Consider the following 575,146-nt stretch of genomic DNA (forward strand, 5'->3'; position numbering starts at 1 on the left):
TGCCTGGCATATGTAGGAGCTCAACAGGGTTTGCGGAACTATTATGTGTATGTCTGAAGGAAGGAGGTTGGCAGTGTGCGCAACGTGTGAGGGGAACCCCACTCTCCAAGGTTCCAGTGGCTTTAAAGGTGTCCTCGAGAAAGTAAGAGGGACAGGGGGACACTTGTTTTCCTTCCTTCCTTCCCTCCCTCTCTTTCTTTTTGCTTTAAAGTATGCTGAAAGGACACTTTGAGCCAAATCTGAATGGCTCGGGCAGGGCTGGGGCGTGGGTGCTGGCAGGCGCCGGAGAGGCGACATCTGGCCATGGGAGCATTTGTTTCAAAGTTCGAGGCCGTTCGCTCGGGGTCAAGGTCAGTCGGGCGGGCCGTTCGGAGACCAGCCCCGGCGTTCCAGGACCGTTTCCGGGGCCCGGCCAAGGCGTTGCCGCAGGGTCGGGGGCCAGCGCGAGTGCTGAGTCACGCCCCGTCCGGGAGCGCCTCGGGTCGGTAACTTGGGAAGACTACGAAGCCGGAGCGGAAGCCGGAGCGGGAGCCGGAGCGAGAGCGCGCGGGCGCGGCCGGCAGGTGAGATCGCGCCACCGGGCGGGCTCTCGAGACCCCGGGCGCCCCGGGCGGGACAGGGACCCGGAAGAGGAGTGAGCGGATCAGAGGCCTGGCGCACGCCGTGTCAGGCGTGGGGAGGTCCGCGCAGTTGTGGCGCTGTGAGGAGAGGGATACTCGGCTCAGGCCCGCCCCTCTCCGTCTTCCCCAAAAAATGCAACAGGGAGATTTGCTCCTGGCCGAGGGCAAAGAAAACTCCACCCTCTTCGTTTGGCCCCGAAATTCCTGCTAAGGTTTCCTAAGGAAGATGGGCTTAGGCCGGGAAGGGCAAACTGGGGAAGAGGGAACACGGGGCGAGTGTAACCCGGATCCTGCGAGGACAGTCCGAGGGTCCGCTGGGTAGAAGCTGCCGGTCCGGACAGAAGCAGGTGTGAAAAGAAAGGGAGAAACCTCGGTCTCTAAGAGGAAAGGGATTGGAGTTACCCCAGTGTCCATAGGCTCGGGGGTTTCACTAGGAGGTCTGCCTCTCCCTTCCCGAAGCCCTGGGTGCTGCAGGGACAAAGACCAGAGGTGAGTAAACTAACTGATGGGACACGTGCAGTCGACTGGAACGGAATTAGTGGGCGATATTGGGGCTCTCCTTCCAACACCACCTGATCAACACACCCTGCCTTTCCCTACAGCGGGAGTCTTTTTGACCCTGGAATTTAAGGTGAGGGTGGGGAAGGGTAAGGTCTCTTGGGAGTTGATGATCCTGTAGGAGGACAGGTGTAGGGCAGAGAGTCAGACATAGTTTAGGATGCGACTTCCAGGTTTCCGGACTCTGCGCCTGTGTTCAAAAGCCTGTATCAGGGTCCAGTGTGCATACATGCACCTGCCAGAGAGCCCCGGGATCTCAGATCCCACATGCCCTCACCCCAGCACCTACAGAGGAGTTCTCCAAGGAGCACAGTGTGTCACCAAGAAGGGCACTGAGCCCCAGCCAGGGTAGGGTCTTACTCAGGACTACCCACCCCAGAAATGATGGGCTGGGCAGGCCAGTGGACTCCAGGGCCAGCCTGGCTTTGGCTGGTGGTGAAATGAAGCCAGCATCCAGGTACAGGTGATGGGCAGACCACGGGGACCACGAAGTAACTGGCTTTGAGGAGGATGGACAAGTTGCTTGGCCTAGGTTTTCTGTGGGGGAGTGAATATGACATCCAGATGAATCTGTCTGCCCCAGAGCTGCCCTCTCCTGGGGGTAAAAGGAGGCTGCCTCCCTTCACACTTTGAGTCCCTTTTCAGAAATTGGTCTTTTGGGGGTTCTGTTCTTCAAGTAGTCCCTGAGGGGCTGGCCATAGAGTGTCCCAGGGAGGGAGGCCACCCAACCCTCTCCATCCTGCTCTGTCCCCCAGGTGGAGGAAACCTCCATGGCGCTGTGAGTTGTGCTGTAGTGGCCTTCTCATCCGGGACGGCCACTCTGGGAACGTGGCTCTCCAGAGGTTGATGTTGAAACCTACCCTCTGCATAAGCCATGACGGCTCAAAAAGCATCGTGTTTTATTTGTAATCTTTGTGAAGCAATAGCGAAGCAATTCTGGGATGACATTCTTGCTTTGATCAGAGCCCACACGGTTCCCGCTGTGTGTCTTCTGAGGCACGACCTCTCAACAGCTTTGGCATAAATGTAACTTCCTGGTTTTTCAGTAGTCCTATGGGCTGCTTATTGTGGAAGAATACCCTTGAGATCAGGGTGGATGCTCTTGGCAGAGCAAAACAGGATTGACTGAGCAAATGCTTGTGTAAATCAGATTGTGTATGTGTGTGTCTGTGTGTGTGTGTGTTGTGGGAGGGAGCAAAGGTAAAGTTACTGAGGAGTTCCTGGACAATCAGGGTTTGTTCTGTTCTCTTAGGCCTTCTTTTAAGCTAACTTCCTGAACGTAGACGGACGTAGTTAAGATTGTCTGTGATTCCCACCGGGGCTTTTGTGTTCAGTTCAAAATCAGACGGTGGATTTAGCAGTTCCTCAAAAAGTTAAACTTTGAGTTACCGCATGACCCAGCAATTCCACACCTAAATATTTATACTAAAGAGGATTGAAGACCGGTTCACACAAAAACCTGTACACAAATGTTCATAGTGGTGTTATTCACATAGTCAAAAGGTGGAAACAAGCCAAGTGCCCATCAGCTGATGAGTGAATAAACAAAATGTGGTCTATCATACCCCAACGATGGACTGTTATTCAGCCAGAAAAAGGAATGAAGCACTGATACATGCTACAACTCGGATGAAACTTGGAAACATTATGATCAGTGGAAGATGTCACAAATGAAAAGCCATGTAGTATATAATTCCATCTACATGAATTGTCTAGAATAGACAAATCTGTAGAGACGGAAAGAACAGTAGCTACCCAGGGCTTGGGTAGGTGGGGTACAGGATTTATTTTGGGGGTGATGGAAGTGTTCTGGAATTAGATAGTTGCGATGGTTGCACAACCTGGTGAATACACTAAAACCCATTGAACTTACGTCTCTTTTTTTAAAATTTAAATTAAATTTTTTTTTTTTTTTGAGACAGAATCTTGCTCTGGCGCCCAGGCTGGAGTGCAGTGGCATGATCATGGCTCATTGCAACCTCAACGTCCTAGGCTCAAGTGATCCTCCCACCTCAGCCTCCTGAGTAGCAGGGACTACAGACATGTGCCACCATGCCTGGCTAATTTTTTGTATTTTTTGTAGAGATGGGGTTTCACCATGTTGCCCAGGCTGGTCTTGAACTCCGGAGCTCAAGCACTCTGCCTGCCTTGGCTTCCCAAAGTGTTGGGATTACAGGTGTGAGCAAGCCTACATCTCATTTTTTTTTTTTTTTTTTAAAGATGGGGTCTCGTCTAGGCTGGAGTGCAGTGGTGCAATCATAGCTCACTGTGAGCTTTCATCTTAGGTGGCAAATTGTATATGTGAATTCTATTTTGATTAAAAAAATTAGATGGTGAGAGGTCTGTCTTGTTATTAAAAACTTATTATTTCTGCAAAAATGACATATGCTTGTTTGAAAAAAATTCAAACAATACAAAAGCTTAAGGAAGAAAATAAAAACATCATCTATGACCACTATTAGCATTTTGGTTCAGAGAGCAGGTTTGATGTGTTCAGAATTGAACTTGGGCAAGTTGTTGAACTTTTTTCCAAAACAAAGAGAAAAAACTCACATATTAAATGTGAAGATATGGGTAAAAGTGCAACAAATGCTAACTGCTGTAATCGTTACATGTATATGTGTATACATATTGAGGTGGATGTGTCTTGTTGGACAAAAATGGGATTAGGTTGTACACGCTTCTGTTGCCTTTTTGGGACCGGGCAAACTAATCTGCATTATAAAATATATAGAATAAATGGCTGCTGTGTATTCATTGCTACTGTGTGCCAGGCACCGTGCTAAAACACTTTACATAAATGATCTCATTGAATCTTTTCCACAACTCAAAATGACAGTGACTCACACCTGTAATTCCAGTACTCTGGGAGGCTAAGGCAGGAGGATCCCTTGAGGGGCCAGGAGTTCAAGATCAGCCTAGGCAACTAGCGAGACCCTTATCTCTACAAAAATAAATAAATAAATAAAAAATTAGCCAGCTCAGGAGTTCGAGGTTATAATGAGTTATGATCGTGCCACTGCATTCTGGCCTGGATGATAGAGCAAGACCCTGTCCCTAAGAAAATTAAAAACAAGTAAATAAATAAATAAATATTGCCTGACTTTTTCTCTCTTTTTTTTTTGAGACAGGGTCTCACATTGTTTTCTAGGCTGGAGTGCAGTGGCATGAAGCACTGATACATGCTACAACTCGGATGAACCTTGAAAACATTATGTTTTGTGTCAATCAGATTGTGTATGTGTGTCTTTGTGTATGTGTGTTGTGGGAGGGAGCAAAGGTAAAGTTTGCTGCATCCTCAAACTCCTGGGCTCAAGCAGTCCTCCTGCCTTTGCCTCCCAAAGTGCTAGGATTATAGGCAGGAGCCACCACACCCAGCCCTTGCCTGACTTTTTCATGGACAGACTTTTTGTATAAAAACATCATTCACAGGCTGGGCACGGTGGCTCGCACCTGTAATCCCAAGCACTTTGGAAGGCCGAGGCAGGCCGATCACTTGAGGTCAGGAGTTCGAGACCAGCCTGGCCCACATGGCAAAACCCTGACTCTACTAAAAATACAAAAAACAATTGGCTGGGTATGGTAGCACATGCCTGTAATTCCAGCTACTTGGGAGGCCGAGGCAGGAGAGCTGCTTGAACTCAGGAGGCAGACGTTGCAGTCAGTGAGCCGAAATCCACTGCACTCCAGCCTGGGCGATAGAGTGAGACTCCATCTCAAAAACAAAACAAAACAAAACAAAACATCACTTACCCTTTAAAAATGACTGGCTACACAGTACTGCATTGTATGGGTTTATATTATCCTGTAGTCTCTCATTGGTGGCAGTTTCCATTGATTGATGGAGTGTCACACAGGTGGAGGTTTGCACAGCACTACTGCTATGTTAGAACATGTAACTGGACATCCACTAATTCCATACGTGCATTTTCATCACCGACAGAGTGTGTGGCTGGAAATACAGCTCTGTGGCATAAGCCCTTGCTTTAGGTGTCTGGCCAAGTAGATCATCGTCAGGCAGAGGGGAGTTCACTGTCCTCTGGGGCCAGGCAAGAACCGACACTGGCAGAGCCAAGGAGAGTCAGTGTGTCCAAGAGTATTGGGCAAGGGACTGCCAAAGAGGCAGGGTCAAATCTGCTGGAGAGTCACTGGCCTCCCTATTCCACAAGTAAGGGTGGCAGGGGTCAGTAGAGGAGAGAGAAGAGAGCAGATTGCAGGAGAGACCTCAGGCAGCATGAAGAGGAAAAGTGCCTCCCCTCCCTGGCCGTGCTCTGGCCTGGGTGTCCCCTCAGGCCCCAGACCCTTCACAGGGAACCCCGGAAAAGCAATTTGCCTTCCTTGGGTGAGGCAAGAGTTTCCCCTTTTGGGGAAGCAGGTTGATGATCCTAGGGGGTCAAGGGCTCGGCTCCTTTGATCAATTAATTGCCCCTGAGGTCCACTCTGGGGTCTAGACTTTCCTCCCGGGGAAGAGACCCCATGAAGGGCCTGGGGCGGGCTTGTCTGTCCACCTGGTTGTGAAAGCTGCCCTGGCATGGCAGGCTGTCTGTCTGTGCCAGCCCCTGTCACCTGTCCTCGGAGCCTCCCCACCTTCTGCCGCAGGTACTGTGAACTCTACAGCCCTCCTCCCTTCCTGCCACTGGGCCTCTGGCCCAAGTTGTTTCCTCTGCTAGGAAGGCCTCCTGATCTCGATCTTTTTCAGGGCTCTAGGCTGTCCTTTTTGAGTGTCCCTGGGTGGTCCAGTGTGACCTGACACACAGTAGACTCCCCTATCCCTATACCTGGCAAGCTGCATAGCCCCTCTTAGGGGCCATGCCCAGCTAACTTGGAAGTGGGACTTTCTGGGTGTTTTCTTGACCTCATCCCTGGCTGACAGCCCCGAGGGTAGGACCCGGCACAGAGGGTTCCACGCTGCCAGGGGCTGGTGAAACACACGCCACCCACGGCCTGCCTCATCACTGCCTACATTCTCAGGCCCTGCGCAGCTCCTGGTGTTCACTGTTACCTCTGGCTGAGCCTGTGGGCCCTCCTGGGTCCTGGTCCCTGGGAGACATTCCCTTCTGGCCCAGTTGGCAGATTCGGCCTGAGGTATGCTTGGGATTAGCTCTAGACAACCCTTCTGAGGGCTTAGAGAAGCCAGGGTGGCCCTGCCTGCTGGGGGGCTTGTCTTGGGTCCTAATCACTGCCAGGGCTCAGCTTATTCATCTGTAAAATGGGTATGTTCAAGCCTCCATGCTTTGGGGACCATTTGACCCTTGAGAAACAACTTTAAATCCCCTCCAATCCGTTGTGTCAGTGCCCTCCCTCCGCTATACCGTCCTCCCCCAGGGGAGAAGTTAGGCAGTGGACATTTGAACACCAGTGGGAACAGTGCCCGGAGTTCTAACCAAAAGCTGCCCCATAAGTGTGGGATGATTTGGGGACCGTCTTGGGGAACCACCACCATGTCTTGGAAACCAGTGTGTACGAGGACATCTCGGAATATTATAACTGGTTGGGACTTATAGTCCCTTCCCATTATAGGGGGTAAATTGGGACTTATAGTCCCTTCCCATTATAGGGGGTAAATTGAGGCCCAGAGAGGGAAGGGGTTGTGCCCCAGGCCCGCACAGATGGTCAGGGCAGTGCAGTAGCCTTCCAGCAGCCTGAGGGTCCCAGATGAGCTGGAACACACTTCCTTATGAGGCCGTTCAGTGGCTTGATGTCTATCCTTCAAGGATGACCTCAGAGTCTATATCCTCCTTCGCTGACACCCCCTCCAGTCCCCCTTCCTGAAGCCCACAGCAGCTGTTGAGCCTCTCTGGCTGCTTTCTGTATAGTGTGAGCTTGGTTTCTTTTTCTCAGCATCTCCCCCCAGCAGCCTGGCTTATTTCTGCCTCTCTTTAGGGCTCAGCACAGCCAGGAGGACGGTTGATTGCCTGTGACCTCTCAGGGTCTCAGCTGCAGTCAAGAGTGCCCCTCAGTAGGCTGCGCGGCTCCTCCCACACCAGCAGCCCTCTGCCTGCCTGAGGCCCACACTGCAAGCATCCTTCTTTGGGGTTCTGCTGGGCTGGAGACAAGGCCTTTGGTGCAGCCCCAGGCCAGTCCCTGAGCCCTCCTCTGTCTGGGGCAGACTCTGGGATGCACCAGGTGACCCTGTTTACCAGCCTTCCAGGCTGGCTTGGGGAGCCCAGGCAACTTTGCTGCTGTAGGGGCCAAGGCTGTTGAGTTGGATAGAAGGCATACAAATTTATTCAATGTGTATACACAGGAGCCTTCAGAAGGAAGACCCAACCCCCAAAAGAAGTACAGAAGCTTATATACCATCTTGAGGTCATAAAAAGAAATGGGGATTGGGTGTGGTGGCTCATGCCTGTAATCCCAGCACTTTGGGAGGTTGAGGTGGGCGGGTCACTTGAGCCCAGGAGTTTGAGACCAGCCTGGGCAACAAAGGGAGACCCCATCTCTACCAATATTTATTATTTTTATTGTTTTATTTTTTTGAGATAGGGTCTCACTCTGTGACCCGGGCTGGAGTACAGTGGCACAGTTATGGCTCACTGTAGCCTTGACCTCCCCAGCTCAAGTGACCCTCCCACTTCGGCCTCCCAGTTAGCTGGGACTACAGGTGCACATCACCACGCCTGGCTTTTTTTTTTTTTTTTTTTTGTAGAGACAGAGTCTGTCTATGTTACCCAGGCTGGTCTGGAACTCCTGGGCTCAAAAGACCCTCCTGCCTCAACCTCCCAAAGTGCTGGGATTACAGGCATGAGCTGCTATACCCAGCCCCATCTCTACAAGTAATTAAAAAATTAGCCAGGCATCGTAGCACACAGCTGTGGCCCCTCCTTCCTACTCCATGATCACAGTCCTTAAACCTGGACCTTAAGTTGGTGACCTGTGAGCTGGGCCAAATCTGGTTGCAGTGTTTGTTTGATGCAGTGCTTAAAGAATGTTTTTTGTTGTTCCTTTAGATGTGGCCTATGCTTGCCAGTTCCCCACAGGTGTGCCCACTGTTTCTTGTTATTGCACCCCTTCCCAGCTTCCCACATCATTGACACTGCCCACCTGGTTATTTGACTTTGTAAGGTCTGCCCTCATAAGGGCAGGGACCATATCTGCCTGTTTGACCACAGGATACACAACACAGAGCGTGTCAAAAAGCAGGAGTTCAATTCATATATGTTGTTGAGTGAACATTATTCCCCTCTTCAAAAGTCTTTTTTTTCCTCCTGCCCCACTGCAATCTCTCCCAAAAGTCTTCGATGAACTATATCAAGTGAAAAACAAACGTGCAGAACACTTTATTTAATGGGTGCAAAAAATAATTGTGATTATAGGTGCATAAGCTATCTCTGGAAGGAGTCATCCAAACTTGCTACATAACAGTGGATGCCTCTGGAGAAGGGAACTCGGTATTTGGGGGAAGTGGGATACTCCCTTGTTCCTTCTGAATTTAATTCAAATTTTATAAAGTTGGAGTTTCATTAATCAAAGATTTACCTCATCTAAAAAGGTCAATTCATGATTGAGGCCTCTCTCACTGTGGGCCCTGCCAGCCCTCCCAGCCACCCTGACACTGATGGGCTCTCCTTTTCCTTCCCAGCAGTGCCTGGTTCGAGATGGGGTCCCAGGTGTCGGTGGAATCGGGAGCCCTGCACGTGGTGATTGTGGGTGGGGGCTTTGGCGGGATCGCGGCGGCCAGCCAGCTGCAGGCCCTGAACATCCCCTTCATGCTGGTGGACATGAAGGACTCCTTCCACCACAATGTGGCCGCCCTCCGAGCCTCCGTGGAGACAGGTAACGTGCTCCCATCTGGGGTTGTCTCTGTGAGGGTGGTCTTGTCTCCACTCTGGGGCTTGATTTTAGGGCTGGGGGTGGTTTTCTCATTTAGGGCAAAGTGCCTGCATTCCACTATCAGACAAGTTCTGGAGAAACTCAAGGTCTTTGGTCTTAAGTAGCCACCATAATGAGACCCTAGAAGTAAAAGCTTGAGCTTTTCTGAGGGTCTGAGGCCCAGACTGGCGTTTTAGGAGATAGGGGTACCCCAGGCATACGTATGGCCTGACCCTTTGGTCAAGGGCCCCCCTGTTGGTGTGCAGCTTGTGAAAGGTTCTGAGTCACTCTGGCTTCCCGTGGGCAGCCTAGCTCTGCCCTATGACCTCTTCTGTGTCCCTTCCCCAGGGTTCGCCAAAAAGACATTCATTTCTTACTCGGTGACTTTCAAGGACAACTTCCGGCAGGGGCTGGTGGTGGGGATAGACCTGAAGAACCAGACGGTGCTGCTGCAGGGCGGTGAGGTGAGTAAGGGCCAGCCCGGCTGCCAGCTGGCTCAAGGGCCCACTGCAGGGCCTGGGCGGGATCCTCCAGGGTTAAGAGAGAGCTAGGCTGGGGGCAGTGGCTCATACCTGTCATCTCAGCCCTTTGGGAGACCAAGGCGGGTGGATCACCTGAGGTCAGGAGTTTGAGACCAGCCTGACCAACATGGCAAAACCCTGTCTCTACTGAAAATACAAAAATTAGCTGGGCATGGTGGTGGGCGCATGTAATCTCAGCTACTCAGGAGGCTGAGGCAGGAGAATTGCTTGAATTCGAGAGGCGGAAGTTGCAGTAAGCTGAGATTGCACCACTGCACTCCAGCCTGGGTGACAGTGAGACTCCATCTCAAAAAGAAAAAAAGAAAAGAGAATGCTGTGTGTGAGCCCCAAGCCCTGCCTGGTGCTGGGCAGATAGTGGATTCCTCATAAACAGAGGCTTGACCACAGCAACCACAAGAATATGGTGGCAGATATTTCTTTTGTAATTCCTGCATGCCAGGCCCTGTTTGTAGCCTTTACGTAAATCTCATGAATGTTTTCTGTGCCTCTATGGGGAAGGTGGTATAACCTCATTTTACAGAGAAGCTAAAGGGTTAAATGGCTTGCTTAAGATCCCACAGCTGGTAAGAGACTGACCCAGGATTTGAACCCATGCAATTTTAGCCCAGAGCCCGTGCTCTAAAAGCCAGTGTCCCAGACAACTTCCAGGCTTGGCCAGCCCTCGGCTCTGTCTAGAACAAAAAGTTAGGCACACACATGGTCCCACATCTCCTGGATCGGGATGTCACTGGGGCAGAGATTTCCCTTCACTCATCTGTGTGTTCCCCCACCTCACATGTGCATCATGGAGCGTGGCACACACCTGCCATGACTTGAGCTCCATCGACAAGCTGCCACCAGCTCAGGATAAGTGTCACGTCCAGCCCACCCCCACTTGGTGTTTGAAGCTAAGGGGGCATCGACAAAAGGAAACACAATTCCTTTCCTTGATGAGTATGTGATTTAGTGTGTCCCAGCTCTTCTTGAATTAATGGGGCCAGATAGTTTCCTGGTTGGAGAGATTACTGAGTGTCTCCTAGTCCTGCAGTCTCTGGCCATGCGTTTTAGAACCCTGAAAGATTCCATGAGGGCATCTCGGAGGTTCAGGGGAAAGTGGGGGCTGAGTGGAGTCCAGGCCCTCCAGCCCCTCCCATTGGAGCAGCTCTGTTTTTGTCAATTTTATATATTTAGGCTCCAAACAAGATTTCCTTCTCTGGCCGGGCGCGGTGGCTCAAGCCTGTAATCCCAGCACTTTGGGAGGCCGAGATGGGCGGATCACGAGGTCAGGAGATCGAGACCATCCTGGCTAACACAGTGAAACCCCGTCTCTATTAAGAAATACAAAAAACTAGCCGGGCGAGGTGGCGGGCGCCTGTAGTCCCAGCTACTCGGGAGGCTGAGGCCGGAGAATGGCGTAAACCCGGGAGGCGGAGCTTGCAGTGAGCTGAGATCCGGCCACTGCACTCCAGCCTGGGCGACAGAGCGAGACTCCGTCTCAAAAAAAAAAAAAAGATTTCCTTTTCTTTGTTTAAAATTTTTTTTTTTTTTTTTTTTTTTTTTTGAGACGGAGTCTCGCGCTGTGTCACCCAGGCTGGAGTGCAGTGGCGCGATCTCGGCTCACTGCAAGCTCCGCCTCCCAGGTTCACGCCATTCTCCTGCCTCAGCCTCCGAGTAGCTGGGACTACAGGCGCCCGCCACCACGCCCGGCTAGTTTTTTGTATTTTTAGTAGAGACGGGGTTTCACCATGTTAGCCAGGATGGTCTCGATCTCCTGACCTCGTGATCCACCCGCCTCGGCCTCCCAAAGTGCTGGGATTACAGGCTTGAGCCACCGCGCCCGGCCTAAAATTTTTTTTAATTAAAAAAAATTTTTTTTATTGTTTTTGAGACAGAGTTTCGCTCTTGTTGCCCAGGCTGGAGTGCAATGGCATGGTCTTGGCTCACTGCAGTCTCTGCCTCCTGGGTTCAAGCGATCCTCCCGCCCCAGCCGCCTGAGGAGTTGGGATTATAGGCGCGTGGCACCATGCCCAGCTAATTTTTGTATTTTTAGTAGAGACAGGATTTTGCTATGTTGATCAGGTTGGTCTCAAACTCCTGACCTCAGGTGATCTGCCTGCCTTGACCTTCCAAATGCTAGGATTACAGACGTGAGCCACCGCACCCAGCCTAAAATTTTTTTTTATTTTTAATTAAAAAAAATTAAATTATTTATTATTTATTTTATTATTTATTTTTAATTTAAAAATTAAATTAAGCTGGGGTCTCGCTATGTTGTTCAGTGCAGTGGCTGTTCACAGGTGTGATCCTGCTACTGATCAGTCTTTCTTTCCTTTCCTTTTCTTCCTGGCGGAGGCAGGAGGAGGGTTCTTCTAAAACATCCGGGAGGTTCTGCGCTAACTCCCTCGGGCAGTGTCCGATCCTGCAACCCTGCCTCCTGCCACTGGGCTGCCCCTTCCACTGCCATGCTGGGTGGCTCCCGTTGCCCCTGAGTTCTCCATGCAGGAGGTAAACTCTGCTTCCTTAGGTCTTTCCCCAGGTTCTAGTGCCATCCCTTCGGCTAACCAGTGTGGTGGTTTCACTCGGTCCCATGGGGGCTGCCTCGGGTGCCTAGAGAGGCCTCTGCCTGGTTTGTCCCAGCTGGCAGGCCAGGAGTAGGATGCAGAGGCCTAGGCCTGCCCTGCCCTGCCCTACCCTCATCTTTTGTTTTGGTCTGTCTCAGGCCCTGCCCTTCTCTCATCTTATCCTGGCCACGGGCAGCACTGGGCCCTTCCCGGGCAAGTTTAATGAGGTTTCCAGCCAGCAGGCCGCTATCCAGGCCTATGAGGACATGGTGAGGCAGGTGAGCTGTGCACTGAAGGCATGGGGCAGGGCAGGCAGATGGGAGGACAGCTGTGGGGATGCCTAAGCCTGCAGCTGGGAGGCCATGGGGGTGTTCAGAGCTGCTGGCTGTAGCCATAGAGTTGGAGAGTCACTAGGAAGAGACTTTCCTGGGAAGAGACCTTGAACTTGCTGCTAGAGCCAGGATGTGGGCACCCCAGACCTGCTCATGTTGCCCTTGGTATGTCTCTTACTTGCCTCTCCTGGGGCTTCTCATGGGTGCCCTCCGCTCCTGTTTTCACAAGGCTCTTTGTTGTGTAGAGCAGGCTTAGATCCACGATCTCAGGCAGTTTCCACAGCAATTCTGCGAGGTGGGTGGGAGGAAGCACATTTGGACCCAAAATGTGGAAAGGGTTCTCTGCCCTCCTTTGGCCCAGGGAGCCACACCACAGGCTGAACCAGCAGACAGGGGTGGATGCGTAGATGTGTTTCATATGTCCCTGTTTCACGTGTCCTCTTCTCCAGGTCCAGCGCTCACGGTTCATCGTGGTGGTGGGAGGAGGCTCGGCTGGAGTGGAGATGGCAGCAGAGATTAAAACAGAATATCCTGAGAAAGAGGTGGGCCGGGCTGCCTTGCCTTGGAACTCTAAGTGGTTGGCTTTTCTCTGCATTATCTTAGGAACATCAGGAATTCGCTCAGGGCAGAGAAGTCTGGAGCTCTATTCACATAAACTGAGAGTGTGTATTTCTGCCAAGGTGCGATTCTCTAGGGGATTTTTCCTGCAGAGCTGGGATCCTGCAGCACCTGACCTTACAGAGCTGCTCAGGGTGTGTCTTCTCTCAAGGAAAGATCCTGCCCTCTGCTCCAACCTGGAGGATCAAGCCCAGGGGCGATACCTTGCAAAAGCCGAACTTCTGTGTCACCTTCAGAATTCAGGCCTTTGTGATATAAATGTATATTTGATTGCCTCTTGCTGACAACCAGCTTAGACAAAGACACCTTCAGTTGTTGCTTTGGTCTCTGCCTGATACGGTAGCCCCTGCTCTGAGCAGCCCCATGGTGGTGGGGAGCCTGCAGCACAGCCCCGCTCTGCCCACACTGGGGAATGACTGTACAGCACTGCCTTCTACCCATGGGTGGGAACAGGGAGGGGACATCAGCCTGCCCTGTTGCTTTCTCATGCTCAACGGACAGAGATCCTACCTGACAACCTAGTGAGAAAGGGGAAATCCTGGCACCCTGTCCACGCTTGGCAAGGGCTGAGTGATAATCGTCATTACAGGTCCTCTAGGCGAGAGCTGGCTGGCAGTTGAAGCCAGATGGGCTTCTGAGAGCCACGTGGGGCCTGTGAATGGATCTTTTTTCCTCAGGGAAAGGCAGATTGGTTTTGAAAAGAAAAATCCATAGAGGATACTTTAATTATATGGCTGTTCTCTGACAAATTGTTGGAAATTATGATGAGTGATTGATATAGTTACAATTCATTCATTTTGATTTATGAGGGTTCTATAGGGAAAAACCAAACTGTTTTTCTCTCTACTCACTGCACACTTCTGGGATGAGATCTGTGGGTTTTTTTCCCCCACTGACCAATTCTCTGACAACAGCTGGGTGTCCTACAGTTCAATTCAATTCTGACACTACCTGGCGTTAGCGCAGACCCCACAGGTCAAGGGCTCAGTCCCACGATCCTGCCCCAACTTCAGACATCAGTTGCAAGCCCCAACTTACCCACGCTCTGTCCCACTTGGCTACAAGACAGAGATTCTCATGACTCTCTCCTTGGGTTAAATAATTTGCTAGAGCAGCTGAAGGAAGCCAGGGAGACAGTTTACTTGCTGTTGCTGATTGATGACGAAGGATGTTTTAAAGGATAAAAATGAACATTTAGATGAAGAGGCACATAAGGCATAGTCTAGAAGGGTCCTGAGCACAGGGGCTTCTGTCCCCATGGAGTTGGGGTACACCACTCTCCTGGCATGTGGACATGTTCACCAACCTAGAAGCTCTCTGGACCCTGTACTTTAGGGATTTTTATGGAGGGTTCATCAGGTAGGCAAGGGTGATTATGACCTCAATCTCCAGCCCCTCTCTCGTCCCTGGAGCTGAAAGTTCCAGACTTCTAAGCTGGCTTGGTCTCTGGTGACCAGCGATCATCCAGGAGCCCATCAGGAGTAGCTGCATTAGAACAAAAGATGCTCCCATCACCCAGGAACATCCAAGGAGTTGGGAGCTCTGTGTCAGACCCTCCCATCACTCAGGACATTACAAAGATCTCAGGAGCTCTGTATCAAGAACTGGCATCGAGGACCAAATATTAGAACAAATGATTCTCTCTTAGTACCCCAGTTTACAAGGGTTTTAAGAGCTCTGCATCAGGAACTGGGGGCAGAGACCAATACATACCTTTCTTCTTTGTTTCTTTTTATTTTGAGACGGAGTCTAGCTCTGTCAACCAGACTGGAGTGCACTGGCACGATCTCGGCTCACTGCAAGCTCTGCCTCCTGGGTTCATGCCATTCTCCTGCCTCAGCCTCCCCAGTAGCTAGGACTACAGGTGCCCACCACCACGCCTGGCTAATTTTTCTTTTTTTTTTTTTAAGTAGAGATGGGGTTTCACCATGTTAGCCAGGATGGTCTCTATCTCCTGACCTCATGATCTGCCCACCTCAGCCTCCCAAAGTGCTGGGATTACAGGCGTGAGCCACGGCGCCCGGCCGTCATTTCTTCTTATTTCACAGGGGTCAGACCAGTCTGAAGTAGTAAAAAAGTTCAAGTAACTCAGTAAAATATCCACATGTTTAGGGTTAGTAGACTAAGGGTAGTAGCAGCCACCCTTTATTAAGGACTTAATATGTTCTGAGTTACATGCTTTATATATGTATTTTTGCTCATCATTACACAATTCCTATGAGTGGGACTGTTTGTGCCCATGTTAGGGAGCCTTTGGGAGGTGTCCAAGCGAGTATCAGAGATGGGATTTCAACCCAGGCAATTTGATGTCAAAGCCCAGGCTTTGAACATGATTACAACATGAGGTGCCCGGGACACCTCCCTGTGTTGTCCCAGACAGCAAGTAGACGTGCCTGGAAGCGCTAATTTTAAACCAGCTTTAATGTTGACATCAGCCTGATTGACTATTGGAATGTCCATGGCTTGTATAATTATAAGTGCCCAAGGATGCTTGAAGATAATTTTCCAGGTGGCCCTAGGTGAGGTGTAAGTTGTAATGTGTTGCCATATTGGTAGTCCTCTGGCCTGGGTGGGTACTGAAAGAGTCCTAGTCTAGAACATGTGGGCTTAAGCCCAGCTCACCACTAATTGGTTCTGGCACTGGACAGATTACTTCTCTGGGGCTTCAGTTTCCTCATCTGTAACCTGGAGGTACGAGTGGAGGTGGACATTCGTGCAATGTTTGTGTTTGAAGACTCGGGGGCTCCTTCTCAAGCCCTGTGGTCGTTTTGTCCGCAGGTCACTCTCATTCACTCCCAAGTGGCCCTAGCTGACAAGGAGCTCCTGCCCTCCGTCCGGCAGGAAGTGAAGGAGATCCTCCTCCGGAAGGGCGTGCAGCTGCTGCTGAGTACGTGCACCGTCACCTCCCTCCCTGCCCCGCCCCGCCCCGGCCTGGTGAGATGTGGCTTGGAGGCTTGGTCACTGCCTCCAACAGGAGGGCGGCTATAGTCCACCCCAGGCTCTCTCTTTTCCACTGTGTCCTGGGGTGGAGCATGAAGCGCTCAGAAGCTGTCGTGAGCATCAAAGCCCATCTGAGTCTTGTCCAGCTGGAAGTTGTGCCCGTCCCTGGGCAGGGAAGAGGGCCTGGTACTTACGGGATTTCCATGTCCTGGTTATTGCTTTGGATGCAGTGCAGATGGTGGGATGCCTGTCTGCTGAATTTTTCTTAAGTGCATCTGAAGGATTTGCCCTGAATATGATGTCTCTGTGGTCGAGGGAATAGGTTTATCAGTTTATGTTTTGAGAGTTGTGAGGAGTGTGGCCTTCTTGTAGAGCAGGGCACAAGACCCACCCAGCATATGCTGGACAGAGGGGTTCTCTTCCAGTGCTGTGGCCCCTACACTTCACTGCACGAGGCCCCAGCCTCTTCTTTTTTTGGGAGGGTGAGGCATCTGCCCTGTGAAGGGCCCGCGTGGCTGCCTCAGCCTCCTTTTGGTCACTGTCACTTTAGGCAGTGAGTGTAGTGAGCTGGCTTCTCTTTCTCTGGCTTTCCCCTTTGTCGTGGTGCACTTGGAGCGCTTGTCCTGCCTAGTTAGGATGGCGTGGCTGGCATTTAGAGAGGCGTGTCTGAGGTCTTCCGCTTTTCTGAGAACTTCTTGGGAAACAGCCTCGCTTCCCTTCAGGAAGTCCTCCAGGGGCTTCTTGGAACTTTTCTCCAGCTGGACCCCTTGGGGCCAGATGTCCAGATCAGCTTTGTGGGCCATAGAGTGGACTGAGGGAGGGGCATGGTGGGAAGACGGGGTACAGCCATTGCCCAGTTGGGCCCCAGAGGTCCAGGCCCTCCCCAGGATCAGCCTTGGCTTGGGGCCCAGGCTTGATGGGGTCCCCCCTTTCACCAGCCTCCTGGTCATGAACCCCCTTCTAGGTGAGCGGGTGAGCAATCTGGAGGAGCTGCCTCTCAATGAGTATCGAGAGTACATCAAAGTGCAGACGGACAAAGGCACAGAGGTGGCCACCAACCTGGTGATTCTCTGCACCGGCATCAAGATCAACAACTCCGCCTACCGCAACGCGTTTGGTGAGCAGGTGCCCGGCCGGGCTTCCCCCGTGCCTCCTTGCTCTTCAGCACTCTCTGAATGCCCTGCAGTGCTTGCCCCCAGGAGTCCACACCTTGCTGCCTTCCCCCTTTCTTCCCAACAGCTCAGACTTTAAATTCAGTGAGGGTCCACCCTTGCTGAGCTCTCCTCAGCTGTGACAATGGTTGGGTTCCAGGTGGCCAAGGTGACCAGAATCTTCTGAAATTAGGGCCGCCCCCTAGTGGTAAGAGATGGGAACAGGCGTCAAAGAGATGAGAAAGGTTGTTTTCTTTCTTTCTTCCTTACCTGGTGACAGAAGAAATTCAGGGTCAGGCATTCCTCTCTCCTGAGGTGTGCTGCTGCCCCCAAACCCAGATCCAAACATTTGGACTCTTGAGCTTGGATTGACTGGGGAGTGGGGTTGGTAACATGGCCTGGTTTCTTAAAGCTTGGTATTTGGGTATTTAGCTGGCTGGAGGTGGCAGAGGTGGACTGATGTGTGTTCAAGCCTTCATTTTTGAGCAGGAAACTCAGTGGCCAGGCCTGCTGGTTGCTTTGTGTCCTCAAGTCCCTGTCATTTACTCCCGAATGCCCTTTCCTGACAAGGAGCTCCTGCCTTTTGTCCAGCAGGAAGTAATGATCCAATCCCAGGAAAAGGAAGCCAGTCCAGGCTGTGTGTAGCGTGGGATTGAGGGCTTATAATGGACAGAGATCCCAGAATTTAATACCTAATTGTCCTAATGTTGTATTTTCAAATACAAGTTTTTAAAAGTCCCTTTAAAAAAGCAGTTTGTCATATATTAAAGCTCTGCATTTATTTTTAATGTTCCAGTTTTGTTTTTTATTTTTATTTTTTTGAGACAGACTCTTGCTCTGTCATCCAGGCTGGAGTGCAGTGGCGTGATCTTGGCTCACTGCAACCCCCACCTCCTGGGTTCTAGCGACTCTCGTGCCTCAGCCTCCCCAGTATCTGGGATTACAGCTGTATGCCACTAAGCCCGGCTAATTTTTCTATTTTTGGTAGAGATGGGTTTCACCATGTTGGCCAGACTGGTCTTGAGCTCCTGGCCTCAAGTGATCTGCTCGCCCCAGCCTCCCAAAGAGTTGGGATTACAGGCGTGAGCTACCACGCCTGGCCTGCATTTATTTTTAAAATCTCACGTTCAAAAGTAAATTCAAGACTCAGCTAATCACTGTAACTTGTAGAGAGTTATGTACATTTCTAAAAGGAGGCCTGTTGGTATTTTGACCCATTTCCACCCTGGCATCAGCAACTTTGCCTCTGCAGGAAGAGTTGTGAGGGGGAGACTTCAGTGGGGAGTAAGTTAGGTGGGAGGGTGGCCTCTAGAGCAGGCACCTCCAGGGGCTGGTCAGAGGGTGGTCTGACCAGCGTCTAGAGCTCTCCCTCACCTCCTCGTAGTGGCCACTTAACACAGCAGCTCAGTGTCTTGGTTTCGGTGTCATTTCTTCTGGCAGAGAGCAGACTGGCCAGCAGTGGTGCTCTGAGAGTGAATGAGCACCTCCAGGTGGAGGGCCACAGCAATGTCTACGCCATTGGTGACTGTGCCGACGTGAGGACGCCCAAGATGGCCTATCTTGCTGGCCTTCACGCCAACATCGCCGTGGCCAACATCGTCAACTCCGTGAAGCAGCGGCCTCTCCAGGCCTACAAGCCAGGTAAGAGAGGCCCCGTGCGCTTTGCAGTTTTAAGAGAGTTTGGGGTTAAACGTGGGGAAGCTTTTTTCGGCTATCAGATACCTGGCCACTAGAACAAACTCTCCAAGCTGGTGATGGAAACATCCCCCTAGAGCTCTTTAAAAATAGGCCGGGCGCAGTGGGTTTACACCTGTAAACCCAGCACTTTGGGAGGCCGAGGCGGACAGATCACCTGAGGTCAGTCACCTATCTCTACTAAAAATACAAAATTAGCCAGGCGTGGTGGTGCACGCCTGTAATCCCAGCTACTCGGGAGGCTGAGGCAGGAGAATCGCTAGAACAAGGGAGGGGGAGGTTGCGGGGAGCAAAGATTGCACCATTGCACTCTGGCCTGGGCAACAAAGCGAAACCCTGTCAAAAAAAAAAAAAAAAAAAAAAATCAGGGCCTCACTCACCTTCCTAAAGGGATTTCACATTTTCTGGCCCTGAGTCCAAAGGCCTTGGGAAGGATCAGCACTCTGGGAGTTGCAGCCCCAGGAGGTTCAGTGAGGTTCTGGTTGTTTCTGTGTCTCTGCTTGCAGGTGCACTGACGTTCCTCCTGTCCATGGGGAGAAATGACGGCGTGGGCCAAATCAGTGGCTTTTATGTGGGCCGGCTCATGGTTCGGCTGACCAAGAGCCGGGACCTGTTTGTCTCTACAAGCTGGAAAACCATGAGGCAGTCTCCACCCTGATGGAAAGGCCGGGTGGGAGATGAGCTACCGCAGCAGGTGGGCGTACGGACTGCTTGGCGCATGGCACCCACCTGGCAAGTGCTAGAACGAATGCTGTTCTTCTGGAATAAGATGCCAATGATGTGGTGGCCAGAAATGCAACTTGTATAAAACAAAAATGGGAGAGAGAGAGGCATTAAACAAATACCCCCTTAGAGGATTCTTTTTGGGTTTCGAAGGTGTGCTTGCCGCGGTGCTGGCTGAGCGGCTCATGCGTGCTGGCTGTATGGTGCTGGGGAGGCCACGGCCAGCCCTCCCTCTGCACCTGGCTCCTCTGGGATGTGCATGCCTGTGCATGTGTTTGTGGTCATGACCTGTGTCATTTAGAGCTCTCAGAGGAGGGCAGAGAGCTGGGCTCTGGTGGCTAGTGTCTGTCTGTGAGCGCAGGAAGGAGAGCTGCACATTGAGAACAAAGAAGGGACCTGAGGTGGAGAGACGCCCTGCACCCCAAATTTCTGCCATCTCATGGTTGGGGAACCCATACATTCTGCAACAACCAGGGACTTCACAGGAGCCCTGTTTTCAATCCCCTAACTGGTGCATAATCCCTGTACTCCTTAAGCCTTATGGCCTTCCTACATTTCCACTTTATTTATTTTTGAGACAGAGTCTCGCCCTGTCATCCAGGCTGGAGTGCAGTGGCACGATCTCAGCTCGCTGCAACCTACATCTCCCGGGTTCACGTGATTCTCTTGCCTTAGCCTCCCAAGTAGCTGGGACTACAGGCGCGTGCCAACATGCCCGGCTAATTTTTTTTTTTTTTTTTAAGTAGAGACGGGGTTTCACCTTGTTGGCCAGGCTGGTCTCGAACACCTGACCTCAGATGATCCATTCATCTTGACCTCCTGAAGTGCTGGGATTCCAGGCATGAGCCACTGCGGCCAGCACATTTCCAGTTTTAGATCGTAACTCCATACCGTAGGCTACATTTAAGAAGAGCTAGATAAAATTTCCCTTCTGGTTACCCCATCCTGACAGAGTGCATTTTTACATGGCTAGCAGGGGTTGAGACTGTAGCCTGGCCTGCCAGCCACTGGAGGTATTTAAGGAAGGGCAGATAATGTGACTCTCTGCGGGGTGCCATCTGCTTACCCATTAGCGAGCAGAGGGGGTTTCTGCGGGTGACCCCCAGCATATTTCTAGGTCACTCACGGGCAGATTTGTAAGTGACAAAACTCCAGCTGATCTGGGGATGGGGAGACGGCCCCCCGAGGGACTTTGTGGTTTTGTGCTTCTGGTTTCCTGGCCAACCCCAGGGTCACTTGTCCCGAGGCCCAGCTGGGCACTAATGTCTGCCACCGACTATGTTATGGTGTATAAATGACTCCTCTATTTGAGAGAGATCTTCCAATCCGGAGGAGCCCCTCTTGTACCGCCTGGGTTCAAGCTGCATAGCAGAAGTGGTTGATGAGTTCATCTGAAGAAATTCAGGCCCCACCTCCCCACCCTGCCCCTCCCTGCACCCTTTTGATGGTGGCCCCTGGGTACTTGGGCAGAGTCCTTGGGACACCAGCCTCTCTGGGGTTCTCAGGCCATCCCGTTGGGGCTGTTGCCCAGGCCTCAGTGAGTCGTGTGCCTCTCTTGGAGGATGGCTGTTCCCCTGGCGGCTTCATCCAAGGATCTGTCTTCATGGACCACGAAGGGAAGCCCACCTTTCTGGAGGCAGGACCTTCGGCCCGAGAAACACAGGCCCTGGTGCTATCTGACCTGGGGCCCAGTGAGGTGGGAATCCCAGTGTGTGAGTGACAGGCCTTGTTCTGTTGACTTACAATATTCTAGAAGGACCTACGTGTGGGGACACCGTTTTCCAAACTGAGGAAAATGTTGCAATAAAAGAATATGTTGTAAGAAAGACACTGGATCTTTTATTTTTTTCCTTTCATTTTCTTTTTCTTTAAAAAACAAAATGAAACAAAAAAAAAAAAGCCTGAAGCAAAACCTTTTTAGGAGTAGTTACAGGTATTACAGGGGTGGGGGCGGGGGGCACTAAAATAAAAGAGAAAAGCACCAGTGAGATGTCTCCCATTTTCTCCTCTCCGCCACGGAACACGCATACCAACAGAGCCCAGGTCGCTTTTTGCCCTCTTCCCTTAGAAAAAGGAGGAACAGAAGATTTAAGAATTTTGAAAGGATTTTTTCTTGTATGAGTGTGTGTAAAAGTCGATGCTATAAATCTAAAACGAGGTCTGTTTTTTTAGAAAAGTTCTAAAACAACAGGAGGAAAACACATGGAAAGAAACCCCGCGCGGAGACCTGCTTCCTTACAGATGGAGGCTCTTTTGGAGGACAGTGTGAAGGGCAGAGGGCTCCCTGCGCCGGCAGGACCTGCCCGGCCGCCCTCTACTCCCCCGCCGTCACCCCTCCTCTCTCCTTTTAAAAAGCAAAACCCACTCTTGGGACTCGGGTGGTCCGCTGATCCCTGCTGGAAAGTGCAGCGGCTACTTGGTGTCGAGCTTGGCCATCTCCTGCACGTAGATGCCGATGCTCTCGCTGTCGAAGAGCAGGAAATACACGTTCTTCAGCGAGGATGCGCTCGAGTCATCAAAGTGGGCTGAGATGGCTTTGAGGGTCACCTGGGCTGCGGTCTGTTTGGGAAAGCAGTTTCTGTGCCAAAGCAAAAGAAGAGCTGGTGTCATTTTGGTCCCTGAGAGCCATGGGAGCATGAAGTACCTTTGTTTTTACTGGGTGGGGCCTCGCTGTGCGCAGGGCTAGTCCGTGCATGATCTCCTTTGACCCTAGCCAAAGGGACAGCCTGGGGGTGGCAGGTGGGGCATGTTGCCCCCACTTTATAGGTGTCACACTGACTTGGAGAGGCACAATGATTTAATTTAATTTAATTAATTAGTTTTGAGATGGAGTCTCTCTGTCGCCCAGGCTGGAGTGCAACCTCCACTTCCTGGGTTCAAGTGATTCTCCTGCCTCAGCCTCCCGAGCAGCTGAGTAGTGCGCACCACCATGCCTGGCTAATTTTTGTATTTTCAGCAGAGATGGGGTTTCACCATGTTGGCCAGGCTGGCCTTGAATTCCTGACCTTGAATTCCTGAGTTTGGGAATTCAGGAATGTAGGAGGCCTGCCTTGGCCTCCCAAAGTGCTGGGATTACAGGTGTGAGCCACGGTGCCCGGCCAAGCATAGTGATTTTAGTCAAGGTCATAGGGTTGGCCAAGTGAAGAGTGCCCTGTGTTTTATTTTTTATTATAATTTTTTAAAATTAGTTTTTGTTCCAGAGTCAAAGTCTTGCTCCATCGCTCAGGCTAGAGTGCAGTGGTGTGATCATAGCTCACTGCAGCTTCGAACCTCTGAGCGCAAGCAATCTGCCTCCTGCCTCAGCCTCCTAAGTAGCTGGGACTATAGGCATGTGCCTATAAAAAATTGTTTTTGTTTGTTTTTAATTTTTTGTAGAGACGGGTCTTGTTATGTTACCCAGGCTGGTCTCGAACTCCTGGCCTCAAGTGATGCTCCTGCCTCAGCCTCCCAAAGCTTTTGGATTTACAGGCGTGAGCCACCATGCCGGCTCCCTGTATCTGAGTCTATGTCATCTGACCAAGTCAAGCTTGGCTTTAAAAATGCTAGCCATTCAGCATTAAAAATACCTGGTCTTCAAAAAAGCAAACAGAAGTTTTATTAGCTCCCTCCAAACTGGTTTGTATGCTAACCCGATTGCTTAGTAAAGGGCAAAAATATATGCTCCAAACCTGTCTTCATAGTCCTTTTTTCTGCACGTATTATTTCATAGGCACAGGTCCATGTAATTTCAGCATTGTGACTCTGGGCATGGCAGGGTTGATGAAAGTTTGTTAAAGGCCCCAGGTTCCAGGGAGCTACTGATAGTGCCATCCACCAGACTGGGCCACAGCACCAGGTTCCAGGGGCACAGCCAGAGTGGTCATTAGGGGTCAGCGACAGAGACCCCTGGAGCAGGTCCAGGAGGGGCCTGTTAATAGTGATTCTTCCCATTCGCATGTATTCCAGCACAGAACAGCACTGCATGGTCTCACCGATGAGAGAATGCATCTCACAGCATCTCTGGGCCTGGACTGCTGAGACTCGATGCTGCTTGCCTAGGTTGAGACATGATTACAGCAGGAACCTAGGTCTCATGATTTTCCTCTTGGGCTTCCCAGGACACAGCTATAAACCATAGCTATATTATAAAGGGCAGCTCTCAAGATGAGAGGGTGTTCAAAATTAAAGCAATAGATTGGCTAGGGGCATGAAGGGAGAGGATATGTTGTGTGTGAGAGCAGATATCCTCATTACGTATCTGAAACAATGCCCAGCTGGGATCTGTGACAATCTAGTCATTGCCCAACCTCCTTTTCAGCAATCACTCGGGGACGGATTTTCACTTCTCTGGGTGTATTCGTCAAAGCCTCGAACTCCTGGCTCTGCAGTCTCCCAGAGCAGCAACGGAATTCCCTGGGGATTCTGGAGACAGAGGTTGGAGATGGGCGGCCTGAGATTCTGCATTCTGACATCGGTCACTGCTGCCTGTCTATGGACCACACTTTGAGTAGCAAGGCCTTTGAGCCTCGTGTTTTCTCATCATGTGTCCTGGACATGGACAGCTGGTGGGAATATGGACTTTGAACCTGGAAGGCTCTCAAAAAATAACACACCAGCCGGCCTGTGCCTGCCGATCCCGCCCTGGGCTGCCTTCCTCCTGGGGCTTTAACATCAAGGAGGCAGTGGGGCTGGCCCCAGCCGGGAAAGACCTACTGCCTACGAGCCAGTGGGCCCACTTCCCTGTGGGTTCTGAAGGATGAAAACTGGGTTTCTTGCCCCATCACCTGGTCAGCATACTTGGCTGTGCTGGCAGCCCTCGGTAACACCCAGATCAGATGTAAGTGGAGGAGCAGTTGATTTCCAGGGAAAAGGCCGGAAGAATCAGCTCAGGGGAACTGCATCTTACCTGCCGCTGGGGAAAGGCGGGAACGCGACGGACTTTAGCTTCTTGTCCTCCGCCGCTGACAGGCAGTTTTTGATGGTCTCTTCAAGCTGTTCTTCACATTTGTCGGAGCCCCACTGAGGGATGTGACAGTGGATGACAAATTTGGCTGCGAGTCCACTGGATTGGCTGACGGCAGCTGGGACATAGGAGAGAAAATGCCGCGGGTTATTTCCTGAGGTTTCCTAGGTTATAGCCTAACCTCATCAGGTATCTGTTAGATCTGGAGATAAGGCAGTGATAGAGACGCTGGCCGGCCAGCATCCTGTGCTCCTGACGCAGACTGTGTTTAACAGAGAGCTGGGTTGGATGGCTTTGCACAGTTAGCACAAGCTTTGGGTAGAAGCATTTAATGCTTCTCTGACGCGTCATTTTCATATGGTCTGCCAAGTAGTCCCTGGGTTGGGCTACATCCTCACAATGTTCCTAGTTAAAGGGACACGTCAGATCCTCTCTGATGGCTGTGGTAGGTAAAGTAATGGCATCCCAAAACATCCACATCCTACTCCCTGGAACCTGTACATGACAAAAGGGATTTGCCGATGTGATTAAGTTAAGGCTCTTGAGATGGGGAGATGATCCTGGACTGTCTGGTGAGCCTGGGCCTGACAAGAGGGAGGTAAGAAGGTCAAAGGCAGGAGGAGGCCGTGTGATGAAGGAGCCAGAGAATGGAGCGAAGCAGCCAGGAGCCAGAGAATGGAGTGATGCCCCAGGAGCCAAGGAATGTTGCAGCTTAGAAGCTGGAAAAGGCAAGGAAGGGATCCTTCCCTGAGCCTCCAGAAGGAACCAGCCCTGCCAACACCTGGATCTTAGCCTCTTAAAACTCATTGTGGACTTCTAGCCTCTAGTACTGTAAGAAGATAAATTTGTGTTGTTTGAAGCCACAAACTTAGTGGTAATTTGTTACAGTAGCCACAGGAAATGAATACAGTGGCTTTTTTTTTTTTTAATTTTTAGTTTTTTGAGACAGTCTTTACTGTTGCCCAGGCTGGAGTGCAGTGGTGCAATCTCAGCTCACTGCAAGCTCCACCTCCTGGGTTCAAGTGATTCTAGTGCCTCAGCCTCTCAAGTAGCTGGGATTACAGGCATGTGCTAATTTTTAAAATTTTTTTGTAGAGATGAGGTTCTGCTATGTTGCCCAGACTAGTCTTGAACTCCAGTGCTCAAGTGATCCTCCTGCCTCAGGCACCCAAAGTGCTGGGATTACAGGTGTGAGCCACCACACCTGGCCTACTGTGGCTTTTAAAAAATAGCCATGCCTGGGCCCCACCCCCAGAGGTCCTAACTCAGTAGGTCTGGTGCAGGGCCTATGCTTACATGATTTTAGGACCTTCTATGAGTTGAGAACCACTGAACTTGATTGTACAGTTCCTTGGACAGGTATTGCCATTTGATGATCTCCACATGCCCTGCAGAGAGTGGGGTTTCAAAAGCGGGCTGTGAAATTGAATTAGGCCAGCCTTGTCTCATAATTTCAGTCATACTCCTTTGTTTTACTGTTTACTCCCCTAAACATGGCTCCCATTGGTGACAGAGTTGATACAGCCCCGTGGCTGCTAAGCTCGAGAGAAGTCACTGTGGGACTCCCCAGGGGAGCAGTTCCCTCGGATCTGCCAGAGGCAGCTGCAGCTTCAGCCATGAGCCACGCAGGCCCCCAAGCCGCCCACCGGCGCCCTGTGCCCCTCCAGGAACCCAGGAATCGGCATAGCAAACGTCCGTGGCCACTAGGGGCAGCACTTGTAACAGAAACGTGTGTCCGCCGTATTCCAGAGCTGTGTGTGGGGTTGAGGTGAAAGACTGACTGGAAATCTATGATGCTCACCTAGTTTATGATAAGTATTTCCTGGCAATGTCCACAGTGTCAGGGAAGTGTTGACTGCACTTCCTCGCGCGGGTGGAAGCCAAATCCAAGGGACCCCCTCGCCCATCAGGGGAGGCTGTAGGCTCCTTGCCTTCCAGTGCCCAGAGGGGGCTCAGTGTCATCATATGTGAAAGCCTGAGTGCAGGACCCAGGCCACACAATACACCGAGGCTCTGGGTAGGGGCCCGCCACACGTGCTGACTCTATGACCATGTATATTTGTGCACCAGAAGCAGAGTGTCCCTTTTCGGCCTGAACAATGATGCCCCCAAAACTGGAGGCTGCTGTGCTGAGAACCAAGGACCCTGGGGATGGGCCTTGTCTGCATGGTGCGATTTTCCCGAGCACCTGGATGCTATTGTATGCCAGATGGAGTTTCGCTTGTTATAGTCATGGCTGATTTATTTCATATATTTAAAAAGTATAATCACGTTACTAGCAGAATGGTATTATTTCTCTAATGTAAAGTCTTTTTTTTGAGACAGGGTCTCCCCCTGTCGCCCAGGCTGGAGTGCAGTGGCTCAATCACGGCTCACTGCAACCTCTGCCTCTTGGGTTCAAGTGATTGGATTCTCCTGCCTCAGCTTCCCGAGTAGCTGGGATTACAGGCACCCGCCACCATGCTTGGCCAATTTTTTGTATTTTTAGTAGAGATGGGGAGTTTCACCATGTTGGCCAGGTTGGTCTTGAACTCGTGACCTCAAGTGATCCACCCGCCTCGGCCTCCCAAAGTGCTAGGATTATATTGCACCCAGCCAAAAGTCGTATTTAAATAAAAGGAATATGTTCCTATTGGAATGTGAAACATCCAGTCAAGTAAAAAATGACTTTCAGGGTAGTGCACGATGACACTTCAGTCCAGAACAAAGTATGTTCATGGCAACTGGCGATGAATAACACGGCTTATAGCCGTAATGCTTTGTAATGTTCTCCAGAGGTGTCAAGGATGAGGGTCAAGTTATTGCAAGGGTTGTGACCCTGGTATTTGGTATAAGCACCTATCCACATAATGACTAGCGGCATTCTCTTACCTAATGTGATGTCGCCTGGTGAAGACCTGCATTCTGAGGGTGGCAGTGCTGCTGCTGGGAGCTTCTAGAACCTTCTCCCAGGTGAGCCATCACAGTTCTTGGAGTCACCACAGCAAAAGGGGACTCTAGGGTGGCCCCTTGTTCTGCTGAGAGGCTGCTACTGCTGATGCCTGGTTTCCATGACACTATGGGTTTTCTTTTAACAGTGCCTCAGTTTCCCACAATGGCCTCTCCTCTTCCTGCCTGTCTGGACCCAGTGCTCTTCTTTCTGCTGCAGCCCTAGCTCCTACGCAGCCATCTGCCAGCCATTTTCCTCCTTAGCTTTCAACAGGGACCTGCACCTCATGACCTTTCTGGGGCCCCAGGGCTAACACGTGCCCAGTAAAATGGCCATTCACTCCTGAAACCCGATTCCCCATTTTCCCTCTCTGTCACTGCAGACACCATCAGTTTCCTCTGCCTTGTCTCATTCCAGGCCCATGTGCTTCATTTTCACCCCCACTCCATCTCCACCCTCATCCAATACAGCTTTCTCGATGATCTTTGGGCCCCAGCCCTCCTTCTGCCAAACCATTCTCCATACGGTTGCTGGAGTCAAGGTCCTTAAACTCCACATTTAAACTCAGAATCTGCAACTGCTCCTGATTGCCAGGCTGACCTTACTGCAGTCCTCCCAGGCTCCCTTCATGGTCTGCCCCTCTCCCCTTGGAGTCTATCCATTTCTTGCTCTTTCTGGATGCCCAGTGGGCTCAGTCCCCTGCACACATGGGTCTGGCTACACCTGTGTCTCCACACTTGGCTATCCTCCTTTGTCGCTGACTCCCTCGCCCATTCTCTCTGGGCCTCTGCCATGCAATTCAGCAGTCAGCTGTGCTGTGATATACTGTGCTACCCTAGGGTCCCCGCCTGGTTGTAAAGTTCAGGAGCGTTCAGGGCCTACATTCACATCCACATCCCGATGCCTGTGCCCGACAGCACACACTGTAGATGCTCAACGTGAACTGGTTCTGCCCCAGATGACGTCTTCACTGAAGCACTTTTGTATTCCTTGCTGCTGCCTGGCTCCTACCACAGTCACTGGCAGGCAGGTGCTCAAATATTCAACAAAAGAATGAAAGGCCCGACTTTTCATCAGCTTGTCAGCCTGGAAACCCTGGACCTACCCTTAGCTCCAGCTTCTGACTCCCTGAACATGCAGATCACTGCCTCTCACTGGCTCTGCTCCTGAAATATTTTCTTGATCCACCCTTCCCCACCCCCTGCCACAGGGTGGGCCTGCACTGCAGTTGGTCTGTTTTAACCATGTTAGGATGCACTTTTTTTTTGTTTAAACATTTTAATATTGTTGAAATCAGAAAGCATCTTAGAATTGCTGTCAGCCTGGAGCTGAGTTCTTCCAGAAAGAAATTACATTTCCTTCTATGTCACCTGGGGACACTACCCAACTAAGGCTATGTCTCACTCTCTTCTCTGCCTGAGGTTTTGAGCTGCACTGGATCTGGCTGCAAATCTTCAGGAGCACTGGCTTGTGGTTCAAATTCTTTTCCTTTTTTTTAAAGACAGAGTTTCACTTTTGTTGCCCAGGCTGGAGTGCAATAGCACGATCATGGCTCACTGCAACCTCCTGCGGGTTCAAGCGATTCTCCTGCCTCAGCCTCCCAAGTGGCTGAGATTACAGGCACCCATCACCACGCCTGGCTAATTTTTGTATTGTTACTAGAGACAGGGTTTCTCCATGTTGGTCAGGCTGGTCTCAAACTCCCGACCTCAGGTGATCCACCCACCTCTGCCTCTCAAAGTGCTTCGATTACAGATGTGAGCCACCATGCCTGGCTAAATTCTTTAGTGAGGCTTTTTTCTCCCCCACTATATATTTGCTGCTCCTTTCTGCATGGTGAGTTCATGTCTTGCTTGCTTGCTGTTATAGTCAATGTGCCCCAGCTTTATGTGGGGCCTCCTATTAGACACCTTATTTTGGAAATTTAATTTTTTTTAGTGGTACATACAATAAAAATATATCATACAACTGATGGTGTTTTTAAATGAAATGCAATGTGCTGTTAGACAGTGGTGAACCGTCTCCCCTTCTCCATTTTTACCAAGGTGCTACTACTCACTGGCCCCAGGCCATGGCTTCTTACACCTAACATATTTGCACCAATGTCTTAGCTGAAAATTGTGTCCTGCAGCGCTCTCCTTCCTTCCAGGTTCATGTCTATTTCCTCGGTGCAGACTTTTGTATTCTTTCCAGCTAGTGTCTGGATTGCTGCCTCTCAACTTCTACACGTCTGAAATTGTACATCTTTTGTCCTCATACTTGAATGATAACGTAGCAAAATGTGGAATTCTTGGTTGACAGTTTTTTTCCCCCCTTCAGTGCTTTGAAGCTATTTCTTTCCTGTTTCCAAACATCTTTTCTTGCTGATGAGAAGTCTGCTGTCACTAGAAGAACCATTATTTCTTCACAAATGATCTGCCTCTCGTCTTGGGTGACTTTGAAGGTTTCTTTTGATTTTTCAGTTTCTGAGGCTTTACCACAACACTCCACGTTTTGGATTTATTTTCATGTATTGTGCTTGATATTTTCAGCTTAAGGGCTCATGCTTCATCCTAGAAAATTCTCAGCTATGATCTCCTTAAATACTGCTTCTCTACTTTCTATTTCTGCCTTTGGAACTCTGTTTAGAAGTGTGTTGGTGCTGGGCACGGTGGCTCCCGCCTGTAATACTAGCATTTTGGGAGGCTGAGGCAGGAGGATCACTTGAGCCCAGCAGTTCGAGATCAGCCTGGGCAACATAGCAAGACCCCATCTCTATTTAAAAAATAATTTAAAAAAGAAGTATGTTGGAGCCTCTCATTCTGTGTAGAGCAGCTATTTTTCCTCTCCTTTGCACCCTATCAGGTAGTTTCTGGTGAACCTTCCCCACACCCAGGCCCCCAGTCCAGACACCATCTTAGATAACTGAGTTGGAGCTTGGTCTCATGGTTATATTGGGGATGTGATGGAGCCAAACATTGAGTCAGAGGGCAGTGTGGCCCTGGGCTTGGGTGAGGGCTCTCTTCTCCCTTCTGCTACCCTAGAAAGACAGATTTTTATACAAGTTGTAGCCCTGCATGGTGGCTAGAGCTTTGGCTTCCTGTAAAGGCCGCGCGAGTCTCATGCAGCCCCTTGCTTTGAGCAGTGAGCCTGGCTCTGGCCCTCTTTATACATGAAGCGACACTGCATCTTACAGACTTGGAGCCCAGGCCTGGGGCGGCGGCCTCCTGGAGGTGCTGCTGCAGCCCTCCTGCCTCTGTCTACATGGACGCTTATCTTATATTTGAGTGTGGCTCTGTCTTACAGTTTTTAAAGAGACACTGCATCTATTACTGCTATGCCTGTGGGGAGTGGTGGGTGGAGATTTAAAGTGTGGGCTCTTGTTCTTTCTGGACTAGAAGACCCCGTTACTTTTTTTCTTTTCTTTTCTTTTTTTTTTTTTTTTTTTTTTTGAGATAGAGTCTTGCTCTGTCGCCTAGGCTGGAGTGCAATGGCATGATCTTGGCTCACTGCAACCTCCATTTCCCAGGTTCAAGTGATTCTCCTGCCTCAGCCTCTGAGTAGCTGGGATTACAGGCGCGCGCCACCACGCCTGACAAATTTTTGTATTTTTAGTAGAGACAGGGTTTCACCATGTTGGTCAGGCTGGTCTCGAACTCCTGACCTCGTGATCCGCCTGCCTCAGCCTCCCAAAGTGCTGGGATTACAGGCATGAACCACCGTGTCCAGGCCCTACTTTTATAACAATCAAGTCTAATCTGGACAGCCCCCTGCTTAAACTTCCAAGTGCCCTCGTGTCCATGTAGGGTCAGGTCCAGACCCCTTCGCACAGCCCACAGACCCAGCCTCATCTTGACTGCTGTTTCTCTCCTCCCACGTGCTGACCCAAGACTCCCTGCTCATGCAAGACCGCGTCTCCTCACATGCAGTGCTCCTATTGCCCTCCATGTCCCACCCCCAAGGGCTCTCACAGCCTCACTGCCGTCCTCCCACACTCCCCTACGCTGAGGTTGTGGCTCCTGCTCTGGGGCCCAGTGATGCATCTGAGGGCAGCGGTGGGTTTTATTTTCCGCTGAAGCCCTGCAGCACTTGGCACTGACTGAGGGTACAAGGAGTGAACTGATTGGGAGTCGTGTGGGTGGGAACACCGATCTGAGGTTGGATCCACCTGTCAAAAACTTGCCCAATCGCCTGGACAAGAGATGTTCAAACAAAAACGTGTGCACAGATGTTCACTGCAGCTCTATCCACAATCATCAAAGGTGGAAACAGCCCAAATGTCCAACAGCAAATGAGTGGTTAAACAAAATGGAATATTATTCAGCCATGAAAAAGAATATAAGTACTGACTTTGTACTACTATAATATAATATAAGTACTACTACAGTATGGATGAACTTTGAAAAAAATGTTAAATGAGAGAAGCCAGACAGAAAAGTCATATATTACATGATCCCCTTTATATGAAATGTCCAGAATAGGCAAATCCATAGATACAGAAAGTAGATTAGTGCTTGCCAGGGCCTGAGGCGGCACTGGGCAAGACTGCTTAATGGTTAGGGGGTTTGTTGGGAGAAAAGCTGAGTGTTGGGAGAAGCTGAGGCAGGGCTTGCATGTCTGACATAATGTGAAAGAGTCTTGGAACACGTCCGGGGTCCAGATTCTAAAACCCTCTGTGGCTGGAACACTGAGCTCTGTGCCAAAGGGCGGAAGGCTACCCTGACGCACCATAATCTGAGCCCAGGCATAAAACCCCTCATGGCTTCGACAGAATCCAGGGCCCATGGCTCTAGAATGTGTCTAGACTTGCTGACTCCTTGGCTCCTTGCTCTCCCAGGATCGATTGTATCTTGAGTTAAAAGAACCTGCTCTCCATTATCTCAAGTAGCAGAATATGTTCCAGATGCTTCAAAGGAAATGCTAAATTGTCACAGCTGTAGATCATGCGCTTGCCTTTCGACCCCCGCATCCTCACCACCTGTTTCTTTGTTTGATCACCAATAAATAGCCTGGGCTTCCAGAGCTCAGGGCCTTCGCAGCCTCCATACACTAGCGACAGCCCTTGGACCCACTTTCTGCCTCAAACTGTCTTTTCTCATTCCTTTGACTCCGCTAGACTTCGTCACCCCCACGACCTGGTGTTGGGTCCGATCACCCCAACAGGGTTTCTGTGTGAGGTGACATCAAAGCTCTGGACTAGGTAGTGGTGATGGCTGCACACACTGTAAAAATACTTAATGCTACTGAATTATACGCTTTAAAATAGTTCCAGTGGCTGGGTGCGGTGGCTCATGTCTGTAATCCCAGCTCTTTGGGAGGCCAAGGTGGGTGGATCACTTGAGGTTAGGACTTTGAGACCAGCCTGTCCAACATGGCAAAACCTCATCTCTACTAAAAATGCAAACGCTAGCCAGGCATGGTCGCATGTGCCTGTAATTCCAGCAACTTGGGAGGCTGAGGGACAAGAATCGTTTGAACTTGGGAGGCGGAGGTTGCAGTAAGCTGAGATGATGCCACTGCACTCCAGCCTGGGTGATGGAGTGAGACTCTTTCTCAAAAAAAAAAAAAAAAAAAAAAAAAAAGAAAAAAACAGTTCCAATTTTTGTTAAGTCCTATGGTATGTGTATTTTATCACACACACGGGAAGTTCACCCAATGGCTCTAGACCATTTTGGGGGATCTGATGCAAATTGACTTGAATTATTCAGACATATTGGAGTCCCCAGGACATCTGAAAGGATCCCCATAGGCCTGCTCAAATTACCTGAGATGCTAAAATAGCTTTCTGATTAGTTATGGCATACTTTGTCTCATAAGCTGAACAGGCATCAGGCACGTGAGGCTGGAGACTCAGAGAGGAGGGTGAGGCCATGCTGGTGACAGGAGCCTAGTTCCACACTTACCTTCGGCGACTTCCAAAGGGCCTTGGGATTTGCGAAGCTCCTTTACCGTTTCCAAGAACTCTTTTCCCCCAGCCTTTTCCAAGGCTTTACCTGCAAAGGAGAGCAATGGGAAGCCACTGTGGTTGTTCTTTCAATCTAATTACACTGTTTGACATATTTGTAGTAGGCCAGGAAAAAAAAAATAGTACAGTTAGAAACTAGGAATTGAACTTCCCAATTGTCATCCTGGTTTGCCAGTGGTCGGGGGAGGCAGGGGTCTCGGGGCATCAGTGTAGCAGACTTAGATTGGCAAGCTTTTATCAAGGATCTTTTAAGGGGTGATTTGGCCATAAAGCGGTCTCATGGCCTGAGTCCTGTAGATGATTTAAAAACAAAACAACAACAAAAAACTGAGATTCTAGTGTTGTGTCCTACAGGTTTAGTACTCATGTGGAGAGCTCTGAAGTCCCGGTCCCATCACAGTGCCATCAACATACTGTAAGTGCTTGAGTCAAAGGACAGACACAGGCCCAGGGCAGCCAGGCATGTTGTTCCCCCAACCCGGTGCTCAGTTTTCAATGGAGACACGTGGAGAGGCTAATCTCTAAGGACTTTCCTGCCGGGAGATGCCCTGAGCCTTTGATGTTAGGGGAATGCCCTACTCTTTGTTTTTTTTCCTACCTCAGCTCTTACTTCTACACAGGCCAAGTGGAACCCCATGGGAGATGACAGGCTGCCACCTCTGACCCCGCAGGAACCCCGTCTGTGTGCGTACCAGCCGCAGGAACCCGGTCTGTGTGCGTACCAGCCGCAGGAACCCCGTCTGTGTGCGTACCAGCCGCAGGAACCCCGTCTGTGTGCGTACCAGCCGCAGGAACCCCGTCTGTGTGCGTACCAGCCGCAGGAACCCCGTCTGTGTGCGTACCAGCCGCAGGAACCCGGTCTGTGTGCGTACCAGCCGCAGGAACCCGGTCTGTGTGCGTACCAGCCGCAGGAACCCGGTCTGTGTGCGTACCAGCCGTAGGAACCCCGTCTGTGTGCGTACCAGCCGCAGGAACCCGGTCTGTGTGCGTACCAGCCGCAGGAACCCCGTCTGTGTGCGTACCAGCCGCAGGAACCCCGTCTGTGTGCGTACCAGCCGCAGGAACCCCGTCTGTGTGCGTACCAGCCGCAGGAACCCCGTCTGTGTGCGTACCAGCCGCAGGAACCCCGTCTGTGTGCGTACCAGCCGCAGGAACCCCGTCTGTGTGCGTACCAGCCGCAGGAACCCCGTCTGTGTGTGTACCAGCCGCAGGAACCCCGTCTGTGTGTGTACCAGCGCATCCAGCTCTCATGTCTCTGAGACGGCATGGGTGTTTTTTCCAGGCTGGGAGGACAACGGCTTTGGGGCAGCAGAGTATTTTTCAGGTGTTTTCATCTTCGAATGAACTTGGTGATCTGGATGTCTGGGGCAAGTCTCAGCTCTCTCTTTTTTTTTTTTTTTTTTTTTTTTGAGACGGAGTCTCGCTCTGTCTCCCGGGCTGGAGTTGCAGTGGCCGGATCTCAGCTCACTGCAATCTCAGCTCTCTCTTTATGAATCATCACTATTACTATGATTCAGTTCAGAGTCTTCCCCAGGGCCTGGGTGGTGATGCTTCCCCACTCCACACTCGAGCCTCAAGTATACGTGGAGAGCCACAGTACATTGTGCAGATCGTTTAGGACAAGTGTCTATTCCAGTGGTCACTGTCCACTGGGGAGGGCGTGCAGAGGGGATTTCTTCATTAATGTGCTTGGGTTTCCATGATGCAACTGAGAAATGGTGATTGTGCATTATACCCAGCGCCTCTGAGGCTCCTTTCTGGCCCCCCGATTCCTGGGCACTGTTGATCTATTGGGTCCAGAAGCCTGAAGAAGGCCGGGTAACCGAGGCTGGTAGCCAGTTCATGTTGAGAAGCAGAGGACTAGGTCTATACTGATGCCCTCTGCATTCAGGTCAAGGGCCAAATGGGAATGTGCAGAAGGCAAGGGGAATCCACCCTCCTCACTGAAGACTTTTAAGAGAGAGGTATTTTTCTCTCTACAGAAGCATTCCCAAAAAGGAAAGGAGCAATGCTAGAATGAGAATACCACAGCTTTGCAACTCCTAACAAATGGCGGAATCTAGAGAAGAGGCATCAGTGGCCCCAGCATCACACCAAGACAGACAACCAGGCACGACACGCCTCCAGGCACGCGCGCTCGCCACTCACCAAGGAGTCTTGGCAAAGTTTTCGAACCTATACCTCATGAAACCTCTAGATCCAACCACCAAGTTATAAAAAAGCAAAGAAACATGTTTCATGATGCCAGGAGGATGTAATCCACAAAATCCGGACTGCATGAAACCCCATAGGACAAATGGCCCAGCTTCCTCAACAAACGAATTGCAAAGAAATAAGAAAGAAAGAGATGAAGGAGGAACCTAAGGTATAAGAGACTTATCAACCAACTGCAGTGCGTGGACTGATTTGGATCCAAAATCAAATAAACAAATTTTCTTTCTTTCCTTTCTTCCTTTCTCTCCCTGTCCTTCTCTCCCTGCTTCCTTCTCTCCCTTCCCTTCCTTCCTTTCTCTCTCTCTCTGTCTCTCTCCCTCTCTCTCTTTCTCTTTTTCTTTCTCTCTGAGACTGGGTCTCACTCTGTGTACTCTGTGGCCCAGACTGGAGTGTAGTGGCGTGATCACCGTTCACTGCAGCCTAGAACTCCTGGGCTTAAGTGATCCTCCCGCCTCAGCCTCCCACCTTAGCTGGCAGCACAGGCATGTGCCACCATGCCTGGCTAATTTTTGTATTTTTTTGTAGAGATGGGGTTTTGCCATGTGCCCAGGTTGGTCTAGAACTTCTGAGCTCAAGTGGTCCGCCCACCTCAGCCTCCCAAAGTGCTGGGATTACAGGTATGAGCCACCATACTCGGGCCCCCCTTTTTTATAAGAGATGGGGATCCCACTATATTGTCCAGGCTGGTCTCAAATTCCTGGGCTCAAGCAATCCTCCTGCCTCAGCTTCCCAAGTAGCTGGGACTACAGGAGTGTGCCGCTGTGCCTGGCTTAAACAAATGTTTAAGAAACTTGACATTTATGATGTAACTGGAATTGGAACACTGGTAATTTGTTGATACTGCTATCTTTTTAAAGGTACAATAATGGTATTGTGGCTGTGTTGTTAGTAAACAGCCCTTATCTGTTAGAAGTCATTGTGAAATATTCACAGATAAAATGACTTCGGCAAGTATGTGGAGGGGGTACAAGTTGAAACAAAGGTGGCCATGGGTGGTGATTACTGCATCTGATTGAGTAGGGTTTCATTATAATTTTCTGTTATTTTTGTTTATGCTTGACTTTTCCCATAATAACATAATGTTTTGAAAAGATTAAGGCAGGGCCTTGTCTGTTGGGATGATTAGTTTGGGTAACGGTGGTGGAGAATGGAATCATAATGGGAGGGACTCCTCCTAACATAGCAGCAACAAAACAACTGTCAATTACTAAGTGCCTAGGAGCCCAGCACTGTGCCAGGCCCCATCAGCCCTATGGGACAGGTACTATTGCTATCCTCCCTTACAGAGGAGGAAACAGAGGTTCAGGGAGGTTTAGAAGCCTGCCAAAGGTCACACAGCTAGGAAGCAATTCAGAAAAGCCGGGACAGTCCAGGCAGGCTGACCTGGAACCTGCCCTCTTAACCACTTGGCTGCCTTTAGCCCATTTCTCCTCACAAGACCCTGAAGAGGTTGGCCTTAGAATCCACTGCTGGAATCTGAGCGTGGATTTTTGCTCTCAGACCAGTGCTCTTTATACTCTGCCACCATGCCAATTAAAAAAAAGAAGCATATTGTTTTTCTTACATAAAAATTTCATTACTATAGAAATGTGTAAAGTATGAACACTGCAATGTGTTAGTGAGAGGCAGGACACCTATTAAAAAAGCTCCAGATGAAGGCCACTAGAGGGCGTCCTTCCATGGAGCGTGGAAGGAGACTTGTTTCTCTGTAATGCTGACTTTTCCCAGAGCTGTCCTGTCTCCTTTTCAGCACAGCAAGTGGCCTCTGATGCCAGGAGGAAGCCCTGAGTAAGTCCAGCTGCCAGGGGCCCCCGGTGCTACCACCCAGGGCTGAACTACTAGCATCTACCTCAAATTGCCTCCCTCACAGGCAAGCCCTGTACCCTAGGGACAAAGCCCCTTCTTTGCTTACTTTACCCTTTCCATGGAGAATTTAAGGCAGTTCTGCTTGGTAAAAATGGATGGGACGGGGACTGTTAGCATGCTGTTATTTCCAGCGCCCGTAACAGCTTACCCTCCCAAGCTCCTCCACCCTGGCTAGTAATAGCTCCCTCTGCCACTCGTGGGACAGGTGGCAAACCACAAGCAAAATAACTCAGTGCTCATAGCTTAATGGACAACCTAATTTTTTCTAGATGTCCATTTCCCTTTTATCAATAGCACTCTCAATATTTAAGCTTACGATATATGTAAACATGTACAACAATATTTACAGTAGCACTATTCACTATAGCCCAAACTGGAAACGACCCCAAATGTCATCAGTGGTGGGATAGATCAATAAACTGTCATATATTTATAGAGTGTAATACTACGAGCAAGGAAAATGAATGAGTACAGTCATAACAACATGGATAGATTTCACAATACTAAGTTGAGCAAAAGAGGACAAGATTTCATTTTTACAAAATTCAAGACAGATGAAACCCATCTCTGCTTTGAGAAGAAAGGACAGTGGTTACCCTCGGAGGACATACTGACTGGGAGTGGGACCGAGGGAGACTTCCTGGGTGCTGGTAAGGGTCTGCTTCAGGATCTTGGTGCTAGTTGCACAGTGGGGTTCACTTTGAGAAAAATTCATCAAGCTCTACGCTGATGATTTGCTTTTACACAATACCCCAATAAAAATTTCAAAAATATATGCAGAATTAAAAGTTAGCTTCTCTCTAGTGAAGCTGTTCAATTACACATAAAGACAGAGTTTGACATGGGACCCCAGCAATGGGATAGCCAGTTGGCAATGACCAGCTTCACAAGAACTTGCCTGAACAGTGGCCTATTCTACGGCACTTCTACTGAAGTCTCAGGACCTTACCTATATCTTCTTTGAGGTCAATTTCGGCTGTGGTTGGGTGGACAATGCCCTCCACTCTCATGGAGCCAATATGGCTGATGTCACTCTGGGTTAAGGACAGCTGCATTAGGAAGAAAAGGTGGAGAATGTGGAAAAGATAAAATCCTGTTGACAAGTCCTCATATTTTACTTGCATTCATTAATTCTCTTTAATTATTCATACCCAATGTCAACATAGGGGCTGCATAGAGAGTGACAACCTCCAGTTTCCCAGGTGTCTGGCTTGCAATAAGCTCTTTGAGCTCAGCGGATTTCCTCTCCACTCTGGGGCTGGCAGCATGCAACGAACCCATTTCCTCTTCCCTGGAACAGGAACAGGACCTCCCCTCTCCTTTCTTTCTTTCTCTTACAGCTCATGCCTTTGGTTCCCAACCCTGGCGGCCCTGGTTTTCACTGATGCATCCTCTGAGCAGCTCCTGCAAGGAAGCCCAGGGCTTGCTCTCTCTTTTCCCCTCAGCATCCTGCATTCTCCCTAGAGGAGCACAAAATTAGTGGGGCAGGGCTCTGAAGTCAATAACTTTGCTGGAGAGAAGTAATGGGCTCTGGGATCCTGACCTGGGGGTGTCTGGCTTCCTTGCCCTTTGGAGACCACAGTCTTGGGGCTACCGTTGGGAAATGCTACCCTATGTGTTCACAGTAGAGTGGAATGGAGGGCATTCTCTATTGGCCCACGTGAGCGAGACCTTTATATTCCCTTAGCTACATGAGAGAAAGCTAATCGTCATGTAACAGTGAACAGGCCAGAGAGGGGACGTAAATTCCACCTCTTTGTTTCCCTGCTTTAATCAGTGATGAATTAGCAACCAGCCACACCGATGCTCTTCTTAGAACATGCTCTTCCCAATTCTTTGAATGGAGGCTTACTGTGTTGTCAGGATGGAAACATCCAGCTACCTGAGATATGATTAACTGACTCTTACCTTGGGTGTCTTATTTCAGCCCCAGTTGACTTGGTAGATAAATTGTCTGCTCAGTAAACTTTACACTTGTAGGAATGAATTATTTGCATGTCTGGCTGGGCTGCTGTTGTGTTGCTGAAGACTGTTCAAATGTATAGCCCTGTTTGTTTTCTTTCTAAAGCCTAGGAAGGCAGGCAGACTGAATTATTGGCAAATAATTCATTTCTAATACCAAGGATATTCGGGAAACATCTATTTCTATTTTCTTTCTTTGATAAATTACATTGAACCATGTAAGATGGGCCTCTCAGAAGCTGTTTTAGAAAGTTAGCTATGGATTTTTTTTTTTGGCAGATGTAGAAATAACTGGGGTGTGCGGAATTCCCAGCAAAACCAGTAATGCCATCCTATCTGCTGACCAGAAAGAGCCTCCATGCTTACCCGTCTGACCAATGTTAGCATTAACAATTCTCAGCAAAAAAGAACAATTCTCACTCTCACAATGCCGACACTGCCACAGCTCTTTAGTTTAAAAATGAATAATTCAAGACTGCAGTGAAAATCATTATTGGGGAGCAAGGGAGGCATCGTTTGTAAACAGTAGGTTATAAAAATACAGTAGTGTTTTAATATAGCACAATGCAATTCTCTTTGTTACCTTCTGTCCCAGAACAAGGCTCTTAGAAGACAGAATGGTGAATCCATCCCCTGGCCCGTCTTCAGAGGTGGAATTTGAAGTTCCTTCTTTGTCGCTGTCCTTTGGTTTGGACTGTTGGTAAAAATCAGAAGGCCAGATGAGAACCAATCCAGAAAAAGCCTGAGGTGCCTTTATTAAGCTCTTCTCATGGCTGCCACCAAGTTGAATATGAAAGGAAGCAGTTAGGTGATGTGTTCTGCTGTTTCTTGAAGGAGGGAAGCAAAAGTCAGCAATATAAGAAAAGGGTACCCCAAAATAGGAAAACAGGAAGTGTGTTGAAGGGCTCACTCGTACCTACAGTCCTCACCTACCCCTGTGCACCACCAGTGCGTTGTCCTTGCTCGTTTCAATGCCTGCAGCTCAGGACAACAAGCACTGGAGCCGGGTGGGGCCGTTGATAGCCCATTGCTTAGCCTTCTTTCTCCCCAGGATTTCTCGGGGCACAGAGGCAGTGTGGAATGAAACGCCCACAACTTCTATAGCAGGGCTGTCCAATAGAACTTTCTGTGATCATGGAAATATTCTGTTTTGATCCTCAATGATGTTGCTGAGTGCTTGAAATGTGACTGGTACAATCAAGGAGCTGAATTTTAAATTTGATTTAGTTTTCATTCAAATCTAAATAGCCTTGGCTGGGTGCTTTAGCTCACACTTACAATTCCAATGCTTTCGGAGGCTGAGGCAGGAGGGTCACTTGAGCCCAGGAGTTTGAGGCTACAGTGAGCTATGATCTTGCCACTGCATTCCTGCGCTCCAGCCTGGGTGACAGAGTGAGACCCTTGTCTCTTAAAAAAAAAAAAAAAAAAAAAAAAAAAAAAGCTACGTGTGACCAGTGGTCACTGTACTGGGCAACATAGGAAAACATTATTCTATCAGTGGCATCTCTGAGCTAAGCTACCTAGCATTATCAAGCTATCCCAAACACCTGAAATTCCACTGGTGGAACTCAAGGAACGCCTGCAGGAGACTAGAGGCTGTCTGGAAGGTAATACGGAGCTCTGCAGAGACCTACAACGCAGGTTCCCGGCTACCGTCTCTCACTTCAGATTTTGCTGGGGGTAGTAAAAGGGATCTGAAAACCATCCCTGCTTAGGGTTTGGAAACCTAGAGAAGACCCTGTTTGATGATTTCAGCTCTAACCTCAAAGGCCCTTTCTTCTTTTACCTGTACGTTCTTGTCATTTTCTTCCGGCACCAAGCTGCAAGAGTCCTTGGTCCTTCAGAGGTGCCTGCTACGCCGTCATTGTTCCATCTTTAAACTTGTGGTGTCTTAGTGTCTGTTTGGGTTGCTCTAACAAAATGCCATAGACTGGCTGGCTCACGAACATCAGAAACCTCTCTTTTTTTTTTTTGTTTCCGAGACAGGGTCTTGCACTGTCACAAAGGCTCGTGTGCAGTGGCACCATCATGGCTCACTGCAGCCTCTAACTCCTGGGCTCAAGCCATCCTCCTGCCTTGGCCTCCCAAAGTGTTGGGATTACAGGCATGAGCCACTGTGACTGGCCCAGAAACTTGTTTCTCATAGTTCTGGAGGCAGGAAGTCCTTGGAGCAGGCAGATTCCGTGTCTGGCAAGGGCTCGCTTCCTGGTAGATGACGCTTTCTAGCTGTGTCCTCACATGGCAGAAGGGTCCCTCTGCCTCCCTCAGGCCTCTTTTATAAGAGGACTGTTCCCATTCATGAGGACTCCGCCCTCATGATCTAGTTACCTCTCAAAGGCCTCACCGCGTAATCCTATGCCCCTGGGGTTAGGTTTCAACATATGAATTGTGGGGGAACACAGACATTCAGACCATTGCAGTGGGAGTGCCTGGCTCAGGACATGCAGCCTCGGCTCACCTTTTTGGACGTCCGTGGTTTGGCAGCCTTGGATTTCTTCCCCCCCTTCTTGCCTGACGTGGCCTTTCTGCCTCTTTTCTCTGGGGGCGGGGAGAGGATCGTTTCCGACTTGCCTTTGGTCCCTCGCTTTTTGGCCAGCAGTTCGGGGTGAATTCTGGGCAGGACGCCTCCACTGGCGATGGTCACTCCTTTTAGCAGCTGAAGAGAGAAACGCATGCACTCATGTAGCAAACAGCCAGCTAGTTCTCAATTTCATACAGTTCTTTTTTTTTTTGAGATAGAATCTTACTCTATAACCCAGGCTAGAGTTCAGTGGCGAGATCTTGGCTCACTGCAGACTCCGCCTCCAGGTTCAAGCAATTCTCCTGCCTCAGCCTCCTGAGCAGCCGGGATTGGAGGCACCTGCCACCACCCCCAGCTAATTTTTGTATTTTTAGTAGAGACAGGGGTTCACCATGTTGGCCAGGCTGGTCTTGAACTCCTAACCTCAGGTGATCCACCTGCCTCAGCCTCCCAAGGTGCTGGGATTACAGGCGTGGGCCACTGCGCCTGGCCTGGATTTAATACAGTTCTAACTGTTAAATGTGGCCTCCGCTCTCCTAAAGAAACTGCATAATACACCATTTAATTGGCTTTTCCCACTTTCAGTTGTAGAGCATTTCTCTGTAGGTTAAACAAGGCATCCTGTGATGTACAGAAAGCAAAACAAAGCAAAGCAAAATAGAAGGGATATAGAAGTTGAAACCAGGGATGTTGCCCAGGGCTCTGGAATTCCAGGCACAACAGAGGATAAAGAGCTTCCCATGTGGGGAGCGCAGCTTGAGAAAATGAGGTTCAAAGGTCATTGCAAAGACTAGACTCAGTTAATGACGAACCAGTCGTCTCCACAAGCTTGCACATAGATTCCATCAGTAAAGTACGTCTGGCCATGCTCCTCCCAATCAATATAAGTTAATTTATCAGTAAAGAACAGACATGTACTACTCCACTAATATATTCAGCAGATTCGAAACCAACACTACCCCAAACGTGGTCTGCGACCATGGCTCACCCATGAACTGGCAGTTACCCATCAGTGACAAGAGAAGTATAGTAAGCATCTAGAAACTTTCATAGCAAACTGACAGTTATTGTGTATCTGTTGAATCTGATAACAAAAAATTATGGCTTGTAGTTTGCTTTTTAATTTTTCTAATAATTTTTATTACATTTTTGGAAATTATCAGTCCATGACGGATTGGCCATAAAAAAGGCTTCTTCACTATATTTTGAGAAGAATGAGATTAGAAAATAAAGATAAATGAAAAGAAACAAATAAAAATTCTTATACTATTTACTACCACCTTACATATACTGTGGGTGAAGAGGGGCTATTCACTTGACTTTGGGGTCAGTTTCAGAATATAAAAGGTCAGCTCTAAAATATAAAGTCTTCTGCCTTCATCAGAAAAAATTGTCAGCTAAGTTTGGGTGAAGAAAGTGAAGAGAATAACATTTGTGCCACACCTTCCTCAGCAACACACAGAACTTGTCTTTAAAGAGGAAAGAAAGGTCTGATAAGACCTAGAATATACAATGAGATCTATGCCAGAAGCAATTTTATTTTGAATCTTAATGATAGAGCTAGCAGAATTTGTTCTTTTATATAGCCTGAGTTTTTTTTGTATAAAGGTAATTGGGAACTGCAGTGGGAGTGACTCATGGCCACCACCCAGGCCCACACATTAACATGTTTGGCAAACCCATTCTGTGGCTTCCCTCAATGCTTCAGACATACCTGGTTGAGCTCCTCGTCATTGGCAACTGCCAGCAAGATGTGTCTCGGGGCTATCCGGGCCTTCTTGTTGTCCCTCGCGGCATTCCCAGCCAATTCTAGAATTTCCGCTGAAATTACAAGGAGGCATTAACAGGCAATCACAGAATGGGGTCCAAGCTAAAGCTTTTCTTTAGAAATGGCCTTCAAGTTTGATCACATTTATTCATTTGTGATTTCTATGTCTCGGCCTGGAAAGAAATCCAGGAAGCATAAGAGAACTCAAGTTAGTCCCAGCTACTCAGGAGGCCAAGGCAGGAGGATCGCTTGAGCCCAGCCAGGAGTTCAAGGCTGCAGAGGGCTATGATTGTGCCACTGCACCTCCGCCTGGGCACACAGTGAGACCCTGTCTCTAAAAAAAAAAAATTTTTAATTAAAACATTTTAAAAAAGAAAAAATAAGGTCACAGAGAAGTAAGCTATTTTAGCAAGATGTCATCCGATCCTGTGGCAAAGCCTCCTGGTTATCCCTCAGCATCAGTTCTCCCTTTTCGTCGTCTTCCTTGGTACAGGACTTCTGATTTTTTTTGCCAAGCCCATAACTGCAGGAAGACTATATTCCCCTTGATAAGTGTGGTTCTGTGGCCAATATTTGGCCAAAGAAGGCAAGCTGTTGTGTTGTCTGGTCCTTCCGGGAAGTGTCCATCAAGGAAGGGGCTGTGCCCTTCTCTCCTTTCTAATGGTGGGCTGAGGACACAATGGCTGGAATGTGAGCAGCCATCTTTGACCAAGAAGAGGAAGTTGTGCATGCTAGAGCAAGAGCATAGAAGGAAATTGAGTCTCTACCAATCTAGACTGTCTGTTCTAGACTTCCTTTGTATGAGAGTGAAATAAACTCTCTTGTTGAAGCCACTGTCTACAGAAGTGAATCCTGACCAATACAGAATCCTACTATACAACATAAATTCCTCTCAGTCTGTGGGGAGCAGGGCCATCTCTGATAGAGAGAATAGTGATGTAGGTAAAGTCTGTTCTGGGTACCCACTTGGACTTCTCTTAGACTCTCCTTTTTTTTTTTTTTTTTTCTTTTTTGTTGAGTTGTTCTATCGCCCAGGCTGGAGTGCAGTGGCGTGATCTCGGCTCATTGCAACCTCCACCTCCTGGGTTCAAGCGATTCTCCTGCCTCAGCCTCCTGAGTAGCTGGGATTATAGGCGCGCACCACCACGCCTGGCTAATTTTTGTATTTTTAGTAGAGACGGGGTTTCACCACGTTGGTCAGGCTGAGCTTGAACTCCTGACCTCAGGTGATCCACCCGCCTTGGCCTCCCAAAGTGCTGGGATTACAGGCGTGAGCCACTGCGCCTGGTTGACTCTCCTTTTCCTCTTTGCTCAATGCCCTAGGTCTTTCCTGTCCTAAAAGAAAAGTGGACTGAAGGACTGACTTATACTGTGGGATGAGGAAATGGTTAACCCGAAAAGTGAATTCCTAAAGGGAATGCCACGAGACCTGTGTAGGAAAGCATGTTGAGCCCAGGGGGTCTTCCACGTACTCCCCAAAACTTTAGCATGGCTGACTTTAACAAACATGCCACTTGGCAAATGTGAAAAAATTGATAAGAAGAAATTTTCCTAAAGCTATTTCACATACTATTAAAACTTTGGGGTAAAAAAAGAAATCTGTAGAATTGGTTTCTACTATCTATATGCTTTCCCCCTTCCTCTTCTGTTTTGTTTTGTTACTTTTCTTTCTTCTTCAATTTTAGAAGGATGTTCCGCTAAATCAAATTTGCCTTCAAAAGTATGAATGAGGCTTTAAAGAAAAATTCCTTCCCTTGGAAACCTAGAGGCAATGTGTCAATGTGTTGTCTCACTGATAATGAGGGGGGAAAGTGTACGTGTGTGCGTGTGCGTGAATGTATTGTGTGTGTGAGTGTGCAGGCAGGCATGCGTGTGTGTGTGCGTGTGGGTATGTGCTGGGAGGATATGCTGATACAATGGCACAAATACTAAGCCCTAAAATTAACAGACGACTTTGTATGAGTCTTTGCAATCAATCTAATTTCAAATAAAAGAGCACATGAAATTGCTATCATTCATAAAATATACGACAATAACAAAAACTTGGCATAAGTATGCCGTATTAACTAATCACATGTGATTAACAAATGAATTAGAATAAAATAAACATTACAGTTAAATATTCATAGGCATTTCCATAAAGAAAAGTGCTAAATCACCATAAATTCATTCTCACGTCTTTTCCAGATTATTAAGCAATGAATATTGTGTTTGCCAACTATTCATTTATGCAGTGACCATGTTTTCTGAATCAAAGATTGGGGCACTAAAATTTGAGAAGTGTGAGCATGCTTGTTGGGACAGTGGGATAGGGTATTTGAAATTAATGCTGTCTGTGAACCGACGGATTATATTGGAAAAATGAAATTAGTGCTGTATTAGATAATCAGGCTTGCTGCTTTCAGGCTGTTTCCCAATCCTTGCTTTCTCTTCAAAAGAATGCCCATTAAAAGGAAATGGAGTTGCCAGGCATGGTGGCTGATGCCTGCAATCCCCGCAATTTCGGAGGCAGAGGCGGGTGGATCCCTTGAAGTCAGGAGTTCGAGACCAGACTGGCCAACATGGTGAAACCCTGTCTCTACTAAAAATACAAAAATTAGCCAGGCGTGGTGGTATGTGCCTATGATCCCAGCTACTTGGGAGGCTGAGGCAGGAGAATCACTTGAACCTGGGAGGTGGAGCCTGCCACCACATGGCAGCCTGGGTGACATAGTGAGATTCTGTTTAAAAAAAAAAAAAAAAGAAAGAAAGAAAGAAAGAAAGAAAAGAAAATGGAATTATAAAGCTTTCAAATAGACTTTATTTTTTGAGACAGGATCTCCCCTCTGTCACCCAGGCTGGAGTGCAGCAATGTGATCATGGCTCACTGCAGCCTTAACCTCCCGGACTCAAGTGATCCTCCCCCATCAGCCTCCTTAGTGCTGGGACCACAGACTTGTGCCACCGTGCCAGGCGAATTTTTAATTTTTTTTTGTAGACGCAGGGTTTTACTTTGTTGTCCAGGCTGGTCTCAAACTCTTGGGCTCAAGTGGTCCTCCCACTTCAGCTTCCCAAAGTGCTGGGATTTCCAGGCGTGCGCCACTGTTCCCGGCAGGCTGGCCTTCTGGCTCTAGGTGAAAATGTGCAGCTCCCCAGTGTGTACAGTGAAGGGAAGTGTGCTGCCCCTGCTCATCTCAAGGGACTCTCATTTCTGGGGTACACATGGGAGGAAGAAGCACCCCACTCATCCGTTTTTCTAGGTGGGTTTGGGGGTTAATGAGCCTCCCAATTTTAAGCTTCTGAGCAACTGAATTGAATTTAGCATCCTGGATCATTACTTTCCTGCCTCCTGTTACCTGCATTTAGAGGGAGAAATTAAGCACCCTCCCCAAGTTCATCAAATTAACTGTCAGCATAAGAGGCAGGGCTCATGGGAAGCACTACGTTATTTGGAGTCTTCAGGAAGCCCTGAAGGTCAGGTTATTTTCAGCTTGACAGACAGATGCACAGACATTCACAGACAAAAAAATCTGCAGGAATAAAATGCAGCATAGGATGAGACTGAAGGCAGAGACTCAGCATGCAGCACAATTCAGGGAATGCAGACGATGCTTGGGGACCATGCAACGGAGCTCTTAAACCCTTTTGAAATAATTTATAAGAAAGAAAACCTTGATTATGTGTTCTAGTGCAAAAGCAGTGGTAGGACTTTTTTTTTTTTTTTTTTTTTTTTAAACTTAGAGAGAAAAAGATAACACATCACAGAAAATCTACATCAAATAGTTCTTATCTCTTTCAGATGTTTAGTCCGGACATCCTTGACACATGGACTTCACCATTTAAAAACATCCAGACATCCTTGACACATGGACTTCACCATTTAAATGTTTGTAATAACATTAATCATTAGCCAGGCACAGGGCTCATGCCTATAACCCCAGCACTTTGGGAGGCTGGGGTGGGAGGATCGCTTGAGCTCAGGAGTTCAAGGCTGCAGTGAGCTGTGATAGTGCCACTGCACTCCAGCCTGAGTGACAGAGGAGACCCTGCCTAAAAAAAAAAAAAAAAAATTCAAAGCAAGTGAAACAAGAAAAACATTAATCATCATTCATAGTTTCAAATGTTATTATGGCAAATATAGTCCCATGAACTATAAAAGTTTGCTACATTCTTAAGTGACTTTATTGATCTTAGGGATTTTATTAATCCTGCCAAATCCTTATATTGGCAATCAATAGGAAAACTGGATTTATACAGCACTAATTTACTCTACTACAAATGTTGTGGGAAGATCATAATTCTGTTAAGTGGTGGGGACTTCTATGGCAAACCCCTCACTTCTCAGAAGTCACACTTCTAGCAATAGTAACCATCTGGAATACAGCTGAGTAGTAGTAAAAATAATTTTTTTAGCCAAAATGGATACTGTAAAGCTCATACACATTATTTTGGAAGAGTCTGTGTCCTTTCATTTTGTATACAATTTAAACCAACAGTGGATATTCCAGCCCACAGAAGATGGGAAACAGCACATTAATTATAGGGTTGGGACAGGTGAGGTAGAGTGACCAAGACTCTGTCTCCTTACCAGGCCCTTTCTTCCTTGTCCACTTGCCCACTGATTGGCGGCGTCCCTGGGGTTCTGTCTGTGCCTTCTGCTGTGCTAGGGCCAGGCAATCTTCTGGGAAAAATCCCTTCGGACTCAGGGCTCCAGCTTCTACCCACCTGCCTGTACTACTGAATCTGCACCTCCAGCCCTGCCATGATAATCACCCAGATGGCCTCACCCGGGGGCTTCACAGGTAAAGCAAACATCACATTCCCCAAATCAAAATCATTTCCCCAAACCTGCATTTCTCATCACCCTTAGAACTGGCAGCTCCATCCACACATGGCTCCTACCAGAGACCTGGGAGCCATTCCCTATTCTTCCCTCTCCCACTCCCGATCTCCTTCCAGTCACCACATGGGGTCATCCAGCCTCATCAATCTCACACACTTTTGGCCTTCTTGTTGCCATTGCCTGAGTTAAAGCTCCCTTCTCTTCTAACCCAGATAATTGTATTGGGTGTCTAGATGGTTTCCCCATCCATAGTTTTGTTGTTCTCCAGATCCATGCCAGCATGGCCACTGGTGACCCGATAGGTACCCTTGTGCAAATTACAAAAAGATGCTCCTAGCTGGGTGTGGTCCCAGCACTTTGGGAGGCAGAGGCGGGCAGATCGCTTGAGCTCAGGAGTTCAAGACCAGCCTGGGCAACAAGGCGAAACCCCGTCTTTACAAAAAATACAAAACTTAGGCGGGCTTGGTGGTATGCACCTGTAGTCCCAGCTACTTAAGGGGCTGAGGCGGGAGGATTGCTTGAACTCAGGAGGTCTAGGCTGTAGTGAGCTGTGATCATGCCACTGCACTCCAGCCTGGGCAACAAAGACCTACCCTGCCTCTAAAAAAAGAAAAGACATTCCTGCCTCAAGACACTTTTTATATTTAGAGACAGGGTCTTGCTCTGTTGCCCCGGCTGGGGTGCAGTGGTGCTATCAAGGCTCACTGCAGCTTTAACCTTCTGGGCTTAAGTGATTCTCTTGCCGGAGCCTCCCAAGTAGCTGGGATTACAGAGGTGAGCCACCATGCCCAGCAAGATGCTTTACTTTCTGGATTTTGTTAGAACAAAACTCTTTACTACCATCTGCTGGAAATTCTCATAATAAATACAAAAATCTTTGTAGTCTAGGATTTGAATGATATTGCCTTAAATGTGTGCTCTTGTGCCATGTACAACTTGCATGACCACATGTGCTGGTGGTCAAAGTAATCTTTTACAAACACAAATGTAATAAATGAGAATCATTAGGCAAGAAAATTTTTGATGTTAAGTGGTGAGACCCAATTATCTGGAAATGACCTGTAAATGACAAGTGTCTATGTTACACAATGATTTCATGGGGTATCCTGAGATTCAACCCAATTTTAAGACCTACTCGTTCTGGTCAGTTGAAAATGTATTATATTACAGGACATTTTCTCATCATCAAAATGATTATAAACAATTCCTCCTCAACATCTTGTATTTACATTATATCTACTGTCAGCACAGACAAAATGCTATTGCAGAATTTGGGGCTTGTTTTTTCAGTCCGTTTTTCCTCACTTACATTGGAGGTGTGAACTGGGCCAACATTATCACAATTCCACAGATGAAGAAACTGAAGTAGGAACGTGATAACCATTCTGGGAGGCAAGCATGTTCAGGTCAATGGGGCGTTCTAGATGAGCAGTTGAGCATGCATTCTTTGCGGGACTGTGCACCCTCCTTCAGCAGGTGGGGGCTAGAGACACTGTGGCTCTAGCATCATGATCACCTGTGAACCTGGGGCTAGCCAGACAGTCAGTCCATAGAATCAGGCGAGGCATGCTGCTGTCTCTCGCCCAGTGTTGCTGAGAATTTGTGCCCTCCTTTTTTGACTGTGTTGTCCCCAGCCTTCTCTTCCTGGCCATGCCTGTGGCCCCAGGTTGCCTTCCAGAGGCAGTGTGTGGGACAGAAGGCCTTCAGAAACCACAGACATAAATCTGACAGGAGTGGTAGACTGGCCAGGGGAAGCCCACTGATGGTGGCTCGCTGGCCCCCAGGACATCAGCAGGAGAATCCAGTTGATGTGGGGGTGAAGAGCACTGCTTGCCACAGAGATCTGGCAGGGAGAAAAAAGTGGAATACCGCCACTTAAGAGTTGTGTAATGAGGGTCACTTAGAGAGGCTGTGCCTGGGTATGGGAAGAAGGTGTCTAGGGGCACTGTCTCTAGGGGCACTGTCTCTAGGGGCACACTGCAGTGTCTGCATCAGTTCCCAGCAGCCCTTCTCCTTCTGGGAGCTGGAGGAGGTGCCTCCCCACCTGAGACCAAGGCCTCCAGCCAGCTCTGGAGACCCCGGGGGCCCAGCTTCCCCTCTGGGCTCCTTGTCTCTGTGTTTCCAGCTCTCCCCCTCCTGCAGGGGGGCTACACCTTGTTGGTGCTGGGAATCCCTTTGGTAGTCTGGTGAGGCCCAACAACTCTTCTCAGAACAAGGTGTTTGATTAAAAAAAAAAAAAAGGAAAACATACATAACATACATCTACCATGTAACCATTTTAAGGGATACAATTCAATGGCATTAAGCATATTCACAATGTTGCACAGTCATAGCTATCCATTTCCAGAATGTTTTCATCATCCCAAATGGAAACTCGGCACCCATTAAACAATAACTCATCATTTCTCCCTCCCTCTCCCCAGCCCCTGGTAACCTCTATTCTACTTTCTGTCTCTGTGAATTCACCTCTTCTAGGTATCACCTCCTCTGGGTGATCATATAAATGGAACCATACCATATTGCCCTATTGTGTCTGCCATCCTTCATATGCATAATGTTTTCAAGGTTCATCCAGGTTGTACCATGTATCGGAATTTTATTCCTTTTTGAAATATTGTGACTGAATAACAGCCCATTATATGAATATACCACATTCTGCTTATCCATTCATCTGCTGGTCGACACTTGGTTGCTTCCAACTTTCGGCTGTTGTGAAAAATGCTGCTAAGAACATGGTTGCACAAATATTTGTATGTGTCCTGCTTTCTTTCTTTTCTTTTTTTTTTTTTGAGAAGGAGTTTCACTCTTGTTGCCCAGGCTGGAGTGCAGTGGTGCAATCTTGGCTCACCGCAACCTCCGCCTCCCGGGTTCAAGCAATTCTCCTGCCTCAGCCTCCCCAGCAGCTGGATTACAGGCATGCATCACCACGCCCGGCTAATTTTGTATTTTCAGTAGAGACGGGGTTTCTCCATGTTGGTCAGGCTGGTCTCAAACTCCCGACCTCAGGTGATCCGGCTGCCTCAGCCTCCCAAAGTGCTGGGATTACAGGCGTGAGCCACTGTGTCTGGCCAAGTCCCTGCTTTCAGTTCTCTTGGGTATACAGCTAGGAGTGGCATTGTTTGGTTGTATTGGTAATTCTACGTTTAACTTTTTTAGGAACCATCAAACTGTTATCCACAGTGGCTGCACCCTTTTTTAAAAATAAATTTTTATTTTGATTTTTAAAATTTATTTATTTTATTTTATTTTATTTTTTGAGACAGAGTCTTGCTCTGTTGCCCAGGCTGGAGTGCAATGGTGCAATCTTGGCTGACTACAACCTCTGCCTCCCGGGTCCACGCCTTTCTCCTGCCTCAGCTTCCCGAGTAGCTGGGACCACAGGTGCCCGCCACCTCACCCAGATTTTTATTTTAATCTTTGTGAGTACATAGTAGGTGTATATATGTATGGGGTACAAAGATATTTTGATACAGGCATTAAATGTGTAATAATTACATCATGGAAAATGGTGTTTCCTTCTCAAGCATTTATCCTTGGTATCACAAACCATCCAATTATACTCTTTTAGCTATTTAAAAATGTACAATTAAATTATTTTTACTATAGGCTGTGCCATTTTACATTTCATTCATTCATAAGATGTGGTGGCAGCTCTAATTACTACTTTGAGTGTGAAGAGCTCCCCATCCCCTTTGTCTCCCAGTCCACACCTCCCGCTTCTCAACTCACTGTGGTTTGGTTCTGACCTCCCACGCTGTCCTTGCCAAGGTCATCATGACCCTGAGGTGGCTAGATCTGTTGTCCTTGTCTGGTTTTTATCAGCGTGACCCTTAGGGGCTCCTGGCCCTCCCTCCCTTCCCTTGGCCTCTGATGCATCACATGCTCACATCTTTCCTCCTTACCCTCTGGCTTTCCTCAGCCTCCTTTGCCATCCTTTCCCCCTCTCCCTGGCCCACCGTGCACACTGGTGTCGCTCATGCTGGGTCCTGCGCTCTCTCTGGGTGACCTCGCTCACTTCCACTGCCTTAACACACCGATGTGAACCTCTTGCCCACAGCTCCCTCCTGAGCTGCCGACACACCAGGGGGTCTTCACTCAGTAACAGTAACAGCCACATGGATGGAGTTGCTCACGTGTGCTGAGCGGTGCTAACCACTTTTCATGCATTATTTTATGTAATCCTCACAATAACATCATGAGTGGTAAAGCAATGAGCCTGAGGGTTCATAGCTGATACGTGGCAGAACCAGAATCTAGGTTCAGGCCTGGCTGGATCCAGCATTTCTATCCACTCCGCTCTTCTGGACATCTTTTTTATTTTTATTTTTATTTTTTGAGAGACAAGGCCTTGCGTGGTCGCCCAGGCTGAGGAGTGCAGTGGTGCAGTCATAGCTCACTGCTGCCTCGAATTCTGAGCTCAAAGAATCCTCCCAGCTCAGCTCCCTAGCAACTGGGACTATTCAGAACATACCACCACACCCTGCAACCTCCACCTTCTGGGTTAAAGTGATTCTTCTGCCTTAGCTTCCCAAGTAGCTGGGATTACAGGCATGCACCACCATGCCCGGCTTATTTTTGTATTTTTAGTAGACATGGGGTGTCATCATGTTGGTCAGGCTAGTCTCGAACTTCTGATGTCAGGTAATCCACTCGCCTTGACCTCCCAAAGTGCTGGGATTATAGGTGTGAGGCACCGCGCCCGGCACACACCTGGTTAATTTTTAAATTTCTTGTAGAGAAATCTTGCCCACCATCTTGCTCAAGCTGGTCTGGAACTCCTGGACTCAAGTGGTCCTGCCACTTTGGCCTCCCAAAGTGTTGGGATTACAGGCATAAGCCACTCTGCCCAGCCCTCTTGGACATCTTATAGACACCAAAGCTCAACAGGTCCCAAACTGAGCCCCTCCTGCTGCTGCCTGGTTCTCACCCATTGCTCCCTACTTCAGCTACAGGCACCATTCTCCATCCACTAGCTGCTTTGCTCTCTCTCCTCCTTCCTCTTGGCCAGACTTTTTTTTTTTTTTTTTGAGATGGAGTTTTGCTGTTGTTGCCCAGGCTGGAGTGTAATGGCACGATCTTGGCTCACCACAACCTCTGCCTTCTGGGTTCAAGTGATTCTCCTGCCTCAGTCTCACGAGTAGCTGGGGTTACAGGCATGCGCCACCATGCCTGGCTAATTTTGTATTTTTAGTAGAGACAAGGCTTCTCTATGTTGGTCAGGCTGGTCTCGAACTCCCGACCTTAGGTGATCTGCCCACCTTGGTCTCCCAAAGTGCTGGGATTACAGTTGTGAGCCACCACACCCGGCTGGCCAGACTTCTTTTACCCATTCCCTGCTCCTCTTGTCTCCAAGTCCACACCTCATTCTACTTCTCACCCAATGGGAGTGTGGCCTGAGAGAAAGTAGCTAGTCCACGCCTGCAAGATTCATGTCATCCTTGATGCCCCTCCCTGTGGATCCAATCCATTATGGAGCGGAGCTGACTCCACCCTCCAGAGAGCTCCCAGATTTTCCATTTCTTCTCACCATCCCCACTGTACCCTTGGTCCTGGCCACTGTCAGTTCTTTACAAAGTGACACTAAAACAACTCCACTGGTCTCCTGGAATCTGATCTTGCTCCTTGACAACTGTTCTCCTAAAGCCAGAGTGATGCCCCACAGATGCTGCCACCTCCCTTTGATGCCTCCTCTGCTGTGTGTGTGTGTGTGTGTGTGTGTGCGCGCGCGCGTGTGTGAACCCTCAACGTGGCCTTCAAGGGCCATCACAGTCTAGCGCCTGCTGCCCTGCCCCCATTTCATCTCTCACTCCTCCCATTCCCAAGCTCTGCTGCAGGCACATTAGGAAGGGCCACACACTCTTTTAAACTTGGAATCTTCTTCATTATTCTCAACCTCCTTTACTATCTTCCCCTAGTTCACCACCCCCCATCTGAATCTGGCTGACTCCCTTCCCCACCTGGCTGCTCATCAGAATCATTTGGGGGAACTTTTAAGAATCCTGATGCACAGAAAATACTCCAGCATCTCTTGGGGGTGGGACCCAGGCATCAGGATTTGAAATCAATCGATACAAGAAATGCAGGGTTGACAACCTGGTTTTGGTCTTAACAATGCTTACATTAGATTAGGCGGCCCTTCCCCCAACCCGCACTTCCCAAAGTTCCTCTCATTCCCTGCCCGACAGCACCTGATCTTATTGTGAGGCATTTCCTTCTTGTCCTCCTCACTGGGCTCTAAGTCCAGCAATGGGCAGGACCAAGTTAGCTGGTTTTCTGCTGTATCTTCAAGACCTGATTCAAACGAGGCACTCAGTCTAGATTTGTTTCACGAATGTGGAAGTCATTTCAAGGGTGACAGGAGGCTTCCACATTTTGACTCCCCTTCCCTAAACAGAGTCAATGGATACCTCTTTAAAAACCAAACAAACCAAAAAACAGACAAAAATTCCCCATGTCACTTACTCAACAGTAGCTTGCAATTCCACTAATATGATTCATTCCTTTGGATTACAACGCCTTGTCTCATTAAAATGTAAATTCAGCCTGAAAATATACCACCTTAATGGAATTAGTCATTTATACTTTGTCCTGAATGATTTTATCAGCTTTTAATAGAGGGGGGAGGAGAAGAATTACCATTTATTGAGTGCATCCTATACGCCAGGTGTTTTACACGTATTAGCTCATTGAATGAGGTTAAATGAGCTAGTTCTGGAAACACCTGGAGCTCAGAGAGGTTAGGGTAACAGAGCTGGTGGATGAGTCATCCCGATTGGAACCGACATCTGAGCCTGCACTCTCTCCGTGCCTGCCTGCCTTTGGAGGAGAGAAAAGGCACAAAGAAGGGAGGGAAAGGACACAGAGGACAGGCCTGGGCCTCAGGAGATCAATGTCACCTTCTCCTCCTCTATGTGGCCCAGGATGGTCTGGACACTGGGACTGGCTGGGGCAGGAGGACTTTGGCAATGGCACCCTTGCAGGTGTTCATCCTCTCCACATTCAACTCGCCGTATAAATGGCCCAATTCTATTGCAGGAACTCTGCCTAAGGACTCACTGTATGCGCTGGCGTGGAGAGGCTCAACAAATGCTCTTTGAATGGATGAACGAACAGGGAGAGGTAAGCTTCGTTTATCTCACACATCTGAACCAAAGACTAACAGAGATGCCAGGGATTCCAAAGGCCAAATTTTGTATATGCACTGGATTAGACTTTTGCCTGTTTTCATCACACAAACATTGGGGCAGTGTAGCACAGCAAAACTGCGTGGCTCGAGGTCGAGGGCCCTGGGGGAGTCCTAGTTCCCCATTTGAAAGCTGTGGGATCTTTGAGTTACTCAGTGTCTTCCAGTTTCAGTAGGTGACACACACCTACCAGGTTTTAAAGCTTCATAAACCCTTCTCAGAGTCTGCTCTCTCCCTCCCTCAGCTCGGAGGTTTTCCTATCAGATTCCTTGGCCTCACTCCAGATCCAGTGAATCAGACCCTTTGAGAGTGTATCCAGGAGCTTGCATTTTATTTTATTTTATTTTATTTTTTGAGATGGAGTCTCTCTCTGTCGCCCAGGCTGGAGTGCAATGGTGTGATCCCAGCTCACTGCAACCTCTAACTCCTGGGTTCAAGCGATTCTCCTGCCTCAGCCTCCCAAGTAGCTGGGATTACAGGCCTATAACCCCAGTAGCTGCCACCATGCCTGGCTAAGTTTTGTATTTTTAGTAGAGATGGGGTATCACCATATTGGCCAGGCTGGTCTCGAACTCCTGACCTCAGGTGATCCACCCGCCTCAGCTTCCCAAAGTGCTGGGATTATAGGTGTGAGCTACCATGCCTGGTGGGAACTTGCATTTTAAACAAGCATTCCCTACATCTTTTGGCTTGAAATTAAAAGACTGGCTACAATCTTGCTATTCAACGTGGGGTCCCTGGACCAGCAGCATCAGTATCACCTGGGAGCTTGAGGAATGGCGTCTCAGGGCCCACCCTGCCCTTGTCAACAAGATCCCTGGGTGATCCCACTTTGAAAAGCACTGCTTTTCAGAGTCCTCCAGCTTTCCCCAACCTCCTAAAGGAGGGAAGGACTTTTAGCTCAGGAGCAAGGCTTTCATTTCATAAGAGGAAGACTCATGATGCAAAGGTCTGCCTGGTGGAAGCTCTGTGGGGAGGACATTTCCATGCATGGATCAAGGAAAACCTTTCACCAATCAATGTTGGTTGGTGAGCGATGGGGACTAAGAGGGCAGGGCAGGACTGAGCATCTAGAAAGGAAAAACCAGCAGAAAAGAGGAACCTGGGGACAGAAGAGAGGACCAGCCCTGCCACAGCCCAGAGGATTTCATGCAGTGAGGCTTGCCTCCCCAGTGTTAGACTGTTTGGGGAGGTTTGCTTTTTAACCTGGCAGAATTCCCAAGGAACTTAACCTTGGTGTCTAGGGAATTTGTTAACCTTGGGCAAAGTCAGAGACATTGTTGCTCATGGCTATTACCCAACAAGGGACTAAATCACACTTATTGTATATATATATATTTATATATTTTATTTGTAAATATTTCTGAAAAGCACCCCGATATTGTAAAGTTTGGTTTCTGTTTAACTATGACATAAGAGAACAACAACAAAAAAGCTAAAGAGAAAGTTACTAAGATAAAGAACACACACAGCAAAATCTCATCTTTCAGTAAAAAAATTAACTTTAACAACAAATCTGGGAAACTATTTTCTGTGCACCCCTATTAGATGAGAATCACCTCAGTGAAGGAGAACAAAATTAGAACATTACATCGGCTTCATGGCAGCACCCGAAAGATGCTTTTGATGATCAGATAAATGTTATTTATGGACACTGAGTCCTAGTTTAAATATACCAGGAAAACTGATGTTTAATGAGCAATTTGATGTAAAAAGACTCCCTTTTACAAAATGAATATCAACTCCCCCATTCTCCCTGCAGTTTATTTTCTTCAGGAGCTTAGATATTTATATATTGCATTTGCTTAAAGTAAGACGCATCTTTTGCAGGACTGGTCTAGGAGGGCCACTTACTTGATTGTGGGTTCTCTGCCTTCCATGCTGATCACCTGTCCTTCCTATGCACTTTTCTCTCCCCTAAAGTCTGCAGAAGTTGATTTTAGCCAAGCAGGCCAGTTGCAACCCTGTCACCACCCACAGTAGCCTTGAGCCAGCCACAAGGCAATTTGGAGCATCCCTCCCCAGCCTGAGAGGGGGACCCAGGGGAGGGTGGGGACCTGGGAGCAGGCAGTCTCCTTTGCGTGTCCTCATTACCTGCCAGGTACTCAATGACTGCCGCCATGTAGACAGGGGCGCCCACGCTGATTCGGTACTTGAACGTCCCTTTCTTCAGATAACGCATCAGCCTCCCCACTGGAAAGATGACACCTGCCCTGGCTGAACGGGACAGCTTGGACATTTTCTTCTTCCCGCTCCGGCCCGACATCTTGCCTCAGTTTCCCTCTCAGCTTGCTGACACAGTGGCCTCCCGGCACTAACACAATGCTGAAAAGGAAAAAGGGAAAGAAGACAGAGTTGAGGAAGGGTAGTTGGCAAACATCTTGGGCACAGTGGCATGGCCCTTGGGTACCACTGTGACACCTCTGACTGCCCCAGGGAGGCAGCTGAAACCTGGCTGCCACTGCAGGTGCAGGAGGCATGGAGTCAGGCATGGGGTCTCTGAAGGGCATGGGCAAGCTCACCCACAAACATCCGTCCCCCACCAAGGCAGCCCGACCTCAAAAGGAAAGGCCACAGAAAACTGTCACTGAATAGGGAGGTCTCAATCCTGTGGTCAGCTGAACAATGATCCCCAAAGATGTCCATTTCCTCATCCCCAGAATCTGTGACTGTTATCTTATATGACAGAGACTTTGCAGATGGGATTAAGCTAAGGGTCTTGAGATGGGGAGGTTATCTTGGATTATCTGGGTGGGGCTAATGTAACTGCCAGCCTCCTTAGAAAATGGAGGCAGGGGGTCAGAGTGGGCAGTAAGAGATGTGAGAACAGAAGGAAAAGGATTTTCCCCTCAAAGCCACCAGAAGGAATTAGTCCTGCTGACACCTTGACTTTAGCCCAGTAAGACTAATTTTGGACCTCTGACCCCTGAACTATAAGAGAATAAATTTGTATTGTTTTAAATCACTAAGTTTGGGGTAATTTGTTCCAGCAACAATAAGAAAACTAATACTGGCCGGGCGCGGTGGCTCAAGCCTGTAATCCCAGCACTTTGGGAGGCCGAGACGGGTGGATCACGAGGTCAGGAGATCGAGACCATCCTGGCTAACCCGGTGAAACCTCGTCTCTACTTAAAAAAATACAAAAAACTAGCCGGGCGAGGTGGCGGGCGCCTGTAGTCCCAGCTACTCGGGAGGCTGAGGCAGGAGAATGGCGTGAACCCGGGAGGCGGAGCTTGCAGTGAGCTGAGATCCGGCCATTGCACTCCAGCCTGGGCGACAGAGCGAGACTCCGTCTCAAAAAAAAAAAAAAGAAAAAAAAAAAAGAAAACTAATACAATACCTCTTGGCTTATATGACTTTGCCCATTATAATGGTTAGTGTGTTAGTCTGTTCTCACACTGCTAATAAAGACATACCCGAGACTGGGTAATTTATAAACAAAAAGAGGTTTAATGGACTCACACTTCCACGTGGCTGGGGAAGCCTCACAATCATAGTGGAAGGTGAAAGGCATGTCTTATATGACAGCAGACGAGACAGAATGAGAGCCAAGTGAGAGGGGAAACCCCTTATAAAACCATCAGATCTCGTGAGACTTATTCACTACCACAAGAATGTACAGGGGAAACCATGCCATGATTCAATCATCTCCCACCGGGTCCCTCCCACAACACGTGGGAATTATGGGAGCTACAATTCAAGATGAGATTTGGGTGGGGACACAGCCAAACCATATCAGCCAGGTTTGACAGACATAACTGAGAGCTGATGCATATTTCTCAGACACTTTTCTAAATCATGCAATAATGTAGCACTCTTAGAAATGGAAACAGGCCAGAAGAGGCAGTTTTACTGAATATGTGTGGTATGCAAACATAGCAAATGAAAAGCCATAATGCAGCCTGAGCTTCTGTTCCTTGGAATGGGGAATCCAGGTTGATTTTGGGGAGGAACTTCACAGTCAGCACGAAGAGGTGAATTCAGCACAAGGAATTAAGAGGCAAATATTCACTGTTGCTTAAGGAAGCTATCTTTTGTGTGAAGATAAAATAATTACATATTCCTGGACGGAGTATTTGTAAGCCCACCTGCAATCTAGAAAATTGTAGTAGATCTTGGGTGGGCTCGATCTGCTGGTTGACAGAGTATTGTAACCGACAAATGGAATATAATCTTCAGTAAGTAAAAGCAAATTACAAGGGACAAACGGTCAGCAGCAAAGAAAAGGAAAATGACATTTTCTAGGAAATGTGTTAATATATCAAAGCTCTCTTCCCCAAGGTCAATGGCGTTCTCAGGGGCTGTTTCCTCTGGAGATGAAAAATGAGAAAGTCAGGAACAAATTTAAGTTGGTTCTATCCATTGATCCTGGTTAGGTCATCATACCAACAGGCAAGATGGCAAAGGAAAGGAGGGTCCAAGGAAGTTGCTAAATGTATGACAGAAGAAGGTACTAAATGAATGCTTGGCTAATATGAAATAGATACAAAACCGGGATTTACTTAATCTAGGTGAAAGAGTGAACAGATTTCAATTTTCTAAAGCATCTGATAACTCCATTACGACCAAGGAGACTATACTAAAGCTCTGAAATTAGCAACAAACCCCTTTCTCAACACTCACCTGTCCCTGAGGTGAATGATTCAAGTTTGGGGCATTTTAGTATATACTTCATATACATTATTTAAAATGCTCATATGTATTTACTACTACCCTATTTTATATTTTATATGTCGTTTTGCCACCAAAGGATGTAGCTATTCATCAGTTAGGTACAAGCAAGGATGAGAGAAGTGCCTTAGACTATTATCTCTCTGACCACAAGGCCCAGGGATCAGACAATGTTGTCATGTTGTTTTATCACGTTGTTGTTTCTTCATCTGGAAGAAACAAGATCTCCCACATTTGCTGTGCTGCTGCTGTCTGTGGCTGTTCACTGTCATAAATCCACTTGTAGGGGTTTTCTCTTTGAGGAAGCAAGCAACTATGTGTTAGGTAAACGTGTGGAGGGCCTGCTGTTAGCACTGTAGCATGAAAGAGGGGAAACAGACAGCATTGCTAGCTGGGTTGTGGGGCTCTAAATGGAGGTCCTCTTGCTATAGTGGAAAGAGCCCAGGACTGGGGAACAGGAAGTCCTGGGCATAGTGCCACTTCTACATAACTACAGTCATGCACCCCACAATGACTGCACATATGACAGTGGTCCCATAAGATCATAACGGAGCTGAAAAATTCCTATGACCTAGTGACATCTTTTTTGTTGTTGTTGTTTGAGAAGGAATCTTGCTCTGTCACCAGGCTGGAGTGCAGTGGTATGATCTCGGCTCATTGCAACTTCTGTCTCTCGGGTTCAAGCGATTCTCCTGCCTCAGCCTCCCAAGTAGCTGGGACTATCGGCGTGCACCACCACGCCTGTAAATTTTTGTATTTTTAGTAGAGACGAGGTTTCACCATGTTGGCCAGGCTGGTCTCGAACTCCTGACCTCAAGTGATCCATCCTCCTCAGCCTCCCAAAGTGGTGGGATTACAAGTGTGAGCCACAGCACCCGGCCAACCTAGTGACATCCTAACGGCATAGCACAATGCCTTACTCGTGTGTTTGTGGTGACACGGATGTAAACAAACCTACTGTGCTGCCAGTCATGTAAAAGTCTAGCACCTATAATTATGTATAGTATATAATACTTGACAACAAATGACTATGTTGCTGTACTCCTTCTACTTATTAAAAACAAGGTTAACTGTAAACCAGCCTCAAACAGGTCTTTCAGGAGGTATTCCAGAAGGAGGCATTATTATTACAGGAGATGACAGCTCCATGCGTGTTATGGTCCCTAAAGATTTTCCAGTGGACAAGACATGAAGCTGGAAGACAGTGTTATTGATGACCCTGACTCTATGTAGGCCTAGGCTAATGTGTATGTGTCTTATTTTTTTTTTTTAACAAAAGTTTAAAAAGTTAAAAAAAATTTTTTAATAGAAAAATGCTTATAAAGACTATAAAGAAGGAAAATATGTGTAGCTGTACAATGTATTTGTGTTTTAAGCTAAGTGTTATTACAAGAGTCAAAAGTTTAAAAAGGTTAAAAAGTTTATCAAGTAAAAAAATTACAGTAAGCTAAGGTTAATTTATTATTGGATAATTTATTATTGGATAAGGCTAATTTATTATTAAGGAAAATATTGTCTTTTAAATGTAGTATAGCTTACATGTACGGTATAAAGTCTACACTAGTGGACGATAATGTCCCGGGCCTTCACATTCACTCATCTCTCACTCACTCACTGACTCACCCAGAGTACTTCTGCAAGTATAGAGCTAGTCCTGCAAGCTCTATTCATGGCAAGTGCCCTATACATGTGTACTACTGTTTACGTTTTATACTGTATTTTACTGTCCCTTTTCTAAGTTTAGACACAAAAACTTACCATTGTGTTACCATTGCCTGCAGTATTCAGTATGGTAACATGTTGAGCAGGTTTGTAGCCCAGAAGCAACAGATCATATGATTATAGGCCAGGTGTGCAGGAGGCTGTACCATCTAGGTTTGTGAAGTCCACTCTATGCTGTTTGCACAATGACAAAATCACCTAACGATGCATTTCTCAGAATGTACCCCTTTCGTTAAGTAATGCATGACTGTAGTTATTTGAGCTTCATAAGTTACTTGTTTGGACCGCAGTGGCCTCATCTGTAAAACAGGGGAGGTGGCTAACATCCTTACAGTTGTTCTGCTCTTAAACATCCTGATTTTTCTGAAAGGTAGTTTTCAACGATTTTGGTAGAGAAGCTTAGGCTCTGTAAGCAGTAGGTTCTAAAGACTTAAGAGCCTACACAGGCTCATGAAGGTGCATTAGTGACTCTCCTAAGCCAATTATGTGCTTTTCTCAGTTAATGGTAAGTGGGATTGGAGGATGATTAGTAAGTCTGGTTGTCAAGAAAACCACCTGAAAAGCCCATCACAGGGTGGATGTGCTCTGTGAATATGGTGTGTGCTGGCTGGTCTTAATCTCTCCCTACCATGCTTCCACCAGAGAATGCTGCATGACGTACAAACATCACAAGGGCAGGGACACCCCCGTGCACGTGCACACACACAGACACGCACATGCGCACACAGACACACACACGCACACACACACACACACTTTCCTCAAACAAAACAACCAGAGAATGACTAGGTGTGCAGGATAAAGCTATCTAGGGACTTTCCCACTATTAGCTGTCAAGAGAAGTCACAAATTGCCCTAAAAATTGGAACTTAGGACTAGGAGTAGAAAAAAAGCAAGTGACTTCAGGGCATAGATGCCTAAAACACTCATGAAGAGGCCAGGTGTGGTGGCTCACGCCTGGAATCCCTAAACTTTGGGAGGCCAAGGTGGGTGGATCACCTGAGGTCAGGAGTTTGAGCCTGGCCAACATGATGAAACCCTGACTCCACTAAAAATACAAAATATTAGCCGGGCGTGGTGGTGGGCGCCTGTAATCCCAGCTACTCTGGAGGCTGAGGCAAAAGAATCACTTGAACCCGGGAGGTGGAGTTTGCAGTGAGCCGAGACTGCACCACTGCACTCCTGTCTGGGCAACAACAGTGAAACTCCGTCTCAAAAACAAACAAACAAAACCCAACACTCAGGAAGATAAAAGAGCCACGTAAGGAAAATCAAAGTAGGAACAAGTAGAGAAACATACCACCTGCACATTGTAAAAAAGTCCCTAAATGTAAGAATCATCCCAAACATGGTACTTTATAACAAGGTTTTCTCTCTGTGGCTTCCAGACTTCCCTCTAGGTGAGGGCCTTAGAGGAAATTCCCCTGGGTAGGGGATGCAGCTCCATCTGAATTCTAAGTGTGAGACGGATTGACTTACATATGTATTTTAAGCAGGACTGGAGAGTTCTCCATGCCTGCCAAACCCGTCTTTTTAGGTCTTGTGCAGAATTTAAGCAGCCAGGCACCTATCTCCCAGACCCTCTTGGGGACTCAGGGCTGTGAGGCCCCTGCACACGGACAGTAAGAATTAGAGCACATCCAGGAATCCCTAGGGGAAGCAAGGAGGGGCTGATGGAGCTGACATGTTACATCTATCAGAGCCCACCGACAGCAGGAAGTGCTGAGCCTCTGGGGCCACTCCAGAGAAGACCTTGCTTTCTAAAGACCACCTCTCCCCAAAGCCTGTGCTGGATTATGCCTGTAGTTATGATAAATTATAACCCTGAACTTCCTTCTTTCACCAGGCCACCCTTTCCTCTAACTCTGTTCCATCTTGGGAAGTCAGGAGTCAAAAACTTGAATGGGTTTTTATCCACATCCTGGGAATTGGAGTCTCGGTGTAGGCCTACCGTCTAAAAAGAACCACTGCAAGGTGAAAATTTGTTTCCTTCAGGAGAATACTTAATGTTTACATTTAAGTATTAGCCTGAAGGAAACAAATTTTCTGCTATAAGACAATTTTGCTCTGATTAGGCAAAACTTAAGGACTATGATATACTAAGTTTACACATTTGGAGAGCGAATATGGCTGGATGCAGCTCTTGGTGTGCTCAGAGACACCGTGTGGGCAATCCCTGGAGGCCACGCGGCTCTGTTCAGATGGCCCCATCTTCCCAGACACATGTGGGATATAGAGGAAACCAGACAAACCCTGGATCTGCAATGTACCTGTCCTTTCAAAGCAGAAAGACCAAGGTAAACAGTCTTATAATTACTCGTAGAGAGGATCAGAGCATTTCAAGCATGTTAACGGTGAGAAACAGGGAGGTAAAACTCCAGACTCAGAGAAGAAGAGCGAGAATGTGGGGCTCCTGGCTCGTTCCCCCCAACCCCCAGGAGCACAGCAACTGCAGGCACATCGTTGGTCTTGTGTGTGCTGGGGAAGAGCGCATATTCAGACGCTGTTGTTTCAGGATTTATTTTTAGGTTTGGCTTTTAAGCCCATAACAACACCGACAGGTTAGATTTTATATATAACACCGGGTAAATATGAAATTGCAGCATTGACTCAGACACGGGCAATAAACTCACACCAGACTATTCAAATAATTACCGTATTTCACTGATTTTATGATGCACTTTTATTTTTTAACATTTTACTGTCTCTAGAAGTCAGTATGCATCTTGCAATCGATACCATCATAGATTCAATGTAAGACAGTATTTATGGAGCATTTATTATTGAACAAGAAACTATATTAGATGTTGTTAAATTTACATGACCCTTGTCCTCCAATATTTTCCAGTGAAGTTGCCTGACAGACCCAAATGAAGTTTCAAATAGATGTTGGAGCCACGGTTCCCAAACTGTGCAGAAGCACCGCAGGAAGGTTTCAGCTTTCCCTTGAATACAGCCATAGTTGGCCTCTGTGGGACCCCACCACTACCAGCTCCCGATGGTTCAGTTTCAACAGTAGGGTGCACTATGTTCCTTTCGGTGATGCCCATTTTTTTTCTTTCAAAGCTGGGTTTTTGGCTGTTGTTGTGATTAAAAGTAAGTGTTGGGTGAAAGTCAATACAGAACAGAAAATGAGGGTGGTAGTGTCCAATCTGACTCCAAGGTCTGGGTATCTGTGCAGTGCCCAACAGCTGTATGCATCGTATTTGTAGTTCATTGTGGTTATTTAAGAACAGAATAAAAATACTTTTACCTTTTAATTCATGTGTATTATTTTCCCAAATGGCTAGTACAATGTTAGAACATGAATACTTATTAAGTTGTCTGGGCCTAAACACTTCATAAATGGAACAGGCAGGCGTTTCCTCTGCCCTAGTGGTATCAAGAACACGCTGGAGACACTAAGAACTCTGAGAAAGTGAGGGAATTTCTATGTGAGGGCCCACCTCCAACAAGCTTAAACCTATTCTTGTGACTTGCTCAAGGTTACCCTGAAGCAAGGAAAATAAGAAAGTTAAAGAAATTATTTAAATATTTTGAGTTTATCTTTAAATCTAAGGAATATTTGCACATAGTAAAAAAAAAAAAAAAAAAAAAAAAGAAAAAAGAAAAAGCAAAAAGGAACCAAAATGTATAAAATGAAGAGCAACAGTTTCTCACGCATTGATCTCATTTAGAGAGACAAGTACAGGCAACGAGGGTTAATTTCAGTTCTGGTGGCTACCTCCAAAACTCTCATGCTTATACCTCCACTTCTTGATCTATTTTCATTTTTAGACAGTCTCTATCTGTGCCGAAGAAGGATGAGACCTTAACCCACCTTCCTCCTCCCTTTTCAATTGTTGACAGTTATTTTTTCAGTTTTATTTCCTCCACTGATTGCCTTGGAAACTTGAAGTAATACTGTATACTCCAATCTCTATTTCTGACTTCATCAACTTTGGGGATTATCTCTCATGTCATCATCATATGAGACGAGGAAGTGAGTGCCCTAATCTTTCCCTGGTCCTCTCCTCTCTACATCACCTCCCTAAGCTCTACTTCTGTCTTCTATACTTGCTATCATCCTAGTTCATAACATATATATTTTATTCTATAATCACAATAAAATCATTCACATTTTGACTCTAGATTTATTTTGAAAGTTAAACTCCATTTGCATGGTTAAGACTTTCTAAATATTGTTCCCCGCAGAACTGAGTATAGTGCTTGTCACATTTGTAAATATTCTCTGCAGAATCAAGTGTGATGCTACCAACATAGTTTCTTCTTTGTGGTCCAGCATTGGAATCCTTGAGTCCTCATGTCAAGATGATTTTTTTTTTTTTTTTTTTTCCTGAAAACCTGATGTTCAAAAGCATTCCACGTTTTCTGGGGCTTCACATTTGGACCTCGTCTTTCTTGTATAGCTTCCTCTCTAACTCTGAAGTTATTAACTATAGTTGATTCTCAATATGTGGGGTAGTTATGTTCTATAAAGTAGTCAGAAACACAGAATTAGCGAAAACTGAAAAATTGCTCTTAGGGGAAATACAGGGTTAGGCTCCTACAAGCCTCTGGTCACAACATTTCATCAACTAATCAATACTTAACCTTGTTTTATGTGTATTTGTGTTCTAAGACACCTTGTTTAATAGATACTGTTGACTCATTAACATCGAGCTCCCGGCCAACAGCACTGTAACACGTGCCAGAAGGAAGCTTGCACATGATGGCCTTCTTGCACTTAGGAATGCTAGACATCATTTCAGCACGACACCTGGGGGCCATTCTAAACAGCAAAATCACCAACAAAAAGCACAAACATGCGAAAAACATGGCACTAAATAGGGCATGGAAAGGGCACTTGGTTGCAGTGTGAGCTGAAACAAGAAGGCAGTCACGTGGTGCAACCTCTGCTGGGAAGGTATGCTTGTGGCAACTAAGATGTTTTGCTGCTCTGTGCACGTGCATGTCCTAGAATGACCATGAAAGTGCCGCAAGTATTGATTTGGGGGTTCCAAATACATTTTAGCATGTAGGCAAATTCACAAATACAGAATCCACAAATAGGAACGTGGACCATATTTTTCTGTGTTGACAAAAGATGTTCCTTTACCATGTCCTCAAAATCACTCAGCTTCTCAATCATATTGTTCTTTGTAGAGACCCTGTTCTTCCCAGAGAACCGTTTGCAGAGGGGTTATTCTCAAAGCCCTCTGACCTCCAGCTCTAGTTTGGAATGGGAGTTGTTTTAGCCAGCGGTCCTCCTGGGACTGGTCTTTCTGGGACCTATCTTCTCTGTTCATCCTTGGCCCTATGACTTCCTCTTTCTTGGTTTTCTCCCTTGTTTTGTTGGTATCCACCTGATGTAACTCTTCAGAAACAGGACAGGGAAGTAAACTTTGTTTTCTTTCTTTTTTTCTTTTTTTGAGACAGAGTCTTGCTCTGTCACCCAAGCTGGAGTACAGTGGTATAATCACAGCTCATGGCAGCTTTGACCTCCTGGGCTCAAGCAATCCTCTACCTCAGCCTCCTGAATAGCTAGGACTATAGGTGTGCACCACACCCAGCTAATTTTTCTGTAGAGATGGGGTCTCACTATGTTGCCCAGGCTAGTCTTGAACTCCTGGCCTCAAGTGATCCTCCCGCCTGTGAACTCTTGGCCTCAAGTGATCCTCCCGCCTCAGCCTCCCAAAGTGCTGGCATTAAAGGCATAAGCCACCACATCTGGCCTAAACTTTGCTTTCTTTCAGAAACAGAACTATCTTACTTGAATGATCTTTAGGTTATCATTTAGTAGAGTATTATCATTTTTAGTGTCAAAATCATTTTGCTTCAATATTTTGAAGTCATTGCCAAGCCGCCTTCATCCTGCTCAGCGTTTGTCAATAACTTGGTTCAACCTGAAAACTTAGACTTTTATAACATGTAATTTTTTTTCCATTATGTCTCTGATTATCCCTCCCCACTCAACCCACTGCCAATTTCTTTATTTCTCTCTATACCCCCTTTCTTTGTCTCTTACTGAGATTCCTATAAACCAGGTATTGGATCTCCTGGATTAATTGTCCAAGTCTCTTATCTTTTTTCTTCTATTTTTTCTTCAGTCTTTATCTAATTTTGGTAATCATATTTTTAATTTCCAAGAGCTCTTTTTGTTCTCAGATTATTCCTTTTTTACAGCATCCTGTACTTTTATGTTTGTACCATGTCTTCAAATCTCTCTGAAACTAATTAGAATGTGTTAAATTTATCTTCTGTCCTCTAAATTATTTTATCAGGCAGTTGTTATATTGATTGATTGATTGATTTTCATCTTTTACTTTCATGTAGGCTTTTCTTAAATGTCTGGTGATCTTTGGTTATGCATTTGCATTTAAGAATGAAGGACAAGGCCGGGCGTGGTGGCTTATGCCTGTAATCCCAGCACTTTGGGAGGCCGAGGTGGGCAGATAACTTGAGGTCAGGAGTTCGAGACCAGCTGGCCAACATGGCAAAGCCCTGCCTCTATTAAAAATATAAAAATTGGCTGGGCGTGGTGGTGCATGCCTGTAATCCCAGCTACTCAGGAGGCTGAGGCAGGAGAATCAAGAATCACTTGAACCTGGGAGGTGGAGGTTGCAGGGAGCCAAGGTCCTGCCACTGCAACGATCCTTTTTTAAGCGCTCCAGACTGGGCGAGAAAGTGAGACTCTGTCTCAAAAAAAAAAAAAAAAAAAAAAAAAAAAAAAAAGAATGAAGGACAAGGTTGATGATTACAGGCAGATAGAAGAGCTTTCTTCAATTCTTCAACCATTGTTTGGTGAGCATGCTTCCTGTTTGGGACCTCTGGGTGTGTGTGCAGGGCATGCCAATTAGTAGGCATGGCTTTAGGGTGTCCAGTTAGGAACTAGTTAGTTGTATTAGTTCATTTTCACACTGCTGATAAATACACACACAAAACTGGGGACAAAAAGAGGTTTCATTAGACTCACAGTTCCATATGGCTGCGGAGGCCTCAGAATCATGGTGGGAGGCAAAAGGCACTTCTTACATGGCAGCGGCAAGAGAAAAATGAGGAGAAAGCAAAAGCAGAAACCCCTGATAAACCCATCAGATCTCGTGAGACTTATTCACTATCAGGAGAATAGCATAGGAAAGTCCGGCCCCCATGATTCAATTACTTCCCCCTGGGTCCCTCCCACAGCATGTGGGAATTCTGGGAGATACAATTCAAGTTGAGATGTGGATGAGGACACAGACAAACCGCATTAGCAGGCATGGCTTTAGGGTGTCCAGTTAGGAACTGAGGACCCCCAAATGCCAGAATGAGTGGGGAGCTTTATTTTGTGGTGTGATATTTATCCTAGAAATTCTACGTGTGCCTTGTAGTTTTGTAATTTTTTTTTTTTTTTTTTTTTTTTGAGATGGAGTCTTGTTCTGTCACCCAGGCTGGGGTACAGTGGCACAATCTTGGCTCATTGCAACCTCTGTCCCCCGGATTCAAGCAATTCTCCCTGCCTTAGCCTCCTGAATAGCTGGGATTACAGGAGCCTGCCACCACGCCTGGCTAATTTTTGTATTTTTAGAAGAGACAGGGTTTCACCATGTGCGACAGTCTGGTCTTGAACTCCTGACCTCAGGTGATCTGCCTGCCTCGGCCTCCCAAAATACTGGGATTACAGGCGTGAGCCACCATGCCCAGCCTCTTGGAGTTGTTTGATTGCTTTAGAGAAGAACTCTCAGATTGTTAGCTTAAGGGCTAAATACCAAACTGCTGGAAACTCTTCTAGTAGTAAAGGAGCGAGAAAGGACAATTCACGGAGCTGTCCTGGAAACAGACCTTCAATGAGTCCCCACTTCTCACCCTCCCCACCTTCGCTGCAGTTCCCTCTTGCTTTTACTCTCAGTTGTGGCTTCCCCTGTGACGTGCATATGTTCTTATGCACTTTCAGTCTTCTGGAAATTTCTTGAAATCCCCCACCTGCTGTTAACTAACACCACCAGCCCCTACCCCTTTGTTATTGTTTATTTTATTTGTACTTCTTTACCATTATTTCTGTGGCTCTGGAGAGGAGGGGTTTGAAGGAAAGTACATGTGCTCAGTCCATCATTTTGAACTGGAAACTGAGAATGTTATTTTACTTTAACATTTTAACAAAACTCATTTGTGGATCAGCCTGAAATGAGTATGCTGCTGAGGAGAAGCAGCTCAACTGTTTTATAATTGAGTAATAATGTCATGTTAAAAAATTAAGATCACCTTCATCACCAGGCGAGTCACTGAAAACTAACCGGTCTTGAGATAATTGAAGAATATAAAATTTTGCATCAAGAGACGATAAAGACTCCTTAATAGAATAGAATCCAACTCAGTGTGTCTGTATTTGCACAACTGCAGCATATGAGGTTCCTATAAACAATATTTAAAATTATACTGTGATCCCAGACGGGAGGAAAGAAAGGAAACCCCTCAGCACGTGCCCTTATTGAATGAGTTGCTTTTGGTGAGAAACAGGGAACTTTATTTAACACCCTGATGGCCTTCATCAAAAGACAAAATAGTCTGGTTTGTTTAGACCAATATTTTCTTTTTATTCAAATACTTTCTTTTTCAAGTATAAGGAGCTGATAAACAGTGAGCCATATTTTACACCTCAGCTTCTCCACATTTTTATTTTTATTTTGTAAACTGTGGAGGGCTGCAACAAACCCTCTACCAACCAGCAAGGTGGGCCATTAGACACCTCCAGAGTCCTGATTTATTTATTATTTATTTATTTGTTTGTTTGTTTATTTTGCTTTTGTTAATTTTTTTATTGGTATTTGGTTACATGAGTAAGTTCTTCAGTGGTAATTTGTGAGATTTTGGTGCACTGAACCCAATTCGTAGTCTTTTATCCTTCACCCCCTTCCCACCTTTCCCCTGAGTCCCCAAGTCTATTATGTCATTCTGATGCCTTTGTACCCTTATAGTTTAGCTCCCACTATGGGTGAGAACATACAACACCATCCTGACTTAAATGACCATTTTTTTCTATAGTCAAGCTTCTGCAAGGAGGTTTTGAAAAAAAGAGAGCAGTCAGTAATGTGAGGATTGGGAGCTATAATTACAGGCCAGGGTGTCAAAGGTGGGGTTCGGTCGCACCGATGAATCACCTCGACAAAGGATCTAGAATCACAAGTCAGCTTATTTTAAAGCACTCTTTCGAGATCATTCTCTTCAGAAGTATGCAAATCAAAGTGCTTTCATCATACATTATTTTAAATCTAGAAATAAGAGATCTTAGAGCTTTTTAATGATGGAATTGAAATTTTAAAAAACCTTTAAACATTGTTTTCATGAACATGAAATTCACAGTGTCATCCCTAATGGACTCGTGTACTGTTTTAAAATTGCTGAAATTTATTCAATTTATTCATTTTTATCCCCTATGATATTTCCCTAATCTGTGGTATTGTGCTTCAGAATATTTTATATTGTAAATATTTATGAAAAGTGATGGAGACACTGTAATGAAGCATCTTTGTCAGTTCAGAATAATCCTTTGGGAGAATAAATTGAGATGAAATAAAACAAAACTAGGTAGGAAAGGAGGGGATTCAATATAAATATATTAACTATACACTGAAATATATTTTAAAGGGTATGAAAAAAATCTAATAGATTTTGACTGTATTTTGGTATGTTACCCTAAGTACTGTATTAAAATAATAATAGTTTGTTAGCATTATTTTGTAGCTGTAAAAACCATTTTCAGTAACACAAGCTAAATCACTGGCTCTATTACACTTCCATTTATGAACTCCAAGGGCAAATCATTATAGTATAATACTTTCCAAACCATTTTCTTTCAAGGCCACCTTTAAGTGAATGAGAATAGTCAATAATTTTATCGTCATATATGTTAAAGCACATTAACAATTTATAACATAAAGGGTTATATCAAATGCAATTTCATCAAAATGACACGCAGATCAAATTAACCAAATTAACCAACCATGAATGTTAGAACCAAGCATTAATCCAATTTATTTAAATTATACTATTGGATAACAAATCATTCCCTTTTCAAAAAGTATTTCAAGTCACATCATGGAGCGGGAAGTTCAACTGCCGGCACATTCTTTGTCATTCAGAGGCAGAACATGTGTGGTCACTGTAGAGGAGCTGGGGACAAGAGGTTGGAGGGTTTAAGGGGTTGATTTAGGATTTCTGTTGCTGCTGCAGGCTACTAAGACATTTTAACATGTTTTGTTGTCTCTGTTGAACCTGAGCTATGGTTGTTTTAAAAAAGAGAAAAGCAGCAGTTGTTGATCTATAACGTAGTTTGTTTCTTTATTATTAGCCTTATGCTATTTTCTAATAAAAATATGTTTGGCCACCTGTAGTACTTGGATGAGAAATGAGTAAAAATAATTTTAGTTTTCTTTGAATCTGAGTTAGCAATGCATTCCTAAAGAAAGTCAACCAGAAAATGAAGCAGTTTGCCTTCCTGAATCTATTCATTCACAGAAAACAAAACAAAAACACCCTCACTGGGCCCAGCCTGGTCTCTTCTTGTCTTTTTGTTCTTTGAGGCTTGACAAATAGGAAGAGTGGGATTCCCATAAACAATATTTAAAATTATACTGGGATCTCGGAAGGGAGGAGGGGAAAGAAAGAAAAATCCTTAGCACGTGCTCTTATTGAATAAATTGCTTTCGGGGAGAAAGAATAAACTTTATTTAACATGCTGATGGCCTTCATAAAAAGACAAAGTAGTCTGGTTTCTTTAAACCAATATTTTCTTTTTCCTTTCTTTCTTTCTTTTTTTTTTTTGACAGAGTTTCTGTCATCCAGGCTGGAGTGCACTGGCCCAATCACAGCTCACTGTAGCCTTGACATCCTAAGTTCAAATAGTATTCCCACCTTAGTCTCCCAAAGTGCTGAGATTACAGGCATGAGCCACTGAGACCAGCTTGACCAATATTTTCTTTTAATTTAAATAAGTTCTTTATTAAGTATAACAGTGGGCAAACTATCTTGTTTTCTGCAAATCTAACAGATCCAAATTAGTAATGCAGTTTATTGTTATAAGCAGCGCCTTCTTTACTTCTCTGAGCAGGGCACTGGCTTTGTCTGGGCCAAGATGAGCATCCCTGATGGGAGCGGGCGTGTGCAGGAGTGCTCTTAGGGGCTAGGGTGAATGTTCCAGTAACAGACAGCAGGTGTGCCTAATCCACCAGGGGTTCCCAGAGACATCCATGTTTGCTGAGCAACTGAGTACATCAGTGGGGCCAGTTGTCTGCTCTCAAAACTAGAACAACAGACTGCTCTGGAACCCCTCTTCCTCCATCCCTTCCTCTGCCTGCACCTCCCTACCCAGTTTTTCTTGCTGTCTGTCCTTTTTTCTTTCTTTCTTTCTTTTTTTTTTTTTTTTTTTTAGAGAGAGTCTGGCTCTGTCACCCAGGCTGGAGTGTAGTGGTGTGATCTTGGTTCACTGCAACCTCTGCCTCCCTGGTTCAAGCGAGTCTCCTGCCTCAGCCTCCCAAGTAGCTGGGTTTACAGGCGCCCACCACTGTGCCCCACTAATTTTTGTATTTTTAGTAGAGATGGGGTTTCACCAGGTTGGCCAGGCTGGTCTCCAACTCCTGACCTCAAGTGCTCTGCCCGCCTCAGCCTCCCAAACTGCTGGGATTACCGTCGTGAACCACCACACCTGGCCTTGCTGTCAGTCCTCAGGCAGTGGCTGCACTGTGGGGAAAAGTGGCTTGGGTCTTTTGCTGCAGTTCTACGTTCTGTGCTGTTGACAGGCAGTGTTGCTCCCTGGTTATGTATGTATGGGTACCCTGTAGCTCCTGGGCCCCAGCATGGTGTATCAGCTGCTTCAGCTAAGGGCTACCACTGGCCACACCACACCATCCCCTCTGTGGGGGTAACCTGCCACTGGCCACACCACATGATCCTTTCTGTGGAGGTAACCTGCCACTGGTCACACCACACTATCCTCTCTGTGGGTGAAACTGGCCACACCACACCATCCCCTCTGTGGGGGTAACCTGCCACTGGCCACACCACATGATCCTCTCTGTGGGGGTAACCTGCCACTGGCCACACCACACCATCCTCTCTGCAGGTGAGACCTGCCAAAGCTCAAGGGGGCATCAAGGTGGTAGAATGGAAGGCACAGTGGACCACGGGGAGGGAGCCTCTAGTTCGGCTGTGCCTAGCTGTGGCCTATAGGCAAATCGGTAGGCCTTTCAGGGCTCCCCTTTTGCTTTAACAAAAATTTGTAGGAGGCCAGGCGCGGTGACTCACGCCTATAATCCCAGCACTTTGGGAGGCCAAGGCGGGAGGATCACTTGAGGTCAGGAGTTCGAGACCAGCCTGGCCAACATGGTGAAACCCTGTCTCTACTAAATATACAAGAGTTAGCCAGGTGGCGTGGTGGCACATGTCTGTAATCCCAGCTACTTAGGATGCTGAGGCGGGAAAATCATGAACCCAGGAGGCAGAGGTTGCAGTGAGCCAAGACCACGCCACTGCACTCCAGTCTGGGTGACAACAGTGAGACTCTGTCTCAAAAAAAAAAAAAAAAAAAAAAGCAAAACTAGAAATTAGGCTTTACTATATAAAAAAGATACAAGGGGAGCTGTCCTGGGTGGAGTGGGCAAGTGCCTGGGAACTTCAACGCTTGGTCCCCACCTTTCCTGCCTTGGGCCTCCAAGGGGCACTGGGCTCTGTGGAGCCCCACCTAAGAGCCCTTGCACCAGCTCACTTCTGAGGTCCTCTCCAACCTGTAAGATGCTCAAAATAGACTTGCTCTGAGCCCCACCTGTCACTTACATTCACAGCGATGGAGCAGCCAGGATAAGTAAGTCACATTCACAGCGTCTTTCCTTTGAAGTCGCTATTTCTTCACCCAGGATAACCACAGAAAAGAAAAACTGGACCTGAAAAAATCTGCTTGATTTTATATCTAGGACTGCTTTTTCTTCACCCCAAAACAATAATCTACATTGTTTACTGCAGAACAGCTGAGGTGAAAATTCAGTTTAGTGGTGATAGGGTTGTTGGCAGGGGACTTAAGTCAATGACCACTTCATTGAAATTCTGCAAGAAAGCTTAATTTGGAAGTTTACCACTCGGATGAGCAACCCAGTGAATTACCACCTGACCTAAACATTTATGTTGCATATTGTATAAGCTCTTGGGGTTTGTCTCTTTGTGCTCCACCGCCACTGTTTAATTTTAATGGTCTTATTGAGCAGCGAAGGCAGGAGCACAAAATACAAGTTACAAAATTCTGTGTGTATATATATATCATTGGCAGTGCCAGCCCAGACAGCACGGGGCCTGGGTTCCAGGGTAAGTTTGATTTTATCTTGTTCTGCTTTTATCCTGTTGTCATAGAAATATCCCAAATTTAGGCATCTAAACTCTTATCATCAGGACCGCCTTTCATATCCAGAAACAACCCCTAAATCTTTGGCCAGATCATGTGTTGTAACTTTGAGTGAAAAAACGTGGTCAGTGTATCTAACCCTTCTGACATCTCAGAGTCAGTTGGAGTAAATGTCTGTACACTGGTGGTCTATGCATATTACCACACACATTTCTATCAAAGCATAAGATTTTTGACTTGAATTACTTACTCCATTCCAAGTCCAAATTGGCAATGCCAGTCAAATAAATCGGGCAAAGTATGATGGATGGTGAGATGGATAAATGAACAGTAAGGGCTTCAGAGAAACCACCAAATTTATCTTATTTAATACTTTGTGACAAGACAGTTTAAAGCACAGAGTTCTGTGGCTCAGTCTCATATTCTTTCTTTCATTTGTCATAGTCGGATAAAGTAGTGAGACAAATAAGTTTTGAAAATAAAAATTTGCCTACACAAATGTTAAGCTGAGCATCATCTGAGAATCATTGGAAAGCTAGCAGCTCCTTGCTCTTACCACATGGGCATAAGGATTTAGGGCTTTGGGGTCAGGCTGCCTGGCTTGGAGTCCCTTGTGTGGTGACTTTGGGCATGTTCTTCATCACCACCCCCCCTATTTCTTTTTCCTGAGATGGGTGTAGTAACAGTACCTACTTACAGGGCTGCTGTCAGAATTAAATGAGTTAATACATGTAGGGTGCTTGAAGAGTACCTGGCAGGTAGCAGACATTTAATAAACATTAACTACTGTGATTTATTTCCACAGAAGAAATCATTATAGAGAACTATTTTCATGAAATGCAGTCTGACATTTTCTTGGGCATATTTCTGCCTCTTTGTCCTTCTATTTCAAAACCAACTGCTACAATTATTACTGTGATTGAGGTTGTGTGTGTGTAAAGGGGTAATAATGAAAGTTTAACTCTAGGAAAACCCTGAGAGCCACATCATCTGCTGAGAACCCTCACGACAGCAAATAGTTTTGCTTTTCCCAAGGCTGGGCACTGTCAGATCCCCTCGGTCTAATCCTGTAGTCTCCAAATTCCATCTGCCTGGTAATTCATAGTCATTGCAATGTTGGAAATCAAAGGATTTCACAAAATCATAACCTAAGACTGAAAGGGACTTGAGTAATCAATCATCTAGCATTCTCCCACCCCCCCACCCCCCAAATGTAGCTACAATGAAAGGAATGGCTTGGAAGGGAACGTGCTCATTGAATGACTTGTCCATGGCCTGTGAGACCAGACTAGAACCAGCTCCCTTACCCCAACTGCTGCAACTGGGCTCTTATTCCGACACGCTGTTGCATGTTTTACCCCCAGATGCCACCTAGCATAGTGTTAGGTCACAGTTGATATTCAATAAATATTCCTTTAACACGTATATGAATAAATGAAACCAGCCTTAAATATTTTGTTTCAAAAGGTCTCTTTTGTGATTTTTTGGGGGAAATGAATTATCCTCCCAAACACTTATCTTTCACTCCAACCTAATTCCCAATATACATCCCAGTGTATATTGGGGAAAAAAATTCTATCTTCAAGATTTCAGTATATTCCTTTTAAAAACATGATCTTCCAATACCATATTGGAACTCATATACTTCTCTACTGGTTCGTTTTTCTCTTTCTTCTATATATAGAATTTAAGACAGTCACAGACTTAAATTGCAATGAAAAAAATTGTGAGGGTTCTTTTAGTTCACCCTTCAACCTGAACCTTGGCAGGGTAGACCAGGCCAGGACTCTCAGCCTTGCAAGGGAATCTCATAATCATGTTGAAGAACGAGGACTAGCTGGAACACAGCATCTGCATCCAGCTTCCTTCCACCTGCCTTGCTCCCTTACCCTTCTGCATCCAAATCCTGCCACGTTCTCTACAAAGCCTAGCCCAACACCCTCCCTTCAAGTCCAAAACCCTCTTTTCCCTTTATAAATTGTTGTAGTTTTCTTGTGTATATCGTTACGTATTATCAATTACGTATTATCAATCACTTTAAAATTATTACTTGTATTTAGTTATCCAAGCAAGGCATACATTAATTCAAATTACACAACTTGGCCGGGCACAGTGGCACACACCTGTAATCCCAGCACTTTGGGAGGCTGAGGTGGGCGGATTGCCTGAGCTCAGCAGTTTGAGACCACCCTGGCAACATGGTGAAACTCCATTTCTACTAAAATACAAAAAATAAGCCAGACGTGGTGGCACAAGCTTGTAGTATCAGCTACTAGGGAGGCTGAGGCAGGAGGATTGCTTGAGCCTGGGAGATGGAGGTTGCAGTGAGCTGAGATTGTGCCAATGCACTCCAGCCTGGGCAACAGAGTGAGACTTCATCTCAACAAAACAAAACAAAACAAACAAAAAAACAAATTACAGAACTTCAAATATTATAACAAGGCTATGGATGGGTATTAATAATGATACGGCTAAAGCCCTTCTTGACAATTCCTCTAGTTCTTGTCTCTCTTAGTGGGCATCTTCTACACTTTTTCTGTCCATTTTGTATGCATTTTTACTTACAGAAATTTATAATTTTATTTTGTTTTTATATCAATAGTACCATATAATATGTACTGTTCTGCAATTTGCTTTTTTCATTAATAGTATATCTTGGTGATCTTTCCTGTCTCAGTATATATAGATCTGCTTCATTCTTTTGAACTGCTGCATAATATTCCAGAAGACAGATGCACCAGAGTTTATTTAGCCGTTCCCTGTTGATGGCTGTTAGGCTGTTTTCTACTTCAGAATGACCAAAATTGCAATGAACAGCCTTATACATGCTGAGCTTGTGGCTGCCTGCTTCTTTGGGTGACATACTGAGAAATGGAATGGTGGGTCACAGAATGTGCACGTTATTAATTTTATAGTGCCAAACTGCTCTCCCAATTGGTTATATCAATTTACACACGTCAGCAGTATATGAAAGTACCTGTTTTCCCATTAGCTTGCCAAAATCACTTTTTACCTTGTTTTACCGGCATGTATATTTTATCTCCTGGGCTGGGGGTTGTAAGCTTTATGAGAGAAGGGCCCAATGACTTCCTTATATTTTATTTCATTTCTTTCCCTATCTAGAGGTGTTTAAGAATTGGTGTATACTCAGGAGGCTGAGACAGGAGGACCCCTTGAACCCAGGATTTCGAGACCAGTCTGAGCAATGTAGCGAGACCCCCTATCTCAAAACAACAAAACAAACAGCAAAAGAACTGGTGCTCAATAAGTGTTTGTTGAATGATCTCTAACCACAAGTTCTTTGTTAATCTCTGTGCAATATACTTTCCATTTGCCAAGACTGCATCTAACTTGGAGGTTATTTCTTAAGGTTGAAAAACATTCTTAGGAAAGTTGGCTGAATGTTTGCACATCCCTCGCTGGTAACAAGTTACAGATACCTTCCATTTAAAGTTGCCTGAGACGGGACTCACCTCCTGTTCTGCTGGCAGGAGGCAGTGAAAACAGATGTGGTTGTCTCAGACAATAGCTAGCAGGGTGTCCTACCCACTGAGAAACGGCAGACCAGAGGCGCCTTAAAAATCCTGGGAACCAGACAGAAGATGGAACGGTGAGGGAGTAGGGTCAGAATCCTCAGGACATTCTGGATTCAAGGAGGTAAATTCTTTTGTGGAGTTTTGATATAGAGGAAACCACTAATCATGTGTAAAGTCTGACAATTAATGGATCCAGGTGAGGTGTAACTGTGGTAGGGTAGGAAAAATTAGAGGAGAGGAGAACTGGGCATGTTTTAAAAGGAAATTTGGCTACAGGAAAGAGGGGTTATGAAGATGTGAATTATGCGATGGGAGATAAACTTATCCACCGGGCAGTGCCTCTGTTTATTTATATGTCATGTTAGGCTAAAACAATTCTAAAAATCACCAGCATGCTTCCAAATCTTGGAGCTCTGAACATTTAGTCTGAAAATAAGAAGTGTTTTAAAACGGATTGAGAATTATGTGTAGCTTAGTGTGTGGTTCAGAACAACACACACGAAGACATGTTCTCCCTCTTAATGTTTTCTTTTTCTCTCACCTATTGAACCGTTTCAGTAGCAACTGTGAAGCCCAGTGAGGGGACAATTGGATTTCAAAACAAACACAAATGAGCAAAGTGAGGAAACCATTTGCCGTGGTGCATGGATCGTCCCTAGGGGATCCTGGGATCTGTGGGGCTTAGAACTGGGCCCTTGTTTTGAATTCCTCTGAGGTGGACAGAAGCTGGACGGACACCTCAGTCCCAGCGCTGCTGTGATAGGGGAACTGCCCTTAAAATCAGGGCAACGGAGCCGCGGTTCGCATCGCGTCCCCTCAAACACTCAGGGCCCCGCACTTCGGTTTCTCAGCCCATTTCTTCTCGCCCCTTTCATCCCTTCACTTATCCAGGGCCGTTGTCAAAAAACCCTGGCAAGGACCAGGCCTCAGTCAGGCCCACGGTGGTCCATTGCAGGCGACGGTAAACTCCTGGAGGACGCTCGTTTGGCCCTTGAGGAACCAATGCCCCTTTGGCCATTGTTGTAAGGAACAAAGAGGGCAAGAACTGAGGGCGCCCCCCCGAGGAAAGGCGGGGGAGGACACCCACAGGCGATCGGGGGGCTGGCCGGTTTGGGGCTGAGGTGCGCCGGGGCGGCAGGCTGGGAGCCGGGGGAGGCAGGGCTGGTCCCCAACCGCCGCGCCCCGCGAGTGATACGCACGGCGTCCGGTGCCCGGCAGAGCCCTTTCCTGCGCCGCAGCCAGTTTACTTTTATTCCCTTTTTCGTTATTTTTATTATTATTATTTTTTCCCGCGCAAAGCGGGAGCCAGACTGCCCAGGCGAGCCACGGCGGGGCCGCCATTTCCCGGTGAAAGCGCAGCGCGCATAGGCACCGGGCGCCCCGGAAAGGGAACCGAAGGGGAGTGCCCGGCCCCGCGCCCTCTTCCGCGCCGGCCCCGGGGCGCACGCCCGCCCGCGGCGCCCGGGCGTCCGCACAGCAACCCCCAGCCCTCGCCCCGCCGCCCGGCGTCCCCGGCCTGACCTTCCCCGGCGCGGCCCGCCCCCGGACTCGGGTCCCTTCCCTCCGCCCGGCTGCTCCGCGCCCCCTCCATTGTCAGCCTGGAGCCGCCGGCGCCCTGCCCGGGCACCCTCAGAGGACCCCGAGCGGCCCTCCCCGGGCTCCCTCGGGCCCTGCGCAGTCCCCCACCCATCGCCCCGTGCCCCTCGGCGGCCAGGCGCCACCCTCCTCCCGCTTCTGCGCCTGAAACTCCGCATTCCCAGGAGCCCTCCGCTTCCTCCGGGTCCAGCCTCGCCTGGGGCCCGCTGCTGAACCCCGCATCCCTCCTCCTTCTCTCACTACCCTCGACGCCCCCGGCCCCTCGCTGGCCGCAGGAATTTGACCACTTCTTTAGTAGCCCCCTCTTTATCGCCCAAGGAAGCAAGTTGGGCGGCTGGATTTAAGAATTTGTTTTTGCAGGGGGTGGGTTGGCTATCGGGGGTGCGCCCGCAGGGGCTCGGGGGAGAGGCAGAGGTGGTTCTCTCCGGCCCCTGCACTGCCCCGGCGGCGCGTTTTGTTTCCAGACCCCGGAGCACCCTAAACAATAATGCCATCGCCATGGCGGGCTCACCTGGTGCTGCGCCGCCTGCTCAGGGCGCCCGGTGCCCTCTGCGCGCCCCTCCCCGGGCGCAGGTTCGGCCCGCGCGGCGCCGGTGCCGGGCAGGACTCTTTGCCTTTCTTTGGGTTCTATCTGTGCGTGTCAATGGCGGCAAGCGGCAGTTCTCTGGGCCGCAGATAGTAGCGGGGGGAGGAGGAGGAGGGAGAAGGGATTGCTCCTTCTCCACATAACCACCTCTAGGAGGAGTCGCTCAGCCTCATCCCCCGCCAGCCCAGGCTCCGCGACGGGTCCGGGGCTTTCGGTGGGGCTTGATGAGCTATTGTCCTTCAGCAACATTAATGGTGAAACCGCGCGGCCTCCGCGTACTTGGCCGATCTGCGGGACTAGCCGAGGGCCACTCGCTAAGATGAGGCTTTCCCCAGAGCTGGGCACAGACGCGCTATGGTCACGATCCAGTCTCCTGTTAGCCGGATCCACCTTTGGTGGGAGAAGGTGGCGTGGGCGTTCATCTGGCAGCTCTGGGGAGAACCTTAGAAGGGGAAAGAGAAAAATGTCACCTTCTTTATTTTTGTGTCCTTAAGTAATAATAAGTACATTAACGTTTGTGTCCACCACTGGGAAGAGTGCATAGGGCGGCCACAGCCATAAGAACTGAGAATTTATATCCGTGCCTGTAGGCTTTTTAGAAATTAAGACCGATTTAGAATCCAGCGTTGCATAATATTTGGAAAGGCAGATGTATGTTTTGGTGGATGAGACTGTGTGTATGGGCATACTTTTTAATTGGGTTGCTTTACAAGATGTTAATTTGTAATATCCCAACGGGTATTTGGATGAGCGCGAGGCTATTGTCTTCAGGACCAGTTTTATTAGTTACTAGAAAATGCATCTTTATGGGGGTGTGGTGGACACTGTCGGGTGTGATAATGGGGATTAGCAGTTGCTGTGTTCCTGCTGGAAGTCAGTCTCGGCTTTGTATTGTGAGATGTTGGCCAGGGCTCCATGGCTGGAGGGGAGTCAAAGGAATGTGTTTATTTCAGTGGGAAACGCTAACTTGCTGTGGACCATCCAGGTTTCCTCTGATTTCTCCTTCAGTCAAAGGACTGTGAGAGGCAACATTTTGATCTCTTCCAAAAAGAGAAACCGGTGCAAACAGAATTCTCCAGCCTTGGCCAAATGGATGATTTTTAAAGCTGTTACATTTGGTAATATTGTGTATATTTGCTGCTACAAACTTGTAACTATTTAGGCAGCGGGGATTTTGGAGTGACTGAAAGCCTCCCAGTGTCTGAGTGGGAAGAACCCATGCCTACCACCCTCTGCGTCTCTACTAGTTAATCATGGCTATGGCTGGCATTTATAGATAGCAAGTTAGGTTTAGAACATGTGCATTTTAAAGTGTGTTTGCTGAGAAATCAGTCATCTTTCTCTCTGACTTCCTCCAAATCATGCATATATCATCAACATATGAATAAATCTCTATTTCAGTCTCCTATGGCTTCTCAAACTCCCCTGGACTCAACAGTTTCCATTTCTTGGGGCTTCCTTTACTCTTTTCCTAAGCGTTTCACACCCTCTGTGTATGACCTCACTGTTCTCTGTCTTGGAAGGTATTTTCCAGGTTAGGCTATCCAGTCAGGATAAAGTCTTCTTTCCCCAAGATGTATATTTAAAGGGTTTCACATGAACCCCTGGGGCATCCCATAATGATGTCCTTTCCAATTCCTAGAGAAAGGGTGTCTCTTCTTATACATTCAGGTGTCCATTCTTCACCGGAAATAACCTTCAGGCCAACATTCAAGAGAGTTCAGGAGTTTTCTATGAGTGCTTGAAAAATACTCATACTCTGTCATCCAGTCAGCCAGGCTGACTGAAATATAGTTGAATAATTCATCAGTAGATATTAGATTCACATTCAACCTGTAATTTCCCAATAAAAGTGGTATATGTGGTCATTTTTATGTGAATTTTATATAATAGTTCATCCTAGCATTTTGTTATGTGCTATCCTGAGAGAGGCTGGATCTAGGAAATTTACTGGTTAGGATTCTCCCATTTCTTTTTTTTTTTTTTTTTTTTTTTTTTTTTTTTTTTGAGATGGAGTCTCGCTCTGTCGCTGGGGCTGGAGCGCAGTGGCCGGATCTCAGCTCACTTCAAGCTCCGCCTCCCGGGTTTATGCCATTCTCCTGCCTCAGCCTCCTGTGTAGCTGGGACTACAGGCGCCCGCCACCTCGCCCGGCTAGTTTTTTGTATTTTTTTAGTAGAGACGGGGTTTCACCGTTTTCGCCAGGATGGTCTCGATCTCCTGACCTCGTGATCCGCCCGTCTCGGCCTCCCAAGGTGCTGGGATTACAGGCTTGAGCCACCGCGCCCGGCCTGGATTCTCCCATTTCATACTGGTTGGTTTCTTCAGACAGATGATGCTGTCGCAACTCAGAAAATCAAGGAGGATGTCAGCTTCATAATACTCTGGTTCTTAGGATAAAAGCATTCTTAGAGTTCACCTAGTCCAAACCTTTGTTATAGGAAGAAATCTGGTATTTGGATGGGTGAAATGACTCAGCCACGGCCTCACAGGACATTAGTGGGAGATCCTCCAGTGCATGTCCAGATACCCAGTCAATGCAATTTCCACCAATTCCAAACTTTTCAGGATGTATAGGCAACAAATATGCCACTTAATCTGCAGGTCTAGTTGAATTATGTATGTTGAATACCGAGCATTTAACACATAAAAAGTTAACACTGAGATAGTATCATATAATATTATATAAAATTAAAATACATTTTAAAAAGTCAACATGATCATAAATTGATGAGTGATCTAGAGTTCTGCAGTGGCCTCTAGCTCGGGGAACCTCTGACAAGTTGAATAATAAAGAATGATAAGAGTTTACACTTATTGAATGTTTACTGTGTGCACCGTACTAAGCACTTTATCCTTACTAACTTATTTCATCCTTTCAACACTTGTATGAGGCAAGCACTGTTTTCTCCTTTTTACAGACAAACTGAGGCAGGGAGTGGATGAGAAACTTTCCTACAGTTATAGAGTTAGGAAGTGGCAGATCCACACTGTTAATCACCACGTGGAGTGTGATTAAAGGTGGAGAAGTGCGTGTTTTAAGCAAAGGAATTTTGCACTCGGTCACATGATTTGAGTCTGAGAGGGGTCCTTGGACCCCTCCCAATAAATGTCCCCAAGGAGTCAGCAAACAGCCTAATTACAGGAGGGTCAGTTGATTACAGTTGCACTGAAAACATTTTCTTAACCCTTGACCTGTCTGTGTGCATAATATTATGAATACAGGTATTGATTGTGAGTTGACTCCATTACAGCAGAGATGTCTTTAATACTTTTATTGAGATGCAGGATGAAGAGCTTCTCCATTTACAGACAGGCATGTAACATAATTTAGAGATAAAAAAGAGAATCAAATGAATCAGTTATCCAACCAGATTTGTGTCCTATTGGGTTGCTAGTAATTCATCCACAAAATCATCTACTTCAAAAATAACTTCGTTGATTTACCCCCCAAACCCTTTTTCTTTTTCATGATCCAAATTTGTGATTTTGTGTAAATTGAGTGGACTTTTATTTTCCATGATTAGTTCTAATCTGGTTTACGATACATATTATAATTTGTGATCATTTTACCCTTCTAGGATCTTAGTATGCAATTACCTTAGTAATTTCCTGACATTGCCTCTTCCAGGAGTACTATGTGCATGTAGGTATATATTTATATCTGGCATATGTAACTATATATGTAAGATTTGTGGATCTAAATTAATTTTATTTGGGAATTTCTGATCTCCTTTGAAGTAACCTGAGATTCCCTGGGAGTGTCATAGAAACAGATGGAAATCACTGGTTTATGCACTTCTTTGGATGTAAGTTAGGAACTCTAGACACTGTATTAATTTTATCAAGGCACCAACTGGTATAACTCTAAATAGCAACGTGGGAGCTTGAGGTTATGAATGCAGACAAAGCACCAGGCTAACAATATCCCACCATGTGAAAGAATAAACACAGCTTCCAAAAGTACCTTATAGCTAGGAAAATACTAGGCAATTTGACACACAAATATTTTTTTTAAGCTGGAAACTTACAAAGTCTTTCCTGTTGTTATATTTTGAATAGTGAACATGATTGATGTTAAACTTTTATTTCCTTGATCACGACTGATGACTTTAGGATCTTAATCATGGGTGGAGGGGGAATAATGTCCTTAAAAAAAGGACACACAGGCAATCATTAGGCCAACAAAGACTGTACTTAGAATTTCTGGCTAAAATGAATGTCTTGGTCTCCTAACAAAAGAAACATTTTACTAGTCCTGGTTCTTGAAAACAGTAACAAACTGTGTCTTTTTTGATACTAAATTCTGACCCTTTGGTTCTAGGAAAGGGGATTTGCATGAGTAGGTATGTGTGTGTATAGATGCGTATTTAGATATATACATTTATATATGAATCAAGAAATATTTGATGCATATGTTACATGTGTATACCTTGTAAGATGAGTAATGACTGAGATTTCAGTGTGCTCAGAGTTAGGGCTGGTTTGGATTTTAAAGGAATCTACTGAATGTTTAGCATTTAACTGATGAACTGTATTATAAAAGAAAATGAAGTGTTTCAGGTTTTTAAGACAAATACACTGTCAGCCCCAATTATGCAAAGTTGTGGTTAGGAAAATAAGGCACGTGGTGTCATTACGTTTAATAGAAACAGAGCCCAGAGCTAAGGGGAGTATGCCAGTTGGTAACTTGCTCTGATCCATTACGGAGCTCTCTGGGAGATCATCCTGTTACCTCCAGGCAGAGTTCTTTGTGACAATTGTGATGAGAAGTGGCAGCAAGCATCCAGAGAGTTTGGACTTTAGCATCTGTGTTGGCAGATCTGTGCAATGTGACCTCGCACCTAAACAAAATTGCTCTTTACAGTTTAGGCCCAGTCTGGAGAATGGGGGCATTGATTTTCCAAATCCACAAATGCAGAATACCATCGTGAAACTATAATTTATTTATACAAATGGTGTGTTTTTACAAAGGCCATCTGTCAGTTGACTCTCTGATCTAAAACAAATCTGTTTGTTCCCCCAGAAGAAATAACATGTCTGTTGAAAAAAGATTTATGGACGACAGGCTGCCCAATCCACCAGCCATTGGTATAATAGTAACTATTTATGATATATTTACTTCTAAAGGGGTGCTGTGAGTGGAAACTATTACTTGTAAAGTATGGTAATTAATTTTTCATTACCTCAAAGCCAAGAAATGGAGCCCACTTGCATTTATTAAGATTGCTGCATGAGAAACATGTTCCTTCTGGAAAGAAAAAATCCAGGTAAAGCATTCATAGAGCTGTGGTTCTGTGATAACTCACTGTTCTGATTGGGTAGATATAGGCCCATGGGGTTGATCTCAAGCCTTTGATTGTTTTCTGGAGGACAAGGAGACAAATCACTCTTGAATGACCATGGCTACTTTATCTCTAGGCACCATGGATGGCCCTCATTAAAAATTAGAACTTTCTATTAATACTAAAAGAAAAGAAGATTCTAGGCTAGGAGAAATTGAAATGGAAAAGAAGGGAAAGCTCTCTGCCCTATCTCCACCTCTCCCCAGCCCCTGACCCCTGCCACAAAGAAGATACTCAAACTATTTATCTGTTTATCTATTTATTCCTGGACTCCCACCCCCAGCTTTACTGAGGTATAATTGACAGATAAAATCGTACAGTTGACCCTCTCTTTCTTTTTTTTTTTAATACTTTAAATTCTAGGGTACATGTACACAACATGCAGGTTTTTTACATATGTATACATGTGCCATGTTGGTGTGCTGCACCTGTTAACTGGTCATTTACATGAGGTATATCTCCTAATGCTATCCCTCCCCCAACCCCACGACAGGCCCCGGTGTGTGATGTTCCCCACCCTTTGTCCAAGTGTTCTCATCGTTCAATTCCCACCTATAAGTGAGAACATGCGGTGTTTGGTTTTCTGTCCTTGCAATAGTTTGCTCAGAATGATGGTTTCTAGCTTCATCCATGTCCCCACGAAGGACGTGAACTCATCGTTTTTATGGCTGCAGAGTATTCCATGGTGTACATGTGCCACAATTTGTTAATCTAATCTGTCATTGATGGATATTTGGGTTGGTTCCAAGTCTTTGCTGTTGTGAATAGTGCCACAATAAACATACGTGTGCATGTGTCTTTATAGCAGCATGATTTATAATCCTTTGGGTATATGCCCAGTAATGGGATGGCTGCAGTTGAACCTCTATTTCTATGGGTTTTGCATCCATAGATTCAACCAACCACAGTTTGAAAATGTAGTTAGGCCTGTAATAGTTGCATCTGTGCTGAACTTGTAGGGACTTTTTTCCTTATCATTATTCCCTAAACAATACAGTATTACAACTATTTACATAGGATTTGCATTGTATTAGGTATTATAAGTAATCTAGAGATAATGGGCATAGGTTACATGCAGATACGAACCATTTTATATAAGGGACTTGAGCATCCTTGGATTTCGTATCTGCAGGAGTTTCTAGAACCAATCCCCTGTGGTTACTGAGGGACAACCGTATGTATTTAAGGGATACAATGTGGTGCTTTCATATGCATATATATTATGAAATTATTGTCACAATCATTAACACATCAATTACCTGACATAGTTAGCTTTGTGTGTGTGCATTGAGGACATTTAAGACCTACTTTCTTAGCAAACTTCAGGTATACAATACGGTATTATTAACTCTAGTCACCATGTTGTACGTTAGATCCCCAGAATGTGTTCCTTATAACTGAAAGTTTGCACTCTTTGGCCAACATCTTTTCATTTCCCTCAATTCCCAGCCCCTGGCAACCACCATTCAACTCTGTTTCTTTGAGTTTGACTTTTTTTTTTTTTTGAGACAGAGTCTTGCTGTTGCCCAGGCTGGAGTGCAGTGGTGCGATCTCGGCTCACTTCAACCTCTGCCTCCCAGGTTCAAACCGTTCTCCTGCCTCAGCCTCCCAGGTAGCTGAGACTACAGGCATGCACCATCATGCCCAGCTAATTTTTTTTTTTTGTATTTTTGGTAGAGACGTGGTTTCATCATGCTGGCCAGGCTGGTTTTGAACTCCTGACCTCAAGTGATCCTCCCGCCTCAGCCTCCCAAAGTGCTGGGATTACAGATGAGTCACCGCACCCGGCCGAGTTTGACTATTTTAGATTCCACATATAAGTGAGCTTATACATTTCTCTTTCCTTGTCTGACTTGTTTCACTTATTAGCATAATGCTCTCAAGGTCCATCCGTGTTGTCACCAATGGCAGGATTTCCTTCTTTCCTTCTTTTTAATGACTGTATATAATGGCAAAACTGCAATTACTTTTGCACCAATCTAATATATACATATATACACATGCACACACACACACACAATTTCTTTATCCATTAATTCATCAACGGACATTTAAGTTGTTTCCATGTCCTGGCTATAGTGAATAATGGTGCAATGACCATAGGAGTGCAGATATATCTGAAGCTACTGTTTAGGATATATACCCAGGATATATACCCAGAAGGATATATACCCAGAAGATGGGTTGCTGGATCATAAGATGGTTCTATTTTCAATATTTTGAGGAACCTCCATACTGTTTTCTATACTGGCCCTATCAAATTTCATTTTCACCAGTAGCGTACAATGATCTCGTTTCTCCACATCCTTGTCAATGCTTTTAATCTTGTCTTTTTGATAACAGCTAACTTAACAGATGTGAGGTTTGATACCTCTTTGTGGTTTTGATCTGCATTTCCCTGATGAATAGTGATGCTAAGCACCTTTCATGTGCATGTGTACCTGTTGGCCATTTATCTTTCTTTGGAACAATGTCTGTTCAGGTCATTTGCCCATTTTTAAATGAGGTGTTTTTTTTGTTTTTTTGTTTTTTTTTTCTATTGAGTTGTATGAGGAGTTCCTGATATATTTTGGATATTAAATCCTAATAGGACATATGGTTTGCAAATATTTTCACCATTTCATAAGTTACCTTTTCATTTTTTGATTGTTCCTTTGCTGTGAAGAAGATTTTTAGTTTGATGCCATCCCATTTGCTTATTTATTTATTTATTTTGTTGCCTCTGCTTTTGAGGTCATATCCAAAAAAATCATTTCCTAGACCAATGTCAAGGAGCTTTCTCCTAGGTTTTATTCTACATATTTACAGTTTCAGGTCTTACATAGAAGTCTTTAATCTATTTCAAATTATTTTTTGTGAGTAGTGTAAGACAGAAGCTCAATTTCATTCTTTTGCATGTGGATATCCAGTTTTTCCTTCGCCATTTATTGAAGAGGCTGTCCTTTCCCCATTGTGTATTCTTGGCACCTTTGTCAAAGATCAGTTTACTGTATTAAATATTTACTTATTTTGGAATATTTATTTTTGAATGGGACCTAATATTTCTCAAGTACATATTCTCTTCCAGAGGCTTGGCTAGATCACAGGAGAGGTACAAAAACCCATGCCTTCTTCTCTCTGGAAGCTTGCCGTCTACCTGATAACTCAGGGCTTGGTGATAGGTAGATAAATCCCCTTGAAATTGTCCATGAAAAGTGGTTAACAAGAGTCAGTAGTTATCTCCAAACATCTTTCTTAACATCTTTCTTAAGTGAATTTATCTCCAAACATCTTTCTTAAGTTAACATCTTTCTTAAGTTTTCTGAAGCATTCTTAAGATCAGCTAAACCAGGTTTCTTCCTCAGATGTTTTACTTTATTTGCTTTTTATTTTTGCTTTTCAAATATTTAAAAACATAAGTAATATTTGAACATGGTACAAAGGTGGACAGTGCAAGGGGCCCTTTCTCTTATGTCTCTGTTGCATTCTTGCATTGCTATTAAGAAATACTTGAGGCTGGGTAATTTATAAAGAAAAGAGATTGCACTATTTACAATAGCAAAGACTTGGAACCAACCCAAATACCCATCAATGATAGACTGGATAAAGAAAATGTGGCACATATACACCATGGAATACTATGCAGTCATCAAAAAGAATGAGTTCATGTCCTTTGCAGTGACATGGATGACGCTGGAAGCCATCATTCTTGGCAAACTAACACAGGAACAGAAAACCAAACACCACGTGTTCTCACTCATAAGTGGGAGTTGAACAATGATAACACAGGGAGGGGAACATCCCACACCAGGGCCCGTTTGGGGATGGGGGGCAAGGGGAGGGAGAGCATTCGGACAAATACCTAATGCATGTGGAGCTTAAAACCTAGATGATGGGTTGACAGGTGCAGCAAACTGCCATGGCACATGTATACCTATGTAACAAACCTGCACATTCTGCACATGTATCCCAGAACTTAAAGTAAAATTTAAAAACTAAAAAAAAAAAAAAAAAAAAAAGATTTAACTGGCTCATGGTTCTGCAGGCTGTGAAAGCATGGAGCCCACGTCACTTTGCTTCTTTTTTCCTGTTCCACGACTCGTCTCCAAAGGTAAGCACTGTAAATTCTTAGCTGTTTCTTCTGATATTTATCTACATACATCTAGAAAGAAATAAAGGAAGGAAGGAAGGAAGGGAAGAAAGAAGGGAGAGAAAAAGAAAAAGGAATGTAACACTGTTTCTTGACTTACCAGTTTGAGTCACTATTCCTAGTGATTTATTACTGTGAAATGAGGATCTAGTTCTCTTACACTCTTTCTTTTCTTCCCACTTCCTTTTTTCCTATCCCCTTGATACAATTATATCACAGTTTTTGGTTAAATTAATATGATTGTGATCATATAGTTATTACAGCAGAGCCATATAGTATACTATACTCCCTATCTTGTCCAATATTTGTTTTTCCTGAAAATGATAATTGCCTTTTACCCACTTTGGCTTAAGTATCTTTGTGCTTTTTGGCAGATCCTGTTCACAACCTCCCAGGCCATGTAATGCTGGAGATAACTGTGCCTAGTAACATTGCTACAATGCTGCCATACACCTGTGCATGGGTGATGCCTGTCATTTTCAATATAACTGTGAACAGTGAAGCAAGATGGAGGTGTGGTATGGTATGAAGTTGTACCTTGACCTAGATGTTAGATTCTGCAACTTATGCAAGGTGATTTTGCAATCATGTATAGTAATGATGTTGAAGTTTCAGGATGACCAGACTGGAAGCAGCAGAGAGTTTGAAAATGCCTCTTTAGGCTTCCTGCAGGATGTCACTGTAGGCAAGTAGAAGGTCTTCACCACCTTGAGCATGTGTCCTGCGAGGACTTGGATATCTGAGGAGCCACCCTCATCCCCTACCCCAAACAGCTGACATCTTTCTTTCCTTCATTCCTGGCAGCATATCCTTTCAGCTTGCTACAGTGAAATATTGTTTGTATTAGGTTTTTTTTTTTTTTTTTTTTTTGACAGAGTTTCATTCTGTCACCAAGGCTGGAATACAGTGGTGAGATCTCAGCTCACTGCAACCTTGGTCTCCCGGGTTCAAGCAATCTGCCTGCCTTGGCCTTCCAAAGTGATGGGATTACAGGCCTGAGCCACTGCACCTGGCCCTAAATCATGCTCTTAAAGGCAAGAGGCATGTCTTTTCTTGTTGCCTGGAAGGAACATGGCTATCGCAGTGAACTAGCCTCAACCATGCAGAAGAGAGTGGCATCCTGGAAAGGCTGAGCACCAGAAGGGAAGGAATATGAGTTTCCAACATTGAAGGGTACCCTATTAGCCTTGGCCATTTTTTTTTTTAAGAGAGGGTCTTGCTATGTTGTCCAGGCTGGCCTAGACCTCCTGGCCTCAAGCAATTCTCCCACCTTGGCCTCCCAAAGTGCTGGGATTACAAGTGTGGACCACTGTGCCTGGCCATCTAGGCCTTCTAATACTTCTTGTAATATGGAAGAGAAGTACAACTCCATTTTATTTCATTCATTATCAGTAGAATCTGCATCCTGACTAATCCATTACATGTGTTTAATCTGCCATGTTTTATGGGAGGAGATCCCTCATTACATGTAGAATAAAGATTTCTTGTCTTTTTCACATAAAGGAGATAAAAGCCTCAGAAATGTTAAACAGAGAAGGAAGAAACACATCTCTCAGCTGGATGAATAGACTAACTCTTGGCATGCTACCATACTTCCAATTTATTTTATTTTTATTTGCATGGTTCATGGAAGGAAGAAGGAACTTAGAAACTAAAGACTCAGTTCTAGTTTTAGTTTCTCCACTGTGTGACCTTGGGCAATTAATAGAATCTTTGAGTTTTATCATCTATAAAATGGTAATAACTAACCACTATTATCCCTTAACCAGAGGGGGCCTGTATACCAAATTCTACTTTTGTAATGATGTCTTTAAATATTTGCTTTACAATGAATCTAAGATTAATCTTTAAAATGAATGATTATGTATTTATCTTACTTAAAATGAATGGCATTTAATATATAAACTTACATGTATTATAATAATATTGATGGGCTGGGGGCAGTGGCTCATGCCTGTAATCCCAGGACTTTGGGAAGCTGAGGTGAACAGATCACTTGAGCTCAGGAGTTCAAGATAAGCCTGGGCAACATAGGGAAACCCCATCTCTATAAAAAAAATAAATTTAAAAATCTTGGTAGTTGTTATTTATTATATATTTTCCATGTGTCAGGACCTGCAAAGCACTTTAATAATGGTAGTGATATTGATAGTAATGAACTGTTATTGCATGCTTGCTATATGCTATATACTACACTAACTGCTTTATGTGTATTAACTCATATACTCCTTACATCAACCCCTTATGATGTTCTGTTCTTAAGCCCACTTTACAGGTGAGGAAAGTGAGACCGGCAGTGGTTATATAACTTGTCTAAAACAAGGATTCATATCCATGTGCAGGCTGACTTTAAAGCCTTTGCTCTTATGCTGCTATGTTGCTTTCTCACCACCTTTTATAAAATGGCTTATATTACTTAAACACTTTTTTTTTTTTTTTAAGAGACAGTCTTGTTCTGTTGCCCCATGATGGATGCAATCATGGCTCACTGCAGCCTTGAACTTCTGGGCTCAAGCGATCCTCCCACCTCAGCCTCCAAAGTAGCTAGGCTGAAGGCTGTATTTCTTTTTAAATAAATTTATCAGGAAAGTGGGCATGTAAGATTAGAGAATCATAAACTGGACCTTCAACAAAATTTGCCTGTAACTTGAAACTTACTGTTTTGAACCCATGGCCATGACACAACTTAGAAGCATGGAAGGGATGTAGGGTCATCCCTTGTAACCCCCACCCAGCGTGAAAATTCTGTCTGTGATAGCCTGGACAGATGGTCACCCTGCCTGTATTTTAACACCTCACTGGCTGAGCTTTCACTGCCTTTTTAGTGCCTGTGCCACTGTTGGGAAATCTCACCATGTTGGTTTTCAGACTCAGGCCACTGTGTTTCTTGCTGCCTTTGCAAAGCTAAAGCCATCAAGTGGCAGCAAATCTCTCCCTGGCTCTCATCCCTCTCCCTCTTCTGTCTCTCAGCCCCTTTGATAGAAAATTTCATGAAGAAGATGGCATTTGAGCTGAATGTGGAAGGCTGCATGGGATTTCAGTAGGTGGAGATGGGAGAAGGCATGATTAGAGGCACAGGCTGGAAGTTGGCCAGGTGGGGGTGCGGCTGGTGTGCCAGCCTAGCAGTTCATTCAGTGCTTGAGAGCAGGTTCACAGGAAGGTATCTTTGGAATGGCAGGCTGAGGCCTTAATATGAGAAATTGTCTTGAATAGACTCCAAAGTGATTCAACTAAGAATTTTTGCAATTGTGCTTTATGTTGAGAAGTTAACACAGTCCAAATGCCTTATTTACACATGCTTATTTTCATAAAAAGATACTTCCTGTGGTCTGAATATTTGTATCCCCAAGAATTCATATGTTGAAACCTAACCTCCAATGCAATAGTACTACAAGAGGTGGGGTCTTTAGGAGGTGATTAGATCATGAGGACGGAGACCTCATGAATGGGATTAGTGCCCTTATGAGAGGCTGGAGGAAGCTTGTCTTCTCTTCTGCCTTGTGAGAATGCAGCAAGAAGGTGTCATCTCTGATGAGCAAGCCCTCACCAGACACTGAAGCTGCTGGCACCTTGATCTTAGGTGTCCCAGCCTCCAGAACTGTGGACAATACATTTCTATTGTTTATAAATTACCTAGTCTAAGGTGCAGTCATCCCCCCATACCTGTGGATTCTGCATTTGTGGATTCAAGTAACCATGGCTCAAAAATATTTGGAAAAATTATTGCATTTGTACTAAAAATGTACAGAATATTCTCGTCATTATTCCTTAAACAACACAGCATGATGATCATTTACCTAACATTTACATTGTATTACATTTTATAAGTAATCTACCTATGATTTAAATTATATGAAAGGACGTACATAGGTTATATGCAAATACTACACCATTTTTTAACAGGGATTTGAGCATCATCGAGTTTTGGTATCCACAGGAGGTTCTGGAACCAGTCCCCCACAGGTATCAAGGGATGAGTGCATTTTGTTATAGCCACTCAAAAGGACTAAGACAATACTCTCCAAAGAGGCATGTTAAGTAGATTTACTGATGAGTTATCTGTACAAGGTCGCAGCAGCCTGTCCCTTGCGTCAGGTTTTGCCAGGAGGACCACTTCTCTTTCTAGTACATCATGCCGCCTGTCTCTCTGATTGTCCCTTTCTTCCAGCTTATTTAATAAGAGTATTCTCCACTTCATTTTGTGTTGCTGATCATGAAATTGAGTGCTCCCAATTATATGACAGGTGAGCAAGAAGAACCTTACTTAGAGCCAGAGGGGAAGGTCACAATTAAGATCTTTAAGAACTTTCAAAAAGACATCCCTGCAGAATGGCTATGACAGCTGCTGCTCATTGAGATTAGGAACCATTGGCTTGAAACCAGCTAGTGCTGAACAGCGGGACTTCCTGCTCTGCTCCAAAGTGTTTATTTCATTCCACAGTGGCTGCCGAAATGCAGCCTCTAGGAATCCTGCCTTAAATGTGCCCCTGGAGACCCTGGGCTATTAAAGGTTATTGCTAGTGGTCCTCTGTCTAGGAAATGATTCCAGTTCTACATTATACATCTTTGAGTTGGCTTAAAGCACTGCATATGTTATGACAAAGTGTTGCAGTGATGTATATGTTTGTTTTGGTAACCCATATAGTCATTTTTCAGGAAAATTATGTTGGGGACATTATAGCACATAACCCAAGGAAGCAAATGTTCACCCATCAGATTTTTTCTTTTTAGAATAAACCCTTAGAGTAACTGTCACATGTATATGTTTCTGTTTTCCAAACAGTGTCCAGATAACCTTTAGCTCATACCAATATACCCTTAAAATGGTAATATCTATGAATGATTCAATTAAATTAATAGCCCCCAATGCCTCTTGTGGAACTAGTTTCAATTTTATTTTTTTAATTTATCATTTCTTTCTTTATCTTTAGAGATAGGGTTTTGCTTTGTTGCCCAGGATAGTCTCAAACTCCTGGCTTCAAGAGATCCTCCTGCCTCAGCCTCCCAAAGTGTTGGCATTACAGGTGTGAGCCACTGCGCCAGGCCTGAAATTTTCTTATATTGCTCAAAGGTTAGATAAAATCCTAATTTTTGAATTCTGTTACCATGAAACAGACCCTGCATTATATATACTTAGAATACATGACATCCCATGTACCACACTACACTCCTTTTCACATTTGTAAATTAAATCAATAATCAAACGAGGCATTCTCATCCCCCCTCCCTTTTTAGTGTGCTGTAGTCCCTTTGCTAATCTTTAGAATGTGTGTGGTGTTTTCTTGGGAACTATAATAGGGCTGATATTCTATATGGCTAGCCTTACTTGACCCAACCCTAGCCATTCACAAACAATGGACATTCATGGTATATTTTTCACTTCCCTGCTTGCTCTCTGAGCAATGAACTGTGCAGTAGGATATGTCTTTATCAGGTCCTTCTAGTTAAACCTGGTATTTTCTTTGTGCTGATATTCTCTCCCTTGAGATACAGCCTTTTGCTGATGCTAAAGGTTTGTGGCAGTCTTCATTTAGGCTTGTTCTTATTTTTGGATACAGCTAATATAAGCATAAGGTTTCTGTCAGATGAAATTTAGAGGCACTCTGTATTTCTGTTTAGAATATTAAAAACACAGGGCTGTTTCTACAGCATTTGTAAATGCAGCACCTCCTTGCTTACAAAACAATCACAAGATCCTCTGAACCATGCAAAGTCTCCCAAAGAAATCTCCAGGGTAGCAGATTGCAAACTCTGGCTTCGAGATAACTGTTCCTCACCTCTCGTCTCACAGCCAAACATTATTATCAGCTAGAACAAGAAGTTCTTTAAAAATGTAATTGTAGCTGTTTTTATTTTGATTCTGTACATAAAAATTTAATTATTTAATTATTATTATTTTTTTTAGAGATAAGGTCTTGCTCTGTTTCCCGGGCTGGAGTGCAGTGGTGAAATCATAGCTCACTACAACCTTGAGCTTCTGGGATCAGGCTATGTTTCTGCCTCAGCCTCCTGAGTAGCTGAGACTACAGGTGTGCATTACTGCATCTGGCTAATATTTTTATATTTATATTTTTATTTTTTGAGATGTAGTCTCGCTCTGTCACCCAGGCTGGAGTGCAGTGGCGCAATTTTGGCTCACTGAAATCTTCATCTCCTGGGTTCAAGCAATTCTCCTGCCTCAGCCTCCCAAGTAGCTGGGATTACAGATGTGTGCCACCACGCCCAGCTAATTTTTTTGTTATTTTTTAGTAGAGATGGAGTTTTACCATGTTAGCCAGGCTGGTCTCGAACTCCTGCTTTCAAGTGATCTGCCTCCCAGAGTGCTAGGATTACGGACGTGAGCCACTGCATGCAGCCGATAATTTTATTTTTTGTAGAGATGGGGTCTCACTTTGTTGTCCAGGCTGGTCTCAAAGTTCTGGCTTCAAGTGATTCTCCCACCTTGGCTTCCTAAAGTGCTGGAATTAGAGGCATGAGCTACTGTGCCTAGACTGTACACAAAATTTTAAAAATGCCTACCAGTTCCTTAATTCTGGTTGCTAGCACATACCACAGAGCAGTGCAGATAGGGATGGGCAGGACTGATGTAAAAATGAAAGCAAAGAAGCCAAGGTAGTGAAGTGATTGCAAAGTTATGAATTTTGTTCCCAAGGAAACCTATACAATGAAAGTATTTCCATTGGGAATATTTGTTTTTACTTATTTTTCCTCATTACAAAAGTAAATAATATTTGTATAGCCATTTTGGAAAAAATAGAAAAGTAGTTCTCACCCTCAATCTCAATACCCGTGTAATAACTACTGTTAATCTTATTTCATATCCTTTCTGTATTTTCTTCTACACATCTATGTAGTTCACAAAAATGAAATGATTCACTTTCAATTGCTCTTAAAGCTTTTGTGTTATAAAACAACACTAATTTATAACTTAACATGAGTTATCACAAGGTGAACACATTTGTAACCAATGCCCACATAAAGAAATAGAACCTTGTCAGTCATTCCAGGAATTCCCGAATCTGCCCTATCAACAGCTCAAACCACCTGGATTCCCACATGAGTAGTCACTGCTTTGGCTTTTATCATAGGTTAACGTTTTATCATTTATAACTTCTACACATATGTTATAGGCCCCATCATACATTGTTATTTTTTTTTCTTTAAACTGTCAATTATCTCTTAAAGAGATTTTTAAAAAACCACTTTTATATTTACCCACATATTAACTGTTTCTGGTGCTCTTCATTTCTTTGTATTGATCAGATTTCTGTCTGTTATATTTGTCTTTGTTCCAGAAGGACTTTAACATTTCCTGAAGTGCAGGTCTACAGCTAGTAAATTCTTTCAGTTTTCTATGCCTGAAAAAGTCTTTATTTCACTTTTGTTTTTTGAGATATTTTTGCTGGGTATAAAATTATAGGATGACAGCTTTTTTTCCTCCTCTAGTACTTAAAAATTGTTGTTTCATTGTATTCTGGGATGTATTATTTTCAAGATATATTTATTATCAAGAAGTCAGTTGTATTCTTGTCTTTGTTCCTCTTCTGTTTAAAAGACTATCTTTTTCACCAGTGTTAAGCAATTTGACTATGATATGCCTTGGTAAAGGTTCTTGTGCTTTGGGTTCATTGAGCTTCTTGGATCTGTGGGTTCAGTAATTTTAACCAAACTTGAAAAATTTTCAGCCATTATTTCTTAAAAAATTTTTTTGGCCCTACTTCCTTCTGTTTTCTGTCCTTTGGGGACTCCATTTTTAGGCTGCTGGAAGTTATCTCACTGCTCAGTGATGCTTCACTTATTTTTTTCAGTCTTTTTTTCCTGTGTGTTTCATTTTGTATAATTTCAGTTGCTATATCCTCAAGTTCATTACTCTTTTACAGTAATATGCTGTTCATTTGGTCCAATGTGTTTTTAAAATCTCTTATGTTGTAGTTTTTATCTCTAGAAATTCATTTGGATCTTTATAAAAAAATCTACCTTTCATATCTCTGTATGCTCAATCTTCCTTCTGCTTCATTGAATATATGGACTATAATTATAACTGTTTTACATCCTTATCTACTAATTCTATCTTTTTTGTGTAATTTCTCTGCTCATTATGGAAACAGTTTAATTATTTTGATGCTTGGTTTTAAGTTTTGTTAGCTGGGATCAGAGCAACTTTTGTTCTAGGACTGATTCTGCCTCACTACACAATGCCTCATGAATTTTGAGGTTGTCCACTCTGGTAGATGAGACTATGGACTTTTTCTGGTTCTATGCAAGCTCCAGAAATGTTTATCTTACTTGTTTTAAGTGGTTCTTTTCCAAGCTTTGGGTAGTTGCCTTACACACATGTGCTGATGAATGCTCAAGGGGTGCCGCATGCACATGTCTGGAGCTCTCTCTGGGCACCTCTCTCCTCACCAGTACTTTGCTCGGTGGACCCTAGCCACATGACTTCCATGAACTCCCAGCATTGCCTTCTCAACTCAGGGAGACTGGAGGGTCCCCCATCTCTGTATTCTGGCCTGAATATTCTCTCCAGGGAGTAAGCTGGGGCAATTTTACCCCTCTCTCAGGGATCACTATTATTTGAAGCCAGATATCCAATGTCTGAAAACAGGATTTGTTTCCTTCCACATATTTGGTCTTGTATTTTAGTTCTTTTGGGCAGGAAGGTAATCTGGTTCCTGTATTGAGTCCTAATCAGAAGGAGAAGTCCTTATCCTGACTTTTTACAGTGATCACTTCCTTATGTTACTTTGTAGTTTTATCACCTCAGTGTACATTTCTAGACGCTATAGTTTAGTCTTGCCTCCTAAAAGTTATTATATATCTTTTAAATCTCTTAATACACAGAATCCTTCTCCATCCCTTTCTTTTTCTTTCATTTTATCTATTGAAGACCTGTACCATTTGATCTATAGTTTCCCACTGTCTAGAATTTGCTGATGCACATTTGTGGTGCAGTTCAACACATTGTTGTAGTCTTTTGTATTTCTTGCAAATGAGTAGCTGAATCCAGAGGTTTGATCAGACTTGGGTTCAATACCTTTGGCAGGACTATAGGGCTGCTGTACTCTTTCATTAGGAGGCACATAATTTCTGATTGTCTCTCTTTTTGTAATACTAGCAGCCATTAATTCTACATGCCTACACTTATTAATTCATCGGGGATGGAAAAATGGTGGTATTTGAATTCTTTAATTTTTTCATTTATTAGAGTACCTTTATAAAGAGACACATATCCTCATTAGTATTTGATTACCCATGGTATGTTTTATACAGGAAGGCAGAATAAATGCTTCATTTAAGATAATGAATTGGTTTCATATCATTCTCTCAAGGTTACCCATTAGTTTTTTAAAAATCATTTTAAATATCATTATTAACTCACTGATTGATGGGTTTTAATCAATTGCAATTATTATCCTTTAGAAGCTCAAATTTTCCCTTCTCTGGCTGATGGAAGCCTCTTCAAATTGGCACTGAGTCCTTTTTACACCTTAGTAGCTTGGTAACTCCCTCTTTTCCAGTATAAGACAATGCTCCAGGCCCATCTCCCACACATTTTCTGCCCCAAATCAGGAATCAACATTTTCCCCAAGAAGTTTTAGTTTTATTTAGTGGAAAATAGTATTTCAACCAATCTGGGTGCTAGGGATAATCAATGCTATTAGGCTGGTCATCATCTTCAGGCTCCTTTAGTGAACAGAGCTAAGATATTATATATATGTGTACATTTTTTTCTTTTAAAAGATAAAATACATTTGGGAGGCCAAGGTGGGTGGATTGCCTGAGCTCAGGAGTTCAAGATCAGCCTGGGCAACACAGTGAAACCCCGTCTCTACTAAAAATATGAAAACTTAGCCAGACATGGTGGTGCACACTTGTAATCCCAGCTACTCAGGAGGCTGAGGTGGGAGAATCACTGGGACCTGGGAGGTGGAGCTTGCAGTGAGCCGAGATCACGCCACTGTACTCCAGCCTGGGCTACAAAGCAAGACTCCATCTCAAAAAACAAACAAACAAACAAAGAAACAAAATCCAAACCAAAAAAGAGATAAAATACAGTTACTCATCACTTAAACAATGGGGATACATTCTGAGAAGTAAGTTGTTAGGCTATTTCGTCACTGTGTGAACATCACAGAGTGTACTTACACAAACCTTGATGGTACAGCCTAGGTTTGGACATATCACATACCCAGGCTATGCGAAATGGACACATGTCTAGGTTGTGTGATATGTCCTAATACTCCTGAGCTACAAACTATACAGCATGATACTGTACTGAGTACTGTAGGCAGTTGTACCAGAGTGGTAAGTTTCTGTGTATCCAAACATAGGAAAAGTTACAGTAGAAATATGATATGAAAACTCCATTATAATCTCCTGGGACAATCGTCATACATGTGGTCTGTTGTTGACCAAAACATTGTTATGTAGTGCGTGACTGTATCTTCTGAGTTCAGATTGATACATCTAATTCATAACCACAGAGTTATAAAATTCAACCTCTTCTATATCACATTTTTACCTCCTTTCTTTTATACCAAGAATCTTGTTTCTCAACGACACAAGATATGAAAGAGTTAGAATATGCCATAATCATTTACTTAATCCCATGTTTACACAAAATAACCTCAGAATAATAGTAATACCACTTCCACCAATGTTATTACTGAGAGCAGTTAAAACACGTCTTTGCAGCTGGGCACGGTGGCTCATGCCTGTAATCCCAGCACTTTGGGAGGCCAAGGTGGGCAGATCACAAGGTCAGGAGTTAGAGACGAGCCTGTCCAACATAGTGAAACCCTGTATCTACTAAAAATACAAAAAAATTAGCTGGGCATGATGGCGCACACCTGTAGTCCCAGCTACTCGGGAGGCTGAGGCAGGAGAATCGTTTGTACCTGGGAGGAGGAGGTTGCAGTGAGCTGAGACCACTCCATTGCACTTTACCTGGGCAACAGAGTGAGACTCTGTCTCAAAACAAAAAACAAAAAACAAAACAAACAAACAAACAAAAAATTGTTGCATATTGTATCCTCATTCTACCCCTCTTTAAGAATAATTATCTACATTGTTTGAACATCAGCCGTTGCATACTATAATCTTCCCCTTTTAGCTCTCATTTAGTATTAGTTATATAACTAATACTGTAACTGCATGTTTATATAACTAATACTGTAACTGCATGTTTATTACTCATCACCAGTCATTATGTTAAATGTTTCTTTAGTCATTTTGCATGGCTGAAGCTCATTCTGTAGTATGTTTCTCAAAAAGAGTTCATGGGACCAATATTGCCTACTTTTTGTTTGCATATGTTGATAACAGTTTATGCCCTTTGCACTTGAATGTCAGTTTTGCTGCATATAAAATCCTTGGCTTGCATTTTCTTTCTTTGAGTATCTTAAATATGTGCTCCATTTGCTTCTGGAGAAACACTGGTATAGAAATGCTTCAGGATAATCTAATTTTCTTTTTCTTATAACTCATTCACTGTTTGATTAGATGTCAAAGGATTTTTCTTTTTTTCTTTAAAGTCTAGTAGTTGTATTTGAATATTTTGTGATATTGGTCATTCTGGGTCAATATTCTCAGGTACATGGTGGTTTTTTTGTTTTGTTTTGTTTTTTGGGCATTTTTGTTTTTGTCTTTGAGACAGGGTCTTGCTGTGTTGCCCAGGCTGAAGTACGGTGGCAGTGTCTTGGCTCTCTGCAACCTCTGCATCCAGGCTCAAGCAATCCTCCTGCCTCAGCCTCCTGAGTAGCTGGAACCACAGGCAAGCACCACTATGTGTGGCTAATTTTTGTATTTTTTTGTAGAGATGGGGTTTCACCATGTTGCCCGGGCTGGTCTTCAACTCCTGGACTCAAGTGATCCTCCCACCTCAGCCTCCCAAAGTGCTGGGATTGCAGGTGTCAGCCACCATGCCTGGCCTGCATGGTGTGTTAATTTTTTTTTTTTTTTTTTTTTTTTAATTTTTAAGGCCAGGCACGGTGGCTCATGCCTGTAATCCCAGCACTTTGGGAGGCTGAGGCAGGAAGATCACCTGAGGTTGGGAGTTCGAGACCAGCCTGACCAACATGGGGAAACCCTGTCTCTACTAAAAATACAAAATTAGCCGGGCATGGTGGTGCATGCCTGTAATCCTAGCTACTCGGGAGGCTGAAGCAGGAGAATTGCTTGAACCTGGGAGGTGGAGATTGCGGTGAGTCGAGATTGTGCCATTGCACTCCAGCCTGGGCAACAAGAGTGAAACTCCATCTCAAAGAAAAAAAATTTTTTTTTAATAAAATGGGTGCATAATAGGTGTATATGTTCATGGGGCACACACGATGTTCTGATACAGGCATACATTGTGTAGTAATCACATCAGAGTAGTTGGGGTATCCATTACCTTAGCATTTATTGTTTCTTTGTGTTAGGAACATTTCAATTCCATTCTTGTAGTTATTTTTAAATATACAATAAATTATTATTGACTATAGTCACCCTGTTGTACTATCAACAGCTAGATCTTGTTCATTTTATCTAACTATATTTTTGCACCCAACATGATGTGTTCTTTTAAATATAGTTTCAGAGGTTTTATTTTTAATTTGAAGAAAGTTTTCTTAAATTACAGTATTTTGGCATTTGTTTTGTTCTCTTGTTTTAGTTTTCTTCTTTGGAGACTCCTGTTACCCATATTTTGAATCTTCTTTGGCTCTCTTCAATATTTGTTAGTTTCTCTCTCATCATTTAAACCATTTGAAAATTTCTTTTTAAAATAGACTTTATTTAACAATTTTATTATTATTTTTAAATTTCAATAGATTTTTCGGGGACAAGTGGTGTTTGGTTACATGAATAAGTTCTTTAGTGGTGATTTCTGAGATTTTGATCTGAGATTTTGGTGCACTCATCACCCGAGCAGTGTATGCTGTACCCAGTGCGTAGTCATTTGTGTTTACCCTTCACCCTCCTCCCACCCTTCCCCACAAGAACCCAAAGTCCTTTGTATCATTCTTATGCCTTTGAGTCCTCATAGCTTAGCTCCCACTTACAAGTGAGAACATACGACGCTTGGTTTTCCATTCCTGAGTTACTTCACTTAGAATAATGGTCTCCATTTCCATCCAGATTGCTGCAAATGCCATTAATTCATTCCTTCTCATGGCTGAGTAATATTCCATGTTGTGTGTGTACACACACACACACACACACACACACACACACAAACATTTTCTTTGTCCATTCATTGATTGATGGACATTTGGGCTAGTTCCATATTTTTGCAATTGCAAATTGTGCTGCTACAAATGTGTGTGCAAGTACCTTTTTCGTCTAATGACTTCTTTTCCTCTGGGTGGGATTGCTGGATTAAATGGTATATCTACTTTTAGTTCTTTAAGAAATCTCCACACTGTTTTCCACAGTGGTTGTACTAGTTTACATTCCCACCCTTGTGTTCCCTTTTTACCACATCCATGCCAACATCTATTATTTTTTGATTATGGCCATTATTGCAGGAGTAAGGTGGTATTTCATTGTGGTTTTGATTTGCACTTCCCTGATCGTTAGTGATATTGAGCATTTTTTTTCATGTTTTTTGGCCATTTGTATATCTTCTTTTGAGGATTGTCTGTTCATATCCTTAGCCCACTTTTTGATGAGCTTCTTTTTTTTCTTGCTGATTTGTTTGAGTTCCTTGTAGATTCTGAATCTACATCTGTCCTTTGTCAGATGTAAAAATTTAGCCCTTTGTCAGATGTATAGATTGTGAAGATTTTCTCCCACACTGTGGGTTGTCTGTTTACCCTGCTGATTATTTCTTTTGCTGTGTGAAGTTTTTTGCTTAATTAAGTTCCATTTATTTACCTTTCTTTTTGTTGTGTTTGCTTTTGGGTTCTTGGTCATGAAATCTTTGCCTAAGCCAATATCTGGAAGGGTTTTTTTCAATGTTATCTTCTAGAATTTTTATGGTTTCATGTCTTAGATTTAAGTCTTTGCACCATCGTGATGATTTTGTGTAAGGTGAGAGATGAGATCCAGTTTTATTCTTCTAAATGTGTCTTGCCAATTATCCCAGCACCATTTGTTGAATAGGGTGTCCTTTACCCATTTTATGTTTTTGTTTGCTTTGTCAAATATCAGTTGGTTGTAAGTATTTGGCTTTATTCCTGGGTTCTCTGTGATGTTCTGTTGGTCTATGTGCCTATTTTTATACCAGTACTATGCTGTTTTGGTGACTATGGCCTTATAATATAGTTTGAAGTTGGGTATTGTGATGCCTCCTGATTTGTTCTTTTTGCCAAGTCTTGCTTTGACTATGTGGGCTCTTTTTTGGTTCCATATGAATTTTAGGATCATTTCTTCTAATTCTGTGAAGAATGATGGTGGTATTTTAATAATAATTGCATTGAATTTGTAGATTCAGTAGGTAGTATGGTCATTTTCACAATATTGATTCTACCCATGCACGAGCGTGGGATGTGTTTCCATTTGTTTGTGTCATCTACAATTTCTTTCAGTAGTGTTTTGTAGTTTTCTTTGTAGATGTCTTTCACCTCCTTGACTAGGTATATTCCTAAGTATTTTATTTTTTGAGTGCTTGATTTGATTCTCAGCTTGATTGCTGTTGGTGTATAGCAGTGCTGTTGATTTGCGTACAGTAATTTTGTATCTTGACACTTTACTGAATTCATTTATCAGTTCTAGGAGCTTTTTGAATGAGTCTTTAGGGTTTTCTAGATGTGTAATTATATCATCAATGAACAGCAACAGTTTGACTTCCTCTTTACTGATTTGGATGCCCTTTATTTCTTTCTCTTTCTGATTGCTCTGGCTAGGATTTCCAGATTGCTCTGGCTAGGATTTCCCCATTCAGTATAATGTTGGCTGTGGGTTTGTCATAAATGGGTTTTACTACCTTCAAGTATGTCCCTTCTATGTCAATTTTGCTGAGAATTTTAGTCATAAAGGATATGTTGTATTTTGTCAAAAGCTTTTTCTGTGTCTATGGAGATGATTCATGTGACTTTTGCTTTTAATTCTGTTTATATGGTGTATTACATTTATCGGCTTGCATATATAAAACCATCCCTGCATCCCTGGTATTAAACCCACTTGATCATGGTGGATAATCTTTTTGATATGCTGTTGTATTTAGTTAGCTAGTATTTTGTTGAGGATTTTTGCATCTGTGTTCATCAGGGATATTGGTCTGTAGTTTTTTGTTGTTGTTATGTCCTTTCCTGGTTTTCATATTAGGGTGATACTGGCTTCATAGAATGATTTAGGGAGGATGCCCTCTTTCTTTGTCTTTTGGAATAGTGTCAATAAGATTAGTACCAATTCTTCCTTGAATATCTGATAGAATTCATCTGTAAATCTATCTGATCCTGGACTTTTTTGTTGGCAATTTTTGAAATTACCACTTCAATCTTGCTGCTTGTTATTGGTCTGTTCAGAGTTTCTATTCTTTCCTGGTTTAATCTAGGATGATTATATATCTCCAGGAATTTATTAATCTCCTCTAGATTTTCTAGTTTGTGTGTGTAAAGGTTTTCATAGTAACCTTGAATGATCTTTTGTATTTCTGTGGTGTGGGTTGTAATATCTCCTGTTTCATTTCTCTTTTTTTTTTTTTTTTTGAGACAGAGTCTCGCTCTGTTACCCAGGCTGGAGTGCAGTGGCACAATCTTGGCTCACTGGAAGCTCCGCCTCCTGGGTTCACGCCATTCTCCTGCCTCAGCTTCCCAAGTAGCTGAGACTACAGGTGCCTGCCACCACACCTGGCTAATTTTTGTATTTTTAGTAGAGATGGGGTTTCATCATGTGAGCCAGGATGGTCTCGATCTCCTGACCTCGTGATCCGCCCGCCTTGGCCTCCCAAAGTGCTGGGATTACAGGTGTAAGCCACCATGCCTGGCCTCTTGTTTAATTTCTAACTGAGTTTACTTGATTATTCTTTTTTCTTTTCTTGGCTAATCTTGCTAATGGTCTATCAATTTTATATACCTTTTCAAAGAACCAACTTTTTGTTTTATTTATCTTTTGTATTGTTTATTTTGTTTCAATTTCATTTGGTTCTGCTCTGATCTTTGCTATTTATTTTGTTCTGCTGGGTTTGGGTTTGGTTTATTCTTGTTTCTCTAGTTCTTTGAGGTGTGACCTTAGATTGTCTATTTGTGTTCTTTCAGACTTTTTGATGTAGGCATGCAATGCTATGAACTTTCCTTTTAGCACTGCTTTTGCTGTATTTCAGAGGTTTTGATAGGTTGTGTCACTATTATTGTTCAGTCCAAATAATTTTTAAATTTCCATCCTGATTTCATTGTTGACCCAATGATCATTCAGGAGCAGGTTATTTAATTTTCATGTGTTTGCATGGTTTTGAGGGTTCCTTTTGGAGTTGATTTCCAATTTTATTCCTCTGTGGTCTGAGAGAGTACTTGATATAATTTTGATTTTCTTAAATTTATTGAGACTTGTTTTGTGGCCCATCACATGGTCTATCTTAGAGAATGTTTTGTGTGCTGGTGACTAGTATGTATATTCTGCAGTAGTTGGGTAGAATGTTCTGTAAATAACTGTGAAGTACATTTGTTTTAGGGTATAATTTAAGTCCATTGTTTCTTTGTTGATTTTTTTTTTTTGAGATGGAGTTTCACTCTTGTTGCCCAGGCTGGAGTGCTGCTGGGCTCCAGGCTGGTACTGGGGAGTGTCTGCAAAGAGTCCTGTGATATGTCTTCAGGTCTCTCAGCTGTGGATACCGGCACCTCCTCTAGTGGAGGTAGCAGGGGAGTGAAGCGGACTGTGTGAGGGTCCTTGGTTGCGTTTTTGTTTGGTGTGCTGGTTTTGTGTTGGTTGATCTCTAGCCAGGAGGTGGTGCTTTCAAGACAGCATCAGCTGTGGTACTATAGAAAGGATACAAATTTGCCCTAGGGTTGCCTGGATAAGCATTTGGGGTTCTCAGGTGACGGGCAGGGCCATAGAGTTCCCAAGAGATTATGTCCTTTGGCTTCTGCTACCAGGGCAGGTAGAGAAAGACCATCAGGTGGGGGCAGGGTTAATTGTATCTGAGCTCAGACTCTTGTTGGGTAGGGCTTGCTGTGACTGCTGTGGGGGATGAGGGTGTGGGTCTCAGGCCAATGGAGTTATGGTCCCAGGGGGATTATGGCTGCCTCTGCTGTGTCATACAGGTCACCAGGGAAGTGGGGGAAAGCCAACAGTGACAAGTGTTACCCAGCTCCTACGCAACTGAAAAGGCTGGTCTCACTGTCAGCATGCTCCCCCAACAACATCAAGTTTATTTCCAGGCAGCAGGTGAGCAGGGCTGAGAACTTGTCCAGGCTACAAGCCTCCCTGCTGAGAACACAAGCAGGGCTTTTGGGTTTTATGCCTCCCTGCCTGCCACAGCTTCTGTGCTTGTATCTGCACTCCCCATTTGACCCCTTACCCGGATTCTGTCCAGGAAACTTCACGTTCAGTAGAAAATTCAACTGGAAGTTTCCTTCTCCCTGTGGTCTTTCCTCAGTTCCACTGGCAGCCCTCCCCAAGGACTCCTGCAAGATAAAGACAGAAATGGCTTCCCTGAGGACTGAGAGTGCCCACAGGGCTCTTGCTGCTGCGTTCTCTACCCCTATATTTTGTGTGGCTCTCTGCATTTGTCTCAGCTCCAGGTAAGGTCAAATCCTTCTCTTATGATCTGGACCTTCAGGTTTCCTAGTGAGGGTATGTGTTTGGGGGCAGACAGTCACCCTCTCACACTTTGGCACTCACAGTTTATTGGCTGTCTCATGGAGCCTGCAGTCTCAAGCTGCTTCCTTCAAAGGGTCTGTGGATTCTCTCAGCTTTCCTGGTACATTCCTGCAGTAGTTCTTGGAGCAAAAGTTCATGATGTGAGTCTCCACATGCTGCTTTGTCTGTCTGAGAGGGTGCTGCAAGTTAGTCCTGCTTCTTATCTGCCATTTTCAAACTTAATTTTTTTTAGAGCAGTGTTAGGGTCACAGAAAAATGGAGAGGAAAGTAGAGAGAGTTCCCACATATGCCCCTTTTACCCCATGTATCCTCCCTCACTAGGAGCATCAGCACCAGAGTGGTACATTGGTTAGACTTGATGAAGCTACACCCACACTTTGTTATCACCTATAGTCCATAGTTTAGGGTTCACTCTTGATGTTGTCCATTTATGGGTCCTAACAAATGTATAATTACATATGTCCACTATTATAGCCTCATGCAGAACATTTCACTGTCCCCAAAATCTGTGCTATGCCTATTCATCCTTCCCTTCCTTCCTCCCCTCTAACTCCTGGTGACCACTGATCATTTTACTGTCTTCATAGTGCTGTCTTTTCCAGAATGTCATATAGTTGGAATCATACACTATGTAGCCATTTCAGATTGGCTTCATTCAGTTAATAAGATACATTTAAGATTCTTTCATGTCTTTTCATGGCTTGATAGTTCATTTATTTGTATTGCTGAATAATATTCCTTTGTAAGGATGTGCCACAGTTTATTTATCCATTCATCTACTGAAAGACATCTTGGTTGCTTCCCGGTTTTGACAATTATGCACAAAGCTGCTATAAACATTGGTGTGTCGGTTTTTGTGTAGACATATGTTTTAAACTGATCTGAGTAAGTAACCAAGGAGTGTGATTGCTGGATTGTATGGTAAGAGTATGTTTAGTTTTGTAAGAAACTGCCACACTGTCTTCCAAAATAGCTGTACCATTTTGTGTTCCAAACAGCAATGAATATTCCTGTTGCTCCATGTCCTCTCCAGCATTTGGTGTTGTGTTGTGTTGTGTTGTGTTTTGTTTTTTTTTTTTTTTTTTTGCCATTCCAATAGATGTGTAGTGGTATCTCATTGTTATTTAAATTTGCAATTCCCTAGTGACATATGATATGGAGCATCTTTTCATATGCTTATTTGCCATCTGTATATCTTCTTTGGTGAGAGGCATCTTCAGGTCTTTTGCTAATTTTTAATTGAGTTTCTCTCTCTCTCTCTCTCTCTCTCTCTCTCCCTCCTTGCTTCCTTCTCTCCCCCTCCCTTGCCCTCCCCTCCCCTCCCCAGTCCTTTCCTTTCCTTTCCTTTCCTTTCTGAGGTGAGGTCTTGCTATGTTGCCTAGGCTGGTTTTGAACTCCTGGGCTCAAGCAATCCTTTCACCTCAGCTTCCCAAAGAGCTGGAATTACAGGCATGAACCATCATGACTTGCCCAGTTGTTCATTTTCTTATTGTTGAGTTTTTCTCAATTTTAAAATTGTGTTAAAATACACAGAAGATAAAATTTGCCATCTGAAAAATTTTAAGTGCATAGTTCAGTGGTATTAAATATATTCATATCGTTGTGCAACCACTAGCACCGTCCATTCTAGAGTTTTTCCATCTTGCAAAACTAAAACTCTGTATCTATTAAACAATAACTCCCTATTCCCTGCACTCCTCGGTTTCTGGCAACCACTGTTCTACTTTCTGTCTCTATGAATTTGGCCACTCTAGATATCTCATATAAGTGGAATCATAGGATATTAGTCTTTTTGTGACTTTAGTTCTTTTAGGTATATACCCAGGAGTGGAATTGCTAGATCATATGGTAATTCTATTTTTAATTTTTTGAGGAACTGCCATACCGTTTTCTACAGTGGCTGTACCATACACATTTACATTTACATTTCCATCAATAGTCCACAAGGGTTCCAGTTTCACTAACACTTATTATTTTCAGGTTTTCTAAATAGTAGCCCTCCTAATGGGTATGAGGTAGTATATTGTTGTAGTTTGGATTTACCTTTCCTTAATGATTCATGATGTTGAACATCTTTCCATGTGGTTATTAGCCATTCTATACTTTCTTTGGAGAAATGTCTATTCAACTCATTTGTCCATTTGTGAATTGGGGTGTTTGTTTTTTGTTGTTAAGTTTTAGGAGTTCTCTAGATATTCTGGATGTTAATCCTTTATCAGATATATGGTCTGCAAATATTATCTCCCACTTTGTGGGTTGCCTTCTTACTTTTTTGATAGTGTGTTTAGATGCATAACATTAAAATATTTTTATAAAATCTAATTTGTCGATGTTTTCCTTTTGTTGCTAATGCCTTTGGTGTCATATCCAAGAAATCACTGCCAAACCTGATGTCATGAGGTTTTGCCCTGTGTTTTTTCCCTAAGAGTTTTATAGTTTTATGTGTTATGTTGAGATCTTAGATTCATCTTGAGTTAATTTTTTATATGCTGTTAAGTAAATGTTAAACTTCATTTTTTGCAAGTGGATACCCAGTTTTCTCAGAACTATTTGTTTAAAAGATTGTTGTCTTCCCAATTGAAAGGTCTTGACATTCTTGTCAAAAATCATTTGACCATATACATGAGGGTTTATTTCTGGGTTCTCTATTCTATTTTCTCTCTCTCTTTCTGTCTCTCTCTCTCTCTGTCTCTCTCTCTCTCTCTATATATATATATATATGTGTGTGTGTGTGTGTGTATATATATCTGTTTTTATGTTAATACCACATTATTTTGATTACTGAAGCTTGTTAGTAAGTTTTGAAAGCAGAAAGTGTGAGTTTTCTAACTTTGTTCTTCTTGTTTTGGCTATTTGGGGGCCCTTAATATTCTATACACATTTTAGGGTGAGTTTTTCTATTTCCACAAAAACCAAATCATTTATTTATTTATTTATTTATTTATTTATTTATTTAAGATGGAGTCTTGTTCTGTCACCCAGGCTGAAGTGCAGTGGCACAATCTCAGCTCACTGCAACCTCTGCCTCCTGGGTTCAAGTGATTCTTCTGCCTCAGTCTTCTGAGTAGCTGGGATTACAGGCTTGTGCCACCATGGCTGGCTAATTTTTGTATTTTTAGTAGAGACAGGGTTTTGCCATGTTGGCCAGGCTGGTCTTGAACTCCAGACCTCAAGTGATCTGCTCATCTTGGCCTCCCAAAGTGCTGGGATTACAGGCATGAGCCACTGCATCCAGCCTGGAATTTTGATTACATTGAATCTATAGATCACTTTGGGCAGCATTGACATCTTGACAATATTGAGTCTTCCAACCCAAGAATATAGAATGCATTTCCACTTATTTAAGTTTTAAAAATATTTTTCAGGCCGGGCACGGTGGCTCCCGCCTGTAATCCCAGCACTTTGGGAGGTTGAGGCAGGTGGATCATGAGGTCAGGAGATTGAGACCTTCGTGGCTAACATGGTGAAACCCCATCTCTACTACAGATACAAAAAATTAGCCGGGTGCGGTGGCAGGCACCTGTAGGCCCAGTTACACAGGAGGCTGAGGCAGGAGAAAGGCGTGAACCTGGGAGACAGAGCTTGCAGTGAGCCGAGATAGCGCCACTGCACTCCAGCCTGGGTGAAAGAGTGAGACTCTGTCTCAAAAAAAAAAAAAAAAAAAAAAAAAAAAAAAAAATATATATATATATATATATATATATACACATACACACACACACACATATATGTATATATTTTTTCAGCAATGTTTTATAGTTTTTATTGTACAAGACTTTCACTTTCTTGTTTAAGTTAATTCCTAAGTATTTTATTCTTTTTGATGTTATTATAAATTATTGTCATGTTTTAAAAGTTTTTTGTAAATTTTGGATAACAATTCTTTATCAGACATGTCTTTTGCAAATGTTTTCTCCCCAGTCTGTGGCTTGTCTTCTCATTCTCTCAACAGTGTCTTGCAAAGCAGAAGATTTTAATTTTAATAAAGTACAGATTATTAGTTATTTCCTTCACAGATTGGGGCTTTGGTATTGTATCTAAAAATTATGATGAAACTCAAGGTCATCTAGATTTTTCCAATTTATCTTGTAAGCATTTTATAGTTTTGCATTTTACATTTAGGTGTGTGACCCATTTTGAGTTAACTTTTTTGAAGAATGTGAAGTCTGTGTCTAGATTCCTTTTTTTTTTTGCTTTTTGCACTTGGATGTCCAGTTGTTCCAGCACCATTTGTTAAGAAGACAATCTTTTCTCCATTGTATTGCCTTTGTTTCTTTGTCAAAGATCAGTTGACTATATTTGTGTGGGTCAATTTCTGGGCTCTATATTCCATTCCTTTCCATGTATCTATTCTTTTTTTTTTTTTTTTTTTTTTTTTTGAGACTGAGTTTCACTCTTGTTGCCCAGGCTGGAGTGCAATGGCACGATCTCAGGTCACTGAAACCTCCGCCTCCTGGGTTCAAGCAATTCTCCTGCTTCAGCTTCCCATGTAGCTGGGATTACAGGCATGCACCACCACACCCAGCTAATTTTCTATTTTTAGTAGAGACGGGGTTTCACCATGTTGGTCAGGCTGGTCTTGAACTCCCGACCTCAGATGATCCACCTGTCTTGGCCTCCCAAAGTGTTGGGATTACAGGTGTGAGCCACCACACCCAGCCTGATCTATGTATCTATTCTTTTGCCAATATCACACTGTCCTGATTACTGTGGATTTATAATAAGTCTTGAACTTTGGTAGTGTCAGTTCTTCAACTCTATTCTTTGCTTTCAACGTTGTGTTGGCTATTCTGGGTCTTTTGCTTCTCCATGTAAACTTTAGAATCAGTTTGTCAAAATCCACAAAATAACTTGCTGGAATTTTGATTAGGATTCGTTGAACCTAAAGATCAAATTTGGAAAAACTGACATCTTGACAATATTGAGTCTTTCTATCCATTAACATGGAATATATCTTAGTTTATTTAGTTTTTCTTTGATTTCTCTTATCACAATTTTGTAGTTTTTCTCATATAGATCTTATACTTACTTTATGAGAGTTATACCTAAGTATTTATTTTGGGATGTCGCTAGTGTAAATGGTATTGTGTTTTTAATGTCAAATTCTACTTATTCATTGATGATATGTAAGAAAAAAATTGACTTTTAAAATTTAGCCTTGTATCCTACAATCTCTCTCTAACCACTTACTAGTTCCAATAATTTTTTTGGGTCAATTCTTTTGGATTTTCTACATAGACAACCATGCCATTTGTTAACCACAAAGCTTTTATTTAGCCATTCCCAATCTTTATATCTTTCATTTCCTTTTCTTGTCTTATTGCCTGGAGTGCAGTGGCATGAGCATTGCTCACTGCAGCATCACCTCTCAGGCTCAACTGACCTTCTTGCCTCAGCCTCCTGAGTAGCTGGGACCACAGATGCATACCAATATATCCAGTTAATTAAAATAATTTTTTTTGTAAAGATAAGATTTGCCATGTTGCCCAAGACGGTCTCAAACTCATAGGCTCAAACAGTCCTCCCACCTAAGCCTCCCAATGTGCTGGGATTACAGACATGAGCCACCCTGCTTAGCTTTCAATTTCTTTAATAGATATAGCCCTATTCAAATTGTCTATTTCTTTTCGTGTGAGTTTTGGCAGATTATGTCTTTCAGGGAATTATTGGTCTATTTCATCTAGGTTAGCATTTGTAGGCATAGATTATTTTCATAGCATTCCTTTATTATCTTTTAATGTCCCTGGGCTCTGTAGTGATGTCGCAGCCTTCATTTCTGATATTAGTAATTCATGTCTTATCTCTATTTTTCTTAGAGGTTTATTAATTTTATTGACCATTTCAGAGAACCAGCCTTTATTAGTAATTTATGTCTTATCTCTATTTTTCTTAGTTAGAGGTTTATCAATTTTATTGACCATTTCAGAGAACCAGGTTTTATTGATTTTTCTCTATTGATTTCCTGTTTTCAATTTCATTTATTTTTGCTCTAATTTTTATTATTTCTTTTCTTCTGCCTACAATGGATTTAATTTGCTCTTCTTTGTTTAGTTTCCTAAGATGTAAGCTTAGATTATTGATTTTAGATATTTTTTTCTAATATATGCATCAGATGTTATACATTTATCTTTATACACTACTTTTGCTGCATCACACAAATTTTGATACATTGTATTTTCATTTAGTTCAAAATATTTTTAAATTTCTCTTGAGATTTCTTCTTTGACCCATGTATTATTTAGAAATGTGTTGTTTGTTGGGCACGATGGCTCACACCTATAATCCCAGCACTTTGGAAGGCCAAGATGGGAGGATCACTTGAGCCCAGAAGTTCAAGACCAGCTTGGGCAACATATGGAGACTACATTTCTAAAAAAAAAAAATATATATTAGTTGGATGTGGTGGCACACATCTGTGGTCTCACTACTCAGGAGGGGAGGATTGCTTGAGCCCCGCAGGTTAAGGTTAAGGTTGCAGTGAACTGTGATTGCACCACCACACTCCAGCCTGGGTAACAGAATGAGACCCTGGCAAAGAAAAAACAAAAAACAAAACAAAAAAAAGTGTTGTTTAACGTACAAATATTTCTGTTATTGATTTCTAGTTCAATTTAATTACATGTGGTCTGGGAGGATACACTGTATGATTTTTTTTCCTTTAAATTTGTTAAGGTGTATTTTATGGTTCAGAATGTGGGTCTAAGTGAATGTTCCACGTGAGCTTGAGAATAATGCATATTCTGGCATTGTTGAATAAAGTATTCTATAGATGTCAATTATATCCATTTTATCAATGGTGTTGTTGAGTTCAACTATGTCTTTATGATTTTCTGCCTGCTGGATCTGTTCATTACTGGTGGAGGGGTGTTAAACTCTCTTAACTGTAGTAGTGGATTCATCTATTTCTTCTTGCAGTTCTATCAGTTTTTGTCTTATATACTTTGATATTGTGTCATTAGGCTCTTATGCATTAAGAATTGTTATGTATTCTTGGAGAATTGACCCCTTTATCATGATGTAATGTCCCTCTTTATCTTTGATCATTTTTCTTGCTCTGAAGTCTGCTCTGTCTGAAAATATAATTATTTCAGCTTTCTTTTGTTAATGTTAGCATTGTGTATCTCTCTCCATTCCTTTACTTTAAAAAAATGTTTTTAACTTTGATAAAGAATACACATTTCCCAGCATGGTGGTGCATACCTATAATCTCAGCTACTTGGAGGCTTGAGCTCAGAAGTTTGAGACCGGCCTGGGCGACATAGTGAGACCCTGTCTTAAAATAAATAAATAAATAAATAAATAAATGTATTAAAATATCCACACAACATAAAATGTACCACCTTAGCCACTTTTAAGTGTACAGTGTATTTATTTATCCATTCACCCATTGATGGACATTTTAATTGCTTCCACCTCTTGGCTGCTATAAATAATGCTGCTATGAACATGGATGCATAAATATCTCTTCAAAATCTTGCTTTTAATTCTTTTGGATTTGGATAATCCCATAAGTGGATCATATGGCAATTCTATTTCTAATTTTTTGAGGACCCATTACACTGTTTTCAGTAGTGGCTGTACCATTTACATTCCCACCAATAGTGCACAAGGGTTCCAGTTTTTCCACATCCTCATGAACACTGATTATTTCCTGTTTCTTTTTTAAAAGTAGCCATCCTAATGAATATGAGGTGGCATCTCATTGTGGCTGTGGTTTTCATTACTGTAATAATTTACAAAGATGATATTCAAATGTCCAAGAAGCATATAAGAAGATGAACATTTGAATAGCATGTAAAAAGATGATCTTTTTTATATGCTTCTTGGACATTTGAATATCGGTTTTGGAGAAATGCCTATTCACATCATTTGACCGTTTTAAGATCAGTTCTTTTTGTTGTTGTTGTTGTTGTTGAGTAGTGGCTCTTTATACATTGTAAGTGTCAACTTCTCATCCATATATAATTTACAGATATTTTCTCCCATTCTCTAGATTGTATCCTTTGAAATGTGGTATTTTCAAGCTGGATGTAGCACCATTTATCTATTTTTGCCTTTGTTGCATGTGCTCTGGGTGCCATATCAAAGAAATCATTGCCAAACCCATATATGCCTTTACTTTTAATCAATATGTATCTTTATATTTAAAGTGGGTTTCTTGTAGACAACATATAGTTGTGTCTTGTTTTTTGATCCACTCAATTTTTGTCTTTTAATTGGTATATTTAGACCATTAAAATTTAATGTGATTATTGATATAGTTGGGCTCATATCTACCATATTTGTTACTGTGTGCTATTTTTTGCCTTTGTTCTTTGTCCTTATTTTTGTTTTCTATTCTGTTCTTGCCTTTTGTGGTTTTAATAGAGCATTTTATATGATTCCATATTTTTCTTTCTCAGCATATCAATTATACTTTTTAAAAAAACTTTTTCAGTGGTTGTCCTAGAGTTTGTCATAAACGGTTACAACCAAGCCAAGTTCACTTTTAAATAATTCTATACCATTTCATGGATACTGCAAGTATTTTATAATAACTGAGTATTCTTATTTTCTCCTCCTGTATTATTGCTGTTATCCATTTCACTTATACATAAGCTATAATCATCAAATACATTGTTACTATTACTATATTGAACAAATTGTTACATGTTAAATAAATTAATAAAAAAGTTTTTAATTTTACCTTCACACTTATCTATTCTCTAATGCTCTTCCTTTCTGTGAGAAACATCTGAGTTTCTCACCTACATCATTTTTATTTTCTTTGAAGAACTTTTTTTTAACATTTCTCACAAGGCAGTTCTACTGCTAACAAATCCATTCAATTTTGTTCATCTAAGAAAGTATTTCTCCTTCACTTTTTAAAGATAATTTTTGTAGAATACAGAATTCTAGGCTGTTGGCTTTCATTTCCTCAACTCTTTAAATATTTCACTTTACTATTCTACTGTCTTTTTGGCTGCATGGTTTTGCAAAGTTGAATACAATTCTTATATTTGCTTCTTTATAGCTAAAGTGTTCCCCCTGCAACCCTCCCAACTTCTTCCTGCAGTTTGAATATAATATACCTACATGTCATTTTTGGAGGCATTTTTTCTGCTTGGTGTTTTCTGAACTTCCTGGATTTGTGGTTTGGTGTCTGAAATTAATTTGAGGGAAATTCTCAATAATTATTGTTTTAAATATTTTTTTCTGTTCCTTTCTCATTTTCTTCTCCTTCTGGAATTCCTGTTCTGCGTGTTATACCTTTTGTAGTTGTCCCACAGTTCTTGTAAACTCTGTTCCATTTTTCTCCCAGTCTGTTATCTCTTTGCTTTTCAGTTGTGAAAGCTTCTATTGATATATTCTCAGGTGCAGAGAATTTCTTTTCCAGTCTACTAATGAACCCATCAAAGGCACTCTTCATTTCTGTTTTTGATTGCTAGCATTTCTTTTTTCCTGTTTCTTAGAAGTTCTATATCTCTGCTTACATTATGCATCTGTTCTTGCATGTTGTCTACTTTTGCCATTAGCTCCTTTAACATATTAATCGTAGCTATTTTAATTAATGGTCTGATAATTCCAACATTCTTGACACTCCTGGGTTTGATTCTGGTGTTTAGTTTCTTCAAACTGTGTAGGTATTCTTTTAGTATGCCTTGTTATTTTTTGTTGAAAGTCAGACATAATGTGTTGGGTAAAAGGAACTGAGGTAAATAGGCCTTCAGTGGTGTGGTGGTAAGGTGTTGGGGAGGGGAAGTGTTGTATAGTCCTGTGATTAAGTCTCAGGTTTTTTTTTTTTTTTGAGATGGAGTCTTGCTCTGTTGCCCAGGCTGGAGTGCAGTGGTGTGATCTCGGCTCACTGCAAGCTCTGCCTCCTGGGTTCACGCCATTCTCCCGCCTCAGCCTCCCGAGTAGCTGGGACTACAGGTGCCCGCCACCACGCCTGGCTAATTTTGCTTTTGTAGTTTTAGTAGAGATGGGGTTTCACCATGTTAGCCAGGATGGTCTCAATCTCCTGACCTTGTGATCCGCCCGCCTCGGCCTCCCAAAGTGCTGGAATTACAAGCGTGAACCACCATGCTCAGCCAAGTCTCAGTTTTTTTTTTTACCCCTTTAGGTGGGACAAGATGGCTACAGGGGCCTGGATTTGGGTATTTGCCTTCCCTCAGGCTTGTTAGGCTCTAATAAAATCCTAGTAGGGTTAGGCTTTGGTAAAATAGTTTCTCTTGAGGGCAGGCCTTGTTAAGAAGAACAGAATGTTCTGGAGTATTTCAAAATTCCACCATTACTTTACTTTTCCTCTCCCTCTTACCGTTACTTTTCCCTCTCCCTGCTGGAAGCCCAAGGAGATTTTTCTCTGATGTTCACTGTGGGAACTTGGAGGAACTCCTGGAGGTAAAGTGTAGGCATCCCCCTTGCAAGTCGGTCCTCCCGGAGCTTTAACTCCCAGACTTGTCCACACAGAGCCTCCAGGAATTCATCAACTGCAGTTCAGGTTTTTCTAGCCTGGTATTTGTTCCTGCATAGATTTCTTTTGATGAGTTTCTGCTCCTGTAAGCTGATTCTCTGTATCCTCCTGTCTAGGACTTCTGATTTGCTCTGCGAATTTAATTTTCTAACAAATCTGAGAAGAGTTGCTGATTGTTGTTTTATTAAGTTTTAACTTGTTAGGACAGAGTGATGGCTCCTAAAGTCCTTATGTGCTAGATGGGGCAAACTTCTTTTTATTCAAAGGCTTTTCTAATTTTCTCTCAAGGCATTATACATTGTGATTACTTGCTTTTGTGTTCCTTATAATATTTATTCTTGAATGATGTATTTTAAAATTTGAATTCTTCGCTGAATTGTGTCACTTCATTTTAAAAAATCTTTTTGTTTTTGTTTTTTCTTAAACAGGAAGTACTGTCATTCTGACAGCAGGTTCACTCAAAGGGTACATCTTGACTTTATAGTAGTATCCAGGACTGTTCTGTTAAATTTCAAAATGAGAAAACTCTTTTTTTTTTTTTCTATTGACAGATAATGTGCACCCAAATTAAGTGTGAGTGGGGGTCTGACTGTATGTCTAAAGTATATAGGCAGAGATGAATGTGTATGGCTTTAGCAGACCCACACTGATCCAGGAATAGCTTGACCATGGAGGCAGGGTGGGAGTAGAGAGAAGTCATCATAGGATAGTGATCAGGTGCTTGCAGGGAGAAAAGAATGAAAAGCAGATGAGTGAACAGGGGCAGATGAGTGCTAGAGAATTCCATCAAGTGGGCCGCCCTTCAAGATGGGACTGGAGGTTAAAATCTTTGGGATAAAGAAGAAGAAAAAAAGACAAGCTGGTAAAAAGTAAGGTCTGGGGGGTGGAGGCAAGAAGGCGAGTTGCTGAAAACTCCAGAATAAGCAGTAAGACATCTTTCAATAAAGCTTCCCCTTCCCAGATGGCACCTGGGCACTGTTTGCTGGGCACAAACATGGAACCATTTCCTAGGAGATGATTCCTCCAGTTCTTTAAGGTAGTAATGAATGACAACAAGAAGTTACTTCTCTATGCTAGACACAGTGCAGAATCCAGAGCCTGACGGGCTGTGACGTGCCCATGGTGACACCAAGGGGACTCTGCATGGGCACATCCCGCTGCACTTCTCACTGCATGTTCTCCAAGCCAGGTCTTTGAAACCACCAGTGATGGCAGGTGTTAACTCCTACCTGTGGGTGGTTGGCTAGTGACCCCAAAGAGCCTCTGAGAAAGTTGGAATTTCCCTTCTCTTTCCAGGGAATGACGGAATCTGGGATGATTTTCTTCTGTTTCTTATCTAAAAAACAACAAAAAGCCCAGCATACACTGACTCACACAAACCTTTTGCTAGAGGCAGCTCTGTAAACTTAAGACGCTGTCATTTTTCAGAAGATCCCAGCCTGCTTTGGAACTACAGTCAGCCCTGCAACCCACCCTCACCTTGGACCCCGCCGCTGCTGTCTATAAAGATGAGTGAGATAATACCTGCTGCTCAGCTCAGGTCCCTCTGTCCAACAACCTGGGTCTGCCATTGGGAACAAATAACAGGAGAACAAAGAAAAACTCCCAGCGGCCTTACGGACCACACGGCTTTGCAGCAGACTCAGCCAAACAGTTGTCCAAACACCTGTCACCAGTATGTGGTTTTGAGTGATGAGCTGTCACTGCATTTCTGAGTTGCTGTAGTTCTTACTTATGTTATTGCATGTGTTACATCATTTAAAAATGCCACTTAGCTCATTTTGAAATGGAAGATTACATATTGATCAATTTTGGGACCTATTTTAGTGGCTTATTTTCATGATCTGTAGGAATGTTATTTTGTTCCTGATCTTTTTTCTTATAATAACTTTATATAGACTTTGATGTGCATGCTTTTCTGTTATTCAATTTCATGCAAAATTAATTTCCTAAACTTTTGGAAGGAGGTATGATGGAGAGTGGCTTTGCTAACTTGCTAGAGCTCCCTCTTCTGTTGTTTTGTGAAGTGTTAAAAAATATAGTGATGCCGGGCATGGTGGCTCACGCCTGTAATCCCAGCACTTTGGGAGGCCAAGACAGGCAGATCACGAGGTCAGGAGATCGAGACCATCCTGGCTAACACGGTGAAACCCTGTCTCTACTAAAAAATACAAAAAACTAGCTGGGTGAGGTGGCGGGCACCTATAGTCCCAGCTACTCGGGAGACTGAGACAGGAGAATGGCGTAAACCCGGGAGGCAGAGCTTGCAGTGAACTGAGATCCAGCCACTGCACTCCAGCTTGGGTGACAGAGCGAGACTCTGTCTCAAAAAAAAACAAAAAACAAAACAAAAAAAACACACATATATAGAGAGAGTAATGTCCTTGCTGAGATTTTGTGGCTCTGTTCATCTCTTCTATTTGCAGGTGGATCTTCTCTTTTCTTCACCTCTATTGTCCTCCTAGGTAGGACCCTGTCCTTAGAGGGAGGCCAGGCAGGTCAATTTTGAGAATTCATGAAGAGTTGACTGCCTCTGGTCCTTCATATCTTACTGGGGACCTCTTGCACTCACTAGCCATTGGATTGCCTAAAGCACTGTCTTTCAGGTGCTAAATTAAAATTGACCCATATACTTTCCAACCAATGCCTAGTGGATATTTTGGGAGTCTTCTGTTTTCAGGTTTATTATGTGTCCCATTGTTTTTCTTTGCTCTTCTCTGCACCAACGCTAGTGCAGGTCTTGTGGCTACTAAAGTTTTGTCCCCAAGTGTATGTTGATGTTGTGGGGCTAGCTTAACACCCAACTTTTTTTTTTCCAATTGAGGTATAATCTACAAACAACAAAATGCACAAATCTTAAGTGTTATGTTGGGTGAGTTTTGGCAATGTGTGCACTCACCCTGTCACCTAATTTTGAGGTAAATATTGTCCACATTTTTTTTAATGGAGATAAAATTCACATAACAAAATTCACCATGTTAACCATTTAAAAGTGTATAATTCTGTGGTTATTAGTATATTCACAAATTTGTGCAATCATTACAACTATTTAAATCCAGACCATTTCTGTCATCCCACAGAGAAACCCCATACTCCCTATTGCCCCCTAGCCCCTGGCAACCACTAATCTGCTTTCTGTCTCTATGGATTTGCCTAATGTGGACATTTCATGTAAATAGAATCACACAATATGTGGCCTTCTGTGTCTGGCTTCTTTCACTTAGCATAATGTTTTAAAAACTCATCCATGTTATGGCATGTATCAGCACTACATTCCTTTACTTGACTGAATAATATTCCATTGTAAACATATACCACATTTTATTTATCCATTCATCAGTTGATGGACATTTTTCCCCCCACTCCCTCACTTTTGGGCTGTTATAAATAATGCTGCTATGAACATTTGTGTACACATTTTTGTGGGAATATTTCATCTCTCTTGGGTGTATACCTAGGAGTGGAATTACTAGGTATATGGTAACTTTATCCTTTTGAGAAACTATCTGACTGTTTTCTAAACTGGTGGCACTACTTTACATTCCAATCAGCAGGATATGAAGGTTCCAATTTCTCCTCATCATGCCAACCCTTGTAATTATCGATCTTTTAAATTAGAGCCATTCTAGTGGTATGAAACAGAGTATCATTGTGGCTTTGATTTGTGTTTCCCTGATGGCTAATGATGTTGGGCATCTTGTCATGCGCTTACTGGCATTTGCATGCCTTTTTTGGAAAAATGTGTATTGAGATCCTTTCACTACCTTCTATTTGGTTTATATGTCTTTTTTTAATCATTGAGGTGTAAGAGTTCTTCATATATACTAGATAAAAGTCTCTGATTAGACATACAATTTGCAAATATTTTCTTTCACTCTCTGGTTTGTCTTCCTTCCTTCAGTCCTTCCTTCCTTCCTTCCTTCCCTTCCTCTCTCTCTGTCTCTCTCTCTCTTTTCTTTCTCTCTCTTTCTCTCTTTCTCCCTTCCTTTCCTTCCTTTCCTCCCTTCCCTTCCCTTCTCCTTCCTTCCTTCCTTCCTTCCTTCCTTCCTTCCTTCCTTCCTTCCTTCCTTCCTTTTCTTTCTTTCTTTCTTTCTTTCTTTCTTTCTTTCTTTCTTTCTTTCTTTCTTTCTTTCTTTCTTTCTTTCTTTCTTTCTTTCTTTCTTTCTTTCTCTCTCTCTCTCTCTTTCTTTCTTTCTTTCTTTCTTTCTTTCTTTCTTTCTTTCTTTCTTTCTTTCTTTTTCTTTCTTTCTTTCTTTCTTTCTTTCTTTCTTTCTTTCTTTTTTTCTTTCTTTTTCCTCCCTTCCTTCCTTCTTCCCTCCTTTCCTTCCTTCCTTCCTTCCTTCCTTCCTTCCTTCCTTCCTTCCTTCCTTCCTTCCTTCCTCTCTCTCTCCCTCCTTCCTCCTCTCCCCTCCCCTCCCCTCCCCGCCCCTTCCCTTCCCTTCCTTCCTGTCTTACTCTGTTGCCCAGGCTAGAGTGCAGTGGTACGATCTTGGTTCACTGCAACCTCCACCTCCTGGGTTCAAGGAATTCTCCTGCCTCAGCCTCCCAAGTAACTGGGATTACAGACGTGTAATCCCAGATCACACCCAGCTAATTTTTGTATTTTTAGTAAAGATGGGGTTTCACCATGTTGGCCAGGCTGGTCTCAAACTCCTGACCTCAAGTGATCTGCCTGCCTCGGCTTCCCAAGTGCTGAGATTATAGGTGTGAGTCACCATTTCCAGCTGTCTTTTTCACTTTCTTGATGGTATCTTTTGAAGCACAGAGTTTGGTATCCTTTGAAGCATGAAAGTTTTAACTTGTGATAAAATTCAATTTATTCTTCTTTTGTTGCTTGTGCTTTTAATGTTATATCTAAGAAGGCTTTGCCTAAATGAAGGTCATGAATACTTTCCTCTATATTTTCTTATAAGATTTTATAGCTTTAGTTCTCACATGTAGTTTTATGGTCGATTTTGCATTTTTTGTGTGTGTGTATGGTGTGTGGGAGGAGTCCACATTTATTCTTTTGCATGTGGATATGTGGTTGTTGGAGCACCGGTTTTTGAAGATCGTTCTTTCCCCCTTGAACTGTCTTTGCACCGTTGTCTAAAATCAATTGGTGTGAAGTTTTATTTTTGGACTCTCAATTCTATTTCACTGATCTATAGTCTGATCCTTGTGCTAGTACCAAAGTATCTTAATTACTGTAGTAAGTTTTGAAATTGGGAAATGTGAGTTTTCCAACTTTGTTTTTCTTTTTAAAGATAATTTTGGCTATTCTAGATTCTTTGAATTTGCATATGAATTTGAATTTGCTGTCTTTTTTGTAAATTTAAATACTTTTATGCTTCAAAGGATACCATCAAGAAAGTGAAAAAGACCAACCAGAGAGTGAAAGAAAATATTTGCAAATTGTATGTCTAATCAGAGACTTTTATCTAGAATATATGAAGAACTCTTACAACTCAATGATTTAAAAAAAGACACATAAACAAATTAAAAGGAGGTCAAAGGATCTCAATACACATTTTTTCAAAAAACACACACAAATGCCAGTAAGTGCATGACAAGATGCTCAACATCATTAGCCATCAGGGAAATGCAAATGAAAGCCACAATGAGACTCTGTTTCATACCACTAGAATGGCTATAGTTTAAAAAATGGATAATTATTAATACAAGAGCTCATGAGATAAGGAAAAATTGGAACCTTCACACACTGCTGATTGGAATGTAAAGTGGTACAATCACTTTAGAAAACAATCTGATAATTTCTCAAGAGGATAAACATAAAGTTACCATATACCTAGTAACTCCACTACTAGGTATACCTAAGAGAAATGAAATAGAATCCACACAAAAATTTGTATGCAAGTTTCCACAGCAGCATTATTTTATGATAGTCAATTGTGCTATGAGATGTCTGGATGTGGATCTGTGCATTTATCCTATTTGGAGTTCTTTGAACTTCTTGGAAATATAGATGAATACTGGCTTTCATCAAATTTGGGAAGTTTTTGCCATTTTTAAAATAATTTTTTAATACCATTTTCTCTCTCTTCTCTTGGTACTCTTATTTATCATATGTTGATGCAATTAAAGAAGTCCCAAATTCTTTGAGGTTTTGTTCATTTTTCTTTGTAAGTTTTCTCTGTTCTTGAGATTGCACAAGCTCTATTCATCTACTTAATGTTCTCTGATTATTCTGCTAGGTGAAATCTACTGTTATGCCTTTTCTGTGAATTTTAAATTTCAGTGATTGTACTTTTCAACTCAAAAATTTCCCTTTGGTTCTTTTTTGTACTTTGTATCTCTTCATTTGTATTCTCTATTTGATGAGACATTGTCATCATACTTTCCTTTACTTCTTTAGCATGCTTTCTTTAGTTCTCTACACATATTTATAATGGCTACATTTCAGTCTTTGTGCCTTAAGTATAGCCTGGGGGCTCTCCCACAGGCAGTTTCTGTTGCTTGATTTTTCCCCTCAGGTATGGGTCACAACTTCCAGTTTCTTTGCCTGTCTCGTAATTTCTTGTTAAAAGCTGGGCATTTTATATTTTATTTTGTAGTAATTCTGCATACAGATCCTTCTTCTTGAGTTTGTTGTTGTATTTTTCTTGTTATTTGTTACTCATTTGGCTGGACTATTTTAGCAAAGTCTGTTTTCCCACAGCTGAAGCCTTTGATGTCTCTCCTCAGAGGGTGCAGGCTTAGCCATGCACATGGTCACCTTGGAATACGTAGTTTTAGTAGGGCTAGCTCTGTCTCTTTTCCTCATTTCTTTGTTACACTGTCTGTCTCTGTTGGTATCACACCCAGATGTTGAACTCCACTGTTAGCTAATTCCTCTATTTAGTTTTTGACAATGTCCTAGGGCATAAATTGCTTCACAGTTTAATTCAATTAAATTTAAACTCCTTGGCCGGGTGTGGTGGCTCATACCTGTAATCCTAACATTTTGGGAGGCCAAGGCGGGCAGATCACTTGAGGTCAGTAGTTTCAGACCAGCCCGACCAACATGGTGAAACCCTGTCTCTATTAAGAATATAGAAATTAGCCGGGCATGGTAGCGTGGGCCTATAATCCCAGCTACTTGGAAGTTGAGACAGGAGAATCACTTGAACCTGTAAGGTGGAGGTTACAGTGAGCTGAGATGGTGCCACTGGGCTCCAGCCTGGGCGACAGAGCGAGACTCTGCCTCCAAAAAAGAAAAAAAAATTAAACTTCTTTGCAGGAGTAGTTTTTGAGGCCAATCTCTGAGGTTTGCTCTGATCTCAGGAGGACTCTTAGCTGTCTCCATTCATGACATTTTCTGATAAATTAGCTGGACTGTAGTTTAGCTTGCTGTTCTCATGGAGCTGCCAACCTTTCCTTAATTGCTAGCTACCAAAACCTCCATTGTTTTTGAGAGAGCCCTTAGGTTGAACTTCCCTACATTCTATTCCAAAAAGTCAGTTCTTTGGAAAGTGCTTTGGAGCTCTCTGTTCTTATAATCTGCCTTGTCTGCTGGGCAGAATCTCTGAGCCACTATTCTGGAGCTGGAAGCAGTGACAGTAGCCCACTTCTCTTGCAGTGACAGTTTGGTTGAAGAGTAGGGCACTGGGCCAGGGCAGTGGTAGCCTCTGGTCTTCTTGGCTTCCCTTTCCTGGCATGGACCCTCTGAATGATGCCTTTCCTGGCATGAACCCTCTGAATGATCTGGAGCCTGGTGTTCTCAGCCTGCTGTTCCTGGTGTCGAACCTCTGCTTTACATTTAAGGACTGGATGAAGGAAGGGAGCCTCCAGCTTGTCGGCTGTACTTGCTCAGAATTTAGCCTTTGCAACATGGAGCCGTGGGGATGGGAAATGTTGTCCACTTGCCTTCCCTAGGTATATACTGTGGCCCTTGAGTGGGAGTTGAGGGAAGGGGAAGCCTGTCTTCTAGGCCACACCCACTCATAGTGGAGCTTCCATTACCCTGAACTGTGGGGGAAGGGTAGACAGAGGGTGGGTCATGGCTGAAGTGCCACAGACTTGCTATTTCTGCTATGATTTAGTAGAATTTCTTGAATAAAGATCTCTTTACTTGCTGTATTCCATTAAGAACATTTCCAGATAATTTAAATGGTTGGTTTTTTTCTTATAATTTTCACCAGTTATAAAAATTTCTGTGGTGGTTTCACTGTGGGGCAGGTCTGTGAAGCTCCTCACTATGGCATTTCCATCTAGAAGTGGAATCGCTAGTTTGAGTTAAAGTTTGTGTCTAATAACTAAAATATTTGAATTTCCTGTTTGTTTGTTTCTGTTGTTTTTGCTTTTGTCTTGATTTTTAGTCAACATTTATACTTTTATCTGCTTAGTTATCTTTGATGAAATGCCAAACATCACACACAAAAATTTTAGAGATAAATTGTGTCTCTAGATGATTTAATTTCCTTCCAAAGAGAATTTACTTTTGCTTCTGGCAAGCAGACTAGTGGCAGATAACCTTAGTTCAGTGAGAGATTGAAGGCCAGGCATTGTGGCTCACTTCTGTAATCCTAGCATTTTGGGAGGCTGAGGTGGGTGGATCATTTCAGGTCAGGTGTTCAAGACCAGCCTGGCCAACATGGTGAAACACTGCCTCTACTGAAAATACAAAAATTAGCCAGGTGTGGTGATAGGCACCTGTAATCCCACCTACTGGGGAGGCTGAGGCAGGAGAATTGCTTGAACCTGGGAGACAGAGATTGCAGTGAGTGGAGATCGCACCACAGCACTCCAGCCTGGGCAACAGAGTAAGACTCTGCCTCAAAATAAATAAATTAATTAATTAACTAATTTAAAAAATAAAAAAGTTAGATATTGATATGATATAAAGGTAGTTGTGATGATTAATTGCATGTGTTAACTTGACTGGGCTAAGGGATGACCACGTAACTGGCAAAACATTATTTCTAGGTATGTTTGTGAGAATGTTTCCAGATTCAAACTGCAACTTGCACCATTGACCTCCCTGTTTCTCAGGCCTTTGGACTTGTCCTGAATTATGCCATTAGATCTCCTAGTTCTTTGTTTTGTGGATGACAGATTATGGGAATTTTCAGCCTCTATAATTATGCGAGCCAATTCCTATAATAAATCTCCATGTATCTGTCCATCTATTTATCTATCTATTTATCTCCTATTAGTTCTGTGGTTATTTTATTTTATTTTTTTTTGAGACAGGGTCTTGATCTTATACTCAGGCTGGAGTGTAGTGGTGTGAATACAGTTCACTGCAGCCTTGACCTCCTGGGCTCAAGTGATCCGCCTGCCTCAGCCTCCCTAGTAGCTGGGACCACAGATGCACACCCTCAAGCCTCGCTAATTTAAAAAGTTTTTTTTTGGTAGAGGCAGAGTCTCACCATGTTGCTCAGGTTGGTCTCGAACTCCTGGCCTCAAGTAACCCTCCCACCTCGACTTCCCAAAGTGCTAAGATTATAAGTGTAAGCCACCATGCCCAGCCTTAGTTCTGCTTCTCTGGAGAACACTAATACAGTAGGCTTCAATCCTTAGAAGGGCTGGTCTATTTTGGCTCACTCTTTTAGGGTATAACCCTTCAGCGTCTTATTTGAAATGTCTTTTCTTCTTGGTGGGCCTAAACTCCAATTTTTAGGCTCCCAATCAACTTGAAGTCAGTAAGTGAACTGAAAGATTGTTCAGCTCCTCAGTAATTGTTTTCAAATTGGCAAATACTTTAAGGGAGGAAGTATTTCCCTTATAACATAACGGATTCCCTATGTTATAAGGATTTCCCTTATAACATGTTACAGCACCCTTTCTGGGATTTCCTTTATTTTGGGTCTTTTGTTCTATAAATCCTATTTTGATAGCTCTCCAATGCCTTCAAACAGGTTAAAAATATTTAGTCTAGCTTTTATAGCTGTTCTCAGTAGAACAAAACCAGCCAACCTCCTTATTTTATCACTGAGTTTTAATTTTAATGAATATTTAAATATTTTCCAGAAGTTTTTCCTCCCTCCCTCCCTCCCTCCCTCCCTTCCTTCCTTCCTTCTTTTTTTTTTTTTTTTTTTTGAGATGGAGTCTCGCTCTATAGCCCAGGCTGGAGTGCAGTGGCGCAATCTCCGCTCACTGCAAGCTCTGCCTTCTGGGTTCATGCCATTCTCCTGCCTCAGCCTCCCGAGTAGCTGGAACCACAGGCGCCCGCCACCACGCCCAGCTAATTTTTTTGTATTTTCAGTGGAGGCGAGGTTTCACCATGTTAGCCAGGATGGTCTCCATCTTCTGACCTCGTGATCCGCCCCCCTCGGCCTCCCAAAGTGCTGGGATTACAGGCGTGAGCCACCGCGCCCGGCCGTCTTTCTTTCTTTAGACAGAATTTTGCTCTGTTCCTCAGGCTGGAGTGCACTGGTGCAATAACAGCTCACTGCACCCCTGACCTCCTGGGCTCAAGCAATCCTCCCATCTCAGCCTTCTGAGTAGCCAGAACTATACGCACACCACCACACCTAGCTTTTTCTTTTGCTAGGTTTAAAATTGTTTCCTTAAGGCCGGGCGCAGTGGCTCACGCCTGTAATCCTAGCACTTTGCGAGGCCAAGGCGGGGGGATCACGAAGTCAGGAGATCCAGACCATCCTGGCTAACACAGTGAAAACTCATCTCTACTAAAAATACAAAAAAATTTAGCCGGGCGTGGTGGCGGGCGCCTGTAGTCCCAGGTACTCCAGAGGCTGAGGCAGGAGAATGGTGTGCACCCGGGAGGCGGAGCTTGCAATGAGTCGAGATCGCGCCACTACCCTCCAGCCTGGGCGACTGAGCAAGACTCTGTCTCAAAAAACAGAACAAAACAAAACAACAACAACAAAAAATTGTTTCCTTAAAAAAAAAATTGCCCAATCTTTTCTTTTTCATAGTGGCTTGTCCACTTCATACAGTTTCTACAGTAAAAAAAACCTCTCTCTTTTTAAATTTTTTTATTTTTTGAGACGGAGTCACTCTGTCATCCAGGTTTGAGTGCAGTGGCTTGATCTCGACTTACTGCAACCTCCGCCTCCTGAGTTCAAGCAATTCTCCTGCTCAACCTCCCAAGTTACTGGGATTACAGGTGCCCACCACCACACCCAGCTAATTTTTGTATTTTTAGTAGAGATGGGTTTCACCATGTTGGTCAGGCAGGTCTCGAACTCCTGACCTCAAGTGATCCACCTGCCTCAGCCTCCCAAGGTGCTGGGATTCAGACATGAGCCACTGTGCTTAGCAAGAAATAAATCTCCTTAAACTTTTTTGTTTTGTTTTGTTTTGTTTTGAGACAGAATTTTGCTCTGTTCCCCAGGCTGGAGTGCAGTGGTGCAACCTTGGCTCACTGCAACCTCTGCCTCCTGGGTTCAAGCAATTCTCATGCCTCAACCTCCCAAGTAGCTGGGATTACAGGTGCCCACCACCACGCCTGGCTAATTTTTGTATTTTTAGTAGAGATGGGTTTCACCATGTTGGTCAGGCCAGTCTTGAACTCCTGACCTCAAGTGATCCACCCGCCTCAGCCTCCCAAAGTGCTGGGATTCAGGTGTGAGCCACTGTGCCTGGCCACATTCTTGTACATATGTTCTTATGGGCTAATTCTTTTAGTTCTTATAAGGTAGAGTCCTATAAGTTGGACTTGTGTGAAATGTATGTGCATTCTGAAAGTCAAAAGCTATTGTGAGGTAACTTTTTAAAAATGCTGTAGAATGTCAAACTTTCCTTAGCCGTGTATGAGAATGCCCATTTCCCTGAGTCCTTGCCAGTGCCATGGGAGCTGTTGTAGCCTTCTCTCAGCTTGGCATGAGAAAGAGCCTGCAGCACTTTAACCTGGGTAAGTTTCCAAGAGGTCCTTGGGTAGTGGAAGTGGAGGAGGTAGAGAGAGGATACCTCAAGAGGGATATGTTGGACTACTTCTAATTGGGCAAGTGGTTCTTTGTATAATTAATTTTGAAAAGTGAAAGAGAAAATTCGTAAAGTTTGTGAAGCAGGTGTCATCAGTTGTGGAAGATCTACTTCATACTAAAGTTTGGATCTATTCATCTTTTAAAGCGTATGCTTTTAAGTCATGCACCAGGTGTCAGTTGGTTCATAAAGATAATTCCAAAGCCCCCATTAAAGTGATTCTAGTAACTGTTCACTTGTTCTGACATTGTTGGAGCTTTAATTCAGTTAATTCAGTTTTGGCCTTACTCTTTGAATCCACCTCTCAATTCTTATTCTCAAAGGGATTGACTTTGTTAACTATTCGGTCTGGCTTAGGCTCAAGACTTTCCCCTTTCAGAATGTTGACCTTGTTCTTCTCTCCCAGTTTTTCACTCTATTGGGCTGTGACCCTTGATTACACTATGTTGGCCAACCATAAGTTCTATTACTGGTCCACGTGTGATGAGCTGGGGTTGGAGGAGAATAGCCATCTAGCTGATACAGAGCAGGTGAGCTCTAAAATTGGTGCTTAGCCTGGGAGGGTTCTTGGCTTTGCCCAGGAAAGAATTCAAGGGTGAGCTGGTGGTGTTAGACAGCAGCGTTTATTGTAACAGCAGTATACAGCAGCAGCCGAGGTACCACTCCTTATGGAGCAAGGCTACCCCATAGGCAGTGTGCCCAGAGCAGCAGCTCAGAGGCAGCTCTGCAGTCACGTTTATACCCATTTTAATTATATGCAAATTAAGAGACAGATTATGCAGACATTTCTGGAAAAAGGGTGATAACTTCTGTGTCATCAAGTCATTGCCACTGAAAGGGGTGGTAACTTCTGGGTGTTGCCATAAACAATAGCAAACTGACATATGTCTGATGGAGAGGTGCTTCTGTCCCTTGTCTGTTTTAGCTAGTCCTCAGTTTGGTCTGGTGTTGGAGCCCTGCTTTCTGAGTCGAGTCCCATCTCCTACTCCTTACCTGTTGGAACCTGTGTTTCATTTGCTATCATGGAAGATAGCACAGGAAGTTAAGGAGAATATATATTATAAAGATGCATGTTATCTTGAGAACATTCATATGTGAAATTAACATTGATGTTTTTGAATGAATGGTAAGGGAATGGAGAGAACTGGCTGATGACCAGTAAGATAATGAAGCTGTGAGTTTCAAGCAGAGAGTGTTTAGCAGAAAAAAAAAGTTATATTGGGCAACATTTTGCAGCTTATTTTGATAGTTTTTAAATTAGAGGAAATGCAGTAGATGTTATATGCGTAAATGTTAGCAACACATTTCAAACAGTGTTTGGAAATTTTACTAGTGAAATTTAAGATGGCTTGGAATTAGAAACAGTCACATGGTTTGCAATCTGCTTAAAAGACTGCAAATTGCAAATGGTATTGTTTAGTAGTTGGCTGAGAACCTTAACAGAGGTTGTAGAGTCTGAAAATTATCGCTGGCATCTCTAATTCTTAAGAAAAATGTCTGGGAATTTCAGGAGTTTCTAAGCAAGTATATTTGTAAGAAAACAAAATAATTTCTGTCCTCTGGGGAATCTCAAAGTGCTGAGAGCTGACTTCTTAACAAAGTGGTGGGAGTGGACAATGCTTTATGAAGACAGACATTTTATGTTCAGCTGTGGCAACCAGCCTGGCCCTAAAAGATGCTCTGTAGCATTTAATTCTCTTTGTGGTGGCTGATGGCTTCCTACTCTGTGTGTTGTAGGGATTTAGAAAGGTTTTCCTGTAAAATAGGGTTGTCTGTATTCCAAATCCTTGTGGGTTACTTTATGTAAATTATTCCATTTATTTTCTTGAATAACTTTTGGTATTGTTTGCCTGTTGTATTGATGTTATTTTCAATGATTAAAAACAACACAATTTCAGGCCAGGCGCAGTGGCTCACACCTGTAATCCCAGCACTTTGGGAAGCTGAAGTGGGTGGATCACTTGAGGCCAGGAGTTTGAGACCAGCCTGAGCAACATGGTGAAACCCCGTTTCTACAAAAAATACAAACATAGCTGCGTGTGGTGACTATGCACCTGAAGTACCAGCTATTTGTGGGGCTGAGACAGGAAAATTGCTTGAGTCCAGGAATTTGAGGCTGCAGTAAGCCATGATCGTGCCACCTCACTCCAGCCTGGATGACAGAGAGACCCTGTCTCAAACAAAAAACAACAAAAAAAATTCTGAACCATTGATCAGCATTTGTCTTTTTTATTGTAACAGACAATACCTCTGTATTCCAGGGAAATTGCTTCCCGCTTATTTTCTGCCTGTTTCCCCCACTCCGTCATTGATTTTTATCTATTCTTAGAGCAATCTTAAAGGATATATTGACCAAAAAAAATTCATAATCCCATCGCTCTACCTCAGAAACATTCAGGGAGCTACATTTTTTTTGAGTTACATTTGTTAACTTTGTCCATGTGTAATTAGAGTCTACAGTTTTGTTTCTTGCTTTTTTTATTCTACTTAAAACTGTCAAGAACATTTCCTCACGTAGCTACAAAGTCTGTCATCGTCATCTTTATCATCACCACATGGTTTTAAGATTAAATGATATTCTGAAAAGATGAAAGAGCAAATTTACTTAGCCACTTTGTGGAAACCATCCTAAAATGCAGTGGGAAGGTCCTCATCCTTTTCCCCAAAGGTACATAGGTCTGTTGGTTTCTATTCAGAAGAGCGAGGCTACTTTTCAGGAAGTGACTTGGAGGAATACCAGGCGCTGAGTCAGTTTACTGTCTAGCTCAGAGACAAATTTAAAAAAAAATTTTATTCCAAAAACAAATAAACTATCACAGAAAATTTGGAGAGAAAAATCAGTTTTAATTTCACCATTCATACTACCATTGTATTATTTCTTTTCACTTTTTTTTTTTTTATTAGTACACCCTCCTTCCCCAATTTGGTTTCTTTTCATTCCTTGTCTTTTGTTTTTTAAAAAAGTGGAAGAATATATGAAAACATTCTTACTGTAAAATATTAAGAAAATTGTTAAGTGGATAGGAAACAGTAAAGTTCCCCTTCTTTCTAGCACACTCATCTCCCCGCTCTAGGGATAAGTTACTGCTGTTTGGTGAGCATAATTCCTATTTTATTTCCATGCGGTTTCATATATGCTAGTATATTTGTAGGACATTATTTATTTTTTTTTTACATTTGTATTTATTTATTATTACTTATTATTTATTGTCCTATGAATAGGATCATTTGTATATTATTGTGTATCTTGCTCTTCCTGTTTGCGGTATATCCTAGAGCTAGTTTCCTGTTAGTACTACATTATTCTCTTTTACAGCCACTTAGTAATCTGTAGAAGGAATTATGTCAGAATTTAAGATTATTTCCTCTATTGATGGACATTTAAGTTTATTTCTTTTTTTTTCCCTATAACAGACAATGCTGCGATGAATACGCCTGTGCATTCTTTTTTAGAACAAGTGTAAGGATTCCTATGTGGTAAGTCTCTTTAAATAGAATTTCAGGTTCACATGATAGATGTGTTAAGTTTGAGCAATGTTGCCAAATTGTCTTGAACTATACCCTCTGTTAATAGTATATTGGGATATTTATTTCCTTTTATTCTTGTCAATTTTCATACTATAAAACTTAAACATGTTTGACAATCTGACTGGAAATTCCTTTATATTGTTTTAATTTACTTTCGTTTGCATTATGGTAGATATCTCTAATTGTCCTCTAGTATGTACCTTCTTCCTTTTAGTGGTTAAAGACTACATTTCTTAGCTGTCTTTGCAGCTTGCTGTGGTCATGTGACTTAGTTCAGGCCAATGGGATGAAAGCAAAGTGATGTATGGGCTTGCCTCCGTCTTCCCCTTTTCCTCTTTCCAGCAGCTGGAAAAGTGCTGACCAGAGCATTGTTGAAGGCCATATAGTAAGAATGGCAAAGCTTCCCTACCAGCCCAACTGACTGTTTTGTGGCATAGAGCCCATCTATTACGTGAGAGAGCAATAAATACCTTTTTTTTTTGCCTAAGAGGAGTCTCGCTGTGTTGTCCAGGCTGGCCTCAAACTCCTGGCCTAAAGCTATTCTCCCGCCTCAGTCTTCCAAATAGCTGGGACTACAGGTGTGTGCCACCATGCCCAGCTCAATAAACGTCTATTTTTATTGAGTCCCTGTGCGAGGTCTTTTTATTATAGCAGTTTACATTCTGTACTAAATTATACATGCATTTTTAAAAATGTATTGGACATTTACACTTTTTGTTCCATGACTTGCTTGTTCAAACCATTTGCTTGTTTTTCAGTTAGGTTTTGCTTTTTCCATATTTTAATGGGTATTCTTCAAATATTTTGGAAATTTCTTCATTGTTAAAATGTAATCCCAGCACTTTGGGAGGCCGAGATGGGCGATCACAAGGTCAGGAGATCGAGACCATCCTGGCTAACACGGTGAAACCCCGTCTCTACTAAAAAATATAAAAAACTAGCTGGGCGCGGTGGCGGGCGCCTTGTAGTCCCAGCTACTCGGGAGGCTGGGGCAGGAGAATGGCGTGAACCCGGGAGGCAGAGCTTGCAGTGAGCCGAGATCCGGCCACTGCACTCCAGCCTGGGCGGCAGAGCCAGACTCCGTCTCAAAAAAAAAAAAAAAAAAAAAAAAAGTTGTAATTTTTTTTTTCTGTCTGTCTTCAACTTTATGGTGTCTTTCCAGAGAGAACAGTTATAATTTTTTTTTTTAATGAGCATATGTTCAATCTTGTAGTTGATTAATTTTTTAAATGAAGGAAATGGTAAGACATTATAAGCAGTTGGAAGGATAATCCAACAGACATATTTATATTTCAGAAATATTGAAATGAAAGTGCAAATGGAAAAATAACTGGCTTCCTGCACAATGGAAGAGGAAAATCAATGGAACCTTCACTGAATATAATTTACTTTCATGTTTATACAAGAATTATTTTGCATTACTATCAGTTATCTACAACTTACAGAGTTGTAAAGTAACTCAAAGGAAATGATAGAGTTAGATTTAGATTACCTGTAAGAGTGTGCACTAAAAATGCATAGCTTTTTATTAGAGACACCAAGTCCTCTTTTCTGCCTATTCCAAAGTTCCTTACATTGTCACATTCTGGTTGATAGGTTGCTTACATCTCTGATTACTTACTGTATATTTGTGAATCTTTTCCCCACAAGCTACAGATTGAGCATCTCTATCTTGTACTATTTTTGTCTTCCCATTTTTCCAAATATAGTGTTAGAAGAAAAACTGGTGCTTCTTAACTATAATACTTAGTGTAATTAACTTACTGAAACTGTAAGTTATTGGTCAACCACAATGACTGTTTGATCTTCATGACATGTTCCAACAACATGCATGCATGTTTTACTATGCAGTTTTTACTATGCATTCATAGTTTAAAAATGCCCTTGGAGATCTATGGAAAGTGAAATTTTAAATTTTAATGAAGACAGCTCTGAAAATCTTATACTTTATGACATCTACATTTTATATGTTCTTAGAAAAAACTATTCTACTCTAGAATTATAATCTTTTTCTTACCCCTAGTAGATTTTTTTCAAAAAATTGTCTTAATCCCTTTGGAGTTAATTTTGGAAAAGATATGAAATAAGGGCTAATTTTATTTTACTTTTACAAATAGATATTTATTGTAGCACTAGATATTGAATAGTTCATCCTTCTTCACTGATTCGAAATGCCAACATTTTATATAGTAACCACTCACATGTACACATGGATCTGTTTCTGGATATCTCTTCTAGTCCATTACTTATTTATCGTCAGTTGAGTCATCAATAGTCTGTTACTTAGATATTGTTACTTATGAAAAATTTCAAGCATACATAAAATAGAGAAAATAGTACTGTAAATACAACATATCACTATCTCAGTTTCAGAAATTATCAACATTTCCTTACAATTGCATACGCTATCCCTTTTCTCTCTCTCTGGTTGCTGTACTGTTTTAAAGCACATCTCAGACATGCCATTTGACCCCTGAATACCTCCATATACAGCTCTGAAATAAAAAATTATGGCATTTTCCTATATAACTGTAATACCATTATCACCTCTGAAAATTAAGAGTAACTCCTTAATGTTATTGAAGTTCCTACCTACGTTCAGATTTCTCTGGTATAACACACTATTTTAAATATCTCTATCGACATAGGATGCTTTTATACCTTGCAGGGCAAGTCTCCCTTGCATTATTCTTTTAAAAACATTTCTTTACTCTTCTCGCATATTATTTTCTGTGCCAGAAAATTATTTCCAATCACTGTCAAATTTCATAACAAGTTCTGTAGAAATTTTGCTTTGAATTATATTAAATTTATAACTTAATTTGTGGGAGTTTTACAGTATTGACAGCTTTACAGTATTGATTCAATTCATTCAGAAACGTAATGTCTCTCCATTTATCTAGGTCTTCTTTCATGGCTTCAGTAAAGAGTTAGAGTTCTTTTTCACAGGCAGGTTACATTTACTTGTGTTTGCCTCCTCTGTGTTCTTCCATTTCTCTTGCTTTCTTTTGGATTGTATTAAAACTGTTTGGACTTCCATTTTAATTTATCTATTAACTTTTTAGCTATTCCTCTTTGTGTTACTTTTTATATTACTCTTTGTATTACTTTTTAAATAGTTCCTCTAGGGCTTACAACATACATCTTCAAATCTTCACAGTTGGAGTATTGTACTACTACAACTAATGGGAGTTAATATCATACTACTTTATGTAAACCCTAAAATCTTGCAACTGTATAGCTCCAATTATGCCTTCTCATCCATTATGCTATGTAGTTGTCATACTACATAGCAGTATGCTATGTAGTTGCCTTTATATATGTTATGGATCACATGTCATGATTTTTAAAACTTTTTTTGTAGTTGAAGAAAGAGAAAAATATTATGTTATATTTACCTATGTATTTGCCATTTCCAATGTTTGTTACTAATTCCTGAAGATCTAAATTTTCATTACATTTGGAATCATTTTTTTCCTTTAGCGTTTCTTATAATATGATTCTGTTGGTTCTTAGTTTCTTGGGGGGAGGGAGGGGGGGGAGTTAGGGGGTCGGCATAGGGGAGGAGGGGGTGGGGGGTTAGGGGGGGGGAAGGTGATAGGCGGGTGGTGGGGGGTGGGTTAGGGGGACTATGGGATGGGGGGGCGGGTGGGGTGGGGGGGGAGGTTGTGGGAGGGTGGGGAGCGTGGGATTCTGCGGGGATGGGAGGGGGGGGGGGGGGAGGGGGGGGGAGGGGGTGGGGTCGGCGGCAAGGGCGCATGGGGAGTCCGGGGCGAGCGGGGGCGGCATGGGGGAGTGGGAGGGGAGTGGAGGTGGAGCTGGCGGGCGGTGGGGGGGGAGGGGGGGGGGGGGGGCGTGGGGATGGGAGGGGGGGGGGGGGGGGGGCGGGGGGCGGATTATGGGTGGGGGGGGGGTGGGTGGGGGGAGGCGGTGGAGGGAGGGGGTGGCCGTTGGGAGGGGGCCGTGGGCTGGGGGGGAGTGTGGCCGGGGGTCGCGGGGGGGTGGGGGTGGGGGGGGAGGGGGGGAGTTAGGGGATGGGGGAGGTGGGGGGGGGGGGCGGGGGGGGGCGAGACGGGGGGGGGGGAGGCCGACGGGAGGGGCTTGGGGCAGGGGGGGTTGTTTGTGGGGCTGGGTGCAGGCGGGGGGCAGGGTGGTTGGGGGAGTTGGGGGGGGGGGTTGGTGGAGGGGCGGGGGGATGCGGGAAAAGTGGGGAGTTTTTACAGTATTGTGGGGGGCTTTCAGTAAGAGTTAGAGTTCTTTTTCACAGGCAGGTGAGGGGGGGGGGGGGGGGGGGGGGGGGGGGGGGGGGGGGGGGGGGGGGGGGGGGGGGGGGGGGGGGGGGGGGGGGGGGGGGGGGGGGGGGGGGGGGGGGGGGGGGGGGGGGGGGGGGGGGGGGGGGGGGGGGGGGGGGGGGGGGGGGGGGGGGGGGGGGGGGGGGGGGGGGGGGGGGGGGGGGGGGGGGGAGGGGGGGGGGGGGGGGGGGGGGGGGGGGGGGGGGGGGGGGGGGGGGGGGGGGGGGGGGGGGGGGGGGGGGGGGGGGGGGGGGGGGGGGGGGGGGGGGGGGGGGGGGGGGGGGGGGGGGGGGGGGGGGGGGGGGGGGGGGGGGGGGGGGGGGGGGGGGGGGGGGGGGGGGGGGGGGGGGGGGGGGGGGGGGGGGGGGGGGGGGGGGGGGGGGGGGGGGGGGGGGGGGGGGGGGGGGGGGGGGGGGGGGGGGGGGGGGGGGGGGGGGGGGGGGGGGGGGGGGGGGGGGGGGGGGGGTTTGTTCTTTTCCTTTCTTTTTCTTTTCTTTTTTTTTTTTTTTTTGTTGAGACAAGCTCTTGCTCTGTTGGCCAGGCTGGAGTAGTGCAGTGATGCAATCACAGCTCACTGTAGTCTTGAACTTCTGGGTTCAGGCAATCCTCTCACCTCAGCCTGCTGAGCAGCTGGGGCCACAGGTGTGTGCCACCATGCCCAGCTATTTTTTTTTTTTAAATTTTTTGTAGAGACAGGGTCTCTCTGTGTTGCCTAGGCTGGTCTTAAACTTCTGGGCTCAAGCCATCCTTTTGCCTGGGCATCCCAAAGTGCTGGGATTACAGGTGTGAGCTACCATGTCCAAGTCTTAGTTTTCTTCTGTCTGAAAATATCTGTTTTTTGCTTTCATTCTTGACATGATGAATATTATAGAATTCTTGGTTGATAGGTTTTTCTGAAACATTTTAAAGATACTGTTGCATTATCTTTTGGCCTTTATGATTTATGATGTCAGTAGTCATTCAAATAATTGTTTAATGTGTATATGTGTCATTAGTAGCTGGTCACTTTAAAAATTTTATTTTTTTTTTTGGTTTGCAGAAGGTTGATTATGATTTTCCTAGGTGTGGATTTTTAAATTCTTTTTGGGATGCATTGAGCTTCTTGAATATATAAATTTACTTATTTTATCATATTAAGAAAATTTTGGTCATAATTTCTTAAAACATTTTTCTGCTCCATTCTCTCTCCTTCTTTTGTGCAACTCCAATTACATGGATGTTAAACCTTTTGATATAGTCCCACATATCACTAAATCTCTGTTCGTTAAAAAATGTTTTTCTCTGTGCTCCTCAGATTGTATAATTCTATTGGTCTGTTTTTAACCTCATTTTTGCTTTTGTCCATCTTCCTCAATTTGCTGTAATTGTTTTCCAGATATTGTATTATTCAGTTTTAGTATTTCCATTTTTTCTGTAGTTTTTATCTATCTGCTGAGATTTTCTGTCTTATCATTTATTGTGAGCACATTTTCCTTTATACCCTTAAGCATAGTTATAATAGCATTTTAAAATGCTTCTCTGCTAATTTAAACATCTGGATCATCTTGGGGTTTTGTATTTATCAATTTTTTTCATGAGAATGAGCCACATTTTCTGTTTATTTGGGTATCAAGTAATTTTTTATTGTCTGTTGGGCATTATAAATATTATGCTATGGAGATCTAGATTTTGTTAAAATCCTATAAAGAACCTTGATGTTATTGTTTTAGCATGCAATGTATTTGGTTTGACTCAAATTATAAGCATCGCGTCCTTGTGTCTTTGGTGACAGATTAAATTTCAGTTTAGTTCTTTTAGCCTTAGCTGGCTGCTGAAGTCTGTCCATGTATGTGTGGTCCAGGGGTTAGGCAGGGATTTATATACGAAAGTTAAGGCACTACCTCTGTGACTCTCTCTTTACTGGTATTACTGCCTCATTTTATAGTGGCTATAGTTGTCCTGAACTCTGTCTTCTAGGTTTTCAAGTCAGAAAGACTGCAATTTTGATGTTTTAGTCACCCTAAATGGCATAGACTGAAGCCTGCTGTCAGGATTGAAACCATGAAAATGTGAAACTCACCCAGTGTCGTTCCTATATTTTAACTGTCAACTCTGCTCCAAAGTCTACCTGCTTTTGGTCTTTTCCCAGTGCCCTCAAGTATTTGGTTTTTTTCATATTTTGTCCAAAGGTTATTGTTTTACCTGTGAAAGGGTTGGTTCATTTAGAGCTTACTTGGTCATTATCAGAAGAAGCTGGATTTCCATATTTCTTGTTTGGTTAATTGCTAGCCTGCCTGCCTGCCTGCCTGCCTGCCTGCCTGCCTTCCTTCCTTCCTTCCTTCCTTCCTTCCTTCCTCCCCTCCCTTCCTTCCTTTCTTTTAGGTTTGATAACCTTCTGAAGGGAATTTCCCCCCATACGATGTTTTCCCACTGGTTTTTCCTGATATAGAAAAAGTATTAAATTTTGTTCATGATATTGTGTCTGGCTACTGTACTAAACCCTTTTATTAATTTTAATGATTCATTAATCTGTGCTCTTGGGATTTTTCTAGAAAAGTGTCATAATATTTACAACTGAAGGTGTTTGTCTTGTTCTTTCTACTATTTATAGTTTTAATTTTTTAATTTGTTATTCCATTGACTAGGACTTCTAATACAATGTTGCCTCTAATACTTCACCATTAAGAAGGATGTTTGTGTAAAATCTTGTGGATATTCATTCTTGAATTAAGCTTTCATTTTAAAATTCATAATTAGTTAAGATTATATTAGTTTTGATTTATGAGTATTGAAATGTATCAAATACTTTTCCTTCATCTATTACAATTTTCATTTTTTCCTCGTTAATCTATTAATACAGTTCTTGCATTCCTGGCATAAACCTCACTTGATTCTCATGGATTAATCATGAAATGCATTGTTGAATTTCATTTCACAATGTATTATTAGGGTTTTTTGTTTCTATATTCATGGATAGAGTGGAACCACAGCCTAATTTGGGGGCTGTTCTTGTCTAGTCAAGTACAGGGCTATGTTAACTTCATAGTTTAAGTTCAAAAAATTTTCATCTATTTTTATATACTTTTATAGTTGATGTACCATGGCAATTATCTGTTTCTTGAAAATTTGGTAGAAGTTGCCTGTAAAACCATTTGAGCCTGGAGTTGTTTTTATTAATAAATCTTTGATGCTTCTTACAGTTGTTTGTTTATTCAGGTTATCTACCCCTTAATTGTGCTAATTCTAGTATACTTTATTTTCCTTGAAAATCATCATCAATTTCATCATCGAATTTATTGGTATAAAATTATATATAATAATATCTCAGCTGGGCACGGTGGCTCATGCCTGTAATCCTAGCACTTTGGGAGGCTGAGGTGGGTGGATCACCTGAGGTCAGGAGTTCTAGACCAGCCTGGGCAACATAGTGAGATCTGTCTCTGCAAAAATTTAAACAAAATTAGCCAGGCATGGTGGCTCACACCTGTGGTCCCAGCTACTCTGGAGGCTGAGGTGGGAGAATTACCTGAGCCAGGGAGGTTGAGGCTGTAGTTACAGCCTGGGTGATTTAGCAAGATCCTGTCTCAAAATAAAATAAAATAAAATAAAATTGATGTTGTAGCATGGATCAGGACTTCATTCCTTTTTTTTTTGGGGGGGGGTGAATAATATTTTACTGTGTGGACATACTCTATTTTGTTTATCCATTCATTAGTTGATAGGCATCTGGATTGTTTATACTGTTTTTTTTTTGAGACAGAGTCTCACTCTGTCACCTAGGCTGGAGTGCAATGGCGCAATCTCAGCTCACTGCAACCTCCACCTCCTGGGTTCAAGTGATTATCCGCCTCAGCCTCCTGAGTAGCTGGGACTACAGGCGCCCACCACCATACCTGGCTAATTATTTATTATTTATTATTTTTTAGTGGAGACGGGGTTTCACCATGCTGGCCAGGCTGGTCTCAAACTCCTGACCTCAGGTGATCTGCCTGCCTCAGCCTCCCAAAGTGCTGGGATTATAGGTGTGAGCCACGGCGCACAGCCTGTTTATACTTTTTAACTACTACGAGCAATGCTGCTGTGAACATTAGTGTACAAATTTTTGTGTGAACATGTTTTCATTTCCATTTCACATATACCCAGGGGTGGAATTTCTGGGCCATCTGATAACTCTATGCTTACCCTTTTTTTTTTTTTTTTTGAGACAAGGCCTCACTTTGTCACCTAGGCTGGAGTGCAGTGGCATAAACAGGACTCATTGCAGCCTCGACCTCCTGTGCTCAAGTGTTCTTCTACCTCAGCCTCCTGAGAAGGTGGGACTACAGGCATGCACAACCATGCTCAGCTAATTTTTAAAAGCTTTTCTGTAGAGATGTAGTCTCACCATGCTGCCCAGGCTGGTCTCAGACTCTTGGGCTCAAGTGATCCTCCTGCCTTGGTCTCCCAAAGTATATGCTTAACTTTTTGAGGAATTGCTAAACTGTTTTTTAAAGTGGCTGCACTTTTTCATATTCTCATTAGTAGTTTATTAGGGTTCCAGATGTTTTCATGTCCTTGATTTTCATTTTTTTGTTCTGTCATGTTTTTCCAGATTTTTTATTATAGCACTCTAGTGGGTGTGGAGTGGTATCTTACTGTGGTTTGGATTTGCATTTTCATAATGATTAATGTTGTTGAACATCTTTTGATGTGCTTATTGACCATTAGTATATCATCATTGGAGAAATGTCTACTAAAATTCTTTACCAATTTTTCAATTCAGTTATTTGTTTTTTAGGAGAGTTCTTTAAGTTCCTTTTTTCAATATTGTTTTAGCTATTCTGTGTTCCTTGCATTTCCATATGCATTTTAGTATCAGCCTGTCAATTTCTACAAGTTCTATAGCTGGGATTTAGACAAGAATTGCACTGAATATACTAATCAAGTTAGGGAATAATACCATCATAACAAGATTAAGTATTCTAATCTGTGAACACAAACTGTCTTTCCATTATTTAGGTCTTCTTTAACTTTTTTCAATAATGTTTTGCTGTTTTCAGTGTATAAGTCTTGCTCTTTTTGTTTAATTTATTTCTAAGATCGTATTCTTCTTCTTCTTTTTTTTTTTTTGAGTCGTAGTCTTGCTCTGTTGCCAGGCAGGAGTGCAATGGCGCAATTTCGGCTCACTGCAGCCTCCGCCTCCTGGGTTCAAGTGATTCTCCTGCCTCAGCCTCCCGAGTAGCTGGGATTACAGACATGCGCCACCACACCCAGCTAATTTTGTATTTTTAGTAGAGACAGGGTTTCACCACGTTGGCCAGGCTGATCTTGAACTCCTGACCTCAGGTGATCTGCCCACCTCAGCCTCCCAAAGTGCTGGGATTACAGGCATGAGCCACTGCGCCTAGCCGATTGTATTATTTTTAAAGCTATTGTAAATGTAATTGATTTTCATATGTTAATCCAATCTTACATTTCTATGATAAATCTCATTTGGTCATATCGTACAATTCTTTTTATATGTTGCTGGATTAAATTTGCTAGTATCATATTGAGGAGTTTTACATCTATATTCATAAGGGATTTTGATCTACAGTTTTATTTTTCAGTAATGTCTTTGGTTTGGTACTAGGATACTACTAACCTCATAGAATAAGCTAAGAAGGATTCTTTCTTTCTTTCTTTTCTTTCTTTCTTTCTTTCTTTCTTTCTTTCTTTCTTTCTTTCTTTCTTTCTTTCTTTCTTTCTTTCTTTCTTTCTTTCTTTCTTTCTCTCTTTCTTTCTTTTCTTTCTCCTCCTCCTCCTACTTCTTCTTCTTCCTCCTCCTCCTTCTTTTTTTTTTTTTTTTTTTTTTTTTTTTGAGATGGTGTCTTGCCATGTTGCATAGGCTGCTCTTGAGCTCCTGACCTCAAGCAGTCCTCCTGCTTCAGCCTTCTAAAGTGTTAGGATCACAGGTGTGAGCTATTGTCTAAATTCAAGGTTATTTTTGATTGGTAAGGACTTATTCTTACCATTTTGTTAATTGTTTTCCAGTTGTTTTCTAGATCCTTCGTTTTTCTTCCTTTCTTGTTGTTTACCTCTGTGCTTTGTTGTTTTTTTTCCTGTGGTGTTGAGCTATGTTTCCTTTTTCTTTCTCATTTTTTATATCTGCTGTAATTTCTTTCTTTGTGGTTACCATGGGGTAATATGAAGAGTCTTATAGTTATAATAGACTATTTTAAGCTGATAACAACCTAACTTTGGTTGCTTACAAATACTCTAGACATCCCCTCTTTCCCTTACATGTGTTGCCTTAATTTATATCTTTAGCTATTGTGTGCTCTTTAGTCACTAATTGTAGTTGTTGTTCTTTTTGACCATTTTGAATTCAAACTTTCATACCAGAGAATTGAAAGATTTTCATAGCACCATTATAGCATTAGGACATTCTGAGTTTGATTATGAATTTACCTCTACTGGTGAATTTTATATTTTCATGTGTTTTCATAATTGTAATTATCATCCTTTGTTTCCAGTTGTAGCACTTTCTTAAGCATTTCTTTTAAGTTCAGTCTACCTGTTATGAATTCCCTCTGCTTTTGCTTGTCTGGGAAATACTTAGTTTTTCCTTCATTTCAGAAGGATAGTTTTGCTGTATATGGTAAGCTTGGTTGGTGGGCTTTTTTTTTTCTTTTTCTTTTCTTTTTTTTTTTTTTTTTTTCTTAGGGTCTCACTCTGTCACCAGGCTGGAGTGCAGTGGCACAATCTCGGCTCACTGCAACCTCTGCCTCCTAGGTTCAAGTGATTCTCCCACCTCAGCCTCCCAAGTAGCTGGGACTACAGGTATGCACCACCACACTTGGCTAATTTTTGTATTTTTTGTAGAGATGAGGGTTTTATGTTGCCCAAGCTAGTCTCAAATTCCTGCCCTCAGCCTGCCTCGGCCTTCCAAAGTGCTGGGATTATAGGTGTGAGCCACTGCGCCTGTCTGACAGTTTTTTTTTAATTTGAGCACTTTGAAACATTCTCTCCTGGCCTGCAAGGTTTCTGCTGAGAAGTCTGCTGAAAGTCTAATGAGATGTTTTTCTCTCATAGCTTTCAGAATTTCCTCTTTGTGACTTTTTTTTTTTTTTTTTTTTTTTGAGTTTGGAAGCAGAGGTTTAATAGGCAGAAGAAACAGAAAGGAGAACAGCTTTCTCTCTACTGAGAGAGAGGAGCTTCCAAGAAGAAAAGGCTGGCCAGTGGCAGAATTTGCTGGATTTCATAGGTAGGCTTGAAGGGGCAGTGTCTGATTTATGTAGGGCCCACAGATTAATTCCCTGAACTGTAAAACTTCCTGCACATTGCATACACAAGGAGGATAGGAGACATGGTGGTTGCTTATAGGAAAGGAGGAAATTATGATAGGAAAGTTGGAGATCCTGTTGCTGACACACCATTGGTTGGTCGGAGGCTGGGGTCAGTCCAGAAGCCTTTGGATAACACCAGCTAGTAGCCCCAGCCAGAAATCCTCAGTTGCTCCAGGACCTCTTCCAGCCCCATGTGACGGCTATGTCCTTCATGAAATGAAGCTGGTTCAAACATGGCCAATATGCCCAGCAACTTGTGGGTACTGTGGGATTCTCCATGTTCTCCCCAGCAAGCCTCACATCCAAGTCTTTAAGAACGGCAACCATGCTAATTATATTCTTAAATGGCTAAATAATGCCCGTTGTTGATTTGATTTGGTTTAAAATGGAGACCGAGAGCCCTAAAATGAAAGGACAGAGTTGGAGTTCTGTCCTCTTCTCACCATTTTGATGAGTGTTGTAACTTAGAATCCTGGATAATCCCCCATTATGAAGCAGCTTTGTCATCTGCGGTAAATACCCAGGGCTCATCTTCTCATGCCAAGAAAATTTAGGACACAGACATACATGAGGAGTTTAGGAGCAGAGGTTTAATAGGAAGAAGAAAGAGAAAGGAGAACAACTCTCTCTCCAGTGAGAGAGCGGGACTTCTGAGAGGAAAAGGCCCCTCTTTGTGACTTTAGATAGTTTGATTATAATGTGTCTTGGAGAGGACTTTTTGGGCTGAATCTAACTGGTGTCTTTGAGCTTCCTGGCTTTGGATATCCATATTTCTTCCAAGATTTGGGAAGTGTTTAGTTATTATTTTGCTAAATAGGTTTTCTGTGCCTTAATCTTTTCTCCTTCTGACACCTCTATAATGTGAATATTTATATTCTTAATGGTGTCCTATAACTCCCATAGGCTTTCTTATTCTTTTTATTAGTTCTTTTTTTTCCCTCTCTCTTACTGGGTTGTTTTAACAGACCTGTTTTTCAAGTTCAGAAATTCTTATTTTCTGCTTGAGCTAGTCTGTTGTTTAAGCTCTCAATTGTATTTTTTATTTCATTTGTTGAGTTCTTCAGGTCCAAGATATCTGGTTTTTTTTTTTTTAAATGATAACCCTCCCTTTGTTGAATTTCTTATACAGATCATGATTTGCTTTCCTGATTTTATTGAGTTGTCTGTATACTATTGTATCTTACTGATATTCCTTAAGATCATTATTTTGAATTCCTTTTTGGGTATATTGTAAATATCCATTTCTTCAAGGTCTGTTACTGGAAACTTATATTGTTCTTTTGGGTTTTTTATGTTTCTTGCGTTCCTATGTTGATATCTGTGCATCTAGTGGAACAGTTCCTTTTCCTAATTCTCTAGACTTTTATACGGACAGGCTTTCTTGTAGATGGGTTCTAGTGTGTTGATAGGGCATTGTGTTAGCTTTGGCTCTGGGTAGACTCAGTACTGTGGTCTCTGTGTGGTTTTTTTTTTTTCCAGCTGTAATCTCACCAGTAATGTCTCTGATTGCCTCGGTGGCCTAAACTGCAGATGTTTGTGATGGCAGTGGCATGGTTTTGCTGGAGGGTGGGGAGTCTGGGCAGGTTTTAGGTCAGGCATGTTTGGGCATAGTGGGCCAGCAGACTGTATGGTGGGCTTTCTAGGGGGGCTTTTCATGCTGCCAGCCTTGCTGTCAAGCTGGGTGCATACAGGTATAGCAGTCTAACCAGCTATGCAGTGGACTCTCTGGGAAGGTAGGACCACTGCTATACTGGCTCTACAGCTGGGCATGAGTGCATGGTAGTGTGGCAGACTGATTGCTCTCTGTGAGGTTGGGCTGCTGCTTTGCTGGCTGTCAGGCTTCGCATGGGTGTGTCCAGGCACAGCAGGTTTGCCAGCTGTGCAGCACAACTCTGTGTAGGTGTGACAGGCTGGCTGCCTGATCAGTGGCATTCCTACTATATAGGTTGAGCTGTTCCCTGGGATTGGGGTGGCAAGGAGTGCTCTGTGGGTTTGACCACCAGAGTCTCCATCATTCCATTGGTTCTAGGCTCCATGCAGCTGGGGTTATAGTGTCACAGTCACATATGTGAACATGTTGGAATGATAACAGGGTCTCACGGATGGAGAAAGGTAGTGGCCACCAGCTCCTATGGCAGGATGCACTCTAGCAGTGTGTCCAGCTTGAAGATGGCACTGTGTCGTAGCAGCTCAGGTTGTAGGGATAGGTAGTGCACAACTTGGGCTCTTACTCCAGGGCAATGCAGCCACAGAAACTTCCAGAACTCCCCAAACTGGATTCAGGGCCTGTGAGGACTGAGAGACTCTTTTCTAGCAAGAACTGCTGGTGTCTGTAGTGGCTATGAGGACCACTAGGGATTTCCAACTTACCTTCTCCCTGTAAGAAAAAGTACCCCCTGACTCCTAGCCAATCCTGGTGGGGAAGACAGTGCTGCAGATGCAGGCTATGCCCCTCCCGTGTCTATGATGCTATCCTGGGCTTCCATGTTCCATGGGATTTTCCTGTCCTTAGGTGCTCTCCAGCATACTTCCTTAGTCACTCCAGTTGTTTATTCATTGTTTTGGTTCCTTTCTGTCAGGGAGAAAAAGTGCCAGGCAACTCTAGCCAACCATCTTGTTGACATCAGTGATATAATTACCATATCTTCTTGATGGATTGACTCTTTTATTATTTTAAAATGTCCTTCTTTGCCCCTAGTAACAATTTTTGTCTTAAAGTTTGTTTTGTGTAATGAGTATACCCACTCCAGTTTTTTTTAGATTATCATTTGTTCTATTTGTGTCTCTGAATTCAAAATATGTCCCTTGTAAAGTACATACAGATAGATCATATTTTTATCCATTCTGATGATCTCTGTGTTTTGACTGGCATGTTTAATCCATTTACATCTAATGTAATTGATAAAACACTATTTACATCTGCCTCTTTGTCATGACTGCTTTCTTTATTTTTTTATTTATTTATTTTTTTTGTGACAGAGTCTCACTCTGTCACCCAGGCTGGAGTGCAATGGCAAAATCTCAGCTCACTGTGACCTCCGCCTCCCAGGTTCAAGTAATTCTCCTGTCTCAGCCTCCTGAGTATCTGGGATTACATGCACCTGCCATCATGCCTGGCTAATTTTTATATTTTTCAGCAGGGTTTCACCACGTTGGCCAGACTGGTCTTGGTCATTATTTCTTTGTATATTATTTCTGTCTGTTTCTCTTCCTTCTTCTCAGATTCCCAGTATGCATATGTTGGTATGCTTGATTTCCCATATGTCCCTGAGGCTTGTTTAGTTTTGTTCATTGTCTTTTCTTTCTGTTCCTTAGACTGAATAACCTCAGTTGAATTATCTTCAAGTTTGCTGATTCCGTCTTCTGTATGCTCATATGTGCTGTTTAACCTCTTTAGTGAAATTTTCAATTCAGTTGTATTTTATTTCTTTTTTTTTCTTGAGACGGAGTCTTGCTCTGTCACCCAGGTTGGAGTGCAGTGGTGTGATCTTGGCTCACTGCAACCTCTGCCTCCCAGGTTCAAGTGATTCTCCTGCCTCAGTCATCCAAGTAGCTGGGACAACAGGCACCTGCCACCACTGTCAGCTAATTTTTGTATTTTTAGTAGAGATGGGGTTTCACCACATTGGCCAGGCTGGTCGTGAACTAGCCTCAAGTGATCTGCCTGCCTTGGCCTCCCAAAGTGCTGGGATTACAGGTGTGAGCCACTGCACCTGGTCCAGTTGTATTTTTCTTAATCTTAGAATTTCTAGTTGTTCCATTTTATAATTTCTATCAATTTATTCATATTGTCTATACAGTGAGATATTATTCTCATATTTTCCTTTAGTTTTTACCCATGGATTACTTTTTTTTTGGAACATATATAAAATAGTGATTTTAATATCTTTGTCTAGTAAGTCCAACATCTGGCTTCCACAAAGGTAGTTTCTATTACCTGCTGTTTTCTTGTATGTAGGCTTTCTTTTTGCATATTTTAAAATTTTAATTGAAACAGAACACCATATAATATTAGGTGTCATCTCTGGGAATCAGATTCTTTCTTCCCCCTCCCCACTCCATGACTTGCTGTCCTTGCTGTTTGTTGTTATTACTGTTTTCTTTTGATAGTGACTTTTTTGAGGTAATTCTAGAATGTCTTTATTCATCATGTATGGTCACTGATGTCTCTGCTCAGTTAACTTAGACATCAGCTAATGATTACACAGAGGTTTCCTCAAATGACTAGAACAAATAAGTCTCTCATTCTGTACCAAGAGGCTCTGTGTGCATATTGAGGCATGCCTTTAACACTCAGCCAGGGATGACAACACTTACTGTTTGTGTAGGGCCTCAAGGTCAGCCAGAGGTGATAGCTAGGGCTTTCTCAGATCTTTCCTGAGCATGCCCACAGCCCTGTACATGCATATGTTTTTCTAGACTACTGTGAGTATGTTGGAGTTTTAAAAATCCACATGGATATCTCATTTCTCAGATTTTCCCTTTAAACATTTTGGTTGGAATATTCTTTGTCCCAGCTGTTAGCCACCATCCAGGCAGCCACAATGTTAAATAGTCACTGCTGTCTGTTTCTGACAAATTCTCCTGGAGAAGAGGCTGTTTACACTGGGCTAACCCTGATCCGGGTCAAATAAGATAAGTCTTGTGAATGGGGTCTTCCAGGGAATGACCAGACAGGTTAAGTAATGATAATTCTCTGGAAGCATGGCCTTGAATGAGCTCCAACCTGGTTCTGCCTCCCACATAACCGCCTTCCCTCCTGCACCCCACTTCCTGCTCAACCCAAGGGCGTCTAGCTGCCAGGCTGCTGATTTCATATTTTCAAGGCTACTGCTCAGCTGAGGAGGGTGCATGGAAATAGGCAAGTTAAAACTCCACAAAACTCTCTGTTCTTACCAAGTTTCAACCAGTTTTCTTGAATAAATGCTCCCTGGATTGCTGTAAGCCTTTCATTAATTTTAGAGTTCTGAAAAAGTCGATTCTGACAATTTTTGCCATTGTTTTTGTTGATTTTATGGAGGAGAGAATGTTCAGAACTCCTTACTCCTCCATTTGTGCTGAAGTCACCTTGAATACCTTTAAATTTTAGCACATGGTGTCTCCTCTGTATGACCACAATTAATCAGTATTTCTCTCTTCCTCTTATTCAGAATAAGGAATAAACTAGGTATAATTTTACTTTCTCCTTCCCCAGGTCTCTGCTACTTTCCTTGCTGAAACTACTTGGGATTTTTGTTTCTTCTGGATTCTATCAATAAAACAACAATTATTTAGGCTTAGCTGCACATTTTACCAATTTCTATGGATATAATAGTTTCTTGTATCCCATGTCTTCTTATTTGCTCAAGTACATTTTCTAGCATTAATTTCAGTGAGAGTTTATGGCCAAAGAAATATGCTAAGTCCTGAAGTCTGAACATGTTTTTATTTTGTTATAATACTTAGTTGATAGCATATAGAATTTAGGTTCAAATTTATTTTGTCTTAGAACATTGAAATTATTTCTACAGTGTCTTCTTTTAAATACATTTTTTGGAAATAATTTCAAACACAAGAAATAGTTATAGCAGTGTAAAGAACTCCTGTATATCCTTCATCCAGATTTGTCCCCTTTGTTTTATTTCCCACATTTGTTTTCTTATTTTCTTTTTCAGTTTTTTCAGCTTATCTTTTTATTTTTTTTATTAAAAAAATTTTTTTTTCCTGAATGATTTGAGAGCAAGTTGTAGACATCTTTCTCCTTTACAGCTAGATACTTTGGTGTGTATTTTCTAAGGACAAGAATATTCACTTATATATTTCAGTGTGTATTTTCTCAGCACGAGAATATTCACTTATATAATGTCACACCATATTCAAATGTTGTCAATTGCCCTATAATGAACTTTTTGTCCCTTTTTTTTCTGGTCCTGAATGTATTTTCCATGTCTCTTAAATCTTTACTCTTTGTTATTCTGGATCAGTTCCTCATTGTTCTTTGTCTTTCATGACACTGATATTTTTGAAAAGTACAGGCCAATGCTTTTGCTGAATCTCTCTCCATTACATTGTATTTTTATATCCATTGTTGCCAGTGAGAATGAGGAGGTAGAGGGGCTGAACAAGAATGTATTTAAGTCAGCATAACCCATCCTCACTCTTCAAAAGCCAGGGAGATAAACAATCTACTTTTGGAATATCCAGTACCTAAACTCCTGAAGGCCTGTTCAAGCTCAGAATCCTTGGAGATGCCATTTAACAGCTTTTTTTGGGGAATTTACTGCTTTCTCAAATGAGGCATGAGTTAGGAAAGAGATCTCTATGTGACTGGAGTTATCCAAACCAATCTCTCTCCAATTCCCACATTAAAATCTTCCTTCTGAGAGGGTACACTGCCGTTTTCCAATCACACATACAGGCTGTCAACAGCTACTATAGTCACAACATATTAAAGACAGCAATGGCCACAATATATCACCAGCTATCACTGTAAACCAGGATAGAATCAAAAAAGATTTAGAATTCAGTGTCTTCACTTTTATGAAGAAGAAGAGGCCTTGGGAGATGAAGGGCTGGTGAAGGCACATAACTTGTTAGTGCCACAGCCACATAACTTCTTAGGGTCACAGCCACATCTTGAATTAATATTCTGATTTATTATTTTAATGTGAAATGATCCAGCAATGCTAAGGAAATCACTGTATCCTTAGCAATGGCAAGAGTATAATGACCACATTAATTAAATTAATACTGAAAAAGTGGGGAGGGAGACATAGTTCATCTCTCCAGGACTAAGATACTATGATTCTGCCAGCCCAGTTAAAAAGAGTGGGTGGATGATATGCATGAAGTATCATTGGATGGGCCTCTGTGAGGTCAGGAGGGTGACTGCGTGGGGCTGTATGAGGTCACAAGAGAGACTGCAATTTATTATTCTAAGAGCATCTTAGCTGTTGGCACATTGAATTAAGAGGCCAGTAGCAAAGATGTTCTTCCCAGTCAGCAGCCACAAATATGAAGGATTAGGGGTCTTTAATTCAGAGGAAAGACTCTAGTCATATAAACATAGAGATTTATTACTCACCCAGTGATGAGTGCTATGAAATACAGGGTCAACATCCTTCACTACATCTGCTTTTGATCAGCTCTGCAGAGTTAGTATTTATGTCAAGAGTTCTTAGCCCCAAGCTAAATGGGGGTGGGGTATGGGGTAGAGACAGTGAATAGACAGAGGAAAAGGGCTCAGAGAATTGAGAGGTCAGAAGGTTAACACTCAAATACAGGGCTCCATCAATATCTGCCCAGGGGTTTTTCTGATTACACATTTACCAGCCTAATATATGAGTTGAAAAGCATGATGTGTTTTAATGTCTGTGAAATAAGTCTAGGTATTAAATACAGCAGAGTATTGCTTTTCAATTGTAGGAAAAGGTTCTATGCTTTAATGGAAAATGATGCCACATCTATAGCTTATCCTTCTGGGGTATCAGGTTCTATACTGTTCATTGTCTGAGCTATTTTACAGCCCTTTCTAACGTGTAGGTAACTGATAGTTATATAAAGTATATACTGTCTGATAGTGATAATTGACTTTGTTTCCATTTGCAGTTCATCTCAACCTTCCTTTACTGCATATAATTTGTGCTTGTTTGATTTTTCCTTTGGACCGGTAAAAACATCTGTCTGGTTCCCTCATCATGTGAGTCAAATAAAATCTTTAACATGTGTTCATTTTTATATCAGTGTAAGAGTATAGTTTTACCTTTTCCTGAACATTATCTTTTAGCAAAAATCCTTCCAAATCCTGATTGTTTGTGGAAAGATTCAGCCACTTGTTTTTCCTGTCTTTCCAAGATTTGGTTACCCAGATCAATTTTCTAGAGACTTTTAAACTAGAACTTTTAAACATCAATCATTTAAAACAGAACACAGCTGAAATTCTTTCTAATGCCATTTTCTGAATTGTTGGGTTAATTAATTGGAAATCACAGGATTGTGTATCTAAGATACCTTCCTGTTTTACCAATTCTGCATCAAGGATCTGATAGAAGTTCAGGGCTGGCAGTGAGACAGTAAAAGCCAGGAAAGAGAAAGTGGAGAAGGTGCTTTTAAAGGCTCAGTGCTAGCATTTCACAGAAGGAAGGGCTCATGATCATGCTTAATGGAAGACTCAGACCTGGAACTCACTTCTTCAGGGACTTCCCAGTCCCATCCTGCTTCTCAGAAAAGGAGGAGAGATAGAAACTTTTACTTTTATGACACAATTGTCCTCATCCACAGCCGATACCCCCAAACTCTACAGTGCAATGCCTGTATTTCTGAGGGTCTTGGGGAAGATGGAGGGCCTGTACGTGGCTGAGAGATGAAAGCACGAGTTCCCCTCCACCTGCCCTCCATGTCCCTCATCCTGAGCTGCAGGTGGAGGGGGTGGAAACACAGCTGCTGAGAAGGGCTATATTGTCTCTTTATCCCTAGCTGTTTTTCTCATGAGCTGGAGGGCCCATGATTTTGAATGACCCTGGATGAGTCACATAAATTCCCAATCTCTCATCTGTAAGATGTGAGGGGTGCAGATGATCTTTAAGGCTTCTTTCTACTCTGACATGGCAAGAATCCAAGGTTAAGCCTTTTGGTCTGTGGAAGCGTGAAGTAAACTGCTAGTTATTGTGGCTTTCCTTTGAGTTGAATTGGTTCAGTTTGGTCATTTACAAAGGAAAAGAAGGCACTTCTCAGTTTGATGTATTTGTGTATGTAAGTTCCTTGGATCCAAAGTAGAGTTTGCCTGGGACATTCCTTGGGATTCCTTCCCCCTTTGGATGGATTGCCAATTCCACATCATTTGATTACATTTCTGCCTCCAGAAAAGCCTTCATCATGGAATGTTAGGCACTGATGAATAAATTTTGGTCAAACCAAGAACATATTCAGACTTAAGAATTTCGTTAAAATTTGTTGAAACTTAATTCTTCCCCAATGCTCTTAAAGGTCATAAGATCATTATGATGATTAATCATGGACCTTTAGAAGTACCAGTAGGAGAAGTTAACTTGACATTCAATTTCTGTTTGGTTTTGTCCCAAAACAGAATTCAAGCAAAATAAAATAATTAAACAAATTTCCTATATATAAAATTTTCATCCCTCAACCAATAGACATAATGACAGTTAAGACTTAGTAATTCCATGCCTTTGTGTACAGCTTTTTACTTCCAAAGCATTTTTCATCTATTACCTTATTGAGTTTTAAAACAACGATGGCAGCTGTTTTCAGTTTTAGATGAAGCTCTAAGAGGTTAACTGACTTAGTCAGGGCCCCACATCTGTTAATGAAAAGTCAGAGCTAAAACTCACTCTCCTGACCCTTCATCTTTTCCTCTTATATGGCACCATCTTACTTCCATTAGTTAGGAATGAAGTTTCTCTTTAATCATGAAACTCTTTCCCTTCTGAAGGACAGTAAAGGTATATAATTTCTAAAAAACAAACAAACAAACAAGATATAGATGATTTGTAATTTATTAGTTGGATCAACTTCCATTTTAGAAAAGACAGAAACAAAAAATATAGTTAATATTTACATTTTTTACAATGAAAAGTATTTACATCATAGAGAAGAAGTACAAAATGGCATATAAAACTCTAGGACAACACAAACAGCAAGGACTACAATTTCAGCAAAAAATTGTCTGTCCTTTTTTTTTCCTTGTAAGTTGAAGTGTGTCAGGCTGTTGTCTAACCATTTTGCTAATTTAGCCAGTTCCTGCTTCATCTTTTTCATTTGATGGCTTTTTCAAAAGAGCCTTTATTTAGTGCAATTGGTAATTGATCTTCCTACATCACTCTTTTGGGTTCACTTTTGATCTTTAGGATACCTATTACATTACTGTGGTTTAAGTCATTGGCCCCTGTGGTTCCCAGTGGGTAGGACCTCTTACTTAAAAGAGCAGTTGTGTTCATTTGCTAAAATCCTCCACATCTGGGCAGTAGCAAAGCTACATTTCAAAGAACAGGCTGATTTGTTTGGCTAAGTCTTTCCATACAGAATATTTGCATTGCATTGTAAGTCTAGCCCTGTATTTATAGGACCAAGAACCAGAAAGGCTGTCATTGCACCAGTGACAGAACTGGAACCAGAAACTAGGTCATCTGTCTCCCCATGCAGGGACCTCACCCTGGTGTCACACTGCCCAGGATGGATGTGTTCAGGTCAGGAAGAAAGGTCTCTTCTGAACTGAGACCACACTGCCTGTCTCTGTGTGTGCTGCCTCACTGGTGAGCAGGCCCTGGGTCAAAAAATATTTCTAGAATTCCAGGTTGAAGTCTACCTGGAGGTGGAGAAGTGGGAAGCAAGAAGTTTCAAACAGATGTGGCTATGGGCTGGCTGGATAGTCTGTCCCCCACTGCCAAAACACTTGAGGAGCCGTTTGTGAAGCTGTCTGCTCAGTAGGTTCTTAGCAAACCCTGGCCACTTGGGCTGTTTTTCTTGCTATTCATTCTCAGCCTGGAAGTTAGCAAAATGGAGAGAAGATGCCACTGTCAAGGGAAATATCTACCTTTGGCTTGGTATATTCAGGCATTGGCAAACCGAATCACAGGCAATTAAAAATGAAAGTCAGAAGTGGAAAGGACAGAGTAGTTCAGCAGAGAAACAAGTTTTGTTGAAATAGCACCTGTTAATTGGAAGAAAACCGTATTGGTAGCATTTAAGAGGACCAAATTTTAAGGTCAATATCTGTCCATCAGAGAGCTTACAGCTTAATTTAAGCAAAGCACTTTCCTATGTCTACATACACAAATAACTAAAATACTTTCAAAATATCCAAGGAGATTAAAAAAATAGAGTGTACCAGAAAAAAAAATCCAACATTAAGAATGAGAACAGAATCATGGTGATAATGATCACAATAAAAGTAGAGACAGAACTTGAAACACCAAAGTATGTCAAAAAATATTTACATATAGGAAGTTAGAAACAGCACAACATATATAAAGTGGGTGCGAAGATTTAAACATTTCTGAATTATCTGAAGACTATGAGAAGGAAGAGAAACTCTGTTCTATAATTAAGCTAATTATGGAGATAAAATATTGTACATTTAAATATTGTACACCAAATAACAAGAAAAAAATTTAAACAAAAGAGGTAAAGTATCAAATGTATAAAATCCAATTGCTTTAATAAACAGGCAAGATCATCCTGGGCTGCTGTGGAAGTTTGCAATGTTCAGTTGGGCAGAAAGGAAGTATTAAGAAGAAGGGAACCAGGTACCTTCCCTTAGTATTCTTTTCCCAGCAAAATGCTATTTTTACTAAATTGCTGAAATATGATATGAGATTCTGTACTCTTTCTTATAAAGAAAGCTCCCAAAATTATAGACTAATTAAAATTCCTTGGAGCCCCCTTTTTGGATTATCAACCAAAGAGGCCACGGGATGATTTTGTGGTTGGTGGAGTCTGGCGTAACAGACTGAAGTAGTTCTGGATTGTTGGAGAAAAACTGTGGTTGAAGGCACAGGTATTCTGCACAGGAGGGGTCCCTTTGGTCAGTACCAAGAGGCTGCATGTGAGGCCAGGGCCATGGGAGGCCCACAGAGACCACTATGGTCTGGGATTACCACCACCCAGTGGAGTGCCACTCTGAGGTCACCAGGTTCCACAGAGGGCTTCTCCCTCCTATGGTCAGCAGCATGGTGTGGACAGGCTGAGGGCTATGGGCACTGACGTTCAACACCGCGCGTATTTGAAGAAGCCTATGTGAGTACCTCAGGACCTGGAAGGACACCCACACAAGGGGCTATTTCAGAAAACAGCTGGAGAAACCAGACTTACTTGAGGGCTCCTCTCCAAGTGGGGAAGGACTTCTTCGGTTGATATTAAGTTAATGTTTTGATAGGGAGACTGGAGGCTGTGTCCCGGTATAGAAGCGGCCTGGAGGCTGTGTCTCAGTATAGAAGCAGCCACTTCCTGTGAGTTTGTGTGCCAGTTAACAGCATATTTTTTTTTTTTGCCAATTAATATAGTAGGACATTGCTCTGTTCTGTCTCTACCCCTGCTGGGTGACGGCTCATGTGACACCTCTTTTAACATGGTCCCTGCACAACCATATTCCCAGAGACATCCCTCCATTCCACTTGAATCCTGCAGTAACACCACAGAAAACACAGGTGCCAATTTTCTCTTCAACACAATCTATAAACTCTTTTGGCAACAGAACCACTTAGAGATTGACATTTTTACACTGATCGTTCCAGAGCATATACACTGAACTCAAATGGCTTCGGTGATGGAAACTCTGTAAACTCCTGATCATTCATGGGAAATATTGGTGGGGTATCTTCTCTCAGGGTCTTGGTTGGCCATGGAACCAACTTGCTTACTTTTGGCTAAACCATAAACTAAAGAATTGCTTAAGAAAAGATGAGTTCTTCTATATTCTGCCATAAATACCAGGCACTCTGTTTCTTTGGATGTCTCATCGCTTATTGGGAATCTAATCCCAGATTCCAACAAGCCATGCACTGAAGGGAAGCCAAATGGATTCCCTCTCTGAAAGGAAAGAGCATTTCTGGAAGCACTTGCTGGTCGTCTCAGCATGGGGAACTGTAGCCCTTCTTTGTTCACTGTAACTTTCTGCCTGGGTTTAGTGGGGAAAGGGTGGGTATCAACTCAAGCCTGAGCCAGAACATCTCTTTAAATCAACAAAATCCAATAGGCATAAGGAAAAGTGTGTATGACTTACTGAAATCAACAGAAAAGTTACTGAATGATAGAAGCACAAAGTAGGACACCTGGTCTTCCCCTTTGATTTTAAAGACTGGGAAGGGGAGTCCATCCCTTTGCACTGTAGTTGGCTGCTGCCCTCTCCTGAGCTGAGTGTGTCACAGGCCTGTGCCGAGGAGTCTGCTGTGACATGTCGAACCTGAAACCAACAGGAAACCCTAGACACTTTGCTTATGACCATGAAGCCAAAAAACAAAAAAACCCCAAACATTTCTTTACCCGTAGGACCTAATAACAGTGTTTTATCAGGCTTAAAACATAAACTAAAACTAAAAATTTTTTAAATGTGCATTTTTCCTCTGAAAGGGAACCTACTAAGATATATCTGTCAAAGAATCTATTTAAATGAAAGACACCAGGAGTGTTTGACAGGAAAACAAAACTGTCACACAGGTTGACAACATTGTCGATGTTTTCTCCCTGGTTGTGGTTTTGCAGAGGTGAGCTATGGTAGCGATCAGTGGGCGGTGCTGAAAGAAGTGTCAGGAGGCCTTGGGGGCAGAGGGAACGGGCAGGGGGATGGGAATGGAGACAAAAAGAGACGGAGACAGGAACAGGGGAGGGAGCCAACGGGGTCTAGGGGTGAGGAGCTGATAAGAGAATATTGAAAAATAAAGAAAACAGAGAACAAGGGGAGATGCAAGAGAAAGGCGTGAGGAATCATCAGGGGACACTGAAAGGAAACGGGACTGTGCTAGGGAGAGCTATGGCCAAGGAACCATCAGAGCTGAAGGGCTGGGGTCAGATTCTGTGAGGGGTCCGAGTTTGCGCTGGAGCTTTGGAGGCCATTTGGTAACGTGCCAAAGTGCAGCAAGAAGGCAGAAGACTCTGAAGATCTCCCCCACCATCTGCTTGGTACCACAAGGAGACGCGAGCCAGGGGCTCCCTAAGGATGTGAACACGGCACACACAGAGACGGTGACTGACCCGTCGGCCCAGGAAAGTGCCTGGGTGTTGGGAAATGACTTCTTTTTGATAAGAGGCACGAGGGTGGACAGGGGGCTGTGGCAGGGGTCAGGTTGGGCATGTATGTGGTTGGGAAACCTTAGGTGAGGAACTGGGAAGGCCTCACATTGGGGGTTTCGCGCCAGATGGCCTCACCACGGGCACTTCGGTCCCAAAGGAGAGTTCAGGGGAAACAACTTTTTAAAAGTCATAGGAAATGTACAGCAGTTAGCAAGATGAAGATACCTTGCCTTTACATTGAAACAGAAATGATAAAAAAAAAAACTTCAGCAAACTATATGCAGATAAATGCTTTCTTCTTCCATACAAAAGACCCACTGCCTGCAGTATGGGCAGGTCCTTAGCAAAAATAACTACCACAAGAAAAAAAGTAATGAGTTTGTGCTTTCATCATCTAGGGATTACTCTGGAAAATCTTTTTTCCCTAGTGCCTAATCTGTGGAACCAGTTGGATCAGCTGTGACCATAATTATGCAATTCTGAAAATTAGGTTCTGTCTTACTTTCATATATATATATATATATATATATTTTTTTTTTTTTTTTTTTTTGAGACAGAGTCTTACTCTATTGCCCAGGCTACAGTGCAGTGGTGCAATCTTGGCTCACTGCAACCTCCGCCTCCTGTGTTCAAGCGATTCTCCTGCCTCAGCCTCCCAAGTAGCTGGGACTCCAGGTGCATGCCACCACACTTGGCTAATTTTTTGTACTTTTAGTAGAGACAGGGTTTCACCATGTTGGCCAGGCTGGTTTCAAACTCCTGACCTCAAGTGATCCACCCGTCTTGGCCTCCCAAAGTGCTGGGATTACAGGTATGAGCCACTGCGCCCAGCCTGACTTACTTTTAAAAGTATACGAAATCCTCCATTAACTGGACTGAATTTTGCTACAAGATACAATGAAGTAGAACTTTTTCTACTGATACACTGAGGTAATGACGTTTAAACTTAAGACGTCAGATTGATCACATGGGGAGTCTGCCCAGCATGTCTCCAAGGGCACAGGGCAGCAGGAGAAAGGAGGAGGGAGGTGGGGGGCAGGACCAGGATGGAGGAAACATCACAGGCTGGAGCCCTCTGAAGAGAAAAAAACCTCATTTAACCAACAATATGGGGAACTGGAATTTTTTTTTTTTTTTTTTTTTTTTTTTTGAGACGGAGTGTCGCTCTGTCGCCCAGGCTGGAGTGCAGTAGCCGCATCTCAGCTCACTGCAAGCTCCGCCTCCCGGGTCTACGCCATTCTCCTGCCTCAGCCTCCCGAGTAGCTGGGACTACAGGCGCCCGCCACCTCACCCGGCTAGTTTTTTTGTATTTTTTTAGTAGAGACGGGGTTTCACCGTATTAGCCAGGCTGGTCTCGATCTCCTGACCTTGTGATCCGCCCGTCTCGGCCTCCCAAAGTGCTGGGATTACAGGCTTGAGCCACCGCGCCCGGCCGGGGAACTGGAATTTTAAAGCAAAAATAATTTGTTTTAAGTTGCTGACTTTTCTAGGAGAAAGGGAAAAAAAATCCCTTATGAACATTTATGGACTTTAGTTTGAAAAAGCAACTTCCTAGATCCATCCTCATGTCTTTCCCCAAGGTGGCCACCATTTCCACATCTTCATTACTCAGTGTCCACAATGTTTGTCAGTCAGGCCTTCTTCACGCCTCCAAGGAGGGCCTCTTTCTTTGAACCTAATTGTACCAGAAATTTTAATGAACCATTCCTCAAGTGATTTCATTTAATTGAGGTTTGTCTATGAAAAGCAAGATTTTTTTTTTTTTTTTTTTTTTTTTTTTCTGAACAGCAAACACTAGCAATCACATTGTCTAGCCTTTGCACGGCTCTTTACCGTGTTCCAAGTGCTTCCACGGAGATAGCCCTCACATCACCTGGGAGGTAGGTAGTGCCTGCCCCAGGTCACACATGAGGGACTGGAGGCTCAGAGCGTGGGAGGCACTCGCCTACGGTCACTCTGCTAGGGCGCTGCGGCCGGAGCAAGCACCCGATCTCCTTACTCCCATCCCAACCCGAGTGCTTTCCCACTGGCTGGGGGAGTTGCAGGCACATTTATTTTGGCAGACTTTGCAATAAAATGCTTTGTCTTTGGAATGAGTGGAGCGCAAGAAAAATGTCTCTTAGCAAAAGCAGTTTCACTGCATTTGTGATCTTGCAGTGAGCCCTTGGACCGGGCTGTGTCTTCTTAGCAGGTGGTCACGATGGGTTTGTCTTCCTTGACTGTTGTAGGTTTAGAGCGGGGTGGTTTGCTGGCAGGAGATGAAGACCATTTGACTATATACAAATGTACAGGATCCTGTGAGTCATCTGGAGTCCTCAAACCCATTCACATGTGTGTTGTTTTCAATAGGGATGCCTTTTATTTCTGCCATGCCCTGGGAAGGGCAGGAGGGTTGGGCAACTGGTTAACCTGGCTGTGAAAAATCTCTAAGTACCCACTGAGCCTCACATCACATCTGGATCACCATGTGGGTGTATTAGTTATGACTTTTGCCGCATCCAGTCATACACATGTGCCCTTGACCCTAATGGGGCCGCGATGGACCCGTGCAATTTGTTTGCAGCCCCGGACATACTGCTCCTCCCCACGTAATGAGGCTGCTGTTCCGACTTTACAATAAGCACCGAGGGAGGAGCGAGATGAGGTTATCAAGTGAAGATCAGGAGTGTACTTTAACCCGCAAGCCTCGTGGGCCAGATACTATGAATGGGAGAAAATACTAAATTTGCTCTAAAGTATTTTCTTTAACCCGCCAGGGCCGAGGAAAGATGCTGTTATGAATTTAAAGTCAGAATCCCAAAATTTAAAGTCAAATCACCAGAATGGCCTGGTAACCCTGGCGACCCAGCCTCTCCATCTTAAAATAGTCTCGGGGAAAAATTTCCCTCCAAATGTTTGCTTATTCAAGATCTTTCTTTCCTTTGACTGTCCCCTGCCCTTCATTTCTGCCTTCCCCTGGCCTGTCTGTCCTGCCTTCGGTGAGAGTTGTCATTTGTGTTCTGATCATATCCCACTCCCTGAGGTGCATGGAGGTGAGAACAGGGGCATGTTCACCTTTGTTCTCCACACAATGTCCGTCTGGCCCTGTGGACACCTGAGGTCACTGGTGAATGGCTGCAGCTACAAGGCACCAGGAGGGACTGAGCTGTTGCCAGAGCTTGGCCTGGAAGGGCTGGAGGATGACGTGGGTATTGGGTCATTGTTACTGTGACCACCTGCTGTTTTGCCAGGTTGACATCTGCTGTCACAGCCTAATGACTACCAGGGCCCCTCTTACTTGCAAAATGTCCTGGATAGAACAAGAAAATATGGTCATTCTGTTCATCGAAGAAGCAGGCAGCAAGGTGGTTTGAGTGTCATGACAAAGGGAGATGTAAGGTGGTTAATTTCCAGTCACTGTCCCTTCAACAATTTTCTTAAAGGAAGAGGGCTTACTTCAGACCCTCCTGAAACTACATAGACTGCTGCCTCCATCCGTGTCGGCTTAGTACTGGCTGGGGCACCTCTGGGCACCGGACTAGATGTGTGAGGCTCCTGGTTCTGAGGACCAGCCCAGGTGCCCAGCATGGCCAGCCGGTCTCGCTCCCGGGCTTCTCTCCTTCGCTATGTTGCGGTTCCGTCCTTTCTAAGACAAACACTCCTTGCTTTTCCAGCTTGGTACATTCGTCCGCTTATGACACTGGAAAGAGCCCAGGAAGTAACAGGGTTGATGGTGGCAGCACCAAAGGAAATTGAAGGAACTCTGTTGAGAAGAGGTGGGAGAGGTGACAGCTGCCTAGCCTGCCTTGGGAGGAGGCTTTCCAAGTCAGAGCAGGATGGTGCTGACATCCCCTTCTGCAGAGAGGTTGCTCACAGAACCACAATTCTTCATGAGCAAGAGGAGTCCGAGAGCCCTCAAAATTGCAGCAACAGCAGAGGGCCCTGGCTGGGGCTGCAGCAGACACCTCAGCAGGCCACAAGAGCTGGAGGTGTGCGGATGCAGGGGCCTTGGCTTTCCTGGCTGAGCTCTAGCCCTAGGAGAGGACAGAGGCCCATCCATGCACTCCTGAGGTCACAACACACTCTGATCATTCCCTCAAACCAGATATTCCCTGGAAGGATTCGGCCGGCAACCCTCCGTCCGGGGCAGCTTCTCCACCTCCCTCCTCCAAGGCAAGGCGCTTTCCCCAAGGCTCTGGGCTTGCTGGCTTCACTTCTTGGCGACTAACCAAGGACTCTGGCCCTTGAGGAGGTATAGAGAAGGGGCATTTGAGAAGGAAGCTCTCTGGTGATCGGCACATCCGGGGGTGCCTCCCTGACCAGGACATCCCCTGCCCCCAGCCACTGGCTGCCAGACTCCCAGCCCATCAGAGTTGGGAGGTGCTCTCTTTACCCTCTTCCTTCCATCACCATCCCACTTGTCCTCCCCTACCTGAGAAGCGAACATGGCCCAGGCTCGAGCTCACTGGAAGGTTCTATCGAGGAAAGGAGCTTGAGCCCAGGGTGGGGACTGCCTGCATGCAGGACCAGCTCCTCCGTCTCTGCTTTGTAACACCCCTCCCAGCTGACTCGGTCCTCTGCTCATTCTATCCACACTGGCCATCGCAGGAGCTTCTGTCATCAGCAATCCTGCCCTAGCTGGCTGCACCCCTCACTTGGCACACTCGTCCCTGATGGGTGTGCCCCTGGTGGTTCTGGTGAAGCTCCTGGAGGGTGGATGAGTGTGCTCTTTGGTGTGCTCTGGTGAAACTCCTGGAGGAGCTGGGTCTTACAGTCCTAGGGGCCTCTTCCCTCTCCTTCCCAGCCTGGCAGGAAGCACAGTGTCTGCACACAGCAGCTGCTTAACGAAGCTGGCTGATAACTCAGCAGGTGGTAGATGTGTATGAGCCCCCATCGATGGCTGGATTGTAGGGGAAACACTGAGCTAGATCCCTCCTGAGCCTGGGTGTAAGAAAGTTCCTGCCCTTTAAGAGTTCACTATCAAAAATGGAAGAGCCCCTTTGCACACTCTCACATAAAGTAGAGGAAGAAAAGAACACTGAGTTCCAGACAGTTGCAGGGAGGAGAGACTCCACCAACTCTGGAGCCCAGAACTGTCTTTCCAGGGTCATGGAATCTGAGCTGGGCCTTGAAAGGAGGCAGATAAGAAGCAATGGCATCTGCAGGTAAGGGTCTGGCTCGGGCAAGCGTGTGGAAGGACAGCAGAGTGCATGCGCAAGGCGAGTGGCAGGCCTTGGAAAGTTGGTGGGCCCGCTGGGGTGCAGGGGGTGCAGGGGGCCGTGGCCTTCTACCTCTCTCTGAGTCTCCTTCCACAGGTGCTTGGCTATTCTCAGAGATGAACTTTTCTAGCAGACAGCGGTCACTTTGCATATGAACTGCACCGAATTCTGCCTGAGTGGCTAAGACATGGCTCCCCTCCCTGCACCATCCTCCTGCTTCCTTCACCGCAGTAAGGGGCACCCTGCTTCAGCGACCCCTTGGGAGTTCTGCTCCTTTGAGAGGTGAGCAGCTGCTCCTGCCCTTGCTTTCCTTCTCTGCTCCACATCTTGGTGTGGTGTCCTCTTTTCTGAATACTCACAGGGAGCCTGCTCTTTTTTTTTGAAATGATGTGGCGTCTTGGGTGCTCGACATCTCAAGCTGGCTGACAATGTGTCCAAGTCCAGGGCAAGAGGAGAGACATGCTGGGGGAGTGTGTGGGGTGGTGCATGGGAGGGACACAGAGGGCCTGAAAGGAGGGAGGTGGGTGGGCCTCCCCATGCCAGTGCAGTGTCCCTGAACGTTTGTGGGGCTTTGGGGATTCCCGCGTGTGTCAGGTGGCCAGTGCTGTATTGCTTTCTCTCTGATGCATCCTCAGTGTTGAGACCAATGTGAGAAACAAGCCCTACAGCTGTTCTTGCCCCAAGGCGAGCTGACCCCACTCACCCTACTCCTGGATGGCACAGGCCTACTCCGAGTTTTGTTATTCGGGGTTACAAAGCACACACATGCCACACACAGTTTTGCAAAACCAATGCCATGCATAATACTGTCACAGCCAAATAACCCTAGGTGGTGGGGGGCACGGAGTACTCCAGCCTCCACAATCCTCCCAGGAGGTGACCTGCCTGTGGGGCCAGAGGGCCTCAGGGTGTCGGAGCTGGAAAGTTTTATGGAGGTCACCCATGTCCAACTTCTTCACTTGACGCTTGGGGAAACTGAGACCTGGAGTAAGGTGCCCAAGGCAACACAGCAAGGTAATGGTAGAGAAAGAACTAGAAGCTGAGTCTCTGAACTTGTTGGCCAGTGCCCTCCTCCTCTTGTGGGCTAATGGCAACCCTCCCCAGCTCCATCCTATCCCATTCTGCCAGGTGAAGGCAGGGCTGGGGAAGGGAGGCCAGCATTGGGTGGGGCTGAGATGCGGCGGGGTGGACATGTGTGGAAGGAACCTCCTCTTCCCTCAGGAAGCTGTGGCTTCCCTTGGCCCACATAACCACAACTACATAAATCTCAGCCTTGGGGAGAGGCACCATTTGGGCCCAGACGACCCAGTCACACTGTCACCCATGGGGTACTGGCTCATTCTTTGCAGGTATCCAGGTGGACAGTGCTGGGCATGTGTCCTGCTGTGCCAGAGCACAGAGCCACAGGCACTGGAACGAGAGAGGAACCACAGGACACAAACGGCCTTAAGACCCAGTGCCTTACAATTTACAAAGAACTTTCACCAACATGCTCAGTGGGCAGGGCTGGGTGCACCTCTGGCTCCCTGGGCAGGCAGTTTTCACCAGGAGGTGCCGCACATCCCCCAAAACAGAGAGCATGTCTTTCTCCTCTGTGAGCCCTCTGTGGCCCCTGTCCATAAGGCTGGCCTTTCCCTGGTCCCTCCTGCAACTACCTGCATCTCCCATTCCATCACTGGATTGTTCCTTCTTGCCTGGTTGTCCTGGTCTGCTGGGTGTTAGTATGGACTCCCAGCTATGTGCAAACCCTTTGACCACGTGTCTTTTTACTTCTCATCTCCCTGTACTGCATTTGACACACAGCCAAGATTCAAGTGGAGAGGCTTGGGGGCAGAGGCCTGAAGTCAGGAGCCCGGGGTGCAGTCCAGTGATAGGGTGGGGTCCAGGCTGAGTACTATGTCAGCAACAACCGTGTGGGGGGACAATGTGTTTACACACACAGGGCTAAACCTCAGCAGGCTGCAAACCACTGGGCAGGGCAGTGTAGGCTCTGAAACCAGGCCGAGCCTTTTTTTTTTTTTTTCCTGTGACCACTAGGTAGCCTGAAGTGATGTGTGTGACCCTGCCTCAGTTATGGCCAGGACCTTCTCCATCCCCTGGGCTTCCCAGCCACCGCTGTCTCCTCTCTACTTGTTTTCCTTGACTCTGACTTTTAAACTTCTCTTTACACACATTTCTATTTTATTACATAGATTCTTGTGACTTTGAATCCTTTGTGGCAGTAGCTGAAGTGTCGTAAGTAAATGAATAACCTCAGGACTGTAACAAAAGAGGTTTCTTTGCCCATTTACCCAGGATATTCAGCTAACACCGGATCTCCCCTTTCCAGGTTCCAGTGAATGTTCTGCTCTATTCTGAGATCATCAGTGAGCTGTGATTTCCCTGGCCAGAGCCTGAAAGGGAATCAGGGAGGGGGTTAGAAGAATGGGGTCATACCCTGATTGCTCGGGACCTCGCCTGGGAGGGGAGGAGTGTGGCCTGGAGATGGGGACACCCGCAGTGAGGGTGACTGTGAATTCTAAGGGGCAGAGGATGTGGGCTGGGCTGCATTATGACTTTTGGGGGCCCTGGGCAATTTTGTCTTCCTCCATTAAAAAAATATAAAAAATTATATTTTACAATTATGTTGGTAGAAAGACAAAAAACAATCCTGGCTGGATTCATTGTTATATATTCACTTTTTTTTTTTCTACATTTAAAAAGGTTAAGAATTAAAATATTTTTGTGGCCTCTAAAAGTACTCCGTGGCTGCTGGAGAAGTTGTCCCTGGGCTACAGGGCCATGAGAATCTGGCCCAGGGCAAGAAGCATCCCTGGGTTCACATGAGCCCTCCTTGTGTCCACAGAGATCAACTCTTGTTCACTACTGCATGGCTTCACTTTTCTTTTTTCTTTCCTTCTTCTTCTTCTTCTTTTTTTTTTCTTTTAAGGCAGGGTCTCACTCTGTTGCCCAGGCTGGAGCGCAGTGGTGCGATCATAGCTCACTGCAGCCTCAGACTCCTGGGCTCAAGCAAACTTCCCACCTCAGCCTCCGGAGTAGCTGGGACTACAGGCAAGTGCCACCACACTCAGCTAAATTTTGAAAAATGTTTTTGTAGAGATGAGGGTCTCACTATGTTGCCCAGACTCGCTTCACTTTTCAAATGAGGAACTTGGCCAAGACTTAGAGGAGGAAGTTGTCCAAGTTTTAAGCTAACCTAGTGACGTTTAGAGTAAGAGTGTCAGTATAGGCGTTTGGGGTCTGAGCTGCATGTGATTTCATTACCATGAATGCTTGTGAGTGTGACCTCATCCCCACACATGGCAGGGGCTGTCTAATGACTGTGAAGCCCACTAATTTAGAGTTTTGTGTGACAGCATGTGGACAGAGTCTGAGGTTAAATTTCCCCTTGCGTTGTCTAGGAAGAAAGGATGTATAAAGAAAATGCAAAATGTAAACCAGATGGGGATGTATGTAAACTACTGGAGGAATTTGTTGTTTTCAAGCTTTTAGAAGCATGAATTTATGTTGTCAAACAGTTAACAACAAACCTGTATGCTACACCGTAGGTAAGACTTAACTAGTCACTAAAACTAGTTTCCTGAGACCTTTTCTAAGCAATGCACTAAATATGGAAAGCAATACAACATTATTTCTTAAAAAAATAAAAACAACTTCAGATTGGCCCAGCCCAAGCCCCGATCTAGGCATGTTTTCTGAATGCCGTTTGCTGGAGTGGAACATCATATGAGGCAAAGCTTCTTCAAATGCTAGTTGTGAGTGAACCCACAAACTCATATCAAGTCAACAGCCATGATTAGCAATAGCTGGTACTAGGGACTGTCGCTCAAAACAAAACAAAGCAAAACAAAGCAAAACAAACAAGCAAAAACCTACCATAACCCAACAGCAAGAGCAAATGGCTCCTTTGAAACTCTGGGGGCCCTTAGCACAACTGAACCTAAATGCTCACACAGCAAGCACTGTGATAAACTTGGGATCTGTAACAACATACATTGCTCAATAAAGTCCCCCTCCCTCCCTTTGTTGAACTTCCCATTTCAAAACCTTACTCCATACTTCTGAGAACCCCTACTTCTGGGAATTTCTGCTTTCACAGGAGAGAATGTATTTAATATAATGATTAATCAGGATCATGAATTGCCATGTTTCATTTTTTTTTTTAATAATGAAAATGCATAAGGGTTTAAAATACTCTTTGACACACCTAGCTTAGCAAATATCATGGACCTCTACATTTATGTGAATTCACACATGAGCTAGCCAGCACCTCAGTTCTGGCTGGCCCCCTTTGGCACCAGGACACAATAATTTATTAAGCTTCAATACTTAATAAGTGTGCACAAATATCATGCAGACATTACGACCATACTCACAAACAAAAAGTGTATTAGAGACACAGGTTTATACAAAACATCTTGTAAACAAAAGGGAAAAGGGAAGAGGTTGATATTTTCTGTACAAAATATGCAGGTTTTTCTTTCTTTTTTAATAATCTGTAAGATGCATCATCCTTCTGGCATTTTCAAAAAGTGAAAACTGTATAAAAATAAATATTCTATGTACAAACACACACACAGGCCAATCCAAGGTTAGAGGCATCACTGCAAAACAAAAACAAAACAATGTTCTGTTAGTTTCAGTGGGTCTGCGGAGGTTTATTTCCTTTGTGGGAAGGGAGGGAAATCTTGTCCTAGGTTGGGTGGGACTTCTGGACAGGGGAACTGTGGGAACCCTGAGCCCCTAGGTGGAAGAAACTGGTGGCTACCTTAGCTCCCTGAAGGGAGGAAACCAAGTTCACCTCTCTGTGAATCCCCTTTGTGGTCACTAGAGGGCACTCTCTTTCTCTGCTGCCTTTGGAGGCCTGATTGTTGTAACCCCTGCCTTGTCCCAGATTGGACTTAAAGTGTAAATGAGTAGTCTTGAAGCTCTCTGGTTGCTTCTCCAAGACATTGCAGCTCTTGGTAGTGGCTGTTCTTCCCCTGCTAATCTCAACCATTTTTATCTCCTAACCATTGGCAGCAACCTTAAAAAGGAAATTTTTTTTAGGGGGCAAGGGTCCAGAGGTCTTATGACACCTCTGACCTGCTTTTGTGGTGCTTTAACTAGGTCTAGGTGGAGCTTGGCAGGAGGACGAGGCCAGGCTCCAGGGACGGATTCTGGGGAGGCATCTGTCTTGAGTGTTGAGCTCTTCCTTCTTGGGTTAGGGGGCGCTTCAGGTATCCGGGCAAGTAGGTGGTCAGCGTTGGCCTGGGGTCTTGGTGATTTCACCACTTTTACCCAACCCAGTGCACTAATGAGATTCTGGCATCTTAGTACAGGGGAGTTTGTTCATCTCATTGTAAGTGTGACTCTGCTGTCACTGGGATAGCACTGGATTTGTTGAGCACAGATTCTTGAACAGGTTGGAGTCTCCAACCCTTTATGAGGATGAACCTTGAGACAATGGTGGTGGGGGTTGGTGAGAAGACTTGGAGTGAGAGGCAGGGTGGAGGGAGACGGTATGGGGCAGCATAGCGACTGCCACCATTGCTGGGGACCAAGGTGGGGCTTCTGGATTAGTTAGCAAGCAGATGGCCCCTGTCAGCCTGGGCAGCCCTGTGCTCTGGGGAGCCATAGTTGAATGGGGTGATCACAGGCAAGGGCACAGTCCTGTGATGTCAGACTGCTCTAATGATGGCAAATGCTAAGGCCAGTGTGAATCAATGAAAACTCATTGTCGGTAGGAACTCGGGGAGCCCAGGAGAGATTGGGCTGCAGGTCACAGTGTTGTGGCATGAAACTCTGCCAGATTAAATGCAAGGGGAGTGGTAAAGTGGTGAGTAGCACAGCCCCTATGAACTTACACTGTAGCTGCATGTGACCGTAGCCAATGGGAAGCTCACAGTGGCAAGTGAATTCAGAGTGTAAGCAACTGAGATGTCCTATATCTAAGACATGTCATCATGTGGCATAAACGACCTCAGAGGAACTCTATGAGTGATGGTCTGGAACTCCTTGGGGAATTTCCTTGGGGGAAAGACACTATGTACATTGAACACACAAAGCATAAAGAAGTCACCTGTGTGGCTGCATGGACATCCCGTGTAGGGTTTGCTGATGTTCTAAGAAGCATTTTTAAATGTTCTTTAACAGCATGCAGTGTATGGGATGTTTAATGGGCACCCTGCCTTTGAGACAGTGACTTTTTGACCTGTGTCTTGCTGCCTCATCTGTAGCAAGGCAGAATGGAAATTGTGGAAGCTTTATGGCACTATTGAGAATGGAGCCCCAATGCAAACCGATGGGAAGCCTTACCTTGTTCCAGCAGCCTTGGACTGGCAAGCCATCTTCGCCCTGCAAGGAGAAAGGAAGGCAGAGGGCTCAGACTCCCTGCAGTGGTCCACCAAGCGGGCAGGACCGGGGTAACGAGGGCCACACACATTTTGGCAGCTGATCAGGATGTGGTCCACCCACTCTTGTCTATTTCTTTGCTCTACTCCAGGTCAGAACCCCAGAAGGAGGTGGAAACAAATCCGTCTATTTTCCTATTGGCTAAGGTCACATGCAGCTACAGTGCAAGGCCAATAGGGGCTGTCCTCTCCTGTGGGACGAGCAAGCAGAGATGTCCTTGTGTGTCATGAAGGAACAGTCTCTGCTGTGGCCCTGTGGAGTGCTGGCTGCTCACAGGCAAGCCACTCAGCACAAGGGAGCCTCAGTTTCCTCCTCCATAAAACCTTGGCAAGGGCAGTTGCTTGAAGTGACCTCTAAGGGCCTTCCCAGCCTTCTCATTCTCTTATTTGTCTCTCTTCCTAAGCAGAGGGAGGAGGACATGTGGACAGTCCTTCTTTGATGATCAATCCTGGGGTGGGGTGAGGGGCATGAAGGGACAGGCAACCTCATGAGTATTGCAGCACGGCTCTGAGAAGCCTTTGGCAAGAACACAAGTGTTCCTGGGGAAGCCTTAGACCTTGCTGGGAATTTGGGGGTGAAGTGCAGTAGCAACATGGGAATCAACTGCACACTGTCAGTCTCCTTTGTTGGTAGCAACCATGCAGCCCCTTTAGCCTCAAGATGTTCGTGTTCTGCCCTTGGTGATACAAACCTTCCTGAGTTTTCTTGGGCCCTCATCTCCTCTTCTTGCTGGCATACCCTGTGGGGAATCTAGAAATCTAGAGACCAGGTGGGGAAGGCGAGGCTGGGCCAAGGGCAAAGATCTAGTTTTCAGCCCAAGTCTGCTAGACAGGCAGGGCAGACAAGGAGATGGACACGGGGCTTCAGGAGACCAGAGCAAGTCCTCAGTCCTGAGGCTGCTTGTGGAATGAGAGTCCTCTGCTGTCCCGGTCTAATGACATCCACCCACGCCAGGGGCTGAAACCTCTCATCACCTGGCATTGGGCAGGGATTGGTCCCAATATGGAGGGCCTAGGAAGTCTGGTTATCTTGTAGTAAAAGTCATGAGTAGTAGCTACCCCTGCCCCCAAGTCCATAATAACACAGAGGAGGAGGCAGAGTGAGAAACAACAAGGGGAAGACACTTCCCCAGTAAACTTAATAGAAAAATGACACATTGATATGGGATGTATAATCAGGGTGACCTTCATTTTCCCCTCTGGGTTGGGGAGGGGATTGCAAGGGGAGGTGGTGCATTCCACAGTTTCAGGGTGACCCTGTGCCCTTCCCCAGCCTGCCACGGTGCGGTATGACACACATCACGTGGATGCTGGGAGGGAGAGGAGCCTCTGCGGGCCAGAGCGGCATTCCCATTGGTGTGTGGATGGTGGCAGCGGGGTATGGAGGGCAGGGCAGGCAGAGAATGAAAAGTAATGTATGATGAGAAACAGAGAGGCCAAGGCAGCTGCTGGCAGAACTAAAGGTGCCCAGATTGCAGCGGGGGGTGGATTGTGGCCGAGGGAAGACCTGGCCGGTGCTCGAGGGAAGACCTGGCCGGTGCTTAAAGGAGCCTCTGTGGGCCAGAGCGGCATTCCCATTGTTGTGTGGATGGTGGAAGGTCCCGATTAAGAAAGGTGGCTGTGCAGGCTGCAAGCGCGGGGTTTGGCAGGACCAGCAGGGACAGGAAGCATGCTACCGTCTGCTTGCTCTGCACTCTTCTTCTGTTGCCTATGCTCCTCCTAAAAAGTCCCTACTGCCCTTCAAGGGGCTCTAGGGCACCCTGTCAGGGTCACACAGCATAATTTCTTATATCTTTTCCTCTTTTGTTCAAAGAGAATTCCTGCGTGACCCCAGGGCGGGGATGTGAGGCCCCAAATTCTCTTATTACTGGTATGATAAAATAGCTCTTGAACTCCAAACCAATTGGGGAAATTTGGGGAGAGCAGTAACCCCTTGAGCCTTGGAGTGAAGTGTTCCCTTCAGCTTCTTTTGCAGTAAGAGGGTGGAGGCCTATACTGTCCATGCCTAGAGAGGGACCGGGCAGGCAGGAACAAACTGTTACCACTTCGCCTGGGACGTGCTTGGAAGACGGGCCCTTAGCTGTCTCCCTGCCTCCTCCTTAACTGCACTCTCGACCTTTCCATCTCTCCCAGACTCTTCAGTAAGAAGCCATCCGACCATGAAAGAAAGGGACAAGGAAGGGTCTAGTAATGTCTTTGGGATTTAAGCAAAAAGGACAAACCCTTTAGGATCCAAAAACCTAATGCTGGACCATCCCTTAGTTCTGATGATGTCACCTGGGCAGTGACACACGACCCAACCTGGAAGAACAGGCAGGTGGCCCCTCCTCCACCTCACTTCTAGCACTTCTCAGTCTACGCTGTAATCATGCCATTCTGTCCCCCAAATCATGCGATGGAGGGGGCAGGGGACACAGGGCTGACTCAGGCATCTCATTCACATGTTTTGCTACGTGTTCAGCCCGTGCGTTCTGAACTAACTGCACTGCCTGAAGGAAAAGAAGTAAGTCATGGTTCTGAGAACCAGTCCCAGAGAATCCAGTTTCCTAGCTGGTCTCTGGTGGCAGCTTTGTCTGGAATCAGCTTGGAGATGAGTATCAGAGGCAGCAAAGCCAACTTCAGGGTGGGAGGTCTGGCTCGCATCAGGTGGATGTGCTTTAGAAGTAGCTGCAGCAGGAAGCCAGGAAATATCCTGGTAAACTTTGCATGCAAAAGGATGGCACGGCTGGGAGACCCCGGAGTACTAGCCAAGGCGGGGTGACTCTGGGCATTTACAGAGTGAAGAAGCGAGAAGTGGATACTGGGGGGGATGGAGGAGGAGTGTGGAGGGTGGCTGGGGAGGCACGCAGTATGAATCACACACGTGGGGAAGCCCAAATCGGCCATGCAGGCAAGCAAGGGCAATGCCATACCAATGGGCATGGGGCATCCAGTCCGTCCAGCCCTGGTAACCCCGGCTCCCCTTTCTCTCCTTTAAAACCTCGGTGTCCCTGTTCACAAAACCAACCACGATGATTATTCAGGTCAAGGCTGGCCCGCTCCAACCATGGAGTGGAGAGGCCCAGTCCTACCCTGGCCAGGATGCAGGACCCTTGAGGCATCTACAAACAGCGGCTAAATCCCAGGAGATCCCCCACCTCCCAAATCCAGCTTTTGTGCTCTCTTTGTGCTCTGGAGAGTTCAGCTTTGCACACGTACAACCTGCCCCCTCTCCATTGATCCCACTCTCTTTATAGACTCACTTAGTGTAAACACAGACAAACTTCAACTTTAGTGCATCATAATTTTTTAGAACCTTCAAATGGATTGAAAGGCACTTGAGAAACCCAGCAGATGTGCCTCATCATTAATTGTTGGCTGTTTTGAGAAGGCTTCCCATGGGGTGTCTGACTACCGACTCTGGTCTGCAGCTTTAAAGGTTTTAGCTGGATGGCTGGTGAGTGTTGGTAGCTTGTGCATTAGAAGCCCCTCATCTGGCTTTGTTCTGCCCAGTTTTGACATCAGTGGCCCTGAGGAGACGCTAACTCTGGTGTCCTGCATCCTGACCAAGTGAGGATTCAGACAGCTTGAACTACTGGCCCACAGAGATGGCCATGAAACGAAGAAGGCAAATCTGTGGCTCACAAATGCTACACTGGCTTCCAAAGCCATCCTGGAGCTCAGAGCTGAGGCCTTCCCTGAAAATCCCTTTCCTAGTGGTTTCTTCACTTCCACACATCAATTGCTCTGCATCTTCAAAGGAAAAGGATTCAAAGGCGAGGGATTTAGCCAGAATTACTTGCAGCTGTGGTTATAAAGCAACTCCAACAGTGGGCAGAATTTCACCGGTCAAATGAACAGATTTTGGTAGCATCAGTGTAGACATTTGGTTCTCATCTTAGTTTATTTGCCTTCTTTGTTTCCAACTTGCAAACCTCAAGGACAAAAACCAGAACAATGCAAGTGATAAACAAAAACATACCAACGGGCAGGGGGCATCTAATCCAGGCGCTCCTTGGTCTCCCTTATCCCCTTTAGGCCCTCTAGAGCCTTTCTTCCCCCTCTCCCCCTGTAAATAATGGTTTAGTCCGGGAAAAAAAAAAAACATCAAAACTTTAGGATCATTCATGTGTTAAGATTAGAGACAGAAAAAGATAAATAAAGTTAAAAAGGGAAAAAGAGACTTTAAATTAGGATATTCTCCCCCATAGGATTTGGAGTGAATACCCACCTCCTCTCCACCCCGCAGGAACCTGAGAATTTGGCTAAGGTGGGTGGGAGGGGAAGGGAGGACAGGCAGAGGGCTCAGAGCTGCAGGTGGAGGGAACCACAGATGGAAGATTTGTGTGGCCAGTTTTGCTAATACTAAGCCCAGGGTGGGTCTGTGCTGAACACAGTGGCTAGGGACCAACTTCTTCTCTCTGAGGGTCTATTTTTGAAAGGCTTTGGGGTGACAACTTTTTTTTCCCCCAATTATTGTTTATCCCTTTGACATTCTATTGGGAGGCAAGGTGATTTTGCTTGGCGCCATGGGATGTGTGTCAACATAGCGTGTATGAGTGTATGCACATATGTACTTGGGCATGTGTGTGTATATGTATGTACGAGTATGTGGGTATGTGCTTGTGTGTATGTGTGTGCACGTTTGAGTGTGTGTGGGTATGTGCTTGTGCACGTGTGTGTATATGTATGTATGAGTATATGGGTATGTGCTTGTGTATATGTGTGTGTGTGCGCACGTTTGAGTGTGTGGGTATGTGCTTGTGCACGTGTGTATATGTATGTATGAGTATATATGTATGTGCTTGTGTATATGTGTGTGCATGTTTGAGTGTGTGTGGGTATGTGCTTGTGTATATGTGTGTGTGCGCACACGTTTGAGTGTGTGGCTATGTGCTTGTGCACGTGTGTATATGTATGTATGAGTATATATGTATGTGCTTGTATATATGTGTGTGTGTGCACGTTTGAGTGTGTCTGGGTATGTGCTTGTGCACGTGTGTGTATATGTATGTATGTATGAGTAGACAGGTATGTGCTTGTGTATGTGTGTGTGTACGCACGTTTGAGTATGTGTGGGTATGTGCTTGTGCACGTGTGTGTATATGTATGTATGAGTATACAGGTATGTGCTTGTGTATATGTGTGTGCACGTGCACGTTTGAGTGTGTCTGGGTATGTGCTTGTGCACGTGTGTGTATATGTATGTATGTATGAGTAGACAGGTATGTGCTTGTGTATGTTGTGTACGCACGTTTGATATGTGTGGGTATGTGCTTGTGTGTGTGTACACGTATGTATGAGTGGTATGTGCTTGTGTATATGTGTGTGCACGTGCACGTTTGAGTGTGTCTGGGTATGTGCTTGTGCACGTGTGTGTATATCTATGTATGAGTATACGGGTATGTGCTTGTGTATATGTGGGTGTGCACACGTTTGAGTGTGTCTGGGTATGTGCTTGTGCACATTTGTATGTAGTGCTTGTGTTTGTGTGCACGTTTGAGTGTGTGTGGGTATGTGCTTGTGCACGTGTGTGTATACATATGTATGAGTATACGGGTATGTGCTTGTGTATATGTGTGTGTGTGCATGTTTGAGTGTGTCTGGGTATGTGCTTGGGCACATGAACACATGTGTGTGCCTGTACGCATGTGTGTCCATGTGCACATATGTATGTGTGTGTCCAGAGCTCACGGATGGCCCCTGGGTCTCAGCTGGGTTCTCCCGTTCTATGTGTGTCTCTGCTTCATCCTGGTCTGAAGTCAGCGGTTATTTGTATATGAATATGTTGGTTTAAGGAATTCATTTGTTTCTGAAAAGCTACAGTAAACATCATTTTTCTAAATTGAATCCTGTATTGTATGTGTCAGAGTCTATTTAAAGAAGGGCTGTGGGGAATTCTTTTTAAAAGGGAAGCATCACCTCTGTAATGAATTTGCATTTGCATTTTTATATGTGTTTCCTAAAAAGGGGGCCCAGTATGCCCCTAGGGAGTCTTCCTGGGACCTCCCCTCCTCTATGGAAGGGGGATTATCTAATGCTTGGGGACTTCAACAGTGTCGCTCCAGGGTGACATTGAAGGCTGGGCAGCATATTAGAACAAAGGCTTGAAGTCAGAGTTGGTTCTGACAGTTAGCTGTGTGACTTTGTGAATCTACTTCTTTGAGCCTTAGTTTCTTTACCTGTAAAATGGATACAGTAATACCTGCCTCAAAAATTTGTTGTGAGGCTGGGCATTGTGGCTCATGTCTGTAATCCCAGCACTTTGGGAGGCCAAGGCAGGAGGATCACTTGAGGCCAGGAGTTTGAGGCCAGCCTGGACAACAAAGCAAGACCTCATTTTTGCAAAGAATAAAAAAATTAGTCGGTTGTGGTGGCATGTCCCTGTAGGCCTAGTTACTCAGGAGTATGAGGCAGGAAGATCACTTGAGCCAAGGACAGGAGTTCGAGGCAGCAGTAAACCATGATTGCACCACTACACTCCAGCCTGGGCAACAGAGCAAGACTCTGTCTGAAAAAAAATGTTGTGAGGTCTTTGTGCACATTAAATGCTTTATAATGGCATATAGTATGTGCAAAGTAAATGACAGCTGCTTCATAATGATAATAATGGTTATGATTTCTTTTTAGCCAGTATAGGAGCCAAAGGTTGGGGTCAGAAGTTGTCATGTGCAGTGTTCCTGCAGTGGAAGGCTGCAGGGTAGATGTTCATTAGAGGAAGGCAGAGGATAAGAATATTTTTGGCTGGGCGAGGTGGCTCATGTCTGTAATCCCAGCACTTTGAGAGGCCAAGGCAGGCAGATCACCAGAGGTCAGGAGTTCGAGACTAGCCTGGCCAATGTGGCGAAACCCTGTCTCTACTGAAAATACAAAAATTAGCTAGATGTGGTGGCACAAGCCTGTAATCCCAGCTACTTGGGAGGCTGAGGCAGGAGAATTGCTTGAACCCAGGAGGCAGAGGTTGCAGTGAGTCGAGATTGTGCCACTGCACTCCAGCCTGGGTGACAGAGCGAGACTCTGTCTCAAGCAAACAAGCAAACAAAATAATATTTTTGATGTTTCTCCAGATCTTCAGAAATTATTCAAATTTCTCTATTTCAGAGGTTGTCTGCAATTGCCAGTGCATTATTCTAAATGAATGTTCTGAAAATGCAAATCGTTACTTAGAAAATGCCATGTGTTTAAATATGTATGCACATATTGGGTATATTCCCATCGGCCTGAAGTTTTGTCTGCCAGCAAGAACATCATGGCACAAATCATCCCCAAATGGTAGATCAGCAAAACCACTAGCTATCTGGGTGTGGAAGCCCCCTGGCAAACTCTCTCAGGAGGGTGGCCCCTCATTCTCTGGGTCATGAGCAATTTCCTAATGAAGAAAGTCGGCAAATCTGCCAGAGTGGGGGATCCCAGGTCCAGGATACCCCGGGTGTAACAGAGGGTTGGCGCGTTCCAGACTTTCACAACAGGTAACGGACACTATGGGACATTGTGTTCTAAGAATCTGCACAATTGCCCCAAATCCGGTGTCCTTTGAGGCTATTAGAGTAGTAACGTCACCTGCATTCTCCCTGCCTGCCACCCCCAGACAGTGACACAAAAGAGACCCATTGCAAAGAGGGAACCCTAGCTGGTAAGGAATAAAGGGGCAAATAAAGTCAAGGGGCAAAGGCTTCTTAAAAACATAAGTAAATGTCTAACAGTGGACTTTGGAGGAGATAAACTGAAAGCTGGTGAGGGGGAGGGGAAAGGATGAAGGACGTGGGATTATTATAATGGAATGAACATATCTGGGGGGTGAGGGAGTAAAGGAAGAGGCCAAAAGAGATAGTGGAGGAGGAAGAGGTGAGGAGACAAGACGGACTTAGGAAGTGAGACATACACACACACATGCACACACACACACACACATGAACACACACACACGCGCACACACACACAAACATGCATGCACCCCCCACCCCCCAAAGTTGGGCCTCTCAGATTGCAGAAGCAGCCTCACCGCATGCACACAGACCTTTTCAGCTGGCTGGTCTGCAGGCAGCTCCACAGTAACACCCAATTTTCCTGAATGACTTTATCGCCAGATTCATGCCACCCTTTATCCTTTGACTGATTTCTTAGCCTAAAGGTGGCTCCTGGGCCAAATTCACAGAGCTACTTAGGGGAAAGGGGAAGCACCCTTAGTGACAAGGTCAGGATATTCTTTCCACTGGCTTGTGTGTCCTTAGAAAGCTCCTGGTCTGGGGCTCTGGGCCTTTGCCCATCATGACAAGGACTTTCCTTCCATGAACAGGAAAGAGGTTCTGAGGCCATCCTTTGGTGGGACATGGAGAAGCATACTTTTAAGGTTGTATCTTGGTTCACTGTAAGATAAAACAAATCTCAGGGCCACGCGTGGTGGTTCATGTCTGTAATTCCAGCACTTTGGGAGGCCGAGGCAGGCGGATCACTTGAGGTCAGGAGTTCGAAACCAGCCTGGCCAACATGGTGAAACCCCGTCTCTACTAAAATCCAAAAAAAAAAAAAAAAAAAAATAGCCAGGTGTGGTGGTGCACACCTGTAGTCCCAGCTACTCCGGAGGCTAAGGCAGGGGAATGCTCGAACCTGGGGGGCGGAGGTTGCAGTGAGCCGAGATCGCGCCACTGCACTCCAGCCTGGTGAAAGAGCAAGACTCCATCTCAAAGAAAAAGAAAAAAAGGTCAGAATGGGGAGGCAAGACTGAGAGGGGACTCTTTCAGGACATTCGGGCATCCTGAGAGCCAAATCCCTGGAATGAAGAGAACAAGCTGCCCTGGAGTTGGAAACCTGCTCTTTGGGAATAAGTCAATTGGCTCTTCATGGTGTGCTCGAAAGAAAGGTGCGTGCCACCTCACTGTTTTCTGAACTTGACTTTTACTAAGTGACATATTCCTAATTTGTAAAGGGGATGGAGGAAAGTGTGTCACACATCAGGAAGGGGAGGGGGAATAGACATACTTTCCCACTGATTCCTGGGGCCTCCACGATAACCTCAGCTGCTGCAGCATCAGAGCCGCCAGCCCCCTCCCTCCCTCTGTGTGTGACAAGGGTACTTGTCCTGCCTCCACCTGTAGAGCAACATGGTCACCGTCCCTCGAAGGGCCAATTTTGCAGCCTTCAGATGGCTCAGTGTCTCCAGCCAACTGAAAAAGTCTGAAGAAGGAGGTTTAGAAAATACTAATTGAATTTAATAAAGAAAACTAGAACACGTCAGAAAGACATTTGAAAGGAAGTTAGGACGCCAATGAAGAGGTGGAATGATCAAAGATTTTAGAAGCCTAAATCCTTTGATGTCACACTAAGGAAAGTCCTTCACAGTGTGCCTTAGAGCATCTGGAAGCAGGTCTGTTTATTCTGGCGGTTTCCAGACCTGGTCTTGCCATGGGCAGGGGTGGCGTTGCTGCTCCCTCTTGTTTATAGAAGATGAGGGACAAACTGAGTTGCTTTTGACCAGCTGCCAGTGGAGAGCACTTAGGAAAATGGGAGTGCTCAGTAAATAGATCTTGAATTGAAGAGAATGGAATTCACTCGTCAGATGAGCATAGGCATTTGTGCACTTTCTGTGCATGAACATGGTGTCAGTGTGCAAAGATCAGCCACAAGACCTGGGTTCTGGAGACCGTGTGCTCTGCCTCTAACTCTCCATGGGAACCCAGAACACATAATCATCGTCTGGGCCTTGTTTCTCCATCTGTTCCTTCTCCTCTAAGCACCTGGGATTTTAGGACCTGCTAGAAGACATACTTGGCTTGTAGGGGGTGTGCCCCCAACTCCAGGAAGCCCCATGATGCGGCAGCAGATGAGACCCTCCAGAGGGGAACCCAAAGGCCATCTCTTGGTCAAATGTAGTGAAATTCTCCCTGCTGGGCCCAAATGCTGAAGGTCGTGGCAGGTGCCACAGCCCATTACGTGGCTGTGGGTGCCATGGGCATTTGGTAAGTGTGTCCTGGCGACGATGGCAGAAACCAAAGGGACAGCAAGAGTCTGAGAAGGCACATGTCCTTTCAGAGCCCTGCTGACTCTTTCCAAGAGAAATAGTGGCTGTAATATTTTTAAAAAGGGTTGGCTGCTTCCAACAGCTGTCTGCTTGTTCTTGGAGCTGGAATTTATTTTCTCTCTCACCAGTGGCCCGGAATGCCTGGCAAAACCAAGTTTCAGAAGGCGAGGACAAGGTAGCAATGGATATAAAGTGATCATATAGGGGCCCACGATCAGGGCAACCTAGAAAGAGCTGGACACATGGCTCTTGTTGCTGGATAGCAATGCTAAGCTGTGGCTGCCGTGGGATTCAGTCTCTCCTTGCCGTGTGGAAAAATACGTGCTTCCATGTGAGGATCAGGCCCTGGGCTCCATACATGCCACGGGTTAAGGCCCTGCTTGTAAAGCCTTTCAATTTAGCATGACTTATCAGGAAAAACTGTTTGCTATGTTGGTCAGGAATCACCGATTGATCATTCCACCCCAGCATGAAGACATTAGTAACCAGAGTGCGAGTGCGGGGGCTCAGACTCACCCGGTTTCCCTTGTCCCCGGGTGGTCCATGTAAACCCTGCAAGAGATCGGAGGAACAAAGGCATGTTAATGAGGACACACAGGCCGGCTGTACAGTGCTTTCTTCCAGGTTCATCAAACTCCCGATGCCTCACTCACCGGAGACAGGTTTAATTATTCCCATTATACAGAAAGGGGACAGAGAAGCAAATCGCTCAGAAAACTTGACCTAGAGGCAAATGATGAGTTCTGGGCAAAGCCAAGAACATACTTCAGGCTGGGCGCGGTGGCTCACGCCTATAATCCCAGCACTTTGGGAGGCTGAGGCAGGAGGATCACGAGGTCAAGAGATTGAAACCATTCTGACCAACAAGGTGAAAGCCTGTCTCTACGAAAAATACAAAAAAAAAATTAGCTGGGCGTGGTGGTGGGCACCTGTAGTCTGAGCTACTCTGGAGGCTGAGGCAGGAGAATCGCTTGAATCTGGGAGGCAGAGTTTGCAGTGAACCAAGATCATGCCACTGCACTCCAGCCTGGCGACAGAGTGAGACTCCATCTCAAAAAAAAAGAGAGAATACAGTTCTGGTTTTCTCGCCTCTCCAGCCCAGGTCCTGGACTGTGACTGGGTTCTCCCGAGGTCACTACCTCAGGTGAGGGGTCAGTTCTGAGGATGCACTTGCGGGGGGTCAGGAATGCTCTTGGCAGAGGGGAGTTCCCAAGGCATTCCTGCCAGGCTCTTGCTAGACCCTCTTTTCAAGGTGCAAAATGCTCTTCATTCTATAGCTAGGGGAATTTAGCATGAGGCAAGCCTGGCCCAGAAGTGCGTACCTGGCCAACACACACAGCCTCCAGTGGATGGGAAACTAAGTTATGGGCTCTTGCAGGCAGACACCCAACTTCTGTAACACAGTGGTAGGAAAGCGTGCTGCGATGGAAAGCCAGGTGTCCCCTGCAAGGCCCAGCTCCCCTGGGAAGCTGCTCCGCTCATGAAGCCTCTCCTATCACAGGGGTCTGAATTTGATTCTGCCCCTCCTGAGGGCAGGGCCCGTGGCACACTCATTACTGAGGCCAGGCTGCACTTAACACAGTGGGAGGGGCTCACATCCCATTACAGGGTCCACGTGGCAGAGCCCTGGTCCTCTCACAGCACAGTGCCCAGCAGGGCATGCTAGCCCTTCACCAGTTGCCTCTTGGCAGCTTCCTCTGTCATGGAAATGAGAGTTCTCCCTCGGCCCTGGATTTGTGCTGCTCCAGGCCCTGGGTGTTTGTTTTTTTTTGGTCTGTGTGTTTGCTTTTTTGAGGTGGAGTCTTGGTCGTTCACCCAGGCTGGAGTGCAGTGGTGCGATCTTGGCTTACTGCAACCTCCAGCTCCTGGGTTCAAGCGATTCTCCTGCCTCAGCCTTCCGAGTAGCTGGGATTACAGGCGTGCACCACCACACCTGGCTAATTTTTGTATTTTTAGTAGAGACGGGGTTTCACCATGTTGGCCAGGATAATCTCTATCTCCTGACCTTGTGATCTGCCTGCCTCAGCCCCCAAAGAGCTAGGATTACAGGCATGAGCCACTGCGCCCAACCGCCCCTGGGTGTTTCTAATGGGGGCAGGGGTGGGAGGAGAGGAACCTCTGATCCCAAGAGACTCACAGGAAGCCCAGCTGCTCCCGTTGGTCCTGTCATCCCAGGGTCTCCTTTGCTGCCCTGAAACGGGAGAAAGAAATGCATGAATCCTCCCAGACGTGGTAACAATCTTTCTTGCCATTTTCTACTTTGGTATGAAACACAAGAAACCTCTCCAGTCCCCTCAAGAGCCCTCCAGGAAGCAAGGGCAGTGGGAAAGGTGGGGCGTTGCTGATGCGAACACTGCCTTGGGGAGGGGGCTCAGAAGCCCCCCTCACTCTCCCTCCAGCACAGCCTATCCCCTAAGGCCCCCCAGAATCACCAGTGGGGTCCTGGGCCTGGCTGGCCTGAGGCAGAAGCAGGGGAGAAGAAAGCCGAGCAGGAAGGCAGGGGAAGAGAAAGGGAAGAGAAAGAGAGCTTTGCTTCTTCTCCGGAGCCTCAAGGGTCACCCCTCAGAGCAGCCTCCTGATTTCCCCAAGCTAGTGGTCACAGAGAAGCTTGCGCCCTCTGCAGAAGCTCCTGCCCTCACCATCTGAGACACAGCCAGCAAGATGGGCAGATGGGGAGTGCAGGGAACTGCCCATGCAGGCAGAGAACTCGACGGATGTCCACGCAGGGACCTCTGAGCCCTGAGTGTGTAGAACCCAGGGGCTGGCTGGGAAGAGCTGATATAGAAAGACACACAACTCCCCTGCCTCCACTCAGCCGACGCCTTCCACCCTCATCCTTGGGCATGCCCATTTCAGCAGGACAGGCCTGGAACTGCAAGTCCTATGACATGGCCAATGTCCCTTGACAGCGACCATGGGAGCCTGGCCTATGGCTCTGGCCTCCTGACTTCTTGCTGTCCTCCAGGAATGATCTAAACACCACCTGGCCCTCTGTTCCATGCTGTTTCTCTAAATCATTACAAAGTTGAGGCATGTCCAGTGACAATGGCACCCAGGGCCTTGCCAGACTGAACCTGAGATGGACACAAGGTGGCTAGAAGCCAAAGTGGAGGAAGTTCTCCAATTCCTTTTTTTTCTTTTCCTCTTTTTTCTTTTTCTTTTTCTTTTTTTTTTTTTAAATAGAGATAGGACCTTGCTCTGTCTCCTAGGCCGGAGTGCAGTAATACAATAATGGTTCACTGCAACCTCCACTTCCTGGGCTCAACTGATCCTCCTGCCTCAGCCTCCTAAGTAGCTAGGACTAGAGGTGCGCACCATCATGCCTGGCTAATTAAAAAAAAATTTTTTATAGAGTCAGGGTCTCACTATGTTGTCCAGGCTGCTTTCAGACTCCTGAGCTCAAGTGATCCTCCCACCCTGGCCTCCCAGAGTGTTGGGATCACCGGTGTGAGCCAACATGCCCGGCCTCTCCACCTCCTTTATCCCTCCAAGTCTAATTGACTCATAACTACACAACCAGCCCCCCTGTCCCAGGCTGCTGTGAGGATGACAGAAGAAGAGATGTAAGAAGGAAGGCATGAGGACTGAGACCCCTGGTGTTGGGTCCCAGACCTGCCCCTCCCTACTGGCCGCCTGGGCCCCTGGCTCACTGCCCCTCCCTCCTGGCCGCCTGGGCCCCTGTGGTTCACTAACACTCACCCTCTCGCCCTTTGGTCCTGCTGGGCCTGGAACTCCAATTGGTCCTGGAGTACCCTGGGGAGGGGAAAGAAAGCAGAGGTGAGGGTCCCCACATGCTGGGGAGCCCTGGGTGCCCCACCCAATGCCTGGAGATGAGCAAGGTCCAAGGCCCAGTTTTCAGGGTTGGCGAGGCCAGGCTCGTTCAGGGCAGTCATTCGACTGGGCCGTGATCCTCTTTGGGTTCAGGGGCTGTTGGGGAGAGAGCACCTCCCCATGCCTCAGAGCCAGATTCGTGGACTGAAACCCTTTTGCTTCACAACCAAGCTTGCCAAGGCTGAAAACGGTGGGAGAATGGTTGCTTAGTTTTGCTCCCAGAAGCACTTGGGAGGGAGTGGACCCATCCCGGGGCAGGGGCCGGGGGCTGGCACCCTCTTTGCTGTTGCAGCTCCACATGCAGCGGGAGGGTCTTCATGCCACAGAGATGGATGCAGACGCACACACAGGGGCAGACGATAGAGGGTGGTTCAGCCAATGCCCACCCCACCCACCCACCGCAGACCCACAGCCCTGGCCTCAGCCTCTGGCCGGGGCCTTCTCGCCCCACTCGCAGGCCTGCGGAACTGGCTGGATTGGGGGTGAATTAGGATGCCTCAATGTCTGCACCGACACTGGCCTGGCAGGGGGGTGTGTCATGAGCTCTGCCAGCCCGGGGCTGGGGGCGCTGGAGTCATTGGACCACGTGGCTTAGACATGGAGCATCAGGGCTTGCTCTGGCCTCATCCAACATCTTCTCAGGTACCCAATTCACAGCCTGGCCAGACCAAGTCTTTAGTTCAGCATCTCCTATTGGCCTCAGATGAGGACAGGAGGAATGGGTTGGGCTGTGGGCAGTTTCCGGTGCTCTGAATGCATCTGCGAATGGTGGGGCATGACTTACTTCACAGGAGACAAAGAGTGGAGTAAGACGACCTCAGGGCCCTCTTTCCAACCACAAGGGAGGAAGGAAGGCTGTAGGCATCCATAATGGCACAGCAGAAAGTAAAAGGAGGCCGGGCGCCGTGGCTCATGCCTGTAATCCCAGCACTTTGGGAGGCTGAGATGGGCGGATCACCTGAGGTCAGGAGTTCAAGACCAGTCTGGCCAACATAGCGAAATCCCGACTCTACTAAAAATACAAAAATTAGCCAGGCATGGTGGTGGGTGCCTGTAATCCCAGCTACTTGGGAGGCTGAGGCAGGAGAATTGCTTGAACCCTGGAGGTGGAGGTTGCAGTGAGCTGAGATTGCGCCACTGCGCTCCAGCCTGGGGAACAGAGCGAGACTCTGTCTCAAAAAACAACAAGGAGTCAGCTCAGGCCAGCGGTTCAGCGCAGCACCACGGAGTCACCTGGCTGGCCTTGCCTCGGAGGCCTACAAATTCCTGGGTATTGGAGAAGCTCCTTAGCCTTGCCGAATGTCAGTTTCCCCGTCTGTACCACATGTGTCTGCCTCCTCGACTGTGCCAGGTTTCCATGCATGAATGCATAGCAAGCATTTGGTGCTGAGCCTGACGTGTAGGAAGTGCCCAGTAAATGTTAATATTGGCAGGGAAGGCTTATTTTTCCCTCACATTTTCCCTTAAAGTTAGGATACTGATTTTATGAGGAAAATAAAGCCTCAGTTCCAAAGGGATGGAGTGTGTGAATTTGTACTTTTTCCCTCGGTCTAACGTAAATGGGAGAAGCCATTGAGAGGAAAGTGTTGGTTTCTCTGATTGCAACCACAGATCATCCCCAAGCCCTGCCCCACACCTGAGACAGGCGTGCTAGGTGGGGGAAGAATGGAGACGGAGGGACTGTGGCGAAGGAGCAAAGCCACAATAACGCCTGGAAGCTGGGGCATGCTCTCCGCATGTAAGGGTTTAGGGTGTGAACTCCATCAGTGCAGGGAGGTGGGGGGCTCTGAAGAAGTCTGTCATCTTAGGCAAGCTATGCACCTCCTATGTATGAGGGCACAGAATAGGCTTCAGTAAGACGGGGTTCTCACAGGGGTCACTCTTGACCCCCCTACCTCTAAAAGCTCTGGGCTTCTCTTGGTGCTAGTTGCAAGTGCCCCCGGCCCCCTGGGAAGACCCGTGAGCCTGTGCTTCAGCGCATCCCCTATGCTCCACACACGAACCCTGGCAAGGTCTCGCCTCCCCTGAGGGTGGCTCTAGCCAGCTAACTACAACTGCATGCAGGCCATGGGCAGACATGGCCTTGAAAGCCCTCTGTAGGACAGAGCAAGATCTCCCTGGCTGGAAGCAAGTGGCTGGGTACACAGAGCTCTCGTGATGGTGCCCGAGCAGGGACTCGAGACTTGAGGGCGAGTGAGCTCAACACCCTGCGAAGGTTGACCTCAGAGGGCGCTCAGGGGAGGGACCCGAAGGTGGACAGGAGGGATGTTTCCTCCGATCCTTCAGTTGTTAGTCATAAGCAGAAGGGCCAGGTGCTTTCTGGTCAAGAGTAAATGATGCCTGTTTTCTGGAATCAGAAAGAATGGAGGAAGAGAGGACCCAAGTGTGCCTCACTTGCTCTGTAATGAACCACCTTGTTGGGTTGCAGGGCGGCTGTGGTGTCATAGGCAGTGCAAGAGTGGTCAGAATGTGCATAAGACACAGAGCTGGGCCTGGCTTCTGTGCACCTACAGGCTACTTCTGCCTCAGCCTTCAAAGCTGTCCTACCCCACAAATACCAGACTGGTGGCTGCACAAAACTAGGAGGCCCTCGTGGGAAGACAGGAGATGGACAGAGCTCACAGCATGAAGACAACACAGCATGACGGGCACACACAGACACTGGTGTGTTTGGTGAGGAGAGGCCATGGCTCAAACCTCCAGGGCTGGGCACCCAGGCTGGACTCAGCATTCCTTTGGAATCAGGAGCGGTGCTGCTGGAGTGGCCTCCCACCCCACACCTGGCAGGTTTGAGGTCCCTGGGTGTATTCTGTGGACTGGGGCATTCAGATGAAGGCCAGCCATATTTGGTCAAGAGGTCGGAAAAGGCCCTTCAGAGCATCGATGGCACCTTTCTGGTGTCGGAGGTGGGACAAGGTATGATTCACTGGGAAAATGAGGTCACAGTGGGACAGACAAAAGGGATCACAGGCCAGGTGTGGAGTGGGGTGGGGTGAGGGGTGATGGAGAAGTGACACTCACCGGTGGCCCAGGCCTGCCGTCCAAACCTGAAGCTCCCTGGACGAAGGGCACAGTTTGACCAAAAGAAGGGGAAGAGAGGATTGGGAGGGAGAAAAAGGGAACAATGGGGAGGGGAGAGGTGAGTAAAGCAGTGACTCTGGACAGACATAAATGCTGGTAATCAAACACAACTGGAGAAATAAGCTTGGGAGGACAGGGGATGGTATTCACATGGAAACCAACGAAAACATGGAGACACTGAATGCAGTGGCCGGCTGCTGAGCAGGCTGGGTGGAGGTCGGTGCGGATGGCCACCTGCTCCTCCCACTCCCACCTCTCCTTTCTCCCTTTTTTCCCTCTCAGGAACCCCTCTCCCTTCAGTGTTATGGGGAAAGGGATGCAGAAAGGAATGCTTGGAGAGATGTCTTGGAATCAGAGCTGTGCACCCTTCCCAGGACAGGTTTCACTGGGGAGGGGCCCCAGGTGAGGACGGCTCTCCCATCCTCTTTGCGTTCCTGTTTGGATCAGGCCATGCTGTGGTGCCCCTGAGGGTCTCAACCCTGGGTGACAGCACCCAGTTGTGAAATCTGGGTAGGAGTTGGTCTGCTTATCCTTCAGCCTGGGGAAATGAGTTGGCTCTTAGATGATATTACAAATGACACTTGACATTTTGCTGGCACTTTACAATCTGAGACGCTCAACCCAAACTCGATCCATTCATATGCTCCCAGACAAGGGCTCTTGTGTAGGCAAAGGCTTTGGAGGCAGCAGACTGGGACAGAGGTCTAAGGCCATGCATTTCCCGGAGCAAATGGGCAGCAGGTGGGAAGCTAGGAGACCAACCTGCTATCAGCACCCTCGCTCGCTCTTGTCCGGTGAAACACATGGTTGGTGGTGGTGCCAGGGGGCGGGGGGCACTCCTGTTCCAACCCTGGGTTATGAAGCTGCCTCTGAAACCCACCCAGGAAAACCCAGGGACCCTTTTCTAATGATTTCAATGTGACAAGTCAGGGAGAAGGCAGCGGCAATACTCTGGCCCAGTAAGGACTGAGTGCTTGAAAACTGCTTCCAACTGAGCCTCAGCCTCAGAATTTCAAATGAAAAGGAAGTCCCTAGAAGAGGGAGGCAACGAGCTGCTTCTTCATGGAAAAGGTGTTGGGTAGAAGGACTCTGCAGGGACTCTTCTCACATTTAGGACCACACGATTCTGGGACCGACCTTGACTCACTGGGCTAGAGAGCTGTGGTTCTCAGCCCTGGCAGCACATTAGAATCTCTTGGGGGCAATGTTAAGTAAAACATGCCTGGGTCCCACCCCATCCCAGCCCGATCCAATTCAAAATCTCCAAGAGTGAAGCCCGGGGTGATGGTAAGTTTGAAAAGCTCTCAGGGGATTCCAGTGTGCAGCCAGCATTGAGAACTGCTTCTGCAGGGCAAATGGGGGAACACTCCAGGATACGCCTGGAGAAGCAGGCTGCTACTACGTGGAATAAAACATTCAGGTGAAACCTGGAAACAGAATGGTAGCTACATATCCATGTACTTTAAAAAAATGCAGCATTAAAACTCAGTTGTCTTGTAGGTCTGGAGCAGAAGGCACAAATTGGAGGCTTTCAGGGCATATGTGGGCCACTGACATATTTTGTATGGTCTGCAGTGTTGCAAATAATTTTGGTCTAATGTTAGAAATGGAAAGATTTCACATAAAACACCAGATGTTTAGCTTCCTTTGAAAAATAGGAAGATCCAGAAATACCAGCTCCGCCTTCCTCCAAGGCAACAGTCAGCTAAGCTGAGAAGGGACGGTTCCCCTTAAAAAGGGATAAACGGTCTCTAGTGTACCACAATCCCCTCCATTCCCTAGTGTCTCCCTCAGGTTTGTGTTAGTTGTCTTGTATGAATATGCTTGTTCTGTTGTTTACTTAAACTAAAAAAAAAAAAAAATACTTCTTTGTACCCATGCCTCTATCAAAAGTGAGAAAATTAATGATAGAGTAGGTACTTTGTCTTTCATCTGGCACTTTCCTTGTTTATATTAATATTACTTGCTTGGTCTCCGTGCCTTTTGCATTTCAACCCCTGACTGAATTCTCCAGTGTTCATCAAGGGCGTCGGGGCCGTGAATGTGGATAAGGAGAGGTGTGGTTGAGTGGGGCAGGAGGCTCTTTAATAGTAAAGAGCACTTAATCATTCCAGACACAGCGTAAGACATGGGAAAATGCCTGCTAAAGTCATCAGTTTTCTGTAGTCTGTCAAGCAAATTGGCTTCTTAAATATTCCTACGTCGAATGCATTCATGAGGGTATAATTATACCTCCTGCATTTGCTGTTTGGTTGCTGTGATTGTATTAACCAGGCCTTCAAGCTCTGCCAGGTGGGGGTAACTGGGCTTTCCACTGTTTCTCTGCTCGTTATGGCTACCTGGGGTGGGAACTGGCCTTGAGCCCAGGACAGAGGAAGCCTGAGTGGTTGGAAGGAGTTGCTTTGCAAGGCCATGGCCTCAGAGCAGCCTCTGGCTTGGCCACCAACTTTGTATGTGACCCCCAGTGACCCACTTTCTTCTCTGGGACCATCAGTGAAATGATGAGATGGATTGCTAACATCCCTTCCAGCTCTTGGAAGAATGCCAGAAGAATGCCAGCCTCAGGGGAGGGTTAGGGGGCATGGAGCCCCGGCTCCAGGGAGGGTGGTGGGATGCGCTCACCTGCACACAGGTGAGGCAGTGAAGAGGCCATCAGCCCTAACCAGCCCAGCCCCATATCATGACATGTGGACACCTTCCGAGCAGCTCCCCACCTCTGACCTGGGGCCTCTGGCTCTGGGCAGGCTGATATCAGAGATCTCCAGGAACCCAGGAGATGAATGGCCTGGGCCTGCTGGGACCACAAAGTCTGACTTTGTCTGTGCCTTTCTGCCATGACTAGTGCTTAAGAGGGGAGAGCAGGAGTTCTCTTGGGGTCCCTCTGGGAAAATGACTGTAATGGAGACTATCTCCTTGTCCTACTACTTCCAAACCCTCCAAGCTTGGTTCCCATAAAGGCAGCAGGCTTTGATTGCTTCTGAACCAGTCTCAAGCAGGGCCTGAAGCTGCCCTACCAGCTCAGTGTCCCTTGGGGTGGGGGAGCCTGTCTTCTTCAGCATCGCCTTTCCCCAGCACCAAGGTGGGGCCTGAGCCCAGAGGAGGAAGAGAATCAGAGCCTGCGGTCTTGCCCAGGTGGGAAAACCAAAGCATGTGGAGCTCTGCATGCTCAGACTCTAGAAACTTAGCTTTCCAGTGGCTGTCTCCTGGTTCCAGCCCACACCCCTGGCCCGTCAAACCCACCAGTCTTGCTGGGTCCAAGGTACTTACGGGTAGTCCCAGGGGACCACGGTCTCCTTTTTCTCCCTGGATGCCTTTCTCTCCTTTTGCTCCATCTAGTCCTGCTTCCCCCTGGAGGAAAGGGAGAGGGGATGAGATCACACAAGGGCATGTCCTATACAATTCATTCTTGCATTCTGGGGTCCTGGAGACTGGGGTGGCATTTGTAGAGGAGGGAGGAGTCAGGGGTGGTGGGCTGAGGATACCAAGAATCCCTGAATTCTTAGCCTACTCCCGCCTCAGTGTGTAGCCCATGTATCCTGTGGGAGCTTTGAGAGCCCCATAGAGAAAAGGACTAGGTGGTGGGGGGATAAACCCACAGGTCAGGCCTTGGCACAGGTGCCCAACTGCATGGTAGGAAAGCGGGAACCTTACAGAGATTTGCTTAGTTGCCTGAGATGCTACCTCCAGATCCCTGAGGCCCACAGCCTAGTCGGGAGAACAAACTGCCCCAAAGTCTCTTGAATACTGGGGCACGAGGAAAGGGCCATTGTCACACCAACAGCCTCCAGCCCCCTCATCCATTTGAAATGCTTGAGGGGAGGCCGAGAGAGCCCAGTGCAGAGTCCCCCCAAGCTTGACCCGGGGAGGGGTCCCACCCTATGTTGCTATCTGTCTCCCACCTCTACTCAGCATGAGTGAAGGGGCTGGGGCAGGTTTGATAGGAAAAGGATTTTAACCATTGGCTAAGAATCTAACCTGTCACTTTGTGGGGTGGTGGATGGGAAGCTTCTGAAGCCAAAGCATGCCAGGTGTCAATGATGGATGCTAAAGGGAACCTAGGACTTCCCCCTGCCCTGACTGGACCCCCTTGGCTGGAGTGTCACATAATGCCTTCTAGGAAAAAGGGTCAGCTGGTCTCGGGTGCATTTTCCCTCTTTTCTACTAGCACTGACATAGCGCCTGTCATGTGACTTCTCCTTACCTTTGGTCCAGGAACACCTTGGAGCCCCTGCATTTGGAATAAAACAAGGTGCATTAGAACTGCATCTCTAGTTAACACAACTGCCTTGTCCACAAATGGAACACAGAAGAGCAAGGGTTTTGGGTGCAGAGTGTGGTTTGGGGTCCCTGCCCATGAGAGGTAGAAGGAAATGCTAAGTGGAGGTCATGCTTGGGGCTTCCTAGGGAATAGTCTGAGCCAGTCTTTTCCAGCCAGGGCTCACAGAAAATCTCTCTGTGGTCCTCATGGTTGACCCAGAGTCTCATGAAAGAAAGATGCAGAGGTAACACAGCAAACATTAAATTAATACATGCAAAGTGCTTGGAACAGTGTCTGGCATCCAGTAAGTTTCAATAAACATTGGCTACTATCATTATTCCTACTGCTACTTCTACCATCCACAACAGAGGACACCAGTGCCTTGGGGACCACGAACCACACAGAGGCATGGACCAGCATCTGTTGCTTCAGGGTGCTTGGGGACCCTCTAGGGGCAATGCACAGGGGTCCAGTGGTTATATTTCTGTAACCAAGGAAAGTCAATCCAGTGGGGCTGGGTTTCTTTCTTTCTTTCCTTCCTTCCTTCCTTCCTTCCTTCCTTCCTTCCTTCCTTCCTTCCTTCCTTCCTTCCTTCCTTCCTTCCCTCCTTCCTTCCTTCCTTTCCTCCATCCCTCCCTCTCTCCTTCCCTCCTTCCTCTCTTTCTTTCTTTTTTTTTGAGACAGGGTCTCACTCTGGTTGCCCAGGTTGGAGTGCACTGGTGTGAACTTGGCTCACTGCAGCCTCGACCTCTGGGGCCCAGGTGATTCTCCCACCTTAGCCTCCTGAGTAGCTGGGATTACAGATGCGTGACACCACACCCAGCTAATTTTTTGTATTTTTAGTAGAGACAGCATTTCACTATATTGCCCAGGCTGGTCTCAAATTTCTGGACTCAAGTGATCCACCTGCCTCAGCCTCCCAGAGTGCCAGATTGGTATCACGGGCATAAGCCACTGTGCCAGACCGATGGGTCACTTTCAAATGAGGATTGAGAGAAGCAGACGTTTGATGGCAAAGGGTGAGGTAAATGTTGGGCAGAGCTTATAGACAAGGGATCCTGGGGCTGCCCTACCAGTCAGCTATTTCCAGGAAACCAAGCAATGTGGTGCCCCCAGGATGGTGCTGTTTAACATGGGAGGGAAAAGGAGTGGGGAGCGGGGTTTGTAGACTAGGAAATCCCTCCCTGGGAGGAGGAGGTGATAATGACTAAGGATCAGGTTGAGCCCAGTGACTGCCATGGAGAAGGGACATTAGTGGACTGGCCACTGACAAGCCCTCTAAACTTACCAGAGGTCCGGGAGGCCCCTCTGGCCCCGGCGGCCCAGGAACCTAAAAGCTAAAGGGGAGCCCTGTTACACTTGAAGTGGCCCTCCCTCCTGACAGGGACTAGGGCCCAGCTGGAGACTGCAAGGCCGGAGGAGGACATGGTTGCCCACTGGAGGTCAGCTAGTGACTGCCCAGCACAATATCCCCCGAAAAAGGCTCAGAATAGGTCAAAAACTCATAGCAACCCAGTGGCCTGCTCAATGTTGAAAAAAAATTTCCAGGTAATCTAAAGATCTATTCTTGATTTTTCTTGGAAGTAAAAAAGAAAGCAAAACACCAGAAGATCTAGCAGCACTAGGTTCTTGTTCATGCATGGCAACAATTGCCTGGAGTGGAATAAGAGTTTTCCCCTCTAGGTGGGGCATGACATCTTCAGTTTACTCCAGTCCCCACCACTCCCTATTGTCTTTGACCCAGAGCTCTTGCAGTCATTTTTTTTGCATGCCTGGCCCTTGTAGACATTTGAGTTTGAGACCCTTGGCTTAGAGGAGCAGAGATTGGTTATCTGGAATGTGGGGAGACTGAGCTGTTCCTGAAGATTGCTCCTCAAGTCCCCAAGGTTTGTTACAGACAGGATGGGGACTGCTGGTCTCTGTTTCCCTTGAGAGCAGATGCAGATTGTGGTAGAGGAGATTCTGACTGGACAGTGAAGATGGAGGAGCTCAGGGCTATCTCCTCTGTGGAGGGTGGTGCCCATTGCAGCTTCTGTCTCTGATGAACACAGACATCCTTTTGTCCACAGGCAGCCATTGCTGGGTCCTTCTGAGCTTCTCACCCCGCCTCGGCTTCGGGGCTCTCCTCAGGTGCCTTGTCTTCCCGTGGGCAGAATTCCCTGGAGCATGGCCAGGGGAGTGACTCCTGTGCCAGGCCACGACAGAGGGCACCCCTACACTGGGCAGAAAGGAGGTCCCTATTGTTTCCTGGACCTGTGGACTTTGTCGCTCCATCACAGTCTCCTTGCAGGGAACACAATCTTTGGAAACTCTGCCTTCTTAAAAAAAGTTTCTCATTTTTAATAAAAGTTTACCATTTTAATTCTTATTATAAATAAGTGGTTTATGTATCCTAATCATGGTATTGATTATACACATATCTACATGCATTAACATTCACAGAACTGGACATATTCCTGAAGTAAATTTTGCCTGTGTGGTAATTTTAAAAACAATAAAAAGGTTTCAAAAATTGAAACACTTTCTTGATATATCAGATGTGCTTGAATATATGTGTATACTTTTGATATTTATATATAATAAGCATATAATTGTATATACATATATGTATATGCTTATGATTTCATATATATATAAAATTTGGTTTTCTACTCTTTTTCACTTAATGTGAAACTGATTTTTCCATTTTTTATATGTTCCCCACCAGCTTCCTGGTATTAGTGCTGTGCTATTCATTGAGCGTAGTGAAAATGAGTTGTTACATACCCAGGGCTTAGTGCAGTGCTTGGCACGAGGAAAGCACTCAGACGTGGTGACTATTACTACTATTAGTATTATTACCATAAGTTATTTAATCCTTTCCTTCTTGATAGAAATTTAGGCTGTTTCCAATGTTTATTTTAAATACTTCCGGGAGGGACAGTGGGCGTATAATGCTTTTCCTGAATTAGGATCATTTCTTTAGGAGGCTCTCCATTTCGAAACAAGTACCATGCACATTGTACAATCAGGTCTGTTTCACTACATTCAGATGGGGCTTGGCAAGGTGAACCCACCCTGATGGGGAGTAAGAAGGCTTGGTGGTCCCTCCCATGGGTCTGAGGTGCTATTTGGGTTGCCCAGACTCTGCCACCAAACATCCTGTCTCTCACACATCCTTGATCTCTGTTGCTTTCCTGGTTCTTGCCCCTGAGTCTACAAATATGCCTGATTTTCCGCTGTCTTTTGAAAACCTTGCCTCCATCCTGACTACTTCTCACTCAGTTGTTCTGTCTTCTCCTCCTTTCACCATCTCACTTCTCAAAAGAATAATGCCTCTATCTGGAAAGCCTACTTCTGAAACTTTGTGGCAAACTCCTACAAAGCCACCAAGATTCTGCCCAAATAGCACGCCTTTGGGGATGCTTGCCTGATTCCCTAAGTTGCTCCCATGCTAGTGCCCATTATGGGGTACTGTGAACGGCGAAGGGACGGTTCTGTTTATTTTCTTCCTTTTTTTTTGTTTTGTTTTTGTTTTGTTTTGAGGCAGAGTCTCACTCTGTTGCCCAGGCTGGAGTGCAGTGGTGCAATCCTGGCTCACTGCAACCTCTGCCTCCTGGATTCAAGTGATTCTCCTGCCTCAGCCTCCCAAATAGCTGGGATTACAGGCGCCTGCCACCACTCCTGGCTAATTTTGTATTTTTAGGAGAGACGGGGTTTCACCATGTTGGCCAGGCTGATCTCGAACTCCTGAACTCAAATGATTCGCCCGTCTTGGCCCCCCAAATTGCTGGGATTACAGGCATGAGCCACTGTGCCTGGCAAGTTCTGTTTACTTTCATATCTCCAGACTCTAGCACCAGGACGGAAGCACAGGAGGTGCTCTGTGAAGGTTGCTGAGAGATGTGGTTTGAGAAGACTGGAGCGGTCCAGAGGCTCAGTGCCTGACCCACGGTGGTGCTCAGTAAACGTAAACGTCAGGCAGTTGCAAGCTTCATTCTAAAGCATAGAAACACTGTGCATTCTGCAGAGACTGTCGTTTGATGGGTCTCTATCAGATTATCTCTCATGTACCTCTGCTCCTGGATCGCCCTTCTCCCCGGCTTCTCCTTTCTCTCCCTGTGGGCACAGAACACCACTGCATGAATGCCAGCCCTTGGGAAAGGCTGGGACAGGCGTACCCTCACATCCGTGACAAACTAGACTGGGACGCGACTAGTCTAGGGGTCAGCAAGGAACACTGTGGAGGATGTGGAGGTGTCAGCCTGCAGGACAGAAGACTGGGCAGGGACTGTCATCACTGTCTTGAAGAATCTGAGGCTCTAGTACAGGAAGGAGAGGCTGATACTCTCTATGGACTGTGCAGCGGACAGGCCTTAGGGTGACCTGTGACTTTTTTCTTAGCCATGGAGTAAGACACATGGCAAAGGTGATGGAACCTCACTTCTATGATTACGTTGCAGATTATAACATACATGCCATACAGATGGTGACATATAACATATGTTAAGATTATGTTACAAATATGTTACATGAACACACAAACACACATGCACACAGCTCTGTCTTGCTAGCACTAGACACTAGGGAGACCCTACTGCTGGCCTTGGCCTTGAAGATGCCAGTGGCTATAATGTGAACTGTCTACTGTGCAGGGGGTGGGGAGGGCGGGGACGCAGGTGGCAGGAACTGTAGGTGGCCTCTAGGAGCTGAGTTCTGTTCCAGCAAGGAACTGGATTCTGCCAATACCAGTGAGCTTGGAAGGGGATCCCTAGCTCCAGATGAGAATGCAGTTGGCTGACACATTAATTGCAGCCGCATGAGACCACGGGCAGGGGACCCAACTAGGATGTGCCTGAACTCCTGACCCACAGAAACTATGTGCCAATACATGTGTATTGTCTTAGGCCGCTACCTTTGCAGTGATCAGTTACGCAGCAATAGATAATAAATATGGCTCCAGAGGCTCTGAGGGGTCACCCGGGGGAGGCTGACGAGGGAGCTTCCACACCATATCCAGGAGTGCTCCCTCCATCCTGGGGCTGCCCCATGGCGCAGTGGACAGGTCTGGAGACAGTGAGCTGCCTGCCTGTGCCAGCTGAGTGAGGAGTCCTGTACTGGGTCAGACTTGGGACTGGTTGACCTCTGAGGCTCTTTCCACTTCCTAGAGGAGAGTTCTGAGACCAAGCTTCTAGCACCTTCAAACTAGGTTGGTGCTTCTAGAGGCCATCATACTGTGAGCCGAGGAAGTTGCAACTCCTGTTTACACTCAAATGCGGTAGCTACTTGTTAAGAGGACCCCCTCTGCCTGCTCCCAGGCTGGGTAGGCAGGCTTGGGGTTAGGGCAGCCTCATCACAGTGCCAGGCGCCCGCTAGGCTGGTGGCCGCAGGGAGGACCCTCGTCTGTGGCTGCCTGCAGACAACCTTGACACCCAGCCCTCTGGCCTCACTGTAAACCTCAGAAGCCCAGCTGGACTAGGCAATCCTGCCACTCTGGTCTGCTGTGGCCACCAGGTTCTCCTTCTCTCCCCAGTTGGGCTGTCTAGACCCTACAAAATGACAACGATTTCTGTTAGTGGAGCTCAAGATGGTCTTGCTGAGTGTGACCAACTGTGGCATGCACAAGATGTGGCTCCCTTGCTTCAAGGGTAGGTGCCTAGGATGGCACCCATTTCACAGATGGAAACCCCTGAGACCCAGAGAAGGCTCCCAAGTCAAGTTGGCAGCCTAGTGGACTGGGCGAAGGCCCCGTTTCTGTACATGCAGCTTCTGCTGGGTATAGGGCTTCTGTACACTTTCCAAAGAGGCAACTCTAAACCATGACTTCATCTCCTTCCCAGCAATCCAGTGAGGTATCCAGGGAAGACATTGTTATTGCCATTTTAGAGATGAGGAGACGGAGGCTCTGCAAGGCTCAGTGGCTTTCCCAAGGATACAGCTGACAGAGCAGGACTTAGGTCTCCTGAGTTGGGAAATTGGCCTTCGTAAAGTGAGTGACTTGAGGGGAAGCTGAGTGAATCCCCCACCCCTAAGTCCTGGCCCCAGGTTTCTAGCCCAGGCAGCAGCTGGCACCATGCAAAGTGCAAAGAAGCTCGCATCATGCTTGGGAGTGGCGTATGCACGGAAGGGCAGCCAGCCGTGCCACTCACCGGCGAGCCTGCTTGTCCTGTCTCTCCTTTCTCTCCCTTTTCTCCTGGGCTCCCTGGGTGCCCGTTTTCTCCTTTCATTCCTGGAGGTCCATCCTTTCCTGGGGGGCCTTGGGGACCAGGAGGGCCCATGTCTCCTGGTTTACCGCGAGGTCCCTTTAGAAAATACCAACAACGCTTCTTAGACACATTAATGGAGAAAAGAGAAGAGAGGGAGAGAGAACAGAAAAGTCCAAAGGCCTTGGCTCATTGGTGCTTGACTGGGGCAGGCAGAGAGAGCCCAGCCTGGGTCTGCCTGGCTCCTCCTGGGGCTTGCAGGGTGGGTCCCTCTCCCTGCCCCTCCCCATCTCCCCTTGCCCACTGGGCTCACAGCAGGGCCAGTTCTAGCGCCATCCTGCCCCGCCTCCTGCCCCCAGGGCCAAGACTGTCTTCAGAGGTTTGATTGGAGGATGTCTGTTCATACCTTCTCCCCATCGTGTCCTGGAGGGCCTGGCAGTCCAATCTCCCCCTGTAGCCAGAACAACTAAAGGTGACTCTCAGGGCAGAGACCATAGCAGCCATCAGTTACACATTGCTTAGTGCACCCGGCATCCCTCTCCACACTTTCCCATAGAGTTTGCTCATTTAATTCTCACTGTGTTGCTGGGAGGTATGCACTTGCAGCCGCTCTTCAGTAGACAAGACTCCAAAGCACAGAGTTGTGTGCCTGAGGCCCACAGTCAGTGAACTGGGGACCAGGATCCCAGTCTGGACACTCTGGCTCCATGTCCATGTTTTAGCCACAACCTCCCACTGCTACCTCTGAGAGCCCTAGGTGCCCTTAGCTCCCTTGCAGAAGGGTTCTTGCCTTCCTGTCTTCCCTGAGTGCAGAACCCCTGCCCTGGCTGCTCCACAGGGTGCTCCTTTCATCTTCACACAAGCCAAGCCCCTTCTCTGGGTCAGGTAGGGAGTTAAGGGAGGTGGGAAAAAGATGTAGGTCCTACCCAGAGGAAAGGGCAGGGAATTCTGCCTGACAGATCAGGGGAGGCGTCAAAGAGGAGGTGGTCTTTGAATTGGGCTTGAAAGATGAGAAGGGCTTTGAAAGAAAGGGAAGAGGGAAAGAGACTTGCAGGGGAGAGGACATCATGAGCGGGAGACAGAGGGGCAGACCTTCTGAGAAAAACACAGGTGGGTGGAGTGTAAAAGGAAAGCAAGGGCAGGGACTGAGGTGGGAGGATTGGGGAGGGGCTCAAATGCGGAGATCCCTGATGGGGTCCTCATTCCTGCTGTGGGTCTGGGTTGGGCAAGGGCAGGGGTGTGTCTAGACCCAGACCCCACCGCATCAGAAAGCTCTGTGAATTACAGGAGCCCAAGCAGATGGCAAGGGGAGGACAGAAGAGTGACAGCGGCTGGGAGGTGGGTGGGTGGGGCCCTTGGTGCTTTGGAGCAGCAGGAGGGTATGGCGGTGGTGCTGGGAAGATGAGAGGGTCACAGGAGGAGGGGAAGCCCTGGGGTCGCTGCCCTTGCAAGGTCTTCACCCCCTTTGTCAAGACAAGATTTACCTTCTGGCCTGGAATCCCTGGAGCTCCAGGTGGGCCAATTTGCCCAGGAAGACCAGGAGGCCCCTAGGAAAGAAAGGAAAGACACATGGAGAACTGTCCCACTGAGGAGGGTAGCCTGTCTCCCGAGGGCTGTATGTGGAGGCTGGCTTGTAGAGATAAGTTGTTTTCAAACCTTTCTCCAGTGATAGAAGCACATTTGTTTGCAAAGAAAATAACATGGGGAACCCAAAATGCAAAACACATAAGCACCAAGTGTGACTGGGTTGAAGTGGAGGTGGGGTTTGGAGAGCCACGTCCAATACCCTCTCCTCCTTCTCTCTAGGGCACCTCTGGCGACCCTTTGGGTTCCAAGAAGCTAAGTCTGACCTTCCCCAATAATGACTTAAAAACGTCTCCAGGAAACAACCCAAATGCCCATCAACAGGGGAATGCATAGTATGTCCATACAATGAAATACTACTCAGCAGGGAAAAAGAACCAAGTGCTGATGGCGAGAGTGCATCTCAAACACATTTTGCTGAGCAAAAGCAACCAGACACAGATGCTGTGTGATTCCATTTACATGAAACTCTAGAAGAGGCAAAAGACACATCTAATCTACAGTGACAGAAGTGACAGCAGAGCAGTGGCGGCCTGGGGCTGGGAGTGACTCCCAAGGTACATGAAGAAATTTTCTAGAGTGATTGGGTGGTGGATACCTGGGTATATGTACTTATCAAAATTCATCAAACTCTACACCTAAAATGAGTACCTTTTATTATATGTTAAGTTACACTTCAAGGTTGATTTTAAAAGAAAAAAAAAAGTTTCTGGAAAAGTTTTATTTCCAATAGCTATTTCACATTATTATTATTATTATTATTATTATTATTATTATTATTAAGACAGAGTCTCACTCTGTCACCCAGGCTGGAGTGCAGTGGTGCCATCTCGACTCACTGCAACCTCCACCTCCCGGGTTCATGGGATTCTTGTGCCTCAGCCTACTGAGTAGCTGGGATTATAGGCACCTGCCACCATGCCTGGCTAAGTTTTGTATTTTTAGTAAAGACAGGGTTTCACCATCTTGGCCAGGCTGGTCTTGAACTCCTGACCTCAAGTGATCTGCCCACCTCAGCATCCCAAAGTGCTGGGATTACAGGCATAAGCCACTGTGCCCTGCCAAATAATATATGTTAATGTCTCCAAATGAAACTCATTGATTCCAGAACCACGTCATTGATAGCAATTTCTGGGATTGGGACGTCACAGAAGTGGTGTTTGATTTTGAGTTTGTGCCATCCCTAAGTGTGTTCTGTGGCTCATAGCCATGAAAAAATATTAGGTGAATTGAAATTTCAGTAGTCAGAGAACCACATGATTTCTCCTCCCGTCCTCTACCTTAGAAATTAAACTTGGTGGTAGTCATTTTAACTACAAATATTTACCAACAGCCTGTCACCAGTAGGCACCTGTACAAAACCCAGGCTTGAAATGCCCTGGTTTTCCAAGTGCAGATAATGAAACTGATTTCTAGGAAAGGGGGATATGTGGGAGGTTGCTACTAGTTTTTCAGGGTAATGGATTTAATTAACTAAAAGTTGGGAAAAAAGAGAAACATTAGAAACATCCTCCTCAGTACTGCTATTTCCTTGACATAGCTGTAAATAGAATCCAGCATTTGTATTGTCACCAGAGAGCACAGCTGTATTGGTGAAGAGCCTCTACATGGAGGACAGCCATGACCCAGGGCATGGGCAACTCTCGAGGCCCACCTATCAGTCCTGACCCATCACCTCCAGCTCAGATCATCGTCTGCCCCAGCCCTGTTGGGTCAACCCTAATCTGCAGCCCAGGGCCTTCTTTCTGGAGGGGAGAAATCAAGTCCTTGCTTCCAGGCTGCCGTCCCCAGCCCCCAGCCCAGTGACCAAGGAAAGCCAGGAGGAGCAAGACTTACCATCAAGGCCAGTGTCCGGATCTCCTAAAAAACCAACACCAGGCAATCAGTTGAAGAGCAAACCAAGAGCCAACTGGAAGGTTCTCACTGCACAGTCATGGAAACAGGGGATCTGGGCCCCTCAAAGGAGCATGGGTGGAGGGGGACCCTCGCAGGTGGGCTCCATGGTCCCCAGACTCACACCACCCCCACCCCTCGATGAGGTTTGTAATCACTGGACAGAGAATATGCAGCATCTCCTAAGCATGATTATACTCTAAGGTTGTCCTACAATGGACTCAGGCACACCCTGAATGGACTGCAACCTCTACTTCACTTTACTGAAAGGGAAGGAAGCACCACCTCTTATTCTTTCTAGTCACCATCTGAGGACCCTCCCGTGTTCTTTCCTCTTCTCCCAGGACCCAGATTTCCAAGTTGCCACGCACCTCCCTTTAAATAGGCACAGGATAGCAAAATATGGAACCACTCAAAAAACAGATCAGAGAGATGACTTTTGGCTTTAAAAGAGGATTTTACACCTTGTAAATGGAGTCACACATGGACACAGACTCCTTTGAAGAAGTGATTCTTAAGCAGGGGCAATTTCTTCCCCCAAGGGATAATTGGTCATGTCTGGAGACATAGTTTGGTTATCACAGCTGAGGCTGGGGTGCTACTGGCATCTAGCAGGTAGAGACTGGGGACGCTGCTGCACATCCTACAACACACAGGACCGCCTCTCCCCCCACCACAAAGATTCTCCAGCCCCAAATGTCAACAGTACCAAGGCCGAGAAACCCTGCTTTAAAGGGTGGGGAGCGGGAGCTCATGAACTGGAAACAGGATTAAACTGACATGAAAGGAGATGCGTTCCAGGAAGATTTTCTGCTGTGTGAAAGGGGGTTATGCATACGTTAAAGAAATGGGGCCCCAGTACCCTGGATGGGCCATACCTTGTGGGGTGCCAGGATAATTCCACTGTGGCACTCAGGGGCCCAGAGGCAGGATAACTGGCCAGCTGGGCCCAGACAGACAACCCGGCCACCTGGATGCCAGTAATGGGGCCATTTGCCAGGAGGCTACACAGCGGGAGGTCGAAGGAGAGAGAGTGAGGAAGCAGCTCTCCTGGAAGCGCTGCCTGAGGGCCTGAGGGCAGGGCTCCTACTCAGCTGTGTGGAAGGGCCCCCTGATCAGGGCATGGTGCAGAGCCCTGAGGTCCATGAGGATCCTGGCCTCTGGGCTGGACCCTGCTCACCTGGAGAGCCTCATTGATGTTTCCATTGTAATCCACCATCTCTCCTTTCCCTGGTTCTCCCTTGGAGCCCTAGAAGGCAAATGAGATCTCAACCCAGGGCCTGGACCAGGAGGGCCTGGACGAGGAGGGCCTGGAGAGCGACTGTGGCCTGCTCTCTATCCGCCCACACTGGCTACACCTGGCTGCACACACGTGGACCCAGAACAGCCAGCGGGGCCCTGGGGATTCCGAACACTCTCAGAGGATGCTCGGGGATTGCAGAACAAATGGAGGACTCCATGTGAGAAGTCTGGGCTAGGCCGAACTGGGAAGGTTGGGTCCACCTGTCCTGCCAGTCAGACCTCCCACCTGAGGGCCAGAATGCTCTTCCCCTCCTTCCCTGTCAAGACCCCAAGGTCAAGCCTGTGAAAGGAAGATAAAAACTTGGGACCCCAGTTCACTCGGCCAAAAGAAAAAAAAAGTTAAGCTGAAAGCTGAGTCATGCAAGAAGCTGCCTTTCCTTTTGTTCCGAAGCAGAGAGCTACAGATAAAAGGTTCAATATCCCCACAGGTAGCTGCTCCACGTTCACCTTAGCTTATGTAAAGTGCCGATTTACTGAGCGTGAGACTAATACATAATCAACTATTCTGCTACTTGCTCCTTTTTCCTTGCAATGTGCGAATTACCATACCCTTCCTCTTTCCCCTCCAGCCTGCTTTTCCCCTTTAAATATCGAAGCCCTCAAAATCATCTTTGGCAAAAGGCACAGACATGTCTCTTGGGCATGTGCCCTTAACCTTGGCAAAATAAACTTCTAAATATTAATTGAGACCTGTCTCAGATGCTTTTTGATTTACCAGCTGCTTCACACTGTGACTCCAGGCGAGAGAGGCACGTACCTTGGGGCCAGCTGGTCCCTGTTCTCCAGCTGCTCCAGGCTCCCCCTGTTGCATGACAAAATTGGAGCGAAGTGGGGATGAAGTTGGTACAGAGAGCCTGATGTCCCTAGATGGGCCATGTAATAAGGGCCAGGAGGCTCCTCTTAGTTCTTAGTTCATAGAAGTGCAGGTTCCGCCCTTTCAGGAAACATCCAGGGAGCACCCACCCACACTCCTCTGTCCCTCTGAGTCCCTCTGGGACTCGGTTCTGAGTTCTGGGTCTGAGTTCCTCCCACTTCAGACTCAGTGGCATTCTTTCTGCCACTGAGTCTGTTCATTGTTAGTGACTCCCCTTGGTCTCTCTCGCACCTTTTCCCCAGTCCCCTGAGTCAGTTGCCTCCATGGGAACGGGGACATTTGCTTCTCTTTAATTCTATTCTGCTCAGGTATCCAGGGCTCAGCAACTTTTTGCCAATTATCTGGGTGTCAGTTGCCATCGAGAGCCCAAACGGTTCTTTTGCTGCCCACTCTACTCGTGAAAGACCCAGAATGCCGAGTGAAACGTGGAGGGCCAGGAGGGTCTCAGGAGGACATGGGTGTATGAGCACCCACCTCCCAGAGTGGGCAGGTAGAAGGATTTGTTCCTGTTGCAAACAGGACAGAGCCATGGGGAATAGATGAAAAAGCGGTGTAACTTGTGAAAAACCAAGCGCAGTTTCAATTTTTCTGGGATAATGAAAGACAATTGAAAAAACCAAGATAGATAGAAAGTAAAAATAAAGGAAACAAGAACCCTTTGGTGTGACTCCTGATGACCCTGCTCATGGGACGTGGAGCCACTGCTGCCTCTGGGTAACCCGCTGTCTTTCTCCTCCACTGCCACAGCACTTTAGCCACTGTGAACTCATGAGGGACGCAGCAGCCTTTCATAGGGAGTAGCTGGAGAGAAGCAAGAGCCCCTCATTTACCAGTGGCTTGGGAAGCTCTGTGTCACTCCCTGGTCAAGCGTCCCATCCCTAGACTGGCTTTTGCATGACTGCTGTCTCAGTGGATGGCTCTCTAAAGCCCAAGCCAACCAGGAAATAGGGAAGCCAGGGGTCATGGCCAGTCAGCCTTGGGCCCTGAGGGATACCCTGAGGGCTGGCTGGGACGATTCTTGACCTCCCAAGCTGACCCTCATCTTGCAGCTCTGGGATGTGAGGGTCTCTGTACCTTGTCTCCTTGCTGCCCTGGGGGGCCGACCTGGCCATCGACACCCGCTTCTCCCTGGGGAAGAGGAGAGAGTTGGGATGAGGGCATGCTGGGCACCTGGACAGCTGCTTCTGGGGGAAAAGATGGTCTTGCCGCTCATGCCCTGGGTGTTGCCTTTGGGCCTCTCTTTCCCCGATGGCTTCAGCACCTCCCACTGTTCCACCTCCCTGACTCCTACCCACCCTTGGGCCCAGCCCAGGTCTTGCTTCCTCTGGAAGCCCATCCCTGCTTTCCTCCCCTGCATTCTGTACCCTTTACTGGTGTCCACTCTGCCCTGCCAGGCCCTCCTAGGCCCACGCAGAGCCCAGCCCGTGGCAGGTGGATGCGGGCGGAATGAATGAGTGTATTGCCCCAGGTCATGTAGAGTAATTCACGCTTTCCTTCTGAGCTAAGAAAGAGACCCCCTTCATTTCTCAGGGCTGCTAAAGTAAACCAAGCAACACAGGAGGCATCTGCTTTGGGAAACCCAAATCTTACCATTGCACTTTTCAAGCAGCAAAAGGAAAGTGAGGGCAGTTTCCATTTGCAGCTGCCTCCACTGCTGCCACCTACCAGATGTGCTGGTACCAGGTGGGGCCCAGCTGATAGTTGACCTGCAACCTACTCAGAGCCAAGGTGGGGGGCCTTTTGGCTGTCCTGAGGCCCTGAAGCCATCGGTCCCTCGCTCAGTTACAGCATAGCCATTGAGTTCCTGCAGCCATTGCGCCCTGACTCAGTTACATCAGAGTCATCTGAGTCACTGGGACTATCCATCTGCCCCAGGGAAGACATCTCCTCTGAAAGGCCCAACTGTTATCTGCTTGGAAGCAAGAGCTGAGTCCAAATGACCTTTTTGGAATCCATGGGGAAAACCACACATCTGGAGCAGGGGAAGGCTAGAGAAGGCGGGATGTCCGGGATGTAGAGTCCCCGAGAACGGGCTGAAGACAAAGTCCCCAGGTAAATGCCTCCCCGACACTGATTCCAGGGAACACTCACCTTTGGCCCTGGGGGTCCAGGGAGCCCTGGAGGGCCGGGTTCCCCTCTGCCTCCTCCAATGGAGTTGCCAGCATCGCCTTTCTCTCCCTGAGGGTGGAAGGTGGAGTTAGCGTCCCTGGTGTGGAGGAAGGTCTAGGCTGAGCACTGGAGGGACACTATGGAGTGTGGGCCCCAGGATGTCTGGGGACCGACCAGGGGCCTTCAGAACCCCAGACTGGTCTGATCCAGCCGTGGGATTTGAAGAGAGATTGGAAGTGTGTAGTGAAGGGCAACAGGTTTAGAGCTGACACAAGAGACCCTTCGAAACTGGGTCTGGAGCAGTGTTTCTCAAAGCGTATTCCATGGAACACTGCTCAGTGGGTTGAGAATATTCAAAATGGGGAATAACATTGTTATTGGTGGCCAAACTATGTTAAGCAATGCAGCATTAAATAAGGCTTTGCAGACCCCGCCACTGCAGGGTGCTCCAGCCTCTAACAGGCTGAGGAGCACTGCGACTCTCCAGGAGCCCATCTGATTATGCACACCTCCCCTAACTTATTTTGGCCTCATCTTTTTTTTTTTTTTTTTAATTTTTAAATTAAATATCTTACAGAGCTCATGAACTGTGGGATGCATTTGCAGAGCTGGTACAAAGAAATCTGACCGGGTCATCGCTACCGAATTCTTTACATTTAGACATTTTATTTTTGCCAATCAGGGCCTGCCTATGGCCCCTCTCCCCCAACAAACAGAATCTGTCTGTGTTCCAGCTGCCTTTCCTGCAGTCTGGGAGACAGACACATCCAATGCTGGGGCCCGTGTGGATGTGCAGGGCTGGGTATGGGATGTGGGTGACAAAGGACCTGAACCCTCATTCAGAGTAACACCTACCTTCTGCCCCAGGAGGCCAGGAAGCCCAGGGGAGCCTTCAGCCCCCTTCTCACCCTGCAGGGAGATGCAGACAGTGGGGGGGTTAGGAACTGTCTCTGCAGCAGGTTTGGGAAGCCACCAGCCCCACAGCTTAGGGCCTTGCCTTCCCTTGCTCCTGCCTCCCTGCTTCTGCCCCCGGCTGGCTTTCCGAAGGGCTCCACTTCCTCCTGGCCCCCATCCTGGCTGGCTACTTCCATGGGCTACTTCGCATTGGTGACATCTGCATGACTGCTTTCCTTATTCCCATGTGACCCGGGCCCTTGTCATTCATGCTGGGGAGAAGTCACACGGGCCACAGATCATAACAAAGGCCAGAAGCATCTAGTCTATCCTGGGGATCTCCTGGGAGAGGTGAGCAGTTCAGAACGCCAGTGGTTGGGCAAGCAATTCCTTTTCACCACTCTGCTCTTCTTCAGATTCTTAATGCTTAGCAACTAAGGGCCCCCCGTCTTTTCTAACACCCCCTCTCTGCCTCTAGCTATAACCAGCTCATCTTATTTGGACATAGGGTCATCGCAAATGTAATGAGTTAGGATGAGGTCCCACTGGAGTAGGGTGAGCCCCTATCCAATGTGCTGATGTCCTTATAAAAGGGAGAAATTTGGGCACAGACATGCACATAGGGAAATGCCATGTGGAGATGGAGGCAGAGATTGGGGTGATGCGTCTATAAGCCAAGGAATGCCAAAGATTGCCAGCAAGCACCAGAAGCCGGGAGAGAGGCCTGGAGCAGATTCACCCCCTTGGCCCTCAGATGGAACCCACCCTGCTAACACCTTGCTTTTGGACTTCCAGCTTCCAGAACTGTGGGACAATGAATTTCTTCTGCTCAAGCCACCCAGCCTGTAGTACTTTGTTACCACAGCCCTAGCAAAATAATACACTTACCTACTCAGCTTCTTCCAGTACAGAAGAACTCCTTTTTCCCCCATGACATGAATCATAGAGCCCCTTAGAGATACTGAACCCCATTGTCATTTCACAGATTTGGCGGGGGAAGCCCCAGGAGGTTACGTGACTGGTGGCCAACCCCTTACTAAGTCAGTGGCAGAGGCGGCTTGAGCCCCTGTCTCCCAGTTGCTCTGCCTTTTGGGACACAAAGGCTTCACAGAGCAGCTGTCTTGGTCAGCTCAGGCGGCTATAACAAAGTCTGGGTGGCTTTGACAGCAGAAATGTATTTTCTTACAGTTCTGGAAGCTGGAAGTCTGAGATCAGGGTGCCAGTATGGCCAGGTTCTGGTGAGAGCCCTCTTCCTGCCTTGAAGATGATGGCCTTCTTGCCGTGTTCTCACAAGGCAGAGAGGGAGAAAGGTCTCTCAAAGCTCTCTCTCTCTCTCTTCCCTTTCTTCTAGGGTCACCAATCCTATTGGATTAGGGCCTCAACCTTATGGTCTTATTTAACCTTACTGACCTCCCCAAGGCCAAGGCCCTATCAAAATACAGCCACACTGGAGGCTTCAACATATGAGTCTGGGAGGGACATATTCAGTGCATAGCAGTGTCCAATATCAGGTGAGCTTCCAAGAGCACCCCACCAGCAGGGCTGGGGTATCAGGTCAGCACAAGAAGCTTTGCTACCCATGGCCCTGGGGAGAGGCAGTTCTCATGTGTAATAATGTGAGCTCAGGGCTCTGGGCTTATAATTTGGTCAGATGTCTCAATGAACATTCATTCCAGCTGGAGCCACAAAAGGTACCACACCGAGTCTTTGGGTGTCTTCTCCTTGGCACCTGCCCCAGGGTAGCAGCTGAATGGTAAAGTGGCCTGAGGCTGGCCAAGAGGGGTTGTGGAGGGCCAGGCAGAGGCCCTGGCAGTGGGAGGGAGTCCCCGCTGCCCTGTCTTGCCTGGGCTGCTCCTGCAGATGTGCTTAGTCTGGGCATCCTTCAGAAGCAGGCCAGGTGGAAAAGGAAAGGATGTGGGTCCTGACCTATGGAGATCCTCGGGGAGCAGAGGTGGAGGGAGGCAGGTTCCTCCTTCTGCTGGGCTTTCTGCTGGGTAATCAAGGCTGCCCAGGAGAGTGGGTGTGCTCTTGAGGTGGGTTTCTGAAGCTTGGCCAGGCCATCCTGCCACTCCCCTCATCTTGGGACACATGCACCAACAGCACGCTGCAGGCGACACACCAGCCACGGAGGAAGGCCAGGGAGCAGGGGACTGGTGAGGCCAGGACGAGGGGGCACACGCTCAAATACACGATATCCTACCCTCTGCCCCCTCTTTCCCAGCAAACCTGGGGGCCCCGGCTTCCCTTCTGCTCCTGGATCTCCCTTTGGGGTAAGAAGAGAAAGTCACTGATAAGAAGATGGGGCAGGGAGTGAGGGGTAGGATGGGCAGTGATCATTGACCAGCATTTCCAGAATACTTGTCCCTTAAGCTCTTCCTCTTTAAAAGAGGGTGTTCTGGTCAAAAAAGTTTTGAAAATGCCACATAAGATATTTCCTTTTGAGAGCTCCTCAATGCACGTTTAGCAAATTAAAGGTTCTGAGAAGGTCTGCAGCAAAGAAACCTGTGTAATATTTCTAGCCTAGTATTTCTCAACTTTTATTCTTGTCACATCTCTTATTGTCATACAAGAGGGAAAGAGAACCCTGTAGGCGCAGGGGACAATAGTCACTGCCTGCTGCCGCTGGCATGCCTGCAGGCCAGGACCCAGGGAGGGGGAGGCATTTGCAGTGTGCTCCTGACCAGTGGGCCCTTCTCTGCTCAGCCAGGTCCCCAGCCCCAGGCCAGCCTCAGGGGGACCAAGAGCAAAACAGCAGCAGCCCCTCCCACCTCTGCCCATGACCAATGCTCTGTGCAGCCCAGAACATTCTCTCTGTATCAGTACCTTGGTTCCTGGGATCCCTGGCTCGCCCTGTGTGGAAAAAGAGAAACAAATGTGAGACACAGAAAAAGCAGAAACAAATGAGCAAGGCACCTGTTGGTGGAGGTGGGGTGGGGGGCAGTCGGGGTGGGATTAGTGAAACATCTGGCCAGCCCCGGCTCTTCTCTGTTCAGGCATCAGGTCCCAGGCCAAAGGAGGCCTATCAGGCTACTGACCCTTAGAAGGTTCTGTTCTTCCCCAGGTGAGGGGCGTGGCAGGTGGGAGCATAAGTGAGGCAGCCCAGGAGGAAGGAGAGGAAGGAATGGGCATTTGGTTTGGACATGGTGCCCCCTGGAAGTGAACCTGCTGTGAAGATTGAATTTGAGCACTTGTTTTTCCAGGCTATCCTCGCATCTGCCTGCCAACCAAATGGGCAGTCAGGGTGGGGGTTCTGGAGATGAACTCCTGCTCTCTCTGAAGCTTTGGAAGCATATAGCTACTGAATTACAGAGCATAAAGGAAAGATCTGGGCTGCCTTCCTGCTGCCTTGGTGCCTTGGCCGGCTAGTGAGTTGAGGCAGGAAACCTTCGCTATTTACTTGCAAGGCTTAGTTACACATCTGTGGCTCAAGGTTATGCACCTGGCACAAATGTTACTTTGAGAAAAATGTTTCCAAATCCTGTATGCCCCCTCATTGGTCTGCCAGCCACCCCACTGAGCCTAAGATACCCAGCTCTGCCCGCTCACATCTCTCCCACCCTGTCCCTGATGTGTTGGTTGCAAAAGTCCACTGACCTTCATCCCAGCCACGGCAATTCCAGGAGTGCCCTGGCAGAGAGAGACAAAAAAAGGTCCAAAGACATTCTGCAGCTAGGGGGCAGCGGCGGAGGGTGGGGGGGGGGCGGTGCAGTGGACAGCCTCCCCATGGTGCGATGGGAAGGAGGACCGCTCATTCCTCCCAACCCCGCAACCACCAACCCCCGCTGGGAGGTGGGGGTGCTGAGCTGATGCCATGAGAATGGACCCTGAGGAAGGGGCTTTGCGCAGCTTAGTCTGCAGGGCTCCCTGGGCTTCCCAACCACCTGCGTGGCTCCTGGCCTCTCCTAGGAGGCACAGTGGGGACTGTGGGGCACCAGATGGGGCTGGGAGGGGGTCCCTGGGGTGGAAGGGGGAGCTTCATTGGAATATGAAAGGAGGAGGAGATGGGAGGGGAGAGGGCAGGAGGATGGAAAGCCACGGGAGAGGGGGGCAGAGTAGATGACAAAGTAAAGGGGCTGATTTCACCAGGACAGTCGTCCCCAGTGTCTGATTGACATGACCCTCACAGTCAGCTCTGCGCATCTCTGCCCTCACAGACTGGGGAGTGGCTGGAGTGAACCCTGTTTTCGTATCAGCCCAAGGCCACCTACTTTGAGAGATATATGATGCCCAAAGTGCCCCTTAGTAAATCTCAAGTGGAGGTGATTTTTGGGGGTCCCTACTCTCCACTTGGGTCTCAGGACTGCAGTGGAGCTAGGGGTACCTGAAATGGCTTTTTATGACCCAGAGATACCCAGGAGGAGGCCGCCCACATCAGGGCGCACTGATGAGAGACCACAGTGCTGCAGCTGGGAGAGCCAGGGCAGGCGGAAGGAGGCCCAAAGAACTGGGACTCCAGAGTGTCCCTGGAGCTGGGGAGAGAGGGATGGGTGCTGGGGGAGGGGCCTTGGGGCTGCTTGGGATGCGGGGAAGGGGGAGGTACCTTGGCTCCATGCTTGCCGGGCATCCCTGGCATGCCCCGTTCTCCCTGGAGGAAGAAATGAGAAAGCATGAGGAGAGGACCAGACTCGGGGCCTGTCAGCCTGCAAAGGCATTGGTGAGAATGGCTTGTCTGGAGGCTGGGATGGCTGTCCCGCTCATGTTGAGCTCTGAGGACCCTGCTGGTGGCAGCTGTGTGGACCCCTGCCCTCAGCTATGTGAACTTGCAGGAGGGCCCAAGTTACAGGTCACAGAGCAGGAAAGGCCCCCAGAGAGAGAGGCTCACTTAGTGGAATGCAAGTTCAGCAAGGGAAGCGACTGGCCCAAGATCTACCTACCACTCCGTGGTTGAGCTGTACCTGGAACTTGGGCTGTGGGACGGGAGCAGGGGCAGGAGCCACCCATTGGCCGCTTACCTACTGCACACCTTCCCTCCGGTCCCTGCCTGGGACTTCTTGCCTCGTTTTCACTCCAGCAGCTTTGCTAGGATGGTACCTTCTGGCTGAGCCAGACAGGAGCTCTCTTCTCTTTTCATCTGGGGTTCCTTTCCCTTCCAAGTCCTCTGGGTCTAACTCTTCCCAAGGACATGTGTCGCTGCCCATTTATCCGCACCCATTTCTGACCCTACCCGTCTGGAGGCACAGGTAGGGTCACCTGTCCATTGTTGCTTCTCTGGGAGAGCATAGGGCTGCTCTACCATCTTGGCACTGCCCTACCTTTATGTTCAACATCTTTACTTCCCCAGGAAAATGCCAAATCTGTGAGAGTAGGGTGAGATCAGGATGAATGACACACCGCAAGGAGGTGGAGTTGGAGATGACAGCCAGGGACAAATGGGAGGCCAAGAGCAGGTAAGTCAGGACTATCATTGGCTACATCAGGGGATGGGGGGAGGGCAATGCCTGGTTCCAGTTGAATCCTACGTAGTGCCTGAGCACGAAGCCCCAGCTGGGGCCCGGGATGGTGTCCAGCAACAGGTGACTGCAGCCAGCCTGCTGCCACTTCCTCCATCTGAAGGCCAGCACTGTGGATGGGCAACACAGAGTGTGACAATCCTGCTCCCGGCCCAGCTGCCCCATTGGGTGTGACTGCTATGGCTGCCAGGCCAGGCTGCAGTAGGCTTAAAGGCAGAGGGGATCTGGTGTTCCCTGGCTTCCTTCTCAGCTGTCCACACTCTCCCTTTCCTGCCATCTTACAGGAGGTCCTGGTCCCTCCTTCTCCTTACCAAGGCTAGAGTACTTTCATCCTCTTCCTCGGTGATGGGTCTTCCATGCAAGTGTCCAGTTAAGCTCCCTAACACACAGGCTGGATAGCGAGACCCCTGCCTTAAAACATCCCTGGCCTGCTCTTGACAGTAGGAAAAGGACCAGGTTCCTGAGCATGACGTTTTGACCCCCGCTTCCTTCCTAGCCTCATAACCTGATATCATGGGGTGCATCAACTAGTTTCTGTGTCCCTGAAAACACCACCTGTTTCCACAGTTGTGTCTTTCTGCCATTTCTTCAACTGAAAACCCCTGCATCGTTTGGATTCTTGGTTGACAGAGCAGCCAGTGCTTGAGAACCCTGGGCTGCGCTGCCCTCGCACACTGACTCCTGCACCCCTAGGGGCCACAGACCCGAGGGCCTCTGAGTAGAGAGAGGCTCTGCCCTGTTTTCAGCCTGAAGAGGCTGTTTGATGGGAGTGGAGCCCTTTTATCTCTTCTATGAAGCTTTTCGCTATCCCCTATTACCCAGCGCTGCATCCTCAATTTGGCAGGGACCACTTAGCGTTTGTAATCTGCACACACAAATTTACGTCTGCCTGAGATGGCTTTGCTTTTATCCTCTTTGGGCCAAGTCTCTAAATTCTACAAAAGGCCTAGAATCTTTAGTTCCCAATGCCAGAGCCCTCTCTCAGCATGACTCCACCAGTGACCCCTGAACCACAGGTGGGATGGCAGAGCTAAACTCAGGAAGTTACCACAGCTGAAAATCCAGAGCCCAAGGCCTGCCCTAGACATTAACTTCCTTCTTGTGGGACTGAGAGAGAAGGGCACAGCCACTTACTGCAGCTGCCATGTGTCTGCCCTGGACTGAAAAGCTTTACAACCTTCCTCTATTCCATCTCCAACAATCCCTTCCAGTGTGGGAGTGGATGTTATTCTCGTTTCACAGGTAAGCTAACCGTGGCTCACAGAGGCCAGGTAAGATTGCCAAGGTCGTGCAGCCTAGGGCTTTGGATAGTTTGTTGTCCGTATGCCAAGGTGCTCACTTCTCTTGGCCAACCCAAATATCAGATTGACTGATGTTCTGTCTGCTTCCATCAAACAGCCTTAAAGCAGAGCAGAGCCCCTCTTTGCTTGGGGAAGGGGGGTCCTTAGGTCTGTGGCCCATCAGAGTGCAGGGGTCGGTGTGTGGGGGCAGCTCAGCGCAGGATGCCCAGAAAAGCTCACTGCCTGTGTGCACAGCTGCTCTGCGGCCGGCAGAGGGCGCGACAGTACCTCATCTGAAGTCTGGCTACTCAGGCCACAGCGGTCTCCAAGCCCTCTCAGTAGTACCAGCTGAGGGCTCCTGTCATTCTTTCCTTTGGAGGGCCCCCTGCTAACATTCTGAATGACTAAACCAGTTTGACTCAGTACAGAGGCCTCCACAGTCCTCTGGTGTGGGTGCAGGTGGGAGGTCAGCTTGGGAGTCCTTGACTATTCCGAGGCCCCCGTCATCCCTCTCTTCCACTTTCTCTATCTTTTCTCTTGCTTTCCCCCCAATGCCCCTGCCCTCTTCTTCCCACCTCCAATTCGGGGAGCTGGGCTGGGAGTGCAAGTGACCACGGATAAGCCACTTTCTCCCATTGGTCCAGGGTTCTTGGTTGCAAAGTGCGGTTAGATCAGATACCTCCTATCCACTGGCGCTCCTGTCTCTTCCCACCCACCCCAGCCCTGTCTCTGCTCCCCTGCACGCCCTTTGGAAGGAGAGAGGCCAAAGCTGGAGAGGTGCCATTTGGCTTGGTTGGTAGCTCCAGAAAAAGGATCTGTGGAGTGGGAAGGGACTCTTAGCTTTGGTTAAAAATGCAGCTCTAGGAGCGGTCTCAGTGGGGCTCTGCTCTCCCCTCCTCCTACCCACAGGGGTGCTCCTGCAGGGAGGAGGTGGCGTCTGCTTCAAGCTTGTCTCTGGGCTTCTGTCTCCAGTCCCAGAAGAAACTGTGCAGAGCAAAACCCCGGAGCGTGAGAGTCTCCAGGCTAATTGGGGTTGTCCTCAGCCCCTGTTGATGTGAGTGTGTAAAGACACAATCAGGCACTCGGGGAAATCAGAGCCCCGGGAGCCTCCTCGGGAGGCAGCCCTCCTTGTTAGGGTGGCTGACCTTCGCCCCTTCCCTCCTTTCTGGGTCAATTCTCTTAATTCTGCAAATGACCCAGGCTTCCTTGATCCCCATCGCAGGGCCTCCGTCCCTCCCACCCCCTTGCTTGGCAGGAAGCAGGGGCGCCCCCACTGGCCTCCCCCAGCTGACCTCGCTCTGCTGCTCACTCCACTCTCATTAGGCTCACTCCCCAGGGCTTGTCTCTAGGGACCTGCCCCTGCCTGACCTCTGAACTGGGGAACGGGGCTTCTCCTAAAGCCAAAAACATTGGTTCCTGGAAGACGGTGAGGTGAGAGTCATTATCAAGGACTCCAGCATCGCTGTGGCCGGGGCCCATGTGCAGGAGGCAGGAGGCAGGGGGAGGAAGTGGGGGTGGTTGTTGCCCGAGGAGGATGGTGGCTCACCTCTGTTCAGAGGGCTGTTCCTTGGGGCATGTCTTTGTGCAAGCCTGTCTAGGGGCTCCTTCTTTTCTAATTCCCCTCCTAGGTTTTCCTGTTTAAAAAGTGTCTTAGTAACTGTGCTCAGTTTCCATCCACTTACTCATCACTGTCTTGGTTTTCGGAGGGCCTGGCTCACTCAGTCCAGCAAAGCCCACAGGCCTCGATTCACCTCCTCTACCTCTGCCTCCTCTTGTCTCCCCAGAAGGGACTCAGAGGTTCCTCTGGGGGCTCTCAGCCGCCTTACTTGGGCTGGAGAAGTGGGTGCTCTGAGCCTTACAAAAGGTCTCAGCCATGTGCATGGTGTGATGGCAGAAGCTGTGACTCCCGAGCCAACATCCAGCCACCCCACTGCAAGGCTGGCTTTTTAACCTCAGTGCCAAGAACCAATGCAGGAAGGGGTAGATTGTAGTCACTGTGCCTGAGAAGGCTCTAGGGGAGCACAAGTGGGTAGAGAGGCATTTGCTTTGAATGGCCTTGAAGGCCTGTCCCATCCCTGATTTTGAGGCTGCCACTCAGACTCCCCAGCTGGGCCCTGCCCCTGAGCACCACACAGCATTGATAGGTCCTCTGTTCTGGTCCCAGATTCCAGGTAGGAGGATGCGTCCTTTACAGGGATGATGGAACGGAAGGGAGCTCCTTGGAGCATAAACCAGCCGTGCTCTGCTCCTGTGGGAGTAGCCTCTCAATTGGCGATTTACTGTTTGTTGAACAAGCTGGGCAGGGACTTGGCAAGAAAGCACAGTCTAGAGGAAGGAAGGGGGCTTTAAGGTCAGCTCCCAGCCAAAGTCAGGCCAGGGAAGCACGGGGGAAGTAAACGAAGTTCTCTAAGATTAGGCCTGGGTTCTGCTACAGCCAGGTCTGGGTTGGAAGGCCCTGAGCAAATGCATCTGGTGGCACAGGCTCTTTGTTCTCTGTAACGGAGGAGGAAGGCCTGCCTGAGAGTGTGGGGAGTTTGCAGGGAGGGGGTGGAGGGATGGTGGTCGGTGGACGGCTCAAGCCTGAAGCCTGGACCAGGGTCTTTTCCCCAGGCCAGAAAAGCCAGGTGTGGAGGGCTAATGGTTTTCTCCCTGTAAAGAGTTCCCAGGTCTTCCTTCCGGGAAAAAGGCAGCTCAGTTCCCGCTTCCCTGCTCCAGCCAGCTTCCACACCAGAGAGGACCAGAACTGCGGAAATTCCAGGTCCTCTGGTAATTAGGGCCGGCAGGAAGTGATCCGGGGAATTACCGGGGTTGGGTGCCCCATTGAAGGCCAGGGCTTTGGAAGGGTGGCTGGCTTGTAATCTCAATTTGAGATCGGTTGATTTTGTAGTTAGTTCCAAAAAGAAAAGTCAGCTCTAATTAATCTTGGACTTTGGAGTGCATGAAAAACAGAGCCCAGAATGCTCAGGGTGGGGGCTGGGGTCACTTTAGTCTCCACAAGGTCTCGGATCAGAGGCCCAGATCTTAGTTTTCTTATCTTTTTTTTTTTTTTTTTTTTTTTTTTTTTTTTTTTTGAGACGGAGTCTCGCTCTGTCGCCCAGGCTGGAGTGCAGTGGCTCGATCTCGGCTCACTGCAAGCTCCGCTCCCGGGTTCACGCCATTCTCCTGCCTCAGCCTCCTGAGTAGCTGGGACTACAGGCGCCCACAACCGCGCCCGGCTAATTTTTTGTATTTTTAGTAGAGACGGGGTTTCACCGTGGTCTCGATCTCCTGACCTTGTGATCCGCCCGCCTCGGCCTCCCAAAGTGCTGGGATTACAGGCGTGAGCCACCGCGCCCGGCAGTTTTCTTATCTTTTATGCGAATAGTCTGGATGTCCCCACTAGGATTTCATAGCTTTCAAAGAAAATGCTGTCCCCGCACTAGCAGGCTCCTGCATCTATGGCTTCCATCTGCACGGAGCACTCAGTGGGAGTGGGAACGGCATGGGCTACTCAGGTCCTACAAGAGCAGGAGGGGTGCAGGAAGGTTTCAGGAATAGCTGTCGTGGAAGGTTGGGGCAAACTGCCTCCTCCAGGCTTTATTGGAGTCCTGAAACCATTCCAACTCCCTGGGGGACTCATTTGGGTGGAGTCAGTGCCAATGGGTAAAGCACTCCACTTCCTTAATTCTTTGGCAAGAGCAACACACCAAGTACACCCCGTTCTCTGCCGCGGACTCTGCAGACGCTGCTCCCAGAGAGCCTGGAGGCTCAGAGAAAGACCTGAATCCAGCCTTCTCTTACAAGAACGAAAACAGCTCAACTGCTACATCCTTTCCTTCCATTCATGGAGGGGTCTGGGGGAAGGTCTACTGGAAATCACCATGGCGTCCCTAAGGGTTGCTAAGAGGCAGATAGTAAAGTCATTCAGAGCAAGGCTTTGGGATCACACAGACCTGGCTTCTCTATTTCCTAGCTGTGGACCTTGGGGAAAATGGTCTCTGTGAACCTCAGTATGCTGGTCCATAAGTTGGGAATTGAGTGAAACCTACCTCACAGGGTCATTACAAGGATTCAATAAGTTCATGCATGAAAAGTGCCTAGTACATAGCCTGGCTTGTTGAAGAGGCCAGTAAGGTAGTTACAATTGCACGAGTTATCATTCTACAGAAATGTGTCCACCACACGGGCCCTTGCTCTGGCTGGCAGATCAGAATCCTCATGCCCTTTGGCTGAAGGATTGAGAAGGGGCAAGGAGAAGGGCCAGCACGGCCACAGAATGAAGGCTGAGATGGCCGGGTGGATGGGCTTCTGTCCCCGTGCCCTTCCCCAGCCCTCTAGCCATCTCATCAGAGGGCCCATCCCATTTCCTCCCCAGGGCATCCCTGTTTCTGGAGAGCCCCATTGGCCTCCAGGAGGGGTAGCGGCAGTTGCAAGCAGCTCTAGCTTGAAGCCCTCATGTTCCTCCTCTGGTCTGAAACCCACAGCCTGAAAGAGGGGAATGTGTGTTTCAGCCATGGTCCTTCATGCAAACCCTGAGGCTTAACATCCAGACCACCACAGACATCAAACGCGCCCCCAAAGTGAGACAAACAGACCAGCTCTGATGTACTTAGAGATAAGCGCTCACCAGGTTTTGTGATCCACGTACAATCTGACAATACTCGTCAATCCTCTTGACAGAGAGCCAAGGTTGTAATGTTTTAAACACGCTTTGCATCTTGCAACGTATTTAAAGTAGATCAGTGTCATAAATTTGGATCAAATAGATACCACATGGGTGCACAACAATACTCACAGTGTCTAGGCGGGAGGGCTGGCCCCGACTGGGGCATGGGGGCAGCACAGGGGCCACTGACCACACTGGGCTTTTATCTCAAGGAACTGGTGGAGAAGCCTGCCTTGGGGGTCTGGCTGGCCTTTGAGAGGATGCCAGGCCCAGTCCAGCTGCTGGGGGTGGTGGTGGACATTAGCAAACTTCATAGGCTGAGAGGCTATGGTGTCAGAAAGGTGTCCGTCCCTCCAAGTGGGTCAGATCTCTGGGGTGAAGCAAGGAAGCTCATGTTGGGGGCCCATCAGCTACCCCACAGGTCCCGCTCACATCCTGACCTCAAGAGGCAGTCACATGCCCCCTGTCTCAGCTTGGCATCCCCAGCTGCTGGCACTGTTCCTCCCCAGGGTAGTGGGGGAGGGCAAACTCATCTTCCCAGTCTCTGAGACCAAGCCACCCTTCATGTTAGTGCCTCCTCCCTGGGCCTTACTCCAAGCAGAGAGCACAGCATGGAGGAAAGAATTAAAGTGAGGACTGATGGGCAAAAGAAGGGAGGTGGGGGAACAGTCCTCCACATCCCAGAGAAACCATTAGTAGGCGGAGGTTGGGAGGGTTGGTCTGTGCAGTTAGCTTAGCCTGGGGTGAGTCCCCTGAGCAGACATTTAACTTCTGCACCAGGGTGCAAAGACAGACTGGCCACAAGGCTTGGACTGATGAGGCCTGGTTTCTAATTCCAGAATGGCTGTTTACCAGCTGTGCAACCTTGGGCAAAGTATTAACCTCTCTCATTTATACAATCAGGATAATGATTGTATCCTGTAACCACTGAGCTATGGTAAGAACTGAGTAAGTTTGAAAAAATGAACTTTCTAAAGTAGAGATGTGAAATATTGCTGCACTGCCCAAAGATGAAAAGTCGCTTCATCTCAAGATTCAGAGGGGAACAAACTTCTACCTGACCATGGTGATCACTGGCGTCAAGACATTTGCCATCCCGGTGAGGCTGGGGCAATGGGAGAGGCACTTGTAGCCTCCCAAGGAATGACCTCAAGTCCTTGGTGACGGGCCATCTGCTGCTGGTCATAGTTCCCAGTGCCAGCCCTCTGTACTTTGGTGGACTTGGAGGCAGTGGAGAGTTGGTGGCAAGATAAGAGTCCCAGCAGATAAAGGCCAGCACAGAGGAAAGGGTGCCCAGACCAGCCATGGGCTGTTGGCTTTGCAAGGCTAGTGGCTCCAGTGGCACCTACTGAAAAGACTCAGTGATAGGCTGGGAGAGGTGGAGGCAATGGGAACCTTCCAGTGACCCAGAGAGGTGGTGATGGGGCATGATGGCCTCACAGCCCCTCCAGATTCCATGAGAAGAGGCCACTGGAGAAAAGCAGAGAGGGTGGTTTGGCAGAGAAAGAAGGGTTGGGAGGCAAGAGTCCAGCACGAAGGGGAAGGGTCTTCTCCTCAGTGCCTCGTGAGACCTAGGAGTGGGGATGCTTCTGACAAGCCCTGGATGTGGACGGAGAAAAGGCGTGGACGAAGGTTCAAGGAGACAGAGCCTCCTCTCAAGGTCAGGGCTCAAGGCTCAGAGCTGCTCCTCTCTTAAGGGTATGGAGCCAACTCTGTCCCCATGAAGCTATGACTTCCCTGAGCTGGAAGGGATTTTAATCCAGTCTCCCAGCTGATGCAGAGACTTCTCTAAACACATCCTGGACCAGTCATTATCTAGCCTCTAACTGAACACCTCTGGTGACCAGAACTCCCTCCCACCTTCCCAAGGCATCTGGCGATTAGGAAGCTCCCTCTTCTGGAGCTGGAATTGCTCTTCTCGTAGAGTTTATTCATTGGCACTTGCTCTACTTCTAGTCTTGCAAAAGAAGTATGATCCTTCTTCCGCACTAGAGCAGGGAGGCTCTGAGCAAATCTCCCACGTCCTGGGGACAGGAAGTGCTCCCCCATCAGCAGGGCTACGCTGGTCTTCTCTGCAAATTCAATGTAGCCTGGGTTAAATGTTTCTTCCTACAATTTGAGTCTAGGATCGCCACTCTCCCGGGACAGGCCCTCTAGCATCAGGACACCCTAACCCCAAGCAGAGGATTCTCCGTACTCAGGACAGCAGACCCCATGCCCCTTTCTGGATGAATCAGTCTTGCAGTTTGCAGCAGAATGCAGACACCTGTCATGGTATAATGCCAGCCAAGGGCATCGCCGTGATGCCTGGAGACCCTCTGCTGCCCTGCAACTCCTTCACAACTCTTTCAAGCAAGAGCTGGCCTGGCTGCTAATGAAAAACCGACCCCGCGTTGCACCAGGAGGCAGTAAATTTTATGAGTCTGTGTGAGTGGATAGAGGCAACTGCGGGGGCTGATTTCCACTTCCTGATACAATACAAATGTCTTAGTTTATGTAGAACTAATTAAAGATCTCTCAGGTCTTGCCATTTCATTCACCAGGCACCCATAAAGCCATGTGGTTATGGCAACCTCCTGACTGCAGCGTGCGAGGAATGTGCTTTGCAGGGAGTGATTCTTCCCCTTCCAACATTTCTGCCCCTCTCCTGCTGCTGCCTTTCCTTCCTGCCTCTTTTCTCCTCTTGGAAGGCTCTAGCAGCTTCCCAGCCAGGGTCTGGAGGGCAGGGTTGTGCTCTTTACAGCAGGTGGTACCATGGGAAGGACCCAGACCTGGAACTGAACTCCTGCTCTGCCACTTATGAGCCAGGAGACTTTGGACAAGCTCCAGTGCTGTAGTTTGAATGTGTCCCCTATAACTCTTGTGTTGGAAACTTAATCCCCAGTGCAACAGTGTTGAGAGGTGGGACCTTTAGGAGGTGATTAGATTATGACAGCTCTGTCCTTGTGAATAAATTAATGTTGCTGTCGTGGGAGTGGGAGTTATCACGGGTTAGTTATTGTGGGAGTGAATTAGTTATTGTAAGAGTGGGTTATTGTGGGAGTGGATTAGTTATCGTGGGAGTGGGTTTGTCATTGCAGGAGTGGGCTAGTTATCATGGGAGTGGTTTAGTTATTGTGAGAGTGGGTTAGTTATTGTGGGAGTGGGTTGGTTATCATGGAAGTGGGTTGGTTATTGTGGGAGTGGGTTGGTTATCATGGAATTGGGTTAGTTATTGTGGGAGTGGGTTGGTTATCATGGAATTGGGTTAGTTATTGTGGGAGTGGGTTAGTTATTGTGGAAGTGGGTTAGTTATTATGGGAGTGGGTTGGTTATCATGGAAATGGGTTAGTTATTGTGGGAGAGGGTTAGTTATCATGGAAATGGGTTAGTTATTGTGGGAGTGGGTTAGTTATCGTGGAAGTGGGTTAGTTATTGTGGGAGTGGGTTAGTTATCATGGAAGTGGGTTAGTTATTGTGGAAGTGGGTTAGTTATTATGGGAGTGGGTTGGTTATCATGGACATGGGTTAGTTATTGTGGGAGAGGGTTAATTATCTTGGAAGTGGGTTAGTTATTGTGGGAGTGGGTATGTGATTGCGAGAGTGGGCTTGTTGTAAAAGCAAGCCCAGCCTTCTCTTGCTCGTATTCTCTCGCCCTCTCCTGCCCTTCTACTGTCCACCACGGGATGACACAACAAGAAGGTCCTCACCAGATATGGGCTCCTTGACCGTGGGCTTCCCAGCCTCCACAATGGTAAGAAATAAGTTTCTTGTCTTTATAAATTACCCAGTCTGTGGTGTTCTGTTATAGCAACATTAAATGGACCAAGACACACAGTTTTCTCATTTTTAAAATAGGAGAATAGTCACACCAGCCTCACAGAGTGCTTTTAGGGCTAAAAATAATGCAGTTTGTGTTGAAAGACAGTGCCTGGACCATAGTATGTGTTCAGTAAGTAGTGACTACCATAAAATTATTATTGCTATTATAGTTGTTGTAATGACTGCTTCTGGGTCTTTGCTCAAATTGTTTACCTATCTAAAATATTGTTTCCATTCATATTTTCTGGTTGAAGGCCAAAGTGGTAGATTAAAAATGGCCACAACCGGGCGTGTTGGCTCACGCCTGTAATCCCAGCATTTTGGGAGGCTGAGGTGGGCGGATCACAAGGTCAAGAGATTGAGACCATCCTGGCCAACATGGTGAAACCCCGTCTCTACCAAAAATACAAAATTTAATTGGGCGTGGTGGTACGCACCCGTAGTCCCAGCTACTCAGGAGGCTGAGGCAGGAGAATCACTTGAACCTGGGAGGCAGGTTTTGCAGTGAGCTGAGATCACGCCACTGCACTCCAACCTGGTGACAGAGTGAGACTCTGTCTCAAAAAACAAAAAACATAAAACAAAAAAACAAGGCCACAAATGCTTTCTACTCCTCCAATGAAGAAGTAGAGCCTAAGACTCTTCCCACACCAATAAGACATTAGAAAATGTGATACAAGCAGATATGTGACAAGTCTTTTTGCACTGGGACCTGCCCATTTTGAATGCTGTCCTGGATCTGCTGTGCTGTAAGGAAGTCTGTCTAGCTTCCTGGAGGATAAGAGGCCATGTGGAGAACAGGGGCCCCCAGCCCACAGCCAGCATTGACCACCAGACATGTGAATGGGGCCATCTCGTCCCCTCCCACCCTTCTATCTGTCATTTGTTGTGACTGCATGAGTGAGCCCAGGTGAGAATAGCAGAATTCCCAGACTGTCAAGCCACAGAATTGTGACAGAGAGTCAGTAAACTTGGAATGGTTTGTTACGCGGCAATAGATAACTGATACATCCACCCATTCATCAAGGTTGAGTTCTCAGGCTGTCTTCTCCCAGAATATTTCCCAAACTTCTCTCAATCTGAAATTTGTCTCTTTACCTCCTTTAATCACGCCATGCCTTGTGACAGTAGCACTTAATAAAGTCTGCCTTCACTGGGGTTATTTGTGCAGGAGTGCTTCTGACTCTCTGGCCCGTGAGAGCTGGACCCCTTCATGTCCTACATCCTTGCTCAGCACAGAAAGAACTCTGCCTAGCTGGATCCCAGTAATCTGGCTCCCACTTATCAGGCCCTCGGGGGGCCAGTGAGAACCTGGCCTGCCTCTGTACAGGCACAGCCATCTAGGTTGGAAGGGAGAGACCCTCTTGGGTCTGAGGTCCAGTAGGCCACTGCTTTGTCCAAAGTCCTGCCCCACTTGGATCCTTCTCCTCCATCTTACCTTCCGGCCGTGGTAGCCCTGGATCCCTGGGTCTCCCTGGGGAAATAAAGAGAAGGCCATTAAAGAGGTTTTCCCACTGCCAAACTTTGACTTGTGCCGTTCCCCACGCAATACCATCTCTCTTCCTCTCAATGACTCCAAGCCCCACTGCCCCTTCAACACTCATCTCCAGGTTTCCTAGGAGCAACAGCTCTTAGCTTCCTCTGAGGCCAACATAGATTGTTCTACTCTTGAGAACCAGCTCCACTTTGCAGAGGCTGAGGAATGGTGGGAAGAGTCACTTGGGTAGGGACCCAGGAGACCTGATTCCACTGAACATGGACAAGCCACTTTCTCCCAGGGCTCTCAGCTTCTGCATGTATAAAATAGTTGGGCACAATTAGTGCTTGGCATCTTCTTGTCCCCAGAGCCCCAGGGCCCCCAGCTTCAAAGGGAGAGCCTGTTTGACATTGTGGGCTTCTGGGTGAGGGTTCTCTGGAGACTGGATGACCCTAGAGGTCTCTTTCCATTCTGACTCCTTATAAAACACTATTTTATTTGGATATTGTGACGGTGTTCTGGGCATGAGCTTAGAGTTTCCAGCTAGACACTATGCTCCTCAGATGGTGGACTGTGCCTTCAATGCAGGCCCGTAGCACTTGCTTCATTGGCCTGGGCACACAAGAAGTGAAATTCTTGTTGGAATCAAATTAGTTCGTAAGAGGAGGGTGGTGTTTTGGAAGTGGGTCAAGCTTGATCCATCTCTCAGCTGAGATCCCTCTCTGCTCCTGCCTCAGTCAGGGAATTCTCCCACCTGTTCAACACATCACCCAGAAGGACACTCACCTTTGGTCCAGGAGGCCCAGGTAAGCCCTGTGAAAGAAAAAAAAAAAAAAAAAAGGTGAGTAGAGCTGGTTTCCACTGGTAAATGGTTGGGGCTAGCCATACTTACAGTGGACCCTAGGGGCAGAGTAGCCCCCAGTAGCTATGGCAAGAGAATAGGCATGCTAGCCAACAGCGGTAGCGGACCCCAGAAAGGGCTCTGAAACCTGCTGAGGGCACGTGGGGATAACAGGCTTATGTCCCTCTTTGCAGCCATGTGGGCGCCGTGGGCAACTCTGCTGTGCTCGCCCATGGAAAGTAGGTCAGCGGCATCATGCTAAATTGACAGTGTGGTTTGGTCCAGATCCTCATTCACCCACCTCCTAATTGGAACCCCTCCCTAGAAAGCCGGCCTTGCCCAGCAGAGCCTTGGTTTTGCCCTTGGTCCTGCCTGCCGGCAGAGGAGCCCTCTGTCTCCTTCTGCCCAGGGTGCTGTGGGCATGGCAGCTGGCCACAGTGAGGTGGTGTGAGTCGAGGGAGAGGCCAGGGAAGGCTGGCTCCACCGCAGCCTTGGGTGTAGGTGTGGACAGCAAACGTGGGCTGGAGAAAGCCATGATGCCTGAGTCTGGTCTGTTGCAATTGGTTTAAGAAACATGCTCTCTGGTTTTCTTTTTTTGGTTGTTGTTGTTGTTATAAACAATCTAACAAAGAAAACCACCTGGCTTGGGTTCAGTGAGTGAGAGCCCAAAGTGTTAGCAGGGGGGTGGGTGGAAAGGGCAGTGGTCGGCAAAAAGTGAATTCTGAGCGCTTTTTGGTTTTCTTGCCTTAGTTTGGTTCCATTTCCTAAGTTTCCCTTCCTTTCAGGTTTTCCCATCTGAAAACTGGTGGAAATAAGACTAATCCCCCTCTGTGGGGTGCTGGGGAGAAATTGTGGAAAAATTAAAAATTCATTGTAGGGGTCAAGCGTTGCAGGGGTCATTGTGCTGGCCTTCCCAGCCAAGGTGGGTGCCCTGTTCGGCCATAGCTATGGCCCAGCCCAGGGAGACCCTATAACAAGCTTCGAGATTGAAAGCTGGGCAGCCAAGGGGCCCAGACATGCAACCAGGCCATCTAGAATGTGGCCGTACACACGGAGTGCTATTTGTTGGGGACATCTGGCCTCTGGGATTCCACCTCTGGGACTCTATTCCAGCAAAACTATCAGAGATGCGCACAAACATTATGTTTCTTTGTCTATGTTCCATTCTTTTCACAATGAATTTATGGTGCTTTTGTCATAAGAAGGAAAAACAGGTTTTGTTTTGGTTTTTCTACCACATGGGAAAAACATTATTTAAAAAGCATTTTGCCCTTTACCTGCCTCTCCAATAACATTAGTCTTATGGGTGGGAGGAAGACCCGTTTTCTCTGAAGTCCAGGTATCCACTGAATTATTCTGTCCTGGGGCTTTGTTGTATAAATTGGGCTGAGAAAGAGTGGAATCTTAGCCAGGGCTTGAACATGGCTGACTTGGTGACCACTGGGCTTGACCTGTCACTTGAATGTGGTCCAGCCTGGAGGGGTGCCAGTTGGCCTCTCTGGAGTCCTCCAGGCAGTGGCCCTGCAGGCCTGGCAGGCTTGATGCATCCTCAGGCTTGGCGCAGGGCTCTTGGCTGACTGGGCCTTCAGCTCAGCTGGCAGGTGGCCCAGCAGTGTGAAACCTGCACACACCCCTGGAAGTCTTGTTCATTGGGGTGCCAGGTAGTTGGATGACCCCTCACTACCTCCTTCAAAACCCACTGCCCCTGACTCAGGTTTTCCTAAGGGGCTCAGGGATAGCCATCAGAAGTGCCCTTGGGAATTCTCTTTCCAAATTCCTCTCTGCTGGGGCTGGGAACGGGGCAGGTCGTTGGCGGTCTCCTCCCTGGAAGGCAGCGGGCATGGCCCAGGCTGTGTTTCAGAGCCAGAGTGCAACGGGTGGTGAGTGTGCTGGGGATGAATAGCCCCTTGCATGGTTCACCCACATCCAATGGCCCTGCCAAGGCATTTCTGCTTTTTGTAGGGGACCCACTGCCTATTCAAGGTTTGGAGGTTTCCAGAGAGTTCTTGGGACAAGTCTTGAAGGAGAGAGGAAGGGAATACTTACGGGTGGCCCCATGGGCCCTGGTAGTCCTGGGTGCCCCAGAGGTCCACTTGGTCCAGGGGGGCCTGGGGGCCCTGGTGGACCTTGGATGCTGGCTTGGCTCTGTTCACCCTGAGGTTCATGGAAACAAATGTTAGAGGGAAGGCCCCCAGAGCTGCAGACCGGCCCCCACCCTCAGGCCATGCACCCGGTGAAGGCCTGCTGTGATTTCTGCTGGGAAGGCAGTGGTGGTGGGGGGAGGGGGTGGCATGTTGGTGATGATGCTGTGGTAGTGGTGATGACATGCAGCGGCTGGTGGCAGTGAGAAGAACGCCAAGATGTTAGATCCCTGAAGGTGGGGCTTCCAAAGAGGACTGGTTGTGGAGAGACATTCTGTGGGGGCAGAAGTAGAGGAGCGAGTGGGAGACAGCCCCTGGCCCAACCAAAGGCCTGCTCCCAGCCTGGCCAGATAGCCTGAATCTTCAGTTTGGGCCTGCCTGTGTCACCATCCCTGAGTGGCGAGGCACAGGTCTCCCTAAGCCCCAGCCTCTCAGCCGTAGAATGGAAACAATAGCCCCCGTTTCCTGTCTCAGCTTTTTGCTGTCTTTGACTGTCTGACCCAGAGGATCAAATGGGATCCTTAGGTCAAAGCCCATGGAATTTTGTTTGGCTCACTAAACAACGGAGCAAGAGACTTTACGTACAAAATTTGAATTGGTGGCTTCTGATGAAACACTGGGAACCCTGGCTGTGCTGGGCCCACATTCCTACCTCCAAGGAGTGGCTGCCCGTTAAGTGGGGCCTGAGTTCTCTGGCTGCTTTTGTCCTCTCCCTCCTAGCCCTTCTCACACACAGCCTGCTTCTGTTACTTAGGTGATCTGCCTGGCCTCGGAGGGCAGTTGAGCCTGCAATCTTTGGTTTCATTGAAAGAGTTTAGAAGTTGTGTGGAAATGCTTTATGCTATGTGGGGAGGCTGTTCTGAGCCCAGCCTTCCCACCATACCTGTCCCCAGGATGGACTGTGAGCCCAGGGAGGTAGGGATAGCATCATGATCCCCCAGGAGGAGGAGACGGCCTAGTGCACGTGACCCAGATCTCAGGGCTGGGGCAACACAAAGTCATCTTAGATCTAAACCAACCCTGGCTCCTTGGTTTGTTATTTTCTAAATGACCTCTCTGGGATCAATCTGGGCTTAGCTCTTGTGAGGGGGCCCATCCCTGCAGATGGGCTGAAGCAGAACCTCCTGGCAGGTGTGGGAGCTCCAGGGTAGAGGCTGGGAGATGCAGGCGGCCAGAGTTCCAGGCCGGCCCACCTTTCTCAGAGGATCTCAGCAAGCCCCTGTGACACACCGGGACTCCTGCTTCCCCATGTGAGGAAGGCAGCTGATGACACTTGCTGCAAACTCTAGAGGGAAGTGGTGGTCATAAATAGGAGAGCACAACCTGGGAATGAGAAACGTAAACTTTCAGCAAGACCTGCTTGCACCATCTTTTGACTGGAAAACCTGTGGGCGGATGGCATCTCGCAGTGTCACTCTGGGGCCTGGGCCCTATCCTGCCACACCCTCTGAGAAGCCACTTTAGGGCTCTGGGTGTCCATGGCAGAGGAGGCAGGTGCTGAAATCACTTTGGCGGCTGCCGTGACTGCAGGTCCCCCACCCAGCTGCATGTTGGTTGTTGATAAGTCTCAGGTGTCAGTGTTTCTTCTGAACCGAGAAAGGCTTCACTAAGCCTCAGGCCTTAAGAGGGGACCAGTGCAGCCTCCTTTTCAACCACATTAAATCTGGTTCCGCTGCTTGGGTCCCAGAACCTCCTCGGAATCCTGTACTTTGTGTGTTTATATTTTTCATGGGTTTTCTACATTCACAAGATGGGGGAAGCTTAGTCTCAAGAAAACTCCTGAGGTCCTTTCTGACTGTGAAATTCTAGAATCTTCACAACGTCAGAAGTCTTATGTTACAGAAGAGAAAACTGAGACTCCAAGAAGTTGAATTCCCTGATCAAAGTCACATGGGAATTCAGGGTGGCGCCAGGACCCAAAGTTGGAACAGCAGACTCTTCCTATTCTTTCCAAGTAAGCCCCCAGCAAAAAGGGCTCACTGTCTACTCTTTCTGCATGTTGGAAATGACCTCCAGCACCATCTGCCAAGCACATCGTATCTCATATAAAGCTTCCTTTTTCAATGATTCTTAGTCCCGATGTTTAAGCGGCTTGCAGAGTCTGTAAAATCAATACTGGCTTATTGATAGAAAATGGACAAGCATTTTTATGTCCCATAGTGGCTGAGAGCATACAAAAACCTGATTCTGAAGGCAGAATCTGCAGCAGGCAGCTCAGAGGTGCCTCCTCTTCTTTCTCTACTTTGGAAACCAGGTCAGGGTAGCACAAAAAGTTCTGGCTTAACCACCTCTTGCTCCTGAAAAGGAGGCAGTAACATGCAGTGGCCTGGATGGGATCCTGCACCCCTCTCGATTTCTGCCTTTGCAAAGCGGGGGATAATGAGGTGGCTCTTGTGGGGAATGCATGAGATAATTTGCATAGAATTCTCACAACAATGCCTGGAACCTAGCGAGGGCTCAACAAAGAACAGCTGATACAACTAAGGCGGGGAGGGAGGTCACTGCTGGGGTCCAGGAGAATGGCTATTCTGAGAGTGTGGACCCAGCTCTCCCGGAATGGGGTCCGGCACAGGCTGGGGTGGGTGACAGAGGTGGGCCTGGTGCTTCGGAGCTGCCAGTGGGCCTCCTGAGTAGCCAGGCTCCGGTGAGTGCTCGGGCACACGGAGGCTCTCGAGGATTTGGCCAGGCGTAATGTGATATGTGGCCTATAGGCTTGGGTGGCACTGGAGTCACGTGTCCCTCTGTATTTTTAGCCGTTAATTGGAGGGATTTTTCAGCCTTGTTCAATCAGGTGCCTGAACATCCAGGACCTTGGGCTCCTGACTCCTGAGTCAGGCCGGATGGTTGCTTAAGGCTCTACAGTCAGGCTTGTAGACAGCAGCTCAGAGCCCTGCCACTGCTAACATCCCTGTGCCGGGCGGGGGACCCAGTGCAGCATGAGAAAGGTGAGGAGCACGGGGGCAGCCACGGGCCACCTGGCCTGGAATCAAGCTGTGATCTCTTGAAGAGCAGAGGCCAGATGGCTTTGTTCTTTGTGATCTGCTCCTATCCCAGCCCCCTTGGGTTAGAAGGCAGAAAGAAGGAAGCACTTGCTCACCATGTGGGTTGTGGACTACATTCCCTCCACAAATGCCCTTGCTCCCCAAACTCAGGTTACGAGGGATCAGATGCTAAGCAGTCTGCATTTCTAAGCAGAGAGGAGGTAGGTCCAGCTGAGAGAGCCCTGGATGTGGGGTCTGAAGACCTGACTTCAATTTCAATTCTGCTTCAAGGCCAGTTTCAATTCTGCCTCTTACTGTTAGTATAACCTTGGGCAAATCAATTCACTTCTCCGAGCCTCATCCTTGTCTCCAAAATATGGATAATAGTAATAATAACGGCTAACAATTATATCTCTTAAACTGTGCCAGGAACTATTCCAAGTGCTTTACATATCAACAACAGCCCTGTGAAATAGACACTGTTATTATTCTTATTTTATAGATGAGAAAGCTGGGACACAGAGAGGTCAAGTGACTTTCCCCAAATCACACAGCTAGTAACAGGCAGAGAGACTGGGTACAAATTCCTGCTCTGCAATGTACTGGCTGTGTGACCTTGGCAACTTGGTTAACCTCTCTGAGCCTTGATTTCCTCATCTATGAAATAAGGATGATCATGCCTAATTCATAAAACTGTTGGTGAATGAAATATAAGCAGGCCTGCGAACTGGGTAACAGGGTACCTGGCACACACTGACAGCTTTTGTTGGTGGCTGTTGTGAGTAATCATTGTGTGGTGATAGTTGTGGGTCTTCTGGGTCCTGTGTGTTGTGTATTTCCATGTCTATGGTATACGTGGGCCTATTTTTGTCTAATTTAATTTTGCTGAATTAGAGTGAGGTTCTGGCTTTGTCTGCAGCCCCAGCAGGCTTGCCAGGCCCCTTGGGAAAGCCACACATGGTCTGGACAAACGGGAGGTGTCTACCTGGAATGTCCGCCTTTTTATGACCGGGGGTGGAGCCAGTCGCACTGAATTGAGGAGAGGCAGCAGCTGAGGAGAAAGATGAGTTGGAGGGCCAGAGGGCAAAGGCCAAAGATCACAGGTATTCAGATCGATGCCAAAAGTCACCAGGAGGGCAGGGCGGCCAAGAGGGACCGGAGCAGAGGAAGAGAGAAGAGAGATTAGCGTGCACATGAGGAGTGGGAGGGAAGGAGTGGACAGGGCACTCTCATGGCTTGAGGGTGCAGAGCGGAGCTTGCCCTTGGATAGCACAGCTGTCCCTTGGGAGGAGTTGTGGCCCTCAGTCCACACCCGGCCTCGGCCTCCAGGTCAGAGTTTGGGGTGTTGACCAGCCGCCCCCGGAATGGGACAATGGCCCCCCATGGCCAGGCTTGCCCTCCGTGGCCATGCTGGGCTGCAGAGGCTGCTGGACATGCAGCCCAAAATTGCACTGCCAGCCCCACCCATCCCTGCTTGGTGGACAGAAGGGAGCCAACTCAGAGGGTCTGGCCAGGGAACCACTGGGCCCGTGAAATTGGTACTTGAAGTTGGGCTGGTGTGCGGCTGGTGGGTTCTTTTTTTGGTTGAGCAAGAAAGGCTGGTGTCAGCGCATCTGGGGAGGGTGGTCAAGGACAGTGCCAAGCCCAGCTCCCCGGGAGTTGAGCTGGCTGAGGGTGCGGCCAGTATGGGCACATGCTAAGTGCTGCTGAGGGCTCACCCTGGGGCTGCAGGGCCTGGAAAATAGAGGCTGGGCAAAGATATCTCCAGAACGCTCAACCATGTTTTTGCGGGAGGCAAATTGCAGTCATATTATCTAATGTGATTTTCATTTCTGGAAATTCTTGCAGCTTCTAGTCCCTCTACCCATTGAAGCTGAGCAACCCATGGTTTTAGGAGGCCCTTAGAGCCCATGTGAAAACAAAGATGGCATATACTGTCATCAGCCGCTTGTTTTTGAAAGTACTTAAATCACACAAGACTCCTGGGATGAGTGTTAAGAACCAGGAGCTGTTTGGGCTGTGAATGTGCCCAGCTGGGGATCGGGAGCCCAAGTGTGGCCTTTCCAGGTCACAGCTGCTGCCTTCTTGGACAGTAGTTGCACGCAGACCTCCACCCGCTCCCGCTGCCGGGGCCTGGGGATGTGCAATGTTGGGCTGTATGTTCAGGAAGCCTCTCAGTGGAGAGCGGCCCGGAGACCTTCCAGAACCTACAAACCTTCAGGGCAATTATCTGGCTGGAGCGCAGAGCTGCTGGCATGCTGCTTAGGCACTCCTAGTTTGGGAGGGGATGGAGGTGGCAGAGACAGGGCAACAGGGACCGTGATGGGAGAGCCCACAGACACCAGCTCCCCTCCTCCCCACCCCTCTCCTCTCCCTCCCTGGGGAAGCCACAGGCTGGAGTGGAGGAGGGGCCACCTGGATCTCTTGGTGTCTTCCAGGCCTCAAGACCTGCCACCCCAACCCTGCCTGCAGACCCCTTGGAAAGCCAACAGATCTCTAGAAGCCCCCTGATTTTCTACCCTCTTCTAAATAAACTTGCTCTCCACCTCAGCTGGGACCCCAAATCTACTCCCCCACCCCATGCCTGACATGTTCCCCAGAATGCCACCGTCATGAGGCCAGGCTTCACTGTACCCTGTGGCCAGGGGTCTTCTGCAGACTTCTGTCACTGTGCCCTTCCCTTTCCTTGTGTTGGGCTGAGAAGCAGAGACCCCTGCTCCCACCCCACCCCAAGCGCTCACTGAGGACGGGTGACACACTACCAAAGCGTCTGCAGTTGTGTTGTCTTTTGTGCTGGGGGATGTTGTCTTTCTTTCGGGTAACATAACAATCCTGTGAGCCTATCGTTTCAAATAAACACAGCTGACCTTCTATTATTGTATCAGGATCAAGCTGGCCGGAACACAAGGGCCCCTGCATCCCTGGAGCACATGCCGCTGACGGGCTGGCTCTGACTGCGCTGCTGCTGGCCTGCCTTCCTCAGCCCGGGCCTAGCACCGCCGCAGCCTTAAACCCATCCCAGCCTCTCACGTACCAGACTCGCAGTGGTTCCCTGGCCCAGGAACCCAGACCTCAGGTCTGCCTTCCAGCCTCCTGAGGGTCTGGGCAGAGGCCGGGCCCTGCTAGCATGGCCCTCCTGATGGCCTTCTAGAGTCAAGCTGACGCTGAGCTCCGGCTTATGTCTGTCTCCACTCCCCAAATCCCACCAGCTGGACCTGCGTGGCAGGGGTGGGCAGCCAGGGAAGCTGAGCACCATGGGGCACATGACAGAGGGGAGAGAGGCCTAAAGATGCTCATCCTCCATCCCTGCTGTCCAGGTCTGGGAGCAACGAGGCCAATCCACAAAATGAGGGGCTTTTTTTTTTTTTTTTCTGGGCCTAGCTCACTGGGGCTCCTGCTGGAGGAAGCTGTGCGTATCTTGCTCTCCCCTGTCCCAAGATCGACCCTGCTGCTGGAACACAAGTTTGAAGATTCCTAACAGGACAACAGCAGTCTTTTGGGTTCTGTTTCTTGGGGTGGAGCAAGGAAAAGGAAGGAGGAGGCAGGGGTGGGCAGAGGAAGCATCTCAGCCTGAAATCCCCAGCCTGCTTGGAGAAGGGCTTCCACTGTTCTCAAACAGGCCAAGGAGAGACTTTATCCTTCAATTGCTACAGTCAGTCCCCGATTATCTCCATCATCAAGGTTTGGATGTGAAACACCATCATCTGATACAATGACTAATCGAAAAGTCCCACTTTTTTGGCCATGGCTAGGCTGCCGGACATCACCCCCCACCGCCACACACACACACACACACACACACACACACACACTTGCACACACATGCTGGATGGGTGGGGAGTCGGACTCACACAAGCCACGCTGCCATAGAGGGCCATGTGCAGAGGAGCCACAGAGCTCCACACGAAGCAAGAGACTCCAACATACTGAGTTGGCCGTACGTACAAAGGGGCAGATGTACAGACACGCACGGATGATGAACAGCTCCATACAGCCCATGGCCAGAGAGACACATCAGCTGCTCCCACCAGACGCACTGCCACCCCACACCCCTCTTTCTGACTGCTGAGTGCAGAGGGCACTGGGGGCTCCTGTTCCCCCACGATCCGTTAGGAACTGGAGACCCCAGGGAGATGAGGCTGAGCTGGGGGCTGTGCCCCAGGGATGGATCAAAGGGCCTTGCTCAATTTTAGGGGTTCACTTACCCGGTGTGGGTACTCTCCACACTGACCCTGGGAAGGAGAGAGAAGGGAAAGGGGGTGTTAGGCACTTGTTGGGGGTACCTGTCTCTCAGGGCACCCCCAGAACTTCAGGACATGTCACACATCTCACCACTCACCAGCCCTCCTGCTCTAGCTTTCATTTGAGCCCTCTGAGGCAGGAGAACTAAGTCCCTCCCTTGCCCCTGGCTAGCAGCAGGGAAGAAACTTCCAGGGCCTGTCTGGAAGTTGCCCCATGGAGCCTAGGGGCGGAGCTTCGCCTTACACCACTTGCCATAATGGCAGAGTCGGGAGTTATGCCCCATGCCTGGCTAAAGGTTGACCCTCTAGACAGGCCCACCAGACAGCCCTGAACAGAAGCCACTGGATGGGAGCAGCTGGCACCATGGGGGCCCCCAAGCCACCTTCTCTGAGCTGGGAGCACCAGGCCCCTGTACCAGTGGCCCAAAAGCAAGCACAGCAGAGTCTCTATCAGAAATTCAACAAGACAGAGAGGGCAGGAGGCCAGGCCAGTGGTTGACAGATTGATGCCTCAGAATCCCAGAGGCTCACAGAGGCGTCAGGGAACACCATGGGGTGACAGCTGGGAGGGACCCAGAAACAGGCTGAAGAGGGCCAGGCTCCAGGAGGACCCCTGGAAAAGGATGTTACCCAGGCCAGGCTCCAGGAGGACCCTTCACTCCAAGAAAAGGATGTCACCTGGAGCGGCGTCAACTGAATCTATTATGCGGCACCTCGGGGGCTTTCCTGGTTCTGTCAATTAAAACTAAAGTTTGAAAATAACCACTATTGACCCCTTTCTACCAACTGGGGGACCGTTTCCTGAGATGGAGACTCTAGGAAACCTCCACTGCTCTTACCTTTTCTCCTTTTTGTCCCTGAGGTCCCTACAAAGAGACGGAGATGAGAGAGTTAGAAACCGAAGCTGAGGTCACAACCACCTGAAGCTTCTCTGCTGGGAAATAGAAGGATGAGGTACCAACCGGCTGTCCTGGGGGACCCGTCAGACCCTGTGGGAAGCAAACATACACAGATCAGTGGGCAGACAGAAGACGGGCAATCAGGGACACCTGCCTAGGTGGAGATTGGGGCTGAATCCTGAAGGCTGGGCCAGCCATGTCCAAGTCTTCCCATGCCCACCACATTCAAGGTGGTGTGGTCTCATCCACAGAGTCTCAGCTTCTTCACCCCGCAGTGGGCCGGACGAGGGTTGTGATGAAGAACAGATGGCATCTTTCATCCATTCCTCCAACCACCAGCATGTCATGGGCCAGCTATGGAGGGGCTGCACCTAGAGGTCAGGGAGTTTTCTGCTCCATGGGACCCCCTGCCTCACAGGCACCAAGCCTCTGGGAGACACTAGCACATTCCACCTCCTGCCTCCCAGGCTGCAGTGAAGCCCACTGAACCAGAAGAGCTTCTGGCCTGGGGGGCTGGGCCGGTGCCTCAGACAATGGGGGCCTTGGAGAAACCTTCGGCAAAAGAGAGCGAGCAGGAAGTTGGCAACTGAAGCCATGTTCCGGAGTTCTCTAAGAAATATGAGGGATCTTGAGGTTTCCTTCAAGGTTGTCTTGTCCATGCAGGGCTAGGAAAGGAGCTGGGGTCAGGAGGGACCCTTGCTGTCTGAGGAGGGCCCAGCATGCTCTGGCTCTCTTAGGAGGCTGCACCAAGGCTGGTGCAGGGAAGAGGAAAAAACAAATGCCTTATGAGCTGAGGCTCTTCAGGTGTGTGCCTGTGAGGGACATGCTCGTATCCACTCCAGCTCCTGAGCGAGGTGACAGAGACATGGCCTCGTGGCTCAGTGAATGGTGGCACTGGGACAGGAGCCCAGGTTTGTCTGATGGCCAAGGTCCAGCTGTTTCCACTCTGCCGAATGCTGAGAACTGGGCCAGACCTTGGGAGTCAGGGCTTCTAGACTTGGCTAGAGCCATTCTCTTTGGGGCCTGAAGCATCGTGGATCCCCATGGGTGGGTCCATCCGGGAGGTGGCGGCAGCATGCCGTGATGTGCAAGAGCCTTGGTCCTGCTCCCGACTTGCCAACAGGGCCACCTCCAAACTGGGAAACTCCCAAGAGCATCACTGGAAGGGAGAAGTGGCCTTTGGGACCATCCATGTGGCCCTCCCAGCCCATGTGGCTGGCCAAGTGTTTATTTATCTTTTATTGTTTCATTGAGACAGGATCTCACTCTGTTGCCCAGGCTGGAGTGCAATGGTGTGATCTCAGCTTACTGCAGCCTCAGCCTCCTGGGTTCAGGTGATCCTCCCACCTCTGCCTCACAATTAGCTGGGTCTACAGGCACACACTACCATGCTTGGCTAATTCTTCTATTTTTTTTTCTGTAGAGACAGGGTTTTGTTATGTTGCCCAGGCTGCTCTCAAACTCCCAGACTCAAGCAACCTGCCCACGCTGGCCTCCCAAAGTGCTGGGATTACAGGTGTGAGCCACCACGCTTGGCCTGGCAGAGTGTTTAGAATGAAGTTCAGCAGCACATGATTCACCCAGCAGGGAACCCGGGCCCAGCCCACAGGTGACCAGGTCACCCTCTGTCAGGACAGAGATATAAGTGTGATGGGGGAGGGGCAGGCGGAGTTTCAGGACTGCAGAGACTTGGACAATTGAGACCAGACATCCCAAATGGTGGCCCAGGGGACAGTCGTGGTCTTCATAGGGATTTCGTGTATCCCACATGGTTTTATTTCAACTAGTTACCAACACTTAAGAGCAAGCAGAGTGCAAATAAAAATCTGGATTTCAAGTTTCTCTTAATTATGTCGAGGCCCAACAACACATGGTACCAGTTCTCTCCAGCCGGGCAGCGCCCGCCCCTTTAAGGGCCATGGCCCCGGGTGATGTGCTCAGCACTTGCCACCAGCCCTCTGCTAACTGCTACTGAAGCATAGCTAAGGTGCCTGTCCGCTTCTTGTGTGCTAGGTGTGTTGTGAGTGCCTGGCGCTCCTCACTCTTCCGACAGCCCTGTGGGTGGTGGGTGAGATTTGGACTCAGTCCAGGTCTTGCTTTACAGCCCTTATGTCATTCCTGAGTCTCAGAACCCCCAATCTTGTCCACCCCCCAACTGCACTATTGTACAACTGTGTCCTCCCAACACTTCAACACCTTATTTCAGGTTATTGGGAATAATGTGAAGTGGGTGGGGCAGAGGTGACCCCCTTTTGAAGGTAAGGATGCAGGTTAAACAATGAGGGTGAGTGCCAGTGCCCCAGTAGGACGCCAGCAGAGGGGACAGCATCTGGGGCGGGAGACAGACAGATGAAGAGCGGGCCAAGGTAATGATGCTGGACAGCGGTTGGCAACTAACAGCTCGGGTACCCATGCCAAGGCAAACAGGAATCGGATGGCTCTGTGGCCTGCCGGATTTGATGAGGCAGATAGGTGATCTATCCTACTGATGTGGGCTCACGAGAGAGGGGGTGGGCCTGCCTTTTCTGTTGAATTAGCTCTCATCCCTGAACAGACAGGCGGTCAAGTGTGTGGGACAGAGGGATGGTGTGGGCAGAGTGAGGGCAGGAAGAGGGGCCCCATGGAAGGGTCCCTTTCCTCTAGGACAAAGTGCTGGCAGCTGAGAGGAGGTGTGATCCAGGGGTAAGACCCCATAGTATGGGTCTGAATCTCAGCTCTGGTATTTAGGAGCTTTGTGGCCTCAGGCAATGTACTTAGCCACTCTGTGCCTCAATTTCCCCTCTCATGAAGTGGGGATGATAAGCTGTTATGAGGATGCCAGAGTGCTGCCTAGAAGATGACCATTATTATTACTTCTGGGGGGCCATGGGCTACCTTATGGTAGCATAAGGCTGCCAGAGAGGAAAAGAAGCTGGGACTGAAGGGATGAGCACCCCAAACCCTTTATGCCTCTCTAACAATGCAGCATGGCAGTTTATTCCTGTCTCGGTTTCCACTATTCCATACATGTGCACAGCACGCCTAGGAACGGGGTAGGGGCGGGAGGAAATGCATTTGCAGCGGAGGCAGCTGTGATGGAGAGGAAACCTTGCTGGGGGACCTGGATTCCAGCACCAGCTCTTCTGCCACTGCCTCAGGGGCCTTCTGCCGCCAGTGCCCTTCCTCCAGTTCTGCAGACATGTCAAGGATTTTCCTACCTCAGGACCTTTGCACATGCTGTTCTCCCATGTCCAGAAAGCACATTCTCATCCCTCTTTCTATTTTCTCTCGGTTGAATCCTCGTTCTTCAGGCATTAGTTCAAAAGTCTCTTTCTCAGAAAAGCCATCTCCGACCCTTGGCCTGGGTGAGGTTTTTGTTATACCAAGGTTTCCAGGGCACTAAGGATTATCTTTTTATAGCACTCATTGCAAAGCAACTTGTTAGTTACGTGAGTGATGATTTAAAAGGATGTCTCCCTGGTAGACTGTGAGCTACAGATGGCAAAGACAGCCTCTCTTGCTCCCGTCTGTATCCCTAGCACCTGAAGGAGTGCGCAGCACATTTTAGATACTCCATAAAAAATGCATTAAAAGAAGGAAGGTGGCAGGAAGGCTGACAAAGAGTGAGGGAAACAGAAAGGGAGGAAGGTAATAAAACGTGGAGGGAAGGAATTTGAGAACTGTGTTTTGATCTTGTTTTGGACACTCAGCTGTGTGACTTCAGGCAAGTTACCTAGACTCTCTGAGACTTGGCTTCCACACCTGCCAAAAGGGATTCTTGTAAGACCTGGAGCACAGTTACGCTGAGGATTGAGACAGTCATGCAAAGTGCTTAGCCCAGTGCCGACCACATGGCAAACCCTCAATAAATGTTAGTTGGATCTGAGTCAAGAGGACAGGTTGGGGCCCAGAGGGAGCTGGCAAGTTAGGAAGAGCTAGGCTGGAGCCCAGGCCTTGCAGCCAACACTCCGCCATCCCCCTTTCCATCCACGAGATTGCCTGCCTCCCTCGGTGCCCTGGCAGTGCCCCAGTCATGGGTCAAGGGTTGTCTTCATACCAGCGCTTGGAGCAAGGCATGAGCCAGACCCCTGCCTGGCCCACTGACCTGTGGAGCAGGAGGTGGTCCCTCGCAGTGTAGGTGTGACCTGGGACTTAGGAGGCAGAAATTGCATCCCAGCCCAGGGCTTTTTTTTTTTTTTTTTTTTTTTTTTTTTTAGCAGGGCTTTATTGAAAACCAAAATACACTCTACAGTGTGGGAGCAGGGGCCCATTTGCTCTTAATGGCCCATCAGTTCCTGCTGAGACCTGGCCCACTGTGAGAGTGGGCAGCCCTTCATTGCCTTCTGGAAGGGATGGTCTGTGGAGACGGCAAATTTATTTCCAAAGCTCTGCAGAAGGTAGGGGCCAGGAGAAAGGTGGGGCAAAGCTTGTCTCTCCACCTTTTCGGGGCCTGAGGCACTCCAATTCCCCCGGGCAGATCCATCTGGGGGGCGGCCACAGGATGCTGTGACACGGAAGAGAAGGCCTCGCTCCCGCTCTCGACTTGCCAAGTGGCCCAACATCCAAACAGAAACTCCCAGGAAGGCGTGGGGAGAGGAGAAGGGGTCTTTGGGATGGTGCATGTGGCACCCCCAGCTGAGATGATCCACTGGGCACCACCAGCCCCAGTGGGGCAGGAACCCCTGGAGTCCTGGGGTGGCTCAGGGCACAGCCAGCACTGGGAAGGGGTTATGAGGCCTTGAGGGACCTCAGGCTCAGTAGAAATGGTGTCTCTTACAGAAAGTGTCCCCTGTGAGTGCAGATGAAACCTTGTCTCCCAAGGCCCACGCGAGTGTGGTTTGAGAGCACTAAGCTGGACACTGACTTCTGTGTGCCACCGACCAGGTATGCGCTCTCTCTGGATCTCCCAGCCTCATGCTTCAGATGGAGAAGCCCCTGCCCATTTTGCCTCCCTGCATATTGATGTGAGGATCCAGGGCATTTGGTTTACACAGCTGGGGCGTGACCAGCACGGGCAGCCACTCCTGTTGTCCCTGCGGGGCCCACTTTGCAGTGCTTGGCGGTGCCTGTGAGGCTAGGCCAACCCCTACCCATCTTGGGAAGGCAGGAAAGCTGGGCTCTTACCATGTCGCCCTTTGGTCCTGGGTGGCCCTGGAAGGAGAAGAGGGTGAGTACCAGGTGCACTCTTTGCAGCCCAGAAGTTCCACCCCCTTCCCTCGTGCTCCTTCCTGCCCCCCGTGCTCCTCCCTGTCCCCTGTGCTCCATCTGCACCTTCTGGCTTGTGCACTCCTTCACCCAGTCCCTAAGGCAAGGTCATTTGCTCACTGCCCCTTGCTGGGCCTCACTAGCAGCTGCCTGCCCTTCAGAGAGCAGGGGTGGGGGTAGTCTCCCTAGACCCTGACTCTCACCTCATCCACATGTCCGCGGTAGCTTCGGGGGATTGGTCCCATGATATGAGTGGAAATGATTGCTGGCGCCCCTGAGCTGCACTTAGCTCGCTGGCCTGAAGCTGGGGAGTGACTGGGTGGTGCTAGGGTCCCTCAACTGAGAGAGGCGAGTGGTGGGGCCGGGCGTGGCTGTGAGTGGGGCTGCATTCCATCCACCCTGAGGGCTTTGGGTGGGGCATGCTCCCTTCCAGCTGACTTGTTCCTAGGACTGGGGAGGGGACTTCTTTCCCCCAAGAACATTTGTGTCAGGGAACCAAGTCCAAAGGATTGAAATGAATGAGGAGAGGCGCTATGGTAGGAAGCAGTCTCCACGTGGACTTGAGCACACGTGTCGGGTCTCAATCGGGGAGGGAGACCCTGACCTCGAGGACAGGGCCATGGGAGACACAGGTGCTGAGGAGCAGGGGCAATCGTGTGCACAAGTGGCCAGGCTCTTCAGACCAGCTATTTGACCTCCATACCCTCCACTCTCCACACTGCCTACTGACCTCACCCCCACCCCACCCAGAATCACCCAGGGATGCGTCTTGCTTGGATTCTGAAAGCCAGGCTGGGCAGCTGGTGACCTGTGCCCTGGGGAAGGCCACTGGGGTCAGGGGTGACTCAAATGGCCCCCTCCACTTCCCAGTAGTGACAACCTTCAGCCCCAGGACTTTTCCTTCTAAGTAAAGCATTTTCCAAGGAGTCAGGGTCTCGCAGAAGGACCAAGAGATCCAGGATCACTGACCTGTAGTGAGAGGGAGGAGCCCTCCCCTGACAGCGGGTCCACTTACCGGTTTGCCATCCAGCCCAATGGGACCCTGAAAAAAGAAAGGCCAAATGTAAAGACTGAGCATCACAAGCCTCCTGCCAAAGAGGCTGCCTGGGCAGTGGGGAAAAGCATAGATTCTGGATTCTGATAAGTTGGAGCTCAAGGCCCTGCTTGACCACGTACTTGTTAATGTGACCATGGGTAAGCCTAGGCCTCAACTTCCCATCTTGAAATGGGGTTCAGCATAATACAATGTTGTATGCCAGGTACACAGCACAAGAGAAAACCCAATGGGTGGCCTCCCCATTAATGTCAAAGACTTCACCCTTGCCCTGAGTGCAGAGTGGGTGGTGTGTTCCTGGAAATCAGGGGCTGGCCTGCATTGAGGCTGGGAGAAAAGGGAACTTCTCCCTCTGCTCTGCCTGTCAGAACCTGTCTTAGGCCCCATAGGCAGAGGTCAAGGACACCCAGGTGGTCATCCCTCTGCCTTCCCCACGCTGGATCTCCTCTCAAAGCCCGGGCACAGTCTGAGCTGCAGGTATTCTCCCACAGGGCATCGTCCATTCCATATTCCCAGGTCATGCTGGGGTTTATCAGCCTGTGACTTCACTCACCTGGGGCCTGTCCTGCTGCCCCTTAATTTGTGGATTTGCTTCCCTGTATTTATTCCTTGCACTGTGACCTGACTGCTGAGCTACTGTCCTGAGTTGGTGTCCATGAATGGCTGTAGAAGCAAGTCCTTAATGACCAGGGTTTGGGAGAGAAAGAGTGGAACCAGGGCTGACCTCAGATGGAGTTTAACCCAATCAGGCCTACAGACCACCTGGGACATAACTAACTTCAGCCTTCTCCACTTACCGGAAATCCAGGAAAACCTCGAGTGCCTGGTTGACCCTGAAAAAAAAAAAAAAAAAAAAAAAGAGACAAGTGAGATTGAGCAAGGAGGAGATGCAGCCAATCCCTAGCCCTCTGGTTCGTTTTTGCTTCCATGACTCTCACTCTGTGTGATCGTCCTTGGGGGACACTCACTGTGGTTAGTGGGCTGGGAGGGAGGATGGAGAAAGATGAAATGGAACATCATAGGAAATCTCCTGCGGGTGCTGGGGGTGGGAATGGAACAGGAAGGGGCCAACGTCCTTTGGGTCTACTTCTGGGAAGCGGCCCCTGGAGAGCTCCTCACCACTGTGTATGTGTGGCTTGTAAACAGACGCATGGGACAGTGGGGCGAGCGGAGACTCAGCCCGTGGCACACGGAACTCCTGGACTGCGATCCTCTAAGCCCTTTTTTATTTACACAGTCATTGCTCATGGCCACTTATCTAAGGATGGCTTGGATATCAGAATCTGACCTTCAAAATGTGTATTTTCAGGCTAGACTAGGTCAGGTTGCTCCTGTTCCTCTCACCCTGGCCAGCAGGCTTCTCCTAGCAGTTGGGCAATCTCTGAGCATTCCTTAATCTTTGTGGGATGCAGAGCAATCTATGCCTATTTTCCTGGAGGTGCAGAGTGCAACACAAATAAATATTTAGGGTGGAGACTAGAAGCAGGTTCACTGGCCACAGTGATTTATGATCCAGTGGTTTATGATCAAGATTCAGGACAAAGGGGATGTGATGAGACTAGAAGAAGCACAAGGCTGTGATGATGCAGGGCTGAGGAGGGATGGCCAGGTGGTCAAGGGTGATGGGGAGCTAAGAAATGTGAGTCTTGTCACTCTCCTTCTCAAGAACCAGCAAGGGCTCCTTTCTACCATGTTCAAGGCCAGCCTACAATCCCATCCCCATCAACCACGTTAGTTTCCTTTCCCGCCACATCTTTCCATCTATTCTATGCTGAGACACACTGGCTCACCCGCCGTTCACCAAACAAATATGCCCAGTTCTCAGCTTGGGGTCTCCTTTGGCTGACGCAGCCAGAATCTCTTCCCAAGCATGGGCTTTCTAGACTGGCAAACTAAATTCAAACCCTGTCTCCAACTATGGCTGTGTGACCCTGAGCAAGTTGTCTAACCTCCCAGAGCCTCAGTTTCCTCATCTATAGAATCGAGATAACAGTATAACCTCATAGGATCATCAAATTACATTTAATTATGTTTGTAAAGCCTATTGAAATGGTAGCTGCCATCATCAGACACTTGTTGAATTGAACTGAACAGGGAAGCTCCAGAATAGAGCAAGGTTACTTTTGAGCCCAATATGTCTTGTGATCAATGAAAGTTTGTCCTTGTCAAGCAGCAGTTTTAGAATCAGACCTCTCCAGAAGATTTCTCTTTGTTATACAATGCAGCAGGCTCCCCCATCCCTGTTCAGCGGGCGTCTGGCTCATGCCTTGCTCCAAGCGCTGGTGTGAGGATTCATATGCTATGACCCTAAAGCATCTCCAGGCTGCCAGGGTCCTCCTTGAAGCCACGAACATAAGTGCCCAGTGGCCTGTGCTCAGGGAACACGTCAGCTGGGTAGGATGGGCACCCTGCCATCAGGGTGGGTGCGCTGGTTCAACAGCGAGTGAGTTGAAGTCTGCCGCAGGCTTAGGATGGGCTTGTGGCAGCCATCCAAAAGGGCATGAGGGAGGAGATTCCACTCATCTATCGGAAGGGCCCCTGGCTTTTTTCCTCTCAAGGATAAGCGATGCTAAGAATAAACCAAGGAGAAAACCCGGAAACCATCCAATGTCATCTCTGAAACCTCCCAGTGTAAACTTTCTGTAAACTACTCTGCACACCAAGAGGACTGAAGCAAAGGTCAGGAGGAGAGGATTCCAAGAAACATCTTCAATCCTGCTAGGGACAATGTTTACGTGGTAGGGATAATCATACAGTTTGTTAATTACAGAGCCTGCCCTGGTAGGAAGATGCATCTCTCCAACCAGGACCAAATCCGGGGCTAACCAAGGCTTTTTCAGAGATCTGGGGAAGAATGTTGTCATGGACCAAGTGGAAACTGGGACGCCACTTTGTGGAGAGGCTGGGCCTGGGGAAGGCATGTGGGGAGACTTGGAACTGGACTTTAATTTATATCTCTTCAATTATATCCTGAGGTTAGACATCTCTTCCAATATTTCTCTGCCCGTTTCTCTTTACCAATGTTTTCTAGTAGGTTGTTTATTTTTTCCCTGCTGATTTGAATGAAGCACTTTGTCAAGAAAAATAACTCTTTGATAGTCATGCATCAAAGAGTTGGGGCACTTTGACTTTAAGGGAGCCTCATTAAATCCAGGGGGAGGCTGGATCCCCAAGATGCTGGCTGGCCCAGCAGGCCCTGGGCAGCGGATCTGCCAGTCCTAGGAAATGCCCCATCTCAAAGTGTGCCCATTCCCTCTCTGAGTTGCCCAGCTTCTCTTCTGGGGCCAGGAGATATCCGAATATTCAATAGTCATGAATAGTGATGACTATTCTTTCTAATTTGGCATTTGTCATTTATTTTGTTTCTGGTATGTTTTATATTTATATAGACAAACTTAATCTTCTCCTATGGCTGTTGGATTTTGTGTGATGTTTAAAAGGGCCTTCCCCAGTTTCAGAATTATAAAATGTTCACTCATGCTTTGTCCTTGTATTTTATGGTTTCAGGTTTTATATCTAAGTATTTTGTTCATTTGGAATTTATTCTGATATAATGAATAAATTGGTTTTAATAATAAAAAACCAAACAACCGTCTTTCATTTTACCTTTTACTAAGTGGCTTATCGGTTGCCCCAGCATCATTTCTTGAACAATTGATCTTTCTCTTGCTATTGTGAAATGAAGCCTTGATCATGTACCAAATTGACACATGCATTTGGCTTTATTCCTGGCCTCCCCATTCTGTTCTGTTCATATGTTTCTTAGATTGTCCTGTTTTTATAATACATTTTTGTATCTAGTAGAATTTTGTTGGATTCCCAACCTCATAAAAAACGCACAGGGATTAGGACCACATTAAATGTATAAAAAATAGATGTATTTGTACATTAATTCATGGATTAATATTACATCCTTCTGAACCAGAACCAAGGAAATAATCTTTACATTGATCTCTGAAACCTTCTCCCTTAGTTCAAGGTCAGAGTGAAAAGGGAGCTGAAGGAGGTCCCCACTTCTGAAAGCAGACCCCTGTGTCTACTCCTCCCTGTCTTTCTCCTACTTGCAAATACACAGACAGAAGGTTCTTGCTGGAAAAAGCCTACCAGGAAGTCTCCCTTCTCTTATTTGACCGTCAAGAGATGGTCAGTTGTGTCTCTGCCCACGGGCCGCCTCATTCTGCCTCCCTCACCAACAAGACTCCATGCTGGCAAATGTTTAACCATTAGCTGAGTGGGAGAGGGTGGAGAGGAGAACCCTGCCTCGTACAGCATCTGCCAATATCTGTGGTATAAATACACCCACCATAGCTGATTTCAAGCTACCAACATGAGGTCACTGAACGCAGCTGGGAGGAGGCAAGGTGTGCATGGTCCACTCTTGCCAGCCGTCCAAGCTGGCTCCAGCCGACCACTTGCTCTGACCTCCAGCAGCGGATCACAGTTCCCGTTGGACATTACGGCATCTCTAATGCATCACGCTCAAATTCAACTCATCTCCCCTGGCAAAATCTGTTCTTCCTTCTGGGAAAGGGTACTGTGTTACTCAAGTCAGAAATGTGGTGTCATCTTGAGCTCCTGCTTCTCCCTCAATCCTCATTTTTTATCATCACTAAATCCTTCAATTCCACCTCTAAAATAGCTTGCAAGTCCAGCCCTCCTGGCCAGCCCTACCGATTCTGCTCCAGTCCAGGCCTTGGTTGTTGCAAGTGCCTTCCAGCCAGCCTCCCACTGCAGCCTCTTCTAAACATGCTGCATGCTGGACCTTCTAAAACCTTTCAAACTGCAAATCTGGTCATGTCCCACATCAGCCTAACACAGCCTACAAGCTCTTCACACCCTCAGGACAAAGCCCAACCCCTGACCATAATGTAAGGGCTTCTCACGGGTCCTTGATTGCAGTTATTGTCCCCTTCTCCAGGAAACCTTCCCTGCCTGCCCTCCTTCCCCAAGGCTGGTGCCTCCTCCTTGTCCCACAACTCTCTAACCATCCCCTGGTTTAGCACTTGCTGTCTGCATTGTCATGGATTATGTGATCGCTGGTCTCTCCCACTAGCTCATGTGCCCAGAGGGCAAGCTGACAGAGGTCGGGTTTCTAGGCAGCACCTAGCAGGCACTGGGCTCTTAACAAATATGAACGGAGTGAATTGAGACACACTTAGTAGGTGTGTCTACCTGGTGTGGGGTGGCTCCTAGTGGATGAGGACTGGAAGTTCAGATATCTCCTGGCCCCAGAAGAGAAGCTGGGGAGCTCAGAGAGGGAATGGGCACACTTTGAGATGGGGCATTTCCTAGGACTGGCAGATCCGCTGCCCAGGGCCTCCTGGGCCAGCCAGCATTTTGGGGATCCAGCCTCCCCCTGGATTTAATGAGGCTCCCTTAAAGTCAAAGTGCCCCAACACTGTATTCCAGCGTGCTTCATTAGAAAGTGAACCCTCCTCCGAAGTGTTTGGAGGGGGTCCCTCTTTGCTTGGACCATTTATCAAGCTCCAAGAGGGGAGGCAGGTGGCCCCTGAGAGTGGCAAGGCTGGTTCTTATTAGCAGCATCTCTGCTGGACCCTTCCTGGCTGAGTGGAAAGTCACATGTTCTCCATCATCCCTGGATGCCACCAAGGGTGCGCACTTGACCTCTACCACTTAATGACAAATGGACCCTTTGTCTTCCCCCACCCCTGCTCCCAGTAGCTCAGGGCAGCTTCCTGGGAGGAGCTGAGTGGGCTGCCCCTGCTGTCCAGTGGGGACTCAGCAGGGATGGCTTGAGCCACTGGGTGATTGGGGCCAAAGTTAGAGGATGCTGGGCTTGGTTAAGACTCCTGGTACGATAAAACCTTTCCTGGTGCCAATGTAGGCACCCACCTGGAGGATTTTTTTCTCCTGCAGTAAATATCATTTTAAACAGTAGCATTTCAAACATGGAGCAGGGTGTTGAGGCAAGAATGCAGGCTTTGGGATGAGGCTGACCTGGCCAAACCCAAGCTCTAGAACTTACTAGCTGGGCAACCACAGGCGAGTTAGGAAACTGTTTTCTCCTCTGTAAAATGGGCTGGTGGAGCCTGCCTCACAGCTGTGAAGGAGACCTATTTTGTGACGGGTGCCTGGGAGACAAAAGCTCTCTTTGTTACCTGAACAGAAGGTGCTTTTCACTATTGGAGTCAAATCCGGTGCAGTAGGTATGTTTCTGATTAGGTTATCTGTGCTGGGCTGAGGCCAGGAGGGGCAGAGGCTCTACTGCCCTGAACACATCTCCAGCAGTGGAGCTTTTCAATAACTTTTTGGTAGCCTGTTGACATAATTTGCTGAAAGGGTGTTAGAGGACCAGCAGGATCCGTGCAATAGAACATCTGTAGCCAGACCAGAAGGCAGACAGAGATGGCGGCCTAGGGTAGGCCCTGTATGCTGTGTTACTCCCCTGTCCTCTTAACACACGAGGCTCGGTCCCTGATGTTAGAACCTGGAGGACTGTCTTCTGTTTCTATGACCTTCCCATCACCACCTTCATCAGGACCAATTCGGCCAGGGCATTGGCGCTGCACCTCCTCCAGTACACAGGAGGCTGGAAGCCCATCGGGGCAGCCACCATGTAAGCCCAGGAGCACATGTGACAGTGACATCAGGCCTGTCCTGTCCATGACAGCAGCAGGAATCAGAAGCAGACTGCAGCCAGATGGCCTGGCTGAATGATCTGTTACCAGTGTGGCCACATGCCAGCCCTATGGCCTTGGGCAAGTCACTCAGCCTCTCAGTGCCTCAGTTTCCTCAACTGTAAAATGGAGGTGATCACAGTCCCTACATCATGGGGTTCTTGTGAGGATTAAGTGAGTGAATACATGTAAAAGTCTTAAGATAAGACCACCATAGAGGAAGTGTGAAGCGTGGTCAATGTGGTCTGAGCCCAGAAGAAAACCTTGCTGTAAAGGCCATGTCTACTCAGTCCAGGGCTGCTCAAGTGCTGCCTCCGAACCGGCCCCTGACCTGCCTGCCAGCCTGGCTCTCCTGCCCCTGCTCTCTGCTCTCCTTCCCAAACTGGCTCCACCTCTCAGCTCCCCACACTCACCACAACCCCTCGCTTGGCTGTTCAGCTCACTGCGGCTTGGATGTAACTTAGCCATTTGTTCTCCAGCCCCTCTCCCTCCGATGTGGGTCTCAGTCCTCCAGAGGCTAGCCCTCTGCTCCCATCCCTCACGGAGCATGGCGGGTCAGGAAAAGTGCAGAAGGTGGAGCTGGCAGCCTGCTGCTGTGGTGAGGCCGGGGCTCCTCGGTTCTAATCCTGCCAAGCCTCTACATGGGAGGCCCCTCCTCCTCTCTGAGCCTCAGTTTCCCCTTCTGAGAGGGCTGTATGAGACCATCCCTGGGATCCTTTCCACCCTGACATGTGGTGATTTTATTAAAGCCCCGTGGTTCAGGGCTCTGGGAAAATAACAAGCCTTCCTCCCACAGCCTCGATATCTTGCTGGCTTCATCACCCGCAGCCCCGTTTTGGTCCCTAAGGAAGCACATGTGAGGGGAACCTCGCTGGTTTTCTCAAGCTCCCAGCCACGGGTTGGAGGGTGCTAGTGAACACGCAGGAACCCGCACCGCACACAGACGCATCTGTGAGGGTGAGTGTGGGCTGGGCTTCTGGCAAGACCAGGACTGCGTGCCTGGGTCAGTGAACCCGGACTCGTATCTGCTCCATGGGCTTCCAGAAACAAAGGCTGGTTCCCGGGAAAGCCGGATCACCCCATCCGGAGGAGAGCAAACTCTTTCTCCCTTCTGTCTGTAAACAGCAGGGCCGCCTCGCAGCTGCTGTAGTTTCGTGGCTAGAGGGCAGGTCCCTCAGAACCCTCCCAAGGGGCTGTAATTTAGGTATATTTAGCCAGGCCACTTTCCTTAACATCAACATCGGCACCCGAGGCCTGGTTGGGCTGACCACATCACATGCAGTGGCCTCCCCACCCAGGGGCACAGCTGCCCTCGCTGCCCCCTCATCCCCAGCCTGAAAGCCCTTTTCATCAACTCACCCATACCCCCCACACCCCGAGGAACAGCAAAAACAACTTACAGGGGGGCCGCGGGGGCCGATGATGGACAGCCCAGCATCTCCGGGGGACCCCTGCGGGGAGAGACGAAGGGGGAGAGGGAGCGAGGGGCAGGGAGGTGTGGAGAAGAGGAGCGGGAAAGAGAGGAGCCAAAGGGAAGGAGCTGGCAGGGGGCCGGGAGCAGGACGCCGGCCCCATGGGACAGGAGAGGGAGGCCGGGGACGTGGAGGGCCACGAAGGGATCAGCAGAGGCAACAGAGAGGGCACAGGGACAAGGAGGGAGCATTTGGGACGGGTTGGGAAGGGCAGGTAGTAGGGGGAAGCAGCAGGAGGGAAAGGAGAAGAGGTGTCAGCGAGAACACAGGACATGGGGTTCCGGGGAGACAAGGTGGTGGGACCCCAGGCCGGGGAAGCAAGAAGAACCGGATCCATTGGAGTGGCAGGAAACAGGGAGACACAGGGAGAGAGGGGAGACTTAGCAAGCCTGCCCAGGCCTGAGTCTCTCCCGCGTCCAGCCCAGGGTGCTTTCCAGCCCCCTCCGCAAATACCCATCTGGTTGCACACCCTGCAACTGCTGAACCTGCCCGAGAACGGGGCTGTGCAAACAGAGGGTGGGGACACAAGCAACACGCGTGCTGTGTGAACTTAGCATCCCTGACCCTGAAAGGCTGAGCTGCCTCAAATTCCCTAGTCCCGGTTTCAGAACGACACGGAGGGGTGAAGCCTGGAGCAGAATTGTCAGCTCTGAGAGGAAGGCAGTTGCTGCTGAATGAGGAGCTCGAAGTGCTGTCAAGGGTGGCTAAGCTAGTTAGACAAGCGCTGTGTGTGTGTGTGTGTGTGTGTGTGTGTCCCCAAGTTCAAGGTCTTACTCTGCCAGGAAAAGTTACAAAACCTCTCCGAGCCCACATACCTCCTCTGTGAACAGGGATTCTGAGAGCGGCTCTGCTGCCCTTATGGGAAACGCATTTTGGAAAATGTCATACCTCACAGGTAGGCGAGGGGTGATTTCAAATTAGTAACTGTTTATGTCATGGAAATGATACAATAAGTTTTATACAAGGAGGTGTAGTGTCACGGTTAAGAGCCAGAATGCTTGGGTTTGAAGCCCAGCTCTGCTACCCACCAGCTGTGTGACCTTGGGCAAGCGACTTAACGTCCCCGTGCCTGTTTTCTCGTCTGTAAGGATACAGATAGCGCCTGTCTCATAGGATGGATGAGAAGATGTCACGTGATAATGTAAAGTACTTAAAACAATGCCTGGTCCATGGAAAGGGTCATGTGTCTTTCTCCTAGGCAGTTTAGCCTCATGCCAATGTGGAGCTGACAGTCTGGTTCCATTTTGGGGACAGAATAGTATGGTAGCTAGGGCCCCAGCCTTGGAGTCAGACCACTGGGGCGTCTCTCTAGCTCCGCCACATTCTAGCTGTGTGACCTGGGGCATGTGACTTGGCCTCTCTGTGCCTCATGTGAATGAGAATATTAAACTTCCCTGAAAAGGTTACGTCGGTGCTAGTTGGGAAAACAGACAAAACATTTAAAACTGCACCTGACACAGTTTGTGTTTAATACATGGCAGCTGTATTACAATTGTTGAGATTGTTATTTTGGAGACAGAAAACTATTGCAGAAATACTGCATTACAGACAGGGAAGTACAGAGCTGGGCACTGGGAGGTCTGGCTTAGAACCCCCGCTCATCACTATTGCTGTGCGATCTTGGGCCAGCCCTGCTCCTTCCTTGGGCATCAGATGAGTTTCCTCATCTGCAGAGTGAGCTCCTTAGAAGTGTTGTGCTTGGCCAGGCATGGTGGCTCACGCCTGTAATCCCAGCACTTTGGGAGGACAAGGTGGGCGGATCGCCTGAGGTCAGGAATTCGAGACCAGCCTGGCCAACATGGTGAAACTCCGTCTCTACTAAAACTGCAAAAATTAGCTGGGTGTAGTGGCATGCACCTGCAATCCCAGCTATTTGGGAGGCTGAGGTAGGAGAATTGCTTGAACCCAGGAGACAGAGGTTGCAGTGAGCCAAGATCTCGCCACTGCACTCCAGCCTGGGTGACAGAGGGAGACTCCATCTCAAAAAAAAAAAAAAAAAAAGAAGTGTTGCTCTCAGAAATCTCTCCAGAACCCCGCAGGGCTGATGTTCCAGGATGGCTTCGGGGTTTCTGACTTCCCAGGGTCTATTCCATAACCTTGGGGGTCCCCCTGGGCAGTTCCAGCTACACAAAAGAGCAGTTGGCCAGAGTGATGCGGCCTCATGCTGTCAGGGCAGGGCAGGGCAGGGGAGACCTGCTCAGCCGGGAAAGCTGGGACCGCCGCCCAGGAATCCCAAGACTGCTGCCCGATGGTATGGAAGCTGTTAGGCAACTGGGCTGTGAGAGGCTGTGAGGGCAGCAGGCCCAGCCAGCACCCTCTGCTGAGGCTTTCATCGGGGGAGGAGGGCTAAGAGTCTCCCTGTCAAGAGTCCACCTGGAGGAGGAGGCTGGGTGCAGGGCAGAAGGGGAAAGCGTGGACTCACCTTCTCGCCTGGTTGGCCCTTTACTCCCTGGGGCAGCCACATGCAACACAGGGTGCAAGAAGGGAAAGGGAGGGAGAGAAAAAAGAGGGGATGAGAAAGAGGCACCCACACGAGAATCCATGTTCGTGGCACAACAACCAAACAGAAGAAATCACTGTGAAATAAGAAACAAAGCAAAACACAGATGCTGACACATGACAGGTCCACGTCCAACAAGCACAGCATGTGGCATGTGGAAGGCAGCGGCTGCAATGTGCAGCTGCTCCAGATAACTGAGGAACAGAGGCTGGGGCTGTGAGAGGCCCTCTTGAGGCACGTGTGTGTGTGTGTGTGTGTGTGTGTGTGTGTGTGTGTGAGAGAGAGAGAGAGAGAGAGAGAGAGAGAGAGAGAGAGAGAAAGCCAGATAATTGGAGAGAGACAGAGAGAGAGAAAAGATAACAAGATCCCACCTAAGTCAGGAAGTCTTCCCCAGAAGCCATGGCCCCAGCTGGCCAGGACACTCTGAGGTTGGGGTGGGGATGGGGGGAATTGCCCCAGGACTGTGTTGTGATGCTGGTGTCTAGGAGGTTTGCAGGTCCAGCTGAACACCAAGAACAAAGCTTTGCCAAGCTAGACAAGCCTGGAGTCCTTGGGCCTGGCCGGGCAAGGTGGAGGGAGGGGGCGTGGAGAACCACAGGAGGCCAGAAGGCAGGACACACATCTCTGGAAGGATGGAGCACGGGTCAGTGATGCAGAGGAGGCTGGTTAGGCGGCCAAGGATCCCTTGCAACCACAGTGACCAGTAGATGGGCAGTCCCAATCCACCCTGCTCTGGACAAGCCAGTGGGGCCACCTCTGGTAAACCCCAGGGATGACCCAGTCATGTCACACCTACTGGCCACCTCACTGCTTATCAGGTGGCTCCTGCCAGGACCCCTACTGGGCAAACAAATGGGCCCATTGTCACATTTAAAATAGCACCAGCAGCCAGAGTGGCTTCCTTCCTAAGAAGGAAGTGGGGAGACGTCCTGCAGCTCCCCTCCTTCTTGCTCCCTGCTATGGGGGAGAAGTGTGGACGCTTCCTGGGGGAAGGTGTCCACAAGGTCCAAGAAGGAGGACAGTACGGACAGGGCGGGGAGGCCCAGAGCTGCCACTTTGCATTTTGCAGCCTTCCCTGTGGCCGGTCTCTGCACTCGGGAGAGGCTTCTGAAGCTTCCCTGGGAGCAGGGACTTTGGGGTCCCACAGTTGGCTTGGGTACAAAGCCCAACTCCACCCTATCTCAGGTGCAGTGAGTCTTAACATCTTCATTTGGAAGACAGGGGCTCAGAGGGCTATGGTAACGCAGGTGACTGGCTCAGGTCCACATGCTCAGGCCCTCGGGAAAGGATGGCTGAATCATGTTTCCCCGCTCTGTTCAGAGCCTGTGACGGCTTGGGTGGACTCAGGATCTGGAGTTAGAGAATGGAAGAAAAGAGACAGAGCCAGGCAGCAATTCCACCATGCTCTGCTCTGGGAAGTGGTGGGAGATTCACATGGGGCAGCCCAGCGCTCCCAGCCTCCATGCCTCCATAGACAGGCCTTGGGTGGGCCCTGGAGAGAGCAAAGCTCCGTGACATGGAACTTTCCCTGAACTCTGAAATATCCCAGGCCTCGGGGGCTTCATTCTAAGGATCAGACCCTCCTCAGAGCTGCAAGGCCAGGGGGGGTGGGTGGTGAGCGGGGAGTAGTAATAATGTCAGGATCAAGAGTGCAGGTTTGGAGTTGGGCTGTCTGAGTTCAGATTTCTGCTCAGCCACTTCCTGACTGTGTGAGCTTGGGAAGGACATTTAGCTTCTGAGCCTCAGTTTTCTCATCGGAAAAGTAGGGGTGGAAACTGTTGTTTACCTCATGCAGTTCTTGTGAAGTCTGAGTAAGCTAATACAAGGCTCTTAGCACAACACCAGCAAGCAGTTAGAACTAGCAAGGGTCAGCTTTCATTTGGATGCCTTTTCTCAGCCTCCGAGCACTGGCAGGCTTACACCAGGCATGCAAATTCACACAAGGATGTGTGACCCACTCCTACAGCCAATCCCATGAGATTCTGAGGCAAAGCTGAGAATGACATGGGGGTGGTCAGGGGTCTTGGGAAGCCAGGGGAGGCAGAGGCTGATGGCAAGTTAGGAGTCACATGGGGAGAGCGGCTGAGGCCCTGTCCCAGCCCAGGCTGGGGAGTGGTGAGGGTGGGGCATGGCCATCACTGCCTTAGGCTACTGCCTTTCTAGCCCTTTGTAGACACTCAAGGGCTGCTGCTGGCCTTCCCATTTCTGGGAAACACCCTCTCCATCAAACATTCTCATCTACCCTTCTCCATCCTCATTTTCCAGCAGGAAACAGGGAATGTTTTAACTCTCGGCCTCCTAGTGAGGACTTGGAGGCACCACCCGGGGCCAAGCCCTGTCTTCACCATCTCTTAGTGCATCTCTGTCTACAGAGAAGGCCTCTGGGAACCCTGGCTCCCCCGAGGGGTTTGCAGGAGCAGCTGTGAATCTGAGGGTGAGCTGCCAGCTTTGGAGGGTGGAGTGGGAGTCCTTCTGATGTCGAGGCTCAGTTTGTTCCTCCCATTCCCAGCAGGTAACTGGCAAAGGGCTTTGTTCATGCAACTTTGTTGGGTTTTTCCTTTGCTGTGGCAGCTCTCTGGAGAGTAAAGCCATATTGTGAGGTCTGAAGGACTGGAATACAACTTCCCTTCTCCTTCCTTGTCCCTCCCTGAAGCATACTGGGGCCTGGGGAAGGGAAAGAGCTGACCCTCTCCTTGAACCTGGGGCAGACAGCACATTGCCATGGTTTAGAGGACAGGCCAGCACGGAGAAGCAAGCAATGGCCACCTGAGCAGGTGCAAATGGGCCAACTCACCACACGTCCAGGCATCCCAATGGCACCTTTGTCCCCCTGATGATGAAGGAGGCAGAAACAGTCAGATGTGGTTGGAACCAGGCTAGCATGTGAAGGACCCCATAGGCAAGCTGTGCACCTGATTTAGGGCACAGCTAACCCGGTTTGCAGTGGGGACAACATGCTGTATGATGCCCAAGCATCACATAGGTGCACTCCCTATGCACCTCCCAAGGACTATTCAGCAAGCAGCCACCGCTATGGCACTGAAGGAGTCTGGTCCCAGGCTGGGCCTCAGTTTCCCTATGCCTTTCCAAGGCCTTTACTCCCTTAGATTTCACTGTTGCATCGATTCCAGCAATGGCCAGGATGTGCCTCATCTTTATCATGCACAACTTCAAGGCACAGAGCAGGGTGACTGGCAGCTCCCATGTGACAGATGGGTGAATCACTTTCCTTGGTCTGTCTCTGCCAGGGCTGGAGAGCAGTGCTCCACCCTAGCCCCTGGTTTGAGAAAGCAACCTCTGGAGTCTTTCTCCACTCCTCCCTCCTCTCGGCCACCTCCAGTACTGACAGGAAGGACCATGAGCCATGTGGATTCAGCCGAATCACGAGTTGCAGATGCTCCAAGGGAAATGCTTTGTTTTGTAGCCAGGGGTTACATCTTCTCACTCTGGAAATCTGCTTATTAAGTTTTGTTCCTCCCCCTTTTGGTAGAAAATATTTTTTTGCCATCATATGCATGCAGACATCATAAAACCTGGGGTGGGGCCTAAAGTTTGCTAGGAGCCTGGACGGATGGAAAGCAATAGGGTGCGGAGACTCAGGTGGTTTTCCAGCCTGCTGGACAGGAGGGGACTGCAGGGGCTTTTCTGGGGTGACTCTGCATCTGCTAACCCCACTGAGGCACAATGCCTCGAGGAACAATGCGCATCCACAATGTATGTGGGGCACACCTGAAAGAAGTAACTATTTCTGAAGTTAGGCTCTTAAAATTAACGCATAAGGTCAAGACCAATGGTGGCTTTGAGTAAAATGTTCCACTTTTGCTAAAGAATGGCAGGGTAGCAGTGCAGATTAGAAGCACTGACTCTTCCTTTAACCTCCCTGAGCATCAGTTCTGTGGAGTGGGGGTGATAAGAGCTTCTTTCTCATGAGGTTGCTGGGAGGATGGCACATGATGCTGTCTCTGAGAAGCATGTGGCCAGTGCCTGGCCTTTGGTGTTGAGTAAATGGCATCTGCTCGTGTAAAGCCTACCGCAGCCGCAGGCAGGTGAATTTCATCAGCATGTTTGTACTCCACACCTTTTGCTTTGTACACCAGGGGCTCACATCCATAGTCTCTTTGAGGGTTACTCCTAGGTCTCTTCACATGGAAGTGTCAACAGGACCATGACCTGTGGATCCAAAATTGGCTCTGCCTGCGAAGGACCCCAGGCCAGGGCTGGTCGTCGGCTGTGGCAGCCCCATGGTCCACTCACTCTTGGGCTTTTGAATGATATTTCAGGATGTTTGTTTTGGTTTCTTTTTCATTTCTTTTTTAAAACTAATGCTCTTTGCAGTCCTGGCCATAAAATGCTTGGGTTAGGGATGGGTGTGGAATGGCCAGGGACTGGAAACTATGTGCAGCAGCCCCTGCTCTGTCAATTGCCCCCTAAATGCTTTTTAAAGGTGGATGTTGTAAGAAAAAAACAAAGTCTGCCCACATTCCCCTCGGTCATCTGATGTTTCCCCTCCTTGGATTTCATGGGACCGATCCACTCGTCTTCCTTTGCGCTGGGGCTCTTACTGGGAGAGTTTCCATTTGCAAGTCTGAACATTCCCCCACATGCATTTCATTAAGAAAGCCACTGCTAGGCATGAATTTTAGAAGCTGTTGGATTAGTCCAAAGGTTACAGTATAATCCATGTCTAAAAGGGGAGTCATTAGGTAAGAGGGAGGCACATAAGGGTCTGGAATCTCATAGATGTGACCTTTGGTACGGGGAGACAGGGCAGACTGGTGCCAGCCCCAGGCCAGGGTGCTCTCCATACCTGATTCCGGCCCCCTGACAGGTTGCAGCATCTTGCCTGGGTCACTCCCTATCTGAGGGTCCATGGAACACAGACCCAGTATTCCATTCATCCATGCCCTGGGCTAGACTCCACAGAGCAATGTCTTAGAATACTTTAAAGATGGGTTTTGAAGGTGGAGCACAGACCACAAGCAACAGCAGTACGGAATGGTGTGTGATGATATGGGCCTCTAACAGGTCCCCAGCTGAAGCTTGGACAGATGGACAAACTATTTTACCTTCCTGACTCTCATGTATAAAACAGCTTTATAATCATCCCCATTTCACTGAGGTGTTGAACAAGCCGAATGTGTGAAAGGTGATCAATGCAGTACCTGGCTCCTCTAATGGTTTCAATAAGAGATGGCTATCTTTTTTGTCCCAAAGTCCCCGTGGTTATTTGGCACAGTAACTCTCTAGAATTGGGACATGGTAATTGGGGGAAAACAAAGTTTCTGAGTCTGCTCTCTCACCAGCAGGCATAGGAAAACAGTGGTTTCAATGTCAGCTGGTATGCAGGGGGATGGTCAGTGTGCCAGTGGGCTGCCCATCCCTGCAGCTGACCATGGTAGGGTCATCAGTCTGGAAGTCAGCCACAGTTTTGGAAGGATCTGCATGCTGTAATTTGTCTGCCTCGGGCAAAGGGGCACCAAGGGCTGCAGCTAAAGATGCCCCAGCAGGGTCCTCTCTAGATCTCAAAGGAGGAGGGAGCTGAGGTGACTTCACTCTAAGCTATAGATCGGGGATTCTGGAGAGTGGCCTGTACCCAGATACACGTGGAGAAAAACCAGCCTAGCCAGTCTTCAGACTGAGAAACAGCATGTAAAAGAGATGCAAAGGAAAGAAGAAACAAAAGTTACTTACTGGGAGTCCAGGTCTTCCAGTGGGACCCTAAATGAAGAGTGAAGTTTCCATAGGTCAGGCAGGGTATTGTAACACCTAACTGTTGAGCACTGTCCCAACCAGCTGTGTGACCCTGGCAAGCCACTTGGGTGGGCCTTTGTTATTTTATGAACAAAATGAAGGGGGAGGCTTGATCACTAAGGCTCATGAAGCTTCCTTCCAGTTCTGGCCCTGAAGACAGCCCACCTGTGTTCACCGCTTGGCTCTGCCACTTACTACTTGGGTACCCTTCAGCAAGTGCCTTGGTCTCCCTGTGCCTCAATGTTCTCATCCTTGAAAATGGAAGAATAATCATTACCTATCTGTTAGGATCAAACGAGAGAATGTATGTAAAGCACTGAGCACAGCGGCTGGCATAGAGCAAGTCCTAAATAAATGCAGCTATTACCATGATTATTAGAAGAGAAGAGGACAGGCCAGAGACGGCCATGGGGCTGGCCTTGGTTTCTCCCTCCAGAGACCCTGCTGTCACATACAGTTCCTCTCTTTCCAGACGTCCTGCTCTTCCCATAAACTGAAGGCAGAACCAGGAGTGGGTCTTGGGGTGTTCCCTGGGAGACAAGTCCCTGTAGGGCTGCTGAGAAAAGTTCAGGCAGCACCAGGAGTAAGTCACCCCTTCTAACCTCTGTTCCTGAGGACATCCGCTCCGTGGTGGTGCAGTGACGCCCGCCAGTCACGGGGAGGGGGGTCCTTGGGGAACGTGGGGCTACAGACTTCATGGGGACAGGACTTGTCGCCATCCTGTCATGTTGCTGGTTTTGCCCCATAGCACTAAAATGTGAGCTCCTGAGGTAGGGACTTTCCTGTTTCATTCACGAATGTGTCCCCAGTGCCTCAGCAATGTGGAGCTCACAGTAGTCCTTAAGACACATTTACGAATGAATGAATCTGCCTGCGGATACCAGGAACCTGGCAACAGCCCTGCTTTCCCAGGCCCCCACAAGGACAGACCAGGCACTGCGTCCCTTAAACCAGAGCTTTAGTGCTGAACCAATGCCCTCTTCCTCGTGCTTCTAAACTGCCTGTCCCCTAATGTCACAGAGTGGGCTGAGAAGTGGGGCAGTGACCTCCCATCCCAGGGAAGGGAAGGGGCCCAGGTGAGGAGGGTCCCAACCTCATGCAGTGGGTTTACTCTGAATAGGAACAGAAGGGGCAATTTGCTTGCTGTGTCCTTACAACCGACACCATCCATATCGTGCCACCCTTACGAGGACACATGAGGGAAACTGATTTCAGGCCCCATTATCAGGAAAAGCTGTGCCTTGCCCAAGCATCAGGCGCGCTCCTACCTTACTGCACTCCGACCCTTGCCAAAGCTCTGCTTTCCTCTTTGCTCTGACCACCGAGAAGCTCAGAGCCGAGTGTGTGGCTCATCTGCACAGGATGCTGCGGTACCATGGCTCTGGATTCCCCTTGCTTTCCTGCCTCTGTTCTCCACCCCTTACCTCCTGTTTCCTTAGATAGCTTGTAAATCCTCCTAAAATGTTTCTTGGAATGGGATGGGGTAGAAATAAATAAAATAATAAACTCATTAACAAAAATTCACAAAATCATAATTTCTTCCTTAAAATGTAAGGTTTACCCAGCCACTTGGGAGGCTGAGGCAGGAGGATGGCTTGAGGTCAGGAGTTCATGACCAGCCTGGGCAACATAGCAAAACCCTGTCTCTAAAAACAAAATTAAAAAAATTAGCCAGGTGTGGGGGCACACGCCTGTAGACCTAGCTACTTGGGAGGATGAGGCAGGAGGGTCACTTGAGCCCATGAGATTGAAGCTTCAGTGAGCTATGATCACACCACTGCACCCCAACCTGGGTGAGAGTGAGACCCTGCCTCTAAAAAAAAAAAAAAAAAATTAAAGGTTTGCAAAAAATCTTTGGGCATCATTGAGGGAAGCCTTATGCTTTTAGGATTAAATGAATTAATATGTCCTAAGTAAAAAAAAAAAAAAAAAAATATATATATATATATATATGTGTGTGTGTGTGTGTATGTGTATATATATATAGATATATAGTACACACATACATATTCCTTACAACACCCATATGAAGCAGATATCATTACTGTTCTAATTTTACAGATGAGGGGACTGAGGCAGAGAGAGGTTAAGTAACTTGCTAAGGTCACAAAGCAAAAAGTGGCAGTGCCAGGATTTGACTGCAGTTGGTCCGGCCCCAGAGCCCTTGCTCATAATCACTATGTTACACTGCCTCCATAAAAACATAACAGTGTCTAACACACAGTAAGTGTTAGCTACTATTTCAGCAAGGATCATATTCAGCAAGGCCTGGCAGCTGCTGGCAAATATTTCGCTGTATTCCTTCAGAGAAAGATACATCCCTACTTCCCTTGGTCATCTGTTTTCAGTCTCACAGTTCCCAGTATTAAGAAATTCTCCCTTAAATCGAATCCAGGGATGGCCAATAGATGTCAGCTCGAGCACTGACACCAATGGATTGGGAGTAACAGACTAATGGGTTATGTTAAAAAAGCCTCCTAATTGATTAGCAATGTCTGCCAAGGGCATGATGGGTGGGGCAGTGGTGGCTGCAAATTTGCTTCCTCCTAAATGGTTCCTGCTGCAGCTTTAATCCATTCTGCATGGTTGTGTTCTCAGGCACTGGCTGACCTTGTGCCCACAGGAACCTGGGTCTTCCTGTTGGAGGACAGAGCCAGCCCCCAGGATACACCCAGAGGGCAGCAGACAGGCATCTCAGAGCCCTTCTCTCTGGCCACCAGCATTCTTCTTTTGCAGGAAGCAGAGATAACAGGGCTGAGGAGATGATTCCTGCCCTGGTCAGCTTCCCATTTCCTCCTCCTCTTGCCTTGTGGTTTCAGCCAGCACTGGGCAAAGGTTCAGGGCTCCTCTTCTGCGCTGGGCTCAGAATGTGGGGAAAGCTACCTGGGCCTTTCTCCTTCACTCTGTGGACAGAGACTGAGTGGAGAGTCACCCCTTCCACCTCATGGGCTCCTTCAGCACAGACCCAAAGGGGTCTGGGAACAGTCCCTGGGTTGGGCCAGCACCAGCTCTCAGAATGCAAAATTACTATTGAGGGAAGGACCCTCAAGTCAGGCAGGGACTCAGAGCTGTCCTGGCATCCCAGCCCTGGGGGTGAGGTGTGTGCAGGAGGCCCCAAGGCAGGGTGGGAGCAGTTGAAGGCTCTTGTGGCTTCCTCGGAATAAGACAGGGAAAAGCAGCACATTTCCAACAGGTGAAAGCTCTCTATGGCAGAGTTTATTTTGGAAGATGGATGAAGGGAATTAAGATCTGACACACCAAACACGCCTTAATAAATTATCCTTCCTTTCAAGCAATGACATGACAGATCCTGCCTCACTGTGATGTGTCAGGGGGCATGGGATCCTCAGCATGGGTGCAAGGGCCTTTCAGGGCACAAATGGAGTCTTCAGTAATGGCCTTTACTAAAAATTAAGCAGGCAGCTCCCACAGGTACACATTAAGAGGAAAACAACTATGGAAATGACTTCTCCAAGGAAGGGGTGATGATAGGGTTGATTTCAGCAACCTTGAGAAAGATCTGATGTGAGGGCTGGGCCCTTTCAACTCCTATCTCCAGCTCCCCCAGCGCCCTCTGGTCTTTTGTTGGGATATCAAAGACTGGTGCTCCTGTTCTCTGGATCCATTACTTCAGGGAGGCAGTCTCCTTGGGCTCTTCTCAGGTTCTCTGGAAGTGGCTCCACCCCGCGCCCCACCCTGGGCTTCCTAGCAAGGCCAGGAAGGAGTGCGGCGTGCTGCCTATAACTTATGTACTGTCTCCCAGTCTAACCGGCTGACACCGCTCTCCCTCACATAACCACCGCCACCACCACCACCACCACCTGCCCAAAGTGACTTGGCCAGAATAGAGCTGCCACTCAGGGGTGTGGACATGAGTGCTCTGGAGCAGACCACGCTTGGAGCCAGCTCGATGGCCTGTTTTCTGAGACTTTTCAAGGAGAACTGAGGAGAGATGATCTCTTTTCTTCTTTCTAATGCCTGGTGCTTTTTTTTTTTTGACTCCAATAGCTTCTTTGGGGGACAAAAGAACTGAGCTAATTAGAGGGAAAGCCATTCTTTTCGATTGAAACTTGGGGCCTGTTTTGCCCTGGGGGCAGCCATTGTCTTGCCCTGGAGGGGTGCAGAGGTGGGTGAAAAGCAAAATGGTAGCCTCCCCCTTATAAGAAGCCTTCTGGAGGGACCCCTCGGGAGCCCGCATAGGCCCTCCCCAAGACAGCAGGGGCCCAGCTTGCAGTGTCCCCACCCAGAACCCCATTACCAGCAAGTGACACAGGCCTTTCAGATGCATGAGACCCTCGGCTTGAGTACTTACAGGAGGTCCTGAAAGAGAGAGAGAAAATGCCTGGGTCAGTGTCATTGCTGCAGGGGCGGTGGGGAGGCTGCCTTGGGAGCAGCGTCCAAGGATTCCTCAGCGGAGGGGTTTCCATCTGGTCTTCGAAGTTTGTCTTTTCCTGGCCCATTTTCACCAATATAATCTCTTCCCCCTTTATTTCATCTCCATATTTTCATAACTGGATGAGAAATCCAGAGATCTGGGCCCCAGGCTCAGCCCTGCTGGCGACCTGCTGGTGGCCCTTCTGCCTCAGCTTCTCACCCCACAAAATGGGCTTTTCGTGACCTGCCTGAACTTGTGTACAAGGCTGCTTTGCAGAACACGGGACAGTGGGCACACTGAGAAAGGTGGAAATAACAGATCCTGCAGAGATGAGGATTGTTAGCATGCTGGTGTCCTCACTGGGCCATGGCAGGGAGGGCCAGCAGGCAGGCAGGGGTGGGCATGGATGGCCACTGTGCACCCTGCCTGAGGCCCATCGGCCCATCGGCCCATCCTGGTTTCTGTTTAACAGTGAGTTAGGCACTTCACCCCTCCAGGGTCTGCCACCCACAGCCTGTTTCTCAAAGTCCCCTCTCAGGCTCCAGCCCCACCTCCTCCATGCCTCTCTGTTCCTTTCTCTTTCTGGTGTCCACTCCCCACCTCCCTCCCACGGCCGCAGCAGCAGCCCTATCTCATTACTAGCAACAGCCAAGAATGACAAATTCAAGTGTTCCGAGAGGGAGAAAAAAGGAGTAGGGTTGGGGAGCGGGAGGGAAGGTTTAGAAAAGCAGCCCCGAAGGATAGGGAAGGAAAGGCACTTCTGCGAACATGAGCCACGAAACCCCGCCCTCCCGGCAATTCCCAGCTGGGCCCGGTGCGTCTGCCCGGCCCCTAGTGCCCTGGCCACGTTAACTCAGCTGCGACTCCTGTTGCTTCTTTTATGCTCAGCCAATAAAGGCTCCTATGTTTCCCCGTGCTCCTCCCGTTCCCAGAGCCGGCTTCCTTCTTTCCTCCTTCATCTGTCCGCTTCTCTGCCCTGGTCACCATCCAGGAAGAAACAGCCTCTTTCATGCTGGCCTCTGTCAAGCCATCATGTTAAGCGGGACAAAATGTTTTAGATTAAAAGCAACAGAAAAAGTCAAGAGGTGTAGAGCCTGGGTGAGCAAGCCCCAGGCCCGGGCCTTGCATGCACGGCCCAGAACAAGCGGGAGGGAGCACGGGGCAGGGGGAGCATCTGGGAGCCATTAGGCTGAGTGGCAGAGGAATGTCACCCAGAATCTGAAAATATCCCCTGAGCCCAGCCAGCCAGAGGGACCAGCCCAGCTGGGAAATCTGTTCCTCCTGGCTGGGGGAGATGTCCTCTGCATGAGAAGCAGGCTGGTGACAAAATTCAGCCTGTGGCAATTTTGGGATGCTTCAGCCACATGGAGGGCAGATGCCTTGCGCCTGCCAGGCCTGATGGGGCCCTGGTTCCCACTGTGGCAGGCTCTGGTGAGGCCCCCAGTGACACAGGCTGGAGCTCTGAGGGCAGCCCTGCCTGTTGTTAGCAGTCTCAGCTGCATAGCTGTCACCAGATGCAACCAGGTAGCTGGGACAAGACTCGACACTCAGCCGGATGGCAGGAGGAGCAGTTTGCTGGGTCTACCCCTGGGAGATGTAAATTCTACTGAAGATTTTGAGGGTTTTTACATCACCACACTGCCACCACCATTGTCACTGCATAGTCCTCTATGGTCCTTATCAGGTGCCAGGCACAATTTGAGGGATTTTCCATTATGCAGTAGGTTCTATCGTTCCCACCTTACAGATGAAGAAACTGAGGCACGGGAAGGTTGAGTGACTCCCCAGGCCCATGCAGCTAGTAAATGGTAGAGCTCTGGACCCTTCTCTACAGTGCCTCTCTCTCTGTCTCTCACTCAGAAAGCAACCTACCCCCGACACCCCTATTGCCTGCAGACCAAGTCCTCTCCAGGCCTCCCCCTGGGATGCCTGTCATGGTCAGCCTCCAGTCCCCTTCTCTAGACTCAACCCTCTCTTCTGTCTTTCACAGGCACCTTTGTCCTATGGAAGGGAATCTGGCTCTGCCAAGCTCAGCCAGGCTGCCACTCCCCATACCTGTCCCTTACAGGAACTTCAGAAACAGGAAAATCCTCTTTGTGAGCTAATGCTGTGCCATAGGGAGGGGAAGAGATATACGGGTGCTATAACATAAGGCTTTCTCTCTCACAAACCATTTTTTCCCCTGTTAAGGATGGTCTTCATGTGTCCCCCTGGAAAATCTTCAGGTGCCCTGGAAAACCCAACTGCCATCCTGCCCCTGCCAACTTTCATCAAACAGGCCTGCACTGGGACAGCCCCGGGTTTCCAAGCAGATGCTGTGTTCAATGCCTGGCAGCTCTAAGATGCTGGGGAGCTGATGGCTTTGCAAAATATAGCAGTGCCTGGATGTCACTAGTTGCTCTCCCATGTGGGCCACTTGGCTGTTCCCATTACCCTGGCTGGGCACCAAAGGATGGAGTCACTCCAAGGCATTACCAAGTCCCCACAGTACAGATGGAGGAAGAGAGGCCCAGGGAGATTCGTGACCATCCAGGGCCACGTTGTGGGCGGGTAATGGCGGTGGGACGTTCAATCTCCTGACTCCCCATCCTGGGGTCTTCCTAACAGAGCACACCATATCTCATGCTGATCCTGCTGAGCTACAGCCCACACTACCACATCTTGAGAGAGGAGGAAGACACCCGGACTCCGCCCATGCACCTGCTGCTTCGTCAGGAGGACACCTGTTTCTTGCAGCAGGGAGAACTATGAAGATTGTCCCTGCCCCCTCAGGTGGGCTGAGCAGCCCGCAAGTAGGGCTGTCAGGGGAGGATCACAGCAGCCATCCAAGGTGGAGACATTCTGCCTGAGACCTCCCTGCTAATGTCTGTCACCCATTGCTTCAGCTTCCTGCTAAGGCCACTACCGTTCTCCCCCGGGGTTTGACCCACCTCCTCTGAGCAAGCCGGCCATGCTCCCCCAAAATGGACACACAGGGATGGACCCCCATGAAGAATTCTGGGGTAGCATTCTGGGTCGTGCCTTTTTTTCCAGCCACTTTTTGTATGTTCGTTCATTCAACAAACACTTAACAATGCCTACTGTGTGTGAGTCACTGTGCTGGGCTATGGCTCTCTAAACATGAATAAAGTATACTCATTGTCCTCTGAGGAAGGAAAACTTCATTTTTTAAGCACTTATTATCTACCAGGCCTGATGCAAAGCTCTGATGATACAGAGATGAATAACTCATTTCCTCCTGCTGAGAAGTCAACAGTTTCCTATGTTAGAAAGCTGGAGAAATTCCAGAGATGAGAACTAAAACAAACATGAGGGTTTAAGTGAGAAAGGTTTGCTGTAGGAAGATTCACGTTTTCATTCCTTCATTCATTCAATCAACATGTCCTGAGTGCTCATTATGCGGCAGACATAGACACGGTGCTAAGTATGGGAACTATAACCCCGCACTTGGTCTTTACGACAACCTTGTGAGGTTGGCATTGTCACCCCTTCCATAGACTTGGAACCTGAGGCTTAGAGGTTACGCAACCTGCCTAAGGTGGTCACCTTGCTCTTAGATGATGGCATCTGATTCTTAAAGTTTTAAAAATTTAATTATTATTATTTTTTGAGATAGGATCTCACTCCATTGCCCAGGCTGGAGTACAGTGGTGCAGCCACGGCTCACTGCAGCCTCAACCTCCCTGGGCTCAGGCAATCTTCCCACCTCAGCCTCCTGAGTAGCTGAGACCACACACCTTCTTCACTGAGGGCAGCCCTGCCTGTTGTTAGCAGTCTCAGCTGCATAGCTGTCACCAGATGCAGCCAGGTAGCTGGGACAAGACTCGACACTCAGCCGGATGGCAGGAGGAGCAGTTTGCTGGGTCTACCCCTGGGAGATATAAATTCTACTGAAGATTTTGAGGGTTTTTACATCACCACACTGCCACCACCATTGTCACTGCATAGTCCTCTATGGTCCTTATCAGGTGCCAGGCACAATTCGAGGGGTTTTCCTAACAGAGCTACTGGCTCTGTTAGGAGCCAGTAGGCTCTGTCTACTAGCTCTAACAGAGCACTGGCTAATTTCTGTATTTTTCGTAAGGACGGAGTTTCACTATGTTGCCCAGGCTGGTCTCAAACTCCTGAGCTCAAGCTATCTGCCTGCCTCGGGCTACCAGAGTGCTGGGATTATACGCATGAGTCACCATGCCTGGCCTAATTTTATTGTTTAGCTTTTACTTCCATATAGTAGGGCCTGGATTTGAACCTGGTCTCTCTTGCTGCAAAGCCTGTGTTCTCCTGGTTGGAGGTCATGAAGTTCTCACGGGTGGAAGGGGCAGCTGGGCCCTCAGCCCCTTCTAAAGTGGGCAGGTAAGTCCCCTCCCCCTCGACCCTGGACTTGGTCCCATCCAGTCTCTGGATCCAGTCCTGGTCCTGGACATGCGACATCAAGAGTGACAGGGTGCCCTCTGAGCCATCTGAGCCATCTTCTGACCCTGCTTGACTGCTGGGCTCCCAGAAGCTGGGGTCCTAGCCCCCACCTATGCCTCCTGGTGCCTGCAGCTGACCACCTGCCACCAGCTCTGCGACATGCCCGACCCACCCATCTCTGCCAGGACAGGTGCTCTGCATCATGGGCTCCCCTCAGACCTTGGGTGACTAATGATATTGGTTACACTCTGCCTGCTGGAGCAGGGGTTCTCAGCTCGGGGGGATTTGGCTCCCCAGGGGATAGTTGACAATGTCTGGAGACATTTTGATTTCACAACTGGGAAGCTTCTACTGGTCTGTAGTGGGTACTGGCCAGGGATGCTGCTAAAAAGACAGTGCACAGAGCCTCCTGCCACAAAGACTCATCTAGGCCCACATGTGAAGAGTGCTGAGGATGAGAAACCCACGCTGGACTAATGGCACCAGACCTGCCTCGGGGCTCTCCCTGTGCCTCAGGCCCCACAATGCACACCCTCACCCATGGCCCAGCCCTCACCGACCTGTGGTTTGCCAACTCTTCAGCTCCCATTCTTCTACAGTTTGGCCTGTTCCACCTCCACCCAAGACCTCATCAGGACAAATAGTAATTTGTCTGTTATTCATCTATTGAACATGTACTCTGTGCCGGACACTATGCTAACACGCTTATTTCACTCGGTCTGCCCAACAACCCAGTGACGTATCGATGGTTATTGTTCCCACTCTGCAGATGGAAAAGCTGAGGCCCAGAGAGTTTATGGTGTGTTCAGGCTGCAGAACACATGCACTACTGGGCTGGTACTTGGCCCCAGGTCTGCCTGCCTCCCAGGACCATGGGCCCCCGAAGCTTGCAGGAGGCACATGGAGAAATAAAAGGAACAGCCTCTGCCTCAAAGAGCAGTGAAGAAGGGAAACACAAGTAGCTTTAAAAACCATGAAAAGCAATTTGTCAGGGGCAGGCATGATGGCCTGTGAAGGGACACTGGTGACCTTTAAGGCAGCCTCTGTCTTCTGGGGTTAACCTCAAAGAAAACACCCAAGCCCTGTCTCGTACAGCCCCACAGCCCAAACCCTGACTTTCTAGGGAGGCCTGAGGCAGATTTCTGGGGTAGACCATCTGAATTTATTTGATGTTCCGGGAGCATGGCTGACAAATCATGCTTTGTGACTGATAAAGCACTTCATTATATCACAGTTCACCACAACCCAACTCCCATTTTATAGATGAGAAAACTGAGGCTCTGAGAAGGATGTAACTTGCCTATTATTCATGGCTGGTAAATGATCCTGAATCCTGGTCTAGTGCTTTTCCCAGAACAGCCCACCATTAGCAAAGCTTTGAGAAGCTTTACATTTCTTAGGAAAAATGTCTGACTATTCAGACAGAGCCAGTTTGTGCAGTCTTGCAAAAGCCAACTGTGCACATCTCTTCCTAACTTGGCGCCCAGTGACTTCACACTGGCGCTGGAAATTGGCCGTGGTGGGAGTATTCACACCACAGAAATTGGCAAAAGCTACACAGCAGCCCCACCTTACCCCGAGAGCCACTTATTAAATGTTTGCCAGCACGCCACAGCTCACATCTGTCCTATAATGACGTCTCTCAGCCACAAGACACCCCCAGACCTTTCCAGCCCAAGTTGATGGGGTGTAACAGGTTCTGGGAGAAGTAGGCAGCAGTTTAAGTCACACACACCTACAGTCTCTCTTCCGGCACTCATGGCTGACATTGATAATCAATCACAGCTCCTTAATGAGCCTAGACAAGGTTTCACAATTCTTTGCAACACAGCCACTATCAATCAGCAGAAATTGGCACATGATATGGAACCTATTAGTCATCCTGGAAACTAGAGCCATCTGGAGGTGAGACTCGGGAAGCAAGTAGGTGAAGCAGGAGGACCCTTTTCTAACTAATCAGGCAGGACTGGGTCTAGCCTTGGGGAGTGGCAGAGACAGAGGTGGAGAGGCTGGGTGTCCTGGACTCCCCAGACACATCTCATACCAGGCGTGGGGACTAGCACTGACTGCAGCCCTCTCTGCCATCCCTGTTCAGCTGCTAAGGTTGGCAGAGAGACTAGAAGGTACGAGCAAGGAAGGGACAGGAGCCAGTAAGATCCCCTCCAGCTTAGTTCATGCCCTGGCCCCAGGAGGTCCTCAGAGGACCCCACACTACTAGCTGTGCCACTGCCACCCCTGGAGCCACCTGAGGGCAACCTGAGTGGCCACCTTCCTGTAAACTCCATGGAAGTGGACTTCACGCCTGGCAACCTGGTGGGGCACTTGGTCCGGCTCCATGGTCTTCTGGTCTGGCTCCAGGGTCTTCTTGACACTCTTTCCTTGGCTAACCCCTGCTTTCAATCTGGAGGTGCCCCCTTCACTTCCTTGCTCCTTGCACTGTTTGGCAAGTGCCTGAGGGCCGGTGGGACGGGGGAGGCTCAGATGCCCAACACCTGGGGCGACTCCTCTCTGTGGACACAGGAGGGTGTGCCTGGGTAGCAGACGTTCTTGGTTACCTCCTCTGCATCCATTCTCCCTTTCTCCTCCCATCAGAACCTTAAAGTCCCTCCGGCCTCCTCTCCTTCCTGATGCAGTCCTGTGTTTCCAGGGAAGCTGTTCCCCAGCCTAGCTAGCAACGGGTGAGGGTACATGCCTGGGGCCAGGAGGCCTCATGGAGATGGCTCTGGTGAGAGATGGTTTGAGCAGGCAGAGGGACAGGAGGTCCCCTTACCACCCCTGCAGCTCCCTTGATGCCAGAGTCCCACATCCCTTGGAATGGGGGCTAGCAGCCCTGGGGCTCAGGAAAATGGCCGCAGAAGGCCACAGGCAAGGAGGGCATGGGGGACCTGGCTGCAGGGTTCTGCCCAGGAGGATGGAGGCTGATGCCCAGCCCCTGGAAAGAGGAAGGACAACCCAGACAGAAGATGGCGCCAGGCCACCCCCGTGCCCCTCCTGAGCTGGTCCCCTCCCCCACCCAGCTGTAATTCTGGGTGAATAAAAGGGAGAGAGGGGAATGGTGTCTCGACAGCTGATGAGAACCTGAAAGGCTAAGGGTTGAGCAGGAAGTGGCTGAGTTACCCAGGATTATTTTTCTCATTCTTCAGCAGAAGGCAGGCGCTTGGAAGCATGGCTCAGTGCAGTATGAAGGGGTAAAGAAGATTGTGTCCTGGCACACTGGAGCTGTATCTCCCTCCTGCCCGTTCTCAACACCTGCTCAACACCAGCTATGCATGGCTGCTGTGCAGGAGGCTGTAAAGGTCACCCATTGTCCCTGACCTTGGGGGCTTCTTTTCTAGCTCAGGAGATCGCCCCATCTGAGTCCCCTGACACGTCATCCTGGGGGACTGTGGCAGCTTTTCCCCGGAGCATGGCTCATCTGCTGGTCACCACGCCTACTGCTTCCTGCAGACTGAGGCCAGGAACCCCAGAGTGAGACTGCAGCCCCCAAGTTGCCCACGAGGTGCAGGCCCCCTGACTCTGCCTTCCATCCAGCTTAGAGCCGGGAGTGCAGCTGGTTCTGGGGTGAGGCTGGCCCCATGTTGGTCTCCACTCCCAAGCAAGCTCCTGCCTGGGGGCACTCTGTGGCTGACATTCAGTCCTTCTTCCTTCTCAGGGCTTTGTTGTACCTTTTCTCATTTGAGTCACAAAACAGCCCTGAAAGGCTGGGGCAGGAGTCAGCAGCCCCATTTTCTGAGTGAGGGACTGAGATGCAGAAAGGAAATGTGCTGTCTGGAATTCCCAAACTCCAGTCTCCTCTGGCTGCAGCCCTCTGGGCAGCTCCCCTGCCTGTGGCTCTGGGCCTTGTGACCAGTGACTGGACTGGGAGGGGCAAGTGGTCCTTTACAAGACCCTTGACCGCCAGCCCCAGCCCTTGAGTCCCAAGTCAGGGCTGCTTTCTTCCACTGAGGTGTCACTCAGGTCCCTGAAGGGAAGACAAGTCTCTGGGCATCACACCTCTGACCCGGGACTTCTTCCTGACACCGGATCTCGCCAGTGTTCCTGTGCAAGGACCTGACTGGGGAAGCTCAAACGTCACATCATGGCTCTGCTGGCCAGGGCCCTGCCAGGCGACTGCCGGAGGAGCAGAGAGGAGGGGCTGGCGAAGGGTCACAGCTCAGGTCAGACTCATGCCGAACACCACCCCTCAGAGGCCTAGGAGGGGCTGCAGGCTTCATAGGTCTTGCTTTGACAACTAGGCCTGTATCTCTGAAGGACGAGCTTTCTGATTTTAAAGTCACATTTATTATGTTGCTATTAAAAGGAATGGCAAAACCCGCAATTACTTTTGCATCAACCTAATATTAATAACCCATTTTGGTTTGGCATCATGCTAACCTCTAACCAGCGCCAAGCTCCTTACACATCATATAATTTTCTCTTCACAGTAGCCCTATAAGGTAACTATACAAGGTGTGCTATTGTCCACACTTAACGGAGGAGGAAACCGAGCCACAGAGAGGTCAAAGTTCTGGCCCATAGTCATACAATTGAAATCCAGGCATGCCCTTAGCCCCAAAGACATGCATCATCTCACTGCCCTGACAGGCAGGTTTAGTACTATTATGCGCCATTTTGCAGATGGGGCTCTTGTGGCTGCGCAGAGAAGTTAAGTAATTTGTCCAAGGTCACACAGCTAGTAAATTGGCAGAGCCACATTTGGAATCAGCTACACCCTAAAGTTTTCTTTCTTAACCTTTACATTTATTGCTTCAGCTGCAAAAGCAAATTAAGAGTCAACAAGACTTAGTGGTGGGGGGAGATGGTTAGACTGCTGAGAAGGAAAACTTGCAATGAGTCCTTTCAAGTTCCTTTGAGGACCATGTGACCTCATTCCTGGGCAAAGTTCAGACCACGCTCGTCTCTTGCCTGAAGTTGGCTCCCAGAGTCCCCCATTGAGGACTGATCACGAACCCCATCCGGACACTGACCATCTTAGGAGGAGCTTCAACCAGACACATGCACACAGTCTCAGTTTCACTGTTCTTCCTTTTACTTAGAAGGAATGGGGAACTGCCCAGAATCCTGGACAAGAGCACAGGTTTTGCAGCCAAACAGCCAGAGGTTCGAATTTCTACTTTACTACTTACTAGCTGTGTTACCTTGGGCAAGCTGCTTAACCTCTCTGAGCCCAGTATCCTCTGTAAAATGGGGGTAATAAGAGTATCTACCTCACTGGATTTGGGTGATAAATGAAAGAATACAAGTAAGATATTTAGCACCGTCCCTGGCTTAGAGTAAGCACTCAATAAACATAACTATGACAATTGTTATGGTTATGAGGTCAGAAATAACGGCATCCAATCCCAGAAGCATATGATACTGCCCTCTGTGTTCTAACCAGAAGAATGGCTAATAAGAGCTCTTCTCATGTGCCAGGCACCTTTTTTTTTTTTTTTTTTTTTTTTTTTTTTTTTGAGACAGAGTCTTGCTCTGTCGCCCAGGCTGGAGTGCAGTGGCACGATCTCGGCTCACTGCAACCTCTGCCTCCCGGGTTCAAGCAATTCTTCTGTCTCAGCCTCTTGAGTAGTTGCGACTACAGGCATGCACCACCATGCCTGGCTATATTTTGTATTTTTAGTAGAGACAGGGTTTTACCATATTGGCCAGGCGGGTCTCGAACTCCTGACCTCATGATCTGCCTGCCTTGGCCTCCCAAAGTGCTGGGATTACAGGCGTGAGCCACTGCGCCCAGTCAACCAGGCGTCAATCTTAATGCTTCACAGGTATTACCATATGTAACGCTTATAAGCCTTTTAAGGTGAACATCAGGAGGCTGAGACAGAGAGAGGCAGCATCTCCTGCCTTGCATCCCAAGCTGGTGAGGGGCAGGCTGACTCTAGGGCAGCAGTCCCTAACCTTTTTGGCACCAGGGACTGGCTTCCTAGAAGACAATTTTTTGGGGTGGGAGGGATGGGTTCAGGATGAAACTGTTCCACCTTGGCCCATAAGGATTGTGCAACCTAGATCCCTCATATACACAGTTCACAATAGTGTTCTCACTCCTGTGAGGATCTAACGCTTCCCCTGATCCGACCGGGAGCACAGCTCAGGTCATAATGTGAACAATGTGGGAGCAGCTGTCAATTCAGAGGAAGCTTCGCTTGCTTGTCCGCCGCTCACCTCCTGCTGTGTGGCCCGGTTCCTACCAGGCCTTTAATCACCCTGTTGCCCTGCCTCTCAGATGAGCCCTTAAAATCCTGGAACCCGCAAAGAACACAGGCAGGGCTCAGGGTGTGCTGAGCAAAGCAGAGCAGGCTGGACGGGGCTGGGTGACCATGTGAGTGAAATAGTACAGATTTAAACCATCGGCTTTGAACTGTTGGGACAAATTGCACATTTTCTTACTTCCTTGGGCCCCTGTCGCTTCCCGGTTGGGGTCAGAATCATTAAGTCCTGAGTGTGGAAACCTTGGGGGTAGGTCTTGCTGGTAGAGACTGCAGTCCCAATTTTACAGATTCAGGCCAAGGGCAGGCATTGTTCTCAGGCTGAACAGTTTCCTGGCCAGGCCTCCAGCACAGGGCAGAGGGGCTGGGCTGCCACACACAGATAGGGACGGTGGGCCCAGGGAAGGTGGAAAGGTTCTCTCTCAAGTCAGCCCTTGTGTGGGCGAGGTGGAAATCAATCAGAGGCGGGCCTCGCCCATTGCACTGTGCTGGCTCTGACCCCTCAACTCTATTTTGATAACAATCTGGAGTCTCCATACTTGAACTTGTCATCCTTGACTGAGTCTCCCAGAAACAGTGAGATCCTCCCACAGGACCTAGAGATATCTTCTTAAGGGGAGGGACTTCCTGCTCCACCCCCAGCCTCTCACCTCAGGCCTTTCCCAGGAAATCAGTGTTTATGCAAGCCTTGCTCCCTTTTCCACATCCAAAAGGCATCCACAGTTCTCCAGCAGAGGTTGCAGTATGCACATCACGGCTTAACATCCTCTTCCTCACTCAGCTGGCTTTGATTTACCACAACCCCATGACATCAAAATATTCAGTGAATTATTCTCATTTCTATGTGTAGATCTCAGTTCTATGTTCCATGTCCATGTTTTTCTACCTTGTCTGTTGTTAAACTGTAAGACTTATCATGGGCACAGTCCTTAATTCTTTAGTCACTACTCTAAGAAGAGTTGAGGGAGATTAGGTGCCACAAACTCCAATGCCTACAAGGAGCCAGGCAGGTCACATAAATGAATGAAGTAGGCCAGGTGTCGTGCAATAGGGCATGGTGGAGACTGGCAAAGTGCTAAGGGCTTGCCTGTGTGCCTACAATGGATTGGATACCCCTCAGCTGCAACCAAGTATTGCCAGTTGAGGATGTAGACCTACTATTGGCAGATCTTGAAACTATTCAAGAAAAGTTGAGAATCAGATATTTTCTGCAAAATCTTATTTCTAAATGCTGATACTAATTTAAGAACATTTAAAAACCACTCTGCAGGCCAAACAAAACCTGTGAAAGAGCTGCATTTGGTCCTCAAGCTGCTAATTTGCAATACACAATCTCTGGGGACCTTCCAGGCCTGAATTGCTCCAATTCCACAGCCCAGAACTTCTGGCCCAGAGGGTGGGCTCAGTCAATCCTTGCTGAATGCATGACTGAGTAATTAAATGAACAGATGGGTGGGCCCACTGGTTATCATCTGACTCCAGATCTGTGAAGGAGCAATGTCATAACAGTGTTTGGACACTGAACTAGTACGTGAGAGTTAGTTTGACCAAGAGTGGAATTGTTTGGGTACACCACCTTCAAGTGTGCTTGCATCCCTCCCTCTTGCCTCCCTCCTTCTACTGGGCATGGGGCCCAGAGCTGAAGACAAGCCCCACACAAGTCCCCCGCCCCAGGATGCCAGGTGAGTTAGGAGGCTGCTTTCCTCAGGCCCGGAGGTAAAGCAGGACTCCGTGAAGCAGGGACAGGGCATAATTAACAATTAGTAAGGTACTTAATCACCCCTGGATATCTATTTTTCTTAAACCTTACTTTAAATTGCACACAATTAAAAACATACACAGCAATTAGGAATTAGCAAATGTTATAAGTTCATTATAATATGGAGTGTTTAACTTACAATAGCACAATCAAGTGAAACATCATTTTTGTCCCTGTCTCTCAATGAATCCTGTCTCAGGCAGCTGCGTCATTAGTCCGGGAGGGCATGGTGAAGGCGTGCATGTGTAACTGGGCCAGGAAGAAATAAAGAAACACACTGCCTCATGGGTGGCAGCCTGGCAGCCCCATGGCCTGCTTCCACGCCACCTGGCTGAACAGCACCACCAACCCCTCTGAATGTCACAAGTGGCCAGGATAACAGCTATCCTAACACCTACTGTGTGCCAGCAGTAGACTGGGCACTGTGTCTATTTACTATTTCTAATCTTTATAACTCGGCCTATCTTGGTAAACACCCAGGCTCCCTCGGTTACACAGATTACCCAAGGTCAAATCGCGAGTAAACGGTGGAGCTGGGATTCTTGCCCGGGTCTATGAGACTGCAGAGTCCATCCTCTTTCCAGACCAGCACACGGCCTGGAGAACGGGGAGCCTCCGCTTTTCCTTACGCACATGACAAAGCTGTACAGTACCCAAGGTTCTCCAGGAAAGCACTGGCAGGGTTGAGATGAAAGCCCAGAAGTCCGAGCCCTGCGTTGAGTACCTGTCTATTCTGGAATGGCAGATACCACGGGACATATACCATTCCTCTATCTAGGGCCCATGGCAGACATAACTAATCTATTTCAGCGCTGTTTCTTGTACTTCTTGGCAACCGCAACCAATCACAGCTGGTCCCTGTGAGGAAACGTAGTTGGTATCCTCAGCAGGTCTCAGTACAACTGCAAATGAAAGAATTTTCATAACTGAGGATGTAGAACCTCTAACCAGAGTCTGGTGACTTTTTTTTTTTTTTTTTTTTTTTTTTTGAGACAGGGTTTCAAAAGACTGGAGGGCAGTCGCGTGATCTCAGTTCCCTGCAGCCTCAACCTCCCAGGCTCAAGCGACCCTCCCACCTCAGCCTCCCGAGTAGCTGGGACTGCTGGCACACACCACCACGCCCGGCTAATTTACTGTTTTAAAATTTTTTGCAGGGATGGGGTTTCGCCGTGTTGCCTAGGCTGGTCTTGAACTCCTGAACTCCAGCGATCTACCAGCCTCGACTTCCCAGATTGTTGGGATTACAAGCGCCAGCCACAGCACTGGGCTGAAACCACTGTCTTTTGAACAGAAAGGGCCTTAAGCATGTGGCACGAGAAGGGGCAAAGGGAAAACGAAAGGATGAAGCCAAGTTCTGATGTCTCACACGCCAGACCATGTAGGCTGAAGACTGAGGCCCGAGCTGCACAGTGAGCTGCACGGCCTCCTGTGTACCTGCTGGGGATGTGGGGTGCTCGGGAGGCCAAGAAGTCCAGAAACTGGATCCATCTAAGCTGAGAAGAGTGGAAACACTTTGGATTTTACATTTGGCTTTGCTTTAAAAATTTTTTTGGTTTGTTTTTCTGACATATATTTATTGTTCAAACGGCTCTGTAAGAACATTAAAGGACATTTTGTGAAAGAAAAGCCATCATCCCTAATCCCCCACCTCCACTCTCACACAACTGTTTCCATTTTCTCTTCCCCCCTGTGATCCTCATCCACACGCATACCTATGTTCACAGAGCAGAAATCGGTGTGCACGGAATACGGTCCGCTGCTTCCTTCATTTACCATGACAAGGCAGACACATTCCTGCATCAGGGCAGCCTTGGAAATGACATCTTTAACATGGCTGCGTTTAAAGATCACATACCATAATTTACCTTTGAGTTGCTTACTAGATCATGAAGTTTCTGTGTTTTTTATATTCTATGCTGCAGTGAATATCTTTGTGCATCTAGCAGTTTTCCTTTGATAAATTGTTTTCTGAGCGTAAGGGAGTGAGCCTATACGAAACTTTTGTATGAACATTGTTATGGTTTTTTATACTTGCATTAACCTCACATGTATAAAGTCTTGAAAGTTGAGAGCATCGTACTTCCCTAGATCCTATGGCAATCATAGAGGGGCACATGTGTTCCCTCACAGGAATGAGGAATTGGAGGCTAGAAGGTTAAGAAGCTGAGTCTGGGTCACCCAGCAGATAAGGGGCCTCATTGGAAATGGCAGTTGTGTTTCAGGCTCCTTGTGCAAAGCTCTCTCACACCTAGAAGCCTGGGGTGCCGGGTGGGGGATGGGACATGGGGGGTGCAGTATCCATAGGAAATGGAAACAGCAGGACCAAGAGGAGGGTGAGACCTCTCTGGTGGCTTCCCCTCCTCATGGAATGTCCCTTCCAGACAGAAGGCCCTGTCTGACTTTTTAATTAAGAGAAGATGCTTTTTAGAGGAGGCAGGGGCACCCTGGGGAGACCAGACCGTGTTATCAGATGCTGATCGCTAGGAAGATATCTCCCCACTGCTGGGCTGCACAGAACTCCTTCCACGCCCCCCTGCAGCTGGACAGCCCCAGGCGAGGGCTCTGCTGGGGAGGCCAGGCGGATGTCAGAACTCTCTGCAGACGAAAAGTCTGGGTGGTCTCCACAGCTCTGGTCCCTTTCTGTCAAGGAACCGGGAAAGCCACAGCCCCAGCCCCAGCAATGGGCCGAGTCCACCATGGCCACTAGCAGCATTCACTGCCTAGGAGAAGGGTTTGCCAGTTTTGCCCAGCGAGGTCCGTTCCTCTCCCCTCCCAGCCCAGTGGGCTCTCCCAAAATGGGACAAGTGATCGGCAGGCCACACTCAGCACCGCCCTTGTCCTTGCCCCCAGCCTACCATCCCAACCAGGGGTTCCATGGGGCTGCAAGGCTGATGCCCACGCCCAAGATCAGAGGGTTTCCTGGGTCCACACCAGCCCAGCCACCCCACCCTGCTGAGTCTTAGCCAGACCGGCAGTCAAGGGCCACGTACTGAGCCGTTGCTCGCTATGTCTGGCACTGCTCTGTGTTGGTGCTGGGACTACAGAGGTAGAAAAGACATCTTCTAGCAGGTGGCCTTGGGCAAGCCCACCTCTGAGCTTTACTGTCCCCGTCTGCAAAATGGGGACAAAGCAGCAACTCTCCTGTCTCACAGGAGAGTTAAAGGAATTAGATGAGATAATATACGTGAAGCGATAAACCAGTACCTGACACACAATAAGCACCATACAAATATTGGCTTATATATTATTATTATTTCTAGCTGTAGGTGATAGACAATAAACAGAAATAAATAAATGGGAAAATGTACACACTGATGACTGCTATAGAGTGGAGGGGGCTGGAATTTGGGAAAATGCTTTAGCCTGGATGACTGAGGAAGGCCTTTCCGAGGAGGTGGTGTTGGAGTCGAAACCTAGATAATGAGGAGGTGGCACGAGAGAGTCCAAGGGATGGTCACTGCACACCAGCACAGCAAGTGCAAAGGCCCTGGGGTGGGAAACTGAAAAAAATCCTCTGTGGTTGGAGCTGTGATGTCTATTAAGTACCTGCCAGCCACCTGTGGCCCTTAAAATAAAATTGAAGTAGGCCAGGAACGGTGGCTCACACCTATAATCCCAGCACTTTGGGAGGCCTGGGTGGGTGGATCACTTGAGATCAGAAGTTCGAGACCAGCCTGGCCAACCTGACAAAACCCCACCTCTACTAAAAATACAAAAATTAGGTGGGGATGGTGGTGCAAGCCTGTAATCCCATCTACTTGGGAGACTGAGACAGGAGAATCGCTTGAACCAGGGAGGCGGAGGTTGCAGTGAGCTGAGATTGCACTGCTGCACTCCAGACTGGACAACAGAGTGAGATTCCGTCTCAAAACAAAAACAAAAACAAAACCACAATAAAATTAAAATAAGATAAAAAATTCAGTTCAGTTCCTCAGCCTCACTAACCACATTTCAAGTGCTGAATAGCCACACGTAGCTGTGGCTACTGTATTAGACAGCGCAGGTAGAAAATATTATCCTTGCAGAAAGTTCTATTAAGCAGCTCTGCCCTAGAGTTTCAGGAGAAGAAAAGAAACGGACAAGAAATGAAGCAGGAAAGGCAGGCAGGGGCCAGACCTTAGGGAATCTTGAAGGCCAGGGCAGGGAGGAGCTTGGCATTTTTCCCAACGGCACTGGGAGACCTTTGGGGTGTCCAGACTTTGGCAAAATTATTTTGGTTCAGGGGTGGAGGGGGAGCTCCCTTCCTGATTTCCCTGATTCTCCCACTTCTCTGAACAAGAGAAATCTTCAGAAATCAGAGCCAAAGTTGAACAGATGTCTTCATTGAGCCCAACACTCCCATTTTCTCAAACCTACAGTTGTGAAGTATACGCAGGAATGTGACAGAAACTCCTAGGACCTCGATTCTCCTGAGGGGTGCATGGCTCCCCTTAGTGAAGGCGGAGATGGAGCCCTGCTCTCAGGACCCCCGGCCCATGTGCTGGTCCCTGTAGAAAGGCCCCTGTAGTGCCTGCTGTGCCGTGCCATCCAGGTTCCCGTTTAGGGAATGAAGGACTTGTCCCTTCATGTGCTAGGGTGCTGCCTGCAGTAGCTCTCGGGCATAGTCCTCTGCAGGAGCGCCTTGGCTAAAGAGAGCCACCTTGTCCAAGAACCCCCTTCATGGCCTCGCCCCCTTGGGGCAACTCTGAGGGGCCATCCCAGTTCCAGAGTTACCTGGGTGGGCTGAGGCCATCACTGAGACTTGGCACAGCTCATTGTCTTCCATTGCCCAGGTCTGCTGCCTTTCACTTCTCTCTCTTCCCCTCCCCTTTCAATGGTGTGTAAGTAGAGTCTGTTAGCTGACAGTCAGCTTCCCAGGGAACCTGGTCTGCCCCAGCCCCCCTCAGCATCACAAAGAGAACAGCCCACCCTTTGCCCATCGGTAAAAGACAGCACTAAGAAGCGCGGTACCCTGAGCAGGATGGCAGAGACCTCTCAGTAGGTGGCTTCCTTCAGACGAAGGAGGCCGCTGGAAGGCCCCTGCATTACACATGCGCCGTGGGGTAAGAAACCCTGTTTCTCGAGTGTCACCTCATGCCAGGCAGTTTAACATGTGGCTCCAGGTCCTCTCCTGATGTCTCTTAAGAGGATTGTTATCCTCATGCCACTAGAGACAGGGCCGAGGCTTTGAGAGAACCCAACTTCCTGCAATTTCTTGATACCATAGCTGGGATTTGAACCCAGATCTTGTGGATTCCAGAATCTGCCTTTTGCCCTGTATTGTACTGTGTCACACAGTCTAAACTTACCTAGAGTGCCAAACTCAGTGATTTCATGAGTTAATATACAAATTCATTTTAGAAACGTGGACATTTAGATCTTAGCCGTGGACATTTGGATCTCGTCTGCCTTTGCTGTAGTTGAGAACCAAAGTGATCAGCGCCTCTCTCCACCTCCAGCTCACCCAGTGGGAGTTTTATGGCTCCAGGGCAGCCACCAGCTAATGTCTGTCACAGTCACTATGCATCCAGGATCTGCAAATCCTGCTTTGATGTGCTAACAGCTCCTAATGGGAACAGTGGCTAATAAATCATTAAGAGGAGCCCAGGATGACCAACTCGTCCTACTCTCCTGACCTCTGACCTTACTCAGGAGCTGGCCATGGGGCCCCGTTTCAGCCCCATCCCAGAAGGCACTGGGTTCAGGGAAGTTGGAATCACCTGGGCAGCCCACACCAGGTGGGGAGGCCTGGAAAAAGGCCAAGGACATTGTGACTTCTGCAGATGAGAAAAATACCTGTAAAGGAGTCACTAAGGGAATCGCAGCAGAGGTCTACCCTGGGACAGGTCGAGGCAGCCTGGCAAGACAGCAGGAGCTGCCATCATTGTCTCTAGCCCCTGAACACAACAGAAGGCTACACACAGTTGGCCCCACATGTTGTGAGGGTCAGGGAGCCCCACAGAATTGGGGCCAGGGCTAAGATCAAAAGGAGATGTGAGAAAGAAGGAAACAATATCCTCTCTTTTTCTTAAAAGTAAATAAAAATAAAAACATGCCATTGTGCGGGCATCATACGACCACTCTCTCCAAAGACAGAGCAGAGAGGCTGCCGAGCCTGCTGGCGACTGTGGACCATGGGCCTCCATGATGGGGCAGTGGGAAATGATCAGGGGACACTGCTGCCAAAGCGCCCCCACCCCCGCTCCCTGTCCCCTGCACCAGGCTAGGCAGCTGGGCCTCTATGACAGCCCCAGGACCCTCCTGGAGGAAGCGGGAAAGGGATTGAAGGCAAGGGCAGCTGCTTCTGTCTCTGATGGGACAGAATAATGGAGTTGAGACCTGGAAGTGACCTTCTACCGGTTTAGGGTCAGAAACCTGTTCTCTGTAAGCACTGTGATGTCAGAACCTTTGAAAATTCTAAGACATTTTTAAAAATGGTTTAAACACTTCTCTTTGGGTTTGGTAAACTTGTTAAGAGAATTCCAGCCTGTCTGAGCCAGAGGGGAGGTGGAGATGAATTGCCCACATGGGTCAGGTGGAGCACGGGGGTATCAAGGCACCCTGGGTGTCAGTACAGAGGCAGCGGCAGGAAATCCCATGGGGACAGCACCACAGAAGCAAAGGCAGGCTGCAGGCTGCAGCCCTTGGCTATGCAAATATCCATGCTAGGTAGCACCTGAGCCACAAGGAGAAGGTGAGTTGTGGAGGGGACTCTTAGGCCCTCACTTTTCCTTAAGTGACCCCCTTGGTACCAGCTGGCTTTTCTGTGGGGAATGCTTCCACTTGTTTTCATAAGGGGAGGGCATCCCTTTCTGGTCCAAGAAACATCCTTGTCCATTTGCCTCCGGAAAGACACAGCAGAAGTGTGGCATGGGGAAGGCAGGTGAGTCAGGCGACAGGTGAGAGGATGGTGCGTGGGTCCACACCTGTTGGCTGCTCTTGCTGTCACTCAGTAGTGTTTTGCTTACACACTGAGTGATCTTCTGTATCGGAGGTTTTCTCAGGGGTATCCTCGGGGATGAGCTTCGGAGCCAAACAGACCTAGGTTCAGATCCCAGCAACTCTTAATAGCTGCAGAGCCCCAGGTAAGTTTCTTTTAATTTCTCTGAGCCTCAGGCTCTTTATAAAGTGGAATTAATAGTACCAGCTTGCAAGGTTGTTGGAAACATATACACATATGTAAGGGTCTTGCACTTAATAAGTGCTTGGGAAATGGCAGCTTTGCTTCTTATTACTAAGCCACCCTGCGGGTATAGGATGATTTTAATTCAGCTCAGGCCGGCAGCTTGCTCACACTTCGCCAGCAACCTCAGCTGGACTTCTTCGTGACACTCAGATCAGATGTGGCCATCTGATCCATCTTCCTGGCAGCCTCTGCAATTGTACTGACCCCTCCCCCAGAGCCCCTCAGCCTCAGCTGGTGCCAGAGGCTTCTTCACCTCCGTGACTCAGAGGTCTTGAGCAAATGACTAGAGACTCTATCTGGCCAGACAACCCCCATTCTAGGGACCCAGACAAGCTGGGAAGAGGAAGGAGGTGGGCCAGGGGGCAAGAAGTGCAGTTTCCTGCCTGTGTTCTGAGCATGCTGGGTCTCAGAAGGGTCTCTTATGCCTTCGGGTCAGGGTCCAGCCCTTTGGAGGAAGGGGAACTCCTCCCTCCCAGACCAGCCTCACACCCACTGAGGACCTTGACGGCAAAGTTGTTAGGTTTTCTTCAGGTTTCTTTGCTGTTTCTGTGGGGCCACAGATGGAAAGGAGAAAGAGAGTGAATCAGAGGCTCTCCCCTGCTGCTTCGGAGGGAGGCCCTTGTCCCTTCCTCCCAGGACTCCTAATCCCTCCGCCAGCAAACGCCATTCCTCCCAAGCTGAGATGCTGCAGAGCCGGAGGCTTATATACAGACCTCGTTATTTATTGGGAGGCTCAGGGCCAGGACAAGGTCTGTAGGCCACAGCCACATTCCCTTCTGTCCTGGCTCTTCTCACCTGTGTCATAAGCCTGGAGGCAAGGAGAAAAAGCAGGAAGAGAGAGACAGAATGGGGAGAGAGATGAGGGGATGGGAGGGAGGAAGGGGTACTCGTGCTGAGGGCCTACTATGTGCCTGGTCCTGTAAGAGATGTTTATGGGGTGACCTAATTTAATAGATCGCAGTAGGTCACTTTTATCTAATGTGCGTGCATGCGTGAGCAGTTCAGAAATGTGTGATTTAGAGACAGAATGGTATGGTGGTCAACAGCAACAGTGTGGACGGTGGTCCACACCCCAGCCCTAACTCATATGGGATTACCTTATATACACAGACACATCATTTCACTTCTCTGAGCCTCAATTTTCTCATCGGCAAAATGAGTATAAGAATTTCTAGCTGTTAGGGTTCTGAAGGAGCTGCGGTCAGGCCCTAAGCATGCCGTCTGGCACCCTGTAAAGTAGATGGAAGCTATAATGAGGAGGAAGAGAAGGAAGAGGCTAAAGAGAGACACAATAGAGAAGATGAAGAAGCCGGTGAGGGTCAAGAAAGAGTGTCCCTCTGCTGGGCTTTACCTGGGATTTGGCTAACTTCAGTTTTCTAGCAGCACCCTGGGGTGAGCCCCTAATGAGGGCAGTGACTCCCGCTGGGAAGCACCCCCACTTGAATCAGGGGGTTCTAAGCTGCCAAACCTCAGGTTCAGCTGCAGCCGCCGTCACTGCTCCTGCCCCATGTGCCTGCACACCACGGCTCACCAGCAGCCACGGCAGAGGAGGGGCCTCCAGGGAAACTTCCTCTGCCCCTGTGGGGATTTGATCCCTCCTGGTGCTCCCCTCTGAGAATCAGAAAGCACCCTGTGTCTTTAAGGAGGCGCCTATTGGGAGCACAGGAGGGAGGAAGGTTAAGACGATTAGCTGGTGCTAACAAATTTAGGATGTGGAAGAAGTCTTTTCTTGGCTGTCCATCAAAGGAAGGATTGAATGTCCCTGAGCTTGGAGAGAGCAGAAGAAGGGGAGGGCAGGGTGGGGGAGGGGAGCAGAAGGGTGTTCTGAGCTCACCAGCTGAGCCTTCTCCCTGGATGCACCTTCCCAGGGCAGTGGGGGTGTGCGGGAGTTGGGCGGGCAGGCGTGCTGGGCTGGTCGTCTGTCCCAGTGCTGGCCTCCCCATCAGCCTGTCTGTCTGTCACCGCCCCTCCCCCCAACCCCAACCCCAGCTCGGGTTATGTCCAAGCAGCTGGGCTGAAAAGTGATCCTGGAGGCAGAGGCCCTTCCTGTTGATTAAGAACCAGGACACTCTCCCCCAGCCCCTCCAGTGCCACCAGACCCTTCTTCATCCAGGACCCTGTCCTGGGGCCACCCCCAGTCCCTTGTTACCAAGGGCTGGGCTGCTCTTCCTCTAGGTTCCTCTCTTGGTTAAGAGAGACATGCATGGCCTCCCAGAGAGATCACAGACTACTCACAAAAGCCTTCATAAAAGTTTATTTCCGGCATGGGCTGGAAGGAGGGAGGGCACGGGAACCGTGTCATGTCCAGGAATGGTTCATTCAGAACTGCCTGGGCACTGGCCTTGCGCCAGGCCTTGGGGAAACAGACAGCAAGGCACTATCCCTGTCCCCGCCCCCAGGAAACCCCTGTCTAGTGGAGGGAAAAAGATGCAAACAAAAAGATATGCTACAGTGAAATTGAGCAGTTCAGTGACTTTCTGAACTCATTGAGCAAAAGGATTACCTGAATTGCTATCTAAATGCAGATTTGCAGACCACAGGATTAGAGATTTTGATGTTGTAGGTCTGACCTGGGCATCTGCATTTTTATTTGAGCAGGTGATTCTGCTGCAGGTGAGGTCAGAATTGGTTTGGAAAAAGGCTGAAATGTCTTTTTCCAAATCAGGGAGCAGGGTTACTGCTAAGAGGTGATGCAGGGGCCTTGTGGGAGGCAAGAAACGCTTCCCAGGGAGGCACCTGAAGCTGGTTCCCACTGGGGAGGGGCTGCAGGCTGAGGGACGGGAAGTAGTGACGCAGGCTAGTGGGTTGGGGATGCCTACTTTGCTGCAGCTGCAGGGGTGGGGGTACTCAGGAGGTATAAGAAAAGAGGACGAGGGCCGGTGTGGTGGCTCACGCCTGTAATCCCAGCACTTTGGCAGGCTGAGGTGGGTGATCACCTGAGGTCAAGAGTTCAAGACCAGCCTGGCCAACATGGTGAATCCCTATCTTTACGAAAAATACAAAAATTAGCCAGGCATGGTGGTGGGTGCCTGTAATCCCAGCTACTTGGAAGGCTGAGGCAGGAGAATCACTTGAACCTGGGAGGCGGAAGTTGCAGTGAGTGGAGATCATGCCACTGCACTCCAGCCTGGGTGACAGAGGAAGTCTCTGTCTCAAAAAATAAAAGAAAATAAATAAAAGAAAAGAAAAGAAAAAGAGAAAAGAAAAGAGGACAAGGCTCAGCAAGAAAGCACAGTGAAGTCTTGGAGGCATCTTGAGGGTGTCAGATGTCAAGCAAGGCAGGTCTGGATGGGTTTTGTCTCTATCGGATAGAGAATCCTATAACTAGTTAGGTACAGGACCTTAACATAGTATGGTTCTCTTGCTGGCCTTTCCAGCAAGCTCCTACTCATCTCTCAAGATCCTGAGGAAAAGTCACCTCCTGGATTTCCCAAAACAGAGCCCAGGCTCTCCAGAGCAAAACCACTGCAGACAGTAAATCAGCTCAGGAGCAAACCTCAAACCCATCTGCCTCCCCATTGCTGCTGTAATTGACAGTCTGGGGCACCACCCTCTCCAGTCTGCATTCACCCGGCATATGTACTTTATGGTCTCAAAAATCCTTTAAGGCAGGCGAGGTGTGATGGGCCAACATGATTTTAGGAACTTTTAAGTCCTACTCAAACGGGTCAGCCCACACTTCCCTTCTCCATGACAAAAGCAAGGATATCTGTTGTCGCCATGCCAACATTGCTAGTTGATCCTTCTTTAGGGTCACTTTGTACTTGCTACTGTTCTAAACATGCCACTCTTAACTCTTTTAATCCTTACAATGGTCCAAGGAAGTGACTACTATTATTATCCTATTTTACAGGTGGGAAACTGAGGCACAAAGTCAGACCACCTTATGTTTGTGATGGAAGCATGTTCTCGTCTCATCTCTCTGTATCTCCACAGGCTTGCTGGGGCCAGGGTGAGAAGCTGGTGAAGTGTGAGCAGGCAGGAGGCATAGGGAGGTCAGATAACTTGCCCAGAGTTACAGTTATGAGCTTCATTCCACTCGCGGATCCCACAAATACTTACGGAGTGTCTGGCATTTGCTGAGCACTGGGCCTATGGCCCATCCTCCCTGGACAGCCACTCTGAGCTGGCCATCATTTCCAAGCACAGAGAACTTTTCAGGCCCTTCCTGACAGCCCATGCTGTTCCCTTTGTTTGGAATGTCCTCCTGCCCTCTCCAGCTTAAATCCTACACCTCCTTTAAGACCTAGAGCAAATGCCACCTCTTCTGGGAAGCCCTCAGGGCTTGCTATTCCTTTCCTTTTTCTTCAGACTCTCCTTGGGTGTTTTCTGCATTCTATACTTTATTTGTGGGCATCTCTCCTGGAGGATAAAGACTATGTCTTGTTTGACTTTGTGACATATCACAAACCTACCACAGCACCTGGCCCGCAGTGTGTGATCACAGTGCCTGGCCCACAGCAGATGATCAACACCTTCTTATTGATACATAAATCCAGGTGCACCGCTGCCTAACTCTAGCACGTTTTTACTGGGCTGTAGCACCTCTCGTCGTGGACACAGCAGGACACTGAAAATGTACACGGAAGCAAATGGACTTCACCAACCCCATCACCACCATCACCATCATAGCAAACATTAGCTGAGCACTTGATATATGTTGGGTGCTACGCCAGGTTGCTTTATGTACATTATCTCATTTAATCTTCACCACAGTCCATAGAACAAACCTTCTCATTATCCTCATTTTACAGCTCAAAGCTGTTGGATAGAACCTTTTGCAATAATGGAAATTGTTCTATGTGTGTGCTGTCCAATATAGTAGCCACTAGCCACAGTAACACTTGAAATATGGCTGGGGTACCTGATGAATTGCATTTTAAATTTTATTTAATTTGAATTAATTTAAATGTAGAGTCGCGTGTGGTTAGTGGCAGTCATAATGAAAGCTGCAGTGTAGATGAAAAAAGACCCTAGAGGTTGAAAAATTTGCCCAAGGGGCCACAGCTGACAAGTAACAAAGGCAGGATTTGAACCCAGGGTTGCTGGGATCTGAAATCCAGATTTTGCACTCTCACCGTTTAACTCCTCCTCCTCTTCTCACTCCAAGGCTGTGGGTGGAGGGGTAAGAGTTTAACATTATCACACCAGCTATCACGTAGACCCACGGCCTCCACGTGGAAGCTGAATTTTCTGACCACTTGAGCAACATGACATGGTGCGAATCTGACCTCTCTGGGCCCCCTCTCCTGCTGTGACAGTGGATGCCGGAAGAGATAGCCACCGCTCCAGCACTGACAGCCTAAGAGCCATAATTTCTTTGCAGAAGGCCTTTAGTCCCAGGCTCAGCAGCCGGAGAACATAAACAGTTTACTCTCACTGTGTTTCTGCAGCCCAGGCAACCTGGAGGATTAACCTAACTGGGTCCTGACACCAAGTTCCACGAGTGTAGACCCGAGGCATGTAAAGGCTGCTGCTCTGGCATAAATGCTGCTGCTGGGCCACTGCCGGGACCCTGTCGGAAACCCTCACACAGTGGAACCCAGCAGGCTTGGCAGGGAGCTGGGCTCTCTGCTCTTCAACGGAGCAAACTCTGGGTGAAAAAGTCCTCATCCAGTGGGTACTGGTGCTGACTATGGCCCCTGGCAGCACACTGAGGCCAGCATTTGGGCATGCACAGCCTGTCCTGGCTACTGGAGACAAGCGTGTAGTGTACACTACAGCCTCATGGAGCACAGTTGTACCAAATGCCCAGGAAAGCTCGCACTGAAGCCCAGCCCTCGCCTTTGGGTGGGGATGATGTCAGTGCCAGAATGAGCATGGGCAGATCAATGCTTTGGAGTAGGGGAGGTCCTTGGAGATGTAGTGACCTGGGGTAGGGAGTAGGGCTACAGAGGCTACAGAATATGGACATCCTATAAGGGCTTAGTGTCGGAGCCCCCGGTTCTTGTTCCTGCTCTGTACAGAAGCCAGTGTATTGGTCCGTTTTTACGCTGCTGATAAAGACATACCTGAGATTGAATAATTTATAAAGAAAAAGAGGTTTAATGGACTCACAGTTCTACATGGCTGGGGAGGCCCCACAACCCTGATGGAAGGCGAAAGGCACGTCTTAATGTGGTGGCAGGCAAGAGGGAAATGAGAATCAAGTGAAACGGGTTTCCCCTTACAAAAGCATCAGATCTCATGAGACTTATTCACTACCACAAGAGCAGTATGGGGGAAACCACCCCCATGAGTCAATCATCTCCCACCGGGTCCCTCCCACAACACGTGGGAATTATGGGAGCTACAATTCAAGATGAGATTTGAGTGGGGACACAGCAAAACCATATCAACTGGTCTGAGCTTTCATAATACCAGTCTAGTTAGGTCATGGCCCTGCTCAATACTCTTTGGTGGTTCCCCACTGCTCTTAGGATAGACAAAAGCCTTAACGTGGTCTGCAAAGCCCTGCATATTCCAACTGAATCTCATCTCATACCAGTCTCTGCCCCGAAGCTCCCTGCCGGGCCACACTGCTCCTGCCTCAGTTCCTCATCCTCCCTTCCCACTGCAGGGTCTCTGCCCTTGCTGTTCCCTCTGCCTGGAACACTTTCCCTGCCCTTTACCTGGTCAATTGCTACTCCCTTGCCAGATCTCTCTGCTCAAGGATGCTTCCTTAGAGAGACCTCCCTAGGCCTCCCTAGGCCTCCCTGACTGAGGATTTTTTTCTAGTTTCTCATAAAACCTTGCATTACCTTTTGGTGGTGCTGATCGCTATTGCAATTTTACATTTGCTGGGGCAATCGGTGGAGGCTGCCTCCCTGACTGAACCGTAAGTTCCATGAGGGCAGGGGGCACGTCTTGCTCACCCTTGGGTTGCCAGCACCTAGTAAAGGCGTGGCATGGAGTGAGTGCTCAATAATATGTGTTGAATGATACATGAATGATGCTGTGTTTTTGTGCATGGCAATTCCATTCTCTGAGCCTGACACCTTAAATGATTATTTTTTTTTTTTTTTTTTTTTTTTTTTTTTTTTTTTTTTTTTTTTTTTTTTTTTTTTTTTTTTTTTTTTTGAGGCAGAGTCTCGCTTTGTCGCCCAGGCTGGAGTGCAGTGGCGCGATCTTGGCTCACTGCAAGCTCCGCTGCCCGGGTTCATGCCATTCTCCTGCCTCAGCCTCCCGAGTAGCTGGGACTACAGGCGCCTGCCACCTCACCCGGCTAGTGTTTTTTTTGTATTTCTTAGTAGAGACGGGGTTTCACCGTGTTAGCCAGGATGGTCTCGATCTCCCGACCTCGTGATCCGCCCGTTTCGGCCTCCCAAAGTGCTGGGATTACAGGCTTGAGCCACCGCGCCCGGCCTAAATGATTATTATTGAAGAGCATTTATTCCATGCCAGGTGCTGGGAAGACACAGAGCTAACTGTACAGAGGGGAGACAGATGTGAAACTAGTCCTCGATGACACAGCGGGATAGGTTTATGCTTGGAGGCCAGGCTGGCTCTAAGGAAGCTTTTGGCTGTGGCAGGTGACCTGAAATTGGGGAGGTGGGGGCAGGGGTGGGAATCAGGGATGACTATCTAGGAGTTTACAACTAAGGCCAAATCGGAAGGGTAGGGGAGAGTTAACAGGCAAAGGTGGAGATCCCCCTGGCAGAGGGAAGAGCAGGGGCGAAGGCCCAGTGATGAGAGCTCTGCTCCTAAGCCCCAGGCTGGCTGTGCTGCAGGGAGTCCAGGGAGGTGGGACGGGGGCAGTCGGGAGGGACGGGGCCCAATGGGGCGTGCTGGATGTGGTCGTGAAACCACTGGCGCCACTGCGGGGCTTCAGGCTGAGGGGAGACAGAGGAGTGTTCTCCTGAGTGACGGAAAAGGACTGGATGGGGCAGAGCCTGGGGCCGCTTCCAGCTCTGCCGCCCAGGGTTTGAGAGCCAGAGGGCAGGGGAACACTGGATTGGATTAGGATGGTTCCCGACTCTGTTGCCAGCAAAAGCCTCAAGAGACCAGTTTCCCTCCCTGACGTCAACCTAAAGGTCACACAGATCCCAGGTTTCCTCTCAGGGGCCTTTGAGGGCCCCTCATTTTGTTCTTTTACCCGGATCCCTCAGGAATCCCATGACATTCCCAGCCTGGACCACCTCTCAGGGTAATGAGTCCCCTGAGATCCTAAGTTGCTGTGAGAAGCAGGACTTCCTTTAATTTGTCCTAAACTTACCTCACTCAAGTTTCAAAGGGGGCCCCATCATCCTAGTATTTCAGGATTTAGTGAGCAAGGAAATGCACTGCGAAGCTGCTGAGGTGGGGAGGGGAACTCAGGACATCTGACTCCAGAGGGCCCCCCTCAGCCAGGCAGACAGGCCACAGGCTCTGCCTCCTCCATCCAGCCCCTCTCGATCCTAAGCTGGGCAGGAGCTGGTGAGGTGGAAAGGGAACCAGCAATTAAACAAACTGTTCACTCTAGCAAGTGGACTCCACGCTGGGGGACGCACAACTTACAGGACCCCGAGTCCCTGAGTCACCAGGCTCCTTCAATGCCACTGTCTGTCCCTCCAGCCCTGTCCCCATCTCTCCAGGAAACCTGCCCCTGACCCCCAGCACCTGGGCTAAGCATTCTCCAGCTCCGGTGGCTTCACAGCCCAACCCAGTCAACAGCTCAAGTCAAGAAGCCTTCAGCTCTGGCTGGCTTCTCTCCGTCTTTCACCTGACAGCCAGCCCATCAGCAAGGCCTGCCAGAGTCACCTCTAGCACATACCCCAAGTCTGCACACTCTCCCCATTTCCTCTGTCACCGCCGCCTCTCACCTGGACACCACAATTGTCCAGGACACCTGTTGGCTCCTCTCCACTCTGCCTCTGTAATCCATTCTCTGCCAGTGCCAAGAGGACTGGAAAATGTAGCCCAGAGCCTGTGGCTCCCCCTCCTAAAACCTTCCCGTGGCTTCCTGGCTCATTGAGGGTGAAATGTACAAATGCCACAGGCCAGAGTCACACAAGGCACCACAGGACTGGCTCGTGCCCTCCCTGAGCTCTTTCTCTGCTCTCTCCCTGTCACTCATTTCACCTGGCCACTCTAACCTTTCTCTTCTTCAGACACGCCAAACTCATTCTGACCTCGGGGATTTTGCACCAGCTGTTCCTGCTAACCAGCATGCTCATTCCCCATCCTCTGATTTAATTATCTCATCAATTTATCTCATGGACACTCTTCTAATGCTTTATGCTATGACAAGTTCAGGCACAGCACTTCTCATGCTCAGAATCATCTGTTAGCTCTGTGTGGTAGGCTCCCCTTGTCATTCAGATGTCACCTTCTCACAGATAACACTGCCCCCCATCATGCCCTATCGAAAATATCCCCCAGATCACATGGTCAGCCTTAAATATATGCAGTTTTTAATTGTAAATTGTACCTCAGTAAAGTGGGGGGCGGAAATCCTTTAAAATTATCTTTATTTTCTTCATAATAATCGGTGGATATTTTCTTGTTATTTCTTTATGTGCTTATTTTGTTGATTTCTCTCATTACACTGGAAGCATGAAGAGGTCAAGACTTCTGTCAAGCTGGTCCTCATATCACTAGAGTTCGGTGCCCCTGCATATGGCAAGCACTCCACAAGTATTTGTTGAATGAATGAATGAATGAATGAATAATGGGTCACATTTCCCCTGGAGGCTTCGAAGACCATCGCATTCTCCAAACACCACAGCTGACACATCCAGATTGCAGAATATAACTGGTGAAATATTTCCTGTGGACACTGCTCAGAGGCCCAATCAGGGGATGGGTTTCTAGAGACAGGGTAAGGTCTTGTCCATTATCGTGTAAATGCAAAAATAACAATTGGCACATGTGTAGCAGATAGCAGTCCACTCGAGCTTTCAGTGGAGCTTCATACACGGGAACTCACTGGCTTCGCTGAGCTACTCAGTGAGGCTGTCTCAGCCCCATTTTACAGAAATGGGAGCTGAGGCCCAGAGACTCAGGGCCACACAGTGTGCACAGAAGGCACGCCTCACCCCATTTCCCAAGGTGGATCTGAACCCTTGTACAAAGGCCTGTAATACCCACGTGCCTGGTGCTCTGTACACAGCAGGGGCTTAGTGGAGGTAGCAGCATTTGCTGCATTCAAAAAGCAGCTTAGAGAAGCCCCTGTCTGAACAAATTCCTCTGGAAAGGGCCAGTCCCCAGGGCAGTGGTGTTTCAGAGGCTCAGGAGGAAGGGCAAGGTGTGTGGTCAAGAGAGTCCTGGCCTGGGGTTCAGGAAAGCTGACTACTAGCAGTTCAATACCAGTGATTAAATTCCTCCCCATGCCAGGTACTGTACCATGTGCTTTACATACATCTCCTTCATCTCAGGATGGTGCATGGAGGTACAGGTTGTCATTATCCCCATCCCAGATAGAGGTAAGAAAGCTGCGGCTCCGAGAGGTCAAGTCACTTGCCCATTGTAACACAGTTGGATCCCAGAACTCAGCCAGCAGATAATCCTGCCACTTTGTTAGTCTAGGTGTTTCCAGTAATGGCTGGGTGACCCTAGAAGAACCCTTGCCTTCTCTCGGCCTCAGGCTCTGTCTCTAAAGCCCAGGCTCCTACCAGATCCTGTCTAGGCCTGTACAGCTTGGACACAAGTGGGACCGGGAAGGCACCAGGCTGCGGCTGCTGCTGTCTCCTGTGGCCCCTTGCCACATGAGGAGGGGCTGCCTGGATGCCTTGGAGCAGGGGCAGACCTTGCCCTGCACAAGGCACTATGGGTGGAATGTCCAGGGGCGACCAACCCACAGGGCCCCGGCCTCCTGTGCTCACCGGGTGACAAGACCAGGATGGCCACGGCAATGGAGAAGGGCTGGGAGATCTTGGAGCTTCCCAAGATTGAGAAAGTGGCTCGTCACATCACAGGGGCTTTTAAAGCGGGCGAATTCTCTGAGGAACATCCAGCCCCACTACAGTGTCACTAAAATGAACATCAGAAATTGCCCCAGCTTCAGCTTCCTTTGGATAATGAAATCTGGCTGCTTCTCTGCATTTATTTATTTATTTGGCAGGATTTGCTGTTCCACAGGAACATGATCCCACTGCCTTAGGGGGCCACTCCACAAGGGGGACAGCATGGAGGATGACGAAGAGGGAGGGTCAAGGCCCACTTCCAGCTCCCCAGGGATTCTGCCATCCTCCACAGAAGCGAGGAGAAGAGGCAAGGGGAAAATGCCCCAGGGTAAGTGCAGAAGAGGCTGGATCTGACTTCATCCCTAGAAATAGTTGCGTGGTGGGTGGTGGCTTTGGGGTCCAATCAGTTTCAGGGATGTGGCAGCATCTTTTGCTCTCTTTTAATGAACAGCAGTGGTGTCACCTGTCAGGAAGGACAGGCTGTCTAATGGACAGATGAATCCGGAACCAGGTGCCCAGCTTGGCTGGAGCTCTCAGCCTCAGAAGGCGTCAGGAGCTTGTGGCGTTGGCTGACGTACCAGTGCCTCTGAGTGCCAATGGGCAAAGAACGATACAGCCGGAGCTGATGTGGTCAAGCATTTGGAACTAGAACTGTACAGAGACCCACCAATCAGAACCGACACCAGCCAGAATCATTGGTAAGGTCCCCCATGGGATGTAGATGGGCCCTCATTGTCCAGATTCCCGAACACCCTGAGGGAAAGTAAGTTCTTCATTGAGAAGGACTCACATCCAGGTTCTAAGCCTACAGGACAACAAAGAGGACATTCAGGCTGTCAAAGATCTTGTGCCCTGGGCGCCTTGGAGCCGGAGCCCTGGCATGGAGACCCCTCCATGCCCACGAACAGGCAGGTCTCGGAAACACACAGCACAGCTGCCCAGTACATGGTGCCGCTGGGAGGTTGGGACCTGCCCCACCCTCCCTCCAGCCTGTCGTGGTATGCCAGGTCACCCCGTGACAGCTCACATAACTATGTGGGGAGCTGGCATCCACTTATACCCCCACCGCCTGCTGGGCATCTTTCTGTGGCTGGCATTTCCTCCCCAGTTGGGGTTTAAAGAGGCAGGCAGGCACTGAGGGAGACTTTGCCCATGCTTGGTCCTCGTTCTAGGTTCCAGGAGGCTCCCTAGGTCTCCACGAGGCTGAGGAGCCAGCCTGCCAAGGATGGAGCTCGGTGTGCCCCAGATTTGCCCATCTCCAGCTCCGTCAGCCACACACCTTGCCCACTGGAGACATTCCAACTGTGCCCTGCCTGGCGTACCTGCCACACAGACAGGTGGCAAAGGCTGGAGGGGTGGGAGGAAGTAAGTTTGTGAAGTGAGCTGGAAAGAGAACGAGCAACTGGAGCTCTGACCCTTCCCTCCCTCCCCTGCCTATATGTGCACAGCCAGCTCCCCTTTGCATGGCGGGGGTGCCTCTCACCAGGAAGCTGAGCCGTGGAGTTCCTTCTGAGCCCCAGATCTGATGTCTCAGGGCCAAATGCCAGCTGCACAAGCCACCGTCACATCACACAGGTTCTAGACCTGTGTCCCTGCCTTGGCTCTGCCTTGCTTGGGGCCAGACTCACAGGGCTGGAATCCTAGAGGATGCAGCCCTAGGACTGTAGCCCACACTGGGCACCGCCTGGCCCCACCGGAGCCCTGGGTCTCTGCAGCAGCCACTGCATTACCTGTGTGTTCCCCTCCCTGGACTGTGAGCTCTTCTCTGTCTCCTGAGGATCAGGCACAGCACAGAGCCAATGCTCAAGAACTGTTTGGTGGCGAGTGAGGGAGTGAGAGAGATGGTGAGGGGTTGGTGGGGGCACCTTCTGTTGCTGCTTTGGTTTGCCCAGACTCAGACTACTTAAATTCTGGCTTCAACACACACTAGCTCTGTGGGCTTGGCCCCGTTACAGAACCTCTTTGGGCCCCAGTCTTCTGTGGAAATGGAGATAATAATAGTACCTGCCACATAAAGTAATTATGAGGATCAAATGAGACAATGCAATAAAGTGCTTATCACAGTGCCCGGCACAGAGTAAGCCCTTAATAGATGTTGTTGTTATCATTACTAATTAACGTCCTCCAGCCTTATCTGACTCCATGCTCCCTGGACAAGCATCACAGCCACTGCCGAGTCCTCGGTTTCCTACTGTGTTCCAGGGTAGCACTCAGGTCCCTGGGGGGCATTTGCCTTCTGATGTTTCAGAGCTTATTTCCAGTCCCAACCGTGCCACTGCCTAACCAGATATCCTCAAGCAAAGAATTCTGAGCTTCAGGGTCCTCATCAGGAGAATGGGGCAGTGTGAGTCATAACCTGGACAGCTGGTAGAAGGGTGCAGTGAAGAGGGCCAGGTGTGTGGGGACAAGAGTGCCACTGCCAGCAGGGGCCACCCAAGTCGCCTCAGTGGCTGAACAGGAACTTGCCAGGGAGTAACAGGGGAGAGGCTGACTGGGTTATGACAAGAGTGGGGGTAGACATCGAGAGAGTGGGCAGCCTGGATGGGTCCAGGAGGAAGAGCCAGGGACTGCATCCATGGGTCTGGCATGTCCCACCTTCTAGTCCCTTATAACTGCCCAAGCAGAGGTCGTGGGCTCTTCCTGCTTGCTGCCCCTTTCCTCCAAAGGAACATCGGGCATTCCTTTAGCATCACTATAGCAGAACCTTCTCCTTCAGGGCAGAGCTGGTGGTGGCAAGATCAAGGGACCCTCCACTGGGTCTAGGGCAGGGAGCTCCTCTGCCCCCAGCAGCCTGGGACAAGCTGCACAGCACCCATGGGTGCTGTGGGCAGGATCGTGAGTCCTGGGTGAAGGGGCAGAGGGCCCTGGGCTCTGGGCATGTCCTGGGGCAGAAAGTCTCCCACCTCGGTGCTTCTGGCCAGCTCTCCAGCAAGATGCAACCCTGTTCTCTCTCTTCCGTGAGCAGTGTCACATGGCTACCGGTAAAGCATCTTCCCTGAGCATTGTCCCTGGACGATGGCTACAGGTAAGGTCTTTCTTCTCTAAGTCCACAAGATCTGAATGGGCTTCTCACCCCTCTCCCTCCAGACGAGCCATTCCAGGGCCCTCAGCACTTCCACAAGGCATCCTGCATCCCCCACCTCCCAACCTCCAGCTTGTCCCAAACAGAACTTTGACCCTTCCTCTCCAACCCACCCCCCTTCTGCTCTGCCTTGTCCGGAAGGCAAAGGTGCTGGCATTCAAAGTCCTGGGTTCAAGTCCTGCCTCTGTCCCTTAGCCGCGGACCTCAGGCAACCCCTGAACATCTCTGAGCCTCAGTTTCTTCATTTTTGAAATGCAGATAACCATAGCCTTACATCACAGGCTGCTTGATCAGAATGTAAGTGATATTGTATTTAAAGCACAAGGTCCAAGGTCATCTGTCGAATATATGCCATGGTTATTATTGGTTACCTGGGCTCAGAGGCTCATAATTGCCTCAACCCCTCCTTGGCCCACACCTAGTAGGTAGCTAGAACTTGCTAATGTTACCTCTGCAACCTCACTCTCGTCACCCCCCCACCTGCTTCCTCTGCTGCTCTGTGTCTTCTCTTAGGGCGGGGTCTCCAAGCGCTGGGCTATAGATCAGGACTGGACTGTGACCTGTTAAGAACCAGGCCTCACAGCAGGAGGTCAGCAGTGGCAATACATTCTCATGGGAGCACAAACCCTATTGCAGACTGTGCATGCGAGGGATCTAGGTTGCATGTTCCTTGTGAGAATCGAACTAATGCCTGCTGATCTGAGGTCAATTTCATCCTGAAGTCATCTCCCCATCCCTGTACATGGAAAAACTGGCCCCTGGTGCCAAAAAGACTGGGGACTGCTGCCTTAGAGAGGCGATTGCTGCCCATTCCCAGCTTCTCTCCTGCCCCTAATTCACCCTCTACACTGAGCTATACATAGCTGGATACATCACATCCCTCTGAGAAAACTTCCGTGGTTTCCTGCTACCCACCGAATAGAAGCTGGCCTTCTATTATGGAGGGCTGGTGTCCAACTCTCTCCACAGTCTGCCTCCCCAACCCCCAACTTTTCTTTCCAGCCGTACCTCCTACTCCATCCCTCCACGTGAGCTTACTACAACCACTCCAGATGATTCCTCATTTCCCAAAGTGGGGTGTGGGGTGCGGAGGTGTGTGTGGAAAAAACACAGTTGTTCAGGTCTCTATTCTTTATTGTGCTGTTTCATTGTTTTAAAATGTCCTTATGTACATTCTCATTTACTGAAACCTTACTTGCCATTCAGGGATTCCTTCAAATGCCACTTCTTCCACGCAGCCTTTTCTGATTCCTCCCTTCAGGAGTAGTCACTTCTTGTCTTGCATTTTCCAAATGAGATGGCTATGCTTCCGTTTAGCACTTGCCCAGCCCTGGACTGAGGAACTGTGCCTGATCATCTTGCAACCCACGGCACTAAACACAGGGCCTAGTGCAGTCATCTACCCACAAGTGGACCTGGGCTGCTTGTTGATGTAGCCCATGTTTATCCTGGAGCCCTAAAGAGCACATAGCCAGTCCAGAAGTCTGGCTGCTGATTCCTGGCCTGGGCTGAGGTGAGGAGCGGAGAGGTGGGGGTGCACAATCCAGTTATTGTAACTTCCAGTTATTGTAACTGCCCAGAAGGGCAGTCCTTCTTCACTTAACTCTTCTGGCCACAGTCTCCACCCTCACAGGGCAGGTGCTAAGGGAAAGGCTTCTGATGGGTGAGGATGTGATACAAACACGTGGAATCATCGCAGGAGTGAATGACGCCCTCAGGAGCTGGAACAGGATGGTGTCTTTCTTCCCCAGGTCTCCTCTGCTGGCGTCTCTGAGACAGGCAGCCTGACAGACAGGGAGAGGTGACCAGGCAGTGCATGCTGTGGTCTACCTTCGAGGCACTTGCAGCTGCCCCATGTTCTCCTATTGACTCTCCCTGGAGAGTTCCTTGGACAATGGAGTTCCTGCAAAATCCAGAATCACTTCCACCCCAACTACAGCTGCTACAAATGTAGCCCATTCCCTCTCAGGATGCGGAGAGAGGATGCTCGACTCTGTCTGGAGAGGGGGCACAAACACAGCCTTTAAGGCATGTCCCGCTCTCCAGAAGCTCCTGCTCTGCATGGTGGTTGGATGGAGTGGGGCGAAGGAGGGCGAATCCTTCTTCATAAACTGGGGGTTCCAAGGCCCTCCAACACTAAGTATCACCAGCAAGTTCCAGTGTCCCCTCCAAAGAATCAATGGTCACCTGCACTTGTAATTCACCCTTCCCCTGCACTGTCCACAGCCCTTTGTTTATATCCCACAGCACTCAACAAGGTCTACCTTCCACGAAATAACTGGATTGTGCACCAGTCCAACTCCCCTCCCATAATATCCTCCATCTGGAGTCAGACGCACTACCATTGTGCCACGAGGTCGGCCAAATATCCTCTATTTGTATCTCCATGGTTGACCAAGAACTTTCACAATAACTCTGTAAGATCCTTATTTACATGTAAGAGTTAAACAAGTGAAAACTCCAAGAGGATAGGTGGCTTTTGTAGTGTTGGAGAGCTAGACAGAGCTGGGATTCCAACTAAGGCCTCTAACCTTGCAACAAATCCCACATCACATCCTTAAGGGCGGGTATACCTTTCACCCATCTCTTGCCGTGCCTTAGCACAGTGTCTCATAAATAGGACATCCAGCATTTTTCGTAGTGTTGGAAGGGCCTAGCCTTCCACAGGGCAGACAGGGAAGTAGGAGTAAGCCAACACTTTGAGCAGCCATGCCACATTACCTCCTTGCATTCAGTGGCAAGCATGGCATTGCCTTCGGGACCTCACATGACTGAATGCAACTGGGCAAAGGCTATGATCTCTCCTTACAGCCCCATGTCACCCAAAGCCCTTTTCCACTCATGTCATCATCATCATCATCATGGCAACTAACAATCATTTCCAGCCAAGTGTGTGTCAGGCCCCACATTGAGCCCATCAGCCCGATAAGGTAGGTGCTGTTATTCCCATTTTACATGAGGTCAAAAGAGTAACCCATCCACAGTACCATGACTAACAAGGAGTGGAACTGGGACTACTGGGATTTACTTGGAGTTCAGAGCCCACACCTGTAACTGCCGGGTTAGCCTGCCTCTCCCAGGGCAGTGGGTATTGCAACTCCTGAAGCCAGTCCATTGTTCCTTCCTGCAGACAGCACAGCTCATGCCCAGGACAGTCTTCCTGTCCAATGAGCGGGTCAGAGGCATAAAAGCAAATCCTTCACCACCCCTGAAAAATTTCATACATAACTTATCTCCCTACCACCTCCAGTCTATCAGGCAAGCACCAACATCTTCATTTTACTGGGGTGAGGACTGATGCTCAGAAACTTAAGGAGCTTGCAGGGCTGTAAGCCTGGCTGCTGCTCTCTCACCAGGGGACCAAATAGCCACCCCATGGTGAGTTAGTTTTCTAGCTCTAGGAACTGAGAAAAAGGGCCCCCAGCTGTGTCGGGGAGATTCAAGGGAGACATCTCAGAGGAACTGACACTGGCCACGGGCAGAGGAAGAGAAAGGGCACTTCAGAGCACCACAGAGGGGGTCAGGTGTTGGAGTCCAGCTGAGCAGGGCTTGACCCCCTGGATCTGGGTCCTGGCAGGGTTGGAACCATTGCTGCCAGCCCACAGGTGGCCAAGGGCGCACACACACGGGATTTAGGCAGCAGAGCAATGATACATCCTTGCTGGTGAAGACTGCCAATTAGGTACGGAGGCAGGCATGAAGATTCCTTCAACATCCCCTAATTCAACAATATCCGTTCATTAACTCTATGCTTTAAAGATGTTTTATCTTGAAATATTTCAGACATTGAGAGAGGTTTAAAAGCAATATAATGTATTATTTGGCAATAAAAAGGAATGAAGTACGATACATGCTACAACACGGATAAACCTTGAAAACATTATGCAAAATTCATAAAGATGGAGAGTAGATTAACGCTTGCATGGGGCTAGGGGTGGGAGGGTGGGCAAAAATGAAGGATGGCTGCTAAAAGGAATGGGGTTTCTTTTTGGGGACGATAAAATGTCCTAAAACTGATTGTGGTGATGGTTGCACAACTCTGTGAATGTATGAAAAACCTTCACATTTTACACTTTAAATTGACCAACTGTATATGTGAATTACATCTCAATAAAGTTATTACAAAAAATGTATACTGAACCTGGTGTACCCACCACCCAGCCTAATAGCTACCCATGGAACCGAACCTCCCTAAGCCCCCCAATCTCTACCCAATCCCGCCTCCCTGCTGAATTTGATGTTTACCATTTCCATGCATTTCTTTACATGTTTACTATGTGCACTATATATGCATATAGTGATTGAAGATTGTATTGTATTGTCTTTATGTTTTTAACTTTAAATAAATGACTTATATTGTAAATATTCTCTTGTCATTTGCTTATTTTTCCCTCCAGAGGAGGAGATCCAGCCATGGAATTGCTGGATCTCAAGGTCTTGTGTATCCTGTTTACTGTGTGTGGATTTTCATTGATGAAAGTACTGCAATTTAATACTGCACAACATATCTCTGCACACTCCTGCTGACAAATATCTAGGCTTTTCTTCTCTTTTCCTTTTTTCTTACTACAAATAGTGTCGCAGCGAGCATCTCTTCTTCTTTTATGCACAGATGAGTGTGTCTCTCAGAAGTGCCTAGGAAGGGAGCTGCTTTATTGGACGTGAATCTTTACCAGATACTGCCAAATGATTTTTCAGTCATTCACCTTTTTATATCAGCGAGGAAACCAAAGCCCAGAGAGAGGAGAGCAGTCTGCTCAGAGTCCCTCAAGGTCTGGGACTGATTCCCAGTCCAGGGCTCTTCTGGCCTTTCCGGAACCCTCCATTTCCTTATTTTTATTTCCCTACAAATCTCAGCCGACCACCCCAGCGTTATCAGAGCGGATCTAGGAGAAACACATTATCAGCAGCGTCCAGGAGGGCTGGGGATCTGCAAGTGCTTTTGGGAGGAAATGGGGAAGAAATGAACTTTGGAGAATTCCCCAGGCATTTCTGAAACCCAGAGCCAGAGGGCCTTGAGAGAAAAGGCTCTTCCAGGGGCAGATGGTGGAGCATTTTAGCAGCCGCGCAGCACCTGGTCTCCCAGCAGCTGTGGTCATTTTGGCATCACCCATGCCAGTTACCTGACCCTCTACCCCATGAGGGGCATAGAGAGCTATGGCTGTGAGGGGTGGGGGGTGCTCCTTAAACCCAGGGATCTCTCCAAGGTGACGGCCAACCTTCCTTGTGGAGCAGGCCAGTTGCCTGAAACGGGGCTACAACGGCGAAGGAAGGGCCTTCATTTGGAGCCAAGAGTCTAAGCTTTATGGATTGGCTGATTTCTATTGGCCAGGGCTCCCTTCAGCCATGGTCTGTCACTCCAAATGTGGTCAGACAACCAGCAGCACCAGTGCTGCCAGGGGGCCTGCTGGGAATGCAGAAGGGATCATGGTGATGGGGGTCAGGGTGAGTAATAAGCTGTGTTAGGGATTTACGGCTTTATCCTAAGAGTGATGGAAAGTATTGAAGTGCTTTGGTTAACTGGAGTTATGTATCAATGTTAAAAAAGCCATTCTGGCTTCTGTGTAAAGAAGCGTTTGGAGGAGTTGGGGGCCAGAGCAACGAATAAGATGAGAGGTGGCAGCAGCCTGAACAAGGGTGATGACGGTGGAGATGGAGGAAATTGACAGAGTGGGATGAATGAGACTTGGTGATTGACGGGATGTGAGGGAAATGGTGGTGTTCAGCCTGATGCCCAGGTCATGGCTTAGATGCTGGGAGAGGTCAGGAATGTTGGAAAGGGCCAGGTCAGGGAAAGGTGCTGGCTTTCATCGTGGGCCCTTTGAGGATCCAGACAGAGATGGCAAGGAAGCTGCCCAGTGTGATTTGTAGGTGGGAAGACTCTCCCTGGCTAGAAACCCACAAAAGCTACTCTCGCTGTGTAAGCGACTCATATTGCAGGCTGCTCTCCAGCACCTACACCGTCTAAAGCGAATGATTAATGCTAGCAGCCAGGGAGAAACCTCTGCAGGTGTGTACATCTTGGTCTGTTTGCACTTCTCATTTTAGGACAAATTACTTGTCCCAGTAGGCGGTTTTGCCTGGATTGTACATCGAGCATACACCAGGCATTATGTTAACCTACTCATCAGATAGCAGAACTCACGGCCAAGGCCAAGTGGGGAGGAGAGGATGGAAGGAGCTGCAGGGATGATGTAGCTTACATGGAGGAGTCAAGAGTTCACCAGGTAGAAACTGAGAACAAAGATACCAGAATAGCATGAGTTGATGTGTGCAAGTGGGACACTGTAGGGTCCGGCAGGGGAGCAGCCCAGTTTTACTGAAAGAAAAGGAGGACAGCAGAAGACTGGTCAGAGATCAGGCTAGAGAGCCAAAATGGGTTTATCTTTGGGATGGGGGGTATGAGCACTGGGGAGCCATGGATGGTTTTTGAGCAAAGGAGTGGAGTTGACAGAACCTGGCTGATGGAGTGCAGTGGATGAAGGTGAAGGGGGCACTGATGTTGCTATTGTGGGTTTGCACCTGGGTGTCTGGGAGGCCAGATGGGACATGTGGCGGGGCTGCAAAGTCAGGAGGAAGAGATGGGGGTGGGGAGGACTGAGGCTAACATCGCAGGGGAAAGCACACCCCTCTGGCTGCAGCAGAACAAGGGGGAGTCTGAATATTGACGATAACAGCAATCAAACAGTAGGGTCTCTTAGGAGGCTAGCCCCAGGGGATCTGCTTTAAGAAACAGCAAGAATGACCCCGAAGTAGCCCATCAATTATTTGCATGTAAAGCAGAATTTTAGAGCTACCTGAAACAGCATATCTTTAGTTTAAATATTCTCCCTAAAATAACCATCAACTCTTGAATCTTTTCTTCATTGATGGAAACAAAGGACGCTTTGGTCTGCAGATTCCTGAGATCTGAAATAAGCCAAGTCTGAAATAAGAAGGACCACAAAGAAGGGGGGCTATGGATCTGCTCTGCTGCAGCACAGGGGAGGTAAGAGGAGCCTGGTTTGTGACCAAAGCTCTGGCTACAGGTCCTGCCCATGTAAATGTCATGAGGCTATTGGGGGCAAAGTCTGGTGCCAGGGAAAATAGGGCAAGGCTAGCCAAAGAGTAGGGTTCAGGATGTGTGGGCATCAGCTCTCACCAGCTATGGAAAAACAACCGAGGCTGGAGAGGCCATTACAACCTGAATGTAAATAGCAGCTCATAAGAAAATAAAGCCCTATGTATAGGATTGCAGACTTTCGTTGCTGGAAGGGGCTGCTCTCCCCTCCAGGCCAGCCTCCACATCATTGCTAGTTATTGTTCTAGAATACAAATTGGATCAGGTGACATCCCTGCTTCCCAAACCTTCTCTGATGCCACATCACCCACATCATGTCCTGTGAAAATAGCACAGCCAGGGCAGAGGCAATGCTCTCCACCACTCCTGCATGCAGAGCAGACATCAATAAGCGATTACCACATTTTCTGCTGAACCTGGATACAGCCTCAGAAGTTGACTCAGCACAGTTCCCCAGTCAATCAGTCAGCCATTACCAATCAATCACCCTCTGGATGAAATCATTTGCCTCCTACTGGACAGACAGAGCCGGGCAGCCTCAGCCTGGCCCTTTGCAGTCTTGACATCTCCTCCCACCCTCATTTCTCGTTACTGCTCTGTGCTCCAGATTTCTTCAACTGCATGTCATTCCCAAACTTACTGCCTTTATCTCGCTCCTCAGAGTATTTGTCCATGACAGTCCCTCAGCCAGCCTGGAATGTCCTCTGCGCAGTATGCTAGTTGTTCTTCGATATCTGTTCTCCCACCCACCATTGTAATAAAGTTCTATCTGGGCATACTGCCACCCACAAAAAAATATTGCCTGGCCTCCCTTGAACCTGGGGGTAACCACATGACTAAGTTCTGGCCAATGGGATGGGAGCAGAAGTGATCGGTGTCTCTTTTTTCAAGTTTGGCTCTTGAGGGTTTGAGCACATACTCCACTTGTCCCCTTCCCCTTTCGTGCTGGTCATGGGGTGGCGAGAACCGAAGCACCTGCCAGAGGAGGATGCCACAAGATCAACACAGCAGAGCCAGCTCTCAGCCCTGGCCTGCTAGGGAAGGAAGACCTCCACCTCCGCCTTGTCTAAGTCCTTGTATTTGGGGGTCTCTTGTTATGATGTCTATGCGGACGCCATAGGGAGTCTATGATGCCCTAAGGATACGCCTTCCCACTTGCTTATTTGATCCTTATGAACAACCTCCAAGGCCACTCCTCGGGGAAGTTTTCCCAGAGCCCCCAGCTCCTTTGGCTCCTGGGCACTTCATGCACCCCTCACCAGCACACTGACCCGGAAGGCAGCTGTGGCCTCTCCCATTAGGCTGGCTGAAGGCGACTTCTCTGCTTTCATCCATCCTCTCTGCAGTGCTGGTCGTGGCGCTAGTGCACAAGCCTGACCACATCACCCCCATGCCACCACTGCTGCAGTCCAAGCCCTTTGGCCTGGCATTCAGGGTATGACTCTGGCCTACCCTTTCCCTTGGAGATGAGGCTCAGACAGCGAAGTGATTTCCTTTAGCAGCTGAGCCAGCCATTCTTCCCTCTGGGTGCAAAAACGTGTCATCCTTCACACTGCCTGCCCCACCCTGGACTTGACAGAGGCCAGCCCCACCCAGCCCCAGCGCGGCGGGCCTGAAGTAGCTGCTTCCTTGCTGGCTAGACCTATAATGTCCTGCTCCTCCTTTGTTAATAGGAAAAGGGACAGAGAATGGGAAAGTTTCCTTGGTCTTTGTATTTTTCTCAAGTGGCCTAGGAAGTCTCACGGTAGGTATATCTGTTCCCAAGACCCTTCTTCTGTCCCACCAGGCCATATGCTTTGCAAATGGCCCACACCTATTCCTCTGAACTTCTAGCAGCCATGACCCTCCTAACTGAGGGTTGACCTTTGGCATCCCTCTCAGGCCTGCAAGCCCATCACTCCCTTGGCAAACAGCGCATGCAGCCCAGAAGCAGGATACAGCCAGATCTTAGCCAGTAGATGGCTATTTTTGGACTGGGAGGATCCCAGGAGGATGCTGGCAAGGTCAGATAGAAAGGGAAAGAGGCAGGTTTTCTGCCCATGATTATGTGTCCCAGGCCTTCTGGGTGCCGCCCAGGGACCCAAGGCTGCCACAAGGAAGAACACACCCACCACAGGACTCCGGCTTGGCCTAGCTGGCCACAGAGGGCAGGCACCGGTTTGAGGATCCAGGCTTCCATCTCAGCAACCACAGTGGCCAGGAAGAGTGTGTTTGTTTTGTCCCAATAGCAGTGAATTCAGCATCAGGCAAGATGTGGGGTGGGGTGGGGAATAAGGTGTCTGAAACCAATCTGATGGCAGAGGGAGAACACCAGGAAGCAGCCAGTCATCAGCAATGACTACTGATGCTCATTTATTGAGCATTCACAGAGCATCTACTATGTATGGGGTACAGTATTAGGTGCTGGCAAAACACAAGTGAATCAAGCTTTGAATTTGTATGTGGCACTTGACAATTGTATGAGTCCTTCTGTGAGGATCAGGAGCCTTAAAGTGGTTTATAAACTCCAACCATCAGGAAATAATCAGAAATGCATGATGTAAGGGCAAGAACGACAGTGATGTTCTCTTTGCAAATTTGAGGATGTTCAAACATGCCAGAGTGTCAGAACTGAACTCCCTTCTACCTACTTTTAGTATTTTGAGGAGGGTTACCGATGCACATGAAGTGCTCAGTCCTGTGCCTGGCACATAGTAGGTGCTCAAGTGGGACACAGCGGCAGTAACTGCTATTATTTATAATAGGTTGGGTTTGGTGTTGAGAAAGTTACCATACCAAGGCATGAGAAGCCTCAGGTCAGAGAGAGGCAGGGCAGGGGACCCAGCAGGACCCAGCCCATCCTAGGAGATTTCGCTGTGATTCCATGACGTGAGATGCTTCCGTGTGGCCATTCCAGTCCTTCCCTTCCTCAGTTACAAAAGGCTGGAAGAGCATCTTAGTTCTGTCCGATTTTGCCTGAGTTTGGGGCCTTCTGTTTAAATTCTTCGGGTGTTGCCCACTGGCTCTGGTGTATGCTTTGGGTCAAACTGCCTTCTGAGAAATTCTCAACATGCAGAGGTATCTCTCCCAGGAGCCCCTGCTCACTCTCCCTCCACGCCTGGCCAACTCAGTCCCTGCTGAGGACCAGTGTCAAGCCCTTTCTTCTCCCCATGGCGTTTCCTCCTCCCCCGACCCTCTGAGCTGCTTCATGGTCTTCTCACCGCCCAGGACCTATGGGTTCCGCACAGACTCCCAGAAGGCAGGGAGAAGAGAAGTGCTCTTCCAAGTCCTTGCCCCTCCTGCCACATTCCTCCCCAGCTCCCAGCCTCCCAGGACTACCTGAGCCCGACTTTCTGAAGCACAATTTTGAAACCTATTGAGAGCCACCCACTCTGATGATGGACAGGACACTTGAAGGTCACCAGATAACTGATGTGCTTTCCCCAGTGAGGCAACGAAGGGAGAAAGGCAAGCCTCTGCCTGGTCACAAATGTGCCCCCAACACTAGGACATGGCATTTGATAAGGATTTCTCTGCATCTTTGAAGTGCGAGAGGCAGTTGAGAAAATAACAATAATCGTGCTTACTAGGAATCAGAGAAGATGCTAAGTAGTTTCCAGGATTATCTCGAGGAATCTCTACCTTGCCAGTGTCTATTGTCCCTGTTTTCAGACAAGGCAACTGAGGCACAAAGAGGTTAAATAACTCTCTGAAGGTTATAAGCCTGGTCCATGTTGGAAATGGAATTCAAACCTACATCTTCTGTGGCTCCAAATATCCTGCCCTTAACCAGCATTCTATATGCTGAGCAAAAATCGGTTGTCATTGTCCAAGAGTTATAAGGGCAACAGACACGATCCTTGGAAACATGGGCTGCCCCACAGCCCTGATGCAAACGGTCTCTCTGCCCAGGCCCCATCACCCAACCCTCACCTCCACCCCATCTCATTAATCTTGGCATTCCTCTCCCGAAAGCTTTCCCAGACCCCCGGGCCCAATCTTCAGGGCCCAGAGGGAGGGAGGGAGCTTCCCAGGGCTTCTGGACACCCTTTTAATTAACCCAGACGACCCTTTTCTCACCGGGTCCAGCTGAATCGTTTCACAGTCTCCTTGTCTCCCAGGGCAGCATCCTGTAACTGTGACTCCCACCACAGCCCATTCACTCTCCAGCAAATGCGGTCCCTCGTTTCCCATATGCTTAACATCTGTCGGCCTCTCTTCCCTGGCTTGGGGACCTTGATGAGGGTTACTTGAGCCCCTTGGCTTCTGGGGCCAGAGGAAGGCCTGCCAGAGAGCCTAGTGAGCACCCTGCAAATGCCACCTGCCACCATGGATATCGAGGAGGCCACACGCTGAGCTGGCAGAGGCCGGTAGCAGACCAGAACTCTCTGCCATTACTTAAATGTGATACCTTGTCTTCCCCAGCTCTTCTTTAGGCCTTCCTTCCCCACCCCCAAAGAGGTACAGCCCATTCTACTTCCTCAAGGAAATAGTGAAACTTCCTCATCTGTTATTCTCATGGCTTAACAATAACAGGCACCTAGAAAAGTAACAGGCACCTAGAAAAGTTCTCATAAGCTGTAACTTATCATTTGCATTCACGGTGGACAATGCACTTGAATCCAACACACTGCATGGTGCCCAGCAGGTCCTTAGTACATAGCTGTTACACAGATGAATAGACATAGTTGAGGAGCAGGCCCAAGGATACAGAGGAAAGTGCTAGAATAGCCAGGTCAGGGGTCTGCCCACACAGAGCTAGTAAGTGGCAAAAGCAGGTTTTTGTTCTAGATTAGACCAGTTCACTGTATTACACAGCCTTGTCTTGCAACCTTTGGCTTGTGCCTTCATTCCTTGCATGTAAGCACGTGTGTGTTGCATGTAGCCTAGAAGCCATATAGTGAACATGCATTGCCCTAATCCAGCTAGCTATAGAAAATAAGGTCTTACAATTATGGGGTCATTCATTCAGGTAACAAACATTTTTGCATACCTGGGAAGCTGGGGACACAATGATGAATACAGCAAGCAAGGTGCCGCCCCTTGGGGGGCTGATGGTCCCTTTGACGCTGCATAGCACTTCATAACTTTCGAAAGAGCCATGCCCATCATCTTATCTGACTTCCCCACAACCTAGTTCAAAGAGTGTCAGGCCCATAAAAGACTCTATGAACAAATGAATGGTGGGTGGACAGATGGATGCCGGGCAGGCAGGCCAATCAGTGAGTAGATGGAAGGCAGCCACAGATACTGTCACTCCTGTCTTTCAAATGAAAAGTGATGGCCTGAGTGAGGTGAGGCTAGAGCATGGCCACCAGGAAGAACCTCTGGTCTCAGTCCTGGGAACACCCACTGTCACCTGTTTGCAGGGCTGCTTACCTGGCGGGCAGTTACATCCTGGAGATGTCTTTGGGGCCTCCCGGCGCCTCCTTGAGTGGAGCTTCCATTTCTGTACAAGGAGACAGACAAGAGGAATCACCAGGAGCTCGTAGACACCAAGCCCTGGAAAGCGGCTGTGGGCTGACGAGGAGGGCAGCAAGAGGGGAAAGGGGTCACATAGGGGGAGCTGGCAGAACTCTTCCTGGATCAAAGACAGGCAGTTAATGGCCTTCCACTGGCCACCGTACAACTGGGTAATAAAAAGGAGACAAGAAAGCCCATCCTGGTAATCACAATGTCTGATGTCTTTGGAGCACTCTTAAAGAAATTAACCCCAAACACAGGACCCTATAAACCAGTTGCATCTTCCCGCACCTCACGCTCATGTGTACAATGACATGCTTTTCTCAGCTCTCTGCTAATAGTTTCCTGCCTTGGACTGGGCTCCTGATGGACCCCTGGGCAGGGACAGTGCCTTCTGTTCTTCTGGTGTCCCTTACAAAGCTAGCATTTGCAGACTGGGCAGGGGTACAGGAGTAGGGGGATGGCAAGGCTCTCTGCACCCCTCTGCCAAATATCTTCCTCACTTCCCTTCAAATTACTGAGCCAACCTGGAAGGCTCCAAAGAGGTGGGAGCATCAAAGAGGTAGAATATCCCAACCCTCAAGGAGTTGTCATGTTCATGATGGCAAGTGGAGAGGAGCATGCATAATGACCATGCATGCAGAATGCCCCTGTGTGTCAACTCTGCAGGCTTATGCTGCACAGGCAATGTAACAAGGGTCTCGTAAGGACTCTTACTGGATCCTTGCAACAAAGTTGGCCAGACTAGCAGTTAACAGGGACACCTCTAGAGCCAGGCTGACTGGACTAACCACAGTTCTCAGACTCTGGGCTAATAAGAGTCCTCACTTCATTGGATTACTGTGAAGTTAGAAAGATTAATGCATAGAAAGAATGGCACCTGATACCCAGGAAGTTCTCAATGAATGTTAGCTATTACCATATTCATTTCACAGGTGAGGGACTTGAAGCACAGAGTGGAGACTGCACCTGGCCAAGGTCAAGGTTGAAGTAAGGAACAGAGCTGGGATTCAAACCCACACTCTGATGCTCATGAAGCCATAGGAAGCTGGTAGCCCTAGGGTCAAATAGGACTTTCAATGTATTTTATTTGGTTCCCACAGTGAGCTTTAAATCGTTATTATTATTGAATTTATTGCCAATATTTTGAAGTGAGTGGTTTCATGTGCAAATCTGCATTTGTAATTTCTCTTGAAAAACTAACAGAGATCTGGCCACATGAAGCCTGTGCTCTGGCTGGCCAGGACTGACTGCACGTGATGTGCTGTAGTCCCCACCCTGACAATGTTGACCAGTTAGGATGACAGCCAGAGCTATTTGCTTCCTCACTACTGTGCAATTTTGCCACTCAGTGTGGGCCACAAGAGAGGTGAAGAAAGTAATATGAGAGGTGTCATAAGGGTGATATCACCTCTGGTTTGGGGGTGGAGAGGGAAGGTCAGAAACTTTCACAAGGATTCAGAGCAAGCGGAGTGATTTGCTGAGGGTCATACAGTCAGGATGTAGAGGATCTGAGGTGTGAACTCTGGCCTCCTGGCACAAAGCCCGCTCCACCTGCTGGAGGAAGGTGAGTGCAAATGCCTGGGGAGGGAACACAGTGACAGATGGAGGGGGGGCTCTGAGAGCAGAAGGGGGTCAAGATCAAGGCAACCAGAAGAAGGGAAACACCACAAAGTGGGGACCCTCACTTAGAAAGGGGAGGCTGAGTAACAATTAGGTGGACGGATGTTGAAGCCAAGCTACAGGTGGGCACAGAGCAGCCGCGGGGCCAACAAATGAGCCCCCAGGACAAAGCCTGCTCATAGCCCCTCTGGTGCCCAGCTCTGAGCCTGGCTCATGAATGCTGCTTTCCTGTAAGGGACTGCATGAACCCGCCTCCACATCCCTCCCCACCAATCACCTGGGGGCCTGGCACCCAGAAGGTGCATGACACAGGTCTGCTCAAGGATAAAACCAGTCAATGACTGACAAGCCAAGACCAGAGGAGTCAGCAGCATTTTGGCTAAAGGTTGTAACCATCGGAGTTGTCACCCACTCAGCAGCAGCACTGAGCAAGCTGCCATCACAGGGTTGGGCTGGAGACAGAGCTTCTGGCATGAGTGGGTGGCACCCCTGCTCCATCCCCATGGGTCACACCCCTAGAGGGGCATAACTTCTCGTGGAAGAAAAAATCAATAGAAAAACAAAAAATATGTAAAAGGCAGTGATAAATGCTGGGAGAAAAATGAAGTAAGGCAAGGGGACAGAGAGTGATGGAAGGTGGTCTTTTCATACCAGGGGATCAGGGAAGGTCTCTCTTTGAGGGGACTTTGAGCAAAGACCCAGAGGAAAGTAAGAAAATGAGTCATGTAGTACCTGGAGGAAGTAAGAAAATGAATCCTTTGGTATCTGGAGGAAGTGTGTTCCAGGCAGAGGGAACAGCAGAGGCGAAGGCCCAGAGACAGGATTGTGCATGGAGCATCTGAGGAACAGGAAGGGGCGAAGTGTGGCTGGAGTGATCTGAGTGAGGACAGGGGATAGGAATGTGGGGGGCAGGAAGGCAGGTCATTAAGGCAGGGGCAGAGATTTTGAATGTGTAACATGGATCCCTGCCACTGGTTCCGGGCTTGTTGACAGCCATAAAGCACCACAGCTTGTGGGTGCTGTGGTGGGCTGTCCAGTCTCCCAGGATTAGACCAGTGGTTTAGCTGTTGGGAGTGTTGGCTGCTGATGGCTGAGCCGCTTTCTGGGAGCTGCTCTTAGCCCAAGGAAGCAGCCTTGATCAGGGTCATACCGTCCCCCAAAGGCAATCCATATTTAATTACTGATAAATGGGAGGAACACAGACCTGGCCCCTCCGCCTCAATTTGGACTGACTCTAGGGCCACCCCAGCTATGGAGCTCCCACAGGACCAGCTGGGGCCTCTGTCATGACTGTATCACAGTTCAGCCCCTCCTCTGCCCAACTCTACTTCCCTCACTCCCCCTCCTATGTTGATGCCAATAAGTCAAATAAGTAAGTCATCTACTCATAGACCTCCACTTTGGAGACTGTTCCCTTGGGAACCCAACCTAAGGCAGACCTCCATGTGACTTTCACATTTCCTGAGACTTCACCTGACCCTCATCACTACCCGTGCAACAGGCAGGCCAGAAGACAGCCCCATTGTATAATCCTGGAAACTAAGACCCAGAAAGGGAAAGGCAATTGCCTTAAACAAGTAAACCACAGAGGGCCTAAATTCCGGGTCCTCTAACTTCAAGTTCAATGCTTTTGTTCAATAGCTCCTATATTTATTGAGTGCCTACTATTGGTGAGGCTGAGTAAAATAGAGAATGAGACACAGTCCATCAGCAAACAGCTGAGTTTGGTGTGGGAGAAGCATGCTCAGATGTGTCCAGGGGACTGTAGACTTTGGAGGGCCTGGGTGTTGAGTGGAGAGTGGGGGCTGTGAGGGTTAATTTTATCTGTTAACTTGCCTGGGCTAAGGATGCCCAGATAGCTGGGAAAACATTCTTTCTAGGTATGTTGATTAACACTGGAATTAGTAGACTCAGGAAAGAAGAGTGTCCTCACCATAGTGGGTGGGCATTATCTGATCTGTTGAGAGCCTAAGTAGAATAAGGTAGAGGGAGGAAGACTGCTCTCTGCTTGAGCTGGACTATCCATCTTCTCCTCCCCTTGAACATCGACTCCCCCTGCACCACAATTGGTTCTTGGCCCTTGAGACTTGGACTGGAATTTACACCATTGGCTCTCCTGGCTCTCAGGCCTTCAGGTTTAAATGGAGCTACACCACTGGCTTTCCTGGGCCTCTTTCTTGCAGATGGCAGATTGAGGGACTTCTCATCTCCATAATCACATGAGCCAGTCTCTTCTGATAACTCATTTTCTGTGCATCTATGTACAGCCTATTGCTTCTGTTTCTCTGGAGAACCCTGACTAATAACCAGGTCTTATGTGCCCAGGTAAGGATTCTAGCATGGAGGAACCCTTCGAAGGTTTTACGCAAGGAGGTCATGTGGTCAAATTTGGGTGATATAAAGGTCACTCCAGCAGCCCGTTGAGTATAGACCAGTGAGACCGCTGGGGCTGAGGTCCTCTCTGGAGGATGTCGTGGTCATCACCCAATGAAGAGACGTGGGAGGAAGAAGGAACTAGGCACAGGATGGACTTGGAGTGGTGGTGGGAGCCAGGCCCTGCCTTGGGCAGCCAACATGCCACCCCTGGGACATAACAGAAGCAAGAGCAGGTTGTGGGAAGCTGGCAAGTTTGTGGAGCCCAGCGGGGGTAGGCACAGGCAGCTCTGGAGTTTGGGAGAGAAGACAGGTGGGAAGGGTGGACCTGGAAGTCGGGAGCCTTGATTGGAGGGATGGAGACATCTGAGCAGGCAAAGCTACCACAGGCACAGCTAGAAAACAAGGTCAGATTGGGGTGTGTTTTCTTGGCCTGCCCAGAGTTTATTTTGAAAGAGTATTGAATCTCAACAGTACCACAACCCAGCCACAGTCTAGGCTTCAACACTCTGCCCACGGATCTCCATTTCCCAAGGACCTAACACCCTAGTCCCAGGGACCCTCGAATCCCACAGGACCTTCAACCTGTGGGTCCTACCAGCTTTTTACTGTCCATCACCACCATGTGTCACTTCCCTCCGCGCCCGGCTCAAATTCTGCGGACAGAGATTATCACCACTCCCTGTCTGCACCCTTCACTGCCTCGACACCCTCCCCCTTCACTAAGCCACAAGCCTAGCTAGATTCAACGTCTCCTCCTACCCCACCCCTGCACACAGGCAGCGGGGTAAAGTGGGAGAAACACACAACCTCGCTGACTGATCTTACTTTAAATTTGTGATCTAGATCTCAAATGGAAGCCCAGCAATCATTCTGTGCTTCCCTCAACGCTTCACCATTGCACTGTCCTAGGAATTTTCACACTTCCTCTCCCCAAACCACCAACACCCCCTCCCCCAACTTCATTGTCAACTGAAGACCTTGAGAAGAAAAGCAAGCAGCAGAGGACTTCCAGAGGCAGCCACCACTACACGTGCCGTCCATCTGCATCTGCGCCTGCCAGCACCCTTCTCTCCTCCTGAGCTCCCCATCTGTGCTTCCACGAGGGCCAACCCCTCCTGTAGCCAGCAAGTCCCCTGCCTTCCTGCTTCATCAATCCCCTCCTCTAGATTGGATCATTTACATCAGGGACTGGCAAATGTAAATATTTGAGGCTGTGTGAGCCACATGATCTCTGCCACACCTACTCCATTCTTCCATCAGAGGCCAAAGCAGCCACAGTTTGGAAACAAATCAGTGTGGCTGTGCTCCCATAAAAAATATATATTTATAAAAACAGGCTGCAAGCTGGATTTAGCTGTAGTTAGCCCATCCTCACGGAATCATTATGCAAATATGCTGTTGTTCTTCCCAGCATAAAAAAGGAAAAGAGAAGAATAATCCTCTTTTGACTCTGGTTAGCTCTTTCCCTAGACAAACTCCTGGATGACAACCTTCGCTGCCTCCTACGTCTCTCCTGGGCCACTCCTACCTGGCTCTTCCTCTACCGTCCCTTAAGAACTCTCCTGCAGGTTGCCAATGACCTCCGGGTTGCCAAATCTGGTGGACAGTCCTCTTGCCTCCTCTCAGTCAGGCTGCAGCCTTTGCTCACCCCTCCTGCTCCTTAGGGCACTTCCTGCCCTTGGCTCCCAGGACATGCACTCTCCCCATTTCCCTTCTACCACCCTGGCTGTGCCCTCTCAGTCTCGTGCTGATTCCTTCTTATCTACTTGATGTCTAAATGTTGGAGATCACAGGGTCCACATCCAGGGTCTCACTTCTTTCTCTAGACACTGGCTCCCTAGGGTACCTCATCCAGTCTGATGGCTTCAAAGCCATCTATGCAGGATGATGCCCTGCAACCTATTCCTTCCTCCAAAACTTCAGATACATTTATCTGGCTGCCGGCTTGATATGGCCATTCATAGGCATCTCAGAATTAGCCTGGCAAAACTGAGCTTCTCATAGACTCTCCCAACTCCTCCCTGGACCTGCCCCTACCATCAACTTCCCCATCCCACCAGTTGCTCAAAACCTCACAATTATCATTGATGTCTATTTCTCTCACCCTACACCCATTCTATTAGCAATTCCAGTTCTTTACCTGCCAGACACGTCTGAGATCTGACCCCTTCTCACCAACTCCATGACTACCACCTGGTCCAAAGCTCGTTGTCTCTGGCCTAATTACTGTGATGGCATTCTAACGAATACTCGACTTCTGCCAGTGCCCCTGCAGACCTTTCTCAACATGGCAGCCAGGGTAATCTCACAGGCCTCTGAAGCTTTCAAACATGCTGGGCTTTCTTCTACCTCAGGGCCTTCACACTTACTGGGCTCTCTGTCTGAGTGTTCTCTTCCCAGCTACCTCTCTTCCCAGCTACCTACCCAGCATGCTGTTAGGCCTTCCTTGCCTCCTGCACCCCCTCCCCAAAAATTCTTCCTTCCCCAGCACACCCCCTTGTTTTATTTCCTCCTTAGGATTTTTTTTTTTTTTTTTTTTTTTTTTTTTTATTGCTTATTTATCTTACTTATTGTCTCTTTGTACCACTAGAATGTAAGTTCAACAAGGACCTGGATACTTTGTTCTGTTCTATTCACTGCACCTAAAACAGGGCTTGGCACATAGTAGGTGCTCAATAAATATTGGTTGTTCACACATCAGGGGATTTCACATCCAGTTCTGATCTCTGGTCTCTCTTGCATGATGGGAGACCTGGCAACACTGAGCATGTACAATCAGGTGATGCTGTGTGATGGTTGCCCCTTTCAGATGGATATGTGCCATCTAGGCCACCAAAGTATTCTCTCTCCAAAGCCAGCTTCACCTACTTAGGCCACCAGCCTGGCCCCCATTGACATCTGACTTTGAGACTCATGGTGAGACGCCCCCAAGATGAGGCCCTAGGGTGGACCCCTAGCTACACTGGGTAGAAAAACCTTCCTGCTTTGCCCCTGTTGGCAGCTAGGGCCTCCTGGAATGCCCTGTGTGGCCAGGGCTGAAACATCACCCGCCTGATCGGTCGCAGCTATTAAAATGCCTGTATCAGTATCAAAGGGAAAATGCCAGGCGGCTACTCACTCCCCCCAGAGAATGTGGCTCCAGCCTGGCCTTGGGTTTAGGGGACACTCCCTCCCTGCCTCAGGGATCTTAAAGGGTCCCTGCCCAACCTGGGCCTCTGCAATATGTGGGGTGGTCCAAGCTGTGGCATAGACACAGCCCAGAGGGAGAAGCCAGGTGAGACCTGCAGCTGTGACCTTGAGCCTGGCACCTACCTTCAGGGGAATCTACAAAATAGGGATATGACCCACCACCCCCTGCCGGCCTCCTGAGTGCTGATGTGGAGACTGAATGAGACAACACAGAGGCAAGTGCCTGGAAACCACGGAGTATTGATCAATTTTGGGTTGAATTATTAAACAAGAGTTAATATTAATTATAACAGCTATGCACATTGAACTCCATATATCAGCCACTGTGCTAAGCACTTTAGGAGGAAACTATCATTGAATGATTGATTTTTGATATTATTAGTGCATGCCTCCTATTCCCTTGGAGACTGGAGTGGGACTCTCTTTTGGGTTGGCACAGATGGCCCCCAAACTCCAGTGAAGCATCTATTGTAGGCAGAGCTTGGCAGTGTTGAAATCTTATCATATCAGCTTGACTATGCTTGGGAGTGCCAGAGCCTTGGGGCCTAGTCCCAACTCTCCTACTAACTGTGTATTAAGCAAAATCTATAACCCCTCTGGACCTTGATTTTCTCATCCATAAAATGGGGATAATCTAAGTGATCTGCTAGACTACACAAGACAGCTGGCAGGACAAAATGGGATGAGGCTAGAAAACAAACAAACAGAGGTATCCAGATGTGAGGAGGGTGAGCACTTGTTTTGCCAGCTTGTTTTGCTTGGTGGCCAGGTGAAGGCCACTTCTCTCTTGAGCCAGTGCCAGGCCTGCCTCCTCCCACCTGCTGTGATGAGGCTGGCCTGATCTCTGCTGCGCTGGCCCCATGGCGTGCACCACTGCGACAAGTGGTCAAGTTTCCTGCACTTGCCACGTCCCTCCTCCTCCTGGGAAACTCAGAGCCCCTCTCCCGGAAAGGGAGGGTGAGTGAGGAGGGTCTGACCTGCAGCCCTGCCTTTTGACCCTGAGAATTAGGAGTTGAAGGAAGAGGAGCTGCCCACTGAAATGACCACAGCAGCAAAGCTCTGGCCCCTGTGCCAGCACACTGATCATAATGCCTGGCACAGGGCGGGGGCTTGATCCCATCTGCTAGAGGCCTTTTGATCATCCTGCAGCATAACTGCTTCTGGGCTGGCTGCCCCATTGCAGACTGAGCTGGCCCTCGGATATCAGGGGCCCAGGTCAGATGTCTCGATCCACACTCGAACCGAATTACTTACTTTTAGGTCAGCCCTCTAGGACTCATCCTTGTAGTCCCAGGAGGAGGTGGGCTTTGGCAGAATTGGGATAAATGGGCATGGGGTAGGGAGGGCATTCTCATGAGGAGGTAGAGAGGCAGGACCTGGCTGCTCAGTGCTGGCTCCATGGGCTACATCCCAGGGACTGCAGGAGAGGGATGTCTCCACAGAAGGGGTTAAAGGGACAGGCCCACATGTAGCCACGTGCCCCAGGGCACAGGCAGCTTGGCAGGGTGAAATCAAAGCGGAGGAAATCAAGACATCCAACCCACAACCACCAAAACTGAACTTGCCAGGGCTGCTGCAGGGGCCTGTGTGCTGGGGACAGCGAGGGGGTGCCACAGGGGTGCCTTAGGAGCTGTGTTCTCCCTACCTCAACAGTTCTCTTCATGCAGTGGACTTGGCGCCTGATCACAGACTGCGGTCATGAAACAGGGGCCTGCAGGTCCTCCGGATAGCACATACTGCCTCTGTCTCCCTCTGCCTCCCTGTCTCACCAGAACCACAGACAGATGTGGCCCCAGGTTCTACGGTTCAGAAAAAAAGTCAGGGACAGGAGGCACATACCCCATGTGAGCTTTGCAGCCTTCATATGAGGAAGTCCTTCCTTCTAGCTAACCTGAGACCCTGCTGCTGCCACAGGGAGTCAAGGAGCTGATGGTGTGTGTGGGGGGACAGATTGGCAAGGGGCTCAGGACCTCAAGGATCTCAGGGGTCCAGGGGTCATCTCCGGGCCTGGTACAGGATGAGGCAGGGACCCCCAACCACAAAGAAGGAAAAGGCAGAGAGTAAGAGTCCTGGGGTGAATGTTGGGGACCTCTTTCCTCCTTTCCTGCCTTTCACAAGTGGGTATTGACTATCTACAATGTGCTAGGGGTTAATGTTGGGAACCTTGCTATGCAAAGCAGACACTGAGGCTGCTCCCATGAAGTTTATCCTCTAGGGAGGGGAACAGAAAAGCCTACAAACCACACACATCAATGTGGAGCAGCCGTTGTCATGAGACCTGTGGCCAAAAGGGGCAAGGAGCTGAGAGCCAGCTGGGGCATGGACTAGTCTGGCTCATGGCAGAAAAGTGAGACATGAGCCAAGATCTGAAGCTGAGCAGTAACTCACCAGGTGAGGGGCCCAGGCACACGGGAGTGGCTGAAAGCTAACCCAATAATGCGCTTCTTAGGAGCCAGGCAAGCATCTTGCATGTATTAGGTTGGTGCAAAAGTAATTGCAGTTTTTGCCATTACTTTTAATAGCAATTAAAAGCAATTACTTTTGCACCAGCTTAATGTTATTCACCCAGCACTCACTGCAACCCATTTCATGAGCAAGGAAACTAAGACAGAGAGGGGCCAAGTAACCTGCCAAGACAGCATACAGCCTGAAAGGACAGAGGCAGAATTTGAACCCAGGAAGCCTGGCTCAGAGCCCACACCTTGACTCTAGGCCTGTGAGAGGTGAAACTTGGCTCTTTCAAGGAGATTGGATGATCTATTACTGGAGTACCAGTCACTACTCAAAGCACTTTATGTCTTAACTTTTTTTAATCCTAAAAACAACCCTCATAAAAGTACTCTTATTATCATTACCCTTATTTTACAGAGGTGTAACCTAAGGCACAGAGAGCTTGAATAACTTGCCCAAGGTCTCATCGTCAGTAATTGGCAGAGCTGGTCTTGAACCCAGCAACCTGGTTCCAGAATCTGTGCTCCACCGTGTAGCTGGACTCCAGAAGCAAGGGCAGGTGAGCCATGAGGCTGGAGAGGGTAATAAGGGCTGTACCTGAAGGCTACATGGGTCGCATTTAGCAATGTGTTCTCCAGCCTGAGAGCAACAGGGAGTTACTGAAGAGTTCAATCAGGGAGATGGCATCATTGCATTTAGTTTTCTAAAAGGTCCCCTCTGGCTGCTGTGTGGATAAGAGAGTCAGGACAGCATGGGTGAGAGCAGATGAGTTAGGGGGTCGGGCTGGGGAGGGCAGGCGGGGATGGAGAGGAGCGGACAGGTCTGCAGAAGCTGAGAAGGTGTGGACAGGAGGGCCGCGGTGGTGTGGCTGGAGGCCAGTGTGCTCACATATGAAGGGATGCTGGTGAGGGGTGGATTTCCTGCTCAGTTTAGACAGGTAGAGTTTGAGGTGCTTTTAAGACATGCTGGAGTTGTGGGTTGGTGGGTGTAGAGATTGGCTGGGGCTCTGATGATATTAAGAGCCAGAGATGTCCTACCATGGAACAGTCAGCCATATAAGGTAGTGAGCTCCCTGTCACTGAGGTGTAAGCTTGAGGACCAAGGCTGCTGTAGGAAATTCCTAGAGCAGCACCTGACTTATGAAGGCCCTTCCTGATTCTATGGAGTTGACGCTGGAGGTGTCAGGAGCACCCTCTGACCTCCCGTGTCACAGAGCTTCCCCCAACTCCAGGAAACCTCAAATGCCAGTTCAAGGGGAGGTGGATGAAGCTATTCCTGGAAGAGCCCTGGCAAATGCCCCTTTAACCCAGCCCCCTTTCTGCATCCTTGTCCCAAGAGGTCAACCTTTCTGACCTGCCCTATAGGCCACCTTATCAGAGCACGACCTGGTGCTAAAGAGGTGCCTTCACAGAGCATCTGCAGCCTGACAGAGGGCCACAGGTGCAAAGTCCTTCTATGGCAGAAGTTCAGGTCCCACAACAGCTTTTAGGGGCAGCAAGGTTCTTCTGCTGCAACCCAAAGAACAGATAAAAAACCAAAGTGCCTGAAGGGAGGGTGGGGCGGGCAGGAGGAAGGAGAGTGTGGGCAGAGGGAAATGCCTGGACAAATGCTCAAAGGAGAATGACCAAGACTTGAGGAGGCAGGCAAGGCTGGGGTGGGAGTGAGGATGGGAAAGGGCCAAGGAGGCAGAGGCCCAGCCTACATGGACCCCAGCCATGTGGTGTTTCAGGCAAACCCACAATAGCTGCCAGGCAGGGAGACAGGGGCCCAGTGTCCCCTCAAAGGCCGTGCCCAGGCTCTCTGGCAGGCAGTTCCGCCCCTTTGTGCTCGACTGGCCCTTGCTCTTTGAAGGACCAGGGGAGCACCCCCTGCCAGCAGGCCCACCCCTTCTGCCACAGGCAGCATCTCTGCAAGGAGGCCCCACACCCAGGGCTGTGGATGGGAGAGCGGGAGTGTCAGCAGGGGCTGCTGCTGGGGCCTGCCAGCAGCCCAGACAACACCCGGCGCAGCTGGTGACCCCTTCCACCCTAGCCTCCCCAGACCCAGGCCTCAGTTTCCCCTGGAGAAGCCTGCTGACTTCCTCTGACTGAGGGCTCAATAGACTGTTTCTGGGAGGGGCAGAACTCAACCCAAAGAGGTGGAAGAAGGATTTCTGAGGCTTCCTGGAGGGCAAACCTCAGTTGATTTTGTTTTTGGAAAACAACAGCGAAAAGCCTGCTGCTTGCCCTTCTTCAAACCTCCCAGTGCACAAGGAGACTTTTGTTGACATCTCACCGTGAGCCTCGTCACTGCCCCTCAGCCCCTCAAGCACTGCTTGGGACCCACGTAAGGGGGTCTGGGTTTCACTGCACAGGGAGCTCCAAGCACTGGGCCACACAGACCCTCTCTCTCTCTCTCTCTCTCTCTCTCTCTCTCTCATTCTCAGGGCCTCCCAGGCCCAGCCGCAGAACACGATCACCCGTGGAGCTCGTTAGACACTTATGGCCAAGCCCTACCCACGGACATCTGTAGCAGGTATTGGGAACAATTGGCCTGGCGTGTTTTGAAAGCTCCCCAGGCGATTCTAATGCAACCAGCATCACCAGTACAAGTGCAAGCCTTTGAGGACATCTGGATCAGAGGAGAAGGAGGGGAAGTAACTTTAAAATGTTTAGTTACTTCAGAACTTTTACCCCTCTCTGGCTCTAAAAGGGAGACTTCAGGCAGCTGATACAAAGACAGACAGACACTATACAGTAAGGTAGAAGAACAGCAAAGGCAGAGTGATCAAATAGGATCTGGGATCAAGGCTCATACAAAAGCCTTTGCCACTGGCTGAACCCCAGATTTGCTGCTAAACTTCCTAGTGGCCAGGTCAGAGTCTGAGAGACAAGAACAAACCCATCCATCCTGGGAAACCCAAGCATTCCAGAGGCCAAGGCTGGACAAGGGCTTCCCTCAGGGTGCTCATCACCAAGGCCTGATGTAATTAGCAACACTCACAATGTCTTTCCTACAACAAAGATGCTGGTGCAGCCCTGACGCCAAGGCAGTTCAGTAAACACTGCCTCTGGGAGCCAAACCAAACTGAACAGATCCCCAGCCCCTGGCTGGTTTGACTGGCCTCAGCAGTTAGAGAGGTATGACACTTCATACAGACAAGTATATCCTAGTGGCTGAGGATGCCAGCTCTGGGCCACACTGCCGGATTTCAAGGCCTAGTTATGCTACTCACATACTGTGTGACCATGGGAAAGTTGCTTAACTTCTCTGTGCCTCTATTCTTTCTTCTGTGAGAAGGGAATAGTAACAGTAGTAACCACTTCATAGGATTATTGTGAGAATTTAGTGAATCAATAGATGTAAAGGTCTCTGAATAGTCCCTGGTACACAGTGTAAGTGTAAGCTCAATACACAGTGTAAACTCAATAAATATCGGCCACCAATAAAAGTTGTGGACAAGGTGCATGCAGCCCCATATTATCTCCTCCAATGATGAGAGAGGTGGCAATGGTTACAGTTGCCGTTAGCCAAATGATTTCATTTAATCCTACAACAACCCTGTAAGGAGGATGTCATCATCTCCATTTTTCAGATCAGGGTACTGAGGTTCAGGTCACACAGTTAGTGGCAGGGGTTCAAATGCCATGGTGTTGTCTGCTTCACCATTTTGCCACCCCCTGACTCTAAAGAAAAACCTTGGCAGGCAGCTGGGGCAGGTAAAAATGAAGCTCCTGACCTTGAGAGTAGAGGATGGGAGGGGGTGGGTGCTCCCAGCTTCTCTGCCCAATGGGGAACACATCACCGAGCCTTTTCTGCTCTCCCAGCCAGGATGCATCTTGCAGCCTGGACACACAGAAGTCAATCATCTCATCCTCTGCTGGTTGCTGAGAAACACCCCTGGAGCAAATGCTGAGCCTACAGTTGGGTCCAGGGCCGGGGACATTGCGAGGAAGGCTGACTAAGAAACCTTCCCCAGCCTCTAGCAGGGGGACCTTATGTTAACAGCTAATTTGTGAGAGCTGCCTACTATGTGCAAAGTCCTGGGCTAGACTTAATAAGGGACCCAAGACTGCATGCCTCTATTGCTGTCATCGGGTCCTGTGTGGTCACATAGAGAGACCGTTGTACAATGTGGTTGGGTTGAGCCATGAATGGCAAATGGATTTCCTCTTGTGCACTGACTCTAATGGACGGGAGTGGCAGCCTGGGTTGCCGTTCCCTGTGCCACTGGAGGACTGTGCTGAGAAGGATTCTGAGGCCTACCTAGGCTGAAGGGGAAAGAGTGTGTTGAGTGATGAGTAGCACCTTCTATGGTTTGGGATAAGGAAAGCCAACACCACACGCTATGTCTATTTTCCTTCTCTGAGCTAAATGTCTGGCACAACCAAGGAAGAGCCACAGGAAGTGGGAGCAGGGAGGGAGCCCATATTGGGTTGGAGTGGTTCGAGGAGGCTTTCCAGAGGGCAGTGGGGCAAGTCTAGAGTGATTAAGAAGAAGGGGAAAAGGCATCTTTCTGGGAGTTACCCAACCGTAAAGCTGTGCTTAGGGCAGATGGAATGGTGTTTGAGGTGCTTTTGGTTTTCCCCACCACCTTCCTATGAGGGTTGGCTGCCTCCTGAGGTCCTCAGTCTGTTCAGAGTTATCTCCTAGTTCAAAGGCCTTTGGAGATGCTGCAGAGCTCTAATAACTCTCCCTGCCTTTATAGCAAGCACCTGTTATTAAAAAAACGAAATCTAGACTTATGAAATAGCTCTTCATCTTGAACACCAACCCTCATTAGTAAGTAGCAGCTTCCTGGAACACTGTTGAAAGGATTCTGAGGTTGCATGTAAGCTCCATGGAAAAGTGTACAGCAATTGATTAATAATGTCTGCTGAGAGCCCTGGGATGGGGAGTAGTGCACACTCAAGCCATGTATGGGCCACTGCTGACCTAGTTAATTGTCTGGAAAGGGGAAGGTGTGGTGGAGGAGAGATGCCTGCTGGGGGCTGGATCCCACCTCTGACTCCTCTGGTACCATCTTGTGCTGGCTGCATTTGAGGAAACCTGGATCCAGAGTCTGTCCATATACTGAGGTCCAGGCAGCTGTGGTCAACACAGGACACTGTGCACAGGTTACCCACCCTAGTACACATGCACTTCCCCTTTAAGAGTTTCTTCCCATCCTCATCCCAGCATTTCAGTCCTAAAGGACCCCATCCAGAGCCCCAATCTTTCAGCTGCTGCTTTGATCCCTCCCCTATATCTGTCCCCTATATCTCTTTGCCATTACTTTCAATGGCAAAAACTGAAATTACTTTTGCACCAAAATCATACACCGTATAAACATGAGACACGTTATTATAATTGTTGTTATTTTTAGGGATGAAGGAGTGTGCCTGGGGTTCCTCAACATTTTAGTCTGGAAGTTTTAACCACTTCCTCTCCCAGGAGATTCTTTAACATTCAAAGGAATGAATCAGAGATAGTGGGAGGGAGGTACAGTGACATCAGTCTTCTCATCTGTAAAACGGGGTGGTGTGAATGTCAGTCCCTTAGGGAAGTTGCGAGGATTGAAAGAGATATAATGGTAACACGCATAGCATTGGCCCCTGTATGTACCCTATAACTATGGGACGTTTCTAGTACAGTTTATGATGTTATCATTGGGGGTGAGGAGTCTAACTGGCATCTCCCAAAACTCACTTAAAAGTGGCTGCTGAGACCCTCCTCTGCTTCCCCTTGGGCCTAGAAAATGGATTTGGCTCTTTTTTTTTTTTTTTTTTTTTGAGATGGAGTCTTGCTCTGTCGCCCATGCTGGAGTGCAATGGCTCGATCTCAGCTCACTGCAACCTCCGCCTCCCAGTTCAAGCGATTCTCCTGCCTCAGCCTCCCGCATAGCTGGGATTATAGGTGCCCGTCACCATGTCCAGCTAATTTTTGTATTTTTTAGTAGAGCTGGGGTTTCACCATGTTGGCAGTCTGGTCTCGAACTCCTGACCTCAGGTGATCCACTCACCTTGGCCTCCCAAAGTGCTGGGATTACAGGCGTGAGCCACCGCACCCGGCCCAGCATTTGGCTCTTTTAAATTCCACTCCTTTCTCATTCACTGCACACAGCTGCCCAGTCCTGGGTGTCATCTGATTTTCTCCATTTGGGACATTCCAGCTTCTTTCTCACAGCAAGCAAATCAAATAACAGGCAGCTGGACTGCTCGTTAACGGTCCCAGACCAGGAGAGAGGCACTGATGGGGGAAGAGCTGGGGCCTGAGGTCTGGAAAGCACACTCCTGGTTCCCCACATCCTCCAGTCCCGGCTCTGCACAACCCCCATCGTGGGCTGGTCCCCTCGGATCTGCCTCTGGCTCCCCTCTCAGGCCTCCTGTCCTCCTGGGTCCCCTTGGCCGGCCCTCCCTGCAGCTCCCTCTTCCTTCTGCCTCATAGACACAGTCTTTGCCACATCACCTGCTTTCCCCATTGGCATGGGTGACATGCGTGTGCCCTGGAGTCCCACCCCCAGTTCATTGCACAGGCCGTGTGCCTCACCAGGCTTGCCCTCCCCAGTGTCCTTCTCCCATTCTTTAGGAAGTGGCCCAGTCCTGCCTGCTCCAACGATTGCCTGCCCCAGGTCCCTAAGAGCCCTCCCTGAGCACTCATCTGGTCTTGTGCATGGTCTTTGGTGATGGCACCTTTTAGTGAAGTCTCCGATCTGTCCCCAGTCCCAGGAGGGAGGCAGGGCCTAGATTTTATGGAAGATGAACCCGAAGTGCAGGAGTGTAGCATGGTTTGCCTAAGGCCACAGGACTGGCAAAGCCCAGCTAGAATCCTGGTCTTGGCCCCCAGACTCACCAGATGCCTGTGTGCCCCGTGAGGACAGGCACCTTCTGCACCTCCATTTTGGAGAATTGTTTTGTAAGAAAATCATTTCCCCTCTCTTGTCTCTGAATTTTCCTCTCCCGTGGCAGGTTTCTACCTGTCCCAATTCTCTGCCTTACCCATTCCTCTCCTCTGCCCTTTGCTCAGACCTGGGAGAACACACCTACACAGGGAAAGGCCCAGGATGGTCCCCTCAAGTTGCTTTGCAGGCCTGGAAGCTGCTCATAGCACAGCACTGGCCAATAGAACTTTCTGCGAGGATGTGCATATTCTTTCTCTCTACCGTCCAGCTCCATAGTCTCTAGCTGCAGTGTCCACTGAACACTTGAAACCAGGCTGTTGCAACAGACAAGCTAAAATTTAAATTTTATTTAATTTTAGTTTGTTTAAATGTAATGAGTTGCATATGAATAGCAGTTTCTGTATTGGACAGTCCAACACTAGGGTGTCCCTCCAGGAGCACAGAGAAGGCACCCACAGATAAGGCCACTCACACCATCCACCTGTGGCATAGTTCCCTTCCTCTGGCTCCAGCATCTTCCCCTATTGACCTCAGCCACCATTTCCAGTCACCCCTCTCTGATCCTACTTTCACCCCCATTCATTGTCCCTTCTGGCCTGCAGCAGCCTCCTGTTTGGCCTTACCAGTTTGCCAGCCATAAGCACTCACTCTAGGGGCATAACTGCCTTGCTCAAAACCCTTCAATGTCTCCCTGTTACTCTTATTTAGATCTAACTTTCTCTAAGGCCCCTCTTGACCTGAGCTGCCCATCTCTCTCCAGCCACATCTCCTACTTCCTCACCCTCCCAGTCCTCCGGGGTCCTGGACTTCCCGCACTTCTCCCAATTCCCTCTGGCCTCCAGCCTCAAAGACTTTCTCTTTGTCCCCTTAGAACAAGGCTTCACTCACCCACTTTTGCCTGGCAAACTCCTATTCATCCTTCAGTTCTTCATTTGAAAATCACTTCCCTAAGGAAGGCTGCCATGACTGCCACCACCATCAGACAATGCTGCATGTAATGCATTCCCCAGGCCCCTCTCTTCTTTCACTATTGTAGCTTTTTTTTTCTTTGTACACGACATGGTCACTACCCATTTTCTTCTTTGTGCACTACTTCCCTGTAAGTTTAGGAGGGCAAAAGTGTCTCCCACAATACCTGATCCACAGCAGGCTCTCAATAAACATTTACTGAATGAATGAATGAGAATAGACCAAAAAAAAAAAAAAAAAAAAAAAAAGATGGCAGGATACAGTGCAAAGAACATTGTATACAGGGCCAGGAGGCTGAGGTTCTAGTCCTGGACCTCACTATGTGACTCTGGGCTCAATTTCCCCACCTTAAAAATGGGATTCAGTTCAGATGTTCTCTGGGATAACTTTGATATCTAGTAGTTGAAAAGATTACATTCAGTAGGGTAAATACGGAGCTGCAGCTTGGAGGGAAGGAGTGAGCATGTTGGATACAATAGTAACCAACATATAGCCCCAAGGCCCCTAGAGTATACGACTTGGCATGGCTAAGTCTGAAGCAGCGGAAGCAAGGAGCTAGGAAAGGCCAGGGCATGGTCAGGCCAGCAGGAAGGTCTGGGAAGGGGAAAGCATGGACAGAGGGGCTGCGCTAAACCCTGCAAATCAGACGCTTTATCCCTCAGCAGCCAGGACCCCCAAGATACCTGGAGGAGCTCTCACTGCCCTGACACCCTCTTCACCACCCAGCCAGTCTGGGCTCACACTGCCTGAGCCCAGAGATGCCCCACCTCCACCCCAGGCCCAGGGGACCATGGGCAGCCCGATGGAGCTCTCCGGATTCCCTGGAGGCTGGCAGGCCATGGGAATGAGCTGACAGCAGCAGTCATGGGTGCACCACTAGCACCAGTAAGCTTGCCCTGTGACCGCCCTCTCTGCTCTGGCTCTGCAATCTCCTTCTCCTTGGCCACCCTGGAGAACTGCTCCAGCAGATGAGAGCCTGGCAGAGGCAGCTGAGAGGAGCCTGGCTGTAGGGAATAGGTACATCTTGCCAAAATGCTCACAGCACCCCACCCACCACAGGTAGAGCTGTGCTCCAGTGTTTGCTACATCAGCACTGTTTTGCATGTTCAGAGGGGTTGGAGCGTTTGTCCCAAGTTTCCAAGTAGCAGAGTGGAGATAAAAACCCAGGGTTTCTGGACTCTACCACTGTGGTCTTTACTGTTGCACACGCCCTCCAGCTAAGTAAGAGATCCTCTCCCATTTCTTCCCCATGGAAACCTTCCATGGTCAGGACCTTCCATGGCCAGGACCTGCTCCAGAACCTCTTCCCAGACTGCTGCAGCCCCCACCTGCCTGTCCTCCTCTCCATCTGGGCCCTGGATCCCCTGTGCTGTCCAGATTCCCACAGATCATCAGGCCTCACCCTGCCAAGGCCCAGCCTTTCCTCTGGTGGCACAAAGAGGCTGCATGTCCCTCCTTCCTGGGGAGGGGACAGCCTTTTTCTGTATTCCCAAGATTGCCATAGCTACCTGATACACTAGTAGCGTTTAATCTACTTGGATCAAGAAAATTTGGAGAATGGGAGAAAGCATCCTTTTTCCAGAAAAATAAGAAACCTGGTTTAGGAACAAGAAGGTGTGGACTAATTTGCGGCCAAGGACAGCAGAGTCAGGCGACCCACACTTGGATCGTAGCGGCCTGGGCCAGTGAGCAGAGACCAGGGCACCACCCCCTGCAAGAACTGTCCCCTCTTCCCGCAACACCCCGTCCTTAAGGGGTGGAGGGGGAGGGCCACGGGGCTCAGTAAGCCTCAGCCTGGGCCTCTGGGCGCGCTTCCCGCTGCGTGGGCGCGGGGCGGCTGTCACACCACCCCGCCAGGTCCCGAAAGGGAGGAGTGGAGCTTGCTGGCCTCCGCGCACCCAGCCTTCCTCCACCTGCCCGGCGCGCCCAGGACGCTCCCAGCGCTGGACGCCGGGAGAGCTTGCCGGAGGCGGGAGTCGCGGGGTCATGCTCTTGCCCACCAGGTCCTCCGAATCCCTGGCAGGGCAGCGTCTGTCCGTGTCCCCGACCCCTCCCGCAGGCAACTCGCACGAACCCGGGGCTCGCAGACAGCTAGCGCCCGCGGACACCGGCTGAACAGTCTGGAGGCTGCGCGAGGGGGCGCCGCGGGGAGGGATAAAAGCCAGCAACAAAGAGCACAGACCTCGTCCAGCAGTTGGTTGACTCGTCCCAAAATAGCCGTCTCCATTTGCTGCTCCCCGCGCTCCGCTTCCAGGCGCAGCACCCGGGCCTGCAGCTCCGCCGTCCGAAAGTGGGCGAGCAGGCTGAGTGCCAGCGAGCAGAGGGCCAGCGCCAGCAGCCCGCACGACCCTGGACTCGGCAGCCGTGTGCCGCGCTCCGCCCGCGCCGCCGCCAGAGCCACCGTCCCGGGCGCGCCCAACTCCCTAGGGCCGCAGGCACCAGTGGCTGCCGCTTTGTGGGTGCTCTCCGCTACCATCCTCTCACGTCTTGAGAACCAATAAATAAATAAATAGAATAAATAAAGGCGACAGCTGCTGCCAAAAGGCTGTATCCAAACTGCGGGGCAAGGGGGAAAGGGCTTGTATCGCTGGAAAACGTCCCTTTCCGTTGCTCCCGGCAAAGAGGACGGAAAAATTAGCAGTAGGAGGGGAAGGGCCGAAAAAGCACAACCAGCGGTAATTGGGGTACACCTAGGTGAGAAAAAAAGTTATTTCGAAGAACGTTCCAAGTCCAGGAAAGTTAGGGGAATCTGACCGGCTCTCCTTCTCTCCGCCCAGTCTTTCCCTTCAAGAGTCTGCAGAGCAGTTGGTGCCGCGCTGTCAGTCCTCCTGGGCGCCTCGTGTCTCCCGGGCCAGCCAGTTTCAGTCCCCGGGCGAAGGGGCGCACATGGAGGGCCCCATGGGCAGAGGTGGGTAGTGGCGGCTGGCGAGGAGCGCTGGGGCCGATTCCGGCGCCTCTGTAACTTGACACACTCCCTGCGGCTGCACGGATCGGATGAGCAATCCGTGCTACTTCCCAAACTAATCTCTCCCGCCCCCCTCCCTCCTCCTCCTCCTCACTCCTCCTCCACCTCCCGCGGGGCCGACTGCTTGAATTTGTTTATTTATGCAAACTCGCCCGGGGTGGGGGGCGTGGTGAGCAGGTCCGGCGGCCCCAGCCCGCCGGCCCCGGAGCCCCTCTCCCGCGCTCCCGGTCCTCTTTGAAGTGACACTTGGGGTTATTTATAGGCAGGAAGGGGGTGTGGAGTGGAGCTGGGGCTGCACTTCTCTCTCATTCTCCGGATTCACACCGAGGGCTCGTTTGGCCTTCCACGGAGGCAGTGGGGCAGGCACCACTCCACCTTTCCCAGCCCTTGAGACCCTCCAGGAACCTGGCTGAGTTATTGTCAGGGCTTGTGGGTGGATCTCCACGTCCTGCTCAAGACTACCTGATCCCTTCAGCCACTGCTCCTCTACCCCCAAGCCCTCAACCTCTTACCCCTTCCTTCTCCCCCACAACCAACTCCCTGCGGACTCTGTACCTCCTGAGATCTGCAGTGCCAGGCGGCCAACCACATCTTTACTCTGGGGTGAAAAGTCAGCCCTCCAGGGGGCAGCAGAGCCGACACCCCTTTCTCTCTTTCAGGACCAAGACCTGAGGTAGTATGAGAAACTGAAAACTGAGCAGAAGAGCTTATTCCAGGTATCTGAGAGGTGGCTCAGTGGGGCTGCCTACCAGTCCTGACATCTCCCCTTCTTGCCTGCCGCTAATCTGAGACCCCTGCCGTCTATCACTTTGTGGTGAGACCAGCCTGCCCCAATCATCACAGTCATCAAAGGTGAGCAATTCCTACATAAACTCTGGCTCCATCCCTGTGGGAGGCTTAGAGCTAACCAGGCTCTCTCCTGCTGTCATTTCCTATACTCCATTAGAGAAAAACTGGTGGCCTGAAGGGCATTTGGTAGTTTTCTCTCTTCTCTTGTCACCTCCTCCACCCCCCACATTAAGTAGCATTTGTATCCCAAGAGACTTTATCTCCTTGTGCCTGTTGACATTCCTGTGAATGAGGTGGTGGGACTGAGTTTTTGGGAGAAAGCCTATCTTGCGGGAACAGCGGGCAGAGGAGAGAGGACTGGGCTTTCAAATATGCAGTGGAGATGGGGGCAGCAGTGGTGCTGGGATTCATTTCAAAATAACAAGGAATGCCAGTAGAAACTTCCCATTTTCTATATTGACCTGATGGAACTTGATATATAATACAGTATCACTGCGCTTCTAATAGAGTGTGGCATACCTAATAGTGTGTATTGGACTTGTAATATAGTAAGTACTTAGATCATATATAATAAAGGTGACATTGACTGCTGGGCCAGTTAGCCACTATGGAGGACAACAGGAGTAGAAGGTGATGCTGCTGAAAGAGCCGGTGGCCAGGAGCTCTGGGTTCCAGTTCCAGTTCTAGGATTTCCCTGATGGCTTCAGGGGGCAACGGCACTCTGTTTTCTCCATCCCTGTGATGGGATGTTCCAGTCCACTCTACAGAGGAATCCTTGGGAGAACTCGATGGTATTGAGGAACACCAGGGGGCGCTGGAGAGTTTCTGCACTGGGAGGTACAGGCCCGGAAATTCAGGGACTTTGGACTTCCCCCGCTTCCCTCCCAGGCTAGTCTGAATGGAGGAACTGAGGTGAGGAGTTAGTTTCATTCCCTCCTTATCCTGCAAACTGATCTTTTCCCTTTCAGGACTTTGGAGGCCCTCAGGAATGCTCAGGCAGTGAAATCTAAACATTTGGAGCTGGAGCATCCTTGCGACTGGGAACTGAAGGAGGAGGGTGCTGCGCCAGCCTGACCTGACCCCAGCATTGCAAACCCTGGAGCTTCCAGGGGGACTCTGGAGTCAGAGAAACCCGAGTGTAAATCTCCCTTTTGTCAATGTGGAAGTTGCTGAACATCTCTGAGGCTCAGTTTTCTCATTTATAAGATGGGCTGATAATAAAAGCATCTACGCATCTGGAAGGACTGAATGAGGTAATGCATGTAAAGCAGTGAACACAGTGCCGGCACACTGCAGGCACTCAATGAAGGGCATTAGCCTCCTTCTCTGGAACTCGTGGCTGCTAGGGCCATCTCAGACACAGCTAGCTCTGGGCTCCCAGTTGTGAAACAGGAAGAGGTTTCCATCCCAGAGAAAGCAAATGGATCACAGTTAACCTCCATTTTTTCCCCAACTGATAGCTGAGAGTAGCAGCTTGTGAGCAGCAGGAGTTAGCCTGTGTTGAGGGGCCTGATCCCCAGGTATCCCTCTTCTTCTTTTCTTCTTCCTACACTGCTTAGAATTCTTACCCTGGGATATTTTTCCTTCAGGTAGAGCATTGTCTACCCCAGGCACAAGTTACAGCCTCATGTGGCTTATCTTGAACCCTTCTTTCTTCATAGGTGGGGGCCAGGACCTGGGGACACTGAGGTGAAAAGAGTGCCTTCCAGGAGCTTTAAAAACAGTTGGTTAAGGAAGACAAGTCATGTTCACATAAAACTGCCACAAAAGGCAAAATAGCGAAAATCCACAAAACGTGTAAAGACCATAAACCGTGCTTCAGGGCTCCCAGAAGAAAGGCAGGGATTCAGATGCCTCAGGAAAAACACCCAGGAAATAGATTTTCTTGTTTGCAGTCAGAAGAGAGAGGGCCTCCAATGCTAACCCAAAGACTTTGATTTTGAACTGTGGTCTTGGTTACACGCCTAGACAGAAATGAAGACAAAATGCCCCAGGCATACAACCTGCACTGTTCTTCAAGTCTTTTCTGTGTTTTTCCACTTTTTTGCTCCTGCTAGACCCTCTGCCAGGAAGGCCACCCTTCTCTCTTCTGTTTTCTACACCTTAAAATCCTACCATTTGCTCCCAGCCCATTTTTATTGAGCAAACCCCATTTCTTTTCCTCCACTGTGGCTTTGACAGCATCAAACTCCTTCCTGAAACCAAAACTGCCACCGTGGCATCTCCGAGGCCCAGTTGTGCTGTCTCCCACTGCCTCTCCCACCAGCTTTTCAGGCTTCCCCAAAGATTCCTCTTCTGCTCCCCATGACAAAAGCGAAGGTCAGCCCTCCTCCAGAAGGCCGCAGGTCCTCTGTCCTCTGTTTGACTGTTCTGCCCATGGCTGTTGACCTGCCTCTCCCATTTCTTCCCCATGGAAAGCTTCCATGGCCAGGACCTGCCCCAGGTCCCCTGTAGAGGCCACAGGGGAGCCAACACCCATCACTTTATTTGCCCTGAGCCTAGTCCCCCTTTTCCTAGTAACTGTGCCTCAGTTTCCTTTGGGGAAACTTCTCCCCAGGACATATGGCTCTGGTGGGGTTAACTCCATACCTGGCATATGAATAGGAAGTAACCTCACCAGTTGGCCTCTCTCATCTCCCCTGGCTACTGTGATTAGGTCAGCGAGGACATGTGGCCCAGTTCAGGCCAGTGAGAGTTGGACTGGAGTGACTGGGAACGACAGCTATTTCCTTGGAAGGGCTTTCTAAAGGGATAAGCTGGAGCTGCTGCAGCTGTCTTGCCACTGTTGATAAATAAGGATGAAGCCAACACGGAGGCAAACAGAGGTGGAGAGCGACTGAGTCCTGAAGACATCATCGAATCCCTTCAATCAAATTGTGCCAGAAGCCTGGTGACAAGAGTCCTTTCTGCTCCAGCCAGTTTGAGTTGGGTTTCTTTTCTTGCATGTATAAGAGCCCAGTCACATATAGGACCTCAGGCTACCTTTCTGAGTCAGAATCTCTTTGTGGTTGTTAGGAGGAGATGGCAAGGAAGTCCAGGTTCCTGTCTGCTTCTAAAAGCTTCCCGAGGGATTGGGAGGTCCATCTAGGGAAGAACCTGGACTAAGCGCTCACCCTGGGAGAACTTGTCCATCATAGGCTCCAGTTTCTATCTCTCTGCGGACAACTCTCCCACTCAAACACACAGTTCATGTCCCACGCACAGCTTGCTCACGATGGCTCTTGAAGCGCCCCTCCCCTCCACCTCACACTCAGCTTCCCCACACCCTCCCTGCCCTTTGTTCCCTCGGTGCCATGTATGGCATCACCCTGTGCTCAGCTGGGATGTTTGCTTTCTCCCTGCCCTCTCTTCCCTCACTCACTTGAGTTGGGACTAGTCCTGGAGATTCCATCTCCTTCCCTTTTTTTCGGATCTGTTCCTCCTCTCTGATCTCTCTGCTTCTGTTGTCTACCCCAAGCCTAAAGTTTTTTTGTTTTTGTTTTTTGTTTGTTTGTTTTTGTTTGTTTCGAGATGGAGTCTTGCTCTGTCACCCAGGCTGGAGTGCAGTGGTGCAGTCTCGGCTCACTGAAGCCTCCACCTCCTGGGTTCAAGCGATTCTCCTTCCTCAGCCTCCCGAGTAGTTGGAATTACAAGCATGTGCAACCATGCCCGGCTAATTTTTGCATTTTTAGTAGAGATGGGGTTTCACCCTGTTGGTCAGGCTGGTCTTGAGCTTTTGATCCGCCTACCTCGGCCTCCCAAAGTGTTGGGATTACAGGCGTAAGCCACTGTGCCCAGCCCAAGCCTAGGTCTTAAAACAAGCCCAACTTTCCCATACTGTAGCCAGAACAGGCAAAACCATGGAGGTGTGGACAGGGACCTGCCAGAGCCTCCCCAAGGAGCTCCAGACTTTCTGTTTCTTACTTCTGTCCCAGGCTTTATGATCCCTGGCATGACACTCAGTTTTCTAGCTCTGCTTCTGACTCCTGCATCAAGCAACAAGATAGAAGGGTACCTGGGCCCCTGGTGGCTTCATGGAGTCAAGTTGCCAAACAAGCCTAGACTTTCACATAAATGAGAAATAACTGAGTTCATTTGAGCCGCTGTTATTCTGAGTCTGTCTTCTGTAGCTTAAGCCACTTCTAACTGTGACTTGCATCTGTCTCCTCCTGAGCTGTGAGTTCCCAGAGGGCAGGGATGACTGCACTCATCCCCATATCCTCAGCACTCAGCACAGGGTAGATGCCCAAGGCATGGTGGAATGAAGGAAAGAGTGAGCAAAGGATGGAATGAATGGATGGATTCTAGCTCTGGCTCTCTCCTAGCTCTGTTACCTAAGCTGTGCATCTACTTCTTCTTATATAACATGTAGAGATTGATGGATGAGGGAGGAAAGAAGAAGTGGAATGGCTAACGGCCTTCCCAGCTCAAAAATCCATTCATTCAACAAATATTTATGGAGTGCTGTCTAGTGCCAGGCTTTGTGCTGATGTTGGAGACACACTCATAAATGAAACAAGGCTGGTGGTGAAGACCAACTACCATGCAGGAAATAGTGGGAGCGTAGAAAAGTAGCCCCTACTAGGCTTGGGACATAATACCTGAAGGGTGAGTAGAGTGGCCAGGTGAATGGGGTGTAGGGAAGGCATGCCAAACAGGGGGACCTGCCTGTGCAAAGGCCTGGAGGTGAAAAAGTGCATAGTGCTTTGGGGAAGCCAAGTGGTTCACCAAGGCTGAAATGTGGAGTGCAGAGGGAAAGGACTGAAGGCCTCTTCACTCTCCTGTTTTCTGCACCTTTGGGTGCTTATGGTTTCAGGCCGTGAGAGACCATGTGCACATGTGTATGTGTGTGTGACCCCCATCTGCCATCAATGTAAGACTTTGTGGTGCATGCCTTTTCTGCTGTTGTATTTTGTGACACAGAAGATAGTGCACATTTCTGCATGCACAGGCAAGCAGGCATGTGTAGGGGAGTGCAAATACTGTGGGTGACCAGGGCTGCCTCAAGGTGCAGATGAGTTAGCTCCAAACCATTCCCTGTGTGTGTGTATGAGTGTTTGTGTGCGTTGGCAGAAAGGGATGTGTGCTGAGCTCTATGTGTGTAATCTGCTTTGGTCGAGATGTATATACAAGAGCATGTAGGTGCTTCTGAATGGTCAGCACTCCAACCATGTCTAGGAATGATGGTAGCCACAAGTAGAGACAGTATGTCAGCCATCCATAGCTGCATAACAAACTGCTCCAAAACTTAGTGGTTTAAACAATGATTTATTATTTCTTATGATTCTGTGTATTGACAGGGCTCAGCTAAAAGGTTCTTCTGCTTTAGGTATACAGCTATAGTCTATCCTGAGCCAGCATGGTCAGGACCCCAACCATGTCTAAGAATGATGGTAGCCATAACTAGCGACAGTATGTCAGTCATCTATAGTTGCATAATGAACTGCTCCAAAACTTAGTGGCTTAAACAATGATTTATTATTTCTTATGATTATGTGTATTAACCGGGCTCAGCTAAAAGGTTCTGCTCTAGGCAGTATGGCTATAGTCTATCCTGAACCAGCATGAGGGCTGGCTTTCATGAGGAGAGTTCCAGGACTGCTTATCATGCCTCTGCTTGTGTGACAATTGCTAATGTCTCATTGGCCAGAACAAGTCACCTGGCCAAGCCCAGAGTCATGTGGGAAGAAACTAATCAATGTCATGAATACCAGGATGTAAGGTCCACAGATGTAAGTGTTTACCTGAGCAAGAATGAATGCCTGGTGGGGTGGGCTACTGGATCTGTCTAGAGGATTATTTGACTCTGAAAAGTAGGATTTGGGGAATGTTGTGGTTAGCAAAGCCCATGCCCAGCTGTCAACCCTAGTGCCCAGATGCTGCCCAGACCCACTGTCTTTTGTTGACTTCTTCCAGGAGCAGCTGGAGGTACTAAGCAGCCCATATCCCTCTGGACCTAGATGGTTTGAAAATAATTCAGCAGAAGTCTCCTACCTGGCACCTACCTGGCCTTATTCCAAGGTCAGGTGTACATGACTCTGAAACTAATTTTCTATTCACTTGAAGGCTATTTCAGGTAGTTTCAGGTTCTGGCTCCACTGTGTACTACCTATGTGACCTTGCAAATTATGTGGCCTCTATGCATCTGTTTTTTAAAGTATGAACTATAAGAAGAAGAATTCCTATCTCCTAGAGTCATTGTGAGGATTGGATGCAATAGTGGATGCAAAGTGCTGAGTCAGGACTAGGTTTATGGGAGCCAAACTTGCCATTATAATGACTGTAGAGACTGGGCATGTACAATAAAAACCAAACAGGGGTTCTTGCCTCCTCTCAAGCCCTGTGTTCTGGCAGTGCAGAGGAAGGTTACTGCTTGCCCATTTGCACGGTCTAGGTCACTTATATAAATTAGTCTGCATTTATTATTGAGCCTCCCAGTGGGAGCAAAACCCAGAGTTAGTTACTCACAGAACTCACAGTCCTGAGGGGCATCTGTGGGGACTTATGTGTGCAGAAGAAAGAACTGCAGTGCCAGGCAGCGTAAGCTGAAGGCCAAGCAAGCAGGCAGATGATTAGTGCCTTGGGACTCAGAGAAGGGAAGTGGGTGGAGACTTAGATTTGGAGTGAAGGTTCAGGAAGGCTTCCTGGAAGAGGTGAATTCTGAGCTGGTCCTTGGAGCATGGCAGCATCCAGACAGAGAAAGGGACTGGGAGAATAGAGCAGAAGTTCCAAGGTTATGTGGTCCATCTTTGCCTGGGATGTATCATGTGACCTCCTGAACCCCAATAGTCCCAAACACCTGCCCTTCCACTCTTCTTAAGTGGTATGGTCTAGTTGTGTTTCACATACATGCCAATACTTCCATTCCCACACCACTGGCAGACATCACTAATCAACTACAGAACACCACTCCCACCATACACACACACACACACACACACACACACACACACACACTCCATTATGCTCCTCAAAGCAGAAAGCTATTATCAATCTATTGAGATTAGTACTTGAGATGAAACCATTTTGCTAACTCAGGTTGAGCTGAAACAAAGCACCAGAAGCTTTGCTTCTTTATCTACAAATTGCGTGCCTTTTGGTAAATGTCTTAACCTCTCTGGAAGTCAGCCTTCTGCCCAGGCAGGGGAAGATGAATTCTTACTTAGGGGAATGCTGGAAGACTCAAATGAGATCATGTGTGCAAGACCCTAACCAAGTGCAGAATACAGAAGAGATGATGGTGATGGTGGTGCTGCAACCAGGCATCAGAAACCACAAGAAAATGCAGCCATTAGGGCCCCATTTGCAGCTTTTTGGAGAAAGAACAATCAGTTAAGGAGTGAGAGTAAAACACAGACCCTCAGGGCTGTCAGTCCATGGAAACAAGGGCTCAAAATCTGGCCTCAGAGTTAGTGGAAGGGCGCCCCAATTACGTGCTCAGAGAAGGAACCCAGGACTTGAGCTCTCCTTGACAGGCAGGAAGAGCTGTCGGAACGGTGGGCAACTGTGGTTTAAGAGACAGATGTTTCTGGTTGACGACCGACGGATAATGAAGAGCCCAATTAGTTTACTGATCCAGATCCTCGCTTACCTCCTATCTGTCTAGAGGATTATTTGGGTGGTGGTGATGGTGATGGCAGTGACAGTGATGGCGGGTGGTGGTGGCGGTGATGGTAGTGATGATGGTGGTGGTGGTGGTGATAGTGATGATAGTAATGATAGTAGTGGTAATGGTGGTGGAGATGGTGGTGACAGTAGTGGTGGTGGTGAGGTATGCAAGTTATAGCATTGTGTCTCTGCTCTCTTTCTTGTCCCTCAACCCTCTGCCCACCCCCACCACTGTGGAACTCTTGGTCTTGACCACGGAACTCAGTAGTCAGATCTCATCTTAGGGGCTACTCTTCTGGTTTGAAGTGTGGGGTACCCCCACCCCTTGCCCAGAAGGACCCTTGTCAATCCTCCAAGGCTCCACTAGTATGTGGCATCTGCAGAAACTGAATACAGAGAGGCAGAATGTGGTCCAAGGTCACCCTGCCAGACCTGCCACTCAGGGCAGGTCTTTTCCCTGCCAGGTAACTCATAGCCCCCAGGTTCGGGCTCAGCCCAGTGTCTGGACTGTGGCCAATGGCCAATGAATCCACAGGAGGCTTTGCACTCATGACTGAGCTCTTGAGTTGAAAGAGCTGCTTGGTTGTGCTCTTTCCCCAGCAGTAGCTGTGAAGGCAGAACCACCTGAAACATTTGTTCCTGTAAACCTCATTACAAAGGCCATTTTTCTCTTTTCTCTTTTTCTTAAAAACTGTTGCTTTGTTAAGGTCATTTCTGAAATGGGGAGGGAAGCCCTGTTTATCTTTCCTGTACACTCCACCCTCATCAGGAAATGAAGGGTCTTGCTTTCCTCGAGTGCTCCGTTCCTGACATTAGCTAGCCGCTGACAGGCAGGTCTGTGGATATATTAACTTGGGCCTTTCCGAGACTTTATTAGGCTCTAGGACAACGTCTGGAAACAGATGTTTGCTCAGAGGTGGAGCAGGAGTAGGGGGCATAGAGCCAAAAGCAAGTCCCAGCCCCTGAGGAAACAGGGAAGATGTGCTGAGGGCTCTGGTAGAGCACAGGGCAGTCGGCTGGGGTGGGAACTTTGTGAGTATGAAGGAATGACTCCAGCTCCTGGCTGGGCACAGGCAGCTATTTGCCAAGTGGCCTGGCCATCACAGCACAGCCTTGTAAGCTTCCAAGGACTCTGGGTCTGTTCAGGGCTTAGGGCCAGTGCTGAAGAGGTGTCAGATGCTGTCCCTACAGCTTCCCTCTTTGCTCCCATCCTGTGGCCAAGGACTAGAAGTCTAGCTCCTTGAACCAGTCAACTTTATTGTTTCCAGAGACAGCAAATTCCTGCAGGGTTGGAGATTTCATCAAACTCAAATTTGATGTAGTTCACATGTGAAGCTCAAGGCTGGGCACATTATAGTTCCCAGAAAAAGAGTGATGATGGTGGCGATCGTGGCGGTGGTGGTGGTGATAGTGGTGGTGATGGTGGTGGTGATAGTGGTGGTGGTGGTGATGGCACTAGTGGTGATAATGGTGGTGGTGGTGGTGGTGGTGATGCAGTGGTGGTGGTGATGGCGGGTGGTGGCGATGGCGGGTGGTGGCAATGGCAGGTGGTGGTGATGGTGATGGCAGTGGCAGTGATGGTGGGTGGTGGTGGCGGTGATGCTAGTGATGATGGTGGTGGTGGTGGTGATAGTGATGATAGTAATGATAGTAGTGGTAATGGTGGTGGTGATGGCAGTAGTGGAGATAATGGTGGTGGTGATGGTGATAGTGGTGGTGATGGTGGTGGAGATGGTGGTGACAGTAGTGGTGGTGGTGATAGTGATGATGACGGTAATGGTGGTAGTGGTGATGGTGGTGGTAGCAGTGATGGCAATAGTGGAGATAATGGTGGTGGTGGTGGTGGTGGCGGTGGTGGCGGTGGTGGTGGTGGTGGTGGTGGCGGTGGTGATGGTGGTAGTGGTGATAATGGTGATGGTGGTGATGGCCGTGGCAGTGAGGGTGGTGATGGTGGTGATGGCGGTGGTGCTGGTGGTGCTGGTGATGGTGGTGAATGGGATGTATGTTAACATAAAGTAGAGTACTCACCTGTTCACCAAGCTTCCCCCAGTTGCCATGTTTTTACTAGGCACACGACCAAGCAGGGTCAATCACAGAACCACACATTTCTAGCCACTATGATTGGCCCAAAGGATGACTAAGTGAAACCAATCAGGGACTTCCATTAGGATTTTTCAATCAGAGCTTGGGAGATACAAATTCATTTGCTTTTGAGTCACTATGCAGCTGCGTATAAATCCATGAAGCTCACATAGACAGGAGTTTGTCTGCAGAAGAGAATAAAATGGACTCTGGAGAGAAGTGTAGATGAGAGATGGAGAAAATGAAAGCTTTCTGTTGGTGTTGAGTCCCAGTCATCCCTCGGACAGTCTCACCCTTTCTAGTTTAGATATGTGAACCACAATCCTTTCCATCTCTTTTCTTAAGTCAGTCAACTTGAATTTCTGTCACTTACTACCAAAGGGTTCTGTCTGGCCCTGAGCATAGGTGATCTTGAAAGTGCAAAGATGATCATGTGAGAGAGATCCTGACAGTGACAATGGCTGAAAGGAAGATGAAAATGGTGAAGACAATATCAGTGATGGAGGTGGTTGTGGGATGGGATGGTGTTGCTGCTAAAAGAAGTGATGGTAATCATGGTTTAGATTAGATGGTGGCATTGATGGATGACGTTGGTGATGATGTCACATTGGTGGTGTGAGTGGTAGTGAGGATCATGAAGATGCCAAGGCTTTGCCAGCCTAGAAACATAGGCTCAAACGACCCAAGAAAGGACCATCTAGAAAGGGCAGGGTGTTGGGGGTGCAGACAGAGAGAACAAAGTCTTCCAAAATGGCAGGTGCCATTCTTTTTTAAGCCGGGTAACTCCTAGCTAAACCTGGACCTGGAGGGGTAGAAGGACCACAGGTGGTATCCCACAGAGCTTCAGAATTATACTGAAACCTTCTGTAACAGAGAGACTTGGGGTCCCTAACCCCATCAGGTTCTTTTGAGAATTCCAAGTGCCTCTAGTCAAGAGGAGTAGCCAGGTTAAAACAACAAGCAAGATGAACTTGGGGGTAGGGGCTGCATTTTTGGTCAGTAGAAGAACGATCATAAAAAAGCACTGTGTCTTATGTCTGACCATTTATACATCAGCTGTGTATATCTGTGAACATTTGTTCACCATGGTCTACTTGGTGAAAATGAGTCACTTTTGGAGAATAATAATAACTAAATTTTGTTAAGCATTACTATGGACTGTTCTAAGTGCTTTATTATACACATCATCTAGCAAGATGAAATCTCCACAAGAGTAGGTATTTCTATTTCTCCATTTAACAGATGAGAAAACCCAGATACACAGAGGTTATGTAACTCACCCAAGGTTACACTGTTAGGAAGGGAGGGTGGGAAGCAAAGTGGCCTGGGCCCTGGATCCCACCTCCAAGTCACCACAGTTAGGGGAAACTGCCTCCCCCACCTTCACAGCAAGGCTTTTGATCCAACCCCTTGCTCAGTAGGTTCCTTTTATCCCCTGCTACCCAAGAGAGCATTTTCCATAGGAAGGCCTGCGGCCAAGACAGAGGAAGTAAACTTCTGTGCATCCCACCAAAGAAGCTAGGGGGCGGACTGGTCCTAGCATCTCCTGTGTGGAGAGAAGAAAGGCCCCCGCCTCTTCCTTGGGGTTCGGTCTGTCCTCCCACACAGTGGGCTCGTGCTGACAGTAGTGACCACAGAGGTCCAAGATTCTGCCACAATAGAAGATTATAGTTATGACTTTGCAGTCAGTCAAGCCTGTGCGTAATTCTTGCTTTACCAGCCTGGACTGGTAACTACTTCTCTGAGACTGGATTTTCTCACCTGTAAAATAGAGACAATGAAAGCTATTTCCTTGGGCTATTATGAATACTTCGCACAATATTCAATTTGCAAAGCTCCTAGCCCAGTGCCTGGTGCAGGGTAAGTGCCTGATAAATGTCAGTCACCATTATTGTAGTAATATTTTAATTATCTGGAATTCACCTCTCCTCTTGATCATTCTCCTTCACATCCACGAGCAAGATTTCTGTTCTGCTTAAAGGAAAGAGGCCTAGGAGGGAAGCATCAAATGGCAAAAGAAACCCAGACCCAACTTTCACAGCAGGAGGGTCAGTCTTGGCCCTTGAGCTGTCTCCCTCCCCTAGAAGTTATATATCCCTGTGGCTGGATAAAAATAAACACATGCCATTTCCACAATGGAAAGTTTTCTTTAAAAAAAAAAAAAGAAAGTAAAACATTCCCCTGTCGTCTCCCTTGGCCAAAGAGAATTACAAAAGATAAATTAAGCCTTTTACACAGACGCACCAGGTTCCAGGTCTGGGGCTCCACCCTGTCACGGTTCTGGCTTTGTTGGAGGCTCCTGCAGCCCCTGGAGCCCCCTTCCCCAGTGCCACTGGGAGGCCCATGGGGGATCCACTATAGGCATATTATCTTCTGTTGGAGGAGGGGTGTCCCAACCCCCCCCCCATTTTAGGGCTTTTTCTTTTCAGTGGTGCCCTCTTCAGGCAACCAGAGCCACTGCACTTGCTAACCCTATCCATTTCCGTAGTGCCCAACACATTGCGCATAGACTCCACAGCCTTCCCTACACAGACACCCCATTCAGGAGAAAATACCTGTCTAAGATCAACCAGCAAGTAAATGGCAGAACCGGGACGAGAGGGAGGGTCCCATTTTTTGGCCTAGGAACTTTCTTCCATATCTGCCACCCTCTTCCCCATTGAAGAACACGCTCAGAAACACTGACATCAACTTGGTGGTCTGGGGTGCGATGGGGAAAGCTCTGAACTTGCAGTCGGAAGCTCTGTCCGCTTGCTGTTTGCCCTCTTGTAACTCCACGGTTCTGAGTGTCTCAAGTCTCATTGGCAAAATGGGAATAATGAGGTCTACCTCGTGGGTTGTTGGGAGCCTAAATGGCCTAGAATGTAGGAAGGACTCCATACATAGTTTCAAATTCAAATGCACAAAGTCATCATTGTGTTTCATGGAAGGATGTGGGTCTTTTAATTACATGATTAATTTACTTGGCTTTTTGGAATTTTTCAGTTTTTTTTTTTTTTCAGTAAGCATACATTGTTTCTCTAATAATAGAAAGTTCTTTTAATTTTAATAAAAACATAAACAAGCCCAGCGTGGGGGCTCGCACCTGTAATCCCATCACTTTGGGAGGACAAGGCAGGCGGATCGTCTGAGGTCGGGAGTTTGAGACCAGCCTGGCCAGCATGGTGAAACCCCATCTCTATTAAAAATACAAAAATTAGCTGGGTGTGGTGGCAGGCACCTGTAGTCCCAGCTACTTAGGAGGCTGAGGCAGGAGAATTGCTTGAACCAGGGAGGCTGAGGTTGCAGTGAGCCCAGGTCATGCCATTGCACTCCAGCCTGGGCAACAGAGTGAGACTCCGTCTCAAAAACAAAAAACAAAACAAAACAAATCCCCAAAAACATAAACAAGAGGGTCTATGCTTCTCAACTGCTTCTTTAGTACTATTCCCATCAGTGCAGGAAAAGAAGTGATTGGGATCCAGTCTCTCATATCAGGCTTCACACACACCGCCTGCCTCACCTGGTGCCATGGCTTGGGCTCTTGAGGAGGTGGACTCTGGGACAGAGATTTGCATGCAGGGGATATACTGGGGAACATGGGAAGGCCTGGACAGAGGATGAAGGTTAATTGTAGTGCGGTAGCAAGAGAGGTCTCAGCCAACCCTGAGGGGAGCTCGTAGCTGGGATGCCCTTCAGAGTTGGCCTGGATTGAGCCCAACTCTGGCTCTCTGTGTAAATACTGGCTGTCTGTATCTACACCTCAGCACGAGTCCTAAGGTGCAGGCTACCCCAGGGGGGAGCGTGGTCTTGTGTGCAGCTGATACCTTAAACTATGTATGAGCCATCAGCAGCTGTCACCCTACCCCAGAGGGACTCTGGGTGGTACATTCCAGCACCCACTATACTGAGATTCAAGCTGGCCCTGCAGGAGGCAGCAGGAGCAGAAGCTGACTCTTGACAAAAAGGAGCCTGTCCCTGCCTGGGCTCTCAGACCCACGTGCACACACCTGACTACTTGCCATCACATAGGTGGCCACAGAAACCAGGAAGCTTAGAAACGAGGCATTTCACCAGCTGCATCTAAGCTCTTCCCTTTCCCACTTTCCCCATCAGAGCCCAGACACTTGATCCACAGGGCACCTGGGGATGCAGGCACACAGCTGCCCACCTGAGGAAGTCTAACCCTCTTGCCACAGGACCTTAAAAGAGTGCTGTATGTTGAGCATCTTCTCAAATGCTCAGGAGCACTGGATCTCAAAAGGAAAGTCTGCCTCTCCACACCTCTGGCTCCTCCCAGGAACTCTGTGGGGGGTAGCCCTCCACCTTCTATCGGTCACACCTGGGGCAGGCATCTCTTTATACAGCTATTTTCACGGGCTGCCTAGACTTGGAAGCAGCTCACTAGTATACTGAGTGAATCAGTTAGAATGCTTTGGGTTGCAAGTAATAGAAAGCCTGCCCCAAACTAGTTGCTGAATTGGATTTTTTGTTTTATTTTGTTTTTAGAGATGGGGTCTCACTTTGTTGCCCAGGTTTGACAAACTCCTAGGTTCAAGTGATTCTCCCACATAACTCTCTCAAGTATCTGGAACTATATGCCTGTACCACCTAGGACTTCAGCCCGGCTTGCTGAATTTGACCTTGGGAGGTATTGCCTGGAGCTGCTGACAGCCATCTTACCCCAACTTGAAGCCTGAAAATGAAGACAACTGGAAGAGAGTAGGGCTGAGAAATGGACCAAGACTGCTCCCTAGTGACAATTTGAAATCCTGGAACAAGCTGCACCTGAAGCTAGAGCTATGTTGGGCTTTTGGGGAGTATGGTTCAATGAATTCTCTTTTGGCTCAAGCCTGATGGGTTGGGTTTTCAGTCACTGGCAACCCAGAGAGTCCTAACAATAGGGCGGGCAGTTGACTTACCTCCACCCCCACCTTGCCTGACCTAAAAACTCCTGATGTGTTTTGTGCCAAGCTCAGGCTTTCAGCAAGAAGGCTGTTTCCCTGCCAAATGCTTCTGCTTGTGGGTGCTGAAACATGGGGCCTGTTAAGAAGAAAAAACCAGTTGTCCATAATGGGTCAAAGTCATATGGTCAGGTGATCTCTTCCACCTAGGTAGGAACATGGTCATTACTGTGAAATGCTGGAGAAGGGGGTGCTCCAAAGGGAGGCAGAAGAGAATGGCAGGCAAGGTCCCCCCTTATGAGGGCATCAGCAGGGAGCTATGCATGGGTTACTCCCTGGGGAAACTGGGCCTGGCTGTTGGGAATGTTTCCCAGGAGAAGGCATGGCTCTGCTGCACATTCCCACTCAGGCCCTTCCTCAAATGGCTAAATAAACCAAAGGGCTTTGCTACGTATTTTTCATTCCACATACTATTTGCTCTGCCTGCCTGCCTGCCCCAATTTGCTGGCTGCCCCAGCCAGCCAAGTTTAACCCAACAGAGAAGTTCTTCCTACAGAATTCAAATTAATCCCATAACTCGAGGGACCACATGTCAACTGTTCCACTGTGTAGCCTTGTGCCCAATTCAGCAGATACTTCTGAACATCTTCAGTCAGGCCCAGGTTTGATCAGGCCCTCCATGAGCAATGGTGTGAATTAGATGCAGCTCCTGTTTCTCAAGGAGCTCAGAGTCGGGGGAGGTAGGATGTGAAAGAAATGAACTATTACACAAGGTGGAGAGAAGTAAGGGCAAGTGAGAAATGGGGTTGGAGCCCTGTGTTTTCAGAATTTTGGGGAAAGGGGTATGTGCGGAGGTAGGGTTGGCAGGATTCACAGTGAGGGGTGGCTTGGGGCTTACCCTTCAAGGGTGAGAGTTTCACTCTGGGGAGAGGATGCAAGATTTCTGGGCTGAGGGGCAATGAGAGCTGAGACACAGAATGATCCAAGGCCACGTGTTTATCCCTTCTTCTGTCTTCCTCTGGCCATGTTTCCACCACTGGGTTTCTGCCTCTAAAACTCAAAGGGGATTGTGAAAACATCATACTCAGGGGGTGAAGGGTTGAAACTGAGCCTTCGTGGGTCACATTATGGCCCTTCTTCCTAATTAAGTTCTTGTGTTTTTGGTTAGGACTCTTCTTTCTTTGAGCCAATCTGACAAGCTCAAAGTGAAGCCAAGAATTACATGTCTTTATAGTAGCATGATTTATAATCCTCTGGGTATATACCCAGTAATGGGATTGCTGGGTCAAATGGTATTCTAGTTCTAGATCCTTGAGGAATCACCACACTGTTTTCCACAATGGTTGAAGTAGTTTACACTCCCACCAACAGTGTAAAAGTGTTCTTATTTCTCCACATCCTCTCCAGCACCTGTTGTTTCCTGACTTTTTAATGATCATCATTTTAACTGGTGTGAGATGGCATCTCATTATGGTTTTGATTTGCATTTCTCTGATGGCCAGTGATGATGAGCATTTTTTCATGTGTCTGTTGGCTGCATAAATGTCTTCTTTTGAGAAGTGTCTGTTCATATCCTTTGCCCATTTTTTGATGGGGTTGTTTGATTTTTTCTTGTAAATTTGTTTATGTTCTTTGTAGATTCTGGATATTATCCCTTTGTCAGATGGATAGATTGCAAAAATTTTCTCCCATTCTGTAGGTTGCTTATTCACTCTGATGGTAGTTTCTTTTGCTGTGCAGAAGCTCTTTAGTTTAATTAGATCCCATTAGTCTATTTTGGCTTTTGTTACCTTTGCTTTTGGTGAGTTAGTCATGAAGTCCTTGCCCATGCCTATGTCCTGAATGGTATTGCCTAGGTTTTCTTCTGGGGTTTTTATGGTTTTAAGTCTAAAATTTATGTCTTTAATCCATCTCAAATTAATTTTTGTATAAGATGTAAGGAAGGGATCCAGTTTCAGCTTTCTACATATGGCTAGCCAGTTTTCCCAGCACCATTTATTAAATAGGGAATCCTTTCCCCATTTCTTGTTTTTGTCAGGTTTGTCAAAGATCAGATGGTTGTAGATGTGTGGTATTATTTCTGAGGGCTCTGTTCTGTTCCATTGGTCTATATCTCTGTTCTGATACCAGTACCATGCTGTTTTGGTTACTGTAGCCTTGTAGTATAGTTTGAAGTCAGGTAGCGTGATGCCTCCAGCTTTGTTCTTTTGGCTTAGGATTGTCTTGGCAATACGGGCTCTTTTTTTGGTTCCATGTGAACTTTAAAGTAGTTTTTTTCCAATTTGGTGAAGAAAGTCATTAGTAGCTTGATGGGAATGGCATTAAATCTAGAAATGGGCAGTATGACCATTTTAATGATATTGATTCTTGCTATCCATGAGCATGGAATGTTCTTCCATTTGTTTGTGTCCTCTTTTATTTCATTGAGCAGTGGTTTGTAGTTCTCCTTGAAGAGGTCCTTCACATCCATTCTAAGTTGGATTCCTAGGTATTTTATTCTCTTTGAAGCAATTGTGAATGGGAGTTCACTCATGATTTGGATCTCTGTTTGTCTGTTATTGGTGTATAGGAATGCTTGTGATTTTTGCACATTGATTTTGTATCCTGAGACTTTGCTGAAGTTGCCTATCAGCTTAAGGAGATTTTTGGCTGAGACGACAGGGTTTACTAAATATATAACATGTCATCTGCAAACAAGGACAATTTGACTTCCTCTTTTCCTGATTGAATACTCTTTATTTCTTTCTCCTGCCTGATTGCCCTGGCCAGAACTTCCAACACTATGTTGAATAGGAGTGGTGAGAGAGGGTATCCCTGTCTTGTGCCAGTTTTCAAAGGGAATGCTTCCAGTTTTGCCCATTCAGTATGATATTGGCTGTGGGTTTGTCATAAATAGCTCTTATTATATTTGAGATCAATACCTAGTTTATTGAGAGTTTTTAGCATGAAGTGCTGTTGAATATTGTCAAAGGCCTTTTCTGCATCTATTGAGATAATCATGTGGTTTTTGTCTTTGATTCTGTTTATATGATGGATTACATTTATTGATTTGCATATGTTGAACCAGCCTTGCATCCCAGGGGTGAAGTCAACTTGACCATGGTGGATAAGCTTTTTGATATGCCGCTGGATTTGGTTTGCCAGTATTTTATTGAGGATTTTTGCATCAATGTTCATCAGGGATATTGGTCTAAAATTCTTTTTTTGTTGTTGTGTCTCTGCCAGGCTTTGGTATCAGGATGATGCTGGCCTCATAAAATGAGTTAGGGAGGATTCCCTCTACTATAAAGACACATGCATATGTATGTTTATTGCGGCACTATTCACAATAGCAAACACTTGGAACCAACCCAAATGTCCATCAGCGATAGACTGGATTAAGAAAATGTGCACGTATATACCATGGAACACTATGCAGCCATAAAAAAGGATGAGTTCATGTCCTTTGTAGGGACATGGATGAAGCTGGAAACCATCATTCTGAGCAAAATATTGCAAAGACAGGAAACCAAACACCGCATATTCTCACTCACAGGTGGGAACTGAGTAATGAGAACACTTGGACACAGGGTGGGGAACATCACACATCCGGGCCTGTCGTGGGGTGGGGGGAGGGGGGAGGGATAGCATTAGGAGGAATACCTAATGTAAATGACAAGTTAATGGGAGCAGTACACCAACATGGCACATGTATATATGTGTAACAAGCCTGCACGTTGTGCACATGTACCCTAGAACTTAAAGTATAGCAATACAATTAAAAAAATAAATAAATAAATAAATAAAGTCTATTAAAAAAAAGAATTATGTATCTTGAAGCATCATGGTGGTTTCTGAACCAGCCTGGTACGTGAAAACCTGCTGGCAAATATTGCAGCTACTAAGTCTACCTGTCACAAATTGGCCACGTTGGATGACATTAGACACAGGCTGTGATTGTTGCCATCTCCACATTGTAGGTGGTTAGGTTTTGAGCACAAAGGATTTGAGAAGAGGGGAGAAATAAACCTGTTTCCAAAACAGGTGATGATGGTGGGGACATAGGAGCATGGGCTAAGTGAAGGTATGGTCTAAAAAGGAGAGAGGTAGGTAAAGAGGTGAAGCGGATATAGGAACTCTATATAAGAACATAGAAGTTGAATATTGTATTGAAGCTGGTAGCTCTGCTATGTGACCTGGGACCACCACACAACTTCTCTGTTCTTTATTTAGGAAGGATAAAAACATTGGAAGCTCTGATAGTGGATGGTGATGAATTAGTGATCAAATACTGCATAACAAATCCCCCAAAACTTTGTGATTTAAAACAAAAAATAATCATTCATGATCTTTCACAGTTTCTATGCATCAGAAATTATTTGTGACTTGGCTGAAGTTCTAGCTTGGGTCTCATGTGAGGCTGCAGTCAGATGTCAGTCCAGGCTATACGTATCTAAAGGCTTGACTGGGGCCTTTAGACTGGCTCAATGGCATTTCACGGCAGGACTCAGTTCCTCTCCATGTGGGCTCCAAGGCTTCTTGAGTATCCTCAAGACATGGCTGCTATCTACCCCAATGCAAAGTATCCAAGAGACCAAGATGGAAGCTGCAATGCCTTTTATGGTCTGCCCTTGGATGCCACACACTCTCACTTCTGCTGCGTTCCATTGGTCACAGAGGTCAGTCCTGATTTAATGTGGGAGAGGACTACCAAAGGCATAAATATCAGAACATGAAGATCACTGGAGGCTAACTACCATAGTGCTCCCTCTAGCTGCAATGATGCAAGACCCTTCTACGTGCAAAATACACTCACCTCTTCCTAAGCTCCTCAAAAGCCTCATCCCATTATAGCATCAACTCAAAGTCCACAATCTCATCATCTACAGCAGGTCCAGGTATGGATAAGGCTGCTCAGGGGCAATTCTGCAAAAACAATTCATTTGATGGTGAAAGGTACTGGGGAGCCAGGAGGGATCTGGAATAGGGTGGAGTGGGAAGCAAAGGATAGGGGATTATATGCAGCATAGCGTGATAGGGCAGAGAGTTCACTCTCCGTGTACGAGTCTGAGAGGTGAGGCATCTCAACGTGGCCAGGGAGAAGGGAGCTTGAGGGACTGAAAAACGGGGTACTTCAGACATTCCCAGAACCTCTCAACTCAGTGATCACTGAAATACAGAAAGATCTACTTTGTGTCTCCAAATCAATTTTCAATTAACTCTTTATTTCAAGTCCTGGATAAAGTGAATTCCTTTATCCAGAGGATAAAGAGACTTGACTCCCATGTGTCCCCTGTCTTTCCATCCCAGCACCCCTGACCTCTGAGCTTTCTCTCCTCCCTGCTCAGATGGCCCCAGCCTAAGCCTCTTACCCTCAGTTTTTGGAAAGGGTATGAACAGAACTTCCACCACGTGGAAGGCCAGGCGCTCTCACCAGCCTCTGTCCTCCAACCCACTCTGCCAAGGCTGACTCCTGGCTTCTGTTTCTCTTCTCATTCTTTGGCTGTGACCCACACACCCTCTAACTCTGTGAGGTCTCTACCTGCTTTCCCGCCAGCCAAGGTGCTCATTGTGCAAGGGTGAGGGGGGTGGAATGATGGGAACAACATAGTGCAGTTATGAATTCCAGTTCACTAACTCAGGAGTGAAGAAGCAGGACTGTCTCTATTCTTGCCACTCAATTTAGATTTCAAGGCCTTATTCTGCCACCATGGTAGAAACATAATCACTGTCAATATGGAGTCTCTCTCCTTTTCCATGGTGGCATCTAACTTTCTGGAGGCTCAAGTGGCATCCAGGCACCGGGTCTTCAATGTCTTTTGTGATGCGCATCACTGTACCTGTCCTTCTTTATTGGTCCCTGCAGGTTGTCCCTTTGCAGGGCCCTTGCTGATTTGCTCTTCTTGTCTAGTCCCACACTGCTCTTATGAGCAATAGGGTCATTCTGTTCTTCAGGTCCATGCTAGTGTTTGGGAAAGCTCTGCAGGCTGACTAGGACTTTGCTGCTGGAACAGTCCATGAAGCTATTTCTCTTGCCTGGGGTCTTACCACCTCCCTGTGCTCTCTGGATAATGGGACCCAGGTCTCGTCTCCTCTCAGGTCCTCCAGTTCTCTCTGGGACCCTCTTCTGGAAACCACCATTATCTATACTCTTGTGGCTCCTGACATCTCTCAACTTTCCACTCCACCCCCAAGATGGGGGCTCCTTTACAAATCTGAGAGATGGAAGCATTACCTTGCTCATGTTTTCTTCCAAATTTTGCTGGTATGGGGATTTTCTTCTGCCTCACTGGCCCAAGACTTTCCAACTCAAAGTCAAGGGACTCCTTGCTCTGCTTTCTGGGGTCACACCTCTTCTCTGAGACAATGAGCACAGGACAGAATTTGGGTGGTGATGAGAAGGAAAGGGGCAAAGTGTGTAAAGGAGAAATGCCAGAGGGGAAAAACATTGGTTAATATTTTCAAACACTAACTTCTGTCAAGTTTCCCCTGAAACTCAGACAGGACCTGTGAAGTCCTGCTACCAGTCACAGACAGATCCAAAATGAGAATCTGGAGCCTCTTTCTGCACGCCCAAATACAGTCTTTGATCACCTATTTGACTTACGCTTAGGAAGGGGTCTGGGCACAGAAATGTATTTGAGCACATGGTCTGAAATGAACCCCTCACTTGAGTAGGCAGTTGACAGCAAAGATGCCAAGGGAACCTGACGTCTGGACAGAGAATGATGAGAAGACCTTCAAGACCATCAGTCTGATCAAACCATCCTGGGAGAGGAAGAATTTCAAATAAGTTTCCATCAATTACACATGAATATTGGGGGGCTGCGAATTGCCAGGCAAGCACTTTGGGGAGCTCGGAGGAAGGCAGGTAAGCCAGGTCATGGCTGAATCTTGGGGACCAATGTTGCCCTGGAGGAAATCTGGGGGAGAAGGCAGTTCTGATGAGGGGTCAGGAAATCCTGTGAGATAAAGGGGGGTGGGAAAAATGGAACATTTATTATAGAGGAGAGACTAAGATCTCTGAAGGGCTTCCAGGTAGGACTTGCTCTAGGATTCCCTGTAGGACCTTAGGAAATCAGAGAGTGAGACTTCACTGCTGAAGGAAAAGCTTAAGGATTTGAAAATGTTTGGAAATGGAAAGACTTCCTTAAAAGTAGCGAGTTCACTGTCGGGGGATGATGACGCAGAGGATGGATGAACTATTGATGGTGAGACAGACCCTTGGATGGAACATCTCATGAGAACTCAGAGGTCTCTGCCTTGCTAAGATGTCATGATTCTTCACACCCACTGAGTTCTGATACCTCCACCTCATTCATTTCCATTCCGCTAACCCATACCTGTGATAACTCAGACAGGTGCTGTCTAAAGACATCACTGGCTGTGAAAAATGAGTTTGCTGAGAGATAGAAAGTATACATGAGATCACAAGGGAAGGGCTTGCCCTGCTTATGAGAACAGACTGTTTCTGAACCTTCCTTCATATGTAAGTAATCACCATGGTAATTGACATCATTGTTCACTCTCAACTCACTACAACTTACCTCCTCCTCTTTCCAAGAAAATTGAGGTCATCAGGTATGAATTCTCAATTCCCAGGCATCCTCACCATCAGGTCTTGCCCCAGCCAGACTCATCCTGCCTCCTTCCCTACAGCCTCAGAGGATGAAGTGTCTCTCTGTTCAAAGCCAACCAGCCCATCTGTCTCTTTGACCTCCAATTCTCCTGCCTCCTCCAAGAGGCTACCTAATCAGTCTCCTTCCCTCTCCTGGATCTTCCAGGACGGGACTCTCCCAGTCCACTGGCTGCTTCCCCTCTGCCTAAAAATATACTGGAGCTCTCACATCCAAAAAATGAAATCTTCCCCTGTCTTCCTCTAGCTTTTATCCAAATATCCCTTCTCCCCTTCTCATTCAGCCCTCTTTAAAAAGTATTGTTGATCCTTGAACTATGTGGTGCCTAGGAGTGCTTACCTGCTGTGCAGTCAAAAATATGCGTATAACTTTTGACTCCCCCTAAATTTAACCAATAGGCTACTGTTGCCCAGAAGCTCTACCTAAAACATAAATGGTTGATGAACACATATTTTGTATGTCATATTTATTATATACTGTATCTTTATAACAAAGTAAGCTAGAGAGAAGAAAATGTTAAGAAAATCATAAAAATGAGAAAACATATTTACTATTCATTAAGTGGAAGAGGATCATCATAAAGGTCTTCATCCTTACCATCTTCACTATGAGTAGGCTGGGGAGGAGTAGGAGGAGGAGGAAGGAAAAGTATGGGTCTTGCTTTCTACAGGGTGGCAGAGGTGGAAGAAAATCTGCTTATAAGTGGACCCATGCAGTTCAAACCCAGGTTGTTCAAAGGTTGCCTGTAGTCTACACCTGCAGTTCTCCACTTGCCCAGCATTTACTCAAACCTCAGTCCACAGCAAACTGGTCAACAGGAGTTGCTCGTAACTGCTCTGAATGTAATGATCCTGATTGACAAATCCAATGAGTATTTCTCAATGCTTAGCTGCTGGTTCTCACTGTTAATTTTAAAAAGTATTGAATGCTTCTCTTCTGGAACGCTCCTCTCCGTGGCTTGTGATAGCAGGCTCTTTAGGCTCACCTGAGGTCTCTCGCTGTCATCTCCGTCTCCTTCAAGAGCTCTGTGGTAGCCAACTTCCAAGATGGTCCCCAAAGATGCCCACCTCATGGAGTTCACCTTGCATAGCCACCTCCCGCATTATACCAGTTGGACAATATGACCAATAGAATCTGACTGAAGTGATGGTATGTCACGTCCAAGATTAGCTTATAAAAGACAGTGCAGTTTCCACTTGGTCTTTCTCTCATTCTGTCTCATGGATCACTTACTCTGGGAGAAGCCAGCTGCCGTATATTGAGAACACTCAGACTTTCAAGTGTCTCGAGAGGCCCACTTGGCACGGAACTGAGTCTTCCAGCCAATAGCCAGTGAGGAATGAAGGACTCCAATTAGCAGCCATATGAGTGAGCCCTCTTGGAAGTGGAGTCTCCCCAAGTTGAGATGACTGCAGCCCTGTCCATCAGCTTGACAGCAGCCTCACAAGAGAGCTTGAGTCAGAATCATCCAGCTAAGCTGTGCCCAGATTCCTAAACCTCAGAAATGGTGACAAAATAAATGCTTGTTGCTTTAAACTACTAACGTTTTGGGGCAACTTGTGTCATCATGCAGGTGTGATTTTGGAGCTACACAATTTGCTATTCTGGAAAGTACATTTCCCTCCCCATTATCCTCCTAGGATAAGGTAAGCATGGAAAATATGCCCTTCTTGGGGGCTGAGTAGTTTTCCCAAACTGTAGAATTTTGCAAGCCCAAGAGTTAAATCTTGAACAAAGTTTAAGTCTAAGAGCCTGATATTTTGGGGGGAAGGGGAGGTGCAATATAACTAACTTTAAAATGTAACAGTCTTCTTATCTGATTCTGGACAAATGCATATACCAGTAGCCTCATCCATAGTTTTAACTTTAAACATACATTTAAAATTTTCTGAACCTCTCTCTTGTGCACATTGACCTTCCACTCATGCTGTAAGTCTGGTTGTCATCCTAAAATTCTCCCTCTTTCTTCTCTCCTTGTATCCGAAAACCACCAAGACTTACTATTTTAGCTCCCTAAGTGTTTCTTATATACATTCCCTTCTCTCCATTCCCCAGACCACTTCCCTAGGACAGGCTCCTGACATTTCTCTCCTACTCCCAGCTGATCCCCCAGCCTCCATGCCACTTCTGCACCAGCACCCTTTCTAAAACACAAAATCATCTATATCTCTCCCCTGTTTAGAACCTTTCGTGTTTACATGATGAAGTCCAAACTCTTACCAAGGCTTGCAGGCCTCCAGGGTCTGGCTTCTGCTGACTGCTCCAGACCCAACATTTGTCACTACCCGTCTTCATGTTACATCCCAGCAGCTCCAATTTGGGAGTGTTTTCTTGATTCATCCTGCTTTTTCTCCCCTTTGGGCCTTTCTGCATATTATGACTTTTGCACAAGTTACCTCTCTGCCGGCTCCATCCTACCCCCCAGCTTTTCTCCTGCAAGCATCTATTATCCCTCCAAAAGCATGAATTCCCCTTTTCCTCCTCCTGGAAGCCTTCCCTGGTGATCCCACCCTCCAACCTTGTTCAGTTCTCCTCTTTTGTGCTCTGGTAATACTCCATGCACAGGGCTGTTGCTATAGTGACCACTCTGCTTGATGCTCATGGGAATGTGTCTCTCGCCCCCTCAGACTGAGCTTCTTAAGGGCAGACACTGAGACTGACTTAACCTTGTACCCCCAGCCTCTGGCCCATGGTGGCTGCCCAGTAAAATGTTGAATGACTGAATGAATCCGCAATCAATCTCTTCTAGCAGGTCCCCTACAGACCATTGCTGTGGAGGGCCTCATGGTTAGTTCACTCGAGTAAGTGGATTAACTTTAAAATAACAAAAACTGTGTTTCCGTAAAATCATTTTTCCACCAGCCCTTTCCTTCAATTAGTACTATCAGGGAAGGGAGTGTATTTGTGGTGAGGTTTCCATAGCACTTCTCTCAGAAGGGGAATTATATTTCCAGAAGCAGAAACCGTGGCTTTAGGAGGAAAAAATGTGGAAAGAGCATGACATGGAGCTGAGAAGACGCTGAAACATGTGTCCAGGCCGTGACCATCAGCAGGGACCAGAACCACGCAAGGGGGTGACTACGGATGTGGGCGGCATGGTTGGTATCTGATAGGCCCTTCTCCTCTAGTTGCCATACTTACCAAAATGTCACCATTAGAGGGGTACTCCTTTTAACCACCCATCACTCTTTCCTGTGGAACTCTTGCAAGCCGAATTTCCTGTGGAAGGAAGTCCCTCTCTCCTTCCAGGGATTGCTTTCTTCTGCTTGGAAAGCATCCACCTCTCCCTCTGTCTACCCCAATTTTTCCTGTTCTTTCAAATGTAGGTGAAATCCCTTTCCTCCCGTGAAGCCTCCCTGGATCTCTCTTTTAAGATGGTGAGTATCTGGGAAGCAGAAACCAAATCTCGTTCAGCACTGGCTCCGGATGCTGTTACAGAGCCTGGCCTGTGGTAGGTGTGGAACAAATAACCTGAAGGAGCTCCATGCGCAGCCGTTTCTCTATCCTCACATTCCTACGCTTCCGTCGATGCTGGTTCTCCAATGCCCTGGTGATCACTTATGCCTTGTGAAGGTCTTCGGTAGCTCTAAGGAGACATTTCTTCTGATGTGGCTTTTTGACACTTCCTGAACATAGGCTAGGTTTCCCATCTGGGCGGAGGACTCTGAGCAGGCAAGGGCTGTGCCTTAGCCTTCTTGGATTGCCCCTGTAGGTGGGGGACTGGGAGACCCCTTGGGGACAGATGTTTCCCAGCTTGAATCAGATGGTGAGGAGAAAACTTCTAGCATACGGTATGTGGGACACCATTTGTATGCTGACCCTAACCCCACTGGTGATGGGGCAGGCCTGCTTCTGGGTACCTTAGAGGGTGGGTGATGGAATTTTCATCAGCCGTGAGCTCAGCAAATCCCAGTGTCCTGGGGTTGTTTCTCTCTGGACTGATGATCAGTTCATAAGGAACTCAAGCAAAGTCATGGGTCAACCATTGTTGGCCTGTGCCAGAGTGACGGGAATTTCTTGCTCTGAGGTTGTCAGGTGATGTCTCAGAGCCCATGTGGCTCCTGGACCCTCAAACATTATTTCTCAATGAAGCCTCCTGCCAAGTCAGCTCACTTGACTCTTCTCAGGCAACCTTCCCACAATTGGGTTCCAAACTTTCCCCAACCTCTGATCTTAGACTCTGGGGAAATTCCTCCCTATCTTAAACCCTCTGTTCACTTCTTTCACCTGACGACCTTCCCAGAAATTGAAAAATGCATTTCTTTTGCTTGAGGATAGGGAGGATCTAATACTCAACTCTCGAATCCTCAGATGAGGAAGTGAGGGGACGTATTTGTATTACATCTCTTCCAGTACGACAAAGAAAGAAAAAAGGAAAGGACAATCTAACTTTCATATCAAAGAGGCTGAATCATTTTCATGCAGTAGATTAGATGATTGGCACTGATCTTCACTGGCCTTGCCAGCCAGGCCTCGCCATGGCATCATCATGGTGGAGCCTGTGTGTCTGCTTCTTGACTCTGGGCAGAAGTGAAAATGTACTGGCTCCTTGGGAAGCTTCCTGTGTTCCTGCTTTTCTCTTCTGCTTCGATAGCTGCCATGAGAGGAGTATGTCCTAGCTATCTCCTTGTCCTGGGAGGATGAGAGGTACAGTGTCTCTGGGAGCAAAACGTCCCCAGCTGACCCAGAGACCTGCAACAAGAAGCAGCCTGAGGCATAGCCCCTTTGCCAAGCCCAGCTCGGATTAGCAGAGCCACAGCCAACCTACTAGAGAATAACTGATTGTTGTGTTAAGCCACTGAGTTTGGGATCATTTGTTATGCAGTATTATTGAGGCACTAGCTAGCTGATATACCTATCCTGCCAGAAGACCAGGGTAAAGCAGTTAGTAGGTACACAGCATAGGTTGAGGGCTTAGTATTTGGTTATCAGTTGAGGCTTCCTGGCAGGCATCATTAAAGAATACTAGAGTATCAGCCCTGGAAGAGCCACTAAAGGAATGTTGGCTGCAGAGACAGTCCCAGGGTGGAGCTTTGACTTGTACCAGGCCACATGGGGGATTTGTGCAGAGCCTACACCAGCACTCAGGGCTAGTGGCTCCTCAAGACAGTAAGTTGACTCTCCACTTCCTATGGGCCAGGGTGATGATAACCATGTCTCCCTCTGCTTCCTCCTTGGCCATATGTGTGAATTTCATGTCATCAAGCTGGAATTTTGACAAATGTGAGGTGGTGGCAAGGGAGAAGGAGCAGGAAAAAGGTTTGGCCAGAGACAAGACTCCAGATGCAAGAGGGGATGTTTTGTCTGTACCCACATTTCCCTTGGGTGCCAAATGCCCTGTGATGGGACCCCCAATCCAGAGCCCAGGCTTCGGGCCAGCTTCCGCAGTCTCATCTTAGGAGGGAAGCTTGTGCTCAGGTGCCGGAGGCACAATGACTGCCTCACCTGTCACCATCAACGTCTGGCTTCCCCCCATCTCCCAGGATCCCAGCACAGACAGCCATGGGGATGGACCAGAGGGAGGCTGGGAGAGGACAGGACTAGAGCTCCAGGCAGGCAGCTGCTGCTCCTTGATGTTTGTGCCTTGCTGATGTCACTCCCGGCTGCGGGGCCTGGAGAGACACCTCTGCACACTCCAGACTTCCTTGGCTCCGAGTGGAATCAGCTTCTGAGACTCTCATGGCCGGGGGGCACAGCCCATCGATCTCCCCAGTCTGCTGGGAGCTGGAGAAGAAGAGGGGCCTGGGATGTGGATTTAAGGGGTTCTTTGAGTCCACTCTACCAGAAACTCTGGGCAAAAGAGAGTGAAAAAGGCACCAACTGGGGAGTCAGCAGACTGGGATTTTGACCCTAATGTTGCATTTCATTACCAACCCATGTGACCATTGGCAGGCTGCTTCCCATATCTTGGCGTCAGTCTTCCATTTTGTAGAATGGCCATAATGGAATAACTGCTTTAGAGGGTGCCTCAAGGTCTGATATCCAGTGATGGTATTGGAGCTGGAATATTTCCTCCATTCCGATGGGAAAATAATAGCTCCTATTTATCCAGCCCTCAATATGTGCCAGGTACTGAACTAAGCCCTTGCACATATTAGCTCTGTTCAGGCTCACAACAATTCTATAAGGGAGGTATTCTTATTGCCCACATTTTACAGATGAGAAGACTAAGGTTCAGCATGGCTCAGTAACTCACTTATGGCCACACAACTTGATGAGAAGCCACGGTTTCAGATAAGGCTGTCTGACTCCACAGCCTGCCCTCCTAACCTCTCTGTTGTGCCTCTAGTGAGAAAGCTCTTTCTCTGGTCTCTTCCTTCCAAGATCCCATGCTCCTTCCAAGACCCCGCTCCCCGTACACTTCCACAATCAAAAAAAAAACCTCCAGGCTTTAGGCTGGAAGAACTCAAGATGTCTGAAAGAAATCCCTTCAACAATGGAGATAAATGCAATCTAACCCATCATCCTCTCTATACTGGCCTCCCCCAAGAGGCCAGTCCAGCCCCAGTGCATGATGCTAGGAGAGATGGAAGGTGGTCCCTGCCATCATGATGACATGCTGACAGCCTGGCTGGGAACCTAAGACTGACCCAGGGCAGTCTGGTGCCTTACCCAGCTTTGGATCTAGGGGGCCCAGCACAGTGCCTGACGTGCAGTAGGTGTCCAGTGAGTGCTTGTTGATTGCACTTTGATGAGATGGAATAAGCAGCTATGGGCTATGGCTGGCAAAGGTGCGGTGTTGCGCTCTCTAGGCTGGAAACCTTTGCTTTGCGCCTCTGAGCTGCCATAGCTCAGGAAACAGGGAGGTGCCGACACCTTGTAGATGAAGTGCCTCTGGGCATCCAACTCACTGAAGATGAGCCACAAGTGTGGGAGGAGATCTTCTCACCAGCACCCCTTTCCTGGAAAACCCTCTACTTTCTCCCTTGAGGTCAACAGGCCATTTGCACCCATGATCCCTTAATGAGCTGACCATGAAGTCTGAACGTCTGGGTGCACAACGCTAAAATGCAGCTTGGAAAGGGGAGGCACGGCGTGGAGAAATGGGTGGATGTTCAAACCACTCTTCCTGAATCGGGCTTGGCTGTCCTTTAGGGTCAAGAAAACCCCTTTGATTTCATGGTCCAGGCATGGCGGGGACAGGGTCACAGAGACCAACCACTGTTTGGTATGATTGGCTAGAGATGGAGACACAGTATCAACCTCACGACTACTAATGAGCTGCATGACCTTTCCTGCCCATCAGGAACAGGAAGTCAAGGCCCCGTGTCGCTCTGGAGGCTGTGAACTCAAATGGGACAAAATAGGAGAATTGCTAGGAGAAGAAGCCAAGTGCTGTATAGAGGCTGGGCAGGACTGGGACAGCTGGTTCTGAGGAGGCTTGCCCTGAGAATCCCGAACATATACTCTTGGGTAAGACATGGAGCCTCCCTGAGCCTCTGTTCCCATTTCTTTGTTCGTTGGTTCATTCATTCATTCAATAGCAAGTCATTGGTGACCCAGACAAGGGCATGCTTGCTATACCAATCTGGGCAGCGGTGAGGCTGTGGGGTGCCCACATGGTATTTTGCTGTGCGGTCTTGGTCAGCTCATTTCCCATCTCTAAGCCTTACAACCTCCAGCCTTGCAGGGTCATAAGGCCCTGGAATCAGCCCACCTGTGCTGCAAGCAACCTGGTTCCAGAGGCTGCTGAGTGTGGTGGGAAAGGCAAGCCCTCCGGAAGCGGCAGGTGCGGGTCCCTCTCCCAGCACTGCCTCTTGCTCCAGCTGGTTCTGAGTGTCCATTCTCTTTCTGGGTGTTGTGAGAATTCCGTTACTGCAGGAACAGCACTTGGGAGGTACCTGGTACCTATAGTCAGTGCTTGATAAGACTTAGCTCTGTCTTTCACAGAATTCACTCTTCATGAGAAAATAAGCTTGCTGAGCTCTGGTTTATATTGGTCTTGCAAAGCCTTGGTTTCATTCAGGGTGGTGTTGGCCCAACCTGAGTCTGAGGATGCTGTGTCCAGCTCCTCCTCTGCCTTTTCTGGATCGTCCCCCTCACGCAACCCCCAACCTCTGTGAAAGTGAGACCCTGGCTCTGTGAAATGCAGCATCCTCATGCTCTGTTTCTTCTTCTCATCCAAACCTGCCACTGGAAAAGGGCTGGATGACTCATTTATATCAAAGAGTAAGTGACCGATATGGCTGGGGCTTTTTCCTTGCAGGGGGCTACATTTTGGAAGAAAACAAAGCTATAAATGGGCTGAGTGATTATGACAGTCCTTTGGGCATCTATGTGTAAAGGAGAGCTCTTTGTGGGTTGGAGGGACCTATCTGGAGGGGGCCCAATAATCCTGGGACACCAAGGCTGTTGCCGCAAATCGGCACATCAGGGCGTCCTGGCAGCGACTCACCCTGGCAGGAACGCAGTGAGCTCCAGGCGGCCTCGGCCCTCCCCTCTGGCCTCTCTTGGACCTTCCTTCTGGTAGTACATCTGGACCCCAAGAGGCAGCTGTTTCGGGGGCTGCGCGGAACCCACAGACCTTCCCTGACTCAGCCCAGTTCCCACCTCCACTGGCCTTGCAGCTCCGTTTGTCCCTTTGCTCAGATCCCAGCTTCTAGGGGTTTCCTGGGGTTTCGGAACAAGATGGCCTGATTCATTCTGAGAGCCTTTTTGTTTATATTCCCTGGTTCTTTCTACTCTTGAGGGAAAGAAATAAAATAAAAGAAAAAAAAGGGACGGAGGGAGGGAGGGAAGAAAGGGAGAAGAGAAACTTGTGCTTTGACCAAAGAATTGAAATGGGATTTTCCCCCTTTTTTCTTCATTTTTATCCCCAGCAGCAAACTACCAGACTCGGAAATGGAAGAGTGGGGATGCCTTTGGCTTCTGGACAAGCCAAGGATGGCAGCTCTGCCTGATGGGAGCGAGGGCCACCAGACCCCAGGGGCAAGACCTGGGCTTCCTGTCCTTCATCCCAGGGGAGCGTCTCGGGGGACAAGCTGACAAGCCCAGGAAGTGTCAGCATGTGGGTCTTCACACAGCCCTCACCCACCATGCCTAAGCATTTCATCACCTCCTTGCTCTCACACCTCACTTTTCATTCCCTCCTGCACTCCCAAAATCAGAGAAGAGGAGGAAGAAGAAAAGGACAGGATGCCCACCACAGCCCCGATTCCATTTTCTTCTCAGTCTGCATTATTCTCTGACACCATGTTGTTTATTTGTGTGTTCCTGTCTCTCCTCACCAGAACGTGACCCCAAGAGGGAGAGATGGGGGCTTTCTCATCACATGGTTGCCGCGGCACCCATGGCAGTGCCCAGCTCTGGGACTCAGTGGATGCCAGGAGAGTGAGAGGAGGTCAGCTTACCACACTCGGCCTGCTGCAGCCACCAGCAGCCCTGGAAGTTCCAGTCTCCAGATTCCCTGCCCACACTTGCACCATATGCACTCATGTGTACACACCCACATCCTTGTGTGCACATTCACACGCACACACATGCACATTCACACACATGCATGTGCGCACTTGCACACACATTCACATGCACACACAAACACACATGTCCACGTGCACACACCCATGCACATGCTCACAGGACCATGCTGAGAGGGGATCTATGTCTCAGAGCCTCAGAGATGAGCTAGGGATCCCTAGGCCAGAGCCCTCAGCTCCCAGCCTTTGCCTGAAGAAGAGGAGAGTGACTCAGTTCTGCCTTCCTTAGGGTCCGTTAGCTCAATGACAGAAGGTGCAGAGCCACCTGAGCTGCCAGGCCCCTCCTGAGAGTCTGACCAGCCAGAAGCTGAGGATGTGAGAGGCGGTGGTGGTGTAACTCTGTTTCTGCTTGACAGACTTTTGGCAGCCAGACCAGACTTGGGGATGTACCCCAACATTGGAGGACTGGGCTGGGCTGGACAGGGCAAGGGAGCCAGGAAGCCTACCTGGTGCTGTCAGTTTCCTGGCCCACCGCTTGCTGCCCTTGGCTGGGAGAATGACATTGTTTGGAGGAGAAAGTGGGGTCTCTGCCAGAGCTTGTCTGGCTGAACTAGGCTCAGGAGCCCCTGGCCAAGAGGTGTCTGAGCAGTGGCCAGCTCCCACCACGAGGGTGTGGGAGAGACCGGAAGAGCCCTGCTACCTGCTACCTGCTACCTGCCCCTTCCCAGCTGTCCTCGGCATAGCTCACGTTTCCTTCCCCAGACTGAGCTGACCACACCCACTTCAATGTCCTTGCTTCAATGGCTCCATGGTAGCTCCCAGCTCGCTGAGTGTCCAATGCTTTCCACGAGTTATTGCAAATCCTAGCAAGAGGTTGTTTTACAGGTAGGGAAACTGAGGCTTCGAGATGTTATGTCATGTGTCCAGAGTTGCACAGCTAGTGAATGGTGGAGCTGGGATTCAAAATGGAGTTGGTGATTTCCCTGGGTTTATTCTCCCTGCTTTCTATCAGTGCCTCCTCCCCTGTGAAAGTTTGTGCCTGGCACTAACTGGAGACTTTGCCACCTTGCCCTGTGCTACCCCCTCTCCCAGCACAAGCTGAGAAGCAGTGTGGAAGAAGCACCCACTCCTTCATGCCCCATCACAGCCACACTGGGCCCGGAAGGCATACGTGCTCCTTGGGTCCCAGAAAGCATCCCTATATTGTCTCTCATCCAACTGGACAGCAAGGTCCTGAGAGATAATCTTTTCCATCTATGTCTGCAAAGCAGACAGATTTCTCTTAGGTTTCCTGGGCCTAGAAAACACTACTACTTAAGTAAACACAGCCCACCATTGCAGTCCCACTCCTGACTGGATGCCACTAATCCCCTCCTCTTATTATAAACATTAGTGGACATAGTCCATGGCAAGCTCGCAGACACTGTCCAGCACACAATGCCTTCTAAGCAAATGCTCCTCATCACTTTAATCAAATGACAAGGTGGGGCAGTGGAAAGAAGGCCAGCTTCCAACCCCAGATTTCTCAGTTACTGACTGGGCCTCAGTTTCCCCCTTTTAAAATAAGGTGGATGCTCCTGAACACTCATTCAGCCGTGTGCTTCAGCGTTCTCTGAGGTGACCAAGGCCTGAACCCTCAGATAACATGTGTTCCAGCCTCTGCAAGCATCTGTTTTCCCATGTCAATGTTTTTCACACGCTTTCCTCATCTCCACAAAAGAGGAGGGAAAGCAGGGACCAAAATTTCCCGCTGACAAGCAAAATAGACAGACACCCAGAGAGGTTATATGACCTGCCCAAAGTCACACAGCAGACTCAACACTGGAGCCCAGCTTTCCTTTCATTGTCTTCCAAGGGCCAAAGTAGCTTAAACTGGACAGTGGGAACAGAAGCCATGGGGGAGCAGAGTGGAACAAAGCTAGGGACGGGAGCGATGTTGGACAGCTGAACATCATCCCTGCCCCCTTCCCCACAGGGCTGTGGGGGCTCGCCGGCTATTCCAGGGATTGGGAGAAAGGCGGGCAGCAGAAGAGGTCCCGGATCTGAAGCCGGCCTTTCACCACGAGCAGTAAGCAGAGAGTGCCTAATGACTCCAAGCTGTCCTGGAACATTCTCTCGGCCCTGGGGAGCTGCTGGGGGAGTCTGGCTGCTGTGCACAGCAGCTGTGTGAGCTGCCTGCCGGCAGCAAGCCCAGCCACCAGAGACCACCAGTGACCACAACCAGGGACTGCCGGCAGATGGGGCCAGGGGAGGGCAGCTCCTTGTTTTCTCGGCTTGGGTTCTAGGGTCAGCCGGGTTAGCAAGGAGCAGGGCTGTGTGGCCAAGCGGGCTTAGGCCCTGGCTCTTCCTCTCTTCCTGTGAGCGATAGAAAGGGCCCAGCTTAGGGCCAGGACACGGAGCATACTTCTCTCCACCCCCACCAGGCAGACCTTGAGACCCACGCAGGACCAGCCCAGGCCACAATGAACCAGACTCCTGTCTGAGAATGCCTCTCCCCACCTTTTCCTCCCATCAGCAGCTGAGCATTTAGTCCTAGGTGCTCACTCCAAGCTCTGCCTTTATGAACTGTGAGACCTTAAGCAACTTACTTAACCTCTCTCTGCATGTTACTTAACCTCTGAAGCAAATACCTACCTCATAGGGTTATTGTGACAATTAAATGAGTAAAGCCTCAATCAAATCCCAGCATAAGGTACCAGATAAATGATGGCTCTTGTTGATCTTAGGTTAATTGAAGTCGAAGCCTTCGCCTGTGTGGATGTGTGGAGGGCCATCAGGGTGCCATGACAGAGCCATTCTCCTACTGGCCTCAGCAGTCTCCCTTTTTTTTTTTTTTGAGATGGAGTTTCGCTCTTGTTGCCCAGGCTGGGGTGCAATGGTGTGATCTCAGCTTACTGCAACCTCCACCTTCCAGGTTCAAGTGATTCTCCTGCCTCAGTCTCCCAAGTAGCTGGGATTACAGGTGTGCACTGCCACGTCTGGCTAATTTTGTATTTTTAGTAGAGATTGGGTTTCACCATTTTGGCCAGGCTGGTCTCGAACTTCTGACCTCAGCTGATCCACTGGCCTTGGCCTCCCAACATGCTGGGATTACAGGCGTGAGCCACCATGCCCAGCCAGCACTCTCTTTTTGCTCCGTGGCACTGGGGCCCCATGAGAAGCCGATAGAAGCCCCTGCAGCCCCAGACTTGGCCAAACTGCTCTTTGAAGTGTAATGACATCAATCATGACGATCATAACACCAGCTAGCAATCATTGAGTGTCCTCTGTGACCCCCTTGTGCTGAGAGTTTTATGTGTATTAATTTAAACGAACTCAAAACAACCCTAAGATGTTGCTACATTTATAATTCCCACTTTACAGTTGAGGAAACTGAGCCCTAGAGAGCCTAAGTAACTTGTTCTAAACTGGTGGCAGACTTGGGAGTCCAGTCCTGGCCATCTGTCGCCAGACCCACAAACGTTTCCTTCAGCTCATTTATAATGATATCTGTTATTATATGCTTGCATCATGCTTCATAAATATCTGTTTGCCCCATTAGGCTACAAGATCCCTGTGTGTGGACACCTGGTCGACTTTTCTCACTGCTGTGTCTCCATGAGCCTGGTACACACAGGTACCTGTGGCAGATGCTGCTGGTGTCCAGCTCCCCAGAACTTCCAGCACCTTGTCTCTTTGCCTCAGGGTTCTCTGTGACTGCTGGAGCCTGCCCTGCCCATGTGGCAGCCCAGAAGTGCCAGGGAATCCGTTCTCCCGTGGAAGTAGCCCTCAACCCATGACTGTTGGGAACCGGCAGATAAACACCCCAGGTCTGTTGTCCCTTGGGGAAGGTAACCATGAGGCATGCTATGAAATTGTGAAATAATAAGAAATATATATTTTGGGCTTCATTCCAGCTTCTGGACAGAGCTCCTAAAACCTTTGTAATGTCTTAAATGATGGGGTGCTAGGAACATTGTTTATTCTAATAATCTAGGAGCATCTTTTATTCTAATAATATTCTAATATTTATTCTATATTTATTCTAATATTCTAATAAAATGTTTTATTCTAATGTTGTAATCTGTGTCAGTTCCTGACTCAGAGCTCCTAAATCCTTCAGAATTTCCTGGGGCTAGAAGCATTTTTGTTTCAATGAGGCCATTCTTGATGGGTTCCTGCATAACTTCAGGATCGGGGTGGTCACCAGAAAGACACGGCTATGATTAGAATCTGGGAACTTTCATCCCCACCTTCCCTCCTCCTGGGAGGGGAGAATGGCTGGAGATTGAGTTCAAATATCATGCCTATGTGATAAAGCCTACATAAAAATCCCTAAAGCACAGGGTTTGGAGAACTTCCAGGACACTGAACACATCCATGTGCCGGGGGGTGGTGCTCCCCAAATCCATGGGCACAGAAGCTCCTGTGCTCAGGACTCTTTTGGAACTCACCCTACGGATCCCTTCATTTGGCTGTTCATCTGTAGCTGTTATTATATCCTTTATAATAAACTGTAAACACCTTTCCCTGAACACTTTCTGTGAGCCACGATGGCTCTGGGAGCCACGATAGCAAATTACGGAACCCAACGAGTGGATCACAGGAACCCGATTTGGAGCCAAGTGGGACAGAAGTATGGGTTACCTGAGGACCACCTTGCAGTTGGCATCTGAAGTGGGGGGAAATCTTGTGAGACTGAACCCTTAACCCATGGGCTCTGCACTAACTCTGGGCAGCTAGTGCCATAATTGAATTGTGAGACTCAGTTGGTATACCGAAAGTTGGAGAACTGGTTGGTATGGGAAAACAGCTCCAGATATTTGGCATTGCAGGTGCTGAGAATATAGAAGGAAAAACTGTTTTCCTCATACGTATGTGTTCTGTGCTGCCTCCCAGAACTCCCTGTAAGACTGAGCCCCAGTTGCCTACAGTGGTCACCTGTTGGAAACACACCCTTTTTTGGGCAACTTCCATTCCCTGTCTCACTTCCCCACTCAACTACCAGTCAACAATTCCAAATAAACCTCACGAATACATGACTTGCACTCAAATTCTCATCTCACAGTCGGATTCTTGGGGAGCCCACTCTAAGACAGCACTTCAGGTTTGCAGAATGATTGGTCCTACCTTACATGGTGGAGTTAAAGAAAGGAAAACCATTAGCCTACTGGTTCTGTACACTTTTTATTTTTTATTTATTTATTTATTTTTGAGATGGAGTCTTGCTCTGTGGCCCAGACTGGAGTGCAGTGGTGCGATCTCGGCTCACTACAAACTCCACCTGCCAGGTTCAAGCGATTCTCCTGCCTCAGCCTCCTGAGTAGCTGGGATTACAGGCATGCACCACCACGCCTGGCTAATTTTTGTATTTTTAGGAGAGATGGGGTTTCACCATGTTGCCCAGGCTGGTCTTGAACTCCTAATCTCAGGTGATCCGCCCACCTCAGCCTCCCAAAGTGTTGTGATTACAGGCGTGAGCCACCGCGGCTGGCCTACTTTTTATTTTTATAATAAACACACTTTTCTTTTGCCATTGCATTAAAAAATAGTTATTTAGAAAGAGGTAAACCCATATTGGAAAGACAAGCCCCGGCCACAGAGGAGAATTCCCTTCCTCCCGAGTGCCTTGTGATTAAGATCACCAGGGAGATCCAGACAGGAAGGTCCTATAAGTGAGTGCAGGGGAAAGAGAAGGGTGAATGCCTGGGAGTCGCCAGAGTGGTCAGGGAGGGCTTCTTGGAGGTGGCAAGGGAGCTGGGCCTTGAAGATGAGTTGGAATGAAATAGGTGATGAGTGGGTCTCTCAGGGGTTAGTGAGGGCATGAGCTCTCCCTCCAGGCAGGAGCAAAGGAAGGGTAAATCTTTGGGACTCTTCGGAAGGCAGCTGTGCTGCTCACTGGCTTGGTGATTTGGGGCAATTACTCAGCCTCTCTGAGCCTTACCGCCTCATCTGTACAGTGGACCTTACAACCATACCTGCGTCAGAGTTGCTGTGAGGACTAGAGAAGACCATGTGGGCAAAGAGCCTGGCATGGAGCGTGTGGCCAAGGCTCAGCAGCAACCACGGGTGTTATATGTGGGGACACTGAGTGGTTCAGTCTGTCTCACCATCTGCAACTTGGTCCTCAGCTTGGTAGTTGCTGGGACGGCACCTGGCAGGGCAAGATGCTACCCCTCTACTCTGTTCCAGCCTCCAGGAAGTCATCTCTGACTTCCTGTGACCTCTATGAGCTCCAGGTCTCTCATCTGTAAAACGAGACTCGAATCTCAACTCCACCTGCACACAAGGCTGTTGGGCAGACTGCATGAGGAAACAGATGGGAATATAGTGTGTAGACTGTTAAGTGCTGGTACTTGGGAGGGGTGAGGGTGATGGCCACAGTGACTCAAATTCAACATGAGAGTGCTCAGAGCAGAAAAGGACTCTGAATCGAGCACTCAAGTTGAACCAGCCCCTGCATGGCCTGTTTTACAGATGCTCAAACCAAGACCCAGAAAAGAAGCAAGATTTCCCCAAGGCCAACAGCTGGCAAGAGGCAGAGCAGGGAATTGAACGGAAGACTCTGATGGCCAGCTGGTCCACGGCCCCTTCCTCTCCTCCACAGTTGCTGCCAAGAGCACAGGCCACCTTCTAAGCTGCTCCCCCAACCCCACCTCACTTAAGCCCTTCATTTTGCCTTTCTGTCTGGCTTCACTCTCTCCTGCCTCCACCTTCAACCCACTCACTCTGCACCCACCCGCTCCCTCCATTCCCACCTAGTGAGCTGGCTCTGATGTGTTTATCTCGGAGAAGCTGCATTGGCACGAGCCTCTGTTTGTAAGACTCCCCACCTCTGTTTAGTGGTGTTCATCCGGTTGTGTCCTATCTACCCTTCTAGCCTGGAAGCCAGAACAGCTTGTCCTGCCTCCTGGGTACCATCACCCATGCCTTGTGGGCTCTGACCTCTGCACACAGCAGGCACTGAGACAGCCACTAACCAACTGACAGGGTGCCCAGGCTTGCATAGGGCTCAGGGACTCACATGGGTGGGGGATGAGAGGACCCCCACCAAGAGGAAAGGGGCCTGTTTCTGGAATTAACAATCATCAGGATATTAACAGTCATCACCATTATATTCACAGTAATTACAATGATAGTCATAATAAAAACATCAGTTTCCATTTACTCCCATTTACTATATGCAGGGACTATACTAAGTGCTCTTCGTATATCATCACGGTTAAGCCTTACAATAGCTCTGTGCCTTACAATAAATCTGATGTGGTCATTGCTGCTCCACTTTTTTAGATAAAATGATTCACAGAAGTCACATTTGTTGGAGATCGTTCATGGGTGATGTAGCCAGGACGCAAACACAAATCTGTTTGGCTCCAAATCCTCTGCTTTTACCCACTCTGTCTAATCACGGTATTGATTGCCACTTCTATGATCCATACACAAGCAACACTCACCCCCGCCCAACACGCTGCTGCAGAGGGGCCTGCTCATTCCAGAGCCCCAGCTGACTTCTCCAAGGGAGAGTGGGTCCCAGCCATCTCAGTCACCTGCCAGGAAGCTCTGGACCCAGTCAACTGGCAGAACTGCTGCCCCAAAGTCTGATGTGCAATTAGTGAGACCTAAGTTAATTCAGCCTTTTAAAGAGCAATTTGGCAAAGCTAGCCACCATTGAAAAATGTCACACTCTTTGATGCAGCCGTTCCTCTTCCAGAAAGTAATCACCAGCGGGCACTCAGTCCACATAAGGGATATTCATTGCAGACAACCTATGGCCATGATGACAGACACACCCAAATGTTCACTTATGGATGAGCTGTGTGTTCACCAGTGGGGAAATGGTGATAGAAGCCCCCATGCATCCGCAGGCGGCTAGGAGGCAGCCATTAAAATGGATGAGGCAGACTTATATGAACTGGCGAGGGAAGATCTCCAAGACATATGGTAAGCAAAAAACAGCCAGCTGCAGAACACTATGTGAGGTGTGTATATAAAACGCCCAAAACAAATCCAAATGATATATGTGTGTAAATAAACGCCAAGAAAATGGACTGCGATGATACATACTCAGTTGTAAACAGTAGTTACCCCAGGGAGAGAATAGGCTTGAAAGGGCAGAGGTAAAGTTGAATTTTCACTGTTCACTCTGTGTACTTGTGTATTTTTTTTCTAATGAGAATGTGTTCATGATTCACTTTTGTAATTAAAAAACAAAGCCAACCCGAGTTCAGGTGGCTGTCAGTGGAGAGGAGGCAGGAGGTCACAAGCATGGATTTTGTGGAGGAAATGGTCCAGGGGTCAGCCTGAGACCTTGGGAGACCCCTCTGGTGCGTCTCCTGTTGCTTCCCCAGGGCAGCTGCCTAATCCCCCTGCAGTGGTCCATGGCACCCCATGCCTAACAGGCCCACTGATATCCATGACCTTGTGTGGTCTGTGCAGGAGTCCTGCGAAGTTAAGAGGCCTGTTTCGTGGATGAGCTCGTTCAAAATTATAGCCAACACGGTGGGACCAGGGGGAATCTGGGAGCATATAATCCCACAGAGGGGAAAAGGAGGTAGGTCTCAGGCACAATTGGGGGTGGTGGTCCCTGTAGGAGGAGAGAGAGGGGCAGACGTGATGGAAGGTGGTGAAGGTCCGGGCTTAACAGGGGAACCCTCCACTGTGATCTGGATGGGGTGTCCTCCCCCTGTCCCAAAGAGATCCCCTTTCTTGCTCCACTGTTTTACAAGCTTGGAGTCCCCCCGAGTCAGACAAGGTTTGAATCTGCCTCTCAGCAGCTTCGCAGGCATAAGCAAGTCACTTTCCTTCCTGAGCTTCCATTTCCCCATCCGTAGAACAAGAAGATCATAGAGGCCAGGCACAGTGGCTCATGCCTGTAATCCCAGCACTTTGGGAGGCTGAGGTGGGTGGATTGCTCGAGCTCAGGAGTTCAAGACCAGCCTGGGCAACATGGGGAAACCCTGTCTCTACAAAAAATGCACAAAAATTAGCCAGGCGTACTGGGGCATGCCTGTAATCCCAGCTACTCAGGAGGCTGAGGCACGAGAATCCCTTGAACCTGGGAGGTGGAGGTTGCAATGGGTCGAGATCGTGCTACTGCACTCCAGCCTGAATGACAGAGTAAGACTCTGTCTCAAAATAAAAATCATAGAAACACCTCCCAGGGCTGTTGCGAGCTTACGACAGACAACAATTATGAAGCGTCATCACAACATCTGATGCACTATAAATGGCACTATTGATAAATGGCACTATTAATTATTCCTGAGTCGATCCCAGCTGACATGTGAGCCGGACAGGGTGGTGGCTTCTAGGCCTCAAATCTGGCCTAACTCTATTCGTTCTACTTTTTTTTTAACCTTCTAAAACAACAAATAAATTTCCCCTTCATTTCTAAGAACAGGTTATCAGCTCCCTAGTTAAACCCTCTTCTGTGTCGGGATGTGTTTCAGCTTTCAGAACTTTAGAAACTGAGATGTGCTATAGAGAAACACATCCCTCCCCTACCAAGGTCTCATCAAACATTGTAATATTTTTGCAGCAAAACATGAATATTTACACCAAGGGGGATAAATACCTGCAATAAATAGCTTCATGTCAGTTCAGCTCAGGTTTTGCTGCCAAATGAGCTACAAAATCTTTGGTTCTCAGAGCTTTTGGGGTTTTGGCATTGTGGGCTAGGGACTGCAGCTCTGCTTTGTAACTCCCGTATACCCTCAGACTGGTTTTCTCCTCCCAAAACTACCTTTGCTACACTGCAAACGTTTTATTGAGAAGGCGGCGTTTTATTGCCACTTTACAGATGAGGCTCAGAGAAGTGATGTGACTTACCTGAAGTCACACAGCCAGTGAGTGTCAGGGCCAGGACTGGGATCTGGGATCCTGAGTTGTTTTGAATGGCCATGAAAAATAGGGATCAGAGGCTGGAGGAGTTTCTGTCCCTCCCCCTGCTCTCCCGCAATCTAGTTGAACTCGGCTGTGTGCCAGCAGCCAGCAGGCCATGTGCATACTGCCCATGGCGGGTCCAGGCTGTACTTCCTGCACACACAGTGCCAGACACCGGGCTCAGAAGTCTCGCTCTGCATCTGCAAGTTTCCGGGGATGACAGTAATGAAGCTGTAACAGAGAAGGGTTTTCACCCTACCCATGTGTTTTCACTTCAGCCATACAACCAAGATATTTCCTGGCATCTGGGTTCAATTGCAGGCAGACAGGGGTGCTGGTGGTGGTGGAGGAGCAAGAAGAAGACAGAAAGCCCGGGCTGAGGCTTCCCAGTCCCACTGTGGCTGTACCCGGAGCTACGGCATGTCCTCTCCCTGTCCTGTCACCGCAGACAAGACCAGGAGGAAAGTGACTTGATCTCAGGCCAGCCAGATGATATGGATAACTGGGGTGGCGGGGGTGTAAGTAAATAATTGAGGACGTGGATCCAGGGTGAGTTCACCGGGCCACGCTGGTCTGTGTGGGATGGCTGTCTCCGGGGAGGGGTGCTTTTCCAGCAGAGGCAGCTGGGTCCTGACCTGGAGTCTCCTGGGTAGACAGACTCCTTCCTGGAATGAACCCTCGTCTGAGCCTCTGAGCCCCAGGAGGGTTGTCTTCGGGTCTCTTTCTGGAGGCTGGGCAGCCTGGCTCAGGCAGACCTCCACTCCCACTGGGAAACTCCAGGAGGCTCAGACGCTGTGTTGAATGAACTAAAAGCACTGATGCTGCTCCAGAGGGCTGCTGAGCCTGGGCCCTGTGTCTGCCCTCTTCCCAGCACAGGGAGTGTAGCTGTTGGGCTGCCCACTAGCTACACAGACCCTCGGGGTCAGGCCCGGCTCTCTCTGGGAGGACCTGTCTGGCTTCCTTTACTGTGTAGACGAGGATCTGGTGACCCTGGCTGAGGTTCTTACCAGCCCAAGCACAGCCTGTCTTCTGCATCCTGGCCTGTGCCTACCCCAGGGCCACTGACTTGTGCTCTGGTGATCAGGAGCTGATGGCGGTGTGGTGGCTAAATGCATGCGCTACTCTGACCCAAGTTCCGGTCCTGATGGTGTCTTGCACTGCTGTATGACTTTGAAGTCAACCAATTCACTGTGCCTGAGTTTCCTATCTTCAAAATGGGAGTGGACCAGCACCCACCCATAGGCATATGGGAGTTAAATGGCTAATTTACGGTAAGTTTACTCTAATGTATAAATTGTATAATAGTAGCTACTTCAGAGAAGCCAAAGCTGGAAGAGCTTCTGGAAATGAACTTGGTATTCCCCTCACCCTGAGGTGAGTCTCCTTGAGACCAGACAGGGGAAGCAAAGCAAACCTTGTGAGCAATAGAATGTGTAAGGTCTGGGCCTGTTCCCCAGGACTGCCTCTTCTCCCTCACTCCCCAGGTTAAGTCTGCAGGCCTGGGTTTAACCATCCCACAGAGCAGTGGCTACTGACCATTCAGTGAATGCAAGCAAAGAACAAACGACTCTCTCTGAAAAAGTGACACCATCTTGAAAAGAAAGTAGATGTATAGATAGATATTAGATGTGTCTGCATATACTAAGTGAAAAGCCTAGAAGGAAATAAGCCAAATTTAACAGAGAAGGAATACTCAGGTTTTACTTTATGTTCTTTTGTCATGGTGAATCTCTCCCCCTGCTTGGGCCAGCTTTGTAAGATAGATAGGTAGTATTAGTAGATACTAGTGATAAATAATAGAAAAATAGATGATAGATTATAGATAGATTGTTGATAGATAGATGACAGGTAATAGAAAGACAGATGATAGATACATCATAGATAGATGAAGATAGATAGATAGATAGACAGATAGATAGAGGGCATACCTTTAGAAAGCATCCAGAGAGTTGGTCACAGAATGCCCAAGTTGCCTGCTTGGCCCAGCAGTTGCAAGCTAGGGTGTGGGCTTTTGCTCCAGACAGGCCTATGTCAGGGTAACTAGGATGCAAGAGGCAGAGAAGAGGGACACAGGGGGCATGAGTCTGGGAGAGGGACAGCAATGCCCTTTGCCCAGCCTTTCCCCTCTGGGGGAAGAATGCCCATCTTTACTCTCCAGGGCCTCTAGGACAGTGTGAGCTGGTGCCCTGGTCTCTGGCTGCTAGCCTGTTGGATGTATTTGCAGGGCTGACTTAACCTGTCCGCTGCTGGGTACAGGGGTTACACGTTACCACAACAGGTTTTGGAAGGCACAGCTAGACCCGGAAGAGCCTGGTGAGGGGTTTGCTCTCCCTTGTCATCCTGCTTTTGACTTCCAAGCCCCATCATATGACTCGGCGTATGGATGGAGTATGTGTATGTGGGCAGGTTATTGGGTGCTGAGAGTGGAATCAGTCCAGTGTCAGCAAGACATGCCTCAGAGCAACATGTAATCGTATTCTTAGGACCCAAGCTCAGGAGAAGGATTCTGAAGCATCAGCTAAGCCAACTCAACAAGCCATTAGTATTACTCTGCCTATAGTTGAATGCCTCCTTCGGCTGGATTCTCACCTCTACCTGAAGTGGCCTGTTCTGTGCTGATTTGATCAAGGTTTTCCACTTTCCTAGAAATGACTCTCCTTTGCTAAGAAAGGACAAGTGAGTCCAAGGTGTTGGGCATACCATGAACCCCAAACATTTTCAACATGGTGCAGCTTGCCAATGGCCTAAGAGGAGAAGGCCAGGCCTAGGTACCACCCAATGGTGTGGTTCAGAAGTCCTCTAAAGTCATCTGCTGAAAGGCACATCCCCACTCAATGTCACGGCATCTGATGTTCCCATGGGATCCCCCACTGGAAAGGTTTCCCTCTGGTTTGTGATCTGTCTTCTTACTTTCTTTAGTTGTTTTTTGAAACTAAAAAGTTAAAATTGAGCTATAATTTACATATCACACCATTCACTAATTTGAAGTGTATAATTCAACAGTATTTAGTATATTCACAGAGTTATGAAACCATCACCATGATTAGCTTTAAAATATTTTCATCACCCTAAAAAGAAACTCTATACCCTATTGCCCCCAGCCCACTACCCACCTGTCCTTGCCTCCTAGTCCTGGCAGCCCCTAACCTACTTTGTGTTTCTATACATTTGCCAATTCTGGATCTTTTATATAAATCACATTATACAGTATGTGGTCTTTCACGACTGGCTTCTTTCACATAGCATGATGTCTTCAAAGTTCATCCATGTTGTAGCAGATATTAACGCTTCATTCTTCTCCATTGCTAAATAATGTATTGTATAGTATGCCACATTTTGTTTATCCATGCATCAATTGATAGGTGTTTGGGTTGTTTCCACTTTTGGGCTGTGATAAATAATATTGCTTTATATATTTTTGTACAAGTTTTGTGCGGACCTATGTTTCCATTTCTCTTTGGTATATCCCCAGGAGTGGAATTGCTGGATCATGTATTAACTCTGTATTTAACAATTTGAGTGTTTTCCAAACTGTTTTCAAAAATGGCCTCATCATTTCACATAACCACCAGAAGTGTATGGGAGGGTTCCAATTTCTCCACATCCTGGCTAATACTCATTATTTTCTGTCTTCTTGATGATAGCCATCCTGGTGGGTGTGAAGGGGTAACTTAGTGTGATTTTGATTTGCATTTCCTTGAAGGCTAACAATGTTGAGAATCTTTTTATGTACTTGTTGGCTGTTTGTGTAGCTTTTTTTTTTGAGAAGTGTTTAGATATTTTTTTTTAATTTTTGAGTTGTAATGGATATTTTATAGTCTAGATCAATCTAGACTATATAATATAATCTATATATATTATATTATACAATATAGTCATTTATCTTTATCAGATGTATGATTTACAAATAATTTCTTCCATACTACGGGTTGTCTTTTAATTTTCTTGATGATGTTCTGTGAAGCACAAATTGTTTAACTTTGATGCAGTCCAGTGTATCTGGTTTCTTTCTTTTATTGCTTGTGCTTTTGGAGTCACATCTAAGAAACCATTATCTAATCCAAGGTCGCAAAGATTAACACCTATGTTTTCCTCTAGGAGTTTATAGTTTTAGTTCTTTAGATTTTGGATTCATTGAGTCAATTTCTGCATCTGGTGTGAGTTTGGGGTTCAACATTATTTATTTGCATGTAGATATCCAGTTGCCTGTCTTTTGATGAACAGTCTTAGTTTTAATGTGCTTGACTTAATCTTTCTTTTATCTTAATATTAGTACTTTTAAGGCCTTATTTTAAAAAATCCTTCCATACTTTTCAAGATCAGAAAGATATTCACTTATATTTTTATTTAAAAACACAAATTTTTGTTTTTGACATTTAACTTTTTAAGCCACTTGGAGTAGTTTTGTTTACTGTGTAAGGTAGAAATTACATTTTACTCATGGATCTTAGTTATTCCTGCACCATTTAGAGAAAACATTATACTTTCCCCACTGTTCTGCCATACCACCTGTATCTTGAATCAGAAAGGGCTTTGGATGCAGGTTCAAACTCTGCCTTTTCCACTCCAGTTGTGTGACTGTTGGCAAGTCTTTTAACCTCTCTGAGCCTCAGCTTTTCCCTCCTGTAGATAGAAGCAACATTCTCTGCTTATCTGCTTCACTGGGTTGTTTGAAACTAAAGTTATTAAGTTTTTTTGTTTTTATTTTTGTTTTTTTGAGACAGAATCTTGCTCTGCCACCCAAGCTGGAATGCAGTGGCATGATCTCGGCTCACTGCAACTTCTGCCTCCTGGTTTCTCCCGCCTCAGCCTCCCTAGTAACCAAGATTATGGGTGCGCACCACCATGCCCAGCTAATTTTCGTGTTTTTAGTAGAGATGGGATTTCGCCATGTTGGCCAGGTTGGTCTCGAACTCCTGGCCTCAAATGATTCACCCTTCTCGGCCTCCCAAAGTGCTAGAATTACAGGCGTGAGCCATTGATCCTGGCCAAGAAGTTTTATAAAGCAAAACACATCATGATGACGATGACAATGACAACAAAGATGATTGAGAGTGGTCAGGTGTGAAGGTTTCATCCACTATCGGCCTTCAAGAGGAGTGAGTGTTTCAGGTGAGTTTCTAGTGAATCAGAAAAAACCTGAAGGATTGTGCAGAGTGAGGGAAGATCTGCAGAGGGGAAGTCCCAGAGTGCACATGCTACTGTGAACAAACAAGGCTGGGGTGGGGAGTCCTGGGTAACTAGGGACAAAAAGGCCCTGGTGTCTAGGATGGGACCCCTGGAGTGGGCAAGAAGACCCACCTTGAATCTTTAGGTGGGCCATACAGGGGTTAAGAGTCCAGGCCAGCTCACCCAAGCCTGGAAGGAGTTCACAGACTAACTGGGGTGTCCTCCACTTTGCAAGGGCTGGGCCTACCCTGGGTTCTCTTGCCAGCTCTTGAACGATGATTGATTCATCCAGACTGCCTCACTCTGTACTGTGGGAAGTTTTCACTGAAGCTGGGCTCTCCCACCAGCCTGGGAGCTTCCTGAGGGCAGGAAGCAGAAGGCCCAGCACACAGTGAGCACTCTGATGAGTAAAGGAAAGAATGAATGAATGAAGAGCTGGTCTACGCCACAAGGCATGGAGACCAGGCTAACTCCGCCTTGCGTGGCTGCAGTGCCATTGTGTCCTGGGTCGGAGGGAAGCTTTGCTTCTTCCGGTAACATGAGCCTTCTGCAGCACTTCTCCCCCACCATTCCGATGGCACTGCCTTTCTCCCAAAGCCTGTGTCCATCCTCCCTGACTCCTGGAATCACTCTTTCAAAATCTTACCTGGTCTCTGAAACAGTCTTGTCTCCCTCATGCTTCTCATCCAGAATCTCAGACTCCCTCCTTTCTCCAGAAGCTTCCAGCTCTCCCAGAATCTCCCTCCTCCTCCCTCCCAGAATTCTTCCGAATTGACCCTTCACTCGTCATCTATATACTCAGTTGTGAGTTTGGCCATGAACCAGATCCTTCTATTTCCGTCTTTCTGCTGAGGTGGGTGTGTCATTTTCTCATTGATCTTTTCTTCACAGCAAGAAGAAAGGCCTAAAAACCTCTCCCAATTCCCCACCCGAACCCTTCTCTCCCACTAAGTCAAAATCCCAGAACTCTTCACAGTATACTGTTTCCAGATAAATCTTAGCATCCCACATATGAGGCCAGCATTCCAAACTGGGAAGAACAATTTTCATCTTCATGAGCCACAAACCCACCCCCACTGCACCCACCACACACACCACACAGACAGAGCCAAGGGATGGTGCAGCCCAGGCTACACCCCCGTCCTCTGACTGCTGGAAACGGAGGAGGATGAAGTGGAAAAGATGGGGGAGACTGGGGGTGATGGAGCCAGGGAGGGCGGGAAAGAGAAATAGAGAGACATATTGTGGTCCAAACTTGCAAATATCAAAACCATGGCCAAAGCTGCCTGTCTTCGCTCTCTCTGCCTTCCTTTGGCTCCTAGACTAGGCTGGCTCTATGCACAGATTTTCCTCACACGATAGTAAGTCATGAAGGAGTTCTCTTTTCCTCTTGGAGCCTGGACTGCTAGGTGCTGCAAAGTTCTTTTCCATGCCCACAGCTTCCTGCTTTGGTCTTCCTGTTTATAGATGTACCCCAAATGTAGAAACACAATGAACAGAAATGTGCTTTTGTGTTATTGTTCATCTAGAGACTGGTTCTAAATACAAAACCTAGAGATCTACCTTCTATAGGATATTCTTTGAGCCCCTCTCTCCCTTCCTCCCTGCGGCCACACATCCCATTATGAGCTCTGTCTGCAGAGCTGCTCCCCTGCCCTGTCACCTGTGCTGCCTGTGGACCTGCTGCCTGACTGCTAACTTGACACCTCCACCTGACTTTGCTTAGAGAAACTTGGATCACACCTTGGAGGCAGCCGCTCCCAGCGTGTCCTGAAATGCAACCCACACAGCCAAGAAACGCAGCGATGTCTGCTGCTGTAGGAAATTGAGAAAAAGAGCTTTATGAGCTTAGTCTTCTGCTCAATTAAGACGTCACTGGCTGTTTTGGAACTATGGGCCAAACACACTTGTAATCACTTTGTGTTTATGCTTGGAAATATATTTTGAATATTACCATTATCATGCTGGAAGATATTTTCTCTTAAAATATGCAATTTAGCTTTTTTTTTTTTTAAGTCATTTCATTACATCTTACATTTTGGGAGTCAAAATTTCCCCTCCAGAGGAATCTGTCTCTAATTTAACAATTAAATTGAAAGAAAAATTAGGATTCAATATGCAGAAACTTATCTTAAAGTTGATTTCCCTCCCTGCTATAGTCTGTTGCGATCTTCCCTCCACCTCATTCAATCTCCAGGCCCTTTGGCATTTAGGGTCACTGCCAGTTGCTTTCTGTAGCTCTCACAGACAGCCGTGAAATCCTGAGCTTGACTCCTGAGAGAAAAAAGGCCTGAGGCAGACCTCAGAGTTCACGGTATTTTAAATACAGCCATATTCCCAAAACACAGATGTGAGAGCCTGGAGTTATGGGGCTCAGGGCTGGGAGAGTCCTGGAAGCTCATCCACCTCTAAATAGACAATAATTTGTCTCCGAGAATATCCATCTTTCTATCCTCTTTTTAAAAGTGTTGCAGGTGTAAAAACTCCATGGGTACCTGTTCTAGGGTTTGTGGGTGAGGAGTCCTCCTCTACAACCGACTGCAACCTCACCAGCATTAGCCTCCTGACCAGGGTTGCCGGATTTAGTCAAAACAAAAAATAACAGGACGCCAGTTCAATTTTAATTTCAGATGGACAACAGTTTGGCAACCCTACACATGACTGTGTCTCAGGCTGATGCTGGCCACAGATCGTGAGATCATAACCTGTGCCCATCTCAGAATGAGCCTTGGAGATGTCCGCCTGTCCCGCAGGAGGGGAGGTGTTAGGATATCACCTCTAGTCTGGAGCACAGTCCACACCGGGAACAGTACTTGAATCCAGTGTGAAAGATCAGGATGACTAATTGCCATCACCTGTCAGGAGGGGACGGGAGAGGGTGTCCCCACCAACAGGCAGTCCCAGCAGCCGGAGTGGAACACAAGGCTCTCCTTGCCTGCACTGACGAGGATGCCACGCAGAATGCACTGACAGGCCTTTGAAAGCCAGAGCAGAGGCTGCCTAGATGGGGCCAGGCAGGAAGCAAGGAGGGACAGACCCCACAGAGGGAGATGGGAGGAGGTCAGGGAGGAGGGGAAAGAAGCAGAGAGGAGGGGGCAGGACCAGAGCAGACACAGACTTGGGCAGCTTGTGAGTGTGAGGAATTTCTGAGGCAGCATGTGGATGCTGCATGGTTGAGATGGTCAAAGTGGACTGCAGGACTGGTGGGCTTCCCACAGAAAGAATGGATCACCTATAGTAGGATGGGGCAGAACTGGGTAGGTTGGAGTCCTACACTTAGGAAATCAATGTCCAAACCAATGATGGCCGGCTGATGACCTTCTTCCCTTCCAGTCTGTCTGGCATGGGTTCATGGGAGAGGTGCGCTGGCCCTTCTCCAGCCAGTGAATGCAGAGGGTCTAAGGAGGTGCACAGCATGGAAGGTATCCCCTGATCCCCTGACCCCTGACCAGAAAGGGAGGGAGGCTATCTGCTGACCAGGAGGGGCCAAAGAGGCCCAAAAGGGAGAAATTCTCCTTTTTTTTTTTTTTTTATTTAGCCCTTTTTATGTTTTGGCCACTAAATGAGTCAGGATTCCCAACTGCCAATGAAAGAAACTCATTCCCAACTGGCTGACACCGAAAGGAGAATTCACCGGCTCTGAGAGGCTGAAAAGGCTGGGAGTAGGGTTTGCTTTAGGTCCATCTAGATGGAGAGGCCCAGGCAAGGTCAAGAGCCTCCCACTGCCTCGTCTCCTGCACCCCATTTGCATCAAGTCTGCTTTCAAATGACGGCTTCCGAGGCTCCAAGCTCGTTCATCAACTCAGCAGGCCCAGCAGCAGTGCTGGCAGCAGTCCCGTCATTCAGTCTTGTCTGTCTGATTTGTTTCGTGTGCTCCTCAGGTCAGAAGGGTAGAGCTGCTGATTTGCGAAGCATGGGCCGAGTGTGTGACTCTGGGGAGTGGAGGAGTGGGGGGCAGCCACAGCCACCTCAGGGACTGACTTTGAGAGAAGTGGTTCCCCAAAGGAAAACCAGGGACCATGAGCAGAAAAGGAGAAGGGGAAAGAACGGATGCTGGTCAGGTGAAAACAGCTGATGTTCAAGACAGTAGACTTTTACATCACAGCTGATTTCATCTGATCCTTGCAGTGAGGGGTGCTGGGTGGGGTATATTAAGTATTTTACAGAAAGGGAAACAGAGGCTTAGAGATGTTGTGACTTGTCTAATGTCATGGAGTGTGGTGGAGGCACAGTAGGCGTAGAACTCAGGTTACTGGGTCCTGAGCCAGCCTCAGCAGATGCCCTCCCACTGGAAACACAGGGCCTGGTTCCTGTTAGCCAAGGGCTTTACCAGCCAGTGCCAGACCACACCCAGCCACCCTGAGAAGACCAAGAAAGAAAGAGAGTTGCTTCAGGGTGAGCCAAGTATGTGGAATGGGGTAAGGAGAGGGAGCTACAGGCCTCACAGAACTGTGAGGACTTCAGCCAGGTGCTCACCATAGCAAGAGTGTTTAGCAAGAGCTGCAAATGAACAGGACTCACCTAATTGGGGACCCAGGAGCAGAGCGGGGTAAATAAGCAGCTCCCACGTGGAAATGGGGCAAGAAGAGCTTCTGTAACCCCTGCACCCTTCAGGGGACCTGTGAGGCCTTGGAGCCCAATAACCGGGGAAGCAGCTTGAAGCCACTTCCGGCCTCAGGTGCCTGAGGCTTTGTCCCCAGAGCATTGCATGGCCCTGTGCAAGCCATACACATGCCAAGGCGTCAGTCTTCCCATCTGTGAAATGAAGCACACAGACCAAATCAGTGACTTTCCTTTTTTGGGGGGGAGGGGACTGCAATTCACAGTGAGAAACCCTTTTGCCACTGTCTGGGCACAAACATAGATACACAAATTTCACAAAATGATATGGACCCTGATTATAAGCAGTACATTCTGATATTTTCTAGTTTATTAATTTCATTTTTTAAAGCTGTTTTTTAGATCCATTCCTGGAAATCCACACCAGATTCATTGATTTCCAAGGACCTTCTTAGATGTTAAGTCTTTCTGGCAGGACCTTGGGCTTGGGATAGCAGTGAGGTGCTGTGGTCATAAGGAGGAAGTGACAGAAGTGGGCTTTGGAGGAGCTCATACCCAAGAACTCCACTGCCCTCTGGTTCTTCTCCCATTTCCCTTTCCAGCTTTCCCAGGAGGCGCTGCCCTATGGGCTGGCAGCTACTCTGACAGCCTCCGTGCTGTGTGCACTTGGGCAACCCCCTTCCCTGAACCTCTGTTTCCTGACCTGTAAGATGGGGTAATAGGAAGCACAAGGCTGGATTGTGGCAATGAGCAGACTGCGCTGTGCTCTGTCTGGCACGGATCTCCCACATCCAGGTGGCCCCAGTGACGCCAAGTGCCCCTGGGAGCTCTTTCATGGCTCCGCTGAGCCTGTCCAGCCAGCGCCCCATTAATCCCGGCCACCACTTGCACCCCTGAGTGCCTTGTAAGCGGTGTTAAGGACACCAGCTGCATTTGTGGGTAGTTGACAGGTGGTTTAATCAGAGACTGCAGTTTCTGTTTGAAGAACAAGGGAAGAGCCCTGGAGGGAGGCCTGAGAATTTGCAAGGAAATACTGGTGGGCTGACTTCCTGTCTGTCAAAGACAGTCCTGCTGAAAGGGCTGCTCGCCTTACATGATTGGCTCCCAACTTCTTTTCGTAGAGCCAAGAGTCACTCAGGCAATTTCCTCCCTCCTCTCCAGGCTTCCCTCCCCAGTCGAACTTTTTGGAGTACCAAGTCTTTGCTTCTGTAGTGTTAGGCTCTGTTGGGATTGGGCCAAATCTGGGGATGCCAAAGCCAGTCTTTGACAGGACTTTTAGAAACTGACTTTTAGTTACCCAAGTGATACCTGAATACAGTCTCCCTTTTAAAAATGAAAGAATCTCTGATAAAACCAAAGGCCCTTTGAGCACCACACCCAAGCCCATTCCCCACTCCCACTGCTTCACTGCCACTGCCTCCTTCTGTGATAACCTCTGTATGTACTTGATTTAAAAAAAAAAAAAAAAAAGGTAATGTTGTACACGTGGGTGTGTTTTCTTTTCCACATAAATTGTATCTGCGGTAAACACCATCCCTTAACCACCCAACAGCTGGGGCAGCCCTTTCTTCTGTGCTAACAGAAACTGATATTCAAGTAGTGGGCAGAACTCTCTTGCTATAGGGAAGAGTAAATCCCTCTTCTAATTTCTAGAGCATGAATCATGACTGATCTAAATGAATTTTGATAATCTCCCCGCTTTAACAGAATGGTCCGAAGGTTGGCAGATGACCCAGCTCTTGCTAATGAGATGTAAGGAGAATTCTCTGGGAAGGGCTTCCCTTAACCAAGAGCTAAAGTTTTGTAAAGAGAAAATCCTGTGCTGGGGACGGTGGCTCACATCTGTATTCCCAGCACTTTGGGAGGCCAAGGCAGGCGGATCACGAGGTCAGGAGATCAAGACCATCTTGTCTAACATGCTGAAACTCCGTCTCTACTAAAAACACAAAAAATTAGTCTGGCGTGGTGGAGTGCGCCTGTAGTTCCAGCTTCTTGGGAGGCTGAGGCAGGAAAATCGCTTGAACCTGGGAGGCAGAGGTTGCAGTGAGATGAGATCACGCCACCGCACTCCAGCCTGGGCAACAGAGCGAGACTCCGCCTCAAAAAAAAAAAAACAAACAAAAAAAAGAAGAGAAAATCCTTTCACTTTCCCGTTCTTCCTGCATTGAATGCAAATGTGATGTCTGAAGTTGCAGTAGCCATTTCATGACCATGTAGCAACCAGCAAAAGAGAAAAGCCAGAGAGTCACAGATGTGTTAGAGAGCCGCTGACCCAAATGTAGCCATTGCTACTTCCGAACTCTATGTTATTTGAGAAAAATAAATGCCTTTTCGTTTATGCCATAGTAGGTTGGCTGTTTGGTTATTTAAAGTACAAAGGAATCCTGACTTGGGATTATATTATATCTATTTATACAATAGTTACCCCTTATCCAGGGGGATCCCCTCCAAGACCCCCAGTGGATGCCTGAAACCATGTCAAATCCTAGATATACTATGTTTTTTCCTATACATACATACCTATGATAAAGTTTAATGTATAAATTAGACACAGTAAAAGATTGCTAACAATAAAATTGTAATATAATAGAACAATTATGACAGCATACTACAGTAAAAGTTATGTGAATGTATTCCCTCTCTTTCTCAAAATATCTTATTGTACTGTTCTCACCTATTTTCACACTGTAATTGACCATGAGTAGCTGAAACTGCAGAAAGTAAAACTGCAGAGAAGTGGGGAATGACAGTATTTTTTCCCACTCAACAGTGATTTTGAGATCTATCTATGTAGGTACAAAGGGATCGTCTTTTAACTAGTGAATTGTGTTCCATTGTGGAATAGGTCACATTTCAGCTAGCTATTTCCTCCTGGGAATATTTTGCTTTCCACTTTTATTTTACTATCAATATTGTAATGAAAATCCCATACACGTGCTAGTGTTTCTTCAGCGTAGGTACCTAGAATAGGTTCCGAGAAGTGTGATTGTTGGGTCATGGGCTATGCCCATTTTCAGGTTTAATAGATTACAGCAAAATTGCCGTAGAAAGTGACTGTTTATACTTCCACTCACAGGTGTGTGGGTCCCTACCCCACACCCTTGTCTACTTTTCTTTGACCACAATTAAGTTTGCCCTTTTGCCAATCTGATGAAAATTACTATTGCATTTAAATTTCCCTGGTTACTAATGAGAGAGAGCTTGCTTTTGTGTACGTGTTGATCATTTGTGTTTCTTCATGTTGTATGCTCAGAGCATTTGCCTGCTTTTCTATTGCGTCATTTGCCCTTCACTTATTGACTTATGATTCCACATCTATTATGGATCTGGTTTCTGTGTGTGTTTCGAGGCTCTTTTCTCAGCACGTTACTTGTCTTCCAATCCTAGCCCTGCAGCAGTGATTCCTGCTTACTCTAGGTGTGTCCCAGGACACAGAGCACATAAATAGCAGAGCAAAGACTCACAGCCAGGTCATGAAACATCAAGTTTAATTCTCTTTCTGTGATGTTTTGCTGCCTCCCCAGTGTTCAGTTTTAACATAACCAAGTAACCCCATTTTTCTAAGAGATAGTTTAATTATTTTTTTTTGTCTCTCTTCTTTTTTCTTTCCTCCCTTCCCCCACTTCTTACTCTGTCCTGTAGAAATGCAATGACTGCCTTTTACCTCCTCTTCACCAGACACTCCCTACAGGGCAAGTTCATCTAACTCTGTGCTTAGAAGCTCCAGAGCCACACTCTCACCCACCAGGAGGTTGCCTCAAGACATAGCAGTTGATTTAAAACCCAAAGTATGCTCGCTGAAGTTTTGAGCCACTTTTACAACTTTCTTCCGCCCATGAAGACACCAGCTTGACTGCCTGGTAGATAAGGCACTGATGTGAGTGTGCTGACCCCATACCTGCTCCCTTCCGCCCCTGCATCGCACCCCCACCCCATCTTGGAAGCAGAGAGCACACCTCTCACCAGACACTGAATCTACTGGTAGCTTGATCTCAGACTTCCCAGCCCTCCACAACTGTAAGCCATACATTTCTGTCATTTATAAATTACCCAGTCTGTGGTATTTTGTTATAACAGCTCAAACGGACTAAGACAGGCCTTAAAAAAGAGTCTTTATTTCCAGAGATGACCTTGGGTTCCCCAGGGAAGGAGGAAAAGGCATCAAAGCTCATGTTTTAAGGGGCTCCTGTCTCTCTAGGATCACAAGGATCTGGAAAGTGTCCTCATTATCCAACTCCCATGACCCATTGAAGGTGGCTGCTTCATTTGTTTCCAGGGGTCGCTGGCGGCAGCTCTCGGGGCATTAGTTCCTAACGTTCACTCTTCCTGTCTCCCCAGGAAGAGGAAGAAAGCACACTCCCAGGCAGGGCCCCCGAGAGATTTTAGGGGTCTCTCAGAGGCCCTGCACGAGAGTGGGCTTTGGTCTTCACAGCCTCAGTTGCCATAAACACCCTCTCTTCCCAGCCTGGGGGTGAAGGAGGGGGCTTTCTCCAAATCTGCTCCTCAACAATTGCTCCCACCTTTTGCTCTGTTCTCCTCCAGTCCCACCCCGCTTCCCACCCCACAAGGCAATCAGCACAATGACCCATTTAGAGCCTGGGCTTTGCAAACAAAAGCCCCAAAGCTTGTTCTCTGGGTGGCCAATACCTTCTGCTTTGGGTGCTGCCACCCATTGCTGCCCATTAGGCCCCCTCAATGGCTTTTCCTCCTTGGCCCTGTTCTCAGTCCTCCCCGACAAGATGAGGGCCAAGGCTCCAGCATTGACAGCCCTGGAAACCCTCCATGCCGTCTGCCCTCGGCCTCAGATCTGCCCTGTGCCATTGGAGGGTTCACTGAGCTTTCTCAATTTCCAGGCTTCCCCTCTGGAAAGTGAGGTTTCTGGTCTTCACCACCCAGGAGGCCACCTTCCCTTGGTGGCCAGATGTCTGGAAATGGAAGCCTTGGAACAAGATCATGCAGGGTGAACTGCTACTCCTGAGCCCATCATGCTGCTTCTGTGCAGTGGGAGTTTTCTAGGTCACCCTAACACCGAGGGCCATCAGTGGCCTGGTGTCTGCTCCTGGATCAGACCCTAGTTCTTAGTCCTTCCTCTGACCCCCTCCCTTCCTTGATGTCCCAAGGATGCTGGAGTCTTTACAGTAGCTCCTGGCCTGACTCTCGGCCTCAGAAGAGGGCCAGGTTGGAAGCCTCCCAGACTTCTCCTGCAGGAACTCCTCCCACTGTCCCCCTCTGCTGTGTCCCTCGCACTCCAGCCTGACAACTCCTTCAGCCTCATCTCTGTGGTGAAGCTTATGTACCAGCCACACCAAACCTTCCCCCATTGTCAAGACATGCCATGTTTCTCCACATCTCCGTGTCTTTTCAAGGCTGTTTCCTCTTCCCCAAATATCCTTCCAACCCACTGTGTCTACCTGGCAAGCTCCTACTCACCCTTCAGTACCTCAGTCCCCTTGAGATCCTGAGGTTATGACTGGGTTCAGTGTTAAACTGTACTGTGGCTGATTAGTGATGTCTGCCATGGGGGCAGGAGTGGGGAGGGATAATACAGGTCGATGGAGTGGTCATCCCTGTACCAAAGTGTGCCCAACCCCAGTTAGTCTCTCTTTCCTCAGTCTCTCCAGATCTGTGTGTGGAATCATGGCCCCAGTCACATTATATTTTATTATTTGTTGATCTATATGTAAACTTTAAGCTCAAGGGCAGAGGTGGTGACAAGTTCATCTTTGTACCTCACTGGCACACAATAAATCTCAATACATGTTTATAGAAAGAAAGAGAAAGGAATATATAATTTTCCAAAACCCTCGTGAAGTGGGTAATATTTTCCCCGCTTTTGAAGGGGGAGAATGAGTCTCATGGATTAAGCCATGTGTCTAAGCTCCTACAACTTGAGGGTGGTAGGAGCAAGATTTGGGTCCAGGCAGCCCTGCCTCCAGAGCCTAGACACTTGTGCAGAGTGCCCTAATGCTCCTACAGGGCAGCCTTCTATGGACTTCAGGCCGATGGCATCTCCAGGTTTCTCTGCAGATGGCAGACATGATGAATGTGCAGCTGGTCTTGAAAGGCAGTGTGACCCAAGGTGAGTCACTTCGCCTCTCTGGGCCAGCTTCCCCATAGGCAGAGCAGCAGTAACAATGTTTCATGGTTCACATCAGCTACAGGATGGGAGAGGGCTTTAAAGTCTGCAGAGCTACATTCCTATATGAGATTCCAGTTCGTAACACACAGAGCAGAGGCCCCACCAAGCCCAGACTCCATTTCCCCTGAGGGGAAGCCACCTCCTCTGTCCTCACCTGTCTGCCTTGGAAAGAAGCAGGCCAGTGGAGCCTAGCCAGTGGGGGCTGGCGAGCAGCCTCCCTCCCCAGCCTCCGTTCCCTCCATTAATGTACAGGTGTTGTCACATTGTGGGAGCAGCCTCAGGTCCCAGACACCCCAGAGATTTCCACAGTAAGCCTGAATCCCTGGTTATCTAGCAAGTGAGTGAGAAGGGAGAAGGTGCCAAACAGACATGCTCCACCTTGTTAAGGCCAAGAAAGAAGAAAAGCTTGAACGAGGCCTGGGGTGGGGGTGGGGTGTATTTGACTGCAGTTATCTGCACCAGGGGCCTTGGATCTGCCTTCTGAAGAGTTGTCTGTTTGTAGGCTGGGCTGACTTATTCCAGAAAGGAGCAAGCAAACATGGCCGCCTGCCCTGGTAGGTGACTGCCCACCTGGGCAGGGACGTGAAGATGCATTCATTTATCTAACAAGGATTTATGGAACAGAGAGTGTGTTGGACACTGGGGACAGACATGGTCTTTGCATATAAACTGCTCCTGGCCCTTTGGCTTAATTCTCAAGGATATTTGAAGAAGGAAGCACCCTCCTACCCTATCAGCTGCTCTCCATGCTTATAGGGCTTAGGGAAAAACTTTGCACTTGGACCTGATTTTAGAGCACATTTCCCTCACCCAGCTACAATCTTGTTTTTATTCTCTGTGCAACCGTGTGAAGAAGGCATAGCAGGGTCTAGTCCCCACCTGGTAGTATTTGGAAACACTGGAGTGCTTAGTTCAAAGAGATCCTGCGGTTATGTCTGGGCTCCAGTGTTAAAGCATGCTGTGGTTGATTGGTGATGTCTGCAATGGAGGCAGGAGTGGGGAGGGATAATACAGGTGCGATGGAGTGCTTATCCCTGTACCTCTTCAAGGGCACAGGTTGAATTTTGTTCACTAATGTACCTACGATGCCTGGCATGACACCTGGTACAAAGTAGTTGCTCAGTAACTACGCATTATATATGAAAGAACACAGAACAGTGAGAATGCTGAGACCTAGAAGTGAGGAGTGCAACCTGTCCAAGGACACATGGTGAATCCAGGTCTCCGAACTACCCACCCTCTGCTGTCTTGTCAAAGCCCACACTCTCCCCACCCCTGTACTTCCATCTCAGAGCAATGACTCAAAGCCTCCATCATTCATTTGAAAATGCCTTTGAAAACCAAAGTTGCAGGTGGCCTAGGCTATGAAAGAATCTGACTGGGAGAGAGGGTCATAGTGCCCTCCCCTTCCATGTTGGCTCTGCCCTGGGCCAGAGTGAGACCAGAGACCTCAGAGTGGCCTTCCCAGCCCCTGAGCTCAGCATTCAGAAGGACTAGAGAAAGTAATGTCATTCTCCTGGGTGTGTGTGTGGCGGTGGAGGTGGGTGCATTTGTAGGGGGAGACACAGTTCTGGGATGCACCACAGTCCCCTAGGCAAGAAGGAGCCAGATCCTCTCCTTGCACAGATCACCAACAAATATTTCAGATTGCATCCAGGCCCAGATCTGGCCCAAACAATCCCAAAACAGAAAGTTCAAAGATTTCTAATAAGAATCCTTCCCAGCAGCCAAGGGCAGAGCTATTTCCATCCCCCAATATCGTGCTAATGAGCATCTCTTGATGGGATTCTTTACTCTAGTCAAAGTGCTATCATAACCATGCTCTGAGCTCAAAGGGAATCAAGGATGTCGATGCTTGCTTAAAGGGACCTTAGAGATCCTTGGAAACTGAGGCCCACGGAGGGAAAGTGACTCGCCCAAGGTCACGCAGAGGTGGACAGAGCCAGGCTGATTCCCGGCAGAGGCCCTTTGCTCTCTTCACGGAAGTGGCCAGATGACAGTGCTGCAGGATTCAGGCCTCTCCCAGAAGGTGGGAACAACAGGGATGTGTGACCAGAAGGGGAGGAGGTGGGGGCAGAGAGTCCTGGGCTCGGGCCCCAGGGCACTCAAGCATTTAATCCCAGGGTAATGCCTCAATGGCTGCCCCCATCTGCCCCAGGTCCTGTCTATGCCACCGACAAACGATTCCTTATTTATTTATTTATTTTTAAATATTTGGGGGTTTGTTTTCCATTCTTTGTGTTTACAAGGAAAACTACATAAACAATACCAGAAAGAGGCCACCAGCTCTGACCAGCTGCTTGGGTTCAAGGTCGAAGTCAATATTTTTGGGAAATGGGTCTCTTCTCCTCCCCTTCCCCTCCCCATCTGGCCGAGTGGAGACCCTGTTGTTTAGCATAACGCCAGGGCAGGAAGAACGGGGCAGGCGCTGAGTGGTGTGCTTTACATGCACTGTGCTTCCTTGTCCCCAGAATAACCCAAGACCCCCATTTTGCCTATGGGGAAACTCACTTGCCTGAGGCCATGTGGCCAGTCACTCAAACCCAGGAAGTTTCAGTCCTTGCTACTGTACTAAAGGGACCTCCAAAAATGGAGGTGGACTGCAGGATGTAGGAGGAGACTGTGATGTAGGGGAGGAGTGGGAAGGGCAGGGCAAATGCTTCCTTTTAAGGAAGGGTCTGCCAGCTGGAACCCCCCCACCCTGCCTGCCCATGCTGCTGGGGAATACTGTGCAGTGTGAATATGCATTCAGATAAGCACACACATGCACACACATGTAAACACACAAATCCCTCATAGGCACCTGCACGTGCTCACTCACACATAAACTGACCCCACTGCAACAATGCGGGAGGTGCCCCGCCAGGCCAAGTCCTCGGGATGCATTCTTCACCTGGAGACTTGAGCTGGGGCCAGCTCAGCTGCAGCCCCTGGATGCTGGCCAGGTTTCCTTGAAGCCTCAGCCTGACTCCTCTGCCCCCAGCTTGGTTCTGGGTGGGAAGCAGCACTCATGTTACCAAGGCCAGGAAGTGTCCTGCTTGCCCTGTGCTTTGACATTGCCTCCCTTTTCCTTCTCATGCTGTCCGCTGGCTATGTGCAGGTGAGGAAACGAAAAGGCTACACCCACGCAGTGAGTCCCTGATGGGCCTTGGCCCTACAGAGATGGCTCCTTTCATCATATCTCCAGACTTTCCTAGCACTAGATCCTCCCTGGTCTCGTTGAGAGGGATGAACAGAGACTCCCCTGGCAGTGGGGGTGAGATGGGGCCCCTGTGAATGTTTGCTGCATGAAAGAGCGAACGGATGAATGAATGAATGGATGAATGAATGAATGAATGAATGGGTGAATGATTTTGGAGTGAGTGAATGAGGCAGGAAGGGAGGAGTGAATGAAGGATGAGTAACACACTGAGGTTCTCCATGGCAAGCAATTCATTCAGTTGGAAACAACAAGACTGCCCTCATGGAGCTTTCATTTTCACACACACACACACACACACACACACACACACACACACACACACAAACATAAATTTTTTAAAGTGTAAAAGCACAAAAAGGGTCCACAAAAGGCCACATTCCACAGCATCTTTGCATCTTGTGGGGAAGATCGCGCTGTCTCCTAACTGGCATCTGATCTAGTAGACTCACTGCTCTCCTTTAATTTCCTGTGTACAACTGAGAGAAGACGCGTTCAAATAAGGCTGAATTGTAGGCTTGGGGCTAACACTAGGAAAGAAACCCAGAGGCCAGCCTGGCCCTTCCTCAGGACTCCCAAGTTCCTGGTGTTCACACCCCTTTCGCTATTCAGGTGCCTATGCAGACATCACTAGTTGACCTTGGCACTTGCTCACTGAGCCTAGGATCTCAGAACTATGCCCCAGGCAGCTACTGGCAGTCAGTGGGTGCGGACACATGAAGTAAAGCCTATTTGCCCTCCCTGGGCTAGAGAATCTGGCTGTGGTGATGTTGCTAATTGCATCCTCAGCTCTGGAAGTTCACGGGGAGGCCTCCCTGCCTGCTCAGCCACGGAGGATCATGCAGGAACCAGGTACAGGTGGGGCTTGGTCAGTGGGTGAAGCAGGAACCCTGTGGTTGGAACCAGAACGCTCAAGGCAGAGAGGATCAGGAGCCTGGCCGAGCTCCTAGCAAGGACTCCCCAGTCCAGGGCCAGCAGCAGGGCTGTGCCTGGGAAGGTTAGAGATCCTCTCAGTCAACACTCTTGTATTAAGAGCCTCAGAGAGGCCTGGTGACTTGCCCAAAACCACACAGTGAGTATCTAAACCCAGAAACCTGGACTTTCACAGCCCAGGGCCCAGGCTCACCCAAGAGCGGGGCCCACGAGAGGCCTCCAGGCCTCTTGATCTTGCCCAGCACCTTTCCATCGCTCCCCTCTGCCTTCTTTTTTCTGGCATGTTCAGAGCTGGAAGTGCTGCCTATCTTGCTGGGGCCTCTTGAACTTCATCTGCTGGGGACCCCTTCAGCCTGGCTCCTAGTTTTGGAAACTTCCTGTTTTTCCAAGAGTTTTGCGGTAGAAGGGGTTAGCAGGTGCAGGAGGCTACCTCGTGTTGTCCCAGAGGGGCAGCTCTGGAGCCACCAGGGGCACAGAGGCACGCTCTCTCAGGTGCCCCCACCCCGTCTGCTGTGCTCTTCCCTGACCTGAGGAGAAAATATCTCCATTCAAGTCTGAAGCTTCTAGAATAATTCTTGGACAGTCCTGGAAGAACTGGCAAACCTGCCTTTCTTGGAGCTTGGATGGAGTCGGATGCAGAAAGAGCGCCTCTGGTTTATGAAGTGGGGATGTGGGCAGGCTGGGCATAGGGTGGGCGGGCTGGAACTTGGCTGATGTCGCAGGTGAGTAGTCAGGGACCCGGGGCAGTTAGGGGCTGAACTCATGGTGGGGAGGTCCCTGGGTGCTGAGTGGGCTGGCCAGCGAGTGGGTGGGTAGGCTGGGGACTAGACAGGAGTAGGACTGCTGACAGGGGTGTCAGTGCAGACCAGAGATCACCAGGAAGGGTGTTGATGTGGGGTAGGCCAGGAGGTTGTAGGGGAGTGGGGTAAGTGTACTGGGTCAGGCTGGGGGTTAGGGAGCACGCTGAGTGCTGGGTGGGCTGGGTATTGGCTGGGTGAGTTGGTGGTGGGATGGGAGGGATAGGAGGCTGGCAGGTTGTGGGTGTGGCTGGTGACCAGCTGTTGAGTGGGAGGGTTGGGCCAGAGAGTCTCCATGCTCCACTCCATCTCTTTGGCATTGGATACCCAGCAGTTGCTGAGTCAAATGCTTGGCTCCTCCGTTGCCTCCTTCAGGGGCAGACCAGCCTCTATGCCTCCATTGCTCCCCACCCACCAATTAGTCTGCTCTGTGCTGAGAGAGTGGACCCAGGGCAGGACAGTAGCTATTCAGAGCGGTGGTCAGGACCCAACCTACTTGAGCCAGGCCAGAGTGACCTCTGGAGACTTTCCGGAAACCTCTGGCAAGTCCTCTCCCCTCTCACATTGCACAGGCTCAGCTGTTTGGGGACGATGCGGAGCAGGGGGAGGACCCAGAGTAGGGAGAGGAATCAGCGGGTGGCTTTCCACAGGGAGGGCGTAATTGTGAGCCCCACAGAGCCAGGCTGCTGCGGGTGCCATGGCTCCAGTGGGGGACGTAGGGCTGGGGCCTGGGAGAGGGAGGGCTGGGGAGCAGGGGCGCAGCAGGGGAGGCCAGTAAAAGCCTAAAAGGAGCCATTATATAGAACTTTTACAAAAGAGTTCTGATGTGAATCGATGCTGGCATGGGCTTTTAAAATTTTTTTTATTTAGTTTTATTTTTAAGACAGGGCCTTCTCTGTCACCCAGGCTGGAGAGCAGTGGCACTGTCATAGTTCACTGCAGCCTGGAACTCCTGGGTGCGATCTTCCTGTCTTGAGCAATCTTCCTGCCTCAAGCAATCTTCCTGCCTCTGCCTCCCTAGTAGCTAGGCTTATGGGCACACACCACCATGTCCAGCTAAGTTTTTATATTTTTTTGTGGGACACGGGGTCTCTGTTAGCTAGGCTGGTCTTGAACTCCTAGACTGGGCTCAAGTGATCCTCCCTCCTTGGCCTCCCAAAGTGCTGGGATTACAGGTGTGACCCACAGTGCCCAGCCTGGCATGGGCTTTTGTACCATCCAGGAAGAGTTTTTGGAGCCAAATAAGGATTCAACAGGTTCACAATGCGGCTGTTGAACCTCCTGAGTCCAGAGGCTGCGTAAGTGCTTAAGAGCAAGGGCTGTGGAGCCAGCCTACTGGTATCCAAACCCCTGGCTGTGTGACTTCAGGCAAAGCTCTTAACATCTCTGTGCCTTGTTTTCCTCATCCATCAAATGGGAATAATATGATAATACCTACCTTATTGGGTTACGAGGATTAAATGTATTAATATGTGAGAGGTGCTAAGAAGAGTGTTTTGCAAAGGGTAAGTGGTGTATGAATGAGTTATTGTTGTGATGACCTTGTTAATATTATGGAGACAGACTGGCCAACCACTTCTCATTACCCAGCCACTTACCTGTGCTTGTCTCCAGAGTAACCGGTCTTTGTTTTAAAGGGGAGTCCCAGGGACAGCCATGGGCAGCTTTGCTGTTATCGAGTCCTGCCACTGCAGATCCTTGAAAGCAATAGAAGTGCAAGAATGAATTTAGGTATTTCAGGCAGAGAGTATTTCCTCAGGCCCTTCTCTGCATCAGGAACAGTGTCTCCATTCCCAATATCTACTTCAAATCAAGGGGCAATGTGGCGGGGAGACAGAAAGAGAACGATGGTGCTTAGTGGAGGGGACTCTTCCTACCTAGGAGAGGCTAAGGAAGAGAGAAGGCCCTGCCCAGGCCCCTGCAGGCATTCCAGGGAACAGGTGTGGGGCCACAGGCCACTGTGGATTGTCTGCAGAGGGAGATGAGAGGGTACTTGGTTGGCCTCATCACTGGGCTCTCTCACCCTGCAAAGGCCTGGTCATCAGCTGTCGGGCTAAGAGTGCCCTTTGTGGAAAGGGCTGGCTGCTGGAGAGGAAGCCCGGGGCATGCCAGTCTGCCTCCCAGGGCCAGGTCGGGTCTAAGGCCAGCTCTCAGGCCACAGCTGCTCTGCTGGCTCGCCCCCGCCCTGCCAGGAACTGTCAAGTGCATAGTCACCCAGTTAGGGGCCAGTTGCTCACTCTCAAGTCCCACTCTGCTTCCAGCCATTTCCTGCTCCTGGTCTCAGCCTCTTTTCTGCTCCCAGCTTGGTCTCAGACACACCCTGGGCCATAATGAGCCACCTCCAGGGCTTCTCAACAGAGGTGTGTGTGTGTCACAGGGCAGCCAAGTGGGGGAAGGGCCCTGGACGCATTGTCCCCTCCCTAAAACCAACTGTGGAACCCTGGACTAGTGAATTCACCTCTCCAGGCCTCCTTGACCTTGGCTCTAAACTTATGGATGGGCTTCTTTGGTTAGGAGGAGTGGGTTGGAAGAAGATATTAGTCGTGTCCAAAAAAAGTGAAGTTGAGATGATTACTGGAACCACAAAGCCACAATTTTATCTCCATTACTACCACAAATTCAGCCACCTCCATGGCTGATGCAACAGTCATATACTGCCTCTGCACACATGTACCCAGTGCTGTGACTTAGCACCAGGAACTCCTAACCTGGAGCCTCTTCTTGGGTCTCAGTATCAAAATCTAACTGAATTGGCAAAATTGGAGTGGAAGGAAAAGCAGACTGTGTGTGTACGTGTGTTCATGCATGCCTCTGTGTGTGCATGATGTGCGTGTGTTGGCGCATGCCTCTGTGTTTGTGCATGTTCATGCATTCCTGTGTGGGTGTTTGTGCATGCCTCTGTGTGTGTGCATGTTCATGCATTCCTGTGTGTGTGTTTGTGCATGCCTCATGCCTCTGTGTGTATACATGTTCATGCATGCCTCTGTGTGTGTGTGCTTGTGCATGCCTCTGTGTGTGTGTACATGTTCATGCATGCGTCTGTGTGTGTGCGTGTTGTTGCATGTCTGTGTGTGTGTGTGCATATTCGTGCATGCCTGTGTGTGTTTGTGCATGCCTCTGTGTGTGCACATGTTCATGCATCCTTCTGGGTGAGTGCATGTGTTCATGCACGCCTCTGTGTGAGCTTGCATGTGTGTGTGCTGATGCATGCCTCTGTGTGTGTGTGCATGTTCATGCATGCTTGTGTGTGTGCGTGTGTTGGTGCATGCCTCTATGTGTGTGTGCATGTGTTGGTGCCTGCCTCTGTGTGTGTGCATGTTCATGCAGGCCTGTGTGTGTCTGCATGTGTTGGTATATGCCTTTGTGTGTGCTTGTGTGTGTGTGCATGTTCATGCATGCCTCTGTGTGTGCATGTGTGTGTGTGTTGGTGCATGCCTCTCTGTTTGCGTGTGTGTGCATGTGTTGGTGCATGCCTGCGTGTGTGTGTGAGTGTGCGTGCTGTATGCACTCATGCAGTCGTGTTTGTATTTGGTCTCAAAGGCAGATTCAAGGGTTTTGGATTTATCTGGCTGTCCTGCACCCTTTGTAGCACCCAATCGTTTGCATAATAACAAAGGATAATAGGAACACCCATCATTTATTTCACCTTCCCTTTGACTGGGAAGATGAAGGAAGAGAAAAACAAGACTTTTTCTTGCAATTTTCTTGAGAACAAACTCAGGCACAGAGAGATTACGTGAGCTGTCTAAAGTCACCCAGTGAGTCAGAACTAAATCTAGCCCTGGAAGCCAAATGTCTGGAGTCCCTACTGGGCAGTTTCCAACAGAGGGTAGGGTTCAAAAGTTGCCATTAGCCCCTCCCTGCAGCTCCCTCTCCTGCTCCTGGGCATCCCAGAGGCTGTCCTCCCTCTCTGCTTCTCAGGGGGTCCTAGGAAGAGGGGGATTGGCCAGCAAGCTGGGGGCTGCTCCGTTTCCTCTGCAGAGAGCTGCCCTGCAGGACCTCACAGAGTGGGAATGTTCCATAGCCCTCAGGCTTCCTGAGACAGCCAATAGGCCTGACCAGTGACCCGGTCCCTTGAAAGGACAGCTGATATCCCCGGAAGCCAGATCTTAGTCCCTAGGGCAGGGCACCCAGGGGATCCTGGACCCTTCCTTCCAGAAAAGGTCACACCCCCGCTACCCACTGTGCTCTAGAGCCGTGGTCCCCAACCTTTTGGCACCAGGGATCAGTTTCATGGAAGACAATTTTTCCATAGATGGGGTGGAGGGTTGGGTGGTGACGGTTTTGGGATAAAACTCTTCTACCTCAGATCATCGGGCATTAGATTCTCTCTGAGCCTCAGTTGAGAGTCCACTCCTCTGAAAAACACAGTGCCCAGAAGAAGAGATGAGCCCCAGGCATGAGGGGAGACACCTTCCTTCAACCACATTCAGTGCCTCAGTTTACCTCTCTGGAAACAGAGCTGCTTTTTCTTGACATTTTGCTGGTGGAGAGGCTGAATGTTCTGGAAATGAATCATGGCAGAGCCTGGACATCTGTCTCTGTCTCCAACTACAGCCCAGCCACACTGCCTTTCAATTCCTCCAACTCGCCAAGCTCTTGCCCACCCGGGGGCTTTGATCATGCTGTTTCTCCTGCCAAAATGCTCTGTTCTTCTTCTCCTAGCTAAGTTCTGCTCATCCCAGGGGTGTCCCTGAGGGAACAGGTATCGTGGAAAGGCAAGGCCTGGAATGAGCTCCCAGCCCCAATGTGGGAGGGATGAGGAGGATGGGACAAAAGAAAACAAGAAGGAAGAGAGTCTGGGAGGGCAGGTCCCAGGTCCATGGGAAGGAGGCAGCCCAGACGGCAGGGAGAGCACTTGAATCTAGATATCCTGGATCCTCCATGACCACCGCCCCAGGCCAGAAGATGACCTTGAGGTCCAGGGCCAGCCTTGGGAAGGAGCAGGGCTGTGGCATCTGTCTGTGCCTGTCACACTCTGAGCTCTACCTCTGGGCCTTTGTTCAGCCTGTTCCTCCCTGGAATGCTGCCCACCTTGTCTCTACTTGTAAATCCAGCACATAGCTGAGGGCCAAACCCTGAGTTCCTCTGTCCCCAGTCACCCTGGCGCGGCTGCCTCAGGCCAAGGCTGGCTGCCCTAGTCCTGCCTTTCTGTGGGTGGGGACACAATTTCATTCAGCTCCTTATTCCCCCCCACCCCAACAGGCCCTCTATCCCTCCCCTCCGCTGCCCTCTCCCTGCCAACCCCAGGCCTGGCACAGAGCAGGTGTTTAGTTCATAGTTGCTAACCAGAATGAGAAGCTCATGCTGCCCAACTGACCCGGGCGTGGGCTCTGATTCCTCAAGCGTCAGAACCGTGCCCATGGCCTGAATGAGCAGATGGGCACAGGTGGGGTACAGAGAGAGGAGGGCCCTGGTTCTCTCTCTGTCCACATCCCTTCCCTAAGTCCCCTCTGGAGGGAGAGAAGTCTCATCATGAACATCTCTGCAGTCTGCTCTCCTGTCTGCCTTGGCCTATCTCACCTTGTCTCACTCTCAGTCCTCCTGGGGGGTCTTCCTGCCCCTCCCCTTGCTGCTGTGGATTTCCTTCTTAACCAGCATTGCAATGCTGTCACTCCGTTGTCCCAAGCACTCCGTTGCTCCCAGTGGCCTCTGTCTGGGGACATTCAGGCCCCAGGTGCGCTGGCCCTGCCCACCTCTCTGGCCACACACCCCGGTGGCCTCCTGCATGTTCTGCCGGCTCTCCTTCAGCTGCACTGTGGGTTTGGGGGCCTCCTTCCTCCTGCATGCACTGAAGCTCCCTTTCTCCAATGGAGAAGTCGCCCACCCATGTAGAGTCACTCAATGTCACCCGCTCAGAGAAACCACCTCCCTCAGGGCCTCCAGGCATTTCTATCAAGGTTCTATGGACACCTGTGTGAGGGGTCCTGGGGTTACACACGTGCATCCCTCTCCCCTGCTCCTCTCAGGATGGAAACCTCGTCTTCTTCCCCTGTGTCTGTGGCCCTGCCCCAGAACATGGCTGCTCTAGGCCTCAAAACATGCCTGTGGAGCGGGCGGGCCAGGGCCTGCTCCTCCGGGGACTCAGAGCCAGGGAAGGTTCCCCACTCCCATTCTTGGCAAGGTGGGGGCTGGCTGGTGGGTGTTCTCATGGGCTGGATGGCTGATGTCTGGCTGCTCTGGAGAGCCAGCTGAGCTGAGGGAAGCGGAGAGCTCAGAGCCTGGATGCCTGCCGTGGGTGAGGAGGCACAGCAAGTGAGGCGCCAGGCTCTGAGGACTTCCACGGGATCTGGGGAGAAAGGGTGGGAAGCCGGGGAGGCAGTGGCTAGGCCTGGTCATCATCTCAGCCAGAGCCCTGAGTGCAGAGTCTCCCAATGGCCCTGTAGTTCCAGGTCCCGGAGCTTCCCCACCACAACCCCCACCACTACCACCACTGGCTCTGGGGGTCCCTGGCTCAGCCTGCAAGGCCCAGGATAGAGGGAGGGAGGGAGGGCACCAGGCAGGGACACTAAGCCCAACTCCTTCTACTGCCTATGTAAACAGATGACTTAAAGGCTTAGGAACAGAAAAATAAATAGCCCTGCTGGCCACAGCTGGCCTCAGCCACAGGGAGCTCACTTTTCCTTCAGGAAGCAGCCTCTGGTCTCAGAAGCCCTGGGAGACTTGGCAGCAGCTGCCCACCGGCCCGGGAGGAGGGCCTGGCTTGGCTTCCTAGGGGATCCTTTCCCCAAGTTCCAAACACAGGAAAAGGGACGCTCCCCAGAAACCCATTTTCTCTACGCAAAATGCCCCCATATGCAAATGTAATATCATTTGAAAGCAGGGCACGCTGGGATTGGTCCCAGAAACCACCGGGGGGTCACTCATGGGATGGAGCAGGGCTGTTCAGAGGTGACCTGCATGGGCTTCTGTGTGAGCCTGGCACTGCCACTGGCTTGCTGGGTGAGCCTGGGCCAGTGATATGACCTCCCTGTGCTTCAGTGGCCTGGAGAAGGGGGACAGTAATGGTACCTGCCCCACAGGGATGTTTCCAGGGTTAAATGAGGTAATACATGCAAAATGCAGAACAGTACTGGCATGTGGTGAGTACTCAACAAGTGGTAGCTATTATGTTAACATCACCTGGCTGCCGCCCTGGGGATCTGACTCCCGCTTAAAAAGGCTAACCAGGTGGGGGAGTGAAGTCACCGGGCCACACTCCCACCCCCAGCTTTGTGCCAACACCGCTCTGCATCACTGGACGCAATCTACCCTGCCCTCCAGCACAAGCCCCGGCCCTCCACCCAGATGTCTGTTCTCTGCTGACACCAGGCATCAGCTTTGAAGACATCTGCATGGCGCATCTTGGCTCTCTCTGCACAGTCCAGATGTTTGGGCAGCGTGAGGACTTGCCTTTCCGGCCTCCCCCAGGAGTAGGGTGGGGGGCTCAGCATATTGGGGCAAACATCTGTGATTGCAGGGAGCCCAGCCTTCCCCTTCTCTAAAGCAGGCCTCCCAAGCAGGGGCCCTCTGCGTAGGAAGGGGGCTGAAGACAGTCACCCAGCCTCTGTTCCAGAGGATTGCTGGCTGCAGGCTAGCCCTGGCCCTGGCCCTGCTGGGCACTGCAGAACATGAAAGCCAGCTGACCTTACTGGGAGGAAGGCCAGGGGGACACTCAGGGCTGGTGGGAGCAGGGAAGGACATGGGGATCTCTGCAGACCTGAAGCCTGGGGTTGGGCAGTGGGGAGTCCTGGGTTCTAGTCCTGGCTGGCCTAGGCAACTGCTGTGTGACTTTGGACGGGCCACTCTCCTCTCTCAGCCTCAGTCCCTGAATTGGAACAGTAAGGGGGTTGGACTAGATCAGGTTACAAAGTGTATCCAGCGTCAGAACCCCTAGAGAGTCTGTTATTTCCCAGTCCCCCACCTCAGTTGCCATCATCACAGAGATTCTGATTTACCAAGTCTGGAGTGGGAACTGAACCTGAGAATTTTTCACAGAGGCCCCTAAGGTGTGCCTCAAGAGGCAGGAGACACTGGCCCAAATGATGTGTAAGAATCTGTTGACCTTCTCATGGCCTCTGTGTGATGTCCCCTGGCCCTGCTTCTCACAGTCACTCCGGAAGGCTGACGTCAGCCTCCTCTGGCCTTCAGACAAGCCCAGGAGTGAGCTGAGAGCTTCGGACACAGTTAGGTCAGGTGGTGTCAGCAGGACGTGTGCATGTGAGGGGAGGCACGTGTGTCCGAGTGGCCCTGCGTGTGTGGCAGCTAAGGGGCGTGTGCTTCTCTGCATGGGTGGGGAGTGTGAGTGCCTCTGTCTAGAAGTGTGTCTCCTAAAAATGGACAGGTGCTGACATGGCCTGGGAAGTACCTCTTGCCTGTCCTGCCCTCCTGGTGAAGGAGTGGATGCTCATACCCCTCCGGGAGCTGCAGAACCGGGCTCCGGCTGGGAACATACTGCAGTGAGTGGCTGGGAAGGGGGCCGGGGCTGTGCCAGGGCTGGGCCAAGTGAGGGAGAGGGGGACAGCCAAGCCCAGCCACTCAGCTCACCCCTCACTGAGGCCTTGACAAAGCTGAGGCCTGGCAGGAGGCAGCCGGTCCACGGAGGTGCCCCTCCCACAGGACTTCCAGAACGTCTGGGCGGCCTTGAGCCTGGGCAGAAGCCCCAGGACCCTTCAATTCTGCCTATTTCCACTCAGCCCAGGCTTGGAGCCTAAGAGACCCAGTGAACGGGGACAAGAGGGGACAGCCTGGAGCTGAGAACTGGAAGCTCTTCCCTGATCACCCAACTCCATCACGCTTCTGCCCACTTCCCCCACTAGAGCCTGCCGTACTGGCTCAGAGCTCCGGCTTCTCTGGGCTGCTTGTCCCAGGCCCTGGTTCACCAGAAGAGGAGCTTCCGGGACAGGAGTGGGCAGAGCAAAGTGCGATGAGGGCTCAGCTGGTTCCTGTCCCCAACGCGGAGGCCAAGGCAGCCCCAGTGGCTCTGTGGTCTTCTCAGCCATGGAAACTGCCCACCACAGATGGGGCTGCCTTTAGCCATTTTGGGTGGGCCTATTTCCCTTTTTTTCCCCAAAATGAGTGTCTCATCCAGCTACAGATAGACACACACATCCCTTTGCTGGGAGGGCCAAGCCCAGGTTCTCCTGCTTTTTAAGCCCCCATCTCAGCCCCTGGCTGCCTCCTGCTAGGGGTGTCAGGAAGCCCCAGCCTGCCAAGGCTCTGAATCAGGAGGCCAGCTCTCTGCTCCCTGCATAGCCTTGGCCTTTCTCGGTGGCCCTGGGCCAAACATGGGCCCAGTTCAATGGTAGGCAGATCCCAAGATCCTCCATGGAGATTAAGCCAATGAGAAAAACAATTACAATTAGGATCTTATCAAATGTTTACTGTGTGCCCAGCACTCTTGGAAGCACTTTACATGCAATGACTAATTTGATCTTCACCAGGGCCCTATGAGGTAGGGACTATTCTTGTTCCTATTTCACAGGAAGCAACTAGCCCAAGGTCACACAGGGAGTGAGCAGCAGAGACAGGATGCAGAGGTTGCACATATGTGCTGCACAGCTGACTCAGGTTCCTTCCCAACACCTTTCAATGACTGAGCACTAACAGTGCACCAGGCTCTGTGCTGGGAGTTTCCCGTGCATTCGCTGATTTCACAGAGGTCCTGCCTCTTTAAGAACCAGGACTAGAGGAAGGGGAAGCAGGAAAGGACCAAATGAGTAGCTTGGGAAAAGAGCCACAGAAAGAGGGAAGCTCAGGGCTTGGCAGCAACGGGAAAACTTTTTCTATATAGGCCAGATACTAAAATGTTAGGCAGTCTCTGCGATGACTACGCAACTCTGCTCTTGAAGCACAAAGCAGCAATAGACAACATGCAAATGAATGAATATGACTGCGTTCCAATGAAACAGTATTTATGGACACTGAAACTTGAATTTCATATAATTTGCATATGCCACAGAATATTCTTCTTTTGATTTTTTCCAACCATTTAAAAATGTAAAAAGAATTCTTAGCTTGTGGACTGTACAAAAACAACAGGTGGGCTGGATTTGGCCCTTGGGTAGTAACCTGCCAATTCCTGAATAGGTTCAGCTCATGAGTTCTGTGCTTTGTGAGTGCACTGGTTCCTACAGTGCTTCAGCCAAGATCTAGCTCCCGTCTCGGGATGCCAATCCTAGAGTTCTGGAGAAGAGTCCAACAACGGTTAGTCTTGATCCTGAGCCGGGATCCGGATCTAAGTCGGAAACTCCGTTAGGGGTTTGAGTTTTTGGCACCACCATTTCCTGGCTGATCTTGAGCAAGTTTCTTAAACTCCCTGAACTAGTCAGGATTCCCTTCAAGAATCCTGCAAGAGGCTGGGCACAGTGGCTCACACCTGCAATCCCAGCACTTTGGGAGGCCAAGGTGGGTGACCACCTGAGGTCAGGAGTTGGAGACCAGCCTGGCCAACATGGCGAAACCCCACCTCTACTAAAATTACAAAAATTAGCCATGTGTGGTTAATGTAATCCCAGCTATTTGGGAGGCTGAGGAAGGAGAATTGCTTGAGCCTGGGAGATGGGGGTTGCAGTCAGCTAAGGTTGCAGTAAGCTGAGATTGCGCCATGGCACTCCAGCTTGGGTGATAAAGTGAGACTCTGTCAAAAAAAAAAAAAAAATCCTGCAAGAGAGAGAACTTCAACTCAGTTGCTTAAGCTAAGAAGGAAAGCTACTGGCTCGTGTAATTGAAAAGTCCAGGAGCATATCTAGTACCTTCACCAGTAAATCCAGGTACTCAGGTGACATTGTTTGGAGTCTATCTCTTCAGCTCTTGGTTCCATGTCTCTAGGTTGGCTTCTTGCTCGGTTTCAGTTATCCTAAGGGGTGGCAGAAGTGGCTACCAGCAGCTGAAGGTTCACATTCCATCTGCTTAGCAATCCCAGTTGAAAGCTAACACCACTTCCCCAAACTCTTGGCAAATTTCCAGAAGGTGATCATAGGCTCTGTTGGCCCGGTTTGAGTCATGAAACTCCTACTGAACCAAGCACCATGTCCAAGGAAAATGGAATGTCTGGTTTGCCCCTGGAGCCAAGGAGTGGGGGCAGCCCCCAGTGACTCGGTGTACATTGTGAGTAGAGGAGTGGCTCCCAATGGAAAATTGAGAAGCTGTAACCAGGGGTAGGGAGAATGGAGGCTGAACAGACAGACCAGCAGCTGCTCGCCTTAGACTCTGGGGCTCAGTGTCCTTTTCTGTACAGGGGGGATAATGACACTACCTCAAAGTCAGTGTGACAATGGGTAGCAAGGACATCTGACATTCACAACACAGCTGCTCCTTAACAGAAAGCCTTACAGAGCTGAGGGTGATGGTACATAACTGTAGTATTGGGAGGCCAAGGCAGGAAGATTGCTTGAGCCCAGGAGTTCAAGGCTGCAGTGAGCTAGTATTACACCACTGCACTTCAGCCTGGGTGGCAGAGCAAGACCTTGTGTCTAAAAAAAAAGAAAGCCCTGTGGAATATAAAATGGCACAGCCACTTTGGAAAACAGGATGGAGGTTCCTTAAAAAAATTAAACATCGAATTACCATATGGTCCAGCCATGCTACTTCTGAATCTGTAGAAGTAAAAGAATTGGAAGCGGGGACTCAAACAGATCTGTGTACACCCATGTTCATAGCAGCATTACTCACAGCAGCCAAAAGGTGGAAGGAACCCAACCACCCAGCAAACATAAACGGATAAACAAAACGTGGTCTATCCATACAATGGAATCCTATCTAGCCTTAAAAAGGTAGGAAATTCTGACACATGCTAAAACATGGATGAACCTGGAGGACATTATGCTAAGTGGAATAAGCCAGCCACAAATAGAAAAATACTGTATGATTCCTTTTATATGAGGTAACTAGAGTAGCCAAATTCACAGAGATAGAAAGCAGAATGGTGGTTGCCAGGGGCTGGAGGGGAAGGAGGAATGGGGGCATTAATGTTTAATGGGTTCAGGGTTTCAGTTTTGCAAGTTGGAAAAGTTCTGGAGATAGATGGTAGCGATGGCTATACAACAATGTAAATGTGCTTAATGCCACTAAACTGTATACCTAAAAATGATTAAAATGTTAAGTTTTAGTCTATGTATATTTTATCATTATTTAATAAATGTTTTAAAAAAGAAGCAAAGAAAGCCCCACAGAAGACATGCGCAACTCAAAACTTTCCTTTCAGAAGCCATGGCTGCCCTGAAGCCCTCAAATCATGCCAAGGGAACAGCTGGGTTTTGCTTTCCTTCCCCTCTGCCTTATTTTTCTCCCTTCTCACTCTTGCTGCTGGGGGTTGCACCCCACAATAAAACATTAGCACATAAATTTGACCACAGGCCGTGTTTCCAGGGGAACCTGGGATAAGGTACTTACCTTTGCAAAGCCAGCACAAATAAGTGCTAGGGAATATTTGTTGGATGGATGGATGGATGGATGGATGGATGGATGGATGGATGGACGGATGGATAGAGGGATGGGTGGATGGATGGATGGAGGGATGGGCTTTGCTAGTAGAATGCAGTAAGGAACTCTCTCTTGATTAGAGAAGCAAATGTAGATACCCACATATTCAAGCTCAAAACACCGGTCCACACAGTCAGGAAAACACTGTCCCACATAGGCTGTTCCACTCTCTCACATACCAGAAACTCCCATCAGGCACTCCCCTGACCTGTGTGTAGCTCTGTCTCTTCCAGATCAAGCCTCCTGTGAATGTACCAAGACTGTGTTCGTAGAGGTGGAAAAGAGATTGCTGACAAATGGAAGACAACTCTGCAGTGGATAGAAACCCTCCTGAAAAATGACGTCAAACCGAACGCACGTGCTTTGTGCACCAAATGCTGCCCTAAGCACAGTGTGGGTAAACTCTCCTAGTCCTCACAGCACCCCTATTACAAATGAGGAGACTGAGACAGAGGTGAAGTTGCCTCCTCAAAGTCACCCAGCCAGTAAGAGGCTGAGACACGATTTGAACTCATGGCCATCTGCTCCAACAGGGTGCTCCCACCACCATTCTTGTAGATGGTGGAGGCAATTTTGTTCTTTGTCAGCCTGATCTAGTGATCCTGGTTATCCAACCATCCCAGCCAGGGCAGCCTTTGAGTAAGCCGGGCTTCCCCCTCCTAGGTGGCCTTCCCAAATCCCTGTAACATTTGGCTTGACAGAGGAGATCCACCCCAATCATCTACTCAGGAGAGAGACCTGAACGACTCCTTTCTCTCTGCTTGGCTCTATAGGAAGGGGAAGGATGGAGGAGAGGCTCCAGTCTGGATGGAGATTTCTGAGCCCCTCCTGCAAAGGCTTCTCTGTTCTCTGAATGGAAGGCCTCTGGGGACTTTTCCTCAGGTGGAGGGAAGTGGAGAAGATGGGGCAAGGAGTGAGGAAGAGAGGCCAAGAGCAACAGGTGGCTTCACCCCTTCCCTGTCAGGCCTGATGTGAGGAGACCCGAGAGGACTTTGCCCCCACATACACTTGGCTGGCTCCTTCCTGTCATTCAGGTGACAATTCAAATGTCACCTCCCCCAGGAAGCCTTCCTTTATCACAGTCTAAAGCAACCCCTCACGCCATCCTGCCCAGGACCATCAGTCATTGTCTACGTGGCACTTAATGCTCTTGTACGCTGGCTTCCTATTTGTTTGCCTGTTTCTGGTCTGCCTCCTGGAACTATAACGCATGTGCCATGAGACAAGGGACTCCAGGCTCAGCTGTGTCCAGCACCTCCACAGTGCCCAGCACACTATGAGTGCTTGGGAAATATTTGTGAAATGAATGACTGGGAATGTCAACAAGCACTTGCTAAATCTCAGGCAGAAGAAACCAACCATAAAACAATCTTCTAAATGTAATAAATGATACAAAGGGGGAAGATCAGATAAGTGTGTTTTGTTTGCTGTTTCTAGTTGAAGCTGAGTTTTTTTTCTACTTTGCATAAACTCAGGAAATGGACACGAGAGACCCGCTTCTGACCAGGTAGATCAGAAACAGACTGGATCGTGCAGTTGAACAGGCTGTGCCACCCATGCTGCAGTCTTGAGGAAGGGCACTCCCTGGAGGTGTGCAGTGCACAACCCGTGCTCTGGAGTGGGCAGCCCTGGTAACTGTGTGTGAAAGAGAAAGACAATAGGAAGGGAAAGAAAGAGACATTTTGGTTTATAGGAGGAAGGATTAGAACAGACCTAAGTAATCATCTACTTTAACTGCTCCTCATTTTTTTCCAAATTAAAAAATTACAGTAGGCCGGGTGTGGGCTCATGCCTGTAATCCCAGCACTTTGGGAGGCCAAGGCGGATGGATCACAAGGTCAAGAGATCGAGACCATCCTGGCCAACATGGTGAAACCCTGTCTCTACTAAAAATACAAAAATTAGCTGGGTGTGGTGGCATGTGCCTGTAGTTCCAGCTACTTGGGAGGCTGAGCCAGGAGAATTGCTTGAACCCGGGAGGCGGAGGTTGCAGTGAGTTGAGATCGTGCCGCTACACTCCAGCCCGGACGACAGATCGAGACTCCGTCTCAAAAAAAAAAAAAAAGTAAAATGCATATAATCAAATTTACCAATTTAACTATTTTAGATGTACAGTTCAGTGGTATTGAATACATTCATAATGTTGTGCATCCATCATCACTCTCTCCACAATTCTTTGCATCTTGCAAAACTGAAACTCTGTACCCACTAAACAAAAACTCCCCCAGTTACCACCATTCTACCTTCGGTCTCTCTGAATTTGACTATTCTAGTTACCCACAAGTGAAATCATATAGTATTTGTCTCTCTGGGACTGGTTTACTTCATTTGGCATCATGTCCTCCAGGTTCCTCCGTGTTGTAGCATGTGTCAGAATTTCATTCCTTGTCAAGGCCGAGTAATATCCCACTGTATGTATTCTCCCTCCCATTTTACAGGTGAGGAAAATGAGACCCCAAGACGTGAAACGACTTCACAGAGCAAAAAAGAAACAAAGCCAGCCAGAGCTCCACAAAGTGCAAATAACATCAACATCGTCGTGTCTCTGACTAGTTTGTCACCTTGCAGTGTTAAAGAAGACCTTTCACTCCATGTGTTTCCAGGACCCTGGTCCAAAGTTGTGGTGGAAAACTTACAGTTCTCAAAGGCAGCAGCCAGGTCTCCAACTGAGCAAACTTCAAAAGGTGAGAGACAGTACCTGTCTCATTCACCACTGAAGCCTCTGCCCCTGCCCAAGCTCAAGGGTGGCGTGCAGTAAGTACTCAGATAATGACAGCCAACCTTTCCTCAGCCCTTCCTACCTGACAAGTGATGTTTTAAGCACTTCGCCACTTTACATCCAGTATTAACTCACTGAATCCTCTCAGCGCCCTTATGAAGCAGGTTTTAGTGACATCCCTGTGGGGAAACTGAGGCACAGAGTGGTTAAGTAGCTCACGTATGCAGTAATGAATAAACAAGTCAACAAATGAACCTGTTATGTTGTCATTGAGATCTTCCAAAATATCCCCACCAGGACCTCAGAGTCTCGTCCCTCCCATGGCTGAAAGCTGCCTAGCACTGTGACAGCAGCACATCCCTCCGAGGGAACAAGCGTTCCTCCTCCTCTCCCTGCAGGAATCAGCCTAGCTCATAGTTTGGGGAGGAGCCTTGATACAGTCTCAAGATGAGACGGGTCTGGAAGGGCCAACACCGGGAGCGCAGCAGGCCTGCGGAGGAAGTGTACTTTGTTTGCTATTCTGAAGGCGCTAAGTGGGAAGATGGCAGGGCCCTGTCCACACACTCACACACACACTGTGTCTCAGCTGACAGGAAGAGGAAATGCCTTGCATTTTCCAGCCCCTTGTCCCCAGGCCAAACCTAAATGCCAGCCCTAAAAATACAGCCTGGAAGCAGAGCTATGATAACAGCTCTCTCCTGTCTCTGTCACCGCTCCCCTTCCCTTACCCCCTCAGGTTTATTTTCGAATGAGGACGCTGCATAGAAGGAACCTGATGCTGGTGAAACTTGAGTGCTTTCCTTTCATGTCTCCTTCCATTCAGGTTTCTGAAGGGGAAGAGAAGGAAAGGAGGGAAGGACGGCTGCCTTTGTCCAGGAGGAAAGCAAAGGGGATGGGGTGGACAGTAGTACAAACAGGCCCTGGTTGGCAATGAGAATTTGTCAAGCTGAGCACCATGCCAGGCACGGTGTGGAGAGCTGGAGTCAAATATACCATCCCTGTCCCCAGGGCACTTTCATGCTCAACAGGGCTTGCACCAAAACACTGGAAAGAAGGGCACAATGCCCAGGGCAAACATCGGGGTCCTCCAACCAGTTATAAAAGGTCACCCCTGCCAGGGCCAATAAAAGCCAAGGAGGAGTAAATGCTTGAAAACTTTCCTGCTACCCATGACTGGAAACAAGGCAAGGATATCCACTTTTGCCATTCCTACTTAACATTGCACTGGGGTTGTAGCCAGTGTAATAAGGCAAGAAAAAGAAATTTAAAACACCCAGATTGGAAGGGAAGAAGTAAACTCTTTATTTACAGACAACATGAGTGTCTACATAGAAAATCCTGTAGGCACCTGTAATCCCAGCTACTTGGGAGACTGAGGCAGGAGGCGGAGGTTGCAGTGAGCTGAGACTGCACCACTGCACTCCAGCCTGGGCGACAAGAATGACACTTTGTCTCAAAGAAAAAAAAAAAAAAGAAAATCATATAAAATTTACAAAAAAGGTACTAGAATTAATAAGTGAGTAGGAAGGTTATAGAATTTAAGATCAATATACAAAAATCAATTGTATTTTGAATATACTAGCAACCAAGAATTAGAAATTGAAATTTAAAATACTACCATAGGCCAGGCTTGGTGGCTTATGCCTGTAGTCCCAGAACTTTGGGAGGCCAATGTGGGTGGATCACCTGAGGTCAGGAGTTCAAGACTAACCTGGCCAACTTGGTGAAACCCCGTCTCTATTAAAAATACAAAAAATTAGCCAGGCATGGTGATGGGCACCTGTAATCCCAGCTACTTGGGAGGCTGAGGGAGGAGAATTTCTCGAACCCGGGAGGTGGAGGTTCTAGTGAGCCGAGATGGCACCACTGCACTACAGCCTGGGCAACAAGAGCAAAACTCTGTCTCAAATAAAATAAAATAAAATAAAATAAAATAAAACAAAACAAAGTAAAGTAAAATAAAACAAAATAAAATAAAATACTACCATTTACAATAGAATGAAAAAGTATGAAATACTTAGGGATAAATCTGCAAAAGATGTGTAAGACCTTACACTGAGAACTACAAAGCATTGCTGAGTGAAATTAAAAAGCTAAATAAATTGAGAGATATACTGTGTTCTTGGATTGGAAGACAATATTATAAGACAATATTTCCACCGAATTGATATATAGAATCAATAAAATCCCCATTAAAATCCCAGTAGGATTTTTGGTAGAAATTGACCAACTGATTCCAAAGTTATATGGAAATACAAAGGATCTAGAACAGCCAAAACAACTTTGAAAAAGAACAATATTGAAAGACTCTAGGTGATTGTATGACTTATTAAAAGCTATAGTAATCAAGACAATAGGGTATTGGTATGAAGACAGACAATACATCAACAGTGGACATTTAGTCTGGAACTAGAGATAGCGGTCATTCTTACAGAATCAGAAGGCAGCCCAGGTACACAGTCCAATCGCCAGGTAAGCACCAGTGGACAGGTCCATCTCAGTAAAGGCTATGGCCAAACATCCGCCCACAGAGAAGGAGACCTGTATCTGGGAGAAAGTAATAGAGTCTAAAAGTAGATTAACTTATATGTGGTCAACTGATTTTTGACAGAGGTGCCAGGCAATGCGTGAAAGATAATCTTTTCAACAAATGGTGCTGGAGCAATTAGACAATTAGATACCCACATGCAAAAAATAAATAAATAAATAAGAACTTGAATTCATCAAGAACTTGGATTCATAACTTGCGCCATATATAAAAGTTAGCTAAAAAGAATGTAGACCTAAACGTAAGAGCTAAATTTACAAAACTTTTAGAAGAAAACATAGGATGAACCCTAGTGACTTGGATTTGGAAAAGGTTTTATAAATATAATGCAAAAAGCACAAACTATTAAAATAAATAAATACATTGGGCTTCACAATTTTAAAAGTTTGCTCTTCAAAAAGATATGCTTATGAAAATGAAATGGCAAACCACACACTGGGAAAAATATTTGCAATAAATTTATCCAGCAAAGGCCTTATGTCTAGACTATATAAATAACTATTACAACTCAATCAAACAGCAAACAACCCCATTTTAAATTATTTATTTATTAATTTTAATTTTTGGTTTTTTTTGAGATGAAGTCTCGCTCTGTCACCCAAGCTGGAGTGCAATGGTGTGATCTCGGCTCACCGCAACCTCCGCCTCCCAGGTTCAAGTTGTTCTCCTGCCTCTGCCTCCCGGGTAGCTGGGATTACAGGCACCCGCCATCATGCCCAGCTAATTTTTGCATTTTTGTAGAGACAGGGTTTCGCCATGATGGCCAGGCTGGTTTTGAACTCCTGACCTCAGGTGATCTGCCTGCCTCGGCCTCTCAAAAGTGCTGGGATTACAGTTGTGAGCCACTGCGCCCAGCCAAACCCAATTTTTTCAGTGGGCAAAATATTTGAACTGACATTTCACCAAAGAAGGTATGTGGATAACAAATAAGCACGTGAAAAGATGCTCAATACCATTAGTCATTAGGAAAACGCAAATTAAACACCCACTAGAGTGTCTAAAAACAGCTTAAAGAGACTAACTCTAGTGAGTGTTGGCCAGCATATGGAGCAACTGGAACTCACACATGCTGCTGCGGAGAATGTAAGATGACATTCCATTACAGAAAACAGTTTGTAACAACTTCTTTCCACCCAAGAGAAATGAAAGCATTTGCCCATGTGTGCATCAATGCTCATAGCAGCTTTCTTTGTAATAACCAAAAACTGGGAACAACTCAAACGTCCATCAGCAGATGAATGGAAATACAAATTGTGGCCCTTCCACACAATGGAATACCACTCAGTGATAAAAAGCCATGAACTGCTGACACACATGATAATGTGGATGGCCACCAAAATAATTAGGCAGAATAAAAGAAATTGGACCCAAGAAAGTATACACTGTATGCAGCCATTAATAGAACATTCTAGAAAAATTTGAATTCATCTATAGTGACAGAAAGCAGATCAACTTTTGAGGGTGATAAGGATGTTCACTATCTTGATTGTGGTGATCATTTCACAATGTATACATATGTCAACATTTTTTATTAAGTTGAACACTTTAAATGTATGCAATTTATGCTCTATCAGTTATATCTTGATAAAGCTATTTTTAAAGTGTTTTTTAAAAAAAGATAAGGGCGAGGTGCAGTGGTTCATGCCTGTAATCCCGGCAATTTGAGAGACCCAGGTGGGAAGATTGCTTGAGTCCAGGAGTTCGAGATCAGCCTGGGCAACATGGTGAAGCCCCATTTCTATGAAAAAGTACAAAAATCAGCAGGTGTGGAAGTGTGTATCTGTGGTCCCAGCTATTCAGGTGGCTGAGGTGGGAGGATTGATTGAGCCTGGAAGGTCGAGGCTGCAGTGAGCCGTGATTGTGCCACTGTACTCCATCCTGGGCGACAAACAAGACCCTGTCTCCAAGTAAATAAAATAAAAGGAAGAATAGGCCTAGGCAAGGATTCTAAACTAATTTTTTGGTTATGGTCCTTTGAGAATCTGATGGAAAACCACATAAAATTGGACACACACAAATCCCACACAATTCCAGGTGGATTTGTGGACTCTCAGTGGCCTGCAGTGCCCACCCTCAAGCCCCAGGTTTCACGCCCCTGGTCTACGGTGTCATCAATGACCACACGTGTTCATATGTTGACTATCCACCCTAAAACAATGCTGGGCCCCTTCCCCTCAGTATAGCTCACCCTCCCCTGGGCTAAGAACATGCATTTATGACAAAGTTGATAGATATTACAGTAAGACACTGCACCCTGAGAGAGAGCCGCAGGGTGGGCCCACCATGGAGTCAAGCCCAGAGGGCTGGCTGTTGGTGCACTACGTGCTGACCCCTGAACTACGGGCCCATAGCATCGTGAAAGCTCAGAGCAGCCATCCTGGGGGAGCTGGAGGAAACAGACATGTTCTGCTTTCTCGGTCTTCCTCTTCTGCCTTGGTCTCCCAGACACGGGCCTCCTTCACTGTGGGCAGAGGTTTGGCCATAGCCTTCAGTGAGCCGGACCTACCTTCTGGTGCTTACCTGGTGACCGGACTCTGAATGCAGTCTGATCCCTGACTTTGTAAGAACGCCCGATGGCCCTAGCCCCAGACTGAATTCTAACTCTCATCACCACTGATCCTAACACTGACCCCGCATTGACTCAAGTGCGTTATAAACCACAAGGGAGTCCAGACCAGGAACTGTGGGTGCTCAGAGCAGCTGAGCCTTCTCGGAGACACAGAACAAAAGCTGTGTTTTCAATCCTGTTGCCGCGAAGCCTGAGCCAGCGCAGGAGGATCGGTGTTGACGGTGATGATAACGAGAAGGAAAGGGTGAAAGGGGCAGAAAGAGCCTCAGTGCGATTTGGCTGCGTGAGCAAATCCGTCCCACGCTTCAGAGTCTCGACCTGTGATCCTTCGTCTAAACTGGATTTTGGTTCTGCAGACTCTGAAATAGGAAGACAAAGAAGAGACACAGAACAGCCCTCCCTTCCCTCCCCTGATTTCCTCCATTCTACCTGAGTCCCGGGGGGAAATGCTCAAACCTCCCAGTAGAGGGCGTCCTGTGCCTTCTAACTCGGCACAGTGGCGGTTTCCTGGGTGCCAGGACCGGAGTCCTCGGCTCCCGGGTAACCAGCCAGGCTGACCGGCAGAAGGAGGGAGTTTCTGGCCAAACCGCTCCTGGGACTCCCCTCCTGGTCCTTCCTGAGCGGTCACCTGTCTGTGCCTTGGGGTGGATGGTGTCAGTGGGTTCAGATATGCCTCTGGCTGGGACCGTGCAGGGCGGATGCTCTCCCTCCATCCCCTCAAAGTTCCCCAGTGGTTAGTGGGCACCCACCCACGAAAACACTGTAGGGCTCTGATTGCCGCAGCCTGCCCCATGCCTAAGGAACTAGCTTCCTACCGTCCAACAGGGTCTAATCTGAGAATCCCGGACCACGTAAAAACACACACCTGTTGGGGTGAGGGATGGTGCCAGCTCAGTGGCTCTGTCCTATCTGCCCCTCACAGTCACCTGAAAAGCTCTGTAAACACACCAGTACCTGGCTGGCTCCCCACCAATAAGCAGAGACTCTGGGGGTAGGGCCCAGGAAAAGTATTTTTCTCAGGTCCCAGGGCTGAGAACCAAGGGACAGAGGCCCTGCCAGATGCCTCAGGCTTGTGCTTCAAGTGTGGCCCCAGGACACAGCGTCACCCGGGAGCTTTTTAGAAATGCAGGGTCTTGGGCCCCACCTCAGGCCTCCTGACCTGGGAGCTGCAGCTTCACAAGATCCCCAGGTGATTCATGGCACATAAAAGTCTGGGAAGTGCTGACTCCTGACACCGAGGTTGATTTTGTGATTGGGCTGCGGGAAGCAGACCAAAAATAGTTGCCACGTGGCATGCGAACAAGTGTTAGCAGAACAGAGAGAGCTGTAGGACATTTAAAAATGGGAGCCCTCTGAGTGGCGGAGTATTCAGAAGCCTTCTTGGTGGAGGCAGAATTTCAGCAGCCTTGAAGTTAGGTCAATGAAGAGGGTGAGGAGGTATTTCAGGAGGGTTCATGGCTCAGTGAGGGCCCCGGGAAGGAAAGCACATGGCGTGTCGGGGCCTAGCAAAGAGGCAGCCTGGGGGAGAAGGACCTCCTTAGAGGGCAGGCCGAAGTCCACCTGGACAGGGAGCTTGGAGCCAACCAAGAGGAGCCGTGACTGTTGGGCAGAGGAGTTAAGAGTTTTTCTGTAGGCAAAGGGGAGCCATTGAAGATTCTTGAGCAGCAAAATAGCCTGTAAACAAAAGCTTTGAAAAATGTACCAGGAAAAAAATGGGAGGAGAGATGGAACAGAATGGTCTGCTTTCCCCATAATCCCAGACAGGGTGATTAATAAAGAAAACAAGAAAAGGAATAGCTACGTTTTTCTGGTGCTTACTATATTCCCAGCATGATTCCAAGTGCTTGTTTTGGTTACGAGTAGAGTTGATGTTCAGCTGGTGCACCCCGGCAAGCTTCTGGGTGGCATCTTAACTGAGGGGTCAGAGTCTCCAAAGCCCCTAGTGTGAAACATGTTGAATGTCATCCCTGGTTAAATCTAGGCCTCTGTCCAACAGACCACGTGCAACCCCCAGCACAGTCGAGTAGCACAACCACAAGGAGCCTTGATTTCTCCCGTGTTAAATGGAGTTAACAGTAACTGCACCCCACGGAGTTTCAGTGAAGATTAAAGAAGGCCATTTATGTAACATGCTTAGCAAAATGTCTGGCACAAAATGAGTGAATAAATGGAGCTATTGTCACTCGGCAGAGCCTTGTGTGAGGGAGTGATGCTGGAGACTGGAGGCTGAGTGTCTCAACTGTGCCCACTTCAGACTTCTGGACAGCCCGATTCCCTGGCAGGCGGTGGGAAAGGGCTCCATTCCCAAACCCCATCCCATCCTCTTAGCTATGGCCGAGTAGACGCAGCCCCTGGAAGACAGCATGCTGCTTCAGGATGAAGCCTTCTCACGTCTTTCAGCTTGAACCTCCTTCCTTTGGGCTGACTCCCATTTGCCCATGAATACCTAGTTCAGTGAACAAAAGAGAAACTGAGTCCAGGGCACAGTCCCCGAGCGCTGAGGCTGGATTGGAAGCCCCTACCAACACCCCGTGGCCATTGTCCCCAGCACTGCCATCACTGACATCTTTGGTGTCCTGGCTGCCTCCCCACCATGCTGTGTAAGGACTCACTGGGTCCTGGAATTCCCAGGCTCAGCGCTGTGGCCTGAAGGCTTGGCCCAGCAATTGGCAGGGTGCAGGCAAGCAATAATGTTGAGTGAATGAATGCAAGAGCATTCTCTCCCACAGTTCCCGCATCTGGGGTAAGGCAGTGTGACTTCATGGTTGAGAACTGTCAGACAACCTGGATTTAAATCCTGGATCTCCTATTTACTAGCTGTGTGACTTGGAGCAAGCTACTCAACCTCTCTGTGCCTCCATCTCTGCGTCTATAAAATGGACTAATAGAGTTGTGAGGAATTAATTAATTAATATGCATAAAGCACTCAGCACAGGGTCTGGCAGTGGTAATCTCTCAATAAATCATACCTGGAATTATCATTATGGCGACTATTATTAACCCTTAGCTCCCTGGGCTTGCAAACAAGCCTGGTTCTTCAGAATAGAGACATCTAAGGTGCAGGAGCCCCCACCACCCTATCCTTGGCAGGCGGGAAAGGATTTCAGGACAGGCGGTGACTTGGCCTGCAGGCTGGAAAGGTGGGCTGGGAGGATTCCTCCAGCGGCTTCCTCTCTGCACCCCTCTAACCCAAACTTCCTCTGGGAGTGGATCGAGCTGCAAGGTGACTTCCTTTGCCTGTGATCCTAAATCCCTCACTTCATTGCATCTGGGACAGAGCCCCAGACCCTATGACCCCCACCTCGTTTCCAAAAAGATTAGACCAAGCAGGTCCCCCCACACTTTCCCTTCTTCCCCAACCTCTCCCACCAAGTCATAGGTCAGCATCCCCCAAAATGTGCTCTTCAAGACACAAGTCCTGAGGGGAGCTCCCCAGTCAGGTGCTTCATGTCACAGTTTGACGCTGCAGCCCTAGTGCTTCCTAATGCACATTTGCTACTAAAGGCCTTGGCAAGTCCTGCAGCATACAAAACTGTTTCTCTCTTGTATCAGCGTCCTAGGGCTACCATAACATATTACCACAAAAGTGGTGTCCTAAAAACAACAGAAATTTATCTCTCACCATTCTGGAGTCCAGAGGTCTGAAATCAAGGAATAAGTAGGACTGTCCTTCCTCAAAAGGCCCTAGGGGAGAATCCTCTCCTCTCTCTTCCAGCTCCTGATGGCTCCAGGCATCTTTTGGTTTGGGGCTGCATGACTCCAGTCTCTGCCTCACTCCTAATGTGCCCTTTACCCTGCGTGTCTCCCTCACCTTTTACTCATCACTGGATTGGAGCCCACCCTAAATCCAGGGGAACCTCATCGTGAGATCCTCTGTGAGTACACTCTTTCCAAATAAGGTCACTTTCACAAGTTCCTGGGGTAAAGACATGGACATATCTTTTGGGGAGCACCATTCAACTCACGACACCTCTGTTTAAGCTAGAGTTTTCCAGACTTTGGTTATGGAATTGTCTCTGCCTTTTTAATAAATGTTTATTAATTTGTAAGACACGGCCAGGCACAGTGGCTCACGCCTGTAATGCTAGCACTTTGGGAGGCTGAGGCGGGCAGATCACGAGGTCAGGAGATTGAGACCATCCTGGCCAACACGGTGAAATTCCGTCTCTACTAAAAATACAAAAAAAAATTAGCCAGGCACAATGGCAGGCACCTGTAATCCCAGCTACTCGGGACGCTGAGGCAGGAGAATCGCTTGAACCCAGGCGGCAGAGGTTGCAGTGAGCAGAGATCACACCACTGCACTCCAGCCTGGGTGACAGAGTGAGACTCCATCTCAAAAAAAAAGGAAATTTATAAGACACAGTTTGGGAAGCACTTGTCACACATCTGGAAGCATTGGAAGCTACGACCTGGATTGTCCTATCTAGTTACTGCTCCTTGTCTAACATCACCCAGGGAGTCACTGGCAGAGTTCAGGCTGGGACTCTGAAGTCCTGACAACCAGAACACTGCCCCTACTGCCATGCTAATTCCTGAAAGGTCACAGCACTCCTGGGGCCTCAGACAAGCTGCCCGTGGCCCATTTGACCCGACAATCCCAAGACCCACTGACAAAGGTCCTCTCTGAGGAGGACGCCAGCCAGGGCCATCCACACACCAGGACAGCTGCCAGCTGAGCATCAGGGAGACCTGGGAAATAAATGATGAGATGGGCTGGGGGCCTGGCTCCCGCGGCCGGGGATTGATGCGGCCGCAGCCAAAGCGACATAATGGGCCTTGCGGGCCAGCCGGGCGGGAGATAAAAGGCAAGGGACATAAATAACCCAGGAAAGAAAGGGTGAAAAGCTGGCCTGCAGGAATAAATCCCTGGTCCCTGACAGGCTCAGTGTGGGAGTCAGGGCAGTGTCTGTGGGCAGGAGCAGGCAAGAGGGTGGGGGGCCGTGTGGTGGGCTGCCAGCCACCCTCTGCCGCCCTCCCAGGGCTCTTGGTCACACTCGCCCCCACACACCACACTCATGGGGGCCATAGGGGAGGGGAGAAAGCCCAGACAGGAAGTCACCTTCTCTGCCTCAGTTTCCTCCTTGGTAAAATGAGGTGAAGGTGCTAGGTCAGTGTTTCTTGAGGTGGCTTGAGGACCACCTGCATCAGCATGACCTGGGAAGCTTGTTTAACATGTGAATTTCTGGGTCCCTCACAGATTTATTAAATTAGAACTTCTGAGGGAGGGTCTAGGACCAGCCCAGCTAACAAGGTTTCCAGGTGGGAGACCTGCTGGAATGGATGAACCCTAATATCCCTGCCATCATATGGATTGGATGGATGGATGGATGGATGGAGGGATGGATGATAGATGGATGGTTGGATGTCTGGTTGAAGAGATGGATGGATGGATGGATGGATGGATGGATGGATGGATGAAGAGATGAGTGGACAGAGAGACGGACAGGCAGAGAGATAGACGGGCAGATAGACAAATTGTCAACGTGTGGTTAAATGAATAGATAAATGGATAATAGATGTTTGCTACCATTTATTAACTGTTTCCTATGTGTTAGGCTGAACGCTTTGCATGTGTTTATCTACTATAATTCAATTTCTACTCTAATACTCCTAATTCACAGAAGATTAAACTGACTCGTAAGTTCCATGACCCACCTAGGGTGAATTCAGGGCCAAAATTCAGCCCAGTCTTGTGCTATCCAGAGCCAGTGCCCCTGACCACCACAGTGTGCTGTGCAAGACAGGAGGGACACTGGGGACATTCCCCAGTCAGTGAGCACGACCAGTGTGTTGTCTTTATGACCCTGACATCTCTTAAGGTAGAATCTGACCCCAAGAGTCCCCATTCCATCCCCACTTGACCCTTACTGTCTCTGTGCCCAGGGGTCTGGGTGAGAGCAAGAAGAGCTTGCAGTCCTCCCAGCTGGAGGCAGCAGGCACTCATTTTTCCTGGTGGCTCATGTACTCCTCCTGTTCTTTTCAGGTGTTCCCAAACCTTCCTGCTTCCCCACTTCTCCAGGGAGCCAGCACTCCTCTAATGTCCCCCACCCCACCCCGGCCTTTAGCTCTCCCCTCTGGTGAGGGCCCCACCGGCCTCCCAAAGACCATGCGGAAGACTGGGCCAAGGGTCCCTGAGAAAGGACTCCTGCTGCATTGAGGGCTGGGGTCAGGATGGGGGCTGAACCTGGCCTCTGGGCATGATTTTTCAAGAGATTCAAAGAGGAAGGCTCTGCTCAATGGGGCCTGCTGCAGAAGAAAATGGAAACCAGATGTGTGTGCCGGGGGCGAAAATCTACTCAAGACGGGGGCATTAGCACCTCATTCCCACTATTCTCAGCCATGGCTTGGGATCACTGGAGGGGAGAAGGGCAGGGGGCCTCCCAGCTGCCTTTTTCACTCAGAAGAGATGAGAGGGGAAGAGAACCTTCCAGAGCAGTAGAAAACTCCAAGCCCTTTGGGAATTCTGGGCTGAACAGACAGAACAAAACAGGAGTTGTGCTGGTCAGGGCCAAGACACGGAGGCTCAAGGCATGAAATTGCTGAGACAAGATCACATAGCATGGCCATTTCGGCAAGACGCGGCCAGTCCTTTGTTCTCCCCCTGGAGGTCCGCCATTGTCATTCCTTCCAAGCCAAACTCCCCTCCCAACCCTTGGTGAATATGAAGCTGCTCCTGGGAAGAGCATAATGTTAAGTCATTTCCAGCCATCCCACCGTGACAGCAAATTAGTTGGTCACAGATCTCTAATTTTAAAGTGGGGAATGATCTTCCATAATCTAGCCTAGTGGTTCTCAATCCTGGCTGCATATTCAAACCACCTGGGGTGGGTGGGGAGTGGAATATTAAAAAAGAAAACACGACCAGGCGCGGTGGCTCACGCCTGTAATCCCAGCACTTCAGGAGGCCAAGGCGGGCGGATCACGAGGTCAGGACATGGCGACCATCCTGGCTAACACGGTGAAACCCCGTCTTTACTAAAAATACAAAAAATTAGCTGGGTGTGGTGGCGGACACCTGTAGTCCCAGCTACTTGGGAGGCTGAAGCAGGAGAATGGCACGAACCTGGGAGGCGGAGCTTGCAGTGAGCCGAGAACGCGCCACTGCACTCCAGCCCGGGCAACAGAGCGAAACTCTGTCTCAAAAAAACAAAACAAAACAAAAAAGAAAACACACAGGTGTCCCAGTACAAGCAGAGTCCGCTTCAGTTGGTTGGGGTGGGGCCAGACATTATCTTAAAGCGTCCCCAGTGATTCTATGGTGCAGCTCCACCCAGCCTCTCTCAAATTTCCCTTTAGGTTGGCAAATGCCCCTTTAGCCCCGCTACTTACAGCCTCTGGCCTAGCAGCATGGGCAACACCTGGGAGCCTCTTAGAACAGCAGAATCTCAGGCCCCACCCTAGACCTTCCAAATTAGAGTCTGCGCCTGAGCAAGACCTCCAGGTGATTCCCGTGCACGTTTAAGTTTGAAAAGTACTGACTTTCCAAGGAAATACTGACCTTTGTTCCCACCTTATCCTGCAGGCCTCTGGACAGAGCAAGCTTCATATTATCTCTCTTCCTTTAGCACCCCAACAATCTCCCCCACCGTCCCGCAAATCCTTTTCAACTGCAGAGGCCACTTGTCTGCTGGTGGGAAGAAGCAGAGCATGTTTGTACCAGGAGCCCTCTGTCTGCCCAGCCCAGGAGGTCCCAGACCTCTCCCTTCAGAGACAGCATGTGAGTGATTTACTGCCACAGAAACTGGGATGGAGGGGCAGGGGTGCCAGGGACAGGGCATGGGCTGGCAGCCAGCCTGACCAAACACTACACAGTGGCCACCACCAGGACCCTCGAGAAGTCACACAGCTTCAAACATGTGTGAACCATACGCAGAGAAGGATGGGCTGTTTTGTTTTCCTCTTTTAACAAGCGAGGCTTGTTCCAGAGACCGGGAGCATATGTTGTCAGGACTGTTCTGGCCCAGGCTGCACCTGCTGATTCTGTTCTCAAGACCCAAACATCCCAGCATGTCCCCACCCTGGTGCTACCCACCCCTGGTTCTGTGCCCTTCCCCACAACCCCATTAGAGTGACCCTGGGCCCATGAACTCCAGGTCATAGGGTCACAATCATAGGGTGAAGCCGGCAGGGCATTTTCTCCTTGCTGAAAGCTCCTCCAACACTGGTCCTGAGACGCCAGGATAAAGCATGGCCATGCAGGAGGTGAGGGCTGGCAGGTGAGGAAGGGCATTTTTAGGGAGGACATTTTTAATGTGTTAGAGATGTTTTCTCAACTGTGTCACTCCTGAAAGGAATGATCTTCTGTTTTCTCTGAAGCATTAAAGAACTGGGGACAACAGAGGTGCCTAAAGGAGAATAAGTAAGGAATACAGAGAAAAATCAGTGACGGATGGATGAAAGGATGGATGGAGAGTGGAAGACTAGGACTTCTGACTCCAACATTATGGCAAACTAGATATTTAGAAAGGTCCTCTTGCTAAAGAACTGGAGCCTGGATATGTGATAACACACATTTTAAAACACATTTCTGAGCTTGCAGAATGTTAGGGAAATATTCAAAAAAGGAAAAAACTCCCAAGGAGCTGAAACCCAAAGGTGATGAGATGGGAGAGTTCCTTTGACCCCCTTGTGGGATTTGTGAGAGGGTGGGCTTATTTACTTGGACATCACCCTCAAACCCCTTGTAGTTAAGGAAAGCACACAGGTGAGTGGGTGCAGGAGCCAGGGCAAGTGCCTTTGGGCGCTGGCAGGAACAAACCCTGTCCCAGCTCCCGGCAGTGTCTAGGGGTTGCCCGCAACCTCTGGAGCCCCAGAGGGCATGTGTTACAAACAATGCTCTTTTAGCTTTGCCATCCATGAACTGCTTAAATGTTAAACAGCTCAGTGAAGAGTCAGTGTGACAGCCTTTTTGGGTTCCACACCCAGTGCGTCCCAAATTCTTGTCTGGCATTCGGGAAGAATCGAGTCACAGGAACAGAATGCAGAGGATTTTATTGAGTGATGGAAGTGGCTCTCAATGGGATAGGGAGCTAGAAAGGGGATGGAGTGGGAAGACAATCTTCCTTCTCTGACCATCCCCAGAAGAACTCCTCTCCAACCACAGTCTCCAATGTCCAGCTGCCTCTTCTTTCAACATTCAGATACTTCTCTTCTCTCCTCTGCCATGCCACTCTGCTCCTTTTTCAGTGGAGTTTGGTGTTTTTATGGGTACAGAGTTGGGGGCATGGCAGGTCAGGGTGGTTTTGGAAAAGGCAACATTCAGGTGGGAAAACAGGAATGCATCATCTCATCTCAGGTCCAGGCTTGAGGATGGAGCCCTCACCAGGGACCTCACCCTCTTCTACCCACTATTTCCCTGCCTCCTGTCCATATCAGTGATGTTGATCTGAGGGTAAATACACCTATTGGCAACAGCAGAGAGCCACCTGCAAGTTGGAGGAGCTGAAACGGACACTCCTAAATAAAGTCTGGGACAGAGGTTCCAGGTCATAAGTACTTCTCTGACTCTCAGCCAAACAAGCAAAAATCACCTCTAGAGGAAAGTGTTCCCACCTGAGAGGCTTGTGACGCCCAAAGACTAAGTCACAGTCACAAATTACCAAACACATAAGGATACAAGGCACCACAGATTTAAACCCTCAAAGACTACAAATGTTGGAATTCTCAGATATAGACAATTAAATAACTGTGTTTGAAATATTTAAAGAAATACAAGATGGAACTGTGAAAGGAAAACATCTTGGGCCCCCAAAATCACTAAGGAAAACTCACGCTGGAAACTGCTTAGGGCAAAACTGCCTCCCATCCTATTAAAAGTCACTCATCTGCTCACTGAGATAGATGCATGTCTGATTTGCCTCCTTTGGAAAGGCTAATCAGAAACTCAAAAGAATGTGTTTGTCTATCACCTATCTGTGACCTGGAAGCTCCTTCCCCCACTTTGAGCCTTCCTGCCTTTGCTTCAATGGTCCCACCTTTCCAGACCAAACCAATGTACTTCTTACATATATTGATTGATGTCTCATGTCTCCCTAAAATGTATAAAATCAAGCTGTGCCCCGACCACCTTGGGCGCATGTCATCAGGACCTCCTGAGGCTGTGTCGTGGCCACATCCTCAACTCTGGCAAAATAAACTTTCTAAATTAACTGAGACCTGTCTCAGATTTTCTGGGTTCACAGAACCAAAAAAATAAGCAAAGAATAGGAGACTAACAAAAATGACTATGCCATGAAAAGATAGCAAGGTCTAGACTTTTTCTCCCTTAGTAAACAACTAGAAAACTGGGGTGGAAATGTATAGAACAACTGTTTTAAGATGTAGTTTAATAGAAAACCCAGGACTTGAAAGAATACAAACAGATCAGATCAACCTTACCCCAATTTTCCACACGGAGGCATTTTCTGGAATGCAGAACAGGGTGGGAGAATTCAGAGTTCAGTGGTCTGAATTCCCAGTGCTCACACAAGGCTAGGAATCATTGAGTCTTTTGGGGTTTTTTTGTGTGTTTGTTTGTTTCTTTACCTATTTGTTTTCATACAGCTATCCTATTATTTTGGCATCTTTTATTGAAAAAGATGTCTCCCATCATTATTTCTGTTCAATATTTTGCAGGAAGTCTTAGCCTCTGCAATAAGTTAAGAATAAAAGCATCCAGATTGGAAAAGAAGTACAACTGTCTTTATTTCAAGCATTGCAATTGCATACATTGGAAATCTGAAGAAACATACAAATAAGTTACTAAAATGATAGGTGAGGTGAGCAAGGTTGCAGGATACAAGGTTACTATATAAAAATCAATTACATTTCTATATACTAGCAATGAACAACTGGAAGTTGAAGTGGAAAAATGCCACTTACAATAGTATCCAAACATACTTAGAAATAAATGGAATGAAATATGTGTAAGACCTATACACTGAAAACTACCAAACAAATGGAAATTATTTTGTGCTCATAGATCAGAAGATTCAATACTGTAAACATGTCAATTATTCCCTATTCTACAGATTTAATGTGTGAACCTCAAATATCTGAGACAGATCTCAGTCAATTTAGGAAGTCTATTTTGCCAAAGTTAAGGACATACGCCTGTGAGATAGCCTTAGGAAGTCCGGAAAACAAGTGCCCCAGGTGGTTGGGGAACAGCTTGGTTTTATACATTTTAGGGAGACATGAGACATCAATCAATATGTGTAAGGTGTACGTTTGTTCCGTCCAGAAAGGCAGGACACTTGAAGTGGGGAGGGAGCTTCCAGGTCACAGGTAGATAAGAGACAGATGGTTGCGTCTTTTGAGTTTCTGATTAGGTTTTCCAAAGGAGGCAATCAGATATGCATTTATCTCAGTGAGCAAAAGGATGACTTTGAATAGAAGGGGAGGCAGGTTGGCCTTAAGCAGTTCCCAGCTTGACTTTTCCTTTTAGCTTAGTGATTTGCGGGCCCCAAGATTTATTTTTTCCTTTCAAATATGTAAACCTAATAAAATCCCAGAAGGCTTTTTTGGGGTAGAAATTAACAAGCTGATTCTAAAATTTATATAGAAATACAAAGAATCTGTAATAGCCAAAAGAGTATTGAAAAGAAGAGCAAAGTTAGAAATTTAAACTGATTCAAGACTTATTTTAAGCTAAGGTAACCAAGATCATGTAATATTAGCATAAGAATAGACATATTTTATAGATCAATAGAAACAGAATAGAAAATCCAGAAATAAATTCATGTGCATCTGGTAATAAATTGATTTGACAAAGATTCTAAGATACTTTAATGTGGAAAGAATTTCCTTTTCAACAAATGGTGCTGGAACAATTGGATAGCCATAGAAGAAAAAAGAATTCCAACTTCTGCCTCACTGCTTAACACCATGCATAAAAATACTCAATATGGGCACAGACCAAAGCACAAAACCTAGAACTTCTAGAAGAATATATAGGAGAGAGTTTTTGTGCCCTTGAGGTAGGACACAAAAGAGCATAAACCATAAAATTAAAAAATTCATAAATTGGACTTAATTAAAATGGATTTTTTCTGCTCTTGGAAAGATATCTTAAGAAAATATAAAGATCCAACCTGGGCAACATAAGGAGACCCCATCTCTACAAAACACTTAAAAAATTAGCCAGGTGTGGTGGCATGTGCCTGTGGTTCCAGCGACTTGGGAGGTTGAGGTGAAAGGATTGCTTGGGCCTGGGAGGGCTAGGCTTCAATGAATCATGATTGTGCCACTGCACTCCAGCCTAGGCAATAGAGCTAGATCCTGAAAAAAAAAAAAAAAAGAAGAGGAAGGAAGGAAGGAAGGAAGGAAGGAAGGAAGGAAGGAAGGAAGGAAGGAAGGAAAGAAGGAAAGAAGGAAAGAGAAAGAAGGAAAGGAAGAAAGAAAAGAAAGAAAGAAAGAAAGAAAGAAAGAAAGAAAGAAAGAAAGAAAGAAAGAAAGAAAGAAAGAAAGAAAGAAGGAAAGAAGGAAGGAAGGAAAGAAAGAAAGAGAGAGAAAGAAAGAAAGAAAGAAAGAAAGAAAGAAAGAAAGAAAGAAAGAAAGAAAGAAAGAAAGAAAGAAAGAAAGAAAGAAAGAAAGAAAGAAAGAAAGAAAGAAAGAAAGAAACGGAGAGAAAGAGAAAGAAAGAAAACGAAAAGGCAAGCCACCCACAGGGAAAAAATACAATATGTATATCCAACAAAAGGCTTATGTTCAGAATATATCAAGAACTTTCAAAACTCATAATAAGAAAAGCAGCCCAATAAAACATGGGTAAAAATGTTGAATAGACACTTCACGGAAGTGTTGGAAGTAAATGCTCAGTGCCACAAAGTGAAAATAGCACTCAGGCAAAAGTTTTCTTAGCAAGGCAATTTACTTCTATTGGGCAAATCGGGGCAATGGCGAGAGCACACCAGACAAGAGAGGGGAAGGGGTTCTCATCCTAACGCAGCTAGTCCCTGTTGCTGTGTCTTTCTCCTATTGGTTAGGGTTGGACTGCACGGTCTAAGCTAATTCCGACTGGCTGTTTTAAAGAGAGCAGGGGTATGGGTGGGGTGAGTAGTTTCAGCGGGAAGGACAGTTACAGAGCAGGCTAAGAGCATGACTAAGGATGCCTAAGGACAGAACAGGTGATAGAGGTTAGGAAGCCGTTGTTTACTAAAACTAGGGGCAACGAGGGTAAAGAACGAGGAAGTCAAACTTTAAAATAGAGAACAAACAACGGGGAAGCTGAACATACTGATGTATTGGTTCTTTGAAGAGGAACTCAGAACTCATTGCACTTTTTCTCCCTCTTGAATTTTAAAGGAAGTTACCAGGCTAAACTTTGAAGAGGAATTTACTGTATCCTACAGAAGAAAACAGGCAAATGGACAACAAACACATGAAAAGTTGCTCAACTTGATTAGTCATAGGAGAAACGTGAATTAAAACCACAACAAGTTAAGTTCCCACCACAGCCTTACCCAGATGGTTAAAATGGAAAGATTGACAATACCAAGCATTGTTGAGGATGTGAAGCAACTGGAACTCTCTCATAAGTTGCTGGTAGGAATGTAAAGTACTACAACCACCTTGGGGGTAAGTTTGACAATTTCTTAAAGAGTTAAGTGTACATACTCCAAAACCCAGTCATTCCATTCCTGGGAATTTACTCAAGAGAAATGTAAACATGTGTCTACATGAAGACTTGCGCCTCAATGTTCAGGACAGCTTCGTTCATAACAGGCCAAAACATAATAAGCCATAATAGGAAACTGCTCATGTGTTCACAACAAGGGAATGGATAAGCAAATTGTGGTATATACATGCTGTGCAACACTACTGATCCATAAAAAGTAACAAACTACATGTACACACAGTGGCGTGTATGAATCTCATATGTTACGCTGAGTGTTTTGAATTGTGTCCCCCTTTAAGATATGTTGCAATCCTAACCCCTGGTACTTGACATGTGACCTTATTTAGAAATAGCCTTTGCAGATGTAATCAGGTTAAGATGAAGTTATGCTAAATGTCCTGAAAGGCACATGGGAATAGAGAAGAACAGCATGTGAAGATGGACACAGGGATTAGGGTTACACAGCCACAGATCAAACCGTTCCACGAATTGCCAGCAACTTAGAAACCAGAAGACAGGCATGGGATGGACTCTCCCTCAGAGCCCCCAGAAGGAACCAACTCTATCGACAACATAATTTCAGACTTCTGGCCTCCTGAACTGTGAGAGAATACATTTCTGTTGTTTTAAGCCACCCAGTCTGTAGTACTTTGTTAAAGCAGCCCTAGGAAATTAATACAGTGAACAAATGAAGCCAGGCACAAAAGAATACATAGGTACCATTCTGGTTTTAATTCTAGAAAAGACAAATCTAATCTATAGTGATGGAAGACAATGATTGTCTGGGGTTGCGGTGAGGATTTATTGGCAAATGGCATAACAGATCCTTTGAGGGTGATAGAAATGCTCTCTCTCTTGATTGTGGTGGTGGCAGTTACATGGTGTATATACATTTGTCAAAACTCAACAGATGGTACACTTAAAATGGGTGACAGACTACAAATGAACCAAATTGAACTGTTGGTGAAAGAGTGTATGATTGTCCAAATTAAGAACTCAATGTATGTTGAGTTGGAGTCTGAGATATCAGTGTGAACTCATACTTATTTTGATAGCAAAAGAGAGAGAGAGAAATAGTGTCTCAGTCTGTTTTCTGTTGCTATCTGTTCTGAATGCCTGAGGCTGCAGAATTTACAAAGAAATTTATTTCTTACAGTTCTGGAGGTTGGGAGGTCCAAGGTCTAGGGGCCACATTTGGTGAGAGCCTCCTTTCTGGTGGGCCCTCTGCAGAGTCCTGAGGCAGTGCACAGCATGCTAGCTCAGGTCTCTTCCTCTCCTTGTAAAGCCACCAGAACTGCTCCCATGATAACCCATTAATCTAGTAATCCATGAGTGAATTAATCCATCATGAGGGCAGCCCTCATGAGCCAATCACCTCTTAGAGGGTTCACCTCTCAATACTGCCACATTGGGGATTAAGTTTCAACATGAGTTTTGAAGAGGTCAAACATTCGAATCCTAGTAGATAGATAGAAAGATACCTGGTAGATGGAGGTATGTGTTTACATGGATTAGTATACATGCATGTATTTTCTAGCTCTGTCCACTGAGAGGAACTAGAAGCAATGACACCCAGGGGCAATAAGGACACTCCATGCCCAGGTATTAGTTTCTAATTACCAATGTCCAATAAAAGGAACCTCAATAAAATGTGTGATGCTACGTCAAGGGCAGAAAAAGTATAAGATGAACCTAAAGCATCTTGTGCCAGAAGGTAAGGAAGTACTTCACATAAAAAAAAAAAAAAAAAAAAAAAAAATCAAAAGGCACAAGAGCCACACTGAATGAGCTTCCTATAGCAAAGCTGTAACAATTTGAGCAACAAAAAATCTGATATAAATAAATGATTTAATAATAAATGCTGGAGAAGGGAGAACCGTGTTTTTGTTTTTTTGTTGTTGTTGTTGTTTTGTTTTGTTTTTTGTTTTTTGAGACAGGTTCTCGCTCTGTTGTCCAGGCTGGAGTACAGTGGTGCGATCTCGGCTCACTGCAACCTCTGCCTCCCAGGTTCAATTGGGTCTCGTTCCTCAGCCTCCACAGTAGCTAGGACTACAGGTGTGAGCCACAATGCCTGACTAATTTTTGTATTTCGAGTAGAGATGGGGTTTTGCCATGTTGCCCAGGTTGGTCTTGAACTCCTAGTCTCAAGTGATCTGTCCGCCTCAGCTTCCCAAAGTGCTGGGATAACAGGTGTGAGCCACTGCACCTGGCTGGGAGAACCCTTTTCTTAAAGAAGAATTCTAATTAATAAATGAAGAGTGAATGAGGGCAATAGAGAAGTACAATTAGAAGATGATAGTAATGACCTCTGCAGTCAAGATCCATTGACTAATGCTAAAATTAGTGGGCAAACTACAGAAAGAGGATATTTGCATAGCTTCAAATTATCACCCTTCAAATACTTATTAATTACTGTGGGGGCTTTAACATATGTCCACAAATTCTTTGATGCGCCTCTGTATGGGAGTTTAGCTTAGCTCTCCTCTCCTTGAGACAGGCTGGATTTATGTCTCTCTTCTAAGTAATAGCTAGGGAAAAGGAAAAATAGTAATACTGATCAAGGAGAAACCTGGCAGATGCCACTTAACCAAGTGATCAAGGTTAACATCATTAGTGATAAGACATTGATATCATGTACTCTCTAGTGGGATGCCATAAGAAGGGTACATTACCTCTGTGGTATTCTTCCTCCAGATGTCCATAACTCAGTCAAACCATAAGAAAACATCAGAAAAATCCAACTTGGGGGCTATTTTACAAAACATCAGGCCAGCATTCCTCAAAAGCATCCGGACCATGAAAGACAAAGAAAGGCTGCAAAACCATCACAAACTGGGGACCTAAAGAGACATGACAATTAAATGCAATGTAATGTCATTGATTGGATCCTGAAACAGAAAAACAGAAAGACATTAGCGGAAAACAGAAAATCCAGATAAACTCTGTAGTTTAGTTAATGGTATTTTACTGACCTTAAGGTCTTAGTTTTGACAATATAGCTATGTAAGATATTAATATTACCAGAAGCTGGAAGAATGGTACAGAGAATTCTCCATACTGTCTTTTCAACTCTTCTATAAATCTAGAAATTATTTCAAAATGAAAAGCTTTTAGACATAAGGTATAGCTCTTAAATACATATATAGAGGAGGCATCAGTATGAAATTATGTACCAGGTAGCTCATATTCAGGCAAAGGTGGATGCTGTATCACATATATTCCAGCATTCTCTATCAGCTCCCAGTGTAACAGGGGAGGGAGTGAATAGATGGAGAGAGATGCCATAGCTCATATTTTAATTACATTAAGAAAGCTGCTGTTTCTTCACCCTAAGCTAGAGTACCCTGTGGCATTTATTCTACAAGGATCTCAAACTTTTGTTTAATGCTTTGTTTTTTTTAACTTTCAGATTTTTATATTATTTTCCCAAATAGACTTTAAACTCCCTGATGACTGGAGATTGTGTTTTGTTTTATTTATGTATTTATTTATTTATTTCCGAACCAGAGTCTCACTCTATTGCCCAGGCTGGAGTGCACTGGTGCGATCTTGGCTCACTGCAACCTCCACCTCCCGAGTTCAAGCAATTCTCCCGCCTCTGCCTCCTGAGTAGCTGGGATTACAGGCGCGCACCACCACGCTCTGCTAACTTTTGTATTTTTAGTAGAGATGGGGTTTCACCACATTGGCCAGGCTGGTCTCAAACTCCTGACCTCGTGATCCACCCACTTCCGCCTCCCAAAGTGCTGGATTTACAGGCGTGAGCCACTGTGCCCGGCCTGGAGATTATGTTTTAAATTCAGTGCCTTCTCCTATTTACTTATCTATTTATTTAAGAATGGAGCTCTAGGTCTACACCTTCCTAGGTGGTATATAATCTTGCGTGTATCATATACCAAAATTTGCCTTCTGATTTGCATTATGCCGTGAACTGAATTGTGTCTCCCCCTATATTTGGAGATGAGCTTTTAGGAACTCATTAAGGTTAATTGAGGTCATGTGGGTGGGGCACTATCTAACGGGACTGGCAGCTTTCTAGGAAGAGGAAGAGAGAGAGATCTCTTTGCCATGGGAAGACACAGTGAGAAGCTGGTCCTCACTTTCTCACCAGGAGAGCCCTCACCAGGAACCAAACTGCTGCACCTTGATCTTGGACTTTCCAGTGTCCAGACCTGCGAGAAATGAATTTGTTGTGAAGCCACCCACTGCATGGTATTTGCTACGGCAGTCTGAGCTAACACATTTTGGGTTGAATTTAGTGTTTATTTTCCCTCAAATTGTTTTCAACCAAGTGTGGTAGGTACTTCTTGCCTTCCCCCGCCTCATGTTATTTGGAAAGGTCTGGGGCATTAATTGAACTTGGACTTTTAGTTGGGGAAACCAAAGGATGCTAAAAGTCTCATAATTTATAAGACAGCCCTTCAAAAAGAAGCATTTCTCACTCAAAATGACAATTGCACCCTCAGTATTGAAAGCAAACAAACAAAACAGTAAATGGCTAAGCAGCAGATTAGATAAAGTTCTGAAAACAGAAAATCCAAATAAACTCTGTAGTTTAGTTAATGATATTTTACTAACCTTCATGTCTTAGTTTTGACAATACACTATGTAAGATATTAATATTACTAGAAGCTACCAGGCTCAGTAGCTCACACCTGTAATCCCAGCACTTTGGGAGGCCGAGGCAGGTGGATCACTTGAGGTCAGGAGTTCGAGAGCAGCCTGGCCCACATAGCAAAACCCTGTCTCTACTGAAAATATAAAAATTGGCCAGGTGTGGTGGCACCCACCTATGGTCCCAGCTACTTGGGAGGCTGAGACAGGAGAATTGCTTGAACCCAGGAGGTGGAGGTTGCAGTGAGCCGAGATCACGCCACTGCACTCCAGCCTGGGCAACAGAGCGAGACTCTGTCTCAAAAAAAAAAAAAAAAAAAAAAAAGAAAGAAAGAAAGAAAGAAAAAAAAAAAAGGAAAGAAAGAAAGAGCCCTGAAAACAACACAGAGAGAGAAAGAGCATACTTGAAAGGTTCAGAGATGTAGACAATAGAATAAAAAAGTATGTGACACAGGTGTAATCAGAGTCCTGAAAGGAGACAATAGAAAGCATAAAAGAGAGGGAACATTTTGAAAGAATGCTTGAGAATTAGATACACAGATCTACAGATAAAAGAAGAACATTTCTTTTTTTTTTTCTTACTTGAAGTTCTAGGGTACATGTGCAAAACATGCAGGTTTGTTGCATATGTATACATGGTTTGCTGCACCCATTAACTCGTCATTTACATTAGGGATTTCTCCTAATGCTATCCCTCCCCCAGTCCCCCACCGCCGACAGGCCCCGATGTGTGATGTTCCCCTCCCTATGTCCAAGTGTTCTCTTTGTTCAATTCCCACCTATGAGTGAGAACATGCGGTGTTTGGTTTTCTGTCCTTGCAATAGTTTACTGAGGATGATGGTTTCCAACTGCATCCATGTCCCTGCAAAGAACATGAACTCATCCTTTTTTATGGCTGCATAGAATTCCATGGTGTGTATATGCCACATTTTCTTAATCCAGTCTATCATTGATGGACATTGGGTTGGTTCCAAGTCTTTGCTATTGTGAATAGTGCCGCAATAAACATATGTGTGCATGTGTCTTTATAGTAGCATGATTTATAATCCTTTGAATATATACCCAATAATGGGATCGCTAGGTCAAATGGCATTTCTAGTTCTAGATCCTTGAGGAATTGCCATACTGAAAGGAAGATACGTTTCTAACATATATATATCATACATCCAATAGAATGGATAAAAAGAAATCCACACCATGTCCTACTGAAGGGAGATTTTAGACCACCAAAGATAAAGAGAAAATCTTAACAGCAGTCAGACAGAAAAGACCACTCATCTACCAAAAAATTACAATTAGATTGCCAGTTATCAGCCATGGGAGAGGCCAAAACATAAGGGAAAATACCTTCCAAATGCTGAGGAAAAGATTGATCATCAGCCCAGAGTTTTATATGCAGCAAAATTATCTTCCAAAATTATCATTTCAAAAATACATATTTCAGGTAAATAAAAACTTTGGGGTTTCCACTAACCTTCATAAAAGGAACTCCTAAGGAGACTGGACTTCAGGAGCATCATGAATCTCATTTCCTTTAGTAATGGAAATAGCCCCAAAGCAGGAGACAGAAGACCCAGTGTTTCCCTGGGAAGCAGGCAGCCAGTTAGCGTGGATAGCTGGGTAGGTGAGTGCAGGGCTGGGTGGATGCAAGGCTGAGAGCCTTGGCTGCTGGGATGCCCTACAGCATCCCAGCTCATAGATCCTGCCCTTGCCTCATCCCATCCAACTTCCCTGAGGGGGTTCGAAGTTTAAAAAAATATGTAAATCTTACCTTTTCTCTGATTTTTTTTTTTTTTTTTTTTTTTTTTGAGAAGGAGACTCGCTTTGTCGTCCAGGCTGGAGTGCAGTGGCGTGCTCGGCTCACTGCAACCTCCGCCTCCTGGATTGAAGCAATTCTCCTGCCTCAGCCTCCCAAATAGCTGGGACTACAGGCGCGCACCACCATGCCCAGCTAATTTTTGTATTTTTAGTAGAGACGGGGTTTCACCATGTTGGCCAGGATGATCTGGATCTCCTGACCTCGTGATCTGCCCGCCTTGGCCTCCCAAAGTGCTGGGATTACAGGTGTGAGCCACCAAGCCTGGCCGCTCTGATTTTTTAAAATAGTTTTTTTTGTTGTTGGAGAAGATACATGACAAAAAATTTATCATTAGCAACATTAAAATACACTCACAATGTTGCACAACCATCTCTCTGATTTGGCTCTTATTTACTTATTGTTAGATGCTTGTTATGTAAGGGATGAGGAAAAAGTAGAAAGAAAGAAGATTATCCAAAAGTTTACTCTCTGAATACAGCCATGGTGAATACCTGAGGCCACCACTCCCAAACCTTGCACTGAGGCCCCCGGGGGCACCATCGCCAGTTCACGGAGTGGCTGCGGGGATATTTTAAATTTTGTGGGAAACACAGTGACACCTGCTGGATGCTCCGCACACTACCAGTTTCAGCATTAGGGCCTGCTACATTCCTTTCAGTGACATCGTATCTTTGCCAAGTGTTTTGGTGGTTGCTGTGATAAAAAGCAAATACCATGTGCAAATCATTGTGGACCAGGAAATGAGGTGATGGCGTCCGACATGATTCCAAGGTTTGGGAAGCTGTGCAGTACCCAACATATTATACATCCCATTAGAAAATAACTGTGGTTAAGAATGGAATAAAAATATATTTTCCTTTATGTGTATTTTTTAGATGGCTACAAAGTTGTTAGGACAGACATACACATTGATTTATTCAGACCTAACTACTTAATAATGGATCTTTTTGGTGTTTCTTTTGGTCTTGGGGGCACATACATAATAAAACAAATTACTGTGACACTAAGGGTGCTATGAAAAGGGAAGTTTGGGAGTCTCCATTCCAAGGCATTTACATCGAACTTTTCGGTGTGTCCAAAAATGACTATATTAATATCTTCTTCTTAATTAAGCTCATGTATGGATACAATTTTATAATGAGTATTACCATCAATCAGTTGAAGAAACTGAGCTCCAGAAAGGAGGAGTCACACAGCTAGCCAGGTCCCTATTTGTCACACCTTGCTGATTCTCCCTTTAAAAGCCCCAGGATGGCAGATCTCAAGAGCCAGCCTCACCAATCAACATCTATGAGGCTTAGAATCACCCTGTCTTACTTTAGGCTATTGGCGTGGTGCAGCACCGGTTCACTGATAAATCAGAAATGCCCCAATCTTCCCTCATTACCCTGAAAGTTCATCCACCCTTTGAACATAGGATTCTCAAAATAGCTGATGACTCTGGAAAAAGAAATCCATTGAGCTATTATCAACCATGGATACCTCCATGTGAACAAGCATATAACAGCCTTTCCTGAGAGAAGCTTTGATAAGAAAAAAATTAGGTCTCCGAGAAGAGTGGGTAGGCTGGGTGTTTTAGATGGGACTCTTTGGAAATACTGATGCAGAGATTTGTGCAGAAAGAACAAGTCCTGCCTCACTTGGTTCCTTAGGCCTTCTGTAGGTGCTCCCTGCAGAAGGAACCAAGCGAGGCAGGACTGGGAAAGGGAGGAGGTGAACCATGATGAGGTCGCACCTGAGGCCTCAGCCATCCTATGGGGAGTCTCTGCAGCTGAGATGGTCCTCCAGCATTGTCCCAAATTGAGGCACGGGGTGGGCCTTCATATCCTAATATCAGATTGTCATTGGTTGTAGTCACCCATGGCAGCAGATGTGACCCAGAGGGAGGCAGTCTCCAGAATGCAGCTGTGAGCCATCCGCAGCTAAGAGTCCCAGCAGCTGGAGGATGGGTGATCAGCCTTGCAGAGCAGACCTGGCAAGAGCCCTTCACTATTCAGTTCAGGGCCATCTTCAGAAAGGAGAGGAGATGCTCTCAAGACAGAGCTGTGAGCTGGCGCCTCTCACTCAGGACTGCAGGGGCCAAAGGGAATCTGGTAGGAAACGAGAAGTTGTTCAGTTGTTTTGGGGACAAGGAGAAGTCATCCCCAGATCTTAGAATCTTAGAATCAGAACAGAGGGTCAAATGTAGCCTCTAGATGCATTTTGTCTGACTCACAAGTTGCCAACACTTGAAAATTAGGAAATTTTGGCCGGGTGTGGAGGCTCACACCTGTAATCTCAGCACTTTGGGAGGCCAAGGAGGGCAGATCACCTGAGATCAGGAGTTTGAGACCAGCCTGGCCAACATGGTGAAACCCCATCTCTACTAAAATACAAAAATTAGCCAAGTGTGGTGATGCATGGCTGTAATCCCAGCTACTCGGGTGGCTGAGGCAGGAGAATCTCTTGATCCTGAGAGGAGGAGGCTGTAATGAACAGAGATCGTGCCACTGCACTCCAGACTGGTTGACAAAGCGAGACTCCATCTTTAAAAAAAAAAGAAAAAAGAAAAGAAAAGAAAATTAGGAGATTTGGAGCTGGGTGTGATGGCTCACACCTGTAATCCCAGCACTTTGGGAGGCCAAGGCAAGTGAATCACCTGAGGTCAGGAGTTCAAGACCAGCATGGCCAACATGATGCAACCCATCTCTACTAAAAATACAAAAATTAGCTAGGCGTGGTGGCACATGCCTGTAGTCCCAGCTACTAGGGAGGCTGAGGCAGGAGGATTGCTTGAACCTGGGAGGCAGAGGTTGCAGTGAGCCAAGATAGTGCTATTGAACTCCAGCCTGGGCAACAAAGCGAGACTCTGTCTCAACCAAAAAAAAAGAAAGTAAGTAAATTAGATTTTATATAAAAAATCATATGTCCTGCTTCTCTTTAAAAAGCTAAACATCTAGACATTATCAGGTTTACATCTCTCCAGGGCCTGAGGTGACCCCTTTAAATTGGGTCTGTGCCCTCCAATTTGCCATAGTCCCCACCACTCCCTGTAGCCTCTCTGATAACCATGTATCCTTGCCACAGTGCTTTACCCTCATTTTTAGGCACCTGGGTATCCCCACTTATGTATGTTCCAATCCTGGCCCCTATGGGTACTGCGTTGGCCACTCTGACTTTAGAAGTTTCCGCTTACTGATTGGGCAGTGACTCAGGAACAAGCCTGAGACAAGGAGGTAGTTCTCCCTCTCTGGACTAAAGAAAACCATGGACTTCTATGGCAACCAGTCCATGCCAGTCTGGTGGCTTGATCAGCTCTGGGCGGGAAGGTTGATGAGGGAGGACAAGGCCAACCATTTTCCACCTCCCACTGTCTTCTTCGAAGGCCCTAAGAAGTGGCTGGGGAGGGGACATCCAGGACCTGGGTGTTCCAGGATAGAGGCTTCTGGCTGCTATAGTTGCCCTGGGGTTGGCTGGAGCCAGGACCTCTCTGGAGAGGCACAGAGGGAACTTCAGAAGATGCCAGTCCATCCCCATCACCCCATTGCCACCTTAGAATCTCACCTTCACAAGGTCGGAAAGACTGTTCCAGGGTCTATACTCACTCCACACCAGAAACTCAGATTCCTTCTTAAGTGTCTCCACATACAGTCATTCAGTCTCAGCTTGCACTCCTCCAGCGACAGGGAGCTCACTACTCCCTAAAGCAATGCATTCATTTGGTTCTTGGCCAACTCTACTAGAAAGATCTTCCAAATGCGAAGCCATATGCTGGTTCCCTGTAACTTCTGCCATCTTCAAGGCACCCGTTAGAATGGGTGGGCCAAAATGCCCATCCATCATTTACCACATATTTAGAAATACCTACTATGTCCTTGTCATTGGACTGGTAATGTCATGGCGAATCAGGCAGACATGGCTACTGTCCTCTTAAAAAAGGAATGATGGACACTAAATAAAGAGTTACAACTGTGCTTAGGCCCTGAAGGAGAAATTGAAGGAGTATACACGATAAGGGGAAGAGCAAATATCCTTATCTGGTCTGGATGAGGGCTGGGGGAGGAATGTCAGGGAGGGCTTCTCACAAAGAGTGACTTTCACCTGAGGCCTGAAGCTTGAGGAGGAGTTGTAGAAGGTAAAGGGTCGGAAGAGCAACAATGTGCAAAGGCCCTGAGGCAGAAGGAGCATCCAGGAGGGGCCTGGAGCTGAGCTGGCGGCACAGGGGCCCTCACATGACAAGGTGGGTGTGCAGCCTAGTCAGGCAGGGCAGGCCTGTAGGATTGGAGACCTTATCCTCAAGGCAATAGAAGCCACTGACCAGGGAGTTAAGCAACATGACAGATCTCTCATTTCCTCTCTGGGATCCTTCCTACCGCTTTGATGATCAGCCTAACCGATTTCACCTGGATGTAAATGTGGTTTCCCGTGAAGTTCCCTCTGTGCCTCTCCAGAGAAGTCCTGGCTCCAGCCAACCCCAGGGCAACTACAGCAGCCATAGGCCTCTGTCCTGGAACCACCCCAGGTCCTGGATGTCCCCTCTCCAGCCACTTCTTAGGGCGCTCAGAAAAGAGAGTGGGAGGTGGAAAATAATTGGCCTTGTCCTCCTTCATCACCCTTCCTGCCCAGAACTGACCAAGTCACCCCTTCTAAAAAGAACCCCATTGGGGAAGAGAGGAGGGAAGTGAATAATCCATCCCTTTGCTCAGCTCCCCCAGAGGAAACAGGGCAGAACAAACTAGCAGCACTCAAAGGCCTCAGCTGGAAAACCACTCAGGGTTTCCAGGATCTGACCTGACAGCAGCTCTGAGAGGGCCTGAGCAACCAAGGAAACACCAGCGACGGGGCCTCCGTCTGATGTCTGTCTGCCTCCACGGGAACTTCTCCCAGAAGCCTGGTGGGGGCTGGAAGCAGATCTGCTCACCTCCCAGCCTGCTTAAGCCTGCAGAGGTGGCTGGTCACCCCGTGCAAAGCAACCACACCCACCGCAAACTGATCAGTATTATTTTAAAACACCCCAAACAGACCAATTAAATCTTACAATTGCTTTGACTATTTTTCTTTCTAATTCATTAGGATGATGCCATTTAATTATTCCTTTAACCAAGGCAACCATTTAAATCAGCCAACACATGGATTCAGTCCTCAAAAAATAATCAGCCAAGGCCAGGCACAGTGGCTTATGCCTGTAATTCCAGCACTTTGGGAGGCGGAGGTAGGTGGATCATTTGAGGCCAAGAGTTCCAGACCAGCATGGCTAATTCAGGGAAACCCTATCTGTACTAAAAATACAAAAAAATTAGCTAGGCATGGTGGTGCACACCTGTCATCGCAGCTACTCAGGAGGCTGAGGCATGAGAATCATTTGAACACAGGAGGTGGAGGCTGAAGTGAGCTGAGACCAGGCCACTGCACTCCAGCCTGGGCAGCAGAGGGAGACACTGTCTTAAAAAAAAAAAAAAAAAAAAAAAAAAAAAAAAAAAAAGTCAGCCAAGACACAGTGGCCCAGTGAATGACATTTATTTATTTAGCACTTCTTATATGCCAGGCACTAGGCACTATTCTCAGTATTTAACAGACATTTGCCCATTTGATCCTCACAATTCTGCAAGGCAGATAACATTATTTTCCCATTGTACGTATGAGGAAATTGAGGCACAGGGAAGTTGGCAAAAATTGTTGGGACCACTGTTGATGAGTGGCAGACTTGGAATCTGAATGACAGTGTGGTTCATGGTGCTTGACCTAGGCCCAGAGGCACCCTTGGGGCTCTGAGTAGGATGGAGGGTAGTGTCACCCACCCCTTGGATCCACTGGGTTTTTTCTCCAGCATAAAGATTTTTGAAATAAAATGTTCCAAGGCTTCAAATAAATTTGCAAATCTCTGGCAAGAGAGCTTTATCTGAAGAGGCAGGGACTGTGCACCCTCTTCTCTCAAATCCTGATTTTAAGGTCTGAATTGGGACCCAAGGAAACACACCAGGAGATTCGCACCTTCAGCCAAGTTTGGGGGAAAAAAAAGAACTTGCTTTGAGTTCCAGCTCCTCTCTATTGGTGTTAGGCCATGTTTGCATTGCTGTAAAGAACTACCAGAGACTGGGTAATTTATAAAGAAAAGATGTTTAATTGGCTTACGGTTCTGCAGGCTGTAAAGGAAGTATAATATCAGCATTTTCTCGACTTCTGGGAGGCCTCGGGGAGCTTTCACTCACTGTGGAAGGTGAAGTGAGAGCAGACATGTCTTACCTGATGCGAGCAGGAGCAAGAGGGTAGAGGAGGTGCCACACACTTTTAAACAACCAGATCTCATGTGAACTCAGAGTGAGAAATCACTCATCACCAAGGGGATGGTGCTAAGCCATTCATGAGGATCCATCCCCATGATCCAATCACCTCCCACCAGGTCCCACCTCCAACACTGGGAATCACATTTCAACATGAGATTTGGAGTGGACAGACATCCAAACCATATTACTATCCTCGATAGGGCCTGGGTCAAGCCCTGAACCCCAGCATTTTTGTCTATAAAATGGGCACGAATCCTGTCCTGCCTCCTAGAGCTACATTGTGGTACAATGAAATCAACACTGTGCTACAGAATTGCAGGGACTGCGGTGACATCAATGATGGCTGTGTTCCTTCCAAGTCACAGCTGTAGTGGTGTGGATCTGCTCCCAAACCTGTGATGAGGGCAAAAAGACAGATGACGAGGGATACCCTGGGGTTGGGTTTCTGGAGAATCCAAACATTGATGGTACAGAGGAAACACAGGCTAGAGCACATGTTTTTGACAAAGGCATGCATAGACCCACTGGCTAACCACCAACACTGTGACTAAGATGTTTAAATTCACCTCGTGTCCTTCTAAGTGGAGTGGTGCAGGGAGGGACAGAGAGGAGCACGGACTCGGGAGTCAAACAGACACAGGCTTGCATCTGGACCACTTCCTCGTACCAACTCTGCAACCCTGGGCAAGTTGCTCGATGCCTCTGTGGCTCAGTTTCTTGTCTGTAAAATGGGAAGAATCACAGCATGTGCCCCCTGAAGCTAATGGTGAGGATCAAAGAACATGCTGCCCAGGACCTGTCAGTGTTAGTGCAGTGGGTTCCATGCTTGGGCTGTAACTCAGCCATCCAAGGCAAAATAATTTATCTTTCTACAGCAATTTAATGGCTGGCTTGAGCTCCCCACTCAGTTGTGGTGGTAGACACAACCTCATTGAATTTGGGGCAACCTCCCAGTTTTCCCCAAGGGGAGTCTGAGTTATGGGGGCTTGTATAACCTCAGGTGCTGAGAGGCATTGATGTCTCCCTGAAGCATTTGCCCCACAGAGTCATGCCTCAGTGGACACATCCTGAAACTCATCACCAAACTGACCCTTATACCTGCCTTCCCCTGCCTCTTCCCTGCAAAGTGCCAAGGTCCAGGAGCTATTTCTCAGATCTGGGCCTCACCTGGGTGTGGGAAGCCAGGCAGGCTGTCTGCCTGAACTTGCTACCCAGCCCTTCCCTCTTACAATCTTGGTGCCTCACGGAACTCTCCAGGGAAGCCCCTCCTCAATGTTCACCGCCTGCTGCCATTCCAGACCTTGCTCCCATGTTTCCAATAAGCCCTTACAACCTCTCATATCTACTAAGGTCTGGGGTTTGCAGGGTACAAAGCCAGGCAGACTCCATTGTTTCCACTCACTATCTATCCTGCCCCTCTTCCTAATCCAGGCTCGGTGGCTGGAATGGGGAGTGCAGAGCAAACCCCCAGGAGAAAAATACCTGTTAACATCTCAATCAAGTGTATCCCACCTTGTTCACTGTGACTATTAGGATCAGAGTGATAGCAGAGGAATGCAACGTCTCAGGGAAACGATGTGAAGGGCAGAGAACCAAAGTCCTTCAGCAGAGTTTGAGCAGAGCTGGAAGAACAGGGATGTCCCTGGAAAGACATGTCAGGGAGAGAAACCAATGATCAGAGCTCAGATATGAGAGGGTGGAAGGAGAATTCAGAGTTGCCCACTGTGACTACACCTGGAACATCTGGATATAGACTATTGGAAGGGCTTCCAGATGCTCTGTAAAGGATACTGGGCTCGATGGACAAGGCAGTGCAAAGCTAGGCTAGGTTCACAGCCTCCCCTATCATCCCCCACCCCCCAACATATGCAGGGAGTTGGCTGGGACCATGACTGCTCCTTCCTCAGCCCCAGACTTCCAAACAGCACCCCCAGAGGAGAAACAAAATCAGCTTCCACTCTCTCCCTGTGCATAGCAATAGCTTTAACAGCTAAAGAGAGGGTGAGAGGAAGGAAGTTGTCTTGGTCCATTTTCTGTTGCTTAAATGAATGTCTGAGACTGGGTAATTTATAAATAAAAGGAAGTTATTTCTTACAGTTCTGAAGGCTGGGAAGTCCAAGGCTGAGGGGCTGCATCTTGTGAGGGCCTTCTTGCTGCGTCATAACATGATGGAAGGAATCACGTGGTGAGAGGGCAAGAGTGTGTCAAAATGGCTTTTATAATGGACCCACTCTCCTGATAATTAACTCAGTCCATGATAACCCAATAATCCATTGCCCCATTAGTACCTTAATCCATGAATGGATTCATGAGGGCAGAGCCTTCATGACACAATCACCTCTTAAAGGCCTCACCTCTCAATACTGTTACATTGGGGATCTAGTTTCAACACGAGTTTCAGAAGGGACAAACGTTCAAACCGTAGCAGGAGTAGACAGGCAAGGAAGTGGGGCTGAGGCTCTTTGAGCTCCTTTATCGGGTCCCTCATCTGCACCAATGTTGCAAAATGTTTCACAGATCAGGCTTCCTTCATGCCCTTGAAACTGCCCTGCAACTTCTTGCAGGTCTGCCTGAGACACGATGATGTCCTGGCACCCATGTAGATGCGGAGAAGTGGCCAAGATGTGGGTGTAGGCAGGACCATGAAGCCATTAGACAACAATCTCCAAAGTCTTTTCCTTCCTCCACCCATAGTTTGTTCTAGGAGGAGAAGGAAAACTCTGGCTTAGCTGAGTCTCCTTGTCTACTTTTTTCCTTTCTCCCGATGAAATTCCAGGAGCTGTGGACACTGGGGTTCCAGTCCCAGCCCAGCAACAAGCTTGACACCCTCCTTCTCTCTGGGTCTCCATGAGGAAAATGAGACTGCCAGAATGGAGATCCCTGAGGGCCTTCCAGTGCTGAGATCCTAAATCACCACCTGCTGAAGCCAGATGTCATCACTGAAAATGGATGCGGAATCTGCTTTGATCTTCCAAGGCGGGTGGGATGGGCTCCCAGAGCTGGGCCAATGGTGTGACTGGCTAGGCAGGAGGATAGTCTGGTGGGGAGACTGTTTAAATGGGAGCCTTCCAAATGTTCAGAGCCCCAGTCATGCCAGCCAGCTCCTGGGCACAATTCTGGGACAGGATGGAGGAGGGATAAGAGTTAAGAAGCCCCAGGACATGGTTCAGCCAGGGACTCAGAAGTGGATCAGCTGTGCCTCTGGACTAGTCTCTGTGCTGGACTTGGTGGGGCTGGGGCAGGAGGACAAGGGCAGGCAAAGTGCAAGGGTGGGCATGTGCTTCTGGGTTTTCTGGGCACTTAGAAGGATTGGGAGCCCAGAGAGTTCATGCAGACAGGCAGGCACACACACACTCACATGCTTGTGTCTATGTATATGTCTTCAGGATTCACAGTCAACAAAAGCCTTTCCAGGGAAGAAGGCAGAGCTAGAGCAGAGATGGGCTCTAACCCAAGGCTAAGGTTCAGCGAGGGCCACCAGGACCACAAAGCTGGCTGTTAAAATATTAAAATACTTCAGTACCAGGGGTAGATAGCTGCAGTCCCAAGCTCCTGGAGCATCCCCCACTCTCACCACACCCTATTACTCTGGTCCCAGCATCCCAAGGCTTTCCCACAGCCCTGCCACCAAAGGGCAGGCATCGGGCTCAGCAGGGATGACTGCTCCAGGACCCCACTCCAATGCCATGTCTGAATCTCTGCTGACTGTCCAGGGCCTGAGTGTTACTGGTGGGTACAGTATGGGGGAGCCTCCCTTCTCTCCCCAGGGCTTCTCCCATCTCATCTGTCCCTTTCTTTGCTTTCATCACACCCCTCTTAGCTGCAGGAGGAATTCTGAGTGCCAGGAGAGAAGTAGAGAAACCCAGAAGGCTGCCTGTTCCCACCGGAGCCTTGAGGTCCTGTTGCCAAAGTCAGACACTCAGGAGCTTCTCCAGAGGCTGTAGCTGGGCTGCAGGGGCAGACCGAGGTCTCTCCTATGCTCAAGCCATGTGCTCCCCTCCATGCCCCCTCATCCAACTGCCCAAGAAATCTGTCCCCCTCCAGCTAACTTTTTGATGAGTATTCCACACCAGCTCAGCCCCAATGGCAGCGTGGCAGCCCCTCCCTGCCACTGCTGGGAAGCCAGGAAAGGGTTTTAATCTCAGAAACAGTCAAGGTGGGGAACGGGAGTGGGGGGCGGCCGGGAGGGCCATATGGAACCTGTTTGAGGAGCTGGGTCAGAGCCCAGCTACACCTCCACGCACCGGGGCGCCAGGCCAGCTGTTGGCTTTGCCTGCTCAGCTCTGGCCAGAGAGGGAAAGGAGCGTGGGAGAACAGACAGGCAGGCTGTGTGGGGACAAGCATGTGCTACGTGTGTACACAAAGCTGCTGTCCTTTAGGCCAAAACATGCTGGCTGGCTGCCCAATGGCTGGACAGGGGGTAGGCGTTAGAAGGCTGGCAGCTCAGCAATGTGCTGGGGTTGTAGGGGTCAACAGAGTAGCATTTCAGGTCTCCTCAAGGAAGTGCCAGGGACATGTCTGGGAGCACCATGCACCACTCTTGGTCAGCCTCACCATTTCCCCAGCTGGGCTCCTGCTAGAGGTGGTTCTGGAAACCCCCAGAAAGTACCATTCACTCTCCACTTTGGCTCCCAGGCCTGCGCACACTGCCAATCCTCTGCCTCTCTGTCCGCCCATCACAAACCCAGTCCCACACCCGATGGCTTACCCAACCCCAAATGGTCAGAGTGACGTCATGATGAATCTGACTAAATATCTGACTATGCCGCTTGGACTTCACCTTGCTGCACTGAACTTGGGACTGATCCAGAGTTTGGATTGACCTGGCTGGATTTTGGACCGACCTCACCAAATTTCCAACCAACCACCCCAGTACATGCGAAGCCTGAACTTCTGTCTAGACTCCCAGGACTTTGAGATGAACTGACAGAGTTTCTGATTGATTTTGCAGAAGTTTTCACAGAAATTAACTGAAAATAATGTGGCCTGGTTTTCCCAAATTTTCATCCCACCTGACAGGTTTGACTGAAAACTTGTAACCTATTTTACTGATTGTTATTTTAAAAACTAAGCTTCTTGGCCAGACACAGTGACTCATGCATGTCATCCCACCACTTTGTGAGGCTGAGGCAGGAAAATTGTGTGAGCACAGGAATTTGAGACCAGCCTGAGCAACACAGTGAGACCCTGTCTCTACAAAAAATACAAAATTAGCCTGTGTGGTGATGCATGCCTGTGGTCCCAGCTACTCAGGAGGCTAAGGTGGGAGGATCATTTGGGCTCAGGAGTTTGAGGCTGCAGTGAGCAGTGATGGTGACTGTACCACTGCACTCCAGCCTGGGTGACAGAGCAAGACCCTTTCTCAGAACAAAAAACTACATTGCTTGAGTGTTTGAGCTTTCCAAATTCTTTTACTCTGAATTGGCCAGATGAGGAGGTGCCCTCAGACCCAGACTAAATCACAGGAAATCAAGGAGGCTGAAGGGCTGTCCCTAGGCACAGGGCTGAATGATCAGCACTGAGCTCCTGTCTGACACTAAAGTCTCATGCAGCCCTTCTCACCTGGAGAGGGGATGGGGCAAGACAGAGGTGCGATTGGTCCTTATCCCTCTTATGACACCTTCTAATATTCTTGCATCTATTTCTTCCTTGCTGCCTCCACCAGCATTCTCTGCCTTCCTTCTCCTTGTTTCCAGCATTCCCCCAGCTCTTGGACTTGGCATCAGGAGTTCTAGGAAATGATGCTCTTAAGTCAGTTCGCCCTGAGTAGCTTCCTGCTAAGGAATCGTATAAAACAGAACTTCAAAGCGAGTGCTCTGGGCTCAGCCTGCCTGGACTTGGAGCTCAGCCCTGCCTGTTCCCCTGTTCCAGCTGTATGATCCTGAACACTTTAATGAACTTTTCTGAACTTTGGTCTCTTCACTCCCAACATGGGCAGAATTCCACTGCTTAGCTCTAGGGTTAGTTTTCAGGTTTTTAGCAAGAATATTGACACTTAAAGCTTGTTGAGCACTCACTCCGAGCCAGGCACTGTCCTGGGCTATGCACAGCCTGAGACCCTCACTGAATCCCCGTCACAGCTCACAGGCTAGGAAGGGGAAGGCCCAGGCTATTCCAACAGGGCACAGGCTTTGCCCTCAGCCACTCTGCACTCCTGTCCCCTGGGCTTACCCCTGATAGAGGTCGGGGCGGGGAGAGGGGTGATGGACCAGCCTTCCCTTCCTTGTCATCATAATTATAATACTGTCAAGACTGGCCTGTTTCTTGTTGGGAGAAGTGGGCTGCTGTCTGGGTTGTGTTTTGATGAGGCATTTGTTATTTGATAGTGTGACTTTATCTTCTTTTAGGAACACAGGAAAGCAAGGGCTATCCCCTGACCCTACCACAACACCAAGGGAGCCCTGGATATATATTTTTTCTTTTTTTTTCTTTTTTTCTTTTTTTCTTTTTTTGAGATGGAATCTTGCTCTGTTGCCCAGGCTGGAGTGAAGTGGCACAATCTCAGCTCACCGCAAGCTCCGCCTCCCAGGTTCAAGAGATTCCCTCCAGCCTCAGCCTCCCGAGTAGCTAGGATTACAGGCACCCACCACTGCACCCGGCTAATTTTTATGTTTAGTAGAGACGGGGTTTCACCATCTTGGCCAGACTGGTCTTGAACTCCTGACCTTGTGATCCACCTGCCTCAGCCTCCCAAAGTGCTGGGATTACAGGTGTGAGCCACTGCGCCTGGACATCCCTGGATATTTTCAGACCCACCGTATCACAGCCACGCGGCTAGTTCAGTTCTTTGGGACTTTTGTCAATCTGTTCACATCTAGTCTGACCTTGCCACATGAACCTCTTGGGTTTCTTTAGTGGCATCTTAATGGAAACCAGATTTGCAAAGCATTCATCAGTCCATGGCACTGGTATTTGCCAGGCTGTAGGCTGTAAGCTAAGGACAATGACAGTGGAAAAACCAGGTCCTATTCCTGACCTTGAGCAACTCCTGTGGCAGCACTGGTCCTGCTTGTCTTCCCCAGGGAGGAAGAGAAGGCAGGCATTTGGGAGGACGTTTGAGGTAAGAACAATAGCTGTTTATTCCTCTCTCTAAGGTAAGGCTTTAATGGGAGAGTTGGTAAGAGACACTGTGGGCTGCCATTTTCAGCAGCATCTGACTTATGTCCCTACATTGTTCTATTTGCGTCCTGCCTCGGCAAATGCCTCCACTCTCCTTCATCTTCCCTCTTCCATGCCTTTGCTCACTCTGCTCTCTGCCCCGCATGTCTTCCTTTTCTTTTTCATACTTATGCAGCATTTATTGAAAGTCTTCTATATGTTAGACATGATTCAGAAGCTAGGGGCACAAACACTCAGTCTCTGCTCTCAGTGGTTCACAGTGACAGAGACATGCAAAGCGCCAAGGAATCAGAGGCCCTGGACACCTAGGCCAGGTGGGTGGGGAAGGGGAAAGAATCAGGAAAGACTTCCTGTGGAAGGCAACGTCGAACTAGATTTCTGTCTAGTCCATGTGGAGGACTCTTACTCATCCTTCAACACCCAGCTCAAGCAGCACCTTTTCCTTGAAGCACTCCCAGATTCTCATAAGCAGATTAAATCTCTCTCTCTCTCTCTCTCTCTCTCTCTCTCTCTCAAACTCCTTGGGCTTTGCACATAGAAGAGACAGCACCAACACTTCATTGTTTGAGTCAGTTTCCCCCACCTCACCCCAAACTGCAAACTCCCTGAGGACAGAACTGGATTCATTTTTGTAGTGTCAGGGCCCTGTAGGTGTATAATAAATGTTCATTCAAAGTCTGTAGAGTTACACGTACTGTACCAACAAGTACATGCATGTGTGTTTGTGAACTCATGTCTGTGAGCCAAGGGCATGGTAGTCATGGTGAGGGAAGTTCTTATATCTCCTTCCTTAATTGCCTCATTACAGTCTCTCAGCTCCTCCCCCATGACTCTCTCCTGTCTCCATGTGGACACGAGTGACAGTGGCTCCCTGGTGTTTGAAAGTTGAAAGATTGATGCAGGAGCAGGGATGGGAGAAACCGCTATCAGTGCCTCCCCCACGGCCAGCTCTGCCTGGCCCCCAGGGCTTGGGGAGCACACTAAGAGACAACCAGCACAACGCAGCCAAAAGGATCCTCCTCTTGCCCCTTTCACCTGCACTCCCGCCAAACCTGTCCACTGTTCCAACCTGTGGCTAGAGCTTGCTGGAAGGGTACCAAGGGGCCCCAGTGTCTTGACCACTGAATATTCTGAACAGAGACCTAAGGTTGGATCAGTTTAATTCCTCTCTAGTAAGTCGTTTTCCAGCAGAGTCCTTCCCACTCCTGGATAAAGTCAGTTGCATGGGTTCCCAAGTCCAGGCTGGACACCAACATGAGATGCAAAGAAGGCTGGGAGAAGGTCTCCCAGGTGCAGAAACCACCATAGGTTACCCAAAAGTGTCCCCATTGCCTAGGTATGATAACAAGAGCCCTTGCTTCTATGTGGCCCTTTGTAATGGCCAAAGTCCCTCCCGCCCATGGTCCGTTCTATTAAGGTTTACCAAGCCTTCATGTGCCTGGCCTGTGCCTTGCTAATAATCACATGAACAGGCTCTATGCCAGGCTCTTCACATGCATCACCATTTGGCCTCACAACGACTCCTTTGTAAAGGTGAAGACAACAAGACTCAGAGTTTATCCATTTCTCAAGGACACACAGCATTATGTGGTAGAACCAGGATCTGTATCCACCTCTCTCAGGTAAATTCAGACCCCCCGAACCCGACTCCACTGCCCCATCTCCAGGTCTTTTCACATGCCCCCAATAACTCTGAGAAACTTTCATGTCCCATCTTAAAGATGAGAAAAACTGACCCTTGGTGGCTTTAGGAGACTTTCCAGAGATTTCACAGAGGCCAGGCAGGGGGGTCTGGCCTTCCATGCTCCAACTTCCATGCTGCCCAAAAGAGAACACCTTTCCCATATCTGCCTTCGCGCCTAGCTGAGCCCACCTCCGCGCCCACACTGCCTGGCTTTGCTACTCCAGCTCAGTGGGTGACCTGTGGGGTTGCCCCCACCCTCTACCGACCCTCTCCCGCCACCCCTGGTTTGTAAGGCATCCGTGCTGGTGGCTAGATGGGCCCCAGAGAGAGCTGGCCAACTGCAGGGCAGGGATGATAGAGGTTCAGAAGCATTCTCCCTGAAATGCTGCCACCTGATCCCTGTCCACCTGGCCAGCGCCTCTGGGTTCCATGACAAGGTCAATAGTTGCCCAAATGTCATCAGACCAAATCTATTTTCTGCTTCCTGACTGGCTATCACCAATGGGGACTCTTTCTCTTCCACCTCTTCCCAGTGACTCTGTGTCAACCTCCTCCCCAAAGATGCCCATGCCTCAAACTCAAAGCGAAGGAATCTCACATTATTTCGAGAGCTACTCAGAGGGTAAATTGCTCCGAAAGCAGGATGTGAAGTTCCAGGAGGCAAACACAAGGCAGTATTTGCAGACCCTTGGATTTCTCTCCCAACTTATGAGGAGGTGGGACAAGTCCCAGGGAATCCCCAGAGCCATGGGTCCTTGCCCCTTGTCCACTGGGGGTCCCATCCTCCAGGCTGGTTTCCTTGAGGTCATCTTCTCTTAAGGCTTAGAAGTTTGGAAACTGTAATTATACAAAGGTTGGCAGAGCATAGAAGGAAAACACTTGCTGTGAGAGAACTTCAAGCCCCAGCTCTGGCCACTCATTAGCTTTAGGCATCAGTGTGTCTGGTGTTTTAATAAGAAGTTGGTCTTTGTCTCTGAATGGGATTCCAGCTTTGGAAATGGTCACACTCTTTAACATGACCAATCTGGGAAAATCGCTGTGATGAGGACGTTTTTGTTTTGCAGGCATTGCCCTATCATCCGATCTACTCTCCCGTTATCTTGACAGCACATGGAATGAATTAGCCACATGCTACTGAGAATAAAATGAACAGAAGATATGGGGGTGCTTATCATGTGCTGACCCCCTTCAAACTGTTTTCTATGTACTAACTCAGGTAATCCTCCAACAATCTTACAGGACAGGTGGTATTATTACCCCCAAAACGCACACCCCCATTTTGCATATGAGCAACGAGAGGCTCCGCAGGATAACGTAATGTGCCAAGTTCACGTGGCTAAAAAGCAGCAGAGCCAGGCTTTGAGGCTGGGCGGGCTGTCACCAGAGCAAACCTGTGTAACGACCATTCCACACGGCCTTCAGCAAGATGAAAGAGGCACCGTTGGAATTTACAGCGCAGAAGGGAAGATACAGCTTGTATATAAATTATCCTAATACAGGTTGGGGAAGTGATAAGTGACCAAGAGAGAAACACATAATATCCCCAGGGAGTGTGGATGAGGAGAAAATTGCTTCCAGCTGGAAGGAGATGGGAAGTTTTATGGAAGAGGTGACATTTTAGCTGAGCCTCGATGGACAGGTGGGATTTGGAGCTGTGGAGATTTGGGGAGAGGGAGCAGTGGGGATTGTGTTTAGGGAGAGCAGCTTGTTCTGCTGGGAAGTGACAGGCAACAGAGGAAGGAGACCAGAGAAGAGAATATCTGAGCCAAGCTGCAGAGGGTTATGAGCGGCCTCTGCACATGCTGCGCCTTTCATACTGACTGCAGCAATGGAGAGGCAATGGTGTCTGGGCATGGGAGAGAGGCAGTCAGGACTGTGCTTTGAGAATTGTGCGTGGTGTCAGCAGAAGCAGGGGACAGCGTGTACACTGGGGATTCTGGCAGGAAATAGTCTGACTTTGGGGGCTCAGTCCATGGATGAATAAAGCTATTGCTCATGGAGACGTGGGTGGGACCAGTGAGGGATGAAAAGGCCCCCAGAGCCCCAAAGCAGTGGAAGAGGGCAGGAAATCGCACCAATGTGTCTGGTGAGAGCTGGAGGCACCGTCGGCAAGAGCTGCAGGCCTTTGAGGATGCAACCACCACGGGAAACATGATCTGGGGCAGGAATGGTGCAAAAAACAGCCCCTAGAGCTTCTCTTGGGGCTTTCCATGGGCAGTAGCCAGAACTGACTGCTGGCTGTGAAGGAGTCTGCAGGGGTTCGGTCTGGGGACACGGAACAGGGCAGAGAAGAATGAAGAGAGAATGAGAGGGAGAGAGGCAAACAGAGAAGACTCACCAGCCCAGACCACACTAGAAGTGGTTATAATATTTGGGAAAGAGACAGTGAGAGACTGAGCCAGGGCAGTTGCAGAAGCAAAGGTGGTGTTGGAGACAAATGTGGAGGAGCTTAAGGAAGCAAGATGGACAAGAGTTGGTGAGCAGTTATCCGCAAGAAGGAAGAACTTGGGTACCTGCTAAGTGCCAGGTGTATGTGTAGCAGACCTTCAAACTTAATTTAAAAGTAAACTACCACAAGGATCAGCTCTAGCATGTTTTTGTTTGTTTGTTTTGTTTTGTTTTGTTTTGAGACAGAGTTTTCACTCTTGTCACCCAGGCTGGAGTGCAATGGCACAATCTTGGCTCACTGCAACCTCCACCTCCCGGGTTCAAGTGATTCTCTAGCCTCAGCCTCCTGAGTAGCTGGGATTTACAGGTGCCCACCACCACTCTCGGCTATTTTTTTGTATTTTTAATAGAGATGGGGTTTCACCATGTTGGCCAGGCTGGTCTCAAACTCCTGACCTCAAGTGGTTCGACCGCCTCAGCCTCCCAAAGTGCTGGGATTACAGGCATGAGCCACCACGCCCAGCCCATGTTTTTAATTTGAAAGGCTTGACATACACCCTCAGAGATGATTGACAAGCTGGATAGGATTATTAGGAAAGAGGCCAGGACATCAGGGTCTTCTCACTGTGGCCCCCACTCACCTGGCACGCATCCTTGCATGTGGAGGTTCTTGGGTCGATCTTCCTGTTCTGCAGAGTTGGTAAGTGAGGCCCAAGGAATTCCAGTGGTCTGGGAAGGTTGCAAAGGGAGACTGCCATAGAGCTGGAACTAGAAGCCGCAGTGGTGCCCCTGCTCTCACCTCTCTTAGCTGGTGTGATATGAAAGACAGCAGTGCAGCCCAGTCCAGCTGGGGGAATCAACACAGGCTCCCACCTACCCTCTGCCTGGGATGGGCCTCGTCTCCTCCACACCCACCCTCTCTTTATCCAGCTCCTTTGCCACCAGGGCTCCAAGATGAATATGTCTTTGCCTTAGAAAAGACACAGGAACTAATCAAAGATGGTGCCTGGGAGGCAACTCCCCCAAAACGAACTCCCAGCTCTGTGTTTCTGCGGCATTCAACAGGTTACTGAGGCCGTCGATTGCAATGACAGATTGTGAAATAAGTGATACCACTCAAAGCACTTTCATTATCCTGCCACAGATTTTTGGCAATTCCTCAAGTCTGGCTCATTTTATGTCTAATTACATATCGCCATTCATATCCCCTGTATCTTATGTTTCACATAATAAATACATGGAAAATCTTTCTCTTTTTCCGTCAGCCGCTGCCCAGAAATGAACGGATTCCTGGTGTGTGCTTACGCAATAAAGAAGCAGTTGTTTCAGACACTGTGACACTTCATAACCTGGACTTTATGGGCCCCTGTCGCTCTGATTCGGAGGGCTCGAAGGAGGGTTTTCTGCAGGCTATTCCTGCGCTGGAAGCAAAAGGCGATTGTCCGGAGCAATGTCCTGGGATGGCTGGAAAGGCAGCCAGAGCCCCAATCTGGGAAGACAGAGGGGCTGCCAGGCTATTGGAGGGTAACTTGCTTGACTTCTGGAGATGAGGCCTGGCTGCAAAGGTTTTCCTGTACCTCTCGGTGTTAACAGAAAGGCTAGGGTCATTGATCAATCACGGGATACCTCACCTAGCAATGAATCTACAGGTGTTATTTAAGCACCTTCTAGGTGCCCAGGACTGTTCTAGATGCTGAGTTGGGGAGGGGAGGGATGAAGAGTGAGAGAATACTAAAGAGCAGAGGTGTGGAAATAGTTGATGTCATGGTAACAAGAGCGGGTTTTAGGGTTAAACCAGACTTCTCTGCCTACCAGCTGTGAGATGCAACTGAAAACCTCTTTGAACCTCAATTTACACATCCCTAAAGTGGGGATGCCAACGTATGGCCCTCCTCATGGGGTTGTTGTGAGAATTAAAATAAATAATTCATGTAGGCCGGGTGCAGTGGCTCACACCTGTAATCCCAGCATTCTGGGAGGTCAAAGTGGGTGGATTGCTTGAACCCAGGAGTTTGAGACCAGCCTGGCCAACATGGTGAAACTCCATCTCTACAAAAAATGCAAACGGTAGACTGGCATGGTGAGGCACACCTGTAATCCCAGGTGCTCAGGAGGATAAGGCAGGAAGATGGCAGAGGTTGCAGTGAACTGAGATTGTGCCACTGTACTCCAGCCTGGGAGACAGAGCAAGACTCCATCTCAAAAAACAAACAAAGAGAAAGAAAGGAATAAGTCACGGAATGGAAAGGGTTCTGTATGGGCTCAGATGGTTCATTATTACGATCACTATTATTATTATCATTGTTCTCACATCATCTACTCTGAGGGCAGGCAGTGGGGTGTTGGGAACAAATGAAATAAAAGATGAGGCCCCTAAATTCATGGCCCTGGGTTTCAAGCCCAGCTCATGACTGGCCGAGGAGGTGAGTGGCACACATGGGGGACAATTAGGAAACGATCTGGCACTGGACTGGAACCCACTGTTGTCACCACGGAAGGGCTGGTTGCTGTGGGCTGGTGTCCGTGAGGTCTTCCTGGGAAAGCAGTACTTGGACAAAAGACATAGCAAGAAGACAGGAGAAGGATAAAGGGGGATATGGCCAAAAACAGGAAGACAAGAAAGCATGATGTTTTTGTGGGAGAATAAAAGCATTTGCTATCCGTTCCTCAAATACCTACCGAGTGTCTCCTGTTACTGGCACTTATTAAGTGCCAGGCAGACTTCAAGGCATGGGACACAGAGCTCCAATGGTCCTGGCTCCCATGCACAGGAAGCTACAGCACAGTCACCTCAATAAGTCAGCCTCGAACAAAGCTTGGCTATGCAGAGGGTGGGATGCACAATGGGCTGGTCAGGAAAAGGGGGCATGGAGGTTGGGGGCAGCCTTTTGTACTGGCCCTGTTGGTGATGAGAATGTTCACTGGGGACAGAGGGAGGCTAGGCTGGGTATTTACTCCAAACTCAAAGGCCATCCCAACACATTCAACAGAAATGCATCACACGTACACTGCATGAGGGCTGGCATGCAAGAACATTAGTTAGCAGGACATCGATGCTCAAAACCATGTGCTGTGTGGATGAATTAATGGCAATGGGATCCTGTGCCTTCTGTTCTCCTTCCAGGTCCACTCTCCTTCCCACTCCACCTTGCTCTCTGCCCAGGAGACAAATGGGTGTGAACCACCTCAGTAGACTCCCCTGCCCTGACTGTGCTTGGGTTTGGCCAATTGTGAGCCCAGGCAGGAGACCGAAAGAAGGGAAGAGAGTGAGACCCAGGTACCTGGCTCCCTCCCTGCAGCATTGCCTCTGCTGGCCGGGACCCTCCACAGGAGTCTCCTCCTGAGGCAGCCTCTGCTACACAAATATCGTCTCTCCTGAGTGCTTGTAACGGATCCGTGATGGTCAATTTTATGTATCAACCTGAGTAGGCCAGGAAGTGCCCAGACTAAGCATTGTTTCTGGGTGTGTCCATGAGAGGGTTTCCAGATGAGATTAGCATTTGAATATGTGGACTCAGTAGACTGTCCTCCCCAGCATGAGTGGGCACCATCCAATCTGCAGATAGCTTGAATAGAACAAAAGGTAGAGGAAGAAGGAATTAATTGGCCCCTTTTTTTCTTCCTACTTGCCTGCTGGAGCTGGGACATCAGTTCCTGCCCTTGGACGGGGATTAGTACCATCAGCAACCCTGGTTCTTAGGCCTTTGCACTTGGGACTGAATTACACCATTGGTTTTCCTGGGTCTCCAGCTCACAGACAGCAACTCCGACTTCTCAGCCTTGAGTAAGTAAATTCCTCATATAAATCTCTTCCTATATATACATCCTATTGGCTCTGTTTCGCTAGAGAACCCTAATACACTCTCCCTCTTGTAAGCAAGCCTAGGATGGTAACCCTTGTTTTTTAGCCCAGGCTTCTGTACCTTCCATTATGGTTCCCCTCTACCCTGGCCACACTCTATATTCCTTTGCAAATTAAACCTCCTTGAATTATCCTAATTTAGTGCACCATCTGTTTCTTTTTGGGACTCTGGTTTACATATTCCCCAATTTCAAATGTTCTTACAGCAAAATTCTAATACAGCGCTATCCTTTTCATGTCAATTCTGGGAGCTGGTAGAAGCCATCAAAGTCTGATGGACTCTTGGCCAAACATAACCTCCCTGATCAAATCTTTTTTCCTACTCCACAAATACTAGAGAACAAGACTCCTAGTGCCCCAAACACAGATCTTACAAAGAGAATTCAAGTGGGTGAAAACTCTCAACAATGCCAATTTTGAATCTTTTCCTTTCCCTTCCGTTTCACTGATCGCCCCAGTGGACAACCCACTGACCACACAAATGGCAGCAGAAATCAAAGAACATAGAATAGTGGACCTGAGAGGAACCTAGAGACCACCTAGGCCAACCCTCCTTGACCACTAGCTCTCTGTCCATTTCCATCCCCTCTACCACCACTACCATCACCACCATGACCACCATCACCACCACCATTTCATTCCACAACCATCATCACCATGTCCACCACCATCACAGCCATCAGAACCATGCTTACCACCACTACATCCTATTACATTACATCCTACATTACATCCTGCACCACCAGCAACAACACCTCCACCACAACACAAGCCAACACCAACACCATCATCACTGCACCAAACCAACCACTATCATGACCACTACCACCACTACTACACCACACACCACCATTGTGTAGGAGAGAAGTATATGATGCCCAGGGAGACATGTAATTTACAAAGGGTAGGACACTTAGTTGGTGGTGTAATTAAACTAGAACTCAAGCCTTTTAACTTTTAGTCAGAGAGGCTGATTCTTAAGTAAACAAGTGACTTCAACTGCAACTTAAAATTGAAAACAAAATAAAGTATGAGGAGGATAGTGTGGTATCAGAAGACAATATTGATTTTTTTCATTGATTTGCCACAAACCTGTCTTTAACACAAAGACAAAATTGATATTAAAAACTAGAATCCTTTGGGAGGCCAAGGCAGGCAGATCACTTGAGGCCAGGAGTTCCAGACCAGCCTAGCCAACATGGTAAAACCCCATCTCCACTGAAAATTCAAAAATTAGCTGGGTGTGGTGATGTGCACCTGTAGTCTCAGCTACTCTGGAGGTTGAGGCATGAGAATCACTTGAAGACGGTAGGCAGAAGTTGCAGTGAGCCAAGATCGTGCCACTGCACTCCAGCCTGGGCAACAAAGTAAGACTCTGTCTCAAAAACAAAACAAAACAAAACTAGAATCCTGTATTTCAGTTATGGTTCTGGTGAGCTTTTAAAGAAATCACAGCTTGGTACATTCTCCTATTTATGCCCCAATTTCCAAATTCAAGCTTCGGTTTTTTTGAAATTCAGTTTTCTGCCCTGATCACTGGTGTTAGCTTGCAAGTCAATAAAGCGTTCTCCCTTGGGTTGAAGTGTGAGCCGTGAAATTCACATGCAAGTTCCCATCAAGAATGATCACAGTCATAAACCTGATAGGTGAATTGCGCTTGACTTGATGTGTAATTGGAAGAAAACAATTATTTGCCAAGTAATAATAATGCTAGCTTACTCATATTTTTCAAAAGGGTTGTATATCCATTATTTTGGTCCTTGAAATAGCCCCAAGAAGATGGTGTCATTGTCATCCTTTTACAGGCAAGGAAACTGAGATGAGAATGTTCAGAGTCACAATGTGAACAGATGACAGAGGCAAGCTTAGAGCAGGACAATGACAATACCAACGCTAGCTGACGTCTGCTGATGTCATCCTCTGTGCTAAGCTCTTCATATGCCTGATCACATTTAATGAGAACTGGGTGTCTTTTTCAATTTCTCTGAACCCATATAACAAATGTGATCATCTGCTAGTCATTCTGCTATGTCAGGCTCAGCCCAACACCTTTGAGTCCTACGAAAGTAAGCTACAAAGAGCTCATGAGTGGAAAGCAGGAAAGTAACGGAAGTGGGGTTAACACTGCTGCTTCTTTGTTTTTGTTTTGTTTTTTGTTTGTTTGTTTTTGTTTGTTTGAGACAGGGTCTCACTCTGTCACCCAGGCTAACATGCAGTGGTGTGATCTCAGCTCACTGCAAATTTTGCCTCCTGGGCTCAAGCAATCCTCCCATGTAAGCCTCCCTAGTAGCTGGGATTACAGGTGTGCACCACCATGCCCAGCTAATTTTTGTATATTTTGTAGGGACATGGTTTTGCCATGTTGCCCAGGCTGGTCTTGAACTCCTTGGCTCAAGTGACCTGCCTGCCTCGGCCTCCCAAAGTGCTAGAATTACAGGTGTAAGCCATTGCGCCAGGCCAGCATTGCTTCTTAAATGTGTCTTGACTGCCCTTTGCCTGAAGAGTTGTCTGCAGGTTCCTTTCAAAGGAGCACTGGAGCAAGAGTCAAAGCCTTCTCTGCCACGTACTAGCCATGTGACAAAGGAAGACATTAACTCTCTTGGTGCTCTGTTTCAGTCTCTATAGTGAAGGGGTTGGAGGAGAGCAAGGGTTTTCAACCGTGCTCTGAGGAAGCCTAGAATCACCCTAGAAGAGCCCTGGGGACAGAGAAAGGGGAGGCCAGGGGGAGTTATTCAGCACACCTACCCTCCGCTGCTCCAGCCTCCAGATCCAGGGCACCCTCTTTCTCCAGGCATACATTGGGCTTCCACAGATTTTATGAGGAAGGAGCTTCATGGATAAAATTGTTTGAGGTTCATGGAAAAAAAGACTAGCATTTACAACTTGGGATGGATGTAAATCGTAATTTCTTGAACAGCAGCATTCATGGTTGTGCCGAAGTTTGCAGCCACGGCCTCCTCTGCTGGCTCCAAGTCATGGTTCAGAAGGTGTTAAAAACAGAGTCCGAAGATGTCCCCTTGATAAAGGCTTCTTATTAACAATGTGTGAGAATAGTGACAGCCTGATACCCGTTTCACTCCAGAACAATGCAGACAATGCTAAACCAACATCTGCAGCCATGTTGGTTGGGCAAGTGCGATACCAGGGTGTGTCATTGTCACCATGGGTTGAAGCACATGGAAGTACAGGAGGGTCATCCCACTAGCAGGGCTGAGTCTCAAGAATTTATTCTTCATCCATTTCTCTGTATATTATACTGAGGGAAACCAATTTTAAATGTGTTGGTTTGCAGTAAACCAGCTTAATACACTCTGGGTCAAGTCATCGGTCATTTAACCGAAGTGTTTTTGGTTAAATGGGCACAGAAATTGAAATCAGAAGAAGTAATGTGAATTTTAATTCTGCTCCTTACCATCCATGCCACCCGAGATAAGTCTTTCGGTGTTTCTCGGTGCTATGTATCCCTGAAAATTCACGTATTGAAATCCTAACACCCAGTGTGATGGTATTGGGAGATGGGGTTTTTGGTGATTAGGTCATGAGGGTGGAGCCCTCAGGAATGGAATTAGTACCTTCATAAAAGGGACCCGAGAGAGCTGCCCTGCCCCTTCTACCTTGTGAAGGCGCAGCGAGAAGACGGCCATCTGTGAGGAAGCAGGTCCTCACCAAACACCGAATATACCACTGCCTTATCTTGGAATTCCCAGCCTCCAGCACTGTGAGAAGTAAATTTCGGTTGTGTATCATCCACCTGGTCTATGGCATTCTCTTTTTATTATTATTATTATTCTTTAAGTTCTGGGATACATGTGCAGAACGTGCGGGTTTGTTACATAGGTATACACATGCCATGGTGGTTTACTGCACCCATCAACCCATCATCTACATTAGGTATTTCTCCTAACGCTATCCGTCCCCTAGCCCCCCACCCCCTGACAGACTGCAGTGTGTGATGTTCCCCTCCCTGTGCCCATATGTTCTCATTGCTCAACTCCCACTTATGAGTGAGAACGTGTAGTGTTTGGATTTCTGTTCCTGAGTTAGTTTGCTGAGAATGATGGTTTTCAGCTTCATCCATGTCCCTGCAAAGGACACTTTTTTATGGCTGCATACTATTCCGTGGTGTATATGTGCCACATTTTCTTTATCCAGTCTATCATTGATGGGCATTTGGGTTGGTTCCAAGTCTTTGCTATTGTGAACAGTGCTGCAATAAACATAGGTGTGCATGTGTCTTTATAGTAGATTGATTTATAATCCTTTGGGTATATAGCCAGTAATGGTGTTGCTGGATCAAATGATATTTCTGGTTCTAGGTCCTTGAGGAATTGCCACACTGTCATCCACAATGATTGAACTACTTTACACTCCCATCAATAGTATAAAAGTGTTCCTATTTCTCCACATCCTCTCCAGCATTTGTTGTTTCCTGACTTTTTAATGATCACCATTCTAACTGGTGTGAGATGGTCAGGTTTGTCAACAATCAGATGGTTGTAGACGTGTAGCATTATTTTTGAGGGCATTTTCTTATAGCAGCTCAAATGAACTAAGACACTCTGCCTCAGTGGTCCCATCTGTGAAATGAGGATAAAAATAACTAGGGCAAAGGGTTATCAATAAAATTTTAAAAGAAACTCTCTGAAAAGCCTAAACAGCATCTGACATTCATTCATGCAACCATTCACTCAAAATATAGATGTAGGCACTACTTTGCACCATATGCCCTGGTGGAACCTGGGATTCCGAAGGAGCAAAAGTAGACCCGATCCTACCTCAGGGAGCTCCTATCTGGTGCAGGGGACAAATAAAAATGTAACTTTACCTTGGGATGAGTGCTCAGAAGGAGAAGAGCCAGGTGCTTTGTGAGAGAATAGCTAGGTGGAGGGCTATCACAGATTGAGGACTCTGGAGGGCCTCTTTGATACCTAAAAGAGAGGGAGCCAGCAAGGGATCAAGTTAGGGAAGAATGTTCCAGATGGGAGGGAAAAGGTTGGTGAGGCAGAATCACAGTGAGAGTGACAGGTGCCATTATTTGCCCATCCAATACCCGTCCCCTTCCTTACTCCAACACAAACACTTCTTGCTAGCACAGCCTGTGTTTCACTGAGTTATTGGGTAGCCATGTTCTTCCATGGTGGGCACATAGCCCCTGTGCAGTCCCATGGATGAACTTCAGTGGTCTAGGCTAATCACAGAGCTTCCCTCCTGGCTTGGGCACATGCTGCAATTCAGACCAATGAGCCAGAGCAGTACTCTGAGGGAGGCTTCTGGAAGAGGTTTCATGACTGATGGAGAGAGACCGTGGAGGAAATGCTTTCTTCTGCCTCTGGATGTTGTCATCCACAGGTGGCCTTGGGACTGTGGCAGCCTAAGAGGCCATCTTGATGGGCTGAGGATGACAGGGGAAAGAGTCGCAATATCGGGATCTTTGATGCTGTGGAGTCTAAGCTAAGCAACCCTGGCACTGCCCTGCCCCAGACGTCTTGCTCCAGGAGATGACATGGTCTCCTTTGTGATAACGCTAGTTGAATCCACTTCTCTGTCACTTGCAGCCTCAAATATGCTGAGTGATGTGGTGAGTGAGGGGGAGTGTTAAAGATGAGAGCAGAAGCCAGGACCAGGTCACTTGGGCCAGGCTGATGTGTGTAAACTCCATGCTAAAAAAAGTTTTGGAAACCAGTGGAAAAAGATGAAGCAAGGGCAGAAAGTCCATGCTGGCTGCTCTGCCGGGAGTGGATTATGGGGCCAGGAGTGAAGGCAGTTAGGAGAGTTTGGCATGAGTCTTGGTGAGAGAGCGTCTAGATGGAGCACACCAGGTAGGCTGGGGGTGACTTGGAACATGCAGCTGGCAAGTGTCTCCGGTGCTGGTTGTGAACTCTGCTGTCTATAATTCCAACCAAATTAGCCTGACTCACCACTGGTCACCACTGTGCAGAGAGAGCCCCGAGTATGGCTCAGGAAAGCTCTGAAATTGGAAATCAAATGCTTGCGCAAAGATTCCTATTTTGACCTTTCTGTTCGCCTTTGGGCAAGTTCCCCTCTTGCCCCCACCCCCATCGCCAGCCTCAGTTTCCTCCCTAGTGAAATGGTAGAGCAGTTGTCAAGGTCATGTGAAAGGACACGTGAATGTCTGTTAGAAGCTCTGGAGACAGCCTGGTAGGGGAAGTGGAGAACAGCATGTGCTTCTCACTCTCCCATCCCTTTCCCTCACCGTTCCTCTGAGATGACTCAGACTAGTTCCTGCTGGGTTTTTTCCACTCTGTCTCTGATGCTCAACCCCGCAGCAAGGGCCCTCTCCTCTCCCCATGCCCTCACAAGTCATGGGTATCAAATCAGCTGCTCTTATGGCCTTCCCCCACGCTGCTGCTGCTCTACGGCTCCGGAGTGTGCTGAAGAGATGTCCAAAGGGCTGACCCACTCCTCCTCGCCTCGGGGAGATGGTGGGACAAAATCAAAGATCCCCCGTTCCACCCCATGCTTTCCCCACCTATCACTGCTTCCCATACCCATTAAATAAAGGTCTGTGCTCTTCATGGTTCCGTGATGTCTGGTGACACTTTGGTGCCCATCTTTGGGTTCTCATGAAATTTCTGCATGTCTTTACAATAAATTTCCCTTATTTGAGATGGCTTGGGTGGCCCACCCAAGCCATCTCAACCAAACTGGATGAATGCATGACAGTGATGGTTATTGTATGTGTCGACTTGGCTGGGCCACAGTGCCCAGATATATGGTCAAACATTCTTCTGGATGTTTCTCTGAGAGTGTATTTGAATGGGTGTGTTTGAATATTTAAATTGATAGACTTTGAATACAGCAAATTGCCCTCCCTAATGGGGGTGGCCTCATTCCGTCAGGCAAAGACTGATCTCTCGGAGCAAGAGAGAATTCTGCAGCAGTCGGCTTTCAAACTGAAGCTGCAATGCCGACTCTCCCCTGGCAGCCTTTGGACGTGAACTGCAGCAGCAGCAGCAGCAGCAACCCTTTCCTGACCACTCCCCATACAGGTTTTGGACTTGCCAGCCTCCATAATCACAGGTGCCACTTCCTTAAAAGAAACCTCCTTCTGTATATGCACACATCCTGTTGGCTCTGTGTCTCCGGAAAGCCCTGACTAATATGACGACATTTCAGGCAGATCAGCCCCATGAATGAGAATGAAGCCTGGATTCTCAGGTGAGGACGCTCAGGTGGGGTCCAGGTGGGTACAGAAAACTCCATATTCAACCCCCCAGCAGCTTTTTTTAGAGGCTTTGGCAGAGTCCTGTTCTGGGAGATTATCTGTTGACCCGATTGAGCTACCCCTTCCCAGATAAGATGGATGCCTGCTGGCTGTGGCCGTGGCCTCCCAGGACTCCAGAGTGAGAGCAGGGTGAGCTGAGGCCCCTTCCAGAAGCAGAAATGGCACTCACCTGGGCTGGCTCCTCCCCATGGCTCTGGTGAACTCAGGCTAGGCTATCTTCAGAGTTCTCTGTGTTTTCCAGGCTAGGGCAGGACAAAATTGAGGCCCATCTTCCCAGAGAATGCTCCATGATCACTGCGTCTGAGGCTGTGCCAGACATCAGGCTGAAAGCTCCAGGTCTCAGGGTCTAGGGAGAAGGAGAGAGATGCTTGTGGAGGTGGTTGGGAGAAGGAGAGGATGGTCACATTCAGATCTCAGGCAGCTTGGGAAGCACCAGAAGCCGAGTGGCCGCTCACACACCCTTTCGGAAGGACAGCCACCCACCTGATGCCCTCAGCAGGGAAGGTGACCGGGACCTGATAGAGAGTCCCAGCTCAGCATCCCATCCGGCTCTGGGCCCACCACGGCATCCCAACCACATGGGACACAGCAGCCAGAACCTGGTGGTGCCCAGCACTGTGCGAACTCCTTTGCATGAATGTGTAAGCAGCACAACTCTCAGTTCATAAATTCAAGTGTGCAAGACACAGGACGGTCTTCATTCTCTGTGACTCAGCCTTATTTTCATTTTGAATTCCCTGCCAGTAGTGGGCGAATCTTGAGCTCAGACCACTCAACTTAAAGCCATTTTCCCCAGGAGGCTGTCTGAGTTTCTGTGGGTAGGCATGAGGTTGTCAGAGTGACAAGGTACTGAGTGAGACCTCAGTGTCGTGAGTCCACTTGGTCACCATTGAACTGCCCTGTGATCCTGTCTCAGGAACCCTCCAGTCTTGTGGGGGGCGGTGCAGGGTGGGGGGGCGGTGTCTCTCCACTTCTTCTGGGCCATGGTTGCATCAGGACCCATCTGCTGCTTCCACAGTCTGTTGGGGGAGGAAAGCCCATAATGAGGCTCTCTAAGGTCCATGACCTCGTCACACTGCTCTGTTCCCTTCTCTGGGCCTGCCTGCCTCCTCAGGGCTCTCACCAGGACAGGAGGCATGAGTGTCCTCTGCTCTCACACGTAGCCCTCAGGTGGGACTGCAACCCTTCCCCAGGCTCCAGTCGTGAGCCGGTGCTCCCCATCTCCTCACTGCCCTCCTCCCCCTCAGGGAGCACTTTTTTGGTTGGTTGGGCGGGAGGGCTGCTCTTACTCATTCAGGATGTTTGTTCTCAATCTGCCGCCCTACAGCTTCCCCTAAAGCCAAGGCTTTTGCACACAAAATTCAGGAAGAGGCTCCTTCCATTTCCCTTTGCCCTCTTCTGCCATGTCCTTTCCCAGAAGCCAAGGAACACACCGCCGAGGAGCCTGGCTGCAGACCCTGAGAAGGGTGGGGAAGGAAATCCAGATGGGAAAATACCAGTTGATATTTCAAAATGTTATGCATCAGATGTCGTCTCACTGTGCGTCACCACACTGCTGCGATGTAAATGCCACTGTCATGCCCATTTTATCGATGAGGAAACCAAGGCTTGGAAAGAGTGAGCAACATGCCCGAGGTCTGTGTGGGGCGTGGCTGGTGTTCGAACCCTGGTGCTCCCAGCAGCCAGTGCCCTAACCTCATGCTGTGCTTCTCTCCTGCCTCCTTCAGGCTGTTCCTGTGCAGTGTGTGGGCATGGAGCAGGTCTGTAGGGTCTCCGGTCCCCACATCCGACGGCTCCCCCAGCCTCAGCTGCACTCCTGGTGCGGGTCCTCTGGAGGCCCCAAGGTCGCACCTGGCTCAGCAGTGTTCACCACGCAGCACTAACACACCATTTTTCTTAAGGAGCAGATGTTTGATCTGACTGGGACTTCCTGCCTGGTTCATGGCCAGTAATCAATAAAACAAATATTGGCTGCCATTATTTATAATCTCCTTTGAGCCTCACAACAACCTAGTGAGAAAACTACTCTGATGTTCCTTGTTGGACAAAGGTTAAACTACTTGCCGGCAGTCACAGGCAGGAGGGCAATTGAAATCCTCTGGCGAGGCCCCCAGAGGGTGCCCTGTCTGCCACACCATCATCACCCAGAACAGGAGCCACTCAGGGTCATCCCTCCCAATGATTAAGGCCACGAAGCTGCTCCCTCGACGGCTGTGGGTAACTGGATTCCACATCCGCACCCACACACCACACGGCAGAGGCCCTCTTCCTCTCTTCCACAGTGTTGCTTTCCAAGGCTTTCCAGCAAGAACAGGTGCATAGGACACGGGACTGCGGATCCTCTGGGTCAGAAGAGAGAGTCCCTTCAGCCCTAACAGAGGATCCTCTCCCGCTCCCCAGTCAAACTACAGCAGCCAGGGGCACTCTGCAAACTGCCCTGAGGCTGTCCTCACCCCTGCCCAGCCACCTGCGGCTACAGAAAACCTGGGTTCAGGCTCTGCCAAAGGAGACTCCGTGGAGTTGTTGGCAGCGGGATGGAGAGATGGGGAAGGCAGCAGCTGACTTGGCCTCGGATGTGCTCCTGACAGGGCTTCCTCGCCACCCTGGGGCCTTGGTGATCAGAGCTCCCGGTCATGGCCTTGAGCCCTGACACTAGAGGAAGACCCCCTCCTCCTCCTCCTCCTCCTCCTCCTCCTCCTCCTCCTCCTCTAGCCTCTAATCGGGCTGGAGTTTAGGAGCTCAGCACTTCGGGGAAAGCTGCCCCCTTCCCAGAAAAAACCTATGACCCTCCCAATCCTTACCCTCCTGAATGAGGTGGGTGGGGGTAGGGATCTCCTAAGTCCCTACAGAGGTGAATTCCCCTGGCCTAGCTGCAAAGGCACTTGCCTCTGCCACCCCAGTCATCAGGCACACACCCACCCCCACCCATCACGTACCTGGGCCAGCCTTCCCCAGAAAACGGACCCCACAGAGCACCCATGAGGACTGTCCCCGCCCAAAGCATCAGTTCCAGGGTCACAGCCTCACTGGCTCCAGTGCCAGGCAAGTGACCAAAGTTAAGGCAGTGAGCTGGAGGGATGCTGATGGGCAAGGAGCTCCAGAGGGGCACCTGCCACTCAGTTGCAGCCCAGGTCTTCTGATTTTTCCAGAGAACCTGGAAATCCAGATTTGTATGTAAAAGATTCTCAAATTTAAGTGCCGACAGCGAATTCAAAATTCAAAACAAAAGTGCACAGCAAAAACAAAACAAAACAAAACAAAACAAAACAAAAACCCACACTGCATGGGCCTATTAAAAACCATTTTGTCCCACAGGCTATTGATTTGGAAGTCCCACTCTTTTTTTTTTTTTTTTTTTTGAGACGGAGTCTCGCTCTGTCGCCCAGGCTGGGGTGCAGTGGCCGGATCTCAGCTCACTGCAAGCTCCGCCTCCCGGGTTTATGCCATTCTCCTGCCTCAGCCTCCCGAGTAGCTGGGACTACAGGCGCCCGCCACCTCACTCGGCAAGTTTTTTGTATTTTTTAGTAGAGACGGGGTTTCACCGTGTTAACCAGGATGGTCTCGATCTCCTGACCTCGTGATCCGCCCGTTTCGGCCTCCCAGAGTGCTGGGATTACAGGTGTGAGCCACTGCGCCTGGGCACGGAAGTCCCACTCTTGATGCCCCCGAACCACCAGCTTGGTCAAAGCACCAGCCTTCTATCCCTCCTAATGGCCTAAGCCACTTCTCGTTAGAAAGCCCAGTGGGCTCTGAGAGGCAGAGCCCGGCATGCCTGCATCCCTCTCCCGTGCATGCCATGGAGCCTTGTGGGTTACCCTTGTCAAGGAAGGGCTTGCCCTTGGCAGAAAAGGAAAGCAGGCTACTTCCCACCTTCTTGGGGCACTGGCTCAGGGGATGGCAGATCCCACCAAGCATGCTGGCAGACCCTGCCACCATCCTTGTCCATTCATGGAATCCAGGGTTGGATTAGAACCCATAGCCGGGGTTCTGCATCTGCCTGGCTTCCCATTATGAGCACAAGGCCATCAGGACATGCAGTCCCTGCTGGCCACATACCTGAGAGGCATTCTCTTAGGCCAGGTCACCGGGCTGGAGAGTGGGATAAGAAGAAGCCAAGGGGCAGAGGTGGGAGGTTAGACTCTAGCCCAACCTTCCTTCAACACATAGAATTCTGTCCATCAGGGTAGGTTGGGCGCCATCCCTACAGCCAGGGGCCTGCAAGTTAACTCTGTCTCACCCCCAGCTTGCACCCTAGCTGCGCAGAGAGGTGCAATGGTCGGGAGGGTTGGCCCTCATTGGCCCAGCTCACCTGGACCCCCAGGGGAGCCCCAGACAGGAGGACCAGGGTCCTGGCACATTGGACATCTGTCTATTTTCAGGAACCTGGCAGCTCAGGATGACATGTAGACACACAGCAGGACCCAGCAATTCCTTATATAAACCTTCATCCTGCAAGGGGCAGTGTCGAGGGCGGGGGGCAGCTGGAGCTCTTCCAGAAGAGCCAGGCTGAAGCTTGCCTCTGACAACCAAAGCTTTCTGCTGAGATTCACAAGCAGGCTCCAGGGGGACACGGAGACACTTTGGAGAGCAGACCTTAAGCACTCTGACCCAAGGAAGGCTCAGGTTACCTTCCTACGACATTCATTCATAAGATACTAATGACAGCCATTCTCTATTCCTTAGGGCAGGTCCCGGAGGGACTTCTAGTGTCTTGTTTGAATATGCCTTTCACGCATTCCCTCTCCAGGGTAAACTCTAACTCAGACTGGCCTCCCTTTCTGCTACTCAGTCAACAGGTATTTAGGAAGCCTCTCCAGCTGGCGGGGCAGGCTAGCCTACTTGGCAGTGGTGTGGTGACCTAGCCACCCCTAGCACCCTCTTCCCCCAGAGCTTTCCATTCCCCTACTGAGAAGACACCTGTGGTGGCAGGAGCCCACAGACAGGCCTCTCCCTTCTGCAGGCCCCATAAAGCTTCAGAATCCCCACCCTCCAACCAAGAGAGGCAGCTGAGAGGGCCGGTGAGTGGTTCTGGAACTATGGCTGCGTGGAGCTGGATACAGGGAGTGCCCATCCTGGTGGCAGGGCACCCACCACTGGGTCCTGCGCATGGCCCCTTAAGTCCTGGAGCCTGCACCAGGTCTGTGAACAGCCCTCCCCGTACCTTCTCCCTGGACCAGGCCCAGTCCCTGGCCCCTTGAATATCTTTATGTCCCTGGAGTTTGCTTCCCATCCAGGCCCGAAGCCTGATAAAGAGCCCTCCAACCCTCACAGTGCCAAGCCCTGATCCCCATTTGGCAAGGCGAGAGTTGGTCTGCAGTCTGTCTCCTCTCAAGAACCTACCTATACTCACCAAGGTTCTATTATGGGCTGACTTGAGGAATCTGGAAGAGCTTCCTCCAAGAGCGTTAAGGGGATGCATTCATTTGAGGAATCACAAGACCAGCAGAAATGGCCCAGGGGCTTGGGTGAGGTGAAAGGGCCACGTGGCATCCAAGCCCCAAGGCTAAAGTGTGGAAGTGGGTTTCAGCAAGACAAGCCATGGGCATGGAGCCAAATGGAACAGACGCCACCAAGATGCTCACGAGTCTCCTGCAGCATCTAGGACTTCTCTCAGCTTCCTCCTCTGTAAATGGGATCAAGTCTGGAACAGTGGGTCAGACCTAGGTACAGAGCCAGATAGATCTGGTCTTTTATGTTGGGTGAGTTCCTTAAACTGCCCAATCTGCAGGTACATGGTCTGTAAAAGGGTCATACTTATCCTTTGTGGCTGTTGACAGGGCTACAGGAAATGTACATACAGCACCTGGCATCCAGCAGGGCTCCATATGTGGGAGTGAACTATGACTTCATAGGCCGGGTTTGAGGACTAAATCAAATGAGATAACATATGCGGGGGCTTGGTGAATTACGGTGCACAAATGGTAGCAATTAATCACTTACCGGTGTGTCTCCCTCTCCCGGGACCTCATGGCGCTCCTTCTTTCTTTCTTTCTCACTCTAGTTTATCTTTTCTTCTCTGACTTAGCCTCATTTTGGCTTCTCTTTTTCTAGTCTGTTCTTTCTCTATCCATCCCCATATCCTTTAGCGCCAACATCCAACACCAGTTTCATCTGCTCTCACTCCAAAACCTACAATGGTTCCCTATTGTCCTGCATTCCAAACTCAGCAGCAGCAGTATCACCCACCCCACGAGCCACCAGCTTTCCCTCTTGTCCCTCCCCAAAGCAGAGGCTTCCCACTGGTGAGCAGCTCTCCTTCCTGCCTCCCCTACACCCACTCATGGCCTCCCCTCTGACTTCTCTCATGCTGGCCTCCAGCCTGGACAGCTCGTGGTTCCTTGTTGCTGTTTCAACAAATGCAATCCCACCCATCCTTGAAGACTCAATTAAGTTCAATTTTTGAGTCAACAAATATGTTTCAAGCAGCTACTCTGGGGCAGGGTCTTTTGAAAGGGTTCTCTTTTTGGGGAAATCACCTTAAAATTATAGTCAGAATGTTCTAGCTGTGTGACCTCAGGAAACTTACCTAACCTCTCTGAGCCTACCTTGTACAGTCATTGTGAAGATTAAGCAGTTTGTAAAGTTTCCAGCCCAGTGCTCAGTGCATAGAAAATAGTTAATAAATAATAGCTACTTGTGTTATCCTGGTTCTTTGACATAGAAAATGAAGCCACACAGACCAGCTGGGAGTGTTGGGCTTTCACTGTGCAAGTAGTAAAATCAAACATCCTCTCACTCGAGTGCTCAGCCAGGCCTCCAAAGCTCCATGCCACTGAGCATCCTTGGAGACCCCATCATTTGACGCTCATTTGTAGTCAGCCTGTCTGTGCAGGCAGTTATGCTAGGCATGGAGGTGGGGGTGGCATATGAGGCCGGTACATCCAGAACAGCTTCACAAAAAGAGGAGTGGAAGCAAGTAATAAGAATATGGGGTCCCCATGCCAACTGGAACATCCCTGGCAGACTGGACACAGTCCCAGCTTTATCTACAGGGCCCACCCTATCCGCCTCCAGGACCTGTCTCTTCTCCAGGCCCCAGCTCATTCTCCCTCCCCTGACTCTCTCTGCCCCTGTCATCTGTCCTCCCTTCTGTCCTTTCAACATGGACAGCTCTGTCCTTGCTCTGTTTCCAAACATGATCCTCCTCCTGTCCCGGACACTCCTTTAGCCCATGCGCCTCCAAAGATGTGTACACTTCTCCTAGAGCCAGTTTCTGTCCATCCTTGTCGGATGCCCTGCTTTCTTTCAGGATGTTATCAAAAGAGCATGGGCTGGGTTTGAATCCCACTCTCCCACCCACCAGCTGATGTCTAGCAAACCACAGCTCCTCTGGGACCCCAGGCCCCTCACCAACACCATAGAGCACCATGATTGCAGTTGTAAGGGCCTCCCGCACATGCTAGGGGCTCAGAAGCAACAGCTGACAGTGAAAGATGGAAACACCCTTTGCAGCCACTGGACATCAAATGGCTTCAGCGCCAGGCTGAAGAGCCAGGAAAGCAGAGTAGAGAAGGGTTAGCAGGAATCTGTAAGGTAGACCGCCAGGAGAGAGCAGGCAGGACCCCATGTCCAGGCCTCTAACCACACTCTGTCTACCCTAGCTAGGGCCTGTGGCTGGGCCTCATTCATATGTACCAGGTCAAGGGCTCCTGGGGAGCAGAGCCTGTGCCCCATGCCTCTGAACTCCTCAGGCTTCTGAGCTCCCAACACAGGGCTGGTACACAGGAGGCCCCAGTAAAGATCTTTCACCCTGAGACTGTGTTTGTGTGGCTCTCAGGGGGCCACATGGCACAGGCTTTCTGACATCTCTGTCTCCTGCCCAGCAGCCTTCCCAGTTTAAAAAAGGCAAGGTTTCACTGTGTTGGCCAGGCTCGTCTTGAACTCCTGACCTTGTAATCTGCCCAGCTCGGCCTCCCAAAGTGTTGGGATTACAAGTGTGAGCCACCGCTCCCGGCTACTAAAAATACAAAAATTAGCTGGGGGCATGGGCGTGGTGGTGCATGCCTGTAGTCCCAGCTACTTGGGAGGCTTAGGCAGTAAAATCACTTGAACCCAGGAGGTGGAGGTTGCAGTGAGCGGAGATCGTGTCTCTGCACTCCAGCTTGGGCAACAGAGTGAGACTTCATCCCAAAAAAAAAAAAAAAAAGAGGATCCTTGCTCCCCACAACACCACCCCTCCTCTCCTCTCAATTAGATGATGTCTACAAAGCCCCCTGGAGCCAGAAGCACTGTAAATCCAAGACGTTACTGTTAGATCCAGGCCAGGGAAGCTTCAAGGAGCCAAGCACTTGGGAAGGGGCTCTCGGGGGTCTGCACCAGCTGAACTGAACAACGTTTCTCCTGACCCAGATGCTTTTAGTCACAACGGATGGCTGCTGCTGGCTCCTCGAGTTACAAGGAACCCGGCAGGGCAGAGCTGGCCGGATTTCACGCTTGTTGAGTGCTTCAGATTATTTGTCTAGTGTTTGTGGTTGGAGCAAGTTCAGCTGAATCTCTTAAAATTTATCTTTTGGCCTATGTGAATTTAAGGGCTGGGGGATTCTCCTGGTTCTCAGTTGTTTGCACCGATGGTGGCCTGTTCTCAGAGCCCCTTCCTGCTGTCCCTGAGGAGGAACTGGGATGTGTTGGCACCACAAGCTGGAATTGGAGCCCCAGAGCCGGGCAGTATAGGATCTCTGGATGCTCTTGAGTGCATTTCTCACCCCGTTCCCTCCTTTGATGACTTCTCCCTGGGAGGTAATGGTAGCTGCAAGCCTCAGCATCCTCCTCTCTTTACCAGCTGTTGAATATTAACTGCAGGTTTTAATTCCTGCTGGTCTGGTTTACCCACTATGGGATACACAGCACATGGGAACAGGACATAAGCTAGGCATTTAACCCATCTTTGGTCTTTAGATGAACACGTTGGCCAGGAGATCTCGCCAGCTGATCACCGATAGATCCTAGTCTGACCTGGTGGATCTCCCAATTGATCTCTCTTTAGCAGAGCATCACTGATGCAGCCACACTTCCGTCCACCCTATTGCTGCCATTAACCTCCCACCCCACCACAACCTCCCCATCACTTTGTCCGCCACCCACCCTCCCCTCAACACCCTCCCCCTAATCTCCCACCCTCAAGGAATACTTAAGATGCTAATGCAGTCAAAAGGAGGCCCTTGACGGGAACACTTTAAGGAAGGGCCATTTAAAACAGGATCACGGCTGGGCACAGTGGCTTATGCCTGTAATTCCAGCACTTTGAGAGGCTGAGGTGGGCAGATCACCTGAGGTCAGGAGTTCGAGACCAGCCTGGCCAACATGGCGAAACCTGGTCTCTATCAAAAATACAGAAAAAAAAAATTAGCCTAGTGTAGTGGTGGGTGCCTGTAATCCCAGCTACTCGGGAGACTGAGTCAGGAGGATTGCTTGAATCCGGGAGGCGGAGGTTGCAGTGAGCCAAGATCACGCCATTGCACTCCAGCCTGAGCGAAAAGAGGGAAACTCCATCTCAAAAAATAAAATAAAATAATAAATGCACAAACCAGAATCACAATCTGTGAGCAGAGAGGATCCCTAAGAAATCAGGAGTTCCAATGGGATATACAAAGGACACTAGGCTTGTAGCAAGCCTGGCCTATGGCTAGAACCTTGTGCCTCATGCTACATGTCCCTGGCAGCCCAAAGGACCACAAAGGCTGGCGTGGTTGATCAATGAACACCCATTTGAAGTGTCTCTGGATTTAGAGTAGTCCTTGTCATCTGAGAGGAAGAGCTTTGAAATTTTTCTGGTGTGCACAGAAGGACATATCCCTGTCCTCAAGGCGCTCACAGTATGTTTGAAGACACAGGGAGTAAAAAAACAAAACAAAATGAAAACCCATGGGCATAAGGATAAGGTTGGGCCCATGATAAGTGCAATGAAGGAAAGGTCCGTGGTGCTGTGGGAGACCCAGAGGAGCATATTCTGACCTCACCGGGTGGTCCCAGGAGGCTTCTCTGAGGAGGCGTCCGAGCTGCCTGCTCCAGCCCTCCTCTCCCATCCTCCTTGCATGACCCTTGTCTGAATGAGTTGCACCACATCCCTTCTCCATGGAGGGTACTCCTATGGGTACCACATGCTAATAAAAAGCCCACAAAAGAAGAAGCTGTCCCCTGCCCCAGCATCTGGACATCACACTTATTAGACCTGACAACTGAGACCTCAGTGGCCACCTGTCTGTGATGCACACCTGGCACCAAAACCCCCAGGCACTGACTTGTCCAGGCAGAAAAGCTCCTGGCATTGTGGTAACTCTGCTACTAATGTAACTTCTCAGAGCCTCAGTGCTTTCCACTGTAAAATGGGCCTGTCTCACACGATTACAATGAGGATCAGCCAAGACAAAGGCAGGGAGTGTCCCTTGTGAGTTAGGGAGCTGGGTATTGGGGATAGAGTGTTTCTAAGATCCAAAGGTGGCCGATGGAGGCTGGGAAGGTTTTCTTTCAGACAACTCCACCCCCAGAGTCGCTGGTTCTGCTCAGTGACACTGACTTTTCTATCTCTGACTCAGAAGTGACCTACCTCAGAGGCGCGAGGCTGCTCAGCGGATCTGGGGAGGAAGGAGTTTGCAGCCGTCCTGGGAGAGGCTTGTCTGATTGTCCATCAGTAACAGCTTCAGGGTGCAGACAGCTGGAGACAGTGAGGTGGGGCAGCTGGGAGACCAGGGAACCCAGACAGAGGGACAGGAAGGTGAAGGCTAAGACAGGAGGGAGAGGAGCCAGGGAGGAGGTGAGCATGTGGTCCCCCAGGCTGGCCCCGTGTTAAATATAGCCCCAGCCCATTGTTCCTCAAGTAATTGTATTTTGGCTTTTTCCCTCTTGAGAGGCACCTAATTGAGGAACTGGCCAAGACAGGGGCTGCCTGGAAGTTCCAAGAACACAATTGTCTTCATGATGAAAATTAAAATTGTATATTTTTAAGTTTAAAAAAGCAAACACTACAAGGTCATACACTGGCCCTGTGCCTCCTGAAATCCGGCTTGTTTGCTATTCTTCCTCAAGGTGCCTGGGTCTGGGGGCCCAGAAGCCAGGGTCAGCTGAGGGCCATCCCTGGAAAGATGGCAGAGAAGCAGACCCAGTGGAACATTAGGTCATCCTGGTCAGCTGAGACCCAGATGGCTTGTCAGCACCAAGTGGGCCTTTGAGGGCAAGCTCAGTAGATGTGTCTAGCTCGGAGACCCCCAGCAGGTGCCAGACACCCTCCCTCATCTCGATGTGAGCTAACCAGCCTAAAAACAATGCTTGCTGGCCTGGGGGGACCAGACCCAGGGATAGGAGGCACTTCTAGGCACCAGGTCCAGAGCTTCCCCTCCTAAAGCCAGCATGCCTGTGAGGATGGGATAAATCACCTGGGTAGACGCACATCTGCGCTGGTCCCTGCTTGCCTGTATTCATGCCCCTCCCTCCCCATCTCTCTTTTTTTGTTTCTCTCTCTCTCTCTCCCTCTCTCTCCCCACCACCCCCCCACCGCCACCCCGCTACTCTTGCTCTCTCTCCTATTTTTGCTCATCAGAGAATCTCTGTTGCATTCAGGAGTCTTCATCCCATTTGGCAGAGGGGCAACAGCACCCCAGAGGGATGACTGAGGACTGGCCGGGGATCAGCCAGTGGGCAGAGCAGGGCTAGGAGTCCAGGGTTTGGAGTCCACCTGGTGGCCTCCACTCCCCACCTCTCCCTCTCACAGCTCAACCTGGCACACTGTCCCTCCTAGCGCCACTGCCCCAGGGAAGAGGGCAGCCCCAGCCTTCCCCTCCGCTCCCCTATCCAGGCCCTCAGATGACCCTGGTGGCCTTCCCACCTCCACACTCCAGGGAGAGTGGCTGAGGGGTCAGACCATCGGGTTCACGAGGCCAGGCTTCCCAGCAACCACAGCTGTGCACTCCTGGAGCAGGGGAGTGGATTCTGCTGTGCCAGCCCTGGCTCACGCTGGCCTGCTCTTGACAGAAGACAAGGTGAGAGGGCGCTGGGTGGGCCTGGGTCCCAGGACCCAGCTTGGCCTCTAAACATGACCACTCTCCTGTGCCTAGCAGGCAGTTGGAGCCTGCAGGGGGCAGGTGAGGAGGCCCAGATGTGAGCCAGGAAGGTGGAGACAAATATTCACCTCCATAACAATAACAAACCTTGGCATAATCTGACTATGGGCCAGGCACTCGGCTGAGCAATTTACATGCTGACTCACCAAATACCCACGATGACCCTGTTTTTATCTCCATCTTACAGACAAAGGAATCCTGAGGTCTTGTGGTTCTAACCCAGTCTGGCTGCAGAGACTTGGGCTCGTAAGCACTTCCCCGAGCCAGCTCCTAAAGAGTCCAATAAGCAGCCAGAGCCCTTCCCCACATAGAGACGGCACAGACAGGGCAGGTTTCATGGGTGTGACTGCGGTTGCCCTGGCCCCATTCTGGGTTTAATGCTCTGCCATTGCCATTTTGAAATTCCGAACAATTTTTGACAAGTGGGGCCGCATCTTGCATTTGCACTGGGCCCTGCGGATCACACAGTCAGTGCTGGGAGCCAAAGGCGTGGCAGACAAGGTCATTCTCGGGAGGGAAAGCCGGCTGCTCACCCGTCTGCCCTCTACTTTCCATTCACTAGTCTCTGCCTGGTCTTTCTCCAGCTCTGTTTGGGCATCTACTAAGAAAGACACATCTAAATTTGTGTCTTTCTTGCAACAGTACCACATGAGAAACGCGGAACACTTCCATCCCCCTGACCGGTGCCAAGGCCCTGGCCAGCGCGGCAGGGAGGTGAGGCTTCTGGAGCCCTTCCTCCCTCACCTCCTGGTGATGGATGTGTATATACATGACCCTCCCAACCTGAAGCAGCCTGCACAGCTGCAACCTTGAGCTCAGTTGCAGAACCCCACCTGCTCAGAGCCAAGCAGTGTGCTAAGCTCGCCCCCTTCAGGAGTTCCCCCGTCCCCACCCCGCTGTCTGTGGAAAGTGATCAGCAGGGTCAGGGCCTGGCACGCTAGGCTCTGGGCAGTCTTCACCACAGTTCCAGCAGGCCCAGAAAGGCAGACCTCTCCCCTCAGAGAGGAGGACAACTTCATGCTGAGATGCTGGAAGGGACAAGAACAGGTGCTGGGTATGGTGAGTGGGGAGTGGGGCAGGTGGGTGCTGGCATTCCTTCCCACCTCTGCCCTGCTTCCAAGAGGACCTGAGCATGGGCCTCTGCTTTCTCACCAGTAACATGAGTGGGCCAGACCCGAAGAGTTGGAGGTCCCTTCTTGCTCCCAGATACAACAGTTCTGGGACTCATGGAGATGGGCACATCACAACCTCCAGCAGCAAATTTTTTTGTTTCTTTTAGAGCCACCACACAAAGACCTGAGTTCCTCTGGTTGGGAGGAAGCCCTAAGATGACCCCAGCAGCTACGAACATCCTATCATCCCACCAACCCCAAGATTCCAGCCAAGGCCCAGATGACACTTTCATTCGTCTGGCTTGGGGTCAGGGGCAATCCTGGAGTCAGTCCCTGTGCCAGACGGGAGGAATGCTCTGATTGCCCAGGCCTGGTTCCCCCGAGTGAGAGTTGGCAGTGGGGGAGGGACAGCTCTTGGAGGAAAGTCGGGGGAGGGGAGTCAATATGGCCCAGGCTGTCCTCACTGACTTCCCCACAGAGGGGCTGCCCCCTCCTCTCTGGGCCACAGAGCCTTCCATGCGTCCCTGTAGCAGTGACGGGCATACCCATCTGGATTCCCTGTAAGGCATGAGCTTCTCCAGCAGGGATCATAGGACACCATCTCATTGATCTGTGTATCCCAGCATTCTGCTGAGGACAGGGCATACGGTCACTGCTCAGCGAAGATGTATTGGATGAGGGCTTAAATCAGAGGGCTGCATAAGCATAGAGCATATGCTTCAAGATCCATCTCGAGTGCCAGCTTGGTCACGGAGCAGGAGCCCACTTCGTTTAGGAGTCTGTGTTCAAAATAACAACAGCAGCAACAACAAAAGCTATCTCAAAGTGGTTTAAATTAAAAAAGGAATATATTATTCACATAAGCAGGAAAATTCAGAGGTAAAGTGAATGTTAGGACTGGTTTTGTTACAGGATCCTTGGGGTGTTGCTTTTCTGGCTGGAAACTTCTGTGGCCGGTGGTGCCTTTGCCCCAGTTTTACTCAGGCCCATTGGGCTTGTTCTGCCCACTCAGCCTGGCAGTCTGCACTCAGTTCGCACAGTTTGCACTACCAGCCTGGATCCCACACCTCCCAGGGAGACTGCAAGTCAGGTGTGGAGCAGTGAGGGGTGTGTGAACGAGTGTGGGTGGGGTCCAGCCACTGTGCACAGTCAAACACATGAGCTGCTGCTGTGGGGTGGGCAGTTCCAGGTGCCAGCAGGCACAGGTGCCGGCTCTCTGGGAGGCTGTGGCTGGACCAGGTGCACCACAAGCCGCTTCCCCAGATGACACTGCAGAACGTGGTGGTGCCTAGAAGCTTGGAGATGCCAGGAACCGTGGGGCCCCAAAGAGGAAGTCACAGCCCTGGCTCAGGGAGCTCCCAGGCTTGGGGTCCCCAAAGGGCCACAGCCCTTCTCTCCTTCTCTTCATCCACAACTTGGAGAGCAAGGGGCATGTTTCAGCCCTGTTTGTGTTACAGGTCTTTTAGCCTTGCCACTTGAGAGCTCCTCAGTTCTTGTCCCGTGTCCAGGAAGAATGAGGTACACAGACAAGTGGAAGGTGAGCAAGATGAAGAGGAGCTTTATTGAGCAACGGAATAGCTCAGAGGAGACCCCCAGTGAGCAACTCCCCTCTGTAGCCAGGGTGTCCACACAAGTGTTCAGCTCTCAGCAGAGAGGGTAGCTTATCTCTATAGCTGTAACGCTGGCTGTCCCATCATCTCTTCAACTCTCAGCAGAAAGGGTAGCTCCTCTCTGCAGCTGATTGTCCCATCCTTTCTCCATCCTCTAGTTGAGTCTCACTGAGTCTGGGGTTTTTATGAGCTTGAGAAGGGAGGAAATGTGTGCTGATAGATCCATGGGCAGCCATGGGTGGGCCCAAGGAAAAGCACCACAAGTTTGCCCCTCTGGTTCTTAGGACTGGTGGCTCAGCCCCCCGGCTTCAGGCCCTCCCCAGCTTGAACGTGGGGCTTCACTGGGGACCTACCCTCTTCCATCCAGGAGCCTGTCTGCCTCCTGCCACTGTTCAGGGCACCCAGGCTGTTCATACCAAGGGGTGCCTGCAGGCCAGTGCTGAGCTGTCCTCACACCCCCTTAGCCTCCTTCTCATGCTTGTCAGTGCCCAAAGTCCAGAGGGGGCTGAGGAGGCAGGGGGCTGGCATGTCAGCACTACCCTGAGCGTGTGCACACCCAGCTGGGCTGTGATGGCACCAGGCTTGGTCCCATCCTTACTCTGAGATCACAGTGGGTGCTGGTAGTGGGGAGAGGCCAGGCAGCGGAAGCAGACACCTTCAAACCTGCAGGGGTAAGGGGGGCCTTCCCAGGCCCCGGAGAGTGCAGAGATGTCTGGGTCTGCAGTCACAGTTGGGCGACTGCAGCCATGCCCAGGAGGGCAGGACTCTTGCCTGCTCCTGGCCCCCAAAAGCACGGGGAGGCCAAGGAGCGATGGAACAATGAGCAATTGCCAGCTCTACCCTGGGCCCAGCTCTGCCTCAGGGCCCCTCTCTCCTGGCCCCTCTGCCTCTAACTGTGCTGTTCCCCCACCATCGGGTGACTCTGCCCGGCCTCCTCGCAGTGGACCCCAGGGCAGTGGACTCTGGGAGGCTCCCAGGAGTGGGCTCCAGGGACTGTCTGCCTCCTCCCTGCACCCTCCCTGCAGCAGTGGTGGGTGAGAGTGGTGAGGTAGAGCCAGAGTCCGGAGCAGCAGAGGCTCCAGGCCTGGCAGTGGGTCCTGCCCAGCCACGCAACTGTGAGAAAGGTGCAGTCATGTGCCTCGGGTATGGGGGACACAGGGGTTGCAGGGCACAGGAGTCCCACTGCCACCACTGCCACTACCACATCTGCTCCCGCGGCCACCACCTGCACCCCCCTGCCGTAGCCAGCGCAATGGTAGCAGCCACTCCGAACAGCCCACCGCTGCTATCAGCTTGACCCAGTGGCTCAAAAATGTCACCAAGGACGTAGTTTCATTGTTTCACCTCTGCTTTTCATAGTTTTATCTTTATCATAAGGCTGGCTTCCTGTGTGGTCTCAAGGTGACTTTTAGAATCTCCCTTGACTACACGCTCATCTCTCACATCAGAGACAGACAAGAGACGAGAGGGAGAACCTCTCAGCAGGCAAAGCAGATGTCCCGAGATTCACTCTGATTGAGCCACACATCCACCCAGGAGCCAGTGGCCGAGGCCAGGAATGGAATATGCTGGCTGGTGTGAACCCAGTGGGATCCATTTCTACCGGAAGCTGGAGCAGAGTTTGCTGCCTCCGCAGCATAAGGGCTCTGTGCAGCACAGGTGGATCCTCAGGGAATAACAGTGCTCTGGGAGGAAAGCAGAGGGGCAGGTGGTGGCAGCCAGAAAAGCCCACTGTACCTTCCCCGGTCCCCAGCAGGTGGGCTGCTCACCCTGACTCTGAGCCCCCAAGGGCCCTGTTTCCTGCTTTCCCTGCACTGTTGTCACACTCGCATTAGACCATGAACGTGGTGACGGCAAGAACCACCACTTATTGACCACTATATGCCCCAGTCTCAGGACTTTTCTCAGGCCCTGTACTTGACAGGCATTCGGTCAATGCTTGTTCAATGGCAAAACCCAGACAAAGCTGCTCACGCAGGACTCCCATGACATAGACGTCCCTCTGCCCAAAGTGGCCATAACAACTTCCTGTTTGTTTTAAAACATGGATGCTTATTCTTTTCCTTGCGTGATTTCCTAATTTGGGAAATGAAGTATGACTCCAGGAAGCGGGTTTGTAGGTGCCTCACTGCCTGTGCTTCCTGCTCCGGGCAGAGGTGGGACGGCGGTTCGCAACTTCCTCCAGATGCCCACTTCCCCCGGGGTGACGGATGACATAAATGTGGTTCCTCCCAAGCCCAATCACGGCATCCACGCAGCAGAGACACTGGGGCAGCCCCAGGAAACCCGGAGTTCGGCACATCCCAAGCTTGGACTCTGGGGCTAAAAACAGCCTCAGGCAAGGATCAAAGAGTTCTTCCCACCGTGGAAGAAACCCCAGGGGGCATGAGCTCATCACATACTCTCCAGATGGGGGTTGGCCAAATGTCACTGTCTCCTTTGCTACATTCTTTGTCTAGTCCACAGGGTTCCAATAGTGGCCGGAGATCCACAGCTTCACCCCTACCCCACCAGCCTCACCAGGCCTGTTCTAGGGTGGTGAGGGCAGAAAGGACCCTAGACTGGCTCCTAGGCCTCAGCCAGCCCATCAACCAAGGAAGTGCTCAGTCACATGCCCAAAGGGACCTAGAGACTGTAGGGGGCCACTCCCAAGACCTCCCTGCACAGACCAGCTGTGTAACCTCCTGCTCCTATTCCTCAACCTCCCCTCCCCACTGCACCCCACCCCCAGGGCTGGTCGGTAGAAATAGGGCCAGAACACAAGAACTTGTTAAGAATTGAGTAGCATGCAGCCCTGAGACACACTCCTGCTCTTCTTCAAGGCAGCTGTAGACACCACTTACTCTTCAACCAATCTTTGTCTTGCCACTTGAAAAGCGTAAACAAGGAGGGACACGGCAGTCACAGCCCCAAGGAAGGGGCCGCAAGCTAGCACTGGTGTCCTAGGAGCCAGGCAGCTGGAGTTTGAGGAGAAAGTTGCAGGATGCCTGGCAAGTGGCCTCACTCCTCTGCACCTTCTAGGCCTTTCCAAGGGCAAGAGCCGCAGGGAGATGTGGAAGGAGGGGAAACATTTTGCACTCCAGGCAGGGTTCAGGGCAAAGCACAGTGAGCAGCAGTAAGGTCTGTGTTCCTGACTTCGAGTGGAGGGTGGGGCAGAGGAGTGACACTGAGACACCCACTGCCCCAGAGCCACCCTCATCCCTCAAAGACTCAGCTAAGCTGCAGCAGCTCGGCTTCTGTCTGCTTTACACACGGGGCTTCTGAACAAGAAGGCGAGGGAGAATCAAAGGGGTCTACTGCACATGCTTTTGATGAGCATCTCTGGGGCTCCAGGGCTCCAACCGTGGCTGGAAAGGAAACTCAGGCTGGAGAGGAGTCATTGGAGGGCAGTGGGGGCAGCCAGGCAGAACTTCAAGAACTGCAGAGGGACATCCCCCCGTCAACCCTGTCCTCACTCATAGGAGAGCACGGCACTGGGCAACAGCCAATGACAGTGAAGGGTGTGGGCTGCACTCCAGTCTGGGCGACAGAGAGAGACTAAGCTGCATTCCACGGGACTGTGTACAAACCCCACTTTTCAAAACCAGTTTCAGTTCCAGGCTTTGTCCTGTGGGTTTGTGGTGTGTCGGGGCTTTGGCCTGAGGGGAGGCAGCTGAAGGCACCTGGTGGGGTCAGGTTTCCCGCTGAGCCCCTCGTCCAAGCAGGCCTGGGTCTCCCTTCAGAAGCCACCACAGCCAGGCCTGTCAGGGCTTTCATTTTTCTTTGGAAAATTCTTTAGGCTACTTTGCATTTATCCCCACAGACTGCTTCCCTCAACACACACACAAACACACACGTACTCATAAAACACAAGCAACTCTAAACACACACACACAAGGCCTTTCTATGCTACTGTGGATTCCCACCCATGCTTCTCAGTGTACACACATTCCTTTGGGATAATTTTACGTATTGTGGATAAAAAGTATGTGTGTATTTTTATCTTGCTCTGTCCACCTGATATATCACCTACATATTTTTATGTGTAAACACTGAGTGATAGCACTGGCTATTTTAAAAAAGAAAACCTCGGCCGGGCACGGTGGCTCATGCCTGTAATCCCAGCACTTTGGGAGGCCAAGGCAGGCGGATCACGAGGTCAGGAGATCAACACCATCCTGGCCAACATGGTGAAACCTCATCTCTACTAAAAATACAAAAATTAGCTGGGCATGGTGACCGGCGCCTGTAGTCCCAGCTGCTCGGGAGGCTGTGGCAGGAGAATCACTTGAACCTGGGAGGTGGAGGTTGCAGTGAGCTGAGATAGCGCCATTGCACTCCAACCTGGCAACAGAGAAGACTCCGTCTCAAAAAAAAAAAAAGAAAGAAAAAGAAAGCAACTGGAGAAGGTGATCCTTTAATCCCAAATGATTCTTAAATGGGATTCTTCAAGGCACTGCAGCCTGAGGACAGGGGGTAGAGGAAGAGAAGAGAGGGTTGAAAATGCCAGTTCTGAAAAGTTCTAAGTGTCCGAGGAGAAACAGCTGGCCCTGGTCCTGGGCCTAGGGCCTGTTCTATCTGCCTCCTGGCCCCACCTCCCCTAGGTGAGGGAAATGGTGATGCCTAGAAGCAGCCCCAGAAGCCTCCAGGTTGGGGACTCAGCCAATCCCGCCCTGAGGACATCCCCTTGAGCACCATTCAGCCACAAAGGAGAAGACAGGCTCAGCAGACAGCGGCAGAGCCCAGATGCCTGCTGAAGGGTGGAGGGCACGGGTTCCATAAAAATGAAATGCAGGGCCCAGCACAGTGGCTCACACCTATAATCCTAGCACTTTGGGAGGCCAAGACAGGGGGACTGCTTGAGCTCAGGAGTTTAAGACCAGCCTGGGCAACATGGCAAAATGCCATCCCCACAAAAAATGCAAAAATTAGCTGGGTGTGGTGGCATATGCCTGTGGTCCCAGCTACTCAAGAGGCTGAGGTAGGAGGATCACTTGAGCCCAGGATGTCAAGGCTGCAGTGAGCTGAGATCACACCACTGCACTCCAGTCTGGGTGACAGAGAGAGACCTGTCTCCAAAAAAAAAAAAAAAAAAAAAAGGAACCCAGAATTCAGAATTCAGAAATTCAGAAACTCAAAAGCAAAATTAGGCATACAAGTGAAAACTTGTTTAGAATGAGAAAAGTCCAAACAAATTACAAGTTTTAAAAAGCTGACAAATTCCACAAACTTCACTAAATTCAAAACAATATTCCAGACCCTGAAGCTGCCTCTGCACCTTCCCAGCCACATGCTGCTCCATGCCCCACCTGCCACACTCCCCGCCAGCAAAAGGGCCTGCTCTGGTCAACCCCAAATACTGCACCTTCTTGCCCAGCACAGTGGGCAGGAAGAATGTGCCTGGGAGCCATTCCCACCCCACGATGGCCTTGACCTTGACCTTGACCATACATGGAAGTGCCACAAGCATGTAAATACATCTCCCTAAACCCAAATAGACTCCCCAGCTCAGCATTTCCTCAGCCAGGTCCCAGTGGTTCCCTACCCAGCCACTTGTCAGTGCTCTTAACTGATTTCAGTTAAAGAACTTTTTGCAATTTTTACAAAAACATATGACCATGTGGACCCATTATTGCTAGGGCCACCCCCAAAGGCTTGTGAGGCTCTAGTGCACTGAAGGGCCCCGAGGCTGAAGCTTCATCAGCTTCTGATGGCTCCACTCCTGCTGGGGACCGTCACTCTTCACTGCTCACTTTGTCTGGCTGGCTTCTGCTGCAGTGTAAATGTCACCTCCTCCTGACCCCCAGCCTAAAGTAGGCATGTGCTATTCTCTATCAAAGAACCTAGGTTTTGCCTGCGTGGTATTTTTCACAATTTGTGGCTATATTCTTGTGTATTTATTGTTTGATGTCTATCTCTCCCACCAGACTGTCATCCCCCAGAAGGCAGGGACCACATCTGTCTTGTCCACCAAGCGTTTCCAAAGCCTGGTGCCTACTAAGCCCCCATTCATAATGACAGAGTGAGTAAAAGGTGTGCTGCTTTGTGATTCTGAGTTACACTTTGTAAGCGGCAGAGCAGATGCTGGATGAGCTGCTCCCTCATCACCCAACTCTGCTGAACCATCTCCTCTCAACAGAAGAGCTAACCGCCTGCTAAGTCCACACATGCACAAAGATATAAAAACCCAAAATAAAACAACAGAAAGGAGGAAACGATACCAGGGATATCATGGGGAATCATCTATGGAGCACCACCCCTTTCTAATGTGTATTAGAAATATGAAAAAGATCATAAAAAATATAGAAACACAAGAGCGGTGCTTTTGAACAATCGGAAAGTTCTGGAAGGCTCAAAAGTAAGCAAGACAGAGACACAGGGTGGAATGGGTTAAACCCACTATGCACACATGAAACACACTACATGATATGAACATTTCTTAGAAATATGAAATTCAGCTAGAAAAAAGATCAGCCAAAGGCATAAGAAAGAGAGTGAAAGAGAGGGAGAGAGAAAGGGAGAAAGCAATCATTAAGAACTCAAAATTTAGCAAAATGAGAAAAGTTACCTAAAAGACTAATGATTCTCAGCCTGAGCTAATACTAGCCTGTCCTGTCTGCAGTGTGGCACATGTGAGGAACAAATCTTTCAGGCTTGTCATCAGCCTGACAATGCTCGTGTGGAGTTGGTTTTGGGCTTGGCACTGGAGTGGGGAGGCCACCACCCCTCATGCCACTCCACAGAAACGCCTCCTGGGGCCTTAACTCTGCTCACTGGGAACTCTCACTCCCAGAGGGGAATCCAGGAGTCCAGGAGCAGAGGGCTGATATTCCTCCTGCCCCCAGGCCTGTTTCCATGGTGACAGCGACCCTCAGGCTGCGAACACCAAGAAGGGAAGTCAGATCACAGGTCCTTGGAAGCAGAGCAAGCTCTCCCTCCTGGGGGCCTCCTTGCCAGCTCCTCTCAGCCCCGGCCCCCAGCCCCCAGCACGGAAGTCCTTTGTCTCTGGCTGTGTCTGTAACTGCCTTGCTGCCCCTCGGCCTCCCCTCCAGCCCCCCTTCTCTGTCTGCCGAGTAGCACATGTTCTCCCGCCTCCTGATTGATCTATTCGGAGAGAATGGGGGGAAACGACTCTTTAATTAATCTCCTGCCTTAATTAATTATTGTAATGGCTTTCAACTTGGGGGGAATGAGGGCCACAATGTACTTAATATGTTTTTATGTCGGCGAACACATTTTCTACTTGGCAGAGAAAGAAGAGGCCTGTTTTGGGTTTGGAGCTCCGGAGTGATTTATAAAGGGCATTAACACCAGAGGAATACTCCTGCTGCGGACTCACGGGTTGGCTTTCTCTGGTGACCAACTTTCACCCTCCACCTCTCCCTCTCCCTTCGAGCTCCCCCAGTCTGCCCACCTCTCATTCCTCCCTTTCTGGTACTTCTCCCCCTTCTAACCTACCTCTTTTGCCTGGATTCACTGTGCTCATTATTTCCACCTTACCCTCTCACTGTCACTGTTTCTCCAAAGACGCTTAAGGAAAATGGCCACCGAGCAGAAGCTCTCAGGGTTGGCGTGCATTGACTGCATGGAACAAGTCAGGGGCGTGGAAGGACACTGTGGGCAGAAAAGGTGGGCATCGGGTCAGCTTTGGCCTGTTTCTCTGTGGTGACCACTCACGCACCCTATGAAAGGCGGAGAAGGTTATCAGGAATACCTCATATAAATAAAATTCTTTCCAGGCCTCAGTGACCCTGGGTGGGAAGCCCTTTGGAGAAGGCTCCCAGGTTTGCCAGGAGTGGGGAAAATGCTGTCTGGCCTGGCAGAATTTCTGGACAGAAGAAGATGAAGTAAAGAAGAAAAACAGTCCCACAAATCACTCCTCAATGAGGTGAGAGTCTCCACGGCAACCTGTCCAGGGCTGAGCACCAAGGAGGCAGGAGATGTACCGTCACCATGGAAACCACATCCTAGAAATTCACTGATATTGGTCCCTGTTTGCCTCTGCAGATGAGGTGTTGGGGGTGGGGACTAGACCCGCAGGGTCCCTGGGGGAACTGGGACGAGGTGAGCATGAGGAAAAAGAAGGGGCAGGAGAGATGAGCGAGGTGAGAGGACAGGAAGGAGAGGTGGAGAGAGAGCAGGAAATGTGAAGGGAGGAGGGGAAGTTCCCAAGAATGAGACAGCCTCTCTCAGGGGCACCCTGAGCTCTCTGGCCCTTCCCCAGCAGGGGACGAAGTGCTCTGTGCCATGCAAGGGGTGCACCTGGGAGCTGAGCCAGGTGGAAAGGCCTGAGCTGGAGCCCAGGCTGAGTCTCGCTGTTGGAGATAGGCACCCACCCATCCTGGCTGCTTTTATTCCATCTCTGGTTATCATCTAGTCAAGATGAGTAAATGGAGCACATCTGGGCGCCCATTCACTGCCCATACTGCAACCTGTCAAAGGATCTGGGACCAGAGGAACCCAATGTGCAGTCTCCAGTTGCTCCCCTGCCCCTGGGTGCCCACACACAAGCGTGCCAGGGCGGGAGGGTGATTGGAAGCTGAGCTCCAAAACCGGCTTCTTCCGCTAATTATACCCAGACCCCGGGTTGCCATTCTCTTTTTCTTGAACTTAAGTGGCAACTGGGTGCCTAGCACCACCTTCTGGCAGCCATGATCAGAACTGGCTGGTCCCAGCAGGACCTCCACAGCAGAGCCAGGAACCCGATCTTCAAGCCAGGCATCAAACTAGGACCCTCCACCAAATGCCCCTCCAATGGCCTGTGGGCCGGATGAACTGTTCAGTCAAAGGAGCCACAGAGCGCATCCAGTTTAGAGAGCCAGCGCCAGCTCTGACACTGACGGGCTGTGTGATCTTGGCAAGCCCGTTGCCTCACTGGCCTTCAGTGTCCCATCTGTGCAACAGAGGCTTAGACCAAATTGCCCAGCAAAGCTCTGAGCACCTTGACTCCAGCCAGAATCTAGTCCCTACCTGGGGTATTCTGTGGAGTCTGAGGGGAGAAGCTAGGACCCCTCCTCCAGTGGCCCTCAGAACCTCTCCATGGCCCAGGGTCTCTATAAGCCCCACATGGTTCAAGGGGGCCCAGCACAGACAGGTATCAGTTTCCCATCACCTTCCCCTTATTAGGCGGGCCCGCCAAGAAGTGGGCAGAAATGGAAACCACAGCACACACAGCACCCACTGCAAGGCATGCTCCAACCCTCCTCCGAGAGCACGGCAGCCCCACCAGCCTTCATCTGTAGTCTGAAAGAACCCCTGGACCACAAGACTCCTAGAAATCTGCTAGAGGAGGAGGAGCGCTGGAGAACTGGCATTCTCCCAGTTGATGCTGGCACCTCCTGCCCTTCCTCCATTTTCTGCAGGTGAAGCCCCACTTCAGGACAAGGGGCCAAGTGTATGATGCTTCCTCAGCACTGTGACTGAACACACGGCTACTGAGCTGCCTGCTGGCAATCGAGGGAGCTAGCCAGGGCTGCAGGAGGGGGGCCTGGAGGGGACTGTGGTCACCCTGGTGTCCTGGACAGTCACTAGGTAAGTAAATAGAGGTTCTGAGTTGGAGAGCCAAGTTCAAATCACAGCTTTCCTGTTTAGTGTTCCATAACCTCATGACGTCTTCTCATTTGCTAGTTGAAGAAAATGGCAGAATCTTCCCCTGAGGGTTCTGCTGAGGATTAAGCAAGGTCATGTATGTACAACCCTTAGCAGCACTCATCATCATAGACTCAATTCAGAAGATTCCAGATTTGGGCCAGGCCAACTCTGACTCATCCCAATATTAAGAGCACGTTTAAAGTGCAATCTTGAGTGTTCCTTCCATCAATAACTACTTATTGAGCACCTACCACATGCCAAGCACTGCGGTGGACCGCAGGACTAGAACAGCAAAGAAGAGAGACACGATGCCAGATTTCTTGGAGCTTCTAACCTGGTGGGAGGCAAGGGAGAGTGGTGAATAAACATCAAACAAGGACACAAAGAATGAGTTTCTCTGCATTGTGATGGGGAAGCAAAGGTGCCAAGAGAGCATATGAATAGGAAGCTGACCTCGTCTGGGTGGTCAGGGATGATTTGTCTTTGCCTCTTTCTTCTTCCTGCTGATGGGAATGACAGCACAATGGCTGGAGCTTTGCAGCCATCTTGAACGATGAGGCACAGCTGCTGGATGAGGGGCCTGCATTCCTGATAACCTTGTGAAGGTACCTAAGCCCCCTCTGTATTCTCTATTCCTAACTTACAGAGAGAAAATGACTTTTATATTGTCTAAAGATGGTGTTGTTTTCGTTGAACTGCTGAACTGGAGTTAGTGTTGCACACACCGCCTCTTCATTAGACTGTAAGAACCCTGGGGGAAGATGGAGGGCAGCACCCAGCACAGGGTCTTCCTATAGAAGGGAGTATCAGTGGCTATTTGTGGAATTAGCTGATTAAGCAGGAAGGAGTTGAGAGGAGACAGAAGAATCATTGGACAGACAAATCAAGGGACAAGAAGCTTGAACCATTTCTGAGACATCTGAGGACAGAGCCAAAGGAAGGTCAGACAGAGACTCAGCAGCCAAGGACAGGGCCTGACTGAACAGGCCCTGGGAGATAAGTGACTTCTGAAACAAGTACCTTAAGGTATTGGAGGACTCCTCGGGGACAGCTTGATGCTGACCGTGGCCTTGAGTGTAATGTCCAAGGAAGACCCAAGACACGGGGAGCAGAGGGACCTGGGTTTAAATCCCGCCACTTAATAGCTGAGTGAGTTCAGGTAAGTTGCCTGGCCTTTCTGAGTCTAGGTTATCAATACAACAACTTAAATAGACGGGATAATAAATGTGAAATCCTCTACACCCTGCCTGGTACATGGTAGGCACCCAATCAATTGTAATCGTGGCCATCAAGCTATCAGGAGCTATGGTGGATGGACTTAACGTGACCCCATGATCCCAGCCTCTGGTGTTCATGCGTTTCTGTGATCCCCTCCCCAGGTGAGTGGGGCCTGTGAATGGCTTCCAACCAACAGAATGCGGCAAAGGGGAGGCGATGCCTAGAGCTAGCTCTGGAGTCTCTCTCCATTGCTAGCTGTGAAGAAACAAGTTGCAATGAGTCCTATACCCGCAAGAAAGTGCAGCTTATTCTTTCAATAAGTAATCTAGGGGGCTTGGAAGTGGACCCTCCCCCGTTAAGCCTCCAGATGAGAATCTAGCTCTGACTGGCACTGTCGCCAGCTCTGCAGAGGACTTGCTAAGCCATGCCCAGAAACTGTGAGATATTAAATGTGTGTTGTTTTAAGCTGCTAAATTTTTGGTGATTTGTGACACAGCACAGAAAACAAATAGAGGTGCTATATCAAGAACATATCAGTATGAAATATGTAAGGAACATAAAACTTCCCCTTTTCCTGCATGTCAACCCCACGAGAGGACATTATTTTCCCCATTTATAGAGAAAACTGAGGCTTAGGGGAGGGGCTAAATTCCCTGAGGCCACGCAGCTCCTGGGGGAGGAGGAGCCAGTACATAGACCCCAGGGCCTGCTCTGAGCCAGGAGGAGCGCCAATATCCCTGCTGCAGTGGCAGCGGCCTTACCCCGCAAGGTGTTGTGCAGCTCCACGAAGCCTTTAGGAGGGTCTGCCCCGTCCAGTCCTCCACAGACCACACCCCTCCCTGGTGCCTGGGACCCAGCTGCTTCACACGGTTCTCTGGCACCTATCTGGTCCCTGAGGGCATTTGAGTTTCTAACTCCAGCATAACCAGGGCACTGGTAGTTACAGCCCAAGTAGATCCGGCCCTGGTTTCTCAAGGGCTTGGGAGCAAAAGGCAAGAGTCTAACTTCCCTGGAATAAGGCAGAGGCAAGGAGACAGCACATGCATCCCCTTCCTGAGCTGCGAGGCCACAATGAGTCACTCCCATGACATCCCTGTGTCCCAGGGTCACTGCACCCTTTGCACCCTGGGCTGGGCCTGCCCTGTCACCTGACTCCAAGGAGAAGCAAGTGGAGCAGAGGAGGAAGAGAGAAGCCCTCCCCAGGCTTCGGGAGTGGGCAGCAGTTCCCAGCTGGTGGGTCTTCAAGGAAGGCTGCTTCTTCATTTAAAAGAGATGCTGGGATACAGGCAGATGTCACGGGGAGCCTTGGGACGCCCGGCTCAGGGCTACATTTATACTACTGACCTAGGTTCTTTCATTCTTCCCTCCCTCCCCGCCTCCTCCCTCCTTTCTTTCTTCCCTCCTTCTTTATCCCACACGTGCTGCGGGGTAGAGCTGCCTGCACTTACAACTTGAGAATAATGTTCCTGAGTGCACAGGTGACAGAGAAGTCGCCATGATCCAACCCAGTCAAGGCAGGAAGAATGGGCTCTGCTTTTGGGGTCCCCTCCTCTCTTTAGTTGGGCTGGTGACTCATGCCTACTCATGCCTTCTCATGCAGTTTGCAGAGCAGTTCCCAAGTTTTGACAAAGGGCCAGGGCCTCTGTCTGGGACTGGGAATACAAAAAAGAACGGAGCATGATCCCCGCCCTCGGAAACTCAGTCTGGCATGTGAGAGGGAAGGAGCCACAAACCCTGCTCCCCGGGGACAGGGCGGCTCTCACCTGGAGGAAGGCTGGCTCATGGCTCTGGAACTGGAACCCAGGCTGCATGTTTTAAAGCTGCCCAGATGAACTGGTGGTGTGGCTGGGTTGAGAACCACTATCAGAGGAAGAGGAACACCCTGTCACAGGCGCTTGTGGTTGGCTTGTATGTTCTCTTGCTGACAGCGTCCAGATTTTAGCCACTTCATCAGAAGAAAGTGATTTCTCAGGATTCGTTGGGCTCAAAGCTGCAAAAAAGAAAAAACAAACACACCTTCTCATAGACCGACGAGCACGCTCACACAGACCATGCCTCAGAGGCAGATGTCTTAACTGCACGATACTGGTAAGCAGACATATTGGGAAATTTTTCCTTTTTTTTCCTCCCAGAATTTCAAAAGCAAATTGCATTTTACGTTTTCTTGACTGAGGGCAGACAATTTTCACTAATGGGCCCTGCAGGAGGTGATCTGATACAAACCCTCATCCATGACATGCTGCTACCCGCCAGGAACTGCATATGCGTCTTCCATTTGGAGTTCAACACCACCCTAGATGACACATCATCCCCATTTCACAGATGAGGCACAGTAAGGAACTTGCCCAAAGGCACACAGCTACCAAGTGGGGAGCCTGTCTGATTCGCGTGCTTCTTGCGCGAATGAAAAAGACAAGAGCTAGGCAATGGACCCCATGCCACAAATATCACGTTCATCGAGAGGAACCACCCGGCACGAGGCCCTGAGTAAGGACAGGCAACTGTGAGGTGTTGGTGGGTGCTGCACTGGGTGAGGCCGGGCTAGATGTAGCCACCCCCACCTAGAGAGAGTGCAGCCTTAAACAGTGAGCAAGCCCCTCCCACTGGGGTCACCTAACATGATCACAGCAACCCTGAGCTACAAAATAACCAAGTCTAAAACTTCTCACTCTGTCTCCTAGGCTGAAAACTCAAATCCTGGAAGGTCTGGTTCAAGACTGGACCCCAGTGACAAACCCTCTCCCTGAGGTTCCACAGCCATCTTCCGCCCTCCCTAGGGCTCCCAGATTCAGTTTGCTGGAGGCTGGTGAGGCAGGCTGCAGATCTGCTGCCTGCCAACTGTGTGGCCACATATAAATTACTTTAGGAAGGACATCTATTTTTCTTTGCTTGGGAGAAGATGAAATGAAACAAAACTTATGAATGTTCCTGGCACTAGGCTCAGCCCAGGACGAAACCACAGTGAATGAGAAATTATAATGGAATTGTGCATGCTCTCCACCAGAAAGCTTTCCAAAATACAAGGTAATCCCAAGCCCAGGCTGACTGAGGTGAGCACTCGCCGGGAGCAGGAGGGCAGATGAATCCATTTGTAGTGTTATTTGCCGGAGGGAGTTCCTGCTCCTGTCCAGAAATTCCACCAGATGGCGCCACGAGACAACTTCCACAGCTTTTCGGGTCTGCACACCAAGGTGGTGGGGTCCCTGCAAAAGGGCATTGGGAGCTCATCAGCCAGTTCAGAGCTAAGGAAAGCTGTGGTCCTGGTCGCTCTTCAAGGCTTTTCTTAACCTCCTTAATCCAGATGTTCATGAAAATGGGTTGTTACATGGACACATAAAAGGGAACAACATACACTGGGGTCTTTCAGAGGGTGGAGTGTGAGAGGAGGGAGAGGATCAGGAAAAATAATGAATGGGTACTAGGCTGAATACCTGGGTGATGAAATAATCTGTACAACAAACCCCCATGACACCAGTTTACCTATACAATAAACCTGCACACGTACCCCTGAACTGAAAAATTGAATTTCAAAAAAGAAAGAAAATAGGGTATTAGAGGAAATGGGGACAGCGACGTTGGCAATGCCAAGCCAGGCAGCAGCAAAGTCCATCAAGTGTCTACTAAGGGCAAGGCCCTCCATGGTAGGGGTCAGTCTCAGAGCTGAAAGCGGCCTTCGTGGAAGTCTAGCCCAGCCTGTTTGTTTTTCCAGAATGGAGGAGGCCAGAAGGGGGTCACTCCCTGCCTGTCAGAGGTTGTGGAGAGGCCCTCTCAGCTCATCTCAGAGTGCAGTGTGAGCCAGGAGGCAGTGTTCAGGTGAGGCCACTGCAGGGAGCCAGTTGAGGGCAGAAATTGCACCCTATCCAACTGCAAAGGAGACTGAGAAACCCTATCAGGTTGTGACAGCCCCCCTCGGGCCCTGGAAAAGGGGAGACAGTTCTGTCAAGATCCCCACATTTCAGAGAAAAACCCCGTGGGTTGGTTCAGGGTCAGAGCTGCAAGGCCCTGAGGGTCAACTGAGTCAATCCCCTATGGTACAGGTGAGCCCAAGAGAGGGTCGACAACTCAAACACCAAAATACTACAGGATGAAAACGCTCTTCATGTACTCATACAAAACATTCCAGGATATATTATTGCTGAATGAAAAATGCAAAAGGCAGAGAAAACCGTGCCAAATTTTCTATTATTTGTATTTTTTAAAAAAAGAAAAAATAGTATATTCATGTTTGCTCATATTTACATAACTAAATTCTGGAAGTACTTAGAAGACACTAAGAACAGTAGTTATAGTGGAGTGGAGGAAGGGTGGATGGATGGGGACAGAGGAGGGAGAAAGGCTTTTCTCTATATACATTTGTATATTATATCATCTTTGAACCACACAAATGCATTACTTTACAAAGAGTGAGACTTTTAAAATAGCTTGCTCAAGATCATACCATGTTTCCTACAGTTGTGGGGTACTGTTACCTGCCAGGGTGTGAAACAATTTGGAGTGGTGCACACGACGATTATAAACAATTTACAAACACAGCACCGAATCATACGGTGAGGAAGTCATTCTTCTTTCGTTTCTCTTCCGTCCTCTGAATCCATTGAGGAGAATGTCTCAGTGAGGAGCCAGTGAGGCTTCAGTACCACTCCCAATCTTCATAAACTGACTTTTGTTTTAACAAAGAAAGCAGGCATCAGGCTAAGGGCTTGGACAACAGCAGTGACTAGCTAAAATGGAATATCATTCGTTTTTCTGTCCTGAATTCATGTGTACGAATACCTACTGTGAACGGCAAGTAGTGCTGGCTTTCCATTTACAATAGTAACATGAAGCTTCCTTTTAAAACAGTAATTTAAGATGTGAGCCGCCATTAAAAAAAAAAATGTTAAGTGAGTCCTAATACCATTGCTCTGTGAATACAGTAACATTGAGTACTAACCTGTGCCAGAAACGGCTAAGTGCTTCCCATGAATTAATGTACTTGATTCTCTCACCCTGGGAGGTGCAGATGAGGACACGGAGGTTTAGGGAGATGCTGGGTCGTGCCAAGATCTCTGGTTAATAGAGCTGAAGCCAGGAATGGGAAGCAGGCATTCAGCCCCCAGCAGGGCCCCTGCCCACCAGAGGGACTGAAGCTGGCCACAGGGCCAATGCAACCAGCCCTGTGCCCCACCTGCCTGGGCACTTGAGGCAGTGGCCCTCCGGCTTCATCTCAAGCAGCTCCACCCTTCTCCTTCCAAGTTCTGAGTCCCTAAAGCCATCTGCTTTCAGCTCTGCCCCCAGTCTCAAAGCAGAGGCTCAGAGGCACACACACACCCCTCCATACACACCCCCTTTGTAATTCTTTGAAGCTCTCCCTCTACCTGCTTCTTGAACTTTCTCTTGCTGCTCTTTTGTGCACTGGGTGGCAGCACCAGGTGGGGTAGGCTTGCTTGTCCTACTGTCTGGACAGGCTGCAGATTCTCTATCTAGTTTTGGCAGCAGAGCTCTGCTGCCTCCCTCCCCTGCCCCCACTCAACCCTTTGAGAGATAACTGGATTTGTCACTTTGCAATTAAAATATGCATTCGGGAATGCAGGGAAGAGAGCTAAATCTTCATGACTGCGGCCCACGGCTGGGAAGCCACTGAGGCCACCCAGCTGGGCAGCTGCAGTCAGTATCCTCGCACCCACCTCTGTGCCCTCTGCCCCCACACAGCTGATCCCATGGGGCTGCAGGCAGGTCTCAGCAGATAGTGCAGCTGGGCATCTGCATCTGCAGCAGGTTTCCAGACGACGCTGATGCGGGTACAGCCAGAGGTAAAACAGAGGAGTGGTCAAGAGCATGGGCTGTGGGCCTCTGTTTGAATCCTAGCTCCACCCAGCTCGCTTTGGGTCCTACAGCAAGTTATAAACCCTCTGCCATGTCCTCTGCCATGAAATAAAGATGACAGTGACAGTACTTATGTCATAAGGTGCTAGTGACAATTAAATGACATAAATGCTTAGCACAGGGCCAGGCACTCCATACACTCTCAACAAACATCATCCAGTCCTGACACTCAACACCAGCAACAAGCCCCTCAGCTTCTAGGAGCACAGCGAAGTGGCTCTGTTTCTTCTCTAACAGCTGCAGGAGGGGCAACCCTGCTCTCAGAAGCCCAGCACTGCCCCAGTCAGGGCTCCCAGGTGCCTGGGACAAGGCGGCCACTCTGGAGCCAAAGTTGCCAGTACAGAAGCTGTGGGCCATGGTGCAGCACCTGTGGAGGCAGCTCGGGGGTGGGCGCAGTCCCCCTCTCCATGGTCCTCTGCCCACCTCTCACCCACCATGCTTTGGGTGATCCCCTGAAAGGCTCTGAGAGGTGGGCAGGGCCCAGATCGTCATCCCTTCACAGGGATGAGGAAACCAAGGCTCAAGACGCTATGTGAACTGTCCACAAAGAGCAGAGCCAGGCCTGCAAACAGGCCTCCTGTACCACCAGGTGAGCCATAGAGTGCAGGGGCAGCTTTCCTCCCGTCCTCAAGTTCAGGCATCCAAGTGGACAGAGGCCCTGGCCACTGCCTCAGGGCTTCCCCTCAGACCCATAGAGCTAGAAAGGCCCCAGAGAGGGAGCCCGACATCCCCGGCCCCCACCTATGCTAAAAGGCCCCATCCTGGCCCCAGTCAGAGGGAGGCAGGAGCTGGGAGACAGTTGCTTGGGGGAACTGGCAAAACCAGAGCCACTGTTTCACCTGATCTCAGGCTTGGTGTCCCCTTCAGGGAGATGATGGTCCCCACTTCCAGGACTAGCTGGAGGATGGAGAGGGAGGAGCTTAGGGAGCCAAGGGCTTGGAATGTGAGGAGGGGACCAGGAGGCTGGCTGGTCCCGAGATTGAGCAGAACAGACGAGTCGGACCCCAGCAGCTCTACTCACCGGGTGGCCCCAACCAAGGAGTCAAAGCAACTCCCCACAGTGGGGCACTCCGCTCTTCAGCCCCACAGAGGCTGTGGAGGCCCAGTGGATCTGAGCTGCTGGCTCACATGGGTGGGAGTAGGAGCAGCTCTCCCCAGGAGCAGGGCTGGAAATCCAGCCTGCCACGGAGACGCAGGGCTTCGAGGATCAGCAGAAACCTCCCTGGAAATCTGCCCTCTTGGGCAGGATTGGAACAAGACAGGCAGCTCAGTGTGGGGGTCCTGTCACACAGCGGGCAGAGCTGGCGGTGGGCAGACAAGGAAGAGCCCACCCCCTCAGTGAACTTCTGATTAGGATGCTGAGTAGACCGAGGCAGAGGCTCACTCAGGCCCCTCAGCTCTGACCTGGCCTCCCAGAGGACCTAGCCTCTGCCTGTGCAGGGCACAGCCACCCCCTGTGAGGCCTCAGTCAGTCGGTGCAGGGGAGAGACCCGTTGAGCGCTTTCAGGCAGGCCGGAAGTACGCAGCCCCAGGCCACTCCCAGCTGCAAGCTGCATGACCCCAGGGGGCGCCTCCCCACACTAAGCTGCCTCTGTCTGCGTACCTTTCAGACACTGGGCTTAGGAAGTGAGGCAGAGAACACAGGTGGCTCAGAGAAGGGCCAAGAGGCCAATCCAACCAGAGCAGCTCTATGGGGCCTGGAGCTCAGTCAACAAACAGGGCAAGCCTTCACCGCCTCTTGGTCCCCACCAACTGACTTCCAGCCCCCAGCCCTGCCCCTTAGGCCGGCTAAGCACCAAGCAAGCCTCAGGAGAAGCCATCTCTGCCCACTGTGGCCCCTGCCCACCTCCACCATGCTGCCTAAAGCCAGGGAGGCCCCTCTCCTCCCGCTCTTTCTAGTCAGGTGCAGAGGGAAGCCCTGCTCACCCCTACCTTCTCTAACGGACCCTAATTCTCAACGGGCTTAGACTTTGGGAAAGGACACTGAGTTCTAGAAAAAGGTATTGTTCTCAGCCCTGAATGTGAGGACTCAGATTCATATCCCCTCAAGGTATTTTATATATTGGGGTTTTCCACTCATCATTTATTTTTTCAGAGTCCTGCAGCTTTGCAAGGGGAAAATGAAAGGGAAAACCCACCCCTAAGAGAAGCTGAGGGAGAAGGGAGTTAGGAGAGTGGGGTATGGCCAGAAACTTCCCTGTGGCTGGCAGGCTGGAGTTGCAGGGGCTTGGAGCCAGGCGAGTGGGTGGGCCGAAGTATCAGGACAGAAGGAGATGCCATGGGGACCAGCTGAGACACCAGCAGGGCTGAGCCCCCAACTCCCTTTGTCCAGGTCCCAGGTGAGGAGCTTCTGTTCCAGACAGCATGGCAGGCTCTCAGATGGAGGGGTGGCCTCAAGCTCCTTCTTGCTCCCATCCTCCCCCGCAGACCCAGCAACTCCAAAACATGCCTTCCTCCCTGCAAACAACCAAACCCAGCGGATCCCAAGAAAAGGATAAGAAACCTGGTGCCAGGAGTCCTTGGCTCAACCAGCCTCCCTCCAACCTATAAATAACCCTCCTCCCTCAGTGGCCAGGAGCCTCAGCCACCCAGTGCCTCCCCAGGCAGGGCTTCCACACAGACCCAGGGCTCACATGTCAAAACTCAAGGCCTCCTCTCCAGAGAAGCAGGGCATCCTCGTTCCATATGCACTGTTTTCTAAGGAGAATGCGCTGCAGCCAGGGGTGATGGGAGCCTCTGGAGGGTGAAAGAGGCTGAGTAGCCTCTGGTCAGGAAGGTCTCCTTAAGCAAGGGAGACCTCGGACCTGCACCCCGGCTCTCCCGACCCTGCAGCCTCACCAGTCATTCTGGCCACAGGAACCCTCCCCACAAAGCTGACCATGATGTCTGGCATCTCAGAGTGAGGCTGGAAGTTATCCACACATCAGGCAAGGGGTCCAAGCCAGATCTCATCTAGACTTTCTCTCCTAGTTCTACGATCCTACTGAGAAAATCTTAGAAACCACCCTCTGAGGTCAAATGCTTGCTGCTGCCTGTTCCCCAAACCCAATCCCTCTTTACCATGTTTTCCAGATCTGCGTGCAGGTGTACAGTTATTTATACATTTCTTTATATGGAGTCATTTTTACTTAAATCTATTTATTGAAAATGTCACAATAAATAGAATGCCAGTACCACCTGTCCTAAACAATAGGTAGCCAATAAAAATATAACATTAAAACAAAAACAGTGCTATAAAAGTCTGGAATTTTCCCCACCTGCCCTAAGCCTAAGTCCTGCTCCCTAGGCAGAGGAGACGTCGGCAAGTCTTCCACAGGCATCGGAACATGTTGGCATCCAGCTGAGATCTTCTCGGCATAAAGGGATTGAGACAACTGGGAAGGGCATCACGTTCTTGCTCTGATTTTGTGCTACTTAATGCAAGCCCCATTCCACCTCAGAATATGTCAGGGGAGCCAAGGGATCTACCCACACTTTGGAAATGCTGGACTAACGTCTCCCTCTGCCTCATGCTTACCACAAGGGGAAACACACACCTGTGGTCCCCTCTCTGATCACACTTTCGAGGCACCACCAGATCCCCTCCCAATATGCCCGCTCTCACACCAAGGCCCAGCAAGTCCCTCTCAACAGGCCCACCCGCATCAGCCCCCAGAGGTCACCGCTGACTCAGGTGGGACACCAGGTAGACAAGGCCCACCAGGAGGAGGCCACGAACACCAAGCATCATGAGCAGGAAGAGGAGCAGGATGGAGGTCACCGGCTCCACAGCATGGTTGCCGAGATGCCACTGCGGAAAGCCCATGTTCACCAGCTGCCGGTTGAGGTCATTGAAGGGGGACTGAGCAGCACCCAGCCTGGCACCTGCCTGCTGCTGGCGGGGGCCAGGACCTCCTGGGGGAGCACCATGGCCCCTGTTGAGGAAGCTCTAGAACATGAAGACAGAGACAGATGAATGAATCCTTGGGTTGAGGCACCAGCCAAGAGGCAACCTCTCTAGGCTGCGTCCTGCCCTTCCTACAGCCACCCAGGGTCACACCCTCCTTTCTCAGCAATCCCCCATGCCACTCATAAGAATCCCAACAACCAAGTCACAAGCTTTCAGAGCACAAAACATGCCAGTCTATATTCCTTACATCAGGCCCAGGACAAAGGAGAGAGGAAATGGTTGAGGCAGGTTGGACTACAGGGCATGGCTCTAGGGCCGGCATTTTTAATATTTATCATCACTCCTTTCTTTTTTTTGAGATGGAGTCTCGCTCTGTCGCCCAGGCTGGAGCGCAATGGCACGATCTCGACTCGCTGCAACCTCTGCCTCCCGGGTTGAAGCCATTCTTCTGCCTCAGCCTCCTGAGTAGCTGGGATTACAGCATGCATGACCACACCTGGCTAATTTTGTATTTTTAGTAGAGACGGGGTTTCACCATGTTGGTCAGGCTGGTCTCAAACTCCTGACCTCGTGATCCGCCCACCTCAGCCTCCCAAACTGCTAGGATTACAGGTGTGAGCCACCGCGCCCAGCCACTCCTTTAAAATAATTATTCTGTGCCCAGGGCTCATCTCCTCTACTTCCTCTCCAGCTTCTCTGTCATGTAACTCACTCTTAAAAGAAAGACGCCAGCTCCAGTGAGATTTGCTAACCAAGTTAAAGGAGAGAGAGCTCTTGGGTGTGAAGTCTGGGGAGGCTGCCTGGAGAAAGGAGATCTGGGGAGGTAGACAATAAGCCACTGCATCTTCCCGAAGTCTTACCCAGCGCTCTGCAAAAAGGGTTTCAGGCTAGAAAAGGTTAGTGACCAGCAAGAGAGACTCCTGGAAGCTAGGAGTAAGCCAGTACACAGGAGGTCATCTGTCCCACTCCACAGGAAATGAGTACTTACCTGTCGAGGAGTGCTACCTCTTGGTGGCTGGGTAGTGGTCCTCACTCGGGGGTCGTCATCCTGCACGATTTCCCCATTGGCCAAGATCCGCACCATCCTCCCAGGCGCTCTGGGTCCCTGATGGGCTGCACCTGCATTGTGTGGTCAGGGTGGGTAGGCTAATGGAAGCCAAGTGGCGCAGAAGTTCTCCCCACCACAAAACCTTTAACTGTTAGTGATCTGGGACCAGACTCATGAAGATCCATGGAGGATTCTTCCCCTGACCTCAAAAAGCCTGAAGGAAAAAATTTACCAGAAATTGAGGGAGGCTTGCGGTCAGTGATGCTCACAGCGGTGACCCACGCTGAGCAGATGCTATGTCTGATTCACAAAAAGGGGAGAAATAAAGGCAAGGTGTTTGCCAGGCAAAAAGATTTCAGACATGGAGTCCACCAGGAAAACTATCAAAAGGATCCTTGGCAAAGGAAGTTTTATTGCCAATCACTACACTGCCAACAGCACAACTGGGACTGAGCCCCTGCTGTGGCCCACGCCCCGTGGAAAGTTCATCCTGCAAGGCTCACCTCACTCAAGCCTCACAACACTCCCCCGTGGAGGGTACTAGCGCGGCCACTGTGTCACAGGCAGAGGCACAGGGAGACTTAAGTGGCCTGCCCGGGATCACACCTATGGGCAGCAGAGAAAGAACAGGAGGCCAGAAGCTCTGGTTCTAGGGCCCTCTCTGGGTACTAAACTGGGAGTCCAGGGCACCAGGATCCCCAATGGGGTTCCACTTCCCTTCCACTAAAAAATGGGTCGAGTGTGTTGCTCCCCCAGGGAGTCAATGTCACCACCTGGGCCTTCCCCAGGAACACCCAGGGAGATGGGGGTCACTTGGGGGTTACTTTACAACCACTGCCTGGTAGCAGCAGACCACACTAGCCACCATGCACCTCTGGGCTGGCTCAGAAAAGCATACCTTTGCTGCAGAGGGCACGCCCCTCACCTGTCCCTCACTTCGCAGGAAACACCAGTCCAACCTTGGCTAATGGGCCCAGCGCCCAGCCTTCCCAAAATATGGGAGGGGGGTTGCTGCGGTGACTCTCGAAAGGCTCCACTCCGCGGACACCTGGTCTGCGGGCCCCTCCACTCCTCCCCTTGAGTCTGGGTAAACGCCATTCGTTCTCAGGAGATAAGCCTCAGTGTCCATCTACGTTCTAGATAGCACTGGTGACATATATGCCAAAAAAGGTCAGGAGCCCCTGTTGTCTCGCCCGTAGTCCGGAGCCCGGGCCAGGCGCGTCCCCCTCCTGAAGCCCGCTGACCCTGGCGCAAGCCGAGCAGATGGTGGTCGCACGCAGTCCCTTTGTGCTTTGTCATCGCGCGGCCCGCAGGGTGGGCCACCCGCGGGCCCGGCCCGCGGCGCACCTGACATTCCAGGCCGGGGGCGGGAGGGACGCTGCCCAGGCCGCCACCCCAGCCTCTGGAGTCCGACACCGGCTCCAAGTCCCGGTCCAGGCTGCGGCGAGGGATGCGCTCCCTCCCCGGCGCGGCGACTCACCTGCAGGCGCGACTCCCGGCCTCGGCGGCGTCCACTCCCGGCTGCTCCAGGCGGTTTCCTCCCACCTGACCTCACAGGAAGCGCGCGCCAGAGGGGCGCGGCCCAGTGGTGGGGCACATCGCCCTCTGTAGGCCGCCTGAGGAATTGCACCTGCTCGGCCCAGGGTTGGGGGCGGCGCGGGGTGGTGGGGTTGGGGGAGGTGGGGCGTGGGAAGGAGTGGGAGGTTGGGATGGAGAGAAGAGAGGATGAGAGGAGAAGACACATGGAAAAGAAGGAGAAGAAGGAGGAGGGATAAAAGAAAGAAAAGGAAGCAGAGTTCACGGAGGAAAAACCCAAGGGGTGGAGGCGCACTGGCCTGGGAGGAAGGGCGGGCGCAGTCTCAGATGACCAGTGTACGCTTGCTGAGCCAGCTCTGTGGATGCCCCTTGAGTAGGACCCAACCCTGCCCTCGAGGAGTTCCAAGTTCAGCGGGGAAGATGAGGCAGGAATGGGGCAGACCCCTCTATAGCCTTCCAGGAGAAGATGCGTTTGAGCTGGGACAGGAGGGTAGGTAAGGATAGGTAAGGTCACTCTTGGCAGAAGGAGCCACCTGCGGGGAGTGAATGATCTACCTCTGCCTCTTTCCTGATGTTTTAAAATCCACCCCTCCCCCACCACCTTCATAAGCTGTTCCCTGTGGACCTGCTCACCAGTGAGGGAGAATGAACTGTGCAGTCCCACAGTCTTGGTTCAGGTTCTGAACTCTGGCAAGTTACTTAGCTGCTCAGTGTTGCAAAACAGGTGTGATCATAGCCTTACAGGACCTCTGTGAAGATTAAGTATGATGTCTCTGGCACACTGGTAATGTTGATAAACGTTAGCTGTGATTATCATTTAATAAATGTTTCTGGGAGTGGGCAGATATTTATTGAGCATTTATTAAAACCCCGATTCTGCTAGCTGCTGGGCAGAAGGAACAAAAATAAGAGAGAGATTTAGACCTGGTCTGGAGGACTCATAGTCGGCCACCGTAGTCTGATTATTTGATCATGAAACCTTATCAGCAAAAAAACGTTTTACGGGTCACCCTGGTATCTGTATCTTTTTTATATGTTATGATTTTTGTTTGTTTCTAAATTACACATGCGTACTTTGAGAACAGATTGGCATGATGGATAAAAGGTGGCTGCTGGAGTCATCCTGTGTTTAAATGTTGGTGTGACTGCTTTCTGGCACTTTCGTGTCAAGTGCTTGGATGAGAGCCTGGCCGCAGTAAGTGCTCAAGGGCTGCCGACTGTTATGATCATTACCTCTTCTACTATTAAGTCAATTGTAAAGCATGCACATTTTAAAAGCATAGGATTTTGGCTTATATTTATAATCCTAGTGCTTTCTCCCTGCATCCCAATGTGTTCCAGGTATGCCAAGTGCATGAATGAAAGCCGTAATCATAAAGCAGGATGCCCGATTATCACAGGTGGCTTGTGATCCCAAGTCACAATGTGCACATTGGAATTACCTGAGATGTTTAGAAACCATCCCAATACCTAGGTCCCACCCCAGAGATCACAATGTCGTTGATCTGGGTTACAATCTGGGCATGGAGACATTTTAAAAACCCAGTCTTCTAATGAGCAGCTAGGGCCAAGAGACACTGCCTTCCATGAACAGAGCCCCATAAGTAGGTCACAGAACTCAGGAGCCCCAAGAAGGAGGTAACCTCTGTGGGCTGAGCAACCAGGGAATACAGGCAGAAAATCATGGATGTTTTCAGGAAGATTTGAGCTGGTATAACTGCTGCCAAAGAGATACACTCCAGCTGGAAAGAACCATAAGAGTCCAGAGGAAGAAGCAAGTGCCTCCAGAGAAGTCAAGAACAGCTTTGGGATGGGGAGTGATAGTGTTTGACTGAACTTAGAAACAGCCTATTATTACCAACTAAAACAGCCTAAGGAGGTAACCTGCCACTTTTGCTATCTCTCCACCTTCTTCAGATGTCTCCACTGCTCAAGAACCTGCAATGGTCCCTACTGTCTGCTCCAACAAGCCCCCAACTCATTGGCAAGGCTTTGACAACCCTCCATCTCTAGCCCCAGCACACTCTCAGCACCTCCCTCCCTCAGCTCTGCCCACCTGGTCTCTTTGCTTTCCCCAGAGTAGATCACCCAAAGGCCTGCTTTGCTTGGGCCTGAATATCTGCTGGAAGGCCAGCTCCACCACATCTAAATCCCTTCATCCACAAATGTGATAGTTTCATGTAATAATAATAATAATAAACCCAATGTGTGCAGAGTCCTTACTTCTGAAGTGTTTTCCCAGAGACCACTTCATTCTTTTTTGGATTATGAAATAGAAAGAGTAGGTATTATTGTTCCCCTTTTACCGAGGCAAAATTGAGGCTCAGAGACAATGTAGATGACCATCCCAAGGTCACTAACAGAGCCAGGGTTCAAATGAAAGCAGGTCCCTGGGCTCTGCATTCCAGGCTTGTGCATCCACCAAACAGACTGCCCTGAGTTCATCTCAGCTCTGCAGCCTCTTTACAATTGTGCCCCCGCCTCCCCCATGCCATCAGCACAAGATTGGGCTTTGGGTCATGCCTTAACCCCAACATGTGGTCATAGCAGAATTCATAATTTTTAAGTCAGGTGCTCTGGCCCCTTGTCTGACTCTGCAGGTGGAAACAACTCTTTCTGCCTTGAAAAAAGAACGGCATGTTGATAATGGTGATGTCATATTAAATATATTTATCTATCTCTTTCTCCTGCTATTTCCCCTTGTCACTTTCCCCGACTCTGGCAGACACTATGCCTGTGTTTATTACTCAGATAATGGTGTGGGAGAAAAGCAGCACTAGCCTGCCAGTGCCCACTGTTGGTGCCTCCATAGGCCTGTGAAGACAGTATGTCAGGGGCCTCTTCAGAGAAACACTGGGAGATGAGGAAATGATAGGAGCATAGGTGTTGTGTGCTAGATCTCAAAGGTGGGCATGAGGCTTGGGAAAGGGAATGGCCAGATAGTGAGTATGACAGGTAGGGCCTTATATGGCCTTGTGGAAATCCTTGGGTCCATTGTGGCTGAGGTGTGGTGAAAGGATTCTTGTGCTCCAGCAGTGACAAGGGAATAGTGGGAAAATTGCCAGACTTGAAAGGGTCAGGTAGACAGGTATGAAGGGTGGTGCAGTGATGGCCTTCATCCATGGACAGATGATGGGGGACCAGAGGATTGATAGAGGCCTCAGAAAACACCTTGCATGGTCAGAAGACTGGAGTGGCCCCACAATATCTTGGTTATATGTAAGTATGTAAGTCCCCTAATACATAAACCCACTTAGGTATAATATATTAGCTTGAGTACAGACTATGCTGCTAGAACAAAAAGAATTAAATATACAGTGACTCAGTCAAGTAGATGGGCAGCTCTGCTTCACAAGGCTATCCAAGGACACCCACTCTTTATAGCTTATTGCTCCCCTACACCCTAGGATGCCATCCTTATTTGCATGGTCAAAACTGCCTCACCAACTTCTTCGCCATATGCAGCTCATGGAAAGGTGAGAAAGAAGAAATGGAGGGCTAGTGATTTCTTTTAAAGAAAGTATGATAGATGTAGCACATATTACTTCCCTCACATTCCATTGTGAAGAACGAGTCACATGGCTACAGGGCAGGAAGGCTGCAGAGTCTGCAGTGATAGCCCTATGTCATTCCAGATATTGGTACTTGTGTCTTCTATCTTTTGTCTTTCACTTTTGCTAGAGGTTTGTCAATCTTATTGAGATATTTTCAAAGAACCAGCGCTGCTTCACTGATTCTTCTGTTTTTATTTTCCTGTTTTCAATTTCATTGATTGCTGCTCTTACCTTTATTATTTCTTTCCTTCTGCTTGCTTTGGGCTTATTTTGCTCTTCTAAGTTCTTTTTTTTTTTTTTTTTTTTTTTTTTTTGAGACGGAGTCTCGCTCTGTCACCCGAGCTGGAGTGCAGTGGCCGGATCTCAGCTCACTGCAAGCTCCGCCTCCCAGGTTTACGCCATTCTCCTGCCTCAGCCTCCCGAGTAGCTGGGACTACAGGCGCCCGCCACCTCGCCCGGCTAGTTTTTTGTATTTTTTTAAGTAGAGACGGGGTTTCACCGTGTTAGCCAGGATGGTCTCGATCTCCTGACCTCGTGATCCGCCCGTCTCGGCCTCCCAAAGTGCTGGGATTACAGGCTTGAGCCACCGCGCCCGGCCTCTTCTAAGTTCTTGAGTTGGGAGTTTAGATTATTGATTTGAGATTTTTCAATGTAAACATTTAGTGCTATAAATTTCCCTGTTAGCACTCTTAGCTGTGCCTCACACATTTTGACATGTATTTTCGTTTTCATTTAGCTAAATGTATTTTTAAATTTCTTTTGCTACTTCCCCTTTGATCCATGGATTATGTTAAAGGATGTCGTTTAGTCTACAAGTGTTGGAGATTTCCTGTTATCTCTCCATTGTTGATTCTAGTTTAATTCCATTGTGGTCAGAGAACACACTTTGTATGAGTTCAATTCTTTTAAGTTTGTTGAGGTTTGTTTTAGGGCCCAGGATATGGTCTATCTTGATGAATGTTTCATAGAAGGTTGAAAAGGATATCCATTCTGCTGGTTTTGGATGGAATGTTCCATAAATCTTTCTTTTTCTTTTCTTTTCTTTTCTTTTTTTTTTTTTTTCAGGTTCTGACTCTGTCATCAAGGCTGGAGTGCAGTGGCACAATCACAGCTCTCTGCAGCCTCGACCTCCTGCCTTAGCTTCCCAGTTAGCTGGGACTACAGGTACGTGCCACCATGCCCAGCTAATTTTTTAAAATTTTTATATAGATGGTTTCTTGTTATGTTGCACAAGCTGGTCTTGAACTCCTGGGCTGAAGCAATCCTCTTGCCTCAGCCTCCCAAAGTGCTGGGATCATAAGTGTGAGTTGCTATGTCCAGCCCATAAATCTTGTTTATGTGCTATTGTTTGATGGTGTTGTATATTTTTTATGATTTTCTGACTAATTGCTCTGTCAGTTGTTGAAAGAGACATATTGATATATCTAACAATAATTATACATTTGTCTATTTCTCCTGTCAGTTTTTGCTTCACATGTTTTGCAGCTCTGTTGTTTGGTACATACACATTTAGTTTTGATATGTCTTCTTGGTAGATTGATTGTTTCATCATACATAATGTCTCTTTCCATCTCCGGTAATTTTTCTTGCTCTGAACTCCTGCTTTTCTTTAATTCATGTTTGCATAATATACCTTTTTCCATCATTTTACTTTCAACTTGCCTAAATTGTTATATTCGAAGAGAATTTCTTATACACAGAATATAGGTGGATCATGTTTTTAATCCACTCTGCCAGATTGCTTTTTATTTGGATTATTTAGACCATTACATTTAATGTAATTAGTGATACATTAGGGCTTAAGTTGCCAATTTATTGTTTCTGTTTGTTCTGTTTGTCATTTCTCTGTTTTTGTTTTTGTTTTGTTTTGTTTTTCATTCCTGTGCTCCTGTGGGTTACTTGAACACTTTTTAAAATTCCATCTTGATTTATCGATAGTATTTTATTAAGTATATCTCTTTGTATAGCTTATTTAGTAGTTGCTCTGGGTATAATATATGCACAACTTATCACAGTCCACTGGGGTCAAGGTTTTATTCATTTGGGTAAAATATAAGAACCTGCTTCCCTTTATGTTCCTTTGCTCTCCCCGCTATACTGTAATTGACTGAAAGATTCTCTCTACATGTGTTTTGAGCCACATCAGTGTTATAGTTTTTGCTTTAACTGACAAATATAATTTTTAAAATTCAAGAGGAAAAGGAAAACTTATTGTACTTCCTCATATTTTTGCTTACCATGTTATTTTTTTCTTCCTACTATTCTAAGGTTCTTTCTCGTATTGTTTCCTTTCTATTTGGAGAACTTCCTCTAGCCTTTTTGTTTTAGGGTAGGTCTGGTAACAAATTACTTTCATTTTCTTTCATCTGAGATTGTCTTGATATACTCTGCATTCATGAAGAATATTTTCACTAGAGTGAGAGTTCTAGTGTTGACTAGATATTTTCACTAGTGTTGACAGTTCTTTCTTTCAACCCCTGAAAAATATTGTACCATTTCCCTCTAGCCTCCATGGTGTCTAATGAAAAATCTGCTGTTATTTGAATTGTTTTCCCCTAAGGATAAGGTGTCATTTTTTTCCCCTGGCTGCTTTCAAGATATTTTATTTGTCTTTGATTTTTCAGAAGTTTAATTATGATGTGTTTCAGATGGATTTCCTTGGAGTTTTCCTATTTGGGACTCAGTCTGTTCTTGAATCAGTAGATTTATATCTGTTGCCAAATTTGGAAAGTTTTCAGCCATTCTTTCTTCGACTACTTTTTTAGCCTCACTCTCCTCCTCTCCTTCTGAGTCTTCAATGACACAAATGTTAAATCTTTTGTTGTAGTCCTACAGGTCCCTGAGGCTCTGGGTTTTTCTGTTTGTTTGGTTGGTTGGTTGGTTTTAGTCTATTTTCTATTTGTTCAGATTGGGCAATTTGTATTGTTCTATTAAATATCTTCCAGCCCACTGATTCTATTCTGCTGTTGAGATCATCTGCTCAGCCTTTTATTTGAATTATTATACTTTTCCATTTCTCCTTTCCATTAGTTCTTTTTTATATCTTCTGCTCTATTGTTGAGGCTTTCTATTTTGTCACTACTTCAAGCGTGTTGATAATTGCCCAATAAAACATTTATATTTTGGTTGCTTTAAAATCTTTGTCAGATAATTTTAACACCTTTGTCTTTCAGTGTTGCCATCTATTAATGTATTTTTCATTCAATTTGATGTCTTCCTAGTTCTTAGTTTTGACAAGTGATTTTCTAATGAAATCTGGACATTTTTGCATTATATTATGAGACTCTGGCTCTTATTAAACTTTCTGGTTTTTTAGCTAGCTTTTTCTGTCAGTGCTCCATCAGGGGAAGGAGAGACACTGCATCATTCATGATCTGTGGAGGTAGAAGCCCAGGTTTCCCACTCAGCCTCATTGGCACCCAAGTTATGGGGAGGGAGTGCTCCTCATTACTGCTAAGTGGTATGTGGTTCCTATTCCCCAAACTGTCTCCACTGACATCATGGTGGGGGAGAGGTGCACTACCAGATAAGGAAGACAAAGGTACTGACTTCCTATTCAGCCTCTGATACCATTCCAGCAGGGGTGCTGGATGGCTTGTTATGCCTTAAAAGGGGGTAAGTCTAGGCTTGCCACTTGGTCTTTGCAGGTTTGAGTTTTTCCTGCGGTGTTTGGCTAGAGTAAAGCAGCTATTGGCTGAAAGCTTTCAGTCTTGCTAGGTACTTTCCTAGTACTTTGGCTAGAAAGAGGTGGCTTTTAGGGGGCTTTTGTTGTCTACACTCTTGGCTGCTTCCAGGTTGCTAGCTTCTTCAGCTGCTAATCTGGAACATATGAGCCAGAAGGGAAACTCACGGAATTCACCCCATGTTGTGTCATTCTTCAGATTCCAAGGCCCTCAAACTGCCTGCATTCTTCTCTCCATCTTTCAAAGTCTTCTTATGTTTGTTTTACACCTAATGTTCAGGGTTTTTAGTTGTACTGAGGAGGAATATAAAAAAGTATATTTTCTCCATCTTCCTGGAAGCATACATTCAATTTTAAGGTTATAGAAATTAAGAGAATAAGACATGGTGACCTAGGTACAGGAATAACAAAATGACCAACCAGTAGAGTTTAGAAACAAACCCATAAACTGAGATTTATGGCAAAGTGGAATTTCAGAGCATAGAAAAAGGAATCTTTTAACTAAATGGTGCTGTGATAATTGTGTATTCCTATAAGAAAATAAAATGAAATTGGATCCCTACCTAGTATATTTGTACGTATACCAAAAATAAATTCTTGGATCATTGGCCTAAATACAGAAGGCAAAACAATAAAGAATTTAGAATATAAATCTTATGTATAAATATATAGATATTCTAGACCTCAGAATAGGAGACATTTTCTGAACACATTGTAAGAAATGCCAACTATAAAGAAAATGATTGATAAATTGTATTACATTAAATTTACATTAAGAACTCATTGATCAAGACTTTTGGGCCGGGCCCGGTGGCTCAAGCCTGTAATCCCAGCACTTTGGGAGGCCGAGATGGGCGGATCACGAGGTCAGGAGATCGAGACCATCCTGGCTAACAGGGTGAAACCCCATCTCTACCAAAAAAAACAAAAAGCTAGCCAGGCGAGGTGGCAGGCGCCTGTAGTCTCAGCTACTCGGGAGGCTGAGGCAGGAGAATGGCGTGAACCCGGGAGGCGGAGCTTGCAGTGAGCTGAGATCCTGCCACTGCACTCCAGCCTGGGTGACAGAGCGAGACTCCGTCTCAAAAAAAAAAAAAAAAAAAAAAAAAAAAAGACTTTTTTAAGTAAAAAGGCAAGCTCCATATCCAAGAAAAGGTTTTTTGCAATGCATATAGACACAAATGATTCATATCCAGAATATACAGAGAGCCTCTAAAATGAATAAGAAAATAGACAATCAGTAAAATAGTGGGCAAAAGATTTGATCAGACACATTACAAAAGAAGAAACCCAAATGGCCAATAAAGTTTTGAAAAAGTGCCCAGCATCATTAACAATCAGAGAAATACAAATTAAAACCTTCATGAGATACTTTCACACACTCATCAGATAGATAGACTCTAATTACCAAGTCTGACAACACCAAGTATTGGTGCTGAGGTATAGCAATGAGAGTTTCCATACGCTGCCAGTGGATGTGTAAGTTGGTACAACCACTTTGAAAAATCATTTGGAATTGCCTACGAAGGGGGAATATTTGCATTCTTCATGACCCAGGACACAAAAGTGAATGCTCATGTGCACCATGTCATGTATACAAGCATTTTTCATAATAGAAGCTAGAAAACAATTCAAATGTCTATCAGAGTAAAATCGATAAGTTATAGTATACAATATAATACTACACAGTAATAAAGGCTATGAACACCAACTATATGCAATACCATAGTTGAATAGAAAAATATTATATTCAACAAAAGAAGCCAAAAGCAAAATAAATTTTATTGCATGGTTTCATTTATATAAAGATCAAAAGAAAGTAAAATTAAATTATATTGTCTAAGGATGCACACTGGGTGGTAAAAGTACAAAGAAAAGCAATGAAATTATTACTGAAAACGTAATGGTTAACTCTAGCAGACAGGAGAAGCTGTGCCCAGAAAAGGGCTTGCACACGATGGGCAGGGAGACTATGAAGTGCTGGCGGTGCTCAATTTCTTGACCTGGCTAGTGGTTTCACAGACTTTCACTTTATAATAATTTGTTGAATTGCACAAAGAATTCAGAGGAACAGAATTGAGGAAGGAGTCAGTTTATCTGGTGGTGGTCAGATGGGTCTGTTCTTCCATTAGAAGCAGCCTAGGCAGGTATTAAGTGTGTGGCCTCTGAGGCCAGTTCACTTGTATTCAAATCCTCTACTTGCTGTGTGATCTTGTGCAGTTTGCTTAATCTCTCTGTCCCTTGATGGTCTCATGTGCAAAACAGGGATGACAATACCTAATGTGAGGATTAATAGGTCTTAGGCATCCAGTACACAGTACATGAGCTTTGTTAAATAAGTAAAACTTCATATATTTATTCAACATAAAAATTCCTTGCATCCCTGTGCCATGCTTGGCCTTTTGACAACCCTTCACAGGCCAATAGACCTGGACCCAAGGGTGCAGCTACAGAGCCCTCAGAACTGGGGCTCCACCTTAAAGTCAGTGCAGCCACCTGTTGCAGAATCTTCCTCCAAAATCCAGATCAGATTGCAGACCTGGGCCAGGCTGACCCCACAACTTAGCCAGAGAGTCCCAGCCCAGGGAGGGCAGCCCTGCAAGCACTGGAAGCCAGGCAGGCTCTCACTGCCTGCCTGTTTCTGCAGCTGGGCCTGAGGGTATAGGGCAGCCTGGCACCAGAACCCAGGCAGCCTCCTCTCCTACTTCAGGGCTTAGAAGAGTGGAGGGAGGGCAGACTGGAAGAAAAGAGGACCAGGAGTGTGGAAGAGCCCAGGTGTCTCGAACGCCTTTCATCCTTTCCACAGAGGGAGTGGCAGAAACAGAAGAGTGGGGGTGGTGTTGGTGAAAAAGCAACCAAAAGCAGAGAATAAGGCCAGCCCAGAAGGGCTTTTTGTGGGGTCTTAATTAAGCCTGGAGGCTTGCTTTATTGTTCCTTTCAGGGTGGAACATATGTTTAGGGCCTGGCTGAGGTTTGGGAATGAAATTTCAATGGTGCTGGGACCTATGGTCTGTAGGGGAAAGGCAGGAGAAGGGGGTCGACAGTTCATAAGCCATACAGGAACCAATAGTGTCTCCAGCCCAGCCTCTCCCAGGTCACCTTCTGCTGGAGCAGGAAATAAAATGACCAGGAAAGGTAGCAAAGCCCCCACCCCCAGTGTGAGGCAAGTCCATGGGATAGGACAGAGCTACCTCTATCTCCCAGCTCGGTGCTTAGGCAGCGTGACCTTCAGTGGGCCTCAGTTTCCCCATGCATGCTATTCAGAAGGGGCTGTCTGGGACAGTAGACAGTCACTAGTACCTGCCACCACCATAAGAGGAGCCACCCATGAGACCAGACAGCCCAATATTAAGGGCGTGAGTTCAAGGTCAGTCACACTGCCATACAGATGCTTGCTCTGCGGCTCACCAACTGGGTCACTTCGTACAAGTAACTCAATCCCTCTGAGCCTGTTTCCTCATCTATAACATGGGGGTGATGATTCCCATCCTCTGTGTTTGCAATGGGAATTGATGAGGACGACAGTATCAAGCACATGAAGCCTGATGTGGTTTGCTGTTACCTTCAACCCATTGTTATTACTAGTGACCCTTCCCCTCCTGGAGCCCTGATGGTGCAAGGACAGAAACACAATTCCATAAGGACATTCAGAGTCAAGTGAAAATTTAGACGATCAGAGAGGACCACAGCACAGGCCCATCTAGGCTGCAGGAGCTCAAGATGAAGAGTGAGCTCTGGAGATGAGAAAGTCTTGCAAAACCCAAGTAAGTCAAGGGCAGGGTGCCCTTGCAGGCAATGGAATTAGCATTGGCAGAGGTGTGAGGCTGGGACTCTAAACGACATGTTCCATGACAGAGGTTGACCTGGCAAGATGGAGATCATCTTGGGGAGTGTTAGAAGAGGAGGTTTGGAGAACTATTTGGGTGCTATGGTTTCAATGTTTGTGTCCCCGAAAATGTGTACATTAAAACCTAATCCCCAAGACAATGGTATTTGGAGCTGGAGACTTTGGGAGGTGATTAGGTCATTAGGGTGAAACTTTTATGAATGGAATAAGTGCCTTTATAAGAGAGACACAAGGGAGCTCATTTACCCCTTCCACCATGTGAGGATGCAGCCGGAAGGTGTCCTGTATAAGACAGGAAGAGGGCTCTCACTAGACACCTAACCTGCTGGTGCTTTCCTCTTGGATTTCCCAGCCTCTAGAACTGTGAGAAATAAATTTCTGTTGTTTATATACTACCCAATTTATTGTGTTGTATTATAGCAGCTGAATGGACTAAAACATTCTTCAGAATATGAAACATAAATACATAATAAAGCCAGGACTCTGGGCACTTCTTTCCTCAGCTACCCAAAGACACCCCTGGACTCAGGGATTTCCAAGATCACCCCAGCTCTTACATTCTCAGTCTGTGACTTGAACAGTAGGCCATAGGAAGCCATGGAAGTTTTGGAGCCTGCAGGCACTGTGGGGACAGCAGGACTCCAGCCAGTGACCTAAGCTACACAGGATCTGCCTCTGAGGCTTAGGATGGAGGAACCTCAGGGAGGATGGAGGCCTGTGACAAGGCACTGATCACAGAAACAAGTGTGGAATCCTCAACAGTGCAAAGTCCCATGCCTGCACGATGCCTGTGACACCAAGGCTGACTGCAGAAACAAGTATGTGAATCTCCAACAGCACAAGGTCCCACCTTGGCCCTGCCTGGGAAGCCACAGAAGTGAAGCCAGCTCTGGGGGTCAAATGAGGCCTCAGGCCAGGTGGTAGGCACCATGTGCCCCCCAGGGAACCTCTGCCCTTCTGAGCCTGACCGTTCCCCAAAATGCTGCCACCTGCCCAGACTTCTGCCTTCCAGGTGGTCTGAGTGCCACCATGAGTCAGGGTGGGAGAAGGTGGCCTCTCCCTCCCTCCAAAGCTAAGTCAATCAATCATCTTGTGTTTCCAGAACCCTTTCTGTCTGCCACAACCAATGGCCAAAAGGGTCTCCCTGCTGAATAGCAAGTGGGCAATGCTATGTGTTCACCACACCATTTCTTATTCCTGGGCACAAAGGAAAACCATATTTGCCTTAAAATAAGATCAGGGCCATGTGACTGAGTTCTGTCCAATAGAAAAAGGATGGCAGATGCATAAGCCACTTCCAGACTTTGTCTTTAAAAACAACCCCTATGATCCCTGCTCTCTCTTTTCCTTATATAGTGACCATGGAGGTCATGTGTTCTAGATGATAGAGCCCAAAGAAGAAAGGCCCACCCAGCTCACATCAGACAGCACGGCATGAAAAATAGCCTTGTGTGTCAAATCCCTCAGGTTAAGCATTTTTGTGTTTGTTGCAGCAGCATGGCCTAGCTAGCTGGACTGATATGTTACCATTCACTGAGCATTTATTATGTGCTAGGCCCCAGACGAAGCATCACACACACACCTCTCTCCAATCCTTACCATATTCTGCAAAATGGATGGTGTTAATATACCCATTTTATGACAAGGTTCAAAGTACAAAATTAAGTGACTTGCCCAGAAACTGTAACAGCTAGAAAGAGGCAGAGCCAGGGTGTTTGTCTCTAAACACATGCCCTTAACCACACATTGTGCTTGAAGAAGTTGAGTGTCCAGTTGGGAGCATGGGATGCTGCCTGCAGCAGGGGAAGGCTGCCTGTCAGCCCCAGGAGTCAGGAGGAAGAGAAGAACTGGAATCTTTCCAATAGGAAAATGTTGGGCCACAGTAAATGCTTAGAAACAGTTTTTGCAACAGAACAGCCCACAGTTCCGGGTCTTGGTGGCTGATAAACACACCAGAGCTAAGAATCTCTGTTTTAACAATTACTATGGGCTGTGGAATGAGCCACTTTGTCTTTCCCACCAGCAATATGAGAAAATAACTCAAATGCTACATTCAGAACACAACTCATTAGAAAGACAACAGAATATGAAATCCCAGCCCTTTGGAAGGCCTAGGTGGGCGGATTACTTGAGGTCAGGAGTTAAAGACCAGCCTGGCCAACATGGTGAAACCCCCATCTCTACTGAAAATACAAAAATCAGCCAGCCGTGGTGGCACGCCCCTATAGTCTCAGCTACTTGGCAGGCTGAGGCAGGAAAATAGCTTGAACCCAGAAGGCAGAGGTTGCAGTGAGCCGAGATCACGCTACTGCACTCCAGCCTGGGCAACAAAGCGAGGCTTCATCGCGAAAAATAAAAATTAAAAAATAAAATGAAATGACAGCTTTTCTTAAGCCTCAGAATTTTGGCAGCAGCCCCAAAGGCCCAGAACAAAGTGACAGAAGCTCATATTCCCCAGTTCTAAAGTGGGATGCTAGACAACCTCTACAGGATATGTGTGGTTGTAATGCCAAAACTGGGTCTGCCAACACTGGTCCATCACCCACCTCCATGCCATAAAAACAAAGACAAAAAAAAATGTTTGAAGATGTGGAAGAGTCCAGTGAAGAAGAATTTTTGGAGAGATTTGGCAGCGTGCTGGGCATTCTGGCACCTCCAGCCAAGTTAAGGAGTTTCAGGAAAACCACATAGAGAGTTTTTGACACATGTTCCTTAGCATTTGAAGGATGTAGATGTGTGAATTGGATGTGTTCAATTCACATTTGAAAAGTCTAAGAGAGTCTGCATTGCAGCTGCCCTAGTTTGGCGGAGTGAAGAGATGCAGCTACCCTGGGAACAGCTACTGCTTCCAGAATCTGGATGGGCAAAGGATCCCTAAGTTCCTAGCTTATATGTGGAGGCTGAAGAAGGAAACGAGGCTGGGTCACCTTGAGAGTGTGAAGGGACCAGGTGTCTCCCCAGATACCAAGGGCTAAGTGATGACTTATATGGGAATAGCAAGTGGGATAATATCTGTGCCTAAGGAACTATAGGTAAGTGATCCTTAGTGATAAGATGGTCTCCAAAGACCCCAGAAAGCTACCTCTACAGTGAGACAATCAGCATTTGGAATGGCCACACCCAGAGAACACCAGCACCCGGTGACAACTAGAGCAGCTAAGCAAGAACTATCCTGTGTCTTCCCACTCTGAAGAATAAACCAGCAGCTGGGAGGGCGGGCAGGGGAAGGAAAAGAGAGCAGTTGATAATGCCTCCCACCCACACACTTGTCCCACGGCGGGGTACTCAATCTGCTGTCGGTCTGAGCTGAGGGAGAGGGAAAGCTCTAAATAAAGTTGGAGTTTTAATATCACACTGGACTCAACATTCTAATGTTTGGGGAAAGATGCTATTCACTTGTTACCTGTTGGTGACTGGGATAACCTGAGAACAGCTGGAGATTTCACCCAGGGGCAACAAAGAATAAAAGAAGAGCTGGTTTGGAGGGGAAGTGGGGAGAACCAATATAGCTGCTTCCTATTTGCGTCTTGGTAAGTGCAGTTCACCCAGAATCCAGTTATAGATACACAACTATGGAATGAGGGTCGACAAGGGAAAAAAAGCAAAATACAGAACAGTATATAGCATGGTGCCTTTTATCTAAGAAAGGGAGAATTTAAGTACAAACAAGAAGAAATAAATGAATAAATTTGCTTATATTTTTAACAAAGAAAGGATAAAACAAAAACTAATGAAAATGGTTTCCAATAACAGGACAGAGGAAACAGTATTGGAAATTAATCTTCTCTGAAAATACCTTGTTGTAGTTTTGACTTTGGAGCCATCCTACATAATTATAAAACAAAATTAAATGTTCAAATTAAAAGTAACATCAAAAATAAAAGACCCAATGAATCCTATAAACTTTACTGCTATGGTTTGAATATTTGTGTCCTCCAAAACTCATGTTGAAATTTAATCTCCAATGTGGCAGTATTGAGCAGTGGGGCCCTTAAGAAGTGATTGGGTCTTGAAGGTTCTGTTTTCATCAATGGAATTAATCAGTTCATGGATTAATGGATTAGTAGGTTAATGAATTAATGGGTTATTGTGGAAGTGGAACTGGTGGCTTTATAAGAGAAAGACCTGAGATGGCACACTCAGCCCATTGCCATGTAACACCCTATGCTGCCTTGTGACTCTGCAGAGAGTCCCTGCCAGCAAGAAGAACCTCAGCAGATGCCTCTCCTTGACCTTAGACTTCTTGGCCTCCAGAGCTGTAAGAAATAAATTCCTTTACTTTATAAATTACCCAGTTTAGATATTCTGTTATAAGCTACAGAAAACAGACTGAGACTACTGCATATCAAGGTTGGGGCTTAACCACAGAGAATTAGTTCAAGTGACTTTTAAAACACAGTAATTTGTCATAAGGATTTTTAAAACTTCAAAAATATCTTAAATTGTATTTAGTAAGCCTATTTAATAATAATATTGATTTGTTAGTTTGAAATTATTAATTATTATTATTATGCATAGTGAGATAAAGCAAATAAGTAACTGTGCTAATATAGTTAGTAGTCAAGATTTTTGCAGAAGAGAAAAGAAGTACAAATATAAATTCAAAGAATTTAACTAAAATGCATGGAATGCTAAATTAAAATGGAATTATCAGTAGAGACTCATGATGTATTCTCCCTTTAAAAAAACTATAAAAATAAATAATTATAAAAAGCAGCCTCTGTTCTTATACTAACTGAAAAGGCCTACAAGTAACAATCAACTCAGTGGCAACAAACACCCTGAACCCTCAGATTGTGAACTCTAATTACCATTGCCTCCTAAGAGGAATGAGGGCTCTGTAGAGAAAAATCTAGCTGTATACATGGACAAGAAATATACAAAGTGAATCTGAGTAGCAGGGAAGCTACCATGAGGACTCTGCCAAAAGAACAGAGAAACCAACCTGAAAGGACTTCCACTGGCCAAAAATGGAAAAATGTGGACATTAGAAACAATAATGACTGCATTGGGTTGAAACTCATCTGTGAGTACATATCTGAATCTGGTTCTGATGATTGCCTTGTCTTTTCAAATTGCTTTTTTTTCTTGCCTTTTAGTATGCTTTGTTATTATTATTATTTTTTTTTTTTTTGAAAGCCAATGTGATGTATCAAGTCATAGGAAGGGAGGGAAATAGGCCTTTGGAGTGAGGAGTTATGTTATGTTAATTTAGCTAGGAGCTGAACTAAGTTTACTGTTTGCTCTACCTGTAGGCGCCTTAAGCTTCCATTCCCTGTAGTGTCTTTGTTGGATTTTTCCCCCTCTCCTGTTATCTTTGGGTTTCCCTAAGAACTCCTTCTTAAATACAGTCTGTGTCTTATAGCTCTGGCAGTTACAATCCACTGTTACTAGAGTCCTGTTGATGTAAAGTGAGAGGAGAGGAAGCAATCTGTAACCTCAAGCAAATCTCTTCTACTGGGCATAAGTCACTGGCCTGTGACTGCCAGAAGTGCTCCTTAGCTTTTTGTTTTTTCTCCCCTTAGGTGAGACAGGAAGGCTGGAGGAGGCCGGAGTTGCCCTGAGGTATATAAGGCTCTCCCCTAAAGAGCAGGCCTTAGTTGTGAAGAACACTGGACAGAAGGGGATTTCTCTTAGATCTTCACCTTGAGAACCTGGTGAGGTTACTGAAAGTAAAACCATGAAAGTGTGGAGACTCCCCTAGGCCTGGGCCCCCAGGAGTGTCTCACTCTCAAACTAATACACATTCAGTCTCCAGCAATTCATCAAAACTACCATGTAAGTGTACCTACCATTGATCCAGGAGTTTCTGCTCAGATAAGCCAATTCTGCTTGTTCCTCTCTATGTACCTGTCTCTCCAGGGTGGTGGTTTGCCCTGTGACCTCAATTCTCTGATGGATCTAAGAAAAGCCACTGATTTTTCAGTTTAGCTTTTTTCTTGTTTTAAGTATACAGCATTGACTTCCAAGTCCTTCGCATGTTAATGCTGAAATCGGAAGTCTCATCTATAAGTAAATAAGTTATTATTTTTTTAAAGTAAATCGCTGATTACTTTGGAAGTTGCTAGGTGTATCTTCTAGAGTCATCAGAGAGGCATAACCACCAGGAGATATTTGAAATAAAAGATTTGTCATAGGGTTTTGACCTTACTCAACTGTGGGAGCTGGTTATGCCATCTGTGTGAAGCTGTTGCTTCTAAGTCGGCTGCTGGCGCCTGAAGACAAAGACAGGCAGGAATGTAAGACGGACATGAAGTTGGGGGAGCAAAGACAAATCGGAACCTGTGAAAAGGAGCAGAAGCCTACATCAATCTCTCACCAACTCTAAGCCTCCATCAACACCAATGATGTTGATGACATGCACCCTTCATTGTGGAATTAAACACAGTCTAACCATGAAGTCAGAGAAGCTGAAGTACCTGCAGGCCTGACTTCTATCCCACATGGACAATTAGCCAGCAGATATCAACAATGTGCATAAGCTGCACAGTGCCTGGCCTTGACCTTCTGAGCATACACAATTATATATGGCTGCTGCTTCACTTCTGCATTCCAAGTCTTGTGCGAAATATCTACCATGATGGACAATAACCTGGAACTCTGCAGGGAAGGAAATTCTGGAAAACATAGTTCCAGCTTAGCTAAGTTAACCCAATACACATACCCCATACTAGGGTAATAATTCATTTTTCTGAGCACTGGTAAATAAATAAGTTGAGCATTTAACCTGCCTTTCCCACAGACTTTATTTCAGGGTAATCCACCAATTGAAGTTAACTCATGGACATCTCTGGAAGTTTGCAGGCAGTTGGCCAGGGTGCTTTGTTTCTCCTCCACATGAACTCCAGCAGACTAGTTCAGGCCTGTGAACATCATAGTCTCAGAGTTCTAAGTTCAGCCAAAACAGCAATTCCTAAAGAATAAATGCTTTTTTCAAAATAGACTTTATTTTTTAGAGCAGCTTTAATTGCCTAGCAAAATTGAGCAGAAGGTCCAGAGATTTCCCATATACTCCCTTCCCCCACACATACACAGCCTCCCTCATTACCAACATCACCCACCAGAGTGGTGCATTTGTTACAGTTGATGAGCCTAAATTGGCACATCACTATTACCCAGAGTCCATATGTTACATTAGGGTTCACTCTTAGGGTTGTACTGTAGCAGGATGAGCCGCAGACAAAACTCCTCAGACACCAAGTTAAAGAAGGAAGGGGTTTATTTGGCCGGGTGCATCAGCAAGACTCCTGTCTCAAGAGCTGAGCTCCCCAAGTGAGCAATTCCTGTCCCTTTTAAGGGCTCACAACTCTAAGGGGGTGAACGTGAGAGGGTCGTGATCAATTGAGCAAGCAGGGGGTACGTGACTGGGGGCTGCATGCACCAGTAATTAGATTGGAACAAAACAAGATAGGGGTTTTCACAGTGCTTTTCTACACAATGTCTGTAATCTATAGATAACATAATCGATTAGGTCAGGGGTCAATCTTTAACTACCAGTCCCAGAGTGTGGCACCGGGCTGTCTGCTTGTGGATTTCATTTCTGTCTTTTAGTTTTTACTTTTTCTTTCTTTGGAGGCAGAAATTAGGCATAGGACAGTATGAGGAGTGGTCTCCGCCCTTATTCCCCCCTCTTTGAGACTCTCACTCAATAGTGGGAGTTCTCACTTTCGTTTTTACTACCCATGTCTTCTTGCAAGACAGATCGGTAGTGATTCATATAGTACACTTGTACTGAAGCATTTTGGTGAACTAAGGTAGCAACGAAGCTTTTTATCATTTGAAGAAGTACAGGTCGCAAACAAGGGAAGAGTAAGTAAGTTCCTATTACTATTATAACTCTTATTATAAGAGTTTTAAATCCTCCTAGCACTGGAAAACATTTTCTAAACATGGCCCCAGGATCAAATCCATGCCACACTTGCACGGGCACATGTGTCCAGTTTTGTCATATCTCGAACTATGTCTTCAACTACTTGCCCTTGATTATCTATGTGTAGGCAGCAATTAGTAAGGTTAAATTTCCTACAGCCCTTTCCTTCAGCTGCTAGCAAGTAGTCAAGAGCTAATCTATTTTGATAGATAGCTTTTCTCATCTGAGTTTCCTGCCGGGCCAGAATAGTCAAGGCTCTGCTGGTTTTATTAGTGATTATTTTTAAGACAGCTTGTAACTGTATGATTCAGTTGATCATGTAAATAGGTCCAGTATCCCCACGAGCTGTCTTGTGCCTAAGTAGCAGGCCTATAATATTGTATGATTCTCTCAGGGGGGCATTTATCATTTTTTCAATATCCTATAGCTATGCTTCTGTTTTCACGGGAAGCATACACAGGGAAGCCCAGGAGTTCGCCTGTTTTTATGGGCAGTAGGAAGAAAGATGGTTTAATAGTGCCAATAACACAACTACCTGCCTACTGGTCAGGTAATTTGGCATAAACTCTATGCCTACATGTCCAGTATAATCCAGTGGGGACTGTCCAGTCCCGGTGGAACTCCAGGTGGGTCCACATGGTTTGCACCTTTGGGAATTTACTAAATGGATTCCTCTCTGTGTGATTTGAACTCTACCAAGTGACTGTTTTTGTGGTACCATTATACAGTTTCTGTCTCAGACAACTAAGTCATCCTACGGGGTGAGTAAATTCTTTTCCATCTCTAGCTATGCAATATTGTCCAATAATTGAGGCTTTTAGGACCCAGAAATTATCAGGGTGATTCTTTTGAGCCAGGAATTCATCAGAAACTGGGTCTGTAGGTACTAATTCTCGGGCTTGCCATGGCCATTGATCTCCTTTTACAGTTCCTCCACATACATAACATGAAGTGACATTGAGAGACTGGGCTACATGCTCGGTTAATTGCAAAAACAAATTTCTTGCTTTTCCCGGAATTTCTGGCACTGGCACATTTAGTTCATCATAGAAAGTTTGAAACACTAGCTCAGGAGAATGTTTGGAAACTTCTCCTCGAACCAAGATATTTACTTGAGGATCCAGTCCGGCCCTGTCAATTCGTAAGGTCACACACTCCTCCTTTTTCCAGCGAGGATCAAAGGGATTTGTTATTACTATCTCTAAGGGGTTACATTGTCCTTTAGTACAGGAAGGGCCATTTTTTCCTTTCGGAAGGTGGACTGGATCCTTTTCATTTTTTTTTAAATCTAAGTGGCCTAAATGACACAAGACCAGTATTTACATTTATTTCCACACAGTCCTAATTTATAAGTACAGATGTACTTATTTTCTGCCATATAGCCTCTTTTCTAACTAAGAGAACCACACATTATTCTTAACTTATTACTATTAATGACAGCACAGGCATCACATTTTAAGGTGACTTGTTTGGGCACTCCTTTTTCTTCCGTTTTGGCTAACACTTTACTCGTATCGTTTATGAGCCCCTACCAGTCCTCAGTCCTTAATCTTATTTTAAAAACTGTGGTCATGGGAGGCTCAGATGGGGCATAACATACATCAGGTTGGTCATTTCCTGGGCTACGTACCTTGTATAGAATAACATTATACAAACAAGGTCTTTTTAGAGTTCCAGTACACTTATAATAACCATAAAATAATAGGACTGTAGCAACCTTTTGTCCTACCTCAGTGACTTGATGTATACACTGGGAGCAGTCCTCAGTCTGAGGAAGGTCAGTTGAAGTCCTCACTGCAAAAGTCCAAATTTTAAGGAAAATGAGTTTTCTCATGCTTCAGCTGTGCGTGAACCAGTCAGCTTCCGGGTGTGACTGGAGCAGGGCTTGTCGTCTTCTTCAGAGTCACTTTGCAGGGGCTGGCGAAGCTGCTTGTGTCCACGTACCTCTCACAGTCTACTGATGTTTAAGGATGGTCTCAGAGGTCGGGCCTACTAGAATAAACTGAGTCCAACACCTCTACACAGTTATGTTTAACTGGGCTCTCTGATACTGGGAGCAAGGTGGTGGGGTTTAGGGTGTTGTAAACTTCAGTGGTTATGTGGGGATTTGCACATAGCAAGCTTTGGTACTTGGTTAATCTAGCATTTGTTAACCAATGATGTCCTTTGGTGGTCATTAAAATTACCACAGTATGGGAGGCCTTTATATTCAGGTTTTGCCTAAGGGTTAGTTTATCTGCTTCTTGTGCTAACAGGGCCGTTCTGCTAGAGCCCTTAGACCTGGGGGTCAGCCTTTGGAAATCCTGTCTAGTTATTTTGAGAGACAGGCCACTGCCCTTGGCCAGGGCCTCACAGTCTGGGTTAAAACTCCAACTGACATTTTTTCTCTTTCTGACACATAGACTGTAAAGAGTTTTGTCAGGTCAGGTAGCCTCAGGGCTGGGACCAACATGAGTTTTTCTTTTAACTCATGAAAAGCTCATTGCTGTTGGTTGTAATAGATGTAGTTTATCTAATCTACATTTTTATTAACTGTCACCTACCAAAATATTGACTTAAATTCTGCACCTATTTTATTTCAAGCTTTAAATTGATCTGGTATTCCTTGTGGAACTCCAGTTGCGTCTAAATAGATATGAGAGTCGAAAGACCTATAAGGGGCTTCTCTCGCTTTATGATGTCTTGTTTTTTTTCCTTCTGGGTGATGAAATGCCAGGGTGAAAGGGACAGCCAATGGACTAAAGCACAAGTGCCACTCCAGTTATTCAGCAGAGTGCCTAGTAAAGGTCCACCACAATACCACCACACATCCGCTCAGAGATGAACAAGGGCTGACTGATAAGCTCTCAAAAATACTTAAGCTCATTGCACCCTTTCAGGTCTCCAAGGAATGCTAAGTTTCCTCCTTGTTGTGAGAGACATGAAGTGAACTCAGTCTTGGGAGACAGAAGCTGGATGGCCCTCGGGGGCCGACCCGCAAGGTGCCAGACTTTGGGATATAGCAGAGAGAGCTTGGCATGACTTATTACTCCAGGCTGTAGAATCCTGGAAAACAGCTACCAAGCAGCCTACGCCTGGTCGACTGGAGGACCACCTTAGTGGAAAGGGGACAATCTGGGCCTCTGGTCTGCCATGTGCACAAGCATAACAATTGCTTTTGTTTAACGTGCAGATGGAATATTTGATCCATTTTATCCAGGCATTTGCATCTTGGTATCCGGACTTAATTGCTAAAGTTTGTTTTAAGTCTTTAACTTCTATGATCCTCTAGTAAAATGAATGTATGATTTTAGGAAATTACAAAAACCGGTTGGGGCAGTTCATCCTTGCTCTTTAGTGGTCCACAGAACGCTGGACCAATTATGGTATAAAAGCTCTACATCGGGGGGCAAGACTCCTGGTTGGCACTGGGGTCTTTATTGAAATCTCCCCGGATTAAATGGTCCTAGTTTACTAATGCCCAGTCTGAGGAGAGTCAGGAGGGAGAGAAGTACTTTTCCGAAGTAGAAAGCTGTCTTTGACTTGGCAAGTCCCCACAGGGTATATAACAAGGCAAGCATTAAATGCAATAGCTTGAGGCGAAATTGACTTGGTTATGTTAATAAGTAGATGGTCAGTAACAGAGCACGGAAAGAAGAAAGAGTAAGAGAATAGATGAAAAGAGTTAGATTTTTCTTAGCTTTAGTTTGATAGGGTTTTCCTCTGGGACTATGGCCCACAACTCTGGAGGGAGTGGTGCTTTCTTGACTCAGGGTGTGATGTGTCCATCCTTTTTTGCTGTACAAACAGCAGCCTTGATGGTTAGCAGCACAAGGTAGGGTCCTTCCCAGGCTGGCTGGAGATTTCCTTCTTTCCACCCTTTGATGAGAACGTGATCTTCAGGCTGGTGCTGGTTTACCGGAAATTCTAGGGGTGTGGTACATGTGCTAAAAGACTTTTAGTTTTTGAGAGAAAGGAAAGTGGAAGGTAAACCAAGTATATAATTTCTAAGAAATTGACCTTTTGTTTTAAATGTAGGACCTTGGCAGTGGACTTTATAGTCCTTAGTGACTTTTTACTGAGAAATTTCCTTTAGCACCTATTTTTATTAGTTTTTAGACCAAAGAAAGCTAAGCACTATTTTATATTTAATAATGCTTTTTGTGTGATTTTTATACCAGATAAGCTAAATTTTATCTTTATATTAGTGTGTTATTAATGTTAAACCTAATTTTAATAAAACCTTGTAGACATGTTTATCTGATTTTTAATATTTGGCTATAAGGTAAGATTTTATAGACTCTTTTTAACCTTTTATAATTTTTGCTAAAGAGCAGGTTGGTGCTGTAAGAAAAACCTGTTATACTTTTACTTTAATGTCCAGTTCACAGAAAAACTGGATGATACTTCTTTAACTTTAGCTAAATATGTTTACTCACAGAATTTTCTTTACAATTAACGTTTTAAAGCTTGCTTAAACCTTCAAAACAATAATTTTTTTAACTTTTTAATGTAGGTAAAAATGTACATTCTTATGCTTCCTTATAATCCTTTTCCTAAAGGTATATTTTACTTTTCTTATACACCTTGCACGTAAACTGTTTTTTTCCCAATAGTTTTACATTCAGGAGGCCTAGTTACTTTTAAATTATACAACATTTTTTGCATACATTCTTTTTTTAACACACTTTTTTTATAACCTTTTTTTCTTTCATGACTTTTACAGGCAATTTTTCGACAAGCCTTAACTTCCTGACTTATTACAAACATTCTTTCTTTAAACAACCAGTTAATTTATTTCTGGACAAGAATTTACCATATAAATCTTTTTAAATAAATTCCACCTTCACCCCCCGTTTCCCCCCCGCCTTTTTTTTTTTCGAGATGATAACCATTCTTTTCCAAAGCAAACTGTGGACTAGACTGTCTAAGGCCACAAGAATAAAAGTTACTATAATATATGTTACACTGTTAACTTTTAGCAAACTTTACCTTTTTGAAAACATTGTAAGTTTGGGATTTTAATTATCCTTTGCTATTAAGACCTTCTTTTGTCTAAATTGGAATTGGTATAGATGGCTTTTTTTTTCTTTTTTTTTTCCAATTAGCTGGGAGGAACCATCGATCATCCTGTCCTGAAGGGAGTTTCTCCTAGGTCTGGTCAGACCTTCATATGGTAATTAAGATTTAGATCCCCTGTTAGGAAACCTGCTGGGTTAAGGGAATTTTCAGTGGTTAATATTAAATTTTCTTTTTCTTTCTTTCTTTCTTTCTTTCTTTCTTTCTTTCTTTCTTTCTTTCTTTCTTTCTTTCTTTCTTTCTTTCTTTCCTTCTTTCCTTCCTTCCTTCCTTTCTTTTTTGACTTTGCCTCTCTCTCTTTGACTTTCCTTTTGCCTCTGTCTCTCTCTCTGCCTCTCTCTTCTTTTCTCCCTCTCTGTCTCTCCTTGACTTCCTCTTTGTGTGTCTCTTCCTCTCTATCTCTTCCTCTCTCTTTTTGCCTCTTTTCCTCTCTGTCTCTTTCCTTTCTCTCTCTCTGCTGGTCTTTCCTTGCCTCTGCCAGCCACTTATGCTGCTGTTCTCTCAACCACTGTGTGTTGGGGCCAGGGAGTCTAAAACCAGCTGTAACCAAGTGTCTAGGTACAGGAGCTGGTCTGGATGCCCTGGCTTACAGGTTACCTTGTGCCATACCTTTGAAACAGAGGACCTGTCCAGGCTTGCCTCTAATGGCCAACCTACCTCTAATGCTGGCCAGTCTATCTTACACAAAGTTTTAAGTTTTCCTGGTGTCATATACTCCATAGTCTCCCTTAAATCCTTTTTTTGAAATTTTTCAACATAGTTCCTAGTGGGTGGGCTTACTTTGTGCCTCACCCATTTTTCCTCGAGACAAAACACCATGCTCACACCACACGCACACCACAAAACAAAGAACGGGTAAAAAGGGCATACACACACACACTTTTGTATTTTACACCAAACCAAAATCAAAACCAAAATCAGAGTATCCAGAAATCCAAGACAGGTCAAAACCAAAACCAAAGTATCAAGCAATCCAAGTCAAGTCAAAAACAAAAATCAAAGTGCTGGTACAGGCACACCGTGGGTGATCAGGCCACGCTTCCACTCAAACAGAGTAGGCAAGTTCTTAAGACCAGTCCTGTCAAGCATTTTAAACCAAGTCAAAACCAAAACCAAAGTGCCAATAAAGCCACACCATGGGTGATCACTCAAATGGAGTGGGCAAGTTCCCAAGACCAGTCTTGTCAAGCAATTCAAACCAAGTCAAAACCAAAACCAAAACCAATCTAAAGTGCCAACAAGGCATGCCATGAGTGATCAGGTCACGCTTCCACTCAAATGGAGTTGGCAAGTTCTCAAGACTAGTCTTACCAAGTTTCAGATGTCTGGACTCCAAGTACCAGTTCCTTCCCGGTGTTCAGCCACTGCGTTGATCCTCCATGGGGGTCTGCCACACACTGCTCTGGTGAGGTGTCCCACCAGGGCAAATGCCTACCCAGGAGCGCTCTCAGGATCCACATCACTCAGGCTGGTCGGAGTCCCCTGCAGGGATGTTCCACAGGGCAGGCTTAAGCCACCTAAGGAGCTGCCTCAACCATCTGCCATTCACCTCACTTCCCGATCAGGGAACCAAGAAATGTAGCAGGACGAGCCACAGACAAAACTCCTCAGACACCGAGTTAAAGAAGGAAGGGGATTATTCGGCCAGGGGCATTAGCAAGACTCCTGTCTCAAGAGCCAAGCTCCCCGATTGAGTAATTCCTGTCCCTTTTAAGGGCTCACAACTCTAAGAGGGTGATCATGAGAGGGTCGTGATCAATTGAGCAAGTAGGGGGTACGTGACTAGGGGCTGTATGCACCTGTAATTAGATTGGAACAAAACAGGATATCATGTGCTTTTCACATTCATATGCTTTTCTATTCAATATCTGTAACCTGTAGATAACATAAAGGATTAGGTCAGGGGTCGATCTTTAACTACCAGGCCCAGGGTGTGGCGCTGGACTGTCTGCTTGTGGATTTCTTTTCTGCCTTTTAGTTTTCACTTTTTCTTTCTTTGGAGGCAGAAATTGGGCATAAGACAATATGAGGGGTGGTCTCCTCCCTTAGTACATTCTATGGGTAGGGACAAATATGTAATGACGTGTACATATCACTGAAGTATCATGCAAGTGTAGTTTCACTGTTCTCACTTTTTTTTTTTTTTTTTTTGAGATGGAGTCTCGCTCTGTTGCAGTGCAGTGTGAGTGCAGTGAGTGCAGTGAGTGCAGTGGCATGATCTCAGCTCACCACAACCTCCGCCTCCTGGGTTCAAGCAATTCTCCTGCCTCAGCCTCCTGGATAGCTGGGATTAAAGGTGCCCACCACCACGCCTGGCTAATTTTTGTATTTTTAGTAGAGATGGGGTTTCACCATGGTGGCCAGGCTGGTCTCAAACTTCTGACCTCAAGTGATCCACTCACCTCAGCCTCCCAAAGTGCTGGGATTACAGGCATGAGCCACTGTGCCCGGCCACCAGTAATCTTTTTAATGTCTCCACAGTTTTGTCTTTTCCAGAATATCATATAATTGGAATCATACAGTATGTAGCATTTTCAGTTTGGCTTCTTTCATATTTTATTAGAAATATGCATTCAAATTTCCTCCTTGTCTTTTCATGGCTTGATAATACCCTCCCTTCCCGCCCTTCCTTCCTTCCTTCCTTCCTTCCTTCCTTCCTTCCTTCCTTCCTTCCTTCCCTTTCTTTCTTTTTTCGTAGAGGAGGTCTCACTATATTGCCCAGGCTGGTCTGGAACTTCTGGCTTCAAGTGATCCTCCTGCCTCAGCCTTCCAAACTGCTGGAATTAAAGGCATAAGCCACCACATCTGGCTGATAACTCATTTCTTTTTAGCACTAAATAATATCGATTGTCTGAATGTACCACAGTTTATTTATCCATTCACTCCATTCACCTACTGAAGTACATCTAGGTTGCTTCCAAATTTTGGCAAGTATGAATACAACTGCTGTAAACATCCACATGCAGGTTTTTGTGTGGACACAAGTTTTTGACATTTTTAAATAAATACCAAGGAGTGTGCTTGCTAGATTGTATGTTAAGTGTATATTTAGTTTTGCGAGAAACTGACAAACTGTTTTCTGAAGTGGCTGTACTAGCTTGCTTTCTCACCAGCAATGGATGAGAGTCCCTGTTGTTCCAAATCTTCCTTGCCAGTATTTAGAGTTGTCAGTTTTCTGGATTTTGAGCATTCTAATAGATGTATAGTGGTATCTCATTGCTATTTGAATTTGCACGTTACTGATGATGTGATGTGGAGCTTGTTTTCATGTGCTTCTTTGCCATCTGTATATCTTTGGTGAGGTATGTGTTAAAGTGTTTGGCCCATTTTTAAATTGAGTTGTTTGTTTTCTTATTGTGGAGTTTCAAGAGTTCTTTGTATATTTTGGATAACAGCCCTTCATCAAATACATCTTTTGCAAATGTTTGGTCCCAGTTTGTGGCATATCTTTTCATTCTCTTGATAGCGTCTTTCACAGAGCAAAACTTTTTAATTTTAAAGAAGTCAAGCTTATCAATTCTTTCTTTCATGGATCATGCCTTAGTGTTGCATCTAAAAAGTCATCTTCAAATCCAAGGTCATCTAGATTTTCTCCTATGTTATCTTCTAGTATTTTTATGAAATTGTGTTTTGCATTTAAGTCTGTGATCCACTTTGAGTTAATTTTTGCGAACGTTGTAAGATTTGTGTCAAGGTTTTGTTTTGTTTTGTTTTTTGTTTTTTTTTGCCTGTGAATGTCTGGTTGTTCTAGCACCATTTGTTGAAAAGACTCTCTTTTCTCTGTTGTACTGCTTTTGCTCTTTTGTCAAAGATCAGTTGATTATATTTATGTGGGTCTATTTCTGCACTCTTTATTCTGTTTCATTGATCCACTTGTCTGTTCTTTCACCAATACCACACTGTCTTGATTACTGTAGTTTTATAATAAGTCTTGGAGTCAGGTGGTGTTAGTCCTTGAACTTTTTAATTCTCCTTCAATATTGTGTTGGCTATTCTGAGTCTTTTGCCTACCCATGTAAACTTTAGAATGAGTTTGTCAATAACCACAAAACAACTTGCTGGGATTTATATTGAGATTGTGTTGAATCACATTGGGAAAGCTGATATCTTGAAATATTGAGTCTTCCTATCTATGAACATGGGATATCTCTCAATGTATTTAGTTCTTTGATTTCTTTCACAAGAGTTTTGTAGTTTTCCTCATACAGATCTTACACACATTTTGTTAGATTTTCACCTGAGTATTTTATTTTGGGGTATGCTAATGTACATGATGTTGTGTTTTTAATTTTAAATTCTACTTGTTCATTGCTGGTATATAGGAGAGTGATTGAATTTTGTATGTTGACCTTGTATCCTACAACCTTGCTATAATGGTTTATTATTTCCAGGAGGGGTTTTTTGATCAGTTCTTTCAGATTTTCCACATAAATGATCAAGTCATATGCAACAAGGAGTTTTCTTTCGTCCTTCATAATCTGTATACCTTTTTTCCTTTTTTTATGGCTTTAGCTAGGACTTCCAGTATGATGTTGAAAAGCAGTGGTGAGAGGGGACATCCTTTCCTTGTTTCTGAAGAAGTGCTTTTAAAACTTCTGCTTGAATCATATTTGTTAATGTCCCATTGGTCAATACACATCAGTTTCTTTTTTTCGATTTTAAAAAAATATTTGTAGAGATGGGGCCTTTCTCTGTCACCCAGGCTGATCTCAAACTCCTGGCCTCAAGCAATCCTCCCACCTGAGCCTCCCAAAGTGCTAGGATTACCGGTGCAAGCTACTGCATCTGGCTCACATTCATTTCAAGAGATGGAGAAATAAACTCTTCATCCCAGTTCAAGGGATGCATCTCTCAGTGGCAGGTACAGCTATGTCACACTGTAGAAGGATATGTATGGGATGAATTTGTAGTCATCTTACAGTTTACTGTAACTACCTTGCTGGTTCCCTGGTAAATTCAAGCAGATGTTGTGTTTTTAAATTAAGTTTTACTTTTTAAGACAACTTTAAATTTATATTCTATTGTAAGAAATAATACATAGCAATCCATTACACTCTTTACCCAGTTTCTTCCAGTGGTAACATTTTGCAGAACTACAGTACAATATCACACTGGAATACTGACATTGACATCATCAGGATAAAGGACACTTTCATCACCACAGTGCTTCTCATATTGCCTTTTTACAGTCATAGCTCATCTTTAATCCTTGTCAACCACTAATCTGTTTTCCATTTCTATTATTTTATTATTGCAAGAGTATGATATAAATGGAATTGTATAATATGTAACCATTTGGAATTGGCTTTTGTACCCAGTATAATTCTATGCAAATTCATTTAGGTTGTTGTGCCTATCAATAGTTTATTCCTTTTCACTGCTAAGTATTATTTCATGGTATGGATGTACCACAGTTTATTTAACCATTTATCCATTAAATGACAACTGTGCTGTTTCCAGTTTAGGTTATTAGGAATAAAGTTATTAAAAAGATTCATGTACAAGTTTTTGTGTAAATCTAAGTCTTCATTTTCTAATTGAATTGTTTGGATTTTTACTGTTTAGTTTTGAGAGTTCTGTATATATTCTAGATATTAGTCCTCTGTTGGATGTATGCTTTGCAAATACTTTCCCCACTCCATATCTTGTCTTTTCATCCTTTTAGCAGAGTCTTTAACAGAGAACAGGTTTTGAATTCTGGTAAAGTCCAATTTATCCATTTTTTTCTCTTATAGGCCTCGCTTTTGGCATCAGGTCTAAAAGCTCTTTTTCTATCCTTACATCCTGAAGAAATTTTATAATTTTTTCTACAAGTTTTACAATGTTATGTTTACTTTTTTTTTTCTTTTCGAGATGGAGTCTCGCTCTGTCACCCAGGCTGGAGTGCAGTGGCACCATCTCAGGTCACTGCAACCTCCGCCTCCTGGGTTCATGCCATTGTCCTGCCTCAGTCTCCTGAGTAGCTGGGACTACAGGTGCCCACCACCATGCCCGGCTAATTTTTTGTATTTTTAGTAGAGAGGAGGTTTCATCGTGTTACCCAGGATGGTCTCGATCTCCTGACCTCGTGATCCACCCGCCTCGGCCTCCCAAAATGCTGGGATTACAGGCGTGAGCCACCATACCCGGCCTCCTTTTTTTCTTCTATTTTACCTCTATCACTCAGATTGTGTAAATTCTATTGAACTGTTCTTAAAATTACTGATTTTATCCTTTGTATTCCTCACTCCACTCTTAAATCCAGTGAGCTTTTTATTTCAATTGTAATATTTTTTAGTTCTATAATATTCATTTGCTTCTACATTTTTCCTGAGATTTATTTCAAGAGAATTTATAAATTCTTGTTGAATCATTTTTATGATGGTTGTTTAAAAATTCTTATCAGATCATTCCAACATCTGATTGATCTTGGTGTTAGTATCATTTGATTTTCTTTTCTCATTTAAACTACAATTTTTCTGGTTCTTGATGTGGTGGATGGTTTCCAATTCTATACTGGACATTTTGACTGTTAGGTAAGAGCCTTTGGTTCCTGTTTGAATTTTTATTTTAATATGCAGTCATCCTGTTTAGATTTAGCATGCAGGTTCTGGTCTACTTTTGTGGGCTGTATTTTTAATAACCATCTAATTTTCACTGGCTCAAATAGCCTATGTGGTGCTATTTGGTTTGCTTGTTTGGTTTATCTTGTGCTACAGGGCTCCACGTGTCCCTGTTGATGCTGATTCAGAGAGTGAAGGAAATTCCCCAGGCTGGGCCACCCACTGCCTATAGGTAAAGGAGGGAGGCCTCTGGCCTGTGATTATAAAAAGCACTTCCTGAGCTTGGCATTGTTGTGTCAGGATTTCTCCTTTCTGTGAGGCACTGTTACTGCTTCCAGAATGGACTCTGTTGTGGCAGGATACCCCTTGCTGGTGCTGCCTAATTGCCTGGTGACTCTGAATGAAGGAAGAGAATCTCAAGTTCCCAGTACTGAAAAGTTTCCTGAGCTTGGCATTTGTTGTGTGGGGCCAGATTCTCCTTGCAATTACTCTGGGCCACCCATTATCTCTAGGTGGGAGAACAGACTCTCAGGTCCTACCAGGAAAGAAAGGACTCTGAGTCTTTCCTTTCTTCTTCTGTTAGGTAGAGGTTTGTAAAGCACCCTGCTGTTATGTCGTTCCTCCAGTCCTGGGTCCCTGACTGTTGAATAATGTCTCCCCAAAATTCATGTCCATCTGGAACCTCAAAATGTTATCTTATTTGAACTCAATTTAATTTTTTTAGATATAGGGTCTCACTATGTTGCCCAGGCTGAACTCGAACACTTGAACTCCTGGGCTCAAAAATTCCTCCCAATCTCAGCCTCCCAGGTAGCTGGGACTACAGGTGTGCACCACCACACCAGCTAGCTTGTGGTTTATTTGGAGCAAAAGGTCTTTCAAATGTAACTAGTTCAGATAAGATAGTACTGGATTAGGGTGGGCTTTAATCCAATGAGTAGTGACCTGATAAGAGGGATATTTCTGGACACAGACACATACACACACACACACACACACAGAGAGAGAGAGAGAGAGAGAGAGAACACCATGTAACCATAAAGGCAGAGATTAGAGTGATGCATCTAGAAGCCAAGGAATGCCAAGCATTGCTGGCAACTACCAGCAGAAGCTAGGAGAGAGGCATGAAACGGATTCTCCCTCAGAACCTCCAGAAGGAACTAACCTTGCTGACACCTTGATTTTGGACTTCTAGTCTCCAAAACTGTGAGTTAATACACTTCTGTTGTTTTAAGCCACCCCGTTTGTGTTGCTTTGTTCTGGCAGCCCTAGGAAGCGAATATACCAACTAGTTTGCCTTCCTTCTCCCTTTTGCAGTTCTCCTTTGGTTGTCTCCTGCATTATTTCTAGGGCTGACAGTTGTACTTAGTGAAGAGGAGCATGGAAAGATAAGTGTATCCCATCTTTTCCAACTAGAAGTTACATATTGTTTTTATATATTGTCCATATATTTTACCTCAGTGGGAACATTATTCTGAAACAATAGTCCTCCGTTACTGTCATTGGCTGCCCCTTATTGATTATACATTGTATAAGTGGGAAGCAAGAGATCCAACGGAGGAAAGAGACAAAGATAACCCCTTTGACAATGGTTGAGGGAGGTGCTAGGATAACTGCAGTGCACCAGGTGGAGGAGGCAGCTGATCAGATCAAAGTCATGTGTCTCAAAAGTTGGACATGTCATTACCAGGATCCTTCGGCCATCATACTCTTTTTTTAACTTGAACATGCCCTGATGCATCTGTCCCAAATTCCTTTTTAAACATGGCTTTTCTCTACCATGATGAAGTTTCTTTCTCCCCTCCACACTCTATGCCTGGTTCAGCTGAGGACCTTGAGGTAACCTCCGAAGTGTCCTGATTGGACAGACTCTTGGGAGCCGGGGGTGGGCATGTGGAGCTGAGAAGCATAAAACACAGAACAGTTCCTTTGATCACATTCCTGCCGGATGCACAGACTCAGCCAATACTAGGGCCTTGCCAAACACCCCAACTGTGAAGAACACAGCACTTCCAAGAATGTGCCATGTCCTGGCCCACTGACCTCTCCCAGGAGGACTTTGGTAAATTCACAATGAAGCTGAAATTAGACCATGACCCAGCCCATCTTATTCTCAGAGCTCTCACCTAAGAGTGATAGCATTGTTCTTTTCTTGTGCTGCTAGTTTTGTGCTTGCTACTCAGTTTTCCAGATGAAAAGGACACATTATTTATGAATATATAATATATAATTATATCTATATATAGAATACATATATTCTATCAAAATAGAAATAAAAACACATAAGAAGGGAATGTGATTGGAGTGGACCAACAGGTACTGATGATGTTCTGTCTTAACATAATGGAGCTATGTAAATGTTTGCTTTATTATTCTTCAACTATACATTCACATTCCATGCATTCTTAGGTATGGGTGTGTATTTCAAAATACAAGTGAATAAAGTGATCTACACATTCTCTACATAACAATAAATGTATCAAACAAATTGCTTATGTGACACAAGACTTCATAAGGAGGAAGGGATTTCGGAACTGATTCTGCATAACCAGCCTGCTAGGACAAAAAGAATATGGGTTCAAATCTCAGCTCTGGCCCCAGGGTTCTCACAACTGTTTGGCCCCTGTTAGTGGCCCCCTGCCAGAAACTGAAGAATTAATGGAATTATACAAAGGGAGCTTTCAGTCAAGCGTTGGGGTCTCATACTCCCATAAAATAAGACCAACTGTCTTAGTCTTCTCAGGCTGTCATAACAAAATACCATAGACTAGCTTGATTTAACAACAGAAATTATTCCTCACAGTCTGGAGGCCTGGAAGTCCAAGACCAAGAGCTGGCAAAGTAGGCTTCATTCTGAGTCTTCGTCTCTTGGCTTGAAGGTGGCCACCATTTGTCTGTGTGCTCACATGAACTCTTATTTGTGCACAAGGTGGGAGGCAGAGAAAGTGAGCTTTGTAGTGTGTCTTCTTATAAGGATAATAATGTCATCATGAGGGCCCTACCTTCATGGCCTAATCTAATCTTGATTACCTCCCAAAGACTCCATCTCCAAATACCATCGCACCAGGGGCTGGGCTTCAAGATACAAATTTTAGAGGAACACAAACATTCAGTCCACAACACGTGATGAATGACTGGCTCAAAGCAAGCCGTAAGAAGGGCTTCATGAGCACAGAGTCCGGAAAGAAGCTGGGATTACAGTAGGACTTAAAGCACTGGCAAGGAAGTACTTCTGTGTTTGGAGGAGGGAAACTCATCCATGCAGGGAGGTGATGTCAAAAGACAGAGAGCTCACCAAAATCAAGAGGTGTGTTGTCTTCCCCTTTGAATATTCGGATCTATCCACTACATGGCAGGAGTTTTTTTCCAAATCTGTTGAATTGAGCTGCCTGTGGGTAGAAGAGTTTGTTCTGGAGCAATAGTTACGGAGGACAATAAGAAATCCCTATGAAGCGACAAGTTGAGGCCAGCCTGTGAAGGATGTTTGAGAGGTCACCTGTTGCTTTAGCCTGCCAGGCATACGTTCCCCCTGTCCTTTCTGATGTCAGCATGCCAATTTTCCCTCAGGAAATAAGCCATCCTCCACTGATGATCCATATAGTCCTGGTAGAGCTAATCCCACACCTAGCCCCAGAGGTGGCCATGTGGACCAGGTCTGACCCAACAGCGTACTCCATTCTTCCAGCTATGGTGCTGGTTCAGAGATGGACATGTGACCTAAGCTGGGCCAATGGGTGCCTTCCTGGGACTGTTGCTGACACTTAAGAGAAAAAGTGTCCTTTTCCACTGGGGTTGCTAATCTAACGTAAAAAGAAAACAAACTAAAAGAAACAAGCTTGTGCTGCTGGTGGTGGCCGTCTTTTCCACAATGTGGGCAGAGCCTGTGTGTCAGGAGAAATCATTTCTGCTGCTACAAATGACAGAGAACCTACTATAAAGTAGCTTAAGCAACAACGAAAATGTGTTGTTCACCTAAAAAGGTAAGGAAAGCTCCAGGGATGGTGCCTTCAGTGATTTGATCAAGGGCTTGTATTCTTTGTATCTTTCCACTCTTCATCCTTAATGTGTCAGTTATGGTTTCAGGCTATAGTTGGCCACAGTCATTCCTGTTTTAAACATCCAGACACAGTAACCAACAGAAGATTAACAAACAGAAGAATAAGAAACAATCTCTTCCTAGAGTCTCCTTGTAAAAGAGCAAACCTGCTCCATAATTTCCTCAACAAAATTCCCCCTCTACATCATTGACCAGACTTTCATGACATGGCCATGACCAAACAAATTACTGACAGGGGATTAGTACTACCATTTCTTTGAGTCAGAAAAATGAACACTTCTTGTGATGGGCAATTTTATATGTCAGCTGGCTAGACATTATTCAAGCACTAAATACTATTGTGAAGATGTCTTGTAGATGTGATTAAAGTTCTTAATCAGTTGACTTTAGGCAAGAGAGATTATCCTAGGTAATATAGATGACCCTGCCTCAGTCAGTTAAAAGACCTCAAAAGCAGAGCCAAGGCTTCCTTGAAGAAGAAAACATCTTTGGTTGTCAAAATGGGAAGTGGGCTACTACTGGTGTCAATAAAAAGAGTCAAACTCTGTAAAATATTTGAAGAGATTTATTCTGGGTCAAATGTGAGGGACCTATGTCCTGTGACACAGCCCCAGGAGATCTTGAGAACGTGTGCCCAAGATGGTTGGGCTACAACTTGGTTTTATACATTTTGGGAAGGCATAAGATATCAGTCAATACATGTAAGATGTATATGGGTTCAGTCCCAAAATGTGGGACAACTGGAAGTTGGGAGCTTCCATGTCATAGGCAGATTGAAACAATTTGGGCAATAAAATAAATAATCCAGTATTGGATTATAACCTATCTTAGTCTGCTCAGACTTTTATAACAAAATATAACAAACTGGGTAGATTAGAAAACATAAATCTTCTCTCACAGTTCTGGAGGCTGGGAAGTGCAAAATCAATGTTCTGGCCAGTTCACCTCCTGGTGAAAGCTCTCTTCCCGTCTTACAGATGGCTGCCTTCTCATTGTGTTCTCACATGGCAGAGAGAATGAGGTCTCTGGTATCTCTTCCCATATTCCTATTGAATCTGAAGAGAGTGATGTTGAGGCAGAAAAAAATATTTAAAGAAATAAAAACCAAAATTTTCCCCAAAATTTAATGAATAACACTGACTTGCTGATCAAAGAAGCTCAGAAGAATCCAAATAGGGTATATAAAGAAAAACACCTAGGCACATCATGGTCAAACTACTCACAATCAAAGATCAAGCAAAAATCCTAAAAGCGACCAGAGAAAAGATACATTACATATAGAGAATCAATTATATGAATGGTATGTGACTTTTCATCAGAAACAATAGATGCCAGAAGACAATGGAATGACATCATAAAGGAGCTAAAAGAGAAAAATTAAAATGTGAACCAAAAATACTCTACTCACCAAACACATTCTTTAAGTTGAGTGTAAAATAAAAACTATTGTCAAATAAATGAATTCTGAGATCATATGTCTCTGATGGACCTGGACTATAAGAAATGCTAAAGGAAGTTCTTCAGACTAAAGTAAAATGATGCCAGATGAGAACTCAGATCTATTGAAAAAAATCAAGAGACCCAAAAAGGGTAAATAAGTAGGCAAATATTTAAAATCATACTATTTTTATAACTTCCTTAAAAAATAGGCTGTTTAAACAAAAAGTAAGTTAATAAAAATGATAATAATTTAAAGTTGGTTTATAACACATGTAGAAGTAAAATATAGCCACAAACATAACACAATGGGTGAAGAGCTCAGGAAAAGGGCATACTTTTAAAGAAAGTAATAAAAATAATGCAAAAGGCATACAGTTAAGAAACCAACAGAGAAAATGAGATGGAATACTAAAAAATATTTCATTTACCTAAAAGAAGGCAGAATAGGAGCAACCGAGAAACAAAAATTGAAGAAATAAATGAAAAACAAATAGCAACATGGTAAACTTACATCTAATCATCATGCAATAATTAGTTTACATAAGTATATTATACACTCTAATTAAAAGGCAGATATTGTCATAAGACAGTAAATTAAAAAAGCAAAGCCCAACTCTATGTTATCTATAAGAAAGATAATTTAGGCCGGGCGCAGTGGCTCACGCCTGTAATCCCAGCACTTTGGGAGGCTGAGGCGGGCAGATCACGAGGTCAGGAGATAGAGACCATCCTGGCCAACATGGTACAACCCTGTCTCTACTAAAAATAAAAAAATTAGCTGAGCATGGTGGCACCCACCTGTAGTACCACCTACTAGGGAGGCTGAGGCAGAAGAATCGCTTGAACCTGGGAGGCAGAGGTTGCAATGAACCGAGATCGCACCACTGCACTCTAGCCTGGGTTACAGAGAAAGACTCGGTCTTAAAAAAAAAAAAAAAAACTGATAATTTAAATACAAAAACACAAAATAGGTGGGAAATAAAATGATGGAAAAAGATATACAATGTAAACACTAAATGTAAGAAATGTGGTGTGACTATATTAATGTGAGACAATGTAAACTTTAAGACAGAGCTCTCAAGAGATGAGATAAAGGGTGCCATTTTATAAGACCAAAAGGAACAATTTATTAATAAATTATAACAGTTCCTAAAATGGGCCAGGCACAGTGGCTCACACTTGTAATCCCAGCAGTTTGGGAGGCTGAGGCAAGTGGATTGCTTGAGTCCAGGAGTTGGGGAGACCAGCCTGGACAACATGGTGAAACACCATCTCTACAAAAAATACAAAAATTAGCCAGGCATGATGGCACACACCTGAGTCCCAGCTGCTGGAGAGGCCGAAGTGGGAAGATCACTTGAGCCTGGGAGGTTGTGGCTGCAGTGAGCTGTGACTGTGCCGCTGCACTCCAGCCTGGGTTACAGAGCAAGGCCCTGTCTCAAAAAAAAATATTCCTAAGATGTATGAATCTAATACTATAACTTCAACATTTATGAAGTCAAACCAACAGAACTAAACAAAGAAATAGACAAGTTCACAATTATCGCTGGAGATCTTAACACCCCTTTCTCAGTAATTGATAGAAGTAGACTCCCCAAAAATAAGGATATAGAAGATCTGAACAACAGTATCAACCAATTTGACCCGGCTGACATTTGCAGAATGCTACACTTCACAAAATATAGATTAATTTCAAGTGCATATGAAATATTCAAGAAATACTATATTTTAGGCTTTACATTTTAAGTTTTCAAAAAGTTACAAATGTAAACATGGAAAGGAACAACCGGTACCAGCCATTGCAAAAACATGCCAAAATGTAAAGACCATTGAGGCTAGGAAGAAACTGCATCAACTAATGAGCAAAATAACCAGTTAATATCATAATGGCAGGATCAAGTTCACACATAACAATATTAACCTTAAATGTAAATGGACTAAATGCTCCAATTAAAAGACACAGACTGGCAAACTGGATAAAGAGTCAAGACCCATCAGTCTGCTGTATTCAGGAGACCCATCTCACACGCAGAGACATACATAGGCTCAAAATAAAGGGATGGAGGAAGATTTACCAAGCAAATGGAGAACAAAAAAAAGCAGGGGTTGCAATACTAGTCTCTGATAAAACAGACTTTAAACCATCAAAGATCAAAAGAGACAAAGAAGGCCATTACATAATGGTAAAGGGATCAATTCAACAGGAAGAGCTAACTATCCTAAATATATATGCACCCAATACAGGAGCACCCAGATTCATAAAGCAAGTCCTTAGAGACTTACAAAGAGACTTAGACTCCCATACAATAATAATGGGAGACTTCAACACTCCACTGTCAATATTAGACAGATCAACGAGACAGAAAGTTAACAAGGATATCCAGGAATTGAACTCATCTCTGCAGCAAGCAGACCTAATAGACATCTATAGAACTCTCCACCCCAAATCAACAGAATATACATTCTTCTCAGCACCACATCATACTTACTCCAAAATTGACCACGTAATTGGAAGTAAAGCACTCCTCAGCAAATGTACAAGAACAGAAATTATAACAAACTGTCTCTCAGACCACAGTGCAATCAAACTAGAACTCAGGACTAAGAAACTCACTCAAAACCGCTCAACTACATGGAAACTGAACAACCTGCTCCTGAATGACTACTGGGTACATAACGAAATGAAGGCAGAAATAAAGATGTTCTTTGAAACCAATGAGAACAAAGATACAACATACCAGAATCTCTGGGACACATTTAAAGCAGTGTGTAGAGGGAAATTTATAGCACTAAATGCCCACAAGAGAAAGCAGGAAAGATCTAAAATTGACACTCTAACATCACAATTAAAAGAACTAGAGAAGCAAGAGCAAACACATTCGAAAGCTAGCAGAAGGCAAGAAATAACTAAGATCAGAGCAGAACTGAAGGAGATAGAGACACAAAAAACCCTCCAAAAAATCAATGAATCCAGGAGTTGGTTTTTTGAAAAGATCAACAAAATTGACAGACCACTAGCCAGACTAATAAAGAAGAAAAGAGAGAAGAATCAAATCGACGCAATTAAAAATGATCAAGGGGATATCACCACCGACCCCACAGAAATACAAACTACCATCAGAGAATACTATAAACACCTCTACGCAAATAAACTGGAAAATCTAGAAGAAATGGATAATTTCCTGGACACTTACACTCTTCCAAGACTAAACCAGGAAGAAGTTGAATCCCTGAATAGACCAATAGCAGGCTCTGAAATTGAGGCAACAATTAATAGCCTACCAACCAAAAAAAGTCCAGGACCAGATGGATTCACAGCTGAATTCTACCAGAGGTACAAGGAGGAGTTGGTACCATTCCTTCTGAAACTATTCCAATCAATAGAAAAAGAGGGAATCCTCCCTAACTCATTTTATGAGGCCAACATCATCCTGATACCAAAGCCTGGCAGAGACACAACAAAAAAAAAGAGAATTTTAGACCAATATCCCTGATGAACATCGATGCAAAAATCCTCAATAAAATACTGGCAAACCGGATTCAGCAACACATCAAAAAGCTTATCCACCATGATCAAGTGGGCTTCATCCCTGGGATGCAAGGCTGGTTCAACATTCACAAATCAATAAACATAATCCAGCATATAAACAGAACCAAAGACAAGAACCACATGATTATCTCAATTGATGCAGAAAAGGCTTTTGACAAAATTCAACAGCCCTTCATGCTAAAAACGCTCAATAAATTTGGTATTGATGGAACGTACCTCAAAATAATAAGAGCTATTTATGACAAACCCACAGCCAATATCATACTGAATGGGCAAAAACTGGAAAAATTCCCTTTGAAAACTGGCACAAGACAGGGATGCCCTCTCTCACCACTCCTATTCAACATAGTGTTGGAAGTTCTGGCTAGGGCAATCAGGCAAGAGAAAGAAATCAAGGGTATTCAGTTAGGAAAAGAAGAAGTCAAATTGTCCCTGTTTGCAGATGACATGATTGTATATTTAGAAAACCCCATTGTCTCAGCCCAAAATCTCCTTAAGCTGATAAGCAACTTCAGCAAAGTCTCAGGATACAAAATTAATGTGCAAAAATCACAAGCATTCTTATACACCAGTAACAGACAAACAGAGAGCCAAATCAGGAATGAACTTCCATTCACAATTGCTTCAAAGAGAATAAAATACCTAGGAATCCAACTTACAAGGGATGTAAAGGACCTCTTCAAGGAGAACTACAAACCACTGCTCAGTGAAATCAAAGAGGACACAAACAAATGGAAGAACATACCATGCTCATGGATAGGAAGAATCAATATCGTGAAAATGGCCATACTGCCCAAGGTAATTTATAGATTCAATGCCATCCCCATCAAGCTACCAATGAGTTTCTTCACAGAATTGGAAAAAACTGCTTTAAAGTTCATATGGAACCAAAAAAGAGCCCGCATCTCCAAGACAATCCTAAGTCAAAAGAACAAAGCTGGAGGCATCACGCTACCTGACTTCAAACTATACTACAAGGCTACAGTAACCAAAACAGCATGGTACTGGTACCAAAACAGAGATATAGACCAATGGAACAGAACAGAGTCCTCAGAAATAATACCACACATCTACAGCCATCTGATCTTTGACAAACCTGAGAGAAACAAGAAATGGGGAAAGGATTCCCTATTTAATAAATGGTGCTGGGAAAATTGGCTAGCCATAAGTAGAAAGCTGAAACTGGATCCTTTCCTTACTCCTTATACGAAAATTAATTCAAGATGGATTAGAGACTTAAATGTTAGACCTAATACCATAAAAATCCTAGAGGAAAACCTAGGTAGTACCATTCAGGACATAGGCATGGGCAAAGATTTCATGTCTAAAACACCAAAAGCAACGGCAGCAAAAGCCAAAATTGACAAATGGGATCTCATTAAACTAAAGAGCTTCTGCACAGCAAAAGACACTACCATCAGAGTGAACAGGCAACCTACAGAATGGGAGAAAATTTTTGCAATCTACTCATCTGACAAAGGGCTAATATCCAGAACCTACAAAGAACTCAAACAAATTTACAAGAAAAAAACAAACAACCCCATCAAAAAGTGGGCAAAGGACATGAACAGACATTTCTCAAAAGAAGACATTCATACAGCCAACAGACACATGAAAAAATGCTCATCATCACTGGCCATCAGAGAAATGCAAATCAAAACCACAATGAGATACCATCTCACACCAGTTAGAATGGCAATCATTAAAAAGTCAGGAAACAACAGGTGCTGGAGAGGATGTGGAGAAATAGGAACACTTTTACACTGTTGGTGGGATTGTAAACTAGTTCAACCATTATGGAAAACAGTATGGCGATTCCTCAAGGATCTAGAACTAGATGTACCATATGACCCAGCCATCCCATTACTGGGTATATACCCAAAGGATTATAAATTATGCTGCTATAAAGACACATGCACACGTATGTTTATTGCAGCACTATTCACAATAGCAAAGACTTGGAATCAACCCAAATGTCCATCAGTGACAGATTGGATTAAGAAAATGTGGCACATATACACCATGGAATACTATGCAGCCATAAAAAAGGATGAGTTTGAGTCCTTTGTAGGGACTTGGATGCAGCTGGAATCCATCATTCTTAGCAAACTATCACAAGAACAGAAAACCAAACACCGCATGTTCTCACTCATAGGTGGGAACTGAACAATGAGATCACTCGGACTCAGGAAGGGGAACATCACACACCGGGGCCTATCATGGGGAGGGGGGAGGGGGGAGGGATTGCATTGGGAGTTATACCTGATGTAAATGACGAGTTGATGGGTGCAGCACAGCAACATGGCACAAGTATACATATGTAACAAACCTGCACATTATGCACATGTACCCTACAACTTAAAGTATAATAATAATAAATAAATTAAAAAATAAAAATAAAAATAAAAAAAAAAAACAAATTTATGCATAAAAAAAAAAAAAAAAAAAGTTACAAATGTACAGAGTTACGTTCCCTGGTCACAAAGGAATTGAATTAGAAACTAGTAACAATAAGATGTCTAGGGGGATAGACAAGTAATTTGGATTTAAATAACATGCTTTTATATAACCCATGAGTCACAGAAAAAAATCATCAAAGAAATGAGAAAAAAATTTGAAATAAATGATGAAACACAACATATCTAAATTTGTAGTATGCAGATAAAACAGAGCTTAGAAGGAAATGTACGCATTTGATGCCTAAATCATAAAATAATCAATTATCTAGGTTTCTGCCCTAGCAAGCTAGAGAAGTAAGTAAATAGAAGAACAACCCAAAGTAAGTAGAAGAGAAAGTAATAATTAAGAGCAGAATTTGATTAAATGGAAAGAGACAAACAGAAGGGAAAATGAATAAGGCCAAACATTCGTTCCTTGAAAAGATTAATAAAATTAGTAAACTCCTAGCTAGACTTACCAAGAAGAGAGATAGTACAATTTACCAATATCTGAAATGAAATAGGTGGGTGGTATCACTAGAGATCCTACACACTTTAAAGAAATAATAAGAAAATGTTGTGAACAACTTTATACCAACAAACTTGATAACTTAGATAAAATGGAAACTTAAAAACGCAATTAACTAAACTATCCCAAGAAAGAATCGAAAATGTGAGTAATATGTGCCCAATACAGGAACACTCAGATTCATAAAGCAAGTTCTTAGAGACTTACGAAACACTTAGACTCCCACACAATAGTAGTGGCAGACTTCAACACTCCACTGACAGTATTAGACAGATTATTGAGGCAGAAAATTAACAAAAATATTCAGGACCTGAATTCAACATTGGACCAAACGGATCTGATAGACCTCTACAGAACCCTCCACTGCAAAACAACAGAATATGCATTCTTCTCATTACTATATGACACATACTCTAAAATTGACTGCACAACCAGACATAAAACAATCCTCAGCAAATGCAAAAGAACCAAAATCATATCAAATACACTCTCACACCACAGCTCAATAAAAGTAGAAATCAAGACTAAAACAACAAAATCACTCAAAACCATGCAATTACATGAAAATTAAACAGCCTGTTCCTGAATGACTTTGGGATAAATAATAAAATTGAGGCAGAAATGAAATTCTTTAAAACTGATGAGAACAAAGATACAACATACCTGAATCTCTGTGACACAACTAAGGCAGTTTTAATATGGAAATTTATAGCATTAAATGCCTACAATAAAATATTAGAAAGACCTCAAATTAACAACCTAGTATCACAACTAAAAGAACTAGAGAAGCAAGAGCAAACCAACCCCAAAACTAGCAGAAGACAGGAAATAACCAAAATCAGAGGTGAACTGAAGGAGATTGAGACACGAAAAATCATTCAAAAACATCAATAAATCCAGGAGTTGGCTTTTTGAAACAATTAATAAGATAGATAGGCTGCTAGCTAGACTAATAAAGAAGAGAGATGTTCCAAATAAACAATCATAAACAACAAAGGGGATATTTCCACTGATCCCGCAGAAATACAAATATCCATCAGAGATTACTGTGAACACCTCTATGCACACAAACTAGAAAACCTAGAAGAAATTGATAAATTCTTGGACATATACACCCTCCCAAGACTGAATCAGGAAGAAATTAATTCCCTGAACAGACCAATAATGAGCACCAAAATTGAATCAGTACTAAATAGCCTACCAACCAAAAAAAGCTCAGGATCAGATACATTCACAGCCAAATTCTACGGGATGTATAAAGAAAAGCTGGCATCATTCCTACTGAAATTATTCAAAAAAGTTGATGAGGAGGAACTCCTCTCCAACTCATTCTGTGAGGCCAGCATTATCCTGATACCAAAATCTGGTGGAGACACAACAAAAAAAAGAAAACTTCAGGCTAATATCCTTGATGAACATTGCTGCAAAAATACTCAAAAAAAAAAAAAAAACTTGCAAACAGAATCCAGCAGCACATCAAAAAGCTAATTCACCATGTTCAAGTAGGCTTTATCCCTGGGATGCAAGGTTGGTTCAACACATGCAAATCAATAAATGTGATTCATCACATAAACAGAACCAAAGACAAAAATCACATGATTAGGCCAGAAGTGGTGGCTCACACCTGTAATCCCAGCACTTTGGGAGGCTAAGGTGGGCAGATCACCTGAGGTCAGGAGTTCGAGACCAGCCTGGTCAACATGGTGCAACCCCGTCTCTACTAAAAAATACAAAAATTAGCTGAGCTTTGTGGCAGGCACCTGTAATTCCAGCTACTAGGGAGGCTGAGGCAGGAGAATCACTTGAACCCGGGAAGTAGAGGTTGCGGTGAGCCAAGACTGCGCCACTGCACTCCAGTATGGGTGACAAGAGTGAAACTCTGTCTCAAAAAAGAAAAAAAAAAATCACATTATTATATTAATTGACATAGAAAAGGCTTTTGACAAAATTCAACATTTCTTCATGTTAAAAACTCCCAATAAACTAGGTTTTGAAGGGACATACCTCAAAATAACCAGAGCCAGCTATAACAAACCCACAGCCAATATCATACTGCATGGTCAAAAGCTGGAAGCATTCCTTTTGAAAACCAGCACAAGACAAAGATGCCCCCTCTCACCACTCTTGTTCAACATAGGATTGGAAGTTCTGGCCAGAGCAATCAGGCAAGAGAGAAAAATAAAGGTATCCAAAAAGGAAGAGAGGAAGTCAAACTATCCCTGTTTGCAGATGACGTGATTCCATATCTAGAAAACCACATGGTCTCAGCCCAAAAGCTTCTTCAGCTGATAAACAACTTTAGCAAAGTTTCAGGATACAAAGTCAATGTACAAAAATCACTAGTATTCCTATACACCAACAACAACCAAGCCAAAAGCCGAATCAAGAATGCAATACCATTCACAATTGCCACAAAAAGGCTAAAATACCTAGGAATACAGCTAACCAGGGAAGTGAAAGATCTCTACAATCAGAATTACAAAACATTGCTCAAAGAAATCAGAGATGACACAAACAAATGGTAAAACGTTTCATGCTTATGTATTGGAAGAATCAATATCATTAAAATGGTCATACTGCCAAAGCAATTTACAGATTCAATGTTATTCCTATAAAACTACCAATGACCTTCTTCGCAGAACTAGAAAAAAACTTTTTAAAAAATTCATATCAAACCAAAAAAGGTCAGGTTTTGCTCTGTCACCCAGGCTGGAGTGCAATGGCATGATTATTTCTCACTGCAGCCCCGACCTCCTGGGTACAAGCAATCCTCCGACCTCAGCCTGCCAAGTAGCTGGGGCTACAGGTGTGAGCCACCATGCCTGGCTAATTTTTTAAATTTTCTATAAAGATGGGGTCCCTCTTTGTTGCCCAGGTTGGTCTTGAACTCCTGGGTTCAAGCAATCCTCCCACCTCAGCCTCCCAAAATGCTGGGATTACAGGCGAGAGCCACTGCATCTGGCCCAATATAAAGAAATACTAACTGGAGATTGGAATAACAGGGAATTTTAGAGTAAGAGTTAAAGAGGTCCCTAAAGAAGATAGGGGTAGCAAATATAAGTAGCAGCCACTATCCCTAGGGCTGAGCTAAGAGTAACCAAAAAAGATTCCTCCTTCCTGGACTGAGATTCAGAACTCATTGAAGAGGGCATGGTATGGGTCACTGGGGTGCCTGAGATGCCATGCTGGTGTGACTTAATGGAAATATGCCCTTTAGGATGCTAAGTCCACAGTGAGGTGCTGTGCCTCAGATCTTGCTGCAGAGTTGCTAAATGGGTTGATGGGGTGGCCATTCATGGGAGGTGCCTCATCTGCAGCATTTTACTGTGAAGCCACCTGAGAAGGTACCCAGTCTGCTATACCCAGCTAGCTGTCACATACTGCAGGACTACAGAGCTGGAGAAGCCACTGCTATGGTTTGAATGCTTTTGTCCCCTCCAAATGTCATGTTGAAACTTGATCTCCAACGCAATGGTATTGGGAGGTATGGCCTTTGGGAAGTGCTTAGGTCATGAGGGCTCTACCCTCAGGAATGAATTAATGCTGCTATAAAAAGAGCTTGTGAGCGTGGGTTCTCTCTTCTGCTCTTCTGCCATGTGAGGGAATGCCATTCTTCTCCTCTGGACGAAACAGCACTCAAGGTGCCATCTTAGAAGCAGAGAGACTGGGCCCTAAACTGCTGGTGCCTTGATCTTAGACTTCTCAGACTTCAGAACTGTGAAAGAATAAATTTCTGCTTTTTACAAATTATCCATCTCAGGTACTCTGTTATAGAAGCACAAAACAGGGTAAGACAGGCACCATGCTAAACTAGCCAATCACTGAAGAATATTCACACTACAGGAAAAGGAGATCCTTTACTCCTCCAGTGTCCCTTAACACCCTTTACTAATAAGACTTCATATGGTGCCAGTTGACAAAGGAGAAATAGTCACATGGCCCATCTCCCTTCCCACAGACCAGGTAAAGAAAGGTGGAGTTGGAGCTGAGAGGCAATAACTTCATTTGTACATGGCCAGAAAAATTCTAATAACAAAACCTGACAGACTACATGAGGAAAGAAAATTATAAACCCGTATCTTTCCTGAATATAAAAGCTCTTAACAAAATAGCAAATCAATTACAGCAATGTGTTAAAAGGGTAATATATCATGGCCAACTGGTGTTTATCTAAGCAACTCAAGGTTAGTGTAACATTTAAAAACAATATATCAAATCCAGGCCTGGTGGCATATCCCTGTAGTCCCAGCTACACAGGGGGCCAAGGCAGGAGGATTGCTTAAGGCCAGGAGTTCAAGGTTACAGTGGACTATGATCATGCCTGTGAATAGACACTGTACTCCAGCCTGGGAAGCATAGCAAGATTCCATCTTATTTAAAAAAAAAAAAAATCAATACAATTGGCCACATTAAAGAATAAAGGAGGAAAAAATACACATTGCAACAGAAGCACTAAAAGCATTTGACAAAATTCAAAATCCATTCATGATTAAAACTCTAAGTGAACTATCAATTGAAGGGAAGTTCCTCAATCTGATAAAGAAATCAATGAAAAACTTACAGCTTACAATATATTTCATGGTGAAAGACTGGAGCCATGGAAGAGAAATAAAAATGTAATAGGCAGATTTGCTGCTAGAGATGTTGCCTTAGGCAGAGGGGAAAGAGAAGAAATATTCTGGTTTCTCTCTTCTTCCTACCCTTTCATATCCACCAGTGTCTCCCTTTTGTTGATTCCAGCCAGAAACCAGTTCTCCTAAGAACTTGGGAAACACAGACCATGGGGTTGGTTCCCTGCAACTCAGAGCAGAAGCAGGAAAAGGCAAAAAGGGAATCTGAGGAAAAACAGGGCCAGACTCTTCTAGAGACATCTGGGAAATCACTATATATTCTGGCAGAAGAGAAGAGGGCTTGGCTCTCTTCTTAACAATATGCCTATAATTAACCTTCTTCTACTCGTTATCCCCACTCTCATCACCATAGCCTTCCTTACACTCATTGAATGAAAAATTTTAGTCTATATCCAACTATGCAAAGGACCTAACATTGTAGGTCTGTATGAACTACATCAATCCTTTACAGATGAAATAAAATTTTATATTAAAGAACCTCTACGACAATTAGCATCCGGCATTCCTCTCTACGTTATTGCTCCAACCCTACCCCTATATATCACACTCCTTATATGAATTCCTCTCCCCATACCATAGCCCTTACTTAATCTTAATATAGGTCTCTTATTCATACTAGCCACATCAAGCCTAGCCGTCTACTCAATCCTGTGTTGGGATGGGCACCCAATTCAAAATATGCACTAATTGGTGCACAATGGGCAATAGCTCAAAAAAAATTCATATGAAGTTACCCTAGCTATCATTCTCTTGTCAACCCTCTTGATAAGTGGCACATTTAATTTGCCTACACTCATCATAACACAAGAGTTATCTGACTACTCCTACCACCATGACCTCTAGCCATAATATGGTTCATCGCCACACTAGCAGAGACTAACAGAGCCCCATTTTACTTAACAGAGGGGGAGTCAGAGTTAGTTTTGGGTTTTAATATTGAATATGCTGCAGGTCCATTTGCCCTGTCCTTTACAGCAGAATATATAAATATCATTATAATAAGTGCCCTAATCACTATTAGTTCTCTAGGAGCACTATATGATATTTATAAACCAGAACACTGCACCATAAATTTCATCACCAAAACCCTCTTTTTAACAACCTTCTTTTTATGAATTCAAGTATTGTACCCCTGATTCCGTTATGATCAGCTAATGCATCTTCTATGAAAAAACTTCTTACCACTCACATTAGCACTTTGCATATGACATATCTCTATGCCTATCCTCATATCTAGTATTCCACCTCAGACTTAAGAAATATGTCTGGTAAAAGAGTTACATTGCTAGAATAAATAATAGAGGTTTAAATCCTCTTATTTCTAGAATTATAGGAGTTGAACCTACCCCTGAGAATCCAAAATTCTCCATGCTACATAATACACCATATCCTGCAGTAAGGTCAGCTAAATAAGCTATGGGGTCCATACCCCAAAAATGTTGGTTTATACCCTTTCTGCACTAATTAATCCTCTAACCCAACTTATTATCTCTTTCACTATCTTTTTTTTTTTCTTTTTGAGATGGAGTATCGCTCTGTCACCGAGGCTGGAGTGCAGTGACATGATCTCGGTTCACTGCAACCTCCGCCTCCTGGGCTCAAGTGTTTCTCCAACCTCAGCCTCCCGAGTACCTGGGAGTACAGGCCTGTGCCACCATGCCCAGCTAATTTTTGTATTTTTAGTAGAGACAGAGTTTTGTCATGTTGGCCAGGCTGGTCTTGAACTCCTGACTTGAATCCACCGTCTTGGCCTCCCAAAGTGCTGGAATTATAGGCGTAGCCACTGCATCCGGCCATCTTTCACTATCCTTATAGGGGCTCTCATCACAGTAATAGGCTCACACTGACTTCTCATCTGAATGGGCCTAGAAGTAAATATACGAGCCATTATCCCGATTTTAATTTAAAAAAGAAGCCCCCACTCCACAGAAGCAGCTACCAAGTATTTCCTCACACAAGCACCTGCATCCATAATCCTGATAGTAGGGGTCATTACCAATATACTGTACTCCTGATGATGAACAATCATAAGCTCAATCATTCAAGTAGTATCCTTAATAATAAAGGCCTTATCAATAAAATTAGACATATCTCCTTTCCACTTTTGAGGCCCAGAAGTAACTAAAGGAATCTCATTGACATCTGAGACAAAATGTCACGTGACAAAAACTAACCCCTATTTCCATTATATTTCAAATTTTTTCCTCAATAAACCCAAACATTTTACTAGCGGCCATAATGTTGTCTATTCTATTAGGTGGCTGAGGAGGGCTCAACTAAACACATCTGTGAAAAATTTTAGCCTATCAATTGCTCACATGGGCTGAATAATTGCAATCTTAGCGTGTAACCCAAACATTACTATCCTAAACCTAATTATTTATCTTATCCTGACAGTAGCTATATTTATAATACTTAGTTCAAGCACAAGCACTACAACTCTATCACTATCCTATGCCTGAAATAAGTTACCATGACTAATATCCATAATCCTACTTATCCTTTATCCTCAGGAGGCTTACTGCCATTAACAGGGTTCCTACTCAAAGGGGCTATTATTCAAGAATTTACAAAAAACAATAGCCTTATTATACCCACTACTATAGCCACCATAGCCTTATTCAATCTGTACTTTTATATGTGCCTAATCTACATCCCTAGCACTATTCCCTACATCTAATAATATAAAGATAAAATGACAATTTGAGAATACAAAACATATACTGTGGCCTGGCGTGGTGGCTCACACCTGTAATCCCAGCATTCTGGGGGGCCGAGGCAGGCAGATCACCTGAGGTCAGGTGTTGGAGATCAGACTGACTGACATGGTGAAACCCCATCTCTACTAAAAATGCCAAAATTAGCTGGGCATGGTGGGTGTGCCTGTAATCTCAGCTACTTGGGAGACTGAGGCAGGAGAATCACTTGAACCTGGGAGGCAGAGGTGGAGGGAGCTGAAATCATGCCACTGCACTACAGCCTCGGAAACAGGGGCAAAACTCCGTCCAAAATATATATACACACACACACATATCTTGCCCCTACTCATTACCTCCTCTGCTCTCCTCCTACCCATCTCCCCACTATTCCTAGATATAACCTAGAAATTTAGGTTAAATTAAACCAAGAACCTTCAAAGCCCTTAGTAAGTGGACTATACTTAATTTCTGTAAATAAACTTTAAGGACTGCAAGACTCTGTCCTACATTAACTGTATGCAAATAAATTGCTTTACTTAAGCTAAATTATCCTTACTAGATTGGTGGGACCTAAACCCATGAAAATTTAGTTAACAGCTAATCAACTGGCTTCAATCTACTTCTCCCGCTGTTGAGCGGGGAAAAGGCAGGAGAAGCCCAGGCAGGATTAAAGCTGTTCCTTTGAATTTGCAAGTCAACATGAAATATCACCTCAGGGCTGCTAAAAAGATGGCTCAACATCTGTCTTTAGATTTACAGTCCAATGTTTGCTCAGCCTTTTTACCGTTATACGTATGTTCATCTATCGTTGACTGTTTTCAACAATAAAGACATCGGAACATTATATTTACTGTTTGGTGCCTGAACTGGGATAGTAAGTACTGCCTTAAGTCTTCTAATCCAAGCAGAACTGGCTCAACCAGGGACCCTAACAGGAGATGATCAGACTTATAATGTTATTGTCTCTGCCCACACATTTGTTACAACTTTCTTCATAGTTATGCCCATTATAATTGAGGGTTTCAGCAACTAACTAGTCCCCCTAATAATTGGTGTGCCAGACATGGCATTTCTCTGAATAAATAATATAAGCTTCTGACTTCTTCTCCCATCTTTTCTACTCCTATTTGCATCCTCAATAGTCAGTTTGCCAAGACCGGTTGAACAGTCTACCCTCCCTTAGCAGGGAACCTGGAACATGCAGGAGCCTCTGTTGACTTGACCATTTTTTCACTCCACTTAGCAGGTGTATCCTCTATTCTAGGCACTATTAATTTCATTACCACAATTATTAACATAAAATCCCCAGATATATCTCAATATCAAACACCCCTCTTCATTTGATCAATCCTTATCACAGCAGCCCTATTACTTTTATCTCTTCCAGTTCTAGCTGCTGGCATCACCATGCTATTACCTGACCACAACCTCCACTTTCTTTGACCCTGCTGGTGGAGGTGACACTCTCTTATATCAATACTTGTTCTGATTTTTTGGCATCCAGAAGTCTATATCCTTATTCTACCAGGTTTTGGAATAATTTCCCATATTGTAACCTACTACCCTGAGAAAAAAGAACCGTTGGGTTATATGGGCATAGTGTGAGCCATAATGTCCATGGCATTCCTAGGGTTTATCGTCTGAGTCCATCACATATTTCCAGTGTGCATAGATGTTGATACCCATCATACTTCACATCTGCCACCATAATTATTGCTATTCCCACTGGTGTCAAAGTCTTTAGCTCATTAGCCACACTGCATGGTGGTAACATCAAATGATCCCCTGCAATGCTCTGAGCACTAGGGTTCATTTTCCTTTTTATAGTAAGAGGGTTAACTGTTACTGTATTAGCCAATTCATCATTAGACATTGTTCTATATGATATGTTGTAGCACATTTCCACTACATTTTATTAATAGGAGCAGTATTCACCATTACGGGAGCCTTCGTCCATGGATTCCCTGTGTTTTCAGGTTATACACTTAACCAAACCTGAGCCAAAATTCATTTTACTATTATATTTGTAGGTGTAAACCTACCTTTCTTCCCATAACATGTCCTCGGACTGTCAGGAATGTCTCAACAATAGGCTAATTACCCTGATGCATATACTGCATGAAATATTATCTCATCCATAGTCTCATTTATCTCACTAATAGCAGTAATACTAATAATCTTCATAATCTGAGAAGCTTTTGCTTCAAAACGAGAAGTACTAATAGTCAAACTCCCTACTACAAACTGAGAGTGACTTTATGACTGCCCACCACCCTATCATACATTCGAAGAGCCAGCCTACATAAAAGCCCAAGCGAGAAAGGAAGGAGTCAAACCCCCAAAACTGGTTTCAAGCCACCTTTATAACTTCTATGACTTTCTCCATGAATATTAGTAAAACAATTACATAACTTTGTCTAAGTTAATTTAAAGGTTAGAATCCTATATATCTTCATGGCTCATCCATTTCAACTAGGTCTCCAAGATACTACATCTCCTGTTATAGAAGAACTACTCCATTTTTATGACCACACTCTCATAATCATTTTCCTCATCAGCTCCCTAGTTCTCTATATTATTTCTCTCTTATTAACAACAAAACTAATGCATACTAGCACCATAGATGCCCAAGAAGTAGAAACTGTATGAGCTACCTTACCCACTATTATCCTAATCTTAATCGCCCTCCCATCTCTACGCATCCTTTATATGATGGATGAAATCAATAACCCCTCTCTCACTGTCAAAACCATAGGATATCAATGATACTGAAGTTATGAGTACACAGGTTACAAAGGCTTAAGCTTTGCTAACTATATGATCCCTACAACAGACCTAAAACCAGGGAACTACAGCTCCTTGAAGTTGATAATTGAGTAGTTCTCCCAGTAGAAATCCCCATTCGCATACTAATTTCATCAGAAGATGTTCTACACTTATGAGCTGTCCCATTATTGGGTCTCAAAACAGATGCAGTCCCTAGGCACTTAAATCAAGCAACCTTAACATCCACATGACTAGGCCTTTACTACGGCCAGTCCTCAGAAATCTGCAGGTCCAACCACAGCTTCATATCTGTTGTTCTCGAATTAGTTCCCCTAAAATATTTCAAAAGCTGATCAGCATCTATACTATAATATCACTGTAAAGCTAATTAGCATTAACCTTTTAAGTTGAAGACTGAGGATTTTAAATTCCCCTACAGTTAGATGCCCGACTAGATACATCCACATGATTTATTACTATTTTATCCATGATCATAACCTAATTTATCTTATTTCAATTAAAAATCTCAAAATTTATTTATCCTATGAACCCTGCACTAAAAACATTTGAAACACAAAAACACAAAACCCCTTGGGAACTAAAATGAACAAAAATGTATTCACCTCTTTCATTACTCCAACAATACTAGACCTACCCATAGTGACCTTAATTATTTTATTCCCCATCCCCACTGCTTGGTAAAAAATTGACTGACTTCCATTCAACAGTGACTATTTCAACTTATATTGAAACAAATAATAAGAATACATAATATCAAGGGATGAACCTGATCCCTTATATTAATTTCCCTTATTCTTTTTATTGGCTCAACTAACCTTCTAGGTCTTCTACCCCACTCATTCACACCAACTACTCAACAGTCAATAAATTTAGGAATAGCTATCCTTCTGTGGGCAGGAGCAGTAATTACTGGCTTTTGCTTTAAAACTAATTTTTAGCCCACTTCCTATCACAAGGCACACCTATCCCACTTATCCCTATATTAGTAATCATTGAAACTATTAGCTTTTTTGTTCAACCAATAGCACTAACTGTACAGTTAGCAGCCAACATTACAGCCAGCCACTTGCATTACAGCACACCCAGCGCAGCTCATGAAAATCCAGCCATGTTTTCTTTCTACCCCAACTCTGGAGGGCCTTCTGCTCCTAATCTGGCTCCTCTTCCTCTTCTTATAATCCCTCTTCAAATGGCCAGCAGCTGAGTCACCAAGTGTACTCAAGTCTGACATCTGGGCTCCCAGGTCAGCATCCCTTCCCCTTGTACCATGCTGGGGTTCACCTTTCCAAAGTCATCCTGAAGACTGGGATCCTGTCTTGCTCCTCCACCCCAGACTCCATTTCAGCTCTAGTCTCTGACACACACACACACACACACACACACACACACGGCCACCTAGCTCTACCCCAACTCCTAAATCTTGCCTGACATTCAGATCACCCAATTAGCTGCTTTACCATTATGAGTCTGTCTGAATTCTGGGTCAGCCAGGCCCACCTGGACTTTCTGGCTGCATCCTATTATAACCTACATGCTACCAGCTGCCCAGCTGCCAGCAGAACAGTGATTTGAGCTGTCTTCCCAGCCTAGTCCTCACTGGGTTCTCACCACATGATGTTCATACCTCCATTAGGCCACAGACAGTCCCCTCCGGTAGAGAAATTTTGTGACTTGATTTTAGGAGAACTCCTTCCCCATTATGAGTCCATGGAGTTCAGGTGAAATGAACCCCTCATTTTCCACCACCAACCGCAACCCTCATACAAAGTATTTCAGGGACAGAGCATCAGACCCAGGCTAGGCCTTCAAAGCATCTCATTCCTCTGCCCTAGAGATTGATTCAGAGATGGACACACAACCCCAGTCAGACAAATCAGAGCTAACGAGACTCGCTTATAAGACTAATCTGAGCTATAAAGAAAGCAGACACATCTAGCAAGACTTCTCCTGGAGTGGAAGAGAATGTTTCTCTACTAGGACATAGGCTTGTCCTAATAGGCCCAAAGCACTTCCTTAACTCAATTACGATCATTAGGCTCTTCTTCCTGGAACTCATCCACAAATAGGAGAGAACCTCCAGGGCCTGTGCAGAACAAATCTACAGGGCATAGGCTTATCTTTCCCGGGACTCTGCTCATGCTTCTCCAATGCCAGTCCTGGGAAGAGCTTGAGACATCAACTAACTGATGGCTCTAATGTGAATTTTGCCCATGGGGCAGGTAATTGCACTTTTGTTCCTCAGCTTCTTCTATCCTCTGCTCTGCTGGGACTGTCCATGCAAACTCCAGCCTTTCGTTTGCTAATTGCTTTGCCTGCTGACTTCCTGTAAACTTTTGACCATATAGGGGACACTAGAGGGAGACTGGGAGTCAGGAAGCGGTGAGAAGGGACTTGCTCTTCTCTGTTTGCAGGTATTTCCTGTCAGCATTTGTCAGCATGGCCAGAAATTGATTCTGGATAAGAAGTTTCCCACTTCCTTTGGCAATCTCAGCACCAGTCTCATCGAACCCCCTAATTGGCATCAGCATGAGCTGACGATGACCTCATCAGGGGTCTGAGCTCTGGCTTCACAGAAGCCCTGCTCCAAGCTTCTAGGTTCTAATAGTCCAACCCTTCTCTTTGTTCCCCCAGCTCAGAGGTCACAACTGCTTTCTGTAGTTATTACTCTGTGTCTCCTTGGTGTAATCTTTTTGCTTTTTCTGACTTCCAACACCTGCTTAACCAATTCCCCATGTTAAATTCTTTCAGCTGAAATACTAGAGTACTTTCTGTTTTCTTGATTGGACCTTGACCAATTCATCTGTTAGAACAGTAGTCAGGAAACTTTTTTTTATAAAGTGTGAATTGGTAAATATGTCAGGTACTGGAGGCCATAAAGTTTCTCTGGTGTGACTGCTGAACTCTTTTATCATAGATCCTAAATGAATGAGCATAGTTGTATTTCAATAAAACTTTCCATAGGAAAACATATGCTAGGCCATGGTTTGCTGGCTCATGTATTAAACCAAGATTTCAAAGGTGTCATAGTAGGTTAAAGCAGTAAACCAACCCACTTACAACCTAAGCCTAGTGATTAGTAGGGAATGATTAAACCTATCCTCTAACTTTGGGAAAGTTGCAGTCCTGTCTTGAACTTTGGGGTCTTCCTTTATAAGATGGATGGTTGAGCCATTACTAGATAATTCTTATGATTTCTTCCAGCTCTATGAGTTCTGTGATTCTGTTATTATCTCCAAAACACTAAATCTGTAAAGCAATATCTCAAGTCAATTTCCCCAGCAAGCAAACTGAGGTAGAGATTACTATGCAGGAAGTTTAGGAGAGAGTTCTCTTAGGATCAACACCTACAAGTGGTAAAGGAAAGAAAGAAAGCAGGATTGGGAAGAGGGAGAAGTTGGGCTGAGACATTGTCTCAACAGAGGACTCAGTTTACTGGAAGGGAGCTCTGAAGCTAGGATGGCCCTTGATGTTGTTCCAAGTTGGAGTAACAGGGATGAACTTGCACACCCTATGTTGACTAGACATCATAGGCAGGTTGCCCCAAGAAAGGAGCATGACCTTGAGTCAGGCAACTATATTAGGGTGAGGCCACTTCTGAAGAGGACTGAGAGCTGAAGGCACTCCTAGCATCTGAGGGAATGTATTAGTCTATTCTCACACTGCTGTAAAGAACTGCCTGAGACAAGGTAATTTAGAAAGGGAAAAGGTTTAATTGACCCACTGTTCCACATGGCTGGGGGGACCTCAGGAAACTTACAATCATGGCAGAAGATGAAGGGGAAGCAAGGCACCTTCTTCACAAGGCGGCAGGAGGGAGAATGAATGCAAGAGGAACTACCAAACACTTATAAAACCATCAGATCTTGTGAGAACGCACTCCCTATCATGAGAACAGCATGGGGGAGACCATCCCCTGATTCAATTACCTCTACATGTTCTCTCCTTTCATATGTGGGGATTATGGAGATTTGGGGGATTAGAATTCAAGATGAGATTTTGAGTGGAGACACAGTCATACCATATCAGGAAGTAAGTCCTTCATTACCAAATGAAGGATGGAGCATCACAGCATCCACTACAGTCCTCCCCCTTGTGTGCTCAAATCTTGGATTCACGTCTTTGTATAAGTTCAGAGTGCAACTTCTCTAGAATTCTGGAAGGCTTTCTTTCCTGGGGGAAAACTTGGAAAATGAAGGCACCACCTAGAAGAAAACAATACCCCCTGCTGTATTTGGTCTCAGACTCCAACCAACACACCTAATCTCTCTCTCTTTTTCTATACATTCTAGATTTCCTTCACCCATGGATAGCATCTCTGCTGGTCATAGTGGCTTACCTGATGGCATGACCCAAATCCTCATCCCTGGGAAGTCTGAGCTGTCATCACTATGCTATACTCACCTGCACTAGTTCATTGCACTAGTTCATTTACCACCAAAATTGGGCAAGGGGGTTCTGTGATGCTCCCAGTGGATCATCTGGGTAACAAACCTAGTACTACTCCCTGTCTACACTGTGTAGCAGCAGTCCTACACCCTTCTGGGGATCAAGATCAATTACTCATGCCAAGATGGTGACTCAACTTCTTGCTTCAGAGAGCTTGACCTACTAATATTACAGCCTTAACTTGTAGTTCAGTGGACACCTGCCTCTGGCTTTATCTTTTGGTAGAGCATTGCCCCTTTGGAATCATAGAGTCTCCATGCCCAGAGTGGTGGGAACAGGCAGCCAAATTCCCCAAGAGGGTCATTAAGACTCAGTAATGGAAAGTGGAGCTACTCCGACTTCCAAACTTTTGATTGTTAGACGTAGGTGTTCTGTACTGAGTACACAATGCCATATAAAGTGTGTTGATTTAGAGCCCATGAAGTGTCCTAGAAGATCCTTTCTGACTCAGTGGTACCTTCAATCATTCCAAGGCTCCGTCAGACCAGCAATTTCTTAACAGTGCCATATGTGAAATGACCAGTAGATTCCATGATCATGTGTCTACTTCCTTACCTCCTTTACTATGAAATGAGCCCCTTGATCCCACACAATGCGGTGTGAGCATTCTAAGACAGAAGATTCATGTTGGAGCTGGAATGCCTAGGACGGCCTCTGCAAAAGTGGAGACAGCTTTTTCCCTAAGACGCAGCATTGAAGCAAACTTCTTATTTTAACATTTCAGGACCATTTCCTCCTGTCTTCATTTTTTTCTCTTATCTGCTCTTTCCATACTTTAATACCCTGTGGTATCCCCTAGGGCATAAAGAATGACCATTAAGGACTGACTAAGAAACAAATTCAAGGAGGAATTTGATATAGTCTCCCTGCCTTTCACTTTAGGTTCTCAACCCTAACCCCAGGTATGTAGTAGTCTACATCTCATATATTTGCAGAGTCCTCTACTGCTTTTAGAACACGTATTCAGCAACACATTCGTAATGCCAAGGCTTTCTTACACCTATATGAAACATTCAACTCTCCCCCAAGCTCATTTGTACATGTTAACTTGCTCCAGGTAGAATTAAGGGATCCTTCCCTTGGACTTCGGGATAGCATAGCCCCCTGGTCTCCCTCTTAGTCTCCTTACCCAGCTCCTACTCCTCTCTTTTGCCTTTAGAGGGTGGAGTACCTGAGACTAATTCCTAGGCCCTTCTTGTTTCACTCCATGCTCTTTTCATAAGCCATCTTATCTACACCCAAACACTGACTCTACCCAAATGGCTCACAGATGTATGTCTTCAGCCCAGACCTCCACCAAGAGCTATGTAGCCAAGAGTCCACTCAAAATCTCCACTTGAATGTCTCAAAGGTGCCAAACATGTGTCTTCCAGAGACCTCCATCTCATTGAAAGGCACTGATCTGCAGTGAGCAGGGCCATGGAAATCTACCCCCAAAGGATGAGGAAGCTGAGGGACCAAAGAAAGAAGCTGACAGATCCAGTTTCTCAGAAACATTTAATGGGTACTTATGAACAGAAGCCCATCTTGGCCAGCCATGAGATGAGATGGTAGATCCCCGCACTGTTATCCCAGACCAGAGTTTATATACCATAGGGAATTTGCCTACGGGCAGAATTTATGGTATCTGTTTATCATAACATCAAGGTTGTTTTGACCTAAGGGCAGGATTTACAGTAAGTATGTGAAAGTAGAAATCTTAGAGGCATTCCCAGAACTGGGATTATATCAGAAATCAGCATGGTGGATTGGCGTCCAAGATGAAGTTGCTTTAGCCTCCACAGGCACCATTTGTACTATCCCCTCTCTAATGCCTCATACGCTATCACCAGACCTGCCCACTCTCCCTCTTGCACATAAATCCACCCACTTATCTCCATTCCCATTGCCCTTACCCTGGTCAGGCCCCATCCTCTCTCACCTGGGTAGGCCTCTTGGCTTCCCCTCTCTTCATGCCAACCTGCTCTTCACATATACCCTGGTCTCTTCATAAATGTTCATTGTGAACATGTCATCCCTAGCTCAAAACCACGTCATGTTCCTGTTGCTCTCAGAGTAAATACTCACAAAACTCTGCAGGACCCAGTGCTACCAGTGTATCCAGCTTCATCGTGAACCTCTCTCTCTTGTTCTCTGTGCTCCCTACACAAAGCCATTTTACTAAGCCATTTTACTTTACCAAATGTGCCATGATCCTTCCTGCTTCAGGCCTTTATGTAGGTTAATCCCCTTTCTAGAGCACCTTTCCTGACCCCTGCATCCTCCTACTGTAAGCTCTCATTGCACCCTAAAGCTTTTCACTCATAGCTGTCATCAGAGTGTCATCATCTACATGTATGATTGCTTTGTTAATGTATGACTCCACAAATCTGTTGCCCTGTAAGGGATTATGGATGCTTTGCTCATCCCTATCACTGACCCAGTAGCCAGCAAATAGTAACCCTCAATAAAGCATTGCCCTTCCCATGAGCTAAGCATTCTAAGTATTATTCATGTATTAGCTCATATAATCCTAGAACAACCCTAGGAATTAGTACTATTATTTTCTCCATGTTATTGATAAAAGAAGTGAGGCCAGAGAAATTAAGTCATTTGTCCAACATCACAGGAGAATAAGATTCATATACAGCCTGGATTCAAATCCACCTGCCTGATTGGAGTTGGTGTTCTTGATCACTCCTTATGCTGCTCTTCACTTAACAGAGAAGCAGTCTCCAGTTCCATGGAACTGGAGTAAGGATCAAGAGCCCCAATATTCCTCCTGCCAGCCTTGGTTCTTGCAGCTTTGCCTGTAGTAACTCTATCCAAAGTTTATAATCTACTCATCTATGGCCTGGCCTCAACCCTGCCTTCATATCAAAGTCACTGGGGGCATTTTTAAAATTTTCAGACTTCTGGGTTACAAGAGGGGCTACTCTGGGCTAGCAGGCACACAAGGTTTCTATAATTCTTGGGGATGAAGTCATCCCCAAGACAGGGAAGACAGGCCCTCCTGTGCAGGCTGTACAGCTGTTCCAGGCCAGAGAATAGGAGGTCCTTACAGAGAGGCTTCAATTTCATCCAAAGAGGACTCTCAGTGTTTATCTGCTAGGAAAGACATGGTCATAAATATCCCAAATCCCTGCTTTTCTAATTCAAACCACTTCCCCTGGGTCTAATCTCTAAGAGGAACAGCTGGCCACCACACTGTCATAATGATCCTTCATAAACATTTATGGGACAGAGGTAAGGTGTGCCTAATTGACATGGGCCATCTTGGTGTCTGGGCAATTGTATTGACAGGAATTTGATTTGTAGTTTCCTGTGTAGACTTGAAGCTCTGCGAAAAAGTGCTGCCCTCTGCACTAGCATCTGCAAAGTGTATCCCACCTACCAAATAAGGTCACATGCCAGGGAGCCTCCAAGCCTGCTCTGGTTTCTAGTGGAAAAGAGTGACTGAGCCATGGGCACACACCACCAGCTGGCCTCATTCATAAGCCCAGCACCTCCTTCTTTAGTAGTTGTTCAGCAAGGAGCCTCAGTTGGGTTTGTTTTCCAACAAGCTCACAAGTGGGACCTGCAGTATAACACAGAGCCAGAGTGGACTTGAGGTCAGAAGATCTATTCTTATTCCCACTCCATGATATTATACAAACTGAGTGCCCCTGGGTGAGTCACATCACCCCTCTGAAGCCTCAGTTTCCTCATCTGCAAAATGGGAGGCTGATCTCTCATGATGCTACCTCACTGATTTGATAAGAAACAAAGGGTGAGAAAATGCCATCCAAATATAAACCTGCGTCATAACCATGGATGATACTGTTAGAGTGGTCACTTAAGATTGCAGGCTCTGAAGTGGGCTGCATGAAAGTAGGCAGCACAGGAACAGCCACATATTAATACTTCTAGTTACACTTATTTTTATTTCCTAAGCACAAATTTCTTAGGGATATATATATATATATAGTTTTTTTGGTTTTTTTTGGGTTTTTTGGGGTTTTTTTTTGAGATGGAGTCTGGCTCTGTCGCCCAGGCTGGAGTGCAGTGGTGTAATCTTGGCTCACTGAAACCTCCGCCTCCCAGGTCCAAGCAATCCTCCTGCCCCAGCCTCCCAAGTAGGTGCCTCAGCCTCCTAAGTAGCTGGGATTACAAGCATGCACCACCATGCCCAGCCAATTTTTTTATTTTTAGAAGAGAGTAGGCTTCACCACGTTGGTCAGGCTGGTCTTGAATCCCTGACCTCAAGTAATCCTCCTGCCTCCCAAAGTGCTGGGATTATAGGCATGAGCCACCATGCCTGGACTCTTAGGGGTATATTTTATAACATGCATATCATATTTGTTCATACATGATTGAACACACTACCTGCTGTTGCTGATCACTTTACACAAATTAGGTCATTTAAGGCCTAGAGGTAGGGACCTATTAAATTGGCCCCTTTTATAGGTGAAAAAATGAAGGTGCCTCAGAGAGCCTGAGCCAACAGACCAAGGTTATGCAGCTACTGGGTGGAGAAGTCTGAATTGGAACCCAGCCTGTCTGGGTCAAAACCCCATCCTCTTCTCCACTACTTTATATTTCCTAGCACAAAAGTACATCTGTAATTTATAAATATATCATACTTTGCCTATGTTTTATATTGTACATTAAATATAGTAAGAATCATGAATAGCTAACACATTTTGAAGGGTGTGCCCAAAGTAGTTTTCTGATAGGGCTACAGAATTTTAAAAAGTTGGGACCACCTGCTTTAAAGTCTAAAGAAGGAGAAACACGAGGCTTATTGTACCCACAGCAGGGCTGGGACTGGAGTGGAGCAGATGGGGTGCACAGGGCACAAAATGTAAGAATTTTCAATAAAATTTTTACCTCGCTCTCTGCGTCATTGGGGGGGGGGGCCTGCCCCTTCAGCACTGGCAGAGAGTAAAGGGAGGTGAGGACGCCACAGGGAGAGGAAGGAAAAGTCTCTATTATTTATTGCTCCCAAACCGTTCAATTCCTTGCCCCCTGCAAAGCCCCTACTGGGACTAGCCCACCTCTGAAGAGCTCCAAAGGGTGACAGAGGGTAAATCTGGAGTGTGGGCAGTGGGTAAGGGGGCAGCAGGATGACAAAAGGAAGATTCTTTGCCAGCTAGCTGGAGTGGACACAACGGAAGCTGAGTTTCAGTCGTGGCTTCGTGACCTTGAGCCTCAGTGTGCTCTGGTAGAAAATGGAAATTTAAAAATCCCTTTCTGGCCAGGCGCAGTGGCTCATGCCTGTAATCTCAGCACTTTGGGAGGCCAAGGTGGGTGGATCACTTGAGGTCAGGAGTTCAAGCCCAGCCTGGCCAACATGGCAAAATCCCATCTCTACTGAAAAGAAAATTTAAAAAGTAGCCTGGTGTGGTAGTGCATCCCTGTAATTCCAGCTACTCAGGAGGCTGAGGCACGAGAATCGCTTGAACCCAGGAGGCAGAGGTTGCAGTGAGCCAAGATCTCACCACTGCACTCCAGCCTGGGTGATGAAGTGAAACTGTCTCAAAAATAAAAAAATAAAAATCCCTTTCTGAGTCAAAAAAAAAAATAACAGATACTAGCAAGATCACAGAGAAAAGAGAACGCTCACATACTGCTGGTAGCAATGTAAATTAGTTCCACTGCTGTGGAAAGCAGTCTGGAGAGTTCTCAAAGAACTTAAAACAGAACTACCATTTGACCCAGCAGTCCCACTACTGGATATGTACCCAAAGGAATGTAAGTCGTTCTACCATAAAGGCACATGCATATGTTCATCGCAGCACTGTTCACAATAGTGAATACATGAACTCAACCTAAGTGCCCCTCAATGGTGGACTAGATAAAGAAAATGTGGTACATATACACCATGGAATACTACACAGCTATAAAAAATGATGTCATGCCTTTTGCAGGAACATGGATGGAGCTGGAGGCCATTGTCCTAAGCAAATTAATGTAGGAACAGAAAACCAAATACTGCATGTCCTTACTTTTAAGTGGGAGCTAAACATTGAGTACACATGGACACAAGGAAGGGAACAATATGCACTGGGGCTTATTTGAGGGTGGAGGGCGGGGAGAGGATGAAGACTGAAAAACTACCTCTTAGGCATTATGCTGATTATCTGGGTGACAAAGTTATCTGTATACCAATCCCCTGAGACACACAATTTACCCATGTAACAAACCTGCACATGTACCCCTTGAACCTAAAATAAAAGTCAGAAAGAAAAACTAAATACACAAAATAAACAATAAAAATCTTTTTCTGGCTCCCTTGCAGATTACGTGAGTGTGTGAGGGGGTGATGCACCACCTTCAAAATTCTACATGAACATGAGTGTAACTAAGTACTGCGTGGAAAACGGCACTGCCTTGTACTCTATTGCCTTTCCACTGGGTTAATCTAGAATTAATTCTGGACTCTCCTCACCTACCATCCCTGTCCCCTTCCTACCTTCCCAACCTGATAACTGGAACTGGATGTGTGGGTGAGTATCTATCTCATCCATGGTGACCTAAAGAACTGAGGTGGGTAGATTCTTCCCACTCTCACCCCAAACCAGCAATTCAGAAACCCTTTGGTTCTCACTGGTGCTGCCTAAACAGAATCACCATGGGCATCAGGGGAGGCACCAGGGTTGGGGAAAAGAGGACCGGCCAGGCAGAGAGCTCATCTGCCATCTCAAGCCTGACTTCTACAGAGGAATTCCCAAAGGAGACTGTCCCCTGCCCTAGGCTGATGGATATGGGAAAGTACCACACTCAGTGAAATCAATTCACACACAGAAAGTAAAGACAATGCGTGTATGGCTGAGGGAGACTGCCCCTATTTAGGGAATGAGAAGAGCATCCGAGCTCACACAAATGGTGGGTGGGGCACATTTTCATTTTTCCAGAGACCGGCTTGGAGGAGAAAGAAGCTCAGTAGCCACACACCCACAAACCAGCTCCCCAGCTCCATCCCAGCACCTGAAGATAGGAAGGTCTGAAAGTCTGCTGTCAGCAAGCATGCCTGACCTGTTGCTGAGTGTCACAGTGGCCCAAGAGTTGCTTGTGCCCCAAGAGTTAAAAAAGATGGAGGCGGCAGAGGATGGCTTTCTAAACCCCCAGTGCCAAACCTATCTTTCTCCACTACCATCATTGCCCCAGCCCTTCAATTGCTGGTGAAAGGCCAATTGGCCAGAAACTCAGACCCAAGGAAATTGTGTGTGTGTCTGTGTCTGTGTGTGTGTGTCTGTGTGTCTGTGTCTGTGTGTGTGTGTCTGTGTGTCTGTGTATGTGTTTTTTGGGGAAGGGGAGTGACACTCTCTCTGGGTTTCCTCCATTCACAGCAGAAGGCCCACTGACGTCCAAAATTTCCAAATTTTGCAAAGTTGAAGAGGAATTTACCAAGCGTTTCCCTCACAGATCTCTCCTTTAACAGAGGATAAACAGGCCCAGAGGAAACATATGCTTGCAGTGGCAAAGGAGCAGCCGCAGAGCCAGGCCGCCTTCCCCACCCCGCCCCCAATCCTCACGCACATCTACTGCTCTTCCCGTCAAGTTTTGCCACCGAGGCTCGCATCTGGAAACTTTCATGCAACCTGCTAAGGAGACAAGCAGGCCAGAGAAGCTGCCAAGCGGACTCCTCCCGGTCTACCCGCCCGCCCCTAGTGCGCCTCAGGTGGACGACAACTCCTGGGAATCCCGGGAGGACAGGAGAGTCTTCACCACCCGAGAGTTCAGGAGCCCGGAGGTCAGGCGATGCCCAGCGGGCACCCCCAGACTTTCCAACCCTCTCCGCTCCGTCCAGGAGCCCCTGTCCCAGCTTCCTTTTGGCCGCGCTCTTCCTCCGCAGCCCTGCGCTCTGGTGGCTGCCAGCACTGTGCGGCGGCGCACCGCGCCAAAGGGCAAGAGCTCCAAACTGGAGCCGCCTGGAGGTGGCCTCCCCTCCCCCGCCGGGTTCCGTTGTTTATTTCTTCCTGGGGAGGGAAAATCACACAGCCTGTTCGTTTCCCCAGCCGGGATGGGCGCAGAGTCGGACATATGGGCATCTCGCGCTCTGCATCTGTGTCATCAGTCGCGTTTTCTGTGGATGCCTGCGTGTGTGTACGTGTGTGTGTGTGTTTGGGGCCAGGCGCTGGGAACAAATGTGCATTTGTTAAATTTGACAATAAAGTCCTACAGCGAAGCTGCCAAGATTGGGGCAGTGGGTGGGGGTGGAAGACAGCGGGGTGGAGGAGAGCTAAACTCTCAAAAGGCGAGGCCAAAGCGCCTGGCCCAGGTATTATGTTGGGAGAAGGTGAGGAGAGCAGCTGCTCCTTCTCGCGGGCTGTGTATGGGAGCGAGGGTGCATGTGTCCCTGTGAAGAGTACACACCGATCTGCTCAACATATGTCGCCACAAATCACAGTATCTCTCCCTCCTCCCACCCCCCGCTCCCTGCGCGGCTCCTGACCGAGCGCAGAGCAGAGAGGGGCGCTGAGAAGAGGCGCCGCTTCAACAGGTGTCTTGGTGCGCAATGCACCTTTTCACGCATTGACGGTCTCAGCCGCCGGCGGGGATAATGTGGACACTTTGTTTCCAGGCGCCGCGCGCGAGCTGCGGACGCCTAGGGGAGGCGGCCCTGAGCAGGGAGGGGGGATCTGGAAATAAAGACCTCGGGCTTTCCTGAGTGCCCGGGCCCTCTCTTCCCTTTGTTCAAAGACTCCCTGGGCCAGAGCTCCCTCGTGCGCCCTGGGGGGTGGCATATGGCGCCCTGTCACCTACCCAAGAAAAAGAACCGGCCACCCTTTCAAGAGCGCACGAGGTCCCTGGGCCTGGGGAGGGGGAGTCTCTGAGGGAACGGCTTCTCTCCGAAAGTGGGTGAGGAGTGCGCCTTATCTCTCCCCACCCTGCCTCCACCATCCCCTCAGCTGGCGCAGCAGCCGTTGGGTGGGGAGCTGCGCGCTGAGCAGCACCAGACTGCGGAAGCGCTCCAGCTCCTGGCAGATGAAATATGGGTCTGGTGAGCCCCTGGAGACCATATGCTTTCAATAAAAGAAGACAAATAGGACCGAGATAGGCCTTGCAGCCAACCTGTTATAAATGAGTGGCAATTGGGCCAATGTACACGGGGGCAGGGCCCCCGGGGGGAGGCCTGCTCTGTGCCAAATCCATGTGTCAGCTTCTGGGACAGGTGTGCCCAGGGGCCAGGGGCCAGGTCTCCCCCCTCCGGGTTTATCACGGCAAAGGTAATATTGTGCTAACTATGAGTAAACAGTCATTGTGAAAATGAGGGAGAGTTTATCAGAGGCGAACTAGTTGGGGGTGGCTTAACAATAAAGTTGTTCGCCTTAGGAGCAGGTGACGGCTGGCTGCACGGACTCCCGCGGTAGATGTTTTCCAAAGCACTCCACTTTACAATCTCTTGTAATTATTTATTAAACGAAATCTATTTATTATTATTTTAGCAAACACTGGAGACAGGTGGGGCTTTCTTTTCGTCGTCTCCTTTTGTTTGAAGGGCTGTTTGAAGTGGCCAGTCTCGGCCCGGGCAGCTCGCTCGCCAGATTTTTGTCTTCCCCTCTTTCACTGCTGAGCTGAAGGCGAGAGAAAGAATCCCCCTCCTCTGGCAAGTCATTAGCTATTCAGCTTCCCATGGCCCCCCTCCCTCCCTGCACAACTCTCAAAGAGCCCCCAGGCAATGCTAAAACTACCCCCGCCGACAAGAAGGCAAGAAGGCTGGCCGCTGCCTTCCTTCTTTTCCAATGTGCCCGCTGTCTTCAGGCCTCTGGCTACCGCCTCTCTCCGGGACCCCCTCAGCCTCCAGGCAAACTTAGATCTCAGGAGGTGTAGGGGTGCGGGAGTCCTGGAGGTCTTAGGGGCGGTGGATGACCAGGAGCTGCAGGAACAGACTCTGCTCTCTGCGGGAAGAGCGATTTCACAAACATTGCCGGTGCGCACGGAGTCATTACCGCCTGCGCCTCAGCAGCCAAAGGCACAGGAATTAACTTTGGAGAGGGGTCTATGCCTCCCCTGCAGCTGAGACAGAGGGCATGAATCCTCAATCTCTAATCCTCTAAGACTCCTTGACCTCCGGCCCTGGCCTCCTGGCTGGAAGAAGGCTGCGGGAAGTCCTTGCATCCCTCAAGAAGGCGGTTGCCCCCAGCCACCGCGCGCTCCTGGCCTTGGCTGCTTTTTGCGCAAAGCAGGAGTGATGGAGAACTGCAAGCCCTGGAGGGCCCTGAGCCGGAGGGGTTTGGGGGAGGCTGGATAAGAATTCCAAGCAGATCCCAGAATTCTCTACCTATCAAGAAAGCTTGAAAGAATCCCCAGAGTCTTTCCTGGCATGGGAAGCTCACCCTGCCAACCTCCTCAGTATCCATTAGCCACTCCAGGCAGGCCCTGGCCAGAGTGAAACCCACCTCTATCTGAGGTCCACCTACCCCCATCTGAGGTCCACTGCCAGATGAGAGTCATCCACAGGCCTCTGGGAAACAAGAGCAGTACTTGGATCGCTCATGGCCAGGGTTCCCTCCATGGAGCTTAGCCAGGTCAGGAGAACCTAGAGAAGCATGGTTTGGATTTTCTCTCCCAGGCCCAAAAGCTGCAAGTTGGTTCTCTCCCAGTTTCTGATTTGCAAGTAAATAAATCAAGTAAGGCTGGGGTATGAGGCAGACAAGTTTGGAGGAGGAAGAGGAGGAAGAGGAGGAGGAGGAGGAGGAGGAGGAGGAGGAGGAGAAGGAGAAGGAGAAGGAGAAGGAGAAGGAGAAGAAGAAGAAGAAGAAGAAGAAGAAGAAGAAGAAGAAGAAGAAGAAGAAGAAGAAGAAGAAGAAGAAGAAGAAGAAGAAGAAGAAGAAGAAGAAGAAGAAGCAGCAGCAGCAGCAGCAGAAGCAGCAGCAGCAGCAGTGGCAGCAGCAGGGGCAGCAGCAGCTTGAATGGATGCTGGCTCCCCTTGCCTGGAAAATGGGACCATTACTTCTTTTCTGATCTGACCCCCAGACTCAGGACTTCCTCTATTTTCTGCATTTTGGGATCTGTTGTTTTGCCTTGAAAAAAAAAATGTTTTCCCCCAAATCAAGGAGGGGTTGCTGGTTCAAAGGGAAAATCTGGGACTAGGAGTGTGAAGATACGACTTCTGTGTGGTTCTGATAGAACTTGCTGTGTGACCTTGAGAGAGTCACTCCCCCTCTCTGGGCCTTGACTTTTTCATCTTTAAAGAAGGCCTGGAATTCCCATTCTTTTGAGGAGAAGACAAGTTCCTAGCCAGTGGTGACCTAAGGGAGGAGCTGCAGCAAAATGCTACCCCGACAGTCCCATATGGTCCCTTTGTTGATTCTGACCCTGGTCTCAGGCTTCATTTCCCTACAGCAAGGGAAGGAGCCTCTGCTCACAGAGCACCTTCTAAGATTGGCAGGACTGCGCCACACCCCCACCCAGTCCTAGAGCACCCCTCTCCCTGGTTCCTGAGCACATCACCCTCTTCCTTGGAGGAAAATTTGCCCCCAAGCAGCCTGGGCGGTAAGAGGCTATCACTAGGGCAGACTCACAGACCTACCTCATCCCCTCACCCCACCCTACAGTCTCGAAGTCGAGTCCTGTCCCCTCCTGCAGTTTCCGGGAGACTCAGGATATCTGGATCCGCTGGAAAGTGAAGCCTTCCTCGCCTAAGGAGACTTAAACCCGGATACTTAACCCCCCCGGCCTCGGCTTCTTCCTCCAGGCACGATCGGGTCAAGAGAGAGAAGCGGAAGCTGCAACCCCTCACCCTGAGTGACCGGAAGCAGAAGACCACGGGATGTCCCAGGCGGGGACAAGAGGAGGGGCTGGGGAAGAAAGGAGGGATGATGAGTTCAGACTCCCTTTGGAAAGGTTTCCAGAGAGCGCTACCAGGGGCAACCCCAGGGGCTTGGGGAGTCCCTACCTTGTGCTCACTGTGCGATGCCCGAGTGATGCCGAGGCAGGGGGCTGGAGCAGGTGACTGCTGGCAGCCGCTGTCTGTCTGTGATTGGACCGAAGGACTAAGGGGAGAAAAAGTTTATCTGCTTCTCCCAGTGCCTGCACACCGTGATGGTTCAAAAGACACAAGGGGGAGGGGCGCCGCGGCTCTGCTTCCCAGCGCTTTGGGAGACTGAAGTGAAAGGAACGCTTGAGCCCAGGAGTTCGAGACCATCCTGGGCAACAAAGCAAGACCGCCCCTGCCATACAAAATAAATTAGCCGAGCACAGTGGCGCACACCTGTAGTCTCAGCTACTCAGAAGGCTGAAGTGGGAGGATAACTTGAACCTAGGAGATCGAGGCTGCAGTGAGCCGTGATTGCACCACTGCAGTCCAGCCTGGGTGACAGAAGGAGACCCTGTTTTGTTTTTGGTTTTGGTTTTGGTGTTTTTCTGTTTGTTTTTGTTTTTTTGTTTTTTGGGTTTTTTGTTTTTGTTTTTGTTTTTTTTGTCTGTTTGTTTAAAAAAAAAAAAAGACGCAAGAGCTCACTGTGAACTCCTGGTTCCTTCCTCCCCTCCTTACACTTCCCAGAACTCTTCCTGTCACGGTTCCTAGACAGAATGCTGGGATACTATCCACAAGCTGTAGTAGGCTTGTAGTAATGGAATGTCCCCTTGAGGGGTCCCCCCCACAGTCACCCGCTGCCTCTGGAGCGAGATCTATGGGGATGGGGTTTTAAGCGCCTCTGGGGAGGATGAGGTAGCATTTCAGGGTGTGGCAGAGGCTCGGACACCCCCAATAGAAGGTCTGTGAATGGAAGGGACATAGGCAGGAGCTCTCTCAGTGATGGCCCTTGTCTTCCAGGATGAAGAGAGGCAGTGAAACACCAGGAGAGCAGGGCGTACTTTAGAATTCCTGGACCCTTCTCCAGGCTGCTAGTCAGAACAACGAGCTCCTGGTTGTCTCCGCCACTATCTTGCTATGCGATTTCGGACAAGCCATCTCCCTCACTAAGCCTAAATTTCCCCATGTGTAACGTGTGGGCATTGTACACTAGAGGCATCAAAGTCCCCTCCAGGACAGATGCTAAGTAAAGATAGGCTAGGAGCAAAGCGGTCTGGGGTGGCCAGACGAGAGCCACACGAGGCCCTTCTCACTGGGCGAGGCTCTTTGAGGAACTGAGAGTTGCTGGGACCCAGCCCGCGGCGAGAGAGCAAACAGAGCGGCGCTCCCCTCCCCCGACCCCGGCCCTTTGTCCGGAATCCAGCTGTGCCCTGCGGGGGAGGAGCGGGCTCGCGTGGCGCGGCCCCAGGGCCCTGGAGCTGATTGGCCGGTGGCGCGGGCAGCAGCCGGGCAGGCACGCTCCTGGCCCGGGCCAAGCAGATAAAGCGTGCCAAGGGGCACACGACTTGCTGCTCAGGAAATCGCCGCGGTCTCACCTCCGCGCCGCGAGAGAGAGCGCGACAGAGGCCCGGGACCCCATTCTCTCTTCTTTTCTCCTTTGGGCTGGGGCAACTCCCAGGCTGGGGCGCCTGCAGCTCAGCTGAACTTGGCGACCAGAAGCCCGCTCAGCTCCCCACGGCCTAGCTGCTCATCGCTCTCTATTCTTTTGCGCCGGTAGAAAGGTAACATTTGGAGGCCGCCGAGGGACGGGCAGGGGAAAGAGGGATCCTCTGACCCGGCGGGGGCTGGGAGGATGGCTCTTTTTGTTTTTTTCCACCTAGCCTTGGAATCGCGGACTGCGCCCAGTGACAGACTCAAGCTTACCCTTCCCTCTGACCCCGCCGTAGGATGACGCCTCATCCCTCGGGTGCGTCCACTGTCCAAGTGACCGGTGAGACGGAGCGGTCCTTCCCCAGAGCCTTGGACGACGAAGTGACCTGCCCCACGTCCGCTCCGCCCAGCCCCACTCGCACACGGGGGAGCTGCGCGGAGGCGGAAGGGGGAGGCTGCCGAGGGGCGCCAAGGAAGCTCCGGGCACGGCGCGCGGGACGCAGCCGGCCTAAGAGCGAGTTGGCACTAAGCAAGCAGCGACGGAGTCGGCGCAAGAAGGCCAACGACCGCGAGCGCAATCGAATGCACAACCTCAACTCGGCGCTGGACGCGCTGCGCGGTGTCCTGCCCACCTTCCCAGATGACGCGAAGCTCACCAAGATCGAAACGCTGCGCTTCGCCCACAACTACATCTGGGCACTGACTCAAACGCTGCGCATAGCGGACCACAGCTTCTACGCGTTGGAGTCGCCGGCGCCGCACTGCGGGGAGCTGGGCAGCCCAGAAGGCGGATCCCCCGGGGACTGGGGGTCCCTCTACTCCCCAGTCTCCCAGGCTGGCAGCCTTAGCCCCGCCGCGTCGCTGGAGGAGCGCCCCGGCCTGCGGGGGGCCACCTCTTCCGCCTGCTTGCGCCCAAGCACTCTGGCTTTCTCAGATTTTCTGTGAAGGGACCTGCCTGTCGCTGGGCTGTGGGTGCCAAGGGTAAGGGAGAGGGAGGGAGCCGGAGCCCTAGAGGGTGGCCGATGGCGGCGACCCTCAAAAGCACTTGTTCCTTCTGCTTCTCACTGGCTGACCCCTGGCTGGCCCAGGCCTCCGCGGGGGCTGCAGGCTGGGTTCATTCCCCGGCCCTCCGAGCCGCGCCAACTCACGCAGCCCTTGCTGCCCGCGCGAAGTGGGCATTGCAAACTTCGCTCATTTTAGGCCTCCTCCCTGCCACCACGCCATAATCTCATTCTAAGAGTACGAGAATGGTAGCACTACCCGGCCGGAGCCGCCTACCGTCTCGGGTCGCCCTACCCTCACTCAAGTCTGTCTGTCTCTCAGTCTCTTACCACCCCTCCTCCAATGTGATTCAATCCAATGTTTGGTCTCTCAGCGCTTGCTCCCCTTGCCCTGCTCCAAAGACGCTGCCGATCTTCTCTACTCTCAATCAGGTCCGGGGTTTCAGGGCGCCTCACTCTGCCTTAAAGCCACGAAGGCGACCCTCTGCCTTCTCCTCGTGCACTTTTCGGAGCCATTGCCCTCCCGGGGCGGAAGACCAGGCTATGAACTGGGAAAGCCCAGCCCGGCCAGGGAGCACCTCCCCAGCCTCCCTGCGAGCTGCGCCTGAAACGTGAGCTGCGCTGCAGGTGCCTGGAGCACCGCGCATGTTTTTTGTTTTGTTTTGTTTTTTTAATCGGTTTGTAAATTATATGATGTCTTTTGAAATCGAGTTTGGTACAGTAAATTATATGCCCCCCCCCGCGCCGTTTTACACATTTGTATTTATTAATGAGATTTCACAGCAAGGAAAAGTCTATATTTTGTATATTAGATTATTTAGGGATTGCTGGGTGAGATTTTAAGCCAATTAAAAAAAAATGGACCTTCAGGAAACCTTGGCAAGGTGACTTCATTGTGCGTTGGGGAGAGGAGAGCTACAGTCACTACAGCTGAGGAAGAGCACCTCTGTCCAAGGAGAGGGATGACACTCTTTCTAGAGGTCTGAACTAGAGCCAGGGCAGATTGGGTTTGGAGAGCTGGAAGTCTTATAAGTAATTATTGGTCCAGCCCCCTTTTTTCTATGTAGGGCAATGAATCCTCTTATTTCAAAGAGCGGTTTAGAAGAAAGACAAGCCTCCAGCTAGGACTACTGACTCTCACTTGCTGGCCCTTTCCCCAACTCCACCAGCCTAGCTCTAGAGCAACTGTTGGTTGCACTCGGGGAAGGCAGACAGTAATAATTCAATTGCAGACTCAGAGTCCTTGGAAACACAGCTGGGCTGGGCATCCTAGGAATTTTCCCAAGGTGCTTAGAGGCCTAGCACATCCCCTGAGCATATTTTACTCAGGCACTGAGGTGGCTGTGTCTTGAACTTGTTGAGCTGAGCAGCCAGGAGCAAAGAAGGTGGAGTGTCTGACTGGAATCTCCAGCAACACCCCCTCCCTCATTACCTGGCAGCCTTGATTGAAAATTTATCAAGAAACTGTTCAAGGTTTCCAGCCACACCATCTCTCTTACTGGCAAGGTGGAAGGACTGGTGCAGCATGGGCACTGAAATCTGTCCCAGGAGTGCCAGTAGAACACCCCTACATGACTTCAGGGACCCTAGGACCTCAGAGAATATGGTCTAAGCTGTAAGGATCCACAGAGTTCGCCTGCTGCTTGGGAATAGGAAAGTGGAGGACAGGCACCCTACCTGCTAGTTGAACACCAGAGACCTCCTTGAATTGGCCAGGGGTGTCCTGGGAAGAAGTGGGCCAACCCAGGACGGGTGTGGTGCTGCCAGACCCCCGGAGCTGGTGGAGAGGTTGCTTTTCCAGCACATTAGAGTGCAAAGGTGATGTCTTCTCAGGGGTTAATGCCTCTTGCATCTCTTTCTCTCCTATGCCCTACCCAATTCAAATGGAAATTTTCCCTTCTCTACCATAAATCTGTAAAGTTAGCTCAGAGGAGACTTGTCTCAGTTATCAGCCGCAGGATTTGGGGGCGGGAAGAGGGACACAGCAAACAAACGAATGAACGAAGGTGTTGTTTCATTTTGTGGCTTTAATCTGGGAGGAGGAGATTAATGGGTTATTGATGACCTCTGCAATAGCCAACTTTCCACCTGGGGCACCGCCTGGGGACAGGTGTCAGCAGCTTGGGAGTTGCACAAAGCAAGCAAACACCTGTGATTTGCTGGGCGTTGGGGGTACGGGGTGGGCAGACATAAAAATCAAGAAGGTCTCTTTATCCTCTCAGGACAGTAGCAAGGATATAGACACAATCACTCAAGGCCCAAGAAATATTGGTGGTTGGGGGAGGTATGAGCCGCAGGATGGAACATCAAACTGTCACCTTGGGGCTGGAGTGCCGGAAGCTTGCAGGAGGAGGTGGCATTTGGGCCAGGACTAAAGGTTTGGAGAGGAATTCCTCAAGTGGAAAGATTCTTTTTCCTGTGAAACGCTGTGTGAAGTAGTGTTCATCATCTAGGCAGGGGACTCTCTGGGTACAAACGGCCCCCAGAAGCTGGAGGAGCGTTTGCTGGGTTAAGGTTCTCCAGGAGGCAACCGGGTGAGCTGCGTTCTCCCCCACAGCCCAGTCCTTCTCCTGCTTTTGAGGGTGCTCATTAAGGAGCCATTAGTCACCCAACACACACAGACTAGTCCTCCGCCCCACAAATTAAAACACGCACGTTCGGGTTAACCAACTCAGCTGCTGGGCCGCCACCTTGGGTTGGGGCGAATTAGACCCCCGAAACTGTCAGCTCCACTCTCCAAGTCGGGAGAAGGCGGAGGAGGGTTTAGGGTTTCTCTGAATCAGGGGGGCAAAGTTTAGGGTTCGGTGCTGGATGAGCTCCGTCTAAGTGTGTAAAATCACGCTGCGGTGGGAAAGCTCGCCCATGCCTCTTTCCAAAGAACCCCTCAGCAAGAAGAACTAGGAAACATTTCTAGGGATGGCCTGTCCAAATAGCTTTGCACCACCGCCCCCGCGCCTTCCACCTCTTGCAGCGTTTTGAGTCCTGGGGCTTTTTTTTTTTTTTTTTTTTTTTTTTTTTTTTTTTTTTTTTTTTTTTTTTTGAGACGGAGTCTCGCTCTGCCGCCCAGGCTGGAGTGCAGTGGCCGGATCTCAGCTCACTGCAAGCTCCGCCTCCCGGGTTCACGCCATTCTCCTGCCTCAGCCTCCCGAGTAGCTGGGACTACAGGCGCCCGCCACCGCGCCCGGCTAGTTTTTGTATTTTTTAGTAGAGATGGGGTTTCACCGTGTTAGCCAGGATGGTCTCGATCTCCTGACCTCGTGATCCGCCCATCTCGGCCTCCCAAAGTGCTGGGATTACAGGCTTGAGCCACCGCGCCCGGCCGAGTCCTGGGGCTTTTAAAACCGCGCTGCTAGCGGTCTCTGCCCGGACCCTGCCTCTTCACCGTCAGCCAGCGCTTCTTCGGCTGCGGAGCCTGCTGCGGTCTGAAACCAACAGTGTCCGAAATCCGGGCAGGAAAGACTCTCGGGTCGAATGGCTCTTCCCCCCGTCTTCTGCTTTTGTCTGAGCCCAAGACTGGCTTCCAGAAAAACAGCACATGAATCTTGCGTCTCCCTCCAGTCAAGCCGCGCTGGCACACAAGCAGGTAGATTTATGGTGCCCTGCCCCCATCCCACCCCACTCCCAGCCGGCCTCAGTCAGAGGACAAAGCGTCCCGGGGCCATTGGAATGCTAATGTCTGGGAGCCAGGCCGCTGGGCTGGCACAAAGGTAGGCGGGGCCCGTGGCGCACGCGACCCCACAGGCGCACACCGTCCCTTCTCTCCCTTGCGGACTACCGGGCCGTGTGACCTTGGACAAGTCTCCTTGCCTCAGCTAATCCACAAGAGAAGTTGGAAGGAGTTCCTAATACCCTTTCGCTGGGTTTCTGGGTGCCTACCACAAGACTGACACAAGGTGAACGGCACCACAGTCCCCTCAAGACTGGAAACTGTGAAAAAAAAAAAAAAAAAAAAAAAAAAACCCTTCAGACCCTGAGACTAGAGACAGTGTGTGGGGAGGGTCTGGGGGATTCACCTGAGAATGTGGCACAGAACAACCGCTGGGTACATTGTAATTACATTTATGTAAGGAATACTCTCTGCTGTGTGCCTTTTCATCTGCCCCCTTTAAAAATACCTGCAGACAGATTTCCACAAAAGTGTGTGAGGAAGCGGAGGGATGGGGTCGGGGGGGTTGTGACTCTGCTAACTTTACCTGGCTGTTCTGTCTTCCAAGGGCCAAGTGAGCAGTGAGTGACTTGAGGCTAGACGCTTTATCTCCGGTACCCTCCTACAGCCAATGAGGAGGGCAAGGCAGTGTGGTCACATCCATGGAAACAGAGAAGATGACTCGCCCAAGGCCCTCAATCACTAAGCGAGTTATTGCAACAAACTAGGACTGATGCCCTGGTTCTAAGCTGGCAGTTTGGAACTCTTTCCTCTGTGCTGGTAGATAGGAGTAGATAGGAGCTGGTAGATGGCGAATCAATCTATAGTAATATGTCCTTTGACTAGAACCGGGTCCTTGGGGTCTTATAAGGTCCAGGGGTCCCTGAGCTTTGGCCTCCCTGTACCCCTGACGAAGTTCCAGGCTCCTGTCTGCTGCCTCTGCTTCTGGGATCAGTGGGCCAAGGCCGATGGAGCCGACGCCTGTCTAGCTGAGCCTGTCTAGCAATTGCTCTGAGATCCTGAAATGCGGCTGCGCGCCCCTGACCATGGTGCTGAAATGACCACGCGGATCCAGCGCGAGAGGTGCGTCTGGGAGTGAGGAGTTCTCTTACTGAAAACCACCTATCAACCCCCTCTGCCCACGATTCCAGTCCGTAGTCCTAGGGAGGCTCCTGTGGACATGCAGACCCAGAGGACTGTCAGGTTTCCCTAGTGAGAAGAGGAAAGCAAGGTCTCTGTTGCTACTGACTTGCCTTTCTCTCTGTGCACCTTAGGACTCCTGCCCTTATAAATTACGGAGCTAGAATTAAGTAACTAGCTTAGGACTTTCTGACAGCATCTGAGAGGCCTGAGGTGAACAACTTTTGAAGTTTAAGCTGAGGCAGCCCTAGCTGGGAGAACTGGTTTGGAACTTTGCCCTCAACAGGGCTCTCATTGTTTGGGTTACATGCTTTAGTTATTCCAAGAACAAAGCCCAAAGGAAATCCTCCAGATGCATACACAGGAGATCAAAGTAGTTAAGAGATATGATTTTAGAACCCCACAGACATAGGTTCAAGTCCCAGTGCTGCCACACCTCGTGGTTTTCAATTAAACCCCGTTGTCTCTCCTAAGAACTATTTTCCTCATTTATGAAGATGGGACAATAAATAGTAGCCACATAATTGGGCTATTGTACTGATTAAACACGTTTGTCCAGCCTTCTAAGCTTCCATAAATGGTATTTACTATAATTAGCATCTTTATTTGCCTCAAATTCTTCTCTTTCTCAGCTGAGCACAGTGTCTCATGCGTGTAATCCAGCACTTTGGGAGGCAGAGGTGGGCAGATCACTTGAAGCCAGGAGCTCGAGACTAGCCTGGCCAACATAGCAAAATCCCATCTCTACTAAAAATAAAAAAAGTAGCCAGAAAAATCCCATCTCTA

The 575,146-nt window shown here is 47.7% G+C and overlaps 6 protein-coding genes and 2 long non-coding RNA genes across 15 annotated transcripts; 3 read left to right on the plus strand and 5 right to left on the minus strand.

Annotated features, from left to right (window-relative positions):
• The first annotated feature begins 263 nt into the window (after positions 1–263).
• AIFM2 (apoptosis inducing factor mitochondria associated 2) lies at positions 264–21,802 on the plus strand. 5 transcript variants are annotated; one of them, XM_050803641.1, is made up of 10 exons: positions 264–563; positions 8,764–8,954; positions 9,339–9,454; positions 12,231–12,350; positions 12,854–12,946; positions 15,801–15,909; positions 16,927–17,079; positions 18,554–18,754; positions 19,315–19,502; positions 21,704–21,802. In XM_050803641.1, the coding sequence occupies exons 2-9, from the start codon at positions 8,777–8,779 to the stop codon at positions 19,464–19,466; spliced, it is 1,122 nt and encodes a 373-aa protein (XP_050659598.1). In that variant the 5' UTR covers positions 264–563; positions 8,764–8,776; the 3' UTR covers positions 19,467–19,502; positions 21,704–21,802. The 5 variants fall into 5 exon arrangements, with proteins under 5 accessions (XP_050659598.1, XP_050659594.1, XP_050659595.1 ...); XM_050803637.1 differs by lacking the exon at positions 21,704–21,802 and having other exon boundaries at positions 19,315–19,666; XM_050803638.1 differs by lacking the exon at positions 21,704–21,802 and having other exon boundaries at positions 385–563; positions 8,761–8,954; positions 19,315–19,666.
• LOC126962516 (core histone macro-H2A.2) lies at positions 21,351–82,356 on the minus strand. The gene is made up of 9 exons (XM_050803642.1): positions 81,068–82,356; positions 57,778–58,008; positions 43,624–43,730; positions 41,847–42,044; positions 39,972–40,082; positions 38,376–38,475; positions 33,285–33,374; positions 24,417–24,591; positions 21,351–22,109 (listed from the first exon to the last, which is right to left on the minus strand). Exons 2-9 carry the CDS (start codon positions 57,947–57,949, stop codon positions 21,944–21,946), a joined length of 1,119 nt encoding a protein of 372 aa, XP_050659599.1. The 5' UTR covers positions 57,950–58,008; positions 81,068–82,356; the 3' UTR covers positions 21,351–21,943.
• Positions 82,357–107,983: 25,627 nt separating this feature from the next.
• On the plus strand, positions 107,984–163,286 carry LOC126962547 (uncharacterized). The gene is made up of 3 exons (XR_007728719.1): positions 107,984–108,274; positions 134,089–134,151; positions 163,159–163,286. It is a non-coding gene; the product is annotated as an uncharacterized LOC126962547 (long non-coding RNA).
• A 5,553-nt stretch (positions 163,287–168,839) lies between these two features.
• On the minus strand, positions 168,840–258,937 carry COL13A1 (collagen type XIII alpha 1 chain). 3 transcript variants are annotated; one of them, XM_050802961.1, is made up of 36 exons: positions 257,396–258,937; positions 254,499–254,534; positions 251,627–251,653; positions 249,133–249,183; positions 241,892–241,927; positions 241,056–241,082; positions 239,960–239,986; positions 234,920–234,946; positions 234,797–234,823; positions 233,922–233,948; positions 230,702–230,767; positions 226,641–226,748; positions 224,540–224,566; positions 223,715–223,750; positions 211,641–211,685; positions 210,695–210,727; positions 209,924–209,950; positions 207,062–207,115; positions 206,189–206,275; positions 205,172–205,225; positions 203,981–204,025; positions 203,102–203,170; positions 201,865–201,888; positions 199,929–199,991; positions 198,851–198,895; positions 198,391–198,543; positions 196,316–196,360; positions 192,206–192,232; positions 191,272–191,352; positions 187,945–187,980; positions 184,792–184,845; positions 183,230–183,283; positions 181,609–181,644; positions 175,057–175,143; positions 171,001–171,039; positions 168,840–169,307 (listed from the first exon to the last, which is right to left on the minus strand). In XM_050802961.1, the coding sequence occupies exons 2-36, from the start codon at positions 254,511–254,513 to the stop codon at positions 169,305–169,307; spliced, it is 1,662 nt and encodes a 553-aa protein (XP_050658918.1). In that variant the 5' UTR covers positions 254,514–254,534; positions 257,396–258,937; the 3' UTR covers positions 168,840–169,304. The 3 variants fall into 3 exon arrangements, with proteins under 3 accessions (XP_050658918.1, XP_050658919.1, XP_050658920.1); XM_050802962.1 differs by lacking the exon at positions 230,702–230,767 and adding an exon at positions 231,932–231,988 and having other exon boundaries at positions 257,396–258,936; XM_050802963.1 differs by lacking the exon at positions 230,702–230,767 and having other exon boundaries at positions 257,396–258,932.
• On the minus strand, positions 257,036–328,340 carry LOC126962259 (uncharacterized). Its single transcript, XM_050803130.1, has 4 exons — positions 327,466–328,340; positions 307,733–307,802; positions 261,277–261,775; positions 257,036–257,225 (listed from the first exon to the last, which is right to left on the minus strand). The coding sequence occupies exons 1-4, from the start codon at positions 327,757–327,759 to the stop codon at positions 257,036–257,038; spliced, it is 1,053 nt and encodes a 350-aa protein (XP_050659087.1). The 5' UTR covers positions 327,760–328,340.
• A 160,464-nt stretch (positions 328,341–488,804) lies between these two features.
• On the minus strand, positions 488,805–494,292 carry LOC126963186 (uncharacterized). Of its 2 annotated transcripts, XR_007728971.1 has the most exons (4): positions 494,235–494,292; positions 491,403–494,058; positions 490,206–490,797; positions 488,805–488,939 (listed from the first exon to the last, which is right to left on the minus strand). It is a non-coding gene; the product is annotated as an uncharacterized LOC126963186 (long non-coding RNA). The 2 variants fall into 2 exon arrangements; XR_007728970.1 differs by having other exon boundaries at positions 491,403–494,241.
• A 430-nt stretch (positions 494,293–494,722) lies between these two features.
• Positions 494,723–498,136, minus strand: FAM241B (family with sequence similarity 241 member B). The gene is made up of 3 exons (XM_050805257.1): positions 498,019–498,136; positions 496,479–496,609; positions 494,723–495,529 (listed from the first exon to the last, which is right to left on the minus strand). The coding sequence occupies exons 2-3, from the start codon at positions 496,572–496,574 to the stop codon at positions 495,260–495,262; spliced, it is 366 nt and encodes a 121-aa protein (XP_050661214.1). The 5' UTR covers positions 496,575–496,609; positions 498,019–498,136; the 3' UTR covers positions 494,723–495,259.
• A 70,325-nt stretch (positions 498,137–568,461) lies between these two features.
• Positions 568,462–570,214, plus strand: NEUROG3 (neurogenin 3). Its single transcript, XM_050805254.1, has 2 exons — positions 568,462–568,704; positions 568,870–570,214. The coding sequence occupies exon 2, from the start codon at positions 568,871–568,873 to the stop codon at positions 569,516–569,518; it is 648 nt and encodes a 215-aa protein (XP_050661211.1). The 5' UTR covers positions 568,462–568,704; position 568,870; the 3' UTR covers positions 569,519–570,214.
• The last annotated feature ends 4,932 nt before the right edge of the window (positions 570,215–575,146 follow it).

Source organism: Macaca thibetana, chromosome 9, assembly GCF_024542745.1.
Source record: "Macaca thibetana thibetana isolate TM-01 chromosome 9, ASM2454274v1, whole genome shotgun sequence".
Taxonomy (NCBI): Eukaryota; Metazoa; Chordata; class Mammalia; order Primates; family Cercopithecidae; genus Macaca; species Macaca thibetana.

Coding starts and splice junctions, on each gene's coding strand:
- AIFM2 (XM_050803641.1), top strand. CDS start 8,777: ATGGGGTCCCAGGTGTCGGTGGAATCGGGAGCCCTGCACGTGGTGATT. Junction 8,955..9,338: donor CCGAGCCTCCGTGGAGACAG/GTAACGTGCTCC, acceptor TCCCTTCCCCAG/GGTTCGCCAAAAAGACATTC. Junction 18,755..19,314: donor TCTCCAGGCCTACAAGCCAG/GTAAGAGAGGCC, acceptor CTCTGCTTGCAG/GTGCACTGACGTTCCTCCTG.
- LOC126962516 (XM_050803642.1), bottom strand. CDS start 57,949: ATGTCGGGCCGGAGCGGGAAGAAGAAAATGTCCAAGCTGTCCCGTTCA. Junction 42,045..43,623: donor ATGACGAGGAGCTCAACCAG/GTATGTCTGAAG, acceptor TTCTCTCTTCAG/CTGCTAAAAGGAGTGACCAT. Junction 24,592..33,284: donor CCCTTTGGAAGTCGCCGAAG/GTAAGTGTGGAA, acceptor CCTATGTCCCAG/CTGCCGTCAGCCAATCCAGT.
- COL13A1 (XM_050802961.1), bottom strand. Junction 249,184..251,626: donor AGGGCCAACCAGGCGAGAAG/GTGAGTCCACGC, acceptor CTCTCCCCGCAG/GGGTCCCCCGGAGATGCTGG. Junction 204,026..205,171: donor CAGGGCAGCAAGGAGACAAG/GTACAGAGACCC, acceptor GTCATGCAACAG/GGGGAGCCTGGAGCAGCTGG.
- LOC126962259 (XM_050803130.1), bottom strand. CDS start 327,759: ATGGTAGCGGAGAGCACCCACAAAGCGGCAGCCACTGGTGCCTGCGGC. Junction 261,776..307,732: donor AGGATGTAACTGCCCGCCAG/GTAAGCAGCCCT, acceptor TCTCTCTTTCAG/GACCTCCTGTAAGTACTCAA. Junction 257,226..261,276: donor GGCCAAGTCACTTTGGGCAG/GTGGTGGTGGTG, acceptor TCCTCCTTTGAG/ATCTAGAGAGGACCCTGCTG.
- FAM241B (XM_050805257.1), bottom strand. CDS start 496,574: ATGGTGCGGATCTTGGCCAATGGGGAAATCGTGCAGGATGACGACCCC. Junction 495,530..496,478: donor GAGGTAGCACTCCTCGACAG/GTAAGTACTCAT, acceptor TTCATGTTCTAG/AGCTTCCTCAACAGGGGCCA.
- NEUROG3 (XM_050805254.1), top strand. CDS start 568,871: ATGACGCCTCATCCCTCGGGTGCGTCCACTGTCCAAGTGACCGGTGAG.